Raw genomic sequence first — 576,716 nt, 5'->3', positions numbered from 1 at the left:
TATAGCATTCAAACTAACATACAGTACTATCCAAATTTACTAACAGTGCAACACATATCTCACCCATTTCCAGACGCTATAGAGTGCAAACTTGATTGCCATACTATAACATTTAGGCAATAGGCCTAAGATTCGTTAGCCTGTATACTTTCACAGTCGTTTACAAACCTACCTAAATAGATATTGCTCAGACTCTTGCAAGAAGTCATGGCATGTCTGTTCGCCTCAATCACAGTATTGTAGTTACAGATCCTGCACACTTTGTTCTCTGCCAAGACTTTAATTTGAGGCCCTCTCACAGAGAGGTTGGTAAGACTGCCTAGCCTTAGTAGCAGTACAAACCTCCATAACTTAGGAGCAGGACATATCACCATGTAGCATTGCATTCTTAGGAAAGTGTGCCCCAGTTGAGACTACTCTCGTTACATTTTCAAGGCCTCCAAATCACAATTTGTAGACAAAATCATGCTTTAGGATTGACAAATCTTCAGACATTCAGGCTCCCATCCAATGTCCGAGAACGATTTCTCGTTCATACTTCAAAATCATTTTAATAGGTCTGATGTCTGAGAGATACTTAGTTGACATAGCAACAGGCAAGTGGGGGATTTTAACATTTTAGTATATAAAAAAATGCCAGTTCTACACAAGACTTGTCCTGCTAATGAGACCAGTCCCAATTTGAGTCTCAAGGCAGCCATAGGCACACTTTGTGGAATACCCAAGATACACCTCCATAGCTTTACTTCTCGAATGTTCAACCACCCCAGGTTCGTGTCATCGAACATCACTGCTTCCAGCCCATAGATGATGGCACGGCAGTCGCCCAACTTCCATATCATATTGCCTAGGACGAGTGCCTTCTTTTTTTATACCTAATGACTCTTGGCTTAGGCTGATCTGATTGGCAGACCAAGATAACAATAACATGGAGATTGCTCAATGGAGCCGACTGATATGAAGCGTGCGAAACATGCAATTTTGCCTGCCGAAATGCATGAACTTAGTTCTATCTAGGCTGAGGTATTTTTAGATCACAAATTCACTTAGTGCATGCATCGATCAGCCAGCACAATGTCATTGGTGTATGACAGCCATGTAAGGTAAATCCACCAAATAGAGGTTGAAGAGCAGGGGGGGACACACAGCCTTGTTTTAGGCCCTTATTCGTAGATATTTATGATGTGCACGCCTCCTCACTAATGATGCACACGCTAGTGTCCTGATGAAGCGGAATAATCAGCTAGCAGTGACAGATTCTGCCACAGTAACGTCCAATTGACCAAGTCAAAAGTAGCTCAGAAATCCACATATACATCGTCGGGTGGAGGGTTATTCCTTTTCTGCTCTGATCAGCAAGTTGAAGACTAATAAATTGAGTGTAGTTGCACCTCCACTACAGAACCCAGTCTGATAGGGGCTCAAGATGTCTTTGCCCTCAGACCATCTATACAGTTCCCTCAGTACCAATGCTGCAAATAATGTGCCTGTCGCATCCAACATTGCTAGCCATCTAGAGTTTGTGGGTTCAAGTCGAGTTTTTTTGTACACAGGAATCAGGAGAGCCTATTTCCATGAGTCAGGGATATTACCCTCTTCACATACCTTTCCAAATAAGAGGGTTAAAATATCAGCCCAGACTTCACAATCATTTTTCAGAACGACATTGGCAAAGCCATCAGGGTCAGGTGCCCTACATATTTTAGACCTACCTATGGCTGAAAGTGCAGTATCACAATCAAAATCAAAATTGATCCTGTCTGTGCTTGTGTGTAACTGTGCCGCTGAAGGGCCACATTTGGGCTACTGAGTATAACTTATAAAGTCACAGCAGGACTTCCAACATTTGGGATCAGTCATTTCCTCACTCAGGCCCTTATTATCTTTTTTTAACCAGCGTCCACATCTGGCTGGTAATTGCACTATTCAGTATTTCGAGCAGATCCTGCCATTGTGCATTCAATAGGATGTGCCGACATCTCTTAACCCATTTATGGTACTCAAATTTAAGTTTCCTGTTGTACCTTGCCATAATCGCGCTCTCGGTTTCTGTCCTGCTAATAAGGCAGATCTTTATTCTGAGAGCATATTTTGCATCTCGGATTGCTTTATAAGACACGTTCTTATGTGGGGCGTGCTTTCTAATGCAATATATATTGCCATGCAAAGCTATTGAGTCAGTGGGAGATTTAATTCAGTTCTCTATTTCATTGGACGTCATATATTAAAGCCTCAACCATAATGACTTATCAACCGAGATCAAACGTTCAGTCATTACAGCTATAATACCTGCCCACCAATAGATCCTATTTCCTCCCCCATTGACTTCTGCATCTCCAATCAGGCGACAACTGTCTTTTTTTAAATATCAGTTTCAAAACATAGTATTGCATGATCACTGTATTCATTAGCACGTACCACCAAGGTGGACACTAATTTAGTTAAAGATTACAAAAATAATAATCTAGTGTAGCATTACTCATTCCTCGCGCCGAGTGTAATTTCCGTGCACATCACCCAGGTACTTCCATTCATCATCACCAATTCTCAGTCATTCAGAAACCCCATCCAATGTAGGCCTTGATGGTTTCTAGATTTTTGCAGCATGATACTATCTGCCCTCATTTGGTTAGTCTTCGGTTCACTATGCCTCAACAGAATGTGCATTAAAGTCCACACCCAGTAGAATCCAATCCCCATGGTCACTTTATACTCAGTAGAGTAGGACCGCCATTATTGTTTCCTGAATACGCTCAGTTTAGGAACCTCAGGGGGGTCATAGATGTTAAATGTCGGTAGTTTTTTGGTGGTTGGCTTAGTTGGGAATACTATTTCTACTGCCAGTACATTTTTCTGGCTTTCGGGAGTACTACTTGGTAGGCCTCAAATAGATGGCCAATACCTATCATAAGGCCACTGTACGGATGTCCCTTAGGGCCCTTATTAGCCAGGCTTTGGAATGTATTGCAACCATCAAGGAAGTATTGATCAACCAGCCAGCTCTCGAATCCTAAAGATGTCAGCTTTGGAAATTAATGGAAGAGAGCATCCTTTGCTGCAGTAGTGCCAATGCCCCCTTGTGTTCCAAGATAATATTTCATACCTTTGTTAGGGACGGACACCCAGGTATGCCAGAGGCACACTGAAAGTCTGCAGACTTGAAGAACCCAACTCCCTCCTTCCCATATACATGGAGGACTCGGTCAACAGCAAGTTCAAATTGTGCTTATTTCAGGCAAAACCAACAGGTATCAGCACAAGAACAGAGAAAATCCCTGCACATCATGCTCTTCCTCGACTCGCAGGATGGTTTTAATGTGATATGTCATCAGTATGATGTCACAACCTGGGCCCTTCTCCAGTAAACCGATCAGGCCACACAATTGAAAATTGAGTATTATACCACCTATAGTGGACTATTTAGATGTTATTCTACTGGCTCTCACATGTCAGGTGGCTTGCCTGGTCCATTCCCAAGTTACTAGCTATAACAATGTTGCAGTGTGGCTGGCTTACCATTGGTTCTTGCCCGTTGCTCCCCACCTCTAGGGTACTAAACTGTGATTGGCTAGAGCTGAAGTTCCCCAGGCCTGGGATCTGCAAGAGTTATCAGCTCGCTGTGTGCCTTTTCAAGGTAACAAGAATGGCTATGTGTTTGCATTGTAACTTGTGTACACCACCTTAGCTCATGAGAGTGCTCTCCTAACCAAAACAACTTTTGGTACACATTGTTGCATGTTCGTGTCTGGGAGTCTGGGACCAGCTCTCCTTTACCACCGCGGGTCACTGTCCATTGTCTGCTTCAGCCGGGTCACGTGTTCAGTCGCCATGAATTTGAGTTGTGGAGCTCTAAATTAGGAGGATGTACTTGTCTTTTCTGCAGCTGGTCCCTTTGTCATCTGTGGATTGGAATGGTGTCTGTATCTGTTGGCCTTGGCTGAAGGTCCTGTATTACATGTCTTGGTCTTTGTCCAGGCTGAATCAGCTCAGCTCAGCTCATCTCTTGCACTGAGGATCGAGGCCTGCTGTAATTTTCCTAAACCTTATAATGTGGTTTCTACAGTGTCCATACTTTGCTGCATTTCCATAGGTTAGTCACATGTGGCTCTGTCAGGTTCCATATGTGCTCCTGCAGTTCCATAGGGTTAATTGCATGTAAGCATCTGCAAGCTGCACTTGGGATCTCTTGTCCTTGCCGTTTCTGTGTTGCTGCATTTGGCTACTGGCAAAAATAATAAAAGCAATGATAGTATGTATACGTATCCGTCCACTAACTATAGAACCTTATGCTTGCATTCTTCACGTATCAAAGTATGTGTTTGTGTCCTGAAGTACGTTTGGCATGTGAGATTTGTTTCTAAGACTGCTATGTCGTGATATCTCTAATGATGTCAGCAACATGGCTTCCTGGTGCTTAGTCCAGGTTGTCAACAGAGGTGTCCACACTGGGGTTAATTTGTACCACACCTGGTCTGTAGGGCTGGTTGAGGGGGTATTGTTGGCTGAGGGGATACCTCTCAACATATTTGTCAATCATGGGACCACTGGGAATTGGTCCGACATAGAGTGGGTGCTTGCAGTATTTCCTGGCCTTCTTCCTTGTCATGAATTTCATAGGGAGGGGTGGTGGTAGACCTGTTGACCACATATTTAAATTACAGTCCGTTTGATCTTGGCTGCCATATCTTTGTTATTCCTCCGAGGTGCCCATAGTATTTTGTGTACTCATCGAACGACCAGGTCATGTAACACCACACTCCTTTGGGGGTGCACCAGACCCCCTTCCCTTCATAGTACTTTGGATCGAATGGGTTGTCCAGCTTCGTGGATTCAATTGTGAATAGTTTAAATTGTGCAATTCTTTCTCTGAGCTTGTCTCTTTCTGAAACAAACATGTCTTTTGTTCCTCGTATGTTTGCATCCATCAGGTTCTGTATTCTGATTGCCTCTTTGCTGTTTTCTTGCATTTTGCTATGCAGATTTTGATCCCACACATTAATGCTGCTACGAACACGACAGCTCCCATTATCACCTGCTATCCATCTGCCAGCGATGATGGCATCCATGACCATAGGTATGCTAGCCAGCTCTTCTCCTACCCTGTTCCCCTTGCTTCATCTTCCATCTCGACATGCATCGGCACCAATTGTGCTACTGCGTCTGACAGAGTCCTGTATCTTAGTTGTTGGCAGGTGTGAAATGTGCAACAGCAACTCCCTATCTTTGTGCAAACTCCTCCTTCCATAGCCATGAGGAGATCCAGGACATACCTATTTTGGACCGCCACCAACGTTATTGCTCTGAGCTCTTCCTTTATTTCATTGAATCCATTCACAGTAGAATTAATTGTTACCATCAGCTCCCAGTGAGTGATCCTCGTTTTACTCTGCTCTACTTCGCTTTCTTCTCCACTTTCTCTATCTTGGCAGTTGGTGCCACATCGATCGATCTCTTCCTTTGTTTGTTGTTGTTTATCTTCGGGAACTCGTCGAGCTTCACATCCTTTCTGGGCATGAACAATGAAGGCATGCTGATGTGTAGCAATGAGCAAACTGCTCCCCAGTCCGGTGGCAGCTTCTCATATGCCTATGTAACCACAAGCAAATAGTGATCCATCAGCACTGCTGTTTCCACTTTCTTGGGTGTGAGTTGTTTAACCTTTTTGCACCCAACCTTCTTGTCGATTGCTACTTTGCCGTTAATCTGATAACACAGTGCTGGTGTCTTCAGAGGTATTATTGGCATTGGACCTGCTTCGTTCTCCACCCATGTCAGTAACTTTGCACCTGCTTCCCACTCCTTCATTTTATTCCTGTACATTGTTCATTGATTACTGCGCTAGCATCAGTGTTTTGCTTCCCACCACTCCATTTTGTCACCCATTGTTTGTGTAGAATTTGCGGCACAATAGTATCTGTGGTCTTTCCCAGCAACCAGGCTCTCCTCCTCTCTCCCTCACTCTTGTCCAGGGACATGGCAGTTCCTTCAAGGTGATATTCTTTGTTTCTCCCTTCTCAGGTCCATCAGTCATGTACCGTAAACCTTCACCTAGCTGCCAATAGTTGTTCATCATGTCCAACTTCTTCATGTAATTATCTTCATACAGGAACGTTCCCTTTGACATCTATCTCAGCGTTGGTGTCTTCCCTTGAAATCTCCCTTGAGTTTGCACCATTGAGAGATACATCAGGTATGAGATACATCAGGCATTGTGCTCTTGCTGAAGGTATTTCAGTTGCTATAAATGTTCTGAAGGCACTCATTGCGTAATGTATTAAAGAGCAGACATAACCGCTCTCCCCAGTGGTTTCCTTACCTACTTTTGTCATGCGTTTGTACCACATGTTATTAGACACTCGAGCAGTGTCAATGTCGACCCACTTCATGTCTGTGTCAACACTTTGATTACCTCACCTTAACTTATCAGCAGTGTTCTCTCGTCCACCTGACATGATTTTTCCACCTGTTTGGGTTGGGGGAATGTTAGTAGAGGGTACAGCAGTTACAGTAACAACAATATATAATTGCCAGAATACAAATCCTACCAACCCACCTGGAAATAATAGACACACCATAATAATAATGTTCTTTATTGTTCCTCCTATTTCCACTTATGCTGCTTGTTCCTAGCAGCCTGAAGATATAGTTGCCTGCCTGAAATGCACGAAGAAATATGTTACATTTGTTAGCATTTTAAAAAAACTCTTAAACCCTGCGGACCAAATAATCACTGATGGCAAAGGCAAACATCTATTCCAACAGCCTTCTTACTGATGGGTCTCTTAGAGTGGCAGAACTGGGGGATCACCGTGCTCAAGCTGGGGGTATTTTTGGGCCAGATGCTCTATAAATGCAAGATAATATACTCCAAGGGATTGGGCTTGGAATCTACTAGGTCTCCTCAGAGCGTGGACAAACTGGTTGTAAAATCTTTCTGGGTGGAGGGCAGCATGAATATACACAACAGTAACAGTGATATTGGCTTGCTCGTAGGCTCTGTGTGTGCAGCAGAGAAAAATAACAGACAGTGTACTCTAAATCTATATCCACAGGTTTTCAAGTCTCTACCTCTGCTACTCGGGAGCATATGACCATTGAGTGGCCTGGTCTCCCTAGCAGTGTAAGTTCAGAACACACTTGTAGCTCTCCTAGGCAATTAAACATTCTAAAAACCTTACTCCATCTCCCATCGAGTACTCATAATCTCCCTTTGATATTGGAGTTATGAATCCATGGTATTGGATATGAGATCGGGATAAGACCTCTGCCACACTGGGTAACTTCAGGGACATGTACAAACCTGAATTCTTATAGACTAACCTGCCTAGAAAACCCTTTCGCAGCTTGGTTCATATAACATATCCTGGTTAAAATACATATGAAATTCAGGTAAGGTTCTTATTCAAGATCAACTATGGGATTCCGTCCTCACAAATGAGGTTAGTAAAATACAGAGTAAATCTACTGTTAAAGGAGTCTACGCAGAGTGGTTCTTTTCCTGCAAGTTGGCTGTAATCCCATTATCTGGCTTAGTTAACAAATATTTTGAATGGAAAGCTGTTCTGACACAAGAACCCTATATGTCCCTACTGGAAGATAATAATGTATGATTATTGTTTCTTACGTTTTTACTGGGTATTCTCCCCACAATATCATTTGTTAGCAAATGGGAAGGACAAGGGAGAACGTCATGCAAATGATGTTCCAATCAAGCTGAAAATATTGAACATTTAATTCTTTCTTGCCCTGCCTATACCCACCTAAGAAGAAAATATGTTTACTAACCTTTAACCGAATGAATTAAAGGAATGTCAGACAATATTTATTGGTTATAATTCTGACAATATATCATTATTATATAAATCAGGCTTGGTATAAAAGGAGGAAAAGTAATGGTTGATTTGCAGTTTTATAAATTGCAGTTATTACCTCTTTTTAGGACATGAATTGAATGAGCTGGCATATATATTTGTGTATATGAAATGTAATTGGTAATGCACTTTACCTCTCTGTGAATGTTTTAAGATTGCATGATTTCATGATGTATAAAAGTGTTCCGTATGTGGTTTTATGATATTTTGTATACCTAAATGAATCTGTTTTCGATGAAGATATATGTTCCATCTGCTTTTTTCTTTTTTTAAAATATTTTTATTTGGTTTGTTCAAACCTTTAAAAAAGAATCCAAGGAATCACTCTTTTACATCCCACATCTCACCCTCCTATATTAATTCACATATATAATATAAATATGCAGCATTTCCAAATTTACAAAAAAATTAAATTTCCCGTTAGTAACCAAGCTCTGGATTTACTTGCTCAGCGTCCAGACCTTCTTTTAAGACTCGCAAGAAGGTTGTTAGTGCAAAGAGCTCTGATCTGTTTGATCCATCAAACATTGCTTTCCACCAGTCGTCGGCATCCAATGTCTGATGTTCATTGATTATGGGTCCAAACATTGTTGTTCTTTGTTTCCGAAACGCCGGGCAATACAACATTAAGTGTTATAGTGTCTACTTGTTTTCTCTGCAAAAACGACATGTGAGGTCTACATCAGCGAATTGAGTCCAGGTGCTTAATCTTTCTTTCTTTGCCAGTATGTTGAGCCTAAATTGCATGTATAAAATTCTCGCTTTGTGATCCGGGAAGCGGGTTAAATAAGGTTGTAACAGGCCATATGCTCTCGCTTCACCAGGGACTTCCCTTATCAATTTTGATTTAGATCTTAAATCATATGTGTTGATCCAGTCACATCTCCATAACTTCCAATTTGACAAGTCTGGATTTTCAATAAGTGTTTGTATCAGAATGTCGTGATCTTTTAATACTTCCAGACATTGGTTACTCCACTTAGGAAGGATGGTATATGCTTTGTCAGTGTCTGACTTATGCAGTATTTTTACTTGCGGCACTGGCACCTCTAGCATCGTTTTCCTAAATAGAGTTAACAGGTTCCAGCATACTCTTGCTTGGATAGAGATGAGGCCCAGTTCATAACGTATACATACCGTTGCGGTTTCCTTCGGCAAGTGTAACACTCTGACCCAACAGATATTTTCAAGTGAATTCCTCAGATCATGTGAGCAACCAAAGGCATTTTCTGCACCGTAAATCAATGCCGGCACAACTTTTTGTTGGTAAAAGGTGACAGTTGGCTTTAGAGAAAATTTCCCATATTGCTTGTTGATCATGGAAGCTTGACAAGCCAGCTGTCGACACTTGCTCTTTGTAACTTCGTCCAATGGAGCATCATTTCTATTGGCACTAATCCTCATTCCTAAGTAAGTAGTGCTATTTACAATCCTCAACGGTTCCGTGTCAAGGTGCCAACTACATTTTTTCTTCTCCCCCCAATACCCGTCAAATTCTCAAGCACCAGTATTTCACATTTTTGTTTATTGATACAGAGACCGTTTGTTGTTACATATGTTTTGAGGATGCTGAGTTTACGATGAAACCCTACAGGTGTCAGATCTAATAAAATAAGATCATCCGCGTAAATAAGGTAATCAATGTATGATCGGATTTTTGGTGGAAATGTAGCAGCTCCATTAAAGACGTCATTAACATGGGATAGAAACAAATTGAAGATAATGGCCGCCAAAGGGCAGCCTTGTTTGACACCTTTAAATGTGTTAATTGGAGCCGATAGTGTACCTTTAGAGTCCAATCTGATCTTGATTGAGGTGTCAGAGTGTAACTCCCTGATTACATCCAGCAAGTTAGGTGGACAGTTCCACATACTCAATTCTTTCCACATCAGGTCTCGATTGATGCTATTGAAAGCATGGGAAAAATCTATTAAGGCCAAATACACCTTGCTGTTAGTCCGTATTGCTTCCATCTTTATTAGGTTCAGCAGTAACAGGTTTACACCACACCCAACTCCCTTTGCAAACCCTGCTTGTCTCGGGTCCACGTTCTTAGTTTCTATGGACCATTTAAGGAGTTTCTGTTGAAAAAGAGTGGCATAGATTTTCCCCAACACATCAAGAAGTTCTATGGGTGTGTAGTTTTTCGGGTCAGTTCTATCTCTCTTTTTAAAAATCGGGGCAACCACAGCACTCTTCTGCGATTTTGGGGTGGCGCATCTCTTGACGATTCTTTCAAAAAGAATTACACAGAAGTCTGCCCACAGGTCAGGGTTGCGTTTGATGGTATAGTTCATCAGTTCGTCTGGACCAGGAGCTCTTGAGTCACGCACATTATTAATTGCATGTAGGATGTCATCTCTTGCGAATACTAAGTTCTAGTGGTTAAAGACTAGTGATTTCTCGTTGAATGGAACAGTTAAATCTTACCTTAACCATGTCATGGTCAATATGGATCATTTTAGTGACCTCTAAGTACGTTGTTCTGATGTGAATTGATTCAGACACAAATATATAATCAAGAACCGAGCTTTGCTCTTGTCTTCTCCAGGTGGGTTGTGCAGGAATGTGCAGCTGCATTACCATTTAGCATTGCCAGCATTCAAAGGTCGATTTCTAGGCACCATTGACATCCTGCAAGATCTTGTTGTCAATTGCTATTCTTCTTGCAGCAAGATGTCTCCTTATTTGCGATACAATCAATATTCCAATCGCCGCAAATAATTAGATCTGCTGGATTTACTTTTTCAAGTAAGTTGTCGATGGTAGCTGTTACTTGGTCAATAAAGGCCAATGGTCCGACTGCCAGGTGGTTCCAAAAAAGATTGATAATGTGTATAGGCAAGGCATAGTGCTTGTCTTTTAGCAGTGAAGTCACAGAGGACACCTGAATAAATGGTGAAATATTGATTGATTTCCCAATCCTAAAGCCAGAGTCTTTTTTTACCGCAGTAAGAAGACCTGCCATTGGTCTTCCCTTAGTGTGTTTTATCGCTGGATTTAGCGCAATTTCAAATCCTTCCAATAAACGGTATTCGGTCAACCAAGTTTCCTGTAAACACAGGAGGTCAAGATCTTCTTCCCAGGCTGTCGTGAAAAGGTGCATAAACCCTCTGGTGTTCCAGGAGCCCAAGGTACAAACAGCGGTATCCTCCTGACCTTGGCATTACTTATTAGGTTCCATATTAAGCGTGCCTGCAAGCCACGGCAAGTCGTTACTCTTGGCCACAGAGTTAATTATTGGCTCAGTTATGTCTGTAGTGGATGATAGTTATCCTTAAAAGGTCTCCTATCCGGAAACTGGCCATAGATGCCGGATTACCGGGACTTGTATTCAACGAACCTGGTGCAGATGATGGAGCGATTATGCTTTTAGTTGGATAAGCTTGCTTCATTTACAGTCCAGAATCTAAGAGTCCAACTTTGAAGTTGACTTGTGAATATGAATTGCGGTGTTGTGCACATTGCATGGAGGACACGAGACATCTTGGCCGACTTGCAAGTTAGGGATCTCCGCAAAGTATCTTTCTCACTTGTAAGTACAGACGCCAACTGATGTTTGGAAACCAGCATGGCTCGTTTTCCATAAAGTGTCGTAAAACTTGCCCTTGAATGTACTTGTTAATTTTGAGCTGTAGAAGGAGGTTGAATCAGCTTGCAAGATCTTAAGGCTTTATTAGGACGGGTCGCCTCTGTTGCGACGTCCGGAACCACACTAGGGTTCTCTGCGTTTATCGCCATGGGCTCCACCTGGATTGGCACAGCAGTCTCACACCCATCAGAGCCTTCTTCATATTCATATACCGATACATTCATTAAGTCATCAGATGTATCGCTAATGCAGATTTGATCAGCCACTACTTTGACTGGCATTGGCTTAGGAGCTTCCAAATGTAACTTTATTTCATGGTTTTTGTCCGAGACGATAGTTCTGTTTACAGTTACATTGCTGTTTTTATGTTTCGTAGGAACTCCGTAAGTTATTTCCTCATCTTATTTTCTTTGATGTTTGTTTTTCTGTTTTTTTCATAATTAAACTCGAAAGTTTGGGCTCGGTGATTTTGGCCCTTTGCTGTTCGACTGCCCTTTGAATGTGTCAAACAGCTCGGGTTGATCAGTAAGATCATCCGGTTTGGGCAATGATTTTGCACGAGTCTCAGGTTGTTGACTAATGGTCACACTAGATGTTGATGCCTTTTGGGGATTCTGTAACGCCAAGTTCCCTATGGATTGGCTTTCCTTTAGTACAACTGTGAATGGACTAATCAGCAGATTGATTTGCGAATTTGTGTCGTTCAGATGAGGTTGTAGAGAGACCCGATCTTCATTTTTTGGGATTGTGGTACCCCCCTCCACTTCCAGTTGATTAAGCACCACTGTAGATGTGTGGTCCAGCTGGTCGGTCGACAAATCATGAGGGGGTGCTTCTATGTATTTGTCACTGTTTCTCTGCAAACCACTGTTTTATCTTTGGACGCTGCTGTCTCGGCACGCTTTGACTGAGTTGTGCTATATTCAGAGTTAGGCGAGCCCAATAACAGGGAATTGTCGTGCCTCAGTGCTCCATTAAAACACAGAATAGAATGGCACATTTCGCAGTTGGTTTTAGCAGCACCGTAAGATACATCGTCTTTGTGTTTAAAGAGGCTCAATGCTTCTTTTGCTACCTATGCAAAGAGCTTTTTTTATCTAAGTTGGCATTTTTAGTATGCTCAGCCATTGTGTTGAGTGTCCATTCCATCTTCTTATTCATAACGTGTAGCACCTCTTTACAATGAGCATTCTCATTTTCAAAAGTCAAAAATATTGTGTTCATTGTAGAGATCATGGTTGATAGGTCTTTAATGTTATCATTGAGGTGCTCGTACATTTTGATGAATGGGGCAATTGTTATTGCCATAGAGGACATTAAGGTCGCTTGTAAGTCTTTCACATGCTGTGCATTTTCCAATACGTCGTCTTCTTCGGCAAGATGCTGAATACCACTCCTCAAGTGGTTGTTCGAGCATCTGATTTTTGGAAAAGGACGTTCCATTAACGAAGAGTGAGAGGAGGAAAGGTCTGAAGAAGAGTCCCTTGCAGGACGGCAAATGTATGTGGCACTTCTGTCCGTTGTTATTTCATCTTTTGGAAAGTTTAGAATGCTTTTTGTGGAGGTGTTCGCCATTTTAACCTTTTTTCTTTGTGAGCAGCTAATACTAGGCGAAATGCTAGAGTCTATTCTCCTACGTTTGGAGAGGCTCTTTATCCAAGTAGCTTTCGTCTATTGCTGCTTTAATGCTGAAATACTTTCTACAGCAGGTAGCTCAGTAACTGACTCCAAGTTCACAGATAGAACATTTGCTGTATTTTTACAGTTTCTCTCTTTGTTAAGTCGAGTAAGATCATTTAACAGTTTGTTGACAACTTCCAGCAAATTTCTCCTATTGTCGCTGGGATGTAAGTCTTTTGTGCCGATTGGTGCTGTGCATTTTCCAATACGTCGTCTTCTTCGGCAAGATGCTGAATACCACTCCTCAAGTGGTTGTTCGAGCATCTGATTTTGGAAAAGGACGTTCCATTAACGAAGAGTCAGAGGAGGAAAGGTCTGAAGAAGAGTCCCTTGCAGGACGGCAAATGTATGTGGCACTTCTGTCCGTTGTTATTTCATCTTTTGGAAAGTTTAGAATGCTTTTTGTGGAGGTGTTCGCCATTTTAACCTTTTTTCTTTGTGAGCAGCTAATACTAGGCGAAATGCTAGAGTCTATTCTCCTACGTTTGGAGAGGCTCTTTATCCAAGTAGCTTTCGTCTATTGCTGCTTTAATGCTGAAATACTTTCTACAGCAGGTAGCTCAGTAACTGACTCCAAGTTCACAGATAGAACATTTGCTGTATTTTTACAGTTTCTCTCTTTGTTAAGTCGAGTAAGATCATTTAACAGTTTGTTGACAACTTCCAGCAAATTTCTCCTATTGTCGCTGGGATGTAAGTCTTTTGTGCCGATTGGCTCGAGGTTATACTGATTTGGCTGATTATCCGCCCTCTTTGCATTCAGGGCCATACAGTCTTGCGGATGACAAAACACGTTGTCCTCTGCCTCACTGGCGTCAATTGCTACGAGCCGCTCCGGCAACAAAGCGCCTAGATTTTCAAAAGCGCTGTAGAAATGAGACACGAGGGCCTCAAGTTAGCACTCTCGCTTCCGTCTACTGACAGTTTGGGGCAATTTGATGCAGGCAGGTGACTGTTTGCACCAGATACAGTTTCGAAGGAGACATCCTCATTGTCACTCATTAACGTTATATTGGCTTGTTTGGTTAACGAGATCCACGCTAAGACTCGCAATGAAGGAACCTCGCTAAAAGAAAACATTGCCAGAGAGGGGTGACGCGCTTAATTCGGTAAGCTGACAATAACCTCGTTTGCAACTTTCACAACTTCGGCTGACATAATAGGACACACCCCACCCCTGTGGGCTTTTGCACGTTTGACTTCAAGCATATTGGTACAATTAGTACAGTTCTTATCTACAATTGCTGTAGTAACATCAGATGTTGGTAATTGCTCCAGCACGGCGATTTCACCCGTACTGTTACCACTTACTTGAGGCTCAGGCAACGCCGCAGAAGACATAGTGGGTAGCAGGTAATAATATCCCCAACAAAAATATCGCCGTAAATATGGTCGTTTGGTTCGCCATAGGCGATATTTTTATTGGGGATATTATGTGGGAGATGGGGTCGCAGGGGTGTCCCCTGCACATTAAAAAGTGATGCAGGGTTGCGGGGATGTCCCCCGCAGGGTTCATTGTGAATTTCGCCACAAAAATATGGCGAAATTCTTGTATGGCGATATTTTTGCGGCAAAATTATCACATGGAACCCCGTAGTGGTCGTAGTAATCATGTCCAAGTCCAAATCCCAGGAAACAGCTCATTCCAATCTTCGCTGCGGGCAGGTCTTTGAAAATTAAGCGAGTTTCGTGCTGTCACGCATAATTCAGCAAGCTGCCACTTCGCTTCACAAAAGCGTCTTTTACAGCAGAGGTCAGCAAGGACAGTAGCAGATAACAGAGTCAGATAGAAGAGGCAGGACAGGCAGTCTGAGAGGAGTCCACTATCACAGTCCACAATCCACGGACCTCCTCAGATTCCTCAGACTCTGCCAGACTCCGCGCCCGCTCCGCGGGGAAGGCAGGGTTTGTAAGTGAGCACATCCAATGCAATGGAAATAGAAGAGTTTTAGCAAACACAGCAGGGAAGGCAGAGCTCCACTCCTCAAACTCTGCCAGACTCAGCGCCCGCAATAAATGTTTGAAGACATTTTCATCATCGATTCCTTAGCATGTTAAACTATATTTTAAACTCACAGTGTCCACTATTAGGTAAAGCTACACATTACTTTTGGAAAAAGGAATATTATACTTAAGGAGCACCTCATATACATATGACTTTATGGGCAGAAGGTGCTTCCTGATTCGGTGACGATAGTTCAAAAACAGTAAGTAACTTTGTAGAAAAGTATGTTAAGTGCACAGTTCCAAACTTTGATAAAAGCCTAACAGGGTAATTCATAGAAATTCGCACAAAAGTGGCGTACGCGGCTGGCGCACAGCGTGCCCGTGCGAATGTCTGCGCCAGCGCGTGCGCTAAAATAGATTTCCGCACACAGCGTATTCGTGGATTTTTGCATCCAAAACCAGCCGTGGCGCAGCGTGGCGCAGCGACCCTGCAGCAGCGCCAGTTACGCCCCCAAGAACACCCTCGCGCAAGGAAAAGCCTTCAAAATCCCCAAATAATCGCAAAGGGCTGCGCCAACCCTGGACCAGTTCACAGGGCTGGCAAACAGCAAACGCCAAGCGGGGAACGTGTATTTCAGTGGTACGCGGGAAGTTCCACACGCGATTGTCCTGTGTACGTGTGCATCAGGGGTGCGTGGGAAGTAACACACGCAAAAGCAGCAGGGTATGTGTATTCCAGGGGTGCGCGGGAAGTATCACACGCAAAAGCAGCAGGGTATGTGTATTTCAGGGGTGCGTGGGAAGAATCACACGCAAAAGCTGCAGGGTACGTGTATTTCAGGGGTGCGCGGGAAGTATCACACGCAAAAGCAGCAGGGTACGTGTATCTCAGGGGTGCGCGGGAAGCATCACACGCAAAAACAGCAGGGTACGTGTATTCCAGGGGTGCACGGGAAGTATCACACGCAAAAGCAGCAGGGTACGTGTATCTCAGGGGTGCGCGGGAAGTATCACACGCGATTCCATCAGGGTACGTGTATTCCAGGGGTGCGCGGGAAGCATCACACGCAAAAACAGGAGGGTACGTGTATTTGAGGGGTGCGCGGGAAGTATCCCACGCAAAAACAGCAGGGTACGTGTATTCCAGGGGTGCACGGGAAGTACCACACGCGATTCCATCAGGGTACGTGTATTACAGGGGTGCGCGGGGAGCACCGCACGTGAATTGCACATGTGGGTCCTCCCAGGTGTTCCCTCTACACCCTCCATGGCCCCTGCAGGTGGGCCACACCACAGGTGCCTACCCTGCACATGTCCTGCAGGCACCCCATCCACCATGGCCATGCCCCCCAGCCAACCCACATGTCACCTTGCACTACTGCCCACCAACGCATGTCCCCCTGCACCCCCAGCCACCAGGGGCAGCCTCCACCAGGCCCCCACCCATGTCTCCCATCATCCCCACCCCCCAGCAGTGCAGGGGCAGCCTCCACCAGGCCCCCACTCATGTCCAACTCATGTCTCCCTGCACCTCCACCCCCCAGCCACCAGGGGCAGCCTCCACCAGGCCCCCACTCATGTCTACCACCACCGCCACCCCCCAGCAGTGCAGGGGCAGCCCCCATCAGGCCCCCACCCATGTCTACCACCACCGCCACCCCCACCCCCCCAGCAGTGCAGGGGCAGCCTCCACCAGGCCCCCACTCATGTCTCCCATCACCCCCACCCCCCAGCAGTGCAGGGGCAGCCTCCACCAGGCCCCCACCCATGTCTCTCATCACCCCCACCCCCCAGCAGTGCAGGGGCAGCCTCCACCAGGCCCCCACTCAGGTCCCCTATTACCCCCACCCCCCAGCAGTGCAGGGGAAGCCTCCACCAGGCCCCCACTCATGTCCAACTCATGTCTCCCTGCACCCCCACCCCCAGCCACCAGGGGCAGCCTCCACCAGGCCCCCACTCATGTCCAACTCATGTCTCCCTGCACCTCCAACCCCCAGCCACCAGGGGCAGCCTCCACCAGGCCCCCACTCATGTCCCCTGTCACCCCCACCCCCCGGCCACCAGGGGCAGCCTCCACCAGGCCCCCACCCATGTCTACCACCACCGCCACCCCCCAGCAGTGCAGGGCAGCCTCCACCAGGCCCCCACTCATGTCTCCCATCACCCCCACCCCCCAGCCTCCAGGGGCAGCCTCCACCAGGCCTCCACTCATGTCTCCCATCACCCCACCCCCCAGCAATGCAGGGGCAGCCTCCACCAGACCCGCACTCATGTCCAACTCATGTCTCCCTGCACCTCCACCCCCAGCCACCAGGGGCAGCCTCCACCAGGCCCCCACTCATGTCCCCTATCACCCCCACCCCTCAGCCACCAGGGGCAGCCTCCACCAGGCCCCCACCCATGTCTACCACCACCGCCACCCCCCAGCAGTGCAGGGGCAGCCCCCATCAGGCCCCCACCCATGTCTACCACCACCGCCACCCCCACCCCCCAGCAGTGCAGGGGCAGCCTCCACCAGGCCCCCACTCATGTCTCCCATCACCCCCACCAACCAGGAGTGCAGGGGCAGCCTCCACCAGGCCCCCACCCATGTCTCCCATTACCCCCACCCCCCAGCAGTGCAGGGGCAGCCTCCACCAGGCCCCCACTCAGGTCCCCTATTACCCCCACCCCCCAGCAGTGCAGGGGAAGCCTCCACCAGGCCCCCACTCATGTCCAACTCATGTCTCCCTGCACCCCCACCCCCAGCCACCAGGGGCAGCCTCCACCAGGCCCCCACTCATGTCCAACTCATGTCTCCCTGCACCTCCACCCCCCAGCCACCAGGGGCAGCCTCCACCAGGCCCCCACTCATGTCCCCTGTCACCCCCACCCCCCGGCCACCAGGGGCAGCCTCCACCAGGCCCCCACCCATGTCTACCACCACCGCCACCCCCCAGCAGTGCAGGGGCAGCCTCCACCAGGCCCCCACTCATGTCTCCCATCACCCCCACCCCCCAGCCACCAGGGGCAGCCTCCACCAGGCCCCCACTCATGCCTCCCATCACCCCACCCCCCAGCAATGCAGGGGCAGCCTCCACCAGACCCGCACTCATGTCCAACTCATGTCTCCCTGCACCTCCACCCCCAGCCACCAGGGGCAGCCTCCACCAGGCCCCCACTCATGTCCCCTATCACCCCCACCCCTCAGCCACCAGGGGCAGCCTCCACCAGGCCCCCACCCATGTCTACCACCACCGCCACCCCCCAGCAGTGCAGGGGCAGCCTCCACCAGGCCCCCACTCATGTCTCCCATCACCCCCACCCCCCAGCCACCAGGGGCAGCCTCCACCAGGCCCCCACTCATGTCTCCCATCACCCCACCCCCCAGCAGTGCAGGGGCAGCCTCCACCAGGCCCCCACTCATGTCTCCCATCACCCCCAGCCACCAGGGGCAGCCTCCACCAGGCCCCCATTCATGTCCCCTATCACCCCCACCCCCCAGCAGTGCAGGGGCAGCCTACACCAGGCCCCCACTCATGTCTCCCTTCACCCCACCCCCCAGCCACCAGGGGCAGCCTCCACCAGGCCCCAACTCATGTCTCCCATCACACCCACCCCCCAGCAGTGCAGGGGCAGCCTCCACCAGGCCCCCACCCATGTCTACCGCCACCGCCACCCCCCAGCAGTGCAGGGGCAGCCTCCACCAGGCCCCCACTCATGTCTCCCATCACCCCCACCCCCCAGCAGTGGAGGGGCAGCCTCCACCAGGCCCCCACCCATGTCTCCCATCACCTCCACCCCCCAGCAGTGCAGGGGCAGCCTCCACCAGGCCCGTACTCATGTCCAACTCATGTCTCCCTGCACCTCCACCCCCCAGCCACCAGGGGCAGCCTCCACCAGGCCCCCACTCATGTCCCCTATCACCCCCACCCCCCAGCCACCAGGGGCAGCCTCCACCAGGCCCCCACCCATGTCTACCACCACCCCCCAGCAGTGCAGGGGCAGCCTCCCCCAGGCCCCTACTCATGTCTCCCATCACCCCCCCCCCAGCCACTAGGGGCAGCCTCCACCAGGCCCCCACTCATGTCTCCCATCACCCCCACCCCCCAGCCACCAGGGGCAGCCTCCACCAGGCCCCCACCCATGTCTCCCATCACCCCCACCTCCCAGCAGTGCAGGGGTAGCCTCCACCAGGCCCCCACTCATGTCCAACTCATGTCTCCCTGCACCTCCAGCCCCCAGCCACCAGGGGCAGCCTCCACCAGGCCCCCACTCATGTCCCCTATCACCCCCACCCCCCCAGCCACCAGGGGCAGCCTCCACCAAGCCCCCACTCATGTCTCCCATCACCCCCACCCCCCAGCAGTGCAGGAGCAGCCTCCACCAGGCCCCCACTCACGTCTCCCAGCCAACATGTCACAACAATGTAGATCCCTGGCCCTTATGGTCAGCCTCCAAATGGCAAACACCCACCCGAGTATTGCATCCACCCACTTAGAAATTGCAAAAACATGACAGAAACCCAATTGTAAGTTTTGAAATGAACACATGTCCCTCACATACACCCAATGGGTGTCAGTGAATGTCAAAACCCATATCATGATATGCTTGAAACCAATGAGATGATACTACACATTGAGCTTTGAAGAAAAAATATGTATTAAAAGCAACATAAATTGAATCAAAAATAAACAAAAAATAATAGAAATTTAACACACAAAAAACCAGCAGGCCTGAGAAAAAATGCTAAACCACAAATCATAATGCAAAGGAAAGGTGTCCAAAGACACAAATTAAAATCGAAAACCATTGCTCCATGGCGAAATCATAATGAAAATTAAAAATCCAAAAGTCAACTATGTACAGATAACTATCCAGGGTCCATGATCCCAACCGAAGAAATGAAACCTATCTAATAACACTACCTAAAAAAAAATAACTATATACAAAAATGTGGCCCATTGTCCAAAAGGTCAAAAAAAAAACAAACCAAAGGAAACCTAACACTAACTATATAACTATTTACAAGGGCAGCGGGCTAGTCCGACGGCTCACTTCGGGATGTTCCGGGCCAGGGCATCATCGAACTCCTGCTCAATGTCCCAGAGGCGCTCCTTCTCCATGGCCCCGAGGGTCCGCAGGGCCGTCCACATGTTCCCCCCAAACTCCCTGCGGATTGCCTCGAGGCACTCGGCACGCCTCAGGGCCCTCTGCATGGAGTTCTCCGCCCTGACCATCGTGAGCCATGCTCTTCCGCCCGCTGCCGCTCCGCATCTATTGCGTGGCCCAAACGCTGCCACACGGAATACACTTCCCGTCCTGGGTCCTCCTGCCCTCCGGCCGATGCCTGCCCCGCCGATGTGGAAGGCCCCGAGCCATCATGGCTCCCGCCACGTTGCTGCTGCTGCGCCTCTGCCCGTGCACTGCCTCCTGCTGCCTGCACATCCTCCGCTGGCTGGGGTGCAGTGGTTGATGTGGCCACCCCTGCTGGACGTCCGACTCCCGACTGTGGCAGGGATGCCTCCTCCACCAGCCTGGCCGCACCGTCAGAGGCAGCTCCACAGGGCACCCAGGTGACTGATGGGTGGGAAGATGGCACGGAGGACGACTGGCACATAGGGGGTTCAGTTGAGAAGGGGGTCTGAGCAAGCCCCATTAAACGGAGGAATCTGGCCTGGGTGACCTGTCCCAGTAGGCTGACGCGGTCAACGAGCCATTCGAGATGACGTGCAGTCTCCTCATGAAAAGACTGCAGGTCACCTCGCATGGCCCGTTGACGCAACGCCACACCAGTCAGGACAGGCTCAACCCGGACCCGGATAGCCACGTCCGCAGGCAGAGGAAGGCCAGTTGTCGTGAGCTCATCCCCTGCCTGAAAACGGGTCTGGACGTAGGCATCCCTGCTGGTGCAAGATGATGCAGTGACAGGATCAAGGACAGGATTGCACACAGGCACCTCCGCGGCGACCTGTGCTGCCTCCTGTCCCTGGTCCTGCACTGCACCACTAGCACCAGTGGAATCCCCACCTCCAGACCCCATCTCTGTTGCTTGCACGGCCTCCTCCTCCACCAAACCCCCCACCAACCTGGATGACTCCGTGCCATCTTCCCCCATTGGGCCCTGTGGGGTCCCAGCCGCCCCTTCTGCTGCCGAGGAGTCCAACTCCGACCTCCGCCTCTTGGACCTCCCCCCGGCAGCTGCGGCCTGGGACGCGGCACCGGACTCCTCACTCCCCGACGAGATCACAACCTGGGAGGGGAGCCAGGCCTTGCGTCTCCGGCTGGCGGTGCGATCCCCGCCGCTGTGCTCCATAGCACCTTCTCCGCCCTCTTCATCAGCTGACGCTGCAGACAGGGAGAAATTAAACACAGGCATCAGGGCACTGTACAATGGACACATACACACATGACAGTTGCACATTAGTGGCATTGGCAAACCTCAAACATGGCATCACAATCGGCAACACACATGTCATTTCAACTTGCACACATGAGCCATACCACAGCCACATCCCAACTGCCAGCACCATCCATACACATACAACAGCATGAGCAGGAAAAGGTGAGCCAGACATCACATGCAACACAGGGAGTGCACTACACATGCACGCACACCACCACACTTGCATGCATGTGTACACCTCAGCCAACTGTCGCAGTGTTCCGATGGGCATCCATGTCACATCTGCCAATCAGGCTTCCATATCCCGCTATCACATGCATCCATGTTGCATCACTGTTGCACCCTTGTCAAATACACACACATGCACATGTACACAGTGCTGATACATGCAGCTGAAAACAACATACATGCGTGACATCACGAACATGCCTACTTACATACACATTCATCCAAACATGTGTGCCCACACAACTGCATTTGGCATGCAAGCCTATACACACAAGCACCATCCATGTCTCACACATGACAGCCCTCGCATGTGTTAGCCTCCCAGCCCTGTACACCCCCACCCATACTCGGCCCCATACAAACCGATGTGCAACCGGCACACTACTGGCACATCACCACACGCACAGCTTACAATCATGATGCATGTACACTTACCGCTCGACTCCAGACGGGTCTGCCTCTCAAGGACCTGGACGTGGAGCGCTGGGGATATGCGTTCCAGGACCCTCATCTGATCTTCCGACAAGTGGCCCCGGCGCCCCTTAGCATCCGCTGCCTTCAAGAGGCGCCGGGCCTTGTTCAGGGTCCTGGACCTGAAGTCCTCCCAGCACTTCTTGACATGTTGGAAGTCGCGGACTGCCACCCCCTCCGCATTGATGGCAGTCAAGATGTCCGTCCCGATCCGAGTCCGTCCTTCCTTTTCGGCGTGCACACTTCCATAGAGGGCATCATACTGCCCCAGGACTTGCTCCACCAGGACACCAACTTCGGTGGCACTGAAGCTGGTGCCCCTCTGCCTCTCTGGCCGGGGGTTGTCAGTGGTGCCAGATGTTGCAGTGCCCGACATGACAACCACAGAGGCAGGAGTGGGTGGGCAACTGGGTCCTGGGGCTGGGCTGTGGAGCGATGGAATCCCAGTCGGGAGTCTTCGGTTCCAGCAGGGGTGGTCACAGCAACAGCACCCCTGGCTGATGTGCAGGCAGCAAATGGCAGGGCACGTGGGCAGCAGGCAGTCAGGCAGCAGCAGATGGCAGGTGGGAGCGTGCTCAGGGCTCTGGGGGGCAGTAATTCGGCTTTCTGGGCAAGAGCGTGGTCTTCCGTGTGCTTACACGTGGCCAGCTTGATACGGAGTGATTTGGCACGTGAAAATCCTGCACGTTTGCGTGTGAATCGAGGAAAGGCCCTTTGCGCGTATGCACGTCAGCACGCATATGCGATTTCATTGGACCAAAGGCCCTTAGCGCGTAAGCGCGTCTGTGACATGACGCGCGCGGGTGTTTCCCTCATTACACGTGATGACAGAGCACACGTGGATTTCCACAAATCGCGTGTGGGACTTCCCGCGTACCCTGAAGTACACGTACCCAGGCCAATCGCGTGTGGGACTTCCCATGCACCCCGAAGTACACGTACCCAGGCCAATCGCATGTGGAAGTTCACGTGCACCCCGAAGTACACGTACACAGGCCAATCACGTGTGGGACTTCCCGCGCACCCTGTTAGGGAGAATTTTCTTAGGCTGAATTTCCTAACCTAGTGAGTCCCCCAGCAGCTTTGCTGGATTTCTGGAGTTTGTTTTTTTCCATCCTGCCAAGAGTGGGACTATTTTCTCCCGCTCTTGGACATGTATGTGTGTAATTCCTTTGAATGTCCATCTGTTCCATGGGCTATGGGGTCTTTTACTCCATAGGGTCTCATATGTTTTCTATGTGTGTTACACCGCACCCTACATGCCGTAGCACCAGGGCGTCCTAGCAGACACCCACCATAGACTCCATACCCAGGGACTGACTACTGTCTTCCCGGGCATGTAAAGTCACCATTGGCTTTACTAGACCTAAATTTACTAACAGAACTAGTACAAACCATCTTATTTTGGACGTACTAGTAGGGGTAATTCGATTACTCCTGGATCTGTTACTCGAGGGGGCACTGTCCCGTCCCCCCTCGTCGAGTTTTGGCTGGTGGCAGTGGAAACTACTTGTTATGTTCGACCCCGAACATAACCCTATGGGATTCGTCCCATTGTTGGAGATTGATACTTTTTCTCGTTAATCTCTAACGTACCACCAGTCTACTTATCGTAAATAAGTTTATCGGATGGTATTTTCTGCCAGAACTCGGTTTTTAAAATGACGTCTGTGTTCGTCTCTATGACTCCTAAACCAAAGGTTAAGCCCTTTGTTCCACTTTTGGCGGGCTCTGTACAGAGACCCTCCAAAGTGGTGCCATTCTGTCTGGGTTACCACAGGGGTGTGGGAGGGGGTTTAGGCACCCTGGACCGAGTTGCCTTGCCAACTCCGGTCGCACTCTGGAGTGATTGGCCCAAGTGGTGAGCCTCCCCGCTCACCACTTAGCATGTGTTGATTGACAGCTAGGCTGAATGAATGGGGGTTGTCTGCATAAAAGCAGGGCTTTTGGGACTGGATCTTTAAGAAGTCACCACAGGACCTAAGAATCCGACGAGGGTAGCGCTGAGCCGACCTGCACGACGACACCTCCGGTGGAGCCCTCCAGAACCGACTCACCACTTCCCGACGACAGAGGAGATCTCCCTGCCGGAGAGTCTCTTCCCCTGACTGGTGGGAACAACCAGTCCCCTTTGCTTTTTATTCGCCTCAGGACGCAGTGGTCGAATTGCCCGTGCAGAGTACCTCGGCAACCGGATAGCCACTGCCCCTGTACCGCGAGCAAAAGGTGGTGCCTTGTGACAGAGCACTCCGCGGCTGGTCTCTTCCCTGGTGGTGCACCGGACTTCACTTTTCTTCGATGACGAGAACATCTCTACTCTTGGCAAAGACCCGACGTGCATCCACCACCAGGAACAACTGCCCCCGCCGGAGCTGCCCTCCACAACAAGGTACCGTGTCCGCCTGGCTTCCCTTTCGATCGGTTCGAGTGAGGTGTCTTAATCCTCTCCTTTCCGTTGGGTCGCCTCCAAGCTTTCTCCCGTATTGTTCTGAACTGGTTCAATCTGCCGATAACAATTTGCCACAAAGACTCGAACGCATTTCCACTAGAGACTTTTGGGACATATCGCCTTGCCTCTCTCCGAGTGGGCCTGGCCTCTGAACTTTATGATCTATTGTGATTCTTGCCTTCTTGCCTTGCATTTTTTTTCCCGTGAAGTATTGAACTGTGTTGCTTTCATAACCTGCCTATTTTTCTCTCCCGTCCTAACTAATATTAGAGTGCCATCTAGGTTGAGTCATACACCTCTGTCTGTAAATAAGTGGTGCCGGTAAAACCTAGACTTGTCGAAATATTGCTAGGGGATTGATCGTTTCTTATTCGTAGAGTAATTCTGTTTGATTTGTTTGCCGTGATAGTGCCATAGTGTTTTTGATAGATGTTTTGTTATAAATAAATACCTTAATATCTTTACACTGAGCCTCGTTGCGTGTTTTCTTGTCTTACTGTGAAGACTTGCCCTATCTTGTATACTCCACATACTGCTTAACTCTTCTTGAGAGAAGTCTGACTGCTCAGCCACAGCTACCAACAGTGAATCTGTGTGGTGCAGACTGCTACCAAGTGGGTTTACTGCCAAACACCTGTAGTCCTAAATCTTTTGCAGTGGTCCCAGAGGGAACTGCACAGGTTTCTGCCTAACACTTGTGTACAGCGGTGGGATTTGTATCGAGTATACAGTTTAGAGTGCTTTGTTGACACTTTAGGACAACTAACCACAAAGCTTAGCACTAAAAAGCAACTTTCAGAAACATGTCTACGATGAAAACTTACAGTCAAGAGTCCTTGTCAGGTGAAAATACTGAGTGTTTGCGAGCTCTCTGTAGGCAAGAGAATATTCCTGTAAGAGGCAAAAAGTTAGAACTAATAGAGAGATTGTTGGCGAACCAAAGTCTGGGTACTGGTTCAGAGGAATCAATTACGCCAGCAAATGTAGATACCAGGTCCCACAAGTAACCCTGCTTATTTTGAACTTGAAAAAATGAAGCTCGAATTAGGATACAAACGGTTCTTGGCTCAATCTGAATGAAACCAAGAGCTCGAGTTCAGACAGATGAATGCCCAGGCTGAGCAGAAGCAAGCTGAGTTAATACTCAGGGAAATAGAACTTAATCACGAGTTAGAGATGAAGAAGTTGTCTATGGAAAATGCTTCTCTCTCCTCTGGTTCCTCTAGGAGCTCCAGTCCCAAAAGACCCCGGATGCCGAAGGAATTAGTGGGTATGTATGAACCGAGATTGGATGTGTTGGATTGGTTAAAGCTGTTTGAGTACAATCATGGGCTCCAGGACATCACCAGGAATGATTTACTTCCCTGGTTGTTCTCTAGGCTCCCTCCTGTTGCGACTGATGTGGTAATGGAGTTGGGGGAGGTGGATAAGACGGATTACGAAAGTGTGAAACTAGCTTTGATAGCTAGATTCGGGAAGACCCCTTCCCAGTATCTTAAGAGGTTTAGAACCCTCAAAAAGCATGATGGTACCCCTTGGGCTACCTGGGTGAGTGAAGGGTTGAAAAACTTAGAGGGATGGATTAAGGGTTACAAAGTGAACACTTATGAGGGTATGAGGAATCTTTTTATGTTGAAGTCTATTTATGATGCCTGTTCTCCTGAGCTCAGACAGCACTTGGCTGATTCGGAGGAATTGGATTCCCGGAAGCTGGCTAAGGCTGCTGATTTATGGGTTGCCAACCGGGCTACTCATAAGGATTCTGGGGCAACTCAGAAAAAGGATGAGGGAAAACAGCCTAAAAAAGACTCAAAAGAGAATTCTAATAACTCAAATTCCAAAGAGGGCCCCAAACAAAACCAGAAGGTTAAGTCACAAGGAAAACCACAGCAGAATAGTGTGTCTTCTGGTGCCAAACCGGAAGGAGGTCAGAACAAGCCACCATTCCAGAAAGCATTCGGTAAATGCTTTGTTTGTAGCTCGACTGACCACGTGAAAGGAGATCCCAGATGTAAGGGTAAACCTTCAGGGGTCCAGCTTGTCTCCTTAGCCTTCGCTCCAGAGGAGGAAGTCCAAATGGCAAGTGGAAACTTTCTACTGCTAGCTGACGAACCCATTGGAGTCTCAGCCAGCGTTTCTTTAGTATCTCTGGGGTTGTGGGAACAACAGAATTTAGATGTCTATAATTCTATCCCCGATAATACTAAAGAGTATTATAAGGACAGTGTCCAGGTGAATGGTCAGGCGACTCCTGCCATTAGGGACACTGGGGCCAGCATAACTGTGGTGGATAAATCGTTTTTTTTCAGGCTGAGGATGTTGCTAAGGCACCCAAACGCCTCACCAAGTTAGCTGGAGGGCCTGTGCAGATGCTTCCCCAATTACCAGTTCTCATCCAGTGTAACGGCATGACTGTGAAGATACCTGTCAGCATACAGAGTGAGGTACCAGGACGCGTACTGTTGGGTAACGATTTGAAAACTCTCGGAGTTGTATCACATACTCCCAGACCTCCTAGTAAACGGTTACAGGAGCTAACCAGAACCGCAAGAGAGAGGACCATGCGCGGTACTCTCCAGGAGATGATGAAGAAAGAAATCACTCCTGCTCCACTGGAATTGTCGGCCGCTGTCTCCAAGACATCAGAAGCGAAAGGGCAACCTAAGACTTCTATCTCGAAACCAGCAGCCAGCATTCCAGTGAAGCCAACATTGACTTCCCCGCGGTTGTCCAAAGTTACACCCGTAACTCCACCTCCAGCCGAGGCTGAGAGGGAGGTACAACCCTGTGTGGTAGAATTAGACTCTGAGGAAGAGCTAATGGAAGGCCAGGAACTCATTGGAGATCTGGATCCTGTTGACCATCCTGAGCTGCAGTCTTTACTGGCAGAAGGTGGACCCAGCAGGGCAGACTTCAGTAAGGGACAGAGGGAATGTCCAACTCTGGAAGGTTTTCGCCACCAGGCAGAAGCTCAGGCTGAAGGGCAAGAGCCTGGGAAATACAGGTTGCACTGGGAAGATGGCCTCTTCTACAGTGAACCGACCAAGTCTGCACCTGGAGACTACAAACGACTTGTAGTACCCCAAGAGAACAGACCACAGTTCTTGCAGTTAGCCCACAAGATTCCTTTGGCTGGTCACTTGAGTTTCAAGAAGACTAAGGAAAGGCTCTCGCTCTACTTTTATTGGCCAAAGATGGGGGCTGAAGTAGAAAAACACTGCAGGAGCTGCCACACCTGCCAGACCTCTGGTAAGGTTGGCTCCAAGAATGTGGCACCTTTAGTGCCTCTCCCAGTCGTGAGAGTCCCATTTGAGAGAGTAGGGATTGACATTGTTGGTCCCCTTGATCCTCCAACCTCCTCAGGCAACAGGTTTATACTTGTTGTAGTAGACCATGCTACTAGGTATCCTGAGGCAATTCCTATGAGGACTGTTACAGCTCTGGCTGTGGCGAAGGCCCTCCTTGGTATTTTTACTAGGGTCGGGTTTCCTAAGGAAGTAATCTCTGACAGGGGGTCAAACTTTATGTCCCACTACATGAAAGCCATGTGGAAAACCTGTGGAGTTACTTACAAGTTCTCAACAGCGTACCACCCACAAACCAATGGGTTGGTAGAACGGTTCAACCGAACCATGAAGAGCATGATAGGTGCTTTAGAAGAACCTCTTAAGCGTAAGTGGGACCTTCTACTGCCATGCCTTCTCTTTGCTTATAGAGAAGTCCCTCAGGAGGGAGTAGGTTACTCTCCCTTCGAACTACTCTATGGTCATCCCGTCAGAGGTCCATTGGCCCTAATTAAGGAGGGGTTGGAGAGTGCTCCCTCCCCCAAGCCAGTCAGAGTGACTGACTACATGATAGGTCTCCGGAGGAGAATGTCACACATGATGACGGAAGCAAGCGATAACTTGAAAGCTGGACAAGCATTGGTCAAGCACTGGCACGATCAAAAGGCTAACATGGTTCAGTTCGCTCAAGACCAGCTCGTTCTCGTTATGATCCCAACAAGGCAGAGGGCCTTGCAAGACAAGTGGATGGGACCCTTCAGAGTTGTGGGTAAACTCGGAGAGGTCAACTATCTGGTGGACTTGGGCAATCCCAAGGAGGCTCCGACAGTCTTTCACACCAACCGACTTAAAGCGTATGTCTCACGACCTGATGTAGGAGCGTTGCTTCTAGCGTCATCCGAGGAAGAAGAAGAGAGTGAAGCTCTTACGGATCTCCTCAGAGGCTTACCTTTAGATGAAAAAATTGAAGGAGTAAATCTCTCCTCCAATCTGACACCAGAGCAACAAGAAGAGTGCAAATCTATGTTGAATCAGTTTGCCTCTCTGTTCTCGCTTTCACCAGGCTTGACCCCTTGGGGCCAGCACGACATACTCACTGGTGACTGTCTGCAAGTCAAGAGCAGAGGATACCGAATGTCAGAGAACTTACAAACCCACATCAAAGGTGAGGTCAGCAAGATGCTTGATCTCGGGGTAATAGAGCCCTCTATTAGTCCATGGTCTAGCCCAGTTGTGTTAGTACCAAAGGTCGGATCTAAAGAACTTAGATTCTGCGTGGATTATAGAGCTCTTAACGCAGTCACCAAGACTGATGCCCATCCTTTGCCAAGAACAGATGAGTTGGTGGATAAACTTGGCGCCGCCAAGTTCCTCAGCACATTTGACTTGACGTCAGGCTATTGGCAAATAGCCCTGACAGACCATGCCAAGGAGAAAAAACTGCATTTTCTACCCCCGTTGGCTTATACCAGTTTAAGGTAATGCCTTTCGGATTGAAGAATGCATCTGCTCCGTTTCAACGGATGGTAAACCAGGTTGTGAATGGGATGGAGGACTTCTGCATGGCATACTTGGATGACATCGCAGTGTTCAGCAATTCCTGGGAAGAACATGTAACCCACCTGAGAGATGTTTTGCAGGCTCTTGGACGAGCCAATCTGACCATAAAGGCGAGTAAATGCCAAATTGGACAGAGTAAGGTAGTCTATCTTGGACATGAGGTAGGAGGTGGAGAAATAAGGCCTTTGCTCAGTAAAATTGAAGCTGTGCAAAATTGGACAACACCGACTACTCAAACCCAAGTGAGAGCCTTCCTCGTCCTCACTGGGTATTACAGGAATTTCATAGAGAACTATGGGACCATAGCTTCTCCACTGAATGTCATCTCCTCGCCCAAATTTCCGAAGAAGGTTAGATGGAACGAGGAGTGCAATCAGGCTTTTGAAAACCTGAAAAAGGCTCTTTGCCAAGCCCCAGTACTCAGAGCTCCTGATTACCGCCAACACTTCATTGTGCAGACAGATGCTTCAAATGTAGGAATTGGTGCCGTACTCAGTCAACTGGATGGGAAAGGTAGGGAGCACCCCGTTTGCTTCATCAGCCGCAAGCTGAAGGATCCTGAAACAAGGTGGGCAACAATCGAAGGAGAGTGCTTTGCTATCGTGTGGGCTCTGAAGAAGTTTAGGCCGTACTTGTACGGGTCTACTTTTGTCATTCAGACTGACCACCAACCCTTGAGATGGTTAATGCAAATGAAAGGGGAAAACCCAAAACTATTGAGATGGTCGATCTGCCTGCAAGGGTTTGATTTCACCATTGAGCAGAGGTCAGGGTGTCACCACCAAAATGCTGATGGTCTCTCTAGGATGTATGTCATCGACTAGAGGTATGAGATTCATCCAGGAGTGGATTAAATCCTCCTGTCCCTTAGTCTGGGGGGGCGAGTGTTAGGGAGAATTCTCTGTTTAGGCTGAATTTCCTAACCTAGTGAGTCCCCCAGCAGCTTTGCTGGATTTCTGGAGTTTGTTTTTTTCCATCCTGCCAAGAGTGGGACTCTTTTCTCCCGCTCTTGGACATGTATGTGTGTAATTCCTTTGAATGTCCATGTGTTCCATGGGCTATGGGGTCTTTTACTCCATAGGGTCTCATATGTTTTTCTATGTGCGTTACACCGCACCCTACGTGCCGTAGCACCGGGGCGTCCTAGCGGACACCCACCATAGACTCCATACACAGGGACTGACTACTGTCTCCCCGGGCAAGTAAAGTCACCATTGGCTTTACTAGACCTAAATTTACTAACAGAACTAGTACAAACCATCTTATTGTGGACGTACTAGTAGGGGTAATTCGATTACTCCTGGATCTGTTACTCGAGGGGGCACTGTCCCGTCCCCCCTCGTCGAGTTTTGGCTGGTGGCAGTGGAAACTACTTGTTATGTTCGACCCCGAACATAACCCTATGGGATTCATCCCATTGTTGGAGATTGATACTTTTTCTCGTTAATCTCTAACGTACCACCGGTCTACTTATCGTAAATAAGTTTATCGGATTTTATTTTCTGCCAGAACTCGGTTTTTAAAATGGCGTCTGTGTTCGTCTCTGTGACTCCTAAACCAAAGGTTGAGCCCTTTGTTCCACTTTTGGCGGGCTCTGTACAGAGACCCTCCAAAGTGGTGCCATTCTGTCTGGGTTACCACAGGGGTGTGGGAGGGGGTTTAGGCACCCTGGACCGAGTTGCCTTGCCAACTTCGGTCGTACTCTGGAGTGATTGGCCCAAGTGGTGAGCCTCCCCGCTCACCACTTAGCATGTGTTGATTGACAGCTAGGCTGAATGAATGGGGATTTTCTGCATAAAAGCAGGGCTTTTGGGACTGGATCTTTAAGAAGTCGCCACAGGACCTAAGAATCCGACGAGGGTAACGCTGAGCCGACCTGCACGACGACACCTCCGGTGGAGCCCTCCAGAACCGACTCACCACTTCCCGACGACAGAGGAGATCTCCCTGCCGGAGAGTCTCTTCCCCTGACTGGTGGGAACAACCAGTCCCCTTTGCTTTTTATTTGCCTCAGGACGCAGTGGTCGAATTGCCCGTGCAGAGCACCTCGGCAACCGGATAGCCACTGCCCCTGTACCACGAGCAAAAGGTGGTGCCTTGTGACGGAGCACTCCGCGGCTGGTCTCTTCCCTGGTGGTGCACCGGACTTCACTTTTCTTGGACGACGAGAACATCTCTACTCTTGGCAAAGACCCGACGTGCATCCACCACCAGGAACAACTGCCCCCGCCGGAGCTGCCCTCCACAACAAGGTACCGTGTCCGCCTGGCTTCCCTTTCGATCGGTTCGAGTGAGGTGTCTTAATCCTCTCCTTTCCGTCGGGTCGCCTCCAAGCTTTCTCCCGTATTGTTCTGAACTGGTTCAATCTGCCGATAACAATTTGCCACAAAGACTCGAACGCATTTCCACTAGAGACTTTTGGGACATATCGCCTTGCCTCTCTCCGAGTGGGCCTGGCCTCTGAACTTTATGATCTATTGTGATTCTTGCCTTGCATTTTTTTTCCCGTGAAGTATTGAACTGTGTTGCTTTCATAACCTGCCTATTTTTCTCTCCCGTCCTAACTAATATTAGAGTGCCATCTAGGTTGAGTCATACACCTCTGTCTGTAAATAAGTGGTGCCGGTAAAACCTAGACTTGTCGAAATATTGCTAGGGGATTGATCGTTTCTTATTCGTAGAGTAATTCTGTTTGATTTGTTTGCCGTGATAGTGCCATAGTGTTTTTGATAGATGTTTTGTTATAAATAAATACCTTAATATCTTTACACTGAGCCTCGTTGCGTGTTTTCTTGTCTTACTGTGAAGACTTGCCCTATCTTGTATACTCCACATACTGCTTAACTCTTCTTGAGAGAAGTCTGACTGCTCAGCCACAGCTACCAACAGTGAATCTGTGTGGTGCAGACTGCTACCAAGTGGGTTTACTGCCAAACACTTGTAGTCCTAAATCTTTTGCAGTGGTCCCAGAGGGAACTGCACAGGTTTCCGCCTAACACACCCCGTAGTACACGTACCCAGGCCAATCGCGTGTGGAACTTCCCGCGCACCCCGAAGTACACGTACCCAGGCCAATCGCGTGTGGGACTTCCCGCGCACCCCGAAGTACACGTACCCAGGCCAATCGCGGGTGGAACTTCCCGCGCACCCCGAAGTACACATACCCAGGCCAATCGCGTTTGGAACTTCCCCCACACCCCGAAGTACACGTACCCAGGCCAATCGCGTGTGGAACTTCCCGCTCACCCCCACCTACCCAGGCCAATCGCGTGTGGAACTTCCCGCGCACCCCGTAGTACACGTACCCAGGCTAATCGGGTGTAGAACTTCCCGCGCACCCCGAAGTACACGTACCCAGGCCAATCGCGTGTGGAACTTCCCGCGCACCCAGGAACACGCGCACACGCTATTTTTCACACAGCGGGTGTCCGTGTTTGTCGGTGCCCCTTTGCACCTCATTTGTCCTAGAGGGCCACTGTATGGCCCATTTATCATGGCTGTATATGGGTGCTTTTTGTTAGCGCACATTTTGGCGCACATTTTTTTAAGTCGCAGGGGCGCTACCGCCTGCTTTCTTGTGGCGTACTTGTTTGGCCCGGTGCGCGTCTTTGACCGTGCGCTGGTTTGCCCTATTCGATTCCATGAATACGGGTTGTAGGCGAGCGTGTGGGCGTTCCGCACACTTGCCTCCTGTACTTCCACCGTGACGCCCATATTTTCATGCGTTGTTCCCCATTCCGAGTGTTACGCCCCGTGTTCCGCCTACTTTTGTGATGTGCGCCGCGCTATGTGCCATTTCGCAGTGGCCGTGGCGCACGCTGTTGAATGACCTGTGCGCCGGCGTGCGCGGTGCACATATTTAGCGCACATCAAATGTTTTTCTCGCGCACGGACTTCCATGAATCGCTGTGCGCTGGTTTCCCTGCGATTTTCGCACTTGCACTGCGATTCGCATGTTTTGGCACCTCTGCGCGGGAATTTTCGGCGCACATTATTTCCATGAATCGACCCCTAAATGTACAAGCCAAAGTAATGCGCTTTCAAAATCACAAATGCACACCTTATTGAAAACGAAAATTCAAATCAAATGACCACTTTTAACAAAGATGTGGATTAGGATTTCCAATAAAAGGAGTGTGAAGCAAAAGTACTTAATGACCACCTTTCATCTATTATACACCGACTTTTCTATGGCTCTAAGTAGATACATAACATCATAAATAACTAAAGCTGAACAATGTCAACTACAATATCTTTGAGAAGAAATTACAAATGAAAAGTCACTATCAGCATGTTTAATTAGCATAGGAATTAAAACTATTTCACACCATGAATGTGGGACATACAAAGAAGCATATAGTTCAACAGGAACAAACCATTACAGGAAAAGCATAGACATTACATGGATTATTATATGCCGTGTCACCCCCGTATAGTGCCTGTCCACCTTGGTTTCAGTTATGTGACTTGACACCGATCAATGTATATCAAAATAATGATTTATAATTTTATTCAGTTGCCCCTATGTCTGTCGACATGTTTTTCGACCATATTCAGTCCTCATCAAGACAGGGTTTAGTATTGATTCAACTTCATTTTGACTATGCAACAAACACATGGAACGCCAGCAGAATACTAAGGAGAGAGGGGTCGCTATCCCAGATATAAGAATCCTTCCGAAGACTCTGTTTCTAATTAAGTGGAATATTAAGTGGAATCAATATTAAGCCGTGTCTTAATGAGGACCGAATGTGGTCAAAAAACGTGTCGACAGACATAGGGCCAACTGAATAAAATAATGCATCCTTATTTTGATATACAATTACTAGAGTCAAGTAGCATAATTAAATCCAAGTTGGACAGGTGCTATACAGGGATGACACAGCATATAATGTTTCTAAGATAAGGTATGGGTACACCTTAAAACATCCCTCTGAGTGACATTCTAAATCTCTAACTTACTAAGTGGTAAGTGCATAGTGATGTAACAACACCACACAATCTACTAACATGACATGGATTAGTCTTGGTTACCCAGAATGCAGACATAACATTTTAAACCTTATCATGAAATTGAAATGTTAGCTATTAAGTGCTAAGGGCATCTATCTTCATCCTGAGTTCCCATACAGGATCATTGTCGGCTGTACCCACTCGCAGTTAAGTTTAATAACTAACACAGTGAGTATATAGTTAAAGAAATGCTTGATAAACCACTACTCTAACAGATCAATCTCACTATTTAGAACAATTTTGTCTAGGAAATTCTACAATGGTACAAATAGTGTGGAGTTGGTAAGGGACATTGTAAAATATAAAACAGCAATGGTTGTTTAAGCATGTAAAACCAAGTTTAGTTAATCACCAACAAAAACAAACATGCGCTTCTTTAGACAAAAAAAGGTGTTCTATTGCTTAAAACAGCTGTTTTATCTTGGAAGAAATAATCTGAATTAATAGAAAATTGTAATAGTACAGAAGAAACATTTAAAAAATCTCCCTATATTATGGCATCTCAGAGTGCATCCGTGCAGTAATGGGACTAGTGCTGCACTGCCTTTTCAGCATTAATGTCAGAAATCACCTTCACAACGCCCTATTTGACCTCTAAATGCATAAAGAGGCACCCCCCAAATAGTCTACAGTGATAACAAATACAACAATACAGAACTGTACGCGCCTTGCCATGAAACATCAGAAACATACACACATTCCTCTGAGCACCACCTTACAATCATATGAAACCAACATGGGTTGGGGTAATAAACTACTGACAAATACAGTCCATTGTAACAGAAGCTAACAAATAAAGATCGGGTGATACAGTGGCAACTGTGTGCTGAGAAAAGAGTGCATTATAGAACGTTGAGGCTTAAGTCTTGGCAAACACAGTTTTGAACAACAGGGTTTTCAGGGGTTCCCTGAACTTAGAGTGGTCCAGCTCGTACCTACGCACCAAGTGGAGAGGATTTCAGAGTTCTGTTCCAGTGGCTGCCAATCTCCTTCCCCCACATTCTTCAGTGAAATGGTGAGCTTCAAGGCCGGATTTGATTGAAGGGTTCTCACAGGGTTGTTTTTGTTAAACAGGTTCCTGATGTGGTGGTGGCCGTAGATCATGAAGGCTTATCTCAGTTTCTGGGTCATCACTAGTTGGGCGGTAACCCTTAAATGCTGCAGTAATGCTCTTACCGCCGCATTTAAGGGTCTGCCAAATCACGGGTTTGGCAGTATTTACTGGGGGGAAATCCACAAGGAGTTTGCTGAATTTTCGGTGCTATTACCGAACTGTAATAACGCTGACGGTAATTGTGCCGATAATTCCCCATTGGTTCCAATGAGGAATGGGGAATTCCCTAATGGGCCAATAGGGAATGTGGAAGGACCGTTCGGCCAAACCTGTGATCCGGCACTAATAGCGCTGGACCGGGTGGAGGTAGCACTATTAGCATGGGCAGAATCATGGTGGGAATACCGCAGGGATACCGCCCAACTCGTGATGAGGCCCAAATTATTCAATCTAATGCAAGCTAGAACAGGGAGCCAGTAAAGGTCCTGGAGTGCTTTGTAACTGTGCCGTTTTTTTCTAACCAATGAACATCAAGGCAGCATAATTCTGGATTGGTTTTGTTTATAGATCTCTTTTTTTTTAGGGGACCTAAGTTCACACTATTATGGTAATCAAGTCTGGAAATGGCAAATGCTTGTATTATTTGGATGTTTTTTTTCAGGTCGAGCAATGGGAAAAGCCATCTGAGAATATAGAGGAGTGTGTGGGGCCGCAATGGTACAATGCTGATGTTCACTAGGTTTGATTGCTTGTTGTGAAAGTGATGGTTCCGCTCACTTTAGCTAGAAAGCTGTATAATGAAATTGCCTTCAATTATGTGATCTTCAATGGACACCTTGTCAAATGGTCAGCACTTGTCCAGGATAGCAATGCCCAGGTTTGATTCATCAAGTTAAGGTGTGATGAAGTCCACTTAATGGTGGGACAGGATCCCAGATGAGAGAATGGCTTCTTTGCACAGGTTTGTTAGAGGGTATTGCAACATGTCAATCATGGATTTAGTCAGGTGTGCCTTACAAGGGAAAGCTTGGCATTCAGACTTTTTCGAACCTCTGATTGTCGTATCCTCAAGGGATATGGCTCAGTCAAATCCATCAATAGAAAATATGCTCACATTTTGCAAATTCATGCAATTTAGTCACTACTGTTTGGAAGGAAGTCCAACGTTACAGCAAAATAAGTAGTAACCAACAGAACTAGAAACAGGGAGACATCAAGGCACAAACGACTGCTGAATTGCTGCATGCAGGTCCGGCCTGAAGTCAGACGGTCATGCATCCCACCCCCGCGCCCCCATAGTTCTTCTTACTGGGGCGGGTCCATGGGGTCCATCTCCTGCTCCCTGCTGTGGAATTGTCCAGGTGCTGGAGCTTCATCAGGGCTGCTGCATCTTGCTAGAAGATGTGAAGTGGTTGACTACTGGACGGGTTTCACATACCTGCCTCTCTGGTATGAGGTGAATGGGTTTGAAGAGGATGAGTGGGAAGCCCTGCAGAGGGAATATATATTCCAGGGAGAGTAGCCCAAGTGTGTGAACGGGGGAGAGGGAAAAACAGCAGGGGCGCAATGTCCTCCATGAAACACAAATACCAATGAATGATTTAAGCAGCATCTGCCCCTAAAAGAAGGGAAATCAATCCTCGGTGCCACAGTTAAAACTAAAATGGAAAACCAGGGCTGAAGGGTGGACATAAATGTGGAACAATTACGTTTTTTTATTTACATCTGGCCGCATCAGTAAGGTAGTGATTCCACTCAGTGTTGCCATGCCAGAGGAAGCAGCGAAGTAGAATCAAAGTGGGCAGCCCTGCCGTGTTGATTGAAACGTGCACCCCAAAACAAAAGTATCAGAATAACTTAAAAACGTATTATTATTTCCACTAAGCCAATTATACCACATTTCAGCTTAGATACTGTTCCTTTTACTAAGTCACAAAATATAATGGATGAAACATCCTGCATTCGCACATTAATAGATAATGATTTGTGAAAAATGCATGCTTTTAATGTCTTGCTTTAGGTAATTGCACCTGCCGTTGTAATTTGCAAGATCATCATATTTCACCATGCTAATCTTTCTTATTCTTCCATTAACCTTACTTTTCATTACCCTGTTACCAAAGTTTTCTGAGTATAAATAATATATAATTATAGAAAAGAAATATACAGGTATATTTCTTTTCTGTAAATCACGTTAATTGTGCCAGCGCATAATGTTTTAGACGTCTCATGGTAACAAGCGAACAGCAGGTAGCCAGAAATGCATTTTTGTGTTTTGTTTTGATTGCATGCAGAGGAGGCGAGTTTTATTTCAAGCACTGTGTAATCATTTTCCGTTTAATTAGGCACTTACGCCAGATGTTCAGGAAACTCTTGTGATGTGTTGGCTTCAGAGGCATGCTGGCTTCTCACGGTTTCCAAGAAAGAGGGTAGTGGTGTGCTGCAGTGTAGTAAAAGGAAAAGCTGTGTAATGGCAGACAAAAGATGGTTAACTTTGCCTGACAATGGCATTCTAAACCAGCTGCACAATGATGGACGAGGCATGCTTATTTGTTTGGTAACTGGTTGCCATATAAAAATGCGCACACACAAAAACAAACCATTAACAAAGCCAATATATCTAAATATAAACAGCACTTTCGCCAAAGCGCTTTCACACTTTAAATATAACAGCCGTACAATTCACAATGAAGGGTATGGAAGACGTGAACAACAGAGATTAGGCATGAGTATGTGATTGGAGCAAATGACTGTTAAGCAGAGTCCGGGAACATATGGAAAGGGGAGGAAGAGCAAATAAGTAAAGGAAGGTCTGTTCCAGGAGGGCAAAGTTTCAAAGTAGGATGTGATGAGGGGTTCAGGTGTGCACGCAAATGAGAAAAAGAATAGAGACGGGGAGAAAGCGATTGAGAGAGGGTGCCATCGATGATGAGGAAATATGAGAGTGAAAGGTTGAGAGAGAAAGGATAAGAAATGCGAGAAGAAGGATGAGGGGAAGTGGGGTGGGTAGAGTGGGTTGGGTGGAGGTAGAGTGGAGAGGGGTACGGTGGGTGTGTTTAAAGAGAGTGTTGGTAGGATGGGTGGGATGGGTGGGGCGGGGTAGAGACATTGCGGATAGGGTAGGTGGGGTAGAGAGAGTGGGGTTAGTGTGGTTGGGTGGAGAGAGTGTATTTGTATTTATATAGCGCTTTTGCCAGAGCACTTCGACAATTAAAAATAACCGCAGTGCAATTCAGAATGAAGGGTATGGAAGAAGTGAACAACAGAGATTAGGCATGAGTATGTGATTGGAGCAAATGACATTGAAGCCAAGTGCAGACAATATGGAAAGAGGAGGAAGAGTGAATGTGTAAATGACATTTCTTCCAGTTTTTAGGAAGCAAGAAGTGCAAAAGAACAAAATCGAGAGGAGGTACAGAGTGGTTTAAGGACAGAAAGAGGAAAGAGGGACTGGGAGCGAAGGGAATGAGCCAAGGTATAAAGGGAAACCAAAGAACAGAGGTAGGGAGGAGCAAGAGCATACAAGGATTTGAAAAGAGAACAAAAACGTGAAGGAGAAGTTAGAGATCAAAGTAAGCAGTATCAGAGGAAGAAGGAGTGAGCTCAAAGAGTAAGCAAATGGTGGAGGGGAGCAAGGCAAGTGGAAGGAAGGCCCAGAAAGAGGACATAACAGTAATTGAGAAGGAAAAAAAAACAGGGGTAGGAAAAAAAAACAGGGAGTATACCAGAAGCTTAGTCGCCGAAAGGAAAGAAAAGGACGCACACAACAGAGATTGTAAAGATGATAGCATGCTAAATGACCAATTGCAGAGATATGAAGAGAGAAAGAAAGAGATGGGTTGAAGGTGACCCCAAGATTGGAAGCAGAGGAGGCAAAGGGAATGAGTGATGGTGTAAAAGCGCTACCGGGTGGAAAGGGAGAGGAGGAAGGGGAAGTCAAAGAGAAGTAGAGGACCTCAGTCTTGGAAGGGTTGAGGTGAAGGAAGCGGAAGGCCATCCAAGCATTGACAGCAGAGACACAAGAATTAACAGTGTCTTGAAGAGAGCGGGAGAAGAAAATGTGTGTGCCTTTTGCGTAAAAGTGGAGGGAGAGGTTAAAGGAGTTGGCGGGTGTAGAGAGGGGAATGGTGTACAGTTAAGAAAGGGGCACGAGGACAAATCCTTGAGGGACCCCAAAAAGAAGCAGGTGGGAGGAGCAGAGTTGACCAACCCAAGAAACGGTCTAAAAATGGTTTGTAATATAGAATTTGAACCACTTCAGCACAAACCCAGAGAGGAAAGTGAAGAGAGATTATGATACGAATTGAGGAAAGCTTGTGTTGAGCGGAGAGTTGTGAGATAGAGACATGTAGAAGAGTAGACTCTGTGGAATAAGGAGGGAGCAAACCAGCTTGAAGAGGGGGAATACAAGTGTAAATGTGCAGATAGGAACACGTTAGTGTAGACAACTCTCTTGAGATGTTTTGATAGGAAGGGAAGGAGGGAGAATGGACAGAAGTTATATGACAAGGAAGAGTCAACAGTAGTTTTTTTGAGGATAGGAATGAAGAGGGGAACACTTAAGAACAATTGGATTGTTCTAAGAGGTAACTCAAAGAAATACCTGGGTGCTCCTACGGATATATCCCAAATGTAATTCAACAATACTTTCTTCAATGGAAAGTGAAATTGGTATATTTGTTTTGGCACATATATTTCGGGAAAAACTCAGAAGAATAAAGAAAATGGGCATCATGCAGAGTTTGCCGGTCCGGAAATAAGGTTGCCGGTAAGCACACAGGCACCCTTGTTTCCGGACTGGCAAACTACGGGTTTGCCTGCCGGAGCCACTATGCCCGACAGGTCTGACCCTGCCAGGCACAGTGGTCACGGTAGGCAAAGCCATCACGGAAGCACCGGCACCGTTAACAATGGTGCTGCTGCTTCCATTTCCCCACTTCCATAGAGTCCTGTAGGACTCTATGGGAATGGGGATTAACAAAATTACTGGCACCTGACTTCCTGGCCACCGGACTTGTAATAGCCCGGTGGCACCGGGAAGTCAGGCGACGGTAATTGTTTGCGGGTCCGGCGGCAACCCGCCAGTAGCACCGGCAGGGTTACTGTTGGACCCGTAATGAGCCCCAATACGTCAGCACAAGCATTTGCAGTCAAATTATTGTTTCATTAAACTACAACATAAACTTTTTCTGTTACATGAAGAGCATTTCTACAAACACATATACAACTCTTGTGATTTAGCCTTTGCCAGTATGTAATCTGTTTTGGTATTCATTTATCAACCTTAGTAGGATGAAAGGCTGAGTTGACCTTGCCAGGATTCAAACCTCCAACCTCCTGATGACACACATTGCAGCAGCGAGCCCTCACACCACAGAAATATCTTCCTGTCATAGCTATCAGAAAACCAGCCACTCCAGAAACAAAGAGCAACATGCTGCTGGCCACATCCCAGGAGGCCCAATGTAAAAAAAAAAAACATTTTTCAAAATGTTTTAGGGGTAGCAAGGGAGACCCCATGGGTCGCAAGTGCGACCCCTGGTGACCCCTAAATGACGACCCTGTTTTAAAGAGGAACTGCTGTCTGTATTTGCTTCAGGCGTTTGTTTTTATAAAGAGCAAGTTGAAAAAGAGACATAACTGGTGTCCAATCGGAGTTTCATTTGTTTTGAGTCAACATGACATTAGGGTATAAATAATAGTTCTACAAAAAATATGTATTATTGATGCTGAATACTGATCACTTATATATCGTGCTGGTTAACCTATGAATAGAGCCATGCATGTTTGTTACTCTTAAAATGTATATTTCATATATGTTCTTGTTTATATGTCAAAAACGACTAACATACTTACAGTGATTGATACTTCAGTGAGGTTGTTGTCAACTGGTGTTTTTGGATTGTGCACTCTTATTGTGGGGAGACCAAGGACATTTTCACTAACAAGAATTACATCATTCCAGGCTTCACTGGAGTCAAAATTATCACAAAAGATGCGTTGCAGCTATTATCCGCTTACCTTCACAAAAACCATTTGTAAGGCTACCGTGGGCTGGATAGCAGCTGGGAAGCAACGTCCCACCCCATGCTGACTGTGTATTTAATGAGTCAGTTCAGTTGAATGCACTTGAACGCATCGCCCAACACGTCTCGGCTTTATGACTTGAGGATAGCGCAACATTAAAAAAATAGAGAAAGGACGAGGGTAAAAGGCCTATTGTAAATCCCTTGCACTTCTCATCAGCATATGGATGCTATATAACAGTGACAAAAACAGACGTAGGACTAGAGTTGTTGTTTCATTGGGTCTCATGTTATATTTTCTAGCATACATCTGCAATTTAACTAACGCAATGGTCGATTAGTTGCTGCTCCCTCCTTTTATGAAAAGATCCCACCATTACTGCTGAAGGAAGTAAAAACTCTATAGAAAGAGGTCCACTCAAGTTGTTAGATAATCCAATGTCACAGTAGATAGCCTCTCTTATAGAATTTTTACATCATTTAGTACAATAGGTTACAAATAATAATTATCCATTTAGTTAACTATCATCTCACATTACCATGGTCACAATCTAGTATGTCATTAAACATTGGTAAAGACATTAGGCCTCATTCCAAGCCTGCCGATCGGTAAAAAAGTGACAATGGTAACCAGCACTTTTCCTGGACCAGCAAACTACGTGTGAGGTGGACCACAATCGCTGGAAAACCACCAGCCCCAGTAAACAGGCCTCCGCAAATAAAGGTGCTGGTGAATCCGGTGCCAAACAGCTCCGGCTGGACCCCTAACAATTGGCAGTAATACCACCACAATGGCAACAACGCCAAATCGCAAGACTAACCCTTCCGCTAACACCGCCAAACGGTAAGCGGCGAAACCTCCACCTGAAAGCAAGTGGTAAACTTGAGGCCACAGGTTCATCCAATGCATCCAGGTGCAGCCAATGCAGCTGTTAGGCGGAAACCTGTGCAGTTCCCTCTGGGACCACTGCAAAAGATTTAGGACTACAGGCATTGGCGGTGAACCCACTTGGTAGCAGTCTGTACCACACAGATTCACTTGGTAGCTGTGGCTGAGCAGTCAGACTTCTCTCAAGAAAAGTTGGTCAGTATGTGGAGTATACAACATAGGGCAATTCTTCACAGCAAGACAAGCAAACACGCAACGAGGCTTAGTGTAAAGATAGTAAGTTATTTATTTATAACACAACATCTATGGAAAACACTAAAGCAAATCACGGCAAACAAATCAAACACAATTACTCTACGGAGTAGAAAACGATCAATCCCCCTAGCAAAATATCGACAACTCTAGGTTCTACCGGTACCACTTATTTTCAGACAGAGGTGTATACCTCAACCTAGATGACACTCGAATATTAGTTAGGACGGGAGAGAAAAAGATCGGCAGGTTATGAAATCAACACAGTTCAATCCTATGCGGATAAAATGCAAGGCAGGAAGGCAAGAATCACAATAGATCATAAAGTTCAGAGGCCAGGCCCACTCGGAGAGAGGCAAGGCGCGATGTCCCAAAAAGTCTCTAGTGGAGATGCATTCAAGTCTTTCTAGCAAATTGTTATCGGCAGATTGAACCAGTTCAGAACAAAGAATGAGCAAAGCTTGGAGGCGACCCAGCGGAACGGAGAGGATTAAGACACCTCGCTCGAACCGAACGAAAGGGAAGCCAGGCGGACACGGTACCTTGTTGTGGAGGGCAGTTCCGGCGGGGGCAGTTGTTCCTGGTGGTGGATGCACGTCGGGTCTTGGCCAAGAGTAGAGATGATCTCGTCGTCGAAGGAAAGTAAAGTCCGGTGCACCACCAGGGAAGAGACCAGCCGCGGAGTGCTCCGTCACAAGGCACCACCTTTTGGTCGCGGTACAGGGGTAGTGGCTATCCGGTTGCCGAGGTGCTCTGCACGGGCAATTCGACGACTGCGTCCTGAGGTGAATAAAAAGCAAAGGGGACTGGTTGTTTCCACCAGTCAGGGGAAGAGACTCTCCGGCAGGGAGATCTCCTCTGTCGTCGGGAAGTGGTGAGTCGGTTCCGCAGGGTTCCACTGGAGGTGTCGTCGTGCAGGTCGGCTCAGCGTTACCCTCGTCGGATTCTTAGGTCCTGTGGCGACTTCTGAAGATCCAATCCCAAAAGCCCTGCTTTTATGCAGACGACCCCCATTCATTCAGCCTAGCTGTCAATCAACACATGCTAAGTGGTGAGCGGGAAGGCTCACCACCTGGGCCAATCACTCCAGAGTGCGACCTGAGTTGGCAAGGCAACTCGGTCCAGGGTGCCTAAACCCCCTCCCACACCCCTGAGGTAACCCAGACAGAATGGCACCACTTTGGAGGGTCTCTGTACAGAGGCCCGCCAAAAGTGGAACAAAGGGCTCAACCTTTGGTTTAGGAGTCACAGAGACGAACACAGACGCCATTTTAAAACCGAGTTCTGGCAGAAAATACCACTCGATAAACTTATTTAAGATAAGTAGATCGGTGGTACGTCAGAGATTAATGAGAAAAAGTATCAATCTCCAACAATGGGATGAATCCCATAGGGTTATGTTCTTGATCGAACATAACAAGTAGTTTCCACTGCCACCAGCCAAAACTCGACGAGGGGGGGCGGGACAGTGCCCCCTCGGTTAACAGATCTAGGAGTAATCGAATGACCCCTACTAGTACGTCCACAATAAGATGGTTGGTACTAGTTCTGTTAGTAAATTTAGGTCTAGTAAAGCCAATGGTGACTTTACATGCCCGGGGAGACAGTAGTCAGTCCCCGGGTATGGAGTCTATGGTGGGGGACCCGCTAAGGCGCCCCCGTGTTACGACACGTAGGGTGCGGTGTAACACACATAGAAAAACATATGAGACCCTATGGAGTAAAAGACCCCATAGCCCATCGAACACATTGACATTTCAAAGGAATTACACACATACATGTCCAAGAGTGGGAGAAAGGAGTCTCACACTTGGCAGGATGGAAAAAAACAAACTCCAGAAATCCAGCAAAGCTGCTGGGGGACTCACTAGGTTAGGAAATTCAGCCTAATCAGAGAATTCTCCCTAACACTCGCCCCCCCCCAGACTAAGGGACAGGATGATTTAATCCACTCCTGGATGAATCTCATACCTCTAGTCAATGACATACATCCTAGAGAGACCATCAGCATTTTGGTGGTGACACCCTGACCTGTGCTCAATGGTGAAATCAAACCCTTGCAGGCAGATCAACCATCTCAATAGTTTTGGGTTCTCCCCTTTCATTTGCATTAACCATCTCAAGGGTTGGTGGTCAGTCTGAATAACAAAAGTAGAACCATACAAGTACGGCCTAAACTTCTTCAGAGCCCACACGATAGCAAAGCACTCTCTTTCGATTGTTGCCCACCTTGTTTTAGGATCCTTCAGCTTGCGGCAGATGAAGCAAACGGGGTGCTCCCTACCTTTCCCATCCAGTTGACTGAGTACGGCACCTATCCCTACATTGGAAGCGTCTGTCTGCACAATGAAGTGTTGGCGGTAATCAGGAGCTCTGAGTACTGGGGCTTGGCAAAGAGCCTGTTTCAGGTTTTCAAAAGCCTGATTGCACTCCTCGTTCCATTTAACCTTTTTAGGAAATATGGGCGAGGAGATGACATTTAGTGAAGAAGCTATGGTCCCATAGTTCTCTATGAAATTCCTGTAATACCCAGTGAGGCCTAGGAAGGCTCTCACCTGGGTTTGAGTAGTCGGTGTTGTCCAATTTTGGACAGCTTCAATCTTACTGAGCAAAGGAATTATTTCTCCACCGTCTACCTCATGCCCAAGATAGACTACCTTACTCTGTCCAATTTGGCATTTACTTGCCTTTATGGTCAGATTGGCTCGTCCAAGAGCCTGCAAAACATCTCTCAGGTGGATTACATGTTCTTCCCAGGAATTGCTGAACACTGCGATGTCATCCAAGTATGCCATGCAGAAGTCCTCCATCCCATTCAGTACCTGGTTTACCATCCGTTGAAACGTAGCAGGTGCATTTTTCAGTCCGAAAGGCATTACCTTAAACTGGTATAAGCCAACGGGGGTAGAAAATGCAGTTTTCTCCTTGGCATGGTCTGTCAGGGCTATTTGCCAAAAGCCTGACGTCAAGTCAAATGTGCTGAGGAACTTGGCGGCGCCAAGTTTATCCACCAACTCATCTGTTCTTGGCAAAGGGTGGGCATCAGTCGTGGTGACTGCATTAAGAGTTCGATAATCCACGCAGAATCTAAGTTCTTTAGATCCGGCCTTTGGTACTAACACAACTGGGCTAGACCATGGACTAGTAGAGGGCTCTATTACCCCGAGATCAAGCATCTTGCTGACCTCACCTTTGATGTGGGTTTGTACGTTTTCTGACATGCGGTATCCTCTGCTTTTGACCGGCAGACAGTCACCAGTGAGTATGTCGTGCTGGCCCCAAGGGGTCAAGCCTGGTGAAAGCGAGAACAGAGAGGCAAACTGATTCAACATAGATTTGCACTCTTCTTGTTGCTCGGGTGTCAGATTGGAGGAGAGATTCACTCCTTCAATTTTTTCATCTAAAGGTAAGCCTCTGAGGAGATCCGGAAGAGCTTCACTCTCTTCTTCTTCCTCGGATGATGCTAGAAGCAACGCTCCTACATCAGGTCGTGAGACATACGCTTTAAGTCGGTTGGTGTGAAAGACTGTCGGAGCCTCCTTGGGATTGCCCAAGTCCACCAGATAGTTAACCTCTCCGAGTTTACCCACTACTCGGTAGGGTCCCATCCACTTATCTTGCAAGGCCCTCTGCCTTGTTGGGATCATAACGAGAACGAGCTGGTCTTGAGCGAACTCAACCATGTTAGCCTTTTGATCGTGCCAGTGCTTGACCAATGCTTGTCCAGCTTTCAAGTTATCGCTTGCTTCCATCATCATGTGCGACATTCTCCTCCGGAGACCTATCACGTAGTCAGTCACTCTGACTGGCTTGGGGGAAGGAGCACTCTCCAACCCCTCCTTAATCAGGGCCAATGGACCTCTGACGGGATGACCATAGAGTAGTTCGAAGGGAGAGTAACCTACTCCCTCCTGAGGGACTTCTCTATAAGCAAAGAGAAGGCATGGCAATAGAAGGTCCCACTTACGCTTAAGGGGTTCCTCTAGAGCACCCATCATTCTCTTCATGGTTCGGTTGAACCGTTCTACCAACCCATTGGTTTGGGGGTGGTAAGCCGCGGAGTAACTTGAAAGTTACTCCGCAGGTTTTCTACATGGCTTTCATGTAGTGGGACATAAAGTTTGACCCCCTGTCAGAGATTACTTCCTTAGGAAACCCGACCCTGGTAAAAATACCAAGGAGGGCCTTAGCCACAGCCGGAGCTGTAACAGTCCTCATAGGAATTGCCTCAGGATACCTAGTAGCATGGTCTACTACAACAAGTATAAACCTGTTGCCTGAGGAGGTTGGAGGATCAAGGGGACCAACGATGTCAATCCCTACTCTCTCAAATGGGACTCCCACAACCGGGAGAGGCACTAACGGTGCCACGTTCTTGGATCCAACCTTACCAGAGATCTGGCAGGTGTGGCAGCTCCTGCAGTGTTTTTCTACTTCGGCCCCTATCTTTGGCCAATAGAAGTAGAGTGAGAGCCTTTCCTTAGTCTTCTTGAAACTCAAGTGACCAGCCAAAGGAATCTCGTGGGCTAACTGCAAGAACTGTGGTCTGTTCCCTTGGGGTACTACAAGGCATTTGTAGTCTCCAGGTGCAGACTCGGTCGGTTCACTGTAGAAGAGGCCATCTTCCCAGTGCAACCTGTATTTCCCAGGCTCTTGCCCTTCAGCCTGAGCTTCTGCCTGATGGCGAAGACCTTCCAGAGTTGGACATTCTCTCTGTCCCTTACTGAAGTCTGCCCTGCTGGGTCCACCTTCTGCCAGTAAAGACTGCAGCTCAGGATGGTCAACAGGATCCAGATCTCCAATGAGTTCCTGGCCTTCCATTAGCTCTTCCTCAGAGTCTAATTCTACCACGCAGGGTTGTACCTCCCTCTCAGCCTCGGCTGGAGGTGGAGTTACGGGTGTGACGTTGGACAACCGCGGGGAAGTCCGTGTCGGCTGCACTGGAATGCTGGCTGCTGGTTTCGGGATAGAAGTCTTAGGTTTCCCCTTCGCTTCTGATTTCTTGGAGACAGCGGCCGACAATTCCATTCGAGCAGGAGTGATTTCTTTCTTCATCATCTCCCCGAGAGTACCGCGCATGGTCCTCTCTCTTGCAGGTCTGGTTAGCTCCTGTAACCGTTTACTAGGAGGTCTGGGAGTATGCGATACAACTCCGAGAGTTTTCAAATCGTTACCCAACAGTACGCGTCCTGGTACCTCACTCTGTATGCTGACAGGTATCTTCACAGTCATGTCGTTACACTGGATGAGAACTGGTAATTGGGGAAGCATCTGCACAGGCCCTCCAGCTAACTTGGTGAGGCGTTTGGGTGCCTTAGCAACATCCTCAGCCTGAAAAAACGATTTATCCACCACAGTTATGCTGGCCCCAGTGTCCCTAATGGCAGGAGTCTCCTGACCATTCACCTGGACACTGTCCTTATAATACTCTTTAGTATTATCGGGGATAGAATTATAGACATCTAAATTCTGTTGTTCCCACAACCCCAGAGATACTAAAGAAACGCTGGCTGAGACTCCAATGGGTTCGTCAGCTAGCAGTAGAAAGTTTCCACTTGCCATTTGGACTTCCTCCTCTGGAGCGAAGGCTAAGGAGACAAGCTGGACCCCTGAAGGTTTACCCTTACATCTGGGATCTCCTTTCACGTGGTCAGTCGAGCCACAAACAAAGCATTTAGCGAATGCTTTCTGGAATGAAGGCTTGTTCTGACCTCCTTCCGGTTTGGCACCAGAAGACACACTATTCTGCTGTGGTTTTCCCGGTGGCTTACCCTTCTGGTTTTGTTTGGGGCCCTCTTTGGAAAGTGAGTTATTCAAATTCTCTTTTGAGTCTTTTTTAGGCTGTTTTCCCTCATCCTTTTTCTGAGTTGCCCCAGAATCCTTATGAGTAGCCCTGTTGGCAACCCACAAGTCAGCAGCCTTAGCTAGTACCCTGGAATCCAATTCCTTCGAATCAGCCAAGTGCTGTCTGAGCTCAGGAGAACAGGCATCATAAATAGACTCCAACATAAAAAGATTTCTCATACCCTCATAAGTGTTCACTTTGTAACCCTTAATCCATCCCTCTAAGTTTTTCAACCCTTCACTCACCCAGGTAGCCCAAGGGGAACCATCATGCTTTTTGAGGGTTCTAAACCTCTTAAGATACTGGGAAGGGGTCTTCCCGAATCTAGCTATCAAAGCTAGTTTCACGCTTTCGTAATCCGTCTTATCCGCCTCCCCCAACTCCATTACCACATCAGTCGCAACAGGAGGGAGCCTAGAGAACAACCAGGGAAGCAACGCATTCCCGGTGATGTCCTGGAGCCCATGATTGTATTCAAACAGTTTCAACCATTCCAACACATCCAATCTCGGTTCATACATACCCACTAATTCCTTCGGCATCCGGGGTCTTTTGGGAATGGAGCTCCTAGAGGAACCAGAGGAGAGAGAAGCATTTTCCATAGACAACTTTTTCATTTCTAACTCGAGATTAAGTTCTATTTCTCTGAGTCTTAACTCAGCTTGCTTCTGCTCAGCCTGGGCATTCATCCATCTTAACTCGAGCTCTTGGTTTCGTTCAGATTGAGCCAAGAACCGTTTATATTCTAACTCGAGCTTCATTTTTTCAAGTTCAAAATAAGCAGGGTTACTTGTGGGACCTGGTATGGGCCCCGTAGGCACAGCTGGTAAGGCAGGTAGAGGAGCGGGGAGACAGTTTTGTTAGCCTCTCCGTCCTCGTCAGCCTCTTCATCGCTATCATCAGAATTACGATTCAGATCAACACCATTACTGTTATCTACAGTTGCTGGAGAGATTGGTTCCTCTGAACCAGTACCCAGACTTTGGTTCGCCAGCAATCTCTCTATTAGTTCTAACTTCTTGCCTCTTACAGAAAGATTCTCTTGCCTACAGAGAGCTCGCAAACTCTCAGTATTTTCACCTGACAAAGACTCTTGACTGTAAGTTTCCATCGTAGACATGTTTTTTGAAAGTTGCTTTTTAGTGCTAAGTTTTGTGGTTAGTTATCCTACAGCGTCGAAAAGCACTCTAAACTGTATACTCGATACAAATCCCACCGCTGTACGCCAGTGTTAGGCAGAAACCTGTGCAGTTCCCTCTGGGACCACTGCAAAAGATTTAGGACTACAGGCGTTGGCGGTGAACCCACTTGGTAGCAGTCTGTACCACACAGATTCACTTGGTAGCTGTGGCTGTGCAGTCAGACTTCTCTCAAGAAAAGTTGGTCAGTATGTGGAGCATACAACATAGGGCAATTCTTCACAGCAAGACAAGCAAACACGCAACAAGGCTTAGTGTAAAGATAGTAAGTTATTTATTGATAACACAACATCTATGGAAAACACTAAAGCAAATCATGGCAAACAAATCAAACACAATTACTCTACGGAGTAGAAAACGATCAATCCCCCTAGCAAAATATCGACAACTCTAGGTTCTACCGGTACCACTTATTTTCAGACAGAGGTGTATACCTCAACCTAGATGACACTCGAATATTAGTTAGGACGGGAGAGAAAAAGATCGGCAGGTTATGAAATCAACACAGTTCAATCCTATGTGGATAAAATGCAAGGTAGGAAGGCAAGAATCACAATAGATCATAAAGTTTAGAGGCCAGGCCCACTCGGAGAGAGGCAAGGCGCGATGTCCCAAAAAGTCTCTAGTGGAGATGCATTCAAGTCTTTCTAGCAAATTGTTATCGGCAGATTGAACCAGTTCAGAACAAAGAATGAGCAAAGCTTGGAGGTGACCCAGCGGAACGGAGAGGATTAAGATACCTTGCTCGAACCGAACGAAAGGTAAGCCAGGCGGACACGGTACCTTGTTGTGGAGGGCAGCTCCGGAGGGGGCAGTTGTTCCTGGTGGTGGATGCACGTCGGGTCTTGGCCAAGAGTAGAGATGATCTCGTCGTCGAAGGAAAGTAAAGTCCGGTGCACCACCAGGGAAGAGACCAGCCGCGGAGTGCTCCGTCACAAGGCACCACCTTTTGGTCGCGGTACAGGGGTAGTGGCTATCCGGTTGCCGAGGTGCTCTGCACGGGCAATTCGACCACTGGGTCCTGAGGCAAATAAAAAGCAAAGGGGACTGGTTGTTCCCACCAGTCAGGGGAAGAGACTCTGCGGCAGGGAGATCTCCTCTGTCGTCGAGAAGTGGTGAGTCGGTTCCGCAGGGCTCCACCAGAGGTGTCGTCGTGCAGGTCGGCTCAGCGTTACCCTCGTCGGATTCTTAGGTCCTGTGGCGACTTCTGAAGATCCAATCCCAAAAGCCCTGCTTTTATGCAGACGACCCCATTCATTCAGCCTAGCTGTCAATCAACACATGCTAAGTGGTGAGCGGGAAGGCTCACCACCTGGGCCAATCACTCCATAGTGCGACCTGAGTTGGCAAGGCAACTCGGTCCAGGGTGCCTAAACCCCCTCCCACACCCCTGAGGTAACCCAGACAGAATGGCACCACTTTGAAGGGTCTCTGTACAGAGGCCCGCCAAAAGTGGAACAAAGGGCTCAACCTTTGGTTTAGGAGTCACAGAGACAAACACAGACGCCATTTTAAAACCGAGTTCTGGCAGAAAATACCACTCGATAAACTTATTTAAGATAAGTAGATCGGTGGTACGTTAGAGATTAATGGGAAAAAGTATCAATCTCCAACAATGGGACGAATCCCATAGGGTTATGTTCGGGATCGAACATAACAAGTAGTTTCCACTGCCACCAGCCAAAACTCGACGAGGGGGGACGGGACAGTGCCCCCTCGAATAACAGATCTAGGAGTAATCGAATTACCCCTACTAGTATGTCCACAATAAGATGGTTGGTAGTAGTTCTGTTAGTAAATTTAGGTCTAGTAAAGCCAATGGTGACTTTACATGCCCGGGGAGACAGTAGTCAGTCCCCGGGTATGGAGTCTATGGTGGGGGACCCGCTAGGGCACCCCCGTGTTACGACACGTAGGGTGCGGTGTAACACACATAGAAAAACATATGAGACCCTATGGAGTAAAAGACCCCATAGCCCATCGAACACATTGACATTTCAAAGGAATTACACACATACATGTCCAAGAGTGGGAGAAAAGAGTCTCACTCTTGGCAGGATGGAAAAAAAACAAACTCCAGAAATCCAGCAAAGCTGCTGGGGGACTCACTAGGTTAGGAAATTCAGCCTAAACAGAGAATTCTCCCTAATAGCAGCATGTATGATTTGAAAAATGCCACACCTTCAACTGACACATTTCAAAAAACTACAATGCTGCCACTGGCTGCAGTCGGCATTGGCCTGCATCTGCTTCAGGCCAACATAGCGCTGAAGAGGCTAGAGGACAAAGAGAGGGCCCAAGAGGCATTGAACAGGAGGATGAGGAGGAGGAATGAGAGTAGGGTGAGGCGGCACCATATGAGGCATGCACCCATATCCCGTGTACGGACCACACCATGGACCCTCATAGACATGCAAATCCTAACGCTGTGCAGCCTCGACAGGGTGAGCATAGCATATGTCCTCAGCACGATCCAGGGAGACATCAAGAGACAAATTGCCATATGCAGAGCAATGCCACCGCACGTGAAGGTTGTGTTGGTCCCGCATTTCCTAACAATGGGCACATTCCAGCATATTGTAAGTCAGCTGCACAGACAAGCGCAGCCAACATTTTCAAAAGTGTTAGTCGAGTTGCTGGATGCACTCCTGCTGCATGTGGAACAGCACATTACACTCCCAACCACCCGAGCACAAGAGAATGCTGTAGAGCAAAGTTCTACACCATGGCAGGCATGCCCAATGTGGTAGCTGCCCTGGATTGAACGCATGTCCAGCTGGTTGCACCGCATGCCCAGGAAGAAGTCTACAGGAACTAGAAGCAGTACTATTCAATGCACGTCCAGGTCAACCTGTGATGCAGACCTCATGATCACCCACTGCTGTGCCTGGTTCCCAGGCTCAACCCATGATGCCATGGTCCTGCAGAACAGCATGATGCCAGTGTTCTTGGAGGGGCACAGAGGGCAACGTAGCCGGGCATTGGTTGAGTAGAAGTCACAGTACACTGAAACCGCTGTATTGTGGGAGGAGTAGTCATAATGCCAATGATTGGGCCGGGAAGTCCCCCGCATACACCACACCCATACCCTCCGGACAAGAAAGGCTGCGGTTCACCGTAATGTAACATGACACACAGAGCTGCAGTGAATGTGCAAACTGTGCAACCCAACAGACTACAGACAGACTGGACCACAGGTACCCCAATACAAGAGTGCCAAACACACAGAAAGCATGGCATGCAATGAGGCCCAGGCATGGGTGCCTAGCTGAGAAGAAACCATGTGTATGGGGGAGCAAATGGCCCTCGATGCGGTGTACATCCAGCATGCTACAACACACCCCTGCACCAATGTCAAATGGCACAGCAAGACCCATCACCCATCACATCATCACACAAGAAAATCAATGAACTTCATGGCACACTGTGCATCAGTATGAGATGCTGACCCAAAGACACACATTGTGCATGTGGAAAGACACCTGCAAGCTACAGGCCCATGTAACAGCAATGTGAATCAGATGCATGGGCCCACACGTGTCACTCAGTGCAGAACATCGCCATACATGACATATCTGCCAGATGAAATGACACAGGGGGACCACTCAGTAGCAAAATAAATGGCATGTGACCCAGATCAGTCATGTGTGCCCACACCCATGGCTGCTACATATGTGGGCTGTGAGCATCATTAAGCAAGTTTGACCCACTCACTTGTGTAGGTGGGGCCTCTCTCTGAAATAGCCCCCTGATCCTCTCATACTTGAGCTGGACTTCCTTAACTTCTGGTAACTTATCCAAACCCTGCACATCCCTACCTCCTTCGCTCTATCCCTTCCTTGCCAATCATCCCTCTGCAGCTGAGACCTGCGGTCTGGACCTTCATGCTGCACACAGAGCAAACAGACCCCTGCCTAGTCAACTCCAGCACCCTCCCACCCATTCCCAGCACCACTATATTAGGCACCCTACCTGGAGTTTGTGCACACAACTCTTGGGTTCACTCCACCCTAGCACCTAGCCAGTGGCCTCCTCCACTGGCACCCCTCAGCACTTCTTACCTGGGCTCACAACAGCATTTGCCCATACCTGTACCCACTCCCCTATCTCCTGCACATCTCTTCATTTCACTTGCACGTCTGAATGTCACAAGTCCTAGTTGGACCATGATTTCATGTGTACTGTCATTTGGAATTGTTATTTACTTCTCTTATACCTTCCCCGTATTGCCTTGTTGTGCATGGAAACATTACTTTGTAGTATTGGTGCCAAATGAAAAAACACTAATTGAAATAAACATGAATGACTGAAATAGTGCAATCCACATCCAATGGGCTATATGCAAATAGGTGTACTGTGCAGCCACATATGACCTGTAATGTAACCCTGACCATTGTGTCACTGCTTTGAATGATGCAGCCATCTACTGTAACCAATGACATTCTCCCATGTCTGTCCCCCTTGCAGGTGACTCCGGAAATCCACAGCTCCAACGGTTGACGACTCCCCTGAGGAATCCCCAGACACCACAGGAGGAGGCATGCACTTGTGCCCTCATTTGGACCAGGGTGGCAATTGAGCACATGTTTGCCTGTGTAAGGCACGCTTCCAATGTCTACAAAATACAGGGGGTGCTCTGATGTACAGGCCAGACACGGTGGGCAAGATCGAGCTAGTATGCGGCATGTTGCATCCGGCGTAACATATCCATGCCCCTAGATGTAGACATGCCCCCGATGATGATTATGCTGTGCCTGTGGGTGGCACACATGAGGACAGTGCGTGTGCAGAGGCAAGGCTGGGTCGGATTGCTCACCAAGAGCTAATTGAGAACATTTTCCAATGCTGCCTTCCACTATCCCTAGCAATGCATCCTTCACTGTTAATTTCACACAATAAAGACATGCACACAATCAATAATGTTTCGATCAAGGATGCAAGTGAAAAGTATTTATATTGTAAAGTGTCAATCAAATTGTACATGTATTCGAAATCCCATCCCATCACCCACCCCAACAACACCCTCCCCAATCATCCACCCCAACAATACCCTCTCCAATCACCCAGCCCAACAGTATACATCAACACCATATCTTTGACCGTGCCTCACTTTCGGGCCCATTGGGGCTTGGGGTCTGGAGCCTTGTGGTGATGTGCCACATCGAACATCATCTCAGTGTGCTTTTCTAGGACTCTGTCAAAGGGGCTTGCAGGAAGAGACATGCCCACAAAGCCAAAGGGAGAAAAGTACACAAGAAGCAGGAGTACAAGGAGTCCTGCAGACAAGAAAGGACAGGTAACAGAGGCAGTGCACAGAACGGGGCAGGGAGTAAAAGTAAAACAAACATGTTAGGTTCCCTCTCGGGGTGTATGCATAATGGGGGAAGCGTTTCCCACAGAACCAGGGGAACTCCAGCCTTCTAAGCTAGTTAATATTACAGAGCTCCACTCTGAATGCTCATGGAAAGGAGCAACAGCAGTGAGTGTCTGTGTCTGGACCATAAGGCACAAACAAGGAAACAGTACTCTCAAGATGCGAGCCTGTACGGGTCCAGCAGGAACTGAACAATGACTGCCTCCTGAAACAGGAATCAGTAATCTGTTAACAATGGCATAAGGTACAATACTGAAACGTGACAAAGGAAAGGGGCAGAGATTGCCTGATGGAAACCCAGCAGCCAAACTCTGAACAAAAGAAATACACAAGCACATGTGAAGACACGATCTGTAAAAGAAATATCCAGGGGGGAAAAGAAAGTCAAAGTGATCAAGGTTTGGAGCACAGAACTGGAAGAAAGAAGAAAAGCAAGGAAACTAGAATCTGAGTAGAGGGGTAAGGAGACAGGAAACTCCATACTGATATCAAGAAACAGTAACTCTGCAGTGGGATAACAAAGGCAGGACTGAAGACTGATAGCATGGGCAATGGGCACAGAACAAGTAACTGCAGGTAGGGAACAAGATGATTAATGTTAGAGAGCAAGGGGCTGTAGACAGGAATGATAGGACTGCAAGTAGGGGAAAGGGGCTGCAGTATAGGAAGCACAGAGGTGCAGGGCAAAAGGCAGGGCTGTGAAGGCAGAGTAGCAGGGATCTGAAGGCAAGGAGCACAGGACTCTGGAACAGGAGCAGGTTCTCAAAACAACAGGACACAGCAGAAATCCAAGGATCGAAGCAACAAAGGGCTGGATGCGAGCTCAATGCAAGAGACCTGTGCTCCTGTAGGAAGCTTCTTAAATACTGACCTGCCCTGTGCTGAATCAGGCTAATTAGCAGCAACTGGAGCAGCACACCTGAAGGTAATTGGCCTCCTCCCTCTCTGGTCCTGGGAAATTGAAAGCCACACTGATAAGGCTTCTGGGGATTGTAGTTCTAAGACTGCTGCATAGGAATGGCCAGGGAATGGGAACTGACACAAGGTGCATTATGGGACATGTAGTTTGTGAAATTAAATAAGGACGTTCCAAAGTCTTGCAAACAGAAAGTAAAGACAAAAATATCAATAGGTATTGTCCAGGGAGGATTATGGAGATGCATGAGTTTCAAATAGTCCACAATGGGTGCCAATTGGTGTGCCAGTTGCACAGTTGTGACAGACCCCTCAGTGGGCGTATTGGAGATGGAGGGCTCAGAACCTTAAGCACAAATGTATTGCAGTTTTAACTGAATGGCCTGTGTTAGAGCTCGTGGATCCTCTGGCCAAGTGTGACCATGTCAGCTCTGGCATGACCCAGGGTGTGTGCCATGCGGTGGGTGAACCACTGCATGCAGCTGCATATTTCACACATCTCAGTCAGTTGTTCCCCTGCCATAGTGTGTATGTCTTCCTGCTAGCACTGTATTTGGTCCAAACATGACCATATTGCCCACAGATTGACATCAGGCAGTGGTGGCGGGCTATGTGAGCTTGGGGTGTTGCTGGCCTGAAGCCAGGTGTGGTGCCCCCCTCATATTGCTTGTATGACTCCATGGCCACATCCTCTTCCTCAATGTAGTCAGGCTCCTTTGCAATTTCCCAATGTGGCATATCACGGTGGGCATAGCACAGGGGAGTTCTGGTACATATCTGGGTGCTGTCCTGTGGCACATGTGCACTGTCACTGTCTCTGCCATTGTTGGGTACCACAACAGTGTCTGCAGGTGGCACTGGTGCTGCCTGGGCAGCTACTGCCAGAGTTTGTGCTGGTTGGGCAGCTACTGCAAGAAGTGTTGCTGGATGGGCAGCTACTGCCGGAGAGGGTGATGGCTGGGCAGCTGCAGGTGTTCCTGCTGGTTTTCCTGGTGGCTGCATTTGAGGGTCCTGCCTTGTCGCTGTCTGTGGAGAGGGTACCAATTAGTCACACATGTCGTCAGTCATGCATTCAACTTATCCCATGATGTGTGTGTGTCGCAGTGTTATTGGAATCATGTGTTTCACTTAAGACGTATTGCTCAGATGGGTTGCCAAGCGGGGGGGGTAATGCTGGATGTGTGCGATGTGCGTATATTATTGGGGTGCCACTGCTAATGACGGGTGTGCACTGTGTGGAATACCATGGGTCAGGCCACTTGCCATGCCTGTTACTCTGCACTCTGATGGTGAATGCATGCAAGGGGGGCATGCACATGTACATGCACTTGTACTTACTGGCATCGCCTTGGGTTGCCGCTCCTGCCTCAGCACCTCCAATGTCCTCAAAGTCCTCCATGTGGAAGATGCTGCTGGGGAACTCCTCCCATAGCATGAGTCTTAGGGGTTCCATAGTGCCGCCACCAGTGGTGGTGCGCTCCCTCCTCTGCTTGGCTATGGATGCACAGACCTTGGGCTTGAGGTCATCCCACCACTTTAAACAGTCCTTTCTTGTGCAGGGGACGATCGATCCCAACAGCCGTCAAATTGGCCACCACCTCACCCCATATGGCACTCTTCCTCTGGCAGCTTGTCTTGCACTGCCTGGCTCCAAACAATTCATTTGCATCCTGCAGCACAGTTTCCGCAAGTGTCTGAGTTCAGCATCAGCAAACTTGGGTTTGCGTTGGCAGGTGTCCTTGCCTGGGGTGCTCTGCTCCAGGCATATCTTTTTCAAGTTGTTCTGTGCCTGGATGGCTGTGTGAAAGAGTGGAGTGAGTTGGATTGGGGTTTTTATGATAGCCGCTGCACTTCTTCCAGTTTTGGCAGCACTTCTGTTTCCAACTTCGGTATTACTGCCTTTCCAGTGTTACCACCAATTTTTATTGCGGATTTGTTGTTTACACCATTTTCAGTCTGGTATTGCCAGCTGTTTTTCCCCTTCATCTGTTAATACCGGCATGCTGGTATTGCAGCTTATGGCATGGGTTTGTGCGAACACCCATTTACTTGTAGTACAGCAGGGACTCCACTGCAAGTCCAGCCAGAAACGCTAATACCAGATTGCCAGTATTAACAGATTTTTTAGGGATAACTCAGAATGAGGCCAATTGTCAGTTACCAGTCTAGGATGACTTGTTATACATTTTTTCAGCTGTATGAATGCAATTTTTACCATCATCCACTGTTAGGTTAAATGTTTAGACCAAAAACCTCCAGAAAAGGAAGCACTTGCATGATATGTTACAGTATACATGGTATAGGTACTTCAGTATCAACAGTTGTCACTTCATTGTAAACAGTAGTTACATCAGAGTAAAGATCAAAACTCATAACCAATAACAATATTAATTGTATTCTGTCATGCTTATCTTATTCTCCTGCCATATCTATTTTTAATTGCAGTTTTCAATATGTATATACACTGAATAAGTTACAGTATTTAAATTTTCAGTAGGTACATAACATAAATTCATGTGAGTGTTCTTGGCTGTATGTGATGGATTATGAATACAGTTGAAATATTCCCAAATTTCTGAGGATACAATACCTCATGTGCAGATTGTATTCAACTGTCAGCTGTGGGCTTAACTCTGTGTTGATCACATTTATAATGTCTGGTATTTCAAATTCACAAGGTGCAAGTAAGGTTCTATTCCATATTCTTTCCTTGAGGTGAAAATCTGCCAGTCGATCCAAAATATCTCTTCCTGAACGTGTTTTCTAAATCTGTCCACTCCCCTTCTGGGTGGCTATGATTACTTGCATCTGGGCTACTCTATGGAGCACTTGATTGAAGTGCTGTGAAAGTGTGGATTTCTCCTAATATTCAACTTGTGCTCTGTCCGCCATGTCTTGGCTTTATGTGTGGTGATTCCAACGTAAAAGATGCCACATGGGCACCTTATCCTGTAGACCACTTTGGCAGAGTCACACGTTGTGGAATGTTTTGAGCATGATTGTTTGTCCTGTGCATGAGTGATTTACAGAGTACCCTTTAATTACACTGTGGCAGTGTTGGCAGTTGCTACATGGGGACGTGCATTTCTGTGTAGATTAAATGTTCCTAGGTCATCGGATATCAGCCCTAATAATACTATCCCATATTGAATTGCTCTTGCAATATGCAAAGGTGGGTAGATCCGGGAACAGATACATCATAGTTGGATCTAATTGCAAGAGCTTCCAATGTTCTTTCAAGTTCGTCATAATCTTAGGTCTTTGCTGCATGTTGTCTTGAATTCAAGGTTTGATTTGGATTCTTTCACTTTTGGCGTAAGGGCAGCATGTCTAGTAACAGACTCCCCATTCCGGGCCTCTGAGTCCACATTATCCTGTGAGCACCCTCTATTTAGGAACTTCTCCTGAAGTTTTGATAATATTTCATCATACCACTGGTTTTCTGAGACAATTCACCTGTACCTGAGGAACTAGCTTCAATTGATACTTTCAATAGTCCTTTTTGAATGAATGTTAGAGGACAACAGGACACTCATTGTATCTGTGGGTTTGGTGTACACAGTGGTTTGAAGAGTTCCATCCTTCAAACCGTTTGCGACATCAGGGTATTCAACTGATGATTTACTATGTTTTGAGGTGAAATGTATCCTGGAGTCATGTTGTTCATGTACTCCATGAAGCATGTGAACAGTTTTATGGTTCCTGTCCATATCCCGAAGATGTCATATATATAAAAATATATATATCTGAAGAGACATTTCAGGTGTGGGTTCCATCATTCACTACTGAGGACATATTCTTCTTCAGGGTATTCCATTTATGTATTGGCATAACAGGGATCCATGGTTGCTCCCATTGATGTTCCTGCTATTTGTACAAACAATCTTTCCTCACACATAAAAAAGTTGTTTTTCAGAACAATTTTCAACAGGCTCAGAAGGAAAACACTATCTGCTTACTGCAATCTGTTGATAATAATAGCCAATCCATCACCTCTATGCCAGCTTGATGAGTTATGTTTTTGTATAGGCTGATCATGTGCTTTGTGAATAGAATTACCTTATCTGCATCAAAAACTGGATTTTTACCAAGAAATCAGAGGCTGAAAGATGTTGTCAATGTACTGTGCTTGTGGCTCTTGAAGGTGTTTATTAGCTACTATGATAGGGCACCAAGATGGATTCTTTAGGCTCTTCTGTATTTTTGGAAGTATTTACATGACAGCCATAACAGGGTGAAGATGAGTTCGAAATGCCTTAGTCCGATGTGTGATGAACTCATTAATTTCGGCTTCATCAAGGACTCTTTGGATGATGCGCCTCACCTGTTCTGTTGGATCACTATATCCTCCCATGTAGTGTTTCTGTGTCTCCTAGTTGTGATTCAATTTCCTGAACATAGTTTGAAGTGTCTATAATTATAAGGGCTCCTCCCTTGTCTGCTGGTTTTAATATGATCTCACCGTTATTCAAGAGTCGGGTTAGCACTTGATTCTCCCGATTTGAAAAGTTCCCCATTCTTTTGTTTCTAAAGGAACTACTTTTGAGGTCATTTAGGACTTGTTTGTGGAGAGCATCGATGATAGAATTCTGGACTGGAGCCATTAAGGTACTTTTTGGTTGCATTTCCAAGTATGTTGTGAATCATGTAAGTCTACAGTATCAAAGCATAGCTTTAGTTTTATTTTCCTTACTAGGGGTGTCAGAGGCAGCAAGAAGGGAACAAGAGAACAAGGACTGCAGAGAAGAGGATGGGGAGGAGTAACACAAAGGGCAAAAAGCAGAGGAACAAGGTGGAGGGGAGGTAGAGATTGGGAGAGGAGAAGAGACAGAAGTTGGGACCAAGAAAGAGGAATACAAGGATGTCGATTTGGAAGTTAAGAAATCAGTAAAGTTGTAAGCAGAGAGTTTATTTAAGAGGGCAGCGTGAGAGGAAGAGAATAGAATTAAGCAGTCAATCAGTGAGCGAGTGGAGGTAGGGTTTGTTTGATTCTGGTAGAGAGAATGTGGTTAGAGAAGGTGGGTGGGATAGACAGAGTGGATGTAGGGTTGGTGGGTAAGTCGATGTAGTGAGAGTGTAGGTAGTGTAGGTAGGGTGGGTGGGTAGGGTAGGGATAGAGAGTCTAGGATTGGATGGGACAATGGAGGTAGAGAGGGTGAGTGTAGTATGTGGTAGAGATGGTGATGATAGGGTGGGTGGGTGGGCATACAGATGGTGAGGGTAAGATGGGGTAGAGTGGGTGGTGAAAAGGTGGGAGGGGGTATAGCCCATCTAGATAGGGTGGGTGGGGCTAGAGAGGGTGGGGGGTTGGTAGAAAGATTTGAGGTATAGTAGATAGGTGGGGCTAGAGTAGGGGGTGGTTGGGTGGGTGGGGATAGAACAATTAAAGGTAGGGTGGGTGAGTGGTGGTTGAGAAAGTGGGGGTTGGGTGGGTGTATAGGGTAGAGAGAGTCGAGGTATGGTGGTGTAGAGAGAGTGGGAGTAGGGGGTAGTTGGGGGTGGAGATAGCGGGAGTAGGGTGAGTGAGGTTTTAGAGAGTGTCAGGGTGGGTGGGTGTAGATAGAGTGGGTCTAGGTTGGCTGGATGGGTTAGAGTGAGCCAGCTTTGGGTGGGTCAATGGATGTAGGGTGGGTTGGTGGGTAAAGAGAGAGTGGTGGTATTGGGTAAAGAGTGGGGGTAAAGTGGTGTGGGTAGAGAGTTGGGGTAGGGTCGGTGGGTTGGATTAGAGAGTGTGGGTAGGGTTGGTGGGTGGTATAAAGCTGTGGAGGCAGGGTGGTTGGGTGGTGGTAGAGTGTGGAGGTAGGGGGGATGGGTGGGGGTATAGAGAATGGAGGTAAGGTACGTGGGTGGTCGAGGGTAAAGAGAGTGGAGGTATGTAGAGAGAATGGAGGTAGTCTGGGTGGCAGTGGAGAAAGTGTAGGTAGGGTGGATGGGTGGGGGTAGAGAGATTGGCAGGTAGGTGGGTGGGGATAGAAAGAGTGGAGGTGGGGTGGGTAGGGATAGAGGAGGAGGAGGTATGGTCAGTGGGTGCGGGTAGAGAGAATGGTGGTATGATGGTTGGGTGGTGGTAGAGAGAGTGGGGGTAGGGTGGGTGGTTGTAGAGAGAATGGGGGCATCAGGGCCGGTCTTTGTGTCAGGCAGTGCAGGCCTGACGTGTCAGCCTGTAGGGGCTGCCAAAACAGCAGTCCGAGAGTCCATCCAGTATCTTATCAAAAAAGAAAGTTAGTGAAAAAATAAATGAATACTGTTTCACTTGTGTACGTTTGTATTAATTGACCCAGAACAGTCTGACTGAATGCATGCAAGCAGTTTTTGCATTCCAATTTCGTGCTTGCGGTGCTTCTGCAAAGCCAGGCACCGCACCAAGTTGATTTTTTTGATGCTAGCACTAAGCAGCTTCAGGGCAGCAAATAGCAACATTTGTTGTTTTCCCTTCCCCAGGTGGCGCCAGGCAGGCCCCAGGCCTGGCCGCGCGTCCCCTCCTTCAGTGCATGTGCTGCACTGACACAGGGGTTGATTGATTGGGTAGCCTGCCCTGCTCTGACCCTGTGTCAGTTGGTGCTGAAATTGCCGGAGGAATTGGGCTCAAGGCCCAACCAGGCAGTACGTATGCAGGTGCCCAGCCAGGAGGAGTACAGAGCCCAGAAGCCACCTTTGTTCCGGCTGTCACTGCCAAGATTGCCATAATGGTGTAAACCATTATTCTTAGTAAGTAACTGTAAGATCATTAATGTATATCCTCCAGTACCCACCCCTCCATTACTCGCAGGCCTAGCATGGCGGATATTACCATTGTGCAGACCAGCATGCTGCCTGCGTGTGCAGACAAGGGAGAGCACAAAGTAGTCACAAGATAGGCTTAATAGAAACAGGCTATGCACAGTCTCCATATAATCTTTGTTACTCCTTCACGTTGTCCCCTCTGTTTCTCCCTTACTACCTTCCCTTTGCTTTTCCCCTTCTCCTCGCTCTTCTTCCCTGCACATGAACAGAAAAGGAACCAGTACAGCTGAAGGAGGGCTCTGGCAGTAACTCCTTGCACATGTCAGTCCCATCCCTAGTGCCCTTCACAAAAGCATTTACATTAAAGCAGTAGTTTTACCTTGACAAATGTCCCCACAAAGTGGATACAATCTTTGGCAATAATTATCGCCATTTCCTCATTTTACTGTCCCCTTCCTGTTGCCATCAAATATTCTGTTGTTTGATTGATAAATTAACAGAAAATAAAGGAGGGGCCTCTTAATTATCAAAATCTATTCCATTCCTAGTAAAAATAAAAACCTTGGTCTGGTATAATTTCCCTATTTTTCAACCGTTGGGTTAATTATTCTAATAGGGAGTTTGTTTGCACCATAACACAGAGCCCTAGAACAAAAGGGAGTGTCTTTCCCCGGAAATGGAGAATACAATGTCTTGACATTAGCATATAACTTGCTCTGCCCCAGCACTTCTCGCTAAAGCAATTCAATTCGGGCTAGGAATCGCCAAACCTTGTCACACAGGCCGATTTGTATCATGGTGGGTGAAAATGTGGAGTGGTGGTCTCACATTTGATGTGTTTACCTACACACTGTACTTGTTTTGGGTAACAGTGCTTGGCTATAAGCCACTACATTACAGGCAGCTCTGTGCAACAAGCATGCAAGCCACTGAGCTGCCTTAGCATGTGATAAGTCGCCAAGGTAGCCTGTTGTTGGCTGGGAGGGAAGCCTGCAGTGCACGCACCCCATTCCATATGCACTTGTTTTGGACTCTAATGTGTGTAACATCGAACATTTGCATTTTAGATTTATCAGCCAGGTCTTTGCATAGAACACACAGCTCACTAAACTGCTTTACTATGTGATAGGTCGGTCGAGGAATTCTGTTGTTGCCTGGGAGGGAATCTTGCGGTGCTGGCGCACTGGCTGTATGTGTTTTGTGTACCAATGCTTGTCTTTGTGCGACTAGGTTATACACAGCTATGTGCACAGAGAACAACCCCCTGAGCTCACTTATCATGTTTTAGGCCGGCCAAGGAAGCCAGTTGTTGTCTTGGCAGGAAGCCTGCGGTTTCAGCTCCCGTGGCTGTACTTGTGTTTGGCTATCAATGCTTGTCTTTGAACCACTAGGTTATACACAGCTCTATGCACAGAGCACACAACCCACTGAGCTGCCTTACCATGTGTTGGGTCCACACTTTGACCACTAGGTTACACACAGGTGAATACCCAGTGATAGATCAGCCAAGGTAACCTGTCGTTGTCTGGGAAACCTGCAGTTCTGGCTCCCGTGATTATACTTGATACTTGTATTGAGTATGAACATTTGGCTTTGAGCAACTACGTTACACACAGCCCTCTGTGTAGAGCAAGTAGCAGCACATCGAGCAGCTACCTTACCATATGCTAGGTCAGACAAGGTAACTTGTTGGCTAGGAGGTAAGCCTTAGGTGGCAGCGTACTGGATACACATGTTTTGGTAACCAATGCTTGGCTTTGAGCCACTACACAGCTCTCTGCCTAGAGCACAGAACCCACTGTGCTGCCTTAGCATGTGATAGGTCAACCTATGTAGCCTGCTGTTGGCTTGATGGGAAGCCTCCTGTGCCCACGCTGTGGCTGTACGTGTTTTGGACAGCAATGAATGCTTGGATTTTTGCTACATCTCTGCACCTCAGACACCGCTCTTTCTCCCGCGCACAGGTGATTGGAAACAAGCACATTGAATGGGAAGCAATGGGCATCATAGGGCATGTCTGACAGGCTAAGGAGAAGGCTTGGGTGCCAGACAACAGACAGGGAGGTGCAGAATACTTAATGCGGTGTAAAAATGACTTTCAAGTGCTTGTGTTTGTGCGCGAGCGTTAATAGCTGAGAGCGGTGCATCTAAACATCAGACGTTTTGGCTGGGTCCATTCTGTGCCTACAGGAGTCATACTCATTACTCAAACTGCCCGTGCTCTCAATTTATATGAGTGACTTTAACTCATGCCATGTCCATAAAATGATTGCAGCACCACCATTTGGACCGACCTAATGCAAAATCCCAGCAAAGGACACCACAACATCTCGAGTTTGAAAACCAAACATGTTTCAGCTCTGCTAATCAGTGCTTATGGATTTACGTGTGTGTTTTGTACTGCGTTCCATGACACCAAAGCCATTTCAGAAGGCAACTGTTTAATTTGGTTTCCCTTTTATGTAAACACATGGTTGCTGACTGTGTAGGAGCCTCTAACTCTGCCCATGCCTTACATTTACACTCCTCTTAATAACTGCCTCTCCGATACGACTGCCTTCTCTCCCTCTAAATACAACAGATTGAATCTACTTCTTACCAATCTATAATTATGTAATCCCTAAACAGGGGCCTTTCGGGATACATACACACTATTAATGATACTCTGATTGTCTTCTAGCATGATGGTCCAGTATACATTTTCTAAACGTTGGATTGTCTGCATCATCATCCCCTTTTCCTTTTTCTTTGCTACTACTCTTTCTGTCTTCATAGGCAAGGCTGCCTTAGTCATCGGACTTCATGATTCTTATGCCTCCACCTACCTCCTTCATAAAGTGGTGTGCATGGCGGGAAACTCTTGCTATACTGTGAAGTGGACCATTATGTGCTGCCTACCTTTGGGGTTGAAGGTCACTCCCAGCCAGGCTCCCTTGGATTGGCTGTCGGGTTTGGTAGCCTTAGTGAACAATCCATGAGTACCAGCATCCGCTCAAGCCATCTAGATGTATGGTTAAAAAACATAAGGATGAGAAAGCACACGGCATGCAGGTACTATGGTGTGAGGGACACACCTTGTTGAATTTTGAATATACTCAGAATGTCTCCTTAGCATTAATACATCTGTTTATCAGAGGCATTTCCCTGATGCCGCTTCTGATGAAAGGAGCCCCTAAAACACATACCAACTGCAGAGAGAGCTTGTCCTTGGGCCAGATTTTCAAAGGGACCTTTGCTGAATGTAGAAGTGGAACATGGCATGGGAGACTCGATTAGGAGCAAGGCTTTGAAGATTCGGTACCCAGGTGTGAAGGGGGATGTGCATTACAGGATAACATGGGCTCTGTAACATACAACATTGGTAACATACTATTTTTTGGTTTGTCAATTTTGTAGGTGGGGCGCCAACGATGCTTCCCACCTAGGGTGAAATCTGGTGTAAAACCAGCCCTGGGGGGCATGTTGAGTGGGTGGGGGTTGAGCGAGTTGGTGTAGGGTAGGCGGAGTGGATTGGGGTAGAGAGTGTGTGGTAGGGTATGATGGGTGGGGGTAGACACAGTGGAGATAGGGTTGGGTAGGTGAATAGGGTACAGGGAGTGGGTGTTGGCTTGGAGCGTGGGTGCAGAGAGTGGGAATAGGTTGAGTGTAAGGAGAGTGGGGTATGGTGGGTGTAGAGAGAGTGGGTCTAGGGTGGGTGGGTCTAGTGTTGAAGAGAGGGTGGGGTAGTTTGGGAGGGTGGGGAAATGTGGGGGTAGAGTGGGTGGTGGTAGGTTGGGTGAGTGGGAATAGCAAGAGTGGGGTTAGGGTTGGTGGGTGAGGGTAGAGAGGGTTGGGGGTTGGTAGAGAGAGTGGAGTTTGGATGAGTAGGGGTAGAGAGAGTGTTAGTAGTGTGGGTTGGGTGGGGCAGAGAGAGTTGAGGTAGGGTGGGTGGGATTAGAAGGATTGGAGGTAGGGTGGGTAGGGTAGAGAGAGTGGAGACAGGGTTGGATGAGGAGGGTAAAGAGAGTTGAGGTAGGGTGAGTAGTTTGGGTGTAGAGGGAGTAGGGTCGTGTAGAGACAGAGAGTGTAGGTTGGATTGGTGGGGGTAGAGAGAGTGGGGGTAGGGCAGGTGGGTGGGGGTAGAGAGATATTTGGGGCAGACAGGGTAAGGTAGGGTGGGTGAGGGTAGAGCATGTGGGGGTAGGTAGAGAGGGTCGAGGCAGGGTGGGTGGATGCTGCTTGGGTGGGGTAGGGAGAGTGAGGATAAGGTGAGACTGTGGTTGTGGGCTGGGATGTATGGGTGAGGTGAGAGGGTAGTGGAAGAGGAAGTGGTGGTGGAGTGAGAGAGATTGAAGGTAGTTGCTTGGTGGAAAAAACATGAAGAACAAAGCAGCCACTGGTGTACTCCATCAAAGGTATCCTAAAATATCCCAAACAAAACCCAATCACCACACTTAATGGAGAGGGGTGTTGGTGAGGATAGAGGGGGTATGAGGAGTAGACTGAGTGTGCATGTGGATAGAGAGAGTGGGAGTGTGGTGGGTGGGTGTAAGAAGTAGCCTCAGGAGGACAGAAAAAAGATCTGCCATCAAAAGTCGAACAAAAATAGCCTAATTGTGATTGCACCAAAGCAGGTAGTGTGCAAGCCAAGGAAAAAGCCTCAAATTGAGAGCCGGATGAATGATGTACTGGTATTGTCAGATTTTGAGCGAGTTATGTTTCAGAGACAGGGTAGGGAGGAACAATATTTTGACCTTTGGACACATTTTAATGACTTGTATGGTAGTTGAATGCTGGGCTAGTATTTTCAATCATATGGACTTTTACAGAAGTGGGACTTTCACCCATTTTCTTTTGTCTTTGTGGTTGTGTGAATGTTTGTTCTATGTTACTGTTTTGTGTATAAGTAGTTTTTTTTTTTTACTGAACTGGTATTGTCTAGGAAGGAAGAATTTTGTCCTGATGGAAAGAATGTATAACTGATTTAACAGGATGAAGATTGATCTAATAGTTAGTTATGTAGTGATGTATAGCATGTTGATTATATTGCTCAAAGAATTCATTGTTGTATTCTTCCATACGTCTGATTTGAAATCATTAAATACATATGTTTGACAAGTTGGATAGACTGGGTGTCACCTACACTAATTATGCAGATGACACACAGATCCTCATACCCCTTTTGGGCAACTTCGAGACTGACTCAGCCTTGGTGAACAAAATATACACCCTCATTCAGGCATGGATAGCATCCCATGGCCTCTGCCTGAATGACGAAAAAACGGAATTACTAATCTTATGTTCTGAAGCTAATATCCAAAAACTCAGCCCAAACTACACATCCTTCAACATTGATAACAACCCTGTCAAGGTGATGTCTGTAGTTAAAACTTTAGGATTCTACTTAGACTCCTCTCTCACTCTTAAAAAGCAAGTCAATTCCCTTGCCTCATCCACAACGTACACTTGCAAACTCATCAGAGCTTCCAGACCATACCTCTCGAGAGCGAGCTGCACCACAATAGCCAACGCTCTTATCATGTCAAGATTAGATTACTGTAATGCCCTCTACTCGAGAGCCAACAAATACATTACAGACAAAATCCACAGACTGCAGAATAACGCCCAGAGGGCAGCATTGAACATCCCTTACAGAGAGCATATTACCGAATTCAGGAAGGAGGTTAACTGGCTGAAAATAACAGACAGAATTATCCTCAAAACAGCATCCCTCACCTCCAAATGTCTGAATAACCTAGCACCCCCATACCTTATCGATAAAATTACCAGGAGAACAGCTACCCGCCCTACGAGATCTGCTAACTCATTTATGTTAGAGATTCCTAGGTTCAAACGCTCGACAGCAGCAGGAACCAGTTTCCCTGTTAAAGCGGCACAATGTTGGAACAAATTACCAGTTGACCTCAGACTAGAACAACCCTACCCTATATTCAGACATAAGATACTCAATTGGCTACACACTAACGACACCTAACTGCCGAACTACACTTCTACCTCTCCAGCCCCTACACGACCCTTTGTTCCCTCAAACTACACTGTAGATTGGTTAGCTATACACACATGGTCGTCTGTCCTGTCATATCTGCATGCACCATGGATACACGTTAACGCAGACATGTAAGGTTGTATATACATATCTGTATATGTATGTGTGCATATATTGTTACTCACGATAATGCCTCCTTGACTTCCCAAGACCATTGCTTCATATTTAATGTATCTTGTACCTGTATTTTTGCTCCTACTGCAATCACTGCTCTTTGTATTGCTACCTTGTACTGTAACTAAGTTTTAAGATTTCTTGTTTCTGTTGCGCCCGTCTACCTAAGGGCTTGGTGAGCATTACCAAACAAATAAACAAACAAACAAACATATGATTTTAAAAAAATGCCTAATTTTCCACGAACTAGCCCAAAATAGTCCAATATGAAATCACTGCACAGCTGGGAAATGGAAAGCCTGGAACCGGCCCTGCTTCTTGCAAAGCTGCTGAATGGAGGAGGTATTGTTAGGGAACATCTCATTGGGTAGCATGGCAGAGGAGTTTGGAAACATTTTAGTGATTTGGCTAATTAATGCCTTGGCATTACCGGCTCCTATTCCAACCAGATATTCTCACTGCAGAACCCCCATTCCCTCTTTCTCTTCTGTAACAACAGCTTTGGCATCGTTTTGACACAAGTGCCACAAGAATTGACCAAAACCAAATGAAAAGCATTAAGAAGTACTGAAACAAATTAAGCACTCCATGCAGAATCTCTGTTATCTTTATAGACTTCTTTGTCAGTCTTGATTTTGAATAATTAAAGTTGCATTTTCTAGGTTGTGGAGGAAAAAATAAAGTTCACTACTTTTTAAATTAAGTATGTGTCCAATAATTGAAAGAAAACATGTCCAGTGAAAGTGTTGTTGCACTGTAGCGTTTGTGATCTTTTGGCTAAATCAGAGTCCTTGGGAACTAGAAATCTATATTCCGAGTTCCTGCTTGGCATTTAACCCAAGGTTTGCAAGCCTTTAGGCAAAGCAATGTCGGCCTTTTTTCAAATAGAGTGTTCATTCCATACAGGGAACCACCAGCATTAGCACCTATGTGCTTTGGGATGTCATGTATGACATTTTGAACATTCACAAGTCAGAGACGAGATGGAAAGATTGCAGGCACCACGATGGCCCTGAAGGCGCAGAACCATTATGGGCTGCCTCGTGGCCACGGTGGCAGACTCTCTTTGTCCTGTCCTGCTGCTGTGTCCCGTGCGCTCCTGGATTCTTGTCAGAAAGTTGCATTCTTTCCTGTCATGTTCCTGGTCGTTGGTCATGTGGTTTAGCAGCTGGCGTGGTCAGTCTGCCATCATTGATGGTATCAGGTCAAGTGAGGCGTGCCTACGAGGAAGTTCCAGCATTTTGCTTAAAGTAAGGGTTGGGGGCACTATGGGGGCAGGGACCATCTTGATTTTATGGGTCGGGTTTTGAGCATGGGACGGGGGGGGGCTGGCACGAGCTGAAGGATAACTGTAATGCTGTAATTGGGCGCATGTCCTTAGTGGAGGGAACTGAGGGGGTGGGGCTTGGTTAAGGGATCATCTGTAGTATGTCTATAGCGATGTCATTAGCGGAAACAATGTATGTGGCAACGTCCCAGAAGGGGTTGAGTCTGGGAAACCTGGTAGAGGAAATGTAAGCGGCAGCGGACGGATGGGTGGTCCGGCCTATGAGATAGCGTGTGCGGGGCAGTAGTGGTTTGGCCATGTGTAGCATAAGGGGAGCAGCAAGGATATTACAGGTGGTCCCTGAGGTGACCGTGCTCCGGTGGAAGGAGTTTGCATAGTCGGTGCACCACATGGTGAAGCTATGCCCTGCCGCATTGTTCACAATGGCTTCCTGTGAATTGGTGGAGTGGTGTTAACGGTAGGGCGTGAGCCACATATTGCAACCGCACTCTATCATATTTTGCTGTATGTAGTTCGCATTACCCCAGCAGTACAGCCATTGCCACAGCATTTTTGGGCATTATCACGAGCACGACACAGCCTCCTGTGTGGAAAGGGCTATAGGTGTCTCCCAGCAATAACATAGTATGCAGTGGTTTGGGAGCTGGAGAGCATTAGTTTATGTGTTTTGGCCACAATAGCTCTGAGAGGGATCCAAATATGGCTGATTTCTAGGGAGATTGGGAGACAGAGAAATGTGAGCATAGCGGTTCAGATGCTGTGTGCCATTACTGTGGGTTCAGCACCTTACGCTGGGGAATCATTAATTTGTATTTGGGTTGGTGACCACCCACCACCCAGGCATCTTATGTTGGGGACGCAGGTGATGCAAATGTACAAGGGGTTTTCCTGCATTCAATATGGGGTGCAGGATGTACTGAGAAGGGGAAACATGTCTATATGTGACATGTGAGTGGTGTCGCATTAGAGATGAATGGGTGGCAATGCGGATCATAGGGGTCGCTTAGACGTATTAAGGGTTAAGGGTGTGGCAAGATTGAAATGCGTATATGCGCTGGAGCAGGAGTGTAATAGTATTGTCTCCATTGCTCATTTAGGTCGGTGATATCAGGAATTGGTCAGTAGTATGGCCCTGAGGAAAAGTAAACTGGTGTACTCATACAGCGCTGAGCAGCAGCACCTAACAGTGATGGCTAGGTTTTTGACAAGGCCAAAGAGACGGGAATGCTATGGGTACATGACATGCTGGAAGGGAGTACCCCATGGCTAAGGCTCCGGTGCAGCAGCCACCCGCAAGAGCCCCTAGTGGGAGGGGGAGAAAGCCCAAAGTGCCACAGGATGCGCAGGGCAGCAGTGAGCCGCCCGCAAGAAAGAGGAGGCAACCTGGTAACGCCACAGCAACTCCGGAAGCTCCATTGGCCGGACCTTCAGGGGGTGCAGTGGCAGCCATACCTGCTATTGTAATGCCGTTAGCTGCCCAACCTGGGCTCCTGCCAGTGAATGAGTTGGGGAGTCCGGCACAAGCACCAGGCTTAGGACCAGTGGTGGTCACAGTTGCGGCTTCAGACGGGGCATCTGGCGGGGGCAGGTAACGGGTCGGCCAAATGTGCGATTTCCACAATATTCGGATGCAATGGGCAAAATTCGTTTGGTGTTCCCAAGGGGCCCCATTTTCTGCCCATAAACCAGGGTTCAATGTTCTTGCCCACATTCATTTCGGGTAGTTTGTTTGAGGGACCAAGGGGGCAGCTATCGGGACAGCCTGTGGGGGTGCAGCCAGGTGGTGGGGCCTGTACCCAACAGTCACCAGGAGAACTGCAGTTGGCAATGTCTCACAATGTGCCTTAACTAGCTACACCTTTTAACTCAGGGGCCGTTGCTCCCATTGTGCCCGCACTAGCTTCACCATTGCCAGTACCGGCTGCGGGGGGGCAGTGGTCTCACCTGCCCAGGTGTGGTCAGCGAAGACAGGGGAGAAAAACAGCAGTGTCCCACGCAGGCGGCATGGTAGCAGTGTCTTTGTCGGCTACTGCGTCCAAGAGTGTGGCTCCCCCTGCTGTTATTGGGTGGCAGTTTATGAGGTAAAAGAGGAAATACTGAGACGGGTATATGTGGGTGCGTTTGATCTGATCCATGGGGTGCCAACTCAGAGAAAAAGGAGCAGGGAATGATGCATCCTTCAAGAATAGGAAGATACGGGTAGATAAGTCTTAGCAATTGGATCGCAGGTTTTTCCATCTATGCAAGTGTTCTGATAGAAAAGAAGCCAGAAATGGGGAGCGGCCTATTCTTTTAACTTAACACCATTGTGGCTGCGGAGCACAAGTACGACCAGGCTGCGTGGCTCAAGTATGATACCCAGTTCCAGCAGATGAAAGCTAATCAGCCCACGATGAGGTGGGACCAGAGGGATGTAAATAGTTGGTTGGATTAGATGACCCTGGCTGGTGGGCAAAGCAGGGCAGCAGATTCTGATCAGTTTTCCATGGCCAAATCTGTCGTCATCTTTCAGGCGTTGGCTTCACGGTTGAGTATATACCCATGGGCAGCAGATGCTCATTTTTTGTACCACGGTTTCCTGGAGGGTTTTAGAATCCCTTCTACTGCCACCAGTGGTGGGTCAATCCCAAAAAATCAGGAATCATTGCAGCTCGATCCAGAGACAGCAAGGAAGAAGATCATGAAAGAGCTGAGTATTGGCAGGGTGGCAGGGCCATTCAAACCCCCTCCTTTCCAGATTGTATCCGCTCCCCGCCAGGTTTAGTGCCCAAAAAGGAGGAGGGGGAGTTTAGGCTCATTCACAACTTGTCTTACCCTAGGGGCAAATCTGTGAATGATGGAATTGATCAAGGTTTATGTGTGGTGTGTTATGCATCTTTTGATGTGGCAATCAGCATACTTGTGGCACTGGGAAAAAGGGGCTTTGATGACTAAGGCTGACATCGAATCGGCCTTTAGGTTATTGCAGGTGCACCCGGTGGATTTTCGGCTTCTGGGTTTTCAGATTGAGGGTGAACTTTATTTTGACAAATGTATGCAAATGGGGTGCTCCGTCCCATGTGGCTATTTTGAAAAGTCTAGCAGGTTCCAGGAATGATCGTTTGTCAATGACGCGGCTCCAGATGGAGTGATCCACTATTTATATGTCTTTTTGTTTTTGGGTGTGCCAGGGAAGGCGTCATGCGGGAAGGCGTTGGATGCGTTCATTGAGATGGAGGCTTCTCTGGGGGCCCTGTTGGCAGCTGAAAAGACTGCTGACCCTTCCTCTTGTTTGGCTTTCCTGGGGATAGAATTGGACTCGGTAATGGGGAAATCTAGGCTTCCCAGGGACGAGGTCGCAGAATTCGAAGGATCTTTGGAGAGGTTACCCTGAAAGAGTAGCTGGTACAGGTGGGGCACCAAAATTTTGCATTAGGGGTGATTCCAATAGGCAGGCTCTTTTCGTGCAGTATCGCTAGTGCAATGTCGGGTTTGCAATAACAGCATCACCATACTAGGTTCTCTAGTGGAGTAAAGGAGGACATGAGGTTGACCTTTTTTGAGGATTTCAATGATAAAGTTCTATGGCCCTCGCCACTGGCCACGAGCCGCAAGCTTGCTTTGTTCACAGATGCAGCCACATCGGTGGGGTATGGGGCAGTATTTGGTTCTAAGTGGTGCATGCAATGGTGGCCCATGGAAAGGGCAGAGTCGGGTTTGACTAGGAATGTCACATTTTTTGGAGCTGTTCCAGATACTGGTGGCAGCACATTTGTGGGGGAACGAGCTGGCAGGGAAATTCATTGTTTTCTGGTAAGGCAGTATGTCGGTGGTGGAGGTGATTAACCGAAAGACAGCGAAATGCGGTATGGTGCTTCGTGTTCTGAAAAGGCTGATATTGTAATGTTTGCAATATGGGATTTTGATTAGGGCGTGTCATGTCCCAGGGGGTCCGTAAGAATGCAGCAGATGCTTTGTCTCATTTTAAGATGGTGGAGTTTCGGAGGTGGTGTCCGATTGCAGATGAGCAAATGGTAGAGTTCCCTTTGGATTTATGGGACATTGGAGCCCAGGGCTCAGCACGTTAATAGCCTCCACTGTCCAGACGAAGACTAAGATGGTATATGAGGTGGCAGTGGGAGCTTATGTGGGGTTTTGCAACAACAACAAGTTGGTAAGATTGCAAATTGGTGTAATCTAGCCTCTTACTTGCAGATGTTGAAGGATCAGGGCAGGACACTGACTTTCGCAAGACAACAAGTCACAGTCATCAGATTGTTCTCTAAATTACAGGGGGGTGATGGGGCGAGTGCATTTTGCAGCAATTTTGTAAAAAAGAAAAGGCATTCCAGGGTTGGGCTAGTGCAGGTCTGACACCTCCCGACACACTCAGGCCAGTTACTTTGGCCATTTCACAGAATATGTTAGAAGTCCTTCCAGCAGTGTGTGAGTCTTCTTATGCGGGTGTTCTATTTACCGCTGCATATAGTTTGGCATTTTTTGGGGCCTTTAGGGTGAGTGAGCCAGTGGCAGCATCCTGGGCAGACCAGTTGGGCGGAATGAAGTGGGCCCACACACATCTACTGCCTGATCAAGTGAGGTAGTATCTTCCTAGGACAAAAACAGACCAGCTGGGCAAGGGAGTTTGGATAACATTGTTTGCTGCCAGTGGTGCGCAGTGGTCCAAGATGGTCCTGCTGGGGCGTTACATGGCAGTGAGACCAGCGGCCGGTCATCTTAACTTACTGGTCCACGCTGGGGGCACCTTTGATGCAATTCTAGTTTATGAAGGTCATGCAGAAAGCATGCCACGCAATGGGCTTATCTCCCGTGGGATTCTCTTACCATTCCTTTCGCATAGGCGCGGTCACTGAGGCAATCCTAAGACCACCAGGTAGGTGGAAGGACTGACCTGTTGTCCGAGGACAGAGAACCAAAGGAAGGATGAATTGTTGTGGCAGGACTGTCGCTCAGCATTCTCTATGAGCCCTGCAGCAAAATAGGGCAACAAAGGAAACTGTAAGGGCCAACCCCCTAAATGGGAAATAAAACCTGTGAAAGGGAAAGACCCAGTGTGGAAGTGGAATATGGCTTCAGGGAGGAGTATACACGGAAGAAAACCGGTTGCAGAAGCGAAGGAAATGAAGGTCCGATGAGGCAGCTGAGAGCGGCGAGAATCATCTGAGAAAGTAGCAGAAGGCAGACAGGCCCGCAAAGTCAGCTGATGATGGAGGACCTGCAGTCCTGCAACCATAAAGCCACACGGCGAGAGCCACAAATGTCAGGAGGGAGCAGGAGCGGCAGCACCGCGAGGAACTAAATGGAATAGGAGCCACAGAATAGTTTACCCCAATCCAGGAAGGCAGGCAAAAGGGGAGGCTGGAGAGAAATTAGGGAGGTAAAGCAAGAAGGGAAGCTAAGCGGACAAGGGGAGAAACGAGCAAAGAATTAGAAACAAGGAATGGCAAGCTAGTAACAAGCATCGGGGATTAATGGAAAAACAAGAAGCAACACCATTACCTTAATGGTGAAGTTCCAAAACAATTGGCACCATCTTGGAAGCGCGCTAGAGTGATACTTTTAGTTTTGAAAAGGGAGCCAACCCATGCCCATCTTGAAATGCCATGTGTATGTAATCTTCTCGACTTATGCCAAATGGACCAAGAGCTGGCCATGATCCTAACAGTATGCCCCCTCCGAGGGTTCCATGGGCCTGGTTTCCAGGGGTGCCGTCTATGAAAACTTTGCAGAAGTCTCAGGGCGTGGACCGAAGAGGCTGCCTCCCAGGTTTGCTCAGCGGGGCCATAGCACTTCCAGTGCAAGAGGTACTGAAAATGCCCATGGTAATATTGGGAATCGCAAATGGACTTAACTTCATATTCATGTCCTGATGAAGTGTATACCGGGGTTGGAGGTTGGTTGTTCCTTCTGCAAAAAGGATTGGGTATATGATGCTTCAGTTAAGAGATGTGAAAAACTGGATGTATTTTAGACCAGGATTTAGGTAGTCCCAGTGTGAATGCCACATGCCCCATGATGTGGGTTATCTTAAAAGGGCAAAAAAAGCATGGTGCTAATTTGGATAGAACTAAACATCTCAGAAGATAATGGGATGAAAGCCATACCAGATTGCCAAAGAGCAAAGGTGGTGTCTGTAGATGGTGTTGATCTGCTTGTTTCTTGCAGGGTTCCCTGGCATCAGTCAGAGCTTTTAGTGCATCGCAGTGACCCTTTTGGATCTTGTCTATTGACTGGTCTAGTGAATGAGCTTTGGAGTCTGTAGTCTTGGCGGTGGGAATACAAGTTGGGTGAAACCTGTACGTGCAGAGGAATGGGATGACTTTGATAGAGATGTTCATGGAGTTGTTAGAAGCGAATTTGGCAAACGTAGATCTACCCAATTGTCGTAAGATGGTGAGGTAAAACACCTTAAGTACTGCTCCAATGATTTGTTTAATCTCTCGGTTTGTCCATTGGACTGAGGATGGTACCCAGATGTTAAAGCTATTTTGATTCCCAAAGTCTTACAGACCATTTTCCAGAAGGTGGAAGTGTACTGAGATCCTCGATCCGAGAGTATGGAGTCGGGCAACCCATGAAGTCAGATTATGGTATAAAAAAAAACGTTTTCATTTTTGGAGCTGATGGAATGTGTGAGAGAGTAGAAAAATGGGCTAACTTGGTTAACGAGTCCATAGTCACCATGATTGTTGTCTTATTGATAGAAAGGGGTAAATCAACGATGAAATCCTTACTGATATGTTACAAGGACGGGAAGGGAGAATTGGTTTACAAAGGTTTCCCAAAAGGCTGTCTGCGGGGAGTCTTGACTTGTTGACAAACTAGACATGAAGACACATAGGATTTTCCATGTTCCCTAAGGCCAGGCCACCAACAATGCTTTATGACGTTCTCCAGAATAACACAAATGCCTCAATGACCAGCAGCCTTGAGGTCATGACATGAATGCAAAACCTGCTGTTGTAGATCGGAGGTAGGGATGAACATGACCAATAGTTTACCCTTACACAATAGACCTTGGTCTTCCGTCAAGTCAAACTGTTTGATGAGTTGTTTGGTGCTAGTTTCAGCGAGGTCCCTGGCCTTAAAGATTTCCTGCTGGAAGGTGGTTACAGAATAAAGAAAAGAGGCAGTAGGCAGAATCTTTACCTGCAGATAAGGTACTTCAGAAGGAGATTCCAATCAAGACAAGGCATCAGCCATGTGGTTCTCTAATCCAGGAAGGAAAGTAAACAGGCGGTCATACTGTGAAATAAAGTAAGCCTATCAGGCCTGCCTGTTGTTTTATCATTCTTGTTGTTGGCGTACCCTCAGGTTGCGATGGTCCGTGCTGACGCTAACCTGGTGGGTAGAACCCAAAAGGAGATGTCACCATTCAGAACATGCTTGCTTTATGGCTAGGAGTTCCCTTTCTAACACAGTATAGTTTCTTTCAGAAGCTGTTAAGGTGTAAGACAAATAGGCAATGGGATGTTCATGTCCGTTCCATTCTTGCTTGAGTACTGCTCCAAGTGCAGTATTGGAAGCGTCTGTCTCCAGGAAGAATGGTTTGCCTTGGTCAGGTAGCGTTAAAATTGGAGTCTTGGTGAAGAGTATCTTGATATCTTGAAAGGCTTTGCTGGTGACGTCATTCCAAAGAAATTATGCCTTTTTCGTGAGTAAGGCGGTCAAGGGTAATATCCTCAAAGAAAAGTTGGGAATAAACTTCCTATAGAAATTTGCTAATACGAGGAATCTTTGTATGTCCTTGACAGATGATGGTTCCTTCCATCGCAGAATGGCCTTAACCTTGTTAGGATCCATGGCTGTTCCGTCTGCCAATTCAATGGATCCCAGGTAAGAGATGGAGGATTGGTGGAAAAGACACTTCTCAAGTTTGGATGACAAGTGATTCTTTAAGAGCCGAGAGAGTACTTCAGAGACGTGAACTCTGTGTTCCTGGACAGTTTTTGGAGAAGATCAAAATGTCATCCAGGTAAATGACAACAGATTGAAAAATTAGATCAGAAAAAAAAGGTGGTCCATAAAATGTTGGAACACCTCAGGGGAGTTGACAGGACCAAAGGGCATTACACAGTTTTCATAGTGGCCAAAGGGAGTGCGAAATTCAGTTTTCTAATCGTCACCACTACGAATCCAGAGGAGATGATATGTACCTCTTAGATCAAATTTAGAAAACATGGAGGCCCCTCTGATCATTTCAAGGATATCGGGATTAGAGGGAATGGGTATTTGTCCTTTACAGTTATTTTGTTCAATCCTCTGTAGTCTATACAGGGTCGCAGTTCAGTGGTTCCTTTCTAAGGAACGAAAAACATTGAGGCTCCAGCTGGTCATTTAGACTCGGTTATCAAACTGTTCTGCAGATTAGCTTGTAGATATAACTTTATGGCCTCCTTTTCAGGTCTGGAGAGGGTTACATACGGCCAAACGGTATAGGGAGTCCAGGAACAAGGTTGATTGCGCAATCCTGATTTCTATGAGGAGAAAGCGTCTTATGTTCTTCTCCCAAAAATACCTGGTGATAGTCATGGTATTCCAAAGGAAGACTTTGTAACTGATGCACCATTTTTCCATTGTGCCTGTCTTCTTGAGCGTGAAAACCGATAGACCCATCTTGTAAGCAGTGGGTTAAACAGTATTTGGAACCAAGAAACATAATTCCTGCAGTCCAGTTGATATATGGGTTATTTTGGCAGAGCCATGGGAGTCCCAGAATGACCGGGTAGTGGGCTGACTTGCTGAGGTCAAAATGGATTTCCTCAGAATGAGAGGAAAGATTCATGATGAGTCTTTTGGTTTGTTCTATGATGGGTCCGGAGGACAAAGGTGAACCATCTACTCCTTCTACAGGAATGGGAACCAGAATATGTTGGCGAGGAATGTTATCTTCTAGAGCCACTGGTCATCCAAAAAAACCCTGCTGCTTTGCAATCAATTAAGGCAGAAACACCTGGGAAGAGCAGACCTTGAGATTGCAGACTTATCTTGAGGACCAGCATAACTTTGTCTTGAGTGGCCTTGGTTTGGGAGCAGAGAATACCGCCTTGAGCCATTGTTCCCCTTACGACAAAGTTTTGCCGTTTCCCGACTGTCTTGGTAGCACTATCAGACAGTCCTTTAGTTGGTGTTTATTTGAACCGCAATAGATGCAGAGGCCCAGGGTTTTATGGTGGTTTCTTTCTTTGGGAGTCAAAGGTCCTCTGGCGAAGCCTAACTGCATGGATTACTCCTCTGAAGGTGAGCCAGTGCTGGGCTGGCCCATATCTGGATTCCTTGGGGTTCGATGTCTGCGTTTTTCAGAGCTACACTCCTGGTGTTGGAAATCCAGTTGTAGGATAAGGGCAATCATCTCATTAAGGTTGGGTGGTCTAGGGACCCTGAATAATGCAACCTTAAGATCTTCTGATAAGCCATGCCGAAAAAGTGTAATCAGCGCATCATCTGGCCAGGCTCTTTTGGCGGCTAGATGTTTGAAACTGGTGACATAGGTTAAGATGTCAGAGGAACCCTGTCGAATATCAAGAAGCTGTTATTGGGCTGAGATAGTCAGTTCTTGACGTCCAAACATGGCTTGAATGCAATTAGCAAAGGCGGGTTAAGAGTCTAGGATTTGATTGTTTATAACAAACAGAGTTGTCCAAGCCAGTGCTCCGCTCACTAGGTTGGAAACCATGAAACTAACCTTTGAGTGGTCAGTAAGAAAAAATGCTGGTTTCAACATGAATTGTACAATGCAGGCTTCCAAGAACTCTTTCAGCCTTTTAGGGGCGCCATCAAATTTCACTGCCATGGACGACAAAGGAAGTATTTCGGCTCTAGAAGGAGAGGCAGGAACCATCTGCCTTAATGGGGTGTTCTCATTCTTGATGTGTTGCACCTCTTGGGTGAGGTCCTGAAGTGCAGCGAGGACTTGCTGCATCCGATCCATTTTTTTTATTTTTTTTGCAATGGCTGTCGTTTGCTCTAATGACCACCAAGTAGGTGGAAGGACTGAGCTATTTTCTGAGGACAGAGAACCACAGGAAGGATGAATTGTCGTAGCAGGACCATCCCTCACCATTCCCTATGAGCCCTGTAGCACAATAGGGCCACAAAGGCAACCATAAGGGCCAAGCCCCTAAAGTGGAGAAAAACAATATCTGTGAAGGGGAAGAACCTAGAGTTGTAGTGGAATATGGCTTCACAAAGGAGTATCCACAGAAGAAAACAGGTTGCAGAAGCAAAGGACATGAAGGTCTGATGAGGCAGCTGAGAGCGGCGAGAAACAGGCACAAAAGTAGTAGAAGGCAGACAGGGCTGCAAAGTCAGTTGAGGACGGAGGAAATGCAGTCCAGCAAGCAGCAAAGCCGCACAAGTGAGGGGGGCGGTGAGAGCTGTGAATGTCAGGAGGGAGCAGGTACGGCAGCGCCATGAGGAACTGAAGGTGGAGTAGCCACAGAAGATAGGAACCCAATCTGGGAAGGCAGCTGAAAGCATAAGCCGGAGAGAGATTAGGGAGACGCAAGAAGAGAAGCCAAGCAGACAAGGGGAGAAATGAGCAAGGAATTAGAAGCAAGGTATTGCAAGCTAGTAACAAGCGTCAGGGAGTCGTGATAAAACAAGAAGCAGTGCAATTACCTTACTGCTGGTAGTTCCTTAAGTATGGAACTTGATGGTGAAGTTCCAAAACAATGGGTGCCATCTTGGGAGAATGCTAGAGCGCTACTTGTAGTTTTGTAAAAGGAACCAACCCGTGACCATCTTCAAATGCCATGAGGATGTGATCTTCTCCACTAATGCCAAATTGACCAAGAGTGGCCGGTGGTCCTAACAGCCAACAGGAGTGGACCTGCCTCTCAGGCTTTAAAGTACATTGGGAGATGGGGGTCTTATTGTTTTCAATGATATGGGCGGCAGGCCCTTGGGCCAATGGAGCAGCAGTAACTGAGCATGCGCCAACCCTGCAAAAAAGAAATTCTTGCAAGAGTGAGGCCGAACCCAGGGTTGTCTTGGGTGTGTGGCCATTCATTTGTATCGAGAGCGGCAGTGAGGCTGAAAGAACCGGTATGGCGTGGCCATAAAATGTAGGGGGTTTTACGTGTTACAGGTTGGAAGCGGGTGTCTAGCGCCTCAGGAAGCTCCAGAGAATATTGTTGGAAACATTAGAATAGGGGCAGGTGCTGTATCCCAAGGTTTTGGTGCTGCATGTAGGAGGGAATGACTTAGCCAGATCGGGCAGGCGTCAGGTGAGGGAGTTCACTGTTAATGAGTTGGCATTTCTGGTGCACTTTTTCAAGGATACAGTCATTGTATGGTCAGCAATGATTCCAAGGCAGGATTAGGGATTGGGGTTTAACCCCACAGCCATGAACTTATCAGTAAGGAAATTAAACATGGAGCTAGAAAAATTAACGCGCATGCCCGGACTGCGTGGCATTAGAAATGGCCTGTTAGGACTCTCGTCCCCTGAATTTTTTCATCCAGATGGTGTGCATCTCTCTAATGAAGGGGTGGACGTGTTCATCCACAATATTATAGGGGGTATTCAGCGGTATCTTTGCCGGAGCATAAGGCGAGGGCTATTGGACAGTAGCCCAATCAGCCCTGTGGTGCTATGAATGGGGACCTACACAATGGAGTGTATGGATGTTTGGACCATGACCAAAATGTTGCAGTAAGAAGAAACAAGAATTTGCTTAATGGAATGTGGGCTGATGGGTCCACTCGTGCCCAAAAGGCCAAGCATGTGAGAACAGCGGGTGTGGCCCCTCGGGTTGCCCGTTGGGTGGATATTTTAGCCCAGGCCTGGGCCTTTGGACTGTCCGTCTCGACAATGGACTACCTTCTTACAAGTAACCCTGGGCGGCTTAGACAGCCAGTAGGCCAAACAGGCATCTGGATGGTCGGCTGCGTGGCTGAGGGTCAAGCTCATGGCAACCGAAGAATAATGTAAATGAACTATCGGGTCCCCGTCACAAGTGCTGTGGAATTTTTATAAAAATGAGGCCTGTTTATTTCTAAAATGGTGTGGTATCTTTTCTGTAATGAAAGTACTGTATATATGCTAACATCCAGAAGCCAGAGCATACTTCAAGTGCACCCCTATAAAGCGAGACAAACTCGCTTTCACTATTTCATTTTTCTCTCAACCGCGTGAAGAACTAAACAGCATATTTTTAAATAAGGCGGTGCATTAAATGGAGGCATAAAAGTGAGCTGTAATGCCTTTACGCCTCCGTTTAATGCACCACCTCATTGTGATGCACTTACGAGTTTCAAGAGAGGTACAGAGAAGAGATATGATCTCTGCTGTGCAGTCATGCTTGTCTCATCAGCGTGAGATGTGCGTCTAAATGAGAGATTGATAGAGGCATACAAGGAATGGATTCCTATGTGCTCCGCATCGGATTTCCACCTGGTCCAGACTAGGTGGTAAACACAGATTTGTAAGCAGGGTTTACTTTTCCACCCGATTGGAAAATGGAAAGAGCTTTCCTAGCCTTTACTCTATCCTTATCTATTCCACCTCATTGATATTTAACATTTTATGCAGTGGACCCCGAGGCATCTGAGTGCTAATGTTGGTGGTTGCCAACATGCAATTTGGATATAATTATTTTTTATTGACCGTGACTGTCTACAAATTATGCTTTGCAGGGGGTGCTTACTAATTGATTCCTACACAATCCGTCTGGTTTTGAGCAGGTGCAAAACTAAACGTGACTTCATAGGAATCCGTATCTGTTTGCATGTATTCAAATGTACTGCAGGTGTAATTCAAACCCCACTGACAAGAAGGATGAGTAATGCATAGCAGAGATCCCATCTCTGCTCCATGCCCCTACTCCTTATTGTCACTTCTTAAAGACGAAAACGGGAGAAGCATAACGTTATTGCACCTTGCTTTTAGGACTCCATGGAATGCACTGCCTCATTTAAAATTTAAAATGAAGTCGCCCTACGCCTGTTAAAAATAAACCCCTAATACAGTTTTCATGTCTAGAACAGCCCACATTACATATATCGACCCCATCACATCCTGGTTTCTTTAATATGTTTCAGCAAGATTCCATGTACATCACTCACGTTTCAGAGACTCCTGAGCCACATTATGTAAATAAACATTATTTCCGCTCAAGGGACCACTGATGTTAGCGCGTATGTGCTGTGGGGTCCCTTGCATGGAATTTTTAAAACTTCTGGAGACTGAGGGAAAGGGAAAGAGTAAAAGCGCGGGAAACATTTTTTCCTCCGTTTTTTCAAAACGTAAACACCACCTGCAAATACACTTTAAAAGTGGTGTTTACAAATGTATTCCTATGAAATACACCTGGTCTTCACCATATGCAATACCAAGGCAGATTTAATAAGAATCCTTTTGTTGTTGGCCCGTCATGCAGAGTCGTGCAACACAATCCACTGACGAGATGGAGGAATTCATGTCAGAGATGTGACCTAGTCTTCATGTCCCTCGCGTCGTCACTAATTGAAAATTCGCTGGAATTTTAAATGGAGATGTGAAAGCAATACAGCTTGTTTTTACGACTCCATTTGACGTGCCACCAATTTCGAATTATAGTGTCCTGTGCCTGAAGCACTACACATAACATATATGAAAAGGAGAGGTACTCAAGAAATAAACTGCAGGACATGCTACAAAATGGGCCTCATTATGAGCACGGTGATGAAAGTAAAAGGTGTGGCATTTTAAATACCTCCTATTTTTAAAATATCAACTATGACTGAGTTCACATTGCATATATTATTTAATATATGATACATAGAAATAACTGCATGGGTAAATAAACCTATGCTTCGAATGTTCCCTTTGCGTAAATATCACAGGCAATCACAACTCATGATTAGATGGTGTTTTAAAAATAAAAGTTATTTAAAATATTTCATCTTTTAGTGTTGCTACCATACTCATAATGGGGAAATTGCATTATTAGCAAAACATGCTTTGTAGCAAACCTGAAAGCAGCGTGTATCACATAGGATATAAGGTTGGCCCTGGGGCATACAATTGTCTCGTGCAGAAATGACAAAGTGGCCCACCGTTGCAAATGTCAATTGATTCCTTTTGTGAGAGACTGTTTGAGTAGTTCCCAAGGGCAAGGTTTTTGATAAAATGTCATGCAAATTGTGATTTATAAAGAATATGGATTCAGTAACACTGGTCAAAGCTACTAGCCACATAGTGAAGTTTCTTGCCCACATAGGCCACAAAAGTGGCTAAATTTGACCCAAAACACAGGCCCAGGCTTTCATTTTGTGTTTTTGGTTCGGGCATTGTCGTATGGCCCTAAAGGCCAGTCCGTGCCTTGGTTGGGCAGGAAAACAACTGAGAAGGATGAGCAATGTCACACTAGATAACAACAAAGCACAGTGCACACCCCTTTCCACATAAGGCATCGGAAAAGGGCTCTCAGATACATTATGGCCAAACCGTGAAGGCACAGTGGCCCTAAAGAAAGACGATTCAGGCTCATTATGATTATGACCCAATTGTCAGCACAAGTGAAAGTCAGGTTGACGGTTGGGCAAGTCTAATCTACAGAATGAGCCATCTCAGAATCACCACCATGAAACTGTATCCTTCATAACTGCAGCTCCGAATATGTTATTGCCTGAAGTATGGACGATTACATTCTAGAGTAGAGCATCTAAAGTCAATGGCCTTGTATTTAAATACAATTAAGTTTCACAACTACCCAACCAATCTGAAGCTGAACAGAAAGTTAAGATAAAAGTACAGAGAAAAGTAGAATGAGAGACAACTTGATTGACTTACACACACACATATATATATTACAGGGCCTGCGGTAGTGGCCGTGTAGTTATGGTTAAGTTTCTCAACACATCGTAAGAGAACTTGTTGAGCGGCTTATAACTTTGCTCCCCCTGCACGAATCCTTACCAAACTTTGCAAAAGAAACTACCTCTCAGAGTAAAAAAAATAGAATTAAAAAAAAGAAACAAATCTTATAGACTCCATCTACAAGCATGAGTGGTTACAGGCAGAGTATGAGATATAATATATTACATATATACATGTTGAGATTGGAGCATTAGTGAGGGTCATTACTGGTGATGAGCCAATTCTTCATATTGTGTCTGAAGCTGGAGAGGGATTGGCTGGTCCTGAAGTTAGCAGGGAGTGAGTTCCACAGTAGGGCAGCCCGGACGGGGAAGCTATTGCCTCCTGCTTTTTGAAGTTTGTATTTGGGTACTTGTAGGAGTCCCAAACTGGATGATCTAGTGAGTCTGGCGTATTGTTTTGGGACAAACTTGCCCGTGAGATATTGAGAGATGTGGTTTTAAGTTGTATTCTTTCTTTAATAGAGAGCCAGTTGTGGTCTCTTCTTATGGAGGAAATATGTTGGTTATGCGGAATGCTCAAGGCAGTTTTTAGAGCGTTATTTTGCAGGATCTGCAGTTTTTCCGTGATGTATTTGTTAGACCCAATATATAGACCGTTACAATAGTCAATTCTTGAGAGTATTATGGCTCTAGCCAAAGTGATACAGCTTTTACTGGAGAGGTAGGGTTTGCAAGCTCAAATAAGCTTGCATGTGTAGGCACTTGCCGAGGCAGTAGCGTTGACCTGTTTTTTTCAGATTTAGGGAGGAATCTAGGTAAAAACCTAGTGTTTTTACTTCACTGGTGTCTTTTATGATGTTGCCATCAATAATAATTGAACAATATTTTTCGCCTAATTTGGTGATGTTGGTGGTGGTGGCTAGGAGGAGGAAATCTGTTTTTTCATCATTCAGGTAGAGACCGTGTGTGGCCATCCATGCCTGAATGATGAGGTAGATGTTGTTGATCAGGGCTAGGTCCTTGGCATAGTCACCTGTCAGCTATGCACCCCAGACTCTAGGCCCTGGCCATAACCACTGCAGCATAATACACCCATGCTACCAAAGATGTTGACTGTGGTATGTGGGCTGCTTAGGGGATATGTTTTCAAACATGTGTGTACTGATTGGTAGTAGTGTAATAGTGTTTATAGGATAGTGAGATGATGTGTGCTAGCTTGTTTGTTGGATTATGTTCAGAATGTTGGTATTGAAGACTGCAGGCGTTTTGGGTTGTATTTATTGGTGAGGTGTTCGTTTGCATGGCTGTGTTATGTTGCAGTGTTTGTGTGTTTAATTATTATATACTTACTCTTTCCTTTGTTGAGGCTGTATGAAGAGTTTTGGCCAGTGGTGGTGGTGGTGGCTAGGAGGAGGAGTTCTGTTTTTTCATCATTCAAGTAGAGAGTTTTGGCCAGGCCATGCAGTCAAGTTTGTAGTGTTTGGCAACAAGTGCTTCAGCATAAAACACACATGGAAGCAAACATTTTGGATTGTGGTTTATGGTCAGGTGATTGCTTGAATGGGCGTGTTATGCTGTGGTGTTTGTGAGTCCTATCATTATATACTTAGTGTTTGACTTTTTGTGGTTGTATGCAGTTTTTTCATGACATGGCTAGTTGGAGCAGACTTTTTTTTTCAATCACTGTGATAAAAGAAAAAATCACGTTAGTGTAGGTAGTTTATAATGAGTATTGCATTGCATAGTAGACATTTCTGTGTGTAGTTGACCCTCATTGTTAGTACTTTAGAAGTACTATAGTTCAAACCAGTGTACTGTGCAATTTGCTCAGTTCCTGTGTTTGCTGATTAAATCATTGGGTCTGTGGGAAAAATAAATCCATGCTGGATTAAAAAAAAAATAACATTTATATGTTGTGGTACAACATATTTCATTCATTGAGTTCAGTAGGTGGAATTGAATAGGTCTATGGTTCTTGATTTGGAAGTGGTGGTCGTATTGTTGCAAATAGATAGCAGTTGGTGTATTCTATTTCTTTATTTCTTTTTCCATGTTAGTGGTATTCATCTATCTGTTGGCTTGCTGCAGATCTTTGGGGCAGTTAGATACCTGTTGGCGTATTCTAACTGTTTATTTCATGTTTCATTTTATTGGTATTCATTTATCTGTTTGCTTATTGTAGAATCCTGGGGCAGTTAGATACCTGTTGGCAAATTCTAACTGGTCATAGTTTGAAGTTCAAGTTTTGTTTACGTTCATACACAAATTAGTTATTAAACTATGTACCGGCCCCCTTCATTCTGGGAGCACCAGCCTTATAATGAGGCCCATGGTTTCCAAAGTGGTACTGTTTGGGTAGTATGTCTCTACTAAATTGTTTTTCAAAATGTCTTGGCTGTTGGGATAATTTCTGGCTATTGTTTCTATGTCCTCACATGATGTGAGAACTATTTTTCTAGATTTAGCAGGACCAAGACTTAGCCATACTATATTTTCAGATTTTCCATACAAGGCAGTACTGGTTAAACGGTCTGCAGCTTCATAGCACCCACATTCTCTATGAGAGAGCATTTTTATGTCTAAACTGTACAATTTCTGTGATAGTGTTTTGTCAGATGACATGTCATCCCAAAGGTCCTGAAGCTCTGTTTTCTCTGCTTTGGTTAAGTAGGCTGTGACATATTGTGCAACTGCAGTGGAATTGTCTACAATGTACTGCACATCGATGTTTGCATTCCATAGGGGGAAATGATTGCATTGTAATCATTGATTCATTTTAATTCTTCTGTTCTTTTTATGTAATACGTGTTCATAGGTAATGTACCTTCGACACTATGTCTAACTGAAGACATGAAGTTGTTTACTTGACCTGTTGTTAAAACTGGTCTAGGGAAACCAAAGCGGCATTTGGTGTAGTATTTCCCTTTATTTTTAGGTTTGCAACGACAATATTTCCCACATTCGTGTCTTTGAAATTGTAAAATGTGTAATGAAGGTCACTATGTGTTGTTTGTGAAGGGATTTCACAAGTGGCATATTTTTGAATGAACTGCAAAACAGTGGCATCACTGTCCTGACCAAATTTAGGAGCATCTTTCATCCGCAAAAGCATGTATCTGTATGGTGCTACTCTGGCTTGGTATTCTTTTCTCCAAAAGAAGTGTTGCACTTCTGTGAGGGGAGGAACAGTTTTATTACAAATGAAGTCTAGCATAGCAATGAAGCGATGATGGAAATATCTTGTTACATTTACAGGATCTAGAGAGCAGAGTTCTCGTGGTGTTTTTATATCAATGTTTGTTTTGTTTTTGTTTGCTATGCATAGGAAATCTTGTAAATCTTCCCATGTAAATTCTGCACAACTTAAGGGCCGATTCATGGAAAAAAAACGTGCGCTGAAAATCTAGGCGCAAGCAGGCATAAGCATGAAAAAACAGAAGCATGCGTGTGATTCATGGAAGTCCCTGCACGTGTTTTCCTTGGGATGTGCACCAAACCGTGCGTGACGCGCACAGGGAAAGCGCACAACATCCGCACACACCAAAAAGGGGGCGGGACACGTGGCGTAACACGAGGAATGGGGAACAACGCGTGAAAAAGAAGGTGTAACTGGGGAAGTACTTCTGGGAAGTACACGGAACGCCCACACGCACGCAAACAGGCAAAGACACGCACAGGCCTAAACATGTCCACCACACGAAGGCAGGTGGTAGCGTCCCTGCGCATTACAAAAGGGTGCGCAAACAAAAAGCACGTATATACAGCTATGATGAATGTCCCATACTGTGGCGCCCTAGGATAAATGATGTGCACGCAACACACAGGCACCCCATAAAAAGAAGAAAAAGAGACAAGCGCCCCCCAGTAGCCCACGTGTGTGCAAAAATGACACACGTAGTACGGTGTGGCAGCCAGGAGCCCAAAAAAAACGAATGCGATCAACAGGCAGGCCAGTATGGCCGTAAAAAAAGGGGTATGTGACAAACACGGACACCCGCTGTGTGAAAAATAGTGTGTGTGTGTATTTCTGGGGTGCGCGGGAAGTTTTACACGCGATTGGCCCTGTGCAAGTGGGGTACATGTATTACCGGGGTTCGCAGGAAGTTTTACACGCGATTGGCCCTGTGCAAGTGGGTACATGTATTACTGGGGTTCACAGGAAGTTTTTCACACGAAAGGGCCCTGTGCGAGTGGGGTACGTGTATTACTGGGGTGCGCAGGAAGTTTTACATGCGATAGGCCCTATGCGAGTGGGGTCCGTGTCTTGCTTGGGTTTGCGGGAAGTTTCACACGCGATTGGCCCTGTGCGAGTGGGGTACGTGTATTACTGGGGTTCACGGGAAGTTTTACACACGAAAGGGCCCTGTGCGAGTGGGGTACGTGTATTACTGGGGTGCTCGGGAAGTTTTACACACGAAAGGGCCCTGTGCGAGTAGGGTACATGTATTACTGGGGTGCGCAGGAAGTTTCACACGCGATTGGCCCTGTGCGAGTGGGGTACGTGTATTACTGGGGTTTGCGGGAAGTTTTACACGTGAAAGGGCCCTGTGTGAGTGGGGTACGTGTATTACTGGGGTGCGCAGGAAGTTTCACACGCGATTGGCCCTGTGCGAGTGGGGTACGTGTATTACTGGGGTTCACGGGAAGTTTTACACACGAAAGGGCCCTGTGCAAGTGGGGTACTTGTATTACTGGGGTGCACGGGAAGTTTTACATGTGAAAGGGCCCTGTGTGAGTGGGGTGCATGTATTACTGGGGTGCACGGGAAGTTTTACACGTGAAAGGGCCCTGTGCGAGTGGGGTATGTGTATTACTGGGGTGCGCGGGAAGTTTTACACGCGATTGGCCCTGTGCAAGTGGAGTACCACTCACCGTCTGCCTTCTGTGTAGAAGAACATGTAGCCAACACCCATCCGCTGTGAAGTAATAGCGTGTGAACCCCAACAGCGGAAAAAACACACCCGCACCCAACGAAAAGCACGTACAGAGCAATGGAAAGCCACGTGGGATCTTCAACCCGTGCCAGGGCAATGCTCGTGCGTGATACATCACAGACGCGCTTACGCCCTAAGGGCCTTTGGTCCAATGAAATCATGTACGTGTGCTGACGCGCTTACGCACTAAGGGCCTTTCCTCGGATTTCACACTGACGTGCACTTTTTTCACTTGCCAATTCACTCCGTATCAAGCTGGCCACGAGTACACACACGGAAGACCACGTTCCTGCCCTGAAGGCCATTTTCATGCCCCACAGAGCCCCGAGCATGCTCCCACCTGCCATCTGCTGCTGCCTGACTGCCTGCTGCCCACATGCCTTGCTATTTGGTGCCTGCACGTCAGCCAGGGTTCCAGTTGCTGTGTCCACCCCTGCTGGAACAGAAGACTCCCGATTAGGATACCATCGCTCCACAGCCCAGCCCCAGGACCCAGTTGCCGACCCACGCCTGCCTCGGGGGTCGCCATGTCGGGGCAAACAAAATCTGAGACCACTGGGGACCCCCAGCCACAGAGGCAGCCAGAGAGGCAGTCCTGGTGGAGCATGTCCTGGGGCATTATGATGCCCTCTTCGGAACATCACGCGCCAACAAGGAAGGACGGGAGAGGATCTGGGAGAACGTAGTGGTTGCCATCAACGCGGAGGGGGTGGCAACCCGCAACATCAAGCACGTCAAGAAGCGCTGGGAGGACTTCAGGTCCAGGACCCTCCACAAGGCCCGGCACCTCGGCATGAGTGACATCCAGATGAGGGTCCTGGAACACGTATGCCCAGCGCTCATGCCCAGATCCTTCAGAGGAAGACCCGTCTGGAGTTGAGCGGTAAGTGGCCAAGCATTGGTGTGCGAGACCTGTTGCAGTGTGCTGGTAGTCTCATACTTGCCTGTATGTGTAACATGGGCCATGTATGGATGTGTGTGTGCAGGGACATCATGGTCATGCATGTGAGACCAGTAATGTGCGAACCACATGGTTGGTGCATGAGTTCCAATGCTACATTGGGAGCTGTATGGCAAATGCACACATGAAAGCATGCCAGTGTCTGTTCTTGCACATGGTGGGGGTGTGAGGGATGGGTGCAGCTGTCATGTACATGTATGGAGCACATGTGTGTGTGTCTGAGAAGTGTGTCTGTGACTTCGATACGCCATGGATTCATGACACATGTCCGTGAGGATGTGTAGATTCACTCATGCAGTGCGGTCACTGTTGTATGCACTGTGTCTATCCACTGTGTCTGTGGTGTACAAGGCATGATGCATGACCCTCCGGTGATGTGTGTGCATGGGATCAGTGTGAGCCAGGATGCATGTGAGTTTGAAGGCAACATTTTGATTAATAGAGGCCCTTGTACATGGATGCTGATGTTGATTGCAGGCGCCATGCCTGTTTATGCATGTGTGTTGTGTGCATTCACCCATGTGTTGTGGAGGGACAGGATGGAAGTGACGTTAGACACTAGCACTCATGTGTTATTGCTTCCTGTGTAGGGGAATATTGTACTGTACCCTGATGCTTGTGTTCTATGTCTCCCTCTACGCAGCGTCAAGTGAAGAAGAGGGCGGAGACGGCGCTGTGGAGCCAAGCGGCAGGGATGTCTCCACTGGGCGGCGACACAAGGCCCAGCCACCCTCCCAGGACTTGCCATCATTCGGGAGCGAGGGGGCTGGTGCCGCGTCTGCCACTACGGCTGTGGCGGAAGGGCCGGGGGAGCCCCCACAGGGGCTTGCAATGGCAGAAGACGGTATGGAGACATCCAGGTTGGTGGTCTCCACAGAGGAGGACGAGCCCGCTACTGAGCCGCACATGGGGCCTGGTGGGGGTAGTACCACTGGTGCAAGTGGTGCAGTCCAGGGCCAGGGTCAGGAGGCATGACACGTCACCGCGGAGGGGCCTGTGCATGTCCCTGTCCTTGACCCTGTGACTGCACCACCATGCACCAGCAGGGAGGCCCCGTCCCAGGCCCGTCCGCAGGTAGGGGAGAGTGCCATGTCATCTGCCTCTCCACTAATTGCGACGAGGGGTCCCATGAACGTATGGGCTCCGTCCTGATTGGTGTCGCGTTGCGCACGTGTGACATTCGTGATGACGTGCATTCTTCCTGGGCAGAGAATGCACGCCATCATGAAGAGCAGCGTCGCAACGTGGCACTGTTGGGAGGGGCCCTGGTTGGTGGGTTCCTACATGTGACGCGCACTCTCCTCCTCTGTGGAGACTATGCGCCAGTCGTTCTCCCTGCCGTCTTCCAGCCCAGATTCCACCAGGGCCCCCTGTGGACCTGGCCTGACCAACACAGCCACTTGTGGAGATCCCATCCCTGCCACAGTCGGGAATCGGCGGTCCAGCAGGGGTGGACACCACAACTGGAGACCAGCTGATGGAGGATGTGCAGGCATCATCGGACAGGGCACATGGACAGCAGCAGCAGCAGGAGCAGGCTCTAGGTGGGAGCAATGATGGCTTGGGGCCATCGACATCAGGGGGGCAGACATCGGCCAGAGGGCAGGAGGACCCTGGAATGGATGTGTCTTCCGTGTGGCTGTGGTTGGGCCAGCGTATAGGTGCGGAGCGGCGGCGGTCAGAAGAGGCGTGGCTCACCATGGTCAGGGCGGAGTTCTCCATGCGTCGGGCATTGAGGCGGGCAGAGTGCCTCGAGGCGACTCGCAGGGAGTTGGAACAGGCCATGAGTGCCTCCCTGCAAGACCTCGGGGCCAGGGCAGAGGCCCGCCTCCGGGACATCGACATGGAGTTTGATGATGCCCTGGCCCGGGACATCACAGATTGAGCCGCAGAACTTGCCCGCCGCTATTGTATATAATTAAATAATGTTAGGTTTCCTTTCCTTTTTTTTTTTATTTTGGTTGCGCTTGGACAATGCACCACGTTTTTGTATATAGTTTTTTATTAGGTAGTATTTTTGGTAGGTTTCATTTCATCAGTTGGGCTCATGGACCCTGGATTGTTCATTTGTACATAGTTCACCATTGGATTATTCTCATTTTTTTTTATTTTCACCATGGAGCAATGGATTTCACTTTCTTTTTTCCCTTGGATTTACTTTGTTGGACTGTGACTTTGGACACCACTTCTTTTTGATTTCTTTGGATTATGATTTCTTGTTTTTTATTGTTTTATGGACATGCATCATTTCTTTAATTATTCACATTGTTGTGTGTTTCTTTTAATTACATTCATGTGTGTTTAATACATTTTTTTCTTCATACTTCGATGTGTTATATTATTTCATTGCTTTCATGCATGTCATGATATGGGTTTTCGCATTCACTTGCACCCATTGTGTGTGTGTGACGGACATGTGTTCATTTACATACTTGCCTTTGGGGTTGTATCATGCAATTGCCATTTCTATGTGGGTGGATGCAATACTTGGTTGGGTCTTTGGGCTGGGGAGGCTGGCCATAAAGGCCATGATTGAGTATCGTCATGACGTGGGGGCAGGGGGACATGAGTGGGACATGAGTGGGGGCCTTCTAGCAGGTGCCCTGCACTGCTGGGGGGTGGGGGTGCAGGAGGACATGAATGGGGGCCTGCTGGCAGGTGCCCTGCAATGCTGGGGGGTGGGGGTGCAGGGCGACATGAGTGGGGGCCTGCTGGCAGGTGCCCTGCACTGCTGGGTGATGGCGGTGCAGGGGGACATGAGTGGGGGCCTGCTGGCAAGTGCCCTGCACTGCTGGGGGTGGGGGTGCAGGGGACATGAGTGGGACATGAGTGGGGGCCTGCTGGCAGGTGCCCCACACTGCTGGGGGGTGGGGGTGCTGGGGGACATGAGTTGGTGATCAGTAGTGCAAGCTGACATGTGGCTTGGCTGGGGGGCATGCCCATGGTGGATGGGCTGCCTGCGGGACATGACCAGGGGTGCAGGGTAGTCCCCTGTTGTGTGGGCTGCCTGCAGGGGCCGTGGCGGGTGTAGAGGGAACACCTGGGAGGACCCACACTGCCAATTCACATGTAGGACTCCCCACGTACCCCCAAAATACACGTACCCTGCTCAAATCGCGTGTGAGACTTCACGCGAACCCCAGTAATACATGTACCCCACTCTCACAGGGCCAATCGCAGGTGAAACTTCCCGCGAACCCCAGTAATACACGTACCCTGCTCAAATCGCGTGTGAGACTTCATGCGAACCCCAGTAATACACGTACCCCACTCGCACAGGGCCAATCGCATGTGAAACTTCCTGCGCACCCCCAAAATACATGTACCCTCCTCAAATCGCGTGTGAGACTTCACGCGAACCCCAGTAATACACGTACCCCACTCGCACAGGGCCAATCGCGTGTGAAACTTCCCGCACACCCCCCAAAATACACGTACCCTGCTCAAATCGCGTGTGAGACTTCACACAAACCCCAGTAATACACGTACTCCACTCGCACAGGGCCAATCGCATGTTAAAATTCCCGCGAACCCCAGTAATACACGTACCCCACTCGCACAGGACCAGTCACGTGTGAAACTTCCCGCGAACCCCAGTAATACACGTACCCCACTCGCACAGGGCCATTTCCCGTGTAAAACATCCCGCAAACCCCAGTAATACACGTACCCCACTCGCACAGGGCCAATCGCGTGTGAAACTTCCCACGCACCCCAGTAATACACGTTCCCCGCTTGCTGTGTGCTGTGTGCTGTGTGGCGGGCCATGTATACTGGTACAGGGTTAGTGCAGCCCTTTGTGCTGGATTGGGGATTTTTATGGCTTTTCCCTGCACTAGGGGCATTCTTGGGGGCGTAACTGGCGCTGCTGCAGGGTCGCTGCGCCACTATGCACTACAGCTGGTTTTGGTAGCTAAAATCCATGAATACGATGTGCGCGGAAATGGATTTTAGCGCACACGGCTGGCGCAGACAATCGCACGCGCACACTGTGCGCCAGCCGCATGCGCCACTTGTGCGCTAAATTCTATGAATTACCCCTTAATGTCACAAACCAAGTGGGTGGGCCAAGGTTTCCTACCATACAGTGTACATCTCTGTGACGTCAGAACCAGTATTCTTTTTTACCACGCATGTTTGCTAAATTATTTTTAATGCTTGACTGTAAAATCTCATCTTTTTCTTGCACTTTTTGTAGTAATTCCATAGCTGACATATTTTGAAAATGGGTACCTGATTTCAATGTGTGTGCAACTCTGTAGCATAGAGTTGCTAGTTCACTTTCTCCCATCTCTTCTTCTGTTCATGTCTCCTCTTTGGACTCCCTGCCCCTCATCTGACCCCCCTAAAGTCCATCTACCACTCCTCTTTTCGCACTCTCTGCCTCCTCAGCCCTTGCGACTCCATTTCCTACTCACTTTCTCAACTCGGCTGTCTTCCCTTCCCCTCTCAACTTAAATTTCAAATTCTGTGTTTGGTCTTCAAATCTCTACATGACCTTGCTCCCTCTATCTCTCTTCTCTCCTCTCATTTTACACTCCCTCTCGCTCTTTCCGCTCTGCTGACCTCTTTCTACTTATGGTACCTTGTCTCCTTGTGCTGCTTCTCATTTCCACCCCTTTCAGCTCCTGGCCCCGCTACATTGGAACTCCTTACCTCTCTCTATCCGCTCCACCCCCACATACACCTCCTTCTGCACCTCCTTGAAAGCCTGTCTTCTCCACTCCCCCCTTGACCTCCTACCTTCTCTCCTCCCTTTTCCCATCCCCTTACCTCTCCTTCCTTTCCTCTCACAACCACTCAACATTATATCACACAAGTGAATTTTGTCCCCTTCCCTTCTCTCCCTTCCTTCTTACTTTCCCTCACCTCCAACAACCAAGGAAACTGTTTTACATATTGTTACGCTGGTTTGTCTCATGATTGTTAGCTTGCTTCTCCATTATTGTATCTTGTTGTTTTGCTGTAAAGCGCTTTGAATTAAAGTGCTACATAAAATTAATAAACATAAACTTTCAAAGAGAAGGTGGAATATATATTCCACGTTTTGTCTGAATCTGGGGTTTTAAGAATACATTCGTAAAGAGCAGTATTCTGATGCTGTTATTTTTGTGGGTCTTTCATCGTACCTTCCTCCTTTTCCAGTCAGAAAGAGTAGTTGAAAGGTACACACTTCTAGACTGTATTCCCATATGCTGATTGGAGATCCTTTGGCTTGTCACATTTGGTACATTTCCAGTGCATCATATATGACGTCTTTAGAGTGCAATGGATGAATTGTATATTGGTCTAAAATATTGGATTTTGTAGCAGGATCTAGAAGGTGAAATTGACCAGTTCCTGATGACTCTTGAATTATTTCAGTGGTTTCCCTCAGGTTTTCTTCAATATTAATTTCTTTGTTGTATTTATTGTTGTCTTTTCGATATTGCAGGGCTTGTCTAACTTTATGTTAGTCCACAAATTGTTGGCAATTGTTTTTTTTGTTTTGTAGGTACGCCATTTATTAAGATAATTAAAGATTGATCTATTGGACTTTGCACTCTCAGAGTGTGTACATTCTCTTTGAGATCTAATGGCAAATAAACTACTTTTCCACGAATGCCTTTCACTAATTCAGAGGGAAATAGTTTTACTGTTTTTGGTTGAAGGAATATTATTTCTTGAAATGGGTGCACTGTTTGAATTATGAGGCTCTCATATAAATTGAGTTGTTGCAGTGGTTTTGGTAGTGGGAATAATTCCAATTATGTGTGATAGCACGTGTAGGTGTTTGGTTGTTGTCAAGTTTTGCAGTGCAGGAACTACAAAATATTAAGGGGTCAGTAATTTCATATGTGTTTTCATCTATAAGATAGAGCGATAATCGGAACCATTTGGAATCTTCATTTTCTTCTATTTTGTATGTTATGTCTACAGTTTTTGTGCTATTTTTATATTTTATAAAAAAAAGTCCTGGTGCAACACACACACACACACATGGTTTGCTACTTCAGTAGATGTACTTTTAAACTTTAGTTTTTCTTTTTTGTATGTGTGTAATAGAAGGTTGCCATCTGTACAGTTGTTGCTAGTCTGTTGTAAAGCTATTGCATTTTGTAAGTGGCTTTCAGTTCCAAAATATTTTCTCTGGATATGCTCTATTTCTTCAAATAGTTGATTGGCTGTACCATGTACAAGATTGTTATTTAAATTGGCTAGTGCTAAAGCAGGACTTTTAGTATAGTACAGTTTATGGACCAGATTACTTATACTTACTTATAGTTGAATGATGTGTTGATATCATTTTGATGTGATGGAAAGTGCTTTTGCAAATAGGTCCAGAAATGCAGACTAATTTTGTAGTAGTTTCCTTTTGAGTTTTTTTCTTTGCCTTTCACATACTGATCGAGGAACCGGCGTAAAGATTTGAAAGATTTTTTGGCAACATTACACATTGATGTGCACGGCCATTTGTAGACTGGATGTATTAGTTCAGTGGAATGGACAGTTGATACTGAGTTTTCCGGGGATATTCTTGTGAGCAGTGTTTCTTGTTCCATAAAGGTATTATTAAGTTTTTCGTACCCTTGTCCACTGCTATGTATGGCAATTGGTTTTATTTGCTTTTGTTTGTATGCTTCTTCATTGAAATATGATTCTGTGCTCGTGGTGTGACTCCATTCACCTCCACAGATGTTTGTGAAGCTATCTTTGTTGATCCGTTTATTGAGAAGTCTTTTTTGTAGTTTAGGACTTAGTTAGTGGTTTCATTTTGTTTAAAACTAAAATAAATAATTTTCTTTTGAGAAGGTTTACCCTGTCTATGTGGAGGGTTTTAGTTTGATTTTGTTTACTTTTGCGTTGCTTTCTACAGAGTTGTTTTTTGGTAGGCATTCTTTTGGGTCTGTTTGAGAAAAAAAGAAAGTGTGGGTTGGGATCTTGTGCAGTATATGTGTGTTTTGTGCATGTGTTTCTGAGTATGATGATAAGGATGTATGTAGAGGTGTGTGATTGTGCAATGGGCTGCTGCATCTGGTTGGGAAGGATATTCGTCTATTTTTGTGTTACTGTACTGGTGTTCAGATTACAATACAAAGTATGTAGCTGGTGAGGGCAAGCACCAATACTGAATCTAATGTTGCAGGGTTAATACAATTGTGTGTTCTAGAATACTAGAATTATACAGTGTTTGAGTAACAGTTAGAACATTATGTCAGTATTGCACTGAGTTCCTGTTTGTACTTCAGATGCTGCTGCTTTTCAGGGAGTGGTCTTCACTGTAATTGTGAAAGAAAGAAGTTAGTAACTATGTGCTGATAACCCTGCATAGCATGTACATGCACTTCCCTTTGCCCTTTGCATTCTGTATATTTTATTTAGAATCTGTTAGTTGAATATGCTTTAGAAATGAGTACAATAGTAATCGCACAGAGCACACTTGGCTTTGTAAGGCGGTGTTATTGGCTGTTATGAGATACAAGAAATAATCATATGCTTTGTTTGCTATTTTTACAGGATAAATGGCAGGAACTGTATGGAAAGGTATGCAATGTATGCATTTGTGAAGATGTGGGAACTAAAGCAGAAGGATTTGATGGGGTCAGCAGCTTATTATTCAGTAGGCAAAGTGCAAGGTGATTCTGTGGTGTATGGAGATAGGAGAGTCTGAAATAATGTAAGGGTTGCAAGGAAGGATCTGGTGCTTGTGTTGCATACTGAAGGGAAGGGGGAGATGTTGTATGACTTACTTTACAACACTGTACACAGTTGTAGATGATGTGATAGACATGACTGCCCCTGTGCATAGTTGAATGTTAAATTCTAGAACGGAATGGGCAACCATCTGGAATGAGACCGCTGTCTAAATTGGAAGAACAGTTGTAGAGGCAGTGGTGTTGTTTCAGCTGAGTGCCTTTCAAATAACATTGGCTACCTGTGTGCATAAATAATGATGCATGTACTCATTCTGGCTATGTGTCATTTTATAGCAAACTAGAAAGCCTGTTTCCATAATTATACTGTTATTTCTCCCATCTTTTAACATGAAAAGACACTTTGTTAGATAGTTGTGTGTGTTGTGTCTGATTACTATTATAATCATTTGTAAAGAAAGCTGAAATGATAGAATGTATGTTAAATATGCAGAATGTATAGAAAGGACATTGTATGTAAATCCTATGCACTATAATGCATTAAATGCTATTATGGATGAAATGTGCACAAATAGGTGGCAGTGGTTACACAAATGATAGAATGAATGATGAAAATAACAGTTTGCACATTGCAGTTAATAATATCGGTAAATGCAAATTTGGAGAGTGACACTTGATCATAGCAGATGGGAGAAATAACAGTAACCTTGTTTTACAGGTTATACAGGGTTAGTGGCAGTTACTGTGTTTATATGCATTTATACAAGAGATGTACATGTACTGTGCAGAAAATATTAATACCTGTAGTTTGTGTTCATGCATGTGGATGTGGGTGGGTGCATGACTGCTTAACAGTAGCCAATGAGAGAATGGTGCAGAGAGTGATGTGGAAAGGGTAGAAGGGCTGACCCAGTGTTACACACTCCGCGGACACCGTGGCTGTCCTCGGACAGGGCGTGCCACATCCTGGGCTTCTGAGCATGAAATGGGAGTGTATTTTGGGGATTAACCAATCAGGTGTTGAGGTTCTGCTTTGTATTGAGAGAGTCTGTGTGTAGTGAATATGGCAGAGGTGGAGAAAGTCAGGGTGTTGGTGCTTGGAGATATGTTTGTGAATGGTTTGGAACAGTATGCAAAATGTAGGCATGTGGGAAACAATTTGGATGTAAATGGAGTGGAGGTGGTGTGGAGCACTGTGCCTGGTTTCAGTTTGCAGGCAATGGTAGAAGTTTGTCAAGATATGTCTAGAGTTAACAGTCCACATGTGGTTGTCCTGCACTGTGGTGCTTTGCATTTGGGTTATGTCAGTGTCCCTACTTTTTTGGAAGATATGCAAAACTTGGTTCAGGCAGTAATGAAACTACTTCCAAATGGAAAGATATTTTTTTCTGGTTTGATACCTTTTTGTCCTCAGCAAAATGTTGCTAGGTGGTTAATCAACCGAGGCATGTTTGCTTTTATGACCAGAGCTGGTATGTTCTTTTTGCAACAATGGCAACATTGACTCTGGTAATGTTGATTACTTTAAAGAAGTGTGTATTTCTTTATCTTTTATGGGAAGTGCCATGCTGTTTTGGAACCCAAGAATTGCTTTGGAGAAGCTAATATGAAAATTTCTGGGGAAAAAAACCAAAAATACTAAATAAAAGGTGTTTCTGAAGCATCTGCAAAAAAAAAAAGGCCAACCTCGAAGGGGAAATGGGGCACACTATTTAAATTTGAATTTCCCACACTCATATTTTACGATTTGACAGTGGACACTGTGGTTGTCCGCGGACATGGCATATTCCATAGAGGAATTTTGAGGTTGAGAGGCATGCAAATGAGACCAATCCATGCAGAGCAATGGATTGGTCAATAAGGTTTAATGGGTGTGATGTGTGAGCAGAGACTTTGTCAGAAAGTCTTTTTCCTGAGAGGAGAGCAGATAGCTGTGGCTGTGTGTTTCAGAAAGCAGATTGTCTGGATTTTTTGAGATTTGTGGATAAATTGGTTGGGGGTTCATGCAGATCGTTATGGAGTGGCTGTACATCTTGGATTCACTCATGTGGAAGTGCACTGGCATGGAGTGTGTGGAATGAAGTGGCTGATTTTGGTACCTCTTTGTGCTACTTTGGTAACACAGTGTCATTCAGAAATTATTATTATTCATTGTGGAGGGAACAGTTTAGGACATGTGTCTGGAATCCCTTTGCAATTTGCAATGAAAGAAGGACTTGGGAAAGTCATGGACATGTATCGAAACTCCAGAGTAATTTTTCCCATTTGCACAGAGACAAATGTGGCTGCATTCTTCTTCATTTGGTCCACAAATTGAGAAAGCGAAGCTCAATGTTAACGTGACTGTCTGTGCCTTTTTGAGAGATGTTGGTATGTCCTCTTTTCTCAATGAAAACATTTCATTTCGTAGTACACACATTTTTTCGCAGAGATGGAGTCCATCTTACTTATGCTGGCAATCAGATTTTTCTGCAAAATATACAAAATGCATTGCAACCCTTTTTGGAATTACAGCAATCCCTTTTGCAGTAGGTGTTGACTATTTGAAGTTTCTGAATCACAATAACACACCACAAAAAGGCTCTTTTCAGAGCCATCACTTCCTTCCGGAGAAAAGTGCAATGGTTCTGATAGGGCAGCAACCCCAAAATTTTAGAAGTCTGCGGACTTCTAAAAATGCACAGGGCCCTGCAGCAGGACCTGCAGCATTTCATTGGCACTTCTATTTTTTTTTAAAAAACTTTATTTAACAGTTGTGGTACATAACAGTGCAGCAACATGACAATTCAAACTTGCGTATATCATGTATAATCGATACAGCTTTTCAACACAACATGTGGTATTTACAGAACAGAAGTATTATTAGGCCTTGCCGGGCTACTGTTAGCTGAGTCCATTTCACTTAGGTATACCCTGAACGGGGCCCAAATGTCTTTTGGTTTACATGGGCTTGGTAGCGTCATCACATAATACTCCTCACATTCATTTACGTACATAAGTTCCTTGAGAAAATGATTCACCTGTGGTGCTTGTGCACTTTTCCATTTTTGCAGGATACACTTTTTGGCTATCGCACACGCAATGTTAAAGAGCCTTCTGGTCACCTCAGATCTCTTTCCTATATCCCCAAATAGGTATTTAAGTGGTGTGAGATTTGCCGGTATCTGCATTACCTCTTCTAGAATTGTTGCCACTTCCCCCCAAAATACCTTTATGTGTGGGCAGCTCCAAAACATGTGGAATGAGTCAGCCTGGTCGCCCCTGCATTTCTGACATCTGCCTGGGTCGTTTCGTGTGAATTTTGCAATTTTTTGAGGTGTGTAGTGCAGCTTATTCAACACTTTAAATTGGATCAGCCGGAGACCTGCATTCATGGACACCCTCTTAGTGAGCTCACAGTATCTCTCCCAGGACCCATCGGTGATGGTGGCACCCAGGTCCGATTCCCAGGAAGTCTTTATCAAGTTCACCGTTGGAGTATTGGCTTGTATAGTTTTGTAAAGTCCCGAAACACTGGTTCCCGATCGAGTAGACAGGGCTACCAGGCACGGGTGCGGTGGGGGCTCATCAGGGAACAAGGGCCATCTGGCCTTAAACGCCATTCTCATTCTGTAATATTGCAAGACCATCAATTGATCTCTACCCATCCCCGTTTTGAATTCCTCCACTGTTATGAATTTACCATTAGGGAATATGTCCTTGATTTTGAATTGCCTCTCTGGATCCCACGTTTTTTGCACATCTGTATCGTACGTGGGTGCTATACCTGGGAAGTTCCAGAACGGGGCCTCTGCGTGGTATGGTGTCTACAGCCCAATTCTGCGAAAAATCTTGGACCATGCATGTACTGTTGTGCTGACTGGGTCAAATGGGCATTCGTCCTTATGTTTGTTTTTAAAGATGATGGACCTCAAGTCGGTTGGGTGTGCTGCATGTTGTTCTAGACAAATATGGGGCGAGGCGTCTTGTTCATCATACCAGTGTTTAACAAACTGGGCCTTGTCCACCAGGTAGTATAATTCAAAGTCTGGCGCTGCTATTCCCCCTTTGTTATAGGGTTCGACCATTTTTTCCCACTTCATCCTGACCGCCCCTCCGCTCCAGACGAACTCCACTGCCATGGACCTGAGCTTATCAAAGAATTGCCTACCAGGCCAAATCGGGACGTTAGTAAATATGTACAACAACTTGGGGAGTATGACCATTTTCAGTACGGCTACCCGACCAATAAGAGAGATGGCAAGTTTGGCCCAGAAGCGAAGTTTAGCGGCCATTGTGTCTAAAAGGGAATCATGGTTATTGAAGAGTAGGGAAGCTTTGTTCCCCGACACCATCACACCCAGGTATCTTATCCCGTTAGGGGACCATTTTAAACCATGTGTATTTATCGGACATCTGGTGGTCGGGGTTAAGGGAAGAATCTCCGATTTGGAGCGGTTGGTTTTGTATCCTGAATATTCTGCAAATTCATGCACTGTTTCCAGCAAAGGCCCCAGGTGTGTGTCTGGTTCTCGGACATATAATAGGGCATCATCTGCATATAGGGGATAGACTGGGTTAAGCCCGACATCCGTATGCCCCTCTGATTTTGGTGTTCTCTAATTGATGCTGCAACCGGTTCAACAGTGAGAGCAAACAATATCGGGGAAAACGGGCAACACTGTCTCGTGCCCCTCCCCAGCTCGAACCATTCAGACATGGTGCGATTAGTCAATACCCTGGCCCCGGGATTAGTATAGAGTAGCTTAACGCTTTGTAAGAAGTATGGACCTTGGCCAAATTTCTCGAGCACCCTGAACAGGTAGCTCCACGAAACTGAATCAAACGCCTTTTCTGCATCCAGTGACACGGCCACTGCCTGGGCCTCCGGCTTAATCTGAGCCATGATACCAAACAGCCTGTGGAGATTCAGAGCCGTGGACCTGGTAGGAATAAACCCGCATTGGTCCAGATGCACCAGCTGAGGCATGTAGGGTAGGAGTCTCGTAGCCAAGATCTTCGCAAAAATGTTTGCGTAGCAATTTATGAGAGATAAGCGCCTGTAAGAGGACATCTCATTTGACGGACGTCTGGGTTTAAGGAGCACCGTTATTATAGCCTCTCTCATGGACGACGGGAGCATCCCCGATTCCAGGGCCTCCACCCACACAGACAGGAGCACCGGGCTAGCTCTTCACTAAGTTCCTTATATAATACAGCCCCCAGACCGTCCGAGCCAGGTGCTTTCCCGTTAGCTAGTGATTTTATCGCTTCCTTTATTTCATCGATCGTTATGGCTTGGTCAAGCAGCAGTTTATGTTCTGTTGACAATCTAGGGAGCGTGATGTTATCTAAGTATTCTCCAACCTCAAGTGGTGTTTTCAAATCATGATTGGCATACAGGTCGGTATAGAATTGGGTGAATTCTTTATTTATACCTTCCTCATTTGTTGTTACCGTACCATCCCCCGCCACTATACTAAAAATTCTGGTATAGTGTCTTTCGTTCTTCAACAAGTTGGCTAGAGTGTGACCTGCTCTGTTCCCCTCGCCATATCTAAGCGCTCTAACTGGGGTTGCCATGTACAGCAGCTCTCTAGTGGCCAGTCTGTTGAATTCCTGTAAGTTATTATTAATGTCTGCCAGGACACTATCCTCATGTGTGGTCGTATATCGCATTTCTAGTTTGCCCAGCCGTTGTTCTATTTCCGCCAATTCCACCCTGACCGCCCTCAATAGCCCTGTGGACTTGGAGATCAGCACCCCCCTCATCCAAACCTTAAACGTCTCCCATAGGGTTGTATTTCTATTTACTGAGTTCTTGTTTGTTTCAAAGAAGAATTCCACCTCTGCGTGTATTGCCTCTGCCACCGTGGGATCCGTCAGAATATCGGGTGGCATACGCCATCTCCTGGCCGGGGGTTTTACATTCTCCAGTGTCATGTCTAAAAAAATAGGGGAATGGTCGGATAGAGTACGGGGGAGCATCTCACTACTGTCAACCTGGTTCATAAGGGACGCAGACACCAGCCAGTAATCTATGCGGGACTCTGTGTCATGCACTGAGGAATAGAAAGAGTACTGCCTTTTATGGGGGTGAAGAGTTCTCCAAGCAGCCACTAGCGTGAGTTGCGATAGGATTTGGTGTAGGACAGTAGTTGTTTTGGTGGGGTTTCTGTGTCTGGCGGTGGCGCGGTCCAGCGTGCCATTCAGAATGGTGTTAAAGCCCGCCCCCACACCACGTGTTCGCCACCCGTGAAGCCCAGCTCTTGTATCACATTTGTGTAGAAGTCTGGATTGTCTATGTTTGGGCCATATGTGTTCACCAGTACTAATTCTACCCCTGTTATGTTCCCCCACACTATCACATATCGACCTAGTGGGTCTATCTTACTCTTTTCATGTTGAAACCCAATTGAGGGGTGGATAAGGGTGAGCACTCCTCTCGCCTGTGAAGAGTATTCAGTATGGTATCTTTGTGGGCCCCACCCTTTCAAAATCTCAGTGCTAACTTTCTGTAGCGCATGCATTTCTTGTAGCATTACTATCTGGGGGTGGTGTCGACTAACATAGGTCCCCACTTTTTTTAGCTTGGTCCGGTTGTTCAGACCACGTACATTCCATGTAAGGAGCTTTAGCCTTGACCCTCGGGTCGTCACATTGGGATTAGCCATGTATGCATGACCACATCGCTCCCCATATCTTACTGTTACTCATAATAGTTTCTTGTACTGCACTGTCACCACAATTTTTAAAAACTTGTAGGACTCTTGCAACTGAGTCCCAACATTCCAACACACCCCGGTCATTCCCACATCGCTCAACGGAACTAAACATCCTGTAATACTTTAATCCCCCGCCCACATCATCTACCCCAACTTGACAATGCTGCCCCGCAAAAAACATTCCCTTAAACAGGTGGAGCTTTCCTGAGGGTCACTAGATGCAGCCACCTGGTGCGCTCTAGACTGAGGCTCACAGCCCGGAAACCAACAGTCTTTGTTCAGTTCGTCTCCGTTGCATAACTTCCAAATAATAATTATTTGTTTTTGTTTTTTTCTTTTTTTTTTGTTTGTTTTTTTTCCCCTATTCTCAAGCGGTAGGCGGTCGATCCCCAATTCCACTGCTTACTCTGCTGGGTCTCACCTCTCATCTCTCGCATTTTGGTTCGCCACTCGGTCTCCTGGGGGTAATGGGATGGAAGTCTCCACATATGACATGGCATCTGTGGGATTCTCGAAGAAGTGAGCCTTTCCCCCGTGTTGTATCCTCATTTTCGCCGGAAAGATGAGGGCATAGGGCACATTTTGCATGCGTAACGGTCTTTTTACCCCTTCATAGGATCTCCTTTGCATTTGTACGTTGGTTGAAAAGTCTGGATATATGTGGATTTTATTTTCTTCGTGATATAAAGTTCCTTTTTCTCTCGACAGCCGGAGTATAGTGTCCCTGTCCCTATAATTAAGGAGGCGTGCGATTATAGTACGAGGGGGAGCCCCTGGTTTCGCGTGCGGTGCTAGGGTGCGGCGGGCTCTTTCAATCAGAAAGTGATCCGAGAAGGAGTCGGCACCTAGGATGTCTTTTAACAGGGACTCCACTTGTCTATCCATGGGACCTTTGCCAAAATGTTCCGATACCCCAACAATCCGGATGTTGTTTCTCCGGGATCTCGATTCAAGGCCTCGCACTTGTTTTGCGTTTTATGTAGCTCTGTTTGGAGGTGGGCTATGTCTCGACTGTGTTGTGCTATCGTGTCTTCACTTGAACTTATCCTGTTTTCTGCCTCCGTAATACGTGCGCTTTCCTTTTCGACACGTGCCTTCAGGGATCCGATCGTCGACACTATGTCATCCAGTTTTACGTTCACAGACATAAATCCGTTCTGCACTAGCGTTGCTAGGCGTTCCATTGGGTCCGTCTCCTGCCCATCAGGTATCAGTGGTTCATCCCCAGCCGCCCCTTGCGGTTGTGAGCTGGTGAAGGTGTCCATTGGGCCAATCTTTTTCCCCCCCGTCCCTTTCCTCTCGGTGCAGCCCATGTGTTGCGGCTTCTAGAGAAGGATGGACTGTGTCCTCCCACGTATTGTTGCCCAGAACCCTGTTATGTGGCCCAGGTATGGAGAGGGGGTAGATCTTTATATATCCGATCTTACCATATGGTGCACTACCACGTATTGTTGCCCAGAGCCCCGCTATTTGGCCCAGGTATGGAGAGGGGGTGTTCCTTTACAAATCCGACCTTGCCATATGATGCACTACCAATGTACAGGATTGAATTCCGCAATTCTGCTCTGGCTCGATAATATGTTGGAGGGCCGGTGCGCCCGCGTGGTCCAGGGCCTGAGGTTGCGAGTGATTATTGCCCACTTGAGGATGTATGTCCCTTCACCTCCACCTGGGTATGTCTTGGTGGGCTTTTATGATGAGCTGGTGTTACCCAGGGTGTTGTAGGGATGAGGGCCCCCCGTTCAAGGACCAGTATTTATTGCCCCTGAGCCCGTGGGGGTGAAGCTTAGCTTGCCCAGTTTGTGGTTAAGGTGGATAGTGCAGGGCCCCACTTTAACACGGCTATCCCCGCGCCACCTCAATCCGCCTCGCGCCCCTCCAGCACGGGGCCCTCCTCACGGCCCGAAGTCACTTACTTGGTGTTTGGGGGGGCGGGCTCCAGCCCCACTCGCCCCCGGGGTCAGTCTGCGCCTTCCGGCGAGGGCTGCGGCTGGCTGGGGCCCTGCCGCGAGGGGCCGCGGGCCGGAGGATGGGCCAAGCAGTGTCCACGGCCCCCTCAGCAGGGGAGCAGCACACGGCCTCCGCGGAGCCGCAGACAGCACCGCGAGCCGCCGCAGAGCGGGAGCGGGGCAGGCAGTCGTCACGGCCCAACCAGCTGGGAAGCAGTTCATGGCCCCCGAGCCTCTCCTTCCGGCTCCCGCCGACGCCCGTCTCCCTCCACAGGGCTCGGGGAGCGGTCGCAGGAGGTGCCGCAGTCGTCCCCGGGCAGGCGGTCGCTCGACTCCTTCTTCTTCGTGTCCAGGCCTGCGAGGCACACGATGCCCCTCCCCCACCTCGGCCTGCCGTCAGACGTCCCTGGAGCCCACTGGCGGCCTCGCAGGCCCCCGCCAGCCGCCGGAATCGCCAAGCAGGATATCTCCGCACCTCGGTCCCGGTTTTACACCGTTTTTGTTTTAGGATGTGTGCTGGATCTTCCGCCAACCAAATGTAGCTTCCAGTAGAGTCTGGGACGCTCCTGACAGGATCTTTTGGAAGAAAGGATTGTGTCCGAGCTGGAGCTCTCACACTAGGCGGCCATCTTCGATGTGCGCAACAGCGCCCCCCTTGACACTTCTATTTTTGAAATGTAAAAGGCAGCTCTGAAAGGAGTCCTTTTTTTTGTTTTTGGATTTTGTTGTTTCATTTTCTTTTGATTGTTTAAACACGACACATAAAGTAAGGAAGGGAAAGGAGGCTAAGGAAGGGACACCAACCACAGGGATAAGAAAGAACAGGTAGAGAGAGGAAGACGTAGGGTGGACCTTATTCCGGAAGGTGGAAGCCCTTCTCATGCTCCTTGACCGCAGTCTCGAAAGCACTTCGAAGGTTCTCCCCCTGCACAGCATTGAGTCGCAGTACATGCACAATACTGTGACCCTCGAAAGGTAAGGGACAACAGCATCACGTATGGCCTGCGAGGCAGTTGGAGGGATGCGCTGCCCCACAGGAGCGTCTCTTGTGGTGGCAGGAGTGGAAACAGAGAATGCTGCAGGGGAACTCAACCTACTACGTTTATCGCAAGGCACAACCTTATGAATAGCCTCACCGTGGAATTACCTTAGGTGTCGCTTCATTGAGGTAGTACCATAGCTGTACAAACACAGTTTGCCATGACTCAGCACCACCTTCCACAGAGTGCAGGTCACCTTGTTTGCACGTGCTTTTTGTACTCCATCACTACTGGTAAATACATCCACACCCAAGATACACGATGAGTGCTAGTAGTAGGGACGTCTACTACCTCATCCTCTTCATCCTCTTCATCACTCTCCTCTGCATCCTCATGCCTGTTCCCCTCTGCAGGCCCATGGGGAGGTTTTGGTGGTGGAGGGAGTGGGGGTGGTGCTGAGACAGCAGTAGCACCAGCAGCAGCCATGGATGTCATCGGAACAGCTGTATCAAATATTGATTCTTGAGTAGCAAAAGCAGGACCAATCTCCAGTTGTTCTAGAAAGACAGAATGAGTATCAGCTCTGGGGTGTGGCCTTTTATAGAGGTGCCGGTCACGCATCGCGGACACCCACGCTGTCCGCGGACACTTCGAACACCATGAAAGGGCTCAAAAAAGTATGCAGATTGCCAGGGACATGGTCTGGGACATGTGTATGGGTGAACTTTCCCAGGAAAATACCTTGGATTGCTCAAGAAAACACTTTTTAGGTGTCCGGGTGCCAGGACAATGTTCGTTACGCTTAGCGCGGGTGCGGTCAGGTGATGACATTGCAGACACGTTTGTGAATGGGATGGCTGTCTGTAGGACCCCAAATGTGCGGGGTCGGTTGTGCGCATACATGCGGGTGTTCTATGGACAGTGTTCCAGTCCCCAAACTAATTAAAAGTGCGACACAAGTGCAGTGGACAGTTGCGGATAGGCGCAATGTTTGTAGGGGCCAAGGGTGTGATATGCATGCGCATGGGTGTTCTACGGCCAGTGTTCAGGTCCCCGAACAAAATAAATGTGCGTCACAACTTTGTGGACAGGCGGACGGGCTATGTGTTCTACGGACATATTCATTCTGGTTGCGGACAATGCGAACAGGGGGAATGTTCTTAGGACACTTTCATTTGACTAGTTATGAACATGCGGATATCTTTAGTGTTCTGCGGACACCCCCATTTTGACTACGGCCAATTCGAACAGGTATAGTGTCCTTAGGACATCCCCATTTTGGTTAATTACAGACAGGTGCACATCTTGTGTGTCCTAAGGACACTTCCATCTTGATTGAGGACAGTGCGAACAGGTATATTGTCCTTAGGACACCCCCATTTTGGTTAATTGTGGACAGGCGGACATCTTGTGTGTCCTAAGGACACCTACATTTTGATTGTGAACAGTAGGAACAGGTATAGTGTCCTTAGGAAACCCCCATTTTGGCTGATTACGGACATCCCAGACACCCGCGCCGTCCGCAGACACCCTAACAAACTTTAAAAAAAAAAAAATAAGACACAGAGGAATATAGTAACAGCATGCTTTATATTTAATTATTTTATAAATGTATAAAAATTAGGAGAGAGAGGGGGAAGCAGAAACTGATACAAATACAGGGGAATTAGGAGTTTGTACATGATGGATGGTAGGGGAGGAAGGGAATGAAGTCTCATCATAACGTTTTTCTTGCTGGGGAGGTTTTGGGGATGGTTGGCTGGCATATTGAGAAGGGGTACAGGTAAATGTGGGATATTAATTTTTTTCTTTTATATGGTCCTCCAAAAAGTTTTTCAAAAGAATGAAATTTGACATAAATAGATCCATTTTTTGCACCATTCGCTGCAGATGATTTTCTAATGTCTCTGTTTCTGTATTATTTGTAATGTCTGTATGGTCTGTTAAATAAAATGTGTTAAGTACACATAAATAAATGATTATTAATTGGTTTATATAGAGAAGTGTAGTGTCTACCATTAGTATCACCGTTTTCACTCATTTCATCCCTAGGAAAATTTTCTTCCAGCCATTCCAAAGTACTAGACATTTCTGTGTAAAAAAAAAATTATTATTTTTAGTGTACCTAATACAGAAAGTGTATAAATATTTAAAATAAATGTAGTGTGCTCACTAGTTTCTATCTAAGTTTTACTGTTACTGCTGCGTAGGTGTGCTGTTGATTTTTGCTGTGCAGTTTCTGTGAGGTAATTCTGTTGGAGGCCTATTTATTTTGTTTTGGTATATTCCATTATGTTGCATATGCAATGTAATTGGACGGTTGGTGTCTTACATATACAATTTCCACTTCTTATTTATTATTGAATGTAATATATTTATGTGCTGCTTTTTGAACATGTCCAGTGTTTTTATTGCATGGTACAACAATGTAAGATACCCCCTGAGTTTTTGGATAGTGTTGATGTCGACCGCATCCTTCTGCTGATATACGCATGGTTCGCGGACATCAGAACCACTAGCGCAGGTAAGGGGTTCAGTATGTGCTATGTTATATGTGTATAAACTAAGGGAATCCTAGTAAACATTTATCAAATTTATATTATCTATATCTATATTCAGTGAAAAAACTTTGTTACAGGAACGTTATGGTTAAGTTGCGATACTAAAAACATATGAAATTCAGTAAAACAAATGTTGATGAAGGGACGTTATGGTTAAGTTGCGCTACTAAAAACCTATGAAATTCAGTGAAAAAACGTTGTTAAAGGGACGTTATGGTTCCAAGTAAAACCGAAAACCCCCTGAAATTCTCCAGTTATGGTAAGCTAAGCAACAATAACTCTCGCCACCACTGTGCACTGCTAAGACTAACACCCAGGACATCAAAGATCACATCACAAATGTCATTGATGACAATGTGTGTGCTACGAAACATAATATTTTCATTGTAAAAAGAAGAAAATATCTCTCAAAAAGGCACAAACAGACTTATTGACATTGCACCTCGCTTTCTCTGTTTGTGGAACAAATGAAGAATAACGCAGCCACATTTGTCTCTGCGCAATACGGGAAAAAATTACTTGCGAATTTGGAAAAATGTCCATGACCTTCCCAAGTCCTTCTTTCATTACAAATTGCAATGAAATTCCAGACACATGTCCAAAACTGTTCCCTCTACAATGAACAATAATAATGTCAGGATGACACTGTGTCACAAAAGTAGCACAAAGAGGTACCAAATCCAGCCACTTCATTTCACGCACTCCATGCCAGCGCACTTCCACATGAGGGAATCCAAGTTGTGCAGCCTCTCCACAGCGATCTGCATTCTATTCCAACCAATTTATCCATGAGTCTCCCAGAATCCAGAGAATCTGCTTTCTGAAAAACACAGGCATTGCTATCTGCTTTTTCTCAGGAAAGAAACTTTCTGACAAACTCTCTCCTTACGCATCATCTTTACCAACCTTATTGACCAATCCCTTGCTCTGCTCAGTCTCATTTGCATGCCTCTCAACCCCAAAATCCCTGTATGTAATACGTGCTGTCCACAAATAGAAAAATCTGAGAGTAGGGGATGAAAATATATATATATATATATATATATATAAATATATTTCCTTATTCCCTCCAAATATCTTCACATTAGCAATCCTTATGTTCCAAAAGAGCATGGCATTTCCCTTAAAAGATAAAGACATGCCATCTTCTTTAAAGTACACAACATTACCAGAATCAATGTTCTCATTATTACAAAAAAAAACATGCCAGCTCTAAGCATGAAAGCAAACATGCTCGATTGATTACACACCTAGCAATATTTTGGTGAGGACAAAAAACAGAACTATTGTCCCATATTGCCCTAGGTACCAAACCAGAAAATAATATCCTTGGCATTTGGAAGTACTTTCATTACTACCTGAACCAAGTGTTCCAGATCTTACAACAAAGTAGGGACACTGACATAGCCCAAATGCAAAGCACCACAGTGCAAAACAACCACATGGGGACTGTTCACCCTGCCCATATCTTCACAAACTTGTACAATTATCTGCACATTGAAACCAGGCACAGAGCTCCACACCACCGGCACTCATTTAATATCATATTGTTTGCCACTGTGAACGGGAGGAAAGGGAGGAACGGGAAGAAGGGGAGAAATGGTGGAATCACCACCGTGAGAGGGAACAGCGGCAACACTTTCCTGGACTAAACCCAGCAGCGCTGGGAGCCGACGAAACAGGCAGTGACAGCCCGGCAGTTTACCCTCCCTTATCGTGTGGAGCCGAACTGGAAACAAACAATAAAAACCCAGCGGGTCCCAAACTCTGCATTCACAGAGAGTCATTAGAAAAGGAGGTAACAGCTAACGGGAAGCCTTCACATGTGACCGCAGGCTCAACACAGAGAAAGAGTCGGGCAGGCGGTCACAGTCTCTTGCAGATTCCCGTCTCCCCTGCAGCCATGCGCCACACGGCTTTCCCCACAGATGCCGTCACTAAGTTACACATATCCGAGTCCGCATTTCCCAATCATAGCTCACCTGCTGGTGGGAAGTACAATGCTACGGAAGCGTTAATAGCATCGTCTGACAGGGAGACAGAGGTACCCCGCAAAACTCCAGTGTTGACGGGAGAGGCTGCATGGCAAACCACGGGCAAAGAGAAAGGGGGCAAAGCTTGGTGGCCTATTTACAGAAAAAGAGGCCAGAACAGCCCTGATTGGTCCACACAGCCCCAACCCCTATATAAGGATGAAACTGATGAAGGACTGTGTGTTTTTCCGCTTCTCTTGCAGAACACCGGGGAAGAGAGAGAGAGAACTGCACCTGAAACGCTCTGGGCGTATGTAAACTAGGCGTCACCTTTCCATGGTTCATCCTTATCACAAAAGAAGAAAAAACTCTATTCAAGAACTTTGAACAATCATTTTTATTTTTTTATTTTTCTTCTTTGTGAACCTAAATAAAGGCAACTTAAGTTCCTTCAAGCCAGCTGCTGTCTGACTCATCCTTACAAATTTGGTGGCAGCGGTGGGATCCTGAAGCATGCCATGGAGAGAATTATTAAAACTCTAGCCGAAGGACAACAGCAGCTCCAACAGATTATCCAGGTCCAGACTCACCAGGCACAGACGGACCGTCAAACCATACAACAAGCGATCCAGCTCCAGGCCGCCAGTCAAGATGCACTGAAGAAAGTCACAGATGCCATGGCCACAAGAAGAGGGTCCCCCATGGCCCCTACGGCAGTGTTACAGAAATTCCAACCTGGTGAAGATCCATGCTATTTCTTCACCAACTTTGAAAGAGTCGCTCGCAATGCTCAATGGCCCGTTGACAAATGGGGACACTTTATAGCCCCCTTGCTGACTAGAACTATGCAATGTGCCTACCAAGCCGCCAGCCCAACAGGTGACACAGCGTACGCCGAAATAAAAAGAACCATACTGGAACCCATGGGCATGGATGAAGAAGCGTATCGGATCAGGCTCTGAGAGACAAAACTGAAACCGGGGGAGACCCCCAGACAATTGTACTATCGTGTCCAAGACCTGACCGAAAAATGGCTTAAACCATCCAGTAGCAGTATCCAAGACATAATGGATAAAGTAAAGTTGGAACAGTTCACAGAAGCCCTACCATCTTCAATGCAATGGTGGGTTCGACAACATCATCGACCCATTCTGGCGGAAGCCATTGATATTTCTTCTGCTTTCCAGAAGGCGGGGTCGGTTTGCGTGACTCCCACTGACCTCCCCCTTTCAAGAAACTCCACCCTAAAAACTCAGGTGGCAGGGGAACAAAGGACAAGAATGGACTCCAAGGGTACACCCTGGCCAAGCTTAAGCCGACAGCCACAGTGTTTCGATTGTGGGGACTGGGGGCATATAGCCAGGTTTTGCCCCAAGAAACCTAAACCTGCGGAACCAATGGAAATCGGATTCATCCAAGGAAGAGAGTACCGGAAGAGTCGAGATCCTTATTTTCTAGACGTCCGTGTGGATGGTACTCCCCGACGGGCCCTACTCGACAGTGGGAGTGAACAAACGGCAGTCAGACCGGAAGTAAGTGGGGAAGGGCTTGGGTTGGAAACTACTATACCTATAAAATGTGTTCATGGGGTCACAAAGGGGTACCCATCCAAAGAGGTTACCATAGAAGTAAAAGGGGTCGAGTCCAAGATGAAGGTCATCATTATGCCTCACTTGCCAACACTGGTACTGCTAGGGACAGACCTCCCTTCCTTCCAGGACTGTGTAAAGGATGCAGAATGGCTTAAGACTGCTCCCTTTTCGCAAATAGAATTCAATCATGTAGTATCCAGGTCTCCAAGGAAAAGTAGGAGTGAAGTGAGAAGGGAAAAGAGAAAATGGGCAGAAGAAAAAAGGTTTACGGGGTACATAGATTGGTTACCAGAAGATAAAAGCCTACTTTCTGAAGTGAATTAAGCATAGATCCCACACTAAGGGTTACCTGGGACCAGGCCTTAGTCCCTCCAGAAAAGGGTACCTCTTATCCCTGGTTTAATTCATCAAGCGGTCTTCTGTACCGGGTAACCAAAGACAAAGGAAACCATGAAGTTGAACAATTATTAGTAACCCTGAGTTTCAGACCTCCCATAGTGAAATTGGCACATGATGATAAGACAGGGGGACATTTGGCAAGAGACAAAACTCAAGAAAAAGTCATAGAAAAGGTTCTATTGGCCAGGAGTCTATTGGGATGTGACAAGATATTATGAAGAATGTAAAGTCTGCCAGAAAACCAATCCACGAATACCTCCCAAAGCACATTCACAACCTTTACCCCTTATAAAAGAACCCTTTTTCTGTATCGGAATGGATATAGTTGGACCCTTGGAACCTAATAGCCATGGGCATCAATACATCCTAGTCATTGTGGACTATGCCACGAGATACCCTGAAGCCTTCCCCATGAGAGGTATAAGCGCAAAACAAGTCTGTAACCTGGTTGTACCCTTTTTCGCCCGTGTGGGTATACCATCCGAAATAATAACCGGCCAGGGAAGAAATTTTGTATCTGGTGTGATTCAGAGAACATAAGACAGATACGTACCACAATTTATCACCCACAGACAGATGGCCTGGTGGAACGATTCAATAAAACCATTAAACAGATGTTAAAAAAAGTGACTGAGCCTACAGGCACTCATGGGGACCAAGTGTTACCATGGGTACTTATGGTTTTAAGAGACACCCCTCAGTCCTCCACCGGGTTCTCCCCGTTTGAACTGTTGTTCGGACACAAACCTCGAACAGTTCTGGATATAGCTCGAAGTGAATGGGAAGACCAGGAGGAAGAGACCCAATTTACGGACTATGTCATTAATCTTCGAGACAACTTAACCAAGTTACGGGAGTTGGCAAGCGAGAATCTGGGCCGCTCACAGATAAATCAGGAAAAATATTACAATCGGTCTGCACGGGTACTAACTTTCCAGAAAGGGGACAAAGTACTGGTCTTGTTACCCACATCATACAATAAAATGTTGGCCCAATGGAGAGGTCCATATACAGTGGTAGCTGTGCTTGGTCCTGTGAATTACTTAATAGAACAGCCAGACAGGAGAGAAAAACCAAAAAACTACCACGTCAACCTCCTGAAAGCATGGAAGGAGCCCAATAAAGCACCAACAGGGATGAACGCATTATTAAGGGACGAACGAAATAGAGAATCAGAACCAATCGCTCTACAAGCCGTCCAGTGGGGTCCTGGCTTAACGGAAGAGAAGAAGAAAGAATTGATGAAAGTCCTTAACCCTTTAAGTGGAGTTTTCTCTTTCTACCCTGGAAGAACCTCGCTTGTAGAACATCGAATAGAGACATTACCAAACCAATACGTCAGAATTAGACCATATCGACTTCTGGAAACAAAAAGCGCAACAGTACAGGCAGAAGTTGAAGAGATATTGAAACTGGGAGTGGTAGAAAAATCAACCAGTCATTGGTCTTCCCCGATAGTGCTGGTCCCTAAACCGGATGGTTCCACCCGGTTTTGTATGTATTATCGAAAACTAAATGAAATTTCTACATACCAAGCCTATCCCATGCCTCGTGTAGATGAATTGTTGGAAAGGCTGGGAGCAGCACAGTATCTCACGACTATAGACCTTACCAAGGGTTATTGGCAGATACCTTTAAGAGAAGAAGACAAGATCAAAACCGCTTTCTCCACACCATCGGGACTATACCAGTTTACAGTTTTGCCTTTTGGACTCCATGGGGCCCCGGCCACGTTCCAGTCATTGATGAACCTGGTGCTGAAAACTCATAGTGCCTATTGTTCGGCCTACTTAGATGACATTATAGTATTCAGCAAAAGTTGGAAACAACATCTTATTCATCTTCAAAATGTCATCAAAGAGTTGGACGGAGCGGGCTTAAAAATCAACCCGGAAAAAACAACCATAGGTGGCCAACAAACCGGTATCTAGGATATCTAGTTGGGGGTGGAAAAATACATCCTCAACTAGACAAAGTGGAAGCCATTTTGAAGTTACCAATGCCAAACAACAGGAAGCAGATCAGGGCCTTTTTGGGTTTTGTGGGATACTATAGGAGGTTTATTCCCATGTTTTCAACAGTAGCGGCACCATTGACCGAAGCTTTGAAAAGTATCTACACCAAGTCCATCCACATGGACCAGGAAGCGTTTGAAGCCTTTAACCACCTAAAGGAAGCCATTTCAGTACTCCCGGTGTTACGTTGCCCCGATTTCAAGAAAGCATTCTTCCTTCAAACTGACGCCTCAGGAGTTGGGTTAGGTGCCGTTCTCTCCCAGGGAGTGGAGGACGATCTTTACCCGGTGGCGTTTATTAGCCGAAAACTACTACCACATGAAGAGTCTTATTCCACTCTGGAAAAAGAGTGTTTGGCTATTAAGTGGTCTGTGGAAACTCTGAGATATTATCTCTTAGGTCGGACAGTTACTGTATTTACCGACCATGCGCCACTACAGTGGTAAGCGATACATAAGGATTCAAACCAGCGTGTTCTAAGATGGTTCCTTACTCTACAGGCTTTTTGCTTCAGGACTGTACATAAACCCGCGTCATTCCAGGTGGTCCCGGATTATCTCTCCAGAAGCATGGATCGACCCGAACGGCTCGATTCTTCGGGGGGGGGTTTGAACGGGAGGAAAGGGAGGAACGGAAGAAGGGGAGAAATGGTGGAATCACCACCGTGAGAGGGAACAGGGGCAACACTTTCCTGGACTAAACCCAGCAGTGCTGGGAGCCGAGGAAACAGGCAGTGACAGCCCGGCGGTTCCCGCTCCCTTATCGTGTGGAGCCGAACTGGAAACGAACAATAAAGACCCTGCGGCTCCCAAACTCTTCATTCACAGAGGGTCATTATATAAGGAGGACACATCTAACGGGAAGTCCTCACATCTGACCGCAGGCTCCACACAGAGAAAGAGTCGGGCAGGCGGTCACGCACGGTCTCTTGCACATTCCCGTCTCCCCTGCAGCCATGCGCCACATGGCTTTCCCCACAGATGCCGTCACTAAGTTACACATATCCGAGTCCGCATTTCCCAATCATAGCACACCTGCTGGTGGGAAGTACAACGCTACGGAAGCGTTAATAGCATCATCTGGCAGGGAGACAGAGGTACCCCACAAAACTCCAGTGTTGACGGGAGAGGCTGCATGGCAAACCATGGGGAAAGAGAAAGGGGGCGGAGCTTGGGGGCCTATTTATAGAAAAAGAGGCAAGAACAGCCCTGATTGGTCCACACAGCCCCAACTCCTATATAAGGATGAAACTGATGAAGGATTGTGTGTGTGTTTTTCCGCTTCTCTTGCAGAACACCGGGGAAGAGCGAGAGACAACTGCACCTGAAACGCTCTGGGCGTATGAAGACTAGGCGTCACCTTTCCATGGTTCGTCTTTTTCACAAAAGAAGAAAAAATTATTTTCAAGAACTTTGAACAATCATTTTTATTTTATTTATTTTTCTTCTTTGTGAACCCGAATAAAGGCAATTTAAGTTCCTTCATGCCAGCTGCTGTCTGCCTCATCCTTACAGCCACATTCCTGCATTCAGCATACTGCTCCAAACCATGCACAACCATATCTACAACCACCAACACCCTGACTTTCTACACCTCTACCATCTTCACTACACACAGCCTCTTTCAACACAAACCACAACTTCAACACCTTACAGTCTTAGTTCCATGCCAGATATGATGAGGAGTCCTGTATGCGGCACACTCTGCCACGGACAGTTGCAGTGTCTGCATAGAGCATAACAATGGGGCAGCCCTTCTACCCTTTCCACTTCACTCTCTGCACCATTCCCTCATTGTATACTGTTAAGCAGTCACACAACCATCCACTAATCACATCCAAGAACTCTACATCTAACTCCATCATGATAGACCAGCACTTTAGATGTACTATTGATCACTCTCAGTACAATTGGGCTGTGAGTGCAAAGAATCTACAGCAACAACTAATATAAAACTCTCCAAGATTTCTACTTGCAGATTCATGCACATTCACATGCATGAACACACACTACAGGTATGATATTTTCTACACAGTACATGTACAGCTCTTCTACGAATGCATATAAACAGGTTAACTGCCACTTAAACTGTATAACCTGTAAAATGAACTTACTGTCATTTCTCCCATCTGCTATGATCAAGTATCTCTTGCAAACCTGTCTGCTCTCCAAATTTGTGTTTGCACACATAGCTATCAAGAAAAGTGTCATTTTATATTAAAAGATGGGAGAAATAACAGTATAATTGTGGGAAAAGGCTTTTTAGTGTATTATAAAATGAAACGCAGCCAGGATGAGTACATACATCTTTATTCATGCATACATAGACACTATCATTAGAAAGGCTCCCAGCTGAAACAACAACACTGCCTCTAGATCAAATCCTTCTACTTTATTTCAAACACCTTCATAAATGCATTCATTCCATGCTTTCTTATATAGTTCCTGCCATTTACCCTATAAAAATAGCAAAACAAGCATATGATTATTTCTTCTATCTCCTAACATCCAATAACACAGCCTTAAGAAGCCAAGTGAGCTTTGTACGCTTACGATTTTACTCATTTGTAAAGCATGTTCAACTAACAGATTCTAAGTAAAATATACAGGCTGCACATAGACAAAGGAAACTGCATGTACATACTATGCTCAGTTATCAGAAAACACTACTACTGCAAAAACAAAAAAATCAATGTCTACATTAACAACAGTGCTATAAACACACAAATGTACTAACGTCTTTCTTTTACAATTGCAGTGAAAACCACTCTCCTGAAAAGCATCAGCCTCTGAAGTACGAACAAGAACTTTGACAAAACCTATTCTTTCCATACAAAAAAGTAACTGTTACGCAAACACACTAGAATGTTAGTATTCTTGAACAAACAACAGTATTAACCCTGTACCATTAGATTTATTATTAGTGCTTCCCCTCACCATTTGCATACTTTTTATTGTCATCTGAACCCCATTATAGTAACACAAAAATACAAGAATAGCCTTTCCAACTTGATTTATCTCCCATTGCAAAATCAAACACCCCCACAAACATCCTTACCATCATACTCAGACACTCATGCATAAAGCATGCATACACTGCACAATAGCCCAACCCAGACTTTCTTTTTTCTCCAACAGAACCCAAAGAATGCCTACCAAAATGCAACTCTGTAGAAAACGACGCAGAAGTGGAGCGAATCAAAATAAAAGTGTCCAAAACAAGCATTAATCTCAAGCAGATTTTGTACAAAAACTTCAAACAAAACAGCTAATACAATCATTAAGGGAAACAAAACAAGCTTCCATTATAGAAACGTTGCCTCTTCTTTCAAAATGTAAACCGAAACAGAAAGTGCTTAACAAGACTTCAGCTACCACAACTGCTAACACTTCTGTATTGGCTGGTAAGCATACCAAAAAAATGATATGACAAAATATTTTCCGGCACAGAGTCCTTCATCACCTTATAAAAACAAGAGAGAAATCATGCACAACTCTTAAAACTTACTTTAGAAAGATAATCGTAGAAGCTCTCATAGACAGTGCAATCCTTCTCAAAAGGAAGTTATTTATTTTAGTTTTAAACAGAATGAAATCACTAACAAATCTAACTACTAAATCACAAAAAACACTTCTCATTAAATGGACTGTCAACAAAAATAACTTCTTAAAGATCTGTGGAGGTGAATGGAGTCACACCATGAGCACAGAACCATATTTTAATGAAGAAGCATACAATCAAAAGCAAAGAAACCCAATTGCCATACATAGCAGTGGACGAGGGTATGCAAAACTTAATAATACCACAATGGAACAAGAAACGCTGTACACAAAAATATCCCCAGAAAACTCAGTATCACTTCTCCATTGCACTGAACCAAAACTTCCAGTGTAAAAATGGCCGTGCACATCAATGTGTAACATTGCCAAAAAAGCTTTCAAATCTTTACGCCAGTTGCTCAATGAGTATGTAAAAAGCAAAGACACATTCAAAGTGAAACTACTACAAAATATGGAAGACTGTTCAGTACGAAAATACACAGGACTACAAGGAAATTCATTAGCCTGTATTTCAGGACCTATTTGCAAAAACCTTCCATCATATCAAAATGATATCAGAACATTATTCAACTATAAGAAATCTGGTCCATAAACTCTACTATGCTAAAAGTCCTGCTTTAGCACCAGCCAATTTAAATAACAATCTTCTACATGGTACAGCCAAACAACTACTCAAAGAAATAGAGCATATCCAGAGAAAATATTTTGGAAGTGAAAGCCACATAAAAATGCAATAGATTTACAACAAACTAGCAACTACTGTACACATAGCAACCTTCTATTACACACATACAAAAAAGAAATACAAAAGTTTAAAGGTACATCTGCTGAAGTACCAAACCATGTGTGTGTGTGTGTTGCAGCAGGAAATTTTATATAAGTAGCACAAAAACTGTAGACATAACGTACAAAATAGAAGACAATGAAGATTCCAAATGGTTCGAATTAGCTCTCTACCTTATAGCAGCATACAAATACGAAATTACTGATGCCTTAATACTTTGCAGTTACTGAACTGCAAAACTTGACAACACCAAACTCCTTCACGTGCTAACACAAATAACTTGGAATTATTTCCACAACCAAAACCCCTGCAACAACTCAATATATATTAGAGGATCATAATTCAAACAGTGCACCCATTTCAAGCAATAATACACCTTCAACCAAAAACAGCAACATTACTTCCCTCAGAATTAGTGAAAGGCATTTGTGGCAAAGTAGTTTATTTACAATTAGATCTCAAATAAAATGTACACACTCTGGGAGTGCAACGTCCAATAGATAATCTTTAATTGTCGTAGTAAATGCTGTACCTACAAAAGACAAAAAGATTTAGAAACAACTTGTGGACTTACATAAAGTTAGACAAGTCCTGCAATATCTAAAAGACAACAATGAATACTACAAAGAAATTAATATTGAAGAAAACCTGAAAGAAACAATTGAAATAATTCAACAGTTACCAGAAACTGGTCAATTTAAACTTCCAGATCCTGCTACTGAATCCAATATTTTAGACCATTATACAATTCATCCATTACACTCTAAAGACACCATAGATAATGCACTGGAAATGTACCAAATGTGACAAGCCAAAGGATCTCCAATCAACATATGGGATAAAACTATAGAAGTACGGGCCTTTCCTCTACTCTTTCCTACTGAAAAAGGAGGAAGGTACGATGATAGACCCACACAGATAACAGCATCAGAATATCACTATTTACAAATGTATTCTGATGACCCCAGATTCAGACAAAACGTGGACTACATATTCCACCTTCTCTTTGAAAGTGAACTAGATACTCTATGCTACGGAGTTGAACACACATTAAAATCAGGTACCCATTTTCAAAATATGTCAGCTACGCAAATACTACAAAAAGTGCAAGAAAAAGATGAGGTTTTAAAGTCAAGTATTACAAATCTTTTAGCAAACTTGTGTGGTACAAAAGAATACTGGTTCTGATGTCACGGAGATGTAGACTGTATGATAAGAAACCTTGGCCAACCCACTTGGTTTGTTACATTAAGTTGTGCAGAATATGCATGGGATGATTTACACAATTTACTATGCATTGCAAACAAAAACAAAACAAACATAGATATAAAAAACCAGGAGAACTCTCCTCTCTAGATCCTGTTAATGTTTGAAGATATTTCCATCATCGCTTCATTGCTATGCTACACTTTATTTGTAATGCAACTGTTCCTCCCCTCGGCGAAGTGCAACACTTCTTTTGGAGAAAAGAATACCATGCCAGAAGGGCACCACATATCCACATGCTATTATGGATTAAAGATGCTCCTAAATTTGGTCAAGACAGTGATGACACTGTTTTACAGTTTATCGAAAAAATGGCACTTTTGAAATTCCTTCACAAACAACACACAGTAACCTTCATGGACACATTTTACAATTTCAAAGACACATATGTGGCAAATATTGTTGTTGCAAATATAAAAACAAAGGGAAATACTAAACCAAATGCTGCTTTTACAAAATTTCAAGCAATAAACTTTAAAAATAAAAAATAAAAAAAATGCTGCTTTGGTTTCCCTAGACCAGTTTCAACAACAGGTCAAGTAATCAACTTCATGTCTTCAGTTAGACATAGTGTCAAAGGTAAATCACCTAAGAACACATATTACATTAAAAGGACAGAAGAATTAAAATGCATCAATGATTACAATGCAATCATTGCCCTCCTATGCAATGCAAACATAGATGTGCAGTAAATTGCAGACAATTCCACTGCAGTTCCACAATATGTCACAGTCTACTTAACCAAAGCAGAGGAAACAGAGTTTCAAGACCTCTGGGATAACTTATCATCTGACAAAACACTGTCACAGAAATTGTACAGCTTGGGCATAAAAATGCTCTCTCATAGAGAATGTGGCTTATATGAATCTGCAGACTGTTTAACCGGTACGGCCTTGTATAGAAAATCCGAAAATATAGTATGGCTAAGTCTTGGTCCTGCTAAATGTAGAAAAAGAGTTTTCAAATCATAGGAGGACATAGAAACAATAGCCAAAAATGATCTCAACAGCCAAGACATTACTAAAAACAATGTACTAGACGCATACTACCCAAACAGGAGTATCAGTTTTGAAACCATTTGTCTATACCACATAGTCCAAAACTTCACATACAAAAATACTATACAACCAGATGAAAAGAAAGGTAGATACAGAGTGGCAAATTGTGAAGGCAGCTTCGTCAAACTTACCATACAAGGCTTAATAAATCATATCAAAATTTCATTAAAAACTCCTCAACATAAAGAACTATATTACATGTCCCTGCTACAACCTTTTAAACCATGGAGAAAAAAAAGAAGAGTTAATAAATATCTATGACTCCGATGAAGATGCTTTCAAATCAAATTAAAGTACTATAACAGATGTAAACTTTACACATTGCAAAGCAATGTTGCACATTAAACAGCAACACGAAGAAGAACTCCAGGCCCAACTAGATGTGGACACTGCTGACAGTAGTCAACCTTCTGTAACAGGAAGCCAAGAAACACTGGGACAACCACTAATAGCAAATGAGACAGAATTAGGCATGACAGAAGTAGAAAACACCATGTGTAAGTATGAACAAGCTACAGAAGACTTTATTGTACTGAGATCACGACTGAACAATGAGCAGCATAGCATTTTCCAAGAAGTAACAAAGCAAATTGAACATGGTGTGCAACATAAAAATAAAAATTGTACCTGCCAAGACTACAAACCTATACAGCTACACGTTAGTGGTCAAGCTTGTTCAGGCAAAACATTTTTAATCAAAATCATCAGCAAGTTCCACCAACAAGTGACAAACAACAAACTGTCAGCTGTTGTAAATGCCCCCACAGGTTTAGCTGCCTACAACATAGGCAGTGTCACTTTACACCGAGTACTACTCCTACCAGTAGAACACCAAAACAAATTAGATTATTACACACTTTCTACAGAAGCTGCAATGGAACTACACAGAGTTTTCAAACAAATGAAAATGCTACTAATAGATGAGGTGAGCATGATCTCCATCCTAATGTTGGCTTTAATTCACCTCAGATTACAAGAGGTACTCAAAACAGACTACATAGAGCTCTTTGGAGGAAAACACATTATTGTTTTCAGAGATCTTCTTCAATTAACAGCAGTGAAAGGTGAACCTATTTTTAAAACCTTAGGGCACAAACTGTGACATAAAACACTTGGCAGCATAGGAAAGGTCAACCTTTGGCAACATTTCCAATACAGAGAATTAACTGAAAATATGCGCCAGTCTGCAGATGTCACATATGCCAACATTTTAAAAAGTATTAGAGTTGGAGTACTATCTCAATAAGCACAATTAATATTAAAAACCAGGCACATCCATGCACTCTATGGCCATAACTCATGTGCTACTGATTTAATGGAACAATTAGCACACAAACATGTCAATTGTATGTCCTTGATGCCAACTCTTGCAAGCTGTTCAAAATTCAATGAAACAATGTTGAAAAAAGAAATGCAACCAATAATTCAAATTTGCTCCACAGACAAACTGGACATAGATGGTATGACACTACCAATGTGTCCACAAGCCAAAACAAGACTAAATACCTTAGAAAACTCTATCTCCAACACAGCTGGTTTGGAGAAAATATTTAAATGATATTTAAACTGTAGAGTAATGCTTAAGTGTAACCTTGGTGTGGAGCAAGGACTAGTTAATGGAGCACTTGGTACAGATGTTGACTTTCAAACATACCCACGCCACAACAACATTCAGTTTGTCAATATTCGCTTTGACAAACTATCAGAAGTTAAAAAGATATCACGCGCAACAGCCCGCATCCTTCTTTTCACAGATCACAAGGTCTTACCCTAGATAAAGCATTGATAGATATTGGGAGCACAGTCTTTAAAGAAAAGCATGAGCTACGTAGAACAATCACGCTTACGTACACTTGACTATTTCTAATCAACTATGATGCAAGTAAAGTAAATGCTGATATTCCTTGCATTCTAGAATACAACAGACTGCGTTCACTCTACACCCCCATCTAAAAATGTAACCTGCTCCGCACAATGCAAAACGTTGTAAAAGAAAACTACTTCAAACTGAAATGATACAGGATCTCACTGCAATTCCTCCAAAGAAAGTAAAATAAGCTAATACATCATCAAGTACCACAACCAAAGAAAAATCTACTGCTCAAAGTAACTCAAGTACTTCTTCAAAGAAGCATCACACACTCCGAACAAATGACTTCGACACAGAACTGTCAGGTCCATTCAAATTTTCAAATACAACTGGTGTGAATTGCTACGCAAATGTAGCAATGAATATTCTATTCCAATTGCCACCAATTATTGACAACATTTACTTACACAGTACAGAATAATAGTGTTTGCAAATGTTAGTCCTACATAGAAATGCAACCAACAATCCTGACAACACTTACAGTGTTTCTGGAATAAGGCAAGAATTGGACTACTGTGCTGGAATGCTCAAATTCACTATAAACTCACAAGAAGATCCACAAGAGTTTCTAATGTACTTACTACAAGTACTGCAAAACAAAAACATACCTATAAATGAAATCTTCCAGATTTCCTACACGTGGAAACATACATGCACTCTCTGCAGCCATGTGACATAGGAACAAGTCCCTAATGATCGCTTTGTGTATGTATCCATACCTAACTGTGAATCTATTCCATTTCAGCAACTTGTACAAAATGCAAACCATGGCAGATTATGTAATACCTGCAATTCAGATAATCATGCCACCTTACAAATACAAACACATAGTAAATACTTAATTGTAATGCTTTTACGTTACAATGCAGATGGTACAAAACAACTGCAAGCTGACTGGATTCACACATGGTCAAGTGTCACTTGGTAAGAAAACCTTCAAAACAATAGGAATTTTCTACCATGCAGGAGCCACAACCAATACAAGTCACTACACTGTATATATAAAAAAGAAATGTGGATGGTTTGAATGTGATGGTACTACCATTACTCTAAGACAAAGATTACCAGCAAATCTTGTTAATGCTTAATTAATATTCTTAAAACCAAAATTTAATAGCTATATCTGTGCATAAATATTAACAAAAGTTCAATTTCAAAACTATAAACAGTTAGAATACCCCAACAGGTATCTAACTGCCTCAAGATTCTGCAACAAACAAACAGATAAATGAATACCAGTAAAATGTAACAAGAAATAAACAGTTAGAATACGCCAACAGGTATCTATCTGCCCCAAACATCTGCAACAACCCAACAAATAGATGAATAGCATGAAACTATACATAAACAATTAGAATACAGCAGCAAGTATCTAACTGATCCAAAAATCTGCAACAAGCCAACAGATAGAATATTAGCGAGAAAGAAGAAATAAACACTGAAAACAATGAAAGAAATATATTGTACCACAACATTATTATTATTTTTTTTTATCCAGCATGGATTTTTTTTTTCCCACAGACCCAATGATTTAATAAACAAACACAGAAACTGAGCAAATTGCACAGTACACTGGTTTGAACTATAGTACTTCTAAAGTACTAAATATGAAGGTCGAAAAAATGCAGAAATGTCTATTATGCAATGCAATAAGTTATTATGAACTACCTACACTAACATATGATCTTTTCTTTTATCACAGAGATTGAAAAAGAATATCTGCTCCAGTTAGCCATGTCATGAGAAAACTATATACAACCACAAAAAGTCAAACAGCAAGTATATAATAAATGAACTCACAAATACTGCTGCATAACACAACCATTCAAGCAGACATCTAACCATACACCACAATCCAAAATGTTTACTGTCATGGATCTTAAGCTGCAGTGCTTGTTACCAAACTCTATAATTTTAACTGTATAGCATAGCCAAAACTTTATATACAAACTCAACAAATGAAACAGTACACAAACATTTGGAAACATATATACCCTACAAGCAGCCCACATACCACAGTCAAAATGTTTGGTAGCGTGGGTGTGTTATGCTGCAGTGGTTGTGTCCAGATGATGTGGCCAGGGCCACAACCACCGCAGCATAACACACCCATGCTACCAAGCATTTTGACTGTGGTATGTGGGCTGCTTATAGAGGATATTAATTACAATCAATGCTCTACTAACAACCCAAAACCAACATCATAATAAAGTAAAATAGCCAGTAGTGTGCCCAGTATTTGGTATGTTCGCGGACAGCCACGGCAACCGCGGACATCGCAAACACATCGAGGGTTCCTGCCACCTAAACAAATACAGCATTTCATCCATCTCTTACTTCCCCACTCTTCCCAAGCACTCCTAAACACCAATTCACTCCCCAAAATAGTATTTCTGCTCACTCCCACGCCACACTGTCCGCGGATGTCCACGGATCCAAGATGGCAGGCACATTGAAACAATGTGACGCACCTCACACTCTTCACCATCCAATCAGTGAACACGTTGCATGTCCAGGTACATGACTCAAGCCGATTAGCCAATCGGTGTCCTGTCTGCGGAGCAAACAGGGAAGTGTGTATGCGGAGCGGAAATAGATATCACAAATTTTGCCTTATGTTTTTCTCGTACCTCTACCGCAGGCCATGTAATTACACAGACCATGGTAGTGGCTGTGTAGTTATGGGTAAATTGCTAATCCATAGGAAGAACACTTTTGGGCGGCTTATAACTTCACTTCCCCTTGATGAATCCTCACAAACTTTGCAAAAAATGTATATGGCTCACTCTGAATTTTTCTGCAAATGTTGGTGAGGTTTGGTCAAGGGGGGCAAATTTATAGGGGGGTCCCAACATTTATTTTTTTCCCATAGACATAATGGGAAAAAAATGCCCAAACCGCTGGATGTATTTTCACCAAATTTGTGACAGGAGCAGCGGCTTGGTCCCGAAAGTGTGCTTTTGTTAATTTGGTGTTAATCCGTCCAGTACTTTTTAAAAAAATCAACGAAATTGGTGATATTTATGCCCGCTACCATGGGCCATGTAATTACAGGGCCTGCGGTAGAGGTATGAGAAAAACGTAAGGCAAAGTTAGAGATATCTATGTCCGCTCCGCAGACACACTTCCCTGTTCGCTCCGCGGACAGGACACCAATTGGTTTATCAACTTGCGTCATGTCCGCGGACATTGAATGTCTTCGCTGATTGGCTGGGATGAAGCATGAGGTGCGTCAGATTTTTGGAAATGCCCGCCAGCTTGGATTCAGGGACAGCGGCCAAGGTCCGCGGACATCGCGGTAAAAACATATTAAAAAACACAACATTGCACTTGTCAAACTTATCAAATAATCTCTGGGGAAGTGAGGGGTGATGAGGATGAGATGGGATATGGCTGCAAGAAGCAAAAAGAACTGGTGTTTTTCACCACAAAAGTCTGCAAACAGTTTGGATGTTCGTGAGCAATCCTGTGAAGTTCAGGGACACTTCAGATGTTTGGGGGAAGTTTTGGATGGCTTATAACTTTGGCGCTACATAATGAAAATGCATCCCGAATGAGTTTGAAAAGTTTGGTGGGAATCTGTCAAGAGGGGGCAAAACTAGCGGTGGGTCCCAAAATTATGTAAAGGCTTATAAATGAGGAGCCATTTGTCAAATCTACACTTAATTTGGCAAACTGATAATACATATAGATAAGAATGTTTTGTGAAGTTTTGTGGGATTTTGTCAAGGGGGGCAAAATTAGAGGGGGGTCCCAAAATTATGTAAAGGCTTATAAATGAGGTGCCATTTGTCGAATCTACAATTAATTTGGCAAACTGATAATAGATCTAGATATAAATGTGTCTTGCAAAGTTTGGTAGGATTTTGTGAAGAAGGAGCAGACTTAGAGGTAGGGTCCCAAAATATCGTAAAGGCTTATAAATGTGGTGCCATTTTACAAATCTACACAAAGGTTTGCAAAAAGATTATCGATCTAGATATACATGTTTTTGTAAAATCTGAATGGATTTTGTCAAGTGGGGGCTAGGTTATATGACAATTGTATGTGCATACATTTGACACTTTTGAAAAAATAAAACATGGTTGGATTTCCAGCAAACTTTTATAAGGAGCATTGGCAAGGACCTGAAAGCATGGTTTTGCAAATGTGCCCGTGTTTAATTTTTTGACAAGTATCATAATGTAGGTACAAAACGTTGTGATATATTTTTGGTGACTGAGGTGTAGCCTGTGGCCATGGGCAGTGGCCAGATTGTCCTGGTCATGGAATAAGATCATGATCCGGACAATCTGGCTACTGGCAATGACCACGAGGGACAACACATGGGGTTAAAGTGGGCATATCCACCTGGGACTGGCTTTGTGGTGAAGGTATTTGAAATTGGGATAGATTTTAAAGTGAAGAAAAATTAGCTCATTGTAATATGGTCATTGGGTTCTCTTTTCACCTTCTACAGGCTTCCATGGAAAGCGAAGAGGGGCCCTGTATGGAACCCCGCCTTCCCTTTCCATGGTGGCCATCTTGGAAACAGGCTTCCATGGAAAGTGAAGAGGGGTCCTTTATGGAACCCTGCCTTCCCTCTCTATGGTGGCCATCTTAGAAAAGGATTTTCCTTCCTACACCGGGACGCCTAAGGTGGGAAAAAAATCGAAAAATCCCTGAAATACGCCAGTTATGGTAAGCTAAGCAACCATAACTCACACCACCATCGTGCGCTGCTAAGACCAACACCCAGGACAAGCTGCTGAAATGGAATGGATTCACAGTTAGTTATGGATACATACACACAGCGTTCATTAGGGACTTGTTTGTGCATTACATGGTTGCAGAGAGTGCATGTATGTTTCCACATGTATGAAATCTGGACAATTTCATTTATAGGTATATTTTTGTATTCCAGTACTTGTAGTAATACATTAGAAATTCTTGTGGATCTTCTTGTGTGTTTATAGTGAATCTCACCATTCCTGCGCAGTAGTCCAATTCCTGCCTTATTCAAGAAACACTGCAAGTGTTGTCAGGATTGTTTGTTGCATTTCTGTGAAGGACCAACATTCGCAAACACAATGGGTCTATGCCGTTTAAGTAAATGTTTTCAACAATTGGTGGCAATTGGAATAGAATATTGATTGATACGTTTGCATAGCAATTTACACCACTTTTATTGGAACATTTGAGTGGACCAGAAAGTTCTGTGTCTGAGTCATTTGATGGAAGTGCATGTTGTTTCTTTGAAGAGGTAGTTGGCTTTGTTCGTGCAGTTCGGTATGCATTTTTGTTCTTCAGTTAATCCTTCATTGGTTGTGGTAATTGATGAAGTACCAGCTGCTTTTAATTTATTTGGAGGTACGGTTGTGAGATCATGTATAAGTTGAGTCTGTACTAGTTTTCTCTTACAAAGTTTTCCTTTTTGAGGAACAGGGTACATTTTGAGTTGGGGTGCGTAGAGTGCACATAGTCTATTGTACTCTACAATGCAGGGAATATCAGTGTTTATTTTACTTGCATCAAAATTGACTAGAAATAGTCCTTCAAGTGTACATAGGCATGACAGTGCTATGTAACTCATCCCTTCTTTAAACACTGTGCTGGCAATATCTATCAATGCTTGATCTAGGGTAAGACCTTGTGATGTATGAATGGTGAATGTTTGTGCTGGAGACAGAGAAACTTGTTCTCTGCGTACATACATGTCTTTGAAAAGAAGGAATCGAGCTGTTGAGGTCCTATCCTTTCAACTTCTGAAAGTTTGTCAAAGTGAATATTGACAAACTGAATGTTTTTGTCACCTGGGTTTTTCTGAAAGCCAACAACTTTACCAAGTGCTCCATTAATAATCCTTGCTCCACATCAATGTTACGCTTTAGCATCACTCTACAGTTTAAAGGCAATGTTAATATTTTCTCTAAACCAGCTGTGAAATCATGTTTGGTGTAATGGGTGTTAGTCTTAGCAGTGGACAGTGGTGGCGCGAGTTATGGTTGCTTAGCTTACCATAACTTGTGAATTTCTGGATAGCGGACAGGCAGTCAGGAATCACAGAGGAGGTTAGAAGAAATGCACTAGGTAGTCTGAAGAAGAGTTGGGTGTTGCCTGCATAACACTGGAAGTGTGGTGCAAAAGTGGAGATAAGGTGAGCAAGAGGAGCAGGATAGATGTTAAAGAGCCAAGATGAGAGGATAGAGCCCTGCAGAATGCTCTGGTTGAGATAGAGGTGGGTGAGGAGAGAGAACCCAGGGTAACCTGGGAGGAACGGTCAGTGAGGAAGGAGGTCAGCCAGTCCAGTGCATGCTGCATGATACCAAGGTTATCGTGGAGCCGTTTTATGAGGGTGGAGCGGTTCACCATGTCAAAAACAGAGGAGAGATCGAGTAGAATGAGAACAGCAGGTGAGTTGGAATCAGTACATGCAAGCAATTCTTTATGGGTGACCAGGAGAGCAGTTTCCGTGCCTCTAGATGCTCGGAATCCAGTTTGATGGTCATGCAGGCAAACCAACAAGCTCAGTATGCTAGGTCAGTTGGGGAAGACAAACTTCTCCAGAAGTTTCCCAAGGAAGGGAGTGAGAGAGATGGGGCGGTAGTTAGCCGGAGAGGATGGGTTGGTCGTGGGCTATTTCAGGAGGGGGAACACAAGAGAGTGCTTGAGTGAAGAGAGGAAATAACCAGTGGCAAGAGAGTGCTTGCATAGTTCCATGGGTGCATGGGCAAGGAAGACAATATTGTCCTTAATAGTTCTAAAACACCAGGGCAAAACTGTTTGGAAGAGGCCTTCATAGAGCAGACAACACTAGTGACCTTATCCTGTATGATAGGACAAAAGGAGGTAAGAGTGGATGAAGAAGGAGGAGGGGCCAAGGGTGGCAGGGGGAGGGGCAAAGATGATGATGAGTGAGAGCTCAGGATGTCCTGAATTTTAGCAGTGAAGTGGGTGGCCATTGCAGTGTATAGGGCCTGGGAATGAAGAGGTGAGGTAGAGACTGCAGATGGATTGTCTAAACTCGTGCAGATTTAAAAGAGTTCAGCCGTGTTATTAGAAGCTCCAGTAATGCAGGCCTGGATGTGAGCCCTCTTCTTGGAGTGTATAGAGAGAAAATATTGCCTTAGGAGAAGGTGACAAGCCAGTTTATCAGAAAATGAGCTTGAGGTCTGTCCCTTCCTTTCAGAAGCTCTGCACTTGCATTTCAGGGCTGTTAGACCAGAGTCGTACCAGGTGTTATTCTTGGAGGCAGATTTCAGGTGGATCTGCATGACAGGAGCAAGAAAATCGGGAGTGTGAGTGATAGTGAGAGCTAGATTGTTGAGAGCAGAGTCAATGGTTGAGTCAGAGGTAGGAGGAGGGGGGGTTGAAGGTGGAAGCAAAAGCAGCAACTGACACTCGCTTCATTGGACAGTTGTCCACAAACTAGGATGACAGAGCTGGGAGAGGTTGGGTCAGAGGGCCGAAAGGTCCCAGTTGGGAGGGCAGGAGGGAGAGGTTGGACCAGGAAAGCAGGGTGGAGAGTGGGAGATAGAGAAAGAGATGAGAATGGATGATGGCAATGAGAGTGTGTCCAGCTGAATGGGTAGGGCCGCAGGGGAGAATAGCGAGGGAGAGAAGGGTGCAGAGGGGTCACAGAAGTGGAGGCCATGAAAAAGGAGTCTAAGACGATGTTGAAGTCACCCAGAAGGAGGAGATTGGAGGTGGAGGTCATGAGACAGGAGGAGAGATTTCCTCATTCTGAGAGAAAAAGGAGATAGGGCCGAGGGGCATGTAGATAGTAGCAATGGTCAAAGAGGAAGTAGGAGAGATGCGAAGATTGAAGAGCAGGCTTTCAAAGGAGGAGTAGGGCTGGATGGGTATGAGGGAAGAAGGGACCCACTCAGTGAAGATCAAGGCTACACCACTGCCAGTGTGGTTGGGACAAAGGTTCGAGATGTTCTTGTAGCCATCAGGGAGAAGGGAATCAAAAGCAGTCACTGAGCTGGCATTGAACCACAGCTCAGTGAGAGCGAGGACATCAAGATCAAAGTCTTCAACGAGGAAGCAGATGTCAGAAGAATATTTGACAGCGGATTGGGCATTCAGCGTGGCTAAGTGAAGCCGATCACCACCTTTGAAGATTTTCTGAGGAGGGGTACAGTGTAGTGGTAAACCCATCAGAGGAGAGGAAGGAGGAGTAGCAGGAGCAGGAATGAAATTGAAGAGAGATGGCAGGCACCAGTCAAAGAGGAGGAGATTGGTTTGAGGAACCTGGGCCATGATAGTGCCATTGTGATAGACATTAATGATGCACCTCCATGATGAAAAGACAGCCATGAGAACTTCCCATCTGGTGCCACCATTGATGGGTGAGGAAGAGCAAGGGCTGAGTGTGGAAATCAGATGTTTAGTCCACAGGTCAGGAGAGGGGACAGACAAGATGATTTGACTTTGCAACAAAGCACTAAAATAGCAGAAAGTTGGAGGTAGCAACAGTTTAAAAAAAGCAAACCAAGATTTGACTTTGCACAAAAGCACAAAACAAAAGAAATCTGGATGTGATTTAGGGGAAAGAGCACCAGTGCATCATTAAAAGGGTTAGGCACATTATGTAGCAGAACCAGGTGAAAAAGAGAGTATAGTAGGAAACCATTGCGATTTGGAGGTGGACATTGTTAGCAGTGAGGCTGTGAGACAAGGGAGCCAAGGGAGGCAAGAGGCCCTAGGCAGTTATGTGGAGAGCTAGTGCCCAAGACAGGTGAACCATTGTGCTTACTGGGACAGGTGGCTGCACATTGGCAAAGGTCTTGGGTGCAAGAAGCAGTTAGTTTGGTCTGTGATGTGTGGGTTTGGAGGTCCAGCAGCGCGGGGGTGCCTTCCAGTGCCAGGCAGGGCCAGATAGGGGCCTTAGGGAGGGCCTTTGAGTGGGGGCCGGCTTTCGCCTGCCAGCTCCCAGATTGAGTCTTTGATGAAAGAGTCAGAGCCAACCTTGTCTGAGCAGGGAAGGCACTCCAGTGTCTATTGATGCGGTGGCCATGATGTAGTTCAAAGCAAGCCCAGAATGGGGGAACAGTCAGGGGAATTTGAAGTTCTAGGCGTGGTGCTAGTGAAGAAATTGTCCACCCTCAGCGTGCTGCCTCCTCCCTCTGCTCTCAAACCGAACCCAGCTTGGCACCTGCTCCCCCTCTGCACATCATAAAAGACATGAAAGCAATGAAATGTAAAGTGCACCCCTGCAGGCTCTGCATACCTCCTTGGTCACTCTGACTGTCACAGCCACACTATGGAGGCGGTTGGGTTCGAGGGACTAGGCAGATGCTCTCGATCAGATGAACTGACTCCCCTTGACCTGCCCGCTTTGCTTGCCTCAGGCCAAGGGAACTAGGCATGCAGTTGGGGCAGGAGGGATTGCTGCAGCAAAAAACTACTATCCTTCACCACTTCCACTGCAGTCCCACTTACTATGATAATGTGATTGCAGAAGTATGCTTCCATAGTCATGTGGGGCTCCTAGACTGGGCAGGTCATAGATAATTCGACTCTCCTCTTCTGTGTGGACTCACTTTTGATGGTTCTTCTTTCTACTGATGCTCATTTCCCCATGTGATATGGCATTGATATTAAACATTCTGCTACTTAACACAGATTGTATGTGGCATGCAGCGGAAAAAGATAATGCACAATAATAACTGTCCATTGCAAGATCCAACCCATTTATCTGTGTGTGACATTATGCACATGTGCTCAAATTGTAGCGCAAGTGCCAAAACAAATGAGTATATGACATCAGTAGGAAGCAGTGAACATGGTCCGTCGCAACCCAAATATTAGGGGCAAGATGCTTTATCAGTATGAAAGAAAATGATGGTGATCAAAGCAGGCATGCATAGTAGGTCATCGTTATGTGTAATTTGCTTAGGATAGCAACAGCTGAAGCAAAAGATGCCTCCAAACGCCACGGGACTATAGTGTGAGTAAAATAAAAAATAAGAACTATGTTCACTCGCTCAGCAGTGCATTTGTTTTTCTGCAGGAATGTGCCTTTTTGAATGCTAACCTGTTTTACGAAGGGTAACTCAGTGAAACGTCCAGCTAGATGACACCTTTGTTATTGCAGTCTAATGGACTTTGGACTTGGCCTGATCTTTCCCTCAGTTGCCGAACAGAAGCTAACTTCCACAGGATTTTAAATGCAAGTTCTTGAGACTCTTCCTGGTTGAAGCAGTGGAGCGAAATGGCCCAAGACAACTGGAACATGTACAGACATTGGGCCTCATTATGAGTTTGAGTTCGGGTACGAGTCCGTGGTCGCTGAATGGGGAAATACCGGGCCATTCCGCCTTTAGAGATCCAGGTATATCCCCATTCAGGGAACACAGACCCAGACCAACCCATTCCCATTTGAACCCCCATAGGGCTCAATGGGAATGGGGAGCATGCTAACAACGGGCCGGTTAATGACTGGCCCGTTGTTAGCATGCTTGTCCTCTCGCGGGACCTCGTAATAGGGCGGTACAGGGTTTACGGCTCCCGCACCTTTACCTGCACCATTAACCCCTTACCGCCCTCCTCGTAATAAGGCCCATTATGTTGTAAATAATTTTGCTGTATATGCAGTACCAAAAACAAAGCCAAAAAAACACACAATTATTTGTGGAATAACTGTTTAACAATTGTAGTGCCAGAACTGTTTCGATCACTGTTATCTGCTAGGGACATTATGGAATGAACAATTTAGATTTGTATATTTATGACATTTGTCTTATGAATGGAATGTGTGGTGTGATGTGTGTGTTTGTGTGTGCGTGTGTGTGCTACTAAAACATGGTTTGTAAATCCTTGAATGGATTCTGATGGATATTAATGTAACAGGAATGAAAAGAAAAGACTCACAGGCAGTGTCTAGAGGGAAGTCTAGCAACCAGTCCTTCTCCTGTCACCCCCAACCATCTGGAACCCAATCCTGCCTGAGGCTCGAGGTGCCCACACTATCCTCTAGTGCCTTGAAACACTAAAACCATGGATTTCTCAACATTGCCTGACAGACAAATAAAACATTTCTCTAACTCCACCAACAGCACTGCACTACTCTATATTTGCCAGGCCCGATGAAAAGTGCTCTGCTGCTCTCGAGATTAAAGCAGTAAAACAAATAATGTAGCATACATTTTGGGAATAACAAAATATAGGGCAGTATTACAGAAGCTGAACCGATGCAAGTGCAATCAGCATGACGGATGATGGCAAACATGGCATTTTACTCATTGGCTTCCAAGTCAAGAAAAACAGCAGCCTGCATCTAATGGGACCCCAACTCACTGACCAGTCCTTCAGACCACTTAACTTTATAGACCTGACCAGAATAAAACATTTAAAAAACTAACATTAGACCTTTGCGACACATCTATCCTGTCTTCCACCAAAACAATAGATGCATTCATCCGTAGATAGTCCTTCCTTTATTTACATGTCCTTTAGTGATGAAGTATGGCACTTTGCAGTCAGCCGCTCTTGTCCGAGGTGCGCTAAACCTCAATGATGGGGCCTATGAGAAGCCTAATTGTTCATACCAGTTAAAACTGAGTGTAAGTGAACGCATCACACCTCGGCCCAGTTACCTCATCCAGACAGTGACCCTTGATCTGATCCTTAATACGCATGTCAAAACGTCATGTTCATAGTTCATGATTTGGACAAGCAGTGGCAAAGCCTAAATAGGGCTGGAGGAGAAATTTAAGGGGAAGTAAGCATTATGATTCCGCAGGGGGTGCGGTTATGTCATTTTGGTTTATGATTAAGCTTCCAACACATTTTTGCACCAGGGCAATGTTTTTTTTATAGCCCTACTCTTTTACTCTGGTGCAAAAATACATTGAAAGACTATGGTTTTTCCTCTAAAGCAATTTTTGCCCTGGTGATAATTGCACGAGTGAAAATGTCTGTACTACGGCCCTTACATTTGGCGGTTTTCCATTTTGTGTGCCCAATCAGTTTACTCTTGACTCGATCCATGGTTAGTTTGTTTGTGCTAACAGGAAAATCAGGGATCCATTATAGGCCTTTTGTTTGCTCTCTAACCATTATTTTTAATACTGTTGCAAACGGTAAGGTCTTGCATCTGTTTCTTCATAATTCTTGTAGTCCCTGATGGGGCTGTGTGCTCAGTTAGGATAAGTGTCAAGAGCAATGGTATTGAAACCTTTTAATACTGGGGCCTCACTTGAGCAAAACTATTTGCCACCCCCCCCCCCAGCTATAACTGCTTCTATGTGTTATCAATGCCTATATGTTATTTTAAAAGCTATCACCATAACCCCCCACATCCCCATATCCTTTTGTCCCGCATCGGAACACAGTTTGAAGACCACTGGTCTAGAAGGGCATAGAATTCGTGAGAGCTGAGTTTGTGGTGCACATGGGCAAGGGTTGAAAATGTTTTGCTCTAGTATGTTTTGCTGGGATGAGTTCATGTTATTTATTCACACGAGGTATGAAAAACAACCTCCCCTCTAATTTAGAGTTTGCCGATATGTTTCGTTGGAATATCAGACACTGTAATTGCCTTTGACACGTGTGGTATTTATGCAACGCACTATAAAATAAAAAAGTGTTCCTTTAAAATCCATGCAAGGGGCCCTAGCGTGAGCAATGTATGTTGGCTTGTACGATTTGACAGTTTTTGTTCACGGTTGAGGGCTTCATGAGTTAAATAGTACTGGCAAAAACAGGAGAATTTTTCAATTTTTTCCAAAAACAGGAGTTGACTTATTCCGCGGATAAAAAGAGGCAATTTGATTTATTTTTGTGGCTGACGAAATAGTATATCCAGAGACTGTCAGGCTGCCTAACATCAATCATGCACTAGTTGCTGTGCAAGTCATTATGTGGTGAATGGAAAAAAAATACTCCAAAGACAGAATACAGCCCTCTGATGCTCACAGAATTTGCATGGGTTCAAGCACCATTGAAGAATTGTATCATTCATTTGTGGTCCACTGCAGACTTCCACCATACATTTCTCTCCGTTTTTATTCGAAGTGTTGTAGTGTGAGAAGATTAGAGTCGGACTGGCCCTGTCGGCCAATCGGGCCGTGGCCGATGCGATCCGAAGCCCTGGGGACCGGTCTTCTAATGTGGGCCAGTGTGCCAGGTTACCTTGGCTCAGGGCACTGGCTGGCTTGCCTTCGGGCTGCCTGCAGCCCGCTCAGCAGCCATCTCCCCCCACAGCAGATGCATTGATTAAAGAAAGGTAACACACAAGTGTTACCTTTCTTTGATGAATGTATCACGTAGCTGTAGGCCTGATGGCCTGGCAGTGCCATGGGCCCTGAGCCGATCCGGTGCCGGCGCTATGCCAGTTGTTGCAAATGCAATGAATCAAAACAAAAGGAGCGCCTCCTGGGCGAGCCGTTCCTTTTGTTGCGATTCATTGCCTTTGCAGGCCCGTGTGCCATTCCTTTCTTGTCTCCTCTCTCCACCTGCTGTAGCCCCTTTCCTGCAGGGAGTCCCCGGCTAGCGGCTGCCCTGCGACCCCAGGTCCAGGTGCCAGGTCAATACCACGTGACTCTGGAGAGAGAGGATATTGCTGTTGCTGGGCCTCCCTGACACCCTGGGCATGAATATTTTGGCCACGGGCACTGCAAGTCAACTGGACCCAGGACCCAGCCCAGCACAGAGGCCGCCCACCACAGCAGCAGCCCCCCAGCCCAGCAGCCAATGCAGCAGTAGGCCGGCAGCCAACCTACAATCCAGCTCTGGGACCCACGCATGCCTGTCCAGATGCTCGAAGGCCAAGAAGAACCTCCAGTTCCCGGACCCCTATAAGGAGACCTTCAGGTGAGCACTGCAAGAGGCACCTGATCTTGCAGAAGCGTGGCACTAGCATGCTTCTTTTGGGGGCATCTCTGCTCTGTTGTGCACATGGCTAGTGTCTGTTCTATCCTGCTGCTTCTGTGTGCTAGCAGCACACTCTCTCTCTTGCCTACATTGTACGCCCACAGCTTTGAATACTGTTTCCCCGGGGTATGTATGGGGATCTCTCTCCTCCTGTCCCCTTTGCGTGCACACGGTATGCTCCACTGTCCCAGCGTAGAGTGTGGAGCACACTGCACTGCCCCTACCTGCCCCGTTCTGTTGCACACATGGAACACTGCCTTTGACCTGCTGCTGGGTGCGTATTGAATTCTCCCCCACCTCTCTCTGTGCATGTGCCATGATACATCCAGCTTTTGATGAGGGCATGATGCATATTGCGGTAAACAAGTGAAAACATGCTTTCTGTGCTTTTCCCGAAATATGTTCTATTTTGTTAGAGATTCTCGGCATGGTGCAGGAATCTGATGAAAAATCATGTCTGTGTGTTTTTGCTCCATTTGGGGAATCTGCATACATCCTTGCAGTATCATTAATTGGGCCTATTAGGAGATGCTATTTTGCGACACCCATAAGCCTATGCATTAGATTACAGCTAGGGAGGAATCAGGAATGTCATATGAGGGGGCAGGGGAGACATAGCCTGTGAGCATTGTCTGGTTATGTACCCACCTATTGACTGCCCATAGCCATGCTAATCCCTATGGCCATTCCCGACCAGTCCCTGCCCCTCCCCACCCAAAACACCTTCTCATGGGAACTCTTTGAGCTCGTTTTATTCAAGCCTTACCATCAAAAGTTTCACTCAAAGTGGCTGCCAGTTTTTCTTTTTTATTATGCTGTTTTTAAGAGTAGTGTCTTTGGAGCTGTAAACCTACTACTGGTGTAGTAAAAATGTTTTACCAGGTCTCCCTTCAGCCACTCGATTTATAAGCACTCTGTGTCCTTCACTGAAGTCCTTTTAAAAACAAGCAAACATTGTCAAAGTCAACAGTTTTGTGTGGGCAGTTAATACAACTACGGCTGTGTCTGGAATGCTTCTCATGTCAACGGGATGGCAGGAATGTCTAATAGGCAGGATCAATAGGTGCAATTGTAGCCGCCATGTTTTTCGTTAGTGAGCTCAGAAGAGCAGAAGAATGCACTCATGGCTGAGATCAATTTGCATTGCTCTCTCTGGTGGCCCTGGCATTGCAAACATTAGGGATTCAGAATTGTTAAAGCGGGAATTCCTGTTGGTAGTGGCTATTGGAATCTGCAGCTGTACATGCAATGCAATTGGTTTCACTAGCCTGTTCCAGAGTCAGGGGAAAAAACCTTCACACTGAACATGGATTGTTAAGAGTACCAAAGGAAAAAAAACATCAGCACTGTCTTTCACATATTGTTTAGATTGTTTGTCATGTCCCTTTGGTGAACTTTTCTGTGTGTCTGAGTGTATTAGTGTGTTAGGGAGAATTCTCTGTTTAGGCTGAATTTCCTAACCTAGTGAGTCCCCCAGCAGCTTTGCTGGATTGCTGGAGTTTTTTTCCATCCTGCCAAAAGTGAGACTCTTTTCTCCCACTCTTGGACATGAATGTGGTTAATTCCTTTGAATGTCAATGTGTTATATGGGCTATGGGGTCTTTTACTCCATAGGGTCTCATGTGTTTTTCTATGTGTGTTACACCGCACCCTCCGTGCTGTAACACTGGGGTGTCCTAGAGGATCCCCACCATAGACTCCATACCTTGGCACTGACTACTGTCTCCCAGGGCATGTAAAGTCACCATTGGCTTTACTAGACCTAAATTTACTAACAGAACTAGTATAAACCATCCTATTGTGGACGTACTGGTAGGGGTACTTCGATTACCCCTGGGTCTGTTGTTCGAGGGGGCACTGGCCTGTCCCCCCTCGTCGAGTTTTGGCTGGTGGCAGTGGAAACTACTTGTTATATTCGACCCCGAATATAATTCTATGGGATTCTTCCCATTGTTGGAGGCTAATACTTTTTCCCGTTAGTCTCTAACATACCGCCGGTTTATTTGTCTTAAATAAATCTACCGGTTGGTATTTTCTGTCAGAACTCGGTTTTTAAAATGGCGTCTGTGTTCACCTCTGTAACTCCGTACCAAAGGTTGAGCTGTTTGTTCCACTTTGGGCAGGCTTCTGCACAGAAGCCCTCCAAAGTGGTGCCATTCTGTCTGGGTACCACAGGGGATGTGGGAGGGGGCTTAGGCACCCTGGACTGAGTTGCCTTGCCAACTCAAGTCGCACTCTGGTGTGATTGGCCCAAGTGGTGAGCCAACCCGCTCATCACTTAGCGTGTTTTGATTGACAGCTACGCTGAATGAATGGGGGTTTTCTGCATAAAAGCAGGGCTTTTGGGACTGGATCTTCAGAAGTCGCCACAGGACCTAAGAATCCGACGAGGGTAAAGCTGAGCCGACCTGCAACGACGACACCTCTGGTGGAGCCCTGCTGAACCGTCTCACCACTTCCCAACGACAGAGGAGATCTCCCGGCTGGAGAGTCTTCTTCCCCTGACTGGTGGGAACAACCAGTCCCTTTGCTTTTTCTTCGCTTCCAGGGCGTAGTGGTCGAATTGCCCGTGCTGAGCACCCCGGCAACCGGATAGCCACTAGCCCGTACCGCGACCAAAAGGTGGTGCCTTGTGACGGAGCACTCCGCGGCTGGTCTCTTCCCTGGTGGTGCAACAACCTTCAACTTTCCTTTGACGACGAGATCATCTCATCTCTTGGCAAAGCCCCAACTTGCATCCACCACCAGGAACAACTGCCCCCGCCGGAGCTGTCTCTGCACTTACAAGGTACTGTGTCCTCCTGGCTTCCCTTGTGACGGTTAGCGTGGGGTGTCTTAAATCCCTAACTTTCCCTTGGGTCGCCTCCAGACCTTCTTAACTTTTTGTTCTAAACTGGTCCCACCTTTCTGTGACAATTCGCTACAAAGACTCAAAGTGCATTTCCACTGTGATACTTTTTGGGACATATCACCTTGCCTCTCTCCGAGTGGGCCTGGCCTCTGAACTTTGTGATCCACAGTAGACCCTGCCTTACTTGTCTTGCATTTGCTTCGTAAAAGTGTTGGTACCGAGTTGGTTTCATACCCTGCCTTTTCTCTCCCGATCTAACGAATATTAGAGTGCCATCTAGGTTAAAGCATTCACCTCTGTCTGCAAATAAGTGGTGCCGTTGAACCTAGACTTGTCGAAATATTGTTAGGGGTTTGATATACTTATAGTAATTGTAATTGAAGTTGTTTACCGTATTAGTGCCAGTGTGTTTTTCATAGATGTGTTCTTAAAATAAATAATAATATATCTTTACACCCAAGCTCTGTTCCGTGTTTGCTTGTTCTACTGTGTAAATTGCCCTATTTTGTATACTCCACATACTGCCTAACTTTTCTTGAGAGAAGTCTGACTGCTCAGCCTCAGCTACCAAGTGAATCTGTGTGGTACAGACGGCTACCGAGTGGGTTTACTGCCAAACACCTGTAGGCCTAAATCTTTTGCAGTGGTCCCAGAGGGAACTGCACAGGTTTCTGCTTAACATAGTGCATGAATGTTATGTAAATCAGAGGGTGGGATTCAACTTTTTGGGCGGACCAAGTGCCTGAAAATCCTTTTCTCGCAGTAAATCTCTCTGGAAGTTCATGCTCATTGGGGGTCATCAGTGTGGCGCTCTGTGACGTCCTTGCGTTTGGAGCATTGCGGCATCTTTAGCAAACACCATTAGAGCAACCTGGGGTTGCTGGTGGTACTCTTTTTCATAGGACAAGAATGATATTCAAGTTTGATTTCTCGCCTGTGAGCAGCACAATAAGCTAAAGCGTGCTTGTAAACTCTCCTGAGTGGGCGCATTCCCAGAGGATGGGTTCTTTGGCCGAGTTTGTTCTCAGTAGAGAAGCTGCCACATTTTTAGCAAATCATTAAAGATACGGTGTGTTCACTGAATGCATGAACATGCCCTGCTGGCTGAAATGTGTGCATTTAGTAGGCAATTTCAGCAAACAAGCACACATCACAGCACCTGTAGGTGACGCATGCACCTGTACTCTTTCTGTGCACGATGTAGCATGATGCTGCTCGGTGCCTTCTGGATATACACATGCCCTGACAGTATACAGTGTACTATATACTGCCCTTTCTTTGTGCATGGTAAACTCTCAGGCGAATGATGATTGAGGACCCCCCTTGAACATTATATAAGACCCTAGACCCCTCAGTGATGTCATCAATGACATTTGTGATGTCATCTTTGATGTCCTGGGTGTTAGTCTTAGCAGTGCACGTTGGTGGCGCGAGTTATGGTTGCTTAGCTTACCATAACTGGCGAATTTCAAGGGTTTTTCAGTTTTACTTGGAACCATAACGTCTCTATAACAAAGTTTTTTCACTGAATTTCATAGGTTTTTAGTAGCGCAACTTAACCATAACATCCCTTTAACAAAGTTTTTTCACTGAATTTCATAGTTTTTTAGTAGCACAACTTAACAATAATGACTTTGACTTCATATACATGTCATATGGAACTGACTAGATCTCTTCTCATGAACTTGATGTCCGCAAACTTATTTAATGTTCGCGGACATGTTCGGAGAACAGTACCACCACCTAAAAACTCTGGGGAGGTATGTGTAATAGTTATATCATAACATAGGAACATTTAACAAATTCACAAAGCAGCACACATACAAAGTATATGTAGTAATACTTAAAAAATGTTACACATATATGTAACACACTAACCATTCATGTAAATACAATGGCCCTCATTACGACCCTGGCGGAGTGGGTTTCCGCCAGCGTTATTCGCGGCGGACCCGTCTGCCCTACTACGAGTTCCCGTAGCGCCATGGAGCCTTTCTCCGCCTGGTTTTACCGGGCGGAGAAATCCATGGCGCTAAGGGACCTCGTTGTTAATTACGCCACCGTACTTTACGGTGGCGTAATTAACGCCTTCCCCACTCCCATTATACCCTATGGGGCAAGAATGGGAATGGGGAAGGGCAAAATGGGGATTGGGGATTTACCGCTCCGCCAAGGTCGGCATGGGGTGGTAAATCCGCCAACCCCCATGGCGCTATCGGCGGCTTTCCGCCGTGCTCCGCGGTGCATTTAGCACCGCGAATTCCGCCAGGGTCGTAATGAGGGCCAATATGTTTTAAAAAGGAATATACCAAAAGAAGATAAAGTGGCTTCCACCATAATTACCTCACAGACGCTCCACAACCAACAGCAAGACCAGACGTATACACTACTGATTACATATCTCACCAGACATAGTAAGTGCACTTCTTTTTACTCATATATTTATAAACTTTCTATATTAGAAAAAAAAAACATATTACTTTTTTGTTTTCTCACAGAAATGTGTACTACTCTCGAATGGCTAGAGGAGCATTTCCCACGAGAGGAAATGTTAGAAAATAGTCCACCTAATGGTACACACTTTACTATATAAACCAATTAATAAATATTATTTTGTATACATTTAACATATACATTTTCTTTTATTACAGACCATACAAAAATTCCAAGCATCTCACAACAACAATCAGAGGATATCACTCTACAGCAGATTCATCAAAAAATGGACGACCTTATGCAAAATTTTATGGATTTGAAAAACTTTGTGGAAAATTATGTGAAACCCCCAACAGCACACCATTGTCCAACCTGCACTTGTCCCCCCTCACCCTATCCCACGCAGTTAACCCCAAACTCTGTCTATGGACCAAAGCGTTTCGATGACATTTCCTTCCCTTCTTCACCTGATCCCAGTTATCTAGAAATCCCTAATTCTCCTGTTTTTGTTTCCGTTTCTGCCCCACCTTCCCAGTCATAATTGTATATATATAAATGAAATAAAGTTACTTTTCTTATATTGTGTTGTAATTACTTTCAGTTCCTTGTAATAAAACCAATTTAGGTGTCCATGGACACCGCGGTTGTTCGGAAATGTTCGTAAAGAAACGAAAATGTAACTGTCCTGAGGACACTACATCTGTCCGTAATGTTCTCATGCAAGTTGAAAATGTTCTAAGAACACTCGTAGTGTCCTGAAATGTTCGTAAAGAAACAAAAATTAAAGTGTTCTAAAGAACACTATATCTCTCCGTAATGTTCGCTATCAACTTAAAACTGTCCTAAGAACACAATTGCTGTCCTGAAATGTTCCTAAATACACGAAAATGATGTGTCCTGAACAACAGTACAACTGTTCGTAGTGTTCGCTACCCAATTGAAAGTGTTCTAAGAACACAATTGGTGTCCTGAAATGTTCCTACATAAACTAAATTACACGTGTCCTGAAGAACACTATATCTGTCCTTACTGTTCGCTACCAAGTTTAAACTGTTCTAGGAACACACGCGGTGTCCTGAAATATTCGTTTCACGGGTGACGCATTTTAATTACTTCAGAACCCGAACAGTGTCCGTAGGACATCAATGCGCATGCGCTAACCAATCTCCGTGCACTTGGTGTCCTGCGGACAGGCGCTTCCTTCGCAGACTAGTTCGCAAACAGATCATATGACCGCGCCCACGCTCATCGTGTGTCCTGAAATGCGGACACTGTTCGTGTCCCCGAACAATTTAAAAGTACATTTTCAGTTAATCCATAATATTTTTCAATAAAATCTCACCATGCCACAAGTCCCACATAGCAATCTTGACTTTCTATATACCTTTTGAAACTTTCCGATCCTTTTTTTGTGTTCGATCTGTCCGCGCACAGTGCGCATGTCCGCGGACCGCGCACAAGCACCCCTATAAAAGACCACGCCCAAGAGCTTATTCCCATTGTGTTTCTGGCTATTCTTCAGAACACAGTGATTTTTGCTGCCACCTGCAGACTACACCATCATCGACATGCCACTTGGTGCTGCACCTGCTTCAGCACCACCACCACCACCCCCTCCACCACCACCACCTCCCCAAGGGCCTGAAGAGGGGAACAGGAGTGAGGATGCGGAGGAGGAAGAAGAGGATGATGAGAATGAGGTAGAGGAAATCCTTACTACCGGCACTAGGCGTGAGTCTTGGGTGTGGCGGTTATTTACCATTCATGGGAATGGTCCTAAGGCTCGTGTGAACCATGTTACCTGCAATGAGTGCAAAATGATACTCAGTCACGGGAAGCACAGTAACTACAGCTTTGGGACCACTACTATGAAGCGACACCTGAGGTCATTTCACTCTGGGGCTATTCGCAGGGTTGTATCTTGCGAAGAACGTAGCAGGTTGATTTCCTCTACTTCATCCTCTGTTTCTGATCCTGTCACCACAAGGACCATCTCTGTGGGACAGCGTCTTTCTCAAGCTGCCTCACAGGCCATACAGAATGCTGATGACCCTTACCTTTCGAGGGTCACAGTTGTATGTATGTACTGTGACACAGTACTCTGCAGGGGGGAGCGACTTCGGAGTGCTTTTGAGACTATTGTCTCAGAGCACGAGAAGACCTGCTCACTACCCAAATAAAACCCACTCTACATCTTCCTCTCTCAGCTCGCCCTTTCTTATCCCTGTGGTTGGTGTCCCCCCCTTTACCCTCCTTTACCCTCCTCTCCTACTGTGTCGTGTCTGAAAAACCAAAAAAAATACAAAATTACAAAAATCAAAAAATAATAAGGCTCTTTTCAGAGCCGCCTTTCCCAGTTAAAAAATAGAAGTGAAAATAAATGAAGCAGGGCTCTTTGTATTTTTTAGAAGTCCGCGAACAGTTCGCGAACATTAAAAAAATTGGGTTACTACTCCATCACAAAGATTGTAATCTTCTCTGGAAAGAAGTGGTGGCTCTGAAAAGAGCCTTTGGGTGGTGTTTGTAAGTCAAAAATTGTAAATGCTTAACATCTACTTCAAAATCTTTGTTGTAATTCCAAAAAAGGTCGCAATGCATTTTGTACATTTCTCAAAAAAATCTGATTGCCAGCATAAGTAAGATGGACTCCATCTCTGCGAAAAATGTATGTACTACAAAACATAATATTTTCATTGTGAAAAGAAGACATGCCAAAATCTCTTAGAAAGCCACAAACAGCCTTATTAACATTGCGCCTTGCTTTTTCCATTTGTGGACCAAATGAAGAAGAACAAAGCCACATTTGTCTCTGCGCAATCCGTGAAAATATCACATGCGAATTAGGAAACATGTCCATAACCTTCCTCAGTCCTTCTTTCATAGCAAATTGCAAAAAAATTCCAGTCACATGCCCTAAACTGTTCCCTCCACAATGAATTACAATTATGTCTGGATGTTGCTCTGTCTCCAAAGTAGCACAGAGAGGTAGCAAATCCAACCACTTCATTCCACGTACTCCATGCCAGTGTACTTCCACATGTGGGAATCCAAGATCTACAGCTACTCCACAGCTTTCTGCATGCACCTTCAACCAATGTATCCACAAATCTCCTAAAATCCAAACAAACTGTTTTCTGAAACACACAGCCATAGCTATCTTTTGTTCTCTCAGCAAAAAGAGTATCTCAAAAAATCTCTCCTGGCACAACACACCCACCAAACTTTCCTGACCAATCCCTTTCAGTGTTTATTCTCATTTGCATGAATTCTGAACCCAAAAATCCCCGGATGTAACTCCCGATGTCCTGGAACTACAGCCATGTCCGCGGACATATCGTAACATGAACAGCCCTTCTACCATTTCCACTACACTCTCTCTGCCATTCCCTCATTGGATGTACCTCAAAAATCACATGACCATGCACCAATCACATTCAAGACCTCTACATCTAACTGCATCATCATAGATCAGCACTGCAAATGTACTCTGAATCTCTCTGAGTACAAGTGTCATAGCATTGGCAAGCAGCATCTACCACAAATACTGTACAAATCTTCAAGATTTCTACTTGCAGCTCCACGCATATCCATATGCATGAACACAAACTTCAGGTATGCACATTTTCTGTATAGTACATGACATAGCTCTCAATCATTTTTGTTTTACAGGCGGGTGAAATCACCCAATTTTGTTTTTAGCGGGTGAGACGCCCATTGGAATGAATGGGCGTGCAGGAGGCTTGGCGGGTTAGTCGGCCCTTTACAAGGCGTGTGACACCCGCCAAAAGCGTGTGACTTGAGAGCTATGGTAGATGAACACATTTTCAAACAGACTTTTACCTTGTAAAATCTGTTAAATGAATTTACTGTACTTTTTTCAATTTCCTAAAATCAACTACCACTTATACACCTTTATACTTTTTATTTTCTTTAAACACACACACTCACATCATGTTAAAATAACATTTTTTAAATGAAATATATAGACTACATATATTCAAACAAAATTGCATGCAAACACAATCTATGTTTAAACCTTTATAAAAATACTTATACAATTTCATATTCTTTGTTTTTATTTATTTATTTACTTAATTACTTTAAATTAGACATGACATTGAGGCGCTATTACCTAGAACAGTTTACTTACAGAAATAGTGGTATTCACTAATATATTATAAATTTCACAAGACATAGTAAAGATATTTTATTTTTGCTACAGTTAGTCATTCAATACAATTTGTTCATTAAGAACATATCATATACACTGAACTGATGCAATGTATCTAATGTAAATAAATTAGTTTAATAGTTTTACAGAAGGCACTGAGGATTTCAATTAAAAAAATCAATATCTAAATTAAAAACAGTGCTATATACAAACAAAGTTACTAATTTGAAGCTTTCACAGTTGCAGTGAAGACCAGTTTCCTGAAAAGAAGCAGCCGAATTCGAAGAAGAAAGAAAAACTAAGAAGTTACCTGTTAATTTAAAAAAAAAAGTAAGTAGAATATCACCATATTATTTATATTATTAATCAAATATACTACAAAATTAATACCAGCTATTTTGGTTTCTTAAAATAGAGATTTTGTACCATTTTGTCCAAAAATGTCCATGTCGTAAACAGCGATTTACAACCAGAATGGCCCACAAATTTCTATTTTTGGACCCACAAATTAGCCAACTGAACCACTACAATTTCCATATTATAGAACAAACAACTGTTTTAATTGTATGCATTACATTTACTATTTGTACGTTTCCACACCACTAGCTTACTTTTTTATTGTCATCTGAACCCCAGTTTAGTGACACATAAATTCAAGAATACCTACCCCTACTAGTTTTAGTTCCCAATGCACAATCACACACCATTACATACATCTTTATCATCTTACTCAACCACTCATGCACACAGCACAAATACATTCCAGAACACCCCAACCCATATCTTCTTTATTTTTTTCAACAGACCCTAAAGAATGCCTACCAAAAGACAACTCTGTAGAAAGCAACGCAAAATTAGAGCAAATGAAAATAAAGGTGTCCAACATAAGCATCCATCTCTAGCAGAATTTGTAAAAAAAAGTTGAAACAAAACAGCTAATACAATCATTTAGTGAAACACAAAAAGTTTCAAGTACAACAACTTCGCTTCCTCTATCAAAATGTAAAACAAACCAAAAAACAATTAACAGAAAATCACCTATCAGTACAGATAAAACTACTTCTTTAAATTTTAATATAGTGCAAAGTAAGCATACCAAGAAAAAGTATTTTAGCCAAAATATACCGTCACAAAGTCCTTCAAAATCTTATAAAAACAGCAGAGAAATCAGGTTCAAAGCTTAAAACGTATCGTAGGAAATTAATCTTAGAAGCATTGATGGACAGTGCAATTCTTCTCAAAAGAAATTTATTTATTTTACTGTTAAACAAAATGAAACCACTAACAAAACTAATAACTAAATTACAAAAAAGACTTCTCAATAAGCGAAATGTCAACAGAAAGAACTTCTTAAGTATCTGCGGAGGTGAATGGAATCACACTACGAGCACAGAACCATATTTTAATGAAGAAGCGTACAAACAAAAGCAAACAAATACAATTGCCATAAATAGCAGTGGTCGAGGTTATGAAAAAGTGAATAATACCATAATGGAACAAAAAGTACTCCTTACAAAAATATGCCCTGAAAACTTAGAATTACCCCTCCATTCAACTGAATCAGAACGTCTAGTGTACAAATCGCCATGCACGTCAATGTGTAACATTCCCAAACAATGTTTCAAATCTTTACACCAATTCCTCAATAAATATGTAAAAAGCAAAGACAAAATCAAAATTAAATTACTGCAAAATATAGATACCTGTCCAGTGCGCAAGTACACAGGACTACAAGGAAATTCATTGGCCTGCATTACAGGACCTACTTGTAAAACCAATTTCCATGATATCAAAAGGATATCAACACATCATTCAACTATAAGAAATCTAGTCTATAAACTGTACTATGCTAAAAGCCCTGCTTTAGCACTAGCAAAGTTAAATAACATCCTTCTACATGGTACAGCAAAAGACCTACTTGAAGAAATTCACTATATCCAGAAAAAATATTTTGGAAGTGAAAGCCATTTACAGAATGAAATAGCTTTAAACCAATTAAGCAACAATTCTACACACGCAACCTTTTGCTAAACACATACAAAAAAGAAATACTAAAATTTAAAAGTACATCAGCTGAAGTACCAAACCATGTATGTGTATGTTGCCGTAGAATTTTTTATAAAAGTAACACAAAAACTGTGGACCTATCATACAAAATAGAAGACAATGAAGATTCTAAATGGTTTGAATTAGCTCTCTACCTTCTAGCAGAAAACAAATATGAAATAACTGAGCCCTTACTACTTTGCAGTTATTGCACCACAAAACTTGACAACAACCAAACGCCTTCACGTTCTATCACAAATAATTTGGAATTATACCCAGTACCAAAACCTCTACAACAACTTAATTTATATGAGAGCATCATAATTCAAACAGTACACCCATTTCAAGCAATAATACGCCTTCAACCAAAAACAGCAAAATTACCTCCCTCTGAATTGGTAAAAGGCATTCGTGGAAAAGTAGTTTATTTACCATTAAATCTAAAAGAAAATGGAGTGCAACGTCCAATGCACCAATCTTTAATTATATTAGTAAATGGAGTACCTACAAAAGACAAAAAAATATGGCAACAGCTGGTAGATTTATATAAAGTTAGACAAGCCTTCCAATATCTTAAAGAGAATAATGAATATTACAAAGAAATTAATATTGAAGAAAACTTGAAAGATACAACTGAAATAATTCAAGAAACACAAGAAGCTGGTCAATTTGAGCTACTAGATCCTGCTACAATATCAAATACTTTAGACCAGTATACAATTCATCCTTTGCACTGTAATGACACCGTACAAGATGTACTGGAAACTTACCAAATGCGTCAAACAAAAGGATCGCCAATCAGTATATGGGAAAAAAGTATAGAAGCACGTGCTTTTCCTCTACTCTTTCCAACTGGCAAAGGAGGAAGATATGATGATAGACCTATTCAAATATCAGCTTCAGAATACCGTTCATTACCGATGTATTCTGAAGATCCCAGATTTAGACAAAATGTGGAATACATATTCCACCTACTCTTTGAAAGTGAACTAGCAACTTTATGTTGCGGAGTGGCACACATATTAAAATCAGGATCACACTTTCAAAATATGACAGCTACACAATTATTAGAGAAAGTGCAACAAAAGGATGAGATTTTACAATCAAATATTACAAATCTATTAGCAAATATGCGTGGTACTAAAGAGTACTGGTTTCGACGTCATGGAGATGTACGTTGTATGATCAGAAACCTTGGCCCACCCACTTGGTTTGTTACATTAAGTTGTGCAGAATATGCATGGGAAGATTTACATGAATTCCTACGCATATCAAATAAAAACAAAACAAACATAGATATTCTAACACCTGGAGAACTTTGTTCTTTGGATCCTGTTAATGTTTCAAGATATTTTCACCATCGCTTCATTGCTATGCTACATTTTATTTGTAATAAAACTGTTTCTCCCCTTGGAGAAGTGCAACACTTCTTTTGGAGAAAAGAATACCAAGCCAGAGGAGCACCACATATCCACATGCTTTTATGGATTAAAGATGCTCCTAAATGTGGTCAAGACAGTGATGCCACTGTTTTACAGTTTATTGAAAAATATGTCACTTGTCAAATTCCATCAGAAGCCACAAATAGTGATCTTTGTGCACAAATTTTACAATTTCAAAGACACAAATGTGGAACATATTGTCGTCGCAAATACATAAACAAAGGCAAATACTACACCAAATGCCGATTTGGTTTCCCCAGACCAGTTACAAATACAGGTCAAGTAAACAACCTCATGTCTTCAGTTAGACATACTGTTAAAGGAAAGTCACCTAAAAATACATATTACATAAAAAGAAAAGAAGAAGAAAAATATATCAATGATTATAATGCAATCATTGCCCACTTATGGAATGCAAACATAGATGTGCAGTACATTGCAGACAATTCTACTGCAGTTGCACGATATGTCACAGCATACTTAACTAAAGCAGAAAAGACAGAGCTCCGAGACCTCTGGAATGACCTGTCATCAGATAAAACAGTATCTCAGAAATTATACAGCTTGGGCATAAAAATGCTCACCCATAGAGAATGTGGATCTTATGATGCAGCTGATCGTTTAACTGGTACTTCATTGTATGGTAAATCTGAAAATATAGTATGGCTAAGTCTTGGTCCAGCTAAATCTAGAAAAAGCGTTCTAAAATCGTATGAAGATATAGAAACAATAGCCAAACATGATCCCAACAGCCAAGACATTTAAAAAAAACAATTTATTGGACACATACTACCCAAACAGAAGTAATACTTTGGAAAACATGTGTCTATACCAAATAGCCCAAAACTACACATACAAAAATAATATGAAACCCGATGAAAAAAAAGGTAAATATAGAGTGACAGACTGTGAAGGCAGCTTAGTTAAACTCACTAAACCAAATTTAATTAATCATATCAAATTGTCATTGAAGACTCCTCAACATAAAGAAGTATATTACATGTCCCTGCTACAACTCTTCAAACCATGGAGAAAAGAAGAACAATTACTAGTTAACTATGACTCATATGAGGATGCTTTCAAAGCAAATGAAAGCACTATAACTGATGTAAACTTTACACAGTACAAAACAATGTTGCACAATGAATAGCAACATGAAGAAGAACTCCAAGCTCAACTAGATAAGGATACTCCTGACAGTAGTCAACCTTCTGTAACAGGAAGCCAAGAACCACTGGGAGAACCACTAATAACAAATGAGGCAGAATTAGCTATGATAGAAGTAGAAAACACCATGTGTCAGTATGAAGATAAGGAAGACTTAACTATACTACAATCAAAACTAAACAATGAGCAAAGTAGCATTTTTCAAGAAGTAACAGAACAAATTGCACATGGTATAAAACATGAAAATAAAGAATGTTCCTGCCATAATTATAAACCTATACTACTGTACGTCAGTGGTGAAGCTGGTTCTGGCAAAACATTCCTAATCAAAATCATTAGTAAGTTCCTTCAACAATTGACAAACAACAAACTGTCAGCTGTTGTCACTGCCCCCACAGGTTTAGCTGCCTACAACATAGGTGGTGTTACATTACACCGATTACTACTATTACCAGTAGAACACCAGAACAAATTAGACTATTACAAACTTTCTGCAGAAGCTGCAATGGAATTACGCAGAGTATTGAAACAAATGAAAATGCTACTAATAGATGAAGTGAGCATGGTCTCCAACCTTTGATTCACCTCAGATTACAAGAAGTACTCAAAACAGACTATGAAGAGCTCTTTGCAGGAAAACACATTATTGTTTTTGGAGATCTGCTTCAATTAACACCAGTAAAAGGTGAACCTATTTTTAAAACATTAGGGCACAAACTCTGCCGTAAAACTGTTGGCAGCATTGGAAATGTCAACCTTTGGCAACATTTCCAATACAGAGAATTAACAGAAAACATGCGCCAATCTGCAGATCTCACTTATGCCAACATTTTTAAAAGTTTGAGAGTTGGTATACTTTCTAAAGAAGCAGAAGCAACATTGAAAACCCGGCACATGAATGCACTTTATGGCGATAATGCATGTGCTACAGATGTTATGGAACAATTAGCCCACAAAAATGTCAATTGTATGCCCTTAATGCCAACTCTTGCAAGCTGTTTCAAATTCAATGAAATCATGCTAAGTAAAGAAATGCAACCAATAATGGAAATTAGCGCCACAGACAAACTAGATGTACATGGTATGACACTACCCATGTGTGACCAAGCCACAACAAGACTAAATAATTTAGAAAAATCAATCTCAAACACAGCAGGCTTAGAAAAGATGTTAAAATTATCCTTAAATTGCAGAGTAATGCTTAAACGTAACCTTGACGTGGACCAAGGACTAGTTAATGGAGCACTGGGTACAGTTGTTGGCTTTCAAACATACCCACGTGACAACAAAATTCAGTTTGTCAATATACTCTTTGACAAACTTTCAGAAGTAAAACGGATAGGACGCTCAACAGCTAGATTCCTTCTCTTCAAAGATATGTATGTACGCAGAGAACAATTTTCTCTAACTCTTGCATACGCAGTCACAATTCATAAATCACAAGGTCTTACCCTAGACAAAGCAATGATAGATATTGGTAACACAGTCTTTAAAGAAGGCATGAGCTACATAGCACTATCACGCTTACGTACACTTGACAGTCTATTTCTAATCAACTTTGATGCAAGTAAAGTAAACGCTGATATTCCTTGCATTTTAGAATATAATAGACTTCGCTCACTATACACTCCCCATCTAAACACATATTCTGTTCCACAAAAACTAAAACGTTGTAAAAGAAAACTAAATCAAACTGAAATGCAACAGGACGTCACTGGAAATCCTCCAAAGAGAGTAAAAGAAACTAATACTCCATCAAGTACCACAAACAAAAAAGAATCAATTAGAGAAAGTAAACCAGGTACTTCTTTAAAGAAGGAAGACAAACTCCAAAAAAAGCAGTTAGATACAGAACTACCTGGACCATTTAAATTCTCAAATATAGTTGGTGTAAGTTGCTATGCAAATGTAGTAATGAATATTCTATTTCAATTACCACCAATTGTTGACAACATTTACTCACACAGTACAAACCCATTGTGTTTGCAAATGTTAGTACTTCACAGAAATGCAGCAAACAATCCTGACAACACATATAGTGTTTTTGGAATAAGACGACAATTGGACTACTGTGCTGGAATGGTGAAATTCACTATAAACTCACAGGAAGATCCACAAGAATTTCTAATGTACTTACTACAAGTACTGGAAAACAAAAACATACCTATAAATGAAATCTTTCAGATTTCATACATGTGGAAACATACATGCACTCTCTGCAACAATGTGACACAAGAAGAAATCCCCAATGAACGCTTCATATATATATCAATACCAAATTGTGAATCCATTCAATTTCAGCAACTTGTACAAAATGCAAATCATGGTAGATTATGCTCTACCTGCAATTCAGATAATCGCTCCACGTTAGTAATACAAACACATAGTAAATACGTAATACTAATGCTTCAACGTTACATTGCAGATGGTACCAAAAACAACTGCAAGCTGACTGGATTCACACATGGTCAAATATCACTTGGTAAGAAAACCTTCACAACAATAGGTATAATCTACCACGCAGGAGCCACAACCAATTCAGGGCACTACACTGCATACATAAAAAAGAAATGTGGATGGTTTGAATGTAATGATAGTACCATTACTCTAAAGCAGAGATTACCAGCAAATCTTACAAACGCTTATTTGATGTTCTTAAAACCAAAATCTGATAAATAAACTGTATTTAAACCTTTAAGTAAATTTGTGTTACAAAAATATAAACTGTTAGAATACTCCAAAACCTATCTAACTGCTTAAAGAATCTACAACAACTAATCAGATAAATGAATACCACTAAATTAGACCAAAAAATACACAGTTAGAATACACCAATTGGTATCTAACTGTCCCAAAATTATAAATGTGTGTTAAAGTAATATAAACTGTTAGAATACTCCAAAAGCTATCTAACACTCAAAGATTCTACAACAACTAATCAGATAAATGAATACCACTAAATTAGGCCAGAAAATACACAGTTAGAATACGCCAATTGGTATCTAACTGTCCCAAAATTTAACAATATCCAAATAGGTAAATGAAAACCACTACAATATATTAAAAAAATAGACAGTTAGAATACACCAATTGGTATCTAACTGCTCCAAACTTTTATAATATCAGAACAAATGAAGAATCTGTTACTGTTCCAAAAGAAATACAACAAAGCAAAGTATAAAGCATTAGCCAGAAACAACAAGTGAACACTGAAAACAAACAAACAAATAAACTGTAGGATAACAGAAAAAGGGTTTTTTTTTAAATCCAACATGGATTTTTTTTTCTCCCACAGACCCAATGATTTTAGCAACAAATACAGAAACTGAGCAAATTGCACAGTACTCTGATTTGTACTCTACTAAATATGAGGGTCGAAAAAAAATAAAAGTATATTGCGTATACAATGTAATAAGTCATTACAAAATACTAATACTAACATGCTGTTTTCTTTTATCACAGAAATGAAGAAAAAAAACATGGACTCCCATTACTAGACCAAACAGTAAGTATACAATAATAAGGACAACCATAGCAGCACATCACATCCATAGTATCTAATACCTTTGTTCCTTATACATTTGTTTTTCACCCAAAGTTATAAACAAATATGAATGTGATATGCTGCGGTGGTTGTTGCCAGGGCATAGAGTCTTGGTGCATGGCCAAATGGCCATGCACCAAGACTCTATGCCCTGGCAACAACCACCGCAGCATATCACATCCATAGAGTCAAACATTTCAACTATGATCTATGGGAAACTTTTAATGTCCGTGAACAATGTGAGTGTTCTTAGGACACTTTGAGCTTGCCAGTGAACAATACGGACACCATTTTCAGGACACCCCCTACGAACATTTCAGAACAACGCGATAGTTCTTAGAACACTTTCAACTTAACAACGAACAATACGGACACCGTCCTAAGGACACCCCCTACGAACATTCCAGGACACCGGGAGTGTTCTCAAAAACGTCTTCAGAACACCCCCATCTTGTTTATTTGCGAACAATTCAGGACACCGCGAGTGTTCTTAGGACACATTCAACTTGACAGAGAACAATACGGACAGCGTCCTCAGGACACCCCCTACGAACATTCCAGGACACCGGGAGTGTTCTTAGAAGCGTCTTCAGAACACGACCATCTTGTTTATTTGCGAACATTTCAGGACACCGCGAGTGTTCTTAGGACACATTCAACTTGACAAAGAACAATACGGACAGCGTCCTCAGGACACCCCCTAAGAACACTCCCCGGACACCGCGAGTGTTCTTAGAAGCGTCTTCAGAACACCCCCATTTTGTTTATTTGCGAACATTTCAGGACACCGCGAGTGTTCTTAGGACAGACTCAACTTGACAGAGAACAATACGGACAGCCTCCTCAGGACACCCCCTACGAACACTCCCCGGACACCACGAGTGTTCTTCGAAGTGTCTTCATAACACCCCCATTTTGTTTATTTGCAAACATTTCAGGACACCGCGCGTGTTCTTAGAACACATTCAACTTGACAGAGAACAATACGGACAGCGTCCTCAGGACACCACCTATGAACACTCCCCGGACACCGCAAGTGTTCTTAGAACAGTTTCACTTTGCTTGCGAACAAAACGGACACATTTTGACTCCTTAGAACACCCCCTAGTCAGTTTATTTAGAAAATTTCAGAACACCTGTGATGTCCGCAAACAAATCGAACACAAAAAGAATGTCTAACACATAAAAAACACAACTTTCATCCTATCTCACACACTCCCACCCTCCCCAAACACTACTACACACCAACAAACTCTACAAAATACACATTTTGAACAAAGTTTCACCGCGCTGTCCGGGACGTCCGCGAATCCAATATGGCGGGCGCTACCGAAAAATCTGACGCGCTTCACGCTCCACGCCGTCCAATCAGCGAACACTTTGCATGTCCGCAAACATCACGCAAGACAATTTGCCAATCAGGACACTTTCCGCGCAGCGAACAGGGAAGTGTATCCGCAAACCGAACACAGATATCACTCATTTTTTTTTACCTACTTTTTGGTCATTTTAAAAAAAACTACTGAACGAATTTTCACCAAATTTGCAAAAGCACGCTTTCGGGACCAAGCCGCTGCTCCTGGTCCAAATTTGGTGGAAATCCGTCCAGCGGTTTGGGCTGTAGACGCAAGCAAAAATTTTTTCCCATTCACTCTATGGAGAGTGACTATAATATATACAAATATGAGCATATAGAGGGAAGGTAGAGTAATAAAACTAAAACTATGACAAAGTGCTGATACCATAATGATTATCTTCATGCACAGAAAGGATTCCTCTCTTTCAAGCCTGTATCTTCCGCTACGTACATGTTTCATATATGATGTGACAGGAACCCAAGTCTACAAATATAGTACCTTTTCAATTTTTACTTCCTGACTGTTACTGTAGAAAACTATGTGGCTTTGATATGTCACTAAAGGATAAAAAGGGAGAGCCAGCCATGTGATGTCATCAGTTATGTCATCAATGACATTTGTGATGTCATCTTTGATGTCCTGGGTGTTAGTGTTAGCAGTGCACGGTGGCGCGAGTTATGGTTGCTTATGTTACCATAACTGGCGAATTTCAAGGGTTTTTCGGTTTTACTTGGAACCATAACGTCCCTTTAACAAAGTTTTTTCACTGAATTTCATAGGTTTTTAGTAACACAACTTAACCATAATATCCCTGACATGTAACATAGAACATACTAACCCCCTCGTAGTGATTTTCATGTCCGCGGACTACCGCCATGTCCGAGGACACATCGAAAATCTGAGCGTGGTGAATGTAAATTTAAATAGTGTGCCCCATTTCCCCTTTGAAGTTGGCTCTAAAAAGAGCTGTTTTTTTTTTTACAGATGCTTGACAGACACCTGTTATTTTATATTTTTTTTCTTGTTTTTTTTTCTTACTTTACTCCTAAAATCTTCACATAACCTTCTCCAAAGCAACCCTTACATTCCAAAATAAAAAGGCATTCCCGGTAAAAGATAAAGAAATGCCATCTTCTTTAAAATTAACAGCATTACTGGCATCAATATTCTCATTGTTACAGAAGAACATACCAGCTCTAAGAATGAAGGCACACATGCCTCGGTTGATGACACACCTAGCAATGTTTTGCTGAGGACAAAAAACTGAACTATTGTCCCATATTGCCCTAGGTAGTAATCCAGAAAAAATTACTTTCGCATTTGGAAGGATCTTCACTACGGCTTGAACCAAGCGTTCCAAATCAGCCAACAAATTAGGGGCACTGACGTTGCCCAAATGGAAAGCACCATAGTGCAAAACTACCACATGCGGACTGTTCATCGTGGCCATATCCGCACAAACTTGTGCAATTCCCTGTACATTGCAATCAGGCACAGTGCTCCACACCACCTCCACTCCTTTGACATCAAAGTTCTTTGCAACATGCCTGCATTCAGCGTACTGCTGTAAACCATGCACAAACATATCTCCGAGCACCAACACCCTGACTTTCTCCACTTCTGCCATCTTCACCACACACAGTCTCTTTCAACACAAATCCACAACCTCGACATCTGATTGGCTGATCCGTACAGTCTTCTTTCCATGTTGGATTTCCTGGAAAAACCCGGATTTACCACACCCTGTCCACGAACAGCCGCGGTGTCCGCGGACGGCGTCCACTTTACTCTCTGTACCATTCCCTCATTGCATACAGCTAAGCAATCACACAATACGAATAACGTTCTCAGAACACCCCCATTTTGTGAATTTTCCAACATTTCAGGACAATTATCATTTCATTATTCTACATATTAACATTACAAATATTATACTTTTATCTTGTACTCTGCACACAATGCTATCTTTCTCCATTAGCAGCTCAGTATACTACATAGAATCCCATAATACAATGCTATTTATTGATATAAATGCATCGTTCAAAGCACTAATAACGGTATGATATTTATTGCAATATCCTTGACACTTTTTTCGGAACATTATAATGAAAATCCCTAGTACACAAATTCCATGAAAAGTACATACACATGTGATGTCATCAGTGATTTCATCAATGACATTTGCGATGTCATCTTTGATGTCCTGGGTGTTAGTCTTAGCAGTGCATGGTGTTGGCGCGAGTTATTTTTCATAGCTTACCATAACTTGCTATTTTCAGGGGTCTTTCGGCTGTTCTTAGAACCATAACGTCCTTTAAACAAACTTTTTTTAATATCACGCAAACAATATACAAACATGGCGTGCAAAAACCAACTTCTACAGATGGCTTTACACAGAATGTTGCAAAGTAAGAATTTATGCTCGTTCACAGTGAAGGTCAGCTGCTTCATTTTTTTCTCGGGCCCTGGAGAGGCTCACGAAGCAGACTATAAGGTTGTATTGTGTTTTGACCTTGACAGACAGAGATTGTGATGAAAGACTTCTCTTGAAGGAGTGTTGCTAAAACGTAAGAGAAGATAAAGATGAAATTTCTGAAACGAAACCACTTTTACATATTATATCACTATGCGAAAGATCGTTGGCACACGCGGAGTCGTATTTTCGGACTGCACCACTCGTAGACAATGGAAATTGCAATTGTACTGTAAGTAACCCTTTACATTACTTTATACCAAATATAATTACAATAGCGCAGCATTAAAGACCGCTGAAGTTGAACTTGTTCGTTGAAAGTGGCATAATGTTTTCTACCGCGTACTATCACCGCCGAATTGATCCCCTGTCGTTTAGAGGGCTCTGAAAAAGGCAGACGACACAGAGTGGGTTAATAGAAATAATTTAACCGGTCTATAGGCGGTCAAGCGCTCTACTCGCTGTGCCACTTTACTGTAGCCTATCAAGTGGCACAGCGAGTACAGCGCTCGCTTTGACATCTGTGCACAGCTTGCTAACGCAAGTTCGAATCCCGGCTATCCCAAACTCAGCCTTTCATCCTTCCGTGGTCGATAAATGAGCCCCACACACCGTGGTTAATAATAAGCACCGCTTAGATACCTCACAGTTCTTAGCGCTATATGAATGGGAAAATATTATTATTTTATTATTAACATACTCTGTTGCACTATCTTCGATAGCAAATAGTTTCACGCCCTAATAAATAAAATGATGATTTTTAATGAAGATCGGCTGGTGAGACTAATTTTTGTTTTTTCAAACAGGTACGTGGCCCCGTTTTGTCTATGTCACGATTTACAGACTCCAGCGGATGGGGTCTTCAACTGCCAGGTGCAAGTCCAAATATGCAACTTCATGACCCTCACCATTTTATGGGACAATCGCCAAGGACCAATATGCCCTTACGCAGTACTAGCGGCTACAAACAACATACCAACCAATACGGTGGTCTAATGGCTCGTTGTTGGAGCAACCTTCCGATTATCAGAGAGACCATTTGCTGCTTTTATCATAAACCAACAGCCTATCTACCGCAAAGGAACAACGCGCGGCTCCAAATAAACTTTTGCTGATCGACAGCAGAGACAATAGCAAATCGCTGAATATTCACTAAACATTTCATGTGAAATAAATGTACTTTACCAAATGTACAATCCTGCTGTTTACTTTTAAACCACAGTTTCATATTCCGAATTGTGGCGCACTGAGTTGTACCTTGATCTAACACTCTCTGTACCGCAAAGGAACATCGCGTGTCTCAACATGAACTTTTGCGGATCGACAACAAAGACAAATGCAAATTGCTGAATATTCTCTAAACATTTGATGTCAAAAATATGTACTTTACAACATTTACAATCTTGCTCTTTGCTTTTAAATCACAGTTTCATATTCTGAATTGTGGCGCGCTGTGTTGTGACATAATGTGTGTTGTCTTCCGGGTTCTGTGTAAAGTCGCGTAGTACTGGAGATGACTGGGCGCGTTTCATAACGCACCCTGTAACGTCACGGAGAGAGGCGGGGAATATGAATGCTTTGATAATATCAGGCTTATTGGCGGGACATATGATTTAGTGTCGCAAAAGCCAGGTCAATAGCGCCAGTCATAGGATTATCACATAATGTCGACGCACACCAGCCGGATTTATCGTTTCTTTAGTGGACAAAAAGTCGGTTGACGCCCCTTGGAAATTGTACTATTAGCGGACAAAAGGAGTGCTCTTAAAACACTTTCACCCTGACAACGAACAATACAAACAACGTTCTCAGAACACCCCCATTTTGTGTAATTGCAACCATTTCGGGACACTGCGAGTGTTCTTAGAACACATTCAACTAGACAGATTACAATACGGACAGCGTCCTGAGGACACCCCCAGTTTGTGTATTTACGAACAATTAAGTACACCGCGAGTGTTCATAGCTCAATTTTACCTTCCTTGCGAACAAAAATGACACATACTCCGTCCTCTAAACACCCCACCATTTAGTTTATTTACAAAATGTCAGAACAGCCGTGTTCTCCGCGGACAAATCGAACGCAACAAAAACGTCTAGCACATAAAAAAACAAAACATTGAACCTATCTAATACTTCCCCACCCTCCCCAAACACTCTTACACACCAACACACGGCACTAAATACAATTTTTTATCCACGTTTCACTGCGCTGTACGCGGTCGACTGCGAATACAAGATGGCGGGCGACACAGAAAATCTGACGCACTCCACGCCTCTCGCCGTCCAATCAGCGAACACGTCGCATGTCCGCGGACATGACGCAAGCCCATGGGCCAATCGGGGTGCTGTCCGCGGAGCGAACAGGGAAGTCCGTCCGAGAAGCGAACGCAGATATCACTAATTTTTTTGCCTTACATTTTAGTCATTTTTAAAAAAAACTACTGGACAAATTTACACCAAATTTACAAAAGCACGCTTTTGGGACCAGGCCGCCGCTCCTGCCGCAAATTTGGTGTAAATCCGTCCAGCGGTTCGGGCTGTAGCCGTGCGCAAAGTTTTTTCCCATTCAGTCTATGGGAAAAAAAAAATTTGGGACCCCCCCCTATAACTTTGCCCCCCCTGGACGAATCCTCACCAAACTTTGCAAAAAAATTCAGAGTGACCCAACTACTTTTGAATTTTTTTGCAAAGTTTGGTGAGGATCCGTCCAGGGATAATATATATATATTACATGGCCACGGTAGTGGCCATGTAGTTATGGTTAAGTTGCTGTTTCCATAGGAAGAGCACTTTTAGGGTGGCTTATAACTTCGCTCTCCCTGGACGGATCCTCACCAAACTTTGAAAAAAAAGTATTTGGGTCACTCTGAATTTTTTTGCAAAGTGTGGTGTGCATTCGTCCAGGGGGTGCAAAGTTATAGGGGGGGTCCCAAAACTTTTTTTTTTCCCATAGACTGAATGGGAAAAATGTTTTGCTCGCGCCTACAGCCCAAACCGCTGGACGGATTTCCATCCAGTAGTTTTTTTTAAAATGACCAAAAAGTAGGTCAAAAAAAATTGTGATATCTGTGTTCGGTTCGCGGACACACTTCCCTGTTCGCTCCGCGGACAGTGTCCTGATTGGCCAATCGTCTTGCGTGATGTTCGCGGACATGCAACGTGTTCGCTGATTGGACGGCGTGGAGCGTGAAGCGCGTCAGATTTTTCGGTAGCGCCCGCCATCTTGGATTCGCGGACGTCCGCGGACAGCGCGGTGAAACTTTGTTCAAAATGTGTATTTTGCAGAGTGTGTTGGTGTGTAGGAGTGTTTGGGGAGGGTGGGAGTGTATGAGATAGGATGAAAGTTGTGTTTTTTATGTGTTAGACGTTCTTTTTGTGTTCGATTTGTTTCCGGATATCACAGGTGTTCTGAAATGTTCTAAATAAACTGACTGGGGGGTGTTCTAAGGACTCAATATGTGTCCGTTTTGTTCGCAAGCAAAGTGAAACTGTTCTAAGAACACTCGCGGTGTCCGGGGAGTGTTCGTAGGGGGTGTCCTGAGGACGCTGTCCGTATTGTTCTCTGTCAAGTTGAATGTGTTCTAAGAACACCCGCGGTGTCCTGAAATGTTCGCAAATAAACAAAATGGGGGTGTTCTGAAGACGCTTCTAAGAACACTCGCGGTGTCCGGGGAGTGTTCGTAGGGGGTGTCCTGAGGACGCTGTCCGTATTGTTCTCTGTCAAGTTGAATGTGTCCTAAGAACACTCGCGGTGTCCTGAAATGTTCGCAAATAAACAAGGTGGTGGTGTTCTGAAGACGCTTCTAAGAACACTCCCGGTGTCCTGGAATGTTCATAGGGGGTGTCCTGAGGACGCTGTCCGTATTGTTCTCTGTCAAGTTGAATGTAGTCTAAGAACACCCGCGGTGTCCTGAAATGTTCGCAAATAAACAAAATGGGGGTGTTCTGAAGACGCTTCTAAGAACACTCGCGGTGTCCGGGGAGTGTTCGTAGGGGGTGTCCTGAGGACGCTGTCCGTATTGTTCTCTGTCACGTTGAATGTGTCCTAAGAACACTCGCGGTGTCCTGAAATGTTCGCAAATAAACAAGATGGTGGTGTTCTGAAGACGCTTCTAAGAACACTCACGGTGTCCGGGGGGTGTTCGTAGGGGGTGTCCTGAGGACGCTGTCCGTATTGTTCTCTGTCAAGTTGAATGTGTCCTAAGAACACTCGCGGTGTCCTGAAATGTTCGCAAATAAACAAGATGGTGGTTTTCTGAAGACGCTTCTAAGAACACTCGCGGTGTCCGGGGAGTGTTCGTAAGGGGTGTCCTGAGGACGCTGTCCGTATTGTTCTCTGTCAAGTTGAATGTGTTCTAAGAACACCCGCGGTGTCCTGAAATGTTCGCAAATAAACAAAATGGGGGTGTTCTGAAGACGTTTTTGAGAACACTCCCGGTGTCCTGGAATGTTCGTAGGGGGTGTCCTTAGGACGCTGTCCGTACTGTTCGTTGTTAAGTTGAAAGTGTTCTAAGAACTATCGCGTTGTTCTGAAATGTTCGTAGGGGGTGTCCTGAAAACGGTGTCCGTATTGTTCGCTGGTAAGTTCAAAGTGTTCTAAGAACACTCACATTGTTCACGGACATTAAAAGTTTCCCATAGATCATAGTTGAAATGTTTGACTCTATGGATGTGATATGCTGCGGTGGTTGTTGCCAGGGCATAGAGTCTTGGGTGCATGGCCACTTGGCCATGCACCCAAGACTCTATGCCCTGGCAACAACCACCGCAGCATATCACATTCATATTTGCTTATAACTTTGGGTGAAAAACAAATGTATAAGGAACAAAGGTATTAGATACTATGGATGTGATATGCTGCTATGGTTGTCCTTATTATTGTATACTTACTGTTTGGTCTAGTAATGGGAATCCATGTTTTTCTTCTTCATTTCTGTGATAAAAGAAAATAGCATGTTAGTATTAGTATTTTGTAATGACTTATTACATTGTATAAGCAATATACTTTTATTTTTTTCGACCCTCATATTTAGTAGAGTACAAATCAGAGTACTGTGCAATTTGCTCAGTTTCTGTATTTGTGCTAAACCTGTGGGGGCAGTGACAACAGCTGACAGTTTGTTGTCTGTCAATTGTTGAAGGAACTTACTAATGATTTTGATTAGGATTTTTTTGCCAGAACCAGCTTCACCACTGAGGTCCAGTAGTATAGGTTTATAATTATGGCAGGAACATTCTTTATTTTCATGTTTTACACCATGTGCAATTTGTTTTGTTACTTCTTGAAAAATGCTACTTTGCTCATTGTTTAGTTTTGATTGTAGTATAGTTAAGTCTTCCTTAACTTCATACTGACACATGGTGTTTTCTACTTCTATCATAGCTAATTCTGCCTCATTTGTTATTAGTGGTTCTCCCAGTGGTTCTTGGCTTCCTGTTACAGAAGGTTGACTACTGTCAGAAGTATCCTTATCTAGTTGGGCTTGGAGTTCTTCTTCATGTTGCTGTTCATTGTGCAACATTGTTTTGTACTGTGTAAAGTTTACATCAGTTATAGTGCTTTAATTTGCTTTGAAAGCATCCTCATATGAGTCATAGATATCTAGTAATTGTTCTTCTTTTCTCCATGGTTTGAAGAGTTGTAGCAGGGACATGTAATATACTTCTTTATGTTGAGGAGTCTTCAATGACAATTTGATATGATTAATTAAATTCGGTTTAGTGAGTTTAACTAAGCTGCCTTCACAGTCTGTCACTCTATATTTACCTTTTTTTCATCAGGTTTCATATTATTTTTGTATGTGTAGTTTTGGGCTATTTGGTATAGACACATGTTTTCCAAAGTATTACTTCTGTTTGGGTAGTATGTGTCCAATAAATTGTTTTTTAAAATGTCTTGGCTGTTGGGATCATGTTTGGCTATTGTTTCTATATCTTCATATGATTTTAGAACTCTTTTTCTAGATTTAGCTGGACCAAGACTTAGCCATACTATATTTTCAGATTTACCATACAATGAAGTACCAGTTAAACGATCAGCTGCTTCATAAGATCCACATTCTCTATGGGTGAGCATTTTTATGCCCAAGCTGTATAATTTCTGAGATACTGTTTTATCTGATGACAGGTCATTCCAGAGGTCTTGGAGCTCTGTCTTTTCTGCTTTAGTTAAGTATGCTGTGACATATCGTGCAACTGCAGTAGAATTGTCTGCAATGTACTGCACATCTATGTTTGCATTCCATAAGTGGGCAATGATTGCATTATAATCATTGATATATTTTTCTTCTTCTTTTCTTTTTATGTAATATGTATTTTTAGGTGACTTACCTTTAACACTATGTCTAACTGAAGACATGAGGTTGTTTACTTGACCTGTATTTGTAACTGGTCTAGGGAAACCAAATCGGCATTTGGTGTAGTATTTGCCTTTGTTTTTGTGTTGCGACGACAATATTTTCCACATTTGTGTCTTTGAAATTGTAACGTTTGTGCACAAAGATCACTATTTGTGGCTTCTGATGGAATTTGACAAGTGACATATTTTTCAATAAACTGTAAAACAGTGGCATCACTGTCTTGACCAAATTTAGGAGCATCTTTAATCCATAAAAGCATGTGGATATGTGGTGCTCCTCTGGCTTGGTATTCTTTTCTCCAAAAGAAGTGTTGCACTTCTCCAAGGGGAGGAACAGTTTTATTACAAATAAAATGTAGCATAGCAATGAAGCGATGGTGAAAATATCTTGAAACATTAACAGGATCCAAAGAACAAAGTTCTCCAGGTGTTAGAATATCTATGTTTGTTTTGTTTTTATTTGATATGCGTAGGAAATCATGTAAATCTTCCCATGCATATTCTGCACAACTTAATGTAACAAACCAAGTGGGTGGGCCAAGGTTTCTGATCATACAACGTACATCTCCATGACGTCGAAACCAGTACTCTTTAGTACCACGCATATTTGCTAATAGATTTGTAATAATTGATTGTAAAACCTCATCCTTTTGTTGCACTTTCTCTAATAATTGTGTAGCTGTCATATTTTGAAAGTGTGATCCTGATTTTAATATGTGTGCAACTCCGTAACATAAAGTTCCTAGTTCACTTTCAAAGAGTAGGTGGAATATGTATTCCATATTTTGTCTAAATCTGGGATCTTCAGAATACATCCGTAATGAGCGTATTCTGAAGCTGATATTTGAATAGGTCTATCATCATACCTTCCTCCTTTGCCAGTAGGAAAGAGTAGAGGAAAAGCACGTGCTTCTATACTTTTTTCCCATATACTGATTGGCAATCCTTTTGTTTGACGCATTTGGTAAGTTTCCAGTACATCTTATACGGTGTCATTACAGTGCAAAGGATGAATTGTATAATGGTCTAAAGTATTTGATATTGTAGCAGGATCTAGTAGCTCAAATTGACCAGCTTCTTGTGTTTCTTGAATTACTTCAGTTGTATCTTTCAAGTTTTCTTCAATATTAATTTCTTTGTAATATTCATTATTCTCTTTAAGATATTGGAAGGCTTGTCTAACTTTATATAAATCTACGAGCTGTTGCCATATTTTTTTGTCTTTTGTAGGTACTCCATTTACTAATATAATTAAAGATTGGTGCATTGGACGGTGCACTCCTAGAGTATGCACATTTTCTTTTAGATTTAATGGTAAATAAACTACTTTTCCACGAATGCCTTTTACAAATTCAGAGGGAGGTAATTTTGCTGTTTTTGGTTGAAGGCGTATTATTGCTTGAAATGGGTGTACTGTTTGAATTATGATGCTCTCATATAAATTAAGTTGTTGTAGAGGTTTTGGTACTGGGTATAATTCCAAATTATTTGTGATAGAACGTGAAGGAGTTTGGTTGTTGTCAAGTTTTGTAGTGCAATAACTGCAAAGTATTAAGGGCTCAGTTCTTTCATATTTGTTTTCTGCTACAAGGTAGAGAGCTAATTCAAACCATTTAGAATCTTCATTGTCTTCTATTTTGTATGATAGGTCCACAGTTTTTGTGTTACTTTTATAAAAAATTCTACGGCAACATACACATACATGGTTTGGTACTTCAGCTGATGTACTTTTAAATTTTAGTATTTCTTTTTTGTATGTGTTTAGCAAAAGGTTGCCATGTGTAGAATGGTTGCTTAATTGGTTTAAAGCTATTTCATTCTGTAAATGCCTTTCACTTCCAAAATATTTTTTCTGGATATAGTGAATTTCTTCAAGTAGGTCTTTTGCTGTACCATGTAGAAGGATGTTATTTAACTTTGCTAGTGCTAAAGCAGGACTTTTAGCATAGTACAGTTTATAGACTAGATTTCTTATAGTTGAATGATGTGTTGATATCCTTTTGATATCATGGAAAGTGGTTTTACAAGTAGGTCCTGTAATGCAGGCCAATGAATGTCCTTGTAGTCCTGTGTACTTGCCCACTGGACAGGTATCTATATTTTGCAGTAATTTAATTTTGATTTTGTCTTTGCTTTTTACATATTTATTGAGGAATTGGCGTAAAGATTTGAAACATTGTTTGGGAATGTTACACATTGACGTGCATGGCCATTTGTACACTAGACGTTCTGATTCAGTTGAATGGAGGGGTAATTCTAAGTTTTCAGGGCATATTTTTGTATGAAGTACTTCTTGTTCCATTATGGTATTATTCACTTTTTCATAACCTCGACCACTGCTATGTATGGCAATTGTATTCGTTTGCTTTTGTTTGTACGCTTCTTCATTAAAATATGGTTCTGTGCTTGTAGTGTGATTCCATTCACCTCCGCTGATACTTAAGAAGTTCTTTCTGTTGATATTTCGCTTATTGAGAAGTCTTTTTTGTAATTTAGTTATTAGTTTTGTTAGTGGTTTCATTTTGTTTAACAGTAAAATAAATAAATTTCTTTTGAGAAGAATTGCACTGTCCATCAGTGCTTCTAAGATTAATTTCCTACGATAGGTTTTAAGCTTTGAACCTGATTTCTCTCCTGTTTTTGGTATGCTTACTTTGCACTATATTAAAATTTGAAGAAGTAGTTTTATCTATACTGACAGCTGATTTTCTGTCAATTGTTTTTTGGTTTGTTTTACGTTTTGATAGCGGAAGCAAAGTTGTTGTACTTGAAACTTCTTGTGTTTCACTAAATGATTGTATTAGCTGTTTTGATTCAACTTTTTTACAAATTCTGCGAGAGATGGATGCTTATGTTGGACAACTTTATTTTCATTTGCTCTACTTTTGCGTTGCTTTCTACGGACTTGACTTTTGGTAGGCATTCTTTAGGGTCTGTTGAAAAAATAAAGAAGATATGGGTTGGGGTGTTTTTGGAATGTATGTGTGCTGTGTGCATGATGTTTGAGTAAGATGATAAAGATGTATGTAATGGTGTGTGATTGTGCATTGGGAACTAAAACTAGTAGGGATAGGTATTCTTGAATTTATGTGTTACTAAACTGGGGTTCAGATGACAAAAAAAAGTAAGCTAGTGGTGTGGAAAAGTACAAATAGTAAATCTAATGTATACAATTAAAACAGTTGTTTGTTCTATAATATGAAAATTGTAGTGGTTCAGTTGAGTAATTTGTGTGTCCAAAAATAGAAATGTGTGGGCCATTCTGCCTGTAAATCGCTGTTTAAGACATGGACACTTTTGGACAAAATGGTACAAAATCTCTATTTTTAGAAACCGAAATAGCTCGTATTAACGTTATAGTATATTTGATTAATAATACAAATATTATGGTGATATTTTACTTACTTTTTTTTAAAATTAAGAGGTAACTTCTTAGTTTTTCTTTCTTCTTCAAATTCAGCTGCTTCTTTTCAGGAAACTGGTCTTCACTGCAATTGTAAAAGCTTCAAATTAGTAACTTTGTTTGTATATAGCACTGTTTTTAATTTAGATATTGATTTTTTTAATTGAAATCCTTGGTGCCTTCTGTAAAACCATTAAACTAATTCATTTACATAAGATACATTGCATCAGTTCAGTACATATGATATGTTCTTAATGAACAAATTGTATTGAATATCTTTACTATGTCTTGTGAAATTTATAATATATTAGTGAATACCACTATTTCTGTAAGTTAACTGTTCTAGGTAATAGCGCCTCAATGTCATGTCTAATTTAAAGTAATTAAGTAAATAAATAAATAAAAACAAAAAATATGAAATTGTATAAGTATTTTTATAAAGGTTTAAACATAGATTGTGTTTGCATGCAATTTTGTTTGAATATATGTAGTCTATATATTTCATTTAGAAAATGTTAGTTTAACATGATTTCAGTGTGTGTGTATAAAGAAATTAAATAGTATAAAGGTTTATAAGTGATAGTTGATTTTAGGAAATTGAAAAAAGGACAGTAAATTCATTTTACAGATTTTACAAGGTAAAAGTCTGTTTGAAAATGTGTCCATCTACTATACAGAAAATATGCATACCTGAAGTTTGTGTTCATGCATATGGATATGCATGGAGCTGCAAGTAGAAATCTTGAAGACTTGTACAGTATTTCTGGTAGATGCTGCTTGCCAATGATATGACACTTGTACTCAGAGAGATTCAGAGTACATTTGCAGTGCTGATCTATGATGATGCAGTAAGATGTAGAGGTCTTGAATGTGATTGGTGCATGGTCATGTGATTTTTGAGGTACATTCAATGAGGGAATGGCAGAGAGAGTGTAGTGGAAATGGTAGAAGGGCTGTTCATGTTACGATATGTCCGCGGACATGGTGGTAGTTCGCGGACATCGGGAGTTACATCCGGGGATTTTTAGGTTCAGAAGTCATGCAAATGAGAATAAGCACTGAAAGGGATTGGTCAGGAAAGATTGGTGGGTGTGTTGTGCCAGGAGAGATTTTCTCAGATACTCTTTTTGCTGAGAGAACAAAAGATAGCTATGGCTGTGTGTTTCAGAAAACAGATTGTTTGGATTTTAGGAGATTCGTGGATACATTGGTTGAAGGTGCATGCAGAAAGCTGTGGAGTAGCTGTAGATCTTGGATTCCCACATGTGGAAGTACACTGGCATGGAGTACGTGGAATGAAGTGGTTGGACTTGCTACCTCTCTGTGCTACTTTGGAGACAGAGCAACATCCAGACATAATTGTAATTCATTGTGGAGGGAACAGTTTAGGACATGTGACTGGAATTTTTTTGCAATTTGCTATGAAAGAAGGACTAAGGAAGGTTATGGACATGTTTCCTAATTCTCAAGTGATATTTTCACGGATTGCGCAGAGACAAATGTGGCTTCGTTCTTCTTCATTTGGTCCACAAATGGAAAAAGCAAGGCGCAATGTTAAAAAGGCTGTTTGTGCCTTTCTAAGAGATTTTGGCATGTCTTCTTTTCACAATGAAAATATTATGTTTTGTAGTACATACATTTTTCGCAGAGATGGAGTCCATCTTACTTATGCTGGCAATCAGATTTTTCTGAGAAATGTACAAAATGCATTGCAACCTTTTTTGGAATTACAACAACGATTTTGAAGTAGATGTTAAGCATTTACAGTTTTTGACTTACAAACACCACCCAAAGGCTCTTTTCAGAGCCACCAATTCTTTCCAGAGAAAATTACAATGTTTGTGATGGAGTAGCAACACAATTTTTTTAATGTTCGCGAACTGTCCGCGGACTTCTAAAAAATACAAAGAGCCCTGCTTCATTTATTTTCACTTCTATTTTTTAACTGGGAAAGGCGGCTCTGAAAAGAGCCTTATTTTTTTTTGATTTTTGTAATTTTGTATTTTTTTTGGTTTTTCAGACACGACACACTAGGAGAGGAGGGTAAAGGAGGGTAAAGGGGGGGACACCAACCACAGGGATAAGAAAGGGCGAGCTGAGAGAGGAAGATGTAGAGTGGGTTTTATTTGGGTAGTGAGCAGGTCTTCTCGTGCTCTGAGACGATAGTCTGAAAAGTACTCTGAAGTCGCTCCCCCCTGCAGAGTACTGTGTCACGGTACATACATACAACTGTGACCCTCGAAAGGTAAGGGTCATCAGCATTCTGTATGGCCTGTGAGGCAGCTTGAGGAAGACGCTGTTCCACAGAGGTGGTCCTTGTGGTGACAGGATCAGAAACAGAGGATGAAGTAGAGGAAATCAACCTGCTACGTTCTTCGCAAGGTACAACCCTGCAAATAGCCCCAGATTGAAATGACCTCAGGTGTCGCTTCATACTAGTGGTCCCAAAGCTGTACTTACCGTGCTTCCCACGACTGAGTATCATTTTGCACTCATTGCAGGTAACACGGTTCGCACGAGCCTTAGGAACATTACCATGAATGGTAAATAACCGCCACACCCAAGACTCACGCCTAGTGCGGGTAGTAGGGTTTTCTTCTACCTCATTCTCATCATCCTCTTCTTCCTCCTCTGCATCCTCACTCCTGTTCCCCTGTTCAGGCCCTTGGGGAGGTGGTGGTGGTGGAGGGGGTGGGGGTGGTGCTGAAGCAGGTGCAGCACCAAGTGGCAGTTCAGCAGCCAAGGATGCCATCTCGATGATGGTGTAGTCTGCAGGTGGCAGCAAAAATCACTGTGTTCTGAAGAATAGCCAGAAACACAATGGGAATAAGCTCTTGGGCGTGGTCTTTTATAGGGGTGCTTGTGCGCGGTTCGCGGACATGCGCACTGTCCGCGGACAGATCGAACACAAAAAAAGGATCGGAAAGTTTCAAAAGGTATATAGAAACTCAAGATTGCTATGTGGGACTTGTGCCATGGTGAGATTTTATTGAAAAATATTATGGATTAACTGAAAATGTACTTTTAAATTGTTCGGGGACATGAACAGTGTCCGCATTTCAGGACACACGATGAGCGTGGGCGCGGTCATATGATCCGTTCGCGAACTAGTCCGCGAAGGAAGCGCCTGTCCTCAGGACACCAAGTGCACGGAGATTGGTTAGCGCATGCGCATTGATGTCCTACGGACACTGTTCGGGTTCTGAAGTAATTAAAAGTGCGTCACACGTGAAACAAACATTTCAGGACACCGCGTGTGTTCTCAGAACAGTTTAAACTTGGTAGCGAACAGTAAGGACAGATATAGTGTTCTTCAGGACACGTGTAATTTTGTTTATGTACGAACATTTCAGGACACCAATTGTGTTCTTAGAACAGTTTCAATTGGGTAGCGAACACTACGAACAGGTATAGTGTTCTTCAGGACACCTCCATTTTCGTTTACGTACGAACATTTCAGGACACCAATAACGTTCTTAGAACAGTTTGAACTTGCTAGCAAACAGTACCGGACAGGTATAGTGTTCTTTAGGACACTTTAATTTTTGTTTGTTTACGAACAATTCAGGACACCGCGTGTTTTCTTAGAACAGTTTAAACTTGGTAGCGAACAGTAAGGACAGATATAGTGTTCTTCAGGACACGTGTAATTTCGTTTATGTACGAACATTTCAGGACACCAATTATGTTCTTAGAACAGTTTCAATTGGGTAGCGAACACTACGAAGAGGTATAGTGTTCTTCAGGACACCTCCATTTTCGTTTACCTACGAACATTTCAGGACACCAATAGCGTTCTTAGAACAGTTTGAACTTGCTAGCGAAAAGTACCGGACAGGTATAGTGTTCTTTAGGACACTTTAATTTTTGTTTGTTTACGAACAATTCAGGACACCGCGTGTGTTCTTAGTACAGTTTCATGTTGCTAGCGAACACTACGAACAGTTGTACTGTTGTTCAGGACACATCATTTTCGTTTAATTACGAACATTTCAGGACACCAATTGTGTTCTTAGGACAGTTTTAAGTTGATAGCGAACATTACGGACAGATATAGTGTTCTTTAGAACACTTTAATTTTTATTTCTTTACGAACATTTCAGGACACCACGTGTGTTCTTAGAAAAGTTTCAACTTGCTAGCGAACAGTACGAACAGGTGTGTTGTTCTTCAGGACACCTCCATTTTCGTTTATGTACGAACATTTCAGAACACTCGCACTGTCTGCGGACACTTTTATTGTTTTTAAAAAAAAAAAACGGAAACTATTCACAATACAATATAAAAATTAAACTTTATTTAACATATATTAATAATTTATGACAGAGAAGGTGAGGCAGAAACAGAAACAAAAACAGGAGAATTTGGGGTTTCAACATGATTGGTATTAGGTGAAGAAGGGATGGAAGTCTCATCAAAACGTTTTGGATTATGGAGAGGGTTTGGGGATAATTGACTGGGATATGGTGAGGAGGGACAAGTACATGTGGGGCAATGGTATGAGGTTTTTGGTTTGAAATGATTTTCTACAAAAGTTTTTAAATTATTAAAATTAGCCAACAATACATCCATTTTTTCTTCTATATTGTGAAGACTGTTATCCATAACAGGGTTTTCTGAAGTTTTTTCTATTTTGGTATGCTCTGTACAAAAAAAATAATATATATGTTAAATGTATATAAAAAAAATAATAAATACATGGTTTATATTATAAAGTGTTTACCATTAGTTTCACTATCTTGTGACATTTCTTCATGTGGGAAATTGTCCTCTAGCCATTCCAGAGTACTAGACATTTCTGTGAGAAAAAAAAAAAAGATAATATATTTTTTAATCTAATACAGAAAGTTTATAAATATATGAGTAAAATGAAGTACACTTACTATTTCTGGTAAGATAAGTCCTATGTATTCAGTGGGTCTGGTCTTGTTCTCAGTTCTTTTGTGTCTGTGAGGTAATTATGTTGGAAGCCAATTTATCTTCTTGTGGTATATTCCATTTCAGAACATATTGTATTTAAATGAATGGTCAGTGTGTTACATATATGGGTTACATTTCTTATGTATTACTATATATAATGTGTTTGTGTGCTGCTTTTTGAATTTGTTAAATGTTCCTATGTTATGATATAACAATCAAACATACCCCACCACTCCCCCCCACAGTTTTTAGGTAGTGGTACTGTTCTCCGAACATGTCTGCGAACATTAAATAAGTTTGCGGACATCAAGTTCATAAGAAGAGATCTAGTCAGTTCCATATGACATGTATATAAAGTCAAAGTCATTATTGTTAAGTTGTGCTACTAAAAAACTATGAAATTCAGTGAAAAAACTTTGTTAAAGGGACGTTATGGTTAAGTTGCGCTACTAAAAACCTATGAAATTCAGTGAAAAAAAATGTGTTAAAGGGACATTATGTTTAAGTTGCGCTACTAAAAACCTATGAAATTCAGTGAAAAAACTTTGTTAAAGGGACGTTATGGTTCCAAGTAAAACCGAAAAACCCTTCAAATTCGCCAGTTATGGTAAGCTAAGCACCCATAACTCGCGCCACCACCATGCACTGCTAAGACTAACACCCAGGACATCAAAGATGACATCACAAATGTCATTGATGACATCACTGATGACATCACCTGTGTATGTACTTCTCATGAAATATGTGTAGAAGGGATTCTTATTATGTTGCGAAAAAAGTGTCAAGAATCATTGCAAGAAATATACCCTAATAAGTGCATTGAACGATGCATTGATATAAATAGCATCCTATTATGGGGTTCTATCTAGTATACTAAGCTACTCATACAGAAACATAACATTGTGTGCAGCGTACAAGATGAAGGCATGATATTCGTAATGTTAATATGTTGAATAATGAAATGATAATTGTTTTCTTAATAGATTTTTGTGTACTGTGAAATATGTAATAAGTAGCTAATAAAACCCATGTATTACATAATTGCATTACTATAGACAAAACACAAAGACACAAGAACACATACCAATATGGGTATATACAGGGAAAGTGAAGTTAGCAAAAACGCACAAGTAGTAGCAGAAACAATTCATAACTTAACTGATTAGTTTCATGCAAATAAATGATTGCTCTGTTTCAAAGCTGCTATTTACCCTATGTATATGTATCACTTGATGTGATTGGACCCTAAGGAAAGTAGTGTGAGTACAATGTATACAAATATGACCATATACAGGGAAAGTACAGCCATAAAAAAAACAACAGAACTATCAGAAAGTGCTCATAAGTCTAGTGATTATCTTTATGCACAAAAAGGATTGCTGTCTTTCAAGCTTGTGTTTTCCCATATGTATATGTTTCATATGATGTGACTGTACTCTAAGGGAATTACTGTAAGAACCTACTAGAAGGATACGTCTACAAATAAAATAAAATTCTTAGTTTCTGACTGTTACTGAAGAAAACCATGTGGCCTAGATATGTCAGCAAAAGAAAAAATAGTGAGCCAGACATGTGATGTCATCAGTGATGTCATCAATGACATTTGTGATGTCATCTTTGATGTCCTGGGTGTTAGTCTTAGCAGTGCACGGTGGTGGCGCGAGTTATGGTTGCTTAGCTTACCATAATTGGCGAATTTCAAGGGTTTTTCTGTTTTACCTGGAACCATAACGTCCCTTTAACAAAGTTTTTTTCACTGAATATATATATATTCAGTGAAAAACGTTGTTAAAGGAACGTTATTGTTAAGCTGCGCTACTAAAACCCTATCAAATTCAGTGAAAGACATTGTTAAAGGGGCATTATGGTTCAGTTCCCCTAAAAAAACTATCAAATTCAGTGCAAAAACTTGTTTAAAGGGCTAGTATAGTTACTTTGCACTAATAACACCCTAGCCATATCATGGTTACAAGTAAAACAACAAAAAAACAGAAATTCACCAATTATGGTAAACTCAGCAGCCATAGCTCGCGCCACCACTGTGCACTGTAAGGACTAACATCCTTGACATGAAAGATGATATAACAAGTGTCATTGATGACATCACTGATGACATCACAGGTCTGGCCCCTTCTTTTTTGTTCACTGGCATATCCAGGCCTGGTGGTTTTCTTCACTGATAGTTAGGAACAAAAAATTCCAAAGCTACTATTTTTGTAGGTGTTACCCTTCTCATATGTTCTTTCAGTACCTTCCTTAGGTTTCAGTCGCATCACATGATGCATATACATAGGGGAAGAAGCAGGCTTGAAAAACAGCAATCATTTCTGTGCATGACGATAATCATTTAGGTTATGAACAGTTTCTCCTGATACTGCTGTTTTTATTTTGCTTACTTCACTTTCCCTTTATATGCCCCATATTTTATGCATTGTGGTCTCTTTATGTTTTGTGTGTAGTGGGTCAGGTATGGTGTAAGCGATTCATTATTAGTGACTTATTACATGTTTCACAGTACAAAAAAACTGTGATACAAAAGCATTCATCATTTCACTATCCAACATTGCAATATTATGAATATTGCACCTCTATGGTGCATGCTGCAGGCAATGCCTATGTTTCTCTATGAGAAGGTTCCTGTACTGGAAAGAATTCCATGATGTAATGGTGTTTATAGTAATGCATTGGTTAATGAACTACGTAGCTCATGATATTTCTCCCAATGACCTCTCACAGTTTTTTGCCAACATTATAATACGAATCCCTTGTAAAGACTTTTCAAGAAAAGTAAATGCACATTTGATGTCATCAGTGATGTCATCACTGACATTTGTGATGTCGTCTTTCATGTCATGGGTGTTGGTCCTTGCAGTGCACAATGGTGGTGTGAGTTATGGATGCTGAGCTTACCATAACGGGCACATTTCTGGGGGATTTTGGTTTTACTTGTAACTATGATATGGACAGGGTGTTATTAGTGCAAAGTAACTATAATGTTCCTTTAAAAAAGTTTTTGCACTGAATTTCATAGGTTTTTCTTAGGGCAACTGAAACATAACGTCCCTTTAACAATGTTTTTTCACAGAACTTGATAGGTTTTTAGTAGCACAGCTTAACCATAATGTCCCTTTAACAACGTTTTTTCACTGAATTTTATAGGTTTTTACCAGGATACCGTTAGTTTGCACACATGTACCATACAACATAGCAAATGGATGGCAGAGTAAGGACAGCAAAGTACTGAGAGCAGAACGTCACTACAATGTGTTAAGTACAATATAGTCTGTCCTATAATTGCACAGTTTGTGCAGGGTACAAAAGTAGAAAAGCATGATGTTTCTTCTTTACGCAGCAATGGCAAGCACCCTAGAGTGGCTGGAAGAGAATTTCCTTCATGACTAAATGAGTGACGATAGTAACCCCATTGGTACGCGCCACAGTCTGAAAAGTAAAACAGTTACTATATATTGCTTCATATACACCTAACAGATATTTTTTTCTTTAACAGAACATACTGGAAATGAAGGGAATCCACCACAAGTGGCACCTCTTCCACAACAGCATACGGTCACAGGATGTGAAGGAAACTCTGTTAATAACAAACTAGACAGCGTGGATGCAAAAATGGAGGAATTTCTGAACAGTTTTGCTGGTTTAAAAGATTTTGTACAAGAACATATTATGGAATAAATAAAATACCACTGCCCCACCTGCATGTGTACCCCTTCCCCATTTCTCAGCCCACCCTCCCAGCAAATTCCCTGTGGTCAGAGACGTTATGATGAGACCTCAATCCCTTCCTCCCCTCACAACCAACTTCTACAATTCCCAAATTCGCCTGTATATGTATCCATTTCTGATACCTCTTCCCTTTCCTAATGGTATCTATGTATGTGTGAAATAAAGGTTTATATGTAAATTGTTTCTGAGTGTGTTTGTGGCTTTTTCTTTTTTTTAAAAACCACGTAATGACTCTACGATGCACAGTACTTGTCGGGATGACAGCAATTAAGCAAAATGCAGATGTACTACGCACACCACACATGCCCGGCCTATCCGCAATCACAATGGAGGTATCCGTATGGCCACATATTAGCATCTTGTGATGCACTGTTAATTAGTTGTGGAGGTGCACGTTTGTTGCACAAGTACACACATGTGTATCTCTTCCTCTGTGTCCTGGTAACACTGCTCCCATCCAGCATGTCGGAAAGAACTTGTGACGTACTTTGAGTAGTTTGAGGCACCCACCCACATCCTATGGATAGCTGTGCACATGAACGTCCCATCTGCTGTACCCTACAAACACCAAGCTTGTTCAAAAATGTTCGCTACACGTGTTTTGCACTTTTTATTACTCCAGGCTGGGGATCCCAACCCTGTCCGTAGAACATCTATGCACATGCGCACAAAGTATTCTGCCCAGTACGCATCCTGCAGACAGCCATCCCATTCGAGAACATTTGCGACGTCACCATGTTACCGAACCCAAGCTGTGCAGGGGCCCTTATTTGCCAGTCAAGATCTGGGGCCCCGGACATTGAAAAAGTACTGTTTTCTGCAATGTATAGAGTGTTACTGTGAAAGTGCATCCTCACAGAGGTCCCACACTGTGCCCCTGTACATCTAACTATTTTTGGGAATGATTTAGGCCCGCTTTCCAGTTCCAAGTGCTCCACAGCAGCCCTTTAAAAACCCAGACCCCAGACAGCTCCGCATTCTGTTTTTGGCTTTCCACAACATAGCAACGGTGCACATTGCTTCATCCTACAATTTCTTCGTGATCAATTCAGCTGTGCTATATTTCCTTTGCAACTAATGGCAATCATGGCTGCTGCTACTGCCTCTAAGTCAGCAGCACCCACACCCTCACCCTCACCACCACTACCTAATTCCGAAGGGCCTGGACAAGGAACAGGCATGCTAATGTAGATAGAGATCAATAGGAGAACGAGGATGACGTAAAGCAATTCACCATTGTCTGCAGCCAGCGTAAGTTCTGGGTGTCGAAACTATTTACCACCATAGGAGATATGCCCAAATCTTGTGCTAACCAGGTGAAATGCACTGAGTGCAACATAGTACTCAGTCGTGGAAAACCTGGCTTGTACATCGACTGCACCACCTCCATGCGGCAACACCTCAAATCAAACCACAAGGCAGCTGTTCAGAAGGTTGTCCCCTTTGAACAAGGCAGTAGGTTAATTTCCTCTACAGCATCCTCCACATCTGCTCCTGCCACCACTAGAGACACTCCGGTGAGGCAGGGGATCCCTAAACCAGCCTTGCAGGCCATACGTACCGCAGGAGATCCTTACCTTTCAAAGGTCACTGTATTGTGTATTTACGGCGACGCAGGAGGGAGGAACTTCAAAGTGCTTTCAAGGCTATGATCCGAGAGCATGAGAAGGACTGAACCCTACCTAAATAAGGGCCACCTAACATCTTCCTCTCTGCACTTGCCCTTTCTTATCACTGTGGTTGGTGCCCTTTCCCTAACCTCCCTCCCCTTTCCTTTCCTTCTGTGGCATGTGTTACAAGAACAAGAAAAATATAAAAAAACAAAAAGTTAAAAAAAGCTCTTTTCAGAGCCACCTTTCACAGTTCAAAAATAGAATTCCATTGAAATGATGCAGGCCGCCGTGCAGCCTTTAAGCTCTGCGGACAGTGCGGGAAATAATGCCAGGGGTAGCTCAGTCAAAAACATTGCACTCATTCCCAAAAGCAAGTGGTGGCTCTGAAAAGACCCCTTTTGTGCTGTTTGTGTTTAGAAGGTCAACACCTACTGGAGAAATGCGTGTTATACTTGCAAAAAGCGCTGCAGTGCATTTTGGGTATTACACAGAAACAGCTGATTGCCAGCATCATTAAAATACACTCCATCTCTACGAAAAATGTTGGTACTACAAAATGCAATGTTTTCATTGTGGAATGAGAACATGCCAACGTCTCTAAAAAAGGCACAAACAGCCTTGTTGACATTTGCAGACCAAATTCGGAAGAACGCACCCTCATCTGTCTCTGGGCAGTGCGAGAAAAAATTACTTGAGACTTTGGAATCATGTCCATGACTTGCCGAAGTGTCTCCTTCATTGCAAACTGCAGTGAGATTCCGGTAACATGTTCTAAACTGTTCCCTCCACAATTAATAATAATAATAGTGTCTGGAAGATCGAGGGTCACCAAAGTGGCACAATGAGAAACCACATGCAGACACTTCATCCCATGTACTCCGTACCAGTGGATATCCACATGATGGAACCCATGGTGTGTAGCCACTCCACAGCGTTCTGCATGCACTTTCAACCAATGTATCCAGGAGTCGTCCAAAAGCCATGCACTCTGCCTCCTGAATGGCATATCCATAACCATAGCCATCTGCACTCCTATTTGCAAACACGCCTTCTGCCACAATCTCTCACCCAGGAAACCTTATTGACCAATCCTGCCTCCACAGACCCATTTTCATGCCTACCACCCTCAAAAGACCTGCATGTGGCACGTGCGCCCCTCCAACTGCTGCAGTGTCTGCTGACTTATTGTCCTTTGTGCGCGGGTGTGGGAACACATTTCAACCAGGGTAGAGGATGCCCTCTGTATTGGTAGCTCTGAAAAGTGTTTTTTTCTATATTTAGTTTTTTAAAGGTGCTTGTAAACAAGCACCTTTTTGTGTTTTTTTGGGGACTCTTCTCTTTTCTCCTCCTTAAATTATTACACAAGCTTCTCCAAAATAGCTTTTAGACTGTGGAACACAAGAGCATTTTCAATCGGGGACAAAATAAAATCAGCTCCACTGAAACACCTCACATTAGAAGTGCTAAGGTTCTCACAGGCACAGAAGAACATCCCTGCATCGAACAAAAAAACAGACATGCCTCTGTTTACAAGACACCTGTCTTTTTCTACCTCGGAAGAAAGTACATCGGGATTGTTCCAGACTGGTCTAGTTGGGATGCATGAAAAAATCACTGTTTTAGTGGGAAAAAGGCGCATCAGTGCTTTCATTAACTCTTTCAGTTCACAGAGCAAACTTTCAGCAGTGCTAAAAGACACATTCAGTGCTCCACAACGCAGCACTAGTACGTCAACAGTACTCCAAGTGGCCATATCTCTGCACTCTGCAATCACAGCCTCCAAAGTCGGCAGAGCCACACTGCGCCACAAAGCGTGCACTCCTTCCAGACCAAAATTGTCATCAACGCCACTAGCCTGGCATATCTCTGAAGTTTGTGCACAAACGAACCACCCACGATGAGCACTCTCACTCTCTGCATCTCTGCCATCACGGTACACAACAATAAAAAAAAAGTATTACCACACCTTCCTGTAAAGCACACCCTCAACACCATATTGTTTAATCTACAGTCCCATTCCCATGCCGAGCATACCAAGAAGGACAGCATGTGGCACGTGCGGTTCCCCGACTACCACGATGGCCACAGCCCAGTAAAGCAGGGACAGTCCTTCTTCCCTTTCCAATACTGTTTCCCCAGCACTCCCTCATTGGGTACTGTTAGCCAGTCACACACGCATCCACCAATCACATGAATTACCTCTGCATCTAACACCAGCATCTCTGTTCAACACTCCATACTTACAGTTAAACACTCAGAGTCAAGTCTCCTGTGATTCACAAGCACCTCCACTGGAAAGTACTGTAAAACTAGCCAAGATTTCTGCATCCAGGTTCATCCACATCACCACCCATCACCACAACCTACAGGTATCAAATGTATGTATACAGTACATGTGCAACTCTGTTATAAGTGCCTCTCAACAAGGTACCTGCCATTGAACCTCCATAATGTAATCAAAAAGCATACTTTAATTTCTGCCATCACCTACCATAAAATGCCACCTACAATGGTATATGCTTTCAAAGTTTGCATGTAACCATGTCAGCCATGGTAATATACAAACGGTTACTCTCTTCTTTCCTTCTGGCACATTTAAAACCTTTTCCCCCACTAATGTACCTCTTATGAAATTTGTAAAATTGTCACAGAACATGTATCCTACCAAACAAAACCAAGTACATACATACATACATTGCATGCAGGGCAAAAGGGTGCCTGCCACTTACCTTGCTCACTTCACAGAATGCATCATTACTTAAAAATTCATAAATGTGGATAAATAAATCAAACAACTGAAATAATTGCTCCACTCATGTAGCAAGCATATGGCTGCAGAAAAGTAAATGAAATTGCACACACAAAAACATTCTACTTTCCAATCTGTACATCTTTCCAAACCTTTTTCTCACCCTTCTACTATCAGGACTAACCCATTTTCAAACTAAATAGTCCTATACCAATACACACACATGCTAAAGTGCACACCATACAACACACTTACAAATAAAGCACATACGCCCTTACCAAACATGCTGATGCTCCCACGTCCGATTCATATACAAAGCAATCCAATTACATACACACTAACTCTTCCTGCCAAGACATCCCCTACAATTTTAAGGAATGTATTCTCCAAATGCAATCACTGTGCCTTTAACAAACATATTTTCTTATGATCTTCTTGTACAGTTGCAGTACCCACCTCTGTCCTGAAAGCCACTGGCGTGTCAACTTGAAATACAACCTAGAATAAACCTACACTCAACAGCCAACAAAGTTAGTACAATACCATTGTACTGTTTTACGTCTTACTGAGAGAGTGCAGTGTTATTGTATTGTAAGATACACAATTCCATCAGCATACCGGTATTTGCTTCATTCTTACTCATTATACTTCTATAGGTCCTCAATTTATATAATCATCTCACCAGCATTGTATTAATCCCCAGATAGCAATTTAGCATTCCCAACCTAAAGTTACAGGCCATTACAAAATCACACACCTCTATTTATATGCCTACCCTCATATTCAACCACTCATGCACAGTGCACACATATACATTTAAAAATCTGCACACTCACACTTTTCTCCAACAGCTACCATAGAATGACTATCAAACAGCAACTCTGTAGAAAACAACGCAGGAATAGATCAGCTCAACCTAAAAGCATAGTAAGTAGCCATCCTCCGCTAGCAGAATTTGTACAGAAAGTGCAAAGAGAGCAGCTAATACACTCACTAACAAAAACGAATGCACCTACCAGTAAAGAAACTGTAATTCCTCTGTCAAAATGTAGAAATTAAAAGAAATGTACTAAAAAGAGTGCAACTCTCACTACTGCTAACAGAGCACGTTCAAAGGGTGATGTCACCACAAGGAAGCATTCCAAAAAATGTATTTTACAAAACATGTTCCACCACAGAGTCCTTCAGAACCTTATAAATAGAGGGGAGGAATCACGCCCAACCCTTAAAACTTACAGCAGAAAAGTAATCCTGGAAGCTCTTGTAGACAGCGCAATGCTCCTCAAATGTAAATTCTTTATATTAATTTAACCAGAATTAAACCACTAACAAAATTAATTTGTAAAGTACAATCACTACTTCGAAACAAATGCAAAATCTGCATAGCTACCTTTGGCTACATCTGTGCAGGTGAGTGGAGTCACACCACCAGCAAAGAACCATACTTCAATGAAGAATCATACAAACAAGTGCAAACACACCAGATTGCCATACATGGCAGTGGACAAGGGTATGAAAAGGTAGACAATACCATAATGGAAGAATACACACTGATTTCAGAAATATCCTCATCAAACTTAGATTCCACTCTCCATTCCACCAAACCAATACGCCCCATCTACAAATGACCTTGCACATCAATGCGTAACATTCGCCAAAACTCTTTCAAATCTTTGCAGCAGTTCCTCAATCACTATGTCAAAGCCAACAAAAATGAAAAAAACTACAAACTATGGACTCCTGTCCAGAAATAGGAGCAGATAAGCTTTCGCAGGGATTCACGGTGGAGCGGGCGCACCGAGCTTTGATGAGGAAACCACGACCTGGGGCTCTGCCGAGACCTATCATCGCGAGGATCTTGAACTACAGAGATAGGGAGAAGATCCTGGAATATTTTCGTAAAGGTGGGACAATACAGAAAGCATCCGCCAACATTACAGCATACCCGGATTATACAATGCTGGTGCAGAGACTGAGATAAAGCTACGTGGCCATCAAGAGGAGGCTGCGAGCAGCAGGCATCAAGTACATGCTCCTGTACCCGGCAAAGCTGAAGGTGCTACATAAGAGCAGAGCGCTCTTTTTTGACACTCCCGAGGAGGTGGTAACGTGGCTGGATCTGCAAGGCTGCCTGGAACAAGAAGTGGACCGTGACCGGCAGGAACAGGACGGCTGAAAAACTGGTGCCACGGACATTGGGGGTACCGGATTATACCGGAAAGCGAGACTGGTTGAACACTGGATAGCATTCGGGCCTTGCGCCCGTCATCGACTGGAATATAGTAGGTAAATTGTAATTGGAAGCTGCATAGGGTTAACACAATGTGTAATAAATTTGGAAATAGGAGCAATAGGATGGAGGCAACCCACCCCCGAAATACTAATAGTTAAGTGGTCATTAGGGTGACTTTACCCTACTGAGCCCTGAGCATAAGTTTGTGCTGGACGGGGCTAGATGTGGGGGTGCCTGCGATCCAGGGTTGGAGCTGGGCAACAGTTGGAGGGGGCGTTGTTGGGGAAGGGTTGGGTGGGGGGAGGTAAGGGAGGTGGGAAGTTTGGGGTGTACATAGTTTTGGGGAGTTTAAGTTTAAACATGAGCCTGCATGGAAGAGCTGAAGGGTTGTATCTGCATAGCATGACCGGGAGGGTTCGGTTGGAAATGAGGGAGGAAGATATCAGAGCGCTATGGGAGATCTCAGGATAGTTATGTGGAATGTCAGGGGATTTAACAGTTATATGAAGAGGAATAAGGTCATGCTGTATTTGAAAAGGCAAAAGATAAATGTTGCATTGATACAGGAGACGCATTTGACGCAGGAGAAGCTGGAGCTAGTTGGAAAAAAATGGAAGGGGATTGTGGTGGGTTCATCGTACTCTGCTTACGACAGGGGAGTGCTTGTCTGGGTGGTGCCTCATGTCCCATTTCAGCTACTACAGGAAGTGGTGGAAAATGAAGGGAGGATAGTTTTATTGAGAGGGCTGTTGGAGAATAAAGAGTTATGCATCGTGAGTACGTACGCCCCCAACCATAACACAGTGGCATACTTCAGGACTCTGTGCACCAACCTTAGTATGTGTGTGGGAAGTGCGGTTATTTGGGGCGGGGATTTCAATTGTGTAATGAACCCCAAGGTGGATAGATCTGATAGCAGGATAGACAGGCCCACCCCAGCGGCCAAAGCATTGCAGGTGTTACTAGATGATTTCGGCTTGGTAGATGTATGGAGAACAAAACATCCCAATGATAGGCAATATTCGCATTATTTTGCCCCGCAGCAGCTACACACGAGATTGGACTATGTTTTTGCCACGCCGGATGTAATGGCATGGAGCACTCAAATAGAATACAAGGCGAGGGTCCTCTCAGATCACTCGCCCCTGGTCCTCGGGTGGCAATACTGCCCCCCCCCCCCAGGGCGCAGATTCCGACATGGCGCCTCCGAGCAGAGGCACTCAAAGATCCGGTCTTTCGTGAGGACATAAGAGATGAGATCATTAACTATTTTGAAATGAATACTGGTAGTGTTGACTCGGCGGGTACACTATGGGAAGCTTTTAAGGTGGTGATGCGGGGGCAGCCATAGCTAAGTCAAAAGGCCTGCAAGGTGGGGTTCTGGCTGACCTACAAAGAGTTGAAGATGAACTAGATATAACATTAGAAAGTGGCAGTGTGGACACTGAGCTAGTACTTAAACTACAACAGCAATGTGCGGAACACTGGGAAAGGCTCTGTAACCTCAATTATAAAAAGTATGTAGAAAGACAGCACACAGGAGGAGATAAAACGGATAGGCTTTTAGCGTGGCTGTACAAGAGTGAGACCCCTAGACCCCCGATTAGGACAATAACTAGAGAAGATGGCGATGTAGTAGACACTCAAGAAGGAGTAAACAAGGAATTTGCGGATTATTATAGGGTGCTATACGGGGACAAGGAGGGGAGTAGTCAAGAGGAGACAACCGAAACATTAGAAGATATAGGATTACCTAAGATAAGTGATGAGGAGAGAGAAGAGCTTGATGCACCAATTACCCTGGAGGAGTTGGAGGAGGTTGTGAGGCAGTTGCCCACCAGTAAGACCCCAGGAGCAGACGGGTTCCCTAGCAAATTTTGCAAAGTATATAGAGAAGAAGTGCTCCCCCCAATGCTAGACATGCTTAAGGAAGCGTTTGAGATGGGAAGGTTGCCGGAGTCACTCAGAGAAGCGATCATAATACCGCTTCCTAAACCCAACAAACCGGGGTATAGCTGTATCTCCTACAGGCCTTTGTCGATGCTGAACCAGGACAGCAAGATACTGACCGCTGTCCTGGCAAACAGATTGCAGAGAGTAATTAGTAAATTAATCCACCCGGATCAAACGGGCTCTGTACTGAATAGGAATATAACCCATAATCATAGGAGACTCCACTGTGTGATCGAATGGGCGGATAGAAATTAAGGCGAAATGGAGATTGTATTCCTAGATGCAGTAAAAGCGTTTGACTCTGTAAAGTGGCCATGGCTGCTGGTGGACCTGGGAGTTTACAGAGTAGGGCCGGGTTATATCAGGTGGGCGAAAATCCTATACAGTGAGCCGTTAGCCAGAGTTCGAACGGGATCAGTGATATCCGAGAGATGGCAGCTTAGTAGATGTGCCAGGCAGGGGCGCCCTGGTCCCCGATGCTTTACATCCTAGCCCTAGAGCCCCTAGCGATGTACCTCAGGCAACAATACGATAGATATTGAGGTTGAGGAGGAGCGGCACCTAATATCCTTATATGCGGATGATTTATTACTATACTTGAAATACCCGGAAGAGAATCTTCAATATATCCTTGAAGTGATGGAGAAATACGCGGGGTTGTCCGGCATAGCGGTAAATCCTCAAAAATCTAGTATATTCCTGCTAGGTAGCTATAAGGGGACCCCGGAGGAAAGGTTGCCGGTGTTACAGATACCATGGGTGATTGGTTCTTTCCGTTACCTTGGCATAGATGTGTATCACACCGCAGAAGAGGAACATAAGCACAACACCGAGGTAGCTGTTGAGAAAATCCGGAAATGCATGAAGTTTTGGGAGAAGTTGCCCCTAGCTGTGATGGGACGTGGGGCAATGCTTAAGATGGTGGTCCTACCTAGGCTTTTACATTATTTTAGTAATATCCCACATATGATACCCAAGAAGTTCTTCGCTAAACACAATAGTGTGTGCAGGTACTTCCAATGGCATGGTACCCGGAATAGAGTAGCGCTATGGAAGTTGCAGAACTTCTACGAAAAGGGGGGTATCAGGCTGCCCAATATTGAGGTCTACTATATAGCAAGTCAAATACAATATGTGGCCAATTGGGTCTCCGACGAAGTGAACCCTGAACATAGGTTGTTTGGATGGGTTTGTACCCCATTTTACTTAAGGGAAATGATATGGTTGCCTGAGGCAGATATGAAGGAGCGCCCTAGGATGATGATGTTGGGGTGGAAAATGTGGCGTTGAGCGTGTCGGATGATGGAGGACCCGTTCCCATGCTCCCCGCAAGTACCGCTGGTCGCTTTAGCAGGAGGGGACAAGCAGCTGAGGGTGATTATCAGAACCTACTGGGAATCGGTGGGGCTGGTAACGTTAGGGGACATCTGCCAAGAGGGGACCATTAGAGATTTCGAAGAACTTGGGGAGGAGGTGGGATTACATACTGGCCAATATGTTACATACCATAGGATGGTTCAGAAAATTCGGAAAACGTGGCCTGAAACAGTGTTGGCAGAGGAACCAAATGCTACTGAGGGGGAAATATATGACATATCGGAAGGGGGGCATGAGATGTCTAGATTGTATGAGATGGTTGTGACCAAGGGGGGGAAGGAATCGACACATTTGAGACTTGATTGGGAGGAGGAGGTGGGGGCCCCAATGGGAGATGGGATGTGGGAACGCGCCCTGGGATATCACAAAAAAGTGTCAAGAAACGCAAGACTTAAACAAATACAGCTGTACATAATGCATAGAGCATACATGACCCCTCTGAGGATATCCAAGTTCCAGAACGCTGGGCGACAGGCGTGCCCTAAGTGCGACATGGAAAACGCTGACATGACACACATGTTTTGGTCATGCCCAGTAATCGAATGTTTCTGGGGTGAAGTGGCACAAAAATTAGCGACAAAATGGGTCACGCTTGTCATAGATACGGCCTGGGCCTGCTTGCTGGGAGGGTTCCCCAGACCACGGAAACTTAAACATGTTGAGAAACTGAGAAACTTGGCATACGTGTTAGCAAAACGGAGGATCGCCATGGGATGGAAGAAGTGCCACAAGCCACGGGTGGAGGTATGGTGGAAGGAGTTACAGAAATGGGCGGAGGCCGAAACGGTAGTATGGCAGGAGGCGAGCAGCATGAGTGGGAAGGAAGAAGTGGGTACCTTGATGGCATGGAAATTATTAATAGCGGAACTGTTCTGATCTATATCGGACCCGACGAAATCCGAGGATAGTTAGACCCGGCCACATGTAGCAGATGTTGAACGCGAAGTACAAATAGGCTCATAATGGAGGGTGGGACTTGGGGAGCAGTGGCAAAATGGAAATACAAATGGTGTTTAATGGAATTGTTGTAAACTACACTGCGTGTTGGGTTTGTTTGTATTGTTGTTTGGTTTGAATAAAATTAATAACATTTAAAAAAAAAAAAACTATGGACTCCTGTCCAGTGCACAAATACACAGGACTATGTGGACATTCCTGAGCCTGCATTTCTAGACCTGCTTGAAAAAGCACCTTCCACCATATCAAAATGTTAGCAACACGCTATTCTACTGTAGGAAATCCCATTTACAAACTGTACTATGCAGAAAGTCCTGCTTTAGCATTAGAACATTTACATAATATTCTTCTACACAGTAAAACCAAACAGCTACTCGAAGAAATAGACCACATCCAAAGGAAACATTTTGGAATGGAAGAGCACTTACAAACTCCAGCACTTTCAGAAAACATTAGCAACACCTTTGCAGATGTCAACTTTCTATGTCACACATACAAAAAAGAAATACAAAAGTTCAAAAGCTCATCTGCTGAAGTACCAAACCAAGTATGTGTGTGTTCTCACAGAACTTTCTATACTACAGAAACTATAGATATAATGCACAAAACAAGAGACAATGAGGAATGCCAATGGTTTCAATTATCTCTGTACCTTATAGGTGAAGACAAATACGAAATCACTAACACCTCCATACTGTGCATATACTGCACTGCAAAACATGACAATAACCAATTGTCTTCACGGGCTAACAGTAATAATTTGGACATTTGTCCACTGCCAAACACACTCCAGCAGCTTAATTTGTATGAGAGCATTATAATAAACAGTACACCCATTTCAAGCAATAATACGACAGTACGACATCAACCAACAACTGCAAAATTGCCTCCAATCAAATTACTAAGAGGCATTCGTGGAAAAGTAGTTTATTTACCATTAGATCTCAAAGAAAATGAAGACACTCTACGAGTACAAAGGCCAATAGAACAATCTTTGATTATCCTGGTAAATGATGTACCTACAAAAGACAAAAAAAAACTTGGCAGCAACTAGTGGACTTAAAGAAAGTTAGGAAAGCCTTCCAATACCTTAAAGAGAACAATGAATGCTACAAGGAAATAAACGTTGAAGAAAACCTGAAAGAAACCACCAAAATAATTCAGGACTCCTCAACAACTGGCCAATTTGAACTTCAAGATCCTACTGCAGCCTCCAATATTTTAGATCACTATACAATTCACCCACTGCACTCCAAAGACACCATAGACGATGCACTAGAAACATATCAAATGCGACAAGCCAAAGGATCGCCACTCAGTATATGGGAAAAAGTGTAGAAGCACAAGCCTTTCCTCTACTCTTCCTGAACGGAAAAGGATATGATGAAAGATGTGCACAAATTTGAGCATCAGAATACCGCTCTTTACTAATGTATTCTGAAGACCCTAGATTTAGAAAAAACGTGGAATATATATTTCACCTCCTCTTTGAAAGTGAACTAGCAACACTATGTTATGCAGTTGCACACACATTGAAAACAGGTTCCGATTTTCAAAACATGTCTGCTACACAGCTACTTCAAAAGGTGCAAAACAAAGACAAAGTTTTACAGTCAAGTATTACAAATCTCTTGGCAAACATGCATGGTACGAAAGAGTACTAGTTCTGACAACACGCAGATATACAGTGTATGCTACGCAACCTTGGCCCACCCACATGGTTTGTCACTTTAAGTTGTGCAGAGTATGCATGGGAAGACTTTCACACTTTCCTGTGCATAGCAAACAAAAACAAAACAGGTATAGGCATGAAAACACCAGGAGAAATATGTTCTCTTGAGCCTGTAAGTGTATCAAGGTACTTCCATCATCGTTTCATGGCCATGTTGCACTTTATTTGCAATAAAGCACTTCCTCCCCTCGCAGAGTGGAACACTTATTTTGGAGAAAAGAATATCAAGCCAGAGGAGCACCACACATCCACATGCTTTTGTGGATTACAAATACTACTAAATTTGGTGAGGACAGTGATGCAACTGTTTTGCAGTTCATTCACAAATATGTCACTTGCAAAATCCCTTCAGAAAGTACACATAATGATCTACATGCACACATTTTGCAGTTTCAAAGACACAAGTGTGGCAAGTATTGTTGGTGCAAATATAAAAACAAAGGCAAATACTACACCAAATGCTGCTTTGGTTTCCCTAGACCAGTTTCAGTAAACAGCTTCATGTCTTTGGTTAGACACAGTGTGACAGGGAAATCTCCTAGGAACACATACTTCATAAAAAGAACCGAAGCATCAAAGTACTTCAATGATTACAATGCAATAATTGCCCTACCTTGGAATGCAAATGTAGATGTACAGTACATTGCAGACAATTCCACTGAAGTTGCACAATATGTCACAGCCTACTTAACCAAAACAGAGAAAACAGAGTTCAAAGACCTCTGGGATGACATATCATCTGACAAAACACTGTCACAGAAATTGTACAGCTTTGCCATAAAAATGCTGTCGCATAGAGAATGTGGCTGCTACGAAGCCACAGACCCTTTAACCGGCACCACCTTATATGGGAAATCTGAAAACAAAGTGTGGCTAAGCCTTGGTCCTGCTGCATCCAGAAAAAGAGTTCTGAAATTGTACGAAGACATAGAAACAATAGCCAAAAATGATCCCAATAGCCAGGACATTTTGAAAAACAACTTGTTCAACACATACTACCCAAACAGGAGTATTACTTTAGAAACCATGTGCCTGTACCACATACCCAAAATGTCTCATACAGAAATAACATTAAACCAGGTGAGTAAAAAGGTAGATACGGATTCGAAAGTTGGTGAGGCAGCCTGGTGAAACTTACCAAACGCAGCCAGATTAATCATATATAATTGTCATTAAAAACTCCTCAACACAAAGAACTGTACTACATGGCTCTACTGCAACGTTTCAAACCATGAAAAAAGAAGAAGATTTATTAGACACCCATGTCTCCAATGAAGATGCTTTCAATGCAAGTGAGAGTACCATAACAGATATAAACTTTACACAGTACAAAACCATATTGCACAATGAAAGCCAACAAGAAGAAGAACTGCAAGCACAACTAAATGTAGACACTCCTGAGAGCAGTGTACCTTCGGTGACAGGAAGCCAAGAACCACTTGGACAGCCACTCATGGCAAATGAGGCAGAATTACCCATGACGGAAGTAGAGAACACCATGTGACAGTATGAGCAATCTGCAGTAGAATTTGTCCTACTAACTTCACAACTAAACAGTGAGCAGCATACCATTTTTCTTGAAGTAACTAAATAAATTGAACATGGTATACAGAACAAAACTAAAACTTGTATCTGTGAACACTACAAACCTTCACTGCTATATGTAAGTGGAGAAGCCGGTTCAGGGAAAACATTCTTAATCACAATTATTAATAAATTCCTCCATAATTAACAAACAACAACCTTTCAGCTGGTGTAGCCGCCCCCACAGGTTTAGCTACCTACAACATAGTTGGTGTCACTTTACACCGATTGCTACTCCTTCCAGTAGAACACCAAAACAAATTAGAGTACTACAAAATTTCAGCAGAAGCTGCTATGGAGCTACACAGAGTTTTGAAACAAGTGAAAATGCTCCTAACAGATGAGGTGAGCATGGTTTCCAACCTAATCTTAGCTTTGATTCACCTCAGATTGCAATAGGTCCTCAAAACAGACTATGAAGAACTCTTTGGAGGAAAACATGTCATTGTTTTTGGAGATCTCCTTCAAAAAACACCAATGAAAGATGAACCTATCTTTAAAACCTTAGGACACAAACTTTGCCGTAAAACTCTTGGAAGCATCAGGAATGTAAATGTCTGGCAATGTTTTCAATACAGAGAACTAACTGAAAACATGCGTCAGTCTGCAGACCTCACCTACCCCAACATTTTAAAAAACATGCAGATTGGTTTGCTATCGAAGGAAACACAGTGCACCCTAAATACCAGATGCATCCATGAGCTGAAGGGCCATAACACATGTGCTACTGATGTCATGGAACAATTAGCACACACAAATGTCAACTGTATGGCCTTAATGCCAACTCTAGCAAGCTGTGCACAATTCAATGCAAAAATGCTGAAAAGAGAAATGCTATGTGTCAGCAAGCCAAGCACGACTAAATACCTTAGAAAACTCTATTTCCAACACAGCTGGTTTGGATTTTTTTTTACATTATGTGTAAACTGTAGAGTAATGCTAAAGCATTACCTTGACGTAGAGCAAGGTTTAGCTAATGGAACAATTGGTACAGTTGTTGGCTTCCAGACATACCCACATGACAACAGCATTCAGTTTGTCAACATACAGTTTGACAAACTTTCAGAAGTTGAAAGGATAGGATGCACAACAGCTCGATTCCTTCTTTTCAAAAGACATGTATGTACGCAGAGAACAGTTCTCTCTGTCGCTAGCTTACGCAGTGACTATTCATAAATTGCAAGGCCTAACCCTACATCAAGCATTCATTGATATTGGCAGCACAGTCTTTAAAGAAAGCATGAGTTACGTAGCACTGTCATGCCTACGTACACTTGAAGGACTATATCTAGCCAATGTTGAGGCAAGTGCTGTCATCGTCAACATTCCTTGCATCATAGAGTACAACAGACTATGCACACTCTAGACACCCCATCTCAAAATCTACCCTGTTCCTCAAAAACACAAAGGTTTTAAAAGAAAACTCAAGCAATCAAAACTTCTAAATGATCTCCCAAAAGTACCACCAAAGAAATTGAAATTAGCTCATACTGCATCAAGTACCAAAACACAGAAAAATGGGCCGAAAAGGACAACACATGCCCAACTCCACACACAAAGAGAAGTACTTCTTCAAAGAAACCACGCACACTTTCATCAAAGTACTCAGACACAGAACTGCCTGGTCCATTCACATGCAATGAATGTTCTATTCCTAATGCCAGCTATTGTTGAAAACATGTATTTAACCGGCTAAGACCAGTTGTGTTTACAAATGCTAATCCTTCCCAGAACTGCAGCAAACAATCTTGAAAACGCTTACAGTGTCTCAGGAATAAGGCAGGAATAAGGCAGGAATCGGACTACTGTGCTGGAATGGTGAAATTCATGTTAAACAGACAAGAAGATCCACAGGAATTTCTAATGTACTTACTGCAAATACTGGAAAGCAAAAACATACCCATAAATGAAATCTTTCAGATTTCCTACAAGTGGAAACATACATTCACTCTCTGCAACCATGTCATTCAGGAACAAGTCTCTAATGAGCGCTTTGTCTATGTATCTATACCTAACTGTGATTCCATTCCATTTCAGCAACTGGTACAAAATGCAAACCGTACTTCTTGCAATTTCGAGAATCGTTCTACCTTACATATACAGTCACATAGCCAATACGTAATATGAACGCTTTTAAGATACAATGCAGATGGAACCAAAAATAACTGCAAAATTACTACCTTCACACACGGACAGGTATCAATCACCTGGCAAGAAAACCTTCATAACAGTAGCCATAATCTACCACCAGGCGACACAACCACTGATGGTCATTATACTGCATACATTAGAAAGCAATGGTCATGGTTTGAATGCAATGATACTTACATTTCTCCAAAGCAGAGACTACCAGCAAATCTTGCAAATGCCTACTTAATATTCTTGAAGCCAAAATGTACTCATTGATGTACAGAATTAGAATACTCTACTCCCCAACACCCACCAGTACTGACATAATTGCACACAAAAAACAATTACCTTCTACACTGTGGAAGTAGAACAACTTAGCATACTGTAACTATCCAACAAATACATCACTGTGTCTGTTCTACAATTTATTTCCCCAATGAACCCAATGATTACGGTCAGTAAAACATTAAGTGTACACAAATCACACTAATATTGTTTCCTACATGGTACTTTAAAGAAAAACTACTAAATATGAGGGTTCAAAACTATTCTCAGTAACCTCTGAAACTATCAACTACTGAAAGGAGTCCCCACCTGTGTAACAATGCCCATACCAATGCAATACATATGCAAATATCATTACGTAAACCCATAATGGTGCACCTGCACTTCAGAATGTTGAAAGATGTGAAGCTACCAACAGGAATTCACGAGCTTCTAAACATACCCTATAAAATGAGAAACTGTAAACAGTTTGAATATGCCAACTGGTATCTAACTGCAACCATAATACTTCAATATTACTTGCAGCATTCAAACTGCAAAACTCAACCTTCTGCAACCACAGTGCTACAAACATATCCTCAAAAACGTACAAACTATGAACAGTTTGAGTACACCAACAGGTACATAACTGCCCTCACAATTCTGCAGTATCACAGTGCAATGGCACAGTACTTGCAAAGGATCAGCAGCAACCAAACGCATAAAGAAATACCACTAAAAAAGGAAGCAGGTAAACAGTTAGAATACACCAACTGCTATATGACTGCAACCATACTACCAACATGTACAAAGCAAAAGTCGTACACCATTGCAATTCTACCTATTGCAACATTGCACCTTAAACATTGTTCTAATCAGTGTAACCGTTATTGTAATGTACTGTGCAATGCAACAACAAATACATGTGGATGTTTTATTTTAATCTAGCATGAATTTATTTTTCCATAGAGACCCAATAATTCCGCAAAGAAACACAGGTACTCTGCACATTGAACAGTACACTTGTTTAAAGCATAGTACTTATGAAGTACTAATTATGAGGATCCACAAAGTGTAGAAATACATGCAATGCAATGAATTGCAAAATAACGAAATAGCTGCTCTAACATATTATTATGTTCTCTTTTTCCACAGATAAGGAAGCAACGATTACTACAACATTTCACATCTCATACAAAATAACTGCAAAGGCCCTCCACAATAGAAACAGTAAGTATACAATTATTTATGTCAGACTTCTTTATAATCTGCAAAGTGTAATGTGCCCACACATTTCTGCAATCCACATATCAATGTCACAATGTTCAATGTGCAGCTATATTACACTGTCATGCTTGTACCCATGGCCTACACTCTTCACTACACACCATACAGTCTACGGGCTCCAGCCATGCACTTAATATTGTAGACCCTGGCAACAGCTACCACAGCACAGTACAGCCATGCATAGAAACATGTACCCAAGTACTATAAACACAACACATAACACAGCCAACTACCCCTTAGCCACTTCCGTTCACATAGTATTACATTACTTCCACACAATGGACAACCTCTTAGCTGAATGCACTCTTCACCCAAGCCTGTAATAAAGGGACACATTCAATGCACTATAATACAGTAACCTACCCAATAGTCTGCACAATCACCACAACCCAAACACAAACATGCATCTATATGTCTTAAATACCTTTCCTATCTTCTGTAAGGTTTGCCTCCACACATGCCACTTGCATCCTTCAGGCCATTAGTTAATCTTTGTTGTTGTGTACACCATTTCACTGTTACGTATAGAACACACAATAGAGTGGAGCACATGGTGCACAACTCGGCAACCATAGTCGAAAGTCTGCTGTACTTAAATTTCAAACTTCTTCCTCCCTTTTTTAATGTGTAACAGTGACACAATTTGAAAGCCATATGCCACTTACACTGTTTAGAGAAGTTGTAAAGTAATTCCTTTTGTTTCATGAACTAGAGCCCTAAATATATCTGTGCCCAAAGACATCAAAGTGCGAAAAATGGCCCTGCCACCCACATATGCGGAGCCATCGCGCACACAGTCTGCCAACATACACCGTTGCTTCGTAAGACCCTGCACATATAAATAGTACATGGGGTCTGTAAATGTACATTTATATATTATGTCATCTGGGCATTCATTGCACCATATATAAGGTACCATCATCTCCCCAAGTACGTAATAAACTTCTACGTAAGTACACTACTTAAATTTGGAAATGCATGGTGAAATCGTAACACATTGACGCCTGAATTTTTCTTTTTTAGCCATGGTGTCCGGAAATCGAAACCTAACATTCCACTCTTACAACAGGACAAACAGGACAAATGCTCATTGTAAAATAGCCTTGAGCGGTATGCATGAATTGCTCCAAGGGCAGACATTGTATGAAATAAAAAAAATAAATGAAAGATAACTTACAGTATAGTCGAAGCGCACATTCTCCTCAAAGGTAGTCTGCAACTGTCCAATATGCCGTAAAGAGCAATTTCCCGTTGACACAGTATAACCATGGAATTTGCAGAAGTTATGTAAGTACAACTTTACATAACATGTTTATCAGGATTAAAATTTAGTAGGATACAGTTCTGTATGCATAATTATGAAGGTACCATCCAATAGACTTTGTCCGTGTGCACTATACTGGGTTTTGTAACATCAGTCTTCACGCTGCATTACAGTGCTATGTCTCCAGCATTCAGCCTAAATGACTGTTATGATTGTTGTTGGTTTTGTTGACATGGGTCTCCAACCCATTCAAATGAATACATAGAGCACAACACTGAAAGTGAACGCAGCTCGTGCACTGAAACAGCACAACGTATGTTCAAGCGTGTGCTCAAAGATTGGTTGTATTGTCCTTATAATGACCTTTCAAACACTTAAGAGTTGTACGTGCCTTCATTCTATTAAAATTAGTAATGTCCAGAGGCCCGTATACCACTCAGCCGGCACACAAACTTTGACAGGTAATATTTTACTGTTGGAGGTTTTGGCAAAACAGCTCCTGCATTGTCCTGCAATCGGAGAGGCCCCCCAGGAGTTTTTTTGTTAGGTTTGTTTGGGCACCTACGGAGTGAAGGTGCTGTGGGTCTGATGACACTTGTTGGCACTGACATCTTTTGTAAAAGCAAACACATGAAAGGAGGGTGTGTTGGCAATGTTTGAAAGAGGATTTGCATGTGTGTGGCTGTGGAAGGAGAGTGGTACCTAAAAAACAGAAAGAAGCCAGTGGGTGAACATCCGACACTACTCAATAACGCACAGTAGCTCACCCAAAGGTCCATGACCCGGCAACCTAGGGCCCTTTGTGACATCCTTCCCTCAGAACCCTTGTCCTTTACGCTGCCACTGATAACGGCTAATTAAATGTATTCCTCTTTGTTCGCAGATACCTTGTACCTCACTGCCCGTGTAACCCCTCTCACCTGCCAACAGATGGAATGTGGAACAATTACTACAAGATTACCATAAGCGGTGTGTTTTCGCTCATCGTTATCTGGGACGACCGCTATGGCCCTGTATGTCCATTTGTGTTTCCGGCAATAAGCAGCAACATGGAAACGTTTTTGATGTTAGACATCACAGAGACAACAACTGTCACCTTTCCTAACTTAACCACCAAGGACCATAAATTAATCCTTTTGCTACTTTGCCAGATGACAAAAGAAGTTCATAAAAGCACTAACGGCATTCTATGCTGGAATTTACCCACAAAATAAAAAAATGGTCGTTTCAGGCAGCTTACAATTTCGTGTGAACAATCTATGAAAAATAAAACCACTTGCCACAGTACACAGTGTTGCTCATAAATTATTAAAATACTCTCTGACCAACTACTATGTACAACAAGACCGAGGCCGTGTGCTCTGTGTGTGCATGTCTGTTTTAGCTTCTGTTTATGTACCTGTTTTCCGCACGTAGGTCCTCACATGGCACGTTGGGTTATGCTGACCACGAACATTATGAAAGTAGCTGGAATGCACGGTTTGAGCAACTACTGTCAACAAGTAATGTCAGCTATGGAGGCGAGTGTTCTGATGTAGTGCCGTGCCCTCACGTAAAGTTAGTGCACGCGATGCACATATAACATTAGCACAAAATGGCAACGCTGATCCCGTTCTTTGAGCATCTGAAAAAGTATACAAAACACAGGTAATAGTGAGATGGCCAACCGTCCTGTATTTTACAGGACTTACCTGCATTTATGGTTTTGTCCGGTGATTTGCTAGCATTCTCTGCGAACCTCTAAACATGCTGAATTTGACTTGACCCCCTGCCTGATAAAACCATTTGTGCCCTGAGCTCACACGTCTGTGTGATAATTGAACAATAGGGCAGAAATGCGGTAGGGGAGCTCTCCCAGGACAAGTGGCATTTGAAGATGTTTCTCTGTGTAAACAGAGCATTGCAATGGCAGCAGATAAACATCAATAGGGGCAGGGGGGATATAGCAAGGACTAATCTCCCTTAAGTAAAGTGAACTCAAACTGATTGGAAGCAACAGTGTAGCATGTTGTCTTTCAAATAACACTGTAATATTCAGAGTGAAGTGTAAATTCTTTCTTGCGCAGTAGTGTGTTTAGTACTGATGTACCTTCCATGCTGGATGGGGGAGAAAAGAATAACAGCATACTCATTTTGCTGAACATATTTCTATGACCAATTATATAGTGCAAGGGTATATCACTGTGAAATGCTCCTTTATTTTTAATGGGATATGTTTTTTTCCAAAGCATTTCTATAAAGAAAATATTTCATACATAGGTATTTCAAGTAGACCTTCAATTATGTGTGGTTAACTGTGTATATTGTCTATATTTCAAATGTGTGATGCTAAGGAAATCCTTTCATGTCACAATATCTTACTTCACTCCCTAAGCAAAGGGTCTCATCAGGGGCAAACCATTGCAAACGCAAATGGTGTCATGTCACTCTGTAATGGACAACAAGTCTAATGAAGTGCACCATATGGAAGTGCACGCATTTCAGCTCACCTCTAGTGCTCTACCAAGTCTAAACTGTCCTCCACAACCATTCTGCAAAGGTAACCACTCTATGAGAGATGCATATTTAAAAGTGTGTACGATGGAGCAACGTATGGTTATAACAACTTACCAAAACAATCAAAGCATAAAGAAATGCACTCTGTAAACATATTTGTGGAATCCATATACCAGGATCACAATGTTTGCATGCACGGCTAGGCCTTGGCCGCAACCACTGCAACATAATGCAGCCATGCATGAGAACATGTGGCCAGTTACCACAACCCACAAATGTAATACAGCCACCAGCAGCCCTACCCAACCCGTGCAAAATAATACACCCATGCATGCAAACATCTACCCAGTTACCAGAACCCACAATCATAACACAGCCTCTGGGTAGCTGTCTATATTGTCCATATTGTAAATGCGTGATGCTAAGGAAATCCTTTCATGTCGCAATATCATACTTCACGCCCTAAGGAAAAGGTCTGATCAGGGCCAAATTATTGCAAACGCAAATGGTGTCATGTTACTCCGTAATGGGCAACAAGTATAATGAAGTACACCATATAGAAGTGCATGTACCAAGTCTAAAAAGTCCTCCACAACCATTCTGTAAAGGTGAACACCCTAGGAGAGATGCATATGTAAAAGTGTGTACAATAGAACAACGTATGGTTATTAGAAATTACCCAAACGATCGAAACAAAAAAAATGCACTCCGTAAACATATTTGTGGAATCCATATACCAGTATCACAGTGTTCGCATGCATGGCTGCATTATGTTGCGGTGGCTGTGGCCAAGGCCTAGCCTCTTGGGTGCATGTAAACATATTTGTGGAATCCATACACCAGTATCACACTGTTCACATGCATGGATGCATTATGTTGCGGTGGGTTTAGCCTAGACCTAGCCTCTTGGGTGCATGCAGGGGCCTATGGGCTCCAGCCATGCACCTAAGAGGCTAGGCCTTGGCAAGAACTTACCCAAATGATCAAAACAAAAAAAAAAATTCACTCCATAAACATATTTGTGGAATCCATATACCAGTATCGCAGTGTTAACATGCTTGGCTGCATTACTTTTTGGTGGGTGGGGCCAAGGCCTAGCATCTTGGGTGCATGTAAACATATTTGTGGAATCCATTTACCAGTATCACAGTTTTTGCATCATGGCTGCATTGGTTGCAGTGGTTGTGGCCAAGGCCTAGCCTCTTGGGTGCACCCAAGAGGCTAGGCCTTGGCCACAACCACCGCAATGCAATGCAGCCATGCATGCAAACATGTGCCCAGTTACCACAACCCACAAGCGTAACACAGCCACTGGCACCCCTACCCTGCCCCCACAACATAATACAGCAATGCATGCAAACATCTAGCCAGTTACCAGAAGCCACAAACAACACAGCCTCTGGCACCCCTACCCACTTCCGTTCACATACTATTATACTGCTTCCAACCAAACCACAAAATCTTCAGAATATTGCCCCTGCACCCAAAACTGTATTAACTACTGACAACCAATACATCATAATACAGTAAAGTACTCAGTCATTTGGCCAATGGGCACAACGCAAACATATAAACTATTCACTTGAACCCTATCCACTTCTATACACACAGTATTGCAACACTTCAGCCAGTGGACACAGTCCGGGACTATTGACTCCATCACCTCCAGCCATGCACCCAAAACTGTAGGACATGCTAACAATCACCACAGCCTTGCAACCAACAATGTGTACACTGTGCACAAACCACACACACAAGCCAACAGTGTGAAACCTATTTGCAACCAGTGGGCATACTCTTTGGTGAAAGGCCTCCGGCCATGCACCGAAGACGCTAGAACCTTACCACACACAACACAGCATAGTACACACAATGCAAATATCCTCATATCATCTGCAATCCACTCCCCATCCCCAATTGAGCCTACCTGTAGTCACCACAGAAGCTAGTCGCCTGCAGAGCTACCCCGGGGGAACCAGACCAGGTCCAGCAACCCTGTAAGCAGGCATCAAGTTATTTTGAGCAAGCCCAAAAACCCCTGCTAGGGGCTGTTTGGGTGCGGTCCTGGTGCATATGGCGCCAAGCTCATATGGAGAGTCAGTCCTGGCGCCATAGGCACCAGGCTCATAGAGTAGAACTTACCTGATGCAGACCATGCTGCAAGCTCACCTGATGCAGACCATGCTGCAGAGCGCCAAGCCAAATGAGGCTTGCAAGGGACTATTTTACCTAGGGACTATTTTTTATTCGGGCGGGGCTGGGGAGGAATACTTACCTGGGACTACTTTGGAGGCTATTTAAACCACGCCCGAAGAGCAACACACGCTTCGCGTTATTCTGCATCCAGCAGCGTAACGCTCACCATGTCTGCAAGCCTGCATCCAGTCTTCTGCCACGCCCACCTCGAGTCTGCAGCTCCTAGAAAACGGTGGGAACAGAAGCAGAAGAGGTTAGAATAAGAGCAAAACCTTCAATCCTTACCTGAATTCCGGATCCACCGCGCCTTCGAGCTGGAAGAAAGAAGAATTTTACGTGCGCCGCCTCGCCTGCTGCAGCACCGCGCCAAACTCACCGGCCTTCGCAGCATCCTCACGATCCACTGCATCCTTCTGCACGTTCCCGCCGCATTCTAGCACCTAAGGGGAACACAAGAACAGCAAAGGTGAGCCAAGGGAATAAACAGAGGCAATAGTAACTACCCCCACAGACTTACCTGATTACCACCGGGGGTACTATTCCTCTTCACGGGTCGGAGCAGTCTCCATTGCATCCTCGCAGTACCCCGGCCCCTAAGGGGAACAAAAGGACAACAAGGTGAGACGAAGGGACAAGCAAGGGGAACTCTTCTCACCACAATAGACTTACCTAATTTTACCGCCGGTGGCATTATTCCCCAAACTTCATATTTGCTCTCCACACCTGAATAAGGGAGCAAGCCACAGGTTACATTCTGGCCTTATTTTATTGAACTGTGTAAGATAAGCTAAATCCTTACCTGAACTTCGTCAGCTACCACGAGGAACTCTTCGCTGGGGTCAAGCTGCAAACTGCAAGGAATCGGACTAGAGTGAAAGTCAGACATGTGAACTCTTACGAACTACATACTTTTCGGAGTCAATATTGTTCTGGAACTCACCAATTCCTAAGAGCCAGTGAAGCAACTGGTTATCAACACGCCCCTGCACTAAATGCAGGATGGAGAGCTCATCTTTTCAAACCATCAGAAGAATATTCCTACGGGCCAAGCAAATGAAGCTAGGTGGGCTGTACAGTCTGTCATCCCGGCCCTACGTGTCACATTGGTGGAGACCACAGCTGTCCAGTTCAGATGGACGCCTCTGTGGGAGCTAGGTGAGCGTAACATACCTGTGAATTGCTGCAGTACTCGCAGACACAGCTCACACACCATCGTCTTCTTCCACCTAAACAAATATATCATATGAACCACTTTTCACTCCCCCATCCTTTCCATCCCTTCTTCTCTCCACCAAATGCCGCAAAGCATGCTTTACAGCCCCTTTCAATGCTGCACTATCCTTGGATAGAACAAATGGCGGCATTACCCTAAATTATGATGTACATCACACTTCCCTCCAGCCAACCACTGGGTGCGTCCAATGTCCATCGACAGCACGCGACACTCCAGGCCAATCAGACTTTTGACTGCGGAGCAAACAGGGAAATGGGACCGTGGAGCTGAGCCTGATATCACAACTTTTTTGAGACATACATTTTAACTGTTTTTAAAAAAAGTACTGGACGGATTTTCACCTAATTTGCAAAAGCATGCTTTCGGGACAAAGCTGCCACTCCTACCGCAAATTTAGTGAAAATCTGTCCAACGGTTTGGGCTGTACATGTGCGCAGGTTTTTGTCCATTCAGTCTATGGAAAAAAAAATGTGGGACCCCCTATAACTTTGCCCCCCTTCATGAAACCTCACCAAACTTCCCGAAAAAATTCTGTGAGCCATATACTATCTTTACTTTTATGGTTAGAGCAACTTAACCATCACTACACGGCCGCTAAGCGGGCTGTGTAATATACATCTTATATATTACACGGCCGTGTCATATATATCTAATATATGACAAAGCCCGTGGTAGCGGCCGTGTAGTTATGGTTAAGTTGCTCAACTCCTAGGAAGAGCACTTTTTGGGTGGTTTATAACTTCGCTCCCCCTTGATGCATCCTTACCAAACTTTGCAAAAAAGTATATGGCCCACTCTGAATATTTTTGGTAAGTTTGGTGAGGTTTTAATCAAGGGGGGGGGCAAAGTTATAGGGGAGTCCCAATTTTTTGTTTTCCATAGACGCAATGGAAAAAAGACATTTGCTCATGCCTACAGCCTAAACCGCTGGACGGATTTCCCCAAATTTGCGGCAGGAGCTGCGGCTTGGACCCAAAAGCGTGCTTTTGTAAATTTGGTGTAAATCCGTCCAGTATTTCTCTCTAAAACAGGCTAGAAGCAGGTGCAAAAAATTAGTGATATCTGGATTTGGTCCACAGACTCACTTCCCTGTTCGGTCCGTGGACCGGCATTCGATTGGCCTAGAGGGCGATGGTATGTCTGCGTTCATCTGACGCACCCACTAATTGGAGGGTGTAAAGCATGAAGTGCGTCAGATTTTTGGAAATAGATGCCATGTTGGATTTGCGGACAGTAGCCGGTGTCCGCGGACATTGCAGTAAAACATATTAAAAATTACAACATCGCACTTGTCAAACTTATCAAACAATCTCTGGGGAGAGGATGGGATGGCATATGGCCGTAAGAAGCCAAAAAAATGGTGTTTTCAATTCCCGAAGTCTGCAAACATTTCGGATGTTTGGGTGCAATATGGTGATGTTCACGAACACTTCAGCTGTTCCGGGGGCATCTCTGCCTATTTCTGCATTACAGGCTTGATGAAAAGCTATTTTTGGAAGGCTTATAACATTGGTGCCACTCAATGAAACTGCATGACATTTTGGAATTCTATTCTATATCTGATTCTGAATGGTTTTGCAAAGAATGGTGGGATTCGGTCAAGAGGGGTCCACATTAGAGAGCGGTTCCCAAAATATTGTATTTGATGAATCTACACAAAAGTTTGCAAAAATATTTTAAATCTAGATATACATGTTTTTGGTGGGATTTTGTCAAGAGGGGCTAAATCAGAGCGGGTCTCAACATTTTTAAATGGCTTATAACTTGCTGCTGTTTGATGAATCTGGATAATGTTTTCCAGAAAGATTATAAACCCAACCTTGAATTTTTGTGTAAAGTCTGAAGGGGTTTTGTCAAGTGGGGGCTAAGTTATAAGAGTATTGTATGTACATACATTTTGACACTTCTGAAAAAATAAAACATGGGAGGATTTCCAATAAAACTCATGTAAGGATCATTGGCAAGGACCTTAAAGCATGGTTTTGCAAATGTGCCTGTGTTTTATTTGTTGACTAGTATCATAATGTAGGTACAAAAAATAGTGATATACTTTTGGTGTCTGAGGTATAGCCTGGGACCATGGGCAGTGGCCAGATTGTCTGGATCATGGCATAAGGTCATAACCCGGACAATCTGGCTACTGGTCATGAGCACGAGGGACGAAACATTTAGTTAAAGTGGCCATGTCCACCTGGTACCGGCTATGTGGTAAAGTTGTTCGAAAGTGGGATAGGTTTGAAAGGGAAAAAAACATGCTCATGGTCATATGGTCATAGGGTTCTCTCTTTGTCTTCTTCAGGCTGCCATGGAAAGGGACGAGGGGCTGTGTACAGAGCCCCGCCTTCCCTTTCCATGGTGGCCACTTTGGAAAATGATTTTTCTTCCAACAGCGGTAGGAAGAAAAATCCTTTATTTTCTTTAGCACCTCAGGTTACCGCTTTGGGAGCCGGGGTGCTAATGGGGTGCTAATAGTCTTCATCCCCCATTGCAGTGCCTGGAACGGGGGATAACTGTCCGGAGCCCTCATTATCCACCCTCGCCACGCTTGGGCCGATAACTTGGGCTGCCCGGCCATTATACCCCGTTACAGTCCCTGGAACATGGGATAAACCCCACATTATTTCCATTAGCATAACACAAAATGGAAAATCCTATTGAATCTATGCACTTTACTGAGAAATGTAAAGTAGATGGAGTCTATAAGATTTTTTTTTCAGTTCTATATTTTTACTGTGAAAGGTTGTTCCTAAAGGAACCTTCCTTTTGTTGTTGTTTGGTATATTTTTCTATTGCAGGAGAGGTTAGAACCTAAGTTCGGGAGGGAAATGAGGGAAAAGGCACCAAGCACTAATACGGAGGGGCAGGTGGACAGAGGAAGTTGTTGTGTGTGTGTGTTACTTCTACGGTAGGGCAATGTTTCTCATGCTCCTTGATTACAGATACCAAAGCACTTCGAAATTGCTTCCCCCTGTAGAGTGGTGTGTTGCAGTATATATTTTGTGTCCCACAGAAGTAGGCTGTGTGGTTATATTATTGGTTGAGGAAGATGAGGTGGAGGAAGACAGCCTACTACTTGCTAAGAATCAAACAACCTTTCTGAGAGCATTGCAGTGGTTGAATTTGGTGTGGCGGCGAATGCAGGTTGTCCCATAGGAGTACTGTCCAGGTAGTCAGGACTGAGTACAAACAGTGCATTTCACTTTGGTAGCTTTAGCGTTTGGTACATTCCCAACAGTGCTAAAGAACTGCCACACCCGTGATTCTCTGTGGGTGCTGGAGGTGGTCATGGTTGTCTTCATTGTCTTTGGAAGTACTGTGCTTTTTTTGTTGTGTAGGTCCTCCAGCTGGTGGTGGTGGCTCTTGGGGAGGAGGGATGGCAATAGCTGATACCATTTTTAAGATATATAGCAGTTTTGCTAATATTCTTCCAAGTATGTGCTTTCTAATAGATTGTTCATCGATAATGAGTATGTTTAGGTGTAGGAGCTGTGCAAAAGTATATTTTGAGCTAGAAAGCTCCTAGATTGGTAGAAAATGCAGTTCTGAACTGTCCTCGAAGCACGTACCCCATTGCAAAGTGCAGACGCATTCGCAGACACATCATCATGTCGCGCGTGAGTGCATGGTCACTTGGCAATGTCCGGAAGATCTGCAATGACATCAGATGTTCGCGGACGTCAACGGACATGAAAACAGTGGGCAAAAGTTGCAAAGAAGTGCATAGAAGTTTTTTAAATGATGCTAGAAGGTGGGAAATGGCAGAGTTTTAAGGTGAAACTTTGTAAATTGGACAAAAATGTTGCTATGTTGGGGTAAGGATGATATTAGTAAGTTGAAGGAATGTTAGGCAGAATTGCATGCAGTACCCTCTGGGAACACCACACACAATTAGGACTACAGGTGTAAGCAAAAGCCAACCTTTGGTATAAGTCTGTACCACACACTTTTTGGTAGTGAGCTGAGCAGCCAGGCTTATTCCAAGAGGGAATGTGAGCAGTAGATGAAGTTACACAGAAGTATCACAATCACAGTGGTTCAAGTAGACACTTACTCTCAAGGTGTCTTGGTAAAACACTATACATTTATTTACACAATCATTTGGAAAACATTTCCTAGTAGAAATCAACTTAATATTAAACACTAATGTACTACAGTAGCAACCCTTAAGTTGTAGAGACAGTTTGAGGTGGCCTGAAAAAGGAACAAAATAGCACTTCAATGACTTTCAATGGGGGTAAAAAGACAGAGGTTGGTACAAGGGTTTAGAAAACGCTTCTGTTAGGCAATACAAAGGTTCAGTGTACCAGGAGGGTCAGTTCAATTCAATAGGCCATGCCAAAGTCAATAGTCTAGTGTTCTTGGATAGGTCAGATCAGTTCTGGTAACAAATGGAAAAGTCTTTGTAAAATTTCTCAGACGTGGTTTAGACGAAAAGAAAGATATGATGGGTCACAAGCTGATTAGGCCTGCAACCGGGAAAATTTCACAAACATTCACCGCAAGAGTTAGGATCTCTCAACCGGATGGCACAGTACCTTAATGTGAAGCACAAAGATGCCACTGATGGTGTAGATTCCTGGCAGTACCTGCAGATCTCATTGTTCCTGAGCCACAGTCATGGGGACAAGAGGGAGGACGTCGGGGGACTCCTGCACTGCGTGGGATCGTCGTCAGAGCAAACAAAATGGAGTCACTTCAGTTCAATTAGCTGTTGCTTCAAAACACAAACTGGTGTCCCGCACCCTGGTTAAACCTTAACCAGCCTAGAGAATGGTATCCAGGTGTTTTCTGAGCTTATTGGACCCACCAACTCAAAGGAACAAGCCATCCTTCAAGGAGCTTCTCTGCCAAATGGAGTTTGGCAATTCGGATTTGCAGCAGGGCTTCACCGGGCAAACCAATGGTCCAGTGGTTGCAGCAGCCGTCCTCTTCTAGCTCGTCTTTGATCCTATCTTTCCAGTGGTCAACTCTGCCTTCCAGTCCTGGAGGCTCGGCTTTTAAACAGTTTCTCCCTTTCATTCCAGCCTAGCTGTCACTCAAACAGCAGGGTGGCTGTCCTTGCCGGAGAGTCAGCCAACCAATCACGCCAGAAGGCATTTGGGTCTCCTAGGACACTAAGCACAGTGAGTTTCAGGCACCTCCCTCACTTCCTGCCCACCCCAGACACTCAGACGCCAAGGGCGGACTTCAGTCCTGAATCCCGCCAAAAGCTCATGAACAAAGGGACCAAACCTGGTTTGGCACGGAGAGTTAAAAACTAGAAGGACCTTTCCACAAAGAAAAGGCAACAAAAGATGACCAGAGTCTGTTTTTACAAAGGGATCTTGGGTGCCATATTGAAAAACATGGCTGCCCCGATTTAAAGCTACCGGTGTTCGCGGTCGGGAAAAATCATGGTAGTTTGTTCTAAAACCACGGCCACAAGCTATTTCAATAGGAAAGGGTAGCTTGGGACAGCTACATGAGTGCTTAGAAACAGGGGGTGCTAAGCAACCCCTCTAGCATGCTATAGGAAGATGCTGTATGCTGGGTCTATGAATTTAAAAAGACTAGTAAAGTTAATTTAAGGTCTGGGGAACAGTAGTTTATCCCATAGAAGGTATTTAAACCTTGGAAAGTCTAAAGGACATCCCTGTGCCACTGCACTAAAGGTGCTGTGTGACACAACAACCAAAAGATGATACCTATGGAGTTATCTAAAACTCCATAATCAGAGAACACAAATGTAAAACACACATCACAACACATGAAAGAGTGGGGGAAAAGGCTCACACTATTTCCAGGTAAAAAAATCAAGTCCTCAAAATCCATCAAAGTTGCTGGGGGGTCTCTAAGGTGACGGGAATTAGCACATTTCTGAGAGTTCTCCCTAACAAGGAAAATAGCATGCACTGAAAAAAAAATAACATGAAATTCACTGAAAAAACTTTGTTAAAGGGATGTTATGGTTAAGTTGCACTAAAACAAACCCTGTGAAATTCACTGAAAAAACGTTGTTAAAGTGACGTTATGGTTATGATATGATATGATATGATATGATATTTTATTTGTATCGCGCTCGTACACAAGTGTTTCAGAGCGCGACTAGGCAAGGAAGGGAAACAAGGGAGAACACAGCACAACATAAAAATGATCTTACTAAGCACAGTGACATTGAGAACGCGCAAGTGCATGGGAAAGGGAAAAGGGAAAAAGTGCATGCAAGGGGGAGAGTGGAAAGTGCAGATAAATAAAATAAATAGAAAATTGAGGCAAACTGTGGTAGTGCAGCCAGCAAGTGGCAAGTGCTGTGTTTAAGGCAGCAGACTGGGTAAGTCTGAATAAGTGCAGAAAAAGAATAAAAATGAGGGAGGGGGCTGTATGGGTACAGATACAGTCCCCAGTGCAAGGGGTGGCCAGGAGGCAGTGCAGGAAGGTGGCAGGGTGAGCAGGTACCTGGTCCCAGGTGACAGAGGGTTGCCGGGTGCACAGTGCCAAGAGAGCAGATCAGCAGGGGAGAAGGGGAGCAAAGGCAGAAGCAAAGAGGAAGGTTTTGAGGTGCTTCCGGAACCGATGACGGTTCTCCTCAAGTTTTAGAGTGGCAGGGAGGCTGTTCCAGAGGGAGGCCCCAGCCGAAGATAGAGATCTACCCCCAGCTTGTTTCTTTGAAAAACGACTGATCCTGAGGGAGCTAGAGGTCGAGGAGCGAAGAGCTAGAGAGAGGAGGTATTTGCAGAGGGATAGCTGAAGGTATTTTGGACCCAGGCCCCAGAAAGCCTTGTGGACAATGCAGAGGGTTTTGAATTTAATCCTTGCATCCACTGGGAGCCAATGGAGATATTTCAAAGCTGGAGAGATATGATCCCAGGGCTTGAGGCCAAGGACAAGTCTCGCAGTCCCGTTCTGGATAAGTTGTAGAGGGCGGAGAGTAGAAGCAGGTAGATTTAGAAAGAGGCTGTTACAATAGTCCAAGCTAGAGAGAACCAGAGCTTGTGATACCATGAGCTTCTGGGGGAAGAAGAGGAAAGTCAGAATACCTCTGAGGAGGTGCAGTCGGAAGTTTGACTTTTTAGAGACATCAGAGATATGGGCTGAGAAGAAAAGTGTGGAGTCAAAGATGACGCCAAGGTTCTTAACATCGCAGGTAGGGGTAGGAGGAGGGCCAAGGGAGGCCGGCCAGAGAGTGAGGGAAAAGGATGGAGATGGTGTGCCGATGACGGGAATCTCCATCTTGCTGGCATTCAGACAAAGATCATTGGCGGCACACCAATTTTGAATGGCAGTTAGGCAGTCAGAGATGAGAGAGGGAGTGGAGGTGGCCGAGGGTTACGAGTAAAACCGAAAAACCTCTGAAATTCGCAGTTTATGGTAAGCTAAGCAACCATAACTCATGCCACCACTGTGTACTGCTAAGACTAACACCCAAGATATCAACGATGATATCACAAATGTCATTGATGACATCACTGATGACATCACATGTGAAATTAATTTTTATGAAAAGTCCCTACAAGGGTTTGTGTTCATAATGTTGGTAACAAGATGTCAGGGGTGATCGTGAGACCTATCATGAACTACTTAATCAAAGAATGTACTCACCTAAACAACATTGCATTGGAGTGTTGTTGTTAATACAGGAACCTAATCATACATAAACACATGCAATGGCTGCAGCATACACCATAGAAGTAAAACATTTATAAACTTGTAATTTTGGATAGTACAATAATGAATGCTACCTTATTAGAGTTTTGAGTAATGTAATACATTACATGTAATAACTAGCTAACAATTCAAGACTTACTACACACTTGTGCTAGTACAAACAATACATACGAAGATCCACAATGCATACAAATCAGAGGTACATACAGGGAAACTAAAGTAAGGAATAAAGAAACAGCATCATCAGAAAATGTTAATAACATTAAAGTTTATCTTCATGTATACAAATGAATTGTGTGTTTGAGGCCTGCTTATTGCCCCATGTAGGTGCTCCATGGGCTGAGACCAAATCCTAAGGAAAGTACTTTAAGAAAATATGACAAAGTTAACGTCTAAATATATATCACATTTTGAATTTTAATATCCTGACTCTCACTCACCAGACCTAGATATGTCAGTGAACAAAATTAAGTGGCCCAGATATGTGATGTCCTCTTTGATGTCTTGGGTGATAGTCTTAGCAGTGCTCGGTGGTGGCATGGAGTTTAACAGGTGCATTTCTGAGGTTTTTCTGTTTTATTTGTATACATAACGTCCTTTTAAAGTTTTTTCATTTCATAGGTTTTTATTAGTGCAACTTAACCATAATGTCCCTTTAACAAGTGATGTCAGTGTTTATATACATATATATATTCATTATCAGCTGAAATGTGTTGTATATGAACATAGAAATCTACTCACCTGTATAAATGTATCAGTCTCCTCGCCTTCTGATGATAGATTTCTGTGGACCTGCAAATTATGTCTATAACTTCTGGTTTACTCCAAATGTATATTGTCAATCAATTATTGGCAAGCATGTTTAAAATAAGTTTTGAGCTTCCCTTGGAGTAATTCAAGGTCATACAGCTCGTTTTGTGTCTGTTATCTGTATTTTTTCTAAATCCAGAAATATGTTTGTGTTATTAGTAGTAAATACATAAATGAACCTTAATTTATCCTATAGTGAACAAAAATGAGCATGAAAAACATGTTTACTTACAAGAATAAATTGGATGTAAATACATTGTGCTGTGTTCGGCTTGTTCGTGGCTTTCGGGATGGTGAGTGTGGTGCCATTTTGAATCTGGGCCTATGTAAGGCCCGATTCATTTAACCTGGAGCAGAAATGGTGCAAGGGCCGCTCGGCGAGAAGGACCCTGCTTGAGCCATGGCACGGAAAAAATATTGCATACCATGCATATTCATGGATTCCAAGACGCATTACTAGCCGTCACGCAAGTCACAACAAGCTGCACGAGGAACGCCCACAACACGCCCCAATGCACACCAAAAAGCAAGGCAAAGGACTAACACAGTGCAAGCCTGCATGACACTCCCGGCACAGCATCCAGTACCCAAGCAAAATCATGTGCCTCACCTCGCAATACCACTCTGCACCCCCGAGGAAACACGTGCCCTTCCTCGCAAGCCGAGGCCAAACCCCAGCAAAATTGTGTGCCTCACCTCGTAATCCGAGGCTGCACACCAGAGAAAACACATGCCCTCCCTCGAAAGCCCAGGCCGCAACCCAGAGAAATCACGTGCCTCACCTCTCAATTCCAGGACGCACCCCAGAGAAAACACTTGCTCTCCCTCGCAAGCCCAGGCTGCACTCCAGCAATAAGGCACCCCCCCTCATAAGTGTAGTCTGCACTTCTTACAAAAACGTCCACTTACACCCTCGGCACCAATACTGTCCACATACCCCCCTACTGCATATCAACCACTGTAGTCCATACACCACCCCCTCACCTGGGACACCACCCACAGGCATCCCGCTCCAGACTGGACACCACCAGCCTCATCTGTAACACCATCCACAGGCAGGACCCTTCAGATGGGACACCACCCCCCTCATATGTGACACCACCCACAGGCAGAGCCCTCCAGACCGGACACCACACCCAGCCCCCCCCCACCTGTGACACCACCCACAGGCAGCCCCCTCCAGATGGGACACTGCCCCCAGCCCCCCTCACCTGTGACACCACCCACAGGCAGCCCTCTCCAGATGGGACAACCCCGCCAACCCCCCACACCTGTGACACCACCCACAGTCAGCCCACTCCAGACAGGACACCGCCACCAGCCCCCTAACTTGTGACACCAGCCACTGGCAGCCCCCTCCAGATAGGACACCCCCCACAGGGAGCCCCCTCCAGAATGTGCACCACCCCCAGCCCTGCTTATCTGTGACACCACCCACATGCAGCCCCCTCCAGACTGGATACCACCCTCCAGCACCGCTCACCCATGACACCACCCACAGGAAGCCCCCTCCAGATGGGACACCACCCCCATCCCCCCTCACCTGTGACACCACCCACAGGCAGCCCCATCCAGGTGGGACACCACCCCCCAGCCACCGTCACTTGTGACACCACCCACAGGCAGCCCCCTCCAGACTGAACACCACCTCCTTGCCCCCCTCACTTGTGACATAACCACAGGCAGCCCCCTCCAGATGAGACACCACCCCCCTGGCCGCCTCACCTGTGACACCCCCCACAGGCATCCTCCTCCAGAGGGGACACCACCCCAGCCCCCCTTACCTGTGACACCACCCACAGGTAGCCCCCTCCAGATGGGACACCACCGACAGCCCCTCTCACTTTGACACCACCCACAGGAAGCCCCCTCCAGATGGGCCACCCCCATAGCCAGCCCTCTCCAGACTGGACACCAACCCCACCTCCCGTAGCCTGTGACAAAACCTACAGGCAGCCTCTTCCAGACGAGACACCACCCACCAACCCCCCTCACCTGTGACACCACCCACAGGCAGCACCCTGACAGTCTGACACATTAACAGTGCAATGAATGTCTGCTGCTCACCTGAATTTCTGTTGTCTGACAGCACCATGTATTTCAACACCAACATGTAATCCGCAAATCCTACCAACTTGAATCACCAGAGGTCCATCCATGAGTGGAGCATCTGCTCACACACCCTTCCAGGCCTTTATCATCCCCCACTTAATACATTTGACAAGTGAATGCGAAAACATATGCATGCTGCCCATGGCACATTGCCAAGGCATCAAAGCACACTGACAGAATGTGTGCCCATGACAGATGCAAACATACCAACAGTTGTTGCAATATCCACAAACAATGGCAAGGCGTGTCACAGTCTGAGCATGAGTGAGCTGTGTCGCAAAATAACTGTCAGAGAACAATCACATGACAATGACAGGGCCATGCATGGGTGATGGTGGGGCAGCCAGAGAGAGTATGACTCACAGAGACTGATGAACTGTGCAGCCACTGGAAGATACAATATGGTCCACAACTGCATTCCAGTGGTAAAGGTTGAGCAGCACATGAGAGAAGGCATTGTGTGACTGCCCATGCTGGTTAAGGTGTATGCACGACATGTGGATTAGACAGCAACGACAAAGGAATGTGTTATGAAGTGACCATGGAACACTCCCAGAGTGAGGCCACCTCCCGCCACCCCAACCACACTGATGCCAAACACACAGTGATGCAGTACAGGAAAATGCTCATCACTGCACTGCAATACAGTGCAGACCCTGTTGTTTGATGGACCCACCACCACATAACAGGCACATGTGCATCCTGCAATCCGCAACCATCCCAGCAACAACACTACACAAGCATGCACGCAACAAAACACATGACTTGCAATGGAGAGATACACTGGCTGAGAATAGAACTAGGAAACAGGCCAACACACAAATGAACTGTACAAAGCCTTGAATGTAACAAAGAGAAGAATGTATATTAAAGAAATATGTACGCAAATAAACTTTGAATGAAGGTAAAGGTAGTCCAATTTAAATATGTACTAAAATCATTGACTTATACTGAAACAACTATATACAATAAAAACGGAGAAGGAATATCTGAATATTTTGGGGAAAATAATAAATACAAAAAGGAAACCTATATCTAAAGAACTATGTACACAGGCAGCGGCCTAGTCCAACTCCTCCTCACCATTGTTACTTAGCCTTCCTACCAGGGCTGAGTCCAGTGCAGGAACCTATTAGAGTCCTTTAAGTCGAGGTAACAGTATCTGAGATGGATGGGGATGTAGATCTTACTAATACATCAATAATCAGACCGACTCAGGAAGTTTGTCAAAATCACAGCTGTTTTATTGACAATGATCTAAAACAGAGAATACAACGGACATCAACAGATGTTTGCTCAAATCTCTCTCAAGAGTTGTCAAACATTTCATAAAAAAGCTCAACTTTATACTAAAAATTCATCATAAGTGACATCACAATACGTGGCAAAATAAGAAAACCTACAAGGAGATGTGATAGGCTTAAAGCTAACATCTAAGTATACTTTCTGTAGGGGCAGGGATCGTTATTGGGTCTATAAAGTCAGGTGGGCAACTAAGCCCACCCCAATTGCAAGTAATCTTCTGTGTGATACTAATACACAATGTTCTATTGGCTTCTCAAACTATAGGGCTCCTTACTACGTGGACAGATTTTGAAGTAACTTTTGGGTTGATATCACTTAGAACCCCCGCAACCTGATTAAATGCAAAAATGTGCACTGTCGCATTGGTGTGCCATAGAACGGAGACTTCGAGTTCCTCAACTCCGTTTGTTTAATTAGGAAACCAGGCTGCTATGGTCACACCTTATTACTGCGCCAGGAAAAAAAATTATTCTGGAGACTAAGTCCAATTGCTATTGTGTGATAAGGAAGTTTAATTGATCTGCCCTATGGATTACACATGTTTCGGCAAGGTGCCTTTCTCAAATCAGGACTTATCCAACTTTATTTCTCTTGATCATTACTGGAAGTGTAATAACGGGGATCAATCCCAACTGCAAATATCATTGCCGCGTCCCGCGTTCAAGCGAAGTGTTGCTGTGGTCCTCTACAATTTGTTGGCACACTTGTACACTTCTGGAATAATACACTCGCTAGCAGCACGCAAGCTGGTACCCCAGTTGCTGGGGGGTTTGCCTGGTCATGCCTCTCCACCCAATTAGCCCAACATCGATCATTACTCCTGTGGTCTGCATTCAAGAAATATGTTTGAACTCGGCCTTGCGAAGGCTCACTGTGCCTGACAATAAACAGGAGTGAAGGCATGGCCTTATCTTCTGGTCTCGGTGTAGCTGGCCCGAAAGTCTATTTTCATCTAACCATGAGACTAGAGAGCACATTTTGAGCTCCCTCGTTGCATTTAATACTATTAAATGGAGACATTTTTGCACTTGTAGAGAAGGAGCTAAGTACCCCCACCTCAATCACCTAACCCATCTTGCCTATATGTTGGGAACCAGAGTGTGAGACACGTGCGGTACCAGTGAAAATACTGATACCACAGAGAATCCTGGAAGCTACGTCCCCATTGAGAAAAGCATACCTGTATGTGAGACAGTATGATGGCCATTTGAATGAAATCCCGGAAGAAGCAGAGCAAATGAATGTCCAAGACAAATGGTGATGTCATGCAGAGCCGAGCTGACGTACATAGAAGAGATGAAGAGACTAGAGAATGCAGATATTCTATAAGGCATCAAGAAAGTATCAAAGATAAGTGACATCTTGGCATCAAGATGAAGAAACTTATTCTACAGAAAAGTTGAAGATGTCAAGCTGATTTACACATGTACATATGCAAAGAAATGCAAGCAGGCCAAGTATTCTTGAGGCTAGATAGTAGTGAATAGATTGCGGCATGCACCAACATATACATACATATATAAGTGAGTAAAGAATGGATGTTTCTACTAGGTGTTATGGCGGAGCTGGGCTAAAGAAGAAATGCCTCATTTCCAGTGTCTCGCAGGTAGAAATCAAGTGAATTGAAAAGTGAATCTCAGAAAGACAAGGCTGGATGAACCAAGAAGCCAAGGCTGCATCAGGCTGGAGTGTGCAGACATTGGATACAAATCATGTGAAAGAAGAGAGCTCCTGTTTAGGAGGCATGAACAATACAAAAAGACGTCAGAGGTCTATGCGAAAATAGTATTTTTAATACACAAGAGGCTCGATTTTGTGGTCTTCAGTCACGTGGAGGGATGAACTTGGATGAACGTGATGGTCACACCTACGCATGAGGGCAGAGCATGCCATCACTCCCCCCTTAATTCTCCAGAGCAAAGAACACTCCCAAGTACAAGTTCAAACCCCTAATTGACAGCGGACCACGGAGGTGATGATGAATGAATATGCTAATTGGTGGGAAGCTATGGTTGAAGACTAGCTCACCAGCACCTGGAAGCCCTGTCTGCGTTCTGCTAATGTAGGTGGAAAAGTACTGACAGAGGTTTGAGTGCCAACCAATGGTAGGGGGCCGCATGATTAAGGGTCCTATAGTTTGTGTAGCCATTGGGACGTTGTGTATTTAGTGATGTTCATAGTGACCTGTTTTAGGGCAGGGCTTAGTTGCCCCACCTGATGTTAAGAAACCTATCACATTTCTTCACCCTTTTAGACGGGTATTGATCGTATACTTAGATATTCCCTTTGATCCTATCACACTTGCCACTAGGTTTTTGTAGTTTGCCATGTAGGATGATGTCAGTAATACATAGGTTGATGTCACATATGATGATTTTTTGCTATAAAAGAATGATTTGTTTACAGTGCGTTGAGAGATCTTACTCTGAGACGTCCGTTGATGTCTGTTGTACTCCTTGTTTTAGATAATTGATATTAAAACAGTTATCGTTTTGTCAACTGCCTGAGTCATTTTGATTATTGATGTTTGAGTAACTTCTGCATCCCCATCCATTCCAAGAGTATTGCTACCTCATCTGAAAGGGCTGGAAGACTCCAGTTCACACTTCAAGTGTTTTTCCGTTACACCTCAAACATGAGCTCAGCTCGCTTCTCACGTTTATTGTATATTCTCGAGTAGATAACCAGGCTCTTGGTGGCCCCAACTTTTGACACTGGGCCAGACAAGCCTTCTTGAACCTTTCTTCGCCATCAGCTGTTTTATTCAACTGCGCCACACTTGCGGTGCTTTCATTCACAACGAATCCTCACCAAACTTTGCAAACAAGGTATATGGCCCACTCTGAATCTTTTTGCAAAGTTTGGTGAGGATTCGTCCAGGGGGGAAAAGTTATAGGGGAGTCCCAAAGCTTTTTGCTCGCGCCTACAGCCCAAACTGCTGAACGGATTTTCACCAAATTTGGACCAGGAGCAGCGGCTTGGTCCCGAAAGCATGCTTTTGCAAATTTGGTGAAAATCCGTCCAGTAGTTTTTTTTTAAATGACCAAAAAGTAGGTCCGAAAAATTTAGTGATATGTGTGTTCGCTTTGCGGACACACTTCCCTGTTCGCTCCGTGGACAGGACGGTGATTGGGCAAACAGCTTGCGTCATGTCCGCGGACATCTGATGTGCTTTTCTATTGGCTGCCGTGAAGCGTGCAGTGCGTCTATTTTCAGAGACGCCCGCCATCTTTGTTTATCAGAGCGGGATCTGGTGCCTACACAGTGTAGATGTGGGCTGCTTCGGCCATGAAAAGGCGGTGAGGCACATGCCCTCATGTCTCTCTCTTGTTCCCCCCACGCCCCGCTCATGGCCCGTGTCTCCCATGTCCCCCCCTCGCTGATTCTCCGTGTGTTCCTCCCACCCCGCCGCTCATGCTCCGTTTCTCTTTCCCGTGCCCCCCGCTCATGCCCCGTGTGTCTCTCCCCTTCCCCCCACCCCCCGTTCATGCTCCGTGTCTCACTCCCCTTCCCCCAACACCCTGCTCATGCCCCGTGTGTCTCTCTCCTTTCCCCCCACCTCCTGCTCATGCCCCGTGTGTCTCTGCCCTTCCCTCCCACCCCCCGCTCATGCCACGTGTGTCTCTCCCCTTCCCCTCCACCCCCCGCTCATGCCCCGTGTGTCTCTTCCCTTCGCCCCACCCCCCGATCATACCCCGTGTCTCCCTACTGTTCCCCCACCCCGCACTCATGTCCCGTGTCTCTCTCCCCTTCCCCCCCACCCCCCGCTCATGCCCCGGTGTCTCTCCCCTTGCCCCCCACCCCCTGCTCTGCCCCGTGTGTCTCACCCCTTCCCGCCACCCCTGCTCATACCCCCTGTCTCCCTACTGTTCCCCCCACCCCCCGCCCATGCCCCGTGTCTCTCTCCCCTTACCCCCACCCCCTGCTTCTGCCCTGTGTGTCTCTCCCCTTCCCCACACCCCCGCTCATGCCCCGTGTGTCTCACCCCTTCCCCCTCACCCCCCTGCTCATGCCCCCTGTGTCTCTCCCCTTCACCCCACCCCAGCTCACGCCCTGTGTGTCTATCCTCTTCCCCCCCATCCCCGCTCATGCCCCGTGTCTCTCTCCCCTTCCTCCCCACCCCCTGCTCATGCCCTGTGTCTCTCTCCCCTTCCCCCACCCCCCGCTCATGCCCCTTGTGTCTATCCCCTTCCCCCCAACCCCTGCTCATGCCCCGTGTCTCTCTCCCCTTCCCCCCAGCCCCCTGCTCATGCCCCATGTGTCTCTCCCCTTCCCCCACCCCCCGCTCATGCCCCATGTCTCCCTCCTTTCCCCCCACCCCCACTCATTCCCTGTGTGTCTCTCCCCTCCCCTCACCCCCCGCTCATGCCCCGTGTGTCTCTCCCCTCCCCCCACCCCCCGCCCATGCCCCGTGTGTCTCTCCCCTTGCCCCCCGCTCCCCGCTCATGCCCCGTGTGTCTCTCCTCTTCCCTCCACCCCCCGCCCATGCCTTGTGTGTCTCTCCCCTTCCCCCGCACCCCCACTCACGCCCCGTGTGTCTCTCCCCTTCCGCCCCAACCCCCGCTCATGCCCCGTGTCTCCCTACTGTTCCCCGTACCCACCGCTCATGCCCTGTGTGTCTCTCTCCTCCCCCTGCTCATATCCCGTGTCTCCCTAGTGTTCCCCCCCGCCCCCCGCTCATTCCCCATGTCTCTCTCCACTTTCCCCCACCCCTCCGCTCATGCCTCGTGTCTCCCTTGTGTTACCCCCCACCTCCAGCACATGCCCCGTGTCTCCCTTGTGTTACCCCCCACCCCCGCTCATGCCCCCGTGTCTCCCTTGTGTTACACCCCCACCCCCCGCTCATGCCCCGTGTCTCCCTTGTGTTACCCCTCACCCATGCCCTGTCTCCCCTGTTACCCCCCACCCCCCGCTCATGCCCCGTGTCTCCCTTGTGTCCAATGTCTCTCCCCTTCCCCCCACTCCCCGCTCATGCCCCGTGTCTCCCTCCTTTCCCCTGCTCATGCCCTGTGTGTCTGTCCCCTCCCCCCCGCTCATGCCCCATGTGTCTCTCCCCTCCCCCCACACCCCACTCACGCCCCGTGTGTCTCTCACCTTCCCCCCACCCCCCGCTCATGCCCCGTGTGTCTCTCACCTTCCCCCCCACACCCTGCTCATGCCCCATGTCTCTCTCCCCTTCCCCCCCACACCCCGCTCATGCCCCATGCCTCTCTCCCCTTCCCCCCACCACCGCTCATGCCCCGTGTGTTTCTCCCCTTCCCCCCCACCCCCCGCTCATGCCCCGTGTGTCTCTCCCCTTCCCCCCCACCCCCCGCTCATGCCCCCTGTCTCCCAACTGTTCCCCCCACCCCCACTCATGCCCTGTGTCTCTCTCCCCTTGCCCCCCACCCCCGCTCATGCCCCATGTGTCTCTCCCCTTCCCCCCACCCCCGACCATGCCCCATGAGTCTCTCCCCTTCCCCCACCCCCCGCTCATGCCCCATGTGTCTCTCCCCTTCCCCCCCACCCCCCGCTCATGCCCCATGTCTCCCTCCTTTCTCCCCACCCCTGTTAGGCAGAAACCTGTGCAGTTCCCTCTGGGACCACTGCAAAAGATTTAAGACTACAGGTGTCTGGCAGTAAACCCACTTGGTAGCAGTCTGTACCACACAGATTCACTTGGTAGCTGTGGCTGAGCAGTCAGACTTCCCTCAAGAAGAGTTAGGCCGTATTTGGAGTATACAAGATAGGTGTCATGATGCCTACCCCCGGAGCACCAGGACAGGCCCAGCACCCCCGGGAGCAGGCATCATGCCCTCGGGTAAAAGCCCAGCGGCCCCTAATAGGGGCTCTTTGGACTTTGTCCTGGCGCCTTCGCCAGGCTCATGTTGGACATCAGTCCTGGCGCCATAGGCGCCAGGCTCATAAAAGAGGGTGTTTGGTGCACTTGCCTGACGCAGACCATGCTGCATGAAGCCTCAAGCCAAATGAGGCTTAGGAGGGACTATTTTATCAAAGGAACTATTTTACTTGGGTGGGGACCGTGGAAGAATACTTACCTGGAACTTCTTCCAAGGCTATTTAAACCACGCCCGGACTGCCACACGTGCTTCGCGTTGCTCTGCATCTAGCAGCTGAACCCTCACCGTGCCTGCTCCTGCATCTTGCCTCCAGCCACGCCCGCCTCGATCTTGGGATACCTGAAAGGAAGGAAGGGAAGAGAAACGGTGAAAACCAAGAACTTAATCTAACTTCCTACCTGTGCCTAGCTACTTGTTGCAGCGCCGCGCATCACTCACCTGCCTTGTGGGCTCTTCACTATCCACCGCGACCTTCTGGGCATTCCGCCACATCTCTGCACCTGCAGGGGAGAAGAAGAGACAAAAGGTGAGCAGGAGGAACAAATGAGGAAAGCCTGATTTTCCGTCACAAGACTTACCTGGCCATATTTGACGGAACCACTCCTCATTTCGTGTCGGCGCCACTTCTTGGCCTGGTACCGCACCCCAGCCCCTAAGGGGAAAAAAGAAAGACATTACTAGAGGGATTCAAAGACATTTAAAGGGATCATTTTATTACAAACTCACCTGAGTTTATCTCCGGCAATATCCCTCCAAGCATCACTTCCACTCTGCACCTGAAAATAAGGACAGATCGAAGGTTAAGAAAAGCAAACAAAGAGAAGACTCCACTCTGGAACTTTTTAAACTGCATACTTACGGCATTTCGCCTTCCGAAACCAGTGAAGTATCTGGTCAAATATGCGCCCCTGCACCAGAAGCAGGATGGAGAGCTCATCCTTTCAAACATTAAGTTAATCCCCTTTCTCCACCTACAGAAAGATTTTTCTACGGGCCAGACAAGCCAGATTTGGGGGTCCAGTTCAGTCGGTGTTTCGAATCCTGCGCATCACGCTTGAAGAGGTCACAGCAATCCAGACCAGGTGAGCGCCTCCGTGGGAGCCAGGTGAGCGTTACAATAGGGCAATTTACACCGTAGAACAAGCAGACACGGAACAGAGCTTGGGTGTAAAGATATATAATTATTTATTTAAAAACACATCTATGGAAAACACACTGGCACTAATATGGCAAACAACTTTAATCACAGTTACTATAAGTATATATCAATCCCATAACAATATTTCGACAAGTCTAGGTTCAACGGCACCACTTATTTGCAGACAGAGGTGAATGCTTTAACCTAGATGGCCCTCTAGTATTCGTTAAAAAGGGAGAGAAAAAGGCAGGGTATGAAACCAATTCAGTACCAACACTTTTACGAAAAAAATGCAAGGCGAGCAAGGCAGGGTCGACTGTAAATCACAAAGTTCAGAGGCCAGGCCCACTCGGAGAGAGGAAAGGCTGTATGTCCTAAAAGTATCACAGTGGAAATGCACTTCAAGTCTTTGTAGCAAAATGTCACAGAGAGGTTGGACCAGTTTAGAACAAAAAGTTAAGAAGATCTGGAGGCGACCCAATGGAAAGGTAGGGATTTAAGACACCTCACGCTAACCGTCACAAGGGAAGCCAGGCGGACACAGTACCTTGAGAATGAAGAGACAGCTCCGGTGGGGGCAGTTGTTCCTGGTGGTGGATGCAAGTCGGGGCTTTGCCAGAAGATGAGATGATCTCATCGTCGAGGAAAGTTGAAGATCGTTGCACCACCAGGGAAGAGACCAGCCGCGGAGGGCTCAATCACAAGGCACCACCTTTTGGTCGCAGTACAGTGGTCAGTGGCTATCCGGTTGCCGGGGTGCTCAGCACGGGCAATTCGACCACTGGACATCCTGGAAGCAAAGAAAAAGCAAGGGACTGGTTGTTCCCACCAGTCAGGGGAAGAAGACTCTCCAGCAGGGAGATCTCCTCTGTCGTTGGGAAGTGGTGAGTCGGTTCAGCAGGGCTCCACCGGAGGTGTCGTCGTTGCAGGTTGGCTCAGCTTTACCCTCGTCGGATTCTTAGGTCCTGTGGCGACTTCTGAAGATCCAGTCCCAAAAGCCCTGCTTTTATGCAGAAAACCCCCATTCATTCAGCCTAGCTGTGAATCAAAAATGGTAAGTGGTGAGCGGGGTGGCTCACCACTCGGGCCAATCACACAAGAGTGCGACTTGAGTTGGCAAGGCAACTCAGTCCAGGGTGCCTAAACCCCCTCCCACACCCCCTGTGGTACCCAGACAGAATGGCACCACTCTGGAGGGCTTCTGTGCAGAAGCCTGCCAGAAAGTGGAACAAAGGGCTCAACCTTTGGTTTCGGAGTTACCGAGGCAAACACAGACGCCATTTTAAAAACCGAGTTCTGGCAGAAAATACCAACCGGTGGATTTATTTAAGATAAATAAACCGGCGTTATGTTAGAGACTAATGTGAAAAAGTATTAGCCTCCAACAATGGGAAGAATCCCATAGGAATATATCCGTGGTCTAATGTAAAAAGTAGTATCCACTGCCAACAGCCAAAACTCGACGAGGGGGATGGGACAGTGCCCCCTTGAACAACAGACCCAGGGATAATCGAATTACCCCTACCAGTACGTCCACAATAGGATGGTTCGTACTAGTTCTGTTAGGAAATTTAGGTCTAGTAAAGCCAATGGTGACTTTACATGCCCTGGGAGACAGTAGTCAGTCCCAGGGTATGGAGTCTATGGCGGGGATCCTCTAGGACACCCCAGTGTTACGGCACGGAGGGTGCGGTGCAACACACATAGCAAAACACATGAGGCCCTATGGAGTAAAAGACCCCATGGCCCATAGAACACATTTATATTCAAAGAAATCAACCGCATTCATGTCCAAGAGTGGGAGGAAAAAGAGTCTCACTGTTGGCAGGATGAAAAAAAACAAACTCCAGAAATCCAGCAAAGCTGCTGGAGGACTCACTAGGTTAGGAAATTCAGCCTAAACAGAGAATTCTCCCTAACACTCGTCCCCCCCAGACTAAGGGACAGGAGGATTGAATCCACTCCTGGATGAATCTCATACCTCTAGTCGACGATATCCATCCTAGAGAGACCATCAGCATTTTGGTGGTGACACCCTGACCTGTGTTCAATGGTGAAATCAAACCCTTGCAGGCAGATTGACCATCTCAGTAGTTTTGGGTTTTCCCCTTTAATTTGCATTAACCATCTCAAGGGTTGGTGGTGAGTCTGAATGACAAAAGTAGAACCACACAAGTATGGCCTAAACTTCTTCAGAGCCCACACAATGGCAAAGCATTCTCTTTCGATTGTTGCCCACCTTGTTTCAGGATCCTTCAGCTTGCGGCTGATGAAGCAAAAGGGGTGCTCCCTACCTTTCCCATCCAGTTGACTGAGTACTGCACCTATTCCTACATTTGAAGCATCTGTCTGCACAATGAAAGTTTGGTAGTAATCAGGAGCTCTGATGTTTTCAAAGGCCTGATTGCACTCCTCGTTCCATCTAACCTTTTTAGGGAATTTTGGAGAGGAGATGACATTCAGAGGAGAAGCTATGGTCCCATAGTTCTAAAAGAAATTCCTGTAATACCCAGTGAGACCTAAGAAGGCTCTCACCTGGGTCTGAGTAGTAGGTGTTGTCCACTTTTCCACAGCTTCAATCTTACTGGGCAAAGGCCTTATTTCTCCACATCCTACCTCATGTCCAAGATAGACTACCTTACTCTGTCCAATTTGGCATTTACTCGCCTTTATGGTCAGGTTGGCTCGTCCAAGAGCCTGCAAAACATCTGTTAGGTGGGTTACATGTTCATCCCAGGAATTGCTGAACACTGCTATGTCATCCAAGTATGCCATGCAGAAGTCCTCCATCCCTTTCAGAACCTGGTTTACCCTCCATTGAAATGTAGCAGGTGCATTTTTCAATCCAAAAGGCATTACCTTAAACTGGTATGAGCCAGCTGGGGTAGAAAATGCAGTTTTCTCCTTGGCATTGTCTGTCAGGTCTATTTGCCAATAGCCTGACGTCAAGTCAAATGTGCTGAGGAACTTGGCTGAACCAAGTCTATCCACCAACTCATCTGTTCTTGGCAATGGGTGGGCATCAGTATTGGTGACTGCATTAAGAGCTCTATAGTCCACACAGAATCTAAGTTCTTTAGATCCTGCCTTTGGTACTAACACAATTGGGCTCGACCATGGACTAGTTGAGGGCTCTATTACCCTGAGATCAAGCATCTTGCTGACCTCACCTTTGATGTGGGTTCTTACACTTTCTGACATTCTGTATCCTCTGCTTTTGACTGGCAGACGGTCACCAGTGAGTATGTCATGCTGGCCCCAAGGGGTCAAGCCTGGTGAAAGTGATAACAGAGAGGCAAACTGATTCAACATAGATTTTCACTCCGCTTGTTGGTCAGGTGTCGGATTTGAAGAGAGATTTACTCCTTCAATTTTTTGCGTCTAAAGGTAAGCCTCTGAGGAGATCCGGAATAGCTTCACTCTCTTCTTCTTCCTCTGATGATGCTAGAAGTAACGCTCCTACATCAGGTCTCGAGACATACGCTTTGAGTCGGTTGGTGTGGAAGACTGTCGCAGCCTCCTTGGGATTGCCCAAGTCCACCAGATAGGTGACCTCTCCAAGTTTACCCACAACTCTGAAGGGTCCCATCCATTTGTCTTGCAAGGCCCTCTGCCTTGTTGGGATCATAACGAGAATTAGCTGGTCTTGAGTGAACTCAACCATGTTAGCCTTTTGGTCATGCCAGTGCTTGACCAAGGCTTGTCCAGCTTTCATGTTATCACTTGCTTCTGCCATCATGTGTGACATTCTCCTCCGGAGACCTATCACGTAGTCAGTCACTCTGACTGGCTTGGGGGAAGGAGCACTCTCCAACCCCTCCTTAATCAGGGCCAATGGACCTCTGACGGGATGACCATAGAGAAGCTCAAAGGGAGAATAACCTACTCTCTCCTGAGGGACTTCTCTATAAGCAAAGAGAAGGCATGGCAGTAGAAGGTCCCACTTCTGTTTAAGGGGTTCCTCTAAAGCACCTATCATGCTGTTCATGGTTCGGTTGAACCTTTCTACCAACCCATTGGTTTGTGGGTGGTAAGCTGTTGAGAACTTGTGAGTAACTCCACAGGTTTTCCACATGGCTTTCATGTAGTGGGACATAAAGTTTGACCCCCTGTCAGAGATTACTTCCTTAGGAAACCCGACCCTGGTAAAAATACCAAGGAGGGCCTTAGCCACAGCCGGAGCTGTAACAGTCCTCATAGGAATTGCCTCAGGATACCTAGTAGCATGGTCTACTACAACAAGTATAAACCTGTTGCCTGAGGAGGTTGGATGATCAAGGGGACCAACAATGTCAATCCCTACTCTCTCAAATGGGACTCCCACAACTGGGAGAGGCACTTAAGGTGCCACATTCTTGGAGCCAACCTTACCAGAGGTCTGGCAGGTGTGCCAGCTCCTGCAGTGTTTTTCTACTTCGGCCCCCATCTTTGGCCAATAAAAGTAGAGAGAGAGCCTTTCCTTGGTCTTCTTGAAACTCAAGTGACCAGCCAAAGGAATCTCGTGGGCTAACTGCAAGAACTGTTGTCTGTTCTCTTTGGGCACTACAAGTCGTTTGTAGTCTCCAGGTTCAGACTCGGTCGGTTCACTGTAGAAGAGGCCATCTTCCCAGTGCAACCTGTATTTCCCAGGCTCTTGCCCTTCAGCCTGAGCTTCTGCCTGGTGGCGAAGACCTTCCAGAGTTGGACATTCTCTCTGTCCCTTACTGAAGTCTGCCCTGTTGGGTCCACCTTCTGCCAGTAAAGACTGCAGCTCAGGATGGTCAACAGGATCCAGATCTCCAATGAGTTCCTGGCCTTCCATTAGCTCTTCTTCAGAGTCTAATTCTACCACACAGGGTTGTACCGCCCTCTCAGCCTCAGCTGGAGGGGGAGTTACGGGTGTAACTGTTGACAACCGAGGGGAAGTCCTTGTTGGCTGCACTGAAGTGATGGCTGCCTGTTTCAGTATAGAACTTTTTGGTTTCCCTTTTGCTTCTGATTTCTTTGAGACAGCAGCTGACAATACCAGTGGAGCAGGAGTGATATCCTTCTTCATCATCTCCTCGGGAGTACCTCGCATGGTTCTCTCCCTTGCAGGTCTGGTTAGCTCCTGTAACCGTTTACTAGGAGGTCTGGGGGTATGAGACACAACTCTGAGAGTTTTTAAATCGTTACCCAACAGAACTCGTCCTGGTACCTCACTCTGTATCCTGACAGGTATCTTCACAGTCATGTCATTACACTGGATGAGAACTGGTAATTGGGGAAGCATCTGCACAGGCCCTCCAGCTAACTTGGTGAGGCGTTTGGGTGCCTTAGCAACATCCTCAGCCTGAAAAAAAGATGTATCCACCACCGTTATGCTGGCCCCAGTGTCCCTGATGGCAGGAGTCTCCTGACCATTCACCTGGACACTGTCCTTATAATACTCTTTAGTATTATCTGGGATAGAATTATAGACACCTAAATTCTGTTGTTCCCACAAACCCAGAGACACTAAAGAAACACTGGCTGAGACTCCAATGGGTTCATCAGCCAGTAGTAGAAAGTTTCCACTTGCCATTTGGACTTCCTCCTCTGGAGCGAAGGCTAAGGAGACAAGCTGGACCCCTGAAGGTTTGCCCTTGCATCTGGGATCTCCTTTCACATGGTCAGTCGAGCCACAAACAAAGCATTTACCGAATGCTTTCTGGAATGGTGGTTTGTTCTGGCCTCCCTCTGGTTTGGCACCAGAAGGTACACTATTCTGCTGCGGTTTTCCTTGTGGCTTACCCTTATGGTTTTGTTTGGGGCCCTCTTTGGAATTTGAGTTATTAGAATTCTCTTTTGGGTCTTTTTTAGGCTGTTTTCCCTCATCCTTTTTCTGAGTTGCCCCAGAATCCTTATGAGTAGCCCTGTTGGCAACCCACAAGTCAGCAGCCTTAGCTAGCTTCCTGGAATCCAACTCCTTCGAATCAGCCAAGTGCTGTCTGAGCTCAGGAGAGCAGGCATCATAAATAGACTCCAACATAAAAAGATTCTTCATACCCTCATAATTGTTCACCTTGTAACCCTTAATCCATCCCTCTAAGTTTTTCAACCCTTCACTCACCCAGGTAGCCCAAGGGGTACCATCATGCTTTTTGATGGTTCTAAACCACTTAAGATACTGGGAAGGGGTCTTCCCAAATCTAGCTATCAAAGCTAATTTCACACTTTCGTACTCTTTCCTATGCTCCTCCCCCAACTCCATTACCACATCAGTTGCAACAGGAGGGAGCCTAGAGAACAACCAGGTAAGTAGATCATTACCTGTGATGTTCTGGAGTCCATGATTGTACTCAAATAAACTCAGCCAATCCAACACATCCAACTTTGGTTCATACATACCAATTAATTCCTTAGGCATCCAGGGTCTTTTGGGACTGGAACTTCTAGAGGAGCCAGAGACAGAAGCAGTTTCGACAGACAACTTTTACATTTCTAACTCATGCTTGAGCTCCATTTCTCTGAGCCTAAGAATGTGTTGCATTTCTTGGTGTTTCTGTTCAGTTTGAGCAGTAATCCTTCTGAATTCCAAGTCTATTTTCATTTTTTCTAGTTCAAGGACTTGAGGACTTAGTGTGGGACCTGTTATAGGCCCAGTAGGTACAGCTGTTAAGGCAGACAGAGGAGCAGGGGAGACAGTTTCACTAGCCTCTTCTTCCTCTTCAGCCTCTTCATCACTATCATCAGAACTTTGATTTAGATCAACATGATCACTGTTATCTATATTTGCTGGAGAAGTTGGTTCCTCTGAACCAGTACCCAGACTTTGGTTTTCCAGCATTCTCGCTATCAGTTCTACTTTCTTGCCTCTTACAGAAAGATTATCTTGTCTACAGAGAGCTCTCAAACTCTCAGTATTTTTTCCTGACAAGGACTCTTGACTGTAAACTTCCATAGTAGACATGTTTTTTAGAAAGTTGCTTTTTAGTGCTAAGCTCTTGTGGTTAGTTATCCTAAAGTGTTGAAAAGCACTCTAAACTGTATACTCGATACAAATCCCACCGCTGTACACCAGTGTTAGGCAGAAACCTGTGCAGTTCCCTCTGGGACCACTGCAAAAGATTTAAGCCTACAGGTGCTTGGCAGTGAACCCACTTGGTAGCAGTCTGTACCACACAGATTCACTTGGTAGCTGTGGCTGAGCAGTCAGACTTCCCTCAAGAAGACTTAGGCTGTATTTGGAGTATACAAGATAGGGCAATTTACACTTTAGAACAAGCAGACACGGAACAGAGCTTGGGTGTAAAGATATATCATTATTTATTTAAAAACACATCCATGGAAAACACACTGTCACTAATATGGCAAACAATAAAGATTACCCCTGCTAACTGCGCAGGGAGTATTAATTCTATTAAAGACTAGGAGGCGAGCATTATGCTTCAACTTCTTTATTACTACTCTTCAGCAGTTTCAACAACTGTATCAAACAACAACAAAGAAATGTCCATGTGACTTTCACTTTAAACTACAAATCCCAAAGTCTCTGTAGTCCTTCCTTCTCTCCAGCTCAGTTATGACCACATCCTGTCCCTGAGCTCCTCCTCTCTTTTACGTGCTCTTAATGTCTTGATACCAAAACTTCACGTCCCGCCAACTGAGCAAGGACTTCTTAAACTCCAACATAATAACTCTGCAACGACTGAACTCTCGTCGTCCTTCCTAGTCCATTCCATCAATTGTTCTTCTGCTCCTCCCCTAGAGAAAACAGAAATATAATGTCAGGGTGGCACCTAGTTTGTCATCATAACCACACACTGTTACATACAATATGATTGTCAAACAGTCGCGGGTGGGAACTAATGCTCGCCTCCTAGTCTTTATTAGAATTAATACTCCCTGCGCAGTTAGCAGGGGTAATCTTTATTCTATGACAAGACTGGAGGCGAGCATTATGCTTGTTCAAAGCTGTCCCAACACTGCACTCGCTATACTTTCAGCTGGTTTAAAATAAAATTCTCTGAAGGTACGATACACGCCCAGTCTGCTGCTGCCATAATATCTTGCAAGGGAACTCCTGTCCTAAATGCTTTAGACGCCATGACCCTGATGCTAACATCACTTCTCTAACCCATCTCGCTATGGTAGCTGTTTTGACCGCCTGAAAAGGCTTCCTACGCGCAATTAACAATTGATTTGTACCCATCGCTCTGTTCTCTGCCGTCCTAGCTTCGTATTCCTTGATGCAGCTAGCTACGCAGCACTTAGCATTATCTGGGAAATAGGGGTAGTGCACTGTGGATGTATTCGATTTGGTCCTCTGCACCACTATGAAGGTTACGCCTTCCGGCCCAAACGTCCTCCTATTAATGTCCAATGCTCTAACATCGGATACCCTCTTACAAGACACGAGGCACAGTAGCATCGCCAACTTGCCAGATAACTGCTTGAGAGACAAATATCTATTAGCTGGCCAGCTTTCTAATAATCTCAGTACTTTCGTCACGTCCCACAGTACCATATATCTGGGAACTGGCGGCACTTTAAATTTAGCGCCTCTGACGAGCCTACAGACTGCTGGGTGTTCACCCGCTGGCACACCTTCAATCGGTACATGACCTGCAGAAATCGCAGATCTGTACACCCCTATAGTGCGGAATGCCTTCCCATCTTGTAGTAGTTGCGCTAGAAAATTCAGTATCGCCACTACAGACGCAGAAATGGGATGAAAACCTCTCCCTCTGCACCAGCTCGTGCACCTAGCCCAAGCCGCGTCGCAGCTCCTCCTAGTCGATGGAGCCCAGGATTCGGCGATAAGTTCTGCAGCTTGCTGCGAAATGCCTGGCAGCTCCCATCGTCGCCTGATATCCTGCACGCGATGAGCGGGAGAGTCCCTTTCGCTCTCAGAGGATGATACTGTCCAACTGGGTCCGTGAGCAATCGCTCCCCTTCCGGGAGGATTCTCTGCAGATCTATTAGGTGCTCTATCAGCGTCGGGAACCACACCTGAGCTTTCCACAGTGGTGCTATCAGCACTAGTTCTGCTCTCTCCCTCCGACACTTCGCTAGCACTCTGCTCAGCATCATGAATGGGGGAAAGGCGTAGTGCGCCTCGCCTGCCCAGTCCTGCAGGAATGCGTCCGTTCCTCTTGCGTCTGGGTCTAGTCTCCAGCTGAAGTAGTTGGGTATCTGAGCGTTGAGGCGAGAGGCAAACAGATCTGTGTGAAACGGACCCCATCTCTGATTCAGAGTTTGAAATACCGCCGGATCCAGCTTCCAATCGCTGGAGTCTGTGAGGTAGCGTGAGTTCCAATCCGCTATCACATTCAGTGTTCCGGGTAAGTATTCCGCTGTCACTGACGTCCCGGACCTCAGGCAGTAATGCCAGAATTCCTTCGCTAGCTCGGCTAGCATCTTGGATTTCGTCCCTCCTAAGTGGTTTATGTAACGTACCGCCGAAATGTTGTCCATCTTTAACAGTACGCACGACTTCACCTTGTCTCTCGTGAATGTCTTTATCGCGAAAGAGCCCGCCAGGAGTTCTAAGCAGTTTATGTGCAGGCTCAACTCCTGTGAGCTCCATTTCCCTCCAGTTTGCAGCTCTCCGCATCGAGTTCCCCATCCTATACGACTGGCGTCTGATTCTATCACTAGGTCCGGCCGGTCCCCGAATATGGCACGCCCATTCCAGGCATCCATATTCTGCAACCACCATTCCAGTTCTGTGATGGATTCCTGGTCTAGTTGAACCGATTGATGATATCTCAACCCTTGTCGTAGGTGTCTGATTTTCAATATTTGCAAGGCTCGATAGTGTAAGGGACCTGGAAAAATGGCTTGTACGGAGGCCGCTAGGAGGCCCACAATTCTCGCTAAAACTCTCAGAGAAATCACTTTCTTCCCTAAACATGCTCTGATTTCTCTCTTGATGTCTCGGATCTTCCTTGCTGGAAGTTCCAGGGTGGCTTTCCTTGTGTCCAGGATGAAGCCGAGAAAGTCTAACCTTTGTGCTGGCTTGGTATCCGATTTCTCTGTGTTCACTAGAAACCCCAGTGATCGCAACAGGTCTAGTACCCACTGCGTCTGATACTCCAGTGCCCCCCGATCTTCTGCCAGCAGTAATAGATCGTCCAAGTATATGATCAGCCAAATCCCTTTCTCTCGGATGGCTGCGGCTACTGGCTTCATTAATTTCGTGAACGCCCAAGGCGCTGACGCAAGCCCGAATGGCATTGTCTTGAATTGCCAGAACTGTCCCTTCCAGCGAAAAGCTAGGAAACCTCTGAAACACGCCTGCACAGGCACCGTCAGGTATGCGTCCTTTAGGTCTAACCTTGTAAGCCAGTCTCCCTCTCTCAGGGAATCTCTGAGCTGATGGATTCCCTCCATCTTGAAATGATGGTATACTATCCATCCGTTCAGTTCCTTTAAATTGATAACGGGGCGAACTTTCTCCTTCCTGTGAACGAGAAACATGTTGCTGAGGAAATTCGGGGCCCCGTGGCATCTCTCTATGGCTCTTTTCCTCACTAACTGCTCCAATTTGGCATTGAGGGCCTCTAGCTCTGCCTTCGCTACCTGCGGGCGATGGGGCGCTCTTGCTTGCACTGGGTCCTGTATGAACTCTAACTGTAGACCTCTGACGGTTTGCAAAATCCAGGCATCGCTGGAAAGCGCGTGCCAGTTTCCCCAGAAAATACTTGTCCTCCCTCCCACTGGAGGGTAAGTAATGGCCCTTACCTGGCGTGAACCCTTGGCCACGTCCAGCACCTCTTCCTCGCCGCCCTCTTGTATTGCGACCTCTGGCCGGGAAGAAGGTGTCTTGCTGCCTGTTCTCCCAGTACTGGGCTCTGTGATTCGGGGGTCTTCTGCCTCCTTGTTGGCGACCGGTCGAGCGACCCCTGTAACGGCCGGTCCCGGCAAAAACTCTCTGCGGGAAGATCTTGCGAATGGACGCCTGTGCTTTCTCCAGGGACGTATATGTGCCAACGAAGCGGCCCATTTCTTTCCCGAAAGTCTCACCAAATAAGAAGCCTTGGGCTGCCTCTCCGGCCTCATAGGATGCCAGGTCACTGAGCTTCGAGTCAATCTTCAGAAGTAACCCTCTTCTTCTCTCGGAGGCTATAGCGCAATTTGCGTTACCCAAGAGGCAAACTGCCCTTTGGGCCCATCCGGCAAGAGCCTCTGGGTCCACCTCCTCGCCAGTGTCTCTCGCTCTCTCCGCCAAGTCCATGATCTTAGCGAGAGGACCGGCTAAATCCAGGACTTTCTCCTGGCAACTCTTCCATGACCTATCAATCCCTTTACGGGGATCCTTATTGGTCTTCGACACAAAGGTGAGCATCTTCGGATCTAACTCGGGGCTTTCTGCTACCTTCCCCGGCAAGTCTGGTCGGGGGCATTCTGCTCGAAGACGCTGTCGCACATCTTTATCCAAGGCTTTCCGCAGCCTTGCTGCCATATATTGAGCCACTCTTGGGGAAGGCTGCCAGTCGGAAGACCTCGGGTTTCTGATAGTATCCGGGTCGAACATATCATCCTGCTCCTCATCGAGGTGCTTCTCTTTTCGGGCTCTCTTGCCCCCACTGGGTTTCGCCCACTCTTCCTCGACCGACTCCTCCGGCTCCAGAGGGGACGAACCCCTTTCCTCTGGCTCTTCTTCCGAGCCTAGGTCATCATCTCCTTCATTTTCTTTCCCGGGAGAGGGGGTCATGAGGTCCGGCACGGCCTGACGCTGTAAGTATGCTTGCTTAAGCTTCGCAAAGGTGTCGGCGACCTCCGGGGCCTTATCATCCGCCCCATCCGTAGGGCCCTGGGGGTCTGCAGAGGCTTTCCTCTTGCGGGCCTGAATACTCCCCTTAGACCCTGCTCCAGAGGGTTCGATGGGCAAGCTGCGAGTCTTCTTGGTGCTTTCGGTAGGCTGGTGAAGCATGGCTTCCAGTGTCTCAAGCCTTTCTTGTAAGGGTCTCACCCCTTGTGCCACAGCATCTACTAGGGAATTCCCCAGAACCTCCTTGAAACTAGCAGCCAAGTCAAGGGACTGCTCCTCCTCACGCCACTCGAATTCTGACATGATAGGGGTGCTGCGTGCCTCAATACCTTGTTGTAGGTGTCTTATGCTGCCCACTTCCTAGCAGGTGCTCTGAGACAACCTCTGTGTCTCTTCGAGATATATACTCAGTCTCTCCTTTTTTTTTTTGTGGCTGCACCGACTCACTTGATCTGCTGAGCCTGTAACGGCTTCTGGGTCTGTATTTTATCCTCTGAGACAGAAGCCTCGTATATGTGTGCTTGCTCGCACCGTTCTGCACGTTTTTTTGTTTTTTTTGTTTTTACACCGCGGGAAGCTCCCGCGCCTGCCGCCTTCTCCTGAGACTACGCAGGCCCTCGCTCGCCGTGTGCCTCACGGGTGCGGGTAGAAAAACAGTGCCTTCGGGAGCCGCAATGAAAGCTCCGTCGCGATCAGAGGAAGGATCTTGCTGCCGGGGCCGCGTCGCAGAATGAGTGCGACGCGGCTCGGCACTTCGAAAACTCTGCCCCCACGAGGGTGGGGGCCGGAGTCCTCCTTCCCGGCCCTCTGCGAGGGCTCGATGCGTCTGGCGCCCACCACGCCTCCCAAGGGACCTAAGCGTGTCCGCTCCCGCTGTAGGGGAGGCTTGAGGGAGCTCCGCGGCCCCGCAACACTCCGCTGGTGTGCCGGGAATACGGCACGGGGCTAGCGGCCGCCAGAGCTCCCGATGCTGCTATGAGGCAGCCAAATATAATCGCGCACAATGCTCGCGCACGCCACGACGCCACGGAGGCTACGCTCGGACCAAAGTCCTGCAAAAACCCTCCTATCTGCATAAAGCCATTAGAATAAAACACCTACTATGCTGCGCAAGCATGCTTTGAAGACTCTCAGATCTTCAACTTCATTAAATCTTACAGTAATCCTATCTAACACACAATAGCTGGGAGGTAGAAGGAAAATCACTTATCTGCTTGAAGAGCAGTAAAAGAAGAAGAGGAGCCCAGGGACAGGATGTGGTCATAACTGAGCTGGAGAGAAGGAAGGACTAGAGAGACTTTGGGATTTGTAGTTTAAAGTGAAAGTCACATGGACATTTCTTTGTTGTTGTTTGATACAGTTGTTGAAACTGCTGAAGAGTAGTAATAAAGAAGTTGAAGCATAATGCTCGCCTCCAGTCTTGTCATAGAACTTCAATCACAGTTACTATAAGTATATATCAATCCCATAATAATATTTAGACAAGTCTAGGTTCAACGGCACCACTTATTTGCAAACAGAGGTGAATGCTTTAACCTAGATGGCACTCTAGTATTCGTTAAAAAGGGAGAGAAAAAGGCAGGGTATGAAACCAACTCAGTACCAACACTTTTACGAAACAAATGCAAGGCGAGCAAGGCAGGGTCGACTGTAAATCACAAAGTTCAGAGGCCAGGCCCACTCGGAGAGAGGCAAGGCTGTATGTCCCAAAAGTATCACAGTGGAAATGCACTTCAAGTCTTTGTAGCAAAATGTCACAGAGAGGTTGGACCAGTTTAGAACAAAAAGTTAAGAAGGTCTGGATGCAACCCAATGGAAAGGTAGGGATTTAAGACACCTCACGCTAACCGTCACAAGGGAAGCCAGGCGGACGCAGTACCTTGAGAGTGAAGAGACAGCTCCGGCGGGGGCAGTTGTTCCTGGTGGTGGATGCAAGTCGGGGTTTTGCCAGAAGATGAGATGATCTCGTCGTCGAGGAAGATTGTTGCACCGTCAGGGAAGAGACCAGCCGCGGAGGGCTCAATCACAAGGCACCACCTTTTGGTCGCGGTACAGTGGTCAGTGGCTATCCGGTTGCCGGGGTGCTCAGCACGGGAAATTCGACCACTGGACGTCCTGGAAGCGAAGAAAAAGCAAGGGACTGGTTGTTCCCACCAGTCAGGGGAAGAAGACTCTCCAGCAGGGAGATCTCCTCTGTCGTTGGGAAATGGTGAGTCGGTTCAGCAGGGCTCCACCAGAGGTGTCGTCGTTGCAGGTCGGCTCAGCTTTACCCACGTCGGATTCTTAGGTCCTGTGGCGACTTCTGAAGGTCCAGTCCCAAAAGCCCTGCTTTTATGCAGAAAACCCCCATTCATTCAGCCTAGCTGTCAATCAAACATGCTAAGTGGTGAGCGGGGTGGCTCACCACTCGGGCCAATCACATAAGAGTGCGACTTGAGTTGGCAAGGCAACTCAGTCCAGGGTGCCTAAACCCCCTCCCACACCCTCTGTGGTACCCAGACAGAATGGCACCACTCTGGAGGGCTTCTGTGCAGAAGCCCGCCAAAAAGTGGAACAATGGGCTCAACCTTTGGTTTCGGAGTTACAGAGGCAAACACAGACGCCATTTTAAAAACTGATTTCTGGCAGAAAATACCAACCGGTGGATTTATTTAAGATAAATAAACCGGCGTTATGTTAGAGACTAATGTGAAAAAGTATTAGCCTACAACAATGGGAAGAATCCCATAGGAATATATCCGCGGTCGAATATAAAAAGTAGTATCCACTGCCACCAGCCAAAACTCGACGAGGGGGACGGGACAGTGCCCCCTCGAACAACAGACCCAGGGGTAATCGAATTACCCCTACCAGTACGTCCACAATAGGATGGTTTGTACTAGTTCTGTTAGTAAATTTAGGTCTAGTAAAGCCAATGGTGACTTTACATGCCCTGGGAGACAGTAGTCAGTCCCAGAGTATGGAGTCTATGGCGGGGGATCCTCTAGGACACCCCAGTGTTACGGCACGGAGGGTGCGGTGTAACACACATAGCAAAACACATGAGGCCCTATGGAGTAAAAGACCCCATAGCCCATAGAACACATTGACATTCAAAGAAATCAACCACATTCATGTCCAAGAGTGGGAGGAGAAAGAGTCTCACTCTTGGCAGGATGAAAAAAAACAAACTCCAGAAATCCAGCAAAGCTGCTGGGGGACTCACTAGGTTAGGAAATTCAGCCTAAACAGAGAATTCTCCCTAACAACCCCCCCGCTCATGCTCTGTGTGTCTCTACCCTTCCCCCCCACCCCCTGCTAATGCCCCGTGTCTCTCTCCCCTTCCCCCACCCCCCGCTCAGGCCCCATGTCTCTCTTCCCTTCCCCCCACCCCCGCTCATGCCCCGTGTGTCTCACCCCTTCCCCCCACCCCTGCTCATGCCCTGTGTGTCTCACCCCTTCCCCCCACCCCCCGCTCATGCCCCGTGTGTCTCTCCCCTTCTCCCCCACCCCCCGCTCATGCCCAGTGTCTCCCTACTGTTCACCCCCACACCCCGCTCATGCCCCGTGTCTCTCTCCCCTTAGCCCCCACCAACCCCGCTCATGCCCCGTGTCTCTCTCCCCTGCCCCCCCACCCCCGCTCATGCCCCATGTCTCTCTCCCCTTCCCCCCACCCCCTGCTCATGCCCTGTGTGTCTCTCCCCTCCCCCACACCCCGCTCATGCCCAGTGTGTGTCTCACCTTCCCCCTACCCCAGCTCATGCCCCGTGTGTCTCTCACCTTCCCCCACCCCCCGCTCATGCCCCGTGTGTCTCTCCCCTTCCCCCCCACCCCCTTCTCCTGCCTGTGTCTCTCTCCCCTTCCTCCCCACCCCCCGCTCATGCCCTGTGTCTCTATCCCCTTCCCCCACCCCCCGCTCATGCCCCATGTCTCTCCCCTTCCCCCCACCCCCCACTCATGCCCCGTGTCTCCCTCCTTTCCCCCTGCTCATGCCCTGTGCCCCGTGTGTCTCTCCCCTCCCCCACCCCTGCTCATGTCCCGTGTCTCTCTCCACTTCCCCCCACCCCCCGCTCATGCCCAGTGTCTCCCTTGTGTTACCCACCACCCCCAGCTCATGCCCCGTGTCTCCCTTGTGTTACCCCCCACCCCCCGCTCATGCCCTGTGTCTCTCTTGTGTTACCCCCCCACCCCCCGCTCATGCCCCATGTCTCCCTTGTGTTACCCCCTGACCCATGCCCTGTCTCCCCTGTTACCCCCACCCCCTGCTCATGCCCCGTGTCTCCCTTGTCTATCCCCCCACCCCCCACTCATGCCCCATGTCTCTCCCCTTCCCTCCACCCCCCGCTCATGCCCCGTGTCTCCCTCCTTTCCCCCGCTCATGCCCCGTGTGTCTTTCCCCTCCCCCTCACCCCCCGCTCATGCCCCGTGTGTCTCTTCCCTCCCCTCCACCCCCTGCTCATGCCCCGTGTGTCTCTCCCCTCCCCCCACACCCTGCTCATGCCCCGTGTGTCTCTCACCTTCCCCCCACCCCCCGCTCATGCCCCGTGTGTCTCTCACCTTCCCCCCACCCCCCGCTCACTCCCCGTGTGTCTCTCCCCTTCCACCCCACCCCGCTCATGCCCGTGTCTCGCTCCCCTTCCCCCACCCCCCGCTCAAGCCCCGTGTCTCTCTCCCCTTCCCCCAACCCCGCTCATGCCCCGTGTCTCTCTCCCCTTCCCCCACCCCCCGCTCATGCCCCGTGTCTCTCTCCCCTTCCCCCACCTCCCGCTCATGCCCCGTGTCTCTCTCCCCTTCCCCTCACCCCCCGCTCATGCCCCGTGTCTCTCTCCCCTTCCCCCCACCCCCGCTCATGCCCCATGTCTCTCTCCCCTTCCTCCCCACCCCCCCCTCATGCCCCGTGTGTCTCTCCCCTCCCCCCACACCCCGCTCATGCCCTGTGTGTCTCTCACCTTCCCCCACCCCCCGCTCATGCCCCGTGTGTCTCTCACCTCCCCTCCCACCCCCTGCTCATGCCCCGTGTGTCTCTCCCCTTCCCCCCACCCCCCGCTCCTGCCCGTGTCTCTCTCCCCTTCCCCCCCACCCCCCGCTCATGCCCCGTGTCTCTCTCCCCTTCCCCCCAACCCCGCTCATGCCCCGTGTCTTTCTCCCCTTCCCCCACACCCCGCTCATGCCCCGTGTCTCTCTCCCCTTCCCCCCACCCCCCACTCATGCCCCATGTCTCTCTCCCCTTCCCCTCACCCCTCACTCATGCCCCGTGTCTCTCTCCCCTTCCCCCCCACCCCCCGCTCATGCCCCGTGTCTCTCTCCCCTTCCCCCACCCCCGCTCATGCCCTGTGTCTCTCTCCCCTTCCCCCAACCCCTGCTCATGCCCCGTGTCTCTCTCCCCTTCCCTCACCTCCCGCTCATGCCCCGTGTCTCTCTCCCCTTCCCCCCACCCCCCGCTCATGCCCCGTGTCTCTCTCCCCTTCCCCCCACCCCCCACTCATGCCCCATGTCTCTCTCCCCTTCCCCCCACCCCCCGCTCATGCCCCGTGTGTCTCTCCCCTCCCCTCACACCCCCCGCTCATGCCCCGTGTGTCTCTCCCCTACCCCCCACCCCCCGCTCCTGCCCGTGTCTCTCTCCCCTTCCCCCCCACCCCCCGCTCATGCCCCATGTCTTTCTCCCCTTCCCCCACCCCCGCTCATGCCCCGTGTCTCTCTCCCCTTCCCCTCAACCCCCACTCATGCCCCATGTCTCTCTCCCCTTCCCCTCACCCCTCACTCATGCCCCGTGTCTCTCTCCCCTTCCCCCCCACCCCCCGCTCATGCCCCATGTCTCTCTCCCCTTCCCCCCCACTCCCCGCTCATGCTCCCTGTCTCCCTATTGTTCCCCCCACCCCCGCTCATGCCCCGTGTCTCTCTCCCCTTCCCCCCCACCCCCGCTCATGCCCTGTGTGTCTCTCCCCTCCCCCCACCCCCTGCTCATGCCCCATGTGTCTCTCCCCTTCCCCAAAACCCCCGCTCATGCCCCGCATCTCCCTCCTTTCTCCCCACCCCCCCGCTCATGCCCCGTGTGTCTCTCCCCTTAACCCCCACCCCCCGCTAATGCCCCGTGCTCTCTCCCCTTCCCCCACCCCCCGCTCCTGCCCGTGTCTCTCTTCCCTTACCCCCCACCCCCTGCTCATGCCCTGTGTCTCTCTCTCCTTCCCCCCCACCCCCGCTCGTGCCCCGTGTGTCTCACCCCTTCCCCCCACACCCCACTCATGCTCGTGTCTCTCTCCCCTTCCCCCCCACCCCCTGCTCATGCCCCATGTCTCCCTCCTTTCCCCCAAACCCCGCTCATGCCCTGTGTGTCTCTCCCCTCCCCCCACCCCCCGCTCATGCCCTGTGTGTCTCTCCCCTCCCCCCCACCCCCGCTCATGCCCCGTGTGTCTCTCCCCTCCCTGCACCCCCTGCTCATGCCCTGTATGTCTCTTCCCCCCCACCACCCCCGCTCATGCCCCTTGTCTCTCTCCCCTACCCCCACCCCCGCTCATGCCCTGTGTCTCTCTCCTTTTCCCCCACCCCCTGCTCATGCCCCTTGTCTCTCTCCCCTTCCCCCACCCCCCGCTCATGCCCCGTGTCTCTCTCCCCTTCCCCCCACCCCCCGCTCATGCCCTGCGTCTCTCTCCCCTTCCCCTCCACCCCCCACTCATGCCCCATGTCTCTCTCCCCTTCCCCCCACCCCCCGCTCATGCCCCGTGTGTCTCTCCCCTTCCCCCCACCCCCCGCTCATGCCCCTGTGTCTCCCTATTGTTCCCCCACCCCCCGCTCATGCTCCGTGTCTCTCTCCCCTCCCACCCTCGCTCATGCCCTGTGTGTCTCTCCCCTTCCCCCCACCCCCCGCTCATGCCCCGTGTGTCTCTCCCCTTCCCCCACTCCCCGTTCATGCCTCATGTGTCTCTCCCCTTCCCCCCGCTCATGCCCCGTGTCTCCCTCCTTTCTCCCCACCCCCGGTCATGCCCCATGTGTCTCTTCCCTTCCCCTACCCCGCGCTAATGCTCTGTATCTCTCTCCCCTTCCCCTACCCCCCCGCTCATGCCCTGTGTCTCTCTTCCCTTACCCCTCACCCCTGCTCATGCCCCTTGTCTCTCTCCCCTTCCCCCCACCCCCGCTCATGCCCCGTGTGTCTCACCCCGTACCCCCACCCCCACTCATGCCCTGTGTGACTCACAAATTCCCCCCACCCCCCGCTCATACCCCGTGTGTCTCTCCCCTTCCCCCCACCCCTGCTCATGCCCCTGTCTCCCTACTGTTCCCTCCCACACCCTGCTCATGCCCCGTGTCTTTCTCCCCTTCCCCCTGTCCCCCTGCTCATGCCCCATGTCTCTCTCCCCTTTCCCCCACCCCCGCTCATGCCCCATGTCTCCCTCCTTTCCCCCCACCCCCTGGTCATGCCCCGCGTCTCCCTCCTTTCCCCCACCTCCTACTCATGCCCTGTGTGTCTATCCCCTCCCCCCCACCCCTGCTCATGCCCCGTGTGTCTCTCCCCTTCCCCCTTACCCCCCGCTCATGCCCCGTGTGTCTCTCCCCTCCCCCCACCCCCCGCTCATGTCCCGTGTGTCTCCCTACTGTTACTGTTCCCCCACCCCCGCTCATGCCCCGTGTCTCTCTCCACTTCCCCCCCCCCGCTCATGCCCCGTGTCTACCTTGTTCCCCCCCACCCCCCGCTCATGCCCCGTGTCTCCCTTGTGTTACGCCCCACCCCCAGCTCATGCCCCGTGTCTCCCTTGTTACCCCCCTACCCCCCTCTCATGCCCCGTGTCTCCCTTGTTACCCCCCCACTCCCCGCTCATGCCCCGTGTCTCCCTCGTGTTATCCCCCCACTCCCCACTCATGCCCCGTGTCTCCCTTGTGTTACCCCCCCACCCATGCCCTGTCTCCCCTGTTACCCCCACCCCCCGCTCATTCCCTGTGTCTCACTCGTGTTACCCCCCGCTCATGCCCCGTGTCTCCCTCGTGTTATCCCCCCACCCCCCGCTCATGCCCCGTGTCTCCCTTGTGTTACCCCCCAACTATGCCCTGTCTCCCCTGTTACCCCCACCCCCGCTCATGCGCCGTGTCTCCCTTGTGTTACCCGCACCCCCCGCTCATGCCCCTTGTCTCTCCCCTTCTCCCCACCCCCCACTCATGCCCCGTGTCTCCCTCCTTTCCCCCACCCCCCGCTCATGCCCCCTGTGTCTCTCCCCTCCACACCAACCCCCGCTCTTCCCCATGTGTGCCCTGTTCCTCCCACCCCCGCTCATGCCCTGTGTCTCCCTCGTGTTCCCCCCACCCCCGCTCATGCCCCGTGTCTCCCTCGTGTACCCTCTCACCCCCCGCTCATGCACTGTGTCTCCCTCGTGTACCCCCTCACCCCCCGCTCATGCCCTGTGTGTCTCCTGTTGACCCCAACCCCCGCTCATGCTCCGTGTCTCCCTCGTGTTCCCCCCACCCCCTGCTCATGCCCTGTGTCCCCATCATGTACCCGCTCAGCCCCGTGTGTCTCCTATTGCTCCCACCCCCCACTCATGCCCCGTGTCTCCCTTGTGTTCCCCCCACCCCCCGCTCATGCCCCGTGTTTCCATTGTGTTAACCCCCACCCTCCAGTTTATGCCCGTGTGTGCCCTGCTCCCCCCACCCCCTGCTCATGCCCCATGTGTGCCCTGTTTCCCCCACCCCCGCTCATGCCCTGTGTCTCCCCTGTTCCCCCCCACCCCCGCTCATGCCCCGTGTCTCCCTCGTGTTCCTCCCCACCCCCCGCTCATACCTCGTGTCTCCCTCGTGTTCCTCCCCACCCCCCGCTCATGCCCCGTGTTTCCTTCCTTTTCTCCCCACCCCCTGCTCATGCCCTGTTTGTGCCCTGCTCCCTCTCACCCCCAGCTCATGCCCATGTGTCTCCCCTGTTCCCCCTCACCCCCGCTCATGCCCTGTTGTGTTCTCTTTATACACCCCGCCTTCCCTTTCCATGGTGGCCATCTTGGTAAAAGATTTTCTTTCCTACACCGGGACGCCCCAGGTCATCTTTGATGTCCTGGGTGTTATTCTTAGCAATGCACGTAGATGGTGCAAGTTATATTTGCTTAACTTACTGTAATGGGGGAATGTGCAGTGGTGTTTGGTTGCACTGTGAAGTATAACATTCCTTAGTGAAATTTGTTTACTGATTGTACATATATATGTATGGCAGGGAAGGAAAAGAAATGGGATAAACAAGTGATGTTGTCATTGATGTCAGCATTGACATTTGAGATGAAATCTTTGATGGTCTGGGTGTTAGTGGTAGCAGTGCACAGGGGTGTTGGCAGGGTTGGGGGCTTAGTTTACCATAACTGGCGAATTTCAGGGGTTTTTCGGTTTTAATGTGAAGCATAAAGGGGAGGTGGAAAGTTTGTTTTGGTGAAGTTTACAGGTTTTTGTTAGGGCAACTTAACCATAACGTCCCCTCAACAAAGTTTTTATTGTAGTGAATTTTACTGGTTTTTGGGAGGGCAACTTAACCATAACGTCCCCTTAACAAAGTTTTTTTTTTTGTAGGGAATTGTGTAGGTTTTTGGAAGGTGGAAGGTAAGCATGAAATTGTGGCAATGAAGTTGGTGAGCAGAATATACACTGAATTCATGTGATTTTGAGAGATATGTGGTATAATCTACATACTTGACATACATTTAACATGGAACATACAAAACCCCCTCCCTATTGATATTGGAAAGGTACAGACTGAGCGTCTGTTTGCGGACGGAGTTGGACAGGATCAACATTACCGAAAGAGGCGGGGGGTAGTAGAAAATGTACCATTGTCTTACACAAAAATGTGCAACGTAGAAGGACATAAAGATATAATTAGTAGTAATAAGTAAATATGGAAACCTAAAGCTGGGAAAGGAAAACAACAAATGTAATAAGCATGTAGAATGAAGTGGATGGTACCATAAAAAAAAGGATGCCTCCAGCACACTCACTTCACAGAAACTCGGCAGCCTAGAAGGACAGTGGACGGACGCAGTAGGACGAAGGGAGATTACAGCAAAAGAGTGAGTGCAGATCATTTTTTTTATATGCGTGAGGTTTTTTTTTGATATGTGGTGCATAAATAATAATTTCTTTCTGTTGTTTTGACTCAGAAATGGCTAGTACTTTGGAGTGGCTGGAGGAGTATTTCCCGCATGGGGAAATGTCTGAAGACAACGACAACAATGGCACACATTGCTCTGCATATGCAAAATAGTGACCAGTATTTTAGAGGCATTAAACTTATGTATTTTCTTTTTTAACAGAGCAGGAAAAAAAAGACGAAAGGGTAACAAACGAGACAGAAGAAGACAGGATAAAGATGATAGAGGAGAAAATGGACATATTGAACGCCAATTTTCAATGTTTACGGGAGTTTGTGGAGGACTGTGTGAGAGGAAAAGTTTGTTATCATTGCCCCACCTGCACCTATCCTGCTTCTGGATTCCCTAGTGAACCATCCCCAAACCTTGAACAGGAAAATAGATGTTTTGACGAAATATCCATCCCTTCTTCCCCTCACAAATCTTCTCCTCATAACCAGCCCGTGTTAAATCCTAATTCCCCCATATTTGTTTCAGTGTCCGCTTCCCCCGCTATTTCTTTAGAATGATGTGGGTGTGTGTGTGTGTGTTTGAAATGTTTTTGTACAGTAGTTGTAGAGAAAGAGTTTGTGTGTAGAATTTCTTTTTAAAAAGACGTAAAATGTTCAAGAACAGTGCGCCTGTTCGACCTATCCGCAAGAAATGGAATGTGGGTGCTTTCTAATGTGAAGTAAGACGGATGTGATGTGTGACTGCACCATCTTTTGAAAATGTGCGTACATAAACAGAAAGGGGTGTCCAAAGGATATACTACCTCGGCGTACCGCTCGGAAACAAGATAATACATGTTCGTAGAACACACAAGATGCCCGGAATGGGTGTAAATGAGTAAAAATGGAGTGTGTGAAGGACAGTATAGCGGTCCGTATTGGGCGCAGTCAAAATGGTGCCATTCGTAGGCAAAAAAAATGGAGTTGTCCTAAGGACACTGGAACTGTCCGTACAGTGAACATAGCATGCATGCACATGCGCAGTACAAACGTAAGTATTGCGAACATCGCGCCAGTTCCTAACTGTCGATCTCACTTGTGTCGCACTTTGAAGTAGTTTGAGAACCCAAACACTGTCCGTAGGACACTTGTGCGCATGCACATGTTTGATTCTTTGCATTTGCTGTCCAGGGGACTTTCATTACGGGGGCGGATGTGTTGAGGATGTCATCTTGTGACCGCACCTACGCTGAGCGTGGAGACTAGTTTCCGTGGTCTGTGTACTTCTGCAACAATAAAAATGAACTTGTAGGCACAAGGCAAAGTATTGTAGAGTGTAAAAATGTAATTTCACGCATCCCAAACAATAGGCCACCTCAGGAGTTGCTGTGTAAAATGTGTGTACCACTTTGTAGGGATGAAGACGGTCATGAGGCACACCCCTGCACCCCTACAAAAGGCCACACCCCGAGCGCATCTTCATTGTCCTTCTAGCTAGATTGAGGTGCGTTGCCTTTACTGCTGTAGTGACCAAAAGGAAACTAATTGGTATGGCTTCCATGGCTGCTGTTGGGTTATTAGCCTCTGCACCACCCCCAAACCCGCCACCATCACCACCTCACCAAGGGCCTGCAGAGAGATATATGGGTGAGGATGTAGAGATTGAGGAAGAAGAGGAGGAAGAGAATGAAGTGGAGGAACTCTGCACTAGGAGCACTCGGCGGGAGTCGTGGGTGCACTCGGCGGGAGTCGTGGGTGTGGTGGTTGTTTTCCGTTTATGGGAACGTACCAAAAGCATGTGCGAAACTGGTGAAGTGTAACCAGTGCGATGTGGTGTTGAGTCGCGGGAGATTTGGAGCATACAGTTTTGGTACGACAACCATGAAGCGACACCTCACTCCGTTCCACACTGCGGACATTTGCAAGGTGGTGCCATGTGAAGAGCTTAGTCGTTTGAGTTCCTCCACAGCATCTTCGGAATCCAATCCTCCCACCACAAGAGACACTCCTGTGGGGGAGCGCCTCTCTCCAGCTGCTTCACAAGCCATTCACAATGCTGTCGACCCTTACCTTTCAAAGGTGACAGTAGTGAGCACGTATTGTGACGCTGTACTCTGCAGGGGGGAGAGTTTTCGAAGTGCTCTTGAGGCTGCACTCACCGAGCACCAGAAGATCTGATCCTTACCTAAATAAAGATCACCCTTAATATTTGTCTGTTCAGTTGCCCTTTCTTGTCCCCGTGGCTCGTGTCCCTTCCTTACCCTCCATTCACCTCTTCTCCTAGTGTGTCAAGTGCTGTTAATCAATGAACGTAAAAACAACAAAAATGACAGAAAAGGCTCTTTTCAGAGCCGCCTTTCTCAGTATAACAATAGAACTATGAAGTGAAGCCCGTAGACCCCTGCAGAGTTCAGAAAAAGTTTGTGGACAGTCGTAGAGAGGAAAAAGGGAGGGTGCAAGCGGAGCAAACGCAATAAAGTGTACGTTGGGAGTAAGTGGCGGCTCTGAAAAGAGCCTTTTGGTGGTGTATTGTGTGGGTCAAAAACAGTGGATTGGGGAAAACGGATTGTCAGATAGGCTAGTGTGATTGCAAAAGAGGGTGCAATGCATTTTGTAAATTGTGAAGAAACATCTGGTTGCCAGCATATGTGAGGTGGACTCCATCTTTGCGCAAAATGAAACTGCTACGAAACAAAATGTTTTCATTGTGGAAAGAGGACATGCCAACATCTCTTAAAAAGGCACACACAGCCTTATTCACATTGCGCCCCGCTTTCTCCATTTGTGGACCAAATGCAGAAGAACGCAACCATATTTGTCTTTGGGCAATACGGGAAAAAAGTGTCAGCACTCCACTCCTCGCACATTGAAATGGTGTGCCACATGCCTACTCTCGGCATAGTGTTGTAAGCCTTGCACAAAAATGTCTCCAAGCAGCAAAACCCTGACCCTCTCCACCTCTGCCATTTTGACTGTGTGCACCGTCTTTCAACACAAAAGAGTAATGTGAACATCTGATTGGCTGATGCCTACAATCGTCTTTCCATGCAGGATTTGCTGTAGAAACCTGTATGTCACCCGCCCTACCAGCGGACAAGTGTTGCCTATGTGTGGCACGTAACTCTTACCCAGTCCTTCCACCCTTTCTACAGCGGTACCAAAGCGAGTCCCTCATTGGACACAACTAAGTGGGCGCACAATCATCCACCAATCACATAGAGCATCGCTAATTTTAACTCTGTCATCAACATTGCGCACTTCAAAATGACTGTGTTGAAATATGAAAGTTCAATCCTCTGATGAAAGAAGTACAAGTAAAGTCTGCAGTATCATGACCGCTGCAAACACACAAAGTAATTGATATTGTTTTTTTAATTCACAGTGAAGACTACTCTCCTGAGAATCAACAGCATCTACACTGCAGATGACACAAAAGTACAGTACAACCTTCATATTGTAACTACTCCTTAAAGAGGCTGCGTGGGTTATTTGTTTATTTTGGGCACCAAAGCAAGCATTCATTTGTAAACCATTCTACCTAAAAATATTAATTTATTGAACAAAGAATAACAGGTGAAATCGCTGACAAATCCCTGTGTGTTTGGTACTGAAATAACATAGGAAATCCTTAGAAGGTTAGATTGTGAAAATAAGTTGCAGTAGCAAGTTATTGGCATTTCGGTTATTAATGGTTCTCGTCACAAGTAGGGCACTTTGTACTCTCACCTAAAGCACATTGCAGTAGTATACAAACAGTAAAGTAGCCTTACCAAATGATGGTTAGAGGTCATTGTACGTTGACACACCATGCCAAAGAGCTTCCCCATCACACTTATGCACACATGCACACAGCACACATACATTGGACAACAGACCAAAGTATACTTTTTTTCTCAACAGACACCAGAGAATGCCCACCAAAAAGCAACTCTGTAGAAAGGAACGCAGAATTAGAGCAAATACAAATAAAGGTGTCCAATGTAAGAATCCACCTGTTGTAGAGTTAGTGGTGAATCTTGATACAAACCAGCTAATGCAGTTGGGTAACATAATAAAAGAAGCCTCAACTACTGAAACTGTATCTCCTCCATCAAAAAGTGTCACAAAACACAGAAATGTTGTCAAAAAAACGGATGCCAGTACAGCTAACAATGTTCCTAATAATCCTGATAGTGTAAGAAGAACCCATAGTAAAAAAAGTATTTTAGCAAAATTGTTTCATCATGGAGTCTTCAGAATCTACTAAGAAGAGGACCAAAATCATCTTCACCCCTTAAAAGGTACCGTAGAAAGTTCATTCTACAAGCACTCGTGGACATTGCAATCCTTCTCAAAAGGAAGTTGTTCATATTAGTGTTAAATAGGATGAAAGCACTGACAAAACTAAGTACCAAACTACAAATGAAACTCAGCAATAAACAGAATGTGAACAAAAATAATTATTTGCATGTTTGTGGCGGTGAATGGAGTCACACAACAAACACAGAGCCATATTTTAATGAAGAAGCATACAAACAAAATCAAACAAACACAATTGCCATCCACAGCAGTGGACGAGGGTATGAGAAAATCAATACTACCATCATGGAACAAGAAACACTGCTTACAAAACTATTTTCTGAAAACTCAGAATTTCCTCTCGATTCAGCAGAACCACACCGTCCAGTATACAAATGGCCGTGCACATCAATGTGTGCCATTCCAAACAAAGCTTTCAAATCTTTATGCCAGTTCCTCAATCAATATGTAAAAGGTAAAGACAAAAGTAAAATGAAAGTGCTGCAAAATATGGATATTTGTGTAGTGCGAAAACACACAGGACTAAAAGGACATTCATTAGCCTGCATTTCTGGGCCTATTTGCAAAAGTACCTTCCATGATATAAAATGAATATCAGTACATCATTCCAAAGTAAGACATTTAGTGTATAAAATATACTATGCAAAAAGTCCAGCTTCAGATTTAGGCAATTTAAATACCACTCTTCTGCATGGTACACCCAAATACTTACAAGAAGAAATGGACCGTATTCAGAAAAAGTATTTTGGAAGTGAGAGCCACGTAGAAAATGCAATAGTTTTAGAGCATAGTAGTGGCAATTCTGCACATAGCAACCTTCTATTTCACACATACAGAAAAGAAATACAAAAATTTAAAAGGTCATCGGCTGAAGTACCAAACCATGTGTGTGTATGTTGCCGCAGAACGTTTTACAAAAGGAACACAAAAAATGTGGACATAGCATACAAAATAGAAAACAACGAAGACTCTAAATGGTTTGAATTAGCTTTGTACCTTTTAGCTGAAACCAAATATGAAATAACTGAACGCCTAATATGTTGCAGTTACTGTACTGCAAAATTAGACAACAACCACACTCCTTCACGTGCAATTACAAATAATTTGGAATTGTTTCCATTACCAAAAATCCTGCAACAGCTCAATTTGTATGAGAGCATAATAATTCAAACAGTTCACCCATTTCAAGCAATTATACACCTTCATCCAAAAACAGCACGTTTACCTTCCTCTGAATTGGTGAAAGGCATTCGTAGCAAAGTAGTTTACTTGCCATTTGTTCTAACGGAAAATGTGCACACTCTAGGAAACATTTTTTGGCAACAATTAGTGGATTTACACAAAGTTAGACAAGCATTGCAATATCTAAAAGACAATAATGACTACTACAAGGAAATAAATATTGATGAAAGCTTAAGGCAAACAACTGAAATAATTCAAGAGCCATCAGAAACTGGACAATTCGAACTTCTGGATTCAGCTACAGTATCCACTCTTTTGGACCATTACACAATTCATCCATTGCATTCCAATGAAAGCATAGATGATGCACTAGAAACTTACCAAATGTGACAAACCAAAGGGTCACCAATGAGTATTTGGGAAAAAAGTATATAAACACGTGCTTTTCCACTGCTATTTCCTACTGGCAAATGTGGGAGATACAATGATAGACCCACTCAGATTGGGGCATCAGAATACCGCTCATTACGAATGTATTCACAAGATCCCAGATTTAGACAAAATGTGGAATACAGATTCCACCTACTCTATGAAAGTGAATTAGCAACACTATGTTATGGAGTCGCACAAATTCTTAAATCTGGAACGCACTTTCAAAATATGTCAGCTACGCAGTTAATACAAAAAGAACAAGAAAAAGATGAGGTTTTACAATCAAGTATAACAAATTTATTTGCAAACATGCTTGGTACAAAGGAATACTGGTTTAGACGGCACAGAGACATGCGTTGCATGATCAGAAACCTTGGACCACCAACTTGGTTTGTTACGCTAGGTTGTGCAGAATATGCATGGGAAGATTTACATGAGTTCCTGCGCATAGCAAACAGCAACAAAAACAACATAGATATACTAACACCTGGAGAACTTTGCTCTCTAGATCCAGTTAATGTCTCAAGATATTTCCATTATCGTTTCATTGCAATGCTACACTTTATTTGCAATAAAACTCTTCCTCCCCTTGGAGAAGTGTAACACTTCTTTTGGAGAAAAGAATATCAAGCAAGAGGAGCATCACATAGTCACATGCTGTTATGGATCAAAGGTGCACCGAAATTTAGGCACGACAGTGATAGCACTGTTTTGCAGTTTATCCAAAAATATGTCACATGTGAAATCCCTTCACAACAGACACATAGTGAGCTGCATGCAATTTCAAAGACACAAATGTGGCAAATATTGTCGCCGTAAATACAAAAACAAAGTTAAATACTACACCAAATGCTGCTTTGGTTTCCCTAGACCAGTTACAGAAACAGGTGAAGTAAACAACGTCATGTCTTCAGTTCGACATAGTGTTAAAGGTAAATCACCTAAAAACACGTATTACATAAAAAGAAGGGAAGAATCAAAATATATCAATGATTACAATGCAATCATTGCCCTATTATGGAATGTAAACATAGATGTGCAGTACATTGCAGACAATTCAACTGCTGTTGCACGATATGTTATAGCCTACTTAACAAAAGCAGAAAAACAGAGCTTCAAGACCTCTGGGATGACCTAGCATCAGACAAAACATTATCACAGAAATTGTACAGCCTAGGCATAAAAATGCTCTCTCATAGAGAATGTGGGGCCTATGAAGCAGCAGATCATTTAACTGGCACTTGCCAAAAAAGATCCCGACAGCCAAGACATTCTAAAAAACAATTTACTGGACACATACTATCTGAACAGGAGTACCACTCTGGAAAGCATATGTCTATACCACATAGCTCAAAACTTTGCATACAAAAATAATGTAAAACCTGATGAAAGCAAACGTAGATATAGAATGACCGATTGTGAAGGGAGCTAGTGAAATTTAACAAAAGAAGCTTAATTCATCATGTGAAATTGTCATTAAAAACTCCTCAACAGAAAGAACTATATTACATGTCTCTGTTACAACTTTTCAAACCATGGAGAAAATAGGAAGACATAGTAGATAGTTATGAGTGCTATGAAGATGCTTTCAAAACAAATGAAAGCACTATCACCGATGTGAACTTTACGCAGTACAAAACAATGTTACACAATGAGCAGTAACAGGAAGAAGAAATTCAGGCCCAACTAGATAAAGACTCTTCCGACAGTAGTCAACCTTCTGTAACAGGAAGTCTAGAACCATTAGGACAACCACTAATAGCAAATGAGGCTGAAGTTGCTATGGCAGAAGTAGAAAACTCCATGTATCAGTATCAAGAAGATACAGAAGACTTAACTGTATACAACAAGCAAAACTTAACAACGATCAGCGCACCATTTTTGAAGACGTAACAAAACAAATTGTGCATGGCGTACAACCCGAAGATAAAGAATGTACCTGCCAAAATTACAAACCTATACTGCTGTACGTCAGTGGTGAAGCTGGATCAGGGAAAATATTCTTAATCAAAATTATCAGCAAGTTCCTTCAACAATTGACAAACGACAAACTGTCAGCTGTTGTAACAGCCCCCACAGGTTTAGCTGCCTACAACATAGGCGGTGGGACTTTACACTGATTACTACTGCTTCCAGTAGAGCATCAAAATTAATTAGACTACTACAAACTTTCTGCAGAAGCTGCAATGGAATTACATAGAGTATTGAAACAAATGAAAATGCTACTAATAGATGAAGTGAGCATGGTCTCCAATCTAATGTTGGCTTTGATTCATCTTAGATTGCAAGAAGTACTTAAAAGTAATAACGAAGAACTCTTTGCAGGGAAACATATTATCGTTTTCGGAGATCTTCTACAATTGACTCCAGTGAAAGGTTAACCGATTTTTAAAACCTTAGGCCACAAACTCTGCCGGAAAACTGTTGGTAGCATTGGTAATGTTAACCTTTGGCAACATTTCCAATACAGAGAATTAACTGAGAACATGCAGCAATCTGCAGATCTCACTTATGCCAACATCTTAAAAAGTATTAGAGTTGGTGTATTATCGCGAGAAGCACAAGCTGTATTGAAAAAGCGGCATATACATGCACTTTATGGTGATCATGCATGTGCAACTGATGTTATGGAACAAATAAGGCACAAAAATGTCAATTGTATGGCCTTAATGCCAACTCTTGCAAGCTGTTTCAAATTCAATTAAACAATGTTAAAGAAAGAAATGCAAGCAATAATAGAAATTAGCACCACAGAAAAACTAGACATACATTGTTTGACAGTACCCATGTGTGAGCAAGCCACAACAAGACTAAGTAGTTTAGAAAATTAAATCTCCAACCCAGCTGGGTTGGAAAAAATATTGAAATTATCATTAAATTGTAGAGTAATGCTTAAACGTAAACTTGACGTAGAGCAAGGGCTTGTTAATGGAGCACTGGGCACAATTGTTGGCTTTCCACCATACCCACGTGATAGCAACATTCAGTTTGTAAATATTCGCTTTGATAAAGTTTCAGAAGTGAAAAGGATAGGGCGCTCAATGGCTCGATTTCTTCTCTTCAAAGACATGTATGTAGGTAGAGAGCAATTTTCTCTAACTCTTGCATATGCAGTTACCATTCATAAATCCCAGGGTCTGACCCTAGAGAAAGCATTGATAGATATAGGATAGACAGTGTTTAAGGAAGGCATGTGCTATGTAGCATTATCACGCTTGCGTACACTTGACAGTCTATTGCTACTCAACTTTGATTCAAGTGAAGTCAAAGCAGATATTCCTTGCATTCTAGAATACAATGGATTGCATTCACTGTACACCCCTCATCTGAAACAATATCCTGTTCCAGATAAAGTGAAACATGGTAAAAGAAAAGTAAATGAAACAGAAATGTAACAGAATGCAACAGGAAATTCTAAAAAAAAAAGAAAAGAAGCTAAAGTTTCATCAATTGCTGCAAACATAGAAGAACCTATTAGGGAATGTAAACCAGGCATGTCGTCAATGAAGCAACAGAAAAACCGAAAAATGAACTCAGATACAGAACTTGCTGGCCCATTCAAATTTACAAATGAAAGTGGGGTAAGTTGCTATGCAAATATAGCAATGAATATTCTATTTCAATTGCCACTAATTGTTAACAATATTTACCTGCACAGCACAGACCAATTGTGTTTGCAAATGTTAGTGCTGCATAGAAATGCAACAAGCAATCCTGACAACACATACAGTGTTCATGGAGTAAGGCAACAATTGGACAACTGTGCTGGAATGGTGAGATTCACTATGAACTCACACGAAGATCCACAAGAATTTGTAATGTACATACTATTAGTATTGGAAAACAAAAGCATACCTGTAAATGAAATCTTCCAAATTTCATACATGTGGAAACATACATGCACTCTCTGTAACAAAGTGATACAGGAAGAAATCCCAAATGAGCGATGTGTGTATATTTCCATACCAAATTATGAGAGCATTCCATTTCAGCAACTTGTACAAAATGCAAACCATGGCAGATTATGTAGTATTTGCAATTCAGACAATCACTTTACCTTACTGATACAATCAAATAGTGCCTACATAATACTTATGTTTCTACGTAATAATGCAGATGGCACCAAAAACAACTGCAAACTGACTGGATTCACAAACGGTCAAGTGTCACTTGGAAAGAAAACCTTTACAACAGTAGGAATAATCTACCATGCAGGAGCTACAACCAACGCAGGTCACTACTCTGCATACATTAAAACGAATTCTGGATGGTTTGAATGCAATGATAGCACCATTATTCTAAAGTAGAGGTTTCCAGCTAACCTAACAAATGTGTATTTAATGTTCTTGAAGCCAAAATTTATGAACAAATGTGTACTTCAAAATTGTCAAGAAAGTATGTGAAAGGCTACAGTTTGAATACACCCACAGGTATCTAAATACCCAACAGGATGGAAGAATGACACAAATAAATGATTATTACAGATCGCTGGAAACAAATGCACAGGCAGAATAAACCTATACGTATCTAACTGTTGTTAAAAATGGGCAGGAAGGCAAAAAACATAACATTGATCAGAAAAATAAAGAAAACAATGAAAGGAAAAAATGAAGTACTTAGTTCCATAAGAAATGAAGGTTTTTTTTAATCCGACAAGGATTTTTTCCCCAGACCCAAGGATTAGAAAAGCAAACACAGAAACTGAGCGCAATGCACAGTACACTGGTTTGTAAACTAAATATGAGGGTCTAAGAAAAAAAGTTAACTGTCTATTATGCAATGTGGTAAATTTGGAAAAACTGCAAAAACTAAAACTTTCATCACAGAAATGGAAAAAGTGATACTTCCACCAAGTACGATAACCAATTTAAAAAAAGTTTATGGATTCTGAACAAAGTAAGGAGTAAGTATATTGGCAGGCTTTTTCTACACATGAGAATCTACTCGTCTAATCTATGGTAGTAATATGCTGCAGTGCCTGTAGGCTGGCCTTTCATTTGCGGTGAGTAACCTACCACCTACGCCTTACAACCAAATTTCAAGGAGTACAATTCCTATCCACAACCATTGCTGCATATGTAAAACATGGTCCTTGTAAATTAGCTGCATATAGATTTACTTTTCGGACCATTGTCTGCAGCCATGAAGTGAAGAAACTAGGGCATCAATACAATGACCACAATCCACCACACCCGTATTAATGTGTAACTCCACTGCTTATGTCTTCAGTCTTGCGTGCATGGGCTTTAGCCATGCACCCAAGACTGTAGGGTCTCCCCACAACCACCTTGGTGATGTGTGGTAGTGGGGGTTATTTTATAGGTGTGTTATCCTTCAGTACCTCTGCCCAGAGGCTTCCCTCCTAGGTGTATGTCTGTAGATCTTACATGGGATGGGTATGCAGCGTCTTCCAAGTCCAGTACTTACCACTTTGTTCTTGGTTGCATGGTTTCGGCCATGCACCCAAGACTGCACGCACTCCCCACAACTTCCCAATCAAAACGCAACACTATGGGTGTCTGCATGGGTGCCACATGTGGCGGTGGTTGTGGCCAGGGCCTACAGTCTTGGAAGTAAGGCCTTCAGTCTTCGGCCGACGGCCATGCATCCAAGACTCTAGGCCCTGGCCACAACCACTGTAGCCTGTGCCAACCATGGCAGCGTACTAATGAATATAATAATAGCCATTGGAAAAAGTAATGTATTCACAGCATGTTGGCAATTTCAATGTTCCCTAACACCACACGTGTCCTTACAAATGTAACAACTCCCCCATGCAGTGCACGGGCTCAAATACTGGCCTTATTGGACCCCTCCTTTTCTGTGCGTACAAGGAGGCCATAGAACATACGTCATTAAGTAGGTATAAGTGTACTGTGCGTACAGGATGTCCATACACATTAGATCATGACGAGCGACCCCCAGAACAAGTGCATTATTCACCCATATGTTAAGATTGTAGCCCCTGGCCACAACCACCGTAGCATGTGCAACCCATGGCGGCGTACTAATGAATATAATAATAGCCATTGGGAAAAATAATGCGTTCATGGCATGTTATCAATTTCAATGTTGCCTACCTATACCCGTGTGCTTTCAACAGTTACAAATTTCCTGTCCACTACAAGGACTAAAGTGTTACAAATTTCCTGCCCACTACATGGACTGAAGTGCTATCGTTATTTCCCCCCACATTTACTGTACGTACAAGGTGTCCATAGAAATTACATAATGCTTTCAACAGTTACAAATTTCCTGTCCACTACATGGACTAAACTGTTACAAATGTCCTGGCCAATACATGGACTGAAGTGCTATCATTATTACCCCCCACATTTACTGTATGTTCAAGGTGTCCATAGAAATTACATCATGACGGCCGAAGAACAAATGCATAGATCACCCATTTCTTACTGTCTGAACCTTTCCCAATGCTCTGTGACACAGCAAAATAGGTTATTGAAAAAGCATGTGTACGCTGGTTGTTGCTCCGCTTTCCGCGGATCCAAGATGTTGGGCGCATCCAAACCATCTGACGCAGAACACGTCTTGGAGCAGCCAATGGGCAGAGACGTTGCGTGTACGCAGTCATGATAGCAGCCCCTTGGCCAATCAGTTTCTTGTTTGTCGACCGAACAGGGAAGTGTGACCGCGGAGCGAACATAGATATCACTTATTATTATAGACCTACTTTTTCCTAATTATAAAGAAACGTACTGCACGTATGGTGACAAAATTTACAAAAGCACACTTTCTGGACCAAGCCCCTGTACCTGCTGCAGATTTCGTCAAAATCCATCCAGCGGTTTCACCGGTAGCCGTGCGCAAAGTTTTTCCCCCATTCAGTCTATGGGACAAAAAGAAGTTTTGGGACCCCCCCATAACTCTGCTTCCCCTGGATGAATTCTCACCAAACCTTACAAAAAAATTCATGGCCACGGTAATGTATATATATATATATATATATATTACATGGCCACGGTAGTGGCCATGTAGTTATGGTTAAGTTGGTGTTTCCATAGGAAGAGCACTTTATGGGCGGCTTATAACTTCGCTCCCCCTCGACTAATCCTCACCAAACTTTGCAAAAAAAGTATATGGCCCACCCAAGTTATAGGGGGGGTCCCAAAATTTATTTTTTTCCCATAGACTGAATGGGAAAAAAAATTTGTTTGCGCCTACAGCCCAAACCGCTCGAAGGATTTTCACCAAATTTGGACCAGGAGCAGCGGCTTGGTCCCGAAAGCGTGATTTTGCAAATTTGGTGAAAATCCGGCCAGTAGTTTTTTTTAAAATGACCAAAAAGTAGGTAAAAAAAAATGAGTGATATCTGTGTTCGGTCTATGGACACACTTCCCTGTTCGCTCCGCGGACAGTGTCCTTATTGGCCGAGTGGCTTACGTCATGTCCTCGGACATATGGCGTGTTCGGTGATTGGACGGTGTTAAGCGTGAAGAGCGTCAGATTTTCAGTAGCGCCCGCCATCTTGGATTCGCGGACGTCCGCGGACAGCGCAGTGAAAGTTTGTTCGAAATCTGTATTTAGTAGAGTGTGTTGTTGTGTGGGAGTATTTGGGGAGGATGGGAGTGTTTGAGAGGTTAAATGTTATGCTTTTTTATGTGGTGGACGTTCTTTTTGTGTTTGATTTGTCTGCGGACATCCCGGGTGTTCTGAAATGTTCTAAATAAACTGAATGGGTGGTGTTCTGAGGACTCAAAATGTGTCCGTTTTGTTCGCAAGTAAGCTGAAACTGTTCCAAGAACACTTGCAGGGTTCTGAAATGTTTGCAAATAAACAAAATGGGGGTGTTCTGAGGACGCTGTCCGTATTGTTCGTTGTCAAGTTGAAAGTGTTCCAAGAACTCTCGCGGTGTCCTGAAATGTTCGTGGGGGGAGTCCTGAAGACGCTGTCCGTATTGTTCTCTGGCAAGTTGAAAGTGTTCTCAGAACTCTTGCGGTGTCCTGAAATGTTTGGAAATAAACAAAATGGAGGTGTTCTGAGGACGCTGTCTGTCTTGTTCGTTGTCAATTTGAAAGTGTTCTAAGAACTCTCGCGGTGTCCTGAAATGTTCGTAGGGGGTGTCCTGAAGACGCTGTCCGTATTGTTCTCTGTCAAGTTGAAAGTGTTCTAAGAACTCTCGCGGTGTCCTGGAATGTTTGCAAATAAACAAAATGGGGGTGTCTTCTAAGAACTCACGCGGTCTCCTCAAATGTTCGTAAGGGTGTCCTGAAGACGCTGTCCGTATTGTTCTGTGGCAAGCTGAATGTGTTCTAAGAACTCTCGCGGTGTCCTGAAATGTTCGCAAATAAACAAAATGGGGATTTTCTGAGGACGCTGTCTGTATTGTTCGTTGTCAAGTTGAAAGTGGTCTAAGAACTCTTGCGGTGTCCTGAAATGTTCGTAGGGGGTGTCCTGGAGACGTTGTCCGTATTGTTCTGTGGCAAGGTGAATGTGTTCTAGGAACTCTCACGGTGTCCTGAAATATATGCAGATAAACAAAATGGGGGGTGTTCTAAGAACTCACGTGGTGTTCTTAAATGTTCGTAGGGGGTGTCCTGAAGACGCTGTCCGTATTGTTCCCTGGCAAGTTGAATGTGTTCTAAGAACTCTTGCGGTGTCCTGAAATGTTCGCAGACAAACGAAATGGGGGTGTTCTGAGGATGCTGTCAGTATTGTTCGTTGTCAAGTTGAAAGTGTTCTAAGAACTCTTGCGGTGTCCTAAAATGTTTGCAGATAAACAAAATTGGGGGGTGTTCTAAGAACTCACATGGTGTCCTCAAATGTTCATAGGGATGTTCTGAAGACGATGTCCGTATTGTTCTGTGGCAAGCTGAATGTGTTCTAAGAACTGTCGCAGTGTCCTGAAATGTTGGCAGATAAACAAAATGGGGGTGTTCTGAGGACGCTATCCGTATTGTTCGTTGTCAAGTTGAAAGTGTTCTAAGAACTCTCGCGGTGTCCTGAAATGTTCATAGGAGGTGTCCTGAAGATGCTGCCCGTATTGTTCTCTGGCAAGTTGAAAGTGTTCTAAGAACTCTCGCGGTGTCCTGGAATGTTTGCAAATAAACATAATGGGGGTGTGTTCTAAGAACTCACGTGGTGTCCTCAAATGTTCGTAGGGGTGTCCTGAAGACGCTGTCCGTATTGTTCTGTGGCAAGCTGAATGTGTTCTAAGAACTCTTGCGGTGTACTGAAATGTTCGCAAATAAACAAAATGGGGGTGTTCTGAGGACGCTGTCCGTATTGTTCGTTGTCAAGTTGAAAGTGTTCTAAGAACTCTTGCGGTGTCCTGAAATGTTCGCAGATAAACAAAATGGGGGGGTGTTCTAAGAACTCACGTGGTGTCCTCAAATGTTCGTAGGCGGTGTCCTGAAGACGCTATCCGTATTGTTCTGTGGCAAGCTGAATGTTTCTAAGAACTCTCGTGGTGTCCTGAAATGTTTGCAGATAAACAAAATGGGGGTGTGTTCTAAGAACTCACGAGGTGTCCTCAAATGTTTCGTAGGGGTGTCCTGAAGACGCTGTACGTATTGTTCTGTGGCAAGCTGAATGTGTTCTAAGAACTCTTGCGGTGTCCTGAAATGTTCGCAAATGAAGAAAATGGTGGTGTGTTCTAAAAACTCTTGCGGTGTCCTGAAATGTTCGCAAATAGACAAAATGGGATTGTTCTGAGGACGCTGTCCGTATTGTTCGTTGTCAAGTTGAAAGTGTTCTAAGAACTCTCGCTGTGTCCTGAAATGTTCGTAGGGGGTGTCCTGAGGACGCTGTCCGTATTGTTCGATGGCAAGCTGAATGTGTTCTAAGAACACTTGCGGTGTCCTGAAATGTTCACAAATAAACACTTATGTTGGCATAAGTGAGATCTGCAGATTGCTGCATGTTTTCTGTTAATTATCTGTATTGGAAATGTTGCCAAAGGTTGACATTTCCAATGCTGCCAACAGTTTTACGGCAGAGTTTGTGTCCTAATGTTTTAAAAAATAGGCTCACCTTTTACTGGTGTCAATTGAAGAAGATCTCCAAAAACAATAATGTGTTTTCCTGCAAAGAGCTCTTCATAGTTTGTTTTGAGTACTTTTTGTAATCTGAGGTGAATCAAAGCCAACATTAGGTTGGAGACCATGCTCACTTCATCTATTAGTAGCATTTTCATTTGTTTAAATACTCTCCATAGTTCCATTGCAGCTTCTGCAGAAAGTTTGTAATAGTCTAATTTGTTCTGGTGTTCTACTGGCAATAGTAGTAATCAGTGTAAAGTGACACCACCTATGTTGTAGGCAGCTAAACCTGTGGGGGCAGTGACAACAGCTGACAGTTTGTTGTTTGTCAATTGTTGAAGGAATTTTCTGATGATTTTGATTAGGAATGTTTTGCCAGAACCAGCTTCACCACTGACGTACAGTAGTATAGGTTTATAATTATGGCAGGAACATTCTTTATTTTCATGTTGTACACCGTGTGCAATTTGTTTTGTTACTTCTTCAAAAATGCTACGTTGTTCGTTGTTTAGTTTTGATTGTAGTATAGTTAAGTCTTCTTTATCTTCATACTGACACATGGTGTTTTCTACTCCTATCATAGCTAATTCTGCATACTTTATTATTAGTGGTTCTCCCAGTGGTTCTTGGCTTCCTGTTACAGAAGGCTGACTACTGTCAGGAGTGTCTTTATCTAGTTGTGCCTGGAGTTCTTCTTCGTGTTGCTGTTCATTGTGCAACATTGTTTTGTTTTGTGTAAAGTTTACATCAGTTACAGTGCTTTCATTTGCTTTGAAAGCATCTTCAAATGAGTCATAGTTATCTAGTATTTCTTCTTCTTTTCTCCATGGTTTAAAGAGTTGTAGCAGGGACATGTAATATACTTCTTTGTGTTGAGGAGTCTTCAATGACAATTTGATATGATTAATTAAATTTGGTTTAGTGAGTTTAACTAAGCAGCCTTCACAGTTTGTCACTCTGTATTTACCTTTTTTCATCAGGTTTTATATTATTTTTGTATGTGTAGTTTTGGGCTATGTGGTATAGACACATGGTTTCCAAAGTATTACTTCTGTTTGGGTAGTATGTGTCCAATAAATTGTTTTTTAAAATGGCTTGGCTGTTGGGATCATGTTTTGGCCATTGTTTCTATATCTTCGTATGATTTTAGAACTCTTTTTTCTAGATTTAGCTGGAACAAGACTTAGCCATACTATATTTTCAGATTTACCATACAATGCAGTACCAGTTAAACGATCAGCTGCTTCATATGATCCACATTCTCTATGGGAGAGCATTTCTATGCCCAAGCTGTATAATTTCCGAGACACTGTTTTATCTGATGACAGGTCATTCCAGAGGTCTTGGAGCTCTGTCTTTTCTGCTTTGGTTAAGTATGATGTAACATATCGTGCAACTGCAGTAGAATTTTCTGCAATCTATGTTTGCATTCCATAAGTGGGCAATGATTGCATTATAATCATTGATATATTTTTCTTCTTCTTTTCTTTTTATGTAATATGTATTTTTAGGTGACTTACCTTTAACACTATGTCTAACTGAAGACATGAGGTTGTTCACTTGACCTGTATTTGTAACTGGTCTAGGGAAACCAAATCGGCATTTGGTGTAGTATTTCCCTTTGTTTTTATATTTGCAACAACAATATTTGCCACATTTGTGTCTTTGAAATTGTAAAATTTGTGCATGAAGATCAGTATTTGTGGATTCTGATGGAATTTCACAAGTGACATATTTTTCAATAAAATGTAAAACAGTGGCATCACTGTCTTGACCAAATTTAGGAGCATCTTTAATCCATAAAAGCATGTGGATATGTGGTGCTTCTCTGGCTTGGTATTCTTTTCTCCAAAAGAAGTGTTGCACTTCTCCAAGGGGAGGAACAGTTGTATTACAAATAAAATGTAGCATAGCAATGAAGCGATGGTGAAAATATCTTGAAACATTAACAGGATCCAAAGAACAAAGTTCTCCTGGTGTTAGTATATCTATGTTTGTTTTGTTTCTGTTTGATATGCGTAGGAAATCATGTAAATCTTCCCATGCATATTCTGCACAACTTAATGTAACAAACCAAGTGGGTGGACCAAGGTTTCTGATCATACAACGTACATCTCCATGACGTCAAAACCAGTACTCTTTAGTACCACGCATATTTGCTAATAGATTTGTAATATTTGATTGTAAAACCTCATCCTTTTGTTGCACTATTTGTAATAATTGTGTAGCTGTCATATTTTGAAAATGTGATCCTGATTTTAATATGTGTGCAACTCCGTAACATAAAGTTGCTAGTTCACTTTCAAAGAGTAGGTGGAATATGTATTCCACATTTTGTCTAAATCTGGGATCTTCAGAATACATCCGTAATGAGCGGTATTCTGATGCTGATATTTGAATAGGTCTATCATCATACCTTCCTCCTTTGCCAGTAGGAAAGAGTAGAGGAAAAGCACGTGCTTCTATACTTTTTTCCCATATGCTGATTGGTGATCCTTTTGTTTGACGCATTTGGTATGTTTCCAGTGCATCTTCTATGGTGTCATTAGAGTGCAAAGGATGAATTGTATAATGGTCTAAGGTATTTGATATTGTAGCAGGATCTAGTAGATCAAATTGACCAGCTTCTTGTGTTTCTTGAATTATTTCATTTGTATCTTTCAAGTTTTCTTCAATATTAATTTCTTTGTAATATTCATTATTCTCTTTCAGATATTGCAAGGCTTGTCTAACTTTATGTAAATCTACCAGCTGTTGCCATATTTATTTGTCTTTTGTAGGTACTCCGTTTACTAAGATAAATAAAGATTGCTGCATTGGACGTTGCACTCCTAGAATATGCACATTTTCTTTTAGAACTAATGGTAAATAAACGACTTTTCCACAAATGCCTTTTACCAATTCAGAGGGAGGTAATTTTGCTGTTTTTGGTCGAAGGCGTATTATTGCTTGAAATTGATGTACTGTTTGAATTATGATGCTCTCATATAAATTAAGTTGTTGTAGGGGTTTTGGTAGTGGATATAATTCCAAATTATTTGTGATAGCATGTGAAGGAGTTTGGAAGTTGTCAAGTTTTGTAGTGCAGTAACTGCAAAGTATTAAGGGGTCATTTATTTCGTATTTGTTTTCTGCTACAAGGTAGAAAGCTAATTCAAACCATTTAGAATCTTCATTGTCTTCTATTTTATATGATAGGTCTACAGTTTTTGTGTTACTTTTATAAAAAGTTCTGCGGCAACATACACACACATGGTTTGGTACTTAAGCTGATGTACTTTTAAATTTTAGTATTTCTTTTTTGTATGCGTTTAACAAAAGGTTGCCATGTGTAGAATTGTTGCTAATTTGGTTTAAAGCTATTTCATTCTGTAAATGGCTTTCACTTCCAAAATATTTTTTCTGTATATAGTCGATTTCTTGAAGTAGGTCTTTCGCTGTACCATGTAGAAGAATGTTATTTAAATTTGCTAGTGCTAAAGCAGGACTTTTAGCATAGTACAGTTTATAGACTAGATTTCTTATAGTTGAATGATGTGTTGATATTCTTTTGATATCATGGAAGGTGGTTTTACAAGTAGGTCCTGTAATGCAGGCCAATGAATGTCCTTGTAGTCCTGTGTATTTGCGCACTGGACAGGTATCCTTATTTTGCAGTAGTTTAATTTTGATTTTGTCTTTTTACATATTGATTGAGGAATTGGCGTAAAGACTTGAAAAATTGTTTGGGAATGTTACATATTGACTTGCATGGCCATTTGTACACTAGACGTTCTGATTCAGTTGAATGGAGGGGTAATTCTAAGTTTTCAGGGCATATTTTTATAAGGAGTACATCTTGTTCCATTATGGTATTATTCACTTTTTCATAACCTCGACCACTGCTATGTATGGCTATTGTATTAGTTTGCTTTTGTTTGTACTCTTCTTCATTAAAGTATGGTTCTGTGCTCGTAGTGAGATTCCATTCACCTCCGGAGAAGTTCTTTCTGTTGACATTTAGGGGCCGATTCATGGAACAAACGTGCACCGAAAATCTTCGCGCAAGCAGGCGAAAGCGGAAAAAAACAGGCGCATGCGCACGCGCGCGATTCATGGAAGTTCCTGCGCGTGTTTACCACGGGATGTGCGCCAAACCCGTGCATGCTGCACACGTCACTGCAACATCCCAAAAGACGTGCGCGATGCGCACAGTGAAAGCGCACAACCTCGGCGCATACACCAGAAAGTGGGCGGAACACGGGGCGTAACCCGCGGAATGGGGAACAACTCGCGAAAACAAGGGCGTAACTGGGGATGTACTGCAGGGAAGCAGACGGAACGCCCACACGCACCCGAACCACACGTATTCATGGAATCGAATAGGGCAAAGCCACGCACAGCGAAAGACACGCACAAGCCGATACACGTCCGCTACACGAAGGCAGGCGGTAGCGTCCCTGCGCATCACAAAAGGGGCAACATACAGCAATTGTGCGAGCGGGGCACGTGTATTTCGGGGTTGCGCGGGAAGTTACACACGCGATTGAGCGGGATACGTGTATTCTGGGGGTTCGCGGGAAGTCACACACGCGATCTGGCCTGGGGGAGCGTGCTACGTGTATTTCAGGGGTTCGCGTGAAGTTTCTCACGCGATCGGGCCTGGGGGAGCGGGCTACGTGTATTTCAGGGGTTCGCGTGAACTTTCTCACGCGATCGGGCCTGGGGGAGCGGGGTACGTGTATTTCAGGGGTTCGCGTGAAGTTTCTCACGCGATCGGGCCTGGGGGAGCGGGCTACGTGTATTTCAGGGGTTCGCGTGAACTTTCTCACGCGATCGGGCCTGGGGGAGCGGGGTACGTGTATTTCAGGGGTTCGCGTGAAGTTTCTCACGCGATCGGGCCTGGGGGAGCGGGCTACGTGTATTTCAGGGGTTTGCGTGAACTTTCTCACGCGATCGGGCCTGGGGGAGCGGGGTACGTGTATTTCAGGGGTTCGCGTGAAGTTTCTCACGCGATCGGGCCTGGGGGAGCGGGCTACGTGTATTTCAGGGGTTCGCGTGAACTTTCTCACGCGATCGGTCCTGGGGGAGCGGGGTACGTGTATTTCAGGGGTTCGCGTGAAGTTCCTCAGGCGATCGGGCCTGGGGGAGCGGGCTACGTGTATTTCAGGGGTTCGCGTGAACCTTCTCACGCGATCGGGCCCGGGGGAGCAGGGTACGTGTATTTCAGGGGTTCGCGTGAAGTTCCTCACGCGATCGGGCCTGGGGGAACGGCTACGTGTATTTCAGGGGTTCGCGTGAACTTTCTCACGCGATCGGGCCTGGGGGAGCGGGGTACCACTCACCGTCTGCCTTGCGTGTAGAAGAATGCGTAGCCAACACCCGCTGTGAAGTAATAGCGTGTGAACCCCAACGGATGGAAAACACACGCACCGCACGAAAAGCACGTACAGTACATAAATGCACGCGGGATCACCAAGCCCTGCCAGGGCAACGCCTGTGCGCAAAACGTCACAGACGCGCTTACGCTGCAAGGGCCTTTGGTCCAATGAAATCACGTAAGCGTGCTGACGCGCTTACGCGCTAAGGGCCTTTCCTCGATTTTCACGCTGACGTGGAGGATTTTCACGTGCCAAATCACTCCGTATCAAGCTGGCCACGCGAAAACACACGGAAGACCACGCTCCTGCCCAAAAGGCCGAATCACTGCCCCCCAGTGCCCAGAGCAGCCTCCCACGTGCCATCTGCTGCTGCCTGCCTGCCTGCCTGCTGCCACCGTGCCCTGCCATTTGGTGCCTGCACATCAGCCATCTGCAGGGGTCCAGTTGCTGTGTCCACCCCTGCTGGAACAGAAGACTCCCGACTCGGATAACATCGCTCCACAGCCCAGCCCCAGGACCCAGTTGCCCACCCACTCCTGCCCCTGGGGTTGCCATGTCGGGCACATCAACATCTGGCACCAGTGGCAACCCCCGGCCAGAGGGGCAGAGGGGCACCAGCTTCACTGCCACCGAAGTTGGTGTCCTGGTGGAGCAAGTCCTGGGGCAGTATGATGCCCTCTTCGGATCGTCCCGCGCCAACAGGGAAGGACGGGAGGGGATCTGGGCCGACTGTGTGGTTGCCATCAACGCGGAGGGGGTGGCAACCCGCACCATCCAGAAGGTCAAGAAGCGCTGGGAGGACTTGAGGTCCAGGACCCTCATGAAGGCCCGGCGCCTCGTGGAGGGGGGCCGGGGCCGCATGAGTTCCATCCAGTTGAGGGTCCTGGAACGCGCACACCCAGCGCTCCACGCCCAGGTCCTTGAGAGGGAGACCCGTCTGGAGTTGAGCGGTAAGTGGCCAAGCATTGCTGTGTGAGACAGGGCACGTTGCAGTGTGCTGGTTGTCTGATACTTGCCTGCATGTGTGACATAGGCCATGTACGCATGTATGTGTGCAGGGACATAATGGGAATGCATGTGCGACCTGTAATGTGTGAACCGCACGGTTGTTGCATGTGTTTGAATGCGACATGGGGAGCCCTGTGCAGATTGCACACATGAGAGCATGGCAGTCTCTGTTCCTGGACATGGGTGGGGGCGAGGGATGGGTGCTGATGCCAGATACATATGTGGTATCCATGTCTGTGTGCCTGACCTGCGTGTCTGTGACTTGTGAGTGCCATGGATGCATGACACATGTCTGTGACAATGTACAGATTCACTGATGCAGCCTAGTCATCCTTGTATGCACTGTGATTGGGGTGTACGGGGCCAGATGGATGTGACTGGGGTGAAGTGTGTGCATGTGATAGGCATGACCCATGATGCATGTGAGTCCCATTACATTGTATGATTCGAGAGTCCATTGGACATGCATTGAAATGTCCATGGCACGCACCATGACTGTCACTGTGTGTGTTTTGCCTGGACTGACACATGTGTTGTGGTGTGACATGATGGAAGTGTACTTTGACAGTGGCACTCATCTGCTATTGCTTCCTGTCTAGGGGACCATTGTACAGTACCCTGATGCTTGTGTTCTATGTCTCCCTCTACGCAGCGGCTAGTGAAGGAGAGGGCGGAGACGGCGCTGTGGAGCAAGGCGGCGGGGATGCCCCCACGGCTGCAGCGGAAGGGGTGGGTGTGCCCCTGCTACGGCGGTAGACGGCGAGGAGCCATCCAGGTTGGTGGTTTCCACAGAGGAGGAGGAGGCCGCCACTGAGGCGCACATGGGGCCTGGTGGGGGCATCCCTGCTGGTGGAAGTGGTGCAGTCCAGGGGCAGGGGCAGGAGGCAGCACAGGTCACCGTGGAGGGGCCTGTGCATGTCGCTGTCCCTGAACCTGTGGGTGCACCACCTTGCACCAGCAGGGATGCCCCGTCCCAGGCCCGTCCGCAGGTAGAGGGGATGTCCATGTCATCTGACTCCCCTCCACCTGCGGACGAGGGGACCCCTGGCCGTGTGGAGAAGGTCCTGATTGGGGTCGCGATGCGCACGGCTGTGATTCGTGATGCCATGCGTGCTTCCCAGGAGGAGCACGCACGTCATCACGAAGAGCACCGTGCCGACGTGGCCCAATTGGGATCGGCCATGTTCGTGGGTTTCCTGCATGTGTTGGCCAATCTGGCGGCCCTCTCCTCCTCTGTGGAGACTATACGCCAGTCGTTCTCCTTGCCGTCTTCCGGCCCAGATGCCACCAGGGCCCCCTGTGGACCTGCCCTGACCAATGCAGCCAGCTCGGTGGGGATCCCATCCCTGCCACAGTCGGGAGTCAGAGGTCCAGCAGGGGTGGACAACACAGCAACTGGACCCCAGCAGATGGAGGATGTGACGGCATCATCGGGCAGGGCACGTGCACGACGGCGTCGGTGGTTTCCATCATCCTGGATGCCGTCGTGCTGGCAGAGGCAGTGGCGTCGGAGGCAGCAGCAGGCTCGACGTGGGAGGCATCATGGCTCGGGGCCATCAAGATCAGAGGGGCAGGCATCGGCCGGAGGGCCGGAGAACCCTGGGATGGTAGTGTCTTCCGTGTGGGAGCAGTTGGTCCAGCGGATAGGTGCGGAGCGGCAGCGGGCGGAAGAGGAGCGGCTCACCATGGTCAGGGCGGAGTTCTCCATGCGTCGGACGTTGAGGCGGGCTGAGTGCCTCGAGGAAGCTCACAGGGAGTTTGAGGTGAACATGGGGTTATCCCTGCAAGACCTCGGGGCCAGGACAGAGTCCCGCCTCCAGGACATCGACATGGAGTTCGATGATGCCCTGGCTGGCAACATCACAGAGTGAGCCGCAGGACTTGCCCGCTGCCATTGTATATAGTTATATAGTTAGTGGTAGGTTTCCTTTAAATAATTTTTTTTTATTTGGTTGCGATTGGACAATGCGCCACTTTTTTGTATATAGTTCAGTTTTTAGTTAGTTGACATAGTTAGGTTTCATTTGGTTGGGTTCATGGACCCGGGATTGTCTTGTAAATAGTTCTTCTATGGATTTTTTGATTTTTTGGATTTTTTTCATGGACATTCATCTTCTTTTTGTTGTTTTGCTTTGTGGTTTTTCTAATTTCATTTCCATTCTAGTTGATTTTCAATACATTTTTATTTTCATCCTTCAATGTGTCGTATCATCTCATTACTTTCATGCATGTCATGTTGGGTGTTTTGACATTCACTTGCAGCCATTGTGTGTGACAGACATGTGTTCATTTGCATTATTTACATTGGGTGTGTAACATGTAATTGCCTTTGATATGTGGGTGGATGTGATAGTTGGTTGGGCCTTTTGGCAGGGGAGGATGGCCATTACGGACATGATTGGGGATTGGTGGGACCCAGGTGCAGGGGGGCATGGATGGGACATGGGCGAGGGCCTGGTGGAGGGTGCCCCACAGTGCTGGGGGGTGGGGGTGGTGGGGGACATGAGTTGGACATGGGTGGGGGCCTGCTGGCAGGTGCCCCACAGTGCTGGGGGGTGGGGGTGGTGGGGGACATGAGTTGGACATGGGTGGGGGCCTGCTGGCAGGTGCCCCACAGTGCTGGGGGGTGGGGGTGGTGGGGGACATGAGTTGGACATGGGTGGGGGCCTGCTGGCAGGTGCCCCACAGTGCTGGGGGGTGGGGGTGGTGGGGGACATGAGTTGGACATGGGTGGGGGCCTGCTGGCAGGTGCCCCACAGTGCTGGGGGGTGGGGGTGGTGGGGGACATGAGTTGGTGTTCATTAGTTCAAGGAAACATGTGCCTTTGCTGGGGGGCATGCCCATGTTGGGTGGGCTGCCTGCGGGACATGACCAGGGATGCAGGGTAGTCCCCTGTGGTGTGGGCTGCCTGCAGGGGCCGTGGAGGGTGTACAGGGAACACCTGGGAGGACCCACACTGTCAAATCACATGTAGGACTCCCCGGCACCCCTGAAACACACGTACCCTGCTGAAATCGCGCGTAAAACTTCCCGCGCACCCCTGAAATACACGCGCCCAGGCTATTCGCATGTGGAACTTCCCGCGCACCCCTGAAATACACGTACCCTGCTGAAATCGCGTGTAAAGCTTCCCGCGCACCCCTGAAATACACGCGCCCAGGCTATTCGCGTGTGGAACTTCCCGCGCACCCCTGAAATACACGCGCCCAGGCTATTCGCATGTGGAACTTCCCGCACACCCCTGAAATACACGTGCCCAGGCTATTCGCGTGTGGAACTTCCCGCGCACCCCTGAAATACACGCGCCCAGGCTATTCGCGTGTGGAACTTCCCGCGCACCCCTGAAATACACGCGCCCAGGCCAATCGCATGTGGAACTTCCCGCGCACCCCTGGAATACACGCGCCCAGGCTATTCGCGTGTGGAACTTCCCGCGCACCCCTGAAATACACGCGCCCAGGCTATTCGCGTGTGGAACTTCCCACGCACCTCTGAAATACACGCACCCAGGCCAATCGCTTGTGGAACTTCTCACGCACCCCTGGAATACACGTAGCCCGCTCCCCCAGGCCCGATCGCGTGAGAAACTTCACGCGAACCCCTGAAAAACACGTAGCCCGCTCCGCCAGGCCCAATCGCGTGAGAAACTTCACGCGAACCCCTGAAATACACGTAGCCCGCTCCCCCAGGCCCGATCGCGTGAGAAACTTCATGCGAACCCCTGAAATACACGTAGCCCGCTCCCCCAGGCCCGATCGCGTGAGAAACTTCACGCGAACCCCTGAAATACACGTAGCCCGCTCCCTCAGGCCCGATCGCGTGAAAAAGTTCACGCGAACCCCTGAAATACACGTAGCACGCTCCCCCAGGCCCGATCGCGTGAGAAACTTCACGCGAACCCCTGAAATACACGTAGCCCGCTTGCCGTGCTGGTACAGGGTTAGCGCAGCCCTTTGCTCTGGATTGGGGATTTTGATGGCTTTTCCCTGCGCGGAAGGCGTTCTTGGGGGCGTAACTGGCGCTGCTGCAAGGTCACTGTGCCACTGTGCGCCACGGCTGGTTTTGGTGGCTGGAATCCATGAATACGCTGTGCGCGGAAATGGGTTTTGGCGCACGCGGCTGGCGCAGGGAATCGCACGCGCACACTGTGCGCCAGCCGCGTGCGCCACTTGTGCGCTGAATTCTATGAATTACCCCCTTAGTTTATTGCAAAGTCTTTTTTGTAATTTAGTTATTAGTTTTGTTAGTGGTTTCATTTTGTTTAACTCTAAAATAACTAACTTTCTTTGGAGAATAATTGCACTGTCTATCAACGCTTCTAAGATTAATTTCCTACGATAGGTTTTAAGCATTGAACCTGATTTCTCTCCTGTTTTTATAAGATTTTGAAGGACTTTGTGACGGAACATTTTGCCTAAAATATTTTTCTTGTTATGCTTACTTTGCACTATATCAAGATTTATAGAAGCAGTTTTATTTGTAGTGATATCTGATTTTCTGTCCATTGTTTTTTGGTTTGTTTTACATTTTGATAGAGGAGGCAAAGTTTTTGTACTTGAAACTTCTTATGTTTCAGTAAATGACTGTATTAGCTGTTTTGTTTCAACTTTTTTTACAAATTCTTCTAGAGATGGATGCTTATGTTGGACACTTTTATTTTCATTTGCTCTACTTCTGCGTTGCTTTCTACGGACTTGACTTTTGGGAGGCATTCTTTAGGGTCTGTTGAAAAAAATAAAGATGGTATGGGTTGGGGTGTCCTGCAATGTATGTGTGCTGTGTGCATGAGTGTTTGAGTAAGATGAGGTATGTAATGGTGTGTGATTGTGCATTGGGAACTACAACTAGTAGGGATGGGTATTCATCAATTAATATGTTACTAAACTCAAGTTCAGATGACAGAAAAGAAATAAGCTAGTGGTGTGCAGAAGTACAAATAGTAAATCTAATGTATACAATTAAAACAGTTGTTTTTTCTATAATATGAAAATTCTAGCGGTTGAGTTGGGTAATTTGTGTGTCCAAAAATAGGAATTTGTGCGCCATTCTGGCTGTAAATCACTGTTTAAGACATCGGGATTTTTGGACAGAAAGGTGCACAATCTCTATTTTTAGGCACAGAAATACCATGAATTAACTTTACAGTATGTTTGAGTAATAATACAAATATTATGGTGATATTCTACTTACTTTTTTTGTAAAAAGAACAGGTTAATTCTTAATTCTTCTTTGTTCTTCAAATTCGGCTGCTTCTTTTCAGGAGAATGGTCTTCACTGCAATTGTAAAAGAAACAAATTAGTAATTTTGTTTGTATATAGCACTGTTTTAAATTTAGATATTGATTTTTTTTTATTGAAATCCTCAGCGGCTTCCTCAAAACCATTAAAACTATCTTATTTACATAAGATACGTCACACCAGTTTAATACATATGATATGTTCTTAAGGAACAAATTTTATTGCAATGACTAACTGTAACAAACAAAATATCTTTAGTATGTCTTGTGAAATTCATAATGTACCACTGAAACCACTATTTCTGTAACTAAGCTGTTCTATGTAATAGTGCCTCAATGTCATGCTTAAAATAAATTAATTCAATAAATAAATAAATAAAAAAATGTAATTGTATAAGTATTATTTTTTGAGATTTGAACATACATGTTCATGCATGCGATTTTGTTTGAATATATGTAGTCTATAAGTTTAATTTCAAAAATGTTAGTTTAACATGATTTGAGTGTGTGTGTTTAAAGAAAGTAAATATTATAAAGGTTTATAAGTGACAGTTGATTTTAGGAAATTGGAAAAAAGACAGTAGATTAATTTTACAGATTACACAAGCTAAAAGTCAGTTTGAAAATGTGTTCATCTACTGTACAGAAAATATGCACACCTGTAGTTTGTGTTCATGCACATGGATATGCATGGAGCTGCAAGTAGAAATCTTGGAGAGTTGTACAGTATTTCTTGTAGATGGTGCTTTCCAATGATATGACACTTGTACTCAGAGAGATTCACAGTACATTTGCAGTGCTGATCTATGATGATGCAGTTAGATGTAGAGGTCTTGAATGTGATTGGTGCATGGTCATGTGACTTCTTAGCTACATCCAATGAAGGAATGGCACAGAGAGTGAAGTGGAAATGGTAGAAGGGCTGTTCATGTTACGATATGTCCGCGGACATGGCGGTAGTTCGCGGACATCAGGAGTTACATCTGGGGATTTTTGGGTTCAGAAGTCATGCAAATAAGAATGAGCACCGAAAGGGATTGGTCAGGAAAGTTTAGTGGGTGTGTTGTGCCAGGAGAGAGTTTCTCAGATATTCTTTTTGCTGAGAGAACAACAGATAGCAATGGCTGTGTGTTTCAGAAAACAGATTGTTTGGATTTTGGGAGATTCGTGAATACATTCGTTGAAGGTGCATACAGAAAGATGTAGAGTAGCTGGAGATCTTGGATTTACACATGTGGAAGTACATTGGCATGGAGTACAAGAAATGAAGTGGTTGGACTTGCTACCCCTCTGTGGTACTTTGGAGACAGAGCAACATCCAGACATAATTGTAATTCATTGTGGAGGGAACAGTTTACGACATGTGTCTGGAATTTCTTTGCAATTTGCTATGAAAGAAGGAGTTGGGAAAGTCATGGACATGTTTCCTAATTCTCAAGTAATATTTTCACGGACTGCGCAGAGTCAAATGTGGCTTCGTTCTTCAATATTTGGTCCACTTATGGAAAAAACAAGGTGCAATGTTAATAAGGCTGTTTGTGCATTTCTAAGAGATTTTGGCATGTCCTCTTTTCACAATGAAAATATTATGTTTCGTAGTACATACATTTTTTGCAGAGATGGAGTCCATCTTACTTATGCTGGCAATAAGATTTTTCTGAGAAATGTACAAAATGCATTGCGACCTTTTTTACAAATACAGCATCCATTTTGAAGTAGGTGTTAAGTATTTGTAATTTTTGACATACAAACACCTCCCAAAGGCTCTTTTCAGAGCCACCACTTCCTTCCAGAGAAAAATGCAATGGTCATATTAGGGTTGCACCCCAATTTTTTTGATGTTCACGAACAGTGTCCCATTTCAGAACACGCGATTAGCGTGGCCGTGGTCACATGATTCCTTCGCGAACGTGTCCCCGAAGAAAGCGCCTGTCCGCAGGACACCAAATACACGGACATTGGTTTGCGAATGCGCGTTGATGTTCTATGGACACTGTTCGGGTCCTGAAGTAATTAAAAGTGTGTCACACGGCAAACGAACATTTCAGGACACCGCTTGTGTTCTTAAAACAGTTTTAACTTGCTAGCGAACACCACGGACAGGTATAATGTTCTTCAGGACATCTCCATTTTCGTTTATTTACGAACATTTCAGGACAGCAATTGTGTTTGCTAGCTAACAGTACGGACAGGTATAGTGTTCTTTAGGACACCTCCATTTTGTTTAATTACGAACATATCAGAACACCAATTGTGTTCTTAGAACAGTTTGAACTTGCTAGCGAACAGTACGGACAGGTATAGTGTTCTTTAGGACACCTCCATTTTGTTTAATTATGAACATATCAGAACACCAATTGTGTTCTTAGAACAGTTTCAACTTGCTAGCGAACACCACAGACATGTATAGTGTTCTTCAGGACACCTCCATTTTCGTTTATTTACAAACATTTCAGAACACCCGCGCTGTCCGCGGACACCTACATTGTTTTTTATTTTAAAAAAAGGAACCTAAGTACAACACAATACAAAAATGTAACTTTATTTAACATATATTAATAATTTAAGACAGAGAAGGTGAGGCAGAAACGGAAACAAAAACAGGAGAATTAGGGGTTTCAACATGATTGGTATCAGGTGAAGAAGGGATGGAAGTCTCATCAAAACCTTTTGGTTCATGGAGAGGGTATGGGGATAATTGACTGGGATATGGTGAGGGGGGACAGGTACATGTGGGACAATAGTACGAGGTTTTTGTTTTAAAATGATCTTCAATAAAAGTTTTCAAATTATTAAAATTGGTCAACAATAAATCCATTTTTGATTTTATGCTGTCAAGCGTGTTTTCCATAACAGCTTCTTCAGAGGTATTTTCTATTTTGCAATGCTCTGTATAAAAAAAAAATATATGTTAAATGTATAGGAAATAATAATAACTAGATGGTTTATATTGTGAAGTCTTTACCATTAGTTTCACTATCTTCTGACATTTCCTCATGTGGGGAAAGCTCCTCTAGCCATTCTAGCGTACTAGACATTTCTGTGAGAATTTTTTTTTTTTTTAATCTAATACAGAAAGTTTATAAATATATGAGTAAAATGAAGTACACTTACTATTTCAGGTAAGATATGTTCTTAGTTCTGTAGTGTCTGTGAGGTAATTATGTTGGAAGCCAATTTATCTTATTGTGGTATATTCCATTATAGGACATATTGCATTTAAATGAAGGGTTAGTGTGTTAAATATATGGGTTACATTACATTTCTTATGTATTACTACATATGATGAGTATGTGTGCTGCTTTTTGAATTTGTTAACTGTTCATAAGTTATGATATAAGAATCAAACATACCCCTCCCCAGAGTTTTTAGGTAGTGGTACTGTTCTCTGAACATGTCCGCGGACATTAAAAGAGTTCGCGGACATCAAGTTCAGTAGAAGAGGTTCAGTATGTTCCATATTACATGTACATAAAGTTGCGCTACTAAAAACCTATGAAATTCAGCGAAAAAACTTTGTTAAAGGGACGTTATGGTTAAGTTGTGCTACTAAAAACCTATGAAATTCAGTAAAAAAACTTTGTTAAAGGGACGTTATGGTTAAGTTGCGCTACTAAAAACCTATGGAATTCAGTGAAAGTAAAACCGAAAAACCCTTCAAATTCGCCAGTTAGTTTAAGCTAAGCAACCATAACTCGCGCCACCACCGTGCACTGCTAAGCCTAACACTCAGGACATCAAATATGACATCACAAATGTCATTGATGACATCACTGATGACATCACATTTGCATTTACCTTTCATGGAAAGTCTGTACAAGGGATTCTTAGTGTAATGTAAATAAAAAAAGTGTCAAGGATTATTGGAATAAATATCAAGTGCTAATCAGTGCATTAAGATATGCATTGATATAAATAGCATTCTATTATTAACTTGTATCCAATATACTAAGGTACTCATGTAGAAACATAGGCACTGTGTGCAGCATACATGATGGAGATGTAATATTCATAAACTTGCCATGTCGAATAGTGAAATTATAACTGTTTTCATATTAGAGTTTTGTGTACAGTGAAACTTGTGATAAGTAGGTAATAAAACCCACTTACTACATAATTGTATTATTATAGACAAATGACAAAGAGACGACACCACATACAAATATAGTAGCAGAAAGTGTTCATAACCTAACTGATTACCTTTATGCAGAGAAATGATTGCTCTGTTTCAAAGCTGTTACTTACCCTATCTATATATAGCACATGATGTGTCTGGACCCTAAGGAAAATAGTGTGAGTAAAACATATAAACATATGAGCATATACAGGGAAAGTATAGTAATAAAAAAACATCAAAACTATCAGAAAGTGTTGTTAAATCTACTGATAATTCTAATGCACAAAAAGGATTGCTGTCTTTCAAGGTTGTGTCTTCCCCTATGTATATGTTTACTATGATATGACTGGACCATAAGGGAATTATTGTAAGAACAAACTTGAAGGGTAAGTCTACGAATATAGTACATTTACAATTTTTAGTTCCTGAGTGTTACTGAAGAAAACCATGTGGCCTAGATATGACAGTAAAGAAAAAAAGGGGGTGCCAGACATGTGATGTCATCAGTGATGTCATCAATGACATTTGTGATGTCATCTTTGATGTCCTGGGTGTTAGGCTTAGTAGTGCACGGTGGTGGCGCGAGTTATGGTTGCTTAGCTTACCATAACTGGCGAATTTCAAGGGTTTTTCGGTTTTACTTGGAACCATAACGTCCTTTAAACAAAGTTTTTTCACTGAATTTCATAGGTTTTTAGTAGCGCAAGTTAACCATAACGTCCCTTTAACAAAGTTTTTTCACTGAATATATATATATATATATATATATGAAAAACCAGAGGAGAGGAGACGGACCGCACTCTCCATGGACCCAATGAGGTCCTACAATCCCAAAAGGGAAGAGAACCCAGAAATATAGAGCTCACACGGTAAGAGTAGGAAGTTATTTTAATAGTAGAAGACTGCACAATTGTGCAGAGCAAAAAGGCTGGGGAAACAGCAAGACAAACAGGGCCAGGACGCCTAGTGCACGGCCCACCTACAACGCGTTTCACGCTCAACTGAGCGCTTGATCACGTAGCACAACAAAGGACAAAGACACAGTTAAAAAAGACATGTAGGCCATCATCTATGTCAGTTGGAATAGAGGTGCAACAGAGGACTGATTCCATGGCGGCCATGTTGGAATGGAGAGTCAAGACTAAGACAACAGTGTGACACTTATACCCACCTATAATATAAAGCGCAGAAGTATCCCCAATAGGCAGAAGAAAAGTTCCTTACAGAAAGCCATATGGGCCAAATCCCTTGCACCTCAAGTTCCAACGTGTGTTACTGGTTTTAAAAACAAAATATTACAACGCATATTTGATAATTAAATGAGTGCATAGTGCGCTTGAAAAGATAAGATTGCAGCTTATAAAAAGCAATCAGTCAATTGTAAAACAGGCTAAAAGGCAACGTAATGCCATGTACAATCTGGCTTTGTGTAAATCCGCAAAATAGCAGCATAAGTATGCAAAATTTAGCTTTGTGCAAATGAGCAAAATAGCAGCATAAACATGTGCAGAATAGCAAACATTGCATCACATTGTCATTATTGACGGTTCCAACGGCTCAGTGCCGATAAATTAGTCATGGAGGGACCATCAATCTTGTAGAGTGATCGGAATATGAAGATATGTATAAAATAATCAGAATTACAATTCTGATAATAAAATACAGGGCAACAATGATTTTTACAAATAAATCAAAGGACATTTCATATTCTAACCAGTATTGACATAAAGTGCAAGTGCAAGTCAGTCAAAAGCAGCACGAAAAATGTGCAAACAGGCAAAATCACGTAGGCAATATTGACATAAAGTGCAAGTCAATCAAAAGCAGCATAAAGGTTGTGCAAATGGGCAACATCACGGAGGCAACTATAATTAGCAGCAGTATGGCAGATTAATTGGCAGATGGTATCGTAACTTACATAGATGAACACTTTTGTAAGCCTTACTGAATACCTAGACTGAAGCATGCAAATTTGAAATGATCTTGTATAAGACGCACAAAAAAAAATGTATTGTAATGAAAACAACAACTAAGACAACCAAGTGATCAAGATGGAGAGGGTGATAAAAAGCACCAAGATATTAAACACCAAAGACTACAACAGAAAAGTAAAAAAAAAGTGCCAAATGTCCCTCTAGGTCGTGAATATAGCATCTTAAAAAATAAGACTAAGAATAAAACCAATCCCAATTATAAACCTTAGTGGTAATATAACCATCATGGTGGTAATGAGTAAAGGGTGAAACCTGAACACAGGTCATGGACTGAAAAGTGAAATGGGAACAACATGTTGATTCCAAAAAGCAAAAGAAAAAACACTCGATAATGAGAAAGCACAATCCCATCAACTAAATATAATCAGAAACGGATTGATAACTGAGGGAAAACCAATCCAAAACAAACAGTTAGGGAAAAATACTCTCTTATGTTCCTAAAAACGTATAAAGCTCCTCATCGAGATTGTGACCATTGGGGAACTTGGTGTCGAAATCCAAAATAAATCTGGTCTCTAGCTGTCTTAGCTTTAACACAAGATCCCCACCTCTAGGATGGATCGGAATATGTGCCACTGCAAAGAATTTAAGGAGAGAAAGGTCATTGTTATGTTCTTGTTTAAAGTGCTTGGCCATAGGGTATGCAGGATCTGAGTTTTTGATTGCCCTAAGATGCTGTAATATTCTGAGCTTAAGCTTACATGTGGTACTCCCGACATACCATCTCATGCAGGGACATGAGAGCACATAAACCACAAAAGTGGTATCACAGTTCATTGAATGCTTGATTAGCTGGTTGCATTGGGTGACCGGATGTAAAAAGGATTTACATGCAGTGGCATGAGCACAGGCCTTACATTTAAAACATTTAGTAAAGCCTATGGGGGATTCCATCAGTGATTTCATGAGAGATGGATTGGTGTTAATAGGTGACAAGAAGCTAGAGACCAGTTTATCCCTGAGCGAGGGTACACGTTTGTACGTGATGGTAGGATGTTTATAAAGCAGAGGACATAAGTCTTTGTCAACGATGAGAACCTGCCAATGTCGCTCTATAATTTTGCGAACATGATTGGAAGCATTGTCGAATGTGACAATCAGACGGGGTTCATCGTTGACAGTAGTTCTAGCAGGCTTAATGCCATACAATAGGCGGTCCCTGCATAGTCCACGTGCTTTGGTGTAGGCCAATTCTATGATTTTGCGCTCATAGCCTTGCTTAACAAAGTCTGGAGCCGCCAAGGCACAATGATAATCAAAGGATGCTAGATCTGTACAATTCCTACGATATCTAATAAATTCCCCATATGGAATACTATGTTTACATGACGTAGGATGACAGCTTGTGGCATGTAAGGGCAGACCGGTGTTTGAGGGTTTTTTGTATAGTGCTGTATGAAGGCCAGATCTTTCAAGAGTCACCACTATATCAAGATAGACAATTTCAGTCATGCTGTTACACTCTGTGAAGCTCAGATTAGACATGTTGGTATTAATCTGTTTCACAAATGATTGCCATTCAACTTCGGTCCCCTTCCATATGACGAATACATCGTCAATATATCGCCACCAGGCGACAATAGGTGTGGCAAAGCTAGATGCAAGTAGATCACTAAGGAAAGTGGCCTCCCACCATCCCATTGTCAGGTTTGCATATGAAGGAGCAAAAGTACTACCCATGGCAGTGCCCCTTACCTGACGGAAAAAAGAACCCTTGAACAAGAAAACATTGTTATTAACGCAGAAAGAGAGCATTTCAAGAATCATGGAACTGTGATTGTGGAAATTCAATGAGCGGGTATCAAGAAAATATTTGCAGGCACCCATACCAACTTGATGTTCAATGGAGGTATAGAGGGAGACAACATCAAGGGTTGCTAAAAGCAGACCATCCTCCCAGGGTATGTTCGAAATATGTTGCAGAAAATCTTTAGTATCCCGCAAATAAGAAGGTAGAACTGACACAAGAGGAAATAAAGTTTCGTCAACAATATATACACAAACACACACTGGTGGCACCTCCCACAATCTATTCACTATGTAGCCTCATGATTACTTTGTCTACTTCCATTACTGCGTCTGTACATTTGTGAATTGGTTTTCATTTTCTCCAGTGCTTCTCCGCACATGCAATCTTAATCTTAATTTTGCTCCCGAAATGTTGCTTACTTCGCTACTTTGTCATCAGATTCTATAAGGTCTATATTCTTTCGTCATTGGCATCTCTTCTGGGTGCATCATTTCTGCTCCTTGTGACGTCACCAGTCTTTTCTTTCATTCATTTTCACACTTCTTCCGGAACTTCTTTCAGAAGACTGTCATTTCTTCCCGGATACATATAGGGTTTTCTCAATGGATACCTTGTTTCAAGAACTCCTCTCGGTATCAGTATCATTATTGGTTTTGCGCTTGTAACAATTTCCAGCTGCCAACATATAGACAGAATGGGAGCGGGACTTCCGGCAGAGGTTCTTGGCTCCTCCTCTACACTGCCCCATCTGGTTCATTTATCAACCACTCTCACATCAATGTTCACATCTAGACATCCTCGTCTGAAGAGATGCTTCTTTGGAGTCCATATCTTTATTACTCCCTTCATACATCCTGTTGATTTCACATGTTCATCAACACTCCAGGTCATAAGACTACATTGTCCATTTGGGCTACAGTAAACCCATCGTTCCACATACTTCTTGTGGTTCTTCGGATACAGGAACTTTGTTCCCTCAGGTGCATGAACACTGCCCTTTACATAGTCACTGATTTCTTCATCTGTCAGCTCTATGGGTCCAAACCCAGACTCAACATCAATCGTGATCTTCATCCCTGGTGCTTTCTTGGCTGTCTTCTTGCACTGTGTTTTTAAAATTCTGATCACACAGAATCCAAATATGATCATCACCAACAAGGCTCCAAGAAACTTGAAGATATTTGCCATCCATTGTGGAACCCATGAGAAGATCGATGCAAACCAGCTGTCATCTGCAATGTCTTCTACTTCATCTTCCATCTTGACGTGCACGTCTGTGAGCATCGTTATGGCCTCTGTCAAGGTCCCATTCCCTTCATGGTGAGAAGGTTGAATGTGCAACATGATTCTCTGATTTTGGCACAAACACCACCATCCATTGCTGTATTCATATCCAAGACATATCTGTTCTGAAGTATCATTAATCTTATGGCTCTCAGCTCTTCCTTTATGGCATTGAATACCTTTGTGGTAGTGTTGATTGTCTGCAGGTGCTCCCATCTGGTTATCTGTAACCATCTGGCATTTTCTATCGTCTGGATCCCTGGCATGAAGATTGTTGTGAATATTGCTGTAGTCTGGCTGTACAACCTGTGTTCATACGGAATGTCATTGAAAGCTTATACAAAATAAATATTAAAATTCTATCAATTTAGCTGAGAAGTAGTTCTCTCTCTTTGTCTGAATGAGGAATCCAACTGACCTCCTCTTTCTCAGATGAGCATCTGCTTTTGGGAACTCTCCAATGTTGAGGTCACTTTTCGGTATCAACAGTGCTGCAACATAGCCAATCACTATAGTACACACTCCTCCCCCATCGTAAGTCAGCTTCATGTATGCTCTGGATCCACAAGCCCAGTAGTGGTCCATTATCACTACTTTTCCATCCTTCATTCATGGTACATCAAAGATTCGACCGCACTGCTGGTTCTCTCCAACTTTTCTTGTGCCATTATTTCAGAAGCATCGCTCTGCACTAGCCAGAGGCACTATCTGCAACAGGCTTCCTTTGTCTTCGATCTATGTTAGCAACTTTGCAAGCTTCGGCCAGAGAGGCTTGCATCTTTTCTCTACACAATCTATAACTGGTTTGTGATGTCTTGTTACTGCCACAGCTTTGCATATGAATACACGTTCTTCCCAGCATTCTGGACAGAGTACTGTTCCACCAATCTGCATTTGTCCTCTCTCCTTGCATCTTTGTATGTCATCAGTTTTCCCTTGGTAATTGAGCTTCTTATTTATCTGCCATCTGATTGCTGCTCCTTTCATCGCAGGCTGCTCATATCTTATCACATGATCTCTGGTGTGTGCTCTTACTCTTGTCTTCAAATCCTAAACATAATCATCTTCTTCTGGAGCTGACCATTTAGTCACCCATACCAGGGATGCTGTTCAACCCTGGAACTGACCTATTGTGTGGCAGAGTGCAAGATGAGTCAGGCAATGAGCTGTTCGGATGTCTATTTCCTTAGCTATGAATATCTTGGACTTCCCCATGGCATAAGGTAGGAGAGCACAAACATAGCAATACTCCTCCAAGGTTCTCTGTCCCATCTCTTTCATGTGTTGATACCACATGTTGCTCCCCAAATGTGCTGCACTGTCTAGACAATTATTTACCACCTAATAATCTTCCCTTGCACTTTTCTTGGGTCTCTTTCTTGACAAATCAGCTCATACATAATGATCATGCAGTATATCAAAAACAGACCACCCTACAGGGGGAATCAAAGGAACACTTGTCAGAGAAATAGGTGACCTTACATGTGTCACTGGTGTAGGGATAATCACGTATGGCCTTGGTCTTTTTGCACCATCTAACTCTGCATAGGTTCCTGGAGTGGGGAGAATCAAAGGGACTCCTACCTTTCTGGGACCAGCAAGGTAAATTGTGTGTATTAGCAAAAACAGAAAAACAATGATAGATGCTGTGCACACATATATTATGCACCAATACATGAAACCCCACCACTGGTGTCTCTCCACACATTGTTGAGTCTGCTCACTTTCTGGAACTGCATTTTTCTCACTGGGCCACATTTTGCCTGTGTACCACTTTCAAGGAAGGAAAAACCTTTTTAATCAGGGAGCCTTGTTAAATGCTCAGGTAGCTATAATATGTGCTCGATTATCGATGCAAGCAATCTTCTAATTGCAGGGCCATTCATAGGATCCTGCACAAAAGTACGTGTGTCAGTGCTACGCCCAACAACAGCAGTGTAAGCTCAGAGTATAAAAAATGAAGACAGCGAGAGTTGTCTTTGGACATCGACGTCAGATAGGACCATGAATCTGATCAAAGAGAAACCCATTGAGGAACGAATCAGGGAACTGCTCCCTTTTCCATTCGTCATATATGAAGTCAAGATCTGGCATTTTTTGCATACCAGCACTTTCTAAAGTCCAAATTGACACAATTCCTGTGGCCCGAGAACAGTTACTTTTTGCACTCCTGCTAAAATATCTATAAAGAGTGTTTGGGGTAAGACACAGTCCAAATGCACACTTTCATGTATTTAATCAGCAATCTTAGTGTCCTTCTTCCTCATCATCGATCATGTCTGCACATGCTGAACTGCTTCTTCTTGTCTCGCTACGGAATCCGGTGGGGGTGTTCCGGTCTCACCAGCATACAGCTTCCCGTAACCCAGGTGTATTCAGGCCTGCCTTTCTTGGACCTTTATTGCTGAGGGAGTGATATTCTCGACAATGTACGGTCCACTGAAACAGGGCTCATGTCACTTCCTAGTGAAGTTGCGTATTAAAACGGAATCTCCAACAAATTATTTGGGTACAGGTAGTTCTTTAGATCCGGTTGCTGAATGGTCTTCATCTGTGTCCTGAGACCAAAAACCCGTACGCTTGAGTTGATCTGAAATGACAGATATACTAGAGGTCATACATGTTAAATACGCATGTTGCTAATTTCCTAACAATTCTTCAGTCGCCTGGGCATCACTTCTACTCCTCGATGGAAGTGACAGGAGCGTTCTCATTCACCTTACTGTAACTAGCTCATTGGGTTTGAGGTTGTGGTCCGACCCGGGCTGATTCCTTACATATACAAATACAGCCATCCCTTCTTCAGTGTCAATTTCAATTTAGCAATTCTCTCTTTGAGTAGGCCATTCAGTCTCTCACATATCCTGTTCACTTGTGGGTGAAAAGCAGAAGAAAACATGTGTTTTTTACTAAGCAATAGGGTGATCTGTTCAAATACTTCATTAACAAAACGGGAACCATTGTTGGATCTCAGCACCTCACATACTCCCCATCTAGGAAAGACTTCTAGAACTTAAAACTTTGCATACAAGTGGCATCAGTGTGTGTGCATGGACCAGCTTTGATCCATCTCGAAAAGGGGCACACCACCACTATCATATACTTATATCTACTACATACTTGCAGCATATCGACATTGGGGATAAGTAAATGCTAAAGAGGACCGTTCGGTCGACGAATTACTCCTCTGATTGTTCGCATTGTGTGCCCAGCAGTAAACCTTTGACATATTATGCAATTTACTACATAAAAAGGCAACGTGTTGTAACAATTTTGGTACAAACCAGTCCTCCGCAATAGCTGCTGCAAGGCTTTCCCTAGTTACAAGCGCAAGGTGATGTAGCTGTTCTAGCGCTACCCTTAATAAGGCTACAGACATCACCGGCTTTCCAGTGCTGTCCTGTTGCCACAATGCTTCAGAGGGGGATAAGGAATACCCCCTCTGTGTACATAGCACCTTCTCTTACTTTGGAGCACTGCCTTGAACTTCCATTAGCTGTGTTCTGGACAAATGATTAAACCCTTCATTTGCATTCATAATTGTGAACACGTTTTCCTTCACATCTGGAGTATCAAAACTAGAAATATCTGGAGAATATGCAACCCTTTTGGCTTCTTTGTCTTCGGCTTCATTTCTGTATGAAATAAAATCAGTTCTCGTAGTGTGTGCTGCACATTTAACTATTGCAATGGCTACTGGGAGTTGTAGTGCTTTATTAAGCCTGTCGATTAATGCAGCATGTTGCACTGGAGTGCCGTCCACTCGTAGGTAGCCCCTCCTTTTCCAAAGTGCTAGCCCTGCATGCAGGGTTAATGTCATGTAGACAGAGTCACTGTACACTGTTACGTCCTGCACTGTGTGTTTCTCGAGTGCAACAATAAGCACCACCAATTCTGCAGCCTGTGCCAAAAAGTGAGACAGTAGTTTTGCCCTTGCTACTACTTCAAATTCCCCATTTGCTCTGTGCCTTATCGCAGCTGACCTTGAATGCCTTTCCCCATCAGTTTGATACATTTTTGATGACCCATCAATAAAGAGACTCCCACCTTGCTCCTTCACCCTTGGGATCTCGTCATAAACCTCTTTGTAGGGAGCAATCATGCACTTGCTCATCCGCTGTCACAGGTACAGCTACGAACGTGGCAGGGTTCACTATTTTACCCCTGACTATTTTGATCAATGGATTTGATATGACTACCTCATACGCGGAAGCACTCTGAGACATCAGTGTACCCTTAGGTTTCTCCAAAACAGCAACCAATGCATGCTCAACAAATAAAGTCATGGATCACCCCATCACATTGTAGTCTTCTCAATAGCAAATGTGGCTGCTGCATGTGATTGTTAGCAAGAAAAGTGTTCTCTCATAACTGGATCTAAAATCCCACTAGAATATGCCAGAGGTTTGTACCCAAGTGCAGTCTTCTGTGTAAGCACCACTGTCATAACTGTCTGATTTGTGTGCGAAAACAGATAGAACTCCTCAAATTAATTGGGAATTATTAAAACTGGTGCCGTACACATTGCTTTTTTCAATTCCTCAAGCCCTTCCTCCATTTCCTCAGTCCATTCTATTTTCTCCTTGTTCACTTGGGCTTTCTTCAGAGCCTGCAAAAGGGGTCTTGTGTATGAACTATAATCAAATAACGATGCTCTAACATAGTTGCACACGCCCAGAAACTACTGCATTTGCTTTATTGTGTGCGGTTTGGGTGTTTTCATAATCGCCTCAGCTCTTTTAGTTGTAACTTTCTTTCCCTAATGCGAAATTAACTGGCCTATGTACCACACCTGCTCCAAGCAATATTGCAATTTTCCTTGTCTGCTAGGATAGTCATTAACTGAATCAAATCTTGTCTGCACTCATCTTCTGTCTTGCTGCAAACTAGAATGTCATATACGTACTGCAGCACAACACTTTGCAAATCGATATTGCTTAGGTCCATCTGCAGAACCCTATTAAAGATTGATCAAGACTTACAGTAACCCTCGGGCAAACAAGTACTCTTGAGCTTAGTCTGATGAAACGTGAATGACGTAAGGTCTAGGGAGTCCTTATGCAATGGGATTGAGAAATCCACATTTTTCAAGTCAATCACTGTGAAATATCATGCCTTTGTGAGGATACCACAAAAATAATCACAGGATTCAAAAACTAGAGGAAAGTCTGCCTCTAAAATCTGGTTAATTGGTGCCATGACCTGTTTAGGTAACCTGGGCATATGCTGATGCTACCTATGATGTGGTGGTGATATTGCCTAGGACTATGGTGAGACCGTTTTGATATGGTGGTGCAGGTTATCTGGCATGACAATTTCCTGGGACATTACTAAAGTGACATGGGACCTTCTCCAGTTGCCCTTCTGCAGACCAGAGTGCTTGCAGATTTTTTGGCATCACCCCTTTAATTTTAGTGGCACCAACTGAGGACTGGACACACTGCTGGTATTCTCCAACCTTGTAAAAACCAAAACTGTAGATAGAAAGTTGGAAAAAATACCAAATGTTAATGTTTTTCCTCCCTTTTTGGATACCCTCAGGGAACCATGAGGATACGGTCTTATATCTTTGACACTGGCCTTATACTTAATAATGTCAAAACCATTCTTCCCCAAACAATTTGGAGGCTCTCTCCCTCCTTGATTGCATACAGGAGACTAACTCCTGATATGAAAACAAAATCAAAATATCGAGGCTGAGTACCCCAAAAGGAAATACACCGAACACGGGTTACAAAGGAACAAAGTACTTTATTTTATACTGAATCCAGTTACAAAAACAGAGCAAAATCAGATAGCTATCGACCCTCAGTACAACACAACAAACTCCAGCGTGGTTCAGTGTGTTCAGTGAGAGATGCTGTACATTAGAATGCATTGGCTTTTTATACACTTTTGTGGGCACGATGTCCAGCCCCACTTCGGGTTAATATTCCACTTAATACATCACCGATCTAGGGTTCATGCCAAGTCTCGAACAACCGCATATAACTGGTTCGCTTTTAATACATGTATCAACAAGCCTATTCAGCAACTGCGTTTTCCAGGATTTTCCATGTTAGTCTTCTTAAACATTAATACAATGTGGTTAAACAAGTGTTCTATGTTCAGTATTTGAAAACATTGTTTTTATAGTATACTCGTGGATTAGTTTCTTTACAGGAGTAATCCCTTACACACAGGTCAACAAAGGACAAAGGCCCTCATTACGACCCTGGCGGAAATCGAAAAACGATGGCGGAAATGCAATACCGCCATCGAATAACGCTCGTTGCGACTATGACCCGTCACCGTAAAGTACGATGCCATTAGCGACACCGTAGTGAACGCCAACGCTAACTGCACCAAGTACGCGCACGCGCGCCATGCAAAACCGTAATTACCACCATGGCGCAACGGTACGCGAATTCTGACCCTAGCGGACATTTACATTACGCCATCAAGCATGGCGGAAAGTACCATTCTGCCATGGCGAGAAATACGGCATCGTGAACCAACCGTAAATGGCCCTACTGAGTGCCTGTACACCACACCCTGGCCACATTGCACAACTCCTCGTAGGTGCAATGAAGTCACACAATGCAACCAGTGAAATGCACAAGTCACCCTCGCATGCCAACGAACAAATGAATGTAGGGGCTCCAAGTGCCTTGTGAGTGGCCATCCATATTTGGCATGTCACCATTGCCGTACTGATGCAGCACAGGCATGCGAAGGTTCAAGTACAGCAAAATGAACTGAAAGATGAGACAAAAAAACAACAGGCCACCATCGCCTGACACCAGTGTAAGGCAACATTCAAAGCAGTATCCTGAGGGAGACTGCACCAGCCCTGTACACATGCCAGTAAACAAACCAACCATCAGCATAAGCATGTACCACACAAGTTGGCAGAGTGACTGAGCAGCCAGGCTCATCTCAAGAGGGGCCAATGGTAGCTGCAGGGCACAGATGGCACGAATACAGAAGCTATTCCAATGGACATGACCTCAGTCTCCCTCCAAGAAACGCACGCAAACACAGGCACCTGTGACCAGCCATTTCCTGATAATCACATCATTCCACCAATCCACCTGGCTGACCGGCATCAGTTACACAAAAGCTAATCCCCCGCCCCTAAGCATGACATCATTAAAACAGTCATGATGGCAGCCCCTATCCCTGACCTTACTGGGCTTCGTAGGCAAACGCGGCCAGTACAGTACCACGCAACTATACTCAGAAGCCGGAACCCAATGCAGATCTACTCACAATACATCGCTCCACAAATAGGAATATGCTACATTACTTCCAAAGAATAACGCTACACGGTTAACATCAGACTGACATTTTAATGCACATCAAATTCACCAAGCCCATACAGCTATTAGGTCATAAACCCCGAAATATCCACATTACTGTGGGCTGCATCCGCAATAAATGACCAGATACTCCTTGTGTGACGCCCTGTTCCTTCATGGTACACAGGGGCTACATTCACGTTCAAAAAGGCAACATGGAAGCGCCTAGAACCGCAGGGCCGTACCATTAGGTAGGCACTAGTCCAGCTGAAAGGTAGATATGTTGCTCCTAGCCACTAGTACTGCGTAAGGGCATGTGGCCCATTGGCGATCGTCCCATAAGATCGTAATGGTGCTCCACTGATTAACTCGAAGCAGCAGGTGTCGGGAGTAAAAGCCATCTGCAGGAGTGGCATACAGATGGCAGCGGCAAAAGGGGAGGAGATACCTGTCACCCAAATGAAATGAAAAAGAATAGTATGGCCATCAGAACTACATTTGAATCACTCACTTCAATGATCACACCAAATCTACAGCCATATGCATGCTAGCCCACTCAAAAGGATTATTTCCACCCATGAATCACTTGCCAATCATAACAACATAAATCGAGGTGAAAACACTATTACAAACGAGTGTGCGTGTGCATGCGTCTGTTAAAACAGAATCCATGAGATGGGATTAGTAACGTGCATAGACACAACTTTTGGAAGGCGCGTCGAGACAGGGAGGGTTCAACAAGGGCAGATAGACGATGGTCCCACTATGGCAGCTGTGCATCACATAGCGCAGGGGAAGGGGATAGATCCTGAAAAGCCATGTACATGGCAAACTCTCAATTAAATCATCTGGCCATGCATCCATACATCATTCCCTCATCCCGGTATAAAAACGCATGATTATTCACTCACATTACATTTGAAATCTCCATTGAGTCTGTGCGTAATGCAGTCTGCAAAATCCACTGTGCCCCAGGCCAGAATAATAGTGTTGTGAAGTAACATGTATTTGGCAACGTCCTGCCTTATCGTCCACTACGCTATTGCGCATCCCATACTATTCATATCAATCATTGCATTCTCGCCATGGCCCCTGTCCCAAGGACATTAAACAATAGAACGTTATATTTGCAGTCAGACCTGTGGGCGTCTCCTCGCCGCTAGCTGAAAACCGAAAGCGTTGTCCTTCGAATTCCTCATTTGCAACATCACGTCGAAAAGGCATCTGTGACCGCTCGAAATCAAAAATTCATCCATGTAGTGCAGCAGTGTGTGAAAATGGCAACTGGCTTCACTCACAAATGGGACGCCCTGCCCGTCGGTGAACCTCGGTACAGTGCTCGCCCAAAGGGGATTGCAGCTGGCACAGGTGGAATGAATCACCACAGGTGGAGGCTATACAGCCTGAAAACACATAAATTGCACACCCAACCCCCTCCCACAACCACACCCACTCCAAAATGCTACCGACAGGACTAGCGATGTTGGGCCTGGGGGACCTGATAGCACTGCAAGTACTCCAACTCCAAGAAGAAGACGAACACCAACTACTACAACAACCGGCTGCACAGAGGAGACGCAGGAGGAGGAGGAGGGCAAGGCAGGGCCAGCAAGGCCCACCAGCACAGCCACTACCACCACGCAGGCAGCCCGCAATCCCACGCCTCCGAGCTCATCCGTTCAACCTCACTGCTGAGCAGATCCACACCCTCTACCGTTTGGACCGGGACACCATAATCTCCATTGTGGACATGACACACGCTGACCTTGTCAGCATGATAGATAGCCCAACCGCCATCCCACCCCTACTGAAGGTGGTGTTCGTACTCCACTTCCTGGCCACAGGCACCTACCAGCACACAGTCGGACAGTTGCATGGCATTTCACAGCCACTGTTCTCACGGACACTATTGCAAGTGCTCGATGCCCTCCTGAAGCACGCAGACGACTACATCTCATTACCACGCTCGGAGCTGGAGATTACAAACACAAAAGTGGGATTCCATGCACTTGCCGGCATACCGGGTTGCATTGGTGCCATCGACTGCACCCATGTGGAATTGGTTGTCCCACATGCCATGGAGGTCCAGTACCGCAACCGGAAACAATATCATTCTCTTAATGTACAAATGGTGTGTGACTCCAACAGGATCTTTACACATTGTTGTGCCCGATTTCCTGGATCAACCCATGATTCTATGGTCTTGAGGAACTCTACAATACCACGCTACATGGAGCGACACGCAGGGAACAGATCCTGGCTACTCGGTGAGTCTCAATCCATGCATGATAATGTGGGGTATGTGATGCGGCAATGACCTGGCAGGAAGGGGGGGGGATGCATACGTAGCAATGTCATCCCACAAACATCCTATCTTGTCCACATACAGGTGATGCCGGGTATCCACTGAAGAGATGGCTCCTTACACCACTCCGGAACCCACAGGACCAGCATGAGGAGGACTACAACCATGCCCACTCACGTACCCGTGTGGTCATAGAACAGGCATTCGGCCTACTGAAGTCTCGTTTCCGCTGCCTCAGCAGGTCTGGCGGGGCACTCCTGTACCGCCATGAGAAGGTTGCAAAGATAGTCATGGCATGTGTCATGCTACACAACATGTGCGTACGTAGAAATGTGCCCATGCCCCCTGACGCAGAACTGCAAGCACCTGAAGATGGTCATGATGAGGCTGGGGATGTGGCAGCACCTCAGGGAGTCCGCGAGGCACAGGAGGCCCGTGAAATTCATCAGCGTATCATAGATTCATGCTTCTAGCACTCACGCCTGTTGGCTGATGCATGGACACGGCACTTGTGGCACTGTGTGTGTCGGGAACATGCAAAATGTGGACTGTACGCCTATAAAGGACTCATACACAAGGAACAATGTCCACACATCTCATTGGATGAATATGTAATGTTCATAGCATATGTGAAGTCATGTTACACACCCCATCGACCCGCCACCCAAGTAAGCCCAACACCCCCCTCCACCCTCCTACCTCCCCCCCGAACACCAGTGTCCAAAGATGCTCATTGTCAGTGGGCAGACGCTATTGCAAGCCCCCTCTCCGGGTATCAGGGGCACCCCTGCCTGTGGAGCGCAGGTTCCTCCCAGATCTACGTTGGGGGCTGCCCTGGACGGAACTTGCAACGGATGATGTCTCTGCCTGCTCACGTCCATGCATGTCCCTAAGAGTTTGTGAGAGCTCAGTGAGCACACGGCGCACAGCGGCAAGTTCACCACATACGTCTTTGGACGTCGCATGCAGTTCCCCCCTCAGGCTCTCGGTGCTTCTCTCCATTTGTACCCTTAGTGTCTCTGTACTTCGCTCCATTTGTGCCCTAAGTGTCTCTGTACTTCGCTCCATTTGTGCCCTAAGTGTCTCAGTAGATGTTTCTATGGCTGCCTTAGAAGCCCCACATTCATCAGCATGCTCCTTGAGGAGCGTGGCCAGTTGCTGCTGTTGCACGATCACCTGGTCGAGGGACTGTTGCCTCTGCTGGGCCATGGCCATTTGCGGTGGTGTCACAGAGGGGCTGATCAACTCATGTTGCCTTGCCACAGGGCTTGTGGGGGATGGCCAGTCGTCGTCTTGTGGGTGCCCCTGCGTGGTATCCTCATGGTGTAGGGGATGAAACAAACAGGGGGAATGAGACAGGTCATGGATGGGTCCTACATCGACAGCACCGTTGTCTGTGTCGGAGCATGCTGGCATTAATGCAGTGTCACCTATGGTGCTGCTGCCATCAGAAGCAGTTCCTTCTGTGGCATCCATTGGGGGGACCTGTGGTGCTGCTGGTGTGGGCATGCTGGCTGCTGGGGTGCCTGTTGAAGTCCCCTCCTGTGTGCTGCCACTTGATTTGGGCTGCTGCCGTGTCTTGATCCGTGCAGCTGAGGTGGAGGGTCTTTGGCCGTTGGTCTTGGCCCTCTTTGCAGGTGTGCTGGTAGGGGTGTCCTGCAGCTCGTCGTTTGACTCAGACCCTGTGGTGGAGTAAAGGAGGGCGAGCGTTATTTATGGGTCTGTGGAAATTGGAATGGCAATGTATCACATGCATTGGGGTGGTACCTGAGGGTGATTTGGGTCAGGGCCTTGGAGGTGGTTTCATTTCTGTGTGGATTGAGGATGCAGTTGTTTTGCAGCCTGCAGTTAGGGTGTGCATGCTGCACGTGTAGAGGGTGTTTTTAGGATTTTTAATTATTTATGTATTTAATGTGACTTTTAAAGTGCGCTATCAGGCCAATGTATGTGGCTGTTCTCCTGGACATGTGTTTCTGTTGCACTATGTGGCCACATGGTACTTCACATGATTGGACATTGTGGATTTAGCATTGTTTTATTTGGCCCACCTACCTGATTCTTCGGATGTCTGCACTCCTTTCTCCATCCCTCCGACTCCCTCTATGCTCTCCATTCCAATGGTGGAGGCACAGATTTCTTCCCAGGGGGTCAACTTCATGGGTGATTCCGATCCTCCCACGGTAGCTGTGGCAATGTTACGGTTGGCTGATAGTATGCTCCGTACGCCTATCCGCAAGTCGTCCCATCGCTTTCTGCATTGCTGTGGGTTGCGGGGTGCGGTCCCCACCGCACTTACCCGCTGTGCCACCAGGGCCCATATGGCCTTCTTGTTCGCAAGTGCCGTCCTGGTCATTTGCGTCGAGAAGACGACGGCAGCATTCTCCTGGAGGGTCTCTGTGAGCACGGTGAGTTCCTCATGGGAGAAGTGGACCTGCCGCTTGCGGTCGCACGCTTTTTTTGCTACTTTTCCCATTTTGTTTGTTATTACTAGGGTGGCTGTCGGGTTGGGATGTGTCTCAGGGTCGGATTTTTAATGGTTGTGTTGGGATTCTGATTTTATAGGTGTACGGCGTGCTGTTTCCCGTTCCGGCCCCATGTTTTTACTTCCGTTTCCGTATATTTACGGTCACCGTATTTTGCGATTGGCGCTCATTACGGTGACCGCTATGATGGGTGGCGGAATTGCACCAAGGGCGCCGTACGACGTCGGAGAGGGGCGTTTTGGGGACATTTCCGCCTTCGCGGACTTTGCACTTCCGCCATGGCGTAATGCTCGTGCCCGATGGGTCGTAATTGGCCGCACTTTGCTCCATCGTGCAATGGAGGAAACGCTATTTACGCTATGGCGGTCGGGTCAGTTACTTTCCGCCAGGGTCGTAATGAGGGCCAAGATCTCAGTTTACAACCTCAACAAGTGGCCTGCAGGCAAGTTACATATTAGCTACGTACAGAGGTCAAGACGGCCATGTTGTATTTTGGAATGACATCGTCCACCATTTTAACTCAGAGGGTGATTTTACAAAGCGAATCCTAAAATGGCGGATTGACCTAAAGCGGCTTACATTGATTTTAAGGTCAGGACCTTGCAACACAGATTCTTTCGCAAACGACTTTCGAGCAGCTTGGCGTAGGCCAATATACATATATTTATTGCAATAGGAGGCACAATATAATTTCTCTTTTGACAAACTCTCATTTTGGCCTATGCCAAGTGCTAAAACTACTTTGGATCTCCTTGCAAATAACTCCATGCATCATCGTCCATGCACCCTGAATGACTGTCGGAAATATCTATTGCCATTAGGTAATTTGCTAAAATTTCTTTCAACACATATTCTTTGGAAGTTTTATCTGGGGCATACACTTTATGTCCTATCAAACCTATTGCTTGTGCGCAACATCCCCCTAGCAGCAAACACATACCAGGTAGACACTGACTACAGCAACAAAGAAACAACAGGATTCCCAAAATAATCAGCCAGACCGAAAGTACCTTCCAACCCCAAGATTGCAAGAAGTCCCTGAACCAAGCGCTAAGATCCCAGTTTCCCTCGGGAACATGCACTTCGGAACTAAGGACGTGCAGATTCTGTATTGCCTTGAAGATGGTTGGGGAGGAATCTGGTACGAAAACACAGCAAGCGGACCCCACTAATTTACACACTCCACCAAGTTCAGCCAGAATGACATCTAATGCCATCCGGTTTTGAAGTGCTACTAGTCTTATCGCCTTCTGTTCTTACGTTATATTATAGATTATGTCCATGGTCCGGTTGATGGTTCTCTCCAGTAATCTCGCTAGTTTTCTAATATCTTCTGAATTTGCTGTCTGCACCCAAAATGGCACAACTGATTTAGCTATATCTCCCAAGATTTGTGCTGGGGTGTCATCATTCCCGCCGTGGACAAGCCTTCGAAACTTCTCTTGTACTAGCTATAAAGACCCCAGGTAACAGGATCCCTAAATAACAGGTTCCCTGCCAATCCCTGGGCAACCATGGGAATGCTACATTACCACAGACAAAGTAGACAGGTTCGCCTACATACAAAGGTCTGTTTTTCATAGTCAAATTTGCAACGTTGGCACAACCTAGAAAATTTCCCATTGACTGAGTTCCATTCCTCTGTATGCAAAAAGAAACTGAATCGGGGCTATGATTAACAGTGTAAGAAGGAGGCATGGCATCCTTATTGCCTATTGGAGCCATCTTAAAGGAAATCAAATATTGGAAAGGACGAGACAGTTTATCAGAAGGCCTAATAGAAGCAACGTTAGGTTTACTCCTGTTTGCAAAAAGCGAGCATCCCAGGGGAGTCAAAACACGTTTCTCAAAACTATTCAAATTGGTGCCATCAAAGTTCCCTGAGATGCTATCATTCCAACGGCCAATGAACAGCGCTCTAAGAGAAGCATAGAAAGAAGTTGTCAAAGGTAAAGGATGAATATATCAACCTAGCCATTTATCCCCGTGTTGTGGTAAATGTGAGCAGACCCAACAGTTAGACTTATTAAAAATGGCATGCGTAGCATTCATGATAAGTAGTAGAGTGTTATTGTGGCACCTTTGTCTGTGCTGAGAGTGCCTAGGGGATAGATTATGCAAATGTACAAAGGGAGTAGGAACAATAGGTGTACTTTCAGTAGGTAACAAAAGGTCTAAAGAATGTGTTTCCTCAAGGTACCACAATCCTAAGGCAGTGACTATTAAAAACCCAAATATCATTATAAAAATACAGCAATACATTTTCGGGGCCCAGCCACAACACTAGCCAACAGAAACCCCTTTCTCAAATTTGGGTAAAAACAAGCCCTCAATGATCCTTTTCTTCTTCAAATGCACAGCCGAACCATGCCGTAAGTCTATCAGATGCAAAGCAAAACCGTGGCGTAAGTCTATTTTCTTGGACGCAGATTGTACCTTACTTTTCCCGGTACTGATTGATCCGGAAACAACATGTTGTCACTTCCTGCTGGAAGCAACGTGTCGGAAACAAGTGAAGATGCCGAATTTGAAATAGCAGTTTCCGGATGCAAAACTTTTGGAGAGTGTGGAGACAAAATGGCAGCTTCCCCAAGCCTCACGGGCTCAGAGAGATTCTCCGACACACTGTCAGTGCTACTTACTGCTTTGTGATCGTTGGTTGTAGCATTAGCGAAGGGTTCTGTTTCTTCTGTAACGTGTGGCACAGGGTGAGGAAGTTTCTTGACGTGAGACGCGTGGATCCAGTTCTTTCTCCCAGAGACCTGCACCGCTGTCTGGGTGACCAACAGGACTTGGAATGGCCCAGGCCAGCGAGGCGCGAGGCAGGAAGAACGCTCAAATGCTTTGATGAGCACCCAGCTTCCAGGCCGTATGCTGTGGCCCGGGCCCTCGTATCGCACAGCTAAAGCTTCTTGTACCTGGTGATAAATCAAATATAGGTTTTTAGTCAACTGGCTGCAATAGTCTGAAAGTAATACATTTTCAACATTTCTCAATGAATTGCATTTAGGAAGGTTCCAAATATTGGCAGGTCTCCCCATTACCACCTCAAATTGAGAGAGACCAGTCTTAGTTTGAGGGGTTGTACGCATGGATAACAGCACGATCGATAAGGCATCCAGCCATTTTAGTTTAGTGCCGGCACACATCTTAGCGAGCTTGTTCTTGATGATACCGTTGTGTCTTTTTACTAGTCCGGCACTCTGAGCATGTCTGGCCGAATGGAACCGTTTGTCAATTTGTAATGCCGCGTATATCTGCAGAGTTACAGCAGCGACAAAATGTGGACCATTGTCCGACCATTGTCCGACCAGATAACTCTTGGTAGCCCGAACCGCGGGAAGTATTCCCTTAACATCGTTTTTGCAGTAGTTATGGCTGTAGTATCTTCAACAGGGAAAGCCCCAACCCATTTACTAAAAGTGCAGATAACCACCAGAACATATTTTTTATTATCACATTGTTCCGTTTCAATAAAGTCAAAGGGGATCACTTCGAAGGGGACCGAGAGTGGCCCAAAACTTCCCCTCGGAGTTACTGTCCCCTTTTCCACATTGTGTTGTAGGCAAATCATGCAATCCTGGACGTAGCGCTGGGCAATTTTCAAAATGTTGTCATTTACCCAACTTTCTCTAACATTTTTGTCATCTTCTGGGCACATACATGCGTAGGACCATGGGCCACGATGACCATCATCATTATATACGCGTCAGGGAGTAGCCATTTCCCTTCAACTAAGTCCACCCAACACCCGTTGTCATCAAGTTTCCCCAAGCCTTCAGCCCACCTCTTGGATTCTTCTAACGTGGCATCAGCTTGGATATCCCATACAGACCCAACACCCTCATCCATTGCATAAGCATTTACAGTCTCCCTTGAAACATACATCTCCTTAAGGAGATCCGTAGCAGTTTGTCTAGCTATCTGATCAGCGAAAGCATTCCCTTTCCCTATATCAACTGTAATCTTTCGATGTGCTGCACATTTCATAACTGCTAACTGAGTAGGGAGCACAAGCGCTGAAAGTAGTTGTACTATTAGGGAGCCATGTGAAGTTAGGAACCCTCTCTCTGACCAAAGTCTCCCAAAGTTGTGAACCACCCCAAAGGCATACTGTCTATCAGTATATATATTTACTACAAGCCCTTCGGAAAGTTCACAAGCTCAGGTCAATGCTTTAATCTCTGTGGCCTGCGCAGAATTATGCGTGATTCTCTAAGTTTCCACAACCGTGCTTAATGTAGTGATCGCATAAGCAGCTGTGGATGTACCATCCGGAAGTTTGAAGCAGGAGCCATCACAAAACAGCTCTCCTTGCGGATTATCCAAAAGAGTATCTTTCAAATCAATTCTACCCTTTGTCTCTTGTTCGGTCATATATAAACAATCATGTGGCACTTCATCGCCGCAAGTAGTATCTTGCGGGAAAGGTAGGAGTTCAGCCGGATTAAGAACACAACACCTCTTAATTTGAATGTGAGGATCAAACAAGATCAATTCAACCGTGCAGAAGTGAGGTGTTGCGTTTGAGTTAGGTTCAGTAGAACATCTACAGAGTAAGGCACCATCAGGGTTAGATCATGGCCTACGACCATTCCCTCACTCTGTTTTACAGACGCAGCAGCAGCAGCGACAGCTCGCAAACATCTTGGCAAAGCGCATGCTACAGGATCAAGGGCGGAAGAAAAGTAACCGCGCGGCCTATTCTTCCCTCCATGTTCCTGCGTTAATACAGCCAAAGCACATCCATCACATTCATGCACAAACAACACAAAGGCCTTTTCATAGTTTGGTGTGCCCAAAACTGGTGCAGAGCATAATGCAGTCTTAAGCAAGTCAAACGATTGCTGGTGTTCCGCATTCCATGGCAATGGCGAAGAAATGCACTTCTTCGTCAAAGCCAACATCGGTTTGATCACTAGTGAAACATTTGGGATCCACAACATACAGTAAGAAGCCATACCTATCAAGGCTCTAACTTCCTTCTGTGTATTTGGGACAGAAATGCCAGAAATGTGTTTTATTCTTTCAGGTGTCAATCTTCTTCCCTCCTTTGACAGGAGATAGCCTAAATAGGTGACCTCCTGACAACAATATTGACATTTTTTAAGCAAAGCTTTCTGACCATGCTTAGCTAGATGAATAAGCAATAACACAGTGCCCTCCTTACAGGCGCTCTCAGAGTCAGCAGCTAAAAGCAAGTCATCACCGTACTGAAGCAATGTACAGGTAGAGGGCAATTCGAGGGTATCAAGTTGTTCTTTCAAAGCCCTACTATAAATGCTAGGATTCTCTGTGTACCCTTGAGGTGAACGAGTAAATGTGAACGGGCGTCCCCTTAAGGTGAACGCGAACAAGTATCTACTATCCTTGTGTATAGGAATACTAAAGAAAGCATTCTTTAGCTCCACCACACTAAAGTAAGTAGCTGTAGCTGGAATCATGGTTAGGATTGTCGTCACATCAGGCACAATTGGAAATTGTGGAGCGACGACTTTATTAATGGCACATAAATCAGTTATGAAACGGAATGGAATTGCCTTATCGTCTTTCTTGTACACGGGTAAAATCGGACTATTACACAAACTTCCTGAAATTTCTTCAATCACCCCGCGATGCACAAAATCGGAAACAACACATTTCAAAGCTCGCTCACCCTCAACTGAAATCTTATACCGGGGAATGCATGGCAGCTCCATTCTTCAAAACTATCTTAACAGGTTCAATCTGTAAAACATCGACATCATTGTCATCGACAGCCCACAAGCTCTCTGGTACATTAATGAATTCTGCCGGCAAAGGTCTAGTCAAGAATTGCGAGACAGAAAATTGCTGTGGTGAAATCGTCAAGCGCACTCCATCAGAAGAACAATAAATTACTGCATTTGATTCTTTTAACAGATTCAACTACAGCAAGTTCTCTCCACAATTCGAAGTCAACAGAAATGGACAGTGGTCCGTAAAGGGACCCAAAGAAATAGGTACCGGTGAAGAAACCGGACAAACAACTGGTGTGCCCGAAAACCCTACAGAAACATTGGTTTGCCCTGACAGTGGAATGTTTGGAACCCGTGAATGATCAATGCAAATTTGACTATGAAAAACAGACCTTTGTATGTAGGCGAACCTGTCTACTTCTGTGCTCCAGTGTCTATTAAAAACTGATGTTTCCTATTTCCCACCATCATTTCAACGTAGGGACCTTTCTGATTGACGGGAATAGGTGTAGGTTCCAAACCCTGCTTCGGGCAATCCTAACGAAACAGAATGTCATCAAAAGGAAGCTCTTCAGATAAATATGCAGCGGAAGGATGATCAAATATGTTCCTGGTGTCCACACTCAAAATCTGATTATCCTACGAGAAAGGTTGCTGAGGAGCCTGTGTAAACTGACCTCTACCAACCAGGTCCCCCTACACCCGGGCGACCTCTGGATTGTCTACAAATATTTCCCAATGTGTTATTTGACCTTTGTTGAAGGACGGGGAATTGTGCTCGCCAATGACCCTCTTGACTACAATAGGCACACTAGTTAATGTTCACAGGACCCAAGGGCACATTACTTTGCGGACATACTGGCCCTCATTACAACACCGGCGCTAAACCATGGCGCTATTAGCACCATGGTTGGTGCCGGTGTTGTAACGGGTCCGCCATAGTTCAATGGGGAATTACCACCCCATTCCAAGGTTGGCGGGGCGGTAATTCCCCATTGAACCATGGCCCTTCCCCATTCCCATTTTCGACCCATAGGGCTCTATGGGAATGGGGAAGGCACTACGTACGGTACCGCAAATTGCGGTACCATACTTAGCACCAAGGTCCCTTTGCGGGTCCCTACTTTAACGGCTGGTGCAGACCAGCCGTTAAGGTCGGGTCCTGCAAAGGGACCTCATAATCAGGCGCTAATGGGTTAACGGCGCTGCAGCCTTTTACGGCGCCGTTAACCCATTAGCGCCAGGGTCGTAATAAGGCCCACTGACCTCTAATCTGAGAACTACCCCCTCTGGGGCCTCTAACAATTTGCTGCAATAGCACTTTAGTTTTCAAATCACCTTTTCGTTTTTCAACTCTATCTTTTTCATTATTGACACCGTTCTCGTAGTACTGAGCCATGTGCAGTACTTCTGATTGCGATTTCGCCTGCCAAGCGCTCTCAGAAGACATAATTTGTGACTGGATGTCAGGCAGCAAGCAATCCACGCACAAATGTGTCCAAAAATAACCTTTTCCCAGACTCTGTGCCTAGGTCTTGTCCACTGAAATCTGAGAATACCTGTTCAAACTGATTAAAGAACTCGGTAGCACCCTCAGACTTTCCTTGGACACAGGCCGTAAGTTTGTCCCATATAATTCTTTTCTCTGGAATTATAGTTTTTAATTTTGCAATAATTCTATCAGGCAAAGTTAGTATCAGCTGGGGCGGTCTTTCACCAGCTGGCCTTTCTCCATCGAGTCTAGTTATATTCACCCATGTATCTCCCAACCCTGGCACATCTTCACAGATCTACGGACAGGAGTACAGGGAATAACAAATCGATATTGCCTAAAGTGAATACTGAGGATTGCAAGACGGACTCTATTTCTTTATAGAATCTTGTCGGATTTTTCCTAATATCAGGAATAGATTGCCTAATAGTATTCACTTCCTGTCTTGAGAACGGGACGTGAACGAACTGCGATACATAATGTGCAGGAATGTTCACAGCGACTATACCCTGTGCAGCATTGGCCACAACCTCAACCTTCGGGACAAATGTCGGAGGAACCTCTCTCATAGGCAACTGAGAAGTAGGTGACTCCGAACGCTTACTAAGCAACAGAGTTAAGTCGAGCGCTAAAGCAGTCGAAGAAGTGTCAAATGAAAATGCTCTCTTGTAAATTTCACAATAACTCTGTGGGACAACTAATCTTTCTTTTTACACAATCATCCTGTAGGTACTCTATCATTACCTTTATCACTTTCCTCTGCATTTCTGGCGTATACTGACTAACTGTGTCATATACTTCAAGTGGGGTTATCGACATATCCGAAATCCATCTAAGCGCGTCCTTCGTACAAATTCATGCTTCCTCAGATATCGATTTACGACAAGGAAGGAACCGTTTCTGTACATACATACTTTCCTCCGCGTCATCCTCATTCTGCAACTTTTCTAACTCCTTTCTATACTCAAATAACCTCTCGACATGCTCATTTACTTTCTCCACGGTGTCTCTAGAAAACGCTAAAGTATTTAGATCCCTTAACCCTTGCGGGAGATCTGTGTTATTTAACTTTCCCCACATTACACATAACTGAATCCCTAAACCTTCAATAAAAACATTTTTCTCGGGAAACTTATCCATATTACAAAGTGTGGCAAAAACATTAGCTTGATCATCCTTCTCCATACAATACTTAGCCCATGCAATTAACTCACGTTTATTCTCCGGTGATACAGTATTGCGAGTGACAACCTTTGACCCTGCACCTCGATCGATTACAAGCGGCTCAGGACCACTTGGAAGAGAGGGAGCAGGCAAATTCAATGGCAAATTCAATGGAGGTACTGTAACTGGCGCGATAAGAAGAGGTGAAGGAGCTGGAGGAAGGGGAACATTAGGAGGAGCAGGAACAACAGGAACAACAGCAGGTAGAGCAGGAATAACAGGAGGAAGAGGCACAGCAGCAGGAAGAGGAACATACGGAGGTGGCACAGAGGCACCAGGCCTTCGCTCATTTAACAATTTATCTATAAATTCATCGGAAGCATGGAGGTCTTTGGAAGGATATATTTTTTGATTTCCAAGTGAGAAAGCCCTATCCATATTCCTAGTCGATTCAGAATGTTTATCTTGGTGATACAATAATGCTTTTTCAGCGTTCGTCTTATGGCGGCGTGCATGCTTTTCTCTACTTTTAAGTTGTTGCAACGCTTCTTTTTCCAATTCTGCAAAACATCAAATGCTGCAGGTCTAGCCTTTTTCTTTAATAGAATTGACTCTAAATACTCAATACGAGGGATTTCAAAACTACCATTGATTGGCCACTGAAGTTCGGAGGCATGTCTGGTTTGTCTGTGCCAAATGTCATTAAATACTATACTTCCAATGCCATGCTTACAGTACATAGTACATGCCGGCGACCCCTCCTGTGGTGCCGGACGGCTAAATTCCAAAGATTGTCTATCGCTGTGAACAACGCCCTGAAGCAGGTAGACAATTTCCCAGGCATATCAAATTATTGGTGTTACCTGGTCAATAATTGTTTCTGCAGATACAATGCGCCAAATTCAAATTTTCAGGATTAAATTAAGAGTCGGGTCACGACTCACCTGAACAAACCTAAGGAGGTCCGATTGGATTTCAAAGAATCTTACCTAACTAATCTTACCTCGTGTATGGTGATTTCGGCAAATCTGCCCGCCTCGATAAGTTGACCCTCGTCAAGATGCCGTTTCAGACCACAATCTAATCGTCCAGGGATCGGTTCGTGCAGCACTGCTGAGGTGTCGCGTCTCGTTCAGTGGGACCCCTTTTTGTCACACCGTCCGATCCCGGTCCGATAGCGTGTGTCAACCTTCAACAATCCGGCATCAATCTTGAGGGTCCCTATTCGGGCGCCAACTGTGAAAACAAAATCAAAGCTGAGTACCCCAAAAGGAAATACACCGAACACAGGTTATTTTTATACACTTTTGTGGGCACGATGTCCAGCCCCACGTTGGGTTAATATTCCACTTAATACATCACCGATTTAGGGTTCATGCCAAGTCGCGAACAACCGCATATAACTGGTTCGCTTTTCATACATGTATCAACAAGCCTATACAGCAACTGTGTATCCCAGGATTTTCCATGTTAGTCTTCTTAAACATTAATACAATGTGGTTAAACAAGTGTTCTATGTTCATTATTTGAATACATTGTTTTTATAGTATACTTGTGGATTAGTTTCTTTACACGAGTAATCCCTTACACACAGGTCAACGAAGGACAAGATCTCAGTTCACGACCTCAACAAGTGGCCTGCAGACAAGTTACATATTAGCTACGTACAGAGGTCAAGACGGCCATGTTGTATTTTGGAATGACATCGTCCACCATTTTAACTCACAGTGTGATTTTACAAAGCGAATCCTAAAATGGCGGATTGACCTCAAATGGCGGCTTCCATTGATTTTAAGGTCAGGACCTTGCAACACGGATTCTTTCGCAAGCGACTTTCGAGAAGCGTAGGCCAATATACATATATTTATTGCAATAGTAGGCACAATATAATTTCTCTTTTGACACTGATGGAGCAGCGACAGGCCCTCAAGTTCCTCTGGGGCACTACCAATCACACGTGTTCTTGATGGGTTACAATTGTGAACTGCAGAAAGACTTATTCTTAGCATTTGGTAAGTGCCTTTGGCAAGTGCAATTCACTGTGGTAGCTGTGCACGTTACTCCATGTGACCTCTCCTCTGCACTTTCCTCCTTCCCTCTCCCCTTCAATTGCACCTTCACAATGTCAGTTGGCCTAGTAAGATTGTTGTTTTGTCCTCTCTTGTTCCCCTCCCTTCCCTCATCACACTCTGAAACACTTGTGTATGAGCATGATACAAATAACTTATCACATCATATCATAACTCAAAGAACCAAGTAAACGAAAAAAGAAGGTTACTTCACAAGACATTATGTACACCAGAAAATCTAGAATGCGCAAGAATAATTGCATTGTTAGTGAAGATAACACAAACCTTAATATTATGACCTCTGATAATCGAAATGCAGAAGTAATACAGTTGGCTACACTAGAAAATAATAGCTGTGAGGTGGTACAGGTACTCAGCAATAAAACACTGACCCCTGTACTCCATGTGAAAAACCACACACAGGGGTCTAATATACCTAGTTATGTGGTTGAATCTGAGCATGAAAATATGGATAAAATGTGTACTGATGGGGAAGAAATGCAAGGGGTAACGCAAAAGACAACAAAACACAATGAACAAAAAAAGTGGGAGTGGACAATGTTGATCGTGTCTTGGGAGATGTACATTTTTTACTCAATGATGAAGATGACCAGTCCACAGCAAGTAACACTAATAAGAACAGTTTTGAATACAATAAAGGAGGGGAACAAGAACCAAGAGCATGCCTTCTAAAATAAGCATTGACTAATAATCCAAGACATGTGAAAGTTGGTGCAGTCTGGTGAAGATACATGAAAGGATTGAGGTGGATAACATAAAAGCTGATGCTAGAGATGAATTCAATGCTCTGCAAATACAATCAGTATCAGCTACTGAATAGCTACAACCCCTAAATAGAGTGGCCATGTTGTCCATATTTAATTCAATAGTAGCCCTGAAGACAATCAATTCTAAAGATATTAAGATTGTAGACCAAGTGTAAGACAAAGCCATGTCAGTTTCTAATATTTGGTTTTCAACAGAATCCACGTTGGATTACATTATGCAACACAAAAATGAACTTTATAGACTTGATTATAGTTGTAGGGGAGTAAAAATGACATCACAGAAAAATAGAAATAAGACCGCAGCTAACAAATCATTTAGTAGCATCAAACAAATAATTGACAAACAATTAAAAAAATAATCCAACAAAATAGAGTAGAGGATAGATTTAACAATCAGAGGAACAGTGGCAAATTAGGTCCGAGTGTTAGGGAGAATTCTCCAGAATGGCTAATTTCCCTTGCCTATTGAGTCCCTCAGCAGCTTTGCTGGATTTCTAGGATTTATTTTTTTCACATTGTAAGAGTGTGAGCCGTTCGTTCCCACTCATACATGTGTTTTGCTGTGTGTGTTTAACATTTTCTTGTGTTCATAGACTGTGGAGCCTCACCTATTCCATAGGTATCATCTTTGTCTTTTTGGCTTCCCAACTCCAACTCCATTTTCTGGGACTGACTAGTGTCTCCCAGAACATGTAAAGTTGTCATTGACTTTATTAGTCGTTTTTAAAACTCACAGACCCAGTACAAACTATCTTAATAGAGTTCTGGAAAGGGTTAATACTTATCCATTTTTGTCTGTTTCTCTTGGAGCATTGTTTTACTCCCTTTTCTTAAGACTTGGCTGGTGGCAGTGGTAACTACCCTATATTTCCTACCATGGTTATCTTAAATAGCCCTGGTGTTGTTTCAGGCTATCTTGGTAGCCTTGAACTTAAACCCGCTAGACCATAAACATTTTTATACAGTTCCGGCTGGGTTTATTTGCCATTTATTTCTCGTGTTTTTATCTGCGCGCCAAACCAGGTTTGCTTCCTTTGTTCGCCGTCCTTTCACTGGCTTCTACACAGAAACCCTCCTTAGGTGCCAATATGTTTGGGGGGGGACAGGATGTGAGGGAGGGGTTTAGGACTCCCTGTACAGGGTCTCCTCGGAGACCCATGTTGCACTCTGATCTGATTGGTTGTGGTGACTGTCCCGGCAGGACAGCCACCCTGCTGTGTGATTGACAGCCAGGCTGTGAGAATGGGGGAAAACTGCATAAAAAGCAGGTCTCTGGGGCTGGAAAGCAGAGTCGCCACTGGAACGAAAGAACCAAAGAGGAGCTGACAGAAGAGGACCCCTACAATGACTGAACTACCTGGTGAAGCCCTGCTGCAGGTCTGAATCTTCATACTCCAATGACAGGGAAGATCTTCAAGGAATCTTCTCCCCTTGAGCTGGTGGGAAAAGTCAGTTCACCAAACTGCTCACCAGGTCTCCCTTCTATGGTCGAATTTGCTGTACAGAGCTACAGTGAACCGGATAGCCAGGAGGAACGGACCCTGCTTGCGTTTTAAGGAGCACACCTTTTATTTGTAGCTTTGCTCTGCTGCTGGTTTCTTCCCTGGGCAGTGCAGGGCCCTCCAGTCTTCCTACTTTGTGTCAGTCCGACAATCACTTCAGGAACTGTGAGCCTGCAGGACCTGCCAGGAACGTCCGCCTCAGCTACATCCTTCTTCTTCATTTAAGGTACTGTTCAAATCCAGTTGTCCATTTTGTTCAGCCGCGGCGAAAGTGTGTGAAACCTTTTGCCAATCCGAGGGCTTGTCCTTCTACATTCTTTAAACTAACTTTTCTGCCGACCAACTTCGTCCTGAACTCTTGGCAAAGACTTAACCGCAAACTACCCTGAACTGTGTGACCTTGAGCAACAGACTGTGACCCATTAACATTGGCCCAGGCCTATTGAATTGATTCCCTCACTGCAGTTCCTTTTTCTAGATTGCCCTGCCTATTACTTGTTGGTTCTGCTACTGTTTTTATAACTTTGGGCCTCATTACACAGACAGCGGTAAGGGTTTACCGGTACCGGTAAGGGCACCGGTACCGGTAAACCCTTACCACCTTACTACGAGGTCCCTTTGTGGGTAGGTACTTTAACGCCTGCTGTTTAGCAGGCGTTAAAAACCAACCCGCAAAGCGACCAGGGTGCTAATTACGGTACCACAATTTGCGGTACCGTAATTAGCGCCTTCCCCATTCCCATAGAGCCCTATGGGGCAAAAATGGGAATGGGGAAGGGCAATGGGGGAAGGGGGAATTACCGCCCTGCAAACCTTGGAATAGGGCGGTAATTCCCCTTTCCACCAAGGCGGTGCCGGTATTTTACCGGCATGGACCAAGGTGCTAATAGCACCTTGGTCCCCCGCCTACCGTGTAATGAGGCCCTTTGTCTTTCCCTCCCTTTTAAAGTGCTGGAGTGCCATTTGGCTCACACTTCATTTTGAGCCTAACTTGTCCAGAATCTATTGGGTATGGTGTAGTGTATTAAGAGCGTGATTTTTCGACTGTTTTACTTTAGTGAAATGTTTTACAACTGATGTGTAAATATATGTATATTCTTTTACCCAGAAACCTTGAGTCAGTGTTTGTTTGAATCATAGTAATTGCTGTCCTTTGTGTAATTATTGATACTGCTCACTTACTCTTGAGATAAGTCTGGCTGCTCAGCCATCGCTACTACTTTACTGTGTAGTACAGTCTTGAACCAAAGGTGAATTTGTACTGGCACTTGTAGTCTTAATTGTGTGTGGTGTTCCCAAAGGGCACTGCATATAATTCTGCCTAACAGTGAGGAATAACAACAGAGAGGAGGGTGATCTGAGAAAAATAGTAAACAAACAGGACCATTCTGGCCAAACGAGGATAAAGGCCATTAATACATAGGAAGTCAATGCTGGGGATGGATATTGGCAATGGCTATCTACAGTCTTTGATGGCCATTTTAAATCTCTATCTCAATGACCAAAGTATAATGTGCTCATGGAATACCAGAGGGTTCACTCATCTTTCTGCTGAGGAGGGCCTACTAACATACTCTGGAGTGAGAGCCACATTCTCCCCGTTCATAAGAAGGGCTGTTGGAATAATCCATCCAACTAAGGGATGTTAGCTATGCTAGATACCCCAGGTACAATATTTGCAAAGAAACTGCGGTGTTAGTTAAATTAGTGGATTTGAGATAATGGAATCTTACCGTCAAATTAGATTGTGTTTCAGATTAATTCCAGCACCCCACAAAACCTATTGTGTATAATGTGCTCATGGAATACCAGAGGGTTCACTCATCTTTCTGCTGAGAAGGGCCTACTAACATACTCCGAACTATTCAGCATAATTGTTTTACAAGAAACATGGATGACTGAATTATGTGAATTCTAGGGTAGATGTACGATTCAGAAAATGGCTACCAGGGGACCAGTTGGCCAGCCGAATGGAAGCCTTTTGTCTCTATTCGATTTACTTGGGCCTTGATCTCCATGACTGGCTCAACTATAATGGTACAGGAGGTGAAAATTGGTTATATGCAGACTGAGATGATTCTAGTTAACATTTATGACCCGCCTAACACTATGGCAACAAAACAAAATATTCTAACTGTGAAAAAGATTTTAGATGACATTGATGTTAATGTCCCTTTGTTGATTATGGGTGACTTTAATGCAACAATAAGGTAGACAACACAGGTCTGATTAATGTAGGTGAGTCTGCTCCTGTTAAGTCAACTTCTCTGAACAAGCAGGGAAAAGCATGGGCAATCCTGCTACACTCCTACAAATTTACTAGGCTAAATGGATACTGCCCTGGAGATGCACAAAAAGCATTCAGGCGTGTGAGCGGAAACAGTGCAGTACATAATTTTCGTGCAGCTGCAAAAGACAGAACCTTTAATAGTGTGATCAAGCTTTCCCCCAGGATATGCGCACAAATGTTGGTTACCATTTTTAGCCATATTGGGGAATGTGAAATACTTCCTACAACTTGGAGCGAGAGCCACATTCTCCCCGTTCATAAGAAGGGCTGTTGGACTAATCCATCCAACTATAGGATGTTAGCTATGCTAGATATCCCAGGTACAATATTTGCAAAAATACTGCTGTGTGAGTTAAATGAGTGGATTTGAGATCATGGAATATTACCATCAAATCAGATTGTGTTTCAGATGAACTCCAGCACCACACATAACCTATTGATTCTGGTATCAGCACGAACTAGACGACAAACATCAGTGTATGCCACATATATAGATTTCAGCGCAGCATTTGATACGTAATGAGCAATAGGCTGTGGAGTAAACTAGTGGCATGGAACATTCCCAGTGGTTTTCTGAACCTGATCATGCTATTACACAAAAGGACAAGCATCAGAGTACGTTTAAATGGTCGAGAAAGATTATCTGAATCAATCCCTACATGTAGGGGTGCTAAGCAAAGTTGTATAGTGGCCTCAAACCTGATTAATTTATATCTAGCTGACCTGGCAGCTATATTTGATAGCTTGAATCACTATCCTGTCAAAGTAGGTTCACAAAAAAATAGTTGGTTGGGTTATGTGGATGACCTACTTTTGCTGGATCATACACCAATTGTTTTACAAAGCATGCTTGATGCCCTTGGGGCATATGCCAAATTGAATGGACTTCAGTTCAACATTAATAAAACTAGGATAATGGCTTTCACAGGCAAAACAAAGCCATTTTGGTCAAAATATGTATTGCAGTGTGGCGATGCACCTTTTGAGCGTGTTAGGAGTTACACATATCTGGAGGTCATCATTGAATATAATCTAAAATGGAATCTACATTGGGACAAAACCAAAAGCAAATGTATGAAGATTGTCTATACAATAAGTTCCTTTATTGGCCGAAACTGCAATTATTTGGTACAGACAATAATGTTTCAATATACATCAAAAATAGTGCTAGTGCTGATGTATGGTGTGGAAGTATGGGGTCACACTTTACAAATGGAACTAAGCAAATTTGAAGCCAAAATGCTGTACATCCTCTTTAGAATGCCGAAGACACTGTCTGTCGAATTCTTTAGGTAAGATATTGATCTTAATGGAATTCTGACAGAGTTCATTGCAAAGGTTGTTATGTGCTATGAAAGACTGTTGCACCACGACAGTGGAACCATTATGGCTAGCTATGTCCTGGATTTTGGTAGTCTGGACAGATTGGACCATAAAAGACCATTGGGCAAGATTTTGAGGTTACATGACATATGGCTTCAAGGGTTTGAGACAAGGAAAATGGCATATACCTGAGGGCCTGTAAATGTTGGCAAAAAACATAAAGTATTTGCATATAACCTAGAACATGATCTATTACAACGGTCAACGAAAATAAATAGTGGACCGTACATTCAATATAGAATGATGCACAAATCGATACCTAAATATGTGTTAGCCTATCCTAATAGTGGTATTGTAAAACAGCATTTACGGCTGAAATTAAATATTAACCAAGTCTTAGAAATCAAGGGGCGTAAGACCCGATCTAATGTGTTGACTATGTGGAAATATTATTGAATCACTAGAACACATCATTGTCCATTGTGTAAGTGTGAACATGATTAGGAATAACCACGTTAAATCTTACAATAATGCAATGGACAGTGCTCATAAGATTATCATGAGGCGAATGTTGGAAGGCATGGGTATCTTGCATGACAATTTCCTTGGAAATGACTAAAGTGACATGGCACCTTCTCCAGTGGCCCTTATGCATACCAGCTTGCTTGCAGATTTTTGGCATCACCATTTGAATGATAGCAGCACCAACTGAGGACTGGACACACCACTGGTATTCTCCAACGTTGTAAAAACAGAAACTGTAGATGGAAAGTTGCTAAAAATACCAAAAATACCAAATGTTAAAGTGTTCCTCCCTTTCTGGATTCCCCTGAGAAGCATCAATATATGCACCAATATATTTGACCCTCGGCTTATACTTAATAATGTCAAAACCATTCCTCCCCAAACAATTTGGAGGCTGTCTCCCTCGTTGATTGCATATGAGAGACTATGGAGCATCCACAGGCCCTCAAGTTCCTCTGGGGCACTACCAATCAAACGTGTTCTTGATGGGTTACAATTATGACCTGCAGAAAGACTCATTCTTAGTATTTGGGAAGTGCCTTTGGCAAGTGCTGTTCGCTCTGGCAGCTGTGTCCGTTACTCTGTGTGGCCTGATTGTTGAACGCGGTGACTGCAGAAAGACTTATTCTAAGCAAATTCTACTTACATGTACCATGCACATCATTTATGTTTTTTCACAAAATATAAAGTATTATTTTTGAAAAATAACAGTGTGGAGTTTCTATTATTTAATTTTACGAGTGTATTGCTGTAACCTGAAAGTAGCATTGTGGCTATTTGAACTGAAATCCTCAATCATCAGTACCAGCAAGCGAGCCAGGGAAAGCATGCAGGAAAAGCTGTAGTGTAGCCACAGGCCTGTGATGCCTACTCCAGAACGCAAGGCAGAGAGAAACCCTACTAACAAAAAGTCTTTATGATACTGTATTCTTGTAATCATCAGTGAATTGACAAACATATCCTTTTTTTATGATAATTAGGTGGTACAAACTAAGCTATATAATTTGGGTCACTGGATCATTCAGGGTGAGATAATTTGGTCTAACAGTATTCATAGATTTCATTTGCTGCCCTAACAATGTATGCATGGGTAAAGGACTGCCAGCCGGTGGGATTGCAGAATTAAACAAGAACACTTAGCAGTCTTGACATTTCACTCATTCTGGGGTTTTGCTGCAGCCAATTGGGTGCTATCTCTTCCGCTATGGCTAAAATAAATTCTATAAACCATTCTCCATAAAAGGTGGCACAAATAATTGACTGCTCGACAATGTGTCTATCAGCCACACAGCTGCAGTAATCAAACTCTTAGGTACTGATACACTGAATTAATCATCTCCATTGCAAATTAAAAATAGCAGAAAGAATGATGATCTCTGTGAGTTAGACCAGATTTAAAAGATAGGTTGACTTTGAGATGTGTGCTTACCTTGGGACAATGTGGAAACTGGAAAGGCAGTGTGGAAACTGAAAATATGTGCTTAACTGTGGTTTTTCACATTGGCATGGTGATTTAGACAGTTACCTAATGGGTGTGATAATATATTCGTAATTAGGACAGCGTAGCAGATGGCATGGCAATACCAATATAGGCACGACAATTTTCAGGGTGCAATACAGAAGCTGGCATAGAAATGAACGCTTAGTTGTGTCAAAGTAGAATTGGCCTAACAAGGAGGGATCTCACATGGGTACAATGACATGAGCTCTGCAGTTTTTCGGATTACCCTGAAAAGTTTGAATCTGAAATGGCTGAGAGAGAAAAAAAGAATGTATTTTTTTCTTTAAAATAACTTTAGTTTTTTTTCCTCCCATGGCCATTTCAGAGAACCTGCTCCCACCCACCCCCTTAATTACACTTTGGCAGCACACTTTGCTGGTTGCAGCTGACTCGCTTTGTCCCTGCGACGTCTGTTCCCTTCTCTTCTGTGATCGGAAAACTGGTGCTGCAGGGTCCTTTTTATTTTTTAAACTTTATTTTTCGTGAAGCGAGGGACACTCCTGCAACCCCCGAAGCCATTAAAGTGAACAAGGGTGCAGGAGAAACACTCCCACAACCCCCGCTCCCCCTGTTCACTCTAATGGTACAGAATGGGAAACTTAATCGATATTTTTGGCTATATGTAACTTTCGAATAGCCAAAATTCGATCAAATCTCCCATTTATTTTTTTTTTATTACATCTAGGTATTCCTGTTTTTCCAAATCATCCTGGCAAATGTAGATGCAGCATCAAATACTTGATCAAAACTGACATACTTGAAAGGACAGCGTAATGATGGTGGGAGGGGTGTAATGGCCACTGCTTGGCCATGTAATGGTCCCCTTGCGTCCAGTCCACCTCCATCCCTGGTGTTTACGTCAGAGTGCCCAAATGCACTTAGATGAGTAAGGCAGTGGGTCTGTCCTGAGGGACTGAATTCGTACTGAATAACACAGACACTTCCTTCACGAATATTTGAGGGCCAGCATTATACCAGCAGGCCTTAGTGTCCAAAATGAGCCTTGGCTAATCCTAAATGATAAGGAAAATTCTACAAATTTCAATTTTATTGTTACAAAATGCAGTAGGGACCTGATAGTCCTTACCATTACCACTGCTCAATGCATTAGCGGAGAAATTCAGAAGACTTTTCACACAGAGGAAACAAAGTTTACAACTAGCACTCTGATTACCAATGCTAAAGAACAACTGAATGATATTAATAAACAATTCGAGTCTTTCAAGTCAAATACAATAACTAGAAAGACCAATAAGTTGAATAAAGACATCAAGGAATTTAAAACTGAGGTTGTCTATCCCTATACAACCAATGATTATATTAGTTCACAAAAGAAACAAGGAGCATCAACCCAGTCAAGATCAGGTGGTAGGAGAAGATGGCTGACCTTCTCGAGCTCAAGCAGTAATTCATCGGATGACAAATCTAGCTACATCTTTAGACCATATCAACTGAACCAATTTGGCCAACCACAATTCCAACTACCTCCTCCTCCCCCTTTTTTAGACAGAGGAGGGCAAGGAGGAGGATGGGACCCCCTTTTTGGAACATGCTGTACCAAGGTCAACGCAGACTATCACGACAACGGAGGCGTGAAATCCAACATTTGATACAAACTTGTTGCCCATCTTCAATCTAGCAGAGGCTAACCTCACACCACCCCAAATTTCTACCTTGTCGAAAGGTTTATCATTTGTACCCACTACCAGTACAGATTGGTATAAAACGGAACTTGAAGTGCGAAGTTTTTTTTGCACTATAAGACTTTGCATATTCTTCCAAGATAGGAATGATCAAGACATTGAACTTGACACCGGACTGCATTCGTTGTCCTCATTTAACCCCATGGATAGCCAAATTCTGAATAATATACTCATCTTTGAGCGGTGTGTCTTGAATGACATAAAGCAGATGAGCAGGAAGAAAACGAGAATGCCCCAGAATCTCACTGTGGAAGAGAGAAATGCATTGATACATCTTTCTGAAAATCGGGATCTAACAATCAAGCCTGCCGATAAAGGTGGCGGGATTGTTATCATGACAAATGACAAGTATACCAACATGGTCATGAGTCTCTTAGCTGACAGAGACAGTTACCAACTGCTTAAAAAAAATCCCACCAAAGAAATGAAATTGGAAATTTCAGAAATGGTTGGCTTTGCACTTGAGGGAAATTGGATTACCGATAAGGAAGCAACCTTTCTAACCACATCTCAAGGATGAACCCTGTGTCTATATGCCCTGCCGAAAATCCGTAAGGATGCCTTAAATCCACCAGGCAGGCTTATAGTCTCCGGTTGTGACTCCCTGTTGGAACCGATATGCAAATTCATTGACTTTTTGCTTAAACCGATCAGCGTTAAGACAAAATCATACCTTAGGGACACCACAAACACCATTCAGACCATAGAGGAACTTTCCTTGGGTGACTATGGATATAGAATCCTTGTACAAGTCCATTCCTCAAGGAGTGGCAATTGACTGTATCTATAAACATCTGATCGAAACTAATTTACAGTCTCGGGTTCCACCATCATTTGTTGTAGAACTAATGACCTTGGCCCTCTGTAAAAATGTCTTTATTTTCAATAACCAATTTTATTTGGAAGTCAAAGGAACCGCCATGGGGGCCACATTCGCCCCCAGCTTTGCCATTTGGTACGAGATTACCAACAGCAACCCCATACACGTGTTTCAGCCACTGATGAGGCCCAACAAGGCTGAAACACGTGTATGGGGTTGCTGTTGGTACTCTTGTTCAGAAGGGAATTGCCATGGCATTTCGGTGCTGAACTGCCCATTTGAGCGGAAGAAAGACTGATATGCAAATGGATATTTCCCATCTGTGAAAGGTACAGTGAGCTAAAGTGTGGCTGCGGTCTCTCGAGTGGGTACCTTCCCAGAGAACAGGTCAATGGGCCGTGTTCGTTCTCGCAGAGGGGCACTTATGGACTACCTTTTGATTTTTCATATTTAGGCATGTTTCAGAATTCATACCTGATATGTGTTAGCATTCATTGTGTTCTTATTTACAAAAATACTCACCATATTGTAACTATGAAAATATGCTGGTGGTGTTAAGTGCATTACATTTCCCAGCAGGTTGTGGGCGAGGGAATTGATCATCTTGATCAGTCACCACTATAGTTTACTTTAGAGTGACATCAGTAAACATTGTTATTTTTTAACAGAGGAATCAGCCATCTCATCCAGTCATATCACCACTATTGTGGCACTTTATTGACAATACACACTAGATACAGCTTTCCAAGATGCTTTTAATCAATTTATCACTGGTGGCTCTGTGCAATTTGAAGAGGGTTGAAGCACATACGGCTGCATGCACCAACCCTGTTTACAAATGGACTTTGAAGAGAAGTTAGTGGCATCAGTGTCCTTTCAAACACATGGGCAGTTATACACACATAGTTCCCCGTACCGTCAGTTGAGGGGATTTTGTGATCCGGCTTGGCCTAGACCTAATAGATTGGATATCACGTTTCTAGCCTGGTGAACATCACATAGCTTGGTGAATGCCTCATCAACTGGTTGACCCCTCAATAAGCTAAGCTCTAGGTTTGGATCGACTCTAGAAATAGTCTTTTGAATGTGTTCATTAAACAGGACAGCTTAAACTGCAGTTATTTATTTATTATGTGTTTATTGTTTTAATGTATTCCCTACTTTATTGGGTCTTGTTGTAGCTATTCTAATATATTTCTATGCAGCAAATAGGCATGGGATGCTGGTGAATACATTCAGTATTTATTGATGCTTATTTTTCATTTCTTCTTTTTAGTTACTCCCTACCTAATAGTTTACTGCCAAAGGGAGAAAAAAAGGAAATGTATTTTCTTCAGAGGACTTAACATTTTAAAAACACTCAGGGAATCGAGAACACCTTGACGAGTTAACTCACCAGACAACTGTAAACAACACTACTCTATGACAATCCAACACAATGAACTCAGCAGCAAGAAGTGAGATTAGATGACAACAAAAACAAACACGCTTGGGGAATACGTTTAAGGGTGAACAACTTTTTTGGTTTCGTTTTGTCAGTTTTTGGAGACAGGCATGTGGCGAGGAAAGTTCTTTTTGGCTGTTTTAACTTTCATTAGGGAACATAAAAGGAGAAATTGCAAAGTTATTTTCCCTTTTTTATGATGCCTGTAGAACACCAAAACTCCAAACATAAAGTATCACGTTAAATTAAAGGTCACAAAAAGTGACAATAAAACTCTTCTCTGACTAACAAACTGCACAAAACAAACACTTAAAACTCAGCTCAAAGCACAGCAAACACCGTCCAATTGTGAGTGTGTTCTGTGTATCTCTTCCCTCACAGCATATCAAAATCTACAAAGCAATCAGTAGTTAGATGGGCCATTAATTAATCAATATACCCCGATGGGTGGGGGTGTATCTGGGTCAGTCAGAAGCCCAGCAAAGCAAGCACTTTAATATTAGCCTGAGGCATTACCTGCCACAGTAACGCCCCCGCCTGGAGGAGTTTACTGCTATTAGTATCCCAGAATGTTGTACTGGGAAAATATTTTAAAAAAAAATTCAAGTTGAGAAACGGCCTGCAAAAACAAACAAACAAGATGGACAGCATGGATCAGGGAGAAGGGAACTACACATAGTCCCTTCTCTCTTTCCATTTTGGTCATTGCTGAGTCAGGGACGTGCCGTGAACACTAGTGTTCCATGGCGCTGGTGAGGGACGAGGGAGTGCCAGGTAAGTGAGGCGGGAGTGAAGGGAGTTGCATATGTGGAAAAAAAAGAAGTGGGGTGGACAGAAGGGGCCACGAGGGACCGCTGGGTGCACTGAACTCAGTGCATGCGGGGGAAGATAGCGGCCCCCAGATCCAAGAAGATTCAGAATGGGGGTTTTGCCATGTGGTAAAATCCCTGTCCTGACCCGCATAATTGGCTGGGAGTCCTCCTCCACAACTCCACTGTGTACTAATACAGCCTCAAACTTACTTTAGGAAATCCAAGAGCTCTGAATGAATGAACACATTTGACAAATCTACCTGAGAGTGTTGTGGTCCTGCCAGACAATCGCCCTTGGATTTGGACTGTGCCAAAAACAATGTGTATGCTTGAAGTGTAGGATGAAATGCGCTAAAATGATTTAAGCTGCCCTCTTATCCGTTTCTTTCTTTTAAAGTCCATCACATACAATCAATTACATTTGTAAATACTGCACACAAAACATGCACCGAATATGGTGACATTGGATTTGTAAACTATACAATAAAAAGAGCAGGATGGCGAGACTGTGGTGTTTACGGATTGGAATGTGCCTCTGGATAAGATACATGTTTCCTTCTGGTGACAGATTAGCTGAAGTACCAATGTTACAAGGTTGTTGTAATTATACGGGTCTTTAGAGAGGTTCCAAGGATGCACTTTTGTTACAGCAAAAATTGTGTTTAAAGCAGTAGAAGACTTTGAATGGCTTTCTGCAGGTTGACTGGTGACAAGTCGGGAAAATGTTACAAATAATGTTTCCAAAGATTGATTATGTAACGGTTCCTGACTTAGGTATGCACTGTGATCTAGCCCAAGACAAACATTTGGAAAATATCGCGGTGTTTCACAAGAATTTGCCCAAACCTTAGCCGAAAAATAATGAACTATTTTCAAGTCATGTATTTTATGATTGGTGCCTTGATACCGCCGGGAAGGAATCATAGTTGCTGGAGAACAGATTGATGACAAACTGTGTTCCTCATATCACACAGGGAAAACTTAATTTAGCAGTTCAGAAAATCCAGCTATCTTTTCAAAATTCAAACTGTGTTGTATGTATTTTAAGGTTGAAATGGAATTGTTAAAAACAGAGTGGTGTTACTTAACAGCAACAACACATGTCTCACAGTATATGTATTAATATTTAAAGTAGAATGACGTGCCCAACGTTTACATGCATCTCCAGAACATTTATTTGGTTTTTAAATCATATCTGAAATTAAGTTTCTAATACATTTTGGGCTAGCTTTGAGAACAGTCATGCTGTTACACTCCAAGCCATGAACAGACTTACAGTATGCAAATATAGCGCGCACATCATTAGTTTCCTTGAGTTCATATTCTCCCCACGGAGTGTGAGAGGGATGGAGCCGGATCATTAGGCATAGAGGGACTTTAATGTAGCAGCGAACGAGTTTGCGAACATCCTACAAGAGTACACTGTTTACTTGCCTCTTCAGAATCGTTGCTATGGGAACAGCCCAGTACAATTATTTACCTGGGTTTGACAGACGCAAATAACTGGCCCATAACACACTTTGACATCAATGGAAGTTAGCTCACACTATACAGTCAGATTACAGGTTAGTGAGTATACCACAGTGGACAGAGATCACACACATGCTGATGAAGACACAAGCTGGTCAAGGGCACATGTGGCGTGTGAATAGATGGCATTAAGCCGCAGTATGGAAAATCTGAGGGTCCTTGTATCTGACTCTGGCAGCACAGTGGCTTGTGGATGCCTTCAAAAAATGCCCTCCCTTTGATGTTTAGGAAGTTTGCCTCTAAATGTCTGTCCTCATGCTAAACCTACTATACACAACGTGTTTTGCACAGGTTGCATGTGATGCTGTTCCCATCTTTTTTGGTTCTTTCCGTTACAGGATCAGAACAATAATGATGTTTCTCGGTCAACGGGTCTGAAGGCTGGCATGTTGACACATGTCCATGTTATTGGCTGCCTTTCAAATAAGCGTGCATGACAAACAGGTGGATACCTGCCTTAGAGTGAAGTGATTGACTGACCGTGGGAGATCTTGACATGGGGCTTCATTACAAGGTAGACGCAAAGGGATACCGGGCACCGTTAAGGACACCGGTGCCGGTAATCCCTTTGCGCCCTATTCCGAGGTCTTTTCGCGGGTCCCTTCATTAACGCCTGGTTTTACCAGGCATTTTGGATGGGGCCCGTTAAGGGACTTCAGAACTAATAACGGTACCGCAATCTGCGGTACCGTTATTAGCGCCTTCCCATTGAGCCCTATGGGGGCTGAAATGGGAATGGGGAATGGCTTTAACAATAGGGATTTACCGGTCCCGCCAAGGTTGGACTGGACCGTTAAGTCCCCAATGAACGGGACCGGACACGGTCCCGTTATTTGTGGTAGTCATGGCGCTAATAGCTAATAGCGCCATGACTACCACCAACCTTGGAATAAGGGCCATGATCTCAGTATTGGCGCTTGTGGGACTGCAACTTGCATAAAATGGCTCTACGTGAGTTAAGAAGTTGAACCTGACACAGGATGGCACGATAGCATGTACCTGGGATGTGAGAATGTGTTAACATATTATGACTATAACAGGCATTTGAGGCTTTAACTCATATAAAATGGCAGTAACTGGCCATATAATGTTCTGCTGGCATAAGAAAGCAGTGCTTCTGGCCTCTGCTGGTTCTGCTGGATGTGACCCAAACATAGAATGGTAGCACCGTTGCGGCTATATGGTAGAAAACAAAAATAACATTTTCTCCGTATACGTATTATTTGTTATGTTGTAACCCCATGTTCATTATAGCTTTAAAACAGCTTTATGATGTCAGTTCTTTTCATTTCACTGTGGCCAAAGGTCGCATGACAATACTCTATGTGATGTCAGGGTCGAAGCCTGTGTGAAGTCACTTCCTGTGATGCCATCAGCTATGTTATGTCACTCCTCCTGCTCTGAAATGTTGGTGAATTTAAGTCCCTGATTGTCTGCCTCGTGTGTCTGATTGTCAACTCTTGGAATTGTAGCCTACCACTACCATAGAGGAGGTCATGCGATGCGCAGCAAGAGAATTACACACAGCCTCATAAAAAAAAATAAAAAAATAAAGCAAATTACATGCCTGGAACCACCGATTCCAGTTTGTTTCTGCTGTTGTGTCTTCTGCATTGCAATGTTCAACTTTCACAGAATGGAGAAGGAAAGGGTGAACATGAGGCAGGCTCGCTTTTACTCTTTCATTTTACCCCTCCATCTCGGGAGAAATAAATGCCCAAATATGCTCTGCAGGCGGCGTTTACTAATGGATTAGTATGGAATCCACCTGGTTGTGACCAGGTGCAAAACCAAGGTGTATTCCCTAGGAGTCCATTCATTTCACCCCTGCATTAAATGAAACACACTGGTGAGACAGAGGAGGAATAGATAACAGAGATGTTATCGCGCTTTGAAAGACGTGTCTATAGGCGCGTTATAAATCCCATATCATATCCTATCACTTTGCGCCCCCTCCTCCGTCTTTTCACTGGAGCAACATAGGGCCGAGCGGTAAATCAAGGTGTAAGAGTAATACTCCAAAGTTGACATTCTGATGTACCACTCCTCCCCATTTGAAATGAGTCTGAAAGAGTCATAGCCATCACAGAAGGGCCTGCAGTTGAGTGCCCTAAGTCTCAGAATGATGTGTATTATTAGTGCCAAGTCAATGGATTCCACTGGCACACAACCAGATATAAACCACCCTCTTTATTACGAAAACATAATCTTATTTCGGAAACCAATTTCTGCGTTAATCAAGCCTATATTTGATTTGGAGGATGCTATTTCATACCCACTCGAATATTAATATTTTTTATTGGAACGAACAAGCTTCTCTCCCAGCAGTCCAAGGGGCTTCGTTTTTGATGATTTGTTCTCAAACTCAGGGCACCATTGGAGACCGTCAGTACACAGGACGCTGAGGACGGACTCGCCTGCAGAGTTTAGTCCATAGTTGCTAAAACACTCCCAGTGTAAATAAATAGTAAGGGCATTTCTTCACGCAATTAGATTTTTAAATGCTTAATCATTTTAATGACAGAAAATGTAGGCAAATCCCACATGACATTTTTATCACAAATCGGATTAAGTCTTTAATTGGATTGTAGTCTGCTAATTATTCAAGTGAGGAATTTGAGATAAAATTGATTTAGGGAAACAGCTAGCAGTGCGTTTTAAGGCTTTGTTGTTCTTGCAAAGGAAAGTTAATATGGCTGCCAGCATTCGCATATAAATTCATTGCACATTTGGAAGTGCGGCAAGGCTGATACCAGGATTCATAGATGCCCACATGTACAGATCGACGTCAGTGCGTTGTGATCTCCAATCACTTCCCTGATAAAAGGTCAACATGTACGTATGGCAGCCAGCTTCCGGGACTGAACTCTATTAAGCCCTATGCTGTCTGCTGCTGCTGTATTCTGTTGTCATGCTATGTTATGCCACATTTTGTTATTTTACTTGCTGATGTCTAGCGCATCCAAAGTGTTGTCCAGCAATTGACAGGAGGTATTTAACCTGCCGGACTTTGCACGGCAAAAATACACTTTGCACGGTTCCATGAATCAGGTGTTGCGTCTGCAGTGCAAAGTCACTTTTGAGCAGTGCAAATGGTGAGTACTCGTAATCTGTTAATGTCTCAATTTAATTGTGGAACAAGATCCTAATCATCCAGAAGCTGCACACCAAAAAGTGAGTGTATTCACTCTCAAAGGTACTATGTTCACGATGGCCGTTTTGAAATAATGCTAAGTGTGTGTTCTGCATTTTGAAATAGGTGATAATTTGTACTCCCTAGAGACGGAGTACTTGGCGGTTCATTAGGGTGTCCATTGCCACTGAGTAGTGTCTAGCAGTGACACTTTCCACCACCACTAGTGGGGTGGAGGCATGATAACTGCCAGGACAGATCCATTTGAAGAACTTATGAAAAAACTTGGTAACCGAAGATGGAAGGCAAAGACCATGACGCCCTTCACAACCTGAGCCATAAGAAAGGTCCTGAAGAGGAGTGGGCAGAATAAGAGACAGAGACAAGAGCTGGAAAACCTTGCACAGGCATGTTGTCAGTCTGATTAGGAGGGGACATATGCGAGTAACCAGGGTTCCAACTGCCAGGATATTGGCCAGCAAAAGACCTCTGCAGACAGAAATATCGGCACGAGGTGTGCGTATCAAGTAGGTTTGTCCAGTAGGAATAACCTGTAACCCTGGCAAAGTTGGTCACACATCCAAGAAAGATTTGTTAGGGGCAATGTAAATCCCGGAGACTTTGAGTAATTTAGCCCACCATAATGGCATGCTTTTCTCCTGTTAGGCATTAGGCTGGTTTTAAAGTATGGCCTGAAAAATCTTTCTCCCCAGCCCACTTAGTGACTATACATATATTTAGGGGTTAACAGCAAAGTTCTAAAGAATAATGTCACCTGTTTCACACTCGGACGCATTTCAGTGTGTGCTTCCACAACAAATAGTTCTTGGAAAATAAGACAGTTTATTCACAGCAAACAACACTTTCTTCTTCTACCTCTATGTCACACACACACGTACACACATGCATCTGCATCGAAGAAGGGGATTGCAAAGTGTTGCAAGGCGCATCACAAAGACACATTCTTGAATGCTTTGGTGGTTGTAATCTCAGCATCCATCCAGGTTCCCCAAGAGTTTCTCTGAGCAATCTGGTGAGTTGCCGCTGAGCAGTCCGCGCGATTTTGCACGTTGCACTGCACAACATGGAGATCGTGTTCCATGGGGATGTAACGTTCTTGGAAAGTGAACAATCCTTGAGGGAGGCTTTTACGCCTTCCATTAACATTGCCCTCCCCCCCACCTTTCAATCATTTGAATGGCAGAGAAACGGAACACAATTTGCGCTTCCGCCGCCTCTTTCCTATCCACCAAACAAATGCTCCTGCATCTGCACCGGCATGCATTTTCATTCAGGTGCAAATTCTGGAGATCCCTATGGGGCATAAAGCAGCCAGACCCCATAGGGATCCATTGGACATGGTGCCTGGCGTGCTTGCATGGAAGGCAGCATGTACAATTACAATGAAGGCCCCGCCGACAGGCTTGCATGTCGGAGAGGGTTTACTTTTAACTGGGAAAATAGCTTATCATGCCCGCATGGTAAGCAGTGTTCCCAGTTCAAATGAAAACCTCCCCAATGTACAAGCTTGTCGGGATGGGTTTCATTTCATTTGTGAGTGCCACTTGCCAATCGAGCATGGCAAGCAGCGCTCACACACAAAAGTAAATGGTACCTGGCATGGTAGCATGCCAGGCAGCGTTTACTCACTTTGCACTGCTGAATGCAAATGGGATGGGCAAAAGACACAATGACATCCCTGTACGCCATTTTTTGCCCTTCAGATTTGCACCACACAATGCAAACGATGGAAATTATGTTAAATTACGTTTTTATAGAAAATGGGCCTCCATGTGTTCTTCATTGCTCTCTGTGGACCAGCTCCGTGTTCCAGGCATCTGCCTTAGATTTCCAACTTCCCTTACGTTCTTCCTTTGTGCAGACAAATCCAAGAGGGTGGTTCAGCTCTTGTAACACTTACATTACTTCAAATTGTCTGCATGTTTTCAGATTATGTAACTGAGGCATGTTCTATGGGCAGGAAATCGGTCATGATCCTGTGATGGGATAACTATTACACACCCATGCACCAGAGAGGCACTCTGCCCTCTCATGTGTAATGAGGGCAAACTCACCATCAGTTGACTCATACAATGTCAAACTCATGCACTCTGTGCAAACCCTCCTTTTGGACATGCCACATATCAGGAAATATACTTCTGTACCAAAGATGGACAGACTCCCACAGCTGCCTTTAATTGTCAAGTCAGAAGTAACTGCTATGTTCTCATACCAGCATTAATAGAGTTTGAGAATATATTTGCTTGTTGCACATGTGCAGCATGTCTTTTCTAATGCCATCTTCCCACAAATGCCTATGCAGCTAAACGGGGCCTGGGCACGCATCAAAGATGTGTAATGGAAGGAAGAGAGGAGGAGAAATAAAGCAAGCACGTGGCGGTGCAAGTTATCCGCCACACACATGGGGATGCTTCATGGCAGCTTGGACAGTTGTCTTCTTTGTGGTGTCATTTTGCTGAGAATGGGGATGGAATGGAACATTTGATCTCTTCACCGGTAAGGGGAAGGCAAAGATTGAAAAAATCCCTTTATCCCCAAATATTATTAAACGTTTCACAATTAGAAGGTTGGAGTCTTATTTATGGAACTGCCATACAATCCAAGCATCCAAGCAAAATGGAAAAATAACAGAAAAAAATGTCATCGTAAATATCTCATAAAAGAAGGTTTTATTTTACATCTAAAAGGCCCACATCTATGCAGCAAAGAGAGACATCCAAGCAAGAAGATAGGGTGCAGGGAAAAAAATCAAGGAACCTATAAGGTAATCGGTATCAACATAGGAGGGGAAGAAATTATTAGGACAAAGACCCATTTAGGAGAGACCCATTCTAGACTGGGACTGCAGCAAAAGGAAGGACACGTCTCAGGAACAGAATGAACCCTTAGGTCCTTTAAGACGAGGTAACACGGTACAGGGTGAATGGGGATGCAGACATTACTCAAACATCAATAATAAAACGGACTCAGGAAGATGGCAAAGACGTTATTTATGTGGTACCGGAACCTCATTTTCACAATTTGTCGGTTTCCTCAATCTGCTCACCATTCGCCTTTCGTCTCAGGACTATCGGGATATCCCCTCCTCCAATCGGCCACTGTCACTTTCGGTCCACTCAGAGCCTGTGGAAACCAGGAGGGATTACATCATAGAGGGGCCCGTCCCATCTGTATCTTCTTTACTTGTAGGTTGTCTATATTGGCTGTTCTCCACAGGAAACATTATGTTCCACCTGCTGGATGGCGGAGGTGTCCGATGTTCTGACTACTGCAAAGACTTACTTATCCATGGGATTTTCTAAACCATCCTCTGCTACCAAGTGAACCATTTAAGATGAGGTAACTTTCTACAGGGTGGATGGGGATGCAGAAATTGCTCAAATATCAATAATAAAACGTACTCAGGAAGATGGCAAAAACTTTCTTTTAATAACAATGATCTAAAACAGGGAGTACAAATGACATCATCGGATGTCTGGCAGTAAGATCTCAGAATATTTCATAAAAAAACACACTTACATACTAAAAACCCATCACCATTGACGTCATGCTATGTGGCAAACTAAGAAAACTTATGTGGGTCTGTGATTGGGTAACGGGAAACATCTAGGTATACTTTCTATGGGGGTTGGTTTTGTGATTGGGTCTCTGCTGTTAGGTGGACAACTTTGCCCACCCCTAGTGCAAGTCATTGTGAGCATCATAAAATACACAAGGTCTCATTGGATCTCTAAACTATAGGGCTCTTTGGTACGTGGCGCTTTATAATTGGTTGTCACACTTCTACCCTTCTGGAATATTCCACTCGTTAGCAGCGTGCAAGCTGGTACCCCAGGTGCCAGTGGGTCGGACTTGACCATGCCTCCCCACCCAATTAGCCCATCATCTATCATCACTCAAGCTGTCTGCCATGAGAATAGTCTTTTGAACTTGGCCTTGCAAGTATCACTGCTCCTGGGAATAATAGGGAGTGTGAGCATGACTTTATCTTCTGATCTCAGTGTAGCTTGCCCAAAGTCTATTTTCATCTGACCATGTGACTGGAGACCACGTTTTGAGCTCCTTTGTACTATTTAATACCATTTAATGAATAAAACTTGGCACCCATTGTCCTTCCGCCGCACCTTAAGAAGCTCAACTCTCGCCTTCTCATTCATTGTATCTGTCCATGATGGATAACCAGTTTCCCTTATCCTTGACACTGGGCTAGACAGACTTTCTCGATTCTCCTTCCATCTCCAGTCAGGCCTATTCTTCTGCACAACATATCAAGTCCTTCTATTCACAGGTCTTTCAGTTTGATGAAGTATGATGTGGAACTTCTAGATTCCTATGCATATATATACCTTGGCAGCACTGCATGCACTATTCACAACATATAGCCTGCCTTATGATTACTTTGTCTACTTGCGTTACTTCATCCGTACAATTATGAAATGCTTTTCATTTTCTTCCGTGCTTTTACACATGCAATCTTCATTCTGCATATGAAAGTTTACTTGGTTCTTAACTTCGTCATCAGATTCTATAGGCTCTAATCACCTTCTCTCTTTTCATCTCTTCTGAGTTGTGTCAATTTCTTCATGTGACACCACCAGTCTCCTCTTTGATCCTTCTTCACATGCTCTTCAGGGATCCTTCCCAAGAAGCTGTCAGCTTTTTGTGGATACATGAATAATGGTTTCCCTAAAGGATACTTTGCTTCAAAGGCTGCTCGTGTTATAGGCATCATTACATGTGTCACATTTTTCACTATTTCTGGTTCCCAACAGCTAGGCAAGTTAGGGGCTTTTGGCTCCTCCTCTACACTCCCCCCTCTGTTTGATGCATCAACCACTCTCTCACCAGCCTCCACATTTAGACATCCTCTCCTGAAGAAGTGCTTCTTTGGAGTCTATATCTTCATCAATCCTTTCAAAGATCCTGCTGATTTTACATGTTCATGAACACTCCAAGTCATGTGGCTGCACTGTCCACTCAGGCAACAGCAGATCCATCTTCCCACATACTTCTTGTGGTCTCTTGGATACAGGAACTTCATTCCCTAAGTGCATTAATGTTTATATAGCCTTTATATAGTCTCTGATCACTTCATTGGTCAGCTCCTTGGGTTCAAGTCCAGCTTCACAATCAATCATGATCTTCATTCCTACTGCTTTCTTTGCTGTCTTCTTGACCTGTGGGATTATTATCTTCATCACACAGAATTCAAACATTATCCTCAGCAGTAATGCTCCAAGGAACTTGAAGATATTTCCCATTCACTGTGGTACCCATGAGAAGATTGATGCAAACCAGCTGTCATCTGAAATATTTTCTACTTCATCTTGCATCTTGGAATGCAAGGTTGTCAACAATGTTATGGCTTCTGTCAAGATCCCATTCTCTTCATCGTGAGCAGGTAAGAATGTGCAACATATTCTTTGATTTTGTCATCAGTCTTATGGCTCTCAGCTTTTCCTTGATAGCATTGAATCCCTTTATGGTAGTGTTGATCGTCTGCAGGAGCTCCCATCTGGTTATCTGTAACCATTTGGCATTTGTCATCATCTGGATCCTTGGCATGAAGATTGTCGTGAATGTTGCTGAAGTCTGGCTGAACAATCGATGTTCATATGGAATGGCATCAAAAGCTTCTATTGATTTAGCTGAGAAATAGTTCTCCCTTTTTGTTCAGTCAAGAACTTAAAGTGCTCTCTACTTCCTCAGATGAGCATCAGCCTTTAAAAACTCCCCGATGTTCAAATCACTTTTCGGAATCACTAATGCTGGAACATGAATAATCACCATGAAACACAGTCCTCCCCTGTCCCTGGGTAGCTTCAAATAAGCTCTGGATCCACAAGCCCAGTAGTGATCCATTATCACTACTATCCCATCCTTCATTCCTGGTCATCAAAGATTTGTCAACATTGTTGGTTCTCTCCAACTTTTCTTGTGCCATTGTTTCTGAAGCATAGCTCTGCACTTGCCAGAGGTACTACCTGTACTGGGCCTCCTCTATCTTCAACCCATGTCAGCAGCTTGGCAAGCTTTGGCCAGAGAGGTTTGCATCCCTTCTCCACACGCTCAATAACTGGTTGTGGTGTTGTGTTACTGTCACTGCTCTGCATATGACCATGCCTTCTTCCCAGCCATCTGGTGAATGCACTGTTCCCCAAATGTGCATCTGGCCTCTCTCCTTGCATCTTCGTATTTCTCCATCTGTCCTTCCTTAGCAATTGAGCTTTCTGTTGAGCTCTCCTCTGATTCCTGTTCCTTTCATTCCAGGCTGTTCATATCTAATCACATGATCTATGTTGTGTGGTCTTGCTCTTATTTTCAAATCTTGAGCATAATCATCTCCTTCTGGTGCTGACTATTCTGTCACCCATACCAAGTATGCTGTTCAACCCTGGAATTGACCTCTTGTATGGCAGAGTGCAAGGTGAGTCAGGCAATGAGCTGTCTGGACATCTATCTCTATAGCTATGAATATCTTACAGTTCTCCAATGCATAGGCTAGGAGAGAGCAAACATAACAACTCTCCTCAGAGGTCCTTTTTCCCATTTCTTTCATTTGTTGATACCACATGCTATTCCCCAAATGTGCTGTACTGTCTCGATAATTATTTAACTCATAATCATCTTCTCTTGCATTTCTCTTGGGTCTCTTTCTTGTATAGTGTGTGTGTACATAATGATCCGAAATCATATAAAACATTGACCTTCTTGTATGGGGAATAATAGGAATATTTGTCTGATAAATTGGTGACCTTGCACGTGTCATTGCTGTAGGCATAATCACATATGGTCTTGGCCTTCGTGTAACATCTTACTCTGTATAGGTCACTGGTGTGGGAAGAATCAAAGGGACTGTTGCTTTCTTTGGACCAGCAAGCTAGGCAGCATGCATTAGTAAAAACAGGAAAACAATAATAGATGCTGTGCTAACATATATTAGGTTCCAAAAAATTAGTCCCCACCAGTGGCGATTTCTCATACGTCGCTGAGCATGCTCATTTCCCGCCACTGTATCACTTTCAGGAGTCCACATCATGTCTGTGTTAAGATGGATTTCTGAACTCTGACCTGGAGGGACAGAGGTTCCGAAGGCCAGCCTAGTTTCTTGAAATAGGGTAACCTCTGGACAAGCCAGACCAATCAGGGTAGCGATGGCGGCGGTCAAGATTAAGTCTCAAGAGGGGTGAGAGTGACTGAAAGCCCGCAATGAGCACACAATGCAAGGACACTTACAAATTACTCCAGATAGGTGTTATATTAAAAATATAGACACATTTATCACAAGGCCTTTGTAACCTCAACCATAGCAAAGAATCACAATAATACTAAAGTAAACCAACACATCACAATCAATACAATATATATACAAGACCGAGGGGTCTAAGGAATTAGGAGCACGTAATATGTAGACCACCTAGATGGGGAGGAAAACAGGCTGTGCAAGTAATCATTAGACCCAGTTCAACATCTGAAATACACCTAACTAGGAGGAAGTCCGAGCCCTACAAAGAGAGGAGCCTTATGCTCAAAAGTACCTGCACGCGCTGGTGCCAATGGACCAAAGGGGGCCTCTTCAAGAATATCAGGCCATTCAGGAAGGTGAATAAAGCGATGCAGAACAAGTCCCCACTACTCAAACAAGGCCTCCACTTGTGGGCAGAGGCAGGGTGAGAGTGCGGGATAGAGTCGCTATTTCGCAACAGCAGTAGAAAAGAAACAGGCTCCTGCGCGAGGGGCCACCGGTTGGGGTATGGACTACTCAACGGTCCCTGACGCAGGCAGACCCAGCCTTCTCCAGTTCAGTTCACGTTGCTGGCAGGTTCAGCTGCGATGATCAGGACGCCTCGACACTGTATAGATTCTGCGTAGCAGGATGCAGGGTCGAGGGTGTCCAAAAATGCAGCGGACGTGCTCAGGTTGTTACCACAGCAGGGCAACACGACAACCGCATTTACTCTGGTCCGGGCGCACTCGTCTCACTTCAGACCTGGGAATGCCAAGTGTGCGAAATTCAATGTGAGGGTGCTGTGGACGCAGAGCAAGCAGTAGACCAAGTTTCGAGGGCTTCCCCGAAACGGCGGTGGTGACAGAGCAAACGTCCTGCATAAACTGGTCAGCCCACTGGTTGGCCCAGGGACACATCTGCAGAGGCTTACTTGCAGAGTTTGGTGAAGGTGCCGGGAATAGTTGATGCCACTATTCCAATGGGTCAAAGCGCCTTCGCAGACCTTCTCAGACGATAATAATAATAATAATAATAATAATAATAATAATAATAATAATAATAATAATAATAATTTGGCATTTATATAGCTCTACGAACCCTCAGGTATCTGAGCGCTGCTTATTATTACCCACGGTGTGTGGTGCTCACGATCAGATGCAGAGGGGCCTCGCAGAGGGGTCTCGCAGAGGGGTCTCGCAGGACGACAGCGGCTCAGGGTGCCAAACCGTCAGCGGGTCACCAGCGGTTCCTCGACTCAGCTTCTTGTTGCAGGATACTTGGCTCCTTATCCCTTGTTCGGTGTGAACTCAGGAGATCGACATGGTAGTGGTGTTTTCAGCCTCCTCTTATCCAAAGTTCCCTTTGCGCCAAAACGGAGAGGACCCAATGGGAGATCTGCTCACAAACACTCACACCATATGTGGACCAATCACGGACCATGGTGGTCCCAGGCATTCAGGACACTCCAGACTCTCTGGCACCCAGGATGTGTATTGGGAACAGACATCCCAGCCAACATCCTGGAGGCACACACAAGGCATGCAGAAGCCCGCGAAAGCTTTGGGGTTTCGCGGGAAAGTGCATGACCAATTAAGGACTGCCACGGGTCGGCTCGACCTGGGGGAAGGTGAAGGGGCAAGACGGTCAGTGGACAGGACAAAGAACCTCGTGGCATGGCCATTTTGGAAGCCAGGCCACCTATTTGTGCCAAACGCGGTAAGCGCGGATAACATGGTAAAAAAGGGTTAAAAACACAAAAGAATACAATAGCTGCCACCAGTCCTGTCCCTGACATACCTGCACAGTTCATAATAAGTCCAGCGAGAGTTTCTAGGGCCTTTGGAATGACTAGAGACCCAAGAGCGCAGTAATGTAAGTTACGGTGCACTCTTGTTTCATGTTGCACAAAAGCTGCAACATGAGGAAAGGACTAAGGGAAACAAAGTCTCCCAGTACTGACTGTCTTAAGGGCATGTCAGTTCCCCATAAGAATTGAGAGAAAGCCCAGAGGAGTGCGGCGGAAGGCTGCGATCCTCTGGCAAAGTTTAGATCAGGGTGTAAAACAACAGCAAAATGTTTGGGGGTTGCCACAATAATGAAATCTTTCCTAACACTCGCCCCTCCCAGACGAAGGACAGGGGGAACTAATCCACCCCTGGATGAGTTTCTTGTTCAGGTCGGTTAAACATTCTGGACAACCCATCAGCATTGCTATGTTGGACACCTGGCCTATGCTCAATAGTGAAGTCGAAGCCTTGTAGACTTATGGACCACCTAAGCAACTTTGGATTCTCTCCCTTCATGTTCATCAGCCACTTTAAGGGCTTATGGTCAATTTGCTCAGTGAAGTGGGTCCCATAGAGGTAGGGCCTCAGCTTCCGTAGGGCCCACACAACAGAGTAACATTCTTTCTCTACTGTGGACCATCTGAGCTCTCTGTCCTTAAGCTGGCGAATAATGAAACCAAAAGGGTATTCCTTACCATTCTCATCTATTTGTGATAGTACAGCTCCTATTCCAGTGGCAGAGGAATCTGTCTGCACAATAAAAGGTCTTTGGTAATCAGGGGCCCTGAGTACAGGGGCCTGGCACAAGGAGTCTTTTAAGCCATTGAAGGCCTTCTCACACTCTTCAGTCCAAGTTACCTTCTTGGGTTTCTTCGGAGTGGTGAGAGCAGTCAGAGGGGAAGCTATGGTGCCATAGTCTGCCATGAAATTTCTGTAATACCCTGTGAGTCCTAAGAAGGCTCTCACATGGGTCTGTGTGGTGGGGGTAGGCCAGTCTTGTACTGCTTGTACTTTACCGGGTAGAGGCTGTATCCACCCTCCACCTACTTCATATCCAAGGCAAACCACTGAGCCATGTCCAAATCGGAATTTACTGGCCTTTATGGTCAAGTGGGCTTTCTGAAGAGCCTGTAACACAATCCCAAGGTGTTTCACATGGTCTTCCCAGGTGGCACTGAAAACTGCTATATCATCCAGATATGCAAGACAGAATTCATCCAACCCATTCAACACATGATTCACAAGCCTCTGGAAAGTGGCAGGTGCATTCTTCAACCCAAAAGGCATTACCCTGAACTGGTAAAGACCTTCCGGAGTTGAGAATGCAGTCTTCTCCTTGGCATGTTCTGCGAGGGCTATTTGCCAATAGCCTGCAGTGAGGTCAAACGTGCTGAGGTACTTGGAGGCACCCATGGTATCCACCAGCTCATCTGTTCGAGGCAAGGGGTGGGCATCTGTCTTGGTGACAGCATTCAGAGCCCTGTAATCCATGCAGAACCTCAATTCGGAAGTACCTGCTTTTGGAACCAAAACCACAGGGCTGGACCAAGGACTACTAGAGGGTTAAGTCACCTCAAGATCTAACATTTTGTTGACCTCCATCTTAATGTAAGACCGTACTTTATCTGACATCCTGTATCCCCTACTTTTGGTAGGTACACTGTCTCCTGTGTCTATGTTATGTTTGCACTAAGGTGTCAAACCAGGGGACCGTGAAAACAGGGTGGAAAATTGCCTAAGCAAACTTTACACCTCAGCCTGCTGATCAGAAGTCAGGTGAGGGGCCACTCGGACACCCTCAAAGGAGCTATCTGAAGGACTGCTTTGAAACAGGTCACGGAGAGGTTCAGACTCCTCTTCCTCAACATCTGAAGCCAATAGCAGTGCTGCGATTTCAACTCTTGGGATGAAAGCCTTCACCCTATTTACATGGAACACTTTTGGAGCCTGTCCCAGCCTTCCAACGTCCACTAAATAGTTGACCTCACCCAGGGGCTCCACCACTGTGTAAGGGCCTGACCATTTATCGTGTAAAGCTCTAGGCCTTATGGGATTCATGATCAGGACTTGCTGACCAGGTGTGAAGTTGATGAGGGAAGCTTTCTGGTCATACCAATGTTTCACCAGGGCTTGTCCTGCCTTCAACATAACTCTAGCCAGACCCATCAGGAATACCATCCTTTTTCTGAGCCCTAACACAAAGTCTACTACATTGGTAGTAATAGGGAGAGTGGGCATCTCCCAACCCTCCTTGACTATGGCTAAGGGTCCCCGTACAGGGTGACCAAACAGAAGATCAAAGGGGCTGAAGCCAACACCCTCCTGTGGTACCTCTCGGTAGGCAAACAGTAAGCATGGTAAAAGAAGATCCCTTTTCTTCTCTGGGGCTCTTCCAGAACCCTAATCATACTTTTTAAGGTCCTGTTAAAACGTTCCACCAGACCATTGGTCTGGGGGTGGTATGCGGAAGAAAACTTGTAGGTGACCCCACATTCTTTCCACATAGCCTGCATATACTTTGACAAAAAGTTGCTGCCTCTGTCAGACACAACTTCTTTAGGGAAGCCAACCCTAGTAAAGATGCAGAGTAAAGCTTTTGCGACTCACTTGGCAGTCACAGTCTTCAATGGGATGGCCTCAGGATATCTGGTGGCATGGTCGACCAATACAAGGATAAACCTATTGCCTGAGGATGTTTGGGGGTCAAGGGGACCAACAATGTCGATCCCTACCGTCTCGAATGGTACTCCCACAACTGGGAGTGGTACCAATGGAGCTTGGATTGTTGAACCACTCTTACCAGATAACTGGCAGGAGGCACAACTCCTGCAGTGACTTTCTACTTGCACCCCCATCTTGGGCCACTAGAAGTGCATGGATAACCTTTGCTTGGTCCTCTTAATATCAAGGTGACCAGCAAGGGGCACTTCATGCGCCAGCTGCAGGAGGAAGGGTCTTACAGCAAGGGGAACCACCAACCTTCTATTGTCTCCTTCTGTAGACTCTGTGGGCTCACTATACAGGAGCCCACCTTCCCAATAAATCTGATGCTTCCCAGGAGGTTCACCCTCAAGCTGGGAGCAGGCCTGTCTCCTTAGGCCTTCCAGAGATGCGCACTCACGTTGGCCTTTACTGAATTCTTCCCTGTCAGGACCACCTTCTACTAACAAGGCGTTTAGTTCAGGATGACCAACTACCTCCACCGTAGTGGTAGGCGAGTTAGGGGGAATATTTTCTTTCCCTCTTTTTGGTTTTCTGACTCCTTTAGCCTTGGGTTTCCCCTTTGACTGGGGCAGGGCATTGGTCTTGGCCAATGCTGCCCTCGTTTGAGACCTTGTGCAGGGTCTGTCAGCAGTATCTCCCACAAGTCCTAAAGCTCTGAGATCATTGCCCAACAAGACCTTTCCTGAGACGCTCCTCTGAATGCTCACTGGAATCCTGACTGCTGTACCATTGATAGTAAGATTTACAGGTATTACTGGGAACATGAGAGGTGGGCCGTCAGTCAATTTAGTGGGCATCAGAGTAGCTCTGGCAACTTCCTCTGAGTCTACCAAGGTAGAATCCACTACAATTCGACTGCACCCACTATCCCTAAGAGCTGGAGTATCTACTCCATTGATCAGCACACTGTCTTTAAAGTAGTGCTTGGTGTTATCTGGAATCCTAGCATAAGCCTCTGCGACTTAAGGCTCCCAGGAACCCAGGGAACCTAAAACTACCTCAGCTTCTATCCCACTGGGGAAGGAGTCTGAGGAGAAGGATGCTCCGGTAATCTCTTCTTCCTCGTAGGAGGAGAAGGCCAGATTAGCAGAGTGGACCCCCAAGGTTTTGACCTTACATCTGCGATCCCCCTTCACGTGGTCAGTTGCTCCACGAGCAAAACACAATCCATTGGGTCTGTTTACATAAGGAGGCTAATTATAACCAGAGTTCTGTTTCGGAGGCTGAACTCCACTACCCTGTGAGTTCTATTGTGTCTTACCCTTATTTTTCTTTTTGTGACCCTTTTGGGAATAAGATTTATCAGTTTCCCCACCCTCCTTATCTTTGGACTTTTTCCCTTCCTCCTGCTTACCAGGATGAGTCTTGTCCTTATGGGACACTCGATGTGACACCCATAAATCTGCTGCAATGGCAAGCTTCTTAGGATCTATCTCCTTTGAATCTGCCAAATGCTGCTTAAGCTCAGGGGAAGAAGATGCAAAAATACGTTCCAGCATGACAAGACTTATCATACCTTCAAAGGTAGAAACCTTATAACCTTCAACCCAGCCAGTCAAGTTTTTTAAGGATTCAGTGACATAAGATACCCAAATACCACCTTCTTTTTTCTTATACTCTCTGAATCTTTTTAAGTATTGGGCAGGAGTCTTTCCAAACTTTAAAATGAGAGTCTGCTTCAACATTGCAAAATCTGCTCTCTCAGCTTTCGACATTTCCATAATGACACTGCAGCCAGAATGGGGCAGTCTGCTAAGTAACCAGGCAATTTTATCAGCATTGTCAACTTGTTGAACTTCACATGCATACTGAAATGTATTCAGCAGTCCATGATGTTATTCTTTTCCTCATACACACTGAGCCGATCTTTTGGAAACCTTGGATGAGAGGAGGCCCCAGGCCCATGTCCAGGACCCTTGGATCATTGGCAACTTGAAGCTTGGCCAGTTCCAACTGGTGATCCCTATCTTTCTGTTTTTCTGCCTGTTCGATTCTTAGTTTGGCCATATTGAAATCAAGCTCCTTCTGCCTAAACAGCAGTTCTTGCTTCTTGAATTCAAGTATGGCCTCCCCATCAGCACTGGCAGAGGAAACATTGGACATTTCATCCTCCCTGTCCTCTCTGTTGCTGTGGACCAGTGCAGCGGCAGAACTGTAAGTTCTATCAGATGAGCTTCTTGCCACGCCATGATTCTTTGGATCATTTCCATTTTTGCGCCTTGAGAGGAGACACCTCTCTCAGCACACATCTTTTTCAATGTTCCGGATTTAGAAGCATTTAAAGTTAACAAGGTACTTGTTTCCATACTGTTAGATAGGACTATGGCCTTTAAAAAGTTATACTACGACAATTCACTATGTGTCCTGGTAGGAATAACTTGAAATGCCTTCGCTCGTGCGCAACACCGGATACCTTCAGTCGTATCCCACCGCTGTACACCAATTGGTTAAGATGGATTTCTGAACTCTGACCTGGAGGGGCAGAGGTTCTGAAGGCCAGCCTAGTTTCTTGGAACAGGGTAACCTCTCGACAAGCCAGACCAATCAGGGTAGCGATGGCGGCTGTCAAGACTAATTCTCAAGGGTTCCATGTAATAATGTTCCCACAAAAATATCGCCGTACAAAAATATCGCCGAAAAAAGGCCATTTTTTGTGGGGACATTATTTCATGCAACATGCGGGGGACACCCCCACAATCCCCAAACTCTTTTTTTTTTCTTTTTTTTTTTGGCTGCCCCTATCCCCATATATATGGTCATGGGAAAAGGTTGTGGCGATATTATGTATGGCGACCATATATATGGGGATAATATTACCTGATACCGTCTCAAGAGGGGTGAGGGTGACTGAAAGCCCGCAATGAGCACACAAAGCAAGGACACTTACAAATTACTCCAGACAAGTGATATATTAAAAATATAGACACATTTATTACAAGGCCTTTGTAACCTCGACCATTGCAAAGAATCACAATAATACTAAAGTAAACCAACATATCACAATCAATACAATATATATACAAGACCAAGGGGTCTAAGGAATTAGGAGCACGTAATATGTAGACCACCTAGATGGGGAGGAAAACAGGCAGTGCAAGTACTCATTAGACCCAGTTAACTAGGAGGAAGTCCGAGCCCTACGAAGAGAGGAGCCTTATGCTCAAAAGTACCTGCACGTGCTGGTGCCAATGGACAAAAGGGGGCCTCTTCAAGGATATCAGGCCATTCAGGAAGGTGAATGAAGCGATGCAGAACAAGTCCCCACTACTCAAGCAAGGCCTCCACTTGTGGGCAGAGGCAGGGTCAGAGTGCGGGATAGAGTCACTATTTCGCAACAGCGGTAGAAAAGAAACGGGCTCCTGTGCGAGGGGCCACCGGTTGGGGTATGGACTACTCACCGGTCCCCGACGCAGGCAGGCCCAGCCTTCTCCAGTTCAGTTCACATTGCTGGCAGGTTCAGCTGCGATGTTCAGGACGTCTCGACACCGTGTAGATTCTGCGCAGCAGGATGCAGGGTCGAGGGTGTCCCAAAATGCAGCGGACGTGCACAGGTTGTTACCACAGCAGGGCAACACAGCAACCGCGTTTACTCTGGTCCGGGCGCACTAGTCTCACTTCAGACCTGGGAATGCCAAGTGTATGAAATTCGGTGTGAGGGTGCCGTTGACGCAGAGCAAGCATTAGACCAAGTTTTGATGGCTTCCCCAAAACGGCAGCGGTGGCAGAGCAAAGCGTCCTGCGTAAGCTGGTCAGCCCACTGGTTGGCCCAGGGACACTTCCGAAGAGGCTTACTTGCAGGGTTTGGTGAAGGTGCTGGGAATAGTTGATCCCACTATTCCAATGGCTTGAAGCACCTTCGCAGACCTTCTCGGACGATAAGATGCAGAGGGGTCTCGCAGGATGACAGCGGCTCAGGGTGCCAAACCTTCAGCGGGTCACCAGCAGTTCCTCGACTCAGCTTCTTGTTGCAGGATACTTGGCTCCTTATCCCTTGTTTGGTGTGAACTCAGGAGATCGACATGGTAATGGTGTTTTCAGCCTCCTCTTATCCAAAGTTCCCTTCGCACCAAAACGGAGAGGACCCAATGGGAGATCTGCTCACAAACACTCACACCATATGTGGACCAATCACGGACCATGGTGGTCCCAGGCATTCAGGACACTCAAGACTCTCTGGCACCCAGGATGTGTATTGGGAACAGACATCCCAGCCAACATCCTGGAGGCACACACAAGGCATGCAGAAGCCCGCGAAAGCTTTGGGGTTTCGCGGGAAAGTGCATGACCAATTAAGGACTGCCACGGGTCGGCTCGACCTGGGGGAAGGTGAAGGGGCAAGACGGTCAGTGGACAGGACAAAGAACCTCGTGGCATGGCCATTTTGGAAGCCAGGCCACCTATTTGTGCCAAACGCGGTAAGCGCGGATAACATGGTAAAAAAGGGTTAAAAACACAAAAGAATATCATAGCTGCCACCAGTCCTGTCCATGACATACCTGCACAGTTCATAATAAGTCCAGCGAGAGTTTCTAGGGCCTTTGGAATGACTAGAGACCCAAGAGCACGATAATGTAAATTACGGTGCACTCTTGTTTCATGTTGGACAAAAGCTGCAACGTGAGGAAAGGACTAAGGGAAACAAAGTCTCCCAGTACTGACTGTCTTAAGGGCATGTCAGTTTCCCCATAAGAATTGAGCAAAATCCCAGAGGAGAGTGGCGGAAGGATGCGATACTCTGGCAAAGTCTAGATCAGGGTGTAAAACAACAGCAAAAAGTTTGGGGGTTGCCACATGGAGGGAAAATTACATACAATTATGAAATCTTTCCTAACAGTCTGTGTACTATTTTTTAAGGAAGGAAAAAAACCTTTTTAATCTGGCTGATTCATTAAGTGCTCTAGTAATTGCAAAATGTGTTCAATGATTTCTGAGAGCAATCTCCTTATAACTACACCATGTTTAGGATTGTGCCCGAAGAATAAAAATGAAGACAGTAAGCAAGAGCCGGTGAATGTCACCATCAGATAGGACCATTTGGGTGTCCAAAGAGAAATTCAGTAAGGAATGAGTCAGGAAACTGCTCCCTCTTCCAATTTTTAACCAAATGTTGTCGTTCAGGCATAATCATGATTCATCCACAATTTTCTAATGTTCATTTTCAAAAGATTCCTGTGGCTCAAGAACTATTGCTTTTGTACTCTTGCTATAATATCTATAAAGAGTTTCCCATGGGGGCCACAGTCCAAATGCACACTTGGATTTATTCAACGAGTAGTTTCAGCATCCTTCCTCATTATCAGTCGAGTCTGCACGTGCTGAACTACTTAGTGTTGACTTGCTTCCGAATCGGGTGGGGTGTTCCAGTCTCACCAGCATATGGCTTGACGTCGGAAAGGTGAATCCATGCATGTCTTTCTTGGACTTTTACTGCTGAGGGAGTGATGTTTTCCACAATATAGGCTTCACTAAAACGAGGCTCATGCCATTTCCTAGTGAAGTTGCATACTAGCACAGCATCTCCCTCGAAAAGTTTAGTTACTGATAAACGTTTTTCAGGTCTGGTTGCTGAATGGTCTTTATCTGTGTCCTGAGACTGACACTCCTTGCACTTGAATTGATATGAAATGATAGAGATACTAGCGGTCATACATGTCAAATATGCAAGTAACTAATTTCCTAACATTTCAGCTGTCTTCTGCTTCTAATCCTCAATGGAGAAGCCAGAGGTGTTCTCATTCGCCCCCCTCTTACTAGTTCATGGGGTGTGAGGTAGAGGTCCAACCTGGGCTGATTCCGTAAGGAACTTAAACCCACCCCTTTTTCAGTGACAGTTTTAATTTAGCAATTCTCTCTTTGAGAAGACTGTTGAGTCTCTCACATTTCCTGTTCGCTTGCAGTTGATAAGCAAAAGAAAACATTGTGTTTTATGTTCAATAACAGCTAATTTGTTTAAATAATTCATTAACAAAATGTGGGCCATTGTCAAATCTTAGCACCTCACATACTCCCTATCTTGGAAATACTTCTCATACTAAAAACTTCACTGCAGAAGTGGCATCAGGGTGTGTACATGGTCCTGCTTTGATCCATCTCGAAAAGGGACACACCACCACTATCATATACCTGTATCCACTACATACTTGCAGCATGTTAACATATTCAATATGTAAATGCTGAAAAGGACCATTCAGTCCCCTGATTGTTAGCAATGTGTGCCCAGCAGTAAACATTTGACATACAATGCAATTTACTACATAAAAAGCAATGTGTTCTAACAAAATTGGTACAAACCAAACCTTTTCAATAGTTGCTGCAAGGCTTTGCAATAGTTGCTGCAAGGCTTTCCCTAGTTATATGCACAGGTTAGTGCAGCTGTTGAAGGGACACCCTTAATAATGCTACTGGCATTACTGGCTTCCCAGTGCTAGCTTGCCGCCATAATGCTTCAGAAGGGGGAAAAGAGCACCCCCTCCGTTTTCACAATTCTTGCTCTTCCTGCGGTGCACTACCTTGGATTTCCATTAACTGTGTTTTTGGCAAATGATTAAAACCTTCTTGCATTATCACAGCCATATCTTCGCCCTTTCTTATATAAGGAGTATGAAAACTCGAGATGTCTGACGAAGTTGCAACTATTGCAATGGCTGCTGGGAGCTGCAGTGCCTTAATAAGTCTGTCCAATAATGCTGCATGTTGCACAGGAGTGCTGTCCGCTTGGAGGTTACCCCTCCTTCTCCAACGTGTTAGTTCTGCATGCACGGTTGACGCCACATAGGCGGAGACACGGTACACTGTCACTTCCTCCCCTTTGTATTTCTCAAGCGCGATAATAAGCGCCACCAATTATGCGTCCTGTGCCAAAAAGTGAGATGGCAGCCTTATGCTTGCCACAATTTCAAATTCCCCATTTTCTCTATGCCTCACTACAGCTGTCCCAGTCAGTGTTTCTCAATTAATTTGATTGATTTTTGACAACCCATCAATAAAGAGAATGTCTCCTGCTGATAGTGAGTTTTCGTTTACATGTGGTGTGTCGGCATGCGACTCTTCATAACTTTCGCAGTCATGCACATGCTCACCCTCTGCCACAGGCTCAGCTACGAATGTGGCAGGGTTTACTATTCTGCACCTCACTATCTTAATCGCAGGAGTAGATATAACAACTTCATATGCAGATGCTCTTTGGGATGTCAACATACCCTTTGAGTTTTCCGAAATGGCAAACAAAGCATGCTCAACAAATAATGTCATGGAACACCCCATTACAATTCTCAATGGCGAACGCGGCTGCTGCCAGCAATTGTTTGCAAAGAAAGTGTCCTCTCATAACTGGTTTTAAAATCCCACTATAATATCCCAGAGTATTGTACTTCAATGTATTCCTCTGCTCTAACATAGTTGCACAGTCCCAGAAACCTCTGAATTTGCTTTATTGTGTGTGTTTTTGCTGTTTTCATAATTGCCTTAGCCCTTTCAGGTGTGACCTTTTTTCCCTCATGTGAAATCAACTGGCCTATGTACAGCACCTCTGCTTGACAATACTGTAACTTCTCCCTGTACACTTTATATCCCTTATCTGCTAGGATAATCATTAACTGAATCGAGTCTTGCTTGCACTCATCTTCTGTAGTGCTACAAACCAAAATATCATCTATATAGTGCAGCACAACATTTATCAATTCAATATTGCCTAGGTCCATCTGAAGGACCCTATTAAAGATTGATGGAGACTCACAGTACCCTTGAGGTAAACAAGTGCTTTTCATCTTAGTCTGGCGGAAAATAAATGATGTAAAATCTTGGGAGTCGACATGCAACGAGATTGAGAAAAATGCATTTTTCAAATCAATCACCATGAAATATGGGGCCTCAACTGGGATACTACATAGTATCATTGCAGTATTTCGAACTAGAGGGAATTCTGCCTCTACAATCTGGTTGTTTGGTCGCATTTCCTGAATTAAATGCCATGACCCCCCCTTCAATTGTTTCAGAGGTTACAGTGCAGTATTGCACAGTGACTCGGATGTCACTAAGATACCCTATTCCATTAGTACGGAAATAGTTTTAAAAATACCCTCATCCGCCTCTCGAGACAATGGATATGGTCTTGCTTGAGGTAAAATTGCTCCTGACTTCAGTTTAATCCTAACTTCTCCTAACCGTCTTCAATAGGCCTACGTGACAGGGGCCTGTAGTCCATAACGAGGCTGGCACTTTCTCCTCAAAATATGCTGGACGCTGCCGTACTATCATCATTTGCTGTGGGACCTGTCTTTTCCCTATTCAGATCCAAAATGTGATATTAATTTCAAAGACTACTTCATCATCTGCTGGATCATCTTTAAACATATCCTCATCTGTGATGTCATTCTATACCCTTCCCCAATGGCAATCACTGTTCTCCATGGCCTGCCCTTGCACAATGGCTGCAACTAGATCTAAGGGAACAATCCGTCCCCCCTCTTCGTCCATAGGTTTCTGTCATCTGAATAAGAACCCATCAAGTATTCTCATTGACTTTCCCACTAAGCTGGGTAGCCATGCTAACAAAATGCGTATCCAATAAAGGAAGAATTCAGGTTCCATTGGCACTCCTCATAGGGCCATGTGCCCTGTAAATGCCATAATACATTTTCCCACATTTAAATCGTGTATCCCTGGAGTAGAGCACACTATGCCATCATCAGTAAAAGAAATTGTCATATTAAGCTTTGTCATTATCTCTCGTCCCAGAATATTAACTGGTGTCTGGCGTGAATACAATAATGGAACAGACATGTCACATTCTCCTATTGAGACTGGCAATTCATCAGTGAAAGGAACTCTGCTTGTAGCTCCAGAAAAGCCCTGAACATTGATGGAATTTCCTGATAACGAAAATGTTCCCTCCCGTATTCACGAGCGAGTTTCATCCGTGTCTACTAAAAAAGAAAAAGATTTGCCTCCTATCGTCACATCAACCCTTGGCTCCTCTGGGGGGTCTGGTGTTACTGATAGTACTGAACACATCAAGTCGTCCCGTGATCTGTCCTGTTGTCGAGAAATGCTCATCCCTGTACCTGTGAAAGGACTTCCTCCCACCACAGAAGTTCCCCCTATTCTAGGATCAATAAATGCCTTGTGTTTATGTTCTGTTGTATCTGCATGGGTGCATGCAGTGACTGTCCTTGCAGTGGATTCAATGGTGCTTGTTGTGGCTGCTGTGCTTGCTGCATTTGCGTAGCTTGCGCTTGCTAAACTGTCTGATCTTGGGAAAACCCATTCCTAGCCTGTGGGCTATATGTTGGAGGATTAGCTATCCATCCTCTTGAAAATTAGCCATTCTGTACAAACCCTTGGCACGCAACGTGTCCTGCCATACCACATGTCCAATGATTAAACCCACCTTGCATATTCTGAAAGCCACCTTGATTATTTTGAAAATAACCTCTCCCTCTGAAGCCCATGCCTCTGCCTCTCTGCATGAACCCATTTCCTCCATGGTCCATCTGGCATTGGTTATTTGCCTGTGATGTACCCATTTCTTGTTGCTGAATTCCCTTCCCTTCTCCGCTTGTCAATACTGCACCCTCTATGGCAGGCTTGCACAACTGTCTTTCTCAGATGGCCGAATGTACCTTCGAAACTGTGTACCATGGGCTGGACTACTAATGTGTTGTGTGGAGTGGTTGAGGGGTGACCACACGAACTGAGCAAGGGGGTGAAGCAAGGAAAATTAAACAGAAAAAGTTTCCTGATCATGAAGGTGGGGCCCTCAGAGAGTAAGTACTGTGACTATGAAGAACAGAACTAGGAGAAGTGGAGATTACCAATAGGTAAGACCCCCCAATCTTACCCATGGTAGGTTATCACCAGCAGATAAACACTTAATTTGCAAGTTCTGAGAGCTGCAACACCATTCAGTACCATATATTTCACACAAATGAACACATGTTGTTACCGTCTTCACATATTTATCTTCAGCTGCTGCCCAACGCCACATTCACAGTCTATCTCTCTCTCTCTCTCTCTCTCTCTCTCTCTCTCTCTCTCTCTCCCTCTCTCTCTCTCTCTCTCTGTCTCTTTCTGTCATTCTTTCTCGTCCCTCTTCCACACTGTTACTATTAATGTGTCTTTGTCTCTCCCCTCTTTCTCTCCCTTTGTTACTATTTCTGTCTCTTTGTTTCTTTCCATCTCTTCCCTTCTTCCTCTCTCTCTGTTATTCTGTCCCTTTCTCTCCTCTTCCTCTCCCTCCCTCTCATGCCGAAGAGCATTTTGCTTGAAGGTCCGGGGTGGGGCTCTGCCACACCCTGTAAGCAGCACTCCATAAGCTTGCTCCCTCCTACCTCTGGGCGCCAGAGTGGGTCGGCAGAGCCTATTTACATGCTCTTCGGTACATCCCTACACTCAGTCAATCAATTGGCCAAAACCCTTATTTGCATTATGTGGTTGTGTGCTATGGTTATTGTGTATTTATGAAAGAACGGATCAGCATGAACATTTAATTTTGTGCTCCCCTCCCCAAAAGCATGACAGGTGTTCATAAACACCCATAGGGCCCCCATTCCATTCCAAAGATTCTAGCCCAGTCCTGGTTTTCTTTGTTAATTCTGGCACTTGCATTTCTTTTGTAAATTAAATGAACCGCAAAGTAGAGATTGACAAAGCCTTAATATACAGCTTCATTTAATGCTCCAGTCGATGATTTTTACAGCTGCTTCTGTTCCTGGCACTCCTAAAAAGAACCATTGTGGACATCTGACATGAAACACTGCAGAGGCCCTTACCCTGGTTCCCTCTCTTTTATCATTTTACCAAATTATCACCAATCACATTTCCCTCCACAGCATGCTCAGGCAAATTAACTTAAAAATAACATTGTGGCGTGAATATGAAATAGAATTTGTACCCCCGTCCCGTTCCATTGCTAATCTAGTGTTGAATCAGAAAGCTTTTGTTACACTTGACACTCTTGTGTGTGGCACCATTGACTGGGCCAAAATTAAAGTTACTTTGCATTTCAAAGGGCAATGGCATGTTTCTGCTCAGCACCTTAATTCCTCTTGAAGGAACGTGGAAAATGCTAAAATATGCACGGTTGGGAAGAAAGGCGGCCAATGTGCTGTTAATATCTCCATTACAAATGATCATCTCTACTGCTGGCCTCCTAGCCAGCAATGGTTCCGGGCAAACTGTTTGTTTTCTTAAGCAATGAAATGCGTCCGACAGCTTGAAGTGGGCCGTATCTCATTGCAAAAGTAAACACTCCTGGCAGGCCGCACAACACAGGATGGAGGGCCTCATTTCGTATGTTGTGCATCCCAGCTCTATGGCGTATTTTGACAATTTCTTCTGAACTAACTGGGCTTCCTCTAGCTTCCTAGCCTCTTCCTTCTTCTTATTTTTCTCTTGCAGTAGTCGGCAGTGGTGCACTATGGTCAACTGTATCCCTGCTCAAGGCCTTGCTTCCATTCCCACTAATTTATTGAGCTCTCTCTGTACTTGCTCCGATAGTCCCCGACATAAAATGTGGTAAAATACTGCTATTGATTCCCCCTACCCACTTGCGAGTTTCCAAAGTGCACTGTTCCTGAATATTTTGAATGTAACCATTGGATCTTTGCTTTCTTGTATTTTACATCTAATAATTGCACCCATATTTGATGTGTCAGGATACTGTACCCTAAGAGCTCTCCACACATCTGCTCTACAATTACTAAATGGCGCTCCATCATTAGCTGTTTTCTACACCGTGAAACTTGAGTAGCCTGCTTGTGTCCAAATGTCATCAGCCCTTTCCCCAAGAATAACTGCTAGGAGACCCTTAATGTCCCCTATGGCTAGGGTGTTTCTTCCTGTCATTTTATGCAGTTCATAAGTCAATTTCCCGCACCTGCCATTAAACTAGGGAGTTTACATCTTAAATGATCCTTATTCATCTGTGGTCGTGGAATATACTGCGGCCTAGCTCCTCCCTTCTACAATAACGGGAACTGCGCAAACCCACATTCGCAATGTGCTCCCATTGTCTGCCTGTCAATGGTGGGGGAACAGGTCCCACATCACCTTCTACATGGCAATGACCTTAACTTGCTCACATATGGTGGTGATTCTCCTTTCTCACAATGTGATCATCCTTTGGGGTGCTCGGGATATGCTATGGGATCTGGCGTCCTATCCCTAGGTTGTTCCAGACCAGACCATCTTACTTCCTTGTCTGACAGCATGCATCCTTCTGGCTCACATGCGCTTTCTCCCTCCTTCCAAAGGAAGTTTTCTCTTTCTTTGTCGGACATATCTAGTCCACAACTAGTGTGACTATCATCCTTTTCATTTCTGTTCAAAAGTGAGCCTGTCCAAAGACAAAGCTCTATGCTTGAGACTAAACGGTCTTCTTTCTTTGCCTCGTGACCGGTCAATTAGAGAGATCTTTTCCCTGCTTCCTGATTCACCTTTTGCCTTCATTTCTTGATAAGCTTTATCAATCCTATCTCCGATGCTTCCTATCTCAAAATTCCCATCTAGGTTTACCCTAGATGGTCCTGACATTGCTCCTTGCGACGGGAGAAACTCCTTTATGTCGCCCCATGATATTACTGGACTCAGTTTCATCAGCTCTTTCTGAAAGCGATCAATGTTGCGTGCCCTCTGTCTCCTTTTCACTCAATTTCTTCAGCTAATTCCCTTCTCTACTTTGCTTCCCATCTATTCCTTTCTTCTTCTCATCTTTTTTCTTCCCTTCTTCATTTGCTCTAGGCATTTCCTCTTCCTTTCATCTTTGCATTCTTTTATCCCATTATCTCAGACGTTCTTCCTCTTCTCTCTTCTTTTCTAGCCTGTCTTGTTTTTCAACTGCTCTCTGCCTGCTGTCATACTTTCTTTGTTCTTATGCCCATTTTTCCTTTCTTTGTTGTTCCTCCTGATACATCTGCTCTCATCTTTGTCCATTCTTTCTCTTGTTCTCATCTTTCTTCAGTCGCCTTTCTCGTTCTCTTTTTTTTTTATCTTGCTTGTCTTGATCTTCCCCTTGCCTTACTTCCTCGATACTCTTCCCATCAAGTTTAAGCAATATATGTCCACCCATCCATTTGTTCTGCACGAGCATGATCTCGTCAGCTTTGTCATTTTCCCCTTTCCATCTTTTAATCTCCCATTCTATATTTGTGGTTATATTCGATCGTTCACTTTTCTCTTCCTTGCCCTGTAAGACCTTAAAGATCTCTTCTTTTCTTTCAGTCACTTCTTGACTATTGTCACTACCATAAGCGGAGAGCTCATATATTGGGTTTCTATACCCTATTGCCGCCTTCAGTTCCTTTAACGTATACAGTGCTGCATCTTCCGTAGTTGTTAGGGAGCATTCTCATTCTATGGCTAATTTCCCTCACCTAGTGAGTCCCCCAGCAGCTTTGCTGGATTTCTGGAGTTTATTTTTTCCACCTGGTAAGAGTGTGAGCTGTTCCCCCACTCTTACCTGTGTTTTGCCATGTGTATTTTGACTGTTTTTGTGATTGTGGACTCTGGAGTACACCACTTCAGTAGCCCCACTCGTTTGTGTGTTACACAGCAACTTCAGTGCAGTAACACAGGGTTGTCTCTTAGTCTTCCCACGGACTCCATTTTTGGGGCTGACTACTGTCCCCCAGAAAAGGGTAAAGTTGCCATTAACTTTACATGGTCACTTTTAACGAGGGATGCAGTACACCTCATCTGATATGGAGTATTGGAAAGGGTTAATTCTTAGCCCTTTTAATCTGTGCCTCTTGGGGCATTGTTTTGCTCCCTTAACATTAAGACTTGGCTGGTGGCAGTGGTACCTACCCTAATTTTCCTACCGCGGTTATATTATATAATGTGGTAACGTTTTAGGCTATTTTAGTAGCCTCGAACTTTAAACCCGCTTGCACAAATACTTTTTATTTCAGCTCTGGTTGGGTTTAGTCGCCATTTCTTTTTGTTAACATCCTTCTTGGGTCTTTATTTGCGTGGCAAACCAGGTTTGCCTCCTTTGTTCGTCGACCGTTGGCGGGCTTCTGACCAGAAGCCCTCCTTTGGCGTCTGGGTGTCTAGGTGGGCTGAATGTGAGGGAGGGGTGTAGTCACCGCCTGCACAGGGTCTGCTTGCAGACCCAAGCCGCACTTTGTGTTGATTGGCTGAGGTGGTTGTCCGGGCAGGACAACTGCCCTGCTGAGTGACTGACAGCCAGGTTGTGTGAATAGGGGGTTTTGGCATAAAAGGCAGGACTCTTGGGCTGGAAGTCAGAGTTGCCTCTGGAACTGCAAGGAACCGAAGAGAAGCAGAGAAGAAGACGGCTTCTGCAACCCTGGATCCCGGTGAAGCCCTGCTGCAGTCCTAAGCTATCTACCTTTCAATGACAAGAGAAGATCCAGTCCGGAGTCTTGTTCCCTTGAGCCTGGTGGGATCAACCAGCTCACCCTTTCTTCAGTCAGAGCTTCCTCTCCTGGGTCAAAATCACTGCTGTGCTGTAGTACTCCAGATAGCCATCAGAAGAGCCCTCTCCTGATTTAAAGGAGTGCACCTTTTATTCATCGTTGTCTTTTTCGCTGCTGCTGGCTTCATCCCTGGGTAGTGCAGATCGCTCCAGACGTCCTCCTTCTTGTCCTCATGACTGAAGCCGCAGGAACGGTGAGTCTGCAGGAACTACCAGGAACAACTTCCCTGGCACCAGCTTTTCTCCAACAGAATAAGGTACTGTGCACATTTGGTCGTTCTCTCCGACTGACCATCCGGAATCGGGGTGAACCCTTTTCCTTCACGAAGATTTATACTTTCTTCCCTCCCTCTTATAACTTTTCCTTTCATCTGACAATACATAAGTACTCTTGGCATCTCCAATCTCAAACTGTTCAACGTGTGATCCTTGGCAATTGAGCATCTGCTCCATTGACACTGGCGCAGGTCTATTGACTTTAATCTGTATCTTTGAACAAACCCTCCGATTCCCTTGCCTAGACAAAAGTATTGCCTGTGATTTCATCCCCTTTTCCCTTGTTTGAAATTGAAGTACAAAGTGTGTTTTAACTTCGTGAGCTTTTCTATCCGTGGGTACGCGTTAGTATCGCAACACCGGTCTGTCAAATCCTAATGTACTTACCTTGAATTTGCTGGAAAAAGTGGAAGTATTTGTGTGTGGTGTATCTTACGTGTAGTTTTGAATTTATAGAAGTGAATTGTTTTACGAACAGATGGTTTTAAATAAATGTACTTATGTTTTTGACCTGAAACCTTGAGTCAGTGTTTGCTTATGTCACAGTAATTGTGGTACCTTGTGTTATCTCTACTACTGCTCATTTACACTTGAGATAAGTCTGGCTGCTCCGCTACTACTACCACTTTAACAGTGTAGTACAGGCTTGTACCAAAGGTGAACTTGTATTACCACTTGTAGTCTTAATTGTGTGTAGTGGTCCCTAAGGGCACTGCACAGGATTCTGCCTAACAGTAGTATCATAATTTACTTTTGGTGGAGCAAGGTGAACAGATGGCTCAACACCTTCCTCCCTGCTTTGGTTAAGCCTCCATTCCTCAGGGGCAGATCTTTGCGTTCCTCCTGGTACATTTTCCAGAGCTCTAAAATAGCTAACCTTTTCTCCATTTTTTCTCCCGTGTATGCTCCGTGCAAGTATGTGGTCATGTGTTGTAAAACTGCTTTTGCTAGTGATCCCCCTTGTGGCAATGGCATGATCATCTTCTCTGCTGTGCCTTTTACCAATTATGCACTGTACTGTTTGATCTTGGGCATATGTTTCAGTAATGTGTTGCACATGTGCATCAGCGGTGTAACTTCTCCCATTATGACAAGTCTCAATTGACTGTCTATACTTATCAGTGATTTTACATAAAATACATTTCAGAAAAATAACAAATATGAGTGTGCACCAACAGTCGCCGCTCCAAACCTCTACTTCTCAATTATCTCAATCTACCCTATGGTCAGCGCTGGAAATAACCTAGGATAAATTATAACCTTTTCTCTATGTAACGCAACTTATATTTGTCATTCTTTGACACTTTTCTAAACCATAAAATATAAAAACAAACAAACAACTAATTAACTCTTTCCATACACACCATGGTATACACTCCTTTTCTATCAGCCCCTAAACTACTCTGATAGGAGTTTGAATCATCTCCTCTCACAGATCTATCTGTGCGCAGCCTAGTTTACCCACTTGGGTTTTGAGACGACTCCTTCTGAAATTCCTTGAATTAGGGCTTCTTATGGAATGCTCCTCATCCAAAACACTTCTTTTTCCCCAGACCCTCTTCATCCAATTTCAACCAACCACCCCTTACTTATTTATGTGGTGCCAGAACCCCATTTTCACAATGTGCCAGTTTCCTCACTCTACTCACCATTCGCCTTTCGGCTCTGGAATTTCGGGATCACCCCCTCCTCCAATCGGCCATTATCACCTTCAGTCTGCTCAGCGCCTGTGGAAACCAGGAGGGAGTTCATCAAAGAGGGGCCCATCCCACCTGTATCTTCTTTACTTGCAGGTTGTCTATATCGGCTGTTCTCCACAGGAAACATTGTGTTCCTGCGAGGGGATGGCAGAGGGCGTCTGATATTCCGACTACTGCAATGACCTACTTATCCATGGGTTTTTCTAAACCATCCTCTGCTACCAAGTGAATCATTTAAGACGAGGTAACTTTATACAGGGTGGATGGGGATGCAGAAATTACTCAAACATCAATAATAAAAGTGACTCAGGAAGTTAGCAAAAACTTTGTTTTAATAACAATCATCTAAACAGGGAGTACACATGACATCATCAGATGTCTGGCAGTAAGATCTCAGTATATTTCATATAAAACACACTTACATACTAAAGACGTATCACCATTGACGCCATACTACATGGCAAATTAAGAAAACGTATGTGGGACTGTGATTGGGTAACATGAAACATCTAGGTATACTATTCATGGAGGTTGGTCTCTACTGTCAGGTGGACAACTCTGCTCACCCCTAGTGCAAGTCATTGTGAGCATCATAAAATACACAACATCTCATTGGATCTCTGAACTATAGGTCTCTTTGGTACCTGGCCATTGGTTGGCATGCTTGTACCCTTCTGGAATATTCCACTTATTAGCAGCATGCAAGCTGGTATCCCAGGTGCCAATGGGTCGGACTTGACCATGCATCCCCATCCAATTAGCCCATCATCTTTCATCACTCAAGATGTCTGCCATGAGAATTGTCTTTTGAACTTGGCCTTACGAGTATCACTGCTCCTGGGAATAAAAGGGAGTGTGAGCATGACTTTATCTTCTGATCTGGGGTAGTTTGATCAAAGTCTATTTTCATCTGACCATGTGACTGGAGACCACGTTTTGAGCTCCTTCATAGTATTTAATACCATTTAATGAATAAAACTTGTCAGCCATTGTCCTTCCGCCGCACCCTAATAGGAGCTCAGCTCCCACCTTCTTGTTCATTGTATCTGTTCATGATAGATAACCAGTTTCTTGGCTGCCCTAATCCTTGACGCTGGGCCAGGCAGACCGTCTCGATTCTCATACCATCTCCAGCCAGGTTTATTCTGATGCATCACACTTCAAGTCCTTCTATTCATAGGGTTTTCAGTTTGCTAAAGTACGATGTGGAACTTTCAGATTCCTATGCTTATATAAATGCCTTGATGGCACCTTCTGCACTATTCACTACGTATAGCCAGCCTTATGATTACTTTGTCTACTTGCGTTACTGCATCTGTACAATTATAAAATGCTTTTCATTTTCTTCTGTGCTTTTACACGTGCAATTTTCATTCTGCATATGAATTAACGTCGTCATCAGATTATCTCGATTCTTAACGTCGTCATCAGATTATCTCTTGTCATCTCATGTGAGGTGTGTCACTTTCTTCAAGTGACGTCAACAGCCTCTTCTTTCACCCGTCTTCACATGCTCTTCAGGGATCCTTCCCAAGAGGCTGTCAGCTTTCGTGGATACATAAAGAATGGTTTCCTCAACTGTTACTTTGCCTCAAAGCCTGGAGGTGTTATAGGCTTCATTACAGGTGTCACCTTTGTCACTATTTCTGGTTCCCAACAGATAGGCAAGTTAGGGGCGGGACTTCCGGGGGAGGCTTTTGGCTCCTCCTTTAAAAGAATGAGACTGATTCTGCAGAATTTGGTTTATGGCAGTAGTGGCAGCTACTGCCTGTCCCATCTTTTTTTTCCAAGCAGTGAGGTGAGAAGTGCCACGGGGAGCCATTTGTGTGACAAACGTGTGCAGAATAATTCTCCCTTCTGTCCTCAAAAGAAACATTGAAAGTGGTGGAAGTGATACACCGAAGGAGTACTTCCATAAAAGTTGTACATAGGAGAGGTCATATTGGTGGTATTTCAATGTTATGTGGATGAAACTAAGCTCTCTTTCAGGCTCCCCTCAGTCACCTTTGTTTCTTCTCTATACCAGACTTTCTGGCCGCAATTCAGGAATGGTGTATCACCAATGATCTCTGCACTAATGCCAGTAAGACTGAGATCCTCCTCATTGGGACACCTTCTCCATCCTTTCCTCTCTTTCTCGGGTCACCCTCTCTGGGCCCTCTTCTTGCTCCTTCCTGTGAGGCTAGGAACCTTTGTGTCATCTTTGACTCCACCCTTTCCTTCTCTCCTCACATCTCTGACGTCTCTAAGAAGTGAAACTATCAGGTGCTCCTCCTCAGAGGTATTCTTACTTTTCTCACTTTTACCCAGAAGCTAACTGTCTCCAGATTCCTGTTCCTCTCTACGCTGAATTATTACAACAACTTCTTTCTAAATAGTCCTGCCTCAACTTATCCAGAACAGGATTGTGAGTCTTGTCCTTGGCTTCAAGCCCAGGGATTGTATCTCTCCAGCTCTGAAATCTCTTCACTGGCTCCCTGTGCGGCAAGGATCAAGTTCAAGACCCTCTGGGGCCTGGGACCGCTCTACCTCCAACTTTCCCTTCCAAAATATCTTCCTTCTCAAGCTCATCCACCTCCGCTCATCCATCTCCAACTCTCTGAGGCCCAGGCGCTTCTCCAGGCAGAGAGTTGGGGGCAGATATATCTCCTTGGATGTGGCCTCCATCTGGAATAGCTTCCTTGCCTCTCTCAAACTTGTGCAGAACCACCTCCTGTTCTTGAAGCAACTCAAGACCATCCCTTTTGCTGCCACTTTCTCTCTTCCTGTACCCTGCTGATTCACATGGCTGCTCTGAGCACTGATCACCTGGTCTCCCTCTGAACTCTGGCCCAGAATCCTACATGTCCAGTTATCCTTGCACTGCCTCTGGGCTCCCCAGCACTTAAGGGTCTGTATCTGCAATCCTACAGTCCCTTCCCTCTGCACTTATGAGCCACCCTCTGGCTGCACTTGTGAGTTAACGGCACGTCTCCCTTCCCCTCCCCCTTGGCACTTCTCTGCTTCCCTTTTCCCTGCATTTGCATGATCTGAATGACACAATGCCTAGTAAGATCGTTATTTTGTCCTCTTTTTGTTTCCCCCTCCCTGTCTTCTTTGGCCTAGAAACACTTGTGTACAGTCGTGTTATAAATGCCACATCATATCATATCATTTGTTCTTGATGGAAATCAATCAATGCCATTATTATTCACAGAAGCAAAATATATCTTAATCACAACAAAACAAATCTTACAGAGTGACGCAGATAGCGTTTTCACTGGCCTTAGTTTAAATAAACAGTTTAAAAGAATAATGTGCTTTTCCTAAAAAGAAGTAGAAAATAGGATGGTAAAAAGGAAACAAAATTCTAGTACACATTTAAGGGTGGGTTGGTTGAGCACCCTTCTTTGTCCATAGAAAATATATGTTCTTTTAAAAATGGCCCATTTCAATTGCACTGCCATTTAAACCAGTATAGCAGTCAAAGCATATTTCCATAATTGAATTCCTGAGATCCATACGTGAGTGGCTTGTTGATTTCTTTACTATTTTGATTTCCTAATGTTGTGATTGCGTGGCATTTCAAGACTTATATACTAACACACACACACACACACAAGCAGTCCCTTGACACACAAAAACACAAGAAATTACAATAGATGCAATTCACCACCATTTACTCCTTTGCAGGGGACAGTCCTTACGCGCTCTCACAATTGCTGTTGACACCCATCAGGAGTCCAGCTACCCCAGGTGAGACGCACTACAATGCAGCACACATAGTCACTTGGGGCATAATGAAATGCACATTCAGAGTTCTAAGTCACACTTCTGCTCCCTTGACTACTCACGTGGTGTATTGCTATATGCACCTCCTGTGGTATGCAACATGATTGTGGCGTGTTGTTACCTGCATAGTATTGCCACATGTGGTGGAATAGCAGTAGAGGGGCAGGAGGGCTTCTACCCTCATCCATAGGCACAACCCATTCCCTTAGCAGGCCAAACGGCACAGGGACAGGGCACACACAACCAGGTAGTACAAACTTATTTCACATGAATACCAACCTCTGTGAAACACACACGCTAAAGCCATATCCCTGGTGGTCTTCAATGATGCAATCAGCTCATCCAGCTTTCCCATAACAAAAACCAGCGAATGCGCCTCATGGACTGCCAAACTGTGTGTGCCCCATGACACATTGACATCCATCGCATAAAATACACAAACCACCACCGCAGTAATTTCAAGTGGACTAAAAAGTCACAAAGTCACAAATTCCAAACATAGCCAAGCCAACCCTAGGCACAAGTTCACCATACCATGTGCTCCCCTGAGTGGCAGACATCTGGGGCAAAAGCGGGCTCACCTGAATACCATCATGATGATGGTTCCCTCTACACCATTGCAGCTGGACCTGCCACCTTCACACACCACTGGCCAAATTGCAAAACATAGTAAACCCGGCCCCAGGCACAAGGTCACCATAACATGTGCTCCTCAGAGTGGCATGCATCAAGTGCAAAAAAGGGTTAACCGGACAGCCAACTTGATGATGTGTCCCTCTGCACCATTGCTGTGAGTCCTGCACACCTCCATGCACCATTTCCCTGCATGTGCACTGCAATGGGGTAAATCAAGAGCTGCCCACCCACCCCCCGACATGAATGTCTCTGATACCCTCAACATGTCACTTGTCCAATCATGAAGATGCCCCCATATACCATATACTCAACACATCATACACATGCATACTTGTCACTCAGACCATCCCTTCAAGTGGATTGTGATAGTCGGGTGTGTTACATGCCCATACATGTCCATGTATCATGGCCTGGGGTGGACTGGAAACCAAAAGAGGCCTTGGAAATACTCAAAGTGGCCCCCTAACACACTGTTTCAAAAAGCCCAAGCCTTTCCCTATGAAAACATTTAGAATTACCACACAAAAGAGGCCCAGGATGCAGAGGCCTACCAGAAATTTGCCAGGCCATCCGTGACCATAAAGTGGCTACTTGACATGGTAATTGTCAGGAAATGGTATGCAAGGCTGACATGACAGGAGTGTAAATGTAATGCCCCACCAAAAAGAAGCTACTGCCTCAGCACTCACTAAAAACATGTGCATAGGGACATCCTGAGGAACATCCCAAGGAAAATTAATCCAAGCATCAAGTCGTGGAAGGGTAACCAGTAACACAAGACACATGCATAGCTAATCAAGGAGGCATGCACGCACAATTATGCATGACAACTCACATCCCAGTGACAGTGATCACCACTCAATCATCACCATATCACATCACTCATGCAAACCCTACATGTGCCACATCATGCCACTATTGGGAGGTATATGTAACCAGCCTTGAAAAATAATAACAGTGTAAAGCTCTGGTGCTGCTAGGAGGGTCAGTGTCTGGCAGAGGGAATGGGGACCTGGGTGGAAATAGGGTGATGGCCCCCCCAGGAATGTGGGCACTGGATATGGCAAGATACTTGAAATAACATTGGACATTTGTTTGGACCAGCTAAAGGAATCTATCTGACAGACTGTATATACACACATCAATGTGGACTGAAATGTTCACCTGTATGTGCGAGGCTGTAGCAAACCACAAGACCACGTCATGAACGCATGCCCAGTCCCCCAGCTGGAAAATGATATCAGTACCATGAGCAGTTGACTCACTGCTCTTGAGAGCGCAATGGTCCTGACATGAGGACAAATAATAATAATACAGTCCCCCCATAATCAGGGCAAAAATAAAAAATGCAATCCACCCCAGACAAGGACAAAAATAAATGACGCAGTCCACCTTGGACGGTAGTAAAAATCAAATACAGTCCACCTTGGATGTGGGCAAAAATCAAATACAGTCCTCCTTGAATGGGGTCAAAAATACTATTAGTATAAAAAACCTGCCTACAGTGTTGGTGGCAAGAGGATAGGGGTGTGTGGGGACATGGCCAATGGCATCAACTGCAGAATTCAACTGGAACCCCTATCATGTGGTGAATCCTGGGATGGTAAACTTTGACCACGCGATTCCAAAGCTTGGTCCTCATTGGCGACGGCCGCTCATGAGAGGGACACCTGTATGAGACTTTCAATTGCTACAACGTGTTGTGGTAATGGATGTCGCGAGTGGCCAAAGAGTCATTATGCATGCTGGCCCTTGATGTCTCCAACTGCATGTTGAGAGATCGTCTCAAGGAATCCATCTCTTGGCGACAAATGTCCCTTGTGGCAAACATTTCATCATGCAGCGATTGCTTGAAGGAATCATTGTCTTGGCGGCCAGATTCCTTTAAGGCCAACATCTCCACCTGCAGGCATTTACTCTCGGATTCCAAGTCTTGACGGCAGTACCCCAAAAGCCAACATCGCCGCCTGCAGGTATTTACTCTGTGATTCCACATCATGACGTTAGGATTCCCTTGAGGCTAACATCTTCACAAGCAGATTTTCCCTCAAGAGGTCCATCTCCTGCCATTGGTGGTCCCTTGAGGCCAACAACTCATCATGCAGGGACTGTCTCAAAGGTGAACCATCATCACAAATCACCTGCATCAGTTATTGCATGTCCTCGCTTCTCTACTGCCACAATAGGCAGAGTTCAGCAGTGTGTGCAACATTTGAGGAGATGCCGTGTTTGCCGGGCAATGGATGTCCCTGGCCATCTTCGTCAGGACCCTACCCCATTCGACACTAGAATGCAGCAACTCCTCCTCCCACTCTTAATGTCTCGCAGGCGCATGTCCACCACCTGTGCAGAGCCTACCAAGCCAGGATGCCAAAAACTGGGCTTGTGTCAGTGAGTGCACTGTCATTGGCTGGCAGTCTACAACCCTCCTACTGACAAGAGCCTCTGCGGCTGGCTCTGTGATGGGCGAAGGCAATCCTGCAGACACTAAAGCCACCATTGATGCAGGGCTTCAATCTGCCATGTCAGGATCTCCTGGCTCTCCTTCTTGGACTCAGCAGCCTCAAGGAACACAAGGAGCTCCATGGCATCCAGACTACTCAGTAGTGTACTGTCCACCATGTCCCTCAGTATGCCCTCAATATTAAAATCAGCAGCATCATCAGAGGGGTCAGCAGGCCTGTAATTGATGGCCTACAAGACAAGGGGATTCTCACCAGCCACTTAATTCCAGGCTGCACTTGTGGATGGTGTTGCCTCCTCCTGCTTTTCCTTCTTTTCCTCCTTCTCTTCCTCCTCATCCACTCTGTCCTTATCCGCACAAAGTCAGATAACAAAATGCATAGGTCTACCTACATAACATGCCGATGTGAATTTTAATGCAAACAGACACAATGGGGCCAGCTATGCATACATCACACATTGATACTGGGCAATCTGAAATGTGAAATGCACAGGTGACAAACAGTCAATGCTCTGTTCAATCATGTCAGTGCCTACTAGGCCCTGCATCAAGCCATGGATAGGAGGAGTAGGCAACCATACATACATACAGACATCAATGAGAGTAGAAGGCCGTACAGTAGATGAACGGAGGTATGTGCTTCATTACTGAGCCCCTTCTCTATTTCAACCATGCCTACTTGCAACATGTGGAAGTATCACGTTATCTCCCACTGGCTGAACCTTCTTGTATGCATTTGTTTTGGCAAAATCCCTATCACCCCCTTTGCCACATGGCCCAAGGCCAGATTCATGGTTACCCACACACACATGCATCTCAACTATGTGTGAGGAGAGTACATCATGGACATGACTAATGTGGAATGAACATCACTCAAAAGTCTTTTTGTCAACCACTGCAACTCCTGCTTCGAACACACCCTCATGCCACTTTGCACTGACAGTGTCACTCATCCATGTCTGGTGGCCGCTGGCCCAGTGATTGGATGACTCTAACATCGTCCACTGCTTGGTGTCATTTCATGTGAGTCAGGATTTGTGTTCATAATGCACTATCCACAAGCATGACACTGTGAGCATGTCAAATGGCATGTGTCTTGCAGGCCATTGCCACATATAGGTGTATTGTCATTGCTGAAGAATTCTGTATACAGTAATGTGGGTTTTAGGATCAATGTCAATCGCGCACAGAGTGCAAGCATCCATCTTGTAGGATGTACAACCTCTAATGGAGGTTACAATGTAAGCATTACTGTAGTACTCATGGATGGGCAACAAGTACCCCGGCCAACTGTACCACAGAATTTGACAGCATATCATGTGTAGATGGAGGCATATATGACATGCACACATAACACTCACCTGATCATGCTGAATAGGTGGCCATGCCACCTACATCAACCACCTGCTCACTTCTGATGAGTCCACTGGCAACATCTTCAAATGGAGTCATCTCATCCACATGTGGTAATGCAGCTGCATGAGCATGGGTAGAGGCCACATTGCTGTCAAGCTTCTCCATAGTCCATCGCATGAAGTCCCCCCTCCTCTTGTGGACTTCTTCCGCAATGTGCCTCTCCACACCAATCCATTGATATGATCTGTGATCTCTTGCCACACTCTGTACCACTGGGTCACAGGAAGGGTAGTACCAGGCCAAGGGTACAGGTCGAACTGGTCTTCATCAGTGTAATCAGTGAGGATTTCAGCTCCTCTTCTGTAACGTGCCTCTTTCTTGGTGGCCCCTTCTCCTTGATCGGGCGGCCATGTTGTGGAACTCCCTTCCCCCCTCCATTAGGGGGATTGATTCCCATGCGACCTTCAGGAAGGCCATCAAAACTAGACTCCTTGTCTAATAATGTATTGTGCGATGTATACTGTAACCTGTCTTGATAATGTACTCTGCTTCTGTGCCTAATGTCATGATAATGTCCACTGTTAACTGCAACTAGTTTCTGTTTCAAGTAATTGCTGGGGCTGCATTCATGTAACCCTGAATCAAGCCTTCCTGAATCTTCTCATAGCACCTCAATGACTGAGGGCTGCAGTACGCTCTACAAATACAAAAATAAAATAAATAAAATAAATCTGTGCCTCCTTGTGTGGTGCTGCCTGTCCCTGCTCTGCACTCTGGCCCCTCCTGCCCATAGTGGGGCTTGGTGTACAGGGGCACCTCCAGGCTCACCACCAGGTTTCAAAGATGAACCCTTCTTCTGACCTCTTCCCTGTCCTCGTCCTCTCCTTCTCCTCGGAGACCTCCCACCATTGGTGCAAACAGCTTTCACGGCAAGGTACCCTTAAATTTCAGCGCAAATGCTGCGTTGGGCCCCCTAAAAATCGCTGACTTCGAGCATGCCAGAAAATCCACGTTGCACCCCCTAAAAACTGCTGACTCCGTTGCACCCCCTAAATTTCTCTGTCTCCATGCACACATGTGAGGGCATGTGATATACAGTGTAACACATCCTTCCTCTGATTTTGTCACGGTTGCCTCTTGCGTGGAGTATAGACACCTGTGCCTTGCTGTAGGTCCTGCCCTGTGCCATATCTTGCCTCCTCCAGCCATTATTTGCTGCCATGCTTTAACATCTCCTGCTGCCTCGTAAGCTGTCACTGGCTGATGATCACTAGCACTGCCCTAAGTGCCTGGTATTCCTCCACAGCCTGCTCTTCTATAGTTCTCCTGTCAGGCTCTGTTACCACCTCATCTGCCATATTAGGACTTACATGCCTCTACACCAATACTGCAGCTCCAGAGTACCCATAGTCAGGGCCCACCTTCACCCCACCAGCCTCAGGTGCACCATGTCTGAAACATCAACCAGCACCCACAAGGCGAGTCTAATGGCCGTCAACTACTCAGCTGCAGGAATTGACATCCTGGGTGAGCAGGTATTGGCAAATTATGATGCCCTCTTGAAGCCGGAGAAACAGCTTGGAACATGTGTCCGTCATAGGATCTGGGTGGACATCATGGCTGCCATCAACATGGAGGGGTGGCAGTTCCTACAGTGGAACACATGAACAAGCACTAGGATGACCTCAGGATCCAGAGCCAGGCAAAGTTGAAGGCGGCCCTTAATGCAGTTGCGTCCATGAATGTACACCTTGAAAGCTGCCATCGGGTGTCCCCTTTCTCCTCAGGATCCTGGAGAGGATCAACCCAGCCATCAATGAGCAGGTCCTTGACCTGCAGGCACACATCCAAGCTCCTGGTGAGTACTCACAGGCAAAACATTTCCACAGACATCTGTATGTCCCTCACAGGTATGCATGACTTCTGCAATTAATGCTTTTCACGGTATGTGTCTTGCACAATATTTCCCTGGTGTTCTGGCTCTTGCAGACAATGGAAGTATAGTATGGCACACATGTGTGAAGTGGAGAAGTGTAGGTAGATCAGTATTAAGAATACATGACTCATTTCTGAAGCTGTTGGTATCTTGTGGAGAGGAGAGAAATGAGCCATCCTGGTGCAGATATCCACGGTTACCATGATGGTGTTGGACAAGGGTAAGTCCACAATGAAATTGGTGCAGATCTTTTGCCAGGGGTTTGTAGATGAAAAAGGTTGCTGTAGCTTTCGTGCATGGTGCTGTCTTTTTTAGTTGGGTGCAAGTCTCACATGACTGAACATATTCTTTCACATCTTGTCTAACCGTGGGCCACCAAAAAAGATGAAACATACATTTCTGTGTATTCGCTATCCCCCCCAGTGTCCGCCAACTTAAGTGTCATGACAGAGCGACAGAACCTCTTGTTGCAAGAGAGTGAGAGGGATGTATAGGTTTTTATCTATAAAAACGAGTCCATCTGTTGTTTCCAACAAGCCTTGTGGTATCCGTTTTGATACTCTGATAAGTAGCTGTAGCCAGTCGAACCCTCTGTGAAAAGGTATCTATGACCATGATGAACGTGGCTGGTTTTACACAGATTCCATTCCTTCTGGAAGAGTGAATCTGCAATGATATATCTTGTGTTCCAGGAATGTCTGTCCAAAGGAATTCATATTGAGAAAAGAAATGCACCCATCAGGCTTGCCTGCTGTTCCAACAGTCAAAGTTTTGTAGCAACTATAAGTTGCAATGTTCCGAACAGATTTCCGTCATAGTTTTATACCCAAGAAGAAGGTGTCAACATTCTAGACAAGCGAGTTTTGTCACTAAGAGCTCTTTTCCTAATACTGAATGGTTTATTTCTGAAGTAGGCAGTGGGGTGTTCTCCTAGGTCTTCTTGTTCTTGTTTTAAAACATCTCCCACAGCACTATCAGAGGCATCAGCCTTCAAGATAAAGTGCCTCATTATAACCCTGCCGGTATCCTGGCTGTAAACCCAGCAAAATACCGGCAAAGGCTATTACTGTTTCCAGCATTTGGTCTGGCTGCATTGCCACCGCATTACGAGTGCCAAAGTGATTGTGTAAATCCCCATTCATGGAGTCCCAAAGGACTGCATGATGGCATTTGCCATCATTACCGGCACTGGCAATACTGGTGCCTGTAATGACAACTCTTTTTCCTGGTAGGGCGCCTGCCTTACCTCCAGCTGGAGGTAACTCAGGTGCCCCACCAGCAAACCCGTAGTCGGACGGTCTGGTAAAATGTCGGTATTTATGAATACCAGCACTTCAATACCGGACCGGCCGACATGGAATGAAGCCTATAGTCTCTTTGGGCGTTGTGTTGAGCAAGAATTGGAAATGTGGTGAAAGCTCTTTTCAATACTTAGAAGGCAAGATCGGCTTCTGAGTTCCAAAGAAACCTGCATATCTTCCAGCATTAGGGTTAGCGCTAATACTTTCTATGAAAAGCTTGGGATGAATCTCCTATTATTTGACTGAGGAGAGCATTTTCGCGTTGAGGACTGCCTTCATCTGACTTAATTTTTCTTGGATCCATTGAAGTTCCCTCGGCGGATAATATATAGTAAATAACTTTATGTTACTAAATACTCTCCGTCTAGATCACTTCGTTCCATTGGAACCAACTCTTTGCATGAAAAGCGTTTTGCTGAACAGAGGGTAGGTGGTTGATCACTTTCCTCAGCTGGCTTCCTCTTATGGAACAGACTCCCCCTGCCTCTGCACCTTGAGAAGAAACTTCTTAAATTGTGGAAGCTCTTCAAGACCTTCCTCTTCACGTCCTCTGGGCCATTATGCATCCTCGGGGCCCCTGACCTCCCATACCTAATCGGCCTAATCAGCCCAGCCTCCTGTCGTCGATCAGCACTTGCCTTGGCACACCCTCTGCCCTGGAGGATCGCACTTACTCCTAACATGTCCCTTGGACATATAGCATTCAACAACCAAGCACTTCATCTGTGGCTTAACCATGAGCCCGGACCCCCCAGTACTTACTCCCTCTGCCCTTTTCCTTGATGCACTTGCACATTCTGAATACTCACAAGGCATAGTAGGTTTGCCCTTTCCTCCTTTTCCCTCCACTGCTCTTATTAATTATTGTGTTATGTGATGTATTTCACTCCCTTGCCCCTCTCTCTTTGGGCACTTTGAAACAGTATTTTACTTGCTGTATAAGTGCTTAACAAACAAACAGTAAATACATAAATAAATAAATAAACAAAAACTCAAGTAAGGGACTGTAGGGGAGCCAAAAATGCACCTTTGTTGTGTTGCTTTGAGGTGATTCTTTAAGAAGCAATGAAAACCTCTGTCATATGCTTGGATGATCCTATTAATTGTGACAAAAGACTAAGATGTCATCCAGATATACGACAACTGAGTTCATTAGCAACTCCGAAAATATATGATCCATTAACCTTTGAATGAAAGAGCAACAGAGCCTTGGCTAGGCCAAAGGGCATTACACAGTATTATCTGCATCAAAGGCGCCCATTACTGATCCAGAAAGTTACCAGCGTTACCTGAGTCAACAAGCGCAGGACTTCCCATTATTCTTTGCCATGCAGGAAAAACGTATTGTGAGTCCTAACAAGGTTGAAGCTGGGTGTTGGTTACTCTCAGAGAAGCAATGGCATCTTGAGCAGGACTCTTTGGAGTCTCCCAGACCTGGATACCTGATAAGTCTGGGAGCTTGTGTTCCCCACCTTCCTGCAGGGAGTAAAAGGACAGAAGCGTACCAAATGAGTAGCGGCTGCAGAATACATGCAGAGACCATTATTGTTACGCCATTACCCTTTCTTCATCTGTCAAAGGTCCTCTGGCCTCTCCTATTTGCATATGTTTTTTTGTATCACTTGTTGCAGGGCATTCTGCTACACGGTGACACAGGAGGCGTGCTTTTGAGGGACACTTCTATTTATTGGCCTTTCTTTCCTGCAGACAGTAGTCAATCTGCAGCGTGGCTCTTACGAGTTGTCCAAGGGAAGGTCTTGGAATACTAGCTAATTCATATTTGCGCTCCTCATAAAGACCCCGTCTGTACAACGTAAAGCATGCATCTCCAGGCAATAGATGTCAATGAATTTTTATTCAAATCTTTTCGTATAGGAGAGCATGTCCAGGTGCCCTTGTTGGAAGTCTAATTGGCCTCCTTGTGCTGTGTAAGACAAATCCGTACTTCCAAAAATGTCCTTGAATGTAGCCAGAAACCTCTTGTAATCATTCAGTATTGGATTGCCTGTTGTCACCAAGTTAGTAGCCCATGCTAAGGCAGTACCAGTAAAACGTGTGACGATATATACCACCTTTCCTCTGTCATTAAAAAATGCCATCTGGCGAAACGAGAAAGCTACAATACAGGCATAAACACATGATTCAACCTCCTTTGAGTTTCCTTGGAATGGGTCTATAAGCAGGGTACTCCAGGATGCAGTAGCAGGTAGGATTTTTCAATAAACTATTGCTTATCATAATACAACATTCTCCAAATTTAAAGACTATATTTCCACGGTCACTGTCTGTACCACATCGACCAGTTTCAGTAATTGGTCCATTCTTTTTTTTCTTGGATGGCATCGTGTAATCTCTCATCAACTGGCCTCACTTGCTTACGTTCCTGGGGCTTCTCAGGGAACAGACAGGGCTGATCTCTGTGGGCAGCCATTGACTACTTCCAAAGTGCAGACAGAGTAGTGAGGCTCCACAAAGGGCTCAAGACTCAAGAAAAAAGACTCCCCAATGGTAGAGAAAAAACCTTCAGTAGTCAAAGGGCTGTAACACTCTTGAATCCATGTATACTCTGCAAAGATGGAATGACAAGAATCCAAACGTAGTGGAATACTGGAGAGAACACAGCTGGATGTACAAAGTCATAGCAAGACAAGGGTGGGCAATTGAAGAAAAGAGTTCCAGGGAGAGAGGGAGCACAATGCGAGGAAACAAAGGGACAGCAGAGGAGAGAGGAAAAACTACTGGGACCACAGAATGACAATCAGCACGTGTCACATTCAACAGAATGTTGCAATGCAAATCCTTACTGGGAGCAGTTATTTTTAATGGCTTCAGCATTGTTCTCCGAATCTGGTGGCCATCTAGCTAACATCAGACATTGTGCATGCGTCCTCATGTTGACATCATGCTGGGAAGCTAGAATGGTACATGATGTTTCCTGACAGTGCCCCGCCTCCTACATTCAGCAGAGAAGAACAGCAACCACCGCCAACGCTGCCAGGAAGAGGCACTGTAAGTGCTAATGGCACTTTTGTCTTCTCCTACGGCCACAGAATGCACGTGGGGATCTCTGTGATTTGGCCTTCTCCTCTTCTGCCTACAAAGTATGCTTGGGTCAGTTGTGTGTGTGGCCTTCTCTTAAACCTAGTAAATGCAAGTGATTTGGGCATCACAACACCTCAACCCTCGATGTATACACTCCCGCCTATTCAGATAACATTTGGCCCCAATTTCCACTCCTCCGGAAAATTCCAACCGCATTCACTTACTCTTCATAGTCTCTATATTGGATATAATTCTATGCTACGTACAATATACTGACTAAAGTCCACAACTCTAATAAGCACTGCTCCTGTTTCTTTACACATCAGCAATCAATTGTCTCAAGTTTCTACATTCCTGTCTTTATATACATACAGGGAGGATACAAGTAGAAATATATATCTCAAACCTAAGCAACAAATCTATACAATGTAACCTGCCCAAAACCCTGGAAATGCTGCAGGTATTATATTTGGATGTCATGTCCAGTCCATGCCTAGTTGTAAAGAGGGGATGAGAAGGGTGGGCAATGAATCTTGAGCACAATAATTGGAACAGGGCAAATACAGTGAGATCTTCAAAGATGCGTTTTATCAGAATGGACCATGGATACATTGAATAATAAAGACGTGTGCCGATTTTCTCACAGGTCTGTACTTTTGATAGCATTGAAGGACAGAATCAGAGTAAAAAAATGCCAGTCATTCCAAAACAAAGTCAAATGCTGCCTATACAGCCACCCCGTGCAATACTCCCTCTTACCTGATTATGCAGTATTTGGCATTCACGTGACCATTCCCGCAGTTGCAGCAAACAGAGGAGATAGTGCTCAATAGCCACCCGGTGGGATGGGGAATCCTGATGCCCCCTTTGCATGGGGCAACATTTAATGCAAAACAAGACCCATGTTGCTTCAACAGCCTTGCATGACCCAATGGCAATGCTGGCTCGGGTGCTGCAGTCCATTTTTGATAAGGGTATGCTCCTAGCATTGCCACTAACCAGTGCCTCTAGACACATTGGCATTATGGTTCTTGGCATCGGCTGTGTGTTCATAGGGTGGCACTACTGGAATTATGGTCCAGAGCCAACATATGTGTGTTCATGCAGTGGAATTACTGGCATATTGTTGCACAACCAGCTTGAAAACGTGGGGTATTTCCAAATAGCGTATTTAGTATTTGACTAAATACTGAATAGTTTATCAAGTATTCAGCCAAATAGTTGTTTTGTTTAATAAATCATTTTCCAAACAGATAAAATACAGTTTGAAAAATGAAAGTGCTATTTTAAATATGTATTCTTAGGTTTCATGTATTTCACTTCATGTAAATCAACGTTTAATTTTCATTTAATGGACACAATCCAGACAATAACAGATTAACATAAAATCAGGGACACTACGTTTGGAAGAATGTTGGATATCCAAAACCATGCTACTCAACGTGGCAGGCTTCACAAAAGCAAAGTGCTAGGTTGCAATGAACACAATGGATTCTCGAATTTACAACTGCTATTGAACATCAAACACATTAAAAGTGCTTGTGAGTTGCACGTTAGCTTTCATAGAAAGTTAATTTCAGAACTCCCTTATGACTCAAACTGAAATGCATTCATTGTTTCTGTCTGCTCATAATAATAATATAATTAATAATAATTATAATTTAGTATTATATAGCGCTACGAACCCTCAGGCATCTGAGCGCTGCTTATTATTACCCACAGTGTGTGGTGCTCTTTTATCGATCTCGGAAGGACGAAAGGATGAGTTTGGCCCTGTCAGGAATTCAACCTGCATTAGCAGGATCTGCACAGATGTCAAAGCGAGCGCTCTACTCCTGTGCTATCGAACCGGCTCATGCTCATGCATGACACAAGATGACAATATATGTGCGGTAAGTGGAGATCATGTGCCTACTATTTTTAATAAAGGTGCCTCCCTCTTCATATGCCAAACATGGTTGGGAAACCTTCCAGGGAGGCATATAGGGTTGGGACAGAGACATTAATGCGTTAGAAGATGTGAAATGTGACTAAATCTGCCCAAACACTACCATCTTTAAGAAATAACTTGCCCGTTAGTCTCTCAATTCCACCAGTTATCAATCCACATCCTTTTACCCCACCTCTTTCCCAAAAGGATGTAAGGCTCTGTGGCTTTTTAATGTCTCCCACTCTTCAACTGTCCATCCCACAAATCAGCAGATACAGTCCTCTCACAAATTTCCTGTTTGTGCAGAGTAGTCTATAATGTTATTCAAGAGGTTTCCCAATAAGTAAGTTATCCCAAGTATCCAATAGGGGTTGGGGAATTCTGAAAGAATCTTGAGCTGCTTGACATGTAACTGACTCATCCGCAGCCCTTAGTGATATAGAACATACATCCTGCCTGTTGGGAAGTCTTTAGGTTTCTTAACATTCCTCCTCCTATCAATTTCCCTAACAGAACATGGCTCATTGACTGTGTCCCCTACAGATACATGAATTTATTTATTTCCTGTACAGGGAGGAGCAATTCTCTTTTGATCACAAAAGAATGTTAGATAATAAATCAGAATTGACCGAACACAGTGAGACTTCTAACAATGGGTTGAGTTTGAGTGACATTCTGACCAGGTTGTGGAGGGGAGTAAATGGAACAGTCACCAAGGACAATACATGGCTGAACAGATATAGATTAAGGACAACCAACATAAGACACTTTTAAGTGCAAGTAGGTGGTACTGCTAGTGAAGGGATGTGACCTTGACGGATGAGGTATTAGAGTCAAAGCAGAGAAAGTGAGGGACAGAGGCAGGTTAGAGGCCAAGTTAAAGATTCTAGCTAGAAGTCAGATGTGAGGTAGGTTAAGACCTCCTGACCAACCTGGGCATATTCTTCATGAACTTGGCAGATGATACACAACTCGTCTGAACTGACTGGCAGCCACACCACAGACAATGTTAGGCATAATTCAGTCTATAACTCCGTTGAGGCCTGTATGATATCTAACTGGATGTGTCTCAATGGAGGGAAAACTGAACTAATGGTCTTCGGATCCCCCCAAGCAAGAGCAAAATTAGATCCAGCTTATGCAACTTTCCACATCAAAGATGCACCAGTAGTGGTCGCAGAAAAAGTGAAGACTCTAGGCATTTACATGCAGCCCTTGCTGGGAGCAGAGGCACAGGTGGCATATCTGAAAAAGACTTGTCAGTACCACCAAAGACTACTTAAACAAATAAACCCCCACCTGAGTCAACAAAACAGCGCCAACATCGTGAGAGCCATCATACTTTCCAGACTCAATTAAGGCAATTCTCTTATGCTTGGTGCCACCAAAAAATGCATCAAACAATGCCAAACCATCCAAAATAATGCTATAAGAATTATCACGGGCAAATCCTATAGAGACCACATTTCTGATGACAGGAAAACCCTCCACTGGCTTTCTGTAGAGGATCGCATCTCCTTTAAGTCTATGTCCCTTGTCCACCATTGCTCATATGGATCTGCCCCCGATTATCTCAAAAAACAAATTAGACCTTATGTACCCAGCCAAACACTTAGATAAGGAAATAAAGGGCTGATTCTTACCAGACAAGTAAATAAATCCAATGGCCTGGGCCGAGCCTTTCCCAGCCTAGTCACGACTAAATGGAACAGACTCCTTCTTGATCTCTGATTTGAGCCCAATTATCTGATTTTCAGAAAAAAAGCTGAAAACTGCCTTTTTCGAATAACTATCCTGTCCCGCTCTGACCAGTCACCTGACCTATGCAATCCGCTTGTCCCGTCATTTCTTGTTGTCATACGTCTCTGTGTAAGCGCCCTGGTGCCTATGGGCTGCGGCGCTATACAAATAAATAAATAAATAAATGAAATAAATAAGAGGGCAACTCGGAGGTGAGGAGATAGGCTTTTAGTCTGGCCTTGAACAAATCCATGTGGACTGTTTCTCGGATGTCTGGAGAAATAGAATTCCTTGCAAGTGGAGCAAGAAGAGAGAGCAGAAGTGGGATGAAGCAGAGCGAGGGTGCAGTGCCACAAGGGTAGTCGAGGAGGCAGAGCAGAGGTTACAAGAAGGCTTGTAGAGTTGGATACAGCAGAATAGATACATTGGTGCCTTACTGTGGATAGATTTGTGAACTAGGAGAAGAAATGTAAATATGGCCCTGTTTTGCAGCATCAGCCATCCAACTTGGAAAAAATTACAAGGAAGTAGGTATGAAGTGAGGGAGTTCAAAGAGGGTCCTGGTAGTGAATTTAATGATCTGTTTGAGAGGACAGAAAGCACAGTTGGGGGGACCAAAAAGGATGCTGGTAAAGTAGTCCCGATAAGAGAAGACTGTGGTGGTTAAGAGATACTCTGCAGTTTTGAAAGGAAGGATATACCTGATTTTCCAAATATTTACCAGGTTGAGGTGAACCGCCATTGCAATTTTGGAGTAGAAAGTGGAGAAGATGTCAAAAGGGATTAGTTGACACTGAGGGTTCGAGTTAAAAATGAGTAGGGGAGACTGTTAGGGTGGAACTGGATAGGTAGGGGAAGAGATGAGCGAGAGTATTTAGCAAGGAACACAAACACCTCTGTTTTGGTAGATTTGAACCTCACAGAGTGTGAAGCCATCCAATATTTAATGACAGGGAGACAGTTGGAAATGTTCTTAGAGGGATCAGAGGAGAGTTCAGGAAAAGAGAAGAAGATTAGGGTGCCATCCACAAAGAGTTGGTATGAGAAACCAAAGGAGGGGTCGTCCAAGAGTAGAGGTGTAGAGTGTAAAGAGAAGAGGACTCAAGACAGAGCGTTGTGGAACACAAACAGTAAGAGGAGTACGTTGAGGGTGTTATTACTCAAGGAGACAGAGAACAGGTGAGGTGCAAAGTAGGATTCCGTCCAGGTAAGAGCTTGATCATGAATCCCAAGAACAAAGATAGTATTAAGGAGATCAGAGTGATCAATGGTGTCAAAGGCAGCGGACGTGTTAAGTGTAATTTTGACAGAGAATAGGTTGGAGTGCTTAGCAAATGCAATGAAGTTGGAGACATTCATGAGAGCAGTTTCTGTCGAGTGACAGGAGTGGAAACATGCTTGCACAGGGTATCCAAGGTTGTGCATGTCTAAGAAATTGATAAGATGATTGAACACAACCCTTTCAAGCACTTTAGAGTAGTGCGGAAGGAGAGACACAGGGCAAAAGTTAGCCCATAGGTTTGGGTCGGGCCCTTGCTTTTTTAGGAGAGGGAAGACTGTGGCCATTTTGAAAACAGGGGGAAAGCAAGCAGAGTTGAAGAGAGGTTGATGAGTACACTGAGGTGAAGGGGCCACAGGGGCAATAGGCTGGACAAGCTGAGGAGCAAGAGGGTCTGATAGGGCTCAAAAGGGATTAGCCTTCATCAGTAGAGATTGAACCTCTTCAGTAGTAGTGTTACTGATATTAGAAATAGAGGCAGAAGATGATGGTAGAGTAGACAGAGTGTAGAATGTAGGAAGAGGGAGTGTGTGGATGGCCAAGATAGAGTCTTACATTTTGGAATTATTTGCAGCACATTTTTCAGCTAGGTCATTAGCTGTGAGAGTGGAGTTGATAGCGAGTTTAGGGTGCGCTGAAAGCGGCGGGGATGTTTGGAGTGAGAGTCAATGAGAGTGAGGAAGAATTCCCTTTTCACTCTATCAAGAGAGGACTTGAGAGAGTTCAGGGTAGAGAGGTAATGTTGCAGGTCCTAATGTGAGTGGGCACACCTCCATTTCTTCAGAAGCAGAAGCATGCCTGTGCAGAGGGAGAGCATGAATGGGGTGACCAATGGCTAAGGATGCTGAGACTTAGGGTTGAAAGTTAGCAGTGGGAAGTGAGAGGAGAATTAATCATCTAGTAGGGATTTGAAGCTGGAGAAGGCAGTGTTAGTGGAAGAGGCATCAAGTGTGAAGGGGGAGATTGAGAACTGAAGGTCAGAGTGAAAGGGAGGAATGTCAGAATGTTTACAATTTGTTTTAGTAATAAGTGAGGCAAGTGGTGTAGGGAGGTCAGCGGCTGAAAAGGAGATGCTGGTGGAAACAATCAAGTGGTCATATAAGGATGGTGTGACAGTAGTATTTTTGGCTGAGAGAGAGGTGAACATGAATAAGAGATCCACAGGCTTACCCCCGGTGTGGGTAGGTACGTTTTGGGTAGACTGGAGAGCATGCTCACTAGGAAAAGTCTGAAGTTCAGATTTCTGAGAAGTGGTTGGAGAAGGTTGGTTGAAGTAACCTCAAAGAATGAGATGACGTTTGGTGGAAAGATAATCATGGAGTTACCTGACTTCATTAAAGAACTGTCCAGTGGGACCAGGAGGGCAAGAGATAGAGATGATGTGAATCGTGTGAGGTGGAGCAATAATAGAGATGGTGAATTCAAAAGAGGTAGTAGAGGATGTGGCATTAGAGAATTGGGAGGCGCTGATGTGGACAGAGAGTAGGTGTCCAGTGCCTCCACCTCTGCCAGTCAGACAAGGAGAGTGAATGAATGATACCTTGGAGTCGTGTGGAGCTACGAGTGGCATCGTCAGATAGAAAATCCAGGTTTCTGTGATACAAAGAATGTCTAGGGGAGAAGAGCTGCCCTGAAAGTAGTCAGTGATAAAGGATGTTTTGTTGCATACAGACTGAACATTCCAGAGTGCAATGTTCATTTGATGCAGTAAGGAATAGTAGAGAAGTTGAGTTTCAGAGTAAGAGAGACAAGGTAGATAGGTGTTAGTGGAGGTATCGTTAGTTTGTCATCTTTGTTTGTTGGAATCAGGTGAAAGAGTGATGAGATAATAGGAGTTTCAAGATGTGAGTTTTATAAAATAGGGATAGAAAAGGAGGATGCTGTAGCATGATTGATGAACATTGTAGGGAGAGGTTAGTATAATGAGGAGCAGGAGTGAATGCCTCATTATAGGTGAGTAGCACAGTGTAGAGAGACAGTACAGTAATTAGCAAGGTACTCACAGTTTCAGCAGGGAGGATGGCAAAAGCAAAGGCTCAAATGTGAAGAGGCAAAGAGGCTGGTGAATGGCTGGTTTTCAACCTTCACTGTAACACTGTTAACTTGTTCACCCTTGCTAGAGGCCCCTAGGAAGTTCAGAAGTGCTGGCAAACACTCTCATCACCTGATTGCCTGGTCCATGAGTGATTGGGCCCAGGAAGTAATTTCACCAATCCAAGATGGCAACAGGAATTTATGTTACATACAGAAAATGAAACCACAAACCAAAAGTGCTGACTGTACTTCATCTGGCAGACTAGTGCACATGGGAGCTGGAGAGATTTCTCAACATCTCAAAATGAAGTTCCTTAAAGGCCACATGAATGGCAGCATATTACTCTGACTGACGTATAATTGAATGTGTCAGTCCTACCGGTCTGCACTACCGGGGAAGAATTCAAGTTTCTCCATAGGCAGTTCCCACATGATCATACCATGCTCATCTTTCACACCTCCTTGCTACTCCTCTCCAATACACAAACATATGCACCTTGATCTTATATTTAATCAGGAATTCTTTAAGACATGGTTGATTACTATTCCCTTTTACAATAAGTACAAAATATTTACCTCGCTGAGATATTACACTGCAAGAAAATGAGAAGGTAATGGGTCTTATTGTAAGTTTGGTGGTATTCCAGCAGTAAATCTGCCAGAATACTGCCAAATGAAATTACTGTTACAACCATTTGGTCCTGTAGGTTTAAAATGGGATTAAACGTTCTGGAAAGTGGTGTAAATCCCCATTTTGTGGATCCCATAGAACTCCGATGGGGATTTGTTGCAGAATTATCATCGGCAGAATTACGGAGTGGTAATTCTGCAAAGTGGACGATTTACCTCTATCATCAATCTGGAGGTAAATCCCCCATCTTTCCTCTAAACATCAGCAGAATGATCAATCGGTAAATCCGCCAGTGGTGAGGCGGTGCAGAAAAAGTAGCATTAACTGAATTACTGCCACTTTTTATCCCATTCCGCCAACCTTACAATGAGGCCCATTGTATCCATCTTCAGCGGAATAGCAAGAGGTTATTTGGACAGAGCTGAATAGATTTCTTTCAGCTTGAATTTGGCCAAATTCGTACTTAAAGGAAACGTTCAGCACACCCCTACTGTAAACACTTTCACAAAGTGGAAATATTGCCATTGTAAGGCACAGACAACATGCATGTGTTCTTGCAGAGCACATACTGCCCTTATAGGGCATAGTCAACATCACTGTAACCTTACAGTAGCAATACTGGCAATATTGGGCATAACCAATTTGAGCATGCACTTATATTGACAATACTAGCTTCCTTGGGCATTGCTCACTTCAATGTGTTCTTAACGTGACCAATTGCCAATACTCTTGAGTTGCAGCCATGTTCAGTGTCCACAATCCATGGGCCATGGGCTTTGCCATGCTGCAGCCCCAAATAAGCAAATCAGAGTAGATATGTGTCCTTACCGGGAGCAATTTCGAAACTTTTACCACTTAGGCAGTCCCTGGTGGCAGTGGCAGTGCCCACTTTAACCCCATTGCCCATCCCTGGTGGATATGGCCAGTACCCAGTAGCATAATCATGACCCAGACAATCAGTCCACTATCCCTAGCCACAAGCTATGCCTCAGGCACCACTATTTTTAGTACCTACATTTTGACACTTTAAAAGAAATTAAAGACAGGGCAGATTTGCAAAAGCATGCTTTCCGGTCCTTGCCAATGCTCCTCGCACAAGTTTGCTTAAAATCTGTTCAGCATTTCAGGCGGTAACTGCAAGCAGAATGATTTTCCCATTCAAGCATATCCCGATTTCAAAAAATGTTGGTAACTCTCTACAATTGTGGCCACTCTTGAGAAGATCCCTTCATACTTTGCCCAAACATTAAACATTCAAAGTTAGGTCTATAATCTTTTTTCAAACGTTTGTGCGGATTCGACAAATGACAAAGTTGTAAGCCATCCAAAAATGTTGCCCCTCCCTCTAAATGAAATGGCAACAAATTTTGCAACAACATTCAATGCCGTGCCTATATTGTTATTTCAAATGTACATGCATTTTCGTTGAATGGCACCAAAGTTATAAAACATCTAATAACTGCTCTTCAGTGACCCTGTCATGTGCACATAGGCAAGGATGTCCTTGGACATTTCTCAAGCATGTGAACATCACTGCAATGTCCGTGAACATCTGTGATATTTGTGGACAGTGGTTAAGATAAAACACCCAATTTTGGGCTTTTTCTTGATGTATAACCATCACATCCTCTTAACCTCTCACCTCCCCAGAGATTGTTTAATTTGTTGAGAAGAGTCCTGTGTTTCTGAACAGGTTTTTCCCCGATGTTCGCAAACTACGGATGCAGCTCCCTGACTGGTCCACAGGCGTCCAGAAACACAGAACCAGGAAGTGAGTAAACGGCGCAGGGTTGTGGGGCATTGCTCTTCTTTCTTGTGAAAAGTAGCTCTTTCTTTGCCGACACCAGCCCGCACCGCCTGCATAAAAACAGACCTGCTTGGATCTGAGTGGAAATGCCTGTTGGCGGTTAAACACACAGGGCCTCATCACGAGTTTGGTGGTAGCCCTTAAATCCAGCGGTAGCGCTGTTACCACCAGATTTAAGGGTCTGCCAAATCATGACCTTGGCATATTTCTCCCCAGCTCTGAGCTGGGGGGAAATCTGCCGAAAATTTGCATTCAGACCGCACGCAGGAAATCCGCCAGCCGTATGAGCGCGAAATTTCCCCATTGAGACGAATGGAGAATGGGGCATTCCCGAATGGGCTCAATGGGGAATGGGGATTTCCAAATTCGCCAAACCCGTGATGAGGCGCTAATAGCGCCGGTGGATTTGGCAGTAGGGCAGATAGTGCCAGCACTATTAGCGCTGGCGTTACCGCCCAACTTGTGATGAGGCCCACAGTGTTGTGTACTATTGCTTTTCTTTCTTGTGAGCAGGAGCTCTTTCTTTGCTGACACCAGGCCACATCCCCCGGCATTCAAAATTGACCTACTGGGCCTAGACTGGCAAAGCCCGGGGGTGGTAAGGCCATGGTATTTTGTGCATTGCAGAGGACTGGAAGATACATGTTGAAGATAGTTCCGAGGAACGAGTGAGTGCAGCTTATATATGCCTTTCTTCTTATCATTACTGTCACTACTTACATCTTACAGGCCTGGGCCCCCAGTATGCACAATCTCCGACTACTGCCGTAACTAGGCGGTGCTAACAAAAATTGTACAACTCTTTTTTATAGGCAGGAAGTTAACTGTCTACCTTGGACTGGTGCTGCCTTGGTGTACTAGTCTGGGTGCTGGGCGATGCGGGAGACAGACTCTAACAGCCTCTCGAGCTGTCGGACGTGCCTCACCCTAACCCTGCACTCTTCGGGCTGTTTGATATTCTCATCTTATTTCCATTGATCTGGCGAGTCTATCTCCCATTTTCATCCATTGAGCAGGTGCGGGAAAACAATCTTTGACAGCCCCCTGAGCCAATTGGGTGTGCCCTGCTCAAGTAATTGGTGGTACCTAGGGCAGGGGCAGCACAGTTGAGGAGAGCAAGGGTGCTGTTTTGCTGGTCTGGGTGCTGGGTGAGAAAGGGGAGATGGACTCAGGCAGCCGTTTAGACCAGTCAGATATGCATTGGATGTGTGCCGCACGCTTACATACACAGTTACTCCTGGCTTGCGCCCAGTGCTATTGTCACCTTATCATCGCTGGTTGCCTAGACCATTGCCGTTTTTACTGTCATAGCCCTGCCTCTACCTCAGTCTGCTGCCCAGGCTACTGCTTAGAACATTGCTTCATTCATTGTTATTGCCTTGGATTGGTTCTGTTATGACCCACTGCATAGAACATTTCTGTTGTTATTCCTTTGGTTATTTTTGTTAAACTGGAGCAGTAATTTTTGGGTAGGCCACCTGTAAGTGCCCCTCCCTGCTATGTCTAAGCGGAAACCTATCTACTCAATCTCATTAAAAGGTAAGCAAAAAAAGTTATATAACATGTTTGAATCGATCAAAGAAGTCAATGTGCCTCAATACAAGTATGGTAGTTAGGCAACAATGGCGCCGGTATCGCTACCTGGTGGCCGTACTGGCACCTGCCAGCAGAACATGATCGCAGCACCGGTACCGTTAATAACGGTGCTACCACCCTCTCCATTCCCATTGAGCCCTATGGGGCTCAAATTGGAATGGGGATGTACCGGGCCCGGGACCCGCAAAAGGACAATTACCGGGTCCGGCTGGGCCGGAATAGCCTGGTAATTGCCCATTTGTGGGTGCCGGACCCGGATGCGATTTCGGAGGTAGCCTTGCCGGTAAAACCGGCAAGTACACCTCCATCCTCGTAATGAGGCCCATTGACTGCTTGGATGGTTCAGGTCATGTGAGGGGTTTGGGGGAAAGTACGACGAAAACATTAAGACAGCTTGCACAGTCTCCAACTTTGTGGTAGTGGGCGGTGGTGTTGAGACAATTGAGTTTCTTGGGGCCAACCAAGCACCAACTACCACTTCCTGTATGTCTTGTCCCTCTCTTCAGACCAATGACCCACTGTTGGCCTATGAGATTGGGGAAAAAGAAGGCCAAGCGGAAGGGGGAAATGTAGTTCTCCCCTTTGAGTTAGGGAGCCCACAAAGACCCCAAAATGCCGTAAAAGAGTTTGTTGAAGTTTACCACCCCAATTTTTGTTGATTCAAGATTGCAATAAGGCCAAAGATGCTTTACTCAATGGTTTCACAATAGTGGGGTCGCCTTCAGATGTGGAAGATGAGGAGTGGGTTGTGATTGTTCACTATGTCCCCTTAAGAAACAGGTTCTGGCCATTAAATATGCATGGTGCTATTCGTGAGGACTCAGTCAAAGGGGAAGGACCAGTTGAAAAGCCATATAAGGGGCTAGACCAAAAACTAGACACATTGCACAGAGAACCATTGAAGGCTTTGGTGGGGATAAGGCAAAGAAATCATCCACCAATGATTGCTGCTGTGAAGCTACCCTGCTCGCATTGGTGGAGATAAAATGCTCTAAGGCCTTACCCTGGCCAACGTTTTACAAGATCTGGTCAGGGACATAGGGGCCTCAAAGGGTATGATACAGTCGGTTGCCTCTAAACTTGATCAATGTGGCAAATATGTGCACCATAAAAGGTCACATCCTACGTGTGGGGTTGTGGGGAACCAGATAAACTCATCAAGGAATCCCAGCAGGGCAGCAGAGAGACTGATCATTCAAAGTTTGTGATTCCCCTAGCGCTCCCTGCTGGCCCCCTCAGATTACCAGGTCACTGTTACTCATAAGAAAGATCAGCACTCTTGAGCACGGTCTGGACCCATAATTGACACAATTAATTGACATATTGCCAAAAATCCACCGGCCTCTCGTGTGAAATACTCAAGCAATATTCTGAAGCAAGACAGAAGAGGGGTAAACATTGTGCCTAATATGAGCACAGCAAGGGAGGACTAACATGTAACAATGTATAATGGACCTAGATTACGTGCTAGTGTGTTTGAAAATCAGGAATCATTAATTAACAAATGCACACATTGGATAAGGTCTGTTAAAGGATGTACCTATATCATTAGAGAGCATAAAACCAGATGCAGGTAGATGAAAATGCCAAATAGCATCCTTGACTGCATCCAAATCTTCTTCACACATAGGCATCTGGTAGGTGTCCTTTTAGCCATTGACTTTCAGACTTGTCCTCCTGGTTCTATGGTAACTTTAAGAGCTCTCCTGCCAGCGCAGGAAAATATTGTTATTTGCCATGAACACAGTCAGTATAGGGGGAAGGCATCTTGTGGGAACTTCTGCCACCACTTTTGCAGATCCTCTAACAAACAATGATGCTGGAAAGGGCAATTTAATAATCTCTGAATAGGGTATCCAGGGAGTGGATTGACTCATCTCGAGCTCTAGGGGAGACTTTTTGAAACCCTGTGCAAACAACTCTCATGGAAATGGCAGAAATTTCTAAGCACCTGAAGGAGCCAAGATGGTGCAAATGTATGAGGGATTACCAGCGCATCCTTCTCCAAGAAACCTGATCAACTGACTGGGTGGAACTTCACAGTCTCCAAACCTTCTAGATCCCTGTTCAGAAAAGTCAGAGGGATAGACCAAGCAGGTGCTTGATTATCTTGGTTGATCCCATTTCAACTTTTGATGGACAGCAAACACTCCTATTTAATATGCATAACAGTTCAAATGATTATTGTGGACACAATGAGTTAACCAGGTCCTGGGAAGGACTGGACCAGAATGAATCTCACATAGTTTTGCTTGGAATCTTAATTTACAAATGGAACCCCTAATAGCCCTCAAAAGTCTCTGGGAAGACCAGGATATTGTTTGGAACATTCCATCTTTAAATGTCCAAAAGGACGTAATTTCACCAAAATGCCAGGGGTAGTGGAATTTACATCACCTGACCCTTGACTGCTGATGATATCACAGGAAGTGGTGTAATTTGACTCTGCCCCCAAATGACATCAGGAGAAGTGATCACATACAACCTTTCACCCCTTGACAAAACAGGAAGTGGCATCACATAGCATTGTTCCTTAGTACACTAAGAAAGATATGGTTACAAAATCTCTGTAATATGATATACATTTAATACAAGAATGGATTACCGTATGTAGCATTAATATGAATGTGTATAGGCCCATATTACCAAATTACTGTTAACGCAAGCAGATGTCCAACACAACAACCTGGACTATTGGACATCACTCAGGCTAAACTGTAAACTGACAGAGGCCTAAACCCCAAAGAGCAGACAATGATTAAGGGAGCAGGCAACAACAAAGGCCCAGGATCTTCCATGCATATATATGCAATGGCTGCACGATGGTTAAAAGCAAACTGTGCAGTGCACTCTAGCCTGTAAGTGACGTGGCAGCCTGAGGGAAAAAGCCATTTGCCAGTCCTGTGCCATCAGTGATGTCATCAATGACATTTGTGATGTCATCTCTGATGTCCTGGGTGTTAGTCTTAGCAATGCACGGTGGTGGCGCGAGTTATGGCTGCTCAGCTTACCATAACTGGCGAATTTCAGGGTTTTTTCGGTTTTACTTGGAACCATAACGTCCCTTTAACAACGTTTTTTTACTGATTTTCATAGGTTTTTAGTAGCACAACCTAACCATAACGTCCCTTTAACAAAGTTTTTTTACTGAATTTCCTAGGTTTTTAGTAACACAACTTAACCTATAAGGTCCCTTTATCAAAGTTTCTTTTACTGAATATATATATACATAGTGTGAATTTGATAGATGTTTACTAGGATTCCCTTACTTTATATACATATAACATAGAACATGCTGAACGCCCTGCTAGTGATTTTGATGTACGCAGACTGTTGCGAAGGTCTGCGGACGGACACGAACAACATCAACACTACCCAAAAACTCAGGGGGTATCGTAGCTTGTTCTATCATGCTATATAAACATTGAACAAGTTCATAAAGCAGCATACAAACACAATGGGCCTCATTACAAATCAGGCGGTCCGGAAATAACGGTGCGTTATTAAAACATTTAACATTATTAAAATTTCAATAAGAAAACTATGAACAGTTACAATACGGCAACATGTATCTAACTGCCCCAAAATTCTGCAACAACCAAAACAGATAAATCAATACCACTTAATTATAAGAAGAAATAAACAGTTAGAATACGCCAACAGGTATCTAACTGCCCCAAGATTTTACAACAACCAAACAAATAAATCAATACAACTAAAATATAACAAGAAATAAACAGTTAGAATACGTCAACACGTATCTAACTGCCCCAAGAATCTCCAACAACCCAACAGATAGATTAGCAACTTGAGAATATAAATAAAACACTATAACCAGTTACAATTCGACAACAGGTATCTAACAATCTGCAACAAGCCAACAGATAGAACATTAGCCAAAAACAACAAGTAAACATTGAAAACAAAGAAAGAAATGTACTGTACCATAACAAAAAAAATAATTTTTTTAATCCAACATGGGTTTTTTCCCCACAGACTCAATAATTTAAGCAACAAACACAGAAACTGAGCAAATTGCACTGTACACTGGTTTGTAAACTACTAAATATGAGGATCAAAATAAAGCATAAATGTCTATATGCAATGTAATAAGTCTTTATAAACTACCTACTATAACATGATCTTTTCTTGGTGTGCAGTCATAATGTCGAAAAAATAATGTCGGATTACAAAAAAGTCTTTGAATCAAAATAATTTGAATGCTTTATTTTTTTATTTATATATTTTTTTGGGTTCTGCATGTAAAAAAAAGGTTTAAAAAAAGGAGGGTTGCGGGAACCCCCCATTACTAATAAAAAACGTAGTAAAAAAGACATTAGAATTTTTTTTTCGACATTATTTTTTCAACTTTATGACTTTCGACATTATTTAATTCGACTTTATGACTATAAACCTCTTTTCTTTTATCACAGAAATTGAAAAAGAATATCTGCTCCATTTACCAAAGTCATGAAAAAAATATATCCAATCACAAAAAATCAAACAGTAAGTATATTATAATAGAACTCATAAATACTGCTCCATAAAACAACCATTGAAGCAGATATCTAACCAAACACCACAATACAAAATGTTCACTTCCATGGATATGTTATACTGCAGTGCTTGTTACCAAACTCTACAATCTTAATGACATGGCATAGCCAAAACTTCACATACAAACTATACAAATCAAACAGTATACAAACTGTAGATTTGCAAATATTTGATAGATGTTTGATTTTATGGGTGTGATCTATGGGTGTGATAGGCTGCGGTGGTTGTGGCCAGGGCCTAGAGTCTTGGGTGCATGGTCTACGGCCTAAGGCCATGCACCCAAGACTCTAGGCCCTGGCCACAACCACCGCAGCATATCACACCCATAGATCACACCCATAGAATCAAACATTTTAACTGGCTATATGGGCTACTGCATTGCATTTTTTATGACCACGGACAGCCTACAAGAAAATCAGATGGTGCTGGATCATGCATCACTTCTCTGCATCATTCACTGCTGCGAGTTTAGCTCCTGCAGATTTATGGTCTTTTGGCAACACAGAATGTATGCACCTGCATGTCCCATCAGTCAGCCCCTCTGTGACTGAAAAAACAGCTATACTCACCATAACTAAAAATCTGATGTGCAGATGGTGATGGTAATACTGCCGGTGGATGGTCCACTAGTGCAAAATGAGCATTGCTATGCACAAAGAGCAGAGGTACATGGGCTGTATCAGAAGGTCAATCTCATTCTTCTTAGACATCTGCTGAGGCACCAGAACTGTCTTATTCAACTGTTTCTCTTCAGTCTCCCGTAGGACTACCACATGTATGCCCTACTCATCTTCATCCAGGGTGCCCCATTACTTATATTTATCTGTCACCCCTCTTCCTTAGGATTTGTTTCTAACTCTTTCTAAATGTGAGTCTGATCTAATCAGAAATCATCCAGGAAACCCTGTAGTGCATCCTTCTTCCACAACCTTCTCCCCTGCTGACAATATGCAAATGGCCTCCTAGTAAATTTGACATAAGTTTCCACTTGCTTTGGAACAAGGACTCCATGCCCTGGAAATCCCCCACAATAGCCTAGCCCTCTCCACTTCATCCTCTACATCATCTCTCTATTTCTCCCCTGATGATATGGAAACCCTCTTATGTTATTCTTATCTTCTATCCACTTCCTTCAAACAATCGTACACCTCACTTGACATCAGCTATTGGTGTGGACACATTGTACTATGACCTACCTCCATAAACACAATAGACTCAAAAAAAAGAGAAGAGTGGAAATCCTTTTTTGCGCTTCACATTTTGACAATTGGGAATAAAAAGGAAAAGTAAGGGAAGCACATGGATGAAGTTTCACAAAGCCTAATAGAACAAACACACAACCAAATCTCAGGAGAAAAAAAAAGGCAAATAGCTAATTAATGAGTTTGCAAACATTTGAAATACACAGTAAAAGGGGTTGGGAAACTTGGATTTCTTACTCCTAAACTAACACCCATAGAATGAAACATTTTACCTGGCCATGTAGGTCGCTGCATCGCATTTTTTATGTCCACGGACAGGCGCAGTGTCCGCGGACATGATGAACACGTCAGGGGTGCCTGCCACCTAAAAAAATACAACAAATACATTAGACCCATCTCTTACTCCCCACCCTCCCCAAGCACTCTTACACACCAACACACTTGCCAAATTTGTATTTCTTCCCCATTCGTCACTGCGCTGTCCGCGGATGTCCGCTGATCCAAGATGGCGGGCGCATCAACACAATGCGACGCACCTCACGCTTCATTCCAGCCAATCAGTGAACACATTTTGGGTCTGCGGACATGACACGAGACGTTTAGCCAATGGGTGTCCTGTCCGTGGAGTGAACAGGAAAGTGTGTCCGCGAAGCGGATATAGATATCACTAATTTATTGTGACCTACTTTTTGGTTGTTTTAAAATAAAAACTGCTGGATGGATTTTCACCAAATTTACAAAAGCACGCTTTCGGATCCAAGCCGCTGCTCCTGCCGCAAATTTGGTGAAAATCCATCCAGCGGTTTTGGCTGTAGGCGTGAGCAAAGCTTTTCCCCATTCAGTCTACGGGAAAAAAAGACATTTTGGGACCCCTCCTATAACTTTGGCCCCCGTGGACCAAACTTTACCAAAACATTGCAAAAATAAAATCATAGTGGGCCGTATACATTTTTTTGCAAAGTTTGGTGAGGATTCGTCCAGGGAGAGCGAAGTTATAAGCCGCCCAAAACGTGCTCTTCCTATGGGATTAGCAACTTAACCATACCTACACAGCCACTACCGAGGCTGTGTAATATATATATATATATATATATATATATATATGTTTCAAGATGATATCGGGGCATTTATGGAGAAATGGTGAGCTTTCCTGGAGACACACACAACAAATCTGGCCTTCCTCCCAGTACAACAGAAAATGGCATCCTGACGAATCGATTCAAGAACAATACTAGCTCCTATGCAAACACCCCATACCCCCCACAAGAAAGGTCAGAGTATGAAGCTAGGAGAACTATAGAAAATGCATGGTTAAGCTGGAGGGATGGGATACAGGAGAACAATGGATGGTACTGTTGTTGGGCACAGATCACTTTTTCTTGTGTACGTCACCCACAATGTGTCTTGTTTGTCTTGAAATAGAGGAGAAATCTTTCCGAGGTAGGGGTTCAGATCGTTCTTGATTTTGTAATGAGTTGTAATAGTGGAGTACAAGAAGGGGTATGGCTCAAACAAAATGCAGGAGAGCATTACTGTGCTATATGGGCTCCATCCCAGGATGACGGGAAGGACCTCAGAAAGAATGTTAAATGGGTGGACTGCATAGGGAAACAGGCAATATATTTTAATTTTGGTTTGGAGATGGTCCTCTGTATGGAAGGACTTTTTGCTTGATGTTTTTCTTTCTGTTATGTATTGACTAAAAACTGCAATCAAATAAACATTTACGAAAAATAGAACTAATTGAATCAATTTAAATATAAACAAATTATGCATGCATGAAATGCCAACTTCAATAAAGAATGATAAATAAACTGGTTGCATCACCTTTCTATGCTACATTTACTTAAATATGCTTTTGTAAACACAGACATCACCATATATACATTTGATTCACCCAGAGCGCCCATCCACTTTGGACTGAAAAATGAATGAGGTGTCCGGATAAAACTTTCATTTGTTAAATCACTATTGAATCAGAATATAGCAGCCAATCTAAGTCTCTATAATTCCCCTTTATTTAAAATAGACACCACCCTTACTCATGTCAGAATTTCAAACAGCATACTACAAAACATAATTAAAATACTGGCTACTTGACATTCCTGCATTCAAATTGTTTTAAAGAGGACCGAACTCATCATCCTCGAACTTACACAAACTGGATCACAACTACACCAGCTTCATCATAGATGGCAACTCTATCAGGGTAGTCAAGGAAGTGAAAATCCTAGCAATTTTCCTAGACTCTTCCCTCTCTTTCCACAAACAGGTTAGTTCCATGGCCTCCTCCACAGCTTACACATGTAAGCTAATAAGAGGCACTAAACCCTTCCTATCCACCCAGAGCCGCATTAGCCTAGCCAGAGCCCGTGTACTATTAAAACTGGACTACTGTAATGCCCTTTACGTAGGAGCCAACATATATGTCACAAAGAAAATCCAGACCTTGCAAACCAATGCTCTCAGAGCAGCGCTTAGCATCCCTAAGAGAGAACCCATTTCCAACGTCAGGAGAGCCCATAACTGGCTCGCTACCACTGACAAAATCATGCTCAAAGTAACATCCTTAACACACAAATGCCGCAACAACGCAGCCCCCCGCTACTTAGCTGACAGAATAAAAAGATACACCCCTAACAGGCCCAACAGATCTGCTAATGCCAACCTGCTCACAGTTCCCAGGTTCAAACAAATCAAAACGGGCGGTAACAGTTTCCAGGTGAAAGCAGCCCAACACTGGAACTCCCTGCCACCCTCCTTAAGGACACCCCAAACCTACCCCCAACACAATTACATTCAGTGGATAAAGAACAATGACCGTTAACGTACCTTGCCACTGCAAATTATGTAAATATGTATACTTGTAAACTGTTTATCATTGCATTTATCGCAACTGCCTTCACCCTTGTACACTATGCAAATTACTGTACAGCACTGTGACCAAGCTGAGAATATCCTTGATGCTCCTGCGCCCTTATACCATTGGGTCTGGCATGCAATATAAATGAATAAACATAAACAAACATAAACATAAAGACAAACATTTCTGTTTAACATGCCTGTTCACTATATTCCCATCAATAGTGCTTCCATTACATTACCATGTAAACGAGTACCTTCCTCATTTTCAATGAAAAATTAAAGGCCAGAAAATTGGCAGAGGTTCAATAACCCTTTGTCTTGCATGGTTCAGTGAAAGAGCACTGTTTGTTGATATGACCAGGAATTGCCTTCAATTTACATTATTTTTTTGGTATGCACACATTGAGATAACCTTTTGACTCCCAGAATACTTCTTCTCTGTTTGGTAATATCACAGAGAATGAAGCAGCAGATCTCACAGCATACACACCAGAGGCACTATTCTATTAAATCAATAACTCCGGAAGGACATACACTTCTAAAATATATTTCCTTTTTTCATTATGTCTAGACAATTTACAGACACGCCTCCTCAGTAAGTTCACTAATAAAAAGGGCTAGGATTTAATCTGTTCCCCTTTAGAGTATCGCTACCTCAGAATTATGTTTCCCTTTGACATTATGCTTACATGTGAATTTCTTTTGGCTGTCTGTGAGACCGGCGATCACACTCTTTAGGGCTGGTTCAACTCTCCACTTAAGGAGCGGTGGACATCAATCAGCAAGCTGGGATCAGCTTGCATACACAGTTTGGATCCCGTCTTTCTGTTTTGGGCATGGCTGTTGTCTCTTCCACTGAAAAAGACCTCAATCTGTAACTTCAGGTAGGTCACTCTTAGGTTGTGCAACTGGTAATTCTAAATGGGTCCAAAGGAAAGCAATGTATTATTTTCTCCTTCCTGTTATTATCAATGATCCTTTACCGCCTTCTTCCCCTCCATCAGCCATCCAGTCATTGAGTGATCGAGTGAGTGAGTGTATGTCCCCTAACAATAAATGGGTTTGAACTTTTATAGATCAGAAACCACTCCCTTCAAAGGTGTGTATAATTTCTCTAATTTAATTGGCCAATGTATGTTATTGGACAGTGTACCAAAAGGGATATCACACTAAACAATCCCCTGTGTGCTAATTGGGAATATCAATGAAGAGGGCAGTCTAATGGAAGTTACTTTTACACCCAGTTTCCCTCCCATTTGATGTGATGTCATCTCAGATGTCTATATTAAACAAGTTTAGCTTTCTGGAGCAGCATGTTCCTGACATGTGGTCAAGCAGCTACTGAACAGTTAATCATATTACTCTCATATAAACCAATCATGTAATGCGACTTTCATCTTGGCACAACATTTAGGAGATGGGTTGTAGATATCCATGTTTTTCCTTGTGACACTTTTATACAAACATTCCATTCCTGGCTAACATTAATAGGCTCACCACCATGAACTCTAGGATATACGTACAATTCAGAAGGCCTTTTTTTCTACTTAACACAGTATTAAGCAGCATCTCTAGTTCATCTGTAATGTAACAGAACATCTCTTGTTGTGTAATGTAAGCTCATTTGAATCTGAGATCTGGGCCATTTACAACTCACTGAGAATTCTGGTTGCCATAGTGTCATTTCATTTGAAGTACAGTTGCTCATCTATTGCTGACCCAGCTTATCTGTCCCTTGAGTGATTACATCCACGTTCTTGTCCCTGTGCCAGACAACCAGACATTTCCTTCCCCGTGGAAGATGGGTTGTTAACTTGAGATATGTTTTGCTTGCAAGTGCTGTTCCCAGAACACACAATCTAGCCAGAGATATAAACTATTATGGTCAGCTTCAAACTCCAGGGTTCACACGTGTCTCTTTGGAAAACATCCACCATGTCCTGTAGCTTGTGTGGGGGTTGTTTGCAGTTTTACTTCCAGACACAAAACTGCATCTTGACTCAGAAATGTAACCTTCCTTTCCTTTCTTTTTTGCATTTGCAACTGTCACCTTCAACAGAACAACATTTTGATATTTCGATATGTTTCTTTCTACAAAGCTGATTCCCAGTCCTGTAAAGTATATATTTTACTCTCTTATGAAATGCTTCTGTCACCTTGTCATATAATGTTGGACATACACTGTTGTTAGAGATGGGCTTCTAACATCACACATTACCAGGCACCTATCATTCTTCACATGCTGTTTGCACCCTGAAGCTCACATGTTTATTTTTTAAAACTGTTACTTTTCTCTCTTTGCATTATTTTCTTCAGTATAGATTCCCCTACTGCTGATGGGACAACAGTGCTGAGGCGACACACGGTGCAAAGGGAACGGGGTTACAGCCCACAAGGAAATAATCTAGTGGGAATGCAAATTAAATTTAGTAAATGGACATTGTAGCCATTTACATCTCCATTGCATTCGACAATGCATTGAGGCACACTTGTAAGTTGGTGTGAGGTCTGGCAAAGAGGAGCATCATATGTTACCCTATGAGAAGACACATGCGTTCCTGCATGCAGTTGCCCACCCACCTGGTAAGTGGTAATGGCACGCCCTACACTCGCCACAGTCAGCAAACATACTGTTCAAGTATGGTTTGGTATCTCTGGGGGCACTGTACTGGTGTCTGGGTGAAGAGTCTCTTGTGCATATGTTGACTCCGTACTTGCTGGAGTTTGAACTGTTAAAAGAGGAAATAATCTTATGTCCCAGTGATTCTGACATGGATTGGGGTGTGATATAGTCATTTACCCATCTACAGACATGGAATCATCATCTGGCCATATGCACAGGGTGAGTGGCACTGCATGTCCAGATCCATGTGCAGGGTGACAGGAGTGACATTTTTAAGGACACATTGGTGATGTCACATTGTGAGAGGTTTTTGCACATATATTGATGGGTGCTTACTTCTGCGAGTATTCTCATATGTGGCAGTAGCAGATGGTCAAGAAATCACATCATGTATTTCTGCTATGAATGCATCAGGAGTAGCCACCTTCTACCCCAGGCTTGGCTATTCCTGTTCCTTCGAAGTGGCTGATGTCAATGGCTATCAGTGCGTGGTTCTACCATGGCCACCACTCCGGAGGTGGCAGTATCGATCTAGGCACTCATTGAAGTGGTTGGAGAGCACCTTCTAGACAGGTCTATTTAGGTCCAGCCAGTGCATTTGGATTTTGGTCAAACCGCTTGGTGTGGTCGCTACTGACTTAACATTCTTTAGACTGGCCTCCCAGAGACTATAGTGCTTATGAAACTACTGAAACATGAAGTGCATTGTCTCCATCATGACACCCTCCAGCAGGATGTTAAACTCATCAGTGGAGAATTGTACGTGTCTTTCCCTCTACATGGTGCTTGTAAGTGCTTGGTGATGTGAGGCAAATACGGTTGGTTATATGTGAGTTTACTGACCACTAAAACAGAGTGGTACATAACAGAGTGGACAAAACTTTGCAAAATATCACATTTTTTATGGGGGGGAATCTCCCCAAGCCCCCCATTTCCGCACCCATTTAAAGCCACCCCACACCCATACCGACCCATTTTAACCCCTGGCCCCACTACCCTTTATATATTTATTTAAACATTTTGGAGTTTTTCAGTGTTTTTGTCCATTCTAAAATGTACCACTGTTTTGTTTCCGATAAAATGAATGGATATCGCAAACACAATTACAAGATGGTAACGTGGGAAGTAGAAAACCGGATCTGGAAACAGACATTTGTCAGATCGACTGGGATCTCCTTCAGTGTGACAGAGACAGAGAACAGATGGTGGTACCAGGAGCAGGGTGGAGAAAGAGCAATGGGAGGGTGCACAGAGATCAGGCAGAGAACAGGGCAGTGAAGGGAATGGGTGCTGAAAGAGAGGGGTACACCACACAGGGAATGGTAGAGTCTACAGTGAATGGATGGTTGAGCCCTGTGAAGGGGGAGTAGCAACAGATATGGGAGCTGAAGAGTAGTCAATGGGTTCAGCATCAGTCAGGGGGCTAGACAGCAGTCAGGGGGTTGGAGCAACAGTCAGATTAGTGAAGCAGCAGTGAAGTGGGGCATTGGTGATCAAGTGGTTTTAAGAAGAAAACAACGGCAAAACCTGAACTATGTAAGATGCGAGGTGGCGAGGCTAGCACTGGTGAGTCAGGGCCACTGGGAGGTTTGAGGGATGATGTTGGCACATGAGTGCTTGCTCTGTAATGTGAGGTTTGAGGGATGATATTGGATTATACACTGCCAGGGAAGTGGGAATTCTGATAAATAGTCCTTCTGTGGATTTTAGTTCAACATAGAAAATCATGCGTGAATAAGGTCCTGGTGGTTTTCAGCTTGCTTTTTATGCACTATGGAAAATTACCACCATTGCAGTTTGTCAAAGTTTTAAATAACGACTTTTTGTAGATTCAAAGGTGTTTGCTTAATTTCACCCCAAAAAGTGCAACATGTTTTCAGCTGTGCACATATTGATTTATCAGGTATCGCCGCGTGTCTACATTCTTAGAATCCTGCTATAAACGAGACAACTTTATAGTCTTATTTTAGGTATCAGAGCACAACCAAGTTTCAACATCTTGCAGAATACATTCTGATGCTTGGCAATGAGCGTTTCCTTTGAAACTTTGAACTACGTGCATAAGCACCCATTTATGCGTCTAGTGCTGACATAAGGTAGGGGATTTTTAAAATGATTGAAATATTGCTCCGACATCAGATACCCAATATGGAAAGATATATTAGGATGGCATAAAGAAATAATATTCATGGTTCAGTAGATGCATGTCTCACTGATCTGCCTATGGGTGGATACGAATGATTCCTTACAGAGCACAACTGCAGTATACCATCGACCAGGCAGGTAGCTTGTAATGGCTATCCCTGGCAAGAACATCGGAGTAGTATTGACTTATAAGGTAAAAGCATCCTTTAAAGAGCAGACGAGACCTATGACAAACACATATCAGGCAGAATGTGCACATTATCTAAAAAGAAAACAAGGCCTGCACACATATAAGCATAGAATATGCTCTTGCTGTTATGACATGGTGCAGGACAGTTTGCAAAATGCAACTTGTATCCAGTACTGGGCCTCAAATCGAAGTGCCACGTAGGCAGCGCACTAACTCATAAAATAAACAACCGGCAAAAATGCCTGACAATGGTTGTGGTTTAATTGTCAAAACGATGCTGGGAGAACTGCTTTGGAAGGTTACAAGTAGCAGCAAGCGTCGTGTCAAGTAGGACAACATGCATGAAAGATCACAGCACATTATAATCAATTCACACTATTTATCAAAAATGCCTTCTTACATTTGTAGAAGAAATGTCAATTGCCATGCGGTGGTAGAATGTATTGATAGTATTGCAGGTGCAAAACTCAAATACATAATGCACATGAACAATTCAAGCATGCTAATGTGGTTGGCTCCTGTCGTGAAATATTTTTCCTGCAATTGACACGAATCACTTTTTTGGCGATTAATCAAAGACACACTACAGACAACCTTTTGGAAATACTTGCCTGAAGGTCGGTCACGACGTTTAAAGTGAGACACATGTCTAGAGCTTCCATTCGGTCTCAGACAGTCTTCAGAAAGGTTACTGGAGGCAGACATTGGATTCTTAGGGATATATAGAGCAGCTGTTGGAGTAAGGGTCTTGGGAGGTCTTAACTGGGACCCAATCAGAGATTGAGATTTAGGATTCGTTTTGCTTATGCAGAACTGTGTCACACATTCCGTCATTTGGAGTGAATGAACAAGCAGAAGTTTGGAAAGCCAGTTAGTGTTCATACCTTGAAGAGACAGAATACAACACATGCCACTAGGTGACACATGGCAGGAGAACCAGGGGGAGCTTATCTGAGAATCACACTAGCCTCATTTTGCTGGGAGGGTGCAGCAGAGATTCTATGAGGTAAGCAAAACACATAAGTCATTGTCTGCCTCATGAAAGGAGTTGTCGGAGATGCACCATTGAGTGACACCTGGCAAGAAGAGTGGCAGGAGTTTGGAAATACCATGGGCATTTTATGGGAGAGTTATGTTCTCCTGCCTTTGCTGTGAGGGTGTAGTGGGGATTTGGGGAGGCGGGTGACACACACACCAGTCTGTGTCTGGTTTTTGAAGTGAAGTGACGAGACAGATTCATTGGGTGACACCTGTGATGAGGAACGAGAGGAAACAGAAATCCTTGAGGGCAGTTTGTAAATGAGTCACTCTCATGTAATTCTGATGGAAGGGAGCTGCAGGGATTCAGGGAGGTGACCATACCAATTGAAGGTATAATTCAACTCATTCTCTCCTCACCATCATGATGATGTGGGCTGATACTGTGCTCCATCAGAGTTCAATCAGGAACCGGTATTGATACCATGCTACTAAGGTAAAAATGGAGGATAATATTATAAATGCAAAGGATGTAGTATTAATAAAAGTTCACCCCAATTCCTCTACACCTTCTTTTTGATCAAGTGGTCTCCCATCACAGATCAGAAAGCATATCACATAATTGTATGCAATTCAGAACACCACTGCAGTATTATGGCTACATAAACCCAGCCTGTGTGCTGCTGGCCTCTATGAAAGTCAAAGGTTTGGCAGTAATTAACAGAGAAAAAAACTGCAACCAAATCTGCACGCTTTCACACTCTGCCAGAAACCTGTCAAGACAAGGCAGGGACAGACATGAGCAGCACATCTAATGCTTTGGCATTATGCAAAGACATATGAAGAAGTCAAAAGATGCTCGGTGCATCTCTACGCATACCATCAGATATGAGGATTCCTCAGCCAGTCCTCAAAATTAACCCTGAAATACTTCAGCTATATCAGGGCTTGGAAGTATTACCGCAAGTTAGACTCCCTGTATTTCATTGGCACAAACAAATAGCCAGGATCACCCATTGCTTCCGTTCTATGTCATAAACTCGCTTGTTGAAAGCTGCAGCAAAACAAATGTTTTATTTAGGCTGATTGTGTGTGGCTTTCAACGTGCGGATTATCATGATTTAATAGGTTTTCACCCCACTATCAACCCTTGCAGCTGCAAACCCACTCATGCCTCCACCTTCCCCCATGCAGGATTCCCTTTTCATGAGGCTGTTTCACCCCCTGAGCCCACCTATTCTCCCCGCCACAGACATTGCACACCCACCCGCCACATACACACACGAACACAAACCCAAACACACGCCTGCTTACTCCTCAACTCCATAACTTTCCTCTTCTGTAACTGCGCCTCCGTGCCCCTGTGTTAACTCGTGTGCAGCTGGGGATAGGGCTCAGAAGGCTTTGTATTCAGTCTGTTTTGCCCAAGCGCAATAGACACCAGGTAAAAGATGCAATGCTACTACATCAGGACAGTGCGATGAAAGCATTTGAGCATAGCCAAAAATATAAAAATATCAAGTCTTATGATTATCTGGCTATTTATTTGTATTTATTTATTTTATTTATGGTGTTGCTTATATAGCACGCCATACCCAAAGGCATCTCGGTGCTTTACTTACAAGTGAAAGATGTAGATAACCTTACATGTGTTTACATAGTTACAAATATACAACAGTTCTCAACATTGATAGATATAGTTCGTTGAGCAGGTGATACATTATTTACAATGTAACATGGAAGAGTCCAGAAAGGATTTGAGAGGGATCAATGTATTACAGTGACCTGTGTGAGGTACCTTAATTACTCAGACTTTGTGTAAAAAAGCTACATTTTCAATTGTTTATGGAAAATCCAGAAGGATTCTGTGGCTGTGAGTTGGACAGGCAAGATGTTCCATTGCTTGCTAGCGATAGTAGGAAAGCTGCTGCCACTCAATTTCTGGCGCTTGTTTCTTGGCATGGTTAGGAGGTGCAGGTAGGCTGCTCTTGTAGGCCTTGTGGAGTGAGGTTTTGAGATTTTGTCTGCCAGGTATGCGGGTGCTGCCCGGTGAAGCCATTTGTGTGTCAAGGTGATTGTTTTGAACATGATTTGTTCTAGTACAGGGAGCCAGTGAAGATTCTGTCTAATAGAGGAGATATGTGCCGATCTACGGATATTAAGTGTCGCTCTGAGAGTGTTGTTTTGCAGAACCTGAAATTTGTGGGTATTGTGGATCTTGGTTCCGGCATATAGTGCGTTGCAGTAGTCAAGTTGGGTTAGGACTAAGGCTCTGGCCAGAGTAGTACAGCTGTCCGGTGAGAACAATGGTCTGAAAGCATTGATAAGTTTTCAAGTGTAAGTTGTAGCTGACGTGGTCGCATTTACTTGTTTAGACAAAGTGAGTGAGGAGTCCAGGTATAATCCAAGTGTTTTGACCTCACTGGAAACTTTGATGGTGTTACCATTGATGTTAAAGGATTTGAAGGCATCATTTAGTTTGGCTAGCTTGAGCTGGGAACCTATGAGTAAAAGCTTTGTCTTGTTGTCGTTCAAGCACAACCCATGATGAGCCATCCATGCTTGGAAAGTTAGGTAGATGGCATTGAGTGTGGCAGTGTCCGTAACATGGTTCCCAGTGATAGGTATGAGCATTTAGGTGTCATCTGCGTAATTAGTGTAGGTGACACCCAAATTATCAAGGCAGTCAAAAGGGGTTTTTGTGAAGATGTTGTATAATGCTGGAGATACACACGATCATTGAGGTACTTCACATGAGACAACGGTGGGTGGTGCTTCAGCCTTGGGAGAGAAAACTCCCATTCTTCTATCGGTTAAAAATTATTTTATTCATTGAGTGGCGGTGGGGGAGAAATGCGCTGCTGAGGCCAGGTGTTTGACACAAGATGTCTTGGTCCACGAGATCAAATGCAGCTGAAAGGTAAAGGAAGAGAAGTAAGGCTATCTTCCGTCTATCTTTTAAGTCATCCATTTGGATTTTTAAGTCCAAGAGTGCTGTTTCTGTCCCATGCCTTGGATGGAAACCTGACAGTCGTAACCCAAGGATATTATTGGCCTCAAGGGATTTCTGTATTTGAAGGTAGGCTAACCTGTCTAGAATTTTCAAAAGAAAGGGTACTGTTGTCATTGGGTGGTAGTTAGTTGGTTGGTATGTTCAGGTCAAGGATGTTTTTTTTGTTGTGGTAGTACCCATGCATTCCTTAGGTCAGTGGGGCATTGATCAGATTTGTCATGAAAGGTGTGAGTTGAGGAGCGCAATCCTTAATGACTGTAGCCGGGCAAGCGTCGCCTTGGCATTTTGATGGTTTTAGACTTTGAAAGATTTGGTGGACCTCTGGATTGGTGACCTTTGTACATTCAAATTGTGAAACTTCTTTGTTAGTTAGGACGTTGACAGGGTTGTTGGAAGGTCCTGTAAATTTAGCTAGGTTTTTTAAAGCTTCAATTCTAGACTCGAGTAGAGTGATTTTGTCTTGGAGCGCATTCTGGATGTTCAGGCACCAGTTTGGGTCCTTGTTGCAATTTTCCACTGGTGGAATTGGAGATTCTAGTTCTCTAAGGATTGAGAACAGTTCCTTAGTCTTTGAGCTAGCCTTAGTGATAATTTCATTGTACAACAAACTTTTTGTTAGGAGGATTTCTTTCTTGTATTCTAGAGCAGCTCTGTCGAACTCGTGTTTATTTAGTTCAGTAGGAGATTTTTTCCAATGAGATTCTGCTTTCCTTTTAGCAGTTCTTAATGCTTTTAAGGTGGGAGTGAACCAACCATTTATGTGGCAGGTTGTTTGGCTTTGCGTATGTCAAGGGGGGCCAATTTGTCTATGGCTGCCATTATTGTTTCATTGTATTGTTTAGTCATTTTTTTTGGATCAGTGTTGTCAAGAGTTGTGTAGTGTTAAAAAGGGTTGAATCAATGGAAGAAGGCTATTAGCTGTGATGTTCCTTTTGTTCCTTGACGGGGCAGCCAGAGCTAGTTGTAGGTTGTTGGTGCAGCTGATCATGGTATTGATGTTGAATATTATAAGGTGCTAGTCAAACCATGGACACAGAGAGGTTCACATAATGTTCGAATTGCAATTGATATCTGCTACCCAGTCAAGGATGCTGGCTTTTCCATGTGTGGGATTCTGGATCTGGTGCAAGAGTCCTAATGCTGACATACTGTTGGGCAGGCCATTTTTGTCTAGTGGTTCATTGAAACCTAAATTGAAGTCACCCAGCATGATGGTTTGTGATTTAGGTTTGGCGTCGGATGATAAGATTTGAGGTACATCATTCTCAAATGTGAGTACAGACCCAGGAGGTCTGAAGATGAGGTGGATGTTCAGTGAGTCGGTGGCAGACAGTGACATGTTTATTGAGAGTAGTTCCCCGGATGTGATATGAATAATCAGTGTTTCTGTCATGTTTAAGGAGTTTTCTGCAATGGTGGCCAAACCACCGCCTCTAGCTGAAGGTCTTTCCTCCCAGAAAATGGAGTAGTTATCTGGCACGGCAAGGGGAAAGGGCTGTGCCTGCTGCTGCATGGAGCCAAGATTCTGTGATGGCTAAGAAGTCGAGGTTATGTGTTGTAATGATGTCAGTGATGTCTAGTGCATGGACAGGTAGGGATCTAGCATTGATGAGGGCACCTGGAATGTTATTGTCTGGTTTGCTGGTGTTTGTTTGGTGGTTCCTTGGTTGGTAAAGGCAGATGCGGGCAGTTCTTAAAGTAAGGAGTGAATTTCTTCTAAGATTAGTAGGGGCTGTGGTAATATTGATGTCTCTCTTGAACTTGGTTCTGGTTGATAATTTACTGTTTCTTAGTGCCAGAGGACACTGGAGAATGAGGCCCGGGGTGGCCGATAGTATTGCAGCTCTGCATATGTCAGTTTGGTAGACCATACTATTGTTTGTTGGGCTTGACTTGAGGTAGTAATTAAGAGCTAATGGGAGGATGTGTGTTGGAAGGCTGGAACAGGAGGCTGGGAGGTGTGGAGGCATAGATATATATTGGGTAGATCTAAAGCTGGTCAAGGTTGCTACATGACTTGCATGCATGCAGTGTTTTTCTAGTGAGGCAGACATATTGGCTAGCTTGTTTGACCTTGGAGTTGATTGAACCACTGCAGGCGCTTAGATGTGTTTAGGCTAATGTGGGCATATCAGAAGCATATCATGCAACCTTAGGCAGTGTGCTTTCCAAAATGCCTGCTAAGTTCAACTGTGGGCATATTTCCAAAACACAAGGCAGTCTGGGGCAGTGTATGTTGCACGATGCTGGCGAAAACAATTGTTGCCACATTCAAGATCAAAAGGCAGTCTAATGCACTGTATGTTGCACGATGCTGGCTGAAACAATTGCAGGCACAATTCAAAAACACAGGCTAGTTTGAAGCAAGATACTTTAAAAAAAATGCTAGCTTATGGCACAAGGATGTTATATAGCACCAGAGGGATAGTACAACAATATGCACACAAGTTAAACAGGTGAACATGCCGATAAGATAGTCTAAACGTTTTACTAAGTGTATTCCTGTTGGCCTTAAGGTCCAAGGGGATAAACCAGAGTTTGTGGTTTATCTGGCTAGTTTGTAAGACTGTTTTACCACATGTAGAAGATGGTAGTTAATTTGCAGCATGTGGCAATAGCTATGCATTAGATGTGGGCGGAATCATGTATAACGGTGACGTTGGTTGGGCTAAGAGGGAAAGTAGCACATGAACATTAAATCATAAGGTTCAAAGCTATCATGTTGCAATTGATCTCTTGCCAACAATGTCGAAATGTAGGATTCTGATTATATATAGGAATATTAGAAAACTGTGTTAAAGTCCCTGGATCACACTTTTTCACTCGCAAAGCTGTTCCAGAATTGTACAAGAAGGATATGGCTGCAGTGGGCACATACTTGACCAGCCCAATGATCAATGGTCAGAGCATTGACTACTTGACAGCCACAGCACACAGGCTGATGTTTCCTTCCTCCATCAACCAATAATGTCCCAAGAATAATTCATGTGGGAGCAACACGTTTGCAGTTCTACACCAGGCAACATTAGGCATTCAAGGGATTAAGGGCATAAACTACAGGGGATTTGAAATGTGTGGGATAATATGGAGGATGTGGCAAAACAGTGGCTAAGGCACGTGTAGCTTGGATTTGAGTGTTGTGGCAGAGAAATAGACGAAAAGATTGAATCTAAAATGCTGATGTGCACGTTTAGTGTGCATTCGGTATAGTAGATTAGATCATAGCCCATACTACCGAACAGGGGAGCAGGGGTTTCGGGGTGTCACCCGCTCCCCACGTTCGTTATTATGAGCTGCAGGGGTTGCAGGGCTGTCCCCCGCATACATTAAAGGCGGTTAAAATCCCAAAAGATCAAATTACAAAATGCAAGTGGACTCTGTAATTTTGTAATTCGATCTTTTGGGATACATTTTTTAATGTACGTTCTTGTGGCAGCAATGCCTCAAATGCCCCTGCTGCCTTACATATGGGCAATAAATACATGACCCTTGTAATTTTGGGAAACTTGGGTTTTCACCCTAAGTAAATCAGGGTAATCCAGGCGTGGAGCCATTGCTCACTGTGGCTTAGAACGGCTCAGCTTCATATCGCTGAGGAGGCTGAAAAAGGCCAAGACTTCTGTCTGGGGTTGCTGATGGTACTCTTATGTATTTATTTATTCATGTATTTATTTATTTATTTATTTATTTATTTATTTATTTATTTATACTGTGCCATAGCCCATGGGCATCAGGGCGCAAGACAAATTGTTCACAGGAGAATTGCCTAGCATTTTGGTGCTGGACTGCCTTTGTGGATGGGACAAAGACTGACATGCACATGGATATTTATCCTCTCCAAAGAGTGCAGTGAGCTAAAACGTTGGTGTAAACCCTCCTGAGTGGAAGTAATTCCATAGAACAGGGTGTCTGTTCATTCTCAGGAGAGGAGCTCCCACACACCCTTGTCATTATAAAAAAAATACATGAAGTTTCAGTTGAGTAAGCAGGCACCACTGAGAAAACAATTCTGTAAATGTGTAGTTCCAAAAAGGACACATTAGAATTTGGTCTCTAGCAAAACCCTGGAATGCACCATGCCAGGCAAAATAAGAGCGTAGGATAGACGGTTGAACATATTCATCAGAACTGGTGACAACCTTTGTAGTAATAACTACTGCATTGTAAGCACTTATAACAAAAACGTTGATAAGACACAAGCACAAGAACCAATAAAGATAAAATTGACTCACTGATTTTCTTGGTGGCATTCTTGAATGGCTTGACCTCTGCCTTCTTAACACCGAGAGTGCAGAAAGTGAAGCCAACACATTCCAGACTAGAAGTCCATCCTCAGGAATATCTCTGGTGTGTCTAAACCTATATGTCCACTAAAAATGTTCTTGTGAATTATGCAATGAAGTACTTTGTATTGCTAACATAGTAGGCATAATATGCTACAGTGGTGCCACAATCACTCCAGGACACTACACTGCATATATCAAACAAAGAAGTGGTTGGTTTGAATGTAATGACACTTCTATTACACAAAAACAAAGGTCACCAACAAACCTACAGAATGCCTTGTTAATGTTCCATAAACCAAATATCAATCATTACATTTTACTTCAAATTTATATTCACAATAATGATAGTTATAATGTGCCAATAGGTATTGAGTGACTTTAAAACCAAAAGAAGAGACAAAACAAAGAAACAAACTAAATTATGCATAAACAAAGAAAAACAAATGTTAACTTGAAATTCCAGAAAATATTTCTTGAAAAGCAGTTATAATATGCTATCAGGTCTCTAACTACTTTAAACACAGTATAAAACCTTCATGGCAATTATTATGAAACATTGTACTAACATTTACACTAAAAATATATTATTTTAAATCATCTCACTTTTTTCCAATCACTCTATAATTAGAAATATGTAATACAACAACAGTGTACTACACACAAATGTTGTACAAATATTAATGCTAGTACTTTGACATTTTCAGCATAATGTGTTAACCTTCCATGACCTCTTATACGTTCTAAACCAAGCACTCGTTTACCTCATTGCTCCTAATATTTCTGACTCCATGCTCTCCTGGTTCTGGTTGTGGGGGTGGCCCATGAAGTAGAATAACAACCATCACTGCTGCCATGATTGCAGATGCTCCTAAAATAAAATTGTCCTCTCAAATCCAGAATCATTTTGAAAATGAGTAAAAAGAAATTGATAGGACCCTGGATCACTGTCAATGGTCTCTTCTCATTGAACACATGTCGCACAGTTTGTTTTATTTGTATGGCGCACCCAACCCGAGGGTAACAGGCTGCCTTGCATAAGGTTACAAGAAAACTTTAGGCTTGGTTACATAAGTTGACAATGCTAAGATGTAGAAAATTACTTCTTACAAGAAGGCTTTAGGCCTGGTTACAATATTATACTGACAGTATAAAACAGGAATGAAAGTGAGGAGGTATAGTGATAAGGGTTCTATCTACTGGGTACAGGAGTATATGGACACGTGTACATGTTTCCGGAAGTACATAGGATATAAATGCAATGAAAACAATTGGAATATGATACAGTGGGAAAGGGTTCAATATACAAGTACATATTTACATGATAGCCAGAGGAGCAGATGAAATGCTACAGTTCAGTCTGGTGAAGAGGAAGTGCCAACTGTCGTCCACACTGCACCCGCCCCCTTCGTAGTACCCAGTATTTTCCCGCCAAAGTATGTGACGTATGAAGAACAAATGAGCCAGCAAAGAGCAGCGGTTGGGCTATGCCCAGTGCCTATTAGAGTAACAGTACCTATTGAAGTACCGACACCGAAGAAAACCTGGACAGTAAGGTACCCATTGAGAAAACCATATCTACAGTCAAGACAAAATGACATTTGTTAGAATGGAATACCCGAAGAAACCAAAACGATAATAAAGGAAGACGAATGGTGACATCATACGACATCGGATGGACACACATATAGATGATATAAGACCAGAGAATGTTGACAGAAAACAAATTCAAAAGGAGATACTATGAATAAATGACATCTTGAACCCAAGATGAAGAAACTTATGCCATATACACGATGAAGATATCCAGTTAGTTTAAGCGTGTACAGATGCAAGAAACTGCAAGAAGCAAAGAAATCGGGAAGCTTGCTTATGCTTAATAGTAAATAGATTGTGTCAAGCACCAACATATACATGTATATATACCTCAAAAGCACTGTATACATGAGTATAATTCCACTATGCACATGAGCAGAATTGAACAAAGGTTACTAAAGTTCTCAAGAGGAGAGTGTTGCAGCAAACAAATCGAGAATTAAGATGGAGCGAAACTCAGCTGAGGGTAACCATGCCAAGAAGCCAATGTCGTATCTGGTTGGAAAAGGCCAACAGTGGATAGAATTAAGGAGAAAAGAACAGAGTATCCTGTTCAGAAAGGTCAAGATAAGCCACAGATGGTAGAAGACTGGCAGAAATAAATCAAATACACGAAAATACATGAAGAAGAGGCCGATTCTACGGTGTCCAGTCACGTACCTAGGCAGTCTGGAAGAGTGAGACTTTCACACCTACGCATGCATCTCTGCCATGCCTATACTCCTTAAAAGTTTTCAGAGCAAGAGGCAGACTCGAGGCCAAACTACAAAGCAGTAATTGACAAATGACCACTGAAGTGATGAATGATTGTAACATAATTGGAGGGAAGCTGGGGTGCAGATGAACTCCCTGCACCTGACTGGTCTTTCTGCATGCTGCTAGACATATGTGGAAATGTATGAGTGAGGTTGATGCCAACCCAATCATAGTGGACTATGTAATCTAGGGTCCTATAGAGAGTAGAGCCAATAGGACATTGTACTTTCAATGACGTTCATAGTGGCCATTTTGAAGGAAGGGCTTATTTGCCCTACCTGACATTGATTATCCAATACCCTCTCCCTTTTACCACATACATATATAGTACCTATGATAAAGTTACCTTACTATAACCAATCACGTTGCATGTTAGGTTTTTCAGAATGCACGTCAATGATGATGGGTTTTTGACAAAAATACTGTGTTTTTCTGAAATTAAGTGGAGTTGGAAGTGAGAGAGACGATCGAGCGGTTGCTGATGTTCATTGTACTCCCCGTTTCATGTACTTGTCATTAAACGGACTCCCTTTCCCAAACTATTGAGTTGTCATAGTTATTTGATTCATGAGTATGATTCTGCAGTCCCATCTTTCTCGAGGGTACTGCTACTCATCTAAAAGGGATGTTTGGAGATCCCCAGTCAGAGGGCTGGCTGGAGACCACCCAGTTCACTTGGTAGCAGAGATTGATGGTTCGATTACATAAGATACCCATCGGCCATCAACATAAGTAACTTTGGGTCCTCTGCAATATCACAAGTCCTTTGCCATCCGGCTGATAGAACGAGAAGCTCCCCGTAGATAGTGGTTAGTTTAATTGAAAACCCTGCAGGTTAGGTGTGAAGGGACCTTTGCCTTCTCCCAAAAACCACTTCCCACTTCTACAAGCAGCTGATTGAAAGAGTGGCACGGTATGGCTGTAACAAAGGCGGTGATCCTGAGCATCCGGACAGAAAAAACTTGTGAATGGTGAGTGAAAAAGACTCAGGGCCTCATTACACGGTAGGCGGTGGACCAAGGTGCTATTAGCACCTTGGTCCATGCCGGTAAAATACCGGCACCGCCTTGGAGGAAAGGGGAATTACCGCCCTAGTCCAAGGTTGGCGGGGTGATAATTCCCCCTTCCCCCATTGCCCTTCCCCATTCCCATTTTTGCCCCATAGGGCATAATGGGAATGGGGAAGGTGCTAATTACGGTACCACAAATTGCGGTACCATAATTAGCACCCTGGTCCCTTTGAGGGTTGTTTTTTAACGCCTGATAAAAAGCAGGCGTTAAAGTACCAACCCGAAAGGGACCTCGTAGTAAGGCGGTAAGGGTTAACGGTCACCGGTACCATTACCGGTGACTGTTAACGCTTACCGCCTTCCGTGTAATGAGGCCATGAATGTTTTGGCAAAGGCTTGCAAGCCTTAAAAACAAGTAAAGGGAAGCAAACAGAGGGAGGTGGGACAAATATAACGTTAGAGTAAGAGTATAACATAAATGTATATATAAGGGGAAAACATTGACTCGAGTGTGGCTGAGCAATATAAAATATATCGTGAGTGTGGCCGCGATAAGATTATATGCCCAGTACCTAGGTTTTAAAGAGCGCTAGCAGAAGCCTTCATCTAAAGTCCTGATTGATAGGATGACGTAGGAGACCAGATCGATTAAAGGCGATCTGAAAAAGATGGGCTTACATTCCATGTAGGAATACAAATAGGGGCAGGATGCATCTGAAGAAGCAGATGGCATGATAATTGTGTGGCTGTTTTATGTGTTTTGGTAAATTTATGATGTCATAAGGTAAAAAACCTTTTGAAATAGCATGAAAATTGCACGATTATAAAAAAATGTTGCATGGCATGGATTGATAGGTGTTGTTAACAAAAGTGAAAAGTAAAATTATTGTTGAAAAAACAAGATTGGAGCTTGCGCCGATTGGTGCTCGTTCATACTGTTGATTTTGTTTATGAAACATACAGTATAATAAAGTGTTATATAAAGACAGGATAAACAGGTTAAGCATGAAAGACATTACCCCATTGATACACTTGTGCAAACAGTTGCCGAAGCAAACACCTAAGCTTAAACAGTATAGTGCAGAATGGGTTAATGGGACCAGAGACAAAATATTTATGCCATGGACCCAAGGCGGATCACTATCTAAAACGGTCCTGGAGCACATGACAACATATTTGCATTCCACGTACATGGGAAAAAAGTTAGACAAATGTTTAGAACTTTGGAAGATGTACCAAGAAGAAAAAGAGGAGGAGCCACCATTAGATTGGATATTGAATGTATGGACAGAGAGGGGTGAAGCGCCTTCTGCGCCACCCGCCCCGTCTGAAACAAAAAGCGAAGCTAGTAAAGACGAAGGATTATACCCACTGAGGGAACGTAAAGCAGCCATGGGATATAGCAACCCGTCATATGAGTCGCCTACGCAAAGTAGTGACTAAAGCACAGAAAACGACAGAGAAAAAGATATTACCTCCAATGTCCCAAAGGACAAGGAGAGATGCAAAAAGGAAAAAGGAGATCAAGCCAAGCAATTGCATCTCGAGGTACGGGAAGAGAGGTAAAGAGATGGAAAGGAGATGAGGATAGCACTGATGAGATAGCATTCATACAGAACGAATGGATGGGAGGTCTGATTTTATTGAAACTCGATGGTAAAGGCATTGAGGAGATGAGACAAAGGGGAGAACAAGTTGAATTAGAAGGAAAAGAGAAGGACAAGGAAAAACGTTTAAGAGACAAAGGGTTTAGGAATAAATATAGGCAGAAACGAGAGCAGTTATATCATGATGAGCAGGTCAGAAAACAGGAAAAAGCAGAAGAACAAAGAAAACGTGATCATAAGCAGAGAACAGCTGACGATCAGTAAAGAAAAGAACAAAGGAGAATAGAAGAAGAAGAACAAAAAATATGGGAGAAGAGAATAAAAAGACAAAGAGATGAGGAAATGCAAAGGGCACATGAACAAAGAGATGCGAGGAAACAAGAAGAAGATAGGGTCAGCAAGGAAGCGTAAAGAATTTGATGGTGACATAGAACGCAAGTGAAGACAGAGAGCACAGGATCTCGAATATCTGGAAAGAGAGATTAAAAAACCTGATCCAGTAGTAGACTGGAAAGATATAGAAGAATTATTTTCTGAGTACGATTCAGTACCAGGCATGTCTAGAGTAAATCTAGAAGTTGACTTCGACAAAAGAAGTATCGGAGAGACAATCGATAGAATATATGATGAGATGGGGCTAGAAAACATACCCCATGGGAAAGAAGAGGATGAGCGTCTTGAGAGCACTCTGCTGTATTCTACTGAGGACGCCCCCCAAAGTAGCAGATACAGAGAGCTGTCCTTAGATAGGCTGACTCTGAATAGAAATGAGGAAGAGGAGAGAAGTTGCATGAGTTGGGCACAGACAATATCAGATGCAGAAAGAGAAGAATGTGAAGAAAGAGAAGACGAGAAAAGTCGTGAAAGACGCTTCTCTAGGGAAAGGAAATAAGATGGTCGGATTCTACTGGAAATGCAGGAATCTTGGGGGAAATCTATACCCGTGTTTTACCATATATTGCCAAGGGCTGCCAGAGATATTTGCATATGGGGTGTGCATATTAATATCATGGTTACCAGCACTTGCAGACAGAATGACGAGAACACCATACAAGTTTTTGTTCAGACCAAGAAAACCTATGCATGAGGAAAAGGTACAAGTGTTTCCCTTAGCAATACAAACAGTCAGAGTGCTCGGTAATATGGTTTTTCTTGATGGATATGACGAGGACGGTAGACAATGGCGTGCAGTTATTGCTTTTGGGGAAGGTTACAGATTGACTGACGTCACTGATGACGATCTATTTGAAAAGCAAATATGTGAAGATGAGATGACATTTGAGGTCAATCTCATTTATTGGGTGGAAATGTTTAAAAGAGAGGTGCCTCAGAGAATGATGTTGGCACACAAACGTCCTGAATATTTTGATGACGACATGTCAAAGTTATCTTATGATGTAGGCTTACTGAAAGGAGTCGGAGAAGTGAAGATTAAATTGAAACCAGGAGCAATCTTACCAAAAGCAAAACAGTATCCCATGTCTAGGGAGGCAGATGAAGGGATATTTAAGACAATTTCTGCCATGGTGAAGCAGGGCATCTTACTGACGTCAGAGTCATCTTGTAATACGTCAGTGCACCCTATCAAGAAATCAAAGGGAGGGTCTTGGCATCTAATCCAAGATTTAAGATCAATAAACCAGATAGTTGAGGCAGGGTTCCCTCTAGTCCCAAACCCGTCCTTGATCCTATGTAATATACCTGTTGAAGCACAGTATTTCACTGTGATTGACTTGAAAAATGCTTTTTTCTCAATCCCATTGCACAAGGATTCACAGGATTTGACATTATTTACGTTCAGACAAGTTCGTTTGAAAAGTACAAGACTACCTCAAGGATATTGTGAGTCTCCTTCAATTCTCAATAGGGTCCTGCAGATGGACTTAAGCAATATTGCATTAGAGAGTGTTGTCTTGCAAAAAATGGATGACATTCTAATTTGCAGCACAACCAAGGAAAAGTGCAGACGCGATTCCATTCAGCTCTTGACTATACTTGCTGAGAAAGGATATAAAGTTGACAAAGAGTAGTTACAATATTGTGAACAAGAAGTGCTATACATAGGCCAGCTGATCTCACATGAAGGGAAGAGGGTTACTCGTAAAAGAGCTGAAGCCATTTCAAAAACAGCTAAGCCACACACGGTAAAACAAATGCTGGGTTTTCTAGGTTTATGCAATTACGTCAGAGCATGAGTCTTTGATTACAGTACGTTTACTAAACCCTTATTACAAGCCTGAAAGAAAGCACACATACGAAAGAAAAAATAAATGTGTACTAAGACCATGGAGGAATGGTTTGATAAACTAAAAAAGGCCATTCGCACAGCACCAGTCTTAGGGATTCCCAATTATGCAGAGGAATTCTACCTGTTTTCTCACATGAATGGCAGTGTTCTGACAGCAGTCCTTACACAGAAAACCACATTGGGGTACAAGCCCCTGGCATACTACATTGGGAATTGGGACCCAGTAATGAGAGGTCACTTCACATGTGAACAAAGTTTGGTTGCCGCAGCATTCGCCATAGAGAAAGCTACAACCATTGTGATGGGGTACCCAATGACATTATTCGTCGAGCATTCATTATTTGCCATTTTAGATAAACAGAAAGGCACACTGACATCTCAACGAGCTTCTGCTTATGAAGTGGTCATATCAAATCCAACAATTAAAATAGTTTGATGCAGAATAGTGAACCCAGCTATGTGTATTGCAGAACCAGTCACTGAAGGTGAGCCAATACATGATTGCACGAAATATGAAGAATTTTATGATGAGATTCCCAGAGTGAAAGAAAATTCATTGGCAGAAGGAGAAATCGTCTTCGATGATGGTTCTTTCAGGATCGATCAAAATGATGGACTAAGATATATAGGTGCCGCTGTGATGAAGCACACAGCGAATGGGGAATTCTGAGTACTCATTAGTGCACGGTTACCCTCCCATTATTCAGCAAAGGATGCAGAATTAATGGCGTTGATACTCGTACTCAAGAATCATGCAGACCAGGAAGTAACGGTGTACAGTGACTCCACCTATCTGACGTCAAGAGTGCATGCAGGTTTAGCGAGCTGGAAAAGGAGGGACTCCCTCCGAGTGCACTGCACGCCAGTGCAGCACACCACCTTATTGGAAAGGCTCATTAAGGCACTACAGCTCCCAGTGGGCATAGCAGTCCTGAAATGTTCAGCCCACACGAAAGGGACAGATTTTATCTCACACGGAAATCAAGAAGCAGACACTGAATCCAAGTGTGTGCCAACCGAAGATTAAATATTAATGAATGTGGATATGTCTGATGTGTATGAGAAAATGATTGTTGCACGAAGTGATCCAGAAGACTATAGAAATATGCCAAAAACTCAGTTAATGGAGCTCCAAGAGCAGCACCAGTAAAGAACCTATGGAAGCGAAGAGGATGTTCTTTAAACCCCTCTGAGAGCTTGTGGCGACAAGACAGCACTGGTAGACCAGTGATGCCTATAGCCTTACTGAAGATAGCATTGAACAGTTACACTATCCAGTGCACATAATGAAAGAGAATCTAGCAGCAACAATTGCCGAAGATGGGTTTATAACGAATTTGGCAGAGCACGTTGCATTTTTTATGATAAATTGCAAAAGCTGTCAGAAGTTTACGGCTGAGCATACACTATGTGTGATTGGGGGGGTCATCCCGAGGCCTAATGGGCCTTTTCAGCACTTGCATATCGATTATGTCGATATGATTGAAGTATGTAACGGGTACAGGTATTTAATTGTTGTGATGTGTCCATACTCTAGATGGATAGAAGCAGGTCCATGTACACACCCAGACTCTACCTGTGCGGCCAAATTCCTGGTGAGGGAGTTGTTTCCCAGATGGGGAGTGTGCAAAGTTATGAGGTCAGATAGTGGTCCTCATTTTGTTAATGCAGTATTTGAACAGATCAGCTTGTTGCTTGGTATAAATCACATGTTTTCATCAGCGTTTCATCCTCAAGGAAATGGGATATGCGAAAAGCTCAACGGCTTGTTAAACGAAATAATAGCCAAGTTAAAGCTTACTCTGAAGAAGGGATGGTTACACTGCCTTCGACTGGCACTCTATGCACTCAGAAACCAACCTGGTTCTGACCACCATCTCACGCCGCACGAAATTGTGATGGGCAGAAGGATGTGAACGCCTTTAACACCTCGAACTAGAGCTAGAAGTGATGCTCAGCCAACAGGAGAAGTGTTAGGATTGGAAATGCAAAACTACTTGAATTGCATGACATCTTGTTTTTCTGTCATTTCAGGACAGCTGAAGTGACGACAAGAAGGTTGTCGGGCAGTGCAGAACACAGAAGGAGGTGCTGCAACAGATACAGTTTTAGGATTATGTGTACCTCAATTATTCCCGGGGGACACTACCTTAGTGAGGAATCACACAAGAAAAAGGTCGGACAAGGTTCCTTGGCCCGTTCATTGTAGAGGACATCATACCCACTGCAGTCAAGTTACAGGGAGGAAGAGCTTGGATCTTCCTTGGTGATATCGAGCCATACATTGGAGAAATCCCTCTGCCCGCACCCCACCACGAAGAGACTACAGACGACAGGGAAGAAACACAGCATGTGCAGACAAGATCCATGTCGAGGAAGAAGGAAGCATGACCAGTCAAGCAAAAGGCAAGAAACATTTGTTTTGGCTTAGCTCTGGACAATTACTTTAAGCAAAATAAGGGAAGAGGGACATAGAACACAAACTCTCTGTGCATCCTAGTTGCAGGCTGAAAGAAGATAATTTCATTTAAATGCCACAAAATAGCTTGTTGACTTTGAACTTTGGACTGAGGCTCGCTGAAGCCTTGATAAGAAAAGCTATGCCAAATTATGATCAAGGATATATAAACTGGAAAATAATACAGTATCCTGAGTCCTTCACCACAGAATCCTTCTTTGGAATCACTTATGGTGTCACGCATTAGTGACCTCACCAAAGACATTCTGATCTATTTCGAGTTAGTATTAAGGTCCTACCCGTCGTTGGTAGGAAGACTCACAAACATAACAGAGTTTCTTCAAGATCCTGAAAATGAAAAGACAATCAAGAGTGATTGCAGAACAGTTTCTTTTATTTCCGGAGTACAGCGAGGACAAGACAAATGCCCCTATCACAAGAAAATAACAGGCTAGCAAATGCTGTATTTTTTCACTTAAATTAAGACTTTCCAGACATTGTGGGGAGACATGCCAATGTCGACGTCCTTATTTTCATCAGAGATCCAGCAAACACTACACATCTGAGTATGCTCCTGCATGGCATTGTGATTCAGGTCAAACTTTCCAGTCATCTTCAAAAAGACAGAAGAGTGTAAAAACTTTCCTTCGAGGGACAGATCATGAAGGTGTTGCCAAGGACTTCACTTTTGTTCCTGCTGACAAGAAAACAACATGTCGTCAGGAGTGAAGCAGATTAGGGGCATAGAATGGGAATTGATCTATGCGGAACATGCAATTTAAGACTTACTGAACTTGTTGCCTCATTTGGAACTTTTGTTGGTGGAATGAGAACTGTTTCCAGAGACAAGAGACAGTCTATTATTCGGACCAAGATAATAATCAGTCCAGCAGAATCAATATGGACGTTTATAGCCATTACCATTACCAGGAAGAGACATAGGGATAAAGAAGGACTAACATCACTTTCTACTACTCAGGGAACCCGGATGGATGTTGCTATGAATCAACCAGCCAGAAGAAGCTATACGGATGTGTTCAAAGATGTCGAAACTACAGAAAGACTTTAAAAATTAGAAGAAGCACACAAGAAGACAACAACAAACTGAATGATTACCTGGATAGCACAGCACACTTGGGAAACAACATATGGTACCAACATATGAAGGAAGTTGGAAGGCAAACTTCAGATGAAGAATGCTTTGTTTGTGCACTCCTACCATACAGCATGGGGAAGTCAAAAATCTTCATAGCTGTTGAGATAGATGTCAAAACAACACACTGCCTATCACATATAGCAATGTGCACGACAGGGGCCAGTTCATGGAAAGTGATGTTTCGCTCGAATGGGTAACTGAAACAACTGATCCAGATGAAGATGAATATGTCCAAGACATAAAGATGAGAAATAATGGCAAACAAAGAACATTGTGATCAGATATACGAAACCTGGAGTGAAAGGAGCAGAGAACAGAAGAGAAACAAACAAAATACTTAACATCAAAGGAAAATCTACAGAAGACGGTCGAAGATGGAAGGACAGAGGTCAAATGCAAATTTGGGGAACAGTGCTTTCTCCAGAAGGATGGGAGAAAGGAGAGGTGATCTGCAGAGCATGGATGATCATTGGATACTATAAAGAAACAGTTGAAAATGCACAAATAATATGCAAACCATTATGGCCGAGGCTTGCAAGACTAGTGACATGGGTCGAAGACAGAGGAGGACCCTTGCAGATAGTGCCCTTGGATAGTTCTAAACTATGCTTTAGAAACAATGGTACGAGAAAAATGGGAGAGAATTAGAACTGTGAATGAATCTTCAATGCTACAGGAATGATGCATGGAACTGCAGTGATCATGGATCACTATTGGGCGCGTGGATCCAGAGCCTATATCAGATTGCCGAAGAATTGGGGAGGTATATGTACATTGGTGAATGCCCATATTCCAGCATTGATGATTCCAAGAAGTGATCTGAATATTGACAGTTTCCCGAAAGCAGATGCTCACCTGAGGAAGAAGAGATCTGTGGAACTGATTAGCTGAACAAAGAGAAAATTACTTCTCTGCCAAATCGATAGAAGCTTTTGATGCAATCCCGTATGAACATAGGTTGTTCAGCCTAACCTCATCAGTGTTCACGACAATCCTGATGCCAAGAATTCAGTTTGGAGCAAATACTAAATGGTTGCAGATAACCAGATGGGAGTTACTGCAGACATTCAACACGACCATAAAAGGATTTAATGCAATCAAGGAAGAGTTAGGAGCAATTCGACTAATGACGCTCCAGAACAGAAATGTCCTAGACACGATCACAGCTATGGATGGAGGTGTTTGTGCAAAAATTGGAGAATCATGTTGCACAATTATACCTTTGCAATACGACAAAAATTGAACCTTAACCTCTTAAGTGCCATTGAGGTTCCCCGCCAGTGCCAATGGGTTTTTTTTTAAATCGCGGTATTCACCGCCCAAACCCGCCAGCATTTCCCCCCTCATTAACCCCTTAAGTGCCACCGACGAGCCGGCTCGTCGGTGGCAACCTGGAGCGGTTTTTACCGACGAGCCGGCTCGTCGCTGGCATTTAAAGGGTTAACAGAAGCCATAAGTATGCCGACACAGCTACAGAATCAGATGATAGATGAAGATGATGAAGTTGCTGATGACAGTTGGTTTGGAACACTGTTTTCATGGGATCCACAATGGATGGCAGATGCATTCAAGTTCCTAGGAGCCCTGTTGGTGATGATATTGCTTGGATTCTGTGCAATCAAGTTAATAATCCCTCAATGCCAGAAAACTGCAAAAAAGGACAAAGGGATGAAAATCATGATCAATGTTAAGTAAGGATGGAAGCCCAAGGACCTGACTGATGAAGAAATACGAGATTTTGTGAAGACCAGCATTTATGCACCAGAAGGAACAAAGTTCCAGTATCCTAGAAAACATACAAAATATGTGGGAAGATGGATCTATTGCAATCCAAGTGGAGAATGATGTCAGCTAGTGACATGGAACAAAGATGAACATGTGAGAACAGCAGGATGCATGAAGGGAGTCATAAAGATATGGACCGCAAGGAAGCATTTCTTCAGAACTAGATGTGTAGATCAAAAAGATCAAATTAAAGTGGATACAAAGAAGGAAGTGAGAATGGTTGATGAATTGAACAGAGGGGGAAGTGAAGAGGAAGTGCCAAGACAGTAAGGTACCCATTGAGAAAATCATATCTACAGTCAAGACAAAATGACGGTTGTCAGACTGGAATACCCGAAGAAGCCAAGAAGATAATAAAGGAAAGCAAATGGTGACGTCATACAACATCAGACAGACACGCATATAGATGATATCAGACCAGAGAATGTTGACGGAAAATGAAGTCAAAAGGAGATACTATGGATAAATGACATCTTGAACCCAAGATGAAAAAACTCATGCCATATATACGATGATGATATTCAGTTAGTTGAAGCGTGTACAGAGGCAAGAAACCACAAGAAGCAAATAAATTGTGTAGCTTGCATATGCTTAATAGTAAATAGATTGCGGCAATCACAAACATATACATATATCATATATATATATCTCAAAAGCACTTAATACATGAGTATAATTCCACTACGCACATGAACAGAATTGAACAAAGGTTACTAAAGGTCTCAAGAGGAGAGTGTTGCAGCAAACAAATCAAGAATTACGACGAAGTGAAATAAAGCTGAGGGTAACCATGCCAAGAAGCCAAGGTCGTGTCTGGTTGGAAGAGGGCAACAGTGGATACCATTAAGGAGAAAAGAACAGAGTATCCTGTTCAGAAAGGTCAAGATAAGCAACAGATGGTAGAAGACTGGCAGAATTAAATCAAATACACGAAAATACATGAAGAGGAGGCTGATTTTACAGTGTCCTAGTCATGTGACAAGGCAGGCTGGAAGAGTGAGACTTTCACACCTACGCATGGATCTTTGCAATGCCTATTCTCCTTAAAAGTTCTCAGACCAAGAAGCAGACTCGGGGCCAAACTACAAAGCAATAATTGAAACATGACCACTGAGGTGATGATTGATTGTAACATAATTGGAGGGAAGCTGGGGTGAAGACGAACTCCCTGCACCTGATTGGTCTTTCTGCATGCTGCTAGATGTAAGTGGAAAAGTATGAGTGAGATTGATGCCAACCCAATCATAGTGGACCATGTAATCTAAGGTCCTATAGAGAGTAGGGCCAATGGGACGTCATACTTTCAGTGACGTTCATAGTGGCCATTTTGAAGGAAGGGCTTAGTTGCCCCACCTGAAATTGATTATCCAATCCCCTCTCCCTGTTACCACATACAGATATAGTACCTATGATAAACTTATCTTCCTGCATGTTAGGTTTTTAAGATTGCACGTCGATGATGATGAGTTTTTGCTATAAATACTGTGTTTTTTCTAAAATTAAGCTGAGTTGGCAGCGAGAGAGAAGATTGATCGGTTGCTGATGTTCATTGTACTCCCCGTTTTATGTACTTGTCATTAAAAGGACTATTTAATTGTCATAGTTATTTGAAGCATGAGTATGAATCTGCATCCCCATCTATCTCAAGGATACTGCCACTCATCTTAAAGGGCTGTTTGGAAATCCCCAGCCAGAGGGCTGGCTGGAGACCATCCAGTTCACTGGGGTTCGTAGAGACAATAGGAAAAGTCTTGGTCTGAGTAGTAAGGCACTAAGTCTAACCATTGGAGTCATTATTCACAAGCCATTTTATGGTGTTGCGTCTAAACATGTAGAATGTTTGTTCAGCTCTCAATGTAGGCGGTAATGCGTTCCATGCTTGGGATGCCATATCAGGGAAGCTTATTCCACCTGCCTTTTTTAGTTTGAATCTGGGCACGATTAGGCGTGCAGAGTTGATGGATCTAGTAGGGCGTGTGGAACTTTGTCTGGTGAATCTCTCAGTTATGCAGGCAGGTGCTGAGAGGTTAAGGTATTTGTTTGTAATGGCTATGGATTTCAGCCTGATTTTGTCTTTGGTAGAAAGCCATTTGATGTGTCTTCTGAGATGTGAAATATGTTCATGCTTTGGGATGCTGTGTACGGCTCTAAGTGCGTTAATTTGTAATATTTGTATTTTCTTGATGATATATTTGTTAGCTCCCAAGTACAATGCATTACAATAATCCAAATTGGATCGTATGAGATCTCGGGCGAGGGTGGTACAGATATATTTAGATAGGAAGGGTCTACAAGCTCTAATTAGCTTACAGGTGTACGCAGTGGAGGATAACATGGCACTAACTTGTTTATTAAACGTGATGGCAGAGTCGAGGTCGAAACCTAGATTTTTACTTCACTTGCCGCTTTGATGGCGTTGCCATCGATATTAAAGGTGGTGTAATTTGGGCCTAGTTTGTTAAGGTTGGATGTAGAGCCAAGTATTTGCAGTTCAGTATTATCATTGTTCAGGCAGAGGCTGTGCGCAGCCATCCTAGCCTGTATGATGTGGTAGATTTGATTAACCAAAGCAAGGTCCTTGTCATAATTGCTCAAGAGGGGTATGAGGATCTGGGTGTCATCTGCATAATTAGTGTAGGTGACACCCAGATGATCTAGATCATCGAACAATGGCTTTGTGAAAATATTGTATAATGTTGGTGAGACACAAGAGCCCTGTGGCAAACCACATGTTATGGGGATCGGGTCAGCAGCTGCGAGAGGCGAGAAGACTCTCATAGTCCTAGTATTGAGAAACAAGTTAACCCAGGTAATTACACTTTGGTAGAAGTGCATGGCTGTGGCCAAGTGCTTGAAGAGTACTTGGTGGTCCACCAAATCAAAGGTGGCCAACAAGTCTAGCAGCAGTGGCAAGGCTGTTTTACCCCTGTCCTTCAGTTTATCAATCTGTGTTTTTAGGTCTATGAGCGCAGTCTCTGTTCCATGGCGAGGTATAAAGCCGGATTTCCGGACACCGAGGAGATGGTTTGACTCAAGGTACTCCTGTATTTGGATATAGGCCATTTTGTCAAGAATCTTAAGTAAAACGGGTACAGTGGTGATGGGCCTGTAGTTGGTCGGGATTGCAGGATCTAGTGTCTGTTTTTTCAAAAGAGGTAAGACCCATGATTCCTTGAGGTTAGTGGGGACAGTGCCGGAATTAAATGAGGAGTTGATTATTTTAGTTATGAATCGTGAGAGGTCTCTAGTGGCATCTTTAATAATGTGGGCCAGGCAGCTCTCTCCTTGGCAATTGGATGGTTTCAGTGAGAGTATGACTTTTTCCACTTCAAGGATTGAGACTTCAGAGAATTTAAATTGTCCATGAAGATTATTGGTGGTATCACAAATGCAAGGGGGTTTGACAGGGATAGGTAATGTGTTTGTTTTCATAACTATCTTATTTTAGAGTATAGTGATTTTGTTCTGTAGGGCGTTCTGGATGCTGGTACACCAAGATTTGTCTTTGAGGCAGTTGTCAGTCTGTGGGATAGGGGCTTCCAGTTACTTTAGTATGGTGAATACTTCTCTAGTATTTGAGCTGGCTTTGTTAATTCGTTCATCGTAGGAGGTCTGTTTGGCTCCTTTTTGTAGGAGGTTGCTGTATTAATTAGGTTAGTTTTATTATCTTCAGTGGGGTTAGTTTTCCACAGGGATTCAAGTTTTCTTTTTTCTTTTCTTAGGTTTTTTAAGTAGTCGGTAAACCATGGGTTCAGATGGCCTCTGGGTTTGCTTTTCCATAGCTTAAGTGGAGCGATTGCATCGAGGGCTTTTAGCATAGTAGTGTTGTAGGCGCTTACAAGGCTATCCAGGCTAGTTGAGTTGGGGAAGAGATTGAGTGTGGGCATGATAAGGGGGATGATTTTATCTGCAGTAATGTGCTTTTTATTCCTTGTAGGGAGAGCTGGTGCTATGGCTATGATCTTAGGGGTGGCTGAAATGGAGGGTAAGGTGAATGATTTGAGATAATGGTCTGTCCATGCTAGCGGTGCTATAGCGGATATGGCAGGAGCGCAGTTTTGGTCTGCAACCCAGTCTAGGGTTATCCCCTTATTGTGGGTGGCTTGGGTGACTCTTTTGGTAAATCCTTGTTCTGTTAGTGCATTTGCAATGGTCAATGCTTGTAGATCATTGGGATCTTTGAATCCTAGATTGAAATCTTCAAGTAGGAGGATTTTGGAGGTGGGTTTGGCATTCTCACAGAGGAGGGATGAGAGGCCTTCCTCAAAAGAGCCAGTTGAACCTGTGGGTCTATATATAATAAAGATGGTTAGGGTGTCATTATTGGCAATAGTAGGTTTGGCTGTGAGTAGTTCACATGAATTTGTGGCAGGAGAGCAGACAATTTTTAAGGCAAGGGCAGATTTCATGATAAGAATGATACCTCCACCTCTGGAATCAGTTCTGTCTGTTCTGAGAATTACATAATTATTTGGTACAGCTAGGGGGATGGCAGGTCCTGCTGCGGCATGCAGTCAGGATTCAGTGATAGCAATAAAGTCAAAGTGTTCAGTAGTGATCAGATCTGCTATTTCTGTAGGATGTGCCACTAGGGAGCTTGCATTAATTAAGGCACCCTTGATAACTGGGACCTTAGTGAGTGTTTGGGGATTTTTGTAAGGTGTTTTCATGTGGGAGGTGGTATTGGTGTTAGTTGGTGGACTAGGGGGGTATCTTTTGTAGGTTTTATGAGGGGTAGACCTCATGGTGCCAGTCGGCATTCTGGATGTAAATTTGATGCTATTGGGGCTGCAAGTAGATTGGGTAGTAAGTTTGGCAGGTAGCACATGTAATTTATTTAGGCTGGCTCTGAGTCGGTGGTTTCTGGTAGGTAGTATGCATGGTAGAAAGGTAGGGTTAGGGGGATGTCCAGATGTGAGCAGAGGGGCGGGCATGTCTGTCAAGGCCGTGTTGGAACGGTTTCCAAACTGGCCTGTGGTGATTGGCCGTGGGGGGATGAGGCCTCATTGGAATGGTGGGTGGTTAAGCTGAAAATGGCGGCTAGATAGGGTGGATACTGTGGGTGGCTGGTGAAGTGTATTCATCCATGTTATTCTAGGGTGGTCATTGTAGTACATGAGTATCCCTAGTATCAATGTTATTATGGCGAGTAGTGATTGTAACCATATGGCTCTGATGACAAACATAATGTGGAGCAGGTTCAAGCGTACCTGGCCTAGGCAGGATAGATTTTGATGAGCCTTAAACAATGCTAAAGGCGGAAAGCAATCACTAGCAAGATCTAGATGGTGCAAAGTCTGTAGTCAAATACATAGGTAACAGTAGGATTTGTTAGAAGGCTTGGCACAGGCAAAACATCTTTAGACAATCATAGGAAATATGAAGACATCTTTAGACAATCACAGGCAATATGTAGAGAGGACGAACATAAATGGCAGTAAGACAACATTGGCAGTAATGAGAGACGATTATAGGCAGACGTAACTGTATCGATAGCCATGGAATGTTGTGGGTATTGACGTTTCATTCAGTATGGTCACAAATCATGCGGGGTGAGCAGAGGCAATAAGGAAGTCTGAGGCCAATGCTTAGGAGGTGGGTTTGCCGGGCTCCTTACACACATAGTGAAGAGGTATAGCATAAGTCGTCCATTTTCTACTCAGGGAGGAACTCTGATCTTAGCAAGAGTGTGTGAGGAATAATGGGGGTGGATGATGGACTGCAATATATGCACAAGTTTGAATACAGTTATATAGTCTTACTCGGCACTTCCTGTGTGTAGGGATTTACTTAGTGCAGGGGATCTGGCCCTGGCTCGTCTAGGCAAGGACAAGCAAAGACAGGAGTCAGCATTGTTGTACAGGCCTCAGTGTAAAAGGCCGGCTGATGCCATCCGGCGGCGACCTATGGGACAAGTAGGCATACAGGCCCAATCAGAGCACAGTGCTCTTTCCTTTGAATGGTTGCCTGGCAGCCAGATCAACAGTGACGGAAAGTGACTATTTTAGAGCACAAACTCTCAAAATTCAAAAAATGATGTTGGATAAACATTGGGGCAACATTTTCAAATTGGAGGAAGCCTTGGATGCAGCATTAAATGGTATCAAGACCTTGGATGGGCAGAGGTGCAGGGAATGCATTGCGGTGGCGATGCAATGGCGTGGTTACCATCTTAGTCGGCGATCCCTCGGAAAGCAGGGCATACTTCTCCAGAAGTTGCCACGGGATTGCAGTCGGAGGTGGGGTGGGCTTCTGCCTTCCCACGACAGATGATGCTAGAATGCTGGCAAAGGCAGGAGTGGGAAAAAGCATACAAAGTTGAAGAAGTGCAAAAAAATAACAAGAAATGGTAGCATAATCTGTGAAACCACACAGATTGAATATGTTAGATCACAGTAAGCTACAATTATAGCTACCATTATCTAAAATATGTACCAAAACTGAAAGTAAAATGTTTTTTTAATCTATCTGTAATTTCTTTCCCATGACCAAACAATGACCAATATGTTAATTAAGTAACAGTATACTAAACACACATGTTGTTCAAAACAAAGTACATACAGTGCACTATCTATGAGATTCAAAATAATGTTAATGTATGCATAAAAGGTAATACCTTTATATTGTCCATATCATGTTCTACTACTAATAATATATTCTTTTGTTTGCAGATGAATAACACATTATATCACCTCTTTCAACAATCTGCCCAAAACATCTTACAGATATGCCCACTCTGCACAATCTATGCTGGATGGTCTTCAACCATTTTGTAAACCCCCATTAAACATCTCAAAAGACGAATTGGCCATTCAGCAGCCCATTCCTACTGGCAAATGTATCCACATACACTGACTAAATTGCAAATCCACTAATCAACTAAAACTACACATTGGGTGTTGCAAAACCCCTGGTGCACTACCAAAATCAGTCAACATATCATCCCTCTTGGCCATGGCCAGATTGTTCAGGTACTTGAAAAAGGCCAGACCCATTGCCAACGTCCATCCCACACATCATCCCTCATGGCCACGGCCAGTAGCCAGATTGCTCAAGGCATGGCCACCAACAATGGCCACAGCCCCACAACCCAACATACCACCTTCTTATACAGTAAACAATCTAACAACTGACACTAATCATCTCAAACTACACACTGGCCTTTGCCACAAGCCAGGGCCACTGCCAGCATCAATCCCACTTATCCTTCGTGGTGTTGACCAGGACCAGATTGTTCAGGGCATGCAGCCCAATGGCCCAATGGCCCCACAGTCCCACAGCCCAACAGACTAACTCATCATTACCTTCCAAGACACTGGACAATCTGGTTATTGACACTAATAATCCAAAACTAAACATTGGCACACAACATTCCAGGCCCATCGCATACCTCATTCCCATATATCCCTCATGGAAATGCCCAGTTGACACGCCACAACCACCAACAGACCCAACACACCAATTCAGAATGTCGTTTTCACACCTCAATCTGGCTACTAATCAAGTCCAACGGGAAACTTTGCACACCCTTACAAAACTAGGAACCACTCTCACTTTTATCTATCTGTAAGATAATAACCCAGCCCAACATACATACAATCAATAAACACGATTTAAATGATTTAAATCACCATAAGTACGGCATAAGACTCCTATCATAGTCAATGCAGTGGTGTCCACCAACAGTAAAACAGTCCTTGGACAAATTCTGCTGTCAATAACCATCAAATTGAATCCACGTACACCACAGAAAACATAACTTTCTTTTTTGTTGTTGTCCATAACACATACATTGTGTGCCTTTTCTCCCACCCTTAACTACCCCACAGTCTCTAGCACTACACATTAATTTTTAATAATTGTTTTTATTATTTTAATCTCCTTTGGCACTTTATTTACTTTCCTGGTACAGCCAGCTCTTGTCGGCAGAGGGTGCCTACCTCACAGCTACCCAAGGCTCAGCTCAGGCATTGCTGTGCCTTTTTTCTTTCATACTCGCATGCACAGGCTAGTAGAGTCTGTAGTTGCCGTCCATTCCATCTAAAAGTGAATGGGTTAAGGTAATTCCAATGTGTGTATCTAGGGACGTCTCTCACCGACAGCGTATCGGTCGGGCGCAGTGGCAAAGGGCCTGCCGCACCAAAGTCGTGCCAACGTCCAAACTGTCTGTGCCCGTCCGGGCTAAGGACGGGCAGGACAGGACACTGTATGGCATATATATTAGACAAGCTTTACTAGAATTATTAGCACCTTCTGAAACTAGATTTTCCCCGCGATACAGGTTGTCGCTAGTACTCCATCCCTCTCCCATCTTGCAAGAGATGGCGAACCTCACCGCACTGCTACTCAACACTAGATCCTTGTCAGCTCATGCCGTTTCTGTAAAAGAACTTCTTGATAACTGGTCGACATATTTTCTCTGCTTGACCGAGACATGTCTAAATGAGTCATCTACTCCAATACCAGTTTAGGCTCGGCCCTGTGACTGCACAATTGTACATCTTGATCGATCCCCACCTCATCCTGGTGGTGGGGTGGCAATGATCTTTAAATCTAAATAAGGGGTCTCCCAGATTCCGCTCACCCATACCGTTGCTATGGAAGTGCTATTGCTGCAATAAACAATCTCAGCGTCTTATACGTGTCATTTTCTGATTATCTACTGACCCCCTGGGTTGCATGTTGATTTTCTGGATCCTTTCTTGTATCTGCTGGCAGAGCTTTAGATGAAGTTTACTCACATAGTTGTCCTCTGTGATTTTAATCTGAAATTTAATGAATCTCTGGCACCTATTCTAAATACATTTTTTGACAGCCTCCAGGACTTGGATTTCCATCAATTTGTGTCAGAACCTACCCTTACATTGGAGAATAAGCTTGACCTGGTATTGGCTGACAAACTCGAATTATCCAACTTGTGCTATGGTCTGAGCATTACCTTGTGACCTTCTCTTTAAAAAATCACATGCCATCTCCCGAAACGTCTCCCTCCTAGACATCGGCTGGTGCTCGGCTGATCTTAAGGCACTAGTCACCCTAGTGAATGCTAAACGAACCTTATCCCAGGGGGTTGATGTCCCACTCGATGTTAGGGGCAGCAGACATAGTGCCCCCCCCCTTGGATGGACCCTATTGCAGAGGTTGCTATCTGGAGCGTGGTTCTCCAATCAGCTTTGAAAGACTGCCTTGAAAACAGGCATATGAGCAGAAATGGTGCCATACGTACAGCCCCATTCATAGAGCACAAAATAGGCAATGTGCCTCTGGCTACTTTGCTGCCCGTTGTGGCAGCAAAGAAGGATTTTCTCAAACAGAAAATTGATAAAGCCCTCAGTAGGCCCATGGAACTATTTTCAGTGGTTAGATCATTGTCACCCAATGCTGATCTTATCACTTCTGTCATCCCGTCACAGGAGCTTTGTGACTCTTTGTCCCAGTTCATCATCACTAAAATCAATGCTATTTGGGATAACATCTTGCTGGCCACTCAGGCTACCGTCCCAGTGAGTACTTCCCCAGCCTCCCCAAATGGTCAGCTTTCCTTTTGTTCTCAGAGACGTTGATTAGTGCTTCGATAAATCAACTAAAATTAGCAGCCCCCTCAGATCCGGTGGCACTTTCTGTGCTGAAGGATACATCCACGGGTGCTGGGCGTGATCACCCAGGCTATCAACATTTTTATCCAGTCAGGTCACATCCCTAGGGAACTGAAACAAGCCACTGTTATCCCACTTCTTAAGAAACCCTCTCTGGACCCCTCACTTCCCTCTAATGTATGTCCTTTCTCACTGTTGCCTTTTTTTCTGAAGTTCCTAGATGCCCTGATGTCTCCACCCCTCTCTTCCTTCTTGCAGACCTCAGGTTTTTTTGACCCCTTCTAGTCAGGTTTTCGGCCGGGCACAGAGAGTGTCCTTGTGTCGGTCCAGGGCGACATGGCAAGGCTGGTCGATGGGGTCAGGGTGGGGGTGTGAATTGACTTGATCGATCAGAGGCTTTGATACAGTTGACCACCCCACCCTGCTGGCCCGACATTGCCATCCAAATAATGGTTTGGTTCATCTCGTTCCTGGCTGAGAGAGGCCAAGTACTTTCACTTCCTCCTTTCTCTTGACTTCCCTGCTCTCTTCTCTGTGGGGTCCTTCAGGGCTCCGCCTTGTCTCCTATACATTTTAACATCTACATTCAGCCACTTGTGTGTCTCATCGACTTCTTCAGCATTAGATGTTACTCTTTTGGAGTAACATCCAAAAGACACTCAGATCCTGATTCAGTTAGAACTTGAGCAGGCTGAGATATTGTTGTGTCTTTTCCAATGTCTCTGTGCCATGGGAGATTGGAATAGCCACAACAGTCTGAAACTTAACAGAGACAAGACAGAGGTCCTGGTGGTGCCCCCCCCCCCCCCTGATCGCTCACTTTGGGTGTCTGCTTCCAGGCCTTCTGCACTTGGTTTGCTCCCATTTCCAGTCATGATTGTAAAGAATATTGAGGTTATGCTGCCCTCCTCTCTCTCCATGGATCAGCAGGTCTCACCTATGTGCAAAGCAGGACCTTTCTACTTGAAAATCCTGTGGAAAGTGCTCCCCTTCTATCACTCAAACTCCAACCACCAGTTGTAGCTGCCCTTTTCTTAGCCATTTGGATTATTGTAACATGCTTTATCTAGCCCAGCGCAAAGGTCTTGTTCAGAAACTGCAGCAACTTCAGAATCTTGCTGCTCGAGTTGCCATGGGATCCCTGTATGGAGCCCATATTTTACCAGTCCTACATGCACTGCACTGGCTACCTGTGGCCCAACATTTCAAAATCAAATCACTCTGTTTGGTTCAAAGTGCCTTCCAGGGCCTCAGGGCTGAATACCTCAGTGACAAATACATCCGTTACCTCACCAGCCGGGAGCTCTGCTCTGGGGCTGCCAGCTTGCTCTGTGTGCCCAAATTCGGTCGCACCAGAGTGGGCAGTCATGCATTCTCTGTGGCGGCTGTGCAATTGTGGAACACTCTGCTGCCTCCACTTAGAAATCTTATCAACCTTTTGTCGATCACTGAAGATCCTTCTTTTTCAGGTCATTGGGTATTGCTTGCCCTGTGATATTGCAGTGCCATGATACCTCCGAGTGACAGTGCACTCTATAAGCTTTGTTACCATAACATAACTCTTACATGACCAACACAAGAACATAAGTATAAATGTGTTTTTTCACATATTTTTCTAACACTGTTTCTGCAGACAAACAACGTGGATCGCCAACCCAACATGGTGACTGTTTAAAAATATTTTGACACACCTCATAGTCCTTGGCTGACCAATCGCTTCCTTTGCTTGATGTCCCTGAATGTCACATAGCTCCCTGATTGGATTAGAGACCTCAGCAGACTGCAAACCAACGAGTGAGGTCATGGACCGGACAAAGCTTTCTCTATTTTTTTTAACATACTCCTTCCACTTTAAAGAAAAGGCTTGATTGATTAACACCGAACTTACAAATTAACTCTTTCGGGACCAGACTATCGCTCCTCATGCAAAATTGGTGTGAACCATCCAGTGGTTCAGGCTGTAGCCATGCTGTTGGGCTCTAGCCAGGAGGGAAGTGGGGCTAGTGGGGGACAGTGATGACAAAAAGTGAGGTGGCTCTGAAAAAGAAGAGTAAGGTTGGAGGTAGTGTCGGAATGTGAGGAGAAAGTGTGGGTGGGGTCGAAACAGGAAACCATGATAACAAAAGAACATAGTTAATACACGCATAGTAAGTACAACGGGTTTCAACAAATATGGGCAACATATGCAGTGAAATGACAAAAATGCTGTGTGAGAACTATCTAAAAGAAAATTAAGTGATTGATGTCATTGGGCCTCATTACGACCCAGGCGCTAATGGGTTAACGGCGCCGAAAAAGGCTGTGGCGCGGTTAACCTATTAGCGCCTAATTACGAGGTCCCTTTGCGGGACCCGACCTTAATGGCTGGTTTTACCAGCCGTTAAAGTAGGGACCCGCAAAGGGACCTTGGTGCTAAGTACGGTGCCGCAATTTGCTGCACCGTACTTAGCGCCTTCCCCATTCCCATTGAGCCCTATGGGGCAAAAATGGGAATGGGGAAGGGCCATGGCGGCATGGGGAATTACCACCCTGCCAACCTCAGAATGGGGTGGTAATTCCCCATTCCGCCATGGCGGACACCGGCATGGACCATGGTGCTAACAGCACCATGGACCTCCGCCTGGGTCGTAATGAGGCCCAATGTTATTATTAGGGCCTTAATAACTCATTCTGTAAATGAACTTTTTGTAGTGTAGGATGCTAAGTTAGTCTTTTCCACTCTCCAGGGTCCAACAGATATTTTATAGGAATTTTCCACAGTTAATAGTATCTTTACAATGGTTGCCACAAGAGCTGAAATAATGCATTGGGGTTCAGGCTTTTTTTAAGTGCCTTAACGCCCAAGAAATCATGGAGCATAGTCACTCTTCCATGTGTTGGTGGGTAGACATATACACAGGACAATATTATATTCCATGTGTGAGATCAAAAACTGTGCAGAATGGGGAAGTTCCATAGTGTATGTAATAAGGTCCCATTTGCCTGCCCTCATCTCTAACAGCTGTCCGAGGTTGAACAATTACATTTAAATAATTTGGTTAGGGTCCAATACCAGTCATGCAGAATGTGTCATTGTGTGAGTTTCAGTCTGGTCTGTCTAATATAATTATGATGTGAACATTTGAACAGTCCTTTGTTCATTTGAGAAATGTTGCTGAATTCACTTTTCCCAATTCTCTTGCGGCACTGATTTTCTTTGAGTAAGATTCTGTTAACAAAAATAAGAAAATGATGATTCTTACTTCAAAAAAGATTCTAATGGGGATAACAACAGAGTACCATTTGTTAGGGCATTAGTATTAAACATGTTTATTCGGAATACAAAAAAATCCATTAAACATCACATACAAATATAAACACAGCAGCACAAAACCATAAACACATTGGAAAATGCACTACAATAAAAATGCAATTACCAATCAAGAACATGAACAGATTAAGACAAGAGCATGCAAGTAAAAACAGAAAATGTCTCCACAAAAAAACAAGTACCATCAGCAGTCATGTAGTAAAAGATCATACAATTAAAATGTGTGTGTCTTCTGGAGGTTAATAACATGTTTGGATTGCATAAAGCCCTGTGGTGATGGGATACTGTAACATTCTCATGCCTGCTTCTATCTAGGCAAGCCAGAACAGGGTGATAGCCATTATCTTAGTATAATGGGCAAGCCAAATGTAAGCTTTTTTATGTATACAATGGTACACTCACATCAGTTTTATGTGCTCTTTCTCGATTGTGTGTGCCGGTTTTTAAATTGGGGAGGGATCTGGGTTGACAATTATTAGGGAATACTCTGTTTCTTATAGAAATTGACCAAAACCATGATTTCTTGAATGAAGTCTGTGCAAGTGGCATGTGATTGAAATAGTACAATTTTGATAACATGCACAGTTGTGCATGAAGAAAGTATAATTACAAGTTATGGAGGCACAATCTTCCAGAGAATGTGTCTGCTTGAATCTTCGGTCTGTTGAGTCTAGGGCTGGATACATTCCTTTTTAAGTTAGAAATGTCTGTATCAAAAGTTGCCCCCCCCCCAGTTTGTAGTTCTTGAATTTACAGAGAATATCTTTACACTGAAATATGATGTCATGTTTAACATAACAAGTTCAAATGTTCAACTGAAAACATTATTAGAGAATTCAAAGGAAATGTATTGAAGCTGTAGGATTATTTAGCGTGTTTTTGGAGTGCAGCACCACTGCATGAGATCAATGTATTGCAATAATGCGGTACAAGCAATTGCACTGTTTTTTCTCCCGAAATGCCTCTGTTGCAGGAGACACATTAGAGGATTAATGAACTAATATAATTAACAGTACTAACATGATCTTAATTTATTAACATCATAATGTGTTCTCCAGTGCAAAATGAGGTGGAAAAAAACAGGCTCTGAAAGTCATTTAAACGTGCACTTGGATTCATTTTTTTTTCTCTGTTCACTGTGTTAGCTGGATGCAAAATCTGCATGCCAGGAAATGAGTAGATACAGTTTCTAAACCGTATAAGCCAAGCCATTGTTAAAAGAGGAGGATAGATTATTGTGCATTTTTATTGGTGACACGTCACCTGAAGGACTGTAACAGAGGTCTCTTGGTACATTTCGGGGAGGAAGAAAGGGAGCGGAAATTTTACACAGCTCTGGGGAAGACGTGGCTGGGGTTTCTATGGGATTTCCTGATTGAGAGGTGCCGTCCCAGTCCATTGCTGACTTTCCCAGACTGAAGATTCCAGTCGATAAGCACCGGCTTGAGAGACCGCAGATCAGAAATGCATGTCCTCGCTGGGGTGCTTTGAAGGAAAGCCTTGAGCCATTTAAAGAAAGCGACCAGTCTGGGGAGTTCGCGTGCTAAACAGCTGCAACTCGCTGGTAATTAGCTTGTATGAAAGTGAGGGTGCGGTATGTGCATGAGACCTATTTTAGACACGCAGTGTAGCGATAGCTTTTCACTGTGTTCAAATGACACATTTTAATTTTGCCAGCTGAAGGCAAAACAAACAATGTAATTTTTCTCTCTCTTGTGCAAATATGAAATGAAATTCATAGTGTTCTTGCATTTTGTCTTTCTCATGTTTTTATTTCAGAGAGGATTGTCTCACGAATGGTAATGAATCATTTTAAAATGAAATTGTGATAACACAGTCTGTCTAAGAGTATTCTTGTTTCTGTTTCATTTGGTGTCTAAAAAAAATATTATGCCATAGAGGGAATGATGCTTAAAGCGTCAAGTTTCTATGCAGATAAAGTAATGTTATGAGCAATTATAAATAGCTGTGTGCGTGGTTCCACTCTGTGTATATATGTGTGTGTTTTCTGAGTGGAACATAATGAAATAGTCTGTTGGACGTACATGAGTCAGCAGAGAAAGAGGCCTCTGGAAATAATTTCACTAATGTAAATAAATGAGTTATTATACCACATGCTATTGTGAGTACTTTATGGAAGCATAGCTCACTGGTGTAAATAAATCAGTGATAACAGCCATATGTGGCCTCCATATGAAAATGTGGTGTTATTGAATAATTTAGAAGCCTGAGGCCTCTAGAGATCACAAGAACAGTCTAAACAAAAGAAAGGGGTTTTGTATGTTGGGGCTACAAATAAAACAAAGAAATTATGCTCATCACTATACCACAACGAAATGGATACCAACTAAATGTATCTGTGTACCGAAATAATGCATATCCACTATATTACTATAATACCAAACCCAATCTGAATGCAAGCAGTGATTATTGCTGAATTACATTATTTTTGGTGGTAAGAAAATACCGCTAGGCCCCAAATCTACACAAAATACCCTACATATTTATGGTGCGTTGCAGGCCGGGAAAGTGATCATAGAGCACCTACTGGGCGTGGCAAGTGTGTCTCACACCGCCATCTGTACATTAAAGGGAACCCATTTCATAATAGCAGTGTGTCACTAAAAAACAAATGTCAGAATGTCTCAAAGGGAAACCACATTCTCAGACCTAGTGCAATATTTAGAGGCAAAGTTATTCGCACATGGGACGTGGTCATCAAACAGTACGTCAGAATGGCATGACCGCATTCAGGGTGAGGTGCAGAAAGAAAAACTAGACAATATTTTTGCAGAAGATAGCATAATTCAGGTCTGCCTTCTAAGGTTATTAAATGCAGCTGATAAAAATGCAGAGAAAGACTGTTTGATACGGCTATGCGCCAAAATCTGGTTTATTTTGAATAGGTCCCTGTGAATGCAAGAAAAGGACACCCAGCCAATTAACAGGTTAAAGATTGACTTAGATGGGGCAAGTAAAAATCAGGAAATGTTAATAGCATAAAAGGATGTATGCCAAAAAGACATGCAGTTTAAATGCAAAGATTTTGATGTTCAATTGTCCAAAAGCAAGAAACGATTTGAGGACAGTGAACAAGAATTGGTACACTTAAAAGCATTGGTGGACCACATTAGACAAGATAAAGATGAGGTTGTGTCAGAGATGCAGATTTTACAAAAAGAACATTATGAGAAAGAAAGTGATCTCCAAAATGCGGAACAAGAAATGGTTAAAATGCTTCAAGAAAGAGACAAGAGGAATAAAGAATTTAATGAGTGCCAAATGCAAATGTGCGACATGCAGGAGGTAATTAATAAAATGAGTGATGAAAACAACTATTTGCAAAACAATGCAAACAGGCTCCTTAAAGAGTGTAAGGACTTAGAACAGCAAATGTGCATTCCCACGTCCCAGGAGAGGCGGCAGGGTACCACATTCAATGGAGTTGAGGTGAATTCTATTTCTACTCAAAGGGCTAGTTCCCCAGTGACTGGGCCGGTGACTGAACTTGGTTGCAGCGCCCTTGGGGGATTTGATACTCCCATTGGGGGCCGCCACCAATCCCATACACCTGGAACCAGGGTTGAGTCACCAAGTAGTGCAATTCCATGCATTGCAACAAGTAGCCCCATAAAGATAATGAAATCCATTAAAGCCCTGATGAAACCATTTAAAAAAGGAGGGGAATGCTGCATTGAGGATCACTTAGAAGCGGTTCATGACATTTTTAAAGCACTACAGATACCTAAGGAACAGTACAGGCAATATTTTCATTTAACTTTAGATGCCCCGGCGGGCAGTATTATAAGAGGGTTAAATGAACAGCAGAATATGACATGAGCGGAGTTCGAAAAAGAGATCAGGCGTCATTTTTCTCCTTTCCAGTCATTGCAGGAGGCAAAGAAAGTCGCTTACACAATCACTGCAGGGCCTAATACATCCCCTCGCCAGTTTTTACAAGACTTAAAAAGAGCATTTTCTCGCTTTGATGTATCTTTTGACCCCAATTCCAATGAGTTTAAAACTGCCTACTTCTATGGGCTGCAGAAAGATATCATATCCCAATTGGTCCATGAATTTGACCGTGACAAGTCCCTGGAATGGATTGTACACCAAAGCACAAAACTATATGAGGTACTATATTGTCAGGGTAGAGAAAGTGATAAAATAAGAGATACTAGACCTAAATCTAAAGAACCCTCAGCAACAGTGATGGAAATCAGGTCGCCAAAATGTCCCTTGAGTCTGCTCAAAGTCCAAGTAAAAATGATTTGGCACCTGAACAGAGGGGTAATCAACAAAGGTCATCACACACTGCACCAATGTTCTAATCACATGATCCTAGTAATAGGGAGAGTTACATCAGCCCTAGGTACTTAGGAGGTAGGCCCCGGGCAGGCTATTGACCTGATATGTCAGGTATGAACAATAACCAGAGACGAAATCAGGATCAAAGAAATGATGGTCATTATCAGACATTGGGGACACAAAGCAGGTTTGATCCCAATACCATGATATATGGTAATCAGGATAGACCCCGATATGTGGATCGATTTGCTGATAATGGGAATCAACATAGGGGCCAGTACCCACAACCTGAGAGACAAGACATGAATTACACTTCACGTCAGTACAATGATTCCCCACCAGGGGACTACAACCAAAGGATGGGTGCACCCCCATCCCCTCCGCAAATGAATCAAGAGTTCAGGAACCATCCCAATAGAAATCATTCTCCTGAGAGGTATCAGAATAGATCCAATCAGGGGGAAAACAGCCAATATCGATCTAGGCCACAGAGAGAGGATGCTATAGAGATGGAAAGATTCCAGTGCCTCGAGGCCCAAGTGAAAATGCTGGCTGAGCAAATAGGAAAGCTCTGCACAACACAAAAACAGTGATCAAAGGAGGGGGCAGATGGCCATAGCAATGATCGGGGGGGCTTCTGAAAAGTGACTAAGTACTTATGATACCTGCAGCGCTGAAAAGACAGTTTGCTCTGATGTAATTTTGCATAATGACTCTGAGATGCCTAATGATTTAAAAGTGAAAATACCAGTACATGAACATGTAACAGAAAATGAAAATACTTCTAAAAGAGAGGTACGGTTTAACCTAGAACTAAATCAAACATTGGCGATATCTACAAATGAAATAGGAAAACTTGAAAACCCAAAAGAACAAAGAGACAGGTTTAAGAAAAATGACTCATGCATGGGGAATACCAGTGAACCGGGAGTAAGTGGCGATGCTATAGCTCCTTCCCTGGGCAATCCAAACAATGACCAAACACAGGCAGGAAAAGGAAATACTCAAAAGGAGGGTACAGGTCAATCACCTGAAGAATTCTTTGAACCACATATTTTTGAAGAGGTTAAAAGGGCTGGTACCATACTGGATAATCACAAATGCACAGAATTAGACAATGACAAATTGCCAAGTGATGTTGTTACACATGTTCAGTTGGAGGGTTGTAGTGTGACCTCTGATGATACCTGGATGGATGGGCGAATGGTGGCCACACTCCAAATAACCTCTGAACATGGGGAAATGAAGAAAGTCTCTCACACAGGAATGAGCAAAAAGGAGGGAAAAATATCTTTCCATTCACTGATGTGCTTGGCCAAAAGTGAAAAAGGCCTGAGAAAGGTGAGCCCTGAAATCAGTAAGAATTTGTATTTCCTATGTGTATTAGAGGAAGTTGAAGACAGGTATTATGCTCCCATCATTGTGGAAGAAAAATGCCATGCATTTGCAATGATTGACACTAGCGCACAGGCCACAATTATGTCTAAAGAATTAGTAAAGAGTATCAATAAAGGGAGATCCCCGCAGAATCAGATCACAGTAAAGGAGAATCGAGGTCCAGTGCATAATTTTAACGGGGAGGAGGTGCCTATTATAGGCGCCACCGAGGTTGACCTTAAGATTGGTAAACACAGAATGAACCAGGAGGTATTGGTCACATCCATTTGTGATATTCCATTTCTAATGGGAACAGATTGCCTGAAAAGATTATCTTTGCTCATAGATGGGGTGAATGGAGTACTGTGGTCCTTAACAAAAAAACCATTGAGACCTAAAAAACTAAAATCACAAAACAGCAATATAAATGAATGTCACACCGTTGCAAAAACAAATGATGCAGTGGAGGCGTGTCTCCAGAATTGTTGCATACCTAGCGTCACTGTTATATTGATGTGTCAAGACAAGATGCAGAGTGAAAATAAAAAATTACCTGTACAAATATACTTAGACCCGAGGAAAGAATGGCAAACTGCCATAGATGAGCACACCTTACGTTTTTATTTAAAAGAGAAGACATGCAAACAGAATACTGCTCCTAGAGCAGGTTCAGAAAAACACATTACCACTCTTGCTGAAATACACATGGAAGATGAACAACCATGGGCTCATGTTGGGATAAATGACTATTCTAAAACAATAAAAGCCACTTTAGCACTTGAACAGGAAAGGAGCTTCATTAACGAGAAATTGTTGCAAAAAATAATGGAAAAGGAGGAGATCCTGAAATTTAGGATTAAAAACCAGTATGTCTCTGGTTTGGACGGTCCAGACTTTGAAAACCGAATTGCAGGTAGATGCATGCTGAAAATTAGCATTGGACAAAAAACAATTTACCATAATGTTTGGATAGTGTGTGGAACACAAAATGACTTTTACATGGGCAATGACATCATGCACAGAATGTGTATGGTGCTAGATTTCCTTAATCAAAAGATATGGTCACGCATAAGTGGGCCGGCACCTGAATTTGAAGACAAAAGAAGGGCTTATCATTGCGCACAGCTGGTCACTTATGCAATTGAATTACAAATGAGGAAAGATACTGTTATCCCTGCATTCACAAAGCAGTTTGCAATAACACTGAAGTGCAAAAATGGACAGCAGATGAAAGATTCTGATGCATTTGTGTGTCTGAATTAATCCATAAAGCAGCAGGGCCTGGATTATGAATACATTCCATTGGTAGATGTGGGTGAAGTGTCTGTAAAAATGATCGTGAATAATAAAGGTTATCAGAATATTCATTTAGAGGAAAACTCCCCAGTAGGAATGGCCATACAAAAATCACATTACACAGCTGATCTAAATAACATGGTGATTGGAAATATCCCTGAAAAGTATGTAGATTCTAAGGGCGAATTGCCAGAATACCTGGACTCTCAGCCCAAAGGGATATTTAAAATTCATTCTGTGTACCCTTATGATTCAAGCGAGACAGTGTGCTGTCATCAAGAGGATTGCATAACATGTAACGATCACCTGATTCCCACGGAGGCGCGGCTCTGAAGATGGACTGGAAGGGCCCCTCTATTCTGGCTTCTCTGGCTCGCAAGAATACCCTCCTGTACGTGGGAAGGGAGTATTACCAACTGGCGGAAATAATGTTCAAGCCTCCCACTCCCATCCAACCCTCCACGAAACCTCTTCCACGGTTCCCCGTAAAGCCTCACCTTAGGGTTTGGAATGGTGAGCTCTCTGTCCTGCTTCAGATGCAGGGGCGCGTTGAAACCCAGTTACTTCACTGGAGTGAGGGTTGATGGAGTTCAGGTAAGCTTGACTGTTCAGGTAAGGCGCTGTAATAGTTCTGTTCAAAAGTTCAAGCTCTTTAATTATGTCCGTTGTCTTATTGCAGCAAGCGCTAATGCTCATGTCCTTTTCCCCTTAGGGGCCGGGATTCGGATGCCGGAGAAATGGCGCCGACCCGAAGTGAAGCGTGCCGCTTCAGTAAATGGCAGGTAAGTTCCGGATGAGCGCTCAGGTAATGTCTTTACAAACGCTCAACAATGACTTTGTCTTTTTTCCCCATAGGGGCCGGGGTCCGGAGATGCCAGGAAGCGGCAGGACCCGAAATGCAGAGGGAAATATCCAACAGGTAAGTCTTAAAAGGAAACTGAGCTTTCCTTATTCCTTTTCTCCCTCTCACCTTTGTTCTTGTCTTTTTTCCTCTAGGCACCGGAACGTAGCTGAATCCGGAAGATCGCTGCTGAAGATGGAAGCGCCTTGCCAAGGTGAGTGAAATGCAGCGCTGCAGCAATCGAAACGAAATGCTTTAAAAAAGATGTCTTCCTTTTCAGGATCGTCGGTGAAGTGACTCCGGAATGCAGATTTAGCAGGTAAGGGCTTTTCTTCACCTAATCTCTCCTTTCTCCCCTTTATCCCCTTGCAGGTGTTCCAGGGTGCTGGCAGGCGTGGCTGAAGTCAGGATGCAGGAGCAGACACGGTGAGCGTCCAGCTGCTAGGTGCAGAACAACGCGAAGCACGTGTGGCTGATCGGGTGTGGTTTAAATAGCCTTGGAAGAAGTTCCTGGTATGTATCCTTCCACCAATCAGGTATGTATCCTTCCCCGACCACACCCAGGTGGTGAAGTAGTCCCACAGGTAAAGTAGTCCCATTCAGGCCTCAAGAGGGCCTGGATGAAGCAGCATGGTCTGCATCAGGTAAGTGCGCACCCAAGCACTTAAACACATATCCTCTCTTATGAGCCTGGCGCCTAAGGCGCCAGGACTGGGGGCCCCTATGAGCCTGGCACCTAAGGCGCCAGGACTGAGTCCAAAGGGCCCCGACTTGGGCCCGCTGGGACTTCCCAGGGGAAAATGATGTCTGCCTCTGGGGTTGCTGGGCCCGGCCTGGCTCCTTAGAGGCAGGCATCATGACAGTACCCCCCCTCAAGGCCCCTCCCAAGGTCTTTTCCTCCGGGGGTTTTGGTTTGTGTGGGAATCTCCGATGGAATCTTTGTACCAGTCGTGGTGCATGAATAAAGTCACTGGGTTCCCAAGATCTTTCCTGAGGTCCATATCCTTTCCAGTCAACAAGATAGAAAAGTTTCGACTTAACTATCTTGGAATCTAAAATGTCTTTCACTTCGAATTCGAATTCTCCATCAATTTGGACAGGATCAGAAGGCTTAGACAGTCTGGTTCCAGGTTGCACTGGTTTCAGAAGAGATGCGTGAAAAACGGGATGAATCCGCATGTTAGATGGTAAATCGAGTTTAAAGGCCACTGGGTTGACTATAGCCTTGATGGGGTAAGGTCCAATGAATCTGGGATTAAAAGTTCGTGGGCCCCTGAGGGGTAAATGTTTAGTTGCTAGCCATACCTGATCTCCTACTTGGTAAGGAGGAGTCTTACTTCGGTGCACATCAGCGTTTTCTTTATACCTTTTCTTGGCTTGTTGTAAATGCGTAGTAGCATCTTTGAAGGCTCGGGTGATAGTGGAATGTAGGTGATTTACCGCGGGCATTTCCAGGGTCAGAGGTGGATCAAGGTCAGAAGTCCGAGGATGGTGACCATACAAAGTATAAAAAGGAGTCTGTCCGGTTCCAGAATGCACTGAATTATTGTATGCATATTCTGCAATCCAAAGGATGTCTTTCCAATTTAACTCGGATTGGTGTAACATACACCGAAGATATTGTTCGAGAGTCTGATTGGTTCTCTCGGTTTGTCCGTCGGTCTGGGGGTGGTGGCTGGTGGATAACCGCACATCTATTTGTGCCACTTGGCAACATTTCTTCCAAAAATGGGAGATGAATTGACTTCCACGATCTGAGACTAGTATTGAGGGGAAACCATGTATGCGCACTATACTCTCCAAAAATTCCTTGGCCAAGGTGGAAGCTGACGGCAATCCTTTTAGAGGGATGAAATGGGCCATCTTGGAGAACAGATCCACTATGACGAGAATAGTGTTGTAACCTCCACAAGGAGGCAGGTCAGTTATAAAGTCCATTGACAAGGTGTGCCAAGGTGCTGGTGGAATGTCCAAAGGTTGAAGTAAACCGGCAGGTCTTTTCTTTTGACTCTTATTTTGGGCGCAAATTCCGCAAGACAACACAAAAGACTTTATGTCTTTTCTCCAAGAAGGCCACCAGAAGTGGCGTTTGATCTTTTCTTCTGTTTTCGCGATACCAGGGTGTCCTTCCATTAATGATTCGTGATGACGGGTGATGACAAGTTCCTGTAATTCTTTACTTGGCAGAAACAACCGCTCCTGGAAATAGGGTAAATCATCCTTAACGGTGTAGTGAGGACCCTTTTGACTCCATTCCTGTAAGGCTGAAGAGTCTAAAAGTTGTTTTACTTGAGTTTGGATGTCCTCAATAGTTTACAATGAAGTTAAGCCCAAAATTCTTTGTTCAGGTATGATTGGCACAGGTTCTATACTCGAATTGGGTTCCTCCATGCCAATCCGGGATAAGGCGTCTGCTTTACCATTCTTGCAGCCAGGGCGATAGGTAATTACAAAATCAAATTCCGCAAAGAATAAAGCCCATCGGAGTTGTCGTGAAGATTGAGCTTTGGCCGTCTTTAGATACTGCAAATTTCTGTGGTCTGTAATTACGGTGATGGTATGTCTAGCCCCAAGAAGATAGTGACGCCAAGCCTTGAAAGCCGATTTAATAGCCAGTAGTTCTTTGTCGGTAATTGCGTAATTGATTTCAGGTGGAGAGAATTTTCTCGACCAAAAGGCTACAGGGTGTAATTGGTTAATTTCTGGGTCTATTTGCGACAGGACAGCTCCCATGGCCGAACTGGATGCATCGGTTTCCACAATGTAAGGGAGATCTGGGTGCGGGTGCTTCAATACAGGTGCAGAGGTGAATTTGGTTTTCAGGTCCTGAAAGGCTTGTTCGGCCTCATGAGTCCATTCGAAGCGTTTATTTGTCTTTAAGAGAGCTGTGATGGGTTGAACTGTTCGAGAAAATTCCGGGATGAACCTTCGATAGAAATTGGCAAAGCCAAGCATGCTTTGCACTCCCTTCACTGAGCTAGGAGATGGCCATTTGAGAATGGCGTCCACCTTCCGCGAGTACATTCGGATTCCTTGAGGCGTTAGGATGAATCCAAGAAACTCCACTTCTGTGGTATGAAAAACGCATTTTTCAAGCTTGGCAAATAACTTGTGCTGGCGCAATTTCTCAAGAACTGCCCTAACATGTTTTCTGTGATCAGATTCTGAGGAAGAGTACACCAGGATGTCGTCAATATAAACAATGACACAAACATCAATAAGTTCCCGAAGAACATCATTCATGAAGTACTGAAAGGCGGCAGGTGCGTTGCACAAACCGAAGGGCATTACTTGATACTCGAAGAGCCCAAATTTGGTGCGGAATGCAGTCTTCCACTCGTCGCCCTCTTTTACACGCACCAGGTGGTAAGCTCCTCGGAGATCTAGCTTGGTGTACACACGAGCATCTTTTACTTGGTCGATGAGTTCAGGTATCAGGGGCAAAGGGTACCGATTCTTAATCGTTATCTGATTCAGGGCGCGGTAGTCAATACAGGTTCTGAGGTCTCCTTCCTTCTTAGGTACGAAGAACAAAGCGGAAGAGACTGGAGACTTTGACGGGCGAATGAAACCATTGGCCAGGTATTGATCCAAGTACTGACGCAAATCCAGGTTCTCAGGTTCAGTAAGAGCATAAATCCTGCTACAAGGTAGTGGCGCATCGGGTACCAAGTCGATTTGGCAATCGTAAGATCGATGGGGAGGCAAAGTGTTAGCCTGCTCTTTCTGAAAAACGTCTTGGAATTCTTGGTATTCGGATGGTAGCTGTACAGGGGTGGCAGTTGCAGAGGCTAGACCCATAACTGGATTCCTTGGATAACAGGTTGGTTCACAATCAGGAAAAGTTATCTTCTTTGCTCGCCAGTCTATTCTTGGATTATGTGTTTCTAACCAAGGGATTCCAAGAAGTACTTGAAATTGTGGGGCCTTGATCACATCAAACACGATTGCTTCCCGGTGTCCATCTTGACCCACCAGTGTGATTTCAACAGTGGAATGCGTTACAGGCCCTGAGGCTATTTCGGTTCCATCAACTGTGGTAATTACATCTTGGGTTACTTTTGGACGGAGAGGAAGCTTAATCCTGGAAGCCAATTCATGGTCTATGTAATTTCCAATAGCTCCACTGTCTATGTATGCTTTTATGGCATGCAACTGCTGAGGCTGTTTTGGATTCACTAGCACCATTGGCATGACAAAATGCGAGGTCAAAGAGTTTGTTTTCAAGCTCGGCAAACGGACCCCTACGCTTGTCGGGCTAGGTCGTTTCCCGAACCAGGTGTCAATAACTCGTTATCAGTGGCTCCAACCACCTTCTTGGGTGGTTTTACTGGACAATTTTGGAGAAAGTGACCGGAAGTCCCACAATACAGACAAAGTTGCATTTGTCGCCTTCTCTCTCGTTCTTTCTGCGTTAATGGTCCTTTAACACTGCCTATTTGCATCGGTTCGGAAATGTCAGTACTCTTGGAGTTAACGTGGGTCTTGATGGGTACTCTGGTTTCGTACTTGAGCCGATCTGCTTTTCTATTTTGAAGTCTGTGATCAAGTTGAACCACTAAGTCTATGTAGTCTGTGCAGGCCTGGGGTGGATCTACTATCTGAGCTATAACATCTTTAAGCTCTCCGCGCAGGCCTCGATGAAACAAGGTGATCCTTTTATTTTCAGGCCATCCGGTTTCCACAATCAGTCTATTAAAGGTGGCGATATAGGACAAAAGATCCTGATTACCTTGCCGTAAGGATAACAGTTCGTTGTCAAGGGCCTGTCCCTGCGAGTGTCGAGCGAACAATCTTTCCATGCTGGCCTGGAAGCCCTGGAAATCCCAGAGAATGGGATCATCCTGATTTACCAATGGAATAGACCAATCGGCAGCACAGCCACTGAGGCATTGGTTCATAAAAACGGCATATTTCTTGGGATCCCCCGCAAAACGTTCAGGCGGGGCCAAAGGCATGTGTCCAGGTAGATTGATTTGTGCGGGGTTAGTCGAACCCATTGATGTAGAAGTACACCCGGAATCGGGTAAAGGAGTGTGCCCTGCCTGGCCCTGCAACAACCTTTTGGCCAGATCATCAGTTCTTTCCTTGGATAGGATTAATTCTCTTCTAAGAGCGTTAGTCTCCTGGCGGGCTGAGTGCACTTCTGCCCGTACTTCCCCTAAAAGCTGGGCCAGCTGATCTGTCTCGGAAGTCTCCATAGCACCCGGGTGGGAAATTGTGGTAAGGCTTCGCGTTCTGTAACGCTCACCTGATTCCCACGGAGGCGCGGCTCTGAAGATGGACTGGAAGGGCCCCTCTATTCTGGCTTCTCTGGCTCGCAAGAATACCCTCCTGTACGTGGAAAGGGAGTATTACCAACTGGCAGAAATAATGTTCAAGCCTCCCACTCCCATCCAACCCTCCACGAAACCTCTTCCACGGTTCCCCGTGAAGCCTCACCTTAGGGTTTGGAATGGTGAGCTCTCCGTCCTGCTTCAGATGCAGGGGCGCGTTGAAACCCAGTTACTTCACTGGATTGAGGGTTGATGGAGTTCAGGTAAGCTTGACTGTTCAGGTAAGGTGCTGTAATAGTTCTGTTCAAAAGTTCAAGCTCTTTAATTATGTCCGTTGTCTTATTGCAGCAAGCGCTAATGCTCATGTCCTTTTCCCCTTAGGGGCCAGGGTTCGGATGCCGGAGAAATGGTGCCGACCCGAAGTGAAGCGTGCCGCTTCAGTAAATGGCAGGTAAGTTCCGGATGAGCGCTCAGGTAATGTCTTTACAAACGCTTAACAATGACTTTGTCTTTTTTCCCCATAGGGGCCGGGGTCCGGAGATGCCAGGAAGCGGCAGGACCCGAAATGCAGAGGGAAATATCCAACAGGTAAGTCTTAAAAGGAAACTGAGCTTTCCTTATTCCTTTTCTCCCTCTCACCTTTGTTCTTGTCTTTTTTCCTCTAGGCACCGGAACGTAGCTGAATCCGGAAGATCGCTGCTGAAGATGGAAGCGCCTTGCCAAGATGAGTGAAATGCAGCGCTGCAGCGATCGAAACGAAATGCTTTAAAAAAGATGTCTTCCTTTTCAGGATCGTCGGTGAAGTGACTCCGGAATGCAGATTTAGCAGGTAAGGGCTTTTCTTCACCTAATCTCTCCTTTCTCCCCTTTCTCCCCTTGCTTGTGTTCCAGGGTGCTGGCAGGCGTGGCTGAAGTCAGGATGCAGGAGCAGACACGGTGAGCGTCCAGCTGCTAGGTGCAGAACAACGCGAAACACGTGTGGCTGATCGGGTGTGGTTTAAATAGCCTTGGAAGAAGTTCCTGGTATGTATCCTTCCACCAATCAGGTATGTATCCTTCCCCGACCACACCCAGGTGGTGAAGTAGTCCCACAGGTAAAGTAGTCCCATTCAGGCCTCACGAGGGCCTGGATGAAGCAGCATGGTCTGCATCAGGTAAGTGTGCACCCAAGCACTTAAACACATATCCTCTCTTATGAGCCTGGCGCCTAAGGCGCCAGGACTGGGGGCCCCTATGAGCCTGGCACCTAAGGCGCCAGGACTGGGTCCAAAGGGCCCAGACTTGGGCCCGCTGGGATTCCCAGGGGAAAATGATGTCTGCCTCTGGGGTTGCTGGGCCCGGCCTGGCTCCTTAGAGGCAGGTATCATGACATAACATTTAACGTAAATGAAAATTAAATAGAAAATCAGCCCATTGAAGTGGAAGCTGATATGCCAAAATATTTAAATGTGGCAGCTTTACAAAGAGACACAGCCACACAATTAGAGGAAAGCGCCGAGATTCCCATGCCAGAACATTTTCCTGAATTTTCCAAAATGGTAGAGGAGCACATTTTGTTAGCGGATGCATGTGACGACGAGGAGGATAGGAATGAATTGAGGAAGATATTTATGGAGTTTAAAGATGTATTTGTAAAAGATGCTTATGATTGTGGGCTAACTAATTTACATGTGGCCAGACTTCCATAAGGGTGTAGCAGAAGCCCAGTATTTGTACGCCAGTATAGACTACCGCTGGTATGTTTAGAATCATTGGCAGAGATTCTAAAAAATTTGGAGTCGCGGGGAATAATCAGGCCCATTCATAGCACATCCAATACACCCATATTAGGTGTGTTAAAACCAAACGGTCGATGGCGACTGTGTGCAGATTTGAGAGAGTTAAATAAAAGAGTGCCAGTATCCAGATGGCCACTGCTGTTCATTGATCAGGGATTAGCTCAGGTACATGGTTCAAAAGTGTTCACCACATTAGATCTCACCTCTGGATATTGGTGTGTGCCAGGGGCAGAGGAGATACAGAATTTATTTTCCTTTTCATTTGATGAGACTCAATAAGCCATGGGTTAGAACTCCATTCAGGTATGTCAATAGTGGGAGTGAATTTGGCATATTTTTGAGAAAGCCTACGCCTGATGCAGCAGAAAGAGGAACCATAATTTATGTGGATGATGTCCTGATAAAAAATGATAGCTTGAAAAGCCATTTTGATGAAATAAGACATGTTCTTGGCCAATTGCAGAAAACAAGCGCCAAAGTATCTTTACAAAAAGCACAATGGTGCAAGAAAAAGGTGAATTTTCTAGGCCATGAAGTGACTGAACATGGACTAAATCCACAAAAGAAGAAAATAGAGGCCATACAGAAACTAAAAGATCCTAAAAATGTGAAAGGGTTAAAAAGTCTATTAGGAATTACAGGCTATAACAGGAAGTTAATTGAAAATTATGCTGAAATCACTCAACCATTGACTAAACTGCTTAAACTGAATACACCCTGGAAATGGGAAAAAGAGCAGTCTGAGGCAGTGGCTAAATTAAAGGAATGTCTTGTAAAGGCACCATGTTTAGCATATCCCATAAAGGACAGGGATTTATTTTTTCTCTGAACAGTGTATGTCAGCAGTGTTATCACAAAAACATGATTTGAATCACAAAACCATTGCATATGCAAGTAAGGCATTTTCCCAAGTTGAAAATAAATTCAATGAATGTGAAAAGGCCCTATTCACCACTGTGTGGGCGCTACAACATTTCCGCCCCATTGTTCAGGGAGAAAAGGTGATTATTGAGACAAATCATCAACCTTTGCAATTTTTAGAGAGTAAAAGAATTAAGTCAGGTAATTTAGCACAGTCCAGAGTCACTTCATGGACGCTAGCATTACAGGGTTTTCCTGTAGAAGTGAGATATGGCCAAAATAAAAAAAGCCCAATTGCTCAAGGTTTAGCTGATTTACATGAATGTGCAGCTGAACCAGTATCAAATGAAATAGAAGTGGAACCTAATTGGCAGGAATTTGAACAATCACCACACAAAGCTTTTTGATGAAAAAACATGCAAAGACTTGCCAACTGTGTATGTTGATGGTTGTGCCTTTCACATTGAAAATGGCAGTGATAAACAATTGGTGTCAGGAATAGGGAATATCTGGTTGAAGTGTGAAGGTATCCCGAGTATAGGGATGAGAATTGGTGCTAGGCGCAGTCAGGTAGCGGAATTGGCAGCCATTTATAAAGCAATTGCTACTGCAGTTGATAATAAATTCAGTGAAATTGTCCTGGTAACTGATTCTGATTACTCACGAAATAGCTTTGTGGAATATTTACCTGGCTGGAAAGCGAGAGGTATGATTATATACAATAAAAAGCCACTTAAACATGGAAAAATGAAACAAGCCATAGAGATATTGGTGTCAGAAAATGATTTAACCATATACTGGAGGAAAATTCGTGGGCATTTTAAAACTCCAGGAGAGGATAAGGAAGGAAATGATAAGGCAGATCACCTGGCTAAAATTGGGGCTGTGATGGGAGAATTGCTACCTATTGAACATTTACTGGGTGAAATACAAATTGATGCAGTAACACATTCTAAAGCACCAAAGGAGACAGATCAACCAGTGCTACAGTGGAGTTATGATACACCAGATCAAGATCTGATTGAGGCACAAAAGAATGATCGAATTTTGGGAATCTATTATAATCATTTGATAGATCCTGAACAAAACCCTTTAACAGAAACTGATTGTAAGGGAAAAGAAGAGTTGAGGGTGCTATTAAAGAATAAAAAACTAATAAGACTACAAGATGGACTCATGATTAGAGAGTCCATAACAGGACAAATACAGTGGGTGATACCCCTTTCATTCAGAGGGTTAATGCTACACCATGCGCATGATGCTATAACTGCAGACCACAGAGGCTCACAGAAAACAATGGAAATACTAAAAGATTATGCTTATTGGCCACATATGTCCCAAGATGTAGAATTATATTCTAAAGGATCTCGAGTATGTGCCCAATTTAAACCTGCTTCACCAATGCATAGCGCTCCATTAATGAAAAGAGGCCTAACTCTTCCATGGTCAGATTTGCAAATAGACTATGTAGGGCCTGTAAAGAGGTCGAGCAGGGGGAACCGGTATATTTTAAGTGTGGTATGTTTGATGTCGAAGTGGATTGAGTGTATTCCTGCACCAGATTGTAGTGCGCAAACAGCAGCCACATTGCTGGTGAACCATGTGTTTTCAAGATTTGGATTGCCACAAAGAATAGAATCAGACAGAGGAAGTCATTTTACAAGTGCTCTAATGAGTAAGGTATGGCAAATATTGGGTGTGAAGAGAAAGCTACATATCGCATATCGGGCGGCTTCTTCAGGTGGAATTGAACGCAGCAATAGGTCTGTTGTGGACATTTTAAAGAAATTTGTGGCAGAAGCAGGTTCCAGCTGGGATTTACGCTTACCTTTGGTTCTGATGGCAATCAGATCAACTCCTGCCAAAGCAACAGGTATTAGCCCTCATGAAATTTTGACAGGTAGGAAAATGGTGTTACCACAACACCTGCTATACAGGACACATGAGCAAACACTTGTGAGCGCATCCACAGTTCATGAATACATAGATGAACTGAGGAAGCATTTACAACATGCATTTGCTTTTGTACAGAAAAATTTAGAAAGAGCTGCTGACAGTGCAAAGTCATATTATGATAAAAAGACGCCAGTAAAGGAATATTGTGTGGGCGATCAGGTGTATAAATTTCATTTTGGAAAAGGTAAACAGAAAAATTCCAAATTCCTAGCAGCCTGCCAGGGGCCATATCGAATTATAGATAAGGTCTCTCCTGTGGTCTATAAAATTTGGAAGAATGAAGGTGAAACAGCAACAGAGCAGTTTGTTCACGTAAATCAAATAAAACCATGTCACCCTAAACATGAGATTAAACAACTTGAGCGTGTAGGAGCAGATAAAGTGCCTTGAACATAAAAAGGTAAAGTGAATGGGTCTAGTCAATAGAAATGGCAGAGAAGTTAAATAATGATGGTTGATTATGATAATGGCACATACACACTGTAATATATGTGAATATATATATATAAAAAAAATGGAAGCTAAAATGTATGGAATTGGTGTGAAAATGTATTAAATATTGAATGCTGTTTTATGTATGTTTGTTTCTCTTTAACCTATGTTGAATTTCAGAAAGAAGAGGACAAAGGGCGAAATATTTTACAAAGCATGTTTTATTTTTGGCAAAAGGGTGAAGTTTGTATTGTGCTATGTACTTAATTTGTTTCTTTTCTATTTGGTTTAGAATATTAATATATTTGTACCGGAGGTCACGGGAGACGATGGTGTCCTGGAGTTCCCTGGATGAAGATCGAATGATGCCTGCTTCCGGGTGGAGGTGAAGACAAAGAAACCGGAATGGCAAAAAGTGATGACTTCTATGGGGAAAGGATCCAAGAGTGCCAAGATGGAAGAGTACCCGAATGAACCAAATGATGTGACATCACTGGTCGTGACATATCAGAGGCAGACAAATGTCCTGGAGTATGGAGTTCCACGTATTTATTATTTTAATTAATTATTTTAATCTGTTATGTTAATTCTTTGTTTTAGTTATTTGTTTTGTTTTATTATTTTGTGATTGAACTCAAGTACAAAAGTAAGACACTGGACTATGGACACTTCCATTGGGAAAACAAATATAGAACATTGTATAAGAAGTGATGGACTAAAAAATGAATTTTAATATTATGATGATTGAACAGTGATTTTTCAATTTTCATTTTTCAAACCTGATTATTAATCGTATTGGATGGTTGATTGTTTTATCAGTAAAAATGAAGATGTTGCTCATGTCGGTGGCTACAACGGGGAGAGAAAGATATCCCAAAACGCATACATTTTTAAAAAAAGAAGAAAGGGAGCAAGTTGGATTTCTTCCAATTATGGCTTGGACCACTGCCAAAATTCTCAGGAAAAAGGAGGGGATATGTAGGATTATTTAACGTGTTTTTGGAGTGCAGCACCACTGCATGAGATCAATGTATTGCTATAATGCGGTACAAGCAATTGCACCATTTTTTCTCCCGAAATGCCTCTGTTGCAGGAGACACATTAAAGGATTAATGAACTAATATAATTAACAGTATTAACATGATCTTAATTTATTAACAACATAATGTGTTCTCTAGTGCAAAATGAGGTGGAAAAAAAAAGGCTCTGAAAGTCATTTAAACGTGCACTTGGATTCATTTTTTTTTCTCTGTTCACTGTGTTAGCTGGATGCGAAATCTGCATGCCAGGAAATGAGTAGATACAGTTTCTAAACTTTATAAGCCAAGCCATTGTTAAAAGAGGAGGATAGATTATTGTGCATTTTTATTGGTGACACGCCACCCGAAGAGATGTAACAGAGGTCTCTTGGTACATTTCGGGGAGGAAGAAAGGGAGAGGACATTTTACACAGCTACGGGGAAGACCTGGCTGGGGTTTCTATGGGATTTCCTGATTGATAGGTGCCGTCCCAGTCCATTGCTGACTTTCCCAGACTGAAGATTCCAGTCGATAAGCACCGGCTTGAGAGACCGCAGATCAGAACTGCATGTCCTCGCTGGGGTGCTTTGAAGGAAAGCCTTGAGCCATTTAAAGAAAGCGACCAGTCCGGGGAGTTCGCGTGCTAAACAGCTACAACTCGCTGGTAATTATCTTGTATGAAAGTGAGGGTGCGGTATGTGCATGAGACCTATTTTAGACAGGCAGTGTAGCGATAGCTTTTCACCGTGTTCAAATGACACATTTTAACGTTGCCAGCTGAAGGCAAAACAAACAATGTAATTTTTCTCTCTCTTGCGCAAATATGAAATGAAATTCGTAGTGTTCTTGCATTTTGTCTTTCTCATGTTTTTATTTCAGAGAGGATTGTCTAACGAATGGTAATGTATCATTTTAAAATGAAATTGTGATAACACAGTCTGCCTAAGAGCATTCTTGTTTCTGTTTCATTTGGTGTCTAAAAAAATATTATGCCATAGAGGGAATGATGCTTAAAGCGCCAAGTTTCTATGCAGATAAAGCAATGTTATGAGCAATTATAAATAGCTGTGTGCGTGGTTCCACTCTGTGTATATATGTGTGTGTTTTCTGAGTGGAACATAATGAAATAGTCTGTTGGAAGCACATGAGCCAGCAGAGAAAGAGGCCTCTGGAAATAGTTTCACTAATGTAAATAAATTAGTAATTATACCACATGTTATTGTGAGTGCTTTATGGAAGCATAGCTCACTGGTGTAGATAAATCAGTGATAACAGCCATATGTGGCACTCCATATGAAAATGTGGTGTTCTTGAATAATGTAGAAGCCTGAGGCCTTTAGAGATCACAAGAACAGTCTAAACAAAAGAAAGGGATTTTGTATGTTTGGGCCACAAATAAAACAAAGAAATTATGCTCATCACTATACCACAACGAAATGCATACCAACTAAATGTATCTGTGTACCGAAATAATGCATGTCCACTATATTACTATAATACCAAACCGAATCTGAATACAAGGATTGATTATTGCTGAATTACTTTATTTCTGGTGGTAAGAAAATACCGCTAGACACCAAATCTACACAAAATACCCTACAAGCACACTATAGACAGAATGTGTATTGCAAATCATTGTGCAAAAATCTGTTAATACGCCTTTGTTTTATTCAATTGACATTACCGGTACAAAAGGCATAAAGATAGCATTTTCCTTTTACATGTAACATTGAAATGGAACACCTCATTGTTTACAAGTACACAAGCCCAAATCACTACAAATACAATAGGTGATCCAAATACTGGGAATGTAGCCCAAATCCATGAGGTTGTATTTTTATGAGAATCAATGGATCAGTTAAGTTCAGTATCTTGTGGATGTGTAAGTGGATTCTTTAAAGCAGTAGCCTCAAACAGGGCTTGACATCCGACACCGGCATAGATTCCATAGAGTCCCCCGGATCATTCTCAATTTCACTGACGTTGCATATTAAAACTACTTTTTGTTTTGAAGACAACAGTTGGATGTCTTAGAGTAAGCAACACATGTAACACAAAGCAACATTTTATGGTAAAATGTGTCCTGTTCAAAAACTCTGTGTTTACAGTGACAAATGGGAAACAGATTTTGAACTATCATTTTAGGACCATTCATCTGATTTGAAAAATACATATTGATTTAAATTCAGCAGAACAACACGAATCATATGCATTTAGAATGCTAATGTTAATATACAAGTATTAAATATATTCTCATAGTTAAATAACTCTTTTATGCCTGCAATCACAAAACATTATGGATTTCTCCAGATTCCAAATATTCATATTAAATCTGAATATATAGTACTTATTAACATCACATGTCCTTAACAGGGCTTATATGAAGCATGCATATTTCAGTCCAATATTCATCTTACCTACCTGAGAGCAGGGCTACCACATAAAAAACACATCCCTTTATGACAGAGAGGATGCATTGATTTAATGCAATCAAAGAGGAGGACTATGGTGGGTGTGGGTAAGTGAAGGAGACCCATTACAGGTGCTTCCAATCCAAAATGACCACATCAAATGATATTTATTTTGGGAACAGGTGGACAAAACAAAAGAAATACCATATCTGGCAGTGATGCCTAAAGCTTGTTAATGTTCTGATCCATCCTGAAAATTTGAAAGACAAAGCAAAAGTGAGTACAACAATACCAGCACATTTAGACAGATGTCCATCCTAAGAATAAATTAAATTCCAGATAGACATTAAAAGTATTTTGCCGGGAGCCCTGTTTACATCTATACCATTGAACGCTTCCAAATATTACAAGGCATTTGTCCTTTGTTGTTTACTACTACAACTGAAACGCAACATGGTTCCACCAGAATAAGGCTTTCTCCAGTCATTGTATATCTGTGAAGTCTTGGGACATCCCAAACTGAAATGTAGAATGATCCTATGTGACTGCACAGATCCATAGAATCCCCATAAACCCACTCCAAAACCTCAGCATCATGGATCTGTTGCAGAGCAGCCTGAGAATTTCAGGACAGGGTGCAAGGGAATTGGGCACACTTTTACTGCCAGATGGATTGGTAATGGTGCTTGCATCAACAGCTAGAATAAGTCTTCTAGCTGCAGTCCATGGCAGGAAATAAAAATAAGAAAGACGAGCAGCAGGAACTCACAGGGAAGAAGACACACAGGGACTGATTCACAGAACGTTTTCCTGAGGGATTGCACCATTAAAAAATGTGTCTGTGAATCAGGTTCATAGAATGCCAAGTGAACTAATGGCAAAGTAGAAACAAGGAGCAGAGCCAGGGAGATGGACAACATTAGAGATTATACCCTCACTCTTCACAATAAATGGTAGTGTATTCTATGCAATGACACAGCTTGAATATGTTAGATCACAGTAAGCTACAATTATAGCTACCATTATCTAAAATATGTACTAAAACTGAAAGTAAAATGTTTTTTCAATCTATCTCTAATGTCTTTCCCTTGACCAAACAATGTCCAATATGTTAATTAAGTAACAGTATACTACACACAAATGTTGTTCTAAACAAAGTACATACAGTGCACTATCTATGAGCTTGAAAATAATGTTAATGTATGTATAACAGGTAATGCATATATATTGTCCATATCATGTTCTACTAATAATAATATATTCTTTTTTTTGCAGATGAATAACACATTATATCACCTCTCCTAACAATCTGGCCAAAACAACATACAGACATGCCCACTCTGCAAAATCTATGCTGAATGGTCTTCAACCGTTTTGTAAACCCCCATTAAACATCTCAAAAAACGAATTGGCCATTCAGCAGCCCATAACTACTGGCAACTTTATCCACATACACTGACTACATTGCAAACCCACTAATCAACTAAAACTACACATTGGTTGTTGCAAACCCCATGGTCCACTACCAACATCAATCAAACATATCATCCCTCTTGGCCATGGCAGTCGCTAGATTGTTCAGGTACTTGAAAAAGGCCAGACCTATTGACAACGTCAATCCCACACATCATCCCTCATGACCACGGCCAGTAGCCAGATTGCTCAAGGCATGGCCATCAACAATGGCCACAGCCCCACAACCCAACATACCACCTTCCTATACACCAAACAATCAAACAACTGACACTAATATTCTCAATTATATTTGGCCAGGAACCAGATTGTTCAGGGCATGCAGCCTAATGGCCCCACAGTCCCACAGCCCAACAGACTAACTCATCACAACCTTCCCAGACCCTGAACAATCTAGTTATTGACACTAATAATCTGAAACTAAACGGCCCTTACAACATGCCAGACCCATTGCATACATCATTCCCACATATCCCTCATGGAAATGCCCAGTAGACACGCCACAACCACCAACAGACCCAACACACCAATTCAGAATGCCATTTTCATATCTCAATATGAATACTAATCAAATCCAAAGGGAAACTTTGCACATCCATACAAAACTAGGAACCCCTCTCACTTTTATCTATCTGTAAGATAATAACCCAGCCCAACATACATACAATCAATAAACATGATTTAAATTACCATAAGTACGGCATAAGACTCCTATCATAGTTAATGCAGTGGTGTCCAACAAAGGTAAAACAGTTTGGACAAATTCTGCTATCCACAACCATCAAATTGTGTCCACGTACACCACAGAAAACATAACTTTCTTTTTTGTTGTTGTCAATAACACATATATTTTGTGCCTTTTCTCCCACCCTTAACCGCCCTACACATTCATTTTTAATAATTGTTTTTATTATTTCAAATCTCCTTTGGCACTTTATTTACTTTCCTTGTACAGCCAGCTCTTGTCGGCAGAGGGTGCCTGGCCTCACAGCTACCCGAGGCGCAGCTCAGGCATTGCTGTGCCTTTTTTCTTTCATACTCGCATGTACAGGCTAGTAGAGTCTGTAGTTGCCCTCCATTCCATCTAAAAGTGGATGGGTTAAGGTAATTCCAATGTGTGTATCTAGGGACATCTCTCACCGACAGCGTATCGGTTGGGCGCAGCGGCAAAGGGCCTGCCGCACTAAAGTCGTGCCAACGTCCAAACTGTCTGTGCCCGTCCGGGCTAAGGACGGGCAGGAAAGGACACTGTATGGCATATATATTAGACAAGCTTTACTGGAATTATTAGCACCTTCTGAAACTAGATTTTCCCCGCGATACAGATTGTCGCTAGTACTCCATCCCTCTCCCATCTTGCAAGAGATGGCGAACCTCACCGCACTGCTACTCAACACTAGATCCTTGTCAGCTCATGCCGTTTCTGTAAAAGAACTTCTTTGTAACTGGTCGACATATTTTCTCTGCTTGACCGAGACATGGCTAAATGAGTCATCTACTCCAATACCACTTTAGGCTCGGCCCTGTGACTGCACAATTTTACATCTTGATCGATCCCCACCTCATCCTGGTGGTGGGGTGGCAATGATCTTTAAATCTAAATAAGGGGTCTCCCAGGTTCCGCTCACCCATACCGTTGCTATGGAAGTGCTATTGCTGCAATGAACAATCTCAGCGTCTTATATGTGCCATTTTCTGATTATCTACTGACCCCCTGGGTTGCATGTTGATTTTCTGGATCCTTTCTTGTATCTGTTGGCAGAGCTTTAGATGAAGTTTACTCACATAGTTGTCCTCTGTGATTTTAATCTGAAATTTAATGAATCTCTTGCACCTATTCTAAATAAATTTTTCGACAGCCTCCTGGACTTGGACTTCCATCAATTTGTGTTAGAACCTACCCTTAAATTGGAGAATACACTTGACCTGGTATTGGCCGACAAACTCAAATTATCCAACTTGTGCTCATTACCTTGTGACATTCTCTTTGTAAATCACATGCCATCTCCCAAAACGTCTCCCTCCTAGACTTCTTCTGGTGCTCGGCTGATCTTAAGGCACTAGTCACGCTAGTGAATGCTAAAGGTACCTTATCCCAGGGGGTTGATCTTTCTCTTCTGTCCCACTCTATGTTAGAGGCAGCAGACATAGTGGCCCCCCTTAGATGGACCCTATTGCAGAGATTGCCATCTGGAGTGTGGTTCTCCAATCAGCTTTAGAAAGCCTGCCTTGAAAACAGGCATGATAAGCAGAAATGGCACCATACGTACACCCCCATTCATAGAGCACAAAATAGGCAATGTGCCTCTGGCTACTTTGCTGCCGTTGTGGTGGCCAAGAAGGCTTTTCTGAAACAGAAAATCGATAAAGTCCTCAGTAGGCCCAGGGAACAATTTTCAGTGGTTAGATCATTATCACCCAATGCTAATCTTATCACTTCTGTCATCCCGTCACAGGAGCTTTGTGACTCTTTGTCCCAGTTCTTCATCACTAAAATCAATACAATTTGGGATAACATCTTGCTGGCTACCGTCCCAGTGAGTACTCCCCCAGCCTCCCCAAATGGTCAGCTTTCCTTCTGTTCTCAGAGACGTTGATGAGTGCTTCGATAAATCAACTAAAATTGGCAGCCCCCTCAGATCCTGTGCTGCTTTCTGTGCTGAAGGATACATCCACGGGTGCTGGGGGTGATCACCCAGGCTTTCAACTTTTTCTGCCAGTCAGGTCACATCCCTAGGGAATTGAAACAAGCCACTGTTATCCCACTTCTTAAGAAACACTCTCTGGAACCCTCACTTCCCACTAATGTATGCTCTATCTCACTGTTGCGTTTTTTCTGAAGTTCCTAGAGGCCCTGAACCCTCCATCCCCTCTCTTCCTTCTTGGAGACCTCAGGTTTTTTTGACCCCTTCTAGTAAGGTTTTCGGCCGGGCCGGGGCACAGAGAGTGTCCTGGTGTTGGTCCAGGGCGACATGGCAAGGCTGGTCGACGGGGTCAGGGTGGGGGCCCTGATTCTACTTGATCTATCAGCGGCATTTGATACAGTTGACCGCCCCACCCTGCTGGCCTGACATTGCTAGCCAAGTAATGGCTTGGTTCACCTCGTTCCTTGCAGAGAGAGGCCAAGTACTTTCACTTTCTCCTTTCTCTTCACTCCCCTGCTCTCTTCTCTGTGGGGTCCCTCAGGGCGCTGCCTTGTCTCTAATACTTTTTAACATCTACATTCAGCCACCTGTGTGTCTCATCCACTTCTTCAGCATTAGATGTTACTCTTTTGGAGTAACATCCAAAAGACACTCAGATCCTGATTCGGTTAGAAACTGGGAAGGCTGAGATATTGTCGTGTCTTTTCCAATGTCTCTATGCCATGAGAGATTGGAATAACCACAAGAGCCTGAAACTTAACGGGGACAAGACGGATGTCCTGGTGGTGGGTGCCTCCCCCCCCCCGATCCCTCACTCTGGGTGTCTGCCTCCAGGCCATCTGCACTTGGGTTGCTCCCATTTCCAGTCATGATTGTAAAGACTCTTGAGGTTATGCAGTCCTCCTCTCTCTCCATGGATCAGCAGGTCTCACCTGTGTGCAAAGCAGGACCTTTCCACTTGAAAATCCTGTGGAAAGTGCTCCCCTTCTATCATCCAAACTCCGACTACCAGTTGTAGCTGACCTTGTTCTTAGCCATTTGTATTATTATCACATGCTTTATCTCGCCCAGCGCAAAGGTCTTGTTCAGAAACTGCAGCACCTTCAGAATCTTGCTGCTCGAGTGTCACGGGATCCCTGTACGGAGCTTATATTTCTCCAGTCCTACATGCACTGTACTGGCTATCTTTGGCCCAACGTATCAAAATCAAATCACTCTGTTTGGTTCACAGTGCCTTCCAGGGCCTCAGGTCTGAATACCTCAGTGACAAATACATCTGTTACCTCCCCAGCCCGGAGCTCCGCTCTGGGGCTACCAGCTTGCTCTATGTGTCCACATTTGGTCGCACCAGAGTGGGCAGTCGGCCATTCTCTGTGGAGGCTGCGCAATTGTGGAAAACTCTAATGCCTTCACTTAGAAATCTTACCAACCTTTTGGCAATCACTGAAGAGCCTTCTTTTTGAGGAGCTGGGTATTGCTTGCCCTGTGATATTCCAGTGCCTTGATACCTCCGAGTGACACTGCACTCTATAAGCTTTGTTACCATAACATAAATCTTACATGACCAACACAAGTACACAAGTATAAATGTGTTTTTTTCACATATTTTTCTACCACTGTTTCTGCACACAAACAACGTGGATAGCCAATCCAACATGGTGACTGTTTAAAAATATTTGGACACACCTCATAGTACTTGGCTGCCCAATCGCTTCCTTTGCCTGATGTCCCTGAATGTCACATAGCTCCGTGATTGGATTAGAGACCTCGCAGACTGCAAATCAGGGAGTGAGTTCATGGACCGGACAAAGCTATCTCTATATTTTTTTGACCTACTCTTTCCCCTTAAAAAAAGGCTGGATTGGTTGACACAGAACTTACAAATGAACGCTTTCGGGACCAGACTAACGCTCCTCATGCAAAATTGTTGTGAACCATCCAGCGGTTCAGGCTGTAGCCATGCTGTTGGGCTGTAGCCTGGAGGGATGTGGGGCTAGAGGGCGACATTGATGACAAAAAGAGAGGTGGCTCTGAAAAAGAAGAGTAAGGTGGGAGGTAGTGTCGGAATGTGAGGAGAAAGTGTGGGTAGGGTCAAAACAGGAAACCATAATAACAAAAGAACATAGTCAATACACACATAGTAAGTACAACATGTTTCAATAAATATGGGCTACGTGTGCAGTGAAATGACAAAAATGCTGTCTAAGAACTATCTAAAAGAAAATTAAGTGATTGATGGCATTGTTATTATTAGGGCCTTAATAACTCATTCTGTTAATGAACTTTTTGTAGTGTAGGATGCTAAGTTAGTCATTTCCACTATCCAGGGGCCAACAGATGTTTTATGGGAATTTTTCACAGTTCTTATTATCTTAACAATGGTTGCCATAAGAGCTAAAATAATGCAATGGGGTTCAGGCTTTTTAAGTGCCTTAACACCCAAGAAATCATGGAGCATAGTCACTCTTCCCTGTTTTGGTGGGTAGACACATACTCAGGACAATATTATATTCCATGTCTGCGATCAAACACTGTGCAGAAGGGGGTAGTTCCATAGTATATGTAATAAGTTCCCATTTTCCTGCCCTCATCTCTAACAGCTGTCCGACGTTGAACAATTGCATTTAAATAATTTGGTTAGGGTCCAATACCAGTCATGCAGAATGTTTAATTGTGTGAGTTTCAGTCTGGTCTGTCTAATATAATCATTGTGTGAACATATGAACAGTCCTTTGTTCATTTCAGAAATGTTGCTGAATTAACTTTTCCCAATTCTCTTGCGGCACTGATTTTCTTTGAGTAAGATTCTGTTATCAAAAATAAGAAAATTATGATTCTTGCTTCAAAAAAGATTCTAATGGGGATAACAACAGAGTACCATTTGTTAGGGTATTAGTATTAAACACATTTATTCGGAATACAAAGAAATCCATTAAACATCACATACAAATATAAACACAGCAGCCAGAACCATAAACAAATTGGAAAATGCACTACAATTAAAATGGCATTACCAATCAAGAACATGAAAAGATTAAGACAAGAGCATGCAAGTAAAAACAGAACATGTCTCCACAAAAAAAAAAAACAAGTACCATCAGCAGTCATGAAGTAAAAGATCATACAATTAAAATGTGTGTGCCTTCTGCAGGTTAATAACATGTTCGTATTACATAAAGCCCTATGGTAATGGGATACTGTAACGTTCTCATGCCTGCTTCTATCTAGGCAAGCCAGAACAGGGGATAGCCATTATCTTAGTATAATTGGCAAGCCAAAAATCAGCTTTTTTTATGTATATAATGGTGCACTCACATCAGCTTATGTGCTCTTTCTCGATTGTGTGGGCCAGTTTTTAAATTGGGGAGGGATCTGGGTTGACAGTTATTAGGGAATACTCTGTTTCTTATAAAAATTGACCAAAACCATGATTTCTCGAATGAAGTCTGTGCAAGTGGCATGTGATTGAAATAGTACAATTGTGATAACATGCACAGTTGTGCATGAAGAAAGTATAATTGCAAGTTATGGAGGCACAATCCTCCAGAGCATGTGTTTGCTTGTATATTCAGTCTGTTGAGTCTAGGGCTGGATACATTCCTTATTAAGTTAGAAATGTCTGTATCAAAAGTCCCCCCCCCCCAGTTTGTAGTTCTTGAATTTACAGAGAATACCTTTACACTGAAATATGATGTAATGTTTAACATAACAAGGCCAAATGTTCAACTGAAAAAATTATTAGAGAATTCAAAGGAAATGTTGTATTAAAGCGCACTATAGTTGAATGTCTTAGAGTAAGCAACACATGTAACACAAAGCAACATTTTATAGTAAAATGTGTCCTGCTCAAAAACTATGTATTTACAGTGACAAATGGGAAACAGATTTTGAACTATAATTTTAGGACCATTCATCTGATTTGAAAAATACATATAGATTTAAATTCAGCAGAACAACGCGAATCATATGCATTTAGAATGCTAATGTTAATATGCAAGTATTAAATATATTCTCATAGTTAAATAACTCTTTTATGCCTGCAATCACAAAACATTAAGGATTTCTCCAGATTCCGAAAATTCATATTAAATCTGAATATATAGTACTTATTAACATTACGTGTCCGTAACAGGGCTTATATGAAGCATGCATATTTCAGTCCAATACTGATTTTACCTTCCTGAGAACAGCGCTACCACATAAAAATCACATCCCTTTATGACACACAGGATGCATTGATGTAATGAAAGCAAAGAGGAGGACTATGGTGGGTGTGGGTAAGTGAAGGGTACCCATTGCAGGTGCTTCCAATCCAAACTGACCACGTCAAATGATACTCCATTGGTTAGAAAGAAGAAAAGCAAACTGGAAACTCTTCTTAAAAGGGCGTTTTTCAGATGGAAATGAATGCAGGGGACATTCCCAAGACGTTATCAGAATATCTGAAAGGGATTTTGGGAACAAGTGGACAAAACAAGAGAAATTCCCTATCTGGCAGTGATGCCTAAAGCTTGTTAATATTCTGATCCATCCTGAGAATTTGAAAGACAAAGCAAAAGTGAGTACAATAATACCAGCACATTTAGACAGATGTCCATCCTAAGAATAAATTAAATTCTAGATAGCCATTAAAAGTATTTTGCCGGGAGCCATGTTTACATCTATACCATTGAACCCTTCCAAATAGTACAATGCATTTGTCCTTTGTTGTTTACTACTACAATTGAAACACAACATGGTTGCACCAGAATAAGGCTTTCTCCAGCCTTTGTATATCTGTGAAGTCTTGGGACATCTCAAACCCAAATGTAGAATGATCCTAAGTGACTGCACAGATCCAGAGAATCCCCATAAACCCACCCCAAAACCTCAGCATCATAGATCTGATGCAGAGCAGCCTGGGAATTCCAGGACAGGGTGCAAGGAAATTGGGCACACTTTTACTGCCAGATGAATAGGTACTGGTGCTTGCATCAACAGCCAGAATACGTCTTCTAGCTGCAGTCCATGGCAGGAAATAAAAATGAGAAAGAAGAGCAGCAGGAACTCACAGGGACGAAGACACACAGGGCCTGATCCACAGAACATTTTCCTGTGGGATTGCACCATTATAAAACGCGTCTGTGAATCATGTTCATAGAATGCCAAGTGAACTAGTGTCAAAGTAGAAACAAGCAGCAGAGCCAGGGAGATGGACAACATTACAGATTATACCCTCACTCTTCACTATGACCTTTCAATTCGGAAAATGGAAGGTGATAGTGGAGACTTGCTCTCAGTAGATGGACACCAGGGATAACCGATGGACCACAAGGATGGGAGGGATATAAAGCATCAGAGGGCATTAAAGGGGTGGAAATGAACATGTGACAACACACCAATCCTGGTAAGAAAAGCGTTATTCTGTCCCTGCATGTCCTGTTCCTTCCTAGCAGGACAGTTGATACAGAAGCAAAGAAATAAAGCAGATTGAAATCAATAAAATAAAAACATTTTGAATGATAGTGCAAGTCAATTTTGATTCTGTGGAAAGATTTTTTCATGAAGGTGAGCAGGTTGATCGTTAGCTGCTGCAATGTGTGTGTGATCCGAAAGGATGGCAGCCCAAAAACCAGGGAATAAAAACAATCCAAATGACAAAATAATCACTTCACGTCTTTGCAAGGGAAACAAGGTTTATTTCATGGAAAAAGGTTCTCAAACAGCGCAATAGAACCGAACTGACACATGGCTCCTGTTATCTCAAAGGGCTATAGCTAACATAGTGGAGATTTCCACAAATTAACAATACTATATAATTATGAGTACAGCATAATCGCACAGCCATCATTGGCTACCACCTATAGAACATGCTAATGCCGCATATATTCCCTTGACCATTCACCACATCTATGCTACCCCTATTCCCCCAGACATGTGGTCCCTTATATCGTCACTGTCGAACTTAAGTATATGATTATTGGGTTCTTATCAATAGGTTCCTAAATTTGGGAGCATCACGTGATGTGCACCCTCCTGTTCCAGTTGCAATCAAAGTAACTTGGCGAGGCTACTCTGCTTTGATTAGACAGTAGGTTTCCTCATGAACCCAGACGGCATGGGGCACATGAGCTGCACCCTCAACCTTGTACTAAATGTATTGGCATCACCTTGACTTCTTCTGTCCTAAATCACAAGACATTCCATGCATGCCCCCCTTCTCTCCTCCCAGCCCCAGGGATGACATGACCAGGTCCCAGCATCTCAAGTCTGAATTTTGAGGATTTGTTTGCTTAATTTGTGTGTCTAGGTGTTATTCATTGCGAGTGTTCACCCCGGCGTGAGGGCAGTAGTGTTCTAAATCTTCTCCTGGCTCATTGGCATCACAGAGCCTCGTGCCCTAATCTCATAAATGTGTCCTTCACAGGGTGCATCCATTTCTGCTCTTCAACCAACTAACATTCCATTCCCACCACATTCAGGACCTGCAGCTGGATACAATTTGTGCTTATCTGTGCACTTTGGGTTCCTCCGACCTCGGCTTCTCCACTGGGAACATTACAGGGGTTTGTTTTTGGAGCTGACCTACCAGATCTGCAGATCCACACCAATGCCTGTGTTCTCTTCTGTTCATCGTGTGCCTGGTCTTTACATCAAAAATGGCAATACCTCAGCCATGTTAACACACTGACCTTTCTTCTACCACACTGCCTTTCTGACTTTGTCTTCCACTAAGTTCAATCCTTCCCTAACATCACGCTACCCTACGTTACTGTAGTTACATCAACTAAGCCACCGGCCCTATAATACTGCCATATCTATGACCTCTGCACCCACAAGGGAGCTGTGATGTGCTTTTGGCAGCTTCAGTTCAAGGGACCATTCACTGAGCCTGGTGCGAGATTTATAGTCGGCCGTCGTGTGGTGTTGTACAGGGTTATGTGTGCAATGTCTTATGGTTGTGGTGTTGTGAAGTACGTGCAGTTTGCTGTGCTGGGTCAACCCCCTTAGGATATGTCCCTTCCATGCAAGTTAGAGAGAAAACAGTGAAGTCCCTGAGAGTAAAACCTTACGTCCTATTGTGATAGTCTTGCAGAGGTTTTGCTCTACAGACGAGACATCCAGGGAATGCTGCAGACGCGCAGTCTACCATTGGCCTTTATTTATTTTTCAAGAATAAATATATTGCACAATTTAGGAGAAAGCTGGACAGAAAATCACATGACTGCTCCAGAAAAACATCGTCTGATGATTAAATGTATTATTAACATTTTAAAGCGAAGCATTTACTGAAGGGAGAATGGTCTGCTATGTTTTATTTGCCACCTGGAGCTAACTCATAAAAGAATAAGTGTTCATTAGACCTTGGAGAACATCACAGTAATTGTTAAAATTATGCTTGATTGATTATTTCAGAAGAAAAACATACTTCAAAATTTTAATTTATGTTCAATGGAGGGAAACCATCTCAGACAGAAAAACAGCATATATTCCTAAGGCAATTACAATTTGTCAATGCATTGACCATGGGGTGTTTTGTCATCGGATGCTGGGAATCTGAGTACATTTCAATGGAGTTTTTGTGCCTGGGTGACCTTTGAAGCAGTGCGTAACTCGGTGAGCGTTTGTATTGTTATTTCTCTTTCACTCAACACTGCTTTGAAACCTGGTAAACAGGTAATATGAACACAATGTCCTGCTTGTAGAATCACACGTATTATTACGACACATCCTTTTTAAAATCTGAATTTCAGCCGTACATTCCCTGGCACTCAATGCACTGAAATAAAAGTCCTCCTCCTCTAGTCCCACATTTTTAATTATCCGTAGTGTTGGTTTAGATGTTTCTATTTAGACCTTCATACTCTGGAATCAACTCATTTTCTCTCTGTCTGCTGCCTGTTAATAATGTTTCTTTTTCCACAACAGGGCTGTATCCTCAGTTCCTCTGCAACAGCAAGATGCATCTAGCTATGGAGCACTTTAAAAAAAACTGAAAATATCACCGACATCTCAATGGTGTGTGCATTGCAATGCAGGGATGACAGAAGGCACGTAGGCCTCGGCGTGGGCCCGGGCACTGTATACGAGGAGGTGTCGGAATAAAAAGTATATTGTGCCTCCTATTGTAATAAATATATTAATATTAGCCTACGCCAAGCTGCTCGAAAGTCACTTGCGAGATCTGTGTTGCAAGGTCCTGACCTTTAATCCATGTAAGCCGCCATTTTAGGTCAAACCGCCATTTTAGGATTTGTGTGGAAAAGTCACCCTGTGAGCAAAAATGGTGGAAGATGTCATTGCACAATACAACATGGCCATCTTGACCTCTGTACATCGCTAATGTGTAATCTGCCTGTAGGCTACTTGGTGAGGTCATGAACTGAGACCTCGTCCTACGTTGACCTATGTGTAAAAGGATTACTCGCGCAATTAAACCAATCCACGAGTATGTATTATGATAATGTATTTACACATTGGACAAAGAACATCTGTTTTACTATATTGTATTAATGTTTAAGAAGACCTGCAATACGAAACTTAGGATACACAGTTAATGCATACCCTTATTGTTACATGTAATAAAGACCAAACCAGTTAGATGCGGTTATTTGAGACTCAGCAACGAACCCTAGAATTGGTGATGTATAAAGTAGAATATTAACCCGAAGAAGGGTTGGCCATAGCGCTCACAAAATGTATAAAAAGCGAATGCATTCTAATGTAGAGTCTCTCACTGAACACACTGAACCACGCTGGAGTTCGTTGTGTTGTACTAAGGGCCAATAGCTATCTGACTTTGCACTGTTTTGTATTTGTATTCGACAGAGAATAAAGTACTTTGTATGTTCCTTTGAAACCTGTGGTTGGTGTATTTCCTTTTGGGGTACTCAGCCTCGATATTTTGTTTCTCTTTTCACAGAGGCACCTGGAGCCGATCAGCCTTTCTCCCATTTTAATTTATTTTGTGATTTTTTTGTAAACACCAGTATACTGGGATCACCTGCTGGGTCTCCTTTCGTAATGAAACTACAATTAGCACCATCGCTGGGCAGCCATAGAAACTGGCAGCAGGATTTTTCAGGATTGCTTATTTCCACATGTAGAAAGGCATCACCTCTTTTAGAATCTGGAAGTAGGTGTTGCTTCGTTAAGTTTCTTAGCTTCTCAAATCTTAATTCACAGGATGAAGAGGTGCTTGCATGTAACATTTCTCCTGGTAGAATAGCAAAGCTCCATTTGTAATGTTTGAATCCAGCTATTTTCCGGCACTGCCTTTCGGAGATATGCCTTCCCTCTTGCCCTCATTTCTCCTCTGAAACTGACCTATGCTGGATTTGCCTAACACCTATTGATGATAACTTCAATTATTTTATCAGGTTCACTTATGAGCTATGTTACTTGCATTAAAAGAGTCAAACACCTGAAAGCTTTCAACGTTTGGTGGGTGGAGAGATTCCCTGGGGATGTATCTGTGAAACACAGAAAAACAGATGTAAGAAATTCTGCATTCCCCACGATAAATAATCAAAGTTATACTAATCATTCCACCCAATAAAACATGCACATTTGGGGGAGGCTTGGTAAGATTGCTTGAAATGATAATTATTGTTTATTTTTGACAGTTCATATTTTTGTCAAATGTTTGCATGCGCACTTATGAACCTGGTGACCTGGATTCCTACTTGGCCAAAGTGGTGTGATCCTGTGCATGTCAACTTCTCTCTCTGTACCTCAGCCCACTTATGCGCCCAAACTGGGTGTGCATGAAATAGCTGACGATCTTAAAAAGATCTACGTAAAAACTAAACAAGGATTTGCAAAAAAAATGGTTTTCTCATTGGTTAAGTTTTGCAAAGATGTTCTGTGAGGCGGGAAATGAAGAGGGACATTGGTGAGGGGAAAAACATTGGTGAGGGGAAAAACATTGGCGAGGGGAAAAAGAGAGCACAGATAAAGATATTTGGTGATGAAAGAGGTGTGGAAGAGTGTAGGGCAAGAAGGTGGTGGTTAGCAAGGGAAAGAGTAGAGCTTGCATGTCTGCAGATGTGCAGAGAGCGTGGTTCAGTGCACATTGTTGGCCAAAACACACCAATAACATGTTCTTCATAGCAATTCAGCATATGTAAAAGTCCCACATGTTAGCATATCCATCCCGTAGAACCTTTTGGAAATATTCACATGAATATCCACCAGCACACCCTACCTTCAAATAAAAAAAAAAAACTGAGATGGCAAAGTCTGGTTGTGAAATCCCATTAAAAATGCTTTGAGAATCAGAACCCTGGAGGTTATACCAGGGTATTCTGCTTTCAAGTGAAAAGCATGTGCCAGCGGAGATTAATTACAGCAAGAGTGGAATATTTCAGTTGCTTCTACTGGGTCGGGTTTCTGACACACTGACATTTGACATTTGCGTAACATTTACAAATGGTAAACAATAAACAGGTGCCCTTTTAAGTACCAAGTCTGCCCAAGTCGTAAGAACCACCTCACCATTTGGTATTTCATTTCTACCATCTTAACACAGAATCCCAAAATAGTCACAGGATTATCGACACATTTTTAACATAACAGAATCCTTGGGCCTCATTACATGTTTGCGGGTATCCCACTGGTATACCTGCAAACAGTGGCAGTGGTTTTTAGTGTACGAAAAGAAGTAGTGGAACTATGCTCGCTATTGGACTGCCTCCGCTCTCCACAAACCCCATCACCACACCTCCTTCCAGGCACAGTCCAAACCCCAAACACATGCACCTGCTGTTTAAGGGAATGTTCAGTGCAGTGCATTGAAAGTGCAAGTTTCCACGTCTTCCTACAATTTTATTTTAAAACGAAACTGTTCCAGAAGAGTTCTTTTTTAAAATAAAAGTATAGGAACAGTAAAACTAAATTAAAAAAAGTAGAGGAGCACCGCTGCCAACTGCTCCCACCCACATAAATCACTGCCAGTGTGTTACCGACAAACAAATACTGTTTCCACCACTTAGTCTGATGGAATTACCAGCAGATTCCAAGTGGCAGAAACGCCAGTAAATCCCCATTCCATGGAGTTTCCCAGTATAACCAGCACTGGTATTACCAGGCCGGTAATACCAGGCGTTTTTTGCCAGTAGAGTGCCGGATATAACTCAAGCTCATAGCTTGGATGTATATACAACACCCCAGCAGCAAACCTGGAGTGTGCCGGTGCGGTAACATGCTGGTATGCAGTAATACCAGCACGCTATTACTGCACCAGCACATTCATAATGAGGCCACTTGTCTTAGATGAGATGTAGACAAACAACAGTTTCTGATGAATTTAGGCCTCACATGATCCTTCCTTAGGGTAATGTGTTTAAACAATGTCACACAAATACACCCTATCATGTAACAAAGTCAGGAAACATAACTGTCTTCAGGATGCACATCAAAGGAACCCAGATGACCTGGACAAAAATAGGTAAACATGCAGCAGTGCATTCTTTTCAAAAAGTGCATGTTGCATGAATATTACCTATAGCACAAAACAAAAGGAGAAAGTGTGATAGAGCCACACCATCCAGATTTCCCTCCGCAAAGCAAAAGGTGTGGTGTTAGTGTCCAAGCCATCTGCCCAAGGGCATCATCAGTGGCCACATGTTTCATTACATCTTGTTTGTTTTACAGTGTAACTGCAGATCTCATTGAACTCCTCAGATGTGCCCAGTTAATTAGTCAAATAGGTCTACAAACCGGCACATTTTAGTAGCGCCACATCCCCAGGCTTAAAAACACTGCTTCATGCAGTAAATCAGAATGGCTCTCTGCTGTGTATGGCAGAAAACAGTAATGGTGGCAGCCACAATGAAAACCGGCGTGCCTTTACTACAGTTGAGCCCTATGAGCTGCGTCCATCTTATAAAAGAATCAAAACATGCCAATGCAGTCAGTCTATGAATCTATCACGATGCTGACCTCATGTAGATGTGTATGTCTCTCCTTCTCAGTGTGGTAAATGAGAGTTCCCTCACCGGGTTTAAGCACCATACAAGAAACTATTGAAGAATTAGGCATGCAGGGAAAAAGTCATAGGATGCTTTTCCAATTTCGTTTTTCAGGGGGGCTCGCTCATTATGGGCAAGGGGGTTCTGAGCCACCAATACCCTAACACATTATGTATGAGCTGCGGCTCAAACTGTAATAGGAAAATGTGGTTTCCTTTTGACAGTTGTTTGTTCCCCATGCACATGTCCAATGAACTATGTTTTGCCTTCTCAGCTTTGCATGACCCATCAGGGATGCAGACTAGGGAACTGCGCATCAGACTGTTTATAAGGGGCACTCCGGCATCTCTCTGTACATTCAGACTAAATGGAGTTGTACTCCGGAGACCCCCGGCCAGCCCATAGTGCCGAGGTTTGCTCCAAAAGTACTTTAAGACGAGATAGCTGCACCCTTGAGATGGATGGGGGTGCAGATGTATTACTCCAACACCAATCAATAAGGACAACTCAATGGTTTGGCAAAGGGAGTCCGTTTAATGACAAGTACAAAAAACGGGGAGTTATGGAAATCAGCAGTGATGCCATCGTCCTTCTTGCTTCAACTCCAATGAACTTCATAAAAATCATAGCATTTATACTGAAAACTTCTCATAATTGACGTATGACGTATAACACTCAAACGTTAATATGCAATTCTATTGGTTAGGAAAATGTAACTTTAATATAAGTACTATATCTGTATATGGTAACGGAGTGAGGGGATTGGGTAAACACCGTCAGGTGGGCATCTAAGCCCTTCCTTCAAAGATGACTACTGTAGACGTCACTAAAAGTACGACATCCCATTGGTTCTACTAACTATAGGACCCTAGATTATTTGGTCCATTGTGATTGGGTTGGCACCAACCCCATGCATACATTTCCACTTTGATTAGCAGCACGCAGAATGGTCATCCAGGTGCAGGGTGCCCCCTAGTTACCCGGCCTTTCTCCAATTAAGGTTACAATCATCACTTCAACAACTATGTGTCAATTATGTTACTGTAGTTGGCCACGAAACTGCATCTTCTGTCTGGGAAAGTTCCGATATCTCTGCCTGGGTGGATGCCAAGCGTAGCTGTGAACTCATGCTTCTCCTCGCTCGGATGGTCACGTGCTTCCCACACTGTGAATTTGTCTAGTTTCTCTCAATTTGTGCATTTGATTCTTATTCAGCTTGCCACCTGCCTACACCTCCTTATCTTGACCTTTCAGAGACAGGATATTCTGTTCTTAAGTTTCAATTATATGTAGCTACTGTTCCTTCTATTGGTATGACCTTGGCTCTCCTGGCACGAGTTGCATCTGTAGAGTTTTGGTTCAGCCGTCTCTTCTCGTTTTGCTAGAATATGAATCTCTGCTCATTCGGCCTTTAGTAACCTTGGTTGATTCTGCTTTGTTTTCAAAGTGGAATAATCACTTATAATACTGTGCTTCGTTTTGAGGTAGATTATGTATTATGGTGTTTGCTGCACTATTCTTCTACTTAGCATTGCAAGCCGCATAGTTTTCTTAGCTTTCTTGCGGTTCCGAGCATATGTATGAGTGTTAGCTGGTTGAATATATTCTTATTCATGGCGTTTCGTCTCTGGGTGTCATTCTTGGGTTGTCATTTCTTCTACTTGTACATCAGTCCGGGTCCTCGTGATGTCACCATTCGTCTTCCATTAAGAACTTTTTTGGTTTCTTCCGGGACTGTACTTATGCAATCTTCATTTCGTCTCATTTGCTGGTAAGGTTTCCTTAATGGATACCTCACTGTCCATGGTTTTCTTGGTATCGGTACTTCAATAGGTGTTGCTCTTCTGATAGGTACTGGGCAGAGCCCTACCTCGGCTCTCTGCTGATTTACCTGCTCATCTTATGTCACATATTTTGGTGTGAACGTTCCTGGTACTTCAAAATGGGCGACTGGAGTGGATGTTTTATTTGGGACCTCCTCTACAGAGTGCTGCCAAAGAAGCACTCTGGCTCCTGCATGCACATGCGGGTACCGGTGCATGTTCTGTGCTCCCTGGTTTCTGTTCTTGTGCATGGCAGCTGGAGGGCCTTCTTTATATGGTAAGTGTAGAATTGTGTAGGCATGTGCATTTTCTTATGTGTGTATGTGTGCGTGTGTGCATGTGTGAATGAGCAAGTGAATGCTGTTTGAATGAGCTATTGAATGCTGTATGAATGTGTGTTGAATAAGCAAGTGAATGTGTGTGCGTGCTTGTGTTTAGTTTGTGCCAGCCCTTGGCACTGATTTGGGCAGGGGGACGCTCAGAAGGATGTCATGTTTTACCGGGCATCTTTGATAAAAGGAGCACAATGTGTCTGGGCATGTATTACTGTGACATGACATTTTTTAAAGACTGACTTTTTTAACGTAGACCATGGGGATTGTAATGTGGGAAGAGTGGACCTACAAATGTTGACTTTAACAAGGATACTCGGTTGTTTGAATTGTCTAGCTCGTGTAGTTTTCTTACCATTTTATCAGGATTTTCAATCTGCACCAATGTCTCAAGATTCATATCTGCCAAAAAGCTGTCACACTGTTTGGTGAATTCAAGCACCATGGGGTCATAGCCATTTACTTTGACTTGATTAATCACCTGAAATAAGAAGTTAGTCTCCCTTGTTAAAATCTCACCATATACGGCTAATTTATTTCTTAAAACCGAAAGATGGAAGAAAAACATGCCGAATTATAAATGAAGCAATGAGATGAGTTCTGCTTGGGGTGTGTTCAAAGACGCTCTCCATATCTGACCTTCAGAAAGGTTTAACCACTTGAGCTTAATATGGCAATAACCACCAAGCCATTACCGCCTAAGGTAATGCCCCCTGGGCCCGAAGTTACAAGGGGCATTACCTTGAGGAGGTAAAGGCCCGCCGGTGAGGCGGTTATTGCCATTGGTATTCCGGGGTTTGTAGCCCCGGGATACTAATGTAGTAGTGAAAACCTTTTCAAGCGCCATTTCTTTTGCCATTTGAAAAGGCATTGCAGCGGTACATGTTCGTTCTAGGAATACTATAATGCGCGTACTGATTCATTAGTACGGAGCAACAGGGTGCCATTTTGGGACAACTTGCTCGATACTAATGAATGGGAAACAACAGTGTACCCAGCGCGTGGAGCACGTGCGTGCGTCCATGGGATTACACTGTGGTATGGCTCGGAATGGAGCCAATCCACATGAAGTGCATCCTGTGGATTTGCCGCGCAAGGCACTAATGTCATTTAGTAATTATAAACCATAGGTGACTGGAGGAATCACTTATAACTTCATACATTCTAATAGGCGGCGCTAAAACTACTGTTTTAGCAGTAGTAATTACATTTGGTACTGAACCAACCTACATTTCAGTCATAATCTATCTTTGATTGCTCTGATTGTATTTGTGCAGGAGATGGTAAACCCCAAGTAAATTAAATTCCCCACCACCTCAAGCCTTGTGTTATTAATGGATCCTTTAAAATCACTTTTCTTCCGAATACCGGAAAAAAACATTATTTTAGATTTAGCAGAATTGAATTTAAAGCCATTGGCAAATGCATATTTTCTGAAATGCATGAGAGTTTTGTTTTTTGCAGACCATTTGGGATCTTGCACAATAAGATTATATCATCAGAGTATGATAACCAGCCTATTCATGTGTTGCCAATTTTTGCAAGGAATACATCTGACTTGTCCATTGCCGCTGGCAAGAACGCACTCTTGTCTACACCGTATATCTGCCCTAATAGGTTTGGATGGGGTGCCAGACATATCTTGACACACTCGTAGTGTGTTGTCCGTGTTCAATAATTGGAGCATGTTCAGCAGTCCTTGCGAAATGTTCAATGGCCAGAATTTTCCCCAAAGCTTACTCCTGTTCACCTTATCAAAGACTGCTGTCAAGTCTAGTGCCCAATAGTGGCTACTATCTAATAACCTAGGTAGCACATCAGCATCATTGGGAACTGCTCTTATGGTGATTATAAAACATTCATCAGGATGCAGAACAATTTTGCAACACTTTTTGCTTCTGACTGGTGAAGACTTTTCATGTTCTTTATGCTGTTTTCTGCCTGTTATTTTTGCAAACATAAAAGGTAAAGAAAAATGCCTGGTACTTTATAGCTCTTGTTTGTTTCCAATATGATTGACATTATTGAGAATAAATAGGAATAATGCATGGCTGGGGAAGTAGGTAGATGCACGTTTGTTTCCTAACGTAGCTGTTACTCTCTTCAAAATGTCACTTTGCTGTAGCAACATTGGTAGAATACCTTTTAAGTCCAATCTGCATTAGCACAATTTCCAGAATGTTTTGAATAGTCCAGATTTCAGACCCTCTATGCCTCTCCCCCTCCAATTGAGAATCCCATGAACCCACATTTGATTTGTTTACCTTCTAATACAATAGGCAACTTCAATTCCCTTAGAGAAAATGCTTCTTGTTTTTTACTTATCTTACGAAGAATGTGTCAGGTTAAATACATTCTTGCGACAACAAATTGAGGTCATTTAAACGTTCAAGTATTTAAAATGGTGCATCGTTCTGCTAATTTTTAGAGAGAAGACTCATCTAAACGTGTAGGTTTACCACAACATATAGTGGTAAAAGGACAGTTGTCCGGTAAGTGGTTTCTAAGAAACAAAAAATAAAAACAGACTTAAATAACCTACACACCACATTATAAAAACATCTGTAGTATACCACTTTGTTTGTATTCTTACCCAGTGTACGAGTTACATTTTTACCTGCCACTGCATATGTTCTAGTACTTCTTTTAGATATGTATGTTGTATAACTACATGTCTATGTCTAGTGCTGTCTATTACCATTGATTTTACAGAGCTGCATTAAAGCAGACAAGATCCGACTTCTCCACGTATTACCTTATATGAATACTCGACCTTCAACTGTTTTTAAAATGATAATGTAAGTCTATAATCATTTACTACTTCAACTTAATACCCTAATGACATTCTAATTTCAAATATATTATAGGTCACATAGCAGAGAAATTGAAAATTAACAATACTATGCATAATAATGAGTACAAAGTAATCCCACCACCCTCATTGGCTACCACCTACAGAACATGCTAATCCCCCTCTATAGTCACTGGACAGATTGTCCACATTTATTCTAAAACCATTTCCCTATATTGTCACTAGCAAATCCAGGTGGATTGGTGGTTTACCCTTATTGATACATTCAGAAATTGAGACTGTCAAGTGATGTGCACCCCTCTGTCCCAGACCTATCAAAGTAAACTGGCGAGGCAAATTCTGCTTTTATAAGACAATAGGCCTTCTCATTATACCAGACACCATGGCGCACACAAGCTGCACCCCGACCTTGTACTAAATTTATTGTCATTGCCTCTGCTCTTCCTATCCCAAATCATGTAACGTTCCAGACGTGGTTCCCCGCTTATCTTCTTCCAACCACAGGTGCCCAGTCATGACATGACCAGGACACCACTATTGAGTCTGAATTTCAAAGATTTATTTGGAAGGGGGGTTATACGTGTGCTTGTAATTCAAATAGGATGACCACTCATAGATGAGAGCAGTAGTTCTCTAAATCTCCTCCTTGCCCATTGGCATCACACAACCTTATGCCTATTCTCAAGAATGTGTCCTTCAAAGGATGCATCCCTTCTCACTCTTCCTTCAAATAACATTCCATTCCCACCATGTTCAGACCCTGCAGCTGGATGCATTGAATGTTTATCTGTGTACCATGGGTGACTCTGACCTCGGTTTCTCTCCTGTGAGCCGAGTTAAACAGAGCCACAACTCCATATCAGGGTGTTTCTTCTATTCTATTCATCATGTGCTAGCCCTTAAAAATCCAAAATGGTGACATTTCTGCCATGTTAACACACTGAACTAATTTCTACCACAGTACCTTGCTGACTCCATCTTCCACTTGTTTCAACTCTTCCAGCACATCTCACCACACAACATTACTAACAATACAACTGAACACAGGACCTATATGATATAGCCCTATCTATGACCTTGGCAACTGCAACAGCAATACGTGTGTTGCTCTTTCTGTATTGCTATATATGAGTATCTAATATTTGTCAAACCTAACTAAAACAACACATGTAACATCTGTAGCTCAAACTTCAATCTGCTCCCCCAATAGTATGTTATAATAGGCTTTCCCAGCCTGAACCCTTTTTTCTGGCTGAGACAATGTACATGGTAGGAATGTAGAAGGTTGTTTGCATTGATGTTTTGGAGGAGTTGCATGGTTACTGCTTTCTCAACAATCTTTCCTAGGAAGAGCAGATTGGTGACGGCAAGGTAGATGCTGAGGTCCATGATATTCAGTGTGGGTTTCTTGAGAAATAGGAGGATTGTTCCAGTTTTGAGGATTGAGGGGAAGGTGGCAGGAGTGAGGGAGTTGTTAATAATTGCCTGTTAATAGAGGAGTTCTTCAGTGTATAATATGGCTTTGAGAAATGCCATGATGGCAGCCAGTTCTTTGATGGTGAGTGTCTGAAAATGTGTGCAAGTAGTGATGGTGTTAGAAGATTAGATGTGTGTTGTGGTGCGAGTCATGTCATTAGTTTCTATGTGCTGGTGGATCAGGCTGGCCTTAATGACTTTATGGCAGTGGATATTTCGATGGAGTGTAGTGGGGTTGGTCAGGATGATGGTTGATGCAATGCTTTATGGATTTGAAGAGGGCTCTGCTTTCATAGTTGGTTTTGGCCATGGTGTTCTGGTAGTAGTGATCATTCATCTGCATGTACTGCAGAATTTCTTGAGCAGGGTGAAGGATTTTTAACACTTATTTTTTTCTTTATGACTCCTTTGTTGAGTTTGAGATCTTGAGTGTGCCAGGGTGTGGATGTTTTGGGCTTGAGGGCATGACGGTTCATGTTGGTTGTGAGTGCTGTATTGAGTTCTTGGAGAAGCGATTCAGAGTCCTGTTTCATCCAAATTGAGGTGGAGGTGGAGTCTCAAATGAGAGCTTCCACTGAGAAGTTCTTGAATGGTCTGAAGACTTATTTGCTGGGTTTTCTGTTGGTGTGCTTGATTGATTGATGGATTGATTGTTTATTCATTATGCGCTTTTACACAAGTGTTTCAAAGCGCAACCATGCATGGGAGGGGAAGACATAAGGAAGACAAGACAAGCGATCTTACTAGGCATGGTACATTCAGATCATGTGGGTGCACAGAAAAGGAAGTGCATGGGTGGGCAATTGGGACCAAGTGCGCCCAGTCCCATCAGAACCTGAGTTAAAGTGCAAAGAGATACCACTCTCATTGGTAGTAACAGTGCAGAGGTGCTGTTGTAAGTGCAAGGCCCGGGGCAAGTGTAGGAAACTGGTGTGGAGAGCTTGGGACCTGTGAGGCTCTGACAGTACAGGAGTCAGCCAGTCAGCGAAATTGAGCAGAACTAGAGAAGAGAGAGTGACAGAATAGAAAGAGGTGGTTAGCAGGGAAGAGGGAGAGAGAAGGAGGAGGGAAAGAGGAAAGCCTTCAGGAGTTTCCGGAATTTAAGGAGATCCGACTCAAGACAGAATTTGACTGGGTTTGTTTGAATAGTTTCAAAGGGGATTGGCAAATAGGGAAATTGTGCAGCTGTGATGGAGGGTGGGCATGACAGTGACAATGAGATCAAGGATATTGTCTTTCCTTTGTGTGCGTTGGGTTTTTCATGCTATGTATTACATAATGTTGAGAAGGCATTGGACATCTTCCTTAATGGACTTGGTTGCCGGGTTGACAGGGATGTTGAAGTCACTGAGGAAGATGTTGTTGGTGTGTTGGAGAGGCATGATGCAGACCATGGGCCTCATTACACGGAAGGCGGTGAGCCATGGCGCTATTAGCGCCATGGCTCATGCCGGTAAAATACCGGCATCGCCTTGGCGGAAAGGGGATTTACCGCCCCATTCCAAGGTTGGATGGGGTGGTAAATCCCCCTTCCGCCATTGCCCTTCCCCATTCCCATTTCTGCCCCATAGGGCTCTATGGGAATGGGGAAGGCGCTAATTACGGCACCGCAATTTTGCGGTGCCGTAATTAGCTCTGAGGTCCCTTAGCGGGTTGGTTTTTAACGCCTGCAAAAAGCAGGTGTTAAAGCACCAACCCGCCAAGGGACCTCGTAGTAAGGCGGTAATGGTTAACGGTCACCGTTACCATTAACGGTGGCCGTTAACCATTACCGCCTTCCGTGTAATGAGGCCCCATGTCTCTAAAGTCTCAGATATAGTTGTTGGGCTTGGACGATCAGTAGATGAGCTGGAAGGAGACAGTCCACCTTGGGGTGAGCAGGAAGGGTTTTTGAAAAATCAGAATGTCACAATTTCCAGTTGGGTGCCTGGGGTTGGAGCCCCGCTGAATAATGGGAAAGACCATGCCTATGTTATTTGGATTTTCTCTTTATAGAATGATGTATTCTTTAGGGAAAAGGTAAGAGATAGGGTTAGAGAAAGTGAGTGTGTCTGAAATATGCTTAGGAGTGAGGAGCGTGAAGCCAGTTTAGGAGAGCAGTGCCCACAAGGACGGAAAACAGTGCTCCTACCAGACCTTGAGGCATCAATGAGACCTTTTTATCATATCAATTTAATTTGTTTTAATGAAGAATGAAGAAGGCATCAAATCTTTCTCTTTTCTTTTGTGATGCCTGCACCTCGGGACAGTGCAGGCTTTGTTCTGTGCTTGACTGCTTCCAATAAGGCTTTGTTCCTGTTACAAGCAGCCTCAATGGTGGGGATTTAGTAAGCAGACTGAGCCTCAGAGATCATGTGTCTGTATTGGGTATGTAGGGATTTTATGGATGAGGAATACTTTGTGCTGCGGTCCATGCCTCACCACGTTTAAAGAGATCTGATTGAGCATTTGTTGCTCGGGTGTTTACCAGGGTGTGGCCAGTGTGGCAAGCCCAAAGAAGGACACGGACCAGAGGACATATTTGAATGTTTATTTATTTAAACAAAATAAAACACCTGACTGGCTCTACCACTAAATGGGATTTCGCTTCCCAAACAAACTAATCTAAGGTGCTTTGTATTTGTATTTATTTTATTTGTATAGCGCGCCAGGCCACAAGGCATACGGGCGCATCACTTAGTTACAGAGATGTAAACAGGGCAATGAGGTGAGTACAATCATGGGATTAGGGACAATATACAGGAAATGCAAATTATACAAGAAGTACGTACAGTAAATATAAACATTGCAACGCGAGAAAATATACAAATAGTACAAATTAAACAAATTACAAATTAAACAAAGTGTAGAAAACAGCTATAGTATATGTACAAATTACAGTAATGGAGATATCAGGAGGGTTGTTAGCAACATTGTGACTCAAGGCCAGGAGCACAATCATGGCAGGTCTTGGGTAGCCAGCCAGATTTTTACTTTGCGCTTGAAGGCCGGGAAGATAGGTTCAGCTCTGAACGGATTGGGTAGCGCGTTCCATAATTTTGAGGCTAGAACGGGGAAACTACGACCACCAGATCTCTGGAGGTTGAAACGCGGGATAGCGAGGTAGTTGGTTTGAGCACTTCTGAGTGGTCTCGCAGAGGTGTGTGGTGTAAATCTACTAGGTAGGTAGCTAGGGGCTTGGTTGGCGAGGCTTTTGTGATTAAGAGCAAGTGCTTTGAGAGTGATTCTTTGGGAGACTGAGAGCCAGCGAAGGTTCCTTCTGGTGTCAGAAATATGGAGGTTCCTCGGTAAATTGAGAGCTGCTCTAATGGCATTATTTTGGATGAATTGTAACTTTTTGATGTTACCTTGTTTGGTGCCCAGGTAGAGGGCATTACAATAATCAATTTTGGAGAGAACCAAAGTCCTGGCTAGTGCAGTACAGTTGGCTGGTGATAGGAAAGGACGGCAAGCTGTGATGAGCTTGCAGGTGTATGAGGCAGCCGATGATACTGCTTTGGTTTGCCTAGCTAATGAGAGAGTGGAGTCAATGTAAATGCCAAGCGTTTAAGTATCTTTAGCCACTTTAATAGTGTTACCGTCAATGGTGAAAGATTTAAACAGTGGGTCTAGTTTGCTGAGTCATTGGTGGGATGCAAGGATAAGAAGCTCAGTCTTTCATCATTCAAGCACAGTTCATGCTGGGCCATCCAGGCCTGGATGACTTGGTCAATGACGTTGATGGCTAGCGAATCGGCTTTGTAGTCGCCTGTGATGGGGATGAGTATCTGGGTGTCATCGGCGTAGTTAGTATAAGTGACACCCAGATAATCCAAATGTCGAAAAGGGGTTTTGTAAACACATTGTCGAGTGTCGGGGACACGCAAGATCCTAGGGGGCTCAACAAGTGACTGGTGAGGGCTCAGCGGTAGCGGTAGGGGAGAAAACCCTCCTAGACCAATTAGTGAGGAAATAATTAATCCAGGCTGTGGTTTTGTCCGAGAAGTCGGCTGCGGTTTTGAGGTGGCGGCATAGGATTTGGTGATTTACTAAATCAAAGCCGCGGAGAGGTCTGGGAGGAGTACGAGGGCCAGTTTGCCCTTGTCTTTTAGGTCTTCAATTTGGGTTTTGAGGTCTAACAGAGCGGTTTCTGTTCTGTATCGAGGACGGAACCCGGATTGCCTCAATCCCAGGAGTTTATTGGTTTCCAAATGATTTTGGATCTGTAAGTAAGCAGCACAATCCAGAATTTTTAAGAGGAAGGGGACCATAGTGATCGGTCTGTAGTTCGTGGGTATATTGGCATCCAAGGTGGGTTTTTTAAGGAGGGGAATAACCCAAGCATCCTTGAGGTTATCCGGGACAATCCCAGAGCTGAATGAAGAGTTTATAAGTGTGGTGATAAAAGGCGCTAGGTTGTGCGCTGCCTCTTTGATGATGGGGGCAGGGCAAGAGTTGCCCTGACCATTGAAAGGTTTGAGGTTTTTGATAATATGTTCAACTTCGGTGATGGAGAGGGGAGGGAAGCTAAATGGCTTCACAGGTTCGATGCTTGTCTGTAGCACTAAAAAAATTCCACTTACTAAACTGCCCTTATCATTATCAAAAACATAAAAGAAATATAAGGAGTGCCCTGCACTCTTGGATCTTCACAAAGTTTTCTCCATCTTTTCCCTCCTGGGCCTTGATCCAAAAGCAGAAGTTTACAAAGTTCCTCCCCAAAAAATAATTTCTTATCAGCCTATCAAAAGTTCCTCAAAAATTCCCAAAGTTCAAAGTCTTTGCAAGTTCTGAAAAAAACAAAATATCCCATCTCTGTATGTGGAGGGATATTTCTATGATCCCTTTCCACCAACTTTGTTGACCTTTCCACACTTTGACCAACTTTGGGGCATTCTTTTGCTCCACTGATATATTCTCTTTGCTCTGCTTATTTTGCCCTTGTGGCTCGTCAGTGTTCCCCTGAACAATATCTCACTCTGCTCGCTGAGGTCCCTGTTATCCATTTCTATTTCAGTTTTTCCTGTTTTTCTTGGGTCCCTATGACCCTTTGATTGTTGTCATTCCCTTCTGTTCTCTGGGTCCCTGTGACCCTTTGTTGGCTTATGCCATGCAGGTTTCTCAGACTCTCTCAACCTTTTAACTGGCCTTGCTCTTGTAGGCATCTCAGGACCCTGTGAACCTTGAATGGGGCTAGGGTAGTTCTTTCGTACTCCCAGCTGGTTCTCTCATCTCTCTTCCTCCCTCCAAACTGGGAAATCCACATGCTCGGGAGTTATACAGCAGGCTCCACTGGTCTAAGCGGCTCCTTCCCTTTCCAGTAGTCTCACCTCAGGGAGTTACCTCAGCGTTGGTAATCTCCTCCTTCATTCCAGGGTTGTTGGTGCTTTATTCTTGCTCCTGTAATGAGAAGGGCATTTGGTTCATTATAAGTTGTCAAACAGGAAGAAAGACCAGTATTACCCTGAGCCAAACACATAGATGTCTTTTACCCTTTTCTTACTCTCATATAGGCAGAGAATACATTCGGTATAGGGAGTTCCCCATGGAAATGGGTGCCCTTGTCCCAGTAAGGTCCCGCTTGCCAGAACCCCTAGGGTGGGTTTTCAGATTGGGGTCACCTCCCTAGCCTCAAAGGGGGTGTTTCCCACTTGGGAGAAGGGCCAAATTCCACAGAAGACTTTCACTTTGGCATGAATAGACTTAAGAGGTGCATTGGCATCCACCTATTCTTTGGCAAAGTGCCTCCATGTATCTAGAGGTGCTGTGGCATTCTGTGTTGCTCTAGTCTGTTTACGTGTTGCTTGTTTACTGAAGCACTTGTCGCACTCTGAGACACTTGTCCATGAGCGCGATATAAATAAAATATCATTTCATTTCATTTCATTTCAGTTAGCAGGAAATTCTTGAAGGAGCAGCATTCAATCACAAGGTGTTTAGCCTAGCTTTTGTGGAATAGATTTGGGTTTGGTATGAGAAAGGGGATTGGGGCCTGGTCAGTCTAGTCGGGAAGGAGGGGGTACAAGCATGATAAGAGCAGGGAGGAGGTGAAGATAGGGTTGAGGGAGAGAGCAACATCTGTTGGAGTTGGTCAAAGAGACTAGGGAGTTGTGTAGTTTTTTTTTTTTTTTTCTGGTTGGCGCTTAGGGACATTGAAGTCTCAGAGGAGGGTGTTAGCACAGTATAAAATGATTAACAGTTGAATTTCCTCTGAAAATTATTGTTATTTATATCAATTTAACGGTATCCAGTCAAATTTTCGAATGCATTTTTTCGAAAGGCAATTTTCTAGAAAACATTTGTTGAATTTTGTTTTTCTTCGAATGTATTATTTTTTGTTTTACATATTTTTTGGGGGTTTCGTAAGTAAAAAAAGTGTTTAAAAAGGAAAACGGGGATTTGGAAGGAACCCCTGTTTAAAAAAAAACATTTGAATTTTTTTTTTTCAGCAAAATTGATTTGAGAAAATGATGGCATTCGAAAAAGTTACATTCGAAATAGTCACTATAAACCGAATTTAGCATTGTTAATCCTTTGATTAAAAAAAGCTGACATATTATTTTTACTTTCATTTATTCATTTCCATTTTAAATTAGGGTATCATTTCCATTTTCCTTACGTCTGAAAACTTGATCTGCAAATTTGACTTGTGATATTGTTTGGTGAACTTCTTTCACGTGACCACATAGGTTGTTTATTGATCAATGGACTATTTAAACACCATGATGGTGGCATTGAAGCCAATGCAAAAACCTCATGCACAAATGCAGAACACATTGCTTCCTTTTTTTCATTCAGTGAAACAATTTACTTATAATCAGTGCTGCTGATGACTTTGCTTGACTAATTATTTACATATGTCGTGTATTAACTTTTCTATAGTATTGAAACAATGTTTTGCTTTAGAGTAGTTGATAAAGGGAAGCATCCCAAAACACGTACTGCTATAAACAAAATCTCTGTATTTATTGTATTGCACACAACCCGTAGGCATCTAGGCACTAGTTTCATTGAGGATGGGCAGGTTATTTATAACGTGTTTTTTTTTTCCTTGTTATTTTCCAAGCTCAGTGCCTGGATTCAAACCTGTGTTTGCTCAGCGTGGTCTTGCTTCCAAGACCCTGCGCCTTGCCACAGAGCTATCCTCCTGTCCCTGCCAGTATGTAAAATATAAAACAGAAGAATAAATTGCTTTATTGTTGACACTTAAACATCAGTGAAATAATTGATACTTCAATACAAAGGATTGTGGGCATTTAGACTATACAGGGCCTCATTACACGGTAGGCGGTAAGGGAATAACGGTACCGGTAAGCGATTACCGGTACCGCTAAATTTCCTATCTAATTATGACCCGGACTTGCCGCTATTAGCGCAACCAGTAAGTACGGTGCCACTAATAGCGGCAAGTCCGTGGGCGCACGAACCCCAGGTCAGAAATAGCGGCATGGCGCTAATAGCATCCCATCACAAGCTAGGCAGACATGGCAATAGTGACATGGGAAAGACCCAAAAACCCCTTACCGGCATGGCGCAAATACCGGCATCACGAACCACCCGTTACGAGACCTGAGCAGTGTTTCCACCTGCCACAGGTGGACACATCCAGCACAGGTGGAGGCGATGGAGACTGTGGCAGCACAAAGAGCACACCACACCCCTTCCCACACAAAAATGCTTCCAATACTGCCAGCATTACATGGGCTGGAGGACATGATTGCAGTGCGGCAGCACCAACAACAGGCAGCACAGAGGAGACGCAGGAGGAGGAGGAGGAGGAGTAGGGCAAGACAGGCGCCGCAAGCACCACCAGGGCACCCAGAAATACCACAGAGCCAGCCACCAATCTCCAGGATCCAAGCCAGTCCATTGAACCAGACACCTGAGCACATAGAAACCCTGTACCGTCTGCACTGGGATACCATCACCATCATCGTGGACAAGATACATGACGACAGAGTGAGACTCATAGACAACAGAACTGCAATCCCCCCTCTAGTGCAGGTGTTGACTGCGCTCCACTCCCTGGCCACAGGCTCGCAGCAGCATAATGTGTGGCAGATGCATGGCATCTCACAACCAGTATTCCCATGCACACCAAACCAGGTACACAATGCCCTCCTGAAGCTTGGACATGAACACATATTCCTGCCACGGTCTGCCCAGGAGATTGCAAACACCAAATTATGCATCTATTCACTTGCAACCATCCCAAGTAGCATCTGGGCCAGCAACTGTACCCATGTGGAATTGGTGGTCCCACATCACAATGAAGTAGTCCACAGAAACAGAAAATATTTTCACCCAATCATTTTCCAAATGACATGTGATGCAAACAAGACAATCACACATTGTTGCGCCAGACATCCCGGATCAACGCATGATTCAATGGTCCTGCAAAACTCAACCATACCAAGCAACATGGAGCGACAAGCTGGCCAACGATCGTGGCAACTTGGTGAGTAGCAGGCCATGCACAGGGCGGTATGATTGGGGGGGAGAGAACGATACACCAACTGTGAATTGTCTGGCGTGCGTTGGACAAATGGTCATACAGATGTACTTCAATGTCCATTGGGGGACTTCACAATGTACTTGATAAGACCCCACATGAAATGCGAAGCTGCACACCATTGCATACATTCCAACATTTCAAAGATGACACATCCATCCACACCCACATTTCACATCATGCCACACCACATAATAAACAAATCATCATCTTGCCCTCAGGACAGTCATACAGAATTTGGGCAGCACAACATCATTACCGCAATGTGCCCTAGAATGCATGCAAAGGAATCACCCCTAGCCATGGCACCTGACTACAAACCCATAGCACCACTGAAGTGATACCCCGCAGCACAGCAACATGGATGTAGGGATGGCTGCACACTGGCATAGCGGTACAATATTTGCCTGGGCCCAAGGACACCTGAGGCCTGGCCTCAGCCAGGACATTTCCATTACTTGCGGAGGCATGTTTCGGGCATGTCGACTTGCATGGTTGAGCCCAGCTTTGTACATTGCAGTCACGCAGATTGTCTGCATGTATGCTGTCAGTTGTGACTTCCAATCACAATGCAAAGAAGACATGTGTGACATGTACAGTCCACAGCAGGGTGGCCAGTAACAGGTACCCATTCTTCACCCCATACAGGCAAAGCCGCCTATCCCCTGAAGAGGTAGCACCTAACCCCTGTATGGAACCCACAGAACCAGCAGGAAGAGGACAACAATATTGCACATATCCGTACCTGCGTCGTGATGGAGGAGGCATTCGGCCTCTCCAACACACAGCTCCGGTGCCTAAGCGTGCCGGGTGAGGCTCTCCTGTACGGCCATGACAAAGTGCCGAAGATAACCATGGCATGTGTGATGCTGGACTAAATTTTCATCAGACGGAATGTGCCTATGCCACCTGACATGCAAGCACCAGATGAGGGTGATGTGGATGGTGATGAGGATGGGTCAAAAGGCCCGCAAGGACATGCAAGTGGCAATGTCCAGGAGGGACACGATGTGCATCAGCATCTAATGTATCAGATTCCATGACATCCAAGGTATAACTATTATGGATGCAGATGGGTATTACTGCCCTGATGCATGTGGTCAGTCCCACCAAGAACCATCTCCCCAATACAGTACACACACACAATGATGAATACCAAGCCTGTGTTTCTACTTTTCAACAGTGTATTGTGAACAAAAGACAAAAAATAAGTGCATGGCCCCAACTGTGCAAACGACTTTACCCCCGTCCCCCCACAACACTCCCAAGAACACCCTAACCCCCTACCCCCACAACACTCCCAAGAACACCCTTACCCCCCTCCCCCACAACACTCCCAAGAACACCCTTACCCCCCTCCCCCCACAACACTCCCAAGAACACCCTTACCCCCCTACCCCCACAACACCCCCATGTGAGCCTCATGGTGTGTACGTGTCCTTCTCCACATGTGCCACCTAGTCCTTGCTGGCCCTAATTGTCAGTGCCTCATCCGCCATTTGGTGGTTGGGATGTGGTGCGCCTCAGGTTGCGCAGAGACCGGCGTAGGGGGCTAGTTTTCCAGGAACTCCCAGAGGAGGTGGTGCCCGGTTCATCCTGTGTTGTGAGTGGGCATCGGCGCTCAATCGCGTCCGCTATACGGATCATGGCCTGCCTGAGTTGGGCCATTTCATTGCAAATCCTGTTGGTGCATTCCTCCATGCCCTCCTTTGTCTGCCGTGCATACATACTGAGGTCCTCCCTCAGACGGCCTGCCTCAGCCACATGCTGCCCTACTAGCCCAGTGATCTCTGCCTGCCTTTGGATGATGGATGAGAGGTCATGTTGCATGCTAGGTGCTGGTGGGCTGACTGCTGCGCCTTGATCCATGGCACTGGCATCAGGTGAGAATACCCTGGGGCTCCATGCCCCTTCCAGTGTGGGGGTGGGTGATCCTCCATGGCTACCCGGACCTGATGATAACCTTGGGCTTGCCAGAATGGAGCGTGTTGGTCTGGATTTGATCCACAATGCCATGTGCTTCCTCCTCGTCCGAAAGTGGGGCAGTGGCTGCTGCCTCACCAGTTGAACTGGTGGCAGCAGAGTGCGTGCCCTCCATGCTGGTTTCACTTGCAGTGAGACACACTACCGTGGGTGCTACGATGGCAGCAGGCATGGCCTAAGGCTGCGTGGAACTGGTGCTCCTGCTGCCATTGTCCCCCTGGTCATGGTCACTCCTCCCGGTTCCCATTGAGGCTGTGGCGGTGTCCACTGTGGCATCTCTCCTGGGTTTTTTGGTGGATGGGGGAGCAGGTGTCACAGTGCGTGGCTCCTCAGTTTCTGTGTGTGATCCTGTAGGGGTGAGAAATGGGGATATTCATCATTTATGGTTCGACCTGCCTTATGCTGAATGCTTACGTCATGCCACTCTATGCATTTGGGCCTCTTTATTGTGGATTCAGGTAATGGGGATGTTGGGTGGGTCATGCATGAATGGGTCTGTGTTGCACGTGTATGTGGTGATGCATGCATGTATGTTTGTGACTGGATCCATGGCATTAATATGGACACATATTTGGGGGGCCCCTCACACTTCACTGTGCATTTTTTGATGTATACACTCACCTCCATCGGACGAAGTGGCTACGCCATGCTCCATTTCTCCAACACCCTCTATGGATTCCACTCCAATTGTGGCTGCACAGGTCTCCTCCCACACACGGAGTTTAATAGGCGATTTGCTGCCTCCTCCTGTGCCCATAGCCAGGTTGCGGTTCACTGCCATTATGTTCCTGACACGGAGCCGGAGGTCGTCCCACCTCTTACAACAGTCTTTAACTGTGCGGGTGGTGGTGCCCACCACGCTGACCTTGTTGGCAACCTCTGCCCAGATGGCCTTCTTCTTGAGGATGGTCTCCCGCCGCATGTCGTTGCTGAAGACCACATGTGCATTTGCCGCAAGTGTCTCGGTCAGCATTATGAGCTCCTCATTGCAGAATTTTTCCTTACGTTGCCGCTCTGTAGATTTTTTTACGGCCTTGGGCATCTTTAGGCTGTCCTGGAAGGATTTTTGTCCGAGTTTCCTGGAAAGGTGTCCTGGATGTGGAGGATGGCAATGGATTGTGTTTTTAAACATAGCCGCCGTGCTCTTTCCCCTTCCTGTGCGATGACGCTATTTCCGCTTCCGCGTTTTTACGGTGACCGCTAATAGTGGTGACCGCAATTTGCATGCAGTAAGAAGGCGGAGGTGCTATTAGCACTTTGGTCGAATCCGTTAATGTACTTTTTGGGGGCTTTTACGACATGGCGGTAGGAGGATTACCGGCATGGCACTATGCTCCTGTCCACGTACTCGTAATAGTCCGCAATTTGCGGGCTCTTGCGAGGGTAGAGATGCAAATAACGCCATGCCGGTAACATGTAATGAGGACCACAGTCTTGTATCTGAGAAATGTGTTACATTGCTGCTCCTATGACTGTGCACCAATTCATATTTGTGTAGGACTCCTTTTACAATATTCCACATGCCCTACAATGTGATACTTACATGTGTGACTTCATCTGCATTGCTGCTTAGAGAGCCGTGTGAGCAGTGTATAATGACCTGTGAACGTATGGATGGTTTAGGCACAGTAAGACATTAAGAATTGTATGTCTGACATCACAAATAGAAAAAAGAAATCTCGCTGCACAACAGTCCGATATGGTCCAATACTATTGCAATGTTGCAGGGCACCTTATGTGCTTTGGTTCACATGCAATTCTGTGGACGAGGCGTGCTTGTCGGCTTGCCCTGTTCATCAGTGTCTGTGTGCGGCAAAACAAATACCTGGTCTCTGTTAAGCCACTGGCAATGATGCATTAACATTATGGGGGTAATTCATAGAATTAAGCGCACAAGTGGCGCACGCGGCTGGCGCACAGTGTGCGCGTGCGAATCCCTGCACCAGCCACGTGCGCTAAAATCCATTTCTGCGCACAGCGTATTCATGGATTCCAGCCACCAAAACCAGCCATGGCGCACAGTGGCGCAGCGACCCTGCAGCAGCGCCAGTTATGCCCCCAAGAACGCCTCTCGCGCAGGTAAAAGCCATCAATATACCCAAATCAGCGCAAAGGGCTGCGCTAACCCTGTACCAGCACGGCAAGCGGGCTACGTGTATCACTGGGGTGCGCGGAAAGCACCTCACACGATTAGCCCCGTGCGAGCAGGGTATGCGTATTTCAGGGGTGCGCAGGAAGTTCCACACTCGATTTACGCAGGGTACGCGTATTTCAGGGGTGCGCAGGAAGTTCCACACGTGATTTCCGCAGGGTACGCGTATCTCAGGGGTGCGCGGGAAGTGCCACACGCGATTGCAGCAGGGTACGTGTATTTTGGGGCGCGGGGGAAGTTTCACACGCGACATCAGCAGGGCACGTGTATTTCAGGGGTGCGCGGGAAGTTCCACACGCGATTTCCGCAGGGTACGCGTATCTCAGGGGTGCGCGGGAAGTGCCACACGCGATTTCAGCAGGGTACGTGTATTTCAGGGGTGCGCGGGAAATTCCACACGCGATTGGGCCCATGCAAGCAGGGTATGCGTATCTCAGGGGTGCGCAGGAAGTGCCACACGTGATTGCAGCAGGGTACGTGTATTTTGGGGTGCGGGGGAAGTTTCACACGCGACATCAGCAGGGCACGTGCATTTCAGGGGTGCGCGGGAAGTTCCACACGCGATCTCATCAGGGTACGTGCATTTCGTGGTGCGGGGGAAGTTACACACGCGACATCAGCAGGGTACGTGTATTCCAGGGGGGCGCGGGAAGTTCCACACGCTATTGGGCCCGTGCGAGCAGGGTACGCGCATTTCAGGGGTGCGCGGGAAGTTCCACACGCGATTCCATCAGGGTACGTGTATTACAGGGGTGCGCGGGGAGCACCACACGTGAATTGCACATGTGGGTCCTCCCAGGTGTTCCCTCTAAACCCTCCACGGCCCCTGCAGGTGGCTCACACCACAGGGGACTACCCTGCACATGTCCTGCAGGCACACCATCCACCATGGCCATGACCCCCAGCCAACCCACATGTCAACTTGCACTACTGCCCACCCACGCATGTCCCCCTGCACTCCCAGCCACCAGGAGCACCCTCCACCAGGCCCCGACCCATGTCTCCCACCACCCCCACCCCACAGCAGGCAGGGGCAGCCTCCACCAGGCCCCCACCCATGTCTCCCAGCACCCCCACCCCCCAGCCACCAGGGGCAGCCTCCACCAGGCCCCGACCCATGTCTCCCACCACCCCCACCCCCCAGCAGTGCAGGGGCAGCCTCCACCAGGCCCCCACCCATGTCTCACACCACCCCCACCCCCCAGCCACCAGGGGCACCCACAACCAGGCCCGACTCATGTCTCCCAGCACCCCCACCCCCCAGCCACCAGGGGCAGCCTCCACCAGGCCCCCACCCATGTCTCCCAGCACCCCCACCCCCCAGCCACCAGGGGCAGCCTCCACCAGGCCCCCACCCATGTCTCCCAGCACCCCACCCCCCAGCAGTGCAGGGGCAGCCTCCACCAGGCCCCCACCCATGTCTCCCACCCCCCCCACCCCCCCAGCAGTGCAGGGGCAGCCTCCACCAGGCCCCGACCCATGACTCCCACCACCCCCACCCCCCAGCAGTGCAGGGGCAGCCTCCACCAGGCCCCCACCCATGTCTCCCACCCCCCACCCCCCAGCCACCAGGGGCAGCCTCCACCAGGCCCCCACCCATGTCTCCCAGCACCCCCACCCCCCAGCCACCAGGGGCAGCCTCCACCAGGCCCTGACCCATGTCTCCCACCACCCCCACCCCCCAGCAGTGCAGGGGCAGCCTCCACCAGGCCCCCACCCATGTCTCCCAGCACCCCACCCCCCAGCCACCAGGGGCAGCCTCCACCATGCCCCCACCCATGTCTCACACCACCCCCACCCCCCAGCAGTGCAGGGGCAGCCTCCACCAGGCCCCCACCCATGTCTCACACCACCCCCACCCCCCAGCAGTGCAGGGGCAGCCTCCACCAGGCCCCCACCCATGTCTCACATCACCCCCACCCCCCCAGCACTGTGGGCCACCCACCACCAGGCCCCCACCCTTGTCTCCCAGCACCCCCACCCCCAGAAGTGCAGGGGCAGCCTCCACCAGGCCCCCACCCATGTCTCCCAGCACCCCAACCCCCCAGCCACCAGGGGCAGCCTCCCCAGGCCCCCACCCATGTCTGACACCACCCCCACCCCCCAGCAGTGCAGGGGCAGCCTCCACCAGGCCCCCACCCATGTCTCACACCACCCCCACCCCCCAGCAGTGCAGGGGCAGCCTCCACCAGGCCCCCACCCATGTCTCACACCACCCCCACCCCCCCAGCACTGTGGGCCACCCACCACCAGGCCCCCACCCATGTCTCCCAGCACCCCCACCCCCCCAGCAGTGCAGGGGCAGCCTCCACCAGGCCCCCACCCATGGCTCCCACCACCCCCACCCCCCAGCAGTGCAGGGGCAGCCTCCACCAGGCCCCCACCCATGTCTCACACCACCCCCACCCCCCCAGCACTGTGGGCCACCCACCACCAGGCCCCCACCCATGTCTCCCAGCACCCCCACCCCCCAGCCACCAGGGGCAGCCTCCACCAGGCCCCGACCCATGTCTCCCACCACCCCCACCCTCCCAGCAGTGCTGGGGCAGCCTCCACCAGGCCCCCACCCATGTCTCCCACTCACCCACCCCCCAGCCACCAGGGGCAGTCTCCACCAGGCCCCCACCCATGTCTCCCAGCACCCCCAACCTCCAGGCACCAGGGGAAGCCTCCACCAGGCCCCCACCCATGTCTCCCACCACCCCCACCCCCCAGCAGTGCAGGGGCAGCCTCCACCAGGCCCCCACCCATGTCTCCCAGCACCCCCACCCCCCAGCCGCCCAGGGGCAGCCTCCACCAGGCCCCCACCCATGTTTGCCTCGAGGCACTCGGCCCGCCTCAGGGCCCTCCGCATGGAGATCTCCGCCCTGACCATTGTGAGCCGTGCCTCTCCCGCCCGCTGCCGCTCCGCATCTATGGCGTGGCCCAACCGCGGCCACACGGAAGACACTCTCTGTCCTGGGTCCTCCTGCCCTCCGGCCGATGCCTGCCCCTCCGATGTTGAAGGCCCCGAGCCTTCATGGCTCCCACCACGTTGCTGCTGCTGCTGTGCCTCTGCCCGTGCACTGCCTCCTGCTGCCTGCACATCCTCCGCCAGCTGGGGTGCAGTCGTAGATGTGGCCACCCCTGCTGGACGTCCAACTCCAGACTGTGGCAGGGATGCCTCCTCCACCAGCCTGGCCGCACCGTCAGAGGCAGCTCCACAGGGCACCCAGGTGACTGGTAGGTGGGAAGATGGCACGGAGGACGACTGGCGCGTAGGGGGTCCAGTTGAGGAGGGGGTCGTAGCAAGCCCCATCAGACGGAGGAATCCGGCCTGGGTGACCTGTCCCAGCAGGCTGACGTGGTCAACGAGCCATTCGAGATGACGTGCAGTCTCCTCATGAAAAGACTGCAGGTCACCTCGCATGGCCTGTTAAAGCAACGCCAAACCAGCCAGGACAGGCTCAACCCGGACCCGGATAGCCACGTCCGCAGGCAGAGGAAGGCCAGTTGACGTGAGCTCATCCCCTGCCTGAAAACGGGTCTGGACGTAGGCATCCCTGCTGGTGCAAGATGATGCAGGGACAGGATCAGGGACAGGATTGCACACAGGCACCTCCGAGGCGGCCTGTGCTGCCTCCTGTCCCTGGTCCTGCACTGCACCACTAACACCAGTGGGATCCCCACCTCCAGACCCGTCTCTGGTGCTTGCACGGCCTCCTCCTCCACCAAACCCCCCACCAACCTGGATGACTCCGTGCCATCTTCCCCTGTTGGGCCCTGTGGGGTCCCAGCTGCCCCTTCTGCTGCCGAGGAGTCCAACTCCAACCTCTGCCTCTTGGACCTCCCCCCGGGAGCTGCGGCCTGGGACGCGGCACCGGACTCCTCACTCCCCGACGAGAGCACAACATGGGAGGGGAGCCGGGCCTTACGTCTCCGGCTGGCGGTGGGATCCCCGCCGCTGTGCTCCACAGCACCTTCTCCGCCCTCTTCATCCGTTGACGCTGCAGACAGGGAGAAACAAAACACAGGCATCAGGGCACTGTACAATGGACACATACACACATGACAGTTGTACATGAGTGGCATTGGCAAACCTCAGACATGTTATCACAATCCCCAACACACATGTCATTTCAACTCGCACACATGAGCCATACCACAGCCATATCGCAACTGCCAGCACCATCCATACACATACAACAGCATGAGCAGCCAAAGGTGAGCCAGACATCACATGCAACACAGGAAGTGCACCACACATGTACACACACCACCACACTTGCATGCATGTGTACACCTCTGCCAAGTGTCGCAGTGTTCAGACGGGCATCCATGTCACATCTGCCAATCAGGCTTCCACATACCGCTGTCACATGCATCCATGTTGCATCACTGTTACACCCTTGTCAAATACACACACATGCACATGTACACAGTGCTGATACATGCAGCCGAAAACAACATACATGCGTGACATCACGGACATGTCTACTTACATACACATTCATCCAAACATGTGTGCCCACACAACTGCATTTGCCATGCAAGCCTACACACACAAGCACCATCCATGTCTCACACATTCCAGCCCTCGCATGAGTTAGCCCCACAGCCATGTACACCGCCACCCATACTCCACCCCATACAAACAGATGTGCAACCTGCACACTACTGAATAATCACCACACGCACTGCTCACAATCAGGATGCATGTACACTCACCGCTCGACTCCAGACGGGTCTGCCTCTCAAGGACCTGGACGTGGAGAGCTGGGGATATGCGTTCCAGGACCCTTATCTGTTCTTCCGACAAGTGGCCCTGGCGCCCCTTGGCATCCGCTGCCTTCAAGAGGTGCCGGGCCTTGTTCAGGGTCCTGGACCTGAAGTCCTCCCTGCGCTTCTTGACATGTTGTAAGTCGCGGACTGCCACCCCCTCCGCGTTGATGGCAGTCACGATGTCAGTCCAGATGTGAGTCCGTCCTTCCTTGTCGGCGCGGGAACTTCCGAAGAGGACATCATACTGCCCCAGGACTTGCTCCACCAGGACACCAACTTCGGTGGCACTGAAGCTGGTGCCCCTCTGCCTCTCTGGCCGGGGGTTGTCAGTGGTCTCAGTTGGTGTTTGCCCCGACATGACAACCCCAGAGGCAGGAGTGGGTGGGCAACTGGGTCCTGGGACTGGGCTGTGGAGCGATGGAATCCCAGTCGGGAGTCTTCGGTTCCAGCAGGGGTGGTCACAGCAACAGCACCCCTGGCTGATGTGCAGGCAGCAAATGGCAGGGCACGTGGGCAGCAGGCAGTCAGGCAGCAGCAGATGGCAGGTGGGAGCGTGCTCGGGGCTGTGGGGGGCAGTAGTTCAGCCTTCTGGGCAGGAGCATGGTCTTCCGTGTGCTTACGTGTGGCCAGCTTGATACGGAGTGATTTGGCACGTGAAAAATCTGCACGTCAGCGAGTAATTCGAGGAAAGGCCCTTAGCGCGTAAGCGCGTCTGCACGCATACGCATTTTCATTGGACAGAAGGCCCCTCAAGCGCAAGCGCCCCTGTGACGTGACGTGTACAGACGTGCATGGGCATTTCAGCGCGCGTGAAAAACTGCACATCCGCGTGTAATACGAGGAAAGGGCCCATGCGCGTAAGCGTGCGTGGAAAACTGCACGTCCTCGTGTAATACGAGCAAAGGGCCCATGCGCGTAAGTGACGTGACGGGTTAAAGGTGAGCGGGCCCAGCAGTTCGCTGTACGTGCCTTTCGTGGAGACCGACTTGTGTTGCTGCTTCCTGTTGTTTCGCGCGCCATCACAACTTCACAGCTATCAAGGACGTATCTCTTCTTTTGGCGGGGTATTGGCTATGCGTGTTTTTCTGCATCGCGCTAGTCAGACGGTGAGTCGCACACGCTCTTTTTCCCACTGCGGGTGCCCCTTTGTATCGCACCCATTTTCGATGTCATAGTAGCCTGCGTGTCCCACGCATACGCGTTATTCGTGTTACTGGGTGCCACCGCGTACTGCAGGAGGTTGAATCCACGCACGTAGGCTGCAGGGTTGGGTGCACGGTTTTACTGCAGTTTTGGGGTGCCTGAGCGTTGCGTGACCCGTCACCACATCACCGGGGTCACATACAGCCTTGCAGGTGCAGGGGGGCTGTTAACATCTTGCTTCCCACCCCCTTCACCCCAATTGCCCAGGTCAATTGTGCTGTACACCTCCCATTGGCACCACTCCATCTGTGCCAGCACTAATACATCTGTGCCATGGTTGGGAGGCCACCAAAGGTGAGGGGCGCCTCAGCTGGGCGTACTCCTCGTGGCGGGCGTGGTCGGGGACGTGGCCGTGGTGACCAGGGAGTAGGGGGACTCCAGGGTGTCCAGGGCAGCCACAGAGGGGGAAGAGGCAGGGGTGCGCCACTTGAGCACAATGTTGTGCCATGTGTCGGTGCAGCCATGCCACCACCCCCTGTGGTTCCGGGGGATGCAGCTCCTGCATCTGGCACTGGCACCCATATGACCCGGCAGTCCGTTCCATCGACTGCCACGGGCCCAAGGGTAGTGGTAGCTGCATGTGCAGCTGTGGACACCGCCACCCAGGCTCAGGGTCTGCCAGCGCAGGCTGCGTTGGCACTTGAAGAGCCCTTGGTAGATCTCCAACAGGCCAGGGGGGAAACCATAGGGGCACGCCGGGCTGCTCAGACCAAGACATGTGTCCCTGGGGCAGTCATGTCATCTGCTGCCCCGAACAGCCGGGTGTTGGCAAGTGCAGGGGCAGATGCACCCAACAGCACCCCGGTTGTGAGTCTGCCAACCAGGACCATTGCGGTCAATGACCCTGCCACAGCTGATGTTGCTGCGCAGGGTCCATTAGTGGGCACCCAGCTGCCACTGACACAAGTCAGGCCTTTGGTCATCCCTCCACCTGCCACTCCCTCGGCTCAATCCACCGAACCCACTGGCCATACTGGTCAGGGCGGCATTAGCCAGCCAGGGTCTGCGCCACAGTCCAAGAGGAGGAAGGTTGCACCTGCAGCACAGGCTGGGACCCCACACACAGCCACGACCTCCTGCACGTCGAGGAAGAAGCCTTTCTGTAAGCAGGAACTGGACTTCCTCGTGGACTACGTGCGGGGCCACAGCCGTGACATGCTAGAGGGTGCCAATAGTCAGACTACGGCTGCCCAACGTGACACCCACTGGAAGCATGTTGTGGAACATGTAAGTTCATTCGGCCATGAGGTGCACACGGCGCAGGAGTGCAAAAAGCGCTGGAATGACATCAAGCGCAGCACTAAGGCTAAGCATGCCTCAAATTACAACTTGACTCTGGTGACTGGCGGTGGGCCTGCACCAGAGGAGGAAGAACTCACTCCGCATGAGGCTCTCGTTGCGGAGTTCATACCACCTGAATTGGTCGAAGGAGTGGGAGAGATGCTGGACTTTGATGCCCAGTCCAGTGAGTGTTGATGCGGGTTTGTTGAAGACGTGTGTGTTTCACTTGTGGGATGTGTTGTGCATGATTGCTGCTACATGTGACGTGTACATGGTTCTGATGTGTAAGTAATGCAATGCTACCGTCATGCATGTCTCCTCTGCCTGCATGCGGGACTCCATGTGGGCATGCTCCCTTGCCCCTACTCCGCCACTCTGCACCCCAGTTCCACCTTTGCACTGGTCTGCTTCAATCTTGCCAATGTGTAGTTTCTTGTTCATGTGTCCTGTGTAGATGCTAACTTCTAGCGTAGAAACTGCCAGACATATGCCGTGTGGTACAGCCTTAGTACTCGATGCAGGGTATCCCACTTGTACTGTGCATGGGTCAGATGTCCCGCAGGGACATGAGTGCCCATTCATGCTCCATGTGCATTGCACGCATGCCCCTATGTGTCCTTGACTGGATGATCACTGTAATATGAGTCCTTGGTTACATACATTGCCTGCCATCTCATCGGCCTCCCCATGTCAACTGTGGCTCAGTCCTGCGTTGCACACATGTTTAGGCTCTGACAATCTGTGTGGCTCACAGGCCTCAGCCTGTTCAATGGCCAATGACTCTGTACAACTCTTGTTGTGTCTTCTTCACACGTGGGCGGCCTCCGGATTTTCCATCATGTATCCTGCCCACTGTCCCAGCACCATTTGCAGTGTTGTAATTTGAATCACATTAAGCTGATGATGCCAGTCAACACTGCCTGTCAATACACAGGTGTATGGTCAGCCTTTTGATACCATGCTAGGCATCCCTGCTTTGGTACTGGGGTGGAGGGGTGCTTGGCTTCTAGACATGGTACACATTGAATGCACAATGCACGTGATGTCTGAATTTGACATTGCACTGCCTTCACATTTCCTGGCACACACCATGGAGTGCTTGTACATGTAGGTAGTGAGTGGCGTACACATTTTCTGCACTGCATAGACCCACTTCCATGGATACTGACACCTTTCAACAGGTCTGATCACAGAAGCTATTCAAATTAGACCCAGCATGCATGCCAGGTCATATGTTGTGTGTCACATGTCTGCCGGATGCCTTTGCTGTCGGGGTGTGTGTGTGTCGTGTGCTTCTGACATGTGTAGTGACCTTTTTCTCTCTATTTTTCAGGTGATGACGCAATGGAGGCGGAGGATGGTGTTGTCATGCCAGACACAGGGTTGGTAACACCACATCAACCCGGCACTAGTGGGGGTCGTGGGGTGGTAGGCCACGAAAACCCCCAAGTGCTGCAGTCCATCTTGTCTCTAGCTGCCTATGAGTCCAGCCTTGATGACGACTCTGACGTCCATGTTGAGTTGGATGAGCATCAAGTCCATGTGTCAGGGGTGAGTGATTCTGATGTGGACACTCCTCTGTCTGCGACACCTGCACTTAGGGATCAGACAGTCTTGGTTCCTCCGCCCGTGGTGGATCGGGACGCAGGGTCACCCTCCACACCAGTCACTGATGTTCCTGGGACATCACGTCGACGGGGGCATGTCGTCATGCAGCTGCAGGCGGTTCCAACACAGCGAGGACCCTCGGTCCTTGGGTCCCGCAGGGGTCAAGCCCGGCAACGCGGTCGCCGCGCGCAACCGCTGTATACTGAGTGGGAGCAAGACATGACTGCCAATTCCGAACGGCAGGGGTCAGCAATGGAGAACATCGCTGAGAGCATGGAGCGTGTGGCCCGATCTGTGCTCCCCCTGCTAGGCAGGTGCTTCTCCAGCAGCAGGCGGCACGGTCCACGGCCCCCTCGCTCAGGCAGGGCATGGCGGCCTCAGACAGGGCACGCCAGGCTGAAATGTAGTCTCTGCGTCAAGCAATTGCTGCTCACGCAGAGGCGCACATGGATGCCCTGAGGGAGGAGTATGCTTCCCTCAGATCCACTCTGGGTGTCCTTATGATGTCCCAGAGGCAGCAGGCAGAGGAGAGGTTTGCACAGCTTGAGCGTACCATCTCGGCTGAGCTACAGGCTTGCCGGGAGATGCAGCGGATGTCCAGCCAGGCCTTGCAGGAGGAACTCCGTGTTACACATGCTACCTTGCAAGAGGAAGCACGTGTATCACGTGAGGTTCTGCATGCAGACCTATGTCACATCGCTACACAGAACCAGGCTCACCCGTCCGGCAGACTTGCTGCCGACGAGGGGCAAGCTGCGGCTAGGCGTGGCCAGGCTACTGTGCCATGTCCTCCTTTACAGGATGAGCCAGACTCGGACGACCATCTATCTGATGAGCCAGACTCGGACGACCATCTATCTCCCACATAGGTCGTGCTGTGCAAGCGTTGAGCCCATGGAGGTTTTTTTTTTGGCTCAGCATCATCGCATGTGGATGTTGAGCAGCACCCTGTACCTCCCCCCTCCTGGGTGCCTCCCCTCCCCCCCGGGTCGTATGTGGCCATTTTTGATTTTTCTTTTAGTTTAGTTAGTTAAGTTTCTGTTTGATAGTTAGTTTAAATAGGTAATGTAGGTTTTCCATAGTTAGTGTAATTAGTTAATAGTTGAGTTAGTTTAAAATTGCTAGTCTATTGTGCTTTCATGTGACGGTGCGGTGCTTTGTGGCTTTTGAAGGCATCCACTGTCTGTTCCAGCTGGGCCCTTCATGGTTGTCTTGTGTATGTGTTTGCTGCTTGGGGTCCTTGACTCACATATGCCACTCCTGCCTCCCTTATCCATGGGCTCGCAAGGATGGTTCGGTGTTACAGAACATTACACAAGGGCTTTGGACTGTCATATCTGTGGCATGTCTGGTGCTGTGTGACTTGTGTTGACACCCCTAGTGGGGATGATTTAGGTGTCATTGTCCACTGTTCAGCTTTTGCTAGATGGGGTGTGTCATGATCAATGTGTACATTGATTGCTATGCATTGTGTAGTATGTTTCATATCTTTCCTGTACACGTGCTTGTTGCAATTCATGCTGTAGCTAGTGTTCCACACTTTGGAGGTGAAAGACGGACTGATGGTCTGATTTGTGATGTGACTCTCTGACATGGTCAAGTAATGAGATGCCTGATGAGACACACACAGATGACTCTGAAGCATTAATCATGTGTTTCATGCCCTTTCTGCAGGGGGATGAGCCTCCAGAGCACCTTTGCCAGCAGACATGGCCCATTGGACGACGGAATTCTGGACCCGTTTGTTGGTGCCCACATGCACATGTGTGCACAAGCAGAGGCACAGTGATTGCAGACCCACATCCTAGAACTGCTGACATGTCCCAAGGAACTCCAGGCAAGGTGAGCATCACAGGGGGGCCACGACACAGCAAAGATTGCACCAGGCGAGTTGCACATGCAGGCTTAGTCACAGCACTGAGGGTGAGCTAAGATGAATATTGGTGTTGAAGCACACAATGCAGCTCAGATGTGTTTGCGGACTGATGGCTGTTGATAGTAGGGTTGTCTGGGACACATGCAGGGACAGTGGCACATACCCTCCGGTACACCGAGGTCTATTGAGGCACTTGTATCAACCATGTAGCCTTCCGAGACATGGAAAGGGGCAGCTCACAGGGACATACAGCAAGGGACATACTCGGGTGCAGTGCATGTCTTTTCCACGTACTTAATGATAAATGCACTGCCAACTTTGGTTCGGTCATGGTGGTACGCAACTTGCTCTGTAGTCATGGCTTGCTATATGGGTCTGTCTGCTTACCCAGGGAACATTGCATGTTGTGTGAATTGTGACACATTGGTGTTTCATTTGCCACGCACCCACCAGCGGCTGACTTACTGCATTGACTGTGTATGACCCGTCACAGGGGTGATGGTATATATGGGTACGAAGCATCGAGCACAGATTGTCTGTTTGTAGAGTAGTTTGTTGCTATGGGGCATGTTTGGTGTTGTGTTTTTGTGTAATTGGCACGTACAGGTTGTTGACTGTGGCTCTCTTTGCAGCATTGCAGTGCTCCTGTAACCGGACCTGAGAGTGCGCAGGCTGGAGGCCAGCACTCAAAACCAGAGCTAAGTGTCTTGTTGTTTTTCTCTCGAACTGCTCTGCATAGGCTTGCTGGGGAGTGTACTGATGCATGGATGTATGTGTGGTTCAATTTGGTATGCTTTTCCTCCCTAATCACCCGTGATCCTATGCAATTTTGAAACCTGTACCCTCTACCCGGTGTTCCTGCTTCCCGTACCTATCCAAGCAACGTTCCCTGATCCTCTTTCCCCACTGGGGTTGCGGATGCCTGTGTAAGCCCCGAACTTGCAGGCACCAAAACCCTAGAGGGGGTTGTTGGTTCGTACCACTCCTGACCCTGGACTACAGAAGGCCATGACAATGATGTCCAGGTTTGTTTGGATTGTGTATGTGTTCATGCAGGTTGTACATTTTCGTGCATTCCCTAGTTTCATGTGTCATTCCTCCTCCCCTCTCCTGCCACTCATTCCAGTCATCCAGTGTGTCAACACCTGTCCCGACTGCATATCCCTGAACCTCATTCCCCACCAGGATCTCAGGGGCCTGTGTGAGTTTGACCTTGCAGGCACCCGGGACATGGTGGGGGTGGTTGTTTCGTGACACTCCCGCGCCTGTACAGGGGACCTGTGACAGTACACATCCATTTAAGGTGCATCATCCTATGTCATGTACCACACATGTCTCACATCCTGTCGTGACATTGTTTTGCTGTGCTACCTTGGTTGTTGCATCATTGTGGTAGTACTTGGCCTTTGTGAGGTACTGCTACGTCAATTCATCTACTGGAGGGTGTTCGGGTTCGTTTTCATGCCTTGGATTTTGTGATTTTGGAAATGAGTGTGGATTCTGAGGGTTCAGGCATCTTTTTACACACAAGGTGGGAGATGGTGACGAAGGGTAAAGGTGATCCTGTGGCCAGGTGGAATTGAGGTCTGGTGGCTCCATGACCCAGGTGCAGTTGTTCAGTGGGTCATGGTCATTTGTGAGGGAGGGGGGGTTGTTGTTGATAGTTGCCTTGCCCTGCAGTGTGATGGGAACTCTGACATAGTAATGGTGGTATCCTATGTACATGTTGTGTTCTGCTGATCAATGCCTGTTCATGTGTTGTGTTTTCCTTTCAGGTGCGAGGGGATAGTTGTGGTTTGACATGCTGGGGTGTACACATGGTGGATGTTCACATGTGATGTGTAGGGAACACTGATGGTCACTTGAGTGCACATGGATATGTGGAGTGCATGTCCTTGCAGAACCACACACTTGCACTCTGATGCACTACATGTACTCCCACCCTTGCATATCCACGTGTACACTGTTTGCCTTCTGGTGCCCACTGTGTCCCGGCAGCACATGTTCTGTGACCGATTATGGATCCAGTACATGCCTAATTTGATGTTTGATGTGGTCTGTCACTTAGATGTGATGCTCAGGGTGTGCATCACACACAATGGCTGTTCACTGTGCTGTGCGCTGAGCAGTGAGATGCAGGAGTAGGACACTGCACACATGAGCTGCAGTGTTGATTTTGCAATGCATAATGTGCATGTAGACAGGCATTCATTGTTATGTTACGTCTACGACTGTTGTAATGCATTTGGAAATGACTTATTTTGGGTGGGAGATTTTGTTGGTCTGTCATTTCATCAGATTCCGGGTCAGGCATCATTGTCCGATGCCACTGTACATTTAGGACATGGCAATGTTTACCTTATCGTTACTGCGTTGGTGTATGGGTATTGCTTGCCATGTCATGTTGATGTTTGGGAGGGCTTGAGTGACATGACAGTGATGGGCATGGCCTGTTTTGCAGGTGTGTGTGATGCACACCTTGCATGTCCGGGTCATCCGCTTCTCAGAGCAACTAGCTGGGGGTAGATTTCTCTCCGCTGCAGGGCCCTCCCCCTGGAACAGACTTCCTGCCTGACTTGAACTTGAGGGGAAACATCTCCAGTTCTGGTAGCACCTCAAGACCTTCCTCTTTTCTTCTGCTTACTCTCTGCCTCTCCCTTGCAGAATTCTTCACTGGAACTGCACAGGAGCTGCAACTGGGCCACTCTCACCGACCTCGGTCCCTGGCCCAGCCACTCTCCACTTGCACTGCCTCCCTGGCAACCCCTGCACTGCAGTACTGTCTCTCTATCCCTACAGCCCTCCCTCCCCAGCACTTGTCTGCACTTACCTTTGCAGTTGCCACCAGGCGACCTATGTATTATTTTTCTGGGCTACTTCCCCTGTACTGGACCCCCCCCCACCCTTCCCCTTGCACTTTTCCCTTCCACCTACCCCTGCACTTGCACGATCTCAATGACACCTGGCCTAGTAGTACCGTTCTCTGTGTTCCCTTGTTCCCCCCTCCCTGCCTCATTGTGCCTTGGAATACTTGTGTATGGCCCATATCATGTCATATGTCATATGTGTGCCTTTTGGTCACACAGGATAGCTTGTGTTTAAGTAGCTAGGGATGTAGACGATGTGGCACTTCCATGGCAACTATCTCAGAGTAGTAGGGTTGTGACAGTTGACTGTCTCTTTGTCATCATCGATTGTCACCTGGTATGTGCCAGGCCTGTGTGCACTCCGCAGGGGTGGGAGTTTATGTGAAAAATGTGGCCACAAGCTGGGTCCGGGCTTCCTCGCCATGTGCCCTGTCCCCTCCCATGGGCAGCGCCTGTGCCTGTGGTTGGGGATGTGGGGGCACCACCATGTCCACCGGGACGCCCTGCCGTGTTGCAACATTGTGCAGGACACATGCTGCCACAATGATCCTGCACACTACTGGTGGTGCATAGAGTAGTTGCCCACCAGAGTGGTCAAGGGAGCGGAAACGTGACTTGATCACTCCGAATGTGCGCTCCACTATGCCCCTGGTTGCAATATGGGCGGTGTTGTATCTTACCTGGGGTGGTGTGGTGGGGTTCCGGATTGGCGTCATCATGTGGTTGCTCAGAGGGTAGGCACTGTCCCCTGGGGAGGTGATAATAGTTGAGATCATTAGGGTTTGGATATTTGTCTGTGTGTGACTTGCATGCATGTGCAAGGGCATTTGTACTGACCTAGGAGCCATGTGTCGCCATGCTGCCCAGCTTCCAGGGCCCGGCTCAGGGCGGACATTCTGTATATGAAACTGTCATGGGTGGAGCCAGGGTAGTTTGCATAGACAGAGGTGATGATTCCCTTTGCCTCACATACCACCTGTACATTGATGGAATGCCAGTGCTTGCGGTTTCGGTAGATGTGCTCAATGGCCCTAGGTGGACGTAGGGCCACATGGCTGCAATCTATGGCACCGAGCACTTTGGGGAAGTGTGCCACCCTGAAAAAATCCAGGACAATGGCCTGCCTTTCTGTGGGTGTTCTGGGCATGTATATGTGCCTGCGGACTTAGGGGCGCGCTGTCATGATTGCCAGTACCTGGTGTAGGCAGCGTGACTGTGTGGCCTGTGAGACCCCCCCCACTATGGCAGTCGTCCGCTGAAATGACCCAGTGGCCACAAAATGCAGGACATTGAGCAGCTTCTCCAAGGGGCTCAATGCTTGGGAGCAAAGGGTGGGGGATGTGAGGTCATCTTCCCACTCCCTGACCAGGTCTAGGATGATATGGGGTGGAAACCTATACCTGCCGTAGACCTGGTCGTCAGGCATCCCAAAAAGGCTTGTCCGTGGTGCGAAAATGTGTGCCCTTGCTATTCTCCTCTTCCTGTGGTGTCCCACGATCAGAGCAGCGACAAATGGGGCATTCATCGTAGCTGTATATATGCGTTTGTTGTTTGCTCGCACTTTTATGCTGTGCGCGGGGACGCCTCCGCCTGCCTTCGTGTGGGCGGACGCGTTGACGCCTGTACACGTCTTTTGCCGTGCGCGGGTTTCCCGTATTCGGATACGCGGTAAGACTGTAGGTCCGAGTGTCATCGCGTGTGATCGGAGGGGAGTGAGCGTACACGCGATTGGCCTGGGTACGTGTGTTTCGGGGTGCACGGGAAGTTCCACACGCGATTAGCCTGGGTACGTGTGTTCTGGGGTGCCGGGAACTGTCACACGCGATTGGTGGAAATCCACGTGTGTTCTGTCATCACGTGCAATGAGGGAAACACCCGCGCGCGTCAAGTCACAGACGCGCTCACGCGCTAAGGGCCTTTGGTCCAATGAAATCGCATATGCGTGCTGCCGTGCATACGCGCATGGGCCCTTTCCTCGTATCACAAGCGGACGTGCATTTTTTCACGCGTGCTGAAATGCCCATGCACGTCTGTACGCGTCACGTCACAGGGGCGCTTGCGCTTGAGGGGCCTTCTGTCCAATGAAAATGCGTATGCGTGCAGACGCGCTAAGGGCCTTTCCTCGAATTACACACAGATTTTTCACGTGCCAAATCACTCCGTATCAAGCTGGCCACGCGTAAGCACACGGAAGACCACGCTCCTGCCCAGAAGGCCGAACTACTGCCCCCCAGAGCCCCGAGCACGCTCCCACCTGCCATCTGCTGCTGCCTGACTGCCTGCTGCCCACGTGCCCTGCCATTTGCTGCCTGCACATCAGCCAGGGGTGCTGTTGCTGTGACCACCCCTGCTGGAACCGAAGACTCCCGACTGGGATTCCATCGCTCCACAGCCCAGCCCCAGGACCCAGTTGCCCACCCACTCCTGCCTCTGGGGTTGTCATGTCGGGGCAAACACCATCTGAGACCACTGACAACCCCCGGCCAGAGAGGCAGAGGGGCACCAGCTTCAGTGCCACCAAAGTTGGTGTCCTGGTGGAGCAAGTCCTGGGGCAGTATGATGCCCTCTTCGGAAGTTCCCGCGCCGACAAGGAAGGACGGACTCGGATCTGGACTGACATCGTGACTGCCATCAACGCGGAGGGGGTGGCAGTCCGCGACTTACAACATGTCAAGAAGCGCTGGGAGGACTTCAGGTCCAGGACCCTGAACAAGGCCCGGCGCCTCTTGAAGGCAGCGGATGCCAAGGGGCGCCGGGGCCACTTGTCGGAAGAACAGATGAGGGTCCTGGAACGCATATCCCCAGCGCTCCACGTCCAGGTCCTTGAGAGGCAGACCCGTCTGGAGTTGAGCGGTGAGTGTACATGCATCCTGATTGTGAGCAGTGCGTGTGGTGATTATTCAGTAGTGTGCAGGTTGCACATCTGTTTGTATGGGGTGGAGTATGGGTGGGGGTGTAAAGGGCCGTGGGGCTAACACATGCGAGGGCTGGAATGTGTGAGACATGGATGGTGCTTGTGTGTGTAGGCTTGCATGGCAAATGCAGTTGTGTGGGCACACATGTTTGGATGAATGTGTATGTAAGTAGACATGTCTGTGATGTCACGCATGTATGTTGTTTTCGGCTGCATGTATCAGCACTGTGTACATGTGCATGTGTGTGTATTTGACAAGGGTGTAACAGTGATGCAACATGGATGCATGTGACAGCGGTATGTGGAAGCCTGATTGGCAGATGTGACATGGATGCCCGTCTGAACACTGCGACACTTGGCAGAGGTGTACACATGCATGCAAGTGTGGTGGTGTGTGTACATGTGTGGTGCACTTCCTGTGTTGCATGTGATGTCTGGCTCACCTTTGGCTGCTCATGCTGTTGTATGTGTATGGATGGTGCTGGCAGTTGCGATATGGCTGTGGTATGGCTCATGTGTGCGAGTTGAAATGACATGTGTGTTGGGGATTGTGATAACATGTCTGAGGTTTGCCAATGCCACTCATGTACAACTGTCATGTGTGTATGTGTCCATTGTACAGTGCCCTGATGCCTGTGTTTTGTTTCTCCCTGTCTGCAGAGTCAACTGTTGAAGAGGGCGGAGAAGGTGCTGTGGAGCACAGCGGCGGGGATCCCACCGCCAGCCGGAGACGCAAGGCCCGGCTCCCCTCCCATGTTGTGCTCTCGTCGGGGAGTGAGGAGTCCGGTGCTGCGTCCCAGGCCGCAGCTGCCGGGGGGAGGTCCAAGAGGCGGAGGTTGGAGTTGGACTCCTCGGCAGCAGAAGAGGCAGCTGGGACCCCACAGGGCCCAACAGGGGAAGATGGCACGGAGTCATCCAGGTTGGTGGGGGGTTTGGTGGAGGAGGAGGCTGTGCAAGCACCAGAGACGGGGTCTGGAGGTGGGGATCCCACTGGTGCTAGTGGTGCAGTGCAGGACCAGGGACAGGAGGCAGCACCGGCCGCCGCGGAGGTGCCTGTGTGCAATCCTGTCCCTGATCCTGTCCCTGCATCATCTTGCACCAGCAGGGATGCCTACGTCCAGACCCGTTTTCAGGCAGGGGATGAGCTCACGTCAACTGGCCTTCCTCTGCCTGCGGACGTGGCTATCCGGGTCCGGGTTGAGCCTGTCCTGGCTGGTGTGGCGTTGCGTCAACGGGCCATGCGAGGTGACCTGCAGTCTTTTCATGAGGAGACTGCACGTCATCTCGAATGGCTCGTTGACCACGTCAGCCTGCTGGGACAGGTCACCCAGGCCGGATTCCTCCGTCTGATGCGGCCTGCTACGACCCCCTCCTCAACTGGACCTCCTACGCGCCAGTTGTCCTCCGTGCCATCTTCCCACCCATCAGTCACCTGGGTGCCCTGTGGAGCTGTCTCTGACGGTGCGGTCAGGCTGGTGGAGGAGGCATCCCTGCCACAGTCGGGAGTCGGACGTCCAGCAGGGGTGGCCACATCTACGACTGCACCCCAGCCGGTGGAGGACGTGCAGGCAGCAGGAGGCAGTGCACGGGCAGAGGCATAGCAGCAGCAGCAACGTGGTAGGAGCCATGAAGGCTCGTGGCCTTCAACATCGGAGGGGCAGGAATCGGCCGGAGGGCAGGAGGACCCAGGACAGAGAGTGTCTTCCGTGTGGCAGCGGTTGGGCCACGCCATAGATGCGGAGCGGCAGCGGGCGGAAGAGGCACGGCTCACAATGGTCAGGGCGGAGAACTCCATGCGGAGGGCCCTGAGGCGGGCCGAGTGCCTCGAGGCAATCCGCAGGGGTTTGGAGGTGGACACGTCGATGGCCCTGCGGACCCTCGGGGCCATGGAGGAGGACCACCTCCGGGACATTGAGGAGGAGTTCGATGATGCCCTGGCCCGGGACATCCACAAGTGAGCCGTGAAACTAGCCCGCTGCCCTTGTACATAGTTATGTAGGTAGTGTTAGGTTTCATTTTAGTTTTGTTTTTATTTGGACCTTTCGGACATTGGCCACATTTTTGTATATAGTTTATTTTATTAGTTAGTGTAGTTAGATAGGTTTCCTTTCTTTTGTTGGGATAATGGAACCTGACCTGTTCCCATGTACATAGTTCACTGTTGGATTGTAAATTTTTTTTAACATTTTAACCATGGAGCAATGGCTTTCTTTTTTATTTCCCATTGGATTTTGTTTTGTGGACATTGACTTTGGACGACATTACTTTGGAATTTTATTTTTGGTTTTGCTTTTTTTCCTGAACATGCTACTTTTAATTTTTGTACATTCACATTTCTGTTTCTTCATTTTTGATTCTATTTATGTTTCCTTTAATACATATTTTTTTGGGTTAACTTCAATGTGTGGTATCTCATTGGTTTCATATGTGTTTTGAGATGCACTGACACCCATTGGGTGTCTGTGAGGGAAATGTGTTTGTTTCGGAACTTGCAATTGGTGTTCTGTGATGTAATTGCAAATTATGAGTGGGTGGATGCTATACTCGGGTGGGTGTTTTGCATTTGGAGGCTGACCATAGGGTCCAGGGATCTAGATTGTGATGACATGTTGGCTGGGGAACATGAGTTGGACATGGGTGGGGGCCTGCTGGCAGGTGCCCCACAGTGCTGGGGGGTGGGGGTGGTGGGGAACATGAATTGGACATGGGTGGGGGCCTGCTGGCAGGTGCCCCACAGTGCTGGGGGGTGGGGGTGGTGGGGAACATGAGTTGGACATGGGTGGGGGCCTGCTGGGAGGTGCCCCACAGTGCTGGGGGGTGGGGGTGGTGGGGCACATGAGTTGGACATGGGTGGGACTGCAATTGGTGTTCTGTGATGTAATTGCAAATTATGAGTGGGTGGATGCGATACTCGGGTGGGTGTTTTGCATTTGGAGGCTGACCATAGGGACCAGGGATCTAGATTGTGATGACATGTTGGCCGGGGAACATGAGTTGGACATGGGTGGGGGCCTGCTGGCAGGTGCCCCACAGTGCTGTGGGGTGGGGGTGGTGGGGAACATGAGTTGGACATGGGTGGGGACCTGCTGGCAGGTGCCCCACAGTGCTGGGGGGTGGGGGTGGTGGGGAACATGAGTTGGACATGGGTGGGGGCCTGCTGGCAGGTGCCCCACAGTGCTGGGGGGGTGGGGGTGGTGTGAGACATGGGTGGGGGCCTGGTGGGGGCTGCCCCTGCACTGCTGGGGGGGTGGGGGTGGTGGGAGACATGGGTCGGGGCCTGGTGGAGGCTGCCCCTGGTGGCTGGGGGGTGGGGGTGCTGGGAGACATGGGTGGGGGCCTGGTGGAGGCTGCCCCTGCACTGCTGTGGGGGTGGGGGTGCAGGGAGACATGGGTGGGGGCCTGGTGGTGGGTGGCCCACAGTGCTGGGGGGGTGGGGGGGGGGTGAGACATGGGTGGGGGCCTGGTGGGGGCTGCCCCTGCACTGCTGGGGGGTGGGGGTGGTGTGAGACATGGGTGGGGGCCTGGTGGAGGCTGTCCCTGGTGGCTGGGGGGTGGGGGTGGTGTGAGACATGGGTGGGGGCCTGGTGGAGGCTGCCCCTGCACTGCTGGGGGGTGGGGGTGGTGGGAGACATGGGTGGGGGCCTGGTGGAGGCTGCCCCTGGTGGCTGGGGGGTGGGGGTGCTGGGAGACATGGGTGGGGGCCTGGTGGAGGCTGCCCCTGGTGGCTGGGGGGTGGGGGGGTGGGAGACATGGGTGGGGGCCTGGTGGAGGCTGCCCCTGCACTGCTGGGGGGGTGGGGGTGGTGGGAGACAGGGTCGGGGCCTGGTGGAGGCTGCCCCTGGTGGCTGGGGGTGGGGGTGCTGGGAGACATGGGTGGGGGCCTGGTGGAGGCTGCCCCTGCACTGCTGGGGGGGTGGGGGTGCTGGGAGACATGGGTGGGGGCCTGGTGGTGGGTGGCCCACAGTGCTGGGGGGGTGGGGGTGGTGTGAGACATGGGTGGGGGCCTGGTGGAGGCTGCCCCTGCACTGCTGGGGGGTGGGGGTGGTGTGAGACATGGGTGGGGGCCTGGTGGAGGATGCCCCTGCACTTCTGGGGGGTGGGGGTGGTGTGAGACATGGGTGGGGGCCTGGTGGAGGCTGCCCCTGGTGGCTGGGGGGTGGGGGTGCTGGGAGACATGGGTGGGGGCGTGGTGGTGGGTGGCCCACAGTGCTGGGGGGGTGGGGGTGGTGTGAGACATGGGTGGGGGCCTGGTGGAGGCTGCCCCTGCACTGCTGGGGGGTGGGGGTGCTGGGAGACATGGGTGGGGGCCTGGTGGAGGCTGCCGCTGCACTGCTGGGGGGTGGGGTGGTGGGAGACATGGGTGGGGGCCTAGTGGAGGCTGCCCCTGCACTGCTGGGGGGTGGGGGTGGTGGGAGACATGGGTGGGGGCCTGGTGGAGGCTGCCCCTGGAGGCTGGGGGGTGGGGGTGCTGGGAGACATGGGTGGGGGCCTGGTGGAGGCTGCCCCTGGTGGCTGGGGGGTGGAGGGGTGGGAGACATGGGTGGGGGCCTGGTGGAGGCTGCCCCTGCACTGCTGGGGGGGTGGGGGTGGTGGGAGACATTGGTGGGGGCCTGGTGGAGGCTGCCCCTGGTGGCTGGGGGGTGGGGGTGCTGGGAGACATGGGTGGGGGCCTGGTGGAGGCTGCCCCTGCACTGCTGGGGGGGTGGGGGTGCTGGGAGACATGGGTGGGGGCCTGGTGGTGGGTGGCCCACAGTGCTGGGGGGGTGGGGGTGGTGTGAGACATGGGTGGGGGCCTGGTGGAGGTTGCCCCTGCACTGCCGGTGGGTGGGGGTGGTGTGAGACATGGGTGGGGGCCTGGTGGAGGCTGCCCCTGCACTGCTGGGGGGTGGGGGTGGTGTGAGACATGGGTGGGGGCTTGGTGGAGGCTGCCCCTGGTGGCTGGGGGGTGGGGGTGCTGGGAGACATGGGTGGGGGCCTGGTGGAGCCTGCCCCTGCACTGCTGGGGGGGTGGGGGTGCTGGGAGACATGGGTGGGGGCCTGGTGGTGGGTGGCCGACAGTGCTGGGGGGGTGGGGATGGTGTGAGACATGGGTGGGGGCCTGGTGGAGGCTGCCCCTGCACTGCTGGGGGGTGGGGGTGCTGGGAGACATGGGTGGGGGCCTGGTGGAGGCTGCCCCTGCACTGCTGGGGGGTGGGGGTGGTGGGAGACATGGGTGGGGGCCTGGTGGAGGCTGCCCCTGGTGGCTGGGGGTGCAGGAGGACATGCGTTGGTGGGCAGTAGTGCAAGTTGACATGTGGGTTGGCTGGGGGGCATGGCCATGGTGGATGGGGTGCCTGCAGGACATGTGCTGGGTAGGCTCCTGTGGTGTGAGCCACCTGCAGGGGCCGTGGAGGGTGTAGAGGGAACACCTGGGAGGACCCACACGTGCAATTCACGTGTGCTGCACCCCGCGCACCCCTGTAATACACGTACCCTGATGAGTTTGCGTGTGGAACTTCCCGCGCACCCTGAAATTCACGTACCCTGATGAGATTGCGTGTGTGACTTCCCGCAAACCCCCGAAATACACGTACCCCGCTCAATCGCGTGTGTAACTTCCCGCGCACCCCCGTAATACACGTACCCCGCTCAATCGCGTGTGTAACTTCCCACGCGCCCCCGAAATACACGTACCCCACTCAATCGCGTGTGTAACTTCCCGCGCACCCCCGGAATACACGTACCGCGCTCAATCGCTTGTGTAACTTCCCGCGCGCCCCCGAAATACACGTACCCCGCTCAATCGCGTGTGTAACTTCCCGCGCGCCCCCGGAATACACGTACCCCGCTCAATCGCGTGTGTAACTTCCCGCGCACCCCAGGAATACACGTACCCCGCTCAATCGCGTGTGTAACTTCCCGCGCGCCCCCGAAATACACGTACCCCGCTCAATCGCGTGTGTAACTTCCCGCACGCCCCCGCAATACACGTACCCCGCTCAATCGCGTGTGTAACTTCCCGCGCGCCCCCGAAATACACGTACCCCGCTCAATCGCGTGTGTAACTTCCCGCGCGCCCCCGAAATACACGTACCCCGCTCAATCGCGTGTGTAACTTCCCGCGCGCCCCCGAAATACACGTACCCCGCTCAATCGCGTGTGTAACTTCCCGCGCGCCCCCGAAATACACGTACCCCGCTCAATCGCGTGTGTAACTTCCCGCGTGCCCCAGAAATACACGTACCCCGCTCAATCGCGTGTGTAACTTCCCACGCACCCCCGCAATACACGTGCCCCGCTCGCATAGGCCCAATTGCTGTATGTTGCCACTTTTGTGATGCGCTGGGACTCGACCGCCTGCCTTCGTGTGGCGGACGTGTTTCAGCTTGTGCATGTCTTTGGCTGTGCGTGGCTTTGCCCTATTCGATTCCATAAATACGTGTGGTTCGAGTGCGTGTGGGCGTTCCGTCTGCTTCCCTGCAGTACATCCCCAGTTACTCCCTTATTTTCGCGCGTTGTTCCCCATTCCGCGCGTTATGCCCCGTGTCCCGCCCACTTTCTGGTGTATGCGCCGAGGTTGTGCGCTTTCACTGTGCGCGTCGCGCACGCCTTTCGGGATATTGCAGTGACTTGTGCGCCATGCACGGGTTTGGCGCACATCCCGAGGTGAACACGCGCAGGGACTTCCATGAATCGCACGCGTGCGCGTGCGCCTGTTTTTTCCGCTTGCGCAAGCTTGCGCATGCCTCCGCGATGATTTTAGGCACACCTTTGTTCCATGAATTGGCCCCTATATGTATTTTCTCAAAGTCTGGGTGCCTCCACTGAAACCAGACGCATTTGAGCCACATCACGATCTGACCCGTGATGAGCAGGCACATTTGGCAGTGTTTAATCTTGAGTAGTGTGTTGTATACTTCATGTTTCAAGTCACATGCAAATCTTATATTGTAGTTTTTATTGTTAGCAATGTCTTCTGTGTTCTTACATATTACGAGGTAATCGGTCCCGGCTGCATCCGCATGCATGGAATGTTTGTGGTTGAATGCTGGCATGGTTCGAGCAGTGAGAGAGCATTGGAGGATCGAGTGAGAGAGGCTGGATGTTGTATGGCAGTGGATGCAGACTGGGCGCTGGGTTTCTAACAAATAAACGTACCCGTGTCTCGAACCAAGCAAGATCTTCTCGTCATTACATAGTGCATCACTTCTTGGCATCTACAATCTTGCACATAAATGCCTGTCTTCTCTTGCGCTCAGTTCTTTGTTCCTCTTGCTACTGCAACATTTCGGCTTTGCTAGAGTCCTGTCCCTCTCTGAGGCTGGGCATTATTACTGTTGCTTCTTGATGGTGTCTTTGTGTGGAACTGATGGGTTTGTTCCTGTGTCAGTCATGGATGTGATGTACTGTACTGTGTCTGTCACAGGATTTTTCTGAGTGGTTCAGACTCAGTGGTCTGCGTGTCACCAGGTGTGCTGAGGGGCCTGAAGAGCTGCCCTTCTCTGGTGGTAGGTCCGACTCACGGATTCTTCTGAGATGTTGGTAGAGTTTTGTGCTGCTTTAGACAAGGCTTGTTGTCGTCTCTCCATAGCTGCATGGAATTCGGCTCTAGTTCCTCTCTGCCAGTCACTATTTGCACACGCATCATATTAAGAGGGATTTAGGTGTTGCTGGCTGCTCTCCTAAAGAACGTGAAGAGGGTTAGACCTAGTACTATTATGCTGGCCCACTGGATGAGAACAGGTTTGCAGGAGGAACTAATCAGCGTTCACGTGTGGGTATGGGCATAGAACCAGTATGTTGGCAGCACATTCTTTATTGGCAGGTACTTGCAACTCAGGAATCCTGGTTTCGATGGTTTCTTGGGCAGAGTGGGATTGCTTAGTGGTTGTGCATCTGTTTCCATCATGACTGAAACAAGTGTGAGGGATGCAAGGATGTGTGTAAGCTGGAAAGGATGCCCTGTGTGGTGGCCATTGGCAGATGTGGAGGGGTGAGGGTAGGCGAGTGGGGGGGGGGGCATAGTATTGTGCAGGATGCATGGAGTCGTTGGCCATAGCAAGCAATTTTGTCCCAGGGCCAGATTTATGCAGACTGATTTGTATTAGCAGATCAACGGCAACTGTGGTGTTTGGCAATATGTTGGCTGTGCTTTGATTTTGGATGTGAAGAAGGGTGACCTAAGACCTTTGCATGGTTCTATGAACTACACCACTTGGCCTTCTGTGCCTGACATTGTGCTGTGTATTAGGGTGCAGTCCGTTGTCATTACATATTGCCATCACACGTTTGTGATGTGAATGTAGCATATTTTCACCATGATTGTCATGTTTCCAAGGCCGTTTGTTGGGCTTGCCCTTGCAGAAGCCATGTGATGGTACTTTGTATAGGAAATCATGGTGTTTCTATCGGGCGTTTCTGAGGTTGTGGTCAGAATGGGTGTGAATGGGTGATTATTTCCTATCGCATAGGGTTCCCTTTGGCTTTCCAAAAGGGTTTATGTCTAAATACCACCAATTGAAGGCCACATACTAAAAAGACCACATTTATTAGGCCGTTTTGTTGTGGCCTTCAACTAGTGTCCGAAGTGTAATACAAGAAGTAGTAGGACTATGTTCCCTGCTGGTCTGCCACTCTCTCCACAAACCTCATTACCAATCCCCCTCCCACGCACAATACAAACCCCAAACAAATGTGTCTGCTTTTTAAGGTGCAGTGCACTGAAATGCACGTTTCAACTGCTTCCTACACTTTTATTTTAAAAAGAAACCTTTCCGGAGTAGAGGAACAGTAAAATGTAATAAAACAAACGCTCCCAACTGCCTCCGCCCACTTCGACCACTGCCTTCAATGGGTTGGAAAGTGGCAATTTCGTTTTTTTTTCATCCACAAGCCCCCCACCCCAAGCACCACTGACCACCCATACCCTGCCACATTTGTGGGATTTATTTTTATCGGTGGGATTCACCCCTCCTGACCCATTTTTACAGCCCCACCCCTCACATCACACATACCTTCATACACAGATGCATACATACATTCATACATACAATCATACACATAGGACTGTCCTTAGCTCTGGCAGTGAACATGGCGGGAAAAACAAATTGGCGTCCACCCTGCTATCCCCCGCCTCATGGCCGGGGCGGGAGGACACCGAGCAGCGGCCTCTATTTAAGTGATTTATCCTCAGCTCCCATGCTGGAGTGGGGAGTTCATCATTTCAATAGGGCACTGATGGTAAACCACCATGGGCCAACCTTTCAAAGGCTGCCCCACGCTTATTTATTTATTTATTTGCATTTGTTAAGCGCACTTGCAGCCCATAAGGCATCGAGGCGCTGTTACAGAAATAAGTAGACTTAAGATTACAGGGAGGTGCCCAGTGGGCTCATAGCTACACATTAGCAAGCATATATGCAGGAAGTGGCTGATACAGATTCATATTTCATAATCAGTTAGACTAAGAGTCTAGTTTTGATAGCCTTGCGAAAGGCTAGGTGTGATTGAATAAGTCTTAAGTGAGGTGGCAGTGCATTCCAGTGGGTGGCTGCTTGAGTGGGGAAGCTGGAGCCACCAGCACGCACTTTCCGTGTAGTAGGTGTGACAATCGTGTTGGCATAGCAAGATCTTAAGGGTCTAGTGGCAGTGTGCCTGGTAATTCTGTTTGTCAAGCAGGGAGGGGCAAGTTTGTGAAGGCATTTGTGGGTGAGGGCAAGAGTTTTGAAGACAATTCTCTCTTTGACGGGGAGCCAGTGTACTTGCCTTCTGATTTCGGAGATATGATCTCTTCTTGTGGTGCCTGTGGCTGCCCTTAGTGCATTGTTTCGAGCTAGCTGCAATTTGGCCGGGTTTTTGTTGGAGGTCCCCACGTGAAGGGCATTACAGTAGTCTAGTCTTGACCCGATAATTGCCCTAGCAATGGTGAGGCAGTTCTGGCGAGCCAAGAAGGGCCCAACACCGTTCAGGATTTTGGAGTAGTAGGCTGAAGAGGCAGTGATAGCATTGACCTGTCTATCCATGGACAGGTCTGAGTCAAGGAAGACTCTGAGTATCTTAACATGGTTGGAGACCTTGATAGGAATGTTATCAATGGTGAAAGAGGTGTACTGATCTTCAAGGTTGCCCAATGTGAAGGGTGACCCAATGAGGAGGAGTTCAGTTTGTTCACTATTGAGGCAGAGCCAATTCTCTGCCATCCAAGATTGGATGGTAGAGTAGATAGTGGCGAGGGTGTTGGTGTCTGCTAGGTAGTCGCCCGTGAGTGGGATGAGTACCTGTGTATCATCCGCATAGTTGGTATATGATATACCAAGGGAATCCAAGATGCTGAACAGGGTCCATGTGAAGAGGTTGTAAAGCGTTGGTGCGATATAGGACCCCTGAGGAACACCGCAAGTAAGAAGGCTGGGGGTGGTGGAGGCAGCTTCAGAGAAGACTTTCATGGCCCTTTCTTGGAGAAAGGAGGTGATCCAATGACAGGCTTTAGGGGAGAAATTGGCTTGGGTGGCTAGATGGTGGCACAGGGTGTTGTGGTCAACCAGATCAAAAGCTGCGGATAGATCCTAGAGCAATAGGAGAGCAGGTTTGGCTGCGTCTCTAAGATCGTCCATTTGGTTCTTTAGGTCTAGGAGGGCCGTTTTGGTGCTGTGTCGTGGGCAGAATCCAGATTGCCGCAGGCCAAGGAGACGGTTATCCTCTAAGAACCTTTGGACTTGCAGCTAAGCTGCTTTGTCCAAAATTTTGACCAGGAATGGTACAGTAGTGATAGGCCTGTAGTTCCAAGGGACTGTTGGGTCGAGCGAGGGTTTCTTGAGGAGTGGGCATACCCAAGCTTCCTTAAATCCAGATGGGACATGGCCTGACAGGAAGGAGGAGTTAATAAATGCTGTAAGGAAAGGGGCTAAGGTAGGTGCGGAGTCTTTGAAGAGGCTAGCTGGGCAGGCATCACCCTTGCAGATGGAAGGTTTGATGGAGTTGAGCAGGGTGATGACCTCTTGCTCAATGATGTCTTTGAACTCAAATAGAGGGGATGAGGTGGTCTTGATGGGCGGCTCGGCGCGCATGTTGGCTATAATGTTGGAGAGGGCTTTTTGGTGGCCGTGGATTTCTTGTCATTTTTGATGAGTGATGGGGGGGGGGGCAGGTCAGATGGTTTTTCAAGTTCCCTAAAGATGGTGAATAGTTCCTTAGATCCTGACTTAGCGTCAGAGATCCTGGCGTTGAAGGAGGCAGCCTTGGCCAGAGTAATGTTTGTCTTGTAGGATTTGGAGATGGCTTTGAACTTCTGTTTGGTGGCTTCAGTAGGGTGGATAGGGCAATCCTCTTTTGCGCGTTGTTCAAGAAGTTCTTTGGAGAACCATGAGTTAGCATGTTTGGCTTTTTTAGCTTTTTTAAGAGTCAGTGGAGCAATGGCGTCCACAGCTGACATGATGACATCCTTGAAGGTGTCAGCTAAGGTTCAGGGTTATTAGATGAGGGGGCCTGCAGGATAGTTTAGCATCACCACCCTATTGAGAGCCGGGCACATTTCCTTCCAATAGGGTGCCTTCACCCACCACGCCAGCTCGGGGGAGCCCTTGAAAGACTCCCCCGAGGTGGCGTGATGGGCGGCTAATGTGGCACCCCTGGTGACCGACCAGGCCCCCGAGCCTAAAGACAGCCATACATACACACACAAACACCTTCCCCTCTGTGCTGGCATCTTCCATCTTTCTGGGACATCTGAAGTTGGGCCTGATGGCCCCCGCAAGCTCTTGTGTGCAACGTGAGGCGTGGATCATCCTTGAAACTCGCCAGCCCTCCATTCATCGTCTTCTGTGCCCATGGTCTTTAGATTGTGGGCAATCAGCGTCAACGTTTACAAATGAATACTGTTTGTCCACATTGATACCAGAAATATTAGAGGCCTGGTTTACTCTTTTCATCCTGTGGTTGTCATTGACAAGTGTTTCATGTTTTGGAACTCATGAGGTGTTTTAGGTGCTATAGTTATATGGGTTTTGTAGTTGGCCGGCTGGTAGAAATTATCATTCAGGTGCCATTGCACAGACAAGGCCTATGATGAAGGGTGTTTCATTCCCTCATTTATTTGAGTGGGAATGCTGGTAGGGGAGTCCAAATAGCCTAATTGTCTTGTTGCTTGCAACGAAGTTCCATCTTTTCAGGGTGGGTCCATTGCGTTTTCTGTGCGTCTTTTCCCTCCATTGGCGTAGCTGAAGATTTCCTGTTTTTCAGAGTATTGGTGAGGAAGATGTTCTTATCTTCTTAATGCAATTGAATTCTAAATGTGTGTTTCCGCATTGGGGCCTTTTTTTATACCAAATACATAAAATATATTACAAATAATAAATGCACTCACGTTACTTGAAGGACAACAGTGGAAAACCTGTTAGTACCTTCCATATGCACACACCACACACATTTGTTTTGACACACGAAAAATCATGTTCATACTCTCAATCTAACCAAAGCTCTGCCTGTGTTATGCACAATTAGGATGTTCTCAATTCCTTTCTTTGCAACTGTGGTGAGACATAGTCGTACAAAATCAAAAACATATGTGTCTCAATACAGATGTTTTCTCAAGACTATGAATCCATACAGATAGAATAGATGGATGTACAGAGCAAATGGAGAGAAAAGATTGCATTTCTTACACAGTTACATTTACATAGCGAAGGCTTTACCTCTCTAAGAATAATAAAACAGACAGAGCCCACTGAGTACCAGGGTAATAGGAATTATAAAAGCTGCATCCACCCAACAATTATCCTGGAAGAATAAAGAGTTTGAAGTCATCAGGCGTCTGATTGGATGGCTCATATCTTGCGGGTTTCCAGTGGCCCTTATTTAGCCCAGCACCATGTGTCCACCCCCTTGTGTGAAAAATCTACTGCTCCTTAATTCCTGATGCAGAAAGTTATCTAATGGTGCAATAATGGTCTGGTAAACGCCAGTTTGAGCGGAAATGGTAGGCCGGGAAATGGTAGACTCAATAACGGAAATAGACATGGAAAATCCAAAAACTTGCTTTATTAACAATCCACACAAAGCATGGACAGTATACAAACAAAATAGTTGTGAGCTCTCAGCTCCTTTCAGGCACGGCAATGGTTTAAAAACAGAAAATACCTTAAAATGTATGTCATACTACAATCTTGTTTACAAAAACCTACAGGTTTGAGGGAATGCTTAAGGGACTTGTATACCTCACTATAGGGGTTAGTTTATTCATTGTTTACACTTGGGACCACTTCTAAATTGTTAATAGAGAATACATGTCATCTTTAACGTAGTTCATTGGTCAATGCAACATGTACTGGGTGGCACAACATTGCTACCTAACTTATCAAGCGTGAGCAATTGACAGGCCATCACCACATGAGCCAAAATTGAGAGTGCAGGGGGGCCCCAGAAACCGTTTCCTTCCAATTAAATAAGATGCTATACATTATCCCAACTCTACGAGCCAGAGTCTCCTTTTGTTCTTGACCTTGCTAGGCGCTATGGTTCTGAGAATATTTGTGGAGTCAATGCAGGTGCTTATCTCTGTCTGGTCCTAATGAATAGATAACTTTCTTGAATTTTAGGTCAAGTGTGAGAGGACCATGTTCCAAATTATTTCACCCATCATTTACTGCAATTTTAGCAAATATGAATACAAGTGTTATTATTTTTCTAACCCCTAGTGACTTGGTCGATCCATTCCTTATGAAGTTTTTATGTATAATTAGTCGGCACCTGGCATTCAAAGGCTGGTTATTCCTTGATTAATTTAAGAAAAATATTCCTTGTGCCTTGTGAAATTATTATCTCATATTCTTTCCTGAACCATCCAAACCCTTCCTAATCTTTCAGTAAACTTGGGAAGGGGCTGCACAGGTACTACCTGCCCCCTGCACTGATCTGTATTTGAGTAAATTCAGCAGTCTTAAGTCTTAAGTCTCATGAGGCTTTAAAGCCTTTCTGCATTCTAATGTGAGCTGTGACTTCCATTTTGACAAAGTAAACGTGTCATCGTGCTGCATTTTACCTTATACATTGCTTATATTATCTTTATGGTTGCAAGTGATAATGTTTGTGTATGAATGCACGTTTGACCTAGTGTTCGTGTTTCTGCCATTTAAAAACAAAATCATTGTGGAACTACATAGATAAAGCCCATTTTAGGAAAACTATTCACGAGAGATGTTACCTATTTCCTACATGTGGTCAGAATATTAGAGGTTGTGGTTCCGACTATTACATTTCTGAATGTATTTATAAAAGTTTGGCACTCTTTGTTAAGGCATATATCAGGAATACAATGGATGCAAATTGTGTAAAACTGTTGGCACTTGTACGATATTGTATTTATCGCACTTTAATGACCAGAAGGATCCATGCTTTGATCAAAATCACTTGGCAGAGGAACACAAATAGAAAATGTTGCAATACCTAAGAAGGGATGACAAGGACAGCACACTTGCTTGAAGGCAGGTTTGCTTGTACGATTACTAGTGTTTATTTAAAAAAATACTAGTTGAGAGGGAATTCCATTGATGAACAATGTTAGGCCAAAAGTACTAATCTTCAGCTCTGGCATGAGTGCTGTCATTTCTTTCTTTACCAAAATTGGCTGACCAGCGTTTCTTTCCTGCGGGCGTCTTAATCTAATGTGCAGTAGGCACTCTGTGAGACTTACATGCTCTGAGGATGAATGACTCAAAGGCTTTCCATACTTCTCTTAGTGAGAAGCCTTTTCCAGGTAGCTGTGATGATCTCAAAGTTTATGCTAGCGCTACTATTTGGCGTTTGCAACATATTTAGTTTTGGAAGAGTTGCATGTTCACAGTCACAGAGAACAGGAGCAGGTGCAACATATGAGGCGGCTGAGAGAGCCCGGAGAGTCGGGTTTGCAGATGGCATGCACCGGCCCAGGTTGGGAGTGGCAGAGGAGGGCCTCTTGTCATACGGTGAACAGGGAGGCAGAACTACCTGACGCCTAGTGGGATATAGACTGTGCAAGCCAATCTGCGCTACCGATGTTCCGGCTACTTAGTCCACGCTACTGATGTTCATCAGACAGGATCCTGAGGTATCTAAACTCTCCTTTTCCCAAGTAAGGCTGTCATTTCATTTTCACATAGCAATCATTTGCTGCATTGTTTGTGGATGCATGCCACGTTGTTGTGTATGCACACCCCATGAAGACCCTCTCTCCCCTGCGCCAGAGACTCCTATATGCTTCGTCTCATTTCTTTGATCAGCATATGGCCTACACGCAACATGAGATGACATTTCTGGGATGTGATTGAAAGTAAGATGTGCTTCACCTTTGGCCTTGTGTTTGGCACCCTCAAGCCCATGCTTGCACACACGCATTGGGCCCTTCCTTTGTCTGCACTCTCCTGGTCCACAATGTTGTAGCACCATTCCTGCACCAACCACTGAACCAGATTATGGCTCTAAAGAAAGATGGGCTTCACCTTGGCCTTGTGTTGGGCACCATCTCGCCCTCTCCTGCACCACCCTATGTTGACTTTTTACACTGTGTGCATTCATCTTGTTATCATCCTGGTGGCAAGTGTGCTACTCCTTCAGGCTTGTGTTTGGGCCCCTCAAGCCTTTGCCTGCATCCTCACATGGGGCCCTTCCTTTGTCTGCATTCACCTGGCCCACAAAGTTGCAGCATCATTTCTGCATAGACCCTGCGCAAGCTTTGGACTCTCTAGTATTCATCTTGTCACCATCATGTTTGCAGCATTTCCTCACCAACCGCAGCACCAGTTTTGTGCCTCAAACTTATAAGTGCTTCACCTTTACCTTGTGTTGGGCCCTCGCACGCCTATGCCGGCACGCATGAGTGTTGGGCTTTCCTTTTCACAGCATTCTTTATTCACAACATTGTGGCAGCCTCTCTCCACCGACCACAGTTGGAGTACTGTTGTGCATCAAGGAAGGAGTGATTCTCCTGGGACTTTTGGGCCCTGTATCGCCTGAGCCTGCACCTGTGTGTGTTGGGCTTTCATTTCTGCAACTACCTTTCGCTTGGGCCTCACTGAGTGGCTGCCTGCCCTGCTTGTTTCTCCTGCATACTCTCCTCATTTGTGGGCTAATTGGTCTCATTACAGTCAATATTGTTTAACATTCTGTGTGCAGTGGACATTACAGTCAAAGATCTGTTCACCGCAAGAGGAATTTACCAACCTAAAGGCATCTTTGACTCTAGTACCAAACACCTTCACCTTCTGTATCTTTGCATCCACCTCAGCGAAAGGAGGCCCTGATTGACCATGCAGCCCTGAGTACAGAGGATGAGACACTGCCTGCTTCTTTCCTACATCACCTGTCTGCTACTAGGCTGCCAGTTCACTTATTTGTGCTTGTGCCACTCTCCGCTTCCCCCCTCTTTCCTTCAATCTCTTTGCCTTCTCTCTCCAGCCATGGTACTCTCCATCTCACCTATTTATTCAAACTGTTACTCTATCACTTATCCTTCCACCATCTCGAAGCCTGGAAGAAAGAAGTTCAAAAAGATTATCCTTGTCCCCAACCCAGACCTGCCCATTGCCGACACTTACTCCAATTTATCTTTTAGGCAGACTGTCACAGGCATCCTCTTTGTCGTTCCCTCCCTGGAACTATGGACTCCTAATATGATCTCTGTCCTCTCTTCCTCCTCCTTTTCTCCCATTAATGGTGGCACCAGATGGGAAGTTCTTTTGGCGGGTTTCTCATTGTCTAGGTGCATCATTAATATCTATCACAATAGCACTGTCATGGCCCAGGGGTCTCAGCCCACCATTCTCCTTCTTGACAGGCTTCTTGCATCTTGCATTAATTTCCTCCCTTCTACCGCCACTCTTCTGGTGACCATCCTCCCTTCCCCTTCTCCACCTCTGATGTGTATACCATATCCCTGTACCCCCTCAGAAGACTTTCAAAGGTGATAACCAGTTCCACCTTGCCACCCTCAGCTCTCGCTCTGTAGTCAGCACACTTCTGATATCTGTCTCCTCCTTGAAGACTTTGACCTTGATTTTCTTGCCACCCCTGAGACGTGGTTCAATTCCAGCTCTGTCACTGCTTTTGACACACTCCTGCATGAGGGTTACAAGATCCTCTCCAATCCCAGGCCACACCGGTCTGGAGGCGGAGTTGCCTTGATCTTCCGTGTCTATTATTCTCACTCAGTGTTACTCCTTCTTTGAATGCCTCATCTGCAGGCTTGGTGTCTCTCCAAACCTTTTGTTGACTCTTGCCACCACCTGTAGGACCCCTGGTCTGGTGACACTCTTCCTCTCTAAGTGGTCACCTCTTCTCTTCTAGCCTCGACTTCCAAACTTCTCCTCCTTGGTTACTTCAATATTCACCTTGAATCTTCTGAGGTGACCACTAGAAGCTTCCGTAGCTTCTGTGATGTTTTTTTCCCTGACCATTCATCCCTCAGGTCCAATGTAATCTGCCGGACATACCTTGGATACTTTCATCTACTGCAATATTCCTATCTCCAACCTTCTCACCACTACTCTCTCCTATTCTGACCACTTCCTTCTGTCTTCACATCTGTATCTCTTAGGTCCCCCTACTAATCCTCTGCCGGCACTGCCTGTCTCCTTCCTTGTCATTCGACCGATGAAGTGAGTGTCAGTTGCTGCCTTTGCTTCTACCTTCACCCCCCCCACTCCTGCCATGGTTGCTCACACTGACTCTGCTCATGCTAATCGTCACGTTTCTATCACCAGCACCCTGGATATCATTGCCCCTGTCATGAGGATCCGAAAAAAGCCTGCCTCCAAGTGTAACACCAGGTACAATTCTGACCTAGACTCTCTGAAACACAAGTGCAGAGTGGCTGTGTGGAGAAGCCTCTGTAACGTTCTTTCCATCACCATTCATCTCCCATGTCCGACGCACTCTGCCGAACATACCTTGGATGCTGTCATCTACTGCGACATTTCTATCTCCAACCTTCTCACCACACCTCTCTCCTGGTCTGACCACTTCCTTCTGTCTTCTCATCTGTATCTCTTAGGTCCCCCTACTCATCCTCTTCTGGCACTGCCTATCTCCTTCATTGTCATTTGACCTATGAAGTGAGTGTCAGTTGCTGCCTTTGCTTTCACCTTCCTTCCACACCCCACTCCTGCCATGGTGTCTCCCAGTGACTCAGCCCTTGTTAATCTTCACCTTTCTTTCACCAACATCCTGGATATCCTTGCACCTGTCATGAGTCTCCGAATGAAGCCTGCCTCCAAGTGTAACACCTGGAAGGATTCTTACCTAGCTTCTCTGAAACACAAGTGCAGAGTGGCTGTGCGGGAATGGCAGGCTTCAGTCTCATCCTCTGACAAACTGGCCTGTCGCCTGCGCCAAAGGCAATACAGACTCTCCATCCTCTCTAAGAAGAGGTCTCAAATCCAAGCCTGCATCTCCGGGGCCACTAGCAACTCTTCCAAACTGTTCAAAATCTGAAAGGAACCCACCAATTCATCTGCAGTCTCCACATCTTTTAATTTATTTTTATTTTTTTATGTTTAGTTTATTACAAACTTTTCATAATATACATTTTTCTTCCAAGTCTTCTTTTATCTCAGAATTTAAACTATCCGAGAATAATATCAATTTCACATGAGTCCACCTCATTTCAATTCTCATTGTTAAAAAGAACATCATTTAAAATGTTAATTCACGTAAAAATCATTCAAACATTTTCCCCACTTAAAACATATTCCACCAAACCTGTGTTGACACAGTTTTCATTTTATTACTATAATCAGCCAGAAATGTTGTACGCCTAGAGGGTAAAGCTGTACATTCCAATAGTTCATGTTTCTCTGATTCTACCAAACCTTGCGAGGTGCAGAATCTGCAATGAACCTCGCTTCTCGGAATTTGACCACGATAACTTAACACCTCTCTGGTTGGTAACATATTTAAGTGTAGGCGAAAAAATTAATCTTGCAGCAAAGCACAGGGAAATTTGAACCGATAGAGGAGAATTTTGCCAATGGATCACCTTTTGTGGATCAAGTTATTAGATAGTTTGTATGTACTCTGGTTTTTTTGGGTATTAATCCAGCCTTGTTTTAGGATCTTATTTTAGACCTTTTGCAGGTTATTCATTAATATCTCCTCCGTTAAGTCAAAAGATATCAACCAACTTTGGCATCCATTCTTTCATTTATTCAGGAGCCATTCACTTCACAACCTTTGTCTAGCTCTCATAATCTCAAAAGGAGAAAGGTTATCTTGAAAAATATATTTGCAATATCACATTAGACTGAAGAGATTGTAGCCCCAATTCAAATCTGATTAAGGCTATAGGAAGACTCTTGGGTAGATTAAATACTTTTTTCCAAAAATCACCTCCCAGGAAAACCCAGAACTGCCATGATAAGTTTAAGGACTCTTCCGCACTGTGTGTTAGAATAGGAGTCTCCTTCTGCTTATAGAAGGTGACTATCGGGCATATTGTAAACTTCTCATAGCTCCCCATCAACACTCGGGCTAAACAAGCAAGGCCTTTAGCTTTAGATCTTAATACTAACTTCCAGCCAGTTTCTTTGATGTTCTCGTTAATGCAGACCCCCCAAGTAGGTGAAAGAATTCACTATGTCAAGTTTCTGCTTGCCCATATAACATTTAGCTTTTTGGTTTTTACTCGCCTTGGCACTTGTCAAGGGTGTCTAGTCAAATGGTCGAATTTTTTTTTTAGTTATATATCTTTTTTTAGGTTTTCGTTTAGGGAAAAAAAGGGTTTTTTAGCAAAAAAAGGGAGTTAGGGGGGAACCCCCCAACAAAAAAAAAATGTGAAAAAACAAAAAAAAAAATTCGACCATTTGACCTGTCGACCTTTTGGTGTCGACCATTTGTCCTGTCAACCATTTAAATTCGACCAGTTGACCCACAACCCTTGTCAAGGGCATCATTTATGTTTTCTTTACATTTACTCTGAGGATGTTCTCCTCTATATAGGTCTTAATCAGGTTTAATCTTCATTGCAATCCTATTGCCGTCTGATCCATCATAACCAGATCATCGGCATATAGGATCCACTGGAGTAGGATACCTTGGATTATTGGCGGAAAGTCTTTAGCATTGTGTTGGCTCTCACCCATATCAGACAAATACATGCTAAACAGAGTGGGGGCATCCTTACCTTAGTCCCCTGAAGGTTTTCATTTTGACTAAGAACACCCTGTCCTTAGACAGTCTCACCTTGATTGTTGTAGAAGTATATAAAGCCTCTATTGCCTCAACCAGATCCTACGGGCAGCCCCAGAGTCACATCTTTCACGACAACCTTTCCCTGCTAACACTGTTGAAATGCTTGTTCTAAGTCAATAAAAGCCATATATATTTTGGTCCTTGATCTAATGGCCTCTAGTTTTAGCAGGAAGAGGTTGAGGACTGTGCCCACTCCCTTTACAAAACCAGCCTGTCTGCCATCAAGTCGGCCAGACGCTTTTGCCCATGTGCCCAGATGCTATTATAGTAGGATAGCAAACATTTTCCTGAAGATGTCCAGAAGCTCAATGGGTCAATAATTACAGGGGTCATCCCTGTTTCCTTTCTTAAACACAGGGATGATTAATGCACTTTTTCATGATGCTGGAACTTCTCCCCAACCTGGGGCCTATTTAATTTTCTCATATCAGCTCGATATTATTTTCTAGCCTCAGCCACCTCCTTAATGTATGCTTGAAGTCTTATAAACTCACAGGCCGATTCATGGAATAAATGTGCGCCGAAAATTCCGGCGCAGAGGGGCCTATACGTGCGCTGCGCCAAAAAATAGCGAAAAGCGCAGGGAAACCAGCGCACGTCGATTCATGGAAGTCCGTGCGTAAGAAGAGCATAGGACGTGCGCTGAAAAAGTGCGCGGCGCACGCCGGCGCACAGGTCAACCAACGGCGTGCGCCACGGCCACTGCGCTATCACTCCGAGCGCAGCGCACAGCTCTAAAGTAGGCGGAACACAGGGCGGGACACTCGGAATGGGGAATAAAATGGGGCACAACACTCGGAATGGGGAAGAATGTGGGCGGCACGGGGAAGTACAGGAGGCAAGTGCGCGGAACGCCCACACGCTCTCCGGCAACACGTATTCATGGATTCGAACAGGGCAAAACAGCGCTCGATCAAACCAGCGCACAGGCCCAAAAACGTACGCCACAAGTAAGCAGGCGGTAGCGTCCCGACGCACTTAACGAAAGTGCGCCAAAACCTGCGCCAACAAATACCACCCACATACAGCAATGGGCCATACCGTGACCCCAAAGGACAAATGATGTGCAAAGGTGTACGCCATTAACACGGACACCCACTGTTCAAAAATTCGCGCGCGTGTGTACAACGGGTTGCGCGAGAAGTCACTCGCGCGATTGCCCTGGGTACGTGTATCCCGGGGTGCGGGGAAGTCCCACACGCGATTGCCCTGGCCACGTCGATATCAGGGGTGCGTGTGAAATTCCACACGCGAAAAGCCAGGGTACGTCAATTACAGGGGTGCGCGGGAAGTTTCACACGCGGCTTTGCTGGGTGGGTCCTCACAGGTGTTCCATTCACACCCTCCACGTCCCCTGCATGCAACCCACACCACAGGGGACTACCCTGCACACCTGCTCATGCCTCCCACCACCCCCACCCCCCCGCAGTCAGGGGCACCTGCCAGAAGGCCCCCACCCATGTCTACCACCACCCCCACCCCCCCGCAGTCAGGGGCACCTTCCAGCAGGCCCCCACCCATGTCTACCACCACCCCCACCCCCCCGCAGTCAGGGGCACCTTCCAGCAGGCCCCCACCCATGTCTACCACCACCCCCACCCCCCCTGCAGTCAGGGGCACCTTCCAGCAGGCCCCCACCCATGTCTACCACCACCCCCACCCCCCCAGCAGTCAGGGGCACCTTCCAGCAGGCCCCCACCCATGTCTACCACCACCCCCACCCCCCCAGCAGTCAGGGGCACCTTCCAGCAGGCCCCCACCCATGTCTACCACCACCCCCACCCCCCCAGCAGTCAGGGGCACCTTCCAGCAGGCCCCCACCCATGTCTACCACCACCCCCACCCCCCCGCAGTCAGGGGCACCTGCCAGAAGGCCCCCACCCATGTCTACCACCCCCCCCCGCAGTCAGGGGCACCTACCAGAAGGCCCCCACCCATGTACCATCCATGTCCACCTTCACCTGGGTCACAACCCCACACAATCATGACCGTAATGGACAGTCTGCCCTGCAAGAATTCCCAAACAACTATCCCATCCACCCACATATCACACACAAGGACATGTGACACACCCAATGTAAATCATATGAATGAACACATGTCTGTCACACACAGATGTTGCAAGTGAATGTCCAAACACCCCACATGTCATGCATGAAAGCAATGAGATGATACAACACATTGAAGGATCAAATGAAAATGTATTAAAAATAAACAAGGATGGTAAAAATAAAAAATAACAATAAACATGCAATGCAAACTAAATAATAAAAAAGCACAACCAAAAAAATCAGGAACACTAATTAACAAAAATAAAGTAAAATAGGGGTCCAAAGTCAAAGTCCAAAATTAAATCCAAGTACAAATGAAAGAAGAAACACATTGCCTCATGTGAAAAATTCAAACAAATATTAACATCCCTCAAACTATCAACATGATGATCCGGGTCCATGAGCCCTAATAAATGAAACCTAACTATTTACACTAAGTAAATATCAGATGACGCTGCAGGCAGGGAGAGACAGGAGACAGGCATCAGGACACTGTACAATTGACTCACACACATAACAGTTGTACAAGAGTGGCATCCCCAGAGGCAGGAGTGGGTGGCCAACTGGGTCCTGGGGCTGGGCTGTGGAGCGATGGTACGGCTGTCGGGAGTCTTTGGTTCCAGCAGGGGTGGTCACAGCAACTGCACCCCTGGCTGATGTGCAGGCAGCAAACAGCAGGGCACGTGGGCAGCAGGCAGTCAGGCAGCAGCAGATGGCAGGTGGGAGCGTGCTCGGGGCTCTGGGGGGCAGGATTCCGGCCTTAGGGGCAGGAGCGTGGTCTTCCGTGTGTGAACGCGTGGCCAGCTTGATACGGAGTGAATTGGCACGTCAAAATCATGCACGTCTGCGTGGAATCCGAGGAAAGGCCGCGTAAGCACGTCAGCACGCGTACGCGATTTCATTGGTCCAAAGGGCCAGGCGCGTAAGCGCGTCTATAACGCACGGCCGTTTCCCAACCCGCGTGATTGGTCCAAAGGGCCAGGCGCGTAAGCGCGTCTATAACGCACGGCCGTTTCCCAACCCGCGTGATTGGTCCAAAGGGCCAGGCGCGTAAGCGCGTCTATAACGCACGGCCGTTTCCCAACCCGCGTGAAAAAATAAACCTCCCGCGCGAGCGCGTCAGCACGCGTACGCAATCTCATTGGTCCAAAGGGCCAGGCGCGTAAGCGCGCCTATGACGCACGGGTGTTTCCCAACCCACGTGAAAAAAATACACGTGGCGCGCGAGCGCGTCAGCACGCGTACCCGATTTCATTGGTCCAAAGGGCCAGGCGCGTAAGCGCGCCTATGACGCACGGGTGTTTCCCAACCCACGTGAAAAAAATACACGTGCCGTGCGAGTGCGTCAGCACGCGTACCCGATTTCATTGGTCCAAAGGCACACAGCGAGTAATCGCATATTCAACAGCGCGCGTGAAAAACGCACGGTTACCATTTACATCTGAATACAATTACAATATTAATAACGTACATTTAACCTGGTAAACCTCGAGCATGTAGTCACACACGCTCGGCCACGACACGTGCAAAATTACAACAGGCAATACGGAAAGACGTACGCCTGCAGGAAGCAGGCGTACGTGACCCGGCACGTCTAAATATTCACGTGAAAACATCCTACAAGCTCAGTGCAAAGATGAACATACCGTTCCTAGCAGCAGTGGCTGTGGGTTACCAAAGGAGGAGGAGGAGGAGAGTCAGGGCCAGAATTTTCTCACACAGAACCAGCCTATTCGGGATGCCTGATGACCAGGTGTATGGGAGGTACAGGTTTCCAGCACACATCATACTGGACCTGGTCAGTGAGTGGGAGGATGACCTCACATCACCCACCCTGTGCTCCCAAGCACTCAGCCCCCTGCAGAAGGTCCTGAATGTACTGCACTTCTTGGGCACTGGATCTTTTCAGCGGACAAGTGCCATAGTGGGTGGTGTGTCACAGGCCACGCAGTCACGCTGTCTACACCAGGTCTTGAACATCATCACTGCACGGCCATCAGTCCGCAGGCACATATATCTCCCCAGGACTCCTGCAGAAAGGCGGGCGTGCATCCAGGAATTCTATGGTGTGGCTCAATTCCCCAAAGTGCTTGGTGCAATTGACTGCACCATGTGGCTCTACGTCCCCCCAGGGCAACAGAGCACATCTATAGAAACCGCAAGCACTGGCATTCCATCAACGTGCAAGTTGTATGCAATGCCAAGGGAATCATCACATCAGTATATGCCAACTATCCCGGGTCCACCCACGACAGCTTCATCTACAGAATGTCTACCCTAAGCCGGGACCTAGAGGCTGGCCGGCATGGAGATACATGGCTGCTTGGTGAGCATGAATGCCACTGCACATGCATGCATGTCAGATACAGGGTCATGTCACAACACCACTAATGATACCCATCACCACCTCCGCAGGGGACAGTGCCTACCCTATCAGCCCCCACATGATGACCCCAATCCGGAACCCCACCACGCCACCCGAGGTAAGGTACAACACAGCCCACATTGCAACACGGGGCATAGTGGAGCGCACATTCGGAGTGCTGAAGTCACGCTTTCGCTCCCTTGACCGTTCTGGCGGGCAGCTGTTATATGCTCCCCCACTAGTGTGCAGGATCATAGTGGCAGCATGTGTCCTGCACAACGTTGCAACACGCCAGGGCCTGCCCGTGGACATGGTGGTGCCCCCACATCCACAACCACATGCACGCCCGCTGCGCATGGGAGGGGAAAGGGCACGGGGGGAGGCAGCCCATACGCAACTGGTGGCCAACTTCTTCACCTAGGAATCACAGTGCTGGCTAGTGCACACTGCTCTGGCACATACCATCTGACGATCAATGATGACACTACCTGACAATGTCACAAAATTTCTTGGCAATAAACTGTCAGAAACACATCAGCCTGAGATTGTTAACATGGAAGTGTCACTATGTGTGCACCCCTACCTACACATACACCAGCAATGCATAACTATGAAAAGACACAACTCCATTCATCAAAAATGCATTGACACAGGCGAATTGCTACATGACAACATTGCCATGTCACCCAATCCCTTCACAGTCCCGCCACAGAGGACACCATGTCATGGTATGTGAGAGCAAACAAACTGACCCTCACAACATGACACCGGTGTCACAAATTGCAGTGCCCCAAATGGTACATAGCCGCACTTGAACAGCTAACCGTGATGGAGGCACTACTACACACCTGTGTAAGAGTCATTTCAATCAAATTACACACCAACCCACCCTGAAGCCCACCAAAACAAGACACAATGCATGTAATCAATGGTAGTCTCAATACCTGATTGTGCTGGTATGTCCTCACCGTCCAGATGTACAGTGATGGCGCCACGCAAAAGTGTCACTGCACATCTACCGACATGTAGTCTGACTCCAGAGAGTATGCCCGTGTGAAGAACTGTGTGAAATACCTGCAAAACATGAGTAACATATGTAAGTTGAGGCACATATCAAACCATCATGCATAGTTAGGTGCAACAACAATGTACACCATGAATGTCTACACAGTATTGACTATGGACTGCCCAACAGCTCATGGGAGTCCAATGTCACCGTGTAATTTGCTGTCACTTGGGCACACCCTTTGCAAGCCCATGGAAACGGAAGCAGGAGGGGTGTGGATGCCAGGTACCCAAGCATCGAAACGAAACTCAGGACAAGCCTGCATGTGCCCAGCCACAATACAGTGTATGCCCAGGTACCCACACAAGGCAACACACTTGAAAAAGAAAAATATGATGAGAAGAAATGGCCATGAAAGGGCCGGCGGGGAGGGGGGGGCCACCTATGAGGTCCGAGGACAGGATGCACGCCACAATCCACCTGTGTGGATCATGGGAAGTAAAAACACCCCATAGGCTCGTGGCCCACACGGCTACTCTGTTGTGGGAGATGAGTCGCTATCGCTCTGGCCAGACCCTGCAGCTGACTCAGGAGGTGGGGGAGCTGCCTCAGAAGATGGTGTGACAATGGGAGGCAGCCCACGCAAAGCCCGAGTTTGCTCCTCCATGGCTGCAAGCAGGCGGGTCTGGAAGGTCTGGTTCTGGATTATAATCATGCGGAGGTCCCCATGCAGTAACTTCCGGGATGACCTGACCTCCGCACGAGTTGCCTGCATCTCGGCCGAGAGCGTCCGTGTCAGACGCTCCAGCTGCTCCTCTGTCCTTCTATGGGATGAAGCCTCAAACTCTGACAGGGTCGACCTGAGGTGATGGAATTCTTCCCTCAGGCCTTCCCTGTGGCGCTGGGACTCCATGGAAAGTGATTCCCGCAGAGTCGCCAGTCCTGCCCGCCTGTCCATGTTGGACGCCAACATGTCCTCCCTGTGTGCCTGGCAGATGGACTCTGTAGCCTGCTCCAGTCGCTCCATCAGCCTTTCTGGGGGGACAATGGAAGTGGCCACCCTATCCATGGCCTGTGCAATCATCTCGGATGATGCTGCCTGTTGGGTGGCCATACCGTAGATGGATTGCTCCCAAGCGGTATTGCCAGGTGGCATACGGCCACCACGTTGGCGGGCACCACACCTGCCTGGGGCAAGGCGGACTGCGTCTTGCTGTGCCGGCAAAGCCTCAGGCTGCAGGACTGCATTCCCTCTCTGATCTGCAGCCCCAGGAACAGGATCAGAGATTGTGTGGTGTGGCCCTGCATCCGTAACCACCGGAGGCTGAGCTGCCGACACTGACATCCCCATTGAGGGCAATAACCCGGCTGCAGGTGGGTCGGACAGAGGAGATTCTCTCCCAAGAACACTCACCTGCGACTGCACATAGGTGTCATCCTCCGAGTCTACACCTGAATACTGCTCGGGGGAGGAACCCCCAGAGACACCCCTCGACAGCACGACCTGCAGCACTTGTGGGTTTTCACCCACAAACACACCACGTCCCTCACTTGTGGAAGGTCGGCCCGGGTTGCCCTCCTGGGACGGCTCCACCACCACATCCCCAGCATCAACAAGTGCGTCGTCCCCTGCAAAGACATGAAAGAGAGAAATGGAAACAGGCATTAGCACCATGGCATACAACAAGGGCTGATGAACAACAGAGCCAGTAGTTCAATGACACATGTCCCACATGACTGGGAAACCTCCTATGCATTCACCATCACTGGGTCTGGAGGGGAGGCTCAGGGCACACAATGATGACACAGAGAATGGAGAGCAACGCCTGCTCCCCATGCTGCCTAGCACTGGCATCACACATTGGCCGGTGATTGCCATGTCAAATGCACATGCCATCACACACATGGCATGTGACATAGCCACCAAGTGAAGAGGGAGAGGAGGGCAACTAATTTGGATTTTGGCCACTCTGGTCCTGACATTGCTTCATCACATCAAGAAGTTAACATGTTGGACATGGATCTGCTAGTCCCAATTGGCCACGATGCACAGTGCCTTGTCAACATTAACAGAATGCAGTAAACAATGAGATTCCACCTCCCCATCACCTGTAATGGAATCATATAGCATTCGTGAAGCACCTGTACAGAAATGTATGAAGGTACAGCGGAGCACTGAGGGGTGGTGGGGCAGAAGGGGATGCCATTCAACAATCCTACTGGTGCTGGTGTCATTCATGTAACGCAAGTGCAGAGGTGGGTGGCACAATGAAGTGCAAGGGGAAGTTGCGGCTGGAAGTGCTGTACAAGATAAGTAGGACTTAACGTCGAGGGCAGATGGTGGTAGGCGCAGACAAGTGCTGGGGGGGGTGGCCTATAGGGGTACAGAGACAGTCATGCAGTGCTGTGGGCTCGGAGGGGACAGGGGAGGTACACACTGCATCTGGCTCGGCAAGGTCCTTGCAGATTTCAATGTGTCCTGCAGAGTTGTCAGATGCCGCAGATATGTGCCCTTGGATTGGGGCTCTCATCTTGGTGAGAAGGGTGAGACGCTATTGCCTTTGGAGCAGGCGGCAGGCCAGTTTGCCAGAGGATGAGCATGATGCAGGCCATTTCCTCTCTGCCACCCGGCACCTGTGTTTTGGGTTCACAAGATCCGAGTCATGCCAGGAGTCAGCATTGGCATGGGGCTTCAGGCGGATTGTCATGACCGTGGCAAAGACATCCAGTGTACCTGACATAGAGTGGAGCATGGAGTGGGCCCTGTCAGGATGGGAGTGAGCCTAAGGGGGAGCTGGATGGGGGGGAGATTTTGGCAGCATAAGCCTCGACTGACACACACTTCATGGGTTGGAATACCAAGAAGGTGTGTGACAGTGGTGAGGGTAGCTTTGCCTGTGGGGTGGTGAGGGTGAGGTGGGAGGAGAGGAGAAAGTGATCACTCCAGGAGAGAGGAGTGCAGAGAGGGATGGAGAGGGGAAGGTCAGATGAGATCAGAGCATCAAGAGTGTGCACTGCAGAATGAGTAGGGACAGACGGGAGTTTAGAGGGTGATAGGGAGTTGCTGAGGTCACGGAAAAGTCACGTGGGGGGGACAACAAGCATGCAGGTGGATGCGTACATCACCAAGGAAGAGGATTTCAGTGTCTGGGGACATGAGTGAGGAGGAGAGGTGAGGCCACTCAGAAAGGAAGTAGTACATTTGACCATTTTTCCAATACACAGTACGCACAGTTTGTGAATGTCGAGGTGAGATGGAGAGAGACGTCACACAAGCCATTCCAGAGGGGAGTAGGTCTACGTAGGAGTGACAGTGGCAGGAATACCCTCAGGGAAGGCAAGGGCACACCCCCCCTGCACAGTAGTGCCGGGCCAAGGAGAGGATCTCCGGAACGTCAGGTAGGAGTGTGTCAAAGATGCAGACAGAGCTGGCCGTCAGACATGTTTCCATGAGACCAAGGATGTCAAGGTGCATTACCTCATGTAAGTGACATATATTGGAGGAATGCCTGATGCAGCGGCAGAGTAAGGAGTGTAAATGTGGAGGAGGTTGACAGCCTTGTAGGACTTACGGGGAGTGCTACAGATCAGAGGTGCAGCATGTGTAGGAGTTGGAGTGGGAGGCGGAGAAGGATCATGGGAGGGTGCAGGGAGGCAGTGCAGGATAGATGAGGAGAGAGGAGGGGGGACAGCAGGAGAGGAAAGGAAGTTGATGAGATGTGGGTAGCATTTGTCAAGGAGAATAAGGTTGGCCTGAGGTCCTTGGACTGAGATGCTCCCATTACCATACACATCAATTGTGGCCTCTGAGGATTGGAAGGAGGCCAAGAGTACACCCCAACGGGTCACACCATTGATGGTGGAAGAGGAGCAAGGAGAGAGGACTGGGACCATGTGAAGGGTCCATGGGACAGGCAAAGGCATGTATGAGCAGATGTCAGTGAGAGTTAACCTTGAGTAGGCTCAGATGTACTTGTCAGCAATAGGGTGGGTCGCATTGGAGGGCAGGGTGCCCTCATTTGACTGTTTGCAAGCAGGTGTCGTGAGTAGGGCACGATGGTCTGAACAGTAGAAGTCAGGGAAGATAGACCATGAAGAGCAGCATGGAGTGTGAGGGAATGGGGCTTGAAACCAGATGGAACAAGAGCACACAGGTAGGAGGTGGGTGTCAAGGCAAATTCCAGAGTATGACAGCATGTTGAGTGCCATGTATATACAGAGGACGCATTAGCATGTGGTATCATTGCATGTCAGGCATGTGACGATGGAACTTGAATGGCTGGGGGAAAGTGTAGGAATGGTATGTAAGACATAAGATGAATAGACAGGGGAGAATGAGCAACAATGTTGTGACAAAATGACAATTCAAGGGGAACTTCCATGGTGTAGGGCCATATGTGCACTGTTGGCAGTAGGGATAGTGGTGTGGGCACATGGTGTTGCACTGGACATACTGGATGAGGCACATGGGTGACACTATCAACTCTGCCACACACCCCCTTGACAGGCACACAACATGAAGGCTTCGCACACACACCATGCACATGGATATAACACACATGCATGTGCACTCACCGGATGATGCCTCGTAATCAGGGAGATCTCCCACACCTTGGAGTTGTCCCTCGGTGACGTAGGATCCAGCTACGGACTCGTGTGGTGTGAGTTCTATTTCCTGTGCTGGGGACCCACCTCCAGTCACCAAGGTTGCGGCATGACTTGAGGCCAGCTTATCCTTTGCCCTGCGCTTAAGGTCATTCCAGCGCTTCTGGCAATCACTAGCTGTGCGCCTCACTACTCCAAGGGCACTTATTTTGTCAGCAATGGTCTGCCAGTGTGCCTGGCGTCTGGCATGTGTGGTCTTGGACCCTGCAACGATGACCATTTCCCTATCATGGTCTGACACAGACTGAACAAGTGCATTCAGTTCGGCGTCTGTGAAGCTGGGCTTCCTTGATGGGCCGGACTGTGCAGCCGTGCCTGGGGCATCAGCCTGTGCCGGACGTGCACTCTTCCTCTTCCGCTTGGAAGGGGGTGGGGATCCAGAGTGTCCTACGCCGCTGTGGACACTAGGGGCAGGAGCCGTGGTGGACTCAGTACTGGGTGTGTGGGATTGCACACTCAGCATGGGAGTAGGTGCAGGCATTGGGGGTAGAGGGATAGGGTCAGGCCTGATCTGAGGTGCATGAACTAGGACCGACACAGACTTGGCAGGGTGTATGAGAGGTGGGGTGGATGGAGCCACACCCTGCCCACGGGGGGCAGCAGATGACCTATCTGGCATAGATGCGCGTGTCCTGATGACACCAATGTGCACCGGTGCACGTGCAGTGGACCTGCTGACCTGGATGTCAGCGATGGAGTCACCCTCGGACAGGTCTGGTGCCACAATGGGCTGGTCCAACAAGGGCTGATCAGGGTTGGTATCAGCCACATGACCCTCAACCTGGGGGGGGCAGGGGGGGGCATGGGTGTCCCTGACTGGTCCTCCAGACTGGGGGGGACAGGGGCACCCTGCAAGTCACAACCACGTCCCCTAGTGGATCCTCCACGGCCACCACGTGTGGCTCGGCCACCTTTGCCACCCTTACGGCTTGCACGCCTCCCAACCATGGCACTGATGTTATTGTGCGTATGGGAGTGGGTGTGCACAATTGTCCTGGGCAATTGTGTGTCAAAGGGGTTGGGTACCAGATGGTATTCGTACCCTAGTGCAGTGGCAAGACTATATGACACCCCTGGGGAAAGATGACGGGTCACGCAACGCACAGGCACCCCAAAAAAGTTAAGGAACGTGCACGATACCCCTCCTAGACCACGTGTGCGTATAAAAAACCCTGCACTACGCTGTGGCATCCAGTAACACAGTAATGAACGTATGCGTGTCACACGCAGCCTAGATTGACCTCTGAAGAGGTACGTGACACACGGGGCAAGCACAGATGATAGATGCGTGCGCAACTCACCGTCTGCCAGGGAGAAATGCGTCAAAAAGACGCGCGTGTGCGCGTTGGCAACACCCCCGCCAAAAGAAGAATGGGACGCTGTCTGAGGAGACAGGACAACAGTAGAAGGCAACGCTGTGTGAGGAAACAGGCCCAGGAAAAAGAGCAAAAGAGAAAAAGCTGTCAGAGGTAACAGGGAGTACGACCTTTGAACGCCGTGAAGTAAATCGCGTGTCAACTGACAAGAAGTACAGAATACACCAACTCGCTCTCCACGAAAAGCACGTACAAGGAAATGGCGTTCTACATGTACCTTTTATGCAGGCCCACAGGTCCTGCGTCACTTCCGCGTGTAGGCAGCCTCCAATCACACGCATTGACACTGGCTTGTGTTTCTTTCACGCGTGTTGGGAAACGGCCGTGCATTATAGACGCGCTTACGCGCCTGGCCCTTTGGACCAATCACGCGTGTTGGGAAACACCCGTGCGTCATAGGCGCGCTTACGCGCCTGGCCCTTTGGACCAATGAAATCGCGTACGCGTGCTGACGCGCTCGCCCGGCACGTGTATTTTTTTCACGTGGGTTGGGAAACACACGTGCGTCATAGGCGCGCTTACGCGCCTGGCCCTTTGGACCAATGAAATCGCGTACGCGTGCTGACGTGCTTACGCGCTGAGGGCCTTTCCTCGGATTCCACGCAGACGTGCATGATTTTCACGTGCCAATTCACTCCGTATCAAGCTGGCCACGCGTTCACACACGGAAGACCACGCTCCTGCCCAGAAGGCCGAGTTACTGCCCCCCAGTGCCCCGAGCAGCCTCCCACATGCCATCTGCTGCTGCCTGCCTGCCTGCCTGCCTGCTGCCACCGTGCCCTGCCATTTGGTGCCTGCACATCAGCCATCTGCAGGCGTACAGTTGCTGTGTCCACCCCTGCTGGAACTGAAGACTCCCGACTGGAAGAACACCACTCCACAGCCCAGCCCCAGGACCAAGTTGCCCACCCACTCCTGCCTCTGGGGTTGCCATGTCGGGCACTGAAACATCTGGCACCACTGGCAACCCCCAGCCAGAGAGGCAGAGGGGCCCCAGCTTCAGTGTCACCGAGGTTGGGGTCCTGGTGGAGCGAGTCCTGGGGCAGTATGATGCCCTCTTCGGAAGTAGCCGCGCCAACTATGAAGGACGGACTCGGATCTGGGACGACATCGTGACTGCCATCAACGCGGAGGGGGTGGCAGTCCGCGACAACCCACATGTCAGGAAGCGTTGGGAGGACTGCAGGTCCAGGACCCTCTCAAAGGCCCGGCGCCTCGTGGAGGGGGGCCTGGGCCACATGAGTTCGATCCATATGAGGGTCCTGGCACGCATACACCCAGCGCTCCACTCCCATGTCCTTGAGAGGGAGACCCGTCTGGAGTTGAGCGGTAAGTGTGCAGGCATTGCTGTGTGAGACAGTGCATGTTGCAGTGTGCTGGTTGTGTGATGCTGTATGTGTGGAATGGGCCTTGTAGGCATGTATGTGTGCAGTGTTGTCATGGCGATGCATGTGCGACCAGTAATTTGTGGATCACATGGTTGTTGTATGTGTTGCTATGCAACCTGAGGAGGCCTATGCAGATTGGACACATGTGAGCATGCAAGTGTATGTTCGTGGACATGGGTGTGGGTGAGGGATGGATGCTGATGCCAGGTACATGTATGGTGTCGAGGTCGGTGTGCTTGACCTGCATGTCTGTGACTTTTGAATGGCATGGATGCATGACACATGTCTGTGACACTGTACAGATTCACTGATGCTGCCTAATCATCCTTGTATCCACTTTGTTTGTGATGTACGAGGCCACATGGATGTGACAGAGGTGAAGTGTGTGCGTGTGATTTGCATGACCAATGATGCATGTGAGTTCCATGACATCGTACTTTAGAAGAGTGCAGTGGACATGTATGTTGATGTGCATGCCATGGACCATGGGTGTTGCGTGTGTGTATTGCCTGACCCATGTGTTGTGGAGGGACATGATAGAAGTGTACTTTACCATTGCCAGTCATCTGATATTGCTTCCTGTGTAGGGGACCATTGTACAGTGCCCTAATGCTTGTGTTCTATGTCTCCCTCTATGCAGCGGCTAGTGATGGAGAGGGCGGAGACGGCGCTGTGGAGGTAGACGGCGGGGATGCCCCCACGGCTGCGGCGGAAGGGGTGGGTGAGCCCCCACAGGGGCCAGCTACAGCGGAAGAGGGCAAGGAGCCATCCAGGTTGGTGGTTTCTACAGAGGAGGAGGCGGCCGAGACTGAGGCACACCTGAGGCCTGGTGGGGGCATCCCTGCTGGTGCAAGTGGTGCAGTCCAGGGCCAGGGGCAGGAGGCAGCACAGGTCGCCGTGGAGGTGCCTGTGCATGTCGCTGTCCCTGACCCTGTGAGTGCACCACCATGCACCAGCATGGATGCCCCGTCCCAGGCCCGTCCGCAGGTGGAGGGGGTGTCTATGTCATCTGACTCCCCTCCACCTGCGGACGAGGGGACCCGTGGGCGCATGGAAAAGGTCCTGATTGGGGTCGCGTTGCGCACGGGGGTCATTCGTGATGACGTGCGTGCTTCCCGGGAGGAGCACGCACATCATCACGAAGAGCACCGTGCCGACGTGGCCCAGTTGGGATCTGCCATTGGCGCGGGTTTTCTGCAGGTGATGGCCAATGTGTTGGGCATCTCCTCCTCTGTGGAAAGTATGCGCGGGTCGTTCTCCTTGCCGTCTTCCGGCCCAGTTGACACCAGGGCCCCCTGTGGACCTGCCCCGACCAATGCAGCCGGCTCAGTGGGGATCCCATCCCTGCCACAGTCGGGAGTCGGTGGTCCAGCTGGTGTGGACACCATGGCAACTGGACCCCTGCAGGTGGAGGATGTGCCGGCATCATCAGGCAGGGCACGTGCACGACGGCGTCGGTGGATACCATCAGCCTGGATGCCGTCGTGCTGGCAGAGGCAGTGGCTGCAGAGGCAGCGGCAGCGACGTGGGAGGCGTCATGGCTCGGGGCCATCAACATCGGAGGGGCAGCCATCGGCTGGAGGGCAGGAGGACCCTGGACAGAATGTGTCTTCCGTGTGGCAGCGGTTAGGCCACGCAATAGATGCGGAGAGGCGGCGGGCAGAAGAGGGGCGGCTCGCTATGGTCAGGGCGGTGGACTCCATGCAGAGGGCCCTGAGGCGTGCCGAGTGCCTCGAGGAGATCCGCAGGGGCTTGGAGGTGGACACTGCGTCAGCCCTGCGGGCCCTCGGGGCCATTGAGGAGGAACGCCTCGGGGAGATAGAAAGGGAGTTCGATGATGCCCTGGCCCATAACATCTCTCAGTGAGCCGCAGGACTGGCCCGCCGCCTTTGTATATAGTTATGTAGATAGTAGGTTTCCTTTATTTTTATTTATTATTTGGGTTGATTGGACAATGGCCCACGTTTTTTGTATATAGTTAGCATTAGTTAGGTTTTGGGTAGGTTTCATTTTATGGTTTTTAGGGATATTGGACCCGGACAATCATCTTTGTACATAGTTTGTGGATATTTTCGATTTTATTATTTGGACCATGGGGCAATGTGTTTGTTTTTGATTTCCATTTTGATTGACTTTGCACCCGTTCTTTTGGATTTCACCTTTCATTAGTTTTTTTTTTTTTTTACCTGTTACTTTGTGTATTCATTTAGGTGTTTCTTTTTTTTTCCTTCTTACATTTTAATACATTGTTCTTTTGATTCTATTGTGTGGACTTCTCTCATTGGTTTGTTGACTGTCACAATCTGGCTTTTCACAGTCATGTGTTGCCATTGTGTGAGTCTGACGGACTTGGACTCATGCGCATACTGCTCATTGGTTATGTATCATGTAATGGGTATTTGATTTTTGAATGGATGTGTACCTTGGATGTGTGTATGGACTGGGGTGACATGGGGTGGGATGTGGTTGCCCATGGGATCCTGGGATCTGTATTGTGATTTCCTATTGGTAGGGGAACATCTGTGTGGGCCTGGTGGAGGGTGCCCCATGACTGCTGGGGGGTGGGGTTGGTGGGAGACATGAGTGGGACATAAGTGGGGGCCTGCTGGCAGGTGCCCCACAGTGCTGGGGGGTGGGTGTGGTGGGAGGCATGAGTGGGACATAAGTGGGGGCCTGCTGGCAGGTGCCCCACAGTGCTGGGGGGTGGGTGTGGTGGGAGGCATGAGTGGGACATAAGTGGGGGCCTGCTGGCAGGTGCCCCACAGTGCTGGGGGGTGGGTGTGGTGGGAGGCATGAGTGGGACATAAGTGGGGGCCTGCTGGCAGGTGTCCCACAGTGCTGGGGGGTGGGGGTGGTGGGAGGCATGAGTGGGACATAAGTGGGGGCCTGCTGGCAGGTGCCCCACAGTGCTGGGGGGTGGGTGTGGTGGGAGGCATGAGTGGGACATAAGTGGGGGCCTGCTGGCAGGTGCCCCACAGTGCTGGGGGGTGGGGGTGGTGGGAGGCATGAGTGGGACATGGGTGGGGGCCTGGTGGAGGGTGCCCCATGACTGCTGGGGGGTGGGAGTCATGAGCAGGTGTGCAGGGTAATCCCCTGTGGTGTGGACTGCATGCAGGGGACGTGGAGGCTGTACAGGGAAGACCTGTGAAGACCCAACGATCGGAGTAGCGTGTTCAACTATCCACGCCCCCCTGAAATGGACGTAGCCTGGGATTTCGCGTGTGAAACGTTCCCGCGCACCCCTGAAATGGACGTACCCTGGCTTTTCGCGTGTGGGACTTCCCGCGCACCCCTGGAATTCCCGTAGCCTAGCTTTTCGCGTGTGAAACTTCCCGCGCACCCCTGTAATGGACCTACCCTGGCTTTTCGCGTGTGGGACTTCCCGCGCACCCCTGCAATTCCTGTAGCCTAGCTTTTCGCGTGTGAAACTTCCCGCGCACCCCTGTAATGGACGTACCCTGGCTTTTCGCGTGTGGGACTTCCCGCGCACCCCTGCAATTCCCGTAGCCCAGCTTTTCGCGTGTGAAACTTCCCGCGCACCCCTGTAATGGACGTACCCTGGCTTTTCGCGTGTGGGACTTCCCGCGCACCCCTGCAATTCCCGTAGCCTAGCTTTTCGCGTGTGAAACGTTCCCGCGCACCCCTGAAATGGAAGTAGCCTGGGATTTCGCGTGTGAAACTTCCCCGCGCACCCCTGAAATGGACGTACCCTGGCTTTTCGCGTGTGGGATTTCCCGCGCACCCCTGCAATTCCCGTAGCCTAGCTTTTCGCGTGTGAAACTTCCCGCGCACCCCTGAAATGGACGTACCCTGGCTTTTCGCGTGTGGGACTTCCCGCGCACCCCTGGAATTCCCGTAGCCTAGCTTTTCGCGTGTGAAACTTCCCGCGCACCCCTGTAATGGACGTACCCTGGCTTTTCGCGTGTGGGACTTCCCGCGCACCCCTGCAATTCCCGTAGCCTAGCTTTTCGCGTGTGAAACTTCCCGCGCACCCCTGTAATGGACGTACCCTGGCTTTTCGCGTGTGGGACTTCCCGCGCACCCCTGGAATTCCTGTAGCCTAGCTTTTCGCGTGTGAAACTTCCCGCGCACCCCTGTAATGGACGTACCCTGGCTTTTCGCGTGTGGGACTTCCCGCGCACCCCTGCAATTCCCGTAGCCTAGCTTTTCGCGTGTGAAACTTCCCGCGCACCCCTGTAATGGACGTACCCTGGCTTTTCGCGTGTGGGACTTCCCGCGCACCCCTGCAATTCCCGTAGCCTAGCTTTTCGCGTGTGAAACGTTCCCGCGCACCCCTGAAATGGAAGTAGCCTGGGATTTCGCGTGTGAAACTTCCCCGCGCAACCCTGAAATGGACGTACCCTGGCTTTTCGCGTGTGGGACTTCCCGCGCACCCCTGCAATTCCCGTAGCCTAGCTTTTCGCGTGTGAAACTTCCCGCGAACCCCTGTAATGGACGTACCCTGGCTTTTCGCGTGTGGGACTTCCCGCGCACCCCTGGAATTCCCGTAGCCTAGCTTTTCGCGTGTGAAACTTCCCGCGAACCCCTGAAATGGACGTACCCTGGCTTTTCGCGTGTGGGACTTCCCGCGCACCCCTGGAATTCCCGTAGCCTAGCTTTTCGCGTGTGAAATTTCCCGCGAACCCCTGTAATGGACGTACCCTGGCTTTTCGCGTGTGGGACTTCCCGCGCACCCCTGCAATTCCCGTAGCCTAGCTTTTCGCGTGTGAAACTTCACGCGCACCCCTGTAATGGACGTACCCTGGCTTTTCGCGTGTGGGACTTCCCGCGCACCCCTGGTATTCCCCTAGCCTAGCTTTTCGCGTGTGAAACTTCCCGCGCACCCCTGAAATGGAAGTAGCCTAGCTTTTCACGTGTGAAACTTCCCGCGCACCCCTGAAATGGACGTAGCCTGGGATTTGACGTGTGAAACTTCCCGCGCACCCTTGAAAATCGCATGGGCCGCTTGCCGTGATGGTCCAGGGTTAGCGCAGCCCCTTGCGCTGGTTTGTGATTTTTATGAGATTTCCCAGCGCAAGGGGCGTTCCTGGGGGCGTAACTGGCGCTGCAGCGAGTCGCTGCGCCACTGTGCGCCACGGCTGCCTGGGGAAGCTAAAATCCATGAATACGCTGTGCGCCGGATTCGGTTTTGGCGCACGCGGCTGGCGCAGACTATCGCACGTGCACGCTGTGCGCCAGCCGCGTGCGCTACTTGTGCGCTGAATTCTATGAATTACCCTGTCAGTCTTTAGACCCACCCAACTTTTTTTCTCAAAATCTTTGGAAAAGGCTAGAATAGTCAAGAACTTCATTACCCGCACCCACCTTCATTCAGTAATGGGTCTCACCTCCAAGGGGCTTATTCTCAACCTATTCCCTCCATGTGAGAGTTGGAGGAGTCTGGGTGCAGCCTTCCATGTCACCGCTAGGAGCTGCTGATTGCTTTGGTCATTTGGAGTGATCATTAGAATGTCAATTAAATCAATCACATTTCTCGACAGAAACCAGTGCTCAAGATGTGCTCTCTGTTCTAACTGTCTCCATGTAAACTTACCCGGAATATATTACCCTTTGTTTGCTAATTAAGCATGGAAAAGTCTCGCAATCTCAATTCACGAATCAACAGAGCTGGTCTACCATCCCCCACTTATCTAAATACTTAATATTTAAATCTCAACTAATCATCATGTGGGGATGTTTGAGTTCAATGTAGGAATCATTGATCAATGATGTTAAACAATTGAGAAAAGGTTTGTCCCCACTACTAGACGAATTCCGGTCAAGTGGCACAGCGAGCAGAGTGCTCGCTTTGACATCCGTGCAGAGCCTGCTAACGCAGGTTCGAATCCCGACAGGGCCAAACTCAGCCTTTCATCCTTCTGAGGTCGATAAATGAGCACCACACACCGTGGGTAATAATAAGCAGCGCTCAGAAACCTGAGGGTTCGTAGCGCTATATAAATGCCAAATTATAATTATTATTATTATTATTATTATTATTATTATTATTATTATTATTATTATTATTATTATTCCAATACACATTGAACAACTTTAGAGTTTTAACAGTAGTGCATAACGGCGTGTGCCATTCCATTATCAACATCTGTACAAATGGGATAGGATTTATTTCTTCCAATATTATAAGCCCCAAGCCCACTCTCACCAATGTCATCAACCTAAAAGAAGGTCTACCCAGCACCCCCTTTGGAGCTGGATTAAAAAATAACATTAAATCCTTTGCACACTGGTTTAACTCAAACCCAATTTCTTGTAAGCACAGCATGACATAAGCTACCAGTCCACGATCTTCTATATCATAGAGGATTTCGAACACCAGAACCTCTGGTGTTCAAAATCCAATTCGAAGTAGCCTACTGTCCTACTTCTTTTGATGTTATTTAGTACTGGATGATGCCAATGATGCTGCCAGCCATGACCAATCCTGTTGCTTATTTAAGGGTTTGCTGTTATCAACCCCAGTGACTTTTCTCCAAATTCTATCAGCCACATTGAAAGTCACTTTTATCCTGTGCTCTCTTTTTTCCCCAGACTCCTCCAGATGCCTTCCTTTATAGCTTGTATTCTTAGGTGGCGAGGAGTCCGGAACCCCTTCTTTTTTTTGTTTCTCCATAATAGACCTGCAAGTCTTACATTTCTTTATGGATTGGGTTGTTTCATCACCAGTTTTTTTATACTGAGGCTTAAGTTCGCCATTGAACTCAAAGCCCAAAGGAGGAAAATCAAGGATTGTATCCAATAAAGCCAATTTCACCAATCTCGAAGTCAAGTGCAGTATTTCCCAATCCAAGCGGGCTTCGTTAACAAATTGCACTATTTAAATATCATTCGAAACATTTTTCCGCAGTTTAGGAGAGCAATGCAAGATTTTAATATATTGGCTCGATTACTACAGTTAATCGCCTTGCATCTGAGTAGGTGTCTTAAAAAATGTCCTTTGCCTCTCGGAGTATCTGCATATCCAGTGGTATTTTATAGACATCACTTGTGGGGCGTTTTACTTCTTCAACAGAGATTGCCTCTTTTCTTCTAAGGATTGAAAAAGGCCTGGGCTTTCATCTCTAGAATTGACTTGGAAGACGTCTTTTAAAGTTTCATGGATGGCAGTAGCCCTACGGGTGCCTCAATAGCCTCCCTTTCCCCTTTGGGTAAAGCCTCACGGACTCCTCTTTCCATGTCAGCCTGAGGCTCTTCATCTGAGTATGTTCTGAGGTCCAGTAAAGCCAGAATTCCTGAATCTGCACTTTCAATGGATTGGTCTGCAACCGCACCCCTATGTTTCGAAGATCCGCTACCTCAAATTGAGGGAATCCTATCTCCTGATTACGGGGCATCCTTGTTTTCTCCCTCTTGTTAAAATGCTTGAGGGCAATAATGTCTCTTGAGGGGTACTCATATTTCTCAGAAATGCTTGAGATCCATTTGTTTTTGAGTTATTGGTATTTAAGGGATTTTGGCCTTTCTTTTTTCTTTGTTGTTGACATCCTGGCCTCTCAAGGGACAGTTGCTTAGTCTTGATATTCTCAAAGTTAGAAAATACTTTCCCACTTGATCGGTTCTTCATTGGTGTATCAGAGGACTCTGCTGCCCGCATTACAGGGAGTTGGGTAGCCGAGGTGAATAGAGAGGGTTGACTTTCCTGGCCTTTTTCATGTCTGAAGGGAACAATGTCATCTAAAGGTGGGGTTCGATGTTCGATGGGTGATTCTCGGGCCTCTGCCACTTCCACCTCACTCGTCTGGGTTATCACCATGTGTGAACAAATCTGGAGGGAACTCTGAGAAGTCATCAGGTTTAGAGAGGCAAACAGCTCCCGAAGTGGAGCCCGTCGGGCCACTGTCTGAGTGCCCAGACTGGCAGAATATCTAGACGAGTTGGTTTTCCCTTGTGAATTTCTATGCCATTTTAGTGACTCCAAAATCACTGCCATCATAATAATGTTGTCACCCTCCTCTCCTCTTGCCAGATCAAACAGTCTGCCTTGCCATTGGGATGATACCTCCGCTTCTTTGTCCAATCTCCATTGTACTTCTGTTGTAAAAGATTCCAAGAAAATCAGCTTGGTATGTGTCATGGCCACTAGTGTGGCTTGATCTTTTAAAGTTTTATTGATGACCTCAAGTTTTTTTGAGAAGGAATTCAGGGCAATAGTCAAAGCAGACATTACATTTGACTTAATCTGGATTATTGCTGCTTCTGATAGCTGATGATTACCTTCCAAGTGGGGATGCCTAGAGGCATTCATTTCTGGAAATTCTGAGGATGATGAGGAAGTGATCGAGTTGAGTCGCAGAGGTTTTAGCTACATGATGGACACCCCCCTCCTCCGGGGTCAGAGCAAGCCAGCCCTCCCTGTCTCTGTGGTCTCCTACTGCCAACTTGTGATTTGATGTAAAACCAGCACCCACCTTATTTCCATGAGGTGGTGTCTGGCCGATTCCAGACGCTGAGGCACTGAGTCTCCTATGCCAGGCAATTGTAGTTTTAATCTCAGCAATGTTTCATGATAGTGACACAGCCACATTTGCATGCTGGATTGACAATAAATCTGTATCTACCCAAACTGGCATCATTGTTGGTTTGATCCCAGTTCACAAAATGCTGGTATTTGGGTGATTCTGGGTGGGTAAAGATTTCTCCTAGAAATGCACAGTCATCGTCTACACAGATGGATATGTTCTGTGAATGAGACGGCAGGTGTTTTACATTTCCTACCCTCCCTGTATCTGGACCCAGGCCTAGGCCAAGTTTAACAGGAGACAGTCCTGTTTCAGTGCTCTCACTGTTTCCTAGAGAGTTCACAGCTGTTATGTTCTCCATGCCCCTTGTGTTTAAGGCCTTTGAGGGACCCCCATCCGCAACCTCATAACACCTCAAGGATGTCTCAGAATTAGCACGGGATAATGGGACATCCCACTCTGCCCTGCTTCCTCCCGGGATACCAATGGTGTACCGTCTTTCTAAGCATACACATTTCTTATCTCCTGAAATGTCTCACTCAACACCACCAACGGAGGGTAAAACACATCTCCAAACAACTTAACCTGCTCCAGAGCATTGGTTACAATCTGATCACAGCGGAGGGGAGAGCTCACCTCGCTCATAGTTATCAATGCTGGAGTCAAACTTTCCTGCAGTTTCCGACGGGTACAAGGACCACTCGACATCACTTGAGTGTTTATCTTCAGTTGGTTTCAGTATACAGTCTTCTTGGGGGGACCGTATCTCCCACCTTACAGAGCCAACTGAAAATCAGAGGGAAACACACCTTCCAGCTATTCCCCCTTTAATTCCTCACCCAGCCGAGACTGCCCTGACTGCTTTACACTGTGCGACTCCGCGTGCTCTGTGCTGCATGGGGATTTCAAGCAGGAACACTCCCCTTCAGCAAGGACACGGTAGAAAGACTGGCAGAACCTGAATGACTGCTATGACTGCTTTACTCTGCGTGACTCTGCATGCTCATGCTGCAAGGGGATTTTAAGCAGGAGCACTCACCTTCGGCAAGGACACAGTAGAAAGACTGACAGAACCTGGATGAATGCCGTGACTCAACATCTCCCCTTCCATCCAACACCCTCTGTACCTCTCGGGCCGCCCACTTCCTTTCCAAAACCCAGGACATTCTGTCCTTACTCCACTCTATCCGCTTACCCTCCTCCCCCCCTAGCTATCATACCTCCCTTGACTCCTCTCCCCCCTTGCCTTCTTCTCTCCTCTTTCTCTGCCATAGCACCTTTCATGTTCCTTCCTCGAAACTAGGTCTGTGCCCAACAAATACAATAATAATAATAATAATAATAATAATAATAATAATAATAATAATAGTACCAGATGAGGTTTCTAGGCTAGTCCTCTCTGTGAAAGTCTCTGTAACGCCTGGGTGGGAATTTGTAGGAAGGCTTCGCGTTCTGTAACGCTCACCTGGCTCCCACGGAGGTGCTGGTCTGGGTTGCTGTGGCCTCTTCAAGCGTGATGCGCAGAATTCGGACCACCGATTGAACAGGACCCCCAAATCTTGCTTGTCTGGCCCGTAGGAATATCCTTCTGCAGATGAGAAAGGGGATTAACTGTCTGCTGAATAGTGTGCTTGCTCCCCCCTTTCCCCGTTCGTTCTTCTCTGACTTCCTCCAAAACTCCCGGTTTAAGCTCACCTTATGGTTTGGAAGGATGAACTCACCATCCTGCTTCTGGTGCAGGGGCGCGCGTTCGTCCAGTTACTTCACTGGTTTTCAGAATGGCGCTGGCACATCCACTTGAGTTTTCTGAGCGATACGCCGTAAGTATGAAGATGCAAAAGCTCAAGTGTGAGCCTCCTTTTATGTTGTTTTTTCTGTCCTTTATTTCAGGTGCAGAACAAAGGCGATGCGTTGAGGGGTTAAATTGCCGGTGGTAAAATCAGGTGAGTTAGTGTTGAGGGCGACCCCTCTAAATGTCTTTATAGTTCCCCAGTAATGTCTTTTGTCCTTTCCCCATAGGGGCCGGGGTGCGATGCCTGCCAAAGATGCGGCGCCGACCTGAGATGTGGAATGGTTCACCAAGAAAAGCCGGTAACTAATATGGCTGAGAATTCGGCTTTCCTCTTGTGTTCCCTTGCTCACCTTTTGTCTCTTCTTCTCTCCCCTAGGTGCAGAGATGTGGCGACCGGTGCTGAGAGCCGCGATGGAGCCGGGCGGCGTCTCGGGAACAGGTGAGTGAAGCGTGGCGCTGCAGCGAGCAACGCGGTGCTTTTAAATGGAAGTCTTCCTTCAGGAATGCTGGCGTGAAGATTCCGGATGCAGGTAAGAAGGTTGAATAAGTTCTTGGTTTTCACCTTTCTCTTCTCTTATTCCCTTATAGTTGTTCCAGGTTCGAGGCGGGCGTGGCTGGAGTCCAGGTGCAGGAGCAGACACGGTGAGCGTTCAGCTGCTGGGATGCAGAACAACGCAAAGCACGTGTGGCTGTCCGGGCGTGGCTTAAATAGCTTTGGGAGAAGTTCCAGGTGAGTATTCTTCCACAGCCCCACCCAAGTAACAAAATAGTTCCTTCAGAAAAATAGTCCCTCCTAAGCCTCCTTTGGATTGGTTCTTCATGCAGCATGGTCTGCATCAGGTGAGTGTGCAGCATGGTCTGCTTCAGGTAAGTGCACCAAACACTTCCCCTTATGAGCTTGGTGCCTATGGCGCCAGGACTGATGTCCAACATGAGCCCCTATAAAGGGCCACTGGGCTTTTACCCGGGGGCGTGATGCCTGCTCCCGAGGGGGCTGGTGTGGCCTGGTGCTCCGGGGGTAGGCATCATGACAGCACTCCCCCCCAAGGCCCCTCCCAAGGTCTTTTCCCCAGGAGGTTTCGGTTTGTTCGGGAAATTCCGATGGAACCTTTTTACTAGCTGAGGTGCATGTACGTGGTCGCTGGGTTCCCAAGATCTTTCCTGAGGCCCGTACCCCTTCCAATCAATTAGATAGAAAAGTTTTGATTTTGAGATCTTAGAGTCCAAAATGTTCTTAACCTCGAATTCAGGCTCCCCATCTATCTGGATTGGTGGCTTTATTAATCTGGTTCCTGGTTGCACTGGTTTCAAAAGCGACACATGAAAAACGGGGTGAATCCGCATGTTAGCTGGTAGATCCAGCTTGACTGCCACTGGGTTAATTATAGCTTTGAAGCTTTGATCGAGTAACGGCCTAAATACCTAGGATTAAAAGTCCGAGGACCCTTGAGCGATAAGTGTTTGGTAGCCAACCATACTTGATCCCCTATTTGGTATGGAGGCGCCTCCTTTCGATGCAGATCCGCATTCTTTTTGTATTTCCCTTTCGCATGTTGTAAGTGTGCAGTAGCATCCTTGAAGGCTTGAGTAATCGTAGAATGCAAATGGTCCACTGCGGGCATTTCGAGGCTCAAAGGTGAGTCCAAGTCTGAAGTACGAGGGTGATGTCCATATAGGGTATAAAAGGGGCTCTGACCAGTTCCAGAGTGTATCGAGTTATTGTATGCATATTCAGCCACCCATAAAATATCCTTCCAATTACCCTCCGATTGGTGCAACATACATCGTAGATATTGTTCAAGGGTCTGGTTCGTTCTCTCCGTCTGACCATCGGTCTGTGGGTGGTGGCTGGTTGGGAGTCTTACGTCGATTTGTGCCAGTTGACAACACTTTTTCCAAAAATGAGAAATAAACTGGCTTCCCCGATCGGAGATTAGTATGGATGGGAATCCATGCAGACGGATGATATTTTCGAGGAATTCCTTGGCAAGAACAAAAGCTGAAGGTAATCCTTTCAATGGAATAAAATGGGCCATCTTGGAAAATAAATCTACCACAACCAGAATAGTATTGTATCCATTACAAGAGGGCAGGTCCGTGATAAAATCTAGTGACAAGGTGTGCCAAGGTGCTGGTGGAATGTTTAAGGGTTGAAGAAGACCGGCAGGTTTTGTTTTTTGACCTTTGTTTTGGGCGCAAACTCCACAGGACATCACGAAAGATTTAATGTCCTTTCGCCAGGACGGCCACCAGAATTGTCGTTTAATTTTTTCCTCTGTTTTGGCAATGCCAGGATGTCCTTCCATCAGAGTATCGTGATGACGGGAAATAACCAGTTCTTGCAATTCCTTTTCTGGCAAAAATAAACGTCCTTGGAAGTAAGGTAAGCCATTGTTGATTGAAAAGGCAGACCCCCTTTTGATCCAATCCTGCAAGGCTGAAGAGTCCAAGAATAGTTTTACCCGTGCTTGAATGTCTTCAAGGGTTTGTAAAGTGGTTATCCCCAAGATTCTTTGTTCGGGAATTATCGGCATAGGATCTGAGTTTGTGTCCATTTCTCCCATTCCAATTCGAGATAGCGCGTCCGCTTTGCCATTCTTACAGCCGGGACGGTAGGTGATTATAAAATCGAACTCAGCAAAGAATAAAGCCCATCGGAGCTGTCGTGAAGACTGAGCCTTGGCAGTTTTTAAATATTGTAAATTTCGGTGATCAGTGATCACGGTGATGGTATGCCTGGCGCCAAGAAGATAATGCCGCCAAGCCTTAAAGGTGGACTTAATGGCTAATAATTCCTTATCGGTGATTGCATAATTTATATCCGGCGGCGAGAACTTTCTGGACCAAAACGCTACGGGGTGCAGTTGGTTGGTTTCGGGGTCTCTCTGAGACAGGACAGCTCCCATGGCTAAGCTGGATGCGTCGGTTTCGACTATATATGGGAGATCAGGACACGGGTGTTTCAAAATAGGTGCGGACGTAAATTTAGCTTTTAATTCCTGAAAGGCCTGTTCAGCTTCCTCGGTCCATTCAAAACGTTTATTCTTCCGCAAGAGTGCAGTGATGGGTTGCACCACCCGTGAAAATTCCGGGATAAACCTGCGATAAAAATTGGCAAAACCAAGCATGCTTTGGACACCTTTCACCGAACTAGGTGATGGCCATTTGAGGATGGCATCCACTTTCCATGAGTCCATTCGGACCCCTTTAGGTGTCAGGATGAATCCAAGAAACTCAACCTCGGTGGTATGGAAAACGCATTTTTCCAGCTTTGCAAACAGTTTGTGCTGGCGCAATTTCTCAAGGACGGCCCTGACATGTTTTCTGTGATCAGATTCCAAAGAGGAGTACACCAGAATGTCATCGATATACACGACAACACATACATCGATGAGTTCCCGAAGGACATCGTTCATGAAGAATTGGAAGGCAGCAGGCGCGTTGCACAACCCGAAAGGCATCACCTGGTATTCGAATAGTCCATATTTTGTACGGAAGGCCGTTTTCCATTCGTCGCCTTCTTTTACTAGTACCAGATGATAAGCCCCCAGGAGATCTAACTTGGTGTATATGCAAGCGTCCTTCACCTGGTCAAGGAGTTCAGGGATCAAAGGCAGAGGGTAACAATTTTTAACAGTTATCTGGTTCAATGCGCGGTAATCGATACAAGTTCTAAGGTCGCCTTCTTTTTTTGGCAAGAAGAACAAAGCCGAGGATGCCGGAGACTTTGACGGGCGAATGAAACCATTGGCTAGGTATTGATCTAAATATTGTCTCAAATGCAGATTCTCCGGCTCAGTAAGGGCATAAATCCTGCTACAAGGGGGTTGTGCACCGGGCACCAGATCGATTTGGCAATCGTACGATCTGTGAGGAGGTAATGTGTTGGCCTGTTCCTTTTGGAAGACGTCCTGAAAGTCTTGGTATTCCGGAGGTAGTTGCATGGAGACAGAGGTTACTGACGCTAGACTGATCTTCAGATTTTCTGGGTAGCAGGTTCGTGCACACTCCGGAAAGGTTATTCTCTTCGCTCGCCAATCAATTCGAGGATTATGTGTCTCTAACCAAGGGATTCCGAGAATAACCTGAAACTGTGGAGCCTTCAAACACAACTGCCTCCCGATGGCCGTCCGGACCTACAAGTGTCACCTCAGCTGTGGAATGTGTTACCGGTCCCGAGGCAATTTCGGTTCCATCAACTGTGGTGATGACATCTTTGTTGGTTTTAGGACGCAGGGGAAGGTTAATCCTGGAGACCAATTCACTATCCACTCAGTTTCCTATAGCCCCACTATCGATGTATGCCTTTATTGCATGCAACCGCTTAGGCTGTTCCGGATCTACGAGGACCATTGGCACAGTGAAATGCGAGGTCTGAGAGTTCGTTTTCAAGCTCGGCAAGCGGACCCCTACGCTTGTCGGGCGGGGTCGTTTCCCGATACAGAGGTTTCATGGATTTTATCAGCGGCTCCTACCACCTTCCTGGGCGGCCTTGCCGGGCAAACTTGTAGAAAGTGTCCAGAGGATCCACAATAAAGACATAAGTGCATCTGCCGTCTTCTTTCACGTTCCTTTTGCATTTAAGGTCCTTTAACTCCTCCGATTTGCATTGGCTCAGAGGCTTCAGCCCCCTTAAGGTTAGCGTGGGTCTTGACTAACACCCGGGTCTCAAACTTGGACCGATCTGCTTTTCTGTTTTGCAGTCTGTGATCCAATTGGACCACTAAGTCTATATATTCTGAGCATTCTTGGGGTGGATTTACAACTTGGGCCAGGACATCTTTAAGTTCTCTGCGTAGACCTCGATAAAATAACGTGATTCTTTTATCCTCGGGCCACCCAGTTTCCACAATTAGTCTATTAAAGGTTGCAATGTAGGAAAGGAGGTCTTGATTGCCCTGTCGCAGAGATAGAAGTACGTCATCTAGAGCCTGTCCCTGGGAGTGACGAGCAAATAACCTTTCCATGCTTGCTTGAAATCCTTGAAAATCACGAAGAATCGGGTCATCTTGAGTTACCAGTGGAACTGACCAATCGGCAGCACTGCCGCTGAGATATGACAATACAAAGGCTACCTTGGTCTGGTCATTAGGGAAGGCCCCAGGTCTGCACAGGAAATGCAAACGACACTGATTCATGAATACGGTGAATCGTTTGGGGTCCCCAGCAAAGCGTTCGGGTGGGGCCAGCGGCATGTTTCCAGGTAGATTAATCTGCACCTGGTTACTGGAAAGCACAGGAGCGGGGTTCCCTCCGGAACCGGGTAAAGGAGTTTGTCAAGCTTGACCTTGCAAAAGCTGTCTAGCCAGGTCATCAGCTCTTTCCTTTGTTACAATCACTTCCCTCCTGAGAGCATTAGTCTCTTGACGAGCGGCGTGTACTTCGGCCCGTAATTCCCCCAGTAGTTGGGCCAACTGGTCAGTCTCGGAAGTTTCCATAGCGCCTGGGTGGGAATTTGTAGGAAGGCTTCGCGTTCTGTAACGCTCACCTGGCTCCCACGGAGGTGCTGGTCTGGTCTGGGTTGCTGTGGCCTCTTCAAGCGTGATGCGCAGAATTCGGACCACCGATTGAACAGGACCCCCAAATCTTGCTTGTCTGGCCCGTAGGAATATCCTTCTGCAGATGAGAAAGGGGATTAACTGTCTGCTGAATAGTGTGCTTGCTCCCCCCTTTCCCCGTTCGTTCTTCTCTGACTTCCTCCAAAACTCCCGGTTTAAGCTCACCTTATGGTTTGGAAGGATGAACTCTCCATCCTGCTTCTGGTGCAGGGGCGCGCGTTCGTCCAGTTACTTCACTGGTTTTCAGAATGGCGCTGGCACATCCACTTGACTTTTCTGAGCGATACGCCGTAAGTATGAAGATGCAAAAGTTCAAGTGTGAGCCTCCTTTTATGTTGTTTTTTCTGTCCTTTATTTCAGGTGCAGAACAAAGGCGATGCGTTGAGGGGTTAAATTGCCGGTGGTAAAATCAGGTGAGTTAGTGATGAGGGCGACCCCTCTAAATGTCTTTATAGTTCCCCAGTAATGTCTTTTGTCCTTTCCCCATAGGGGCCAGGGTGCGATGCCTGCCAAAGATGCGGCGCCGACCCGAGATGTGGAATGGTTCACCAAGAAAAGCCGGTAAGTAATATGGCTGAGAATTCGGCTTTCCTCTTGTTTTCCCTTGCTCACCTTTTGTCTCTTCTTCTCTCCCCTAGGTGCAGAGATGTGGCGACCGGTGCTGAGAGCCGCGATGGAGCCGGGCGGCGTCTCGGGAACAGGTGAGTGAAGCGCGGCGCTGCAGCGAGCAACGCAGTGCTTTTAAATGGAAGTCTTCCTTCAGGAATGCTGGCGTGAAGATTCCGGATGCAGGTAAGAAGGTTGAATAAGTTCTTGGTTTTCACCTTTCTCTTCTCTTATTCCCTTACAGGTGTTCCAGGTTCGAGGCGGGCGTGGCTGGAGTCCAGGTGCAGGAGCAGACACGGTGAGCGTTCAGCTGCTGGGATGCAGAACAACGCGAAGCACGTGTGGCTGTCCGGGCATGGCTTAAATAGCTTTGGAAGAAGTTCCAAGTGAGTATTCTTCCACAGCCCCACCCAAGTAACAAAATAGTTCCTTCAGAAAAATAGTCCCTCCTAAGCCTCATTTGGCTTGGTTCTTCATGCAGCTTGGTCTGCATCAGGTGAGTGTGCAGCATGGTCTGCTTCAGGTAAGTGCACCAAACACTTCCCCTTATGAGCCTGGTGCCTATGGCGCCAGGACTGATGTCCAACATGAGCCTGGCGCCAACGGCGCCAGGACAGAGTCCAAAGAGCCCCTATAAAGGGCCGCTGGGCTTTTACCCGGGGGCGTGATGCCTGCTCCCGGGGGTGCTGGGCCTGGCCTGGTGCTCTGGGGGTAGGCACCATGACAGTCTCCTACAAACAGGTGTTCCCTTGCTCCTCCAGAAACTTCAAGGACAACATTGCCTCCCTTGCACCTTCCCTGGCTGACATAGGTAACCACCCCTTTGCCACTGGCATCTTCCCTAAATCCTTCAAGCACTCCCTTGTGCACCCCCTCCTTAAAAAAACCCTCTTCTGACCCCTCCTGCCCTGCTAACTATTGCCCTATCTCTATTACCCCTTTCCTGGTCAAACTCCTCGAGAAGCTTAACATCTCCCAATTGACGCAACACTCTGACTCTGTCGGCTGTCCCCACAACCACCAGTCTGGTCTTCGAGATGCCAGAGGCATGGAAACTGCTCTACTGAGCACCTGTGACGATTTGCTCTCTCACTTGAATCTAATTCTCCTTCCATTCTTACCCTCCTGGATCTATCCCCTGCCTTTGACATGGTCAATCATTCCACCCTTATAAATTGGCTCTGTGACAACCTTGGAATCATGGGTATGGCTCTGGACTTCCTCCCCAGCAGACCTTCCCAGGTCCAACTGGTCCCTTTTCTCTCCCCTATCACACTTTCTACCTGCAGCTTTCCTCAAGGCTCTATCCACAAGCCATGGCTTTTCAATATCTACCTTGCCCCTTTGGACCATTGTATCTCTTCTTTCACTCCTCATTCCAGTGTTATGCAGACAACATGCATCTCTCCTTCAAGATTCCTTCTCCTTCTTCCTCCTCCTCTCTCTTCCCTGACTGTCTGACTGCCATTCAGTCTTGGTGCGCTGCCAATGATCTCTGCTGTAATGCCAGTAAGACTGAGATCCGTTCCTTTGGGACCTCTGCTCCCTCTTTCCCAATCTTCCTCTGTCCACCATCTATGGGGCCCCTCCTCTTTCTCTCCTGTGAGGCAAAAAAAACCCTTTTGATTCCTCTCTCTCCTTCTCTCCTCACATAGCGGACCTGCTACATCCAACTCTCTTTCCCAAAATACCTCCCTGCTATCGGTCTGCTTGCTCCAATTCTCTTCAACTCCCTTGCTACTCTAAGCAAAGAGTTGGGGGATAGATGTCTCTCCTCTGCAGAAGTCTCCTTGCCCCTCTCAGGATTGAGCCGGATCTCCTTAAATTCCGGAAGCTCTTCAAGTCCCTCATTTTCTGCTCCTCCTTCGCTTTCCCCCTCCCCTCCTAATCTCCTTCCTCCTCATCTTTGACTTGCTCCTGGTTCCCTTCAGAGTTCTGCAGGGTCCAAGGTCCCCTCCATCCAGTCCCCCCTTCCCGGCATTTTACCTGCTTTCCATGGCACATGCCCTTGGGCCTTCTCATTACACCTGCACTTCGCCCCTTCACCCTTCCCTTGCCACATTAGCACTTATTTTGTGCTGTCCTGATCATCTCCTCTTCACCCTCTCTAGCAGTTCTTGCTCTGCACTTGCACAAACCGAATCTCACAGGGCCCAGTAGGACCATTATTGTATCTTTCTCCCTTGTCCACCCCCTTTTGTTGTCCTGTGGTGCCTTGAAAGGCCACTTGTTGTATAGGCGCCTTATAGATATCTAATAAATAAATCAAAATAAAGCCATTAGGTAGAACTCCATCACTGAATTCCACGTGTTCCACAGCTTAGGTTGATACTAATGTGACCGGAAACCTGAGAAGGGGTGGCCAAGACCGGATTTGGCTGGGGACTAAATAAGATCCAAGGATCAATCCATATCCTTTCCATGTGTCTGGGAAGAAGTCCAGTAAGATTCAAATATGGCAGTCTACATAGTTGCAGGGCCTCCACATGTTTGGAAATATGAATGTTTGGAGTTTGACCTTAGGCACTGAAAATGAGGACTAAAAAGTGAGGAGGACCCAGAGAAAACGCGCTGCGACATCTGTCCATGATCAAACTTTGACAGTGAAGCACTGTTGAGATATGTGGAAATTAGCCTCTACAAAGACTGAGTGAAACATTAAGTTGCCTCTCCCTCCTCGTTATTCAATGTGAATAGCTGGATTACAAGCCTCAGACACTGTGGCCCCAGAAAACACATTACTGCTTTAGTCTGTTCTGCCTTACACAAGCGATGGAAGCCCTGCATAACTTGAGTGCTGGTAACATGTAGATCCAAATGATTATCATTTCGGAATAACCAGAAATCCAAATATCATTAAATGAAGTCCCCAGGCTTACCTGGCCCCTGCTTCTAGATCACCACCTACATTTCCTGGTAACTGGATTTATGTTGTCAGCTACTGGAAAGCTACACCTTACCACATCATCTGGTCACCTCATCTATGTCCCTGCATCATCTCCAATGTCTCCAATGGCAACGTGCTTACATGAAAGTCTTCTTTCTCAAAATGTGAACAACCACCCTTAAACCAGAGCCCGTCTTTGATATTGGTGAGCTTTGACATTACAAACTATTTCCAAAGTTTGTGCAACTCGCAGTTGATTTCTCATAATTAACACTGAAATGTCCGAAATCTACTTATCAATAAAACCATACATCACCTCTGATATGCGCACCTCAATGCATTGCATTTCATGTATGTATTTACGAATGAATGCATCTATATTGGGTTCGAAACAGTTCAAATCTACAAATCTACATTGGAAGCAACAGAGCACAGTACAGTAAATGGACACAGCAATGTGGTACAATAATGTGTATTTAATTAGAAGAATTAATTATTAAATGTACTATTAGAACGATTTGGGAATAAGGGATTCCAGAGCATTAGAGGTAGTGTACTTCGATTAGTGAAGGAACAGTGGATGCATTCTCTGCTGTTGAGGTTATGAAAATTACTGGTCTGTGAGATGTTCTTTGAGGAGATACATCTAGCCATTTCTGAATTGCAGGAGACATTGGGCCTATTTGATGTCAGGCAGAATATGTATCCACATTTTTACTGCACAGTTGAATAAGTCTTGCTTCTGGTGTTTTCCTTTTTGTGGTTCTATGTTTGGGCAATGTCCAAGCTTCTGTTGTTCCATTGTTTTACAGCGATGAAACTTTTGCCAGTGAGCGTATCATGAGTGTTTGGTGCTTGATGCTTTGTATGTGATTCAGGCTGTTGTGCAGGGGATTCTGGCTTGAAGGGGCAAACAGTATAGTTTTGTCAGGTTTGAAGCGGTGCACTAGCTCTTTAATTCTACTGGTGCTGTTTTGGGGATAGTGTGGTTTACTGACACCAGTAAAGAAAACACGGTCACCATCCAATCAAGAGATCACAAGTCCTTGTCTTACGGTTCTAAAGTACACTTCAGGAAGGTCGAAATGTATTTTCCAGAGGAGGGTGAAAGAGATGTTACTATGGGATATACTCTTTGTGTTCATGTGAGTCTTGAGATAAATGTCACAGTGGATGGAAAATCCTAGTAAATGTCTGTAGTTATTAAGGTGGCAGGTGAAGCTGTTACATGTCATCAGGCCTGGTAGTCACTTGTGCTTTTGTATTGCTGTAGTGGAGAATGATGTATTTATTGTATTGAGTTTTGAGGTTTACTGTAAACATCTAATCTAGAATGAGGTTAAGCAGTGTTGTGCATGCCATTGACTGACGTGATCTTCAGAAAGAGTTGGTTTCCATCAGAGAAATGATGGTTATTGATGGTTGGCAAGGATGCCTTCAAGTTTTATCCATGTAGAGATTGAGATGACTGGTTAGCTGATGATTCCAAGACGGAAGCAACGTATCACTGGTCAGTGCTGTGGATTTATGGGGCCAATCTGAATGAGCTTGTGCATATTCCAATCAATATGCATCAAGAAATCATCCAAACTATACAAATCATTCACATTTTATCAATACAGTCAGACCAGGAATCTTTGATTCTATTCCGGATCCCTTCTAAGCATCGCTACTTCCGCAGGTCTGGTGCAGATGGGCACGCATTCACCTCACATGCTGCAAACTTACGGAATTCCTTCCACCTGCAGATCAGGAACACTTTTGATCACATATCATTCCACTGTGCCCGAAACATTTTCCCGGAAAACAAACTCTACTGAATTCTATTGTTGTAATTGCACATCATCTATGCCGCAGTGACATGTGTTATGTTCTACATACTCTAAATATAAATAAATAATACATGTGAAAGCAGAATCAAAATATCGAGGCTGAGTACCCCAAAAGGAAATACACCGAACACGGGTTACAAAGGAACATACAAAGTACTTTATTTTATACTGAATCCAGTTAATAAAACAGAGCAAAATCAGATAGCTATCGGCCCTCAGTACAACACAACGAACTCCAGCGTGGTTCAGTGTGTTCAGTGAGAGACGTTGTACATTAGAATGCATTAGCTTTTTATACATTTGGTGGGCACGATGTCCAGCCCCACTTCGGGTTAATATTCCTTTTAATACATCACCGATCTAGGGTTCGTACCAAGTCTCAAACAACCACATATAACTGGTTTGCCTTTAATACATGTATCAACGAGCCTATACAATAACTGTGTATTCTAAGATTTTCCATGCAGGCCTTCTCAAACATTAATACAATGTAGTTAAACAGATGTTCTTCATTCAGTATTTGAAAACATTGTCTCAACATATGCTCGTGGATTAGTTTCATTGCACGAGTAATCCTTCTACACATAGGTCAACGAAGGACAAGGGGCCTCATTACGACCCAGGCGGTAAGTTACCGCCTGGGCCGTGACTTTACCACCATGGCGTAAACTACGTTTACGCCATGGTGGTTGGCGGACTTACCGCCCCATTCCGACCTTGGCGGGGCGGTAAATCCCCAATCCCCATTTACCCTTCCCCATTCCCATTTTTGCCCCATAGGGCATAATGGGAGTGGGGAAGGCGTTAATTACGCCACCGTAAATTACGGTGGCGTAATTAACTCCATGGTCCCTTAGCGCCATGGATTTTAACACCTGCTAAAAGCAGGTTTTAAAAGCACCATGGCGCTAGGGGACCTCGTAATTGGCGGTAAGGGGTCGGCGCAGCTAACGCTGGCGTTAACCCCTTACCGCCAGGGTCGTAATGAGGCCCAAGGTCTCAGTTCACGACATCAACAAGTGGCCTGTAGGCAAGTTACACATTAGCTATGTACAGAGGTCAAGACGGCCATGTTGTATTCTGGAATGACATCGTCCAGCATTTTAACTCACAGGGTGACTTTTACACAGCAAATCCTAAAATGGCGGTTTGACCTAAAATGGCGGCTTACATGGATTTAAGGACAGGACCTTGCAACACGGATTTATTTCGCAAGCGACTTTCGAGCAGCTTGGCATAGGCCAATATATTTATTACAATAGGAGGCACGATATACTTTCTCTTTCGACATACATACATAATGTGAATACGTTTAAGATGGTATGGTTGCAACCAATGCAAGAAAGCATGAATGTTAGTTATCATGTGGACCAGAGTGTTGTATTCTGTCTGGAGGACTAGCAGGCAAGGGACTCTTTGTCCGATATTGTCAGGATATCATCAATGTCTTTTCATGATGGCAGTGTCAATGCTGCATCATGCCCTGAAGCAGATTGATAACGGTGCAGGACAAGTACAGTAGTGTCATCACAAACAAATTACAAAGCTGCCCGTTTCTTCATAGTAGGTTTCATTGTGCATGTTAAAACAGACATATGTATAGGGCCACAGAGTATGAAGCAGTGTGAAAGGGGGCGGGAGAGGATTAATAGGTGGGTGGGAAAGGAATACAGTTGAACCCTCATATTAAATGAAAACAAAGAAAAAGCTCACAATTAAATATTCAATGACGTTATTTTCATGTAAAGCTTTAAATGGTTCTGTGTGAAAATGTGCTAGGAAATTGTAGTCATGTGAAAATGTAGCCAGCAAAACGTTGTTTTAAAAAATGTAGTCATTCAATACACAAGGTCTGAAAATGTTGCCAGTAGTAAGGTCGCCAGAAAGCTATTTTTAAATCCACACAAGTACAAGGCTGCAACTGTAAATATGACTCAAAGCTCTAACCTCCACAATCACCCTAACTCCATTCCTAAACCTTCACTTAACTTTAATTGCAACCCATATCCTACCATGTTCTCTGACAGAGCACAAACCCTTCAGTGCGCTAATGCTTTTTATTTGCATATTACTAAATGCAAAACAAATAGATAATGAACAGTGGACCCCATCATCAGCTCACCACAAATTGCATAGCACTTGCCCTAACTCAAACCCTTTCTGTAATACTAACCTTACCCTAACTGCAATTCTAACACCTAATGCTTACTTTACCCTAACCACTGGGTTTATCCTAACTGCTACTCTTTGCCAATATCACCAGCCCTTTCCAACTACCATATCCCTCTCTTTAACACTTACCCAAACCCACAATCTAATACCCTGACATTTTATCTACCTTAACCACTAAGGAAACCCCAACAGCTTTACTCTAACCCTGGCCTAAGCCTACTAAACCCCTCATAACCCTATTAATTACAATTGGCTACTTTTCAGATGCATTTTTTACTACTTTTTGCTTAGAAACTTTTCCACTGCAGGTATTTTACACCACAAATGTTTCAATGTCAACATTTTTGTTGGCTACATTTTTTTGGAATACCGTTATAATCATGTAGAAAGATCTAGAAAGTCATGTTTGTGGATCCTGTCTTGCAGGTATATGCTAATGTCTTTTTCAAGGATCTTTTCCAAGGGTCTCTATTTAGAGATGAGATCCCAGTTGAGTCCGTAGTGGAAACACGATCATGGTCAAGAGTGGGTGCTGTAAGTAGGGTGAGTATTGCTATATTTTATGTGAATCATCAGGGAAGTGTTCTTGGGTGAGTGAAATGCTGATGTTGATGAGGGGAAATGAGGGGGTTTCATTGGAGAGTAAGTTCATGATGGACAATTAAAGGATGCTGTTTATTATGTAGGTAGCAGTGAGGGTAGCACAAATGATGGTTAGGTCCATGAGGGCGATTTATTTAAAATGTATCTCTGAAGCATATTACAAGTATGCATTGCAAGACAATGGCATCACTGATGATATCAAGTATGCACAGCAATAATGGTTGCCTTATCAGTGGGGCGGCAGGGTAATCTCTAAGAATTAGCCAGGCATAGCTTTTGCATGGTGACCAAGAACAGCACACCATTTTTAAACCACACCAATATGATAAAATACAAGTGTCAATACTGTGCACCCAGATCAGTGATCTCAGGACAATGTATATTCATGGCTTGCCTTGATGTCTCCATTGCTTCACTGAGATAATAGCCAGGAATCTGCTTTCCATTGATTCTGCAGGAGGAAGAATTACACATCCCAGAGTGAACATGAGCTATCATCAGGAGACGACCTGGGAACCCTGCTTTACGGGGGCACTCACATAAACATGGCCAGACTCAGACAAGGGTGCAGCACTATAGAGTCCCTTTCAAAGTCAGAAGGCATAGGAAGGGGCAGAGTAGCCAAAGAGGAAAAGGTGGCCAGACATGGGGTGCCACGATCTTGTTTTCCTGTTGGACATCATTCCCTTTCTGACACCTCCATTTGCTTCAGGACAAGGCACTTTGGGTATAATACAATAAGCCAAGGGTCACAGCATTAGGGATTGGACCCCTCTGAGTATGCTTGCTTTTATCCAATATGCAGGGACAAGTTGCCCTGATAAGGAAGTGGTCTCACACTCCTTTTATTCATCTTTGCTCTTTCAAGAAGAATTCATTGGAACTCTGTTGGTAGTACAGTCTGTTCCAAAGTCATCCAACAGTGAGGTGAAGATAAAAAATAATCCTTTACCATCCCATGGGAATAGTGGGGTCGAACGTCTTCTGACCAATGCCTGCCCCTCTGCCAGCTGAACTTGAACCAGACTCCTCATTGGAGGTGACCTGGGCACTGTTGGTGCCAGCCAAAACGCCCTGGAATGGGAGAGGTGAGAAACAATGTCTCACCTTGCCCTCAGATTCACAGCAAGAAGAACGCCCTAGAGCAGCTGGAATCCGGTTTTGAACAGTTTCAAAAGCACATGAAAACTCCCAAACCACATTCAATGCCCTTTTAATCGACATAGGATGTGCTGTGCTGCTTCTTAGTATTTCAGGTCTCCGAACCACATATAGAACTCGGTTTGACCACATGAAAGGGCAAAGAAGCCCAGTTTGAGACTGTCAATCCACCTGAGACCAATAATAAAGGCACTGTCAGAAGACCCTGCCCCAATGGGTCCATAAAGACTTAAAATCCTTCTTAAAAACTTTTCTTGAAAGACACTTCCTTTGAACAGAGACATATCTGCATTTGCATGACTGCTCACTCCAGCTAAAGTACACAGAGTTGAATTCTATACCAGTTTTGCACTTTGTATGTTCTCCACATAACTATGGGTTTTTGTTAGTGCTTTTAGTTCATTGATTGCATTTTTCATTGTTAAATAAAAAAATAAACAATGACAAATATATGAAGTACATTTACGTAATTGGACATTTTTTTATTTTTGAGTGTTTGTACTATTGCTGTTTCGGATGCTACAGTTATCACTTTACGCCCCTCCTGTGAGTATAGCCTCCCTCCACCCACGTTACCTCAAAAGACAAGAAGGAAAAAGGGAAAGCCATTGGGCTGTGTCTGTTTTACCTTTATGATTGTGGTCACTGCTGGTTAGTGTTGTTTTTTATGTTATATATTGTGAGGTTCCTGCTACAAGGAACCACAAGAATGTTTGTGTAAAATGTGGGATGAGGGGAACATCAAGGAGAGTCTGTTAATGGGAGGGAATTTGATTACCTGGAGCAGGGGCACGTACACTAAGCTTAATAAACATCAAGAAACCCAGAGATGATGCAGGTGATGAATGACAGCCACAAACCCACAGTATATGAAGATCAGTGAAGATGGCAACCACCACACGTGCTGTTGGTGACCACCACAAAGAGGGTTCTGAAGGACCCTGCCTTGAAAGAAATAGGAGAAAAAGGTTACAATTGTCTTGTGTCCTGGGCAAGCCAAGGAGGTTAAGCGTGGGGCAGAAGCAGCAGATGGTGACCATGTAGAGCAAGTGTTAGCAGTGAGTGGTGTCAGAGCCTTACTGTAGCATTGCATAGTAGTGTCGGGTGCCAGCTCGCAATGAATGCAATCTTAAAGTAGGGGACAGTGTGGAATACGAGTCAGAGTGTGTCAGCGGAACACGTCAACTATTGTTATCTCCAAGGAAATGGTGTAAATAAAGTGAAGTTGCAGCCGACAAGACTGTCTCTTTTGATGTATGTGTGACTGCTGTGTACATGGCAGAATGAGTGAGAGGATAGTGAAAAAAATAAAAGGAAGCACGCACTACAGAGTCATTCGCACACATTACCATACAACTTGTCAATGGAAGGGAAGCAGTAAAGTGCAATGTGTGCAATAGCTGTCTGGGAAGTAAGTCAAGGAAAGTAAAAAAATAAATAAAAATACAAAAACAAGAAAATGGAGGAGTGCAAAATGCAGAATGTTCCTGTGCCAGCCGTGTTTATGGCACACCCTCGTTCACCAAAAGTGAAGTGGGAACGTGGAAAAAAGGGATAATGGACGACCTAGTCTCGGGAGGATAGCTCAGGGGCAACGTGCTCACCTTGGAAACAAGACGACACAGAGCACCACAGGTTCGATCCCCTGGTCCACGCTTAGAAACCTCTGGGTATTAAGCGCGTTATAAATAACCTATCGTATCAATCATATCATACCTGAGGGAGACATGTAGAGTGAATGTAGTGATCTACAGAAAAGTCTGTCTACTGATGTGTTAAGGGTTTGGGGGTCAGCGGATATATGAAACATTGCCTGAGCAAGAGGATGGGAAAGGAGTAAGTGAAGGAGTAAATAAATTGGAGAATGCACCGAGGAACCTGAACAAGCACTTTAATCCTAAAGTTAGCATGATATTTGGGGCATACAAATTTGCCATGTGATAGCAAAGACCAGGGGAAAATGTGTAGGAATATATAACAGACTGAGAGAAGTGGCTGGGACGTGCAACTCATGGTCAAATGCAACCAGGACAAAATAAGAGAGGAACTTTGGCTCACAGGTGATCGATCCTTCCATGACCAAAGTTAGCACTATCAAGAAAAAAGAGTTGAACATTCCCTTAAGTGTTTTACACACGTGGCTAAAAGGAAAATGTTCGAGAAGGAGACAGTTAAGGAAGTAATGAAAGTTGAAACTGGAACTCGTGTCAGGCGTAGGTGAGTGAAGAGGAAGGACAAGAAGTAGAACACACAAGAGAGAGGATGAATAGGGCGAAATAGGAGGACAGGTGAAAGAACGTGTTTACACTGTGGGAGCAAGGTGCTCATGGCTGGAGCACCAAACTGCCCTAGAAGGAAATGTATGTGCAAGAAGTGCAACCATTGGGGTCATTTTACTAATTATTGCAAACACTTTAATGTGAGCTGAATGTGCAAACTAAGGAGTCTGAGGATAGTGAGAGTGCTGGAGGAGCCAACGTGTCCACCATAAGTGTGGTGGGAGAGTGTGTGAGAGTGGCATTGGTGAAGGGAAAGATAGTCCACATAATGGCAGATTCTGGAGCTCAAGTGTTACTGATCTCGAGGGAAGAGTGGGTGAAGATACTTGAAGGGAGAGTGGAGGAACTTATGCCATCATTTATACATCAATGGGGGTATGCCATGAATGAGTTCAAGATACTCTGGTACTTCCCTGTGATGTTGGAGTTCAAAGTCAGGGAGGCGGATGGGAAAATTGTATGTGACAAAGAAGGGAGCAGCTTTCTTGAGTTGCAAGGAGCAAAGGCAGTTAAAGATAAGCCTGGATTCCAATACCCATGACCAGGTCCTTGCAGTTGCGGATAGCCATAGTGCCATACCAGAAATAAAGAAATATCCAGAAGTATTCTCGGATAGTATGGTCAAGTTGGGAGGGATTGTACATAATATCATTTTTTTTAAAGGGGCAACTCCGGTTGCTGATAAATTGAGATCTCTGCCCATGGTTCTAAGAGATGTTGTGAGAAATTAATTGAGGAGAATGTGTGAAAGTGGCATTATTGAGCATGCAGGCACAGTGGAATCAGTCTCCCTATTAACAGTAGCTAAGAAACCTAACCGTGAAGTTAGGCTGTGCATAGATTTATGGCAGTTGAACAAGAATGTTTTGGTGAAATGTTATCCATTGCCCGATATGGGTGAAATGCTGAGGTTTGTGGGTGATAGTAAATAGTTTACTAAGCTCGACCTAGCATCAGCTTGTCAAAAAGTGGATTTACACACAATCTCCAGGAAGCTTACAGTATTCATTTCACAGGAAGGGGTGTTTCAGTTTTGACAAATGTCATTTGGGCTAGTGTCAACAGCCTCTGTTTTCAGAAAGTTATGTACAAGTTATTCCATGGAATCAGAAACGTGTACTGTGTCCATGATGACTTATTGGTCTGGGGGAAGATGAGATGGGGCATGATGAAGGTTTGGAAAGTGTTTCGAAGTTTTTTGTCAGAAGGGACTCACAGTCAAGTAGGAAGTGCGTGTGTTCAGAAGAGAAGAAGTAGAGTTCCCAGGGCACAAGATTTCTAAAGAAGGGATGATGCCGGAGGAGGAAGTGGTGAACAGCATCTAAGCGATTAAGATGTCAAGAACCAAAATCAAAATGAGCTCATTCATTGGTCTGATGGAATTCTACCAAAAATTGATACAAACTTCTCTGAGAAGGTGGAAGATGTTGGCAATGCTGTTGAGAGATCAAACCGAGTTCCAGTGGGATGCTAAGCGTAAGAGAGAGTTTGAAGGAATTAAGGCAAACATTTATTTAGTTGACCCTTTAGGGCAATTTAACAACATTGGCCAAACTAGTTCCCATGCGACCCAGTCGGCCAAAGAGCCGGGACATCACCGAGAAGTCTACCACTACTCCCTCAAATGGGTTTCATATAAAACATCATTGTGCCAATTCAAAGTAGCAACCTGGAACATTAGTGGGGGCAATATCCCAGCCAAGACATGTAAGATCCTGCAACTGCTCAGATGGCACAAGATAGAGGTGGCAATGATTCAAGAGACCCACCTTTTGCCTCCAAATGAACACCTGTCGGCCCTCAAATGGGGTTGCCACTGTTACTTCTCTTCTTACTCATCCTACGCCAGGGGAGTCGCAATCGTCAATTCCTACGCTCCTAACACAGATGGCGCAAACAACTTCGACTGGGTGCTGTCCCACCTAGCGCAAGTGCGCAACACAACCATAATCTGGGGAGGCGACCTGAATACACATCTCGACCCACAGAAAGACAAGTCACAGCCAACAACAGCGAACCCATCCAAGGCCAGCCTACAAGTACAGGAGATCGGCAAAGCATTCGACCTATCTGATATATGGAGAAACCAGAATTGGGAAATCAGAAACTACACATATCACTCAAGCGTCCATAATACAAGGTCTCGTATCGATTATTTGCTAGTCTCCGCACACAGCAATTGGCATTGGGGCAGCTGCCAAATGCTCCCCAAAACATTCTCGGATCACGCCACTGTAATACTCGAATGCTGCTTACCGGCTACTAGACCACGGCCTCCCCAATGGCGCTTTAAACCCAGATCTCTTGCAGATCAAGTATTTGCCACAGAACTACGCGAGGAAATCAGCACCTTTCTTGAAATTAACCAGGGCACTCTCAACTCTGCAGGAGTGCTGTGGGAATCACTCACATACTCTGCAAGGGGCGTCTCCTGGCTAAAGAAAACAAAATTCTGAAACTTATCAGACGAGATCTAGGCACCAGCGAAACTCACCTGAAAGGCCTGGAAAATCAGCAAGCCATTAATAAATCAGACCACATCCAGGCAATGGTGAAAGAAGAACTTCTCAACTTCAGAAACCTAGCAGAACGTGAGTTAACATTTCTGGGCCACAATCACAGAATTAGACAATATGGCGAAGGCCAGAAACCTGGAGCCCTCCTTGCACATCTCATAGCTGCAGATAGGAGACCAACAAGGGTGGAGAGTATCCGATCACCGCAGGGAAATATAGGGCACAAAGAACAAGACATAGTTGAAGTGTTCAGAACATTCTACCACGAGCTGTACAGTGCCAGGCACCCAACAGACATCGAGGTGATTCGGAACTATCTCAACGACACAGAACTGTACTGGGTGGAGAGGGAACTCTGTGAGCCACTGAACAAACCCATTACAATAGATGACATCCAAGAAGCAATAAAAAGTCTACCGCCATCCAAAGCCCGAGGCCCCAACGGGTTAACCGGCGAGTTCTATACATTTTTCACCCCACTCATAGCCCCACTTCTCCTAAATGTCTTCCAAGAAGTGATTGAATCCGACATCCTCTCACAAACACTAAGGGAAGCCAACATAATTCTCCTGTACAAAAAAGACAAACCTCCCGAAGAATGTAAATCCTGTCGCCCAATATCACTAATCAATCTCGATAATAAAATCCTGGCAAAGATTCTCGCAAACAGAGTACTCCAACTAATGCCCGCTTTGGTACTTGCAGATCAGGCGGGATTCGTGCCAGGCTGAAACACAACATTTGGGATACGTAAAATGTTCGGGGTTGTGGCAGCACTGCACCCTGATCAGCAGGCAGTAGCGGTGTTGCTGGATGCCGAAAAGGCGTTCGATTCCGTCCAGTGGCCCTTCTTCTTTGCCGTGCTGCAGCAGCCCGGACGTGGGAAACAGTATATCAAGCTGGTCTCGCTTCTCTATAATCAGCCCCAATCAGCAATCACCCTCGGGTCGACTCGCTCGGTGTATATAAATCTCCAAAGCGGTACCAGGCAGGGATGCCCATTATCCACCATGATATTTGTCCTCGTGATGGAGCCCCTAGCGGCTGGCCTCAGAGAATGCCAAATTCAGAGAGGGCTCAAAATAGGACCTCACTGTTTGATAATATCCCTCTATGCCGACGACATAGTCCTGTACATGCAAAACCCCAACGAAAACCTCAACCCGATCATGCGTGAAATAATAAAGTTTGGGTTGGTATCAGGGTTGAAAATCAATCAATCCAAATCAATCATATTGCCCTTAAATACTAAGACCAGAACATTTAAAGATGATTTCAACTTTCATTGGGAAAAAGCTCACATCCGATACCTAGGAATCCTGATGTCCCTGAACCACCATGACATATTCAAAGACAACTACGAAAGCACACTGAGAACACTAAGGGAAAAGGTGAACAGATGGAAAACTCTCCCGCTCACCCTCTGGGGAAGAGCCTTGTTGGTAAAAATGGTAATTCTCCCCAAACTCCTGTATCTATTTTGCAACATCCCTATCTTGTTGGCACGTCGCTTCCTGGGAAATCTGAGAAGTCTGGTTCAAGACCTCATTTGGGCGGGCAAACCCCCAAGGGTGGCATACACGTCCCTCGTTCTCCCTGTCACCATGGGCGGCCTAGCACTACCCGATTTGGAACGGTGCTACTGGGCAGCCCAAGCCCAGTTCCTCAGTCACTGGTATGAGCCCCAGTTCGTAAAACCACACGTACAGGTCGAACAGGCATTGGCCTCACCCAACTTGCTGAGGGCCGTGATCATCAGTAAACAGGCCGTGCCACACTCGACACAGAACATAGTGCAATCTACATACACAATATGTCGGAAAATGGCCCAAAAGTATAAGATACAGTTCCGATACTCGCCTCTACTCCCCGTCAAATTGATCCCCGGGGTCCCACTTGCTGCGGAGAAAGTGTTCCTAAACTGGGCAGACAAATGCAAAATAAGTACACTAGGCGACCTTTTCATACAAGAAACCTTCATAACACCCCAGCAAGCGAAGGAGAAAGGTAGCACCACCGCCCTAGATATTTTCATATACTTTAGAGTCCATTATACCCTACAAGACCTCATCCCATCGTTCCCACAACAACCACCCACTTGGCAGCTACTGAACGGAGTAATTCAGGCACAAGGGGAGGGCAAATTGGTCTCATCTATCTACAAAACTCTGCTCATGGACACACTGCCATCAAACCCCAAAACAAGAGCAAGATGGGAAACTTCGCTACAAACGCCCATCCCAGATAAAGACTGGGATTACATACTACAAAAGACCCAAAAAGTGGCACTTAACTCATGCTTCAAACAAATTCACTTCAATCTTCTGCACCAAACATATTACACCCCCAAAAAGAGGAACAGACATCACCCTGAGTCAAACACATCATGCGACAGATTTGGGACACCTGACACTGACTTTCTGCACCTGGCGTGGAGCTGCCCAATGGTGGCCAAATTCTGGTCAGACGTACTTGGTGAAACCGAAGCAATAATCGGCGAGGGGATTGAGCACGTCCCAATGGTGGCGCTCCTAGGGTTAATGAAATCCTTATCATCGCCAGTTAGAAAATTAGCAAGTGTGCTATTGGTACTGGCACGTGGAAGAACAGCCATGGCCTGGGGACGAGGTCCATCCCCCACACTAGCGAGTTGGAGGAAAGACATTCTCTATTGCCAGGGAACAGAAATGTAATCCATAAAGACACTGCCACTCCACGCGAGGCCTCCGGACATTTGGGGCCCATATATCTCATACCTCCTCTCCAACGCCGTTCCCACTGAGTGACCAGCTCAGTCACCACAAACTGTTCCCTAGAAAACCAAAACGCAATAAAAGCTTGCTGCATAAAGGGACCGACGGAGCGAAATGTACACGTCAGTGGGTGTGGGGCACGGGGGCGGATGGGTGCAATGGCGGCAAGTTTGCAGCCCACTGTTTGGGCCTGTTTATATGCATGTTTTACCAAAATGCAAAAATAAAGTTTAAAAAAAAAACAAAACAACAAAGACCAAACTATTATTTCTACAGACGTGAGTGATGTTGGATTGGGAACGGTGTTGACCCAGATAATGAGGGATGGGAGTGTAATTAGGCTAGAGCATAATTCAATAGTTTTGAAGTGGTGGATCGTAGACACTCTCTGGTAGAAAAGGGGGTGCTTGGATGTGTTTGGGCAGTAGATCATTTTAGCACTTTTGTGTGGACAGCAAAATTTACAGTGATAATGGATGACTAACCACTCGAGGCACTATTTGAGCGGAGAGGCACTGATAAAATATCAAGGCGGCTTGCTGGATGGGTGACTTGGGTGCAATACCATGACTTTGATGTGGTTCCAGTGAAGCATAATGTGTTTGCCGACCACCTGTCTAGAGTACGAGTGGGAGCAAGTGGCGAAGATGAAGAGGAGGGATAGAATTAGCATGTGTATGCCACTAACAATGGTATCATAGGATGAACTAAATGGGAAAAGGAGTCCAAGAATGATGTTTTAATCAAGGAGATGAAGAAGTATGTGGGTGGACAAATGCAGAGGAAGCCTAGTCTAAATGAAGAATTAAAACCTGTTGGGAAGTTCAATATGAAATCAGTGTGGACAATGATTAGCTCACCGTCTGTAGTGACACTCAGTATTCTTTCAGACAGATTACATGACATAGCCCACGAGGGTCAAATCGGGATGACGCAGACCAAGGGATTGCTAAAGGCAGATGAATTTCGGTCTGGGTAGAGCAAGCATATTGCTCATCGGTTGAAAGAGAGCATGGGGTGCAAGGAATCAGGGAAAGGGTGGTGTGTTACAGAGCAGTCGTTAATAATTCCAGATCTGTAAAAAGGAGTATGGGAACAAGTTGCAATGGACATTCCAAGGTCCATAGGATGGGGATCCAATGCAAAGAAGTATGTGATGGTTTTAGTGGATCGGTTTGCTAGATGGGTTGAGGCGAAAGTGGTAGTGGAGATGGCAGCAACAGGTGTAAAGAAATTCCTTGATGAGGTTTTTGATAGGAAAGGTGTAGAGAAATTCCTTGATGAGGTTATTGATAGGAAAGGCAGCCCATGCTGTATTTTAACTGACAATTGTGTGTGAAAAGATGAGGAAGTATGCTGAGAGGGAAGGGATTAAACACAAACGGACAGCACTGTTTTATCTCCAAACAGAGTTGTGGAGAGAGTTAACAAGAATCTCATTTAAGGGGTGGGTCTGGCATAATGCTGTGGGGTTGTTCGGAAGGAAGCAGTTTATGGAAAAGTCAAGGGACTACGGTGGACACTGCATGCCAGCATGGGAGAGCTAATGAGGGGAATTAAAGGACATACTTGAGGGGATTCCCCATGGCTTTATAGATCAGGTCGAAAAATGTGGATGAGAGGTTGATGGAGAAAAAAAGTGACGCATAGTAAGATGCGTGCCAAGGATAGGTATGATACAGTCAAATATGTAAACATAATCTGTGTTCAGGAGGGTGATCAACAATTTGAGGAATAAATACTTACCTCTTGAACCAACTGATTTACTGCAGTGATATATCCTCTATATCAGCAAACTCTTTCAATTGTAGGGGTGTATTGAGCGTGAACATCCTTCCCGTATTTAATTCATATGTACAAATATGTAAACATAATGTGTTTTCAGGAGGGTGAACTGGTTAGAGTGAAGAAAGGGATAACTAGAAGTAAAGTGGATATCAAAAATGGGCCTGGGAAGTGTTGAGCAGTTTGGTGAGGTTAGAGAGAGGCAAGTGTGGAATTTGAGGAGGATAGTTGAAGTGTAGCATACTATGTGTTATTTGCCCACTAATACTGGGGTGCATCTATTAACTGTGAGTAGATGGATTTCTGCTAGGAAGAAATGTGTTGTATTTTATGTTAAATATTGTGAGGTTACGGCTTCAAGGAAACACAAGCATGTTTGGGTAGAATGTGGGAGGAGGCTTCCATCAAGGAGAGTTTGTTAGTGTGCAGGAGATTGGATTACTTGGAGCAGAGGCTTATACATAGAGCTTAATAAACATCAAGAAACCTACTCACATGTCGTGAATATCATTCGACCATGACAGTTTGTAGTAGTATGGAACTGAGTAGGTGATTTAGCCACTTTGCATCCCTGCACTCTTGCAGAGCAGTAATCAATTCATCAAACCCAGGTGCAGCAACCGATAGGCATGGAATTTAGCATTGTAGGTAAGATCACTGTGGCAAAACTGATGGTTAGTCCCTGGGCACATTGACTATTGACTACTGCCATAGCTGCCATGAACAGTTGCCATGGCATTCATGTTCACTGTTCTGAGAGTATTTAACCGTGACATTTCTTCAGGAATGTTTTTGAGTGAAAATGTTCTATATGTTTCATTTGTTAAATATAAGCTATATACTGCATATATGTCACATTTTATTTAATTTTTTATTGTATTTTATTTATTTATATCACTCTCCAAGACAGACTCAACTGTATCCAGGTGCATATTGTCACCGCTGATGAATGCGCAAGTAAAACTGAACATCATGAGGATTCCATGTTGGGACTGCCTATCTAAACAAGTGGGTTTTCAACATATTTCTACACTGCCCCAGAGACCAACAAGCTCTGATTTCCAATGGGAGTTGTTTCCAAAGTTTGTGTCCGAACCCTCCAAATCTCCTATCCCTCCTGGAGACCAGTGTGGAGCGTGGAACAACCAACAGTAGTTTATCTCCAGAGCGTAGGTCTCTAGTCGGATGATACAAATGGACCTTAGCACTGAGATAATCTGGGGCTAGCCCATTGATTCACTTGTACATCAAACAGGCAACTTTTAACTTAATTCGATCTTCTACCAGTAAGCAATGAAGGGATCTACGAAGAGAAGATACATGATCCCTCTTCCCCAGATGTACAATCAGTCGGATTGCTGCATTCAGGGCCTTCTGGAGACTAAATGCCTGCTTTGCTGTAATACCTGCCATCAAACTATTACAGTAATCAAGGTGGGTGTTTGTCATTGCCCCTACTACCACTGCATGATCTTCTGCCGACAGGAAGGGAAGGACATTCATAAGCACCCACAGATATTAATACTCTGCCTTCACCTTAGCCCCCACCTGGGCTTCACTGCCCAGGTACTCCTGTCAAACGCAGCCTAGATTTTTAATTTTCATGCCAAACTGAAGTTCCTCGCCAGGAATATGGGGGGGGGGGGGAGCCTGCCTCTCAGCCATCATTTTCCCTTTAGGAACAAAAAGAACAATTCTGGTCTTTGCTGCGTTCAGTTGGAGCTGGTTACGTGTCATCCATTTGTCAATGTCTACCATACACTGATTTATTCTTGCAAAGCTGTCCTCGATATTCTTCCTCTCAATATAAATGTGAGTATCATCGGCATAGAGTGAAAACTCAAACCATGCTTCCTCAATATATTGATAACTGGGCAGATAAACAAGTTAAAAATCAGCGGGGATAATGATGAACCCTGGGGCACTCCACAGCCGTGGAACACCACTTCAGAGGTGAAGCCCCCAAACAACAAACGCTGAACTCTGTCCATCAGGAAGGATCTAAACCACCTCACAACATGTTCTGATGCTTTCCTCACTCTTCTAATACGCTATACTATAAGTTTGGTGATCTGCCGTATCAAAGGTTGCAGACAGGTCCAGCATCAATAAGACTGTAGATCCCCCACTGTCCGCAGTCTCCAACAGATCATCATGTACTGCTAGCAGCGCTATCTCCTTCCCATGTTTGGGTCAGAAACCAGACTGGAGTTCATCCAGTAACACCTCTCTGTCCACAAATCCCTGAAATTGAAAGGAGACCATCTTCTCCAAAATCTTAGCTCACCAAATCAGATTGGCCACTGGTCAATATTTCTGCAAAACTGCTGGGTCCAGATTAGTTTTTTTTTTTAACAACGGTCTAATTATGACATCTTTTAATGCTTCTGGAACTAAACCCTCTGACAGGAACTTGTTCACAAATAGGATTACAGAAGGTGTGACATTAGCAGCCAATCGCTGGCTACACAGGCGGGCATTGCAAATGCCAGGTCATTGTTTTGGCTTAAGTTGGAGAATAAGGGAATGCATCAGTTCCTCAGTCACATGCTGGAAACTAAAGCCTTCCTCCAATACCCTTTTCCTTGATATTTCCTCCTCCTTAACATAATCCAACAGTTCCTCCTGATCCCTCCCACTAACAATACTCTTCTGAATAGTCACAATCATTTCCTCAAAGAAAGCATTGAAGTTATTTGCTTGTTGCTGTGAGCGGGCTAGGGAGGCCGCAATACAGGTTTGGCTACCAAATTTGGACACCAAAGCAAATACTGCCCTAGCTTGATTCCCTGCCTGCTCAATCTCCCTGTGGAGGAAATCCCTATTTGCTTTGAATAAGGCTTCCTTATAAGATTTTAGTACCATCTTGGCTCTATTTGCATCAGTGGTTAGGAGACCTCCACAGTTTATTAGTTTGCCGCACCTGTTTACAAAGCAGGGCCTGTCACGACCCTCTCCCAAAACCCCCTCTGGCAAACCCATTGGCCAGGTGGAGTCAGGACTCGGGCCTCTAGAGCCTGGAATCCTCTTCAAAAGCCTTCATGGGGCCAGTCCTAGCGCCTATGGCACCAGGCTCATACATCATGAAATACAATGTGCTTGGGAACTACTTTCTTGTATTGTCAGCCAACATGGAGGCATCCACATAGCTTGGTTCCTAAGAAACAACCTATGCGGTCTAGTGTTTTGGGTGTGGTAGGCCTGGAACTACTTTCCCTGGTACTTCTTTACCTGAGCTATATAAACCACACCCTGACTGCAGAGCATGCTTCGTGTTACTTTGCAGCTTGCAACGTGACACTCACCGTGTCCAGCTATTCCCTCAAACCTCGGAGAAGCAGACCCTGCAAGGAGACAAAAGGAACATCATTAGCAGCAGCATCTTACCTGCAGTCTTCATCTTTAAACACTCGCAGCTACTGAGAACAGCTTCCTTGACTCTACATGCTTCCTGGACAGAACGACCTGAAAGAGGAAGATAGAGGCAACATTAAAGAAAGCTGTAGAGACATTTACAAATTACGAACTGCTCAAAAGGCTTACCTGGCTGGTCGCCTCTTGGCTGGCACCACTCCGGACATTCCACTCGCGCTGAAGAACACCGCGACCTACAAGGAAGGAAAACACAGGTTAGCAAAGGCAAGATTTTGCAGCGCTGCGCATAGCGCTTACTTACCGCATCATAGCGCTCTTAATGCGCCATGATTTACCAGCGGGGCTCAACCAAGCCAGTTCGCCGCGCTGGAGCTCTGAATACCTAAGGGAGAAAAAAAGACACATTTTAAACAAAGAAAGGCATGCAGGATAGCAACAAAACTAAAGAACAGCAATAAGACCTACCTGAACAATATCAAACTGTCCGGCGTCAGTGAAGTAACTGGACCGCACTCGCCCATGAAAGACAACTCGCCCCTGCAAACAAGGCAGGACGGAGAATATGCCTAATTCTACCACAAGGCAGAACCTTCCCCGCAGACCACATCAGGGCAAAGCTGAGAAGCATACCAGTGAGTAACCGAGCTGGGTGGCGTCCCTGTGGATACCAGGTGAGCGTAACAGAACACAAAGCCTACCATAACAAATCCACCTGGGCGCCATGGAGACATCAGAAATGGACCAATTGGTCCAATTACTAGGAGAGCTTCGTGCGGAAGTTCATTCTACCCGACAAGAGACTAATGCCCTCCAAAGAGACCTTATAGTGACCAAAGAATGCACTGAAGAGATTAGCAGGCAGAGTCCCGCTTTGCCTTTGCCAGGACCGCTGGAATAGAATTTTCTCCCGTTCGCTTCTCTTCGTGTTCAACTACATTACCCACAAGCCTCCTTTAAGCGTAAGTGGGCGTGCTATTTAAGCAAGACCCCACGTGCACAGCGCGTGCGCACATATGGAGTCCACGCAGAGTCCCGTTTTGCCGCTTCGCCGCGGCGACCGGTCGCAGGTAGCGTAAACTCCCAACTTTTTCGTTTTTCTGTATGTTGTTGATGTTTTTTTGTGTTTCATGTGTATTCATTTGTTAATTGTTAATTGTTGACCTTTTACGTGGTGTTGGTGGTAACGTATTTTAATTCGCGCTTGAAGAGCTTGTCCTTGCTTTTCTAATTGTGCGGCGTACACTGGTTGTCTGAAATATGGCACACGAAGAAATATAATTAATAGGCTACCCATGTCTCGTGTGCCGTATACGCTGAAATCGGACATGCCGGAAGTACCCGCTCCAAAATACACTAGTAATAATGTAAATGGGGTGCTGATTGGCATAGCCTCCCCTGAGATAACTTTTTTTCAAAGGATGAGCTTAAAACACCTGTAAATGGGCACAATTCTAAATTATGTGAAGAAAAGAAGAGCTCCTCTCGAATTTCGAAGAAATCGATTACTCTCACTCCAGTAACTAAAACCCCCTCACAAAATCAAGATATTAGAAATTTCTATAATAAAATAAATGATCTCTCAGCAGTGACTCACGCGCCTGGTCTACCTGAAAGCAGGCTGCCAGCAGTAAATAAGCAGCTGCTTGAATCTACGAACACCTCACCAATAGGCGCTAATGGGCCAATCTCCTCTGTGGTCATTTCTGACCAAACCTTATTAACATTACCTCAGTCTCCCGCCAAAATCCCACAGTGTAATAAAATGGTAACGGTAGTTGAGGAAGAAACGTTGGACAGTTCGATGATAGCTGCCAGTGCTACAGCTAAAACGAATAGTGTTGCTGCGTCTAGGGCAATTTCGAAACACCAAAGATCTAATACACCGGTAGATGTGTCTGTTTGCGAAGATGTGATTGAGATCATTGACGTGAATGCAAAAGAATCTGCAATAATTAATACATCCTCGCGACAGTGCAATATTGATCTGGAGAGCTCTAGATTGTCTGTTATTACTGACTACAACCTTCCGGGCTCCATGGACTCTACAAGGCAAGTTATTGATGAGTCCTTTATACAGCCAACGCCGAGACGTTGTTTGTCGGTAAAAACTCCTGGCGAGCCTCATGTGAACCCAGCTCTCCTAGAAATTACTTTGGGGGCCGTGAATACGACCATTTTAAGTCTCTTCAAACTTTTTGAAGAATTGGATCACAAAATAGCGCTCCAATCAGCAAAAATTGATCAGATTGTTGAGTGGATGCATCGATGCTCTCAAAACGCGGCATCTCCCACTACTCTGAACCTAATTATGCACAGACTTTCTACCCTAGAAAGTCTAAGCTCTTCAGGTGCTGTGGCGGCAGCTCAACATAAAGCAGACATTTTACAGAGATTGTCAGGGTTAGAACTTAATCATGTTCCAAAGTCATGGAGCGTAAGAACTCCGCTAACAGCTGTTTCAACCTTTGCAAAAATAATTCGTCCTGTAGAGTGCATAGAAGACGTTACTGACCAAAAAAATGACTCGTGGATCAGTGTTGATTCTCCACAGAGACCTGATTATCCTGCTGCTAACAACATTAGCAGCGTTGCCGCAGATCAGGTTCCTGTTCAGAAAAGTAAGAGGAAAACTTTAGCTTTAAAAAGAACTAAATCAACATCCAAAGTATCAACAACGCGAAAGACCAATCAAAATATTCAGTTCAAAAATCCTCCAATCACCTCTGCGACTGGGGCCACTACGCCTATAGCGCTTCACCCTCAAAGCCTGTCGTTAAAGATATTGTTGCTCCCCCATTGGTGTCTGTGGCTTCTGAGTTCGCAACCTTTTCCACTTCTGGTCTGCTGGTTGTAAATTCATCCCAAGCTCCTCCTAGTGCTTATGCGCCACTGAATGAACTGGTGGATCTTTTTGAGCGTGATTCAACCTTAACTGTGCCCCAAAAGCTTCACACTTTGGGTGGTGTGGCTTCTTCTCTCTCGTCCGGCTCTGCTGTGATAAGCTCCGGCCGACAGACAGCTCCCGCAGCTTCCGCAGGCTTTGAAAACCGGCTGTCTGCTTTGAAATCGGCTGTAGATGCCTATCTTGGCAAGAGGCTGGCAGAGGTGCTTCCTGAGATAAATCGTGCAACAGAAATTCCAGCTTTTGCCGGAATACCTGGCTCTGTTCAGGTTCAAGATGAGTGTCGTCACAAAGAACAATCTTCGGGCCGCCTAAATGACGCTCCAGTGCAGAAGGTGCAGTTTAACCTTCCTTCCTCTTGTTCAAATATGAGAAACTCTAATGTGACCCCTGGTGTGAAACCCAAACCTCAAGTGCATACCCATAAAGATATTAAAACACAGTGATTCAACCCTTTTCATACTTTAATATTAAAGTGTCGAGAGGGGCCGTTTCCAAAATATGATTTGTGCCGTTCAAGTGTTTTGAATATCTTTGCTGACATTCAGTCCCTGGAGGACTTGTCCTCGAGTGATTTTGACCAGATTGAATTCATCTGTGAGAATAATCTATCAATTGTAAGATTATAGATCAAATCGGGGCTGGTCCGAAACGCTTTATGGAAAGCGAAAATTGACCTTTTTAGTTTGGGCTTTTTGCTCGCGTTAGATCCAGCTCGTCCACTTGCCCAAGAGACCAGAGAACAAACTGAGACAGCAGCACAGACACCATCCACAGAGTGCGCTTGTACCTTTTGCACTAAGGTTAACTGCTCTCATAGCAGGCTGACAACAAAAAATTCATTATAACCACTAATAGTTGAGAAGAGTCAAACCATCTCTCTGGCAAGTTGGAATACACAAGGTTTCTCGCATCTACAGTGGACAGTGAATGCTCAATTAAACAACTATGACATTGTAGCTCTGCAAGAGACTTGGATGTTACATGCACCCATATAGGATGATCATGCTATTTGCTTGCTTCCAGCAGTGTCCTCAAACAAAGGCAGGCCCTTGGCTGGCTTAATGGTAGCTGTAAAATCCAGTAGGAATTTCCAAATTGGGGCGTGGCTTTCTCCGAATAGATTTATTCAGGTGGTCAGAATCACCCATGGACCTCATGTATTTGCACTTATAAACCTGTATCGTAACCCTGCAGGCATTACTGATGATGCCTTCTATCGTGCTTTATCATCAGTATTTGAAACAATTGCCCTGCAATCGCACTCTGGTATAATGGTGGTTGGCGACTTGAACTTGGTATGTCTTCCAACACTTAATAAGGGGTTGTGCATTGCAAGCCAGAAATGGAGTATATTTATTCAAGATCTAAACTTGAAAATGACGAATGGGAACATTATGGGTGACATTCCACCTCAACACACGTGGGAAAGAGGAACCGCTAGATCCACTATAGATTACATCTATGTGAGGGAAAGCATACATGCAAATGCCACCAAATTCGAAATTATAAAGCAAACACATAGTGATCATCATTTACTGCTTCTCCAATGGTCCGCCTTAGGTCAATCAGACACTACTATTAAACAATGGTCTAAACAAGCGCTGAAAACTAATAATGGTAAGAATCGCTTTCATTGGTCACCAGTCAAGCTACAGACCTTAAATACAGCCATTTTAAAACACCAAAGCACAAATGTTGATGTGCTCGATAAGTTCAGAAACATCCAACCGCTAATCACAAGACCAGCTCAATCTCACATTCATGGTTTTGACCTTGCTTTACAACAAAGCAAAACCTTGTTAAGAAAAGAAATACGTAATTGTCGCAAATTGCCGTTAAATGAAAAACTCAAAGCCGTTAAAACAGCGAAATGCTTATATCGTAACTGGACTCGTGCCAGAAAAGCGCAGCTTTTTCAAGTTGATAGTGAAAATTTCTTGTCTGCTTGTTATGCGAAAAACTCAGCACAAGTGTGGGAATTATTGAACAAGTGTAATTCATCCTCTCAGCTGGAGCTCCAATTAAATGGTGTCCCAGAAGCACAATGGGTAAAGCTTTTCTCTCAACTATATGCTGATCATAACATGATTAAGTATGAATATACTCAGATAGCTTCTTCAAGCTGGTCTCTGGAGTGCTCTATAGACATTGTGAGAGAATTCATAAGTAAGTCATCTTCTTCAAGAGCTGCCGGATCGGATGGTCTAACAAATTACATGTTCAAACAGAACCCAGAAGAATGGGCCATTATCTTATATAATACCTTCCAACACATTTTACGAACTAAGATAATTCCACAATCTTGGCGCACATCCTTAATAGTTCCCATCTACAAAAAGGGTGATCGTAAGGATCCAAAATGTTATCGCCCTATTGCTCTCTTAGATGCGCCGGGTAAGATTTTTTCCCGTTTGGTGTTGAAGGAATTTAATCAATGGACCTTCAATGCAAAGCAGCGTGATCCCGCCCAGACAGGCTTTGTTGCAGGTCTAGGGACTGCGGTGAACCTAATCACTCTTCACGCCATTAAACATCGAGCACAGTCCATCAAACAGCCCATGTATTTTGCGTTCGTAGACCTATACTCAGCCTTTGATTCAGTCTCTAGACCTCGGCTGATGGATAAATTGTTAAAGGCTGGTTGCCCGTCAACTTTAAGTGACATTATCTTTGCATTACACTCGAACACTTCAATTAGTGTAAGATTAAACTTAGAGGGCTTCTATCATCGGCGGTCATGACTGAACGGGGACCTAAACAGGGATGCATACTTGCCTCTGCGCTGTTCAATTTTTTCATCAATGACGTCAGAAGTGCCCTTCATGAGATTTGCGCAGATGCACCGAAATTGGACAACATCGAAGTGAAAGCGCTATGGTATGCGGATGACTTAGTGCTAATATCTAAAAACACCAATTGGTATTCAAAACATCTTAGCAGAACTATGTATATATGTTCAATCTAATGAGTTGGTGGTAAACAACAAGAAAACTCAAATTGTTGTCTATACTCCAAAAGGCAAGCGTAGTCATCGAATGAACTGGAAAATAGAACACATAAGTCTCGAGGTGGTTCCTAACTACATATATTTGGGCATCTTATTTGATGGTCCCGCGACTATTCAATCTCAGTTAACAAAAATTGAAGTTAAAATTCTCGCAGCAATACGCCAGACTCGACTCATTATGCACAAATATGGGAAATTTTCTATTAAACCTGCCCTTATATTTTGGATACAAAATGTCATCCCTACCATTTTATACGGTTTAGAAACATATAGTGTGATTCAACCAGTGTTTCTGAATGTATTGGAAGCAAAGTTTTGGCGTGCAATTCTTCAAATACCACAAAGCACTCCAGGAACGATGATTCGATATGAATTAGGACTGACTTCGCTATTGGCAATGTATAATTGTCGCTTATGTAGCTTGTTTAGAAAATGGTTATTATCTGCACTTGATAATTCAACCTTAGCCACAGTATCCAGTTATCTGTTGTCGTCCTCCCATCAGTTTCCTAAAAAAATGGTCTAAAAACATCTTATCCATATTAGTAAATGTGGAAATTTCTATTGAAACTCTTGTCTCCGATCTGGACAGAGCAGAGAAAAAGCTCTATATGATGGATTGGATTGATACCAGTGATGCCTGTTTGAAGTATAAAGACTTTGACCCCTCTGTGTTCGCTGCAAAACGTTATAGAGAAATGACATTCTATCTGTGTAAAGCTCCTTCTCCTACCATTAGGAATGCATTATTGCGTATGCATTTTAACTTATGCCCCACTCGTGAAATTCAAGCACGCAGGAAAGAGATTGCGCATGAATCCTCATGGTGTCATTTTTGCAACAAAATAACAACTGTTGAAACCTTAGAGCATGTCATAGTAGATTGTCCTGATCTTATGCATTTAAGACAAAGTCACTTCAGTAAACACTTGGCCTATTTTAGCCAGATGAGGCATGAATTTAGATGGCTTGCGATTTCCACCACTAACTCCATGAGTATAAAATTGGCAACAATCAACTTTCTGCGAGCCTTAGATTTGATAAAATAGACTGTTCCTTAATGGTGAATGTCCTCTGAGATCTATGAGTGTTCTATTTATTGCTCTGCCAATTGACTGGCAATGCAAAACTCAAATGTAATCACCAGTATTGGTGCTAGCGGGGGTGTTGTAGTATATAGCGCGTTCTATAAGGACTTACAACCTTGTGTGATGCTTAACTATTAAGACCACTTCCATGTACAAAGTGAATACGACATGAAAGTCAAATGCTAATTGTCCTGTTTTTATGTTACCACTAGTGATATGTGGTATTTTTGCTCTTGTATTCTTCTGTATTTTTTCTGTATTTTTTCTGTATTTTTTCGTGGCTTAGAAAACCTTTTTATTTTTTTAATTGTCGTGGTTATTGTTGTTCTTCACTCACTATTTTCATTGTTATATGTGATATTAATATTCTAGGATGTTATTCTAGTTATGATGAATTGAAGAGAACGCTTCTGTTTTATGGTTTTATGTTTTATACTGTCATGTGTTTTATATGTAATTTTTGATAAATGTGTTGTTATAAATTGAAAAAGTTGATTAAATTCATCTAAAATCAATAAAGAAAAATTTAAAAAGAGATTAGCAGGCAATACTTGCAATCACAGGCAGGACAGACGCCTCTACCTGGAAGCAATCCAACGATGCAAAACCCTGCCATACCACCCACTCCGGTACAGATCACGTTACCTGGAACAGTGCCCCTGGCACCACCAGAAAGTTTCTCAGGCGAACCACGGAAGTATGCGGCATTCGTCAATCATTGCCGCCTTCATTTTCTTTGTAGGCCTGGAGCATTTCCAACCGACCAAGCTCGGGTAGCTTTTATCTTATCATACCTGAGTGGTAGTGCAGCAGATTGGCCGGTGCCATTGGTAACCCATGACGATCCTCTATAACATGACTTTGGATGGGTTCCAGAGAGAAATGGAAAATCCTTTTGCTCACCATACCCAGGAACAAGCAGTAGACAATGAACTCTTGTCCCTCCGACAGGGGAATCAGGACTTGTTAACCTACATTGCTACCTTCAACAGACTGGTTGCCGAAGCTAGGTAGCCAGAAAACAAAAGAACCACGTTATTCCATCGCGGCTTACGAGGCAAATTAAAGGACGTTTTAGCCCAGGTGGTTGATCCACCCAGAGACTATGCAGAATTCATAAATCTGGTCGTGCAGCTAGACCACCGGTTGCAGGACCGAAAGGCAGACCGGTCTAAAACGGACCCCCGGACCGTGTATGTTCGACCAAGGGAAAACACACCCTGTGTACCTGAAAATGCTGTAGAACCCATGCAGATTGGAGGGATACGGCCTTCATGAACAAAACAAGAGCGGGTCAAAAGAAGACAACAATAGCTTTGTTTGTTTGGTGGGAAACCAGGACATTTCCTAAAGGACTGTCCAGTAAAACCCCCAAGAAGAACAGTCGTGGCCACAGAGAAGGATGAAGCTAAGGAATCTGGAAACTACCAAGCTCGGCAAACGTAGAGGTCAGTTTATCGAGTGAGAAGAAAGAGTTGCTGACCTTGCACTTTGCAATACCAGTGATCTTAATTAACCACCAACAGTCATCAAGAATGCATGCCGTTGAAGCATACATTGATAGCGGAGCAGTTAGAAATTATATTGATCAAGAACTGGCAGCAGAGATGGGGCTTCCTTTGTGTTCTAAGCCAACTATTGACAAGGTAACCACCGTGGATGGGACAGAAATCGCTTCTGGGCCAGTAACCCAGTGCACAGCCAGGGTAACCTTGCTGTGTCAGGATGGACATCGGGAGTCTATTTCATTCGATCTCATCAAGGCACCTCAGTTCAGGCTAATACTAGGGATGCCATGGTTGGTTGCTCACAACCCTTTGATAGACTGGCGGGCACGAAAATTAACCTTCCCTGGTGACTGCTCCCCTGCCTGCTATTACCAAGAGGAGAAACCCGACGTCTGTATCCCCATGACTCCCGGAGCGACAGTAATAACCCTGGGAGCAACTAATACCTTGCCAAGTGAATACCATGATTTTCAGGATGTTTTCCGAAAGGACCAAGCCAATACATTGCTGCCGCACAGGCCCTATGACTGTCAGATCGACCTTGTTCCTGGTGCACAAATCCCTTGCGGCAGGATCTACGCTCTCACAGAACCAGAAAAACCTTCATTTGAAATCCTATTTAGACCAGTACCTTGCAAATGGATTTCTCCGTCCTTCAAAGTCCCCCGTAGCCAGTCCTTTGTTCTTCGTACCGAAGAAGGAAGGAGACTAGAGCACCTGTATTGACTACCGCGCATTGAACCAGATCACTGTGAAGAACCGCTACCCCTTGCCACTTATCCCTGAGATGCTAGACCAAGTTAAAGATGCCCAGATTTATACTGAATTGGACCTTCGAGGAGCGTGCCACCTGGTCTGAGTCAGAAAAGGAGATGAATGGAAAACCGCCTTCCGTACTAAGTACGGCTTGTTTGAATATCAAGTCATGCCCTTCGGGTTACGCAACGCTCCTGCGGGATTCCAATATTTCATGAATGATGTCTTAAGGCAGTAAATTGATGTATGCGCCTTAGTGTACATAGACGACATCTTAGTATACTTAGCCTCAGAACAAGATCATGTCAGGCACGTTCGTTCAGTCCTCACCAAGCTCTGTTGCTTTTTTCACATCACCGAAGTAGAATTTCTTGGTTTTATCCTTACTCCAGGAGGCATCAGAATGGACGTGCACAAGGTTGATGCCATTCCGAAATGGCCTTCACTGATGTCTCTGAAAGGGGTACAAATCATGCTGGGCTTTGCAAACGTCTACCGCCGGTTCATCCCAGACTTCTCTCAGGTTGTGCACCCAATCACAGTACTATTACGAAAAAACAATAAAAAGTTTGCTTGCACCGAAGAAGCAGAAGAAGCCTTTCAGGAACTTAAACAAAGGTTTACCTCCACTCCAATCCTGCAAATTCCTGGTCCAGACCTCCCTTATGTCGTTGAAACTGATGCATCCAGTCTCGCAATGGAGGCTTTCCTTTCACAGAAAGACCCGGAAACCGGCCAGCTACATCCTGTGGCCTTCTGGTCGAAAAAGTTCTCACCTCCAGAGATTAATTATGCCATCACGGACAAGGAACTCCTGGCTATCAAATCCGCCTTTAAAGCCTGCAGGCACTACCTTCTGGGGGCCAGACACACCATTACAGTCATCACAGACCACTGAAACCTGCAATATCTCAAAACAGCCAAGCCACAGTCCTCGTGCCAATTACGGTGGGCCCTTTTCTTCGCCGAATATGATTATGTAATCACATTTCGACCAGGAGTCAGAAATGGAAAGGCGGATGCCTTATCTCACATGGGCATAGATGAAATAGTATATACTACTCCAGACCCAGTATCTATTATACCTGAAGACAAACTATTGGGTATCACGACA

Source organism: Ambystoma mexicanum, chromosome 6p (genome assembly GCF_040938575.1).
Source record: "Ambystoma mexicanum isolate Mex_15411 chromosome 6p, UKY_AmexF1_1, whole genome shotgun sequence".
Taxonomy (NCBI): domain Eukaryota; kingdom Metazoa; phylum Chordata; class Amphibia; order Caudata; family Ambystomatidae; genus Ambystoma; species Ambystoma mexicanum.
The sequence above is the reverse complement of the archived record's forward strand: the minus strand, read 5'-3'. Positions refer to the sequence as shown.